This window comes from Lonchura striata, chromosome 6 (assembly GCF_050655825.1).
Source record: "Lonchura striata isolate lonStrDom1 chromosome 6, ASM5065582v1, whole genome shotgun sequence".
NCBI lineage: Eukaryota > Metazoa > Chordata > Aves > Passeriformes > Estrildidae > Lonchura > Lonchura striata.
In genome coordinates, this window is record NC_140708.1 from 30,249,866 (window position 1) to 30,826,581 (window position 576,716).

The window sequence follows — 576,716 nt, forward strand, 5'->3', positions numbered from 1 at the left end:
AGTTCATAGCAACTAAGTGTTCTCATTTTATGAGGACTATCTTTATAATAAATGGCCTTTCTTTCCTTATATGATAGTCTCTTAAATCTCAGTAGCGCTCCCCTCTGCCCACCAAAAAACTTAATACAAAATTTTCTGTTTAGATCCCCAACAGATAAAAAAATCATGGGAGTTGCCACCATCTACAATTTTAACTGGGAAAAGAACTTTTTGTTGGGTCATTAACTTAGTTGAGTTTCTGTTGTCACTTACATATTTTGGGAATGTGTATGTAATATTCTTAAATTTGTGTACATCTGGAAACCTTTACCAAAGGTCATTCCTATGTTTATCAAAATCCACTGTGTATTTTTTTATTTCACTGGGATGTCAAGGATTTATTTCCTTCATTGAAAAAACATATTTTAATTCTGTCTTGGAAAACTCACTGCACAAATCAAAATCAATTCCAGCTTCTGTAACAGTTGGGCAATGTAGGCATAAAATGGCATATGAAGTGGGAGAATACTGACTTAAGAAAACTAATGATGTTATCCCCTTCTAAAATACTCTGATGTGTTTTTCAAAGTGAGGCAATATTGGCTGGGGTGAAAACAAATTTTCAAAATATTTTTTCTCTCACTTTTCCTTATTTCCTGCTTAAAAAGAAAAACACTAAGGAAGCTGAGAAAAAGGGATGATTTTCAAGGAAAATACTGTCTTTTTATTTCAAAACAGTATTTTCTTTCCAAAGTCTGAGAATTACGCATGCTTTAGAAGCATATTACACTTTCCAGAATTTTTGACCAACACTGACAATATGTTTTCATTGCCTTGTTTGGCAGAGGAACTAAACATGTCTTCCTCAAAGTGCTCTGATGCAAAGAACAGTGTGAGGAACCAAGCCAGGGATCACTTGCTTCTCTTTTCCAAAAACTGGTGGGGTCTGATTTTTTTTCTCATTTTTTTCCCTTTTTTTTTCTTCTGAACAAAGGGCTGAAGTGGGCCAACCCCACTTCTGTTGTTAGCAAGGGTTTCTAGATTATTTCTCTGCATTTCCATCCTTCTTAGTATGACCTTACTGATCTTCTATGGAACTGTGTGTAGGGACTTTCTTCTGTCACTGTTTCCCTTGTTTTTAAGGTATTCATGTCAATCTGAACTACCGTATAGAATTCAATGTTGATTATGGAATGATCTGTATGAGCAGAGTGAATATATTTTTTATTTTGGCCAAAGGTCCTTGTTTTCCTTCTGTACAGAGGGCACTTTCAAATACAGTACATCCTTCAGATATACAAATGCAGATATATCTGTATTTGACAGTTCCACCTCACCTGTTCATAGAAGACTTCACCCTCTGATTCTTATTTATTTGGGTTGCAGAAATGAAGAAAAGGAAGGGGCTGTATAATCCTATCTATGGCTGAGTGATGGATTAAGAGGGGTTATTCTTTCTGCTTTGACTGTTTTGGATATAAAGATGATTCACTTTGAATTGGCTTCCCCTTGAGACAAGGTAGAGAAAGAGCAAGAGCTGTAACATCTTCCTGCAGTCCCAGGAGCTGGTGAGGTCTGCAAGAGTGAGAAGGTCTGTTTCAAGACCAGGTAATAAATTCAGTATTACAAGACTGGATGTATTTAGGGAATCACTTTGACAATTCATTCCTTGCTCTTTTCCTGGGGTGATACAGAGACTTGTATTCTCCTTAGTCATGGTGGATTTCAGTTCAGTTCATCACCAAGTCAAATAATAAAAAACTGACAGCTTGTAGAAGTCTTTAGTATCCAAATCACTTTTTTGAGAATAAATCCTGTTGATGTCTCCTCAAGAAAAAAAGATTTGAAGCAGATTAAATGTTCTGAGAAATTTTTGCAAAATACTGTTTGATCTCCCAACCAATTCTCCAAAGACCTCTGAGTTAGACTGTGGTTGTAAGAAAATGTGTGCTGTGGCAAGGATTGTTTTTCCTTTCTCAGAACTGTTGGTGTCATTTCACAGTGGGTAGGAAACTTGCAACTTGTATGATTTAGATATCAGTTATTATCAGGTGAAAGGATTTTGTTTTGTCTTTTTAGTGTTTCTTGGATTCGTGCTGCTACATAAGCTCACATATTCTTACCAAAGGTACTGTTGTGATCAGAGCTCTTTTCGGGCCTTCAAATGTAGCAAGAAGATGTTATGCAGGCATTTAAAAGAAAAAGCTATTTCAAAGTGTATCTATATATGTGTGTATAAATAGTATTATTTTTGCTCTGAAAGTACATGGATTGAGAGTAAATATTGATTGTTTTGTTTTTCTACTTTGTGTAGATACACATAATTCACATTATTATCAATTGATATATGATTATATTCAAAAAAAGAGGAGATTCCCAAGGAAAGTAATATAATTTCTCTGGTTTTCATTGAACTTCAAGGTGGGTTTTTTTAATAAGATGGATACATTTGCTTAGCATGTGTTCCTAAGAGGTCTGAGTAATTGAGTCATTTCTCACTGTTGTAGTTTCAGATCACTGTTTCTTAAATTGCTGAAAATAGGACTTTCTGTCTTGAATGTCTGAGAAGGAATAAACTGTGAGAGTACTGAAGTCATTATCAGCCCAGAGGAGGTCCAGAGCTCTGCTCAGAAAAGGGCAGCAGGTATTAAAAGCAACCTTTTCATATTCAGCAAATAGTGAAAGAACACATTCCATAAGAGGAACTATTGTTTCTGCTATACACCTTCCCTCCACTGCCTGGGGTGCCTGGAGGGCCCTAGGCACTTGCTGTACCTGAAGTGAAAAATCACTTAGAGACAACCCACTGGAGAGGTACAGATCAATCTTTGGTCTTTTTAAACAGCTTTGTTTTGCTTTTACCAGTAAAACTTTCCATGCTGGTATAATGATGACCTGAATGCATGGATAGTTTATGAAGCCATAACTAATTCTGACTTGACTAATCAAATGTAGGATAAAGAGTTTTTGAGAATCTGGATCAGCCTTTCTCTGCTTCACTTACAGATCCATGCCATTTACAGCTGGGAAATATTAATATTGTGGTATCAATGAGCATGTCTTAAATCAATAGGATTTTGGAAAGTCTTTTTAAGTCTGAAATATGACTGTTGCATATAATTTAGCTGTGCCACTTTTTTTTTTTTTTAAATGCTATTCAAAGAAACAAAATCATGCTGTATTAGTACTCATGTCTTCTTTGTGTATTTTGAGGGAAGAACTCATAAAATGAGGTGACCTGCATGACACATTTGATAGGTCCTTGTGAATGTCACTCCTGTTTTGGTTCTCTAGCACAGAAAAGGCTTTTTCCCCATACCTGCACAATTTTGACAAGTATGTTTTTTGTAGTGGAAAGAGACAACAGGCATGATATTGGAACATGCAGTGGACAGTTTGTAGAACTGCCTGAAGACATCTTTTAGTGTATCTGGAAAAGAGGTGGCTATTCCTCCTCTGTCTCAGTCATTACCCCTGTGACAAAGAAGGAGAGAATAACAGGCACAGGACAAATCCTATCTCCTCTCTATAGTGTTTGGTGTGTTTATTTGCCTTGGCTCTGCATCCCTCCTTTTTAAGGCAAATACAGAGAGGCAGTACACCATGGCTTCAGCATCCTTCTTCAACTCCTGTTTTGATCAAAGTTGAAAGCAACCCTCCACAAGCTGGAATTGCTCAGAAGGTGATGAGCAGGGCACAGCACCACTTACCACTTTCCAACTCCCCTGGAAATGCCTGTACCCAGCTTTCCTCAGAAAGTATGTCAGTGATCCTCCTTATTCCAGTATCTGGTTCCTGTTCAACTTCCTTCTTATTTTGTTTGCAGTCTAATCTTTCAGAATGAAGTGTTTTCAGGAGGTTAGTATTCAAACTTAGCAAATCCCAATTTATCAGTATAAAAGGAGTCAACTGTGGGAAAATATTGCTTTCTAAAAAATTAGTGTTCCGCTCCACGCAGGATTCTGCCTGTAAAACTAAAGTCATATTGCAGCTTTGCTTCTGACTGCTCAGGTGAGGTAAGGCTTAGATATGTCCTTCAGTCCTTGCTTAAGTACTTTGCCATTCAAAATAACTTGTGCATGTTGGGAAGGTGCATTATCCATTGGCAGGCCAGCATCCCTGCCTCAGAGGGCAAGAGAGCAGCCAAGCATCTTGTTCAAGTGATGCAGCATTTTGCTGTCCTGCTCTTCCCTCTGCATCTCCAGAAATTCCTTTTTTGGGTAAAAGAAGAGCTGCATACATTACTTCTCTTGTAATGTTTTAGATCTTCCAACATAAATAACTGTCCTGAAAATATATGAAGGAGTATTTGAAAGACAAATGTTCCTGAGTGGGACAAGAGCAAACTGACATCTCAAAACTGTCATAATTTGGGCTGGAGATTTTTATTAACTTCTCCTAACACTTTGGCTTTTCTGATTACAGTTTCATAGTATTTTTCACAGGCCTACCCTTGGTAAGTTGATGAAGTCTCAAAGCAGTAATCAAAGGCAATAAAACTGAATGAAAAACAGGCTGTCTTAAATGCAGTAGGTTTCGTTTATTAATTAATGAGCACCACAAAAAGAACTACAAAACAGCTTGTGAAAGGTAAATGGATTTATGCTTGAGTCAGAAATATCTGGAAGACAGTTTACCCCAGTAGAAAAAGTCTCCCTTTTAATATATAACTAATCCTTGGAAACAAGGTGGAAGGACTTTTCATAAAAAGAGATGAAAATTGCTGAGATTTGAATTGCAAATATTTGCGGCAGCCACTGTTTTTCCAAAATATGTGTTATGGTGGTTTCAAATTTTGTCTGTTCCTATTTATTTCCACATGATCAGCCTACCCCTTCCCCCTACTAAGTCTAAACCATGCAAAATGTGTTTTTCCACAAAACTCGTATATTTGACTGTCCTACACCATTGAGATTAGAACCCCCAAGGGTGGGGTTGCCAAAACTCAGACAATTAGAAATTAGCTTATTGTAGCGAGAGAGAAAAGACATCTGTAAAACATTTTGCAGACCTAATGATACTTTATTTGTTCTCACATAATCCCCTTTTGTCACAATTCACATTTATTATACGTGTTCCATTTATCTACAAATAAAACTTGACAGGCTGCTGTTCTGCTGCTGTATTTTTTTTTTTTTTTTGCCAGTGGGCTAGAAATGTCTGATTTTACTTCTATCTGAATCCAGCAATTTCAGTCATGTTATATTCAAGGGATCACATCTTTATTTTTTGATAAATGAATAAGATTGCCTGCTTACCTTGATTAAATTATCTACGTGACGTGGGAGCTGAAGTGAGCTTGATACATCCAGTTTTATTTTGTCAAAGTCAATAGGCAGTACTGGAACAAGTGGGAGATATTAATGTAATTAATACCTTGCTTGGGGACAGGTAATTTATTATCTGTGTTATTTTGGCTACTGCTATTCACGGCCCAGTGGTACTAAATAACCAGGAATACAGGTTAAAAGGGCAGTAACCCTCAAGAACAAGGTTCAGTGGGGTAGGAACTGGTATTCCAGACGGGGAACAGGAGTATGCACAGACAGACCAGTGCCAAGTGTCTTTATGAGCATTTTGGTTTAGAGCAGAATGGTGTTTTGGGGAAGTGACTGCTCCACTTTGGAGGCAACATTGAACGAGGAAGCCAGCAGGGACCAACAGCAAATTCTAGTCCACCTCTAGGCCAGTAGCCACTAAATTTTATCAAACTTGAATTCGTAGGGAGAAGGGGAGTTGCCCAAGGATAAATGGTTTTGTGCAGAAAAAGCTTGGAACAGTGATCTGCAAGGTGGAGAGCAGCTGTGATCTCAGTGCAGGCTGGCTTTGCTCCACGGGCTGGATTTATGTGGTGAGCATGCTGCTAATGGCTTCCCATCACCTGGCCATTTACGGCTCTTGTGACATGGAATCTTCATTTTCCATACTGAAGAAAATGTCAAAAACCATTCAGATAATGACCAAAGGAACAAGTAAAAATTTGTCAGCAATTTAAATGTTTGCTAAGTGTTAATATCAGGAGCAGTAAAGTCTTTTATTTATGTTGCAATGCTAATCCAGTTTCCCAGCCTGTGCAGTAATTATATGTTTCTTACAACTAAGTCTATTACATGATTGCATTTAAATCATAAAGTTAAATCCAAAGCAACTGTATTTAACCTATAACAAGATGCAATTAACAATATAAATAGTCCTGCAATAAATGGGCAACAATTACTTCTCTGAATGAACAGATTTTTTGGGTACTGAGAAAATGTAATTTTAAATGCATTATCATTTTATTGTTATGCCCTTAATTTTTGTGACATTTGAAAAGTCAAGTCTGGCAGAAATGGATGTGAATATTAAATAAAGTCCTGTTCTCATTGACAGTGCAGAAGCTGTTGGACTCCTGCTCCAGATTTTCTCCGCTCCTTTCAGCTTATGCTTGAATCAGTTGAGCCTCATCTAGTGAAAACAGAAAATGTCCTCAGCTCTTTCACAGATGTTCTAGCCCACTGCTAATTTTCCATTAAAGGTAGCAATACAGCTACCCCTCAGCGTGAAGTGATTTTCAGACCTACTTGACTTAAATTGGTATTTATTTAAGGAAGATGAAACCTACTGGTAATTCATCTTCTGAGTGTAATTGGTAATCTGCTGCTGTATCCCAGCTATGGAGTTAAAATAGCTTTAGTTGTTATTTTTTTATCTACTACCCTCAGGAACCAAATTAGATGGCTAATAGACTGGTCAAAATAACAGAAAATTTGTTCATAATTGCTTAATCAGATTTAAGTCAGCATGTTTGAACCCAAATAAGCAATTGAGAAGTTATTTAAATGTTATATTATTATCTAATTATACTGAGAAGCATAGCCTCCTCGTTTTTTAGAGAGAGGAGGTATATAATAGATTCATTGTACAAATACTTGTTTATGAAACTATCTGACTGCATAACTGTAATTTCTCTGGTACAAGACCACTGATATTTAGGGACACATTCACTGCCATTAGAAACATATTAGAGCAATTAAATCTGGTGGGGTTTTTTATTGTTTCTTGGCAAATGCAAGAATGTTGTTAATGTGTAAAGTGGTATAGAATTAATTCTGTTAAATTTGTGTTATAAAAAAAATTAGTTTCTCTCTAATTGCCTTATTTTCAACTCAATATCTGCTTGCCAGGGTTAACACTTTTCCTTATTCAAATCAGCTACCAAGAATATTTTCTCCCTAAGCTTTTTTAATCCTTTAGTCCTCAAATATAAATGCAGTCACTGATAATGGAAAATGTAGATTTCTACCATACATAATGGTCAGACTGAAGCTGCTTGGCAAAGGAACATTGAGTTAAGGGAATTGGTGTTAACAGTCGAATATCAACAGTTAAAAGTATTCTCATTAGGGGCTAAAAATGATTGACAGAGAGGTAGAGCTAGCAACTGTTTACTGGAATGTGTGAAGGTTTATTAATATTGGCACGGGGATGGTCCTATTTGTCTAGACAGTTAGAAAATCTAGTGTGTCTGGACTGTGATTTGTGGGAACCTTTCCTCTTTGTAAACTGTATTTTGTTCTCAGTGATAGACATGGCCCTGAGCTCAGTGTAATATTGGCCTGGAGCTTCAATTGTCTTTGATTGAAACCTGTTAGCCTCAAATAATGGTATAAAACCATTGCCTTTTTTTTAATTCCGTTAGAGCTGGGGATCTGGAGCTAATCTTCAGGGTTTGTTTGTTTGTTTTGGTGGGATTTTTGTTTGTTTGTTTTTTGTTTTGTTTTGTTTTGGTTGGTTGGCTGGCTTTTAATTCCCAGAAACAGCTGTGGGGTCCCCACCACAGGATGGACATGGACCTGGTGGAGAGACTCCAGGGCACAGCCACAGAGATGATTAGAGGAATGGAACACCTCTCCTGTGAGGAAAGGCTGAAAAAGTTGGGGTTGTTCAGCCTGGAGAAGAGAAGGCTCAAAGGAAATAATTGTGGCCTTTCAGTATCTGGAGGAAGCTTACAATAAAGCTGGAGAGGGACTTTTGGCAAGGGTATGTAAATCGTAGCACAAGGGGTAATGGCTTTAAGCTGAAGGAGAGCAGGCTTAGATTGCATAAAAAGGAGAAATTCTTTACTGTGGGGATAGTGAGGACTGGAAAAGAGTGGCCCAGAGAAGCTGTGGATGCCCCATCCCTGGAAGTGCTCAAAGCCAGGTTAAATGGGTCTTTGAGTACCTGGTTTAGTGAGAAGTGTCCCTGCCTATGGTAGGCATTTGAAACTAGATAAATTTTAAGGTCCCTTGCAACCCAGACTGTTCTATGCCTCTATAAAACACATGTGAAAAACTGATGATTTGGGCTCGTTTCTTGGTTTCCTTCTGTTTCCAGAATGGTTTTAAGTGAAAATAAATAGAATTGTCTCTTAAACACAAAATCAGGTTTCAGAAAAATGGCTATTTTCTGTCAGAGTCTCTGTCCCCAGAGAACTGGACCCCTTCACTCACTGGAAACATTTTCAGTTGCTGTATTTCAGTCAGCCCTACTCACCAGTTTTCCCAGCACAAACAGACAGGAGAGGGCTTTTGTGCCCTTGAGAGGCTTCAGCTTTGGAGAGACCTTGCATCATGATGAGTTTCCTTGGCTGTAACAAAAGCTGCAAGTGTTAAGGATCAGGGAGATTTTACAAATGGCCCCCTCATTACAGCCTCCATTCTTTGAATGACACCTGATAACACATTGTGCTTTTGCAATTTTGCTGTCAAAATGGATGGTGTTTTATGGCTGGTACATCTCATAGAAATAGATTGCACAGCTCGCTGAAGAAGCAGTTAGTCAACAAAATGCACTCTGGCACTTGGTGTAGTGACTGCAATTATTTGACTGGTGGCCAGCCTAGGTAGCTCTTGGGAGCCATAAATAGTATTTAGAGGTTGCTGTAAAAGCTTTTTAATTTGTTACACCAGAGTTCATTTACATTGTACACCATATGTCATGGCAAAAGCACCCTCTCTTTGTAGAACATTATGCACAAAACAATATGTTATAAACACAACTTTTTAATGGCCTCCAGAGTAGCTGTAGATAGCTCCTCCAGGAGGCTGCCTAAAGATGGATCTGTTACGTGGCTGGAAATCTGAGGTCACTTCGTTTTAGCTAATGAAATGAGGCAAGATTCACTCTGCATTTCAGAGAACATGGCCCACTAGCAATTTAATCTCAATAATGTGAAGTCATTCATTACAGATTAATGCAGGAGTTGTTACTATAATTGGAGGATGCCTCCTCTGGAAGCAGAGAAGGACCTTGGTTTTGAAGGGAGATGGTCTCTGGATGCACCTGAACCCACTGCTGTGCAGCTGATGTGAAATGAGACCCAGAGCCCAGCAGTGTCCTGGAGAGAGTTTACAGCACATGCAGGGTAATCAGTTGTTGTCCAAGGCTACAGGAATGGTCTCTGATTTTGCCACTTCTGTTCATGAAACTGAAATGGGGAGAAGGGCAAAAAGAGACTACCAAAGAACAGAGCATGTGTTTGCAGGAGAAGATGAAAAAAATCTTAGCTGGCTTATCAGTTAAAGGCTGCAAATTGAAGGCTGAGAAAAGATAGGATTATTCTAAATAAATGCAGGATTAAGCATGAGGGAGGAAGAACTTTATAAACTGAAGGACAATGATGGTAGGGAAAAGAAAGGGTTAGGCACTGTCCATTAGCAGACTTAGTCCAGCAATTGAATGATGATTCACACCCTTTAAAGGAATAATTTCCTCCAAGATGCTGATAACGTGAATGAGATGGCAAATGGAAAATATGCACTAACCTGATAAAGAGCATGGTAATGTTCAACATCTAAAACAACCAGGAATAAAAACAGACTTTTTCTTTATGATCTAAACACAGATTGTTGGTGGTTTTTTGTTTTTTTTTTTTTTTGTTCTCTGGCAAAGGAGATATTAGTTCACCAAGAACTTATGGACTAATTAGGATCTATTTCACCTGTCTACATCATCTCAAGCCAAAGGAGGAAAGAAAGTATTAGAGATTTCACTCTGAAAATTTAATATCAATTGGTTTTCTTTTTTTAGGATGTCACATGCTTTGAACTTTTTTTTTCTCTCTTTCTCTCTTCTAGTTATTTCTAGCTTTTACTGGCTGAAAATAATCTATTTTTATGTATTGGTGAAGGGCCTATGCTTAGTTGGGGGCTACTTTAATGTTAAGAAACGCCCTTCTTATGTTAATAAGCATCTCAGTATGTTTCTGTATACTTGTATTTGGCCCCATCTCTATTAAAAGACTCTTATTCTCAAGCCAATTTGATTTTCAGAAGATTGGTAATTTTCTGAACACTTATGATAGAAATAAATATTTTTCTTTTAAGTAAATCTTTCTTAGTGTAATTCTGCTCTGGCCTTTGTTGCTGGCATAATTATCCTGTTTGGTCCTGCCAAATAAGATATTAGAGGGCTAAAAAAGGAAAATTATATTCAGTTTACATGGAACTACATCCTTTCACGAGCTTCAATGGTTTTTAGGTTATTGCACACTAATTGCAATCAGTCTCATAAAACTTGCAAACACAGTATGTGTCTCGGAGAAACCAAAAAGCTGCTTCTGAAGTCATCTCACTGTGTCAGGATGGGTACTCTGATCTCAATGACTTTCTTTGTGGATTAGCCTTCCTGTTACTTGCATTCCTCTAAGAAATTATGAGAATATCATTCTTATTTGCCATTTGTGGCACTGGGCAGTATCTCCATGGGAATGGAACTGGATAACATCACTGGAGAAGCTGTTTCCTTGCCAGCTTATATGGTTTCATGCTTGTGTGTCTCTTGCTACCAAACCTCTTGCTACCTCCTGAGGAGAGGAGATACCTCAAGGACTTCTTCCTACCAGGGCAGTGCAACAGGGGTCAGAGAAGTGTATCTACAGGCACAGAAGCACTGCTCCAGGAAACAGAGGAGGAATGTGCAGAATTGAGAGAGTAAACATCCTAAAGGACCCATGTTTGCTACAGTACAGTCTCCTACATTCCCTGAATTTTCCTGTTAGAGGGGCAGCCTTTCCAAAGATAAGCAGGAGGCAGCAAAGCAAAGGCTGCTTCTGTCAGCCTCAGTGTCTTCCTATGGCTTGAGGTGGCCCTGCACGTGACCCCTCCTTTATCAACGACAGCATTTTACATGTTTTATATATTTGGGTTTGGATATTTCTAAAAAATCTTTTACCAGGTGGTGCAATGAGGATTTGTACCATAATGCCTTGCAAGAACTGACTGTACCTTCAAAGGCAGCAGCAGCTCTGATCATCCTGGTACACAAACCAACTTCTGCTTGTAAAACTTCCCTCCCTGGAGAAAAGGCTTTTGTTGAAATGCAAGGACTCCCTCCAGGGATGTGTGGCTCTCTTCCAAGGCAGAGAAATAATTAACTGCCATGATCTCTCAACCGTGCTGTGCTTCTCACAACACTCCGAAGGAGCTTGTTAGATGTACATAACTTACTGTGCTCGCCCCACGTTAAACCCTTCAGTTGCTAAAATCCACCTTTGCAAGCTGGAGACAGAGCCAGAGGAGTGATTCAGTCACGTGGAGTAGGTGTGGCTTTCTGATTTCATTAATTTAGTTAATTGCAGCACTTCTTCACCAGCATCAATCTTTTCTCTGTCTTATGAAGTAAGTCTCTGTTTTATAAATTCGATTGCTGGGGCTGCTTAATGATCAGTTTTGAAAATTCTATACTTTCCCTCATATATGTTGACTCTGTTTTAATGCCCACTCAGCCAATCAAGTCCAATTTCTATTATAATGAACTTTTGGAGATGTGATGAAGTTTGAATGCCAAGGGCTGGAAAAGAATTATGGTATTTCCCAACTTTACCCTGTGATTCTCTCTTTCTCCAAAGCCCTCATTACTGCAGCCCTAAATAGATTTTGAATATATAAGGAGGGAAGATGCAATTAGTAAAAGTAAATAAAAAATTACAGAGGGAAATGGATGTTAGTCTGGTTAACAATGGTAGAAAGAGAATGTTGTGGTCTGATTTGGAAGGAGATTTGGCATACCCAAAGACTTTAGATAAGGTTTATGAATTATCAAAAACTACCTCTGCTTTCATACAGGGCTCAGGAACATATTTGCGCCGTGTGTCCTTTAACAGCTTCATCAGTCCTCAGAGTTCCCTGGTATGCAGGATTTTGATAGATTTTTTGATTTTTTTTTCCCCAGTTCTGATGAAGTCCTGAAATACTGCACTTAACCAGTTTTCAGATGTGTAAATTAGAATTCTGAAAAGTAAATCCCACAGAATCAACAGTTACATTATAGCTGTTGAAGTCAAAGCATTTGTGCATGCATAATCCAAAAGTGTGTGTGCTTGTGTAATTAACATCAAACAATTTAAAAGGTAAGTATGATCTTATATGAAACTTCTTTGATTTGTTTGTGCCTTGAAACTCCAGATCTCAGCACAAACATGTTAATTCTAACAAGTTTATAGTTTTTCACTGCCAGTATTAATTTTTCAGTTCTTTTTCTTAGTCTTTTTGTATAGCTTGCAAACCTCCTTTTTATCTTTTAGCACATTTTCAGAGATATGCCTACATTATCTGTGTGTTATAATCAGACAGATCTGTTACATAAATATAATTCCTAAACTTATTCTGAGAGATTTTAGAATAGCATTGCGACTATTACTACTACTACTATTAAAGCCAATAGATGTATGGAGCATTAGAACTTAGTGAACCATATCTTCCAGCCCACATTATTGTTTTACCTTTTTTTGGGTAATTATGCCATGCTATATCAGTGACACAGCCATTAGAGAATTCAGCCTTTATTTTTGTTCTGTTTAAAGGTGAATCTTGCAATATCTCTGAAAACACAGAGATGTAATCAGAGGAGCATTACTCTTGTAAACGAAGTAACAGACCTAGGAAGAATTTATATGATTAGCTCTTCCCAGAATGAATAAATGAGAAGGATTTGGCTATCAGCTGTCTTTGCTGAAAGTCTAATTTCCAAGCAGGTAGTTTGTTGCCCTGATTTTTAAAAGTGTTAAGTTTCCTTTTATAGTTCTTTTGAAAGTTTTAAAGTTCTCATAAAACTTCTTTAGCTTTTTGATAATGTTTACATATTTCTACTGGACTTCTCACACACGGTTCATGTACCTAATGATTGTTTTGCATTCTTTGTGGGAGGAGAGAATTGATGGACTGTTGGTTTGACCAGTGTGGTTGGAGAGGTGGCAATTTCATCCTCCAATTCACTTTTGGAATTCTACATATTGTGAGGTCAGAAATAAAATTGGCTCTTTTTCTCTCTTGAACTCACCAAGCTTCTGTGTACTCATTTTGTGCCCAACAGCGACAGTAGATTTAGAGGTAAGCACAATGCTCAGAGCTCTGTAGCCCTGCTTCCCAGAACTCCTCCTCCACTGCCACGGATCGTATTCTACACACCCTGAAGCCACCTGCAGCACGGTGTTTTATGCCTCCTGAGGCCATGGGAGCTGTGGTGACCTGGGTGGCTCAGGGTGTGACCGGGCTGGCCCGGCCGTGGTGGCACCGCAGGACCCTGAACCGCAGCGCTCTCGACAGGGGAACAAACCAACAAATCCAACTCCATCCACTGATGGTGCTCCATCAGCTAATGCTCAGGATAGGGATGGCTGCACAAAGGGAGGCCAAGGCCCCTTGCAGGCAGTGTGACAGAAAAGCAGGATAATGTCATGTGGCAGATGCTGCGTGGAGGGGAATTGGGGTCATTTTTCGTGCCTGTGTATAATGCAACATTATGCCATAATTAAGACACTGGATAGAAGCAGTTGAGAAGGATTAGCTACTGATCCATATATTTTATGTTCCTGTTTATTTAAGATAAAGCATCGTGCCAGAGTGATTTTTTTTCTTAATATTAAGCTTCTTTAGAGCTTTAATTTCCTTTATTTTCTTTGTAGATGTATATTTTTTTAATGTATCTCTGGTTTAGTAAAAAGATGGATTTCTAGAGCATGGCCTGGCTTTAGAAGTTGGCCTATAAAGCAGGACAGAGATGTGTAGAATTAAACCATAAGCACCATGATTCATAGCAGCACTATACCCAAGGGGAAATATGTTTCCCATTTTCAGGGAAGGGTGGAATAGTCTCACTTTTCAAGTATAGGCAGGTGATATTGTGTGCCTCCTTTTTAAATAATTAAGTTCCCCATGAAAACTGGGCAGTCCTCTTTAAATATTCTCTCCTCAAAAATCACAATTTCCTATCAGTAGACAGCTATGACTGGAAAATATCACCTGCTCAGAATCTGGAGAATGAAATGGGGAGATGTGAAACTTTTCTATAGAAGAAAGTTGTGTACTGAAGGCCAGAATGGACATGAACTTCTTGGACCGCTATTAGAAGTCAGCTTTGATAGAGGAGAGAGGGGACAGGCAGAACCAGGTTGTGTTCAATTATTCAATTAATTTCTATCACTGGTTATTTCAAATCTTCAAGAGGGTGCTCAGGAATAAAAGGTTGGGGCAACCATCTGTTTGAAAAATGTGCCAGTGAAAATGAAACAATCAATTAGTATCAACCACAGACTTTTTATCTGACATGTTAAGTAGAAAAAATGCAAAATTATGAAACCCTGCGAGCAGATCTCTTAAAGTATGTTTGAACCCAAAGTAATTTTTTCTAGCTAAGGAAAAATAATCCTGTTTCTCTCTCTTTGCACTTCTTCTCCTTCTCACTTTGCTTTTCTATGCTATTTTCTTGCTCTCAGCAAATTTCCCAGTGTATTTCCAAGTTAGATAGCGCAGCTTTAGCAATTTTCTACTTGTTTAGTCCTTTGCTATTCCCATGGTACTTCAGTGGAGCTGAAGGTCTTTGAAGACCATCTCTGTAGAGTTCTCATGAGTTTTTTAAGCACACTTAGCCAAGAGATTATCTTCTTCCCTTTTTTTGGAAAAAGATAGGAGAAGAAACAAACCCCAGAGACAGTGTTAATTCTTGAGAGCTACATCATATCAGTGCCAAGTTCCAGAGGCCATTCTGCTGAAAGCAAAACATAGTAACCCCTTGTTCATGGATGATTTGCTTCTGAAGGAGTTAAAGGTTTGTCTATGTTATTATATCTGTTTCAGAGCTTGCATACTTATGGTTAGGCAAATTCACCATCTGGGAAAGTGTGCTTCTTGTTACTCAGTTGAAGCAAGACTTAGAAATACAAACACACCACAAGGATCTTCCACTGGGAAAACCACACTCAGAACCAAAGATCTGGCATGCTATATAAATTTCACCAAGAACAAGCAGCATTCAGTTGAGGCACATTTGTAAACACAAAATGAGAGACTTCTTAAATTTAAAAAATAAATTTAAACCCCATGTATTTTGAATGCCTTTATATCTTTCAGTGCCTCCGGTTCAGAAAACAGATCATCATTCATATTTATGAGGAGTAATTTGTTTCAATTCATAATTATCTTGTGTAAAATTCATTCTCTCAGTGTGTAAGTAAAATATTCACAAAGCAAAATGGAAGGGCCATAATAAAAGCATTTGTTCCTCATCCCACACTGCAGGACCTTATTTAACCTGGAGTCTTGAGCTATCAAACCAGTGACTGATTTTCCTGGAGGTAAAAGTTCAGGGTTAATTTGTTTCCAATGCAAGCATTTTTTCCAGTCATGGGTCCTTTCAAAATGAATTTGGAGTACAGATATCTCTGTGTGCTCTTGAGACTGCCTTTTCTAGGATATGTGGGCTGCAAGCTTTGGGTACCTGAGGAAAGGCCAATTTTAAGAAGAGGCAAGCAGCAGGCACACTTCAGCTTTGGCAGCTGCTCTTCCCCTTCTCCCCTGTCCTACCTGTGTGCTGCCATGATATCTGTTTGTAAGCACTACTGCTATAATAGTGTTTTATACTGCTATAATAGTGTTTTCCAACAGACTGACTCATTTCCCTACCCTGGGCATTATGGGCAGTCAGTGACCTTTAGCAGATGAAAGCTTGAGGCAGTGCTGAATGAACCTGTTCCCTGCAATCAAAGCAAACTCAGATTATTAATTGCATTAAGTTTTAACCATTGCTTTTAATTGCAAATTTACTTTTCTGTTTGGTTGGTTGGTTGGGTTGGTGTTTTGTTTTTTTCATGATTGGCACCCAATGAGAGGAATGTGCCATTTTGAGCTGTTAGCAGCTCTTTTCTTCTCTTTATTTCCTTACCTGATTCCTAGTGAATGCAGAAGGTTTACTACATTTGTTGAATTTTTTATTATTTTTTTCTCACCTTTGGCCCTGAAGAGAGGGGTACTCATATCAGACCCTCTACAGCTTGGTAATTTGGGGATCTTCATGACATGGAAATGGATGTGTCCAAGTGTGGGTGACTGGACAATAAGGTGTGCAAGCATGGGAACTTATTAACACAATCTAGCTAGGAAAAATGGCAATCACAAACAAAGTGTGCCAAAGCATCTTTCTCTGGAGATGGTCTCTGGAGCTGTGGACATCACATTCCTTATATGCAGAAATAAAATTCTGTCCCACCACCCTTGGCATTCTTTCTTTGAATGACTAATTACCTCCATTTGCAGATGGTTTTTTACATACACCTTAAAACATCTCAGGATTTGAAAGCACACTTTCAGACAACTGGAGGCAGACAGTCCCAGAAGTTCTTAAAAATCAATATGGACCAGGAGGAAGCTCAGGCCACTTGATTGCTTCTAGTTGAGTTAGTGGCTAAGTGGAAATGGAAGAGGACATTCCCAATTTCCAGTAAAACAACACTAAGTGGAAGTCTATCTGGCAATGTGATTTCACAGCCAGAATAGAAGAAACATTTGCAGAGTCCTCTGCATTTTTTGAAAATCAGTGTAATGTGCTGAAGTGGCCATAGCCAGAGTCCTTCAAGGTTTTTCCCAATATTTAAAACTTCTTTATTTTAAAACTGTCCCAACTATAGATTTAAGGCTCTATATTTCAGGCACTCTCCTTCTAGCTCATTGCATGCCAAGGTAACCAGATTAGTATTTTTCTTCTGAGATCTGCCTTTCCTCTCAGATGACCAAACAAAGTGTCTTTCCTTTGGCAGGACAGTGAGTGTCCTGAGAGTATGACTGTCTGTCTGGGTATTTGATCCTGGTTTGGAGAGCTGCATGTTTACTTATCCCTCCTTTGATGGAGTAAGGTGTAACAATATGACATCTGCAAATAATTTTTAGCACCAAGTGATTTAAGGGGAAAGAAAAAGACATTCATTTAATTTTAATGCAATGACTATTTAAACAGTTACTAAATTTAGTAGTGCAAAATAAGAGACAAATGTTTTATAAGTACCTAAATAGTAATTTAGCTCCAAAAGGTTCACTGTGTGGTTCAGCCATTCAAAAAGTTAACAGGATATTTATATCACTTTTTCCTCTGCACTGTCTCTAAAGAACAGGCTCTTAATATGGAGACAAACCTATTTTCCATATATACCTATTTTTTTCTGAGATTCCATTCACATCAAAGTTGCCCTTCTCTGCTCAGGGATATGCAGAATTGAGATCATGATTTTGTGGATTAAAAATACCAATTGTGTGGTTTCCCTAGCAGGATAATGGTTACCAGTTTGTAGATGCCACTGCTGTCCCTAGTGTGTTGACAGATAGTAAAGAAAAGCCTTTACTGAATGCAAATGAAAGCCTGAGGACTGATGCTGTAGTTAAGTGGACTATAAATAGATAACTATCTTCAGTAAATGAAGTGCTGTATATATACTCCCTTGGTGGGGCTTAGAGCTGGGTAGGAAGTTTTCAGATGAACATGAAGTAAGAAAATGTTGATTAATTAAATTTATCAGCAAATCTGGATATGTTTTGACAGCTTTTGTCTGGAAATGTTTCTCTCAGGTCCAGGATGGAAGAGTATTTTGGAAAGGGGTACAGCTCAGTAGAAACACACCAGTGATTTTCTCACAGCTTTGTAGAAGCATTAGGTTTTACTTCCTGCTATGCCACTATGCCACATTTCTCATGCTTTTGGCCATTCCAGGCCTATTCTGCAGATGTCCTCAGTCACTGAATAAAAAGGCATTCAATGGAGAGAAGAAAAAAGCTGCAGTGACTGGGCATGCTCTCTGTGTCTTCATAAGAAAGGCAAAACCAACAATAAAATCTCTTTGAAGAAGGAAGCATTCAGAAACCCCAGTTTTGGTCACGTGATGAAAACAAAATTTTCCTGCAGATTGAGAGGCACCTCCAGAACCATATTCAGAGTAGGAGCCTGAGTTTGCTGAATCCCCTGGCTGCTGTGGTGCCTCTGTGCCCAGGGATTAAAGGCAGATTTGATTAACCTGCTCATTTAAGTTCCTAAGGTTGTATGGATTCCGACTTCTTTTTACACAGCACCTACTATGGCAGAGCATCAGGCTCAGAACTACAGATAGAATTCAACACTAACATTCTGTTTTAAAGAGATAAACACATTGATGTCAGTGGGAGCAGGGTTTATAGATGTTGCTGCATCTTCAAATTTGCTGGGTATCACCAAACCAAAGCAAATTATTTTATCCTTAGGTTTTTATTAATCTTTGAACTGTCTTCCTCATTATTTCTTTTTCTCATTTGGGTTGCCCATTTTGTCTGCCAGGTATCTGTTAGGTGTTCCTGTATTCTGCTAACCCTCATCTGTATCAGCATTCTGGTTGTGTTTAGTCTGGTCCTCTTCATGGCTTTTCTCCTTGGCTAATGACAGTTTGGGAATCCACAAGCCAGCAGGACTCTTCCTGCCTCACAGGAAGAGTCTCTGTCTGCTGCCAGTGCACCTGCAACTACCCATTGCTGATGCACAAACAGAGAAAATATGTTTGGAATTATTAGCTCAGGCATTGCTCCCCCTCCTATGTTAATTTAAATGTTGGTGTGTTGAAGGCCCTGAAGCTGTGCTGACAATCCTTGTTTAGTGAAAAAATTAATTTGAATGCTTGGTGTTGTTTATCAGGGATGGTGGTGATGTCAGTTATCAAGTTATTCCTACCTTCTCTCCAGAAATACTGAATTCTGAATAAATGAACTGTGCCACTCATTATTTACAAGCAGAAAGGAAAGTGTGGAGACTCCCAACTTTCTTACATTTGTCAGCAGTGAGCGTCTCAATGGAAAAAGAGAAGGTTTCCTTACCAAATATATCTGTTGCTAATGCAAAGTGAGGAATGGATTTTGTATTGGTATGGTAACACAAGAGAAGATTTGTACTTCTAAAATAATATTTTGATCTTGAATGAATAGAGATTTTAGGGAAAATTTATCCTGTGAAATAAAACCTTCACCCAAGAATTTCCTTTCACCTGAAGTGCAGGAGTATGGCCTGAAGCTTGCCCAAATTTATCCTCCTTGAAATAGCAGGATTTCTTTCCTTTCCTGAAATCAAATTCTTATTTTCAGGAAAGGTAATGAAATCTTGAAATTGGAGCACATAGTTGAACAAACACTCCAGAAACAAGATATGGTCAATCAAGAATGAAATTGAAAAATCCAGGGAATTTGAAATGGAGTGACTACAACCAGTTGTACTGAGATTAAATATGGTGCAGGGAAAATAACTGAAACTTGCCTAAATTATTCCCTTTGAAATCCCTAAAATCAGGAAAGAAAGGGAAGCAAAGAGACAGAAGAGAAACAGAACTGAAACTTCAAAAGAGAAAACTCCAAAAACCTGACAGAACATGGACACAAGAAAAGCCAGTGGGATGACCTGAAGTGCAGAAATACAGCGTGAAGCTTGCCCAATTGATTCTCATTGAAATCACAATATTTCATTCCCTTTCCTGAAAGGGAATTAATCACTAGGACTGCATCAGCATCTATTATTAGTTTTACTACATTAGAGAATTAGCAAACTCCCCTCCCTCAGGCAGATAATCACATTGTTAGCAGGTTCCCATGGTACCATCCTACAGCAACCAGTCTCTACCAGTTATATCCTGCAAAAAATATCACCAGCACTTCCCTGATATTCATACTACTGTCCAAATGTTTGGCACACCAGAATCTCTGGAACAATCTGTGCAGAGCACAGAGGGACCCCACCAGCACCTGGGCTGCTTTGCAGTTGTCCAGGCCATCAGCACTCGCTCCTTCCCTTTGTGTGAATGAGCCTGGAAAAGAGGGAGCCTGTCTTCCTCCTGGGCAATCAGCACTGCTACAGCCATCATGGGCAGAGTGCAAGTGAATCTGACACTCTCCTAACCATTCCTATTCTAAAAACATTTATGAGATTGTGGCCATATCACAGCTGGCCATTTAGGGAATAGGCAATAAGCTAAAACATTTCCCATGTAGATGATAGATGGGATTGGGTGATAGGGACTGATGGCCTCCCCATGAATATCCATACATCTTATTGATGTTACAGCTAAAGGTGATGCACCTTGAAGCAGAGGAAAGGCTGTTTCTTATAACATTAGGGGAGCAATAGCAATACGGAAGGAGCAAGATATTTTCTCATTAAACAAAAAACCAAAAAAGAATGAATAAGTTTTCTATGCTTCAAAAATAGTGAGAGTTGATCAGTCTCTTAACAAAGTTCAAGGATGATAGAAAATGCCCAGATACCTGTGGGTAGCCATCAAGACAGAACCACAGAGGGAGGATTTAATGGATGTCATATCCCTTTGATCAACAAGAGAGGCTTTCCAAAGGCCTGTATCCTCAGCCTGTATGGACTGGTGTTGATGGGAGGAAGAGAATAATTAAAATCAATGGTCTTGTGCAACATCAAGGTGTCAACACATGTTTACATGGCATGAAAGTACATTTATATCAGCTGGGGCTTGAACTCTGTGACTGTCACACCAGTGCTCACAGAGCTTACCCCATGGAGGCAGTGCCTTCGGACCCTCTGTTTTGACATGCCTGCACCATCAAACTGATTCACAGCTTAAGGTGACAAAGCATTGCAGTTGTCCTTCTGTCTTGTGGGTTTTGCTCCCCTTTGTCTTCTGTCTGACCATCTGGGATGCAATCTCTCTCCAAGAACTGTCACACTGCACAACTGTGCTGCAGCTGCCACATTTGCAGCCACGAGGACTTCTGCAACCTGCTTCAGGCCTTGGGGTCAAATTGGCAAAGATATTAAGTTGATCACTCCTCTATTTTCACTGGAAGCTGAAGTGCAACACTTCACCCCACTGCAAGATGGAAAACCGTTGCAGACTCAGTCAAATAAACATTCATGTCCATGAGCTGAAAATCACCTGAGGTTACTCAGGGCTGGTGGTGAGTGGTTTGCTTGGCCTTTGCATGAAAGGATGAAAGGCATGAACTCCGCTGCTCCAGAGACAGAAAAGATGATTTTTTCATCGGCCTGGAAGCAATTTTTGCTTTACTTTCACACCGAATCCAGCTGAGTTCTGCAGAAGCAATTCCTGCTTGCCTCCTATCCAAAGGCTGGAGCTCAGGGCTGATGGCTGCTTTAGCTGCAACTTGCAGCTTTGCCTTCAGCAAATACAGCTTAAGTTCAATATCTATTTGTTCCTCTGTAGTCTGGAATGGAAGTACTCCAACCCAGACAGTTGCCTGCAGCTTTAGAGAAAGGATAATGCTGAATGAAATGAGCTTTAAATGGGAGAAAGGTGGTGTTGGAGTATCTCCTATGGTACACCCACTCTGGGATTGGTATCTCCATGACTTGGTAATTAAGAGCATCTGGATATGCTGTGCTGAGGTTATATAAAACTAGATCTGAAACTGAAGAAAATCTGTGCATGTATATATTTTCTCCTAGCAGTTGTATGTTTTTACCAGAACAAATAGTATGAAGTTTGGAGGGAAGTTTGACATGGAAGGAGGTGGGTACATGTCTTACTTTCATAGTCCAGATGTCTTGTCATTGCTGCAATTAAATGCACAGCAGATGGACCTTGGGTCTTAGAAAATACAGCAGTTCCTGAAGTTTTGGCACTTCAGTTTTATCTGAGAAAATGGAGGCTCAAACCTTGGGAATCATTTCTGGGTCTTTAAAAATTAGCTTTATTTAAAAAAATGAAAGGCAAATGACTTCAGATGGCAAACTACATTAGGAGAGCTAAATAAGGAAAAAATATTGTTACAGTGACAGCAATACTAGCTGCCACAAACAAAAATCAGTCAATAAAGCACTTTGGGAAGTTAAAAAGCCAAATGAATTGAAAAGCCTCTTCCCAAATTCAATATTTTGTTGTATAAAATATTATCACTCAGACTGAAATCATCACCTGAGTATAGTATTTTTTTCTGTTTTATCAGCAATATCTCTCTTCCCCCAGTAAATTTGTTCATTTTCCAAAACTGCAGTGGGTTGCCAGCACTTTCAAACATATGTTTGTAAGATAATGCACTTTTTATCTACCCTAAGCCTCTCATTCCACAGACTATTGATTTAGCCATGCTGCTGTAAAGACAAACCAGTGTTCTTTTTCTGTGGCTAAAGTGACCAAAACTCCTCTTGCTGGAGGAAATCTACCTCATAAGAGAGTGCTGGGGACTGTGTTTGCACATAGCCAAGCATGGACCCTGTGTGGAGAATCACTTTCCTACCACCCTGCTCACTCACAACAAACACTGTGCTCTGACACAGGCTCAGCCTGAGCTCTGGAGTCTGTCTGGAGTAGGAAATACCAATTTTTATCTGTAGGCCCAAGAAGTTCATTGCTAAAAACAAGGAAATAAGTAGAAGGGAGATGAGAGAAGGTCTCTTCACCTGCACATCTATCCCAACTTTCATCTCTCTAAGCAGCTGAAGTAGTAAAGAAAAGTGCCTTGGCTGAATGTCAGCAATTTGGGTAATGAAAACCATCCCAGGAACTGGAATGTTTCCATTTGGTTTGGGTCTTGTGTTTCTCTTAGAAATAGAGAAATTCCCCCCGCGCCTGCAATCCATCAGCACTGTCTGATGCTGTCTACATGAAAATGCAGATTTTGTCCTGTTACAATGTGGAGAGATGTGTGGGAGCCCTTATGCTGCCAGTGACACTGCCAGCCAGCTCATCTGCTTTCTTGAAGCCTCCTGTGTTTCATTACCCTTAACTCCTGATCTGCAGGAGATTCTGAGGTCTGTATTTTCATGCACTTTTGGATGTACTTGGATTCTGAGGTCTGTATTTTCATGCACTTTTGGATGTACTTGGATCAACAAGGCTTAACCTACACTTTCTGTCTGCAAGAAACAGTTGAATTTTAAGCTAAGTTTGACCAAAACAATTGGGAAATTTTGACCTCACCTTCTAGGTAAGAAGCCAGGTCAGTTATCCAGGCTTCCTCCACCTCCATGGGGAATTTCTGTGACTCTGTCTCAGCAGGAAAATTCAAAAAAGATGCCTAAATCTCAGTAACAGATATTCTGGCATCTTCCTTTTTGTGAGACCAAATCCCTGCCTTTGTCACCCAGCCAACCTCTGCTCTTATATACAGATTTCTGTGTTAAGCCTGTGATTTACAAACTCTGTGATAGCCACCTAAAATTATCACAAGTGAGCAGCAAAAATTAAGAGCAGAACTGCTCCTAGCTGGCAGCTATGGCTGGAGATTTTCTCTTCCAGAGGCAAACATGTAGCCTAAATGTTTAAGAAATTCTTGCAAATGTCATGGGATCAGGAGGGAAAGCTGGGAAGAGGCCATGGCACTTTGGACATACCAAATGCTTTGGTGCTCAGGTCCTTCACAGGCATGACAGAAACACACAGGAACACAGAATAGGCTGAGTTGGAAGGGACCCACAAGGATCACTGAGTCCCTGTTAATATTCTTGTACTTATGGCTATGGCTCCACTCCTGTATCCTGTGCCACATTAACCCATTTCTGCAGCAGCCCAGCAAAGAACAGTTTGCAGTTTACTTCCAGCTAGCAGACAGTAGTGAATTTGATGGTTTTTAGTTTGTTTATTTTCCCTGACAAGGACATCTGTTTACTAGAACTCATCTCCAGCGTTAGTGAACATCAAAAGGGAAGTCTGTGAGACTGCAGCTGGATTTAGATGGTACAAAGCCCTTCAAGTGACTGTTTAAATCTCTTTTTCTTTTCTGCATCCCCAGTCTCCAAATAGAAATGGGCTAATTTTAAATGTGTCTCCTGCCTTTTCCATTTTATTTAATGTGTCTGTCCTAACTTGTGCTTCAGGATCACCTTTGGGGTGAAGTATTTATGTAGTGTAGTGTAGTATTTATTGATTCAAAAGACAAAATAAAATCAGAAAATAATAGCTATCCTAAAACATGTACATGTATCCTTTTCTTCAATAAAATTAGGTAACTGGGGAGGTGAGGAGAAGTGAGCAAACTGAGGAAGATCCTTCTTTGTTATTCTTCTGATATTAGCCACCATACACTTAATTTCAGGGAGGTCTGATTGAACAGTGCTGTGAATTCATGTTGTATGCCTATATGACTGTTTATTTAGTTGTGAATTGATTGATTAGGAAATAAGTGCTTTTCAAGCTGACAGTATAAATAATGAAACTTTATTAGTGATATATGTGACACATTTAACAATGCTAATTTTCTGTACAGCTCTGTATAATTCACTTGCCTTTTTCAGTAGGCTGTAAACAATAGAAGGTTTGAGGGAAATCACTGATTTGTTGGCTTTCTAAAAGGTAATGGAAAGGAATCCAGAATTTAGGAATACTTCTAGAGTGCCATCTAGTGTGAAAAGAAATGAAGACACAAGAAAATGGAACTGAAAACACAGCTTTGGAAATCACATCTTAATACTCAGAACTATCTCTTCATTTTCCTCTACTGATAAACATAGGCAGCCACTAATGGATTTTATATAATTTAATAATAACTGGGAAACTTTATTTGTTCCATTTTTATTAAGCATACATGTATATATAAATATATATACATATACAAAATACATACATACATACATACATACATACATTATATATATATATATATATATATATATATATATATATATATATATATATATATGGTAGAAATAATTAAAATTAATGCCCTCTCTGCTTTTAGTTTTTGAAAAAATAACAAATGTCTGGCCAAAGCCCAGATTTAAGATTTGGCTTAATCACCTCATGTTCTCATACTTCAAAGGCATTGTCATTAAGTCTTGATTTCATTTTCACTCTTCTAATTAAGTTACGGACCTGTGCATATAGAATGGTGATATATAGAAATTGTTATGAAACAAGCTTTAAAACAAAAGAGATTTTTAAAAAAATGTGTTATTGCCTCATTGCTTCCAGGTGTGGTTTTAGCAGAGGTGGTGCTTGACCCTCCTTAGCAAAAGCACACTTCCTGTGGTTATAGCAGACTTGTTGCTACTTTTAAAGCAGGTTTCTATAACCACTTATTTCAAATTACATAGGTAATTTTCAGGGTGTACAGAAAAATCCAATTTTCTGTCTTTGCAGATGTCAATTTTGCAAGTGTGGCCCCAAGATTTAACAAGGAATATAACAGGTAATCACCAAGTTTTTCTTGTTTGCAGGGCTTGTTATGGGCAGTCTGGCAGAGCCAGAGGAAATGGAAAGAGGGCAGACCAGTCTGTGCAGGTGAGTAATTTTGCATTTGTCTACCTTGTCCACTGGGGATAGATTGGATGTAGCATTTTACAACCCAGATGCCTTTCTGAGGAGGGATCCCATCTGGGCAGGTGTTCTGTTACAGCTGCCTCCTGGAAGGGGACTTTGGTCATTTTAAAATAAGAATTTATGCTCCTACAGTTTTCTTTATGTGCAATACCTGTCAAAGATTGCTGGTGCTGTGTTGGCAGTGTCCCCTAGGTTCATTAGTTTGGTAAAGATTTACAGCAATATCAGCTCTGAGAAGTGTAAATACCAGGTATCTGTGGTAGATGTTTGTCTTTTCAATCAAGAACAAGAAAATTAAGTCTCTTCACTTTCTTTATACCTGTGTTTTAATTAATGCTCTTTAAATTTATCTTGGACATGTGGCCTATTGCAGGGAACTGTTTATGTCAGAAAAGAGCCTTGGTTACATTCACAATGACTGGCTTTGGGATTTAGAAATATTTTCAGCAGGCATGTTATTTGTTTGGTCTTTGGGTCTTTGAAAGGCAGAGTTTTTATCTCTGGTGAAAGAAATATTTGCACTAGGGAGGCTGAATACAGTGTTATTGTGTTCATTTGGTATACAACACTAGTGAGTTCATTGATCTCAAGATGAGATAAAATAGGGGAATGACGAGAAAATTATGAAAAAGGAAATGTGGAACTGAGGAAGGAAGATATTTTTTATTCCATCTGAATATTGCATAAGCTGCAAAGGAGGGGACTTAGAACAGTATCTGTGAGCAATTAGCAGGGAAAAGGAGTAGGGAGGATGTGATGTGCAAAGTACTGCTTCCTGCTGAGTTTAACCCAAACTCTGCCTTTGCCTTTCTTCACTGAAAAAAAAAAGAAAAAATATGTAGAGATCACCCTTGCAGCCTGTGTGTTTGAAAAGCCATAAGGAGACAAATTTGTTAAAGAAAAGCTTACATGGCAGCATGGAGAGTCCTCATTCCAAATATGCTGCTAAACCCCTGACAGCAATAGTGAGAAAGAAGCAGGGGTGGGAAGGGAAGAGAGGAGGAACTTTGGTACCAGGGAAGGTGTGTTTTCTAATGAGGTTAAAAAGTAAATTGAGTGTCTGCTGTAGAGTGCTTTATCAGCTTTACAGGTTGATATCCCTATATCTAAGGACTCAAATTCTTCTGGAAGAACACAATATTTCTCCCTTTGGAGGTGACATGTAGGACACCAGTTGTGGTATTCATTTCTGCTTTAGTATAATTACTCTGTATTTTTACTGTGCTGTGTAGAGTGGTTTGAGATGTGTGCATGACTGAAACCTGGACCAAAAGAAAGGCATTGGAAGTGCAGCCGTGAAGTGCAGATCTGTATCCATGAGATATGGCAAAGGGGTTCAAACATGCAGTAAGGATCACACTCTCCTGGGAGCCCCAGGTTGGATCCTTCTGTGATGGATGTGCCTGCAAGCAGGCAACTGCAGATGGGCACCATAAATAACTCCCATGTCACAGGAACAGCTCCTGGAGGCAGCGACAGCGGGGAAGTTGCGCTTTTCCTGCTTTTCCTTTTCACTTCTGCTTTCCCAACTGAGGTTGATTCATTCTGCTGCAGTCTCAAACAGATGCATTAGATCCTTTTAGGCTGAGTTTTGAAAGCTTGTTAGAGAAATGTTTCCAGTTTTCACCCTTATTGCTGAATCACTCCTACTTGGATCTTGGTGTGCTCCTGAAGGAGTTGTGAAGGCTGACAGTCTTGTAGAATTAGGAACTAAAACTTTATGCCCCCAAAGAAAAATCTGTAGTTTTAGCTTAGGGATAAACTTGAACCCCTGAAGTTCCTCTGCTGTTTGACTCAAAGTATTTGATTTTTTTCTTATGGAAAGGAAATATCCTAATTCATATTTGGAGATGTCTCCAGCTGATTTGTTGTGGGTATTTTACTCCCTCTGAGCCTAGTTGTATTTCACTCATGGGAACCTTTATGCAAGCCGAAGAGCATTCATGCTCTTGAATTATTTTTGTTTAGCTAGTATTTCTAAAATATTTGTGCAACTGCTTAAAATATGTGACTTGAACCAAATACATGTGTGAATACAGCATGAAAAAAGATATTTTTGTGCCACAGTCTTAAACCAACTGAGGAGGACTGAAGGCAGGTATCATTTCTGTCTGCCTTCAACTTGTTGGTCACTGTCAGTGCAATGAGTGTTGAGACTGGAAGTTTATTTGCATCTCTCAATAGGTTGCTTATGGTATTTTCTAACATTCTATTCTCACCAGCCTTTAACAGTTTTTTCTTTTTCATACTGAGATGGTCAACACTGCATTTAGGAGTCTGCTCCTGATGGCAATTCTTCGTAGCTGTCATTAAAGACTGATGAGTTCAGGCCAAAATACTGTGAAGTTAATAAAAGTCTTTGCATTGATTTTCATACTCTCCAGTGTTTGTGCTGCATATTCATTTCAATGGCTGTTGGATCAATCCCCTCAGAATGATCTAGAAGATTAGCCAGAAGCAGAAGTTAGGTGCCATGGAAACAAAAGGCTCGAGTGTAATCCATAGATGAGGATCTTGTTGTCACAGATGAATTTGCTTAGTTGGCTTTCATATAAACACAAATATAAGAAAAAGCACGTCAGCCTAGGTGCTAGTGTAAGGACTGTATATTTTTAATTAGTCTGGTAAATATTTCATTAGCAACTGTAATAAAATATTGATTTTAGTGTCTCCATTAATCCATATTACTTTGGTTCTGTACTTTTTTCACTTTTAATAATTTAGCAAAATCTTTTTTTCTGGACACTTTCTCATCTAACTACCCCAGGATGGAAAAAAAAATTACTGTAGAAATATTTTTCCCCTTTGCCATCTCCTAATTCAATTAATTACACATCATGTCATAGTGTCTGGTTTTATTTTATATCTTATATATTAATATAAGCCAAACAGTTAATATTTTCTTGAAGAAAACATTGCCCTCACACTCCTAAGACTCTAAAATGACTGTTCATAACATTAGTACAGGGCAATATTTCTGAAAGGATGGTATAGAAAAGAATCCATTGCCCTTTCCATGAGCAAGCATTCTTATTTCAGAGTCTGGCCTATTTTGTAGAAGCTAGAAGCTTGAAAAAAAAGCCAAAGTAACAGCTAGATACAAAAGAGGAAACAGAAGAAGTAAAATACCAAGTCTTGCTACTTTGCCTGTTTACCTTGCACATATTCAGAGGCATTAAGGTTAATAGTCAGGTCACCTAATTATGCTTATACAAATCCTTCCAATAATAGATGATTATTGTTTTCTTTAGAGCAGTTTAAGTTAAAGCAGTGCTTTGACTAAATATGCTGACCACTTACCACTATTTGTAATTGTAAAGTATATGTTTATCTCCTAATATTTTCAGTAGCACATTAGCACAGAATCCGCTCAAGGTTTCATATTTCTTTTCTGCTAGGAAGTCAAAATACAGAGCGGCTCTACCAGATCCTCAGTGTCAACTGTGTAGTTGCATGTTAACTTTAAAATGGCTAAATGCATGTTAAATACATAATCAGCTTGATCTTCTAAAATCTGGTGTAAAGGGCAAGTGGTACTTCCTTTGCATTTAATTTCCGTGGAAAGTATTGAGCTTGTTCTTTAATTCCTCTTAGTTAATTTCTTAATACAAATATATAAATAAAAATAATAATTAATTTCTTAGAAGAAATCTACTGGCATTGGTGCTATTTACAGTGATAGCATAATAAATCGGGAAACAAAGACATTAACTGCACCAAAGTTTTACTGGCAGACTTTTGGCATAGTGTTTATGGTATGTTCTTGGTCATCAAACCAGTGAAAGCAGCAGCTAATGCCCAATGTAGCAGCTAATTTCTGTCACATGGATATTTGTCTGGGAAATTAGCCTGGGTCTGAGCCAGATGGAATTGCACAGTTTCACTAACTTTGCAGCTCTATTAGTTTGAAGTCAGAAGAGCAGACGTGGCCTTGACAAGCATATGATTCTGTGCTGCATTGCCTGTCCTGGGAAGCTGTTCAGCTTTTCTATATTTAACAGATGAGAATGTCTCCAGAGTTCATCTAACACATACTCAAGATATCACAAGCTGCAGCTGGCAGCTGGGAGCTCTGCAGTTCAAGGTTAATGGGACACTAATTAGTAAGTATATAGGGATATCAGCACATAACACCCACTTTTTGAGCAAGTAGGAGAATGAATTAATAGTCAAGAGAAGGAGAGCCCTTCTCCAGCTGCCTCCAGCTCCTGCAGCTCTCGTTCCATCTTCCCACAAGCTTCCAGGACAAGAGGTACAGCGAGCTCCTGCAGGCTCAGCTGGGAGCACCAGGGAGCCCTGCAGGGCTGGCCAGGCTGGGGAGAAAGCCAGGCTACCCCTGGAGAGGGTCGAGTCAGCCTCTGCACTGCTTTGCCCTTTCCAACCACTTCAGACAAGCCTGGTAATGTGGCAAAAAGACTGCACGGCCCCGGGTTATGGGAATCATCCTAATGCCAGAGAAAACCAGCAGAGAGCAACACCCAGCTGACAAGCAACCTCTCTTCTGGTGTCAGCAGAAATTGACTGTAGGAGAGAAGATAGGATTGAAAATTGCTGGAACACCGAGTTGAATAATAACCAGGGAATGATCCTTCTTAAAGTGGAAAAGAGCAAGATTAATGTGCATTTTACCAAGAGATAACACTTTCACAATTACTATTAAGTATCTAGAAGTCCCTAATTCAAAATATGGATAATTTACTGTAAATCTTGCCACTGACTGCCATATTTTCAGGCTATAAATTTAATAGCTGCAGGAAAAATTTGGTTCAATGTGTGTAGCATCACACCCTTCTCAAATCTTTTCTTCTTTATAACAGGACTCAAAAGCACATTTCATTGGTTAGAAATCCCATCTGTATAATTTTGAATTATCCAAGATAAGCCTAGGGGATAAAATTAAAAGCCAGGTTTGATGAGGTTGGTTCTTAACTTCCTTGTCATTTGGCTATCTAGGACATTGATTCTTTAGATGGCTTTATGTCTGGCAGCCCATATTCCTAGTAAATTCAAAATTAGTGACTTTGTGTTCACAGAGATCTCAAACTAATTTTTGTCAGAGACTTTTGAAAATGTAGGTTACACAAACTCATCTGTGGTTCAATAGCTTTGCTGTCTCCTCCTATAACTCAGCTTTTCATTTTTAGCTAGATCATTCTCCATTGCATTCCTCCTATTACAATATATTCTCCTTAGTCTGCAGTCAGGCATTGGCAATGAATGGGAGGGAAGGTGAAAGCTTCATGCATCACAGAAGTAGCATAAGAAGGAATAAGTTGCTCAGATGTCAAAGCAGTATTAAGTCTAACCAAAAGGAGAGTACAATTACCTGGGAACATTCAGGGACGTGCATTGAAAATGACAGGCTGAAGTTCTGTGGATATGAAGAAAAGTGAAGCTGCCTTGCAGTGGGGAAAAAGACAGTAATGAGTGAAGAATGCAGCTATAATACTGCTTTAGGAATTATTTCATGTTGTACTGTTAATTAAGGAGACAGCTCTACACTTGTAGGCTTCATTCTTAAGTCAGAAGTAGAATTTCTACCTCTCAGAGGATTGTTCTGGAGATGAGACCAAAAAGTCTTAGTGATATCAGCTGAGATTCCTACATGTGATGATGAATCTTTGGGCCTTTGAGAAAGATTGCCCTGAAGAGAATTACACTGAGTCCAACTCACAAAAAGGTATCTCTGGAAAGGTCTGCACTGACTTTGTCATGGTGCTGCAGCACATACACACACCTGAGCTGTGGAGCAGCTGACACCAGACAGAGCCATGCCACTCTCTAGGGTTCAATGTGGCTTTCAGTTTGAGGGGAAGATGACTTTCAGTCCAGCTGCTGCAGTTCCAGTTTTGTCCTAATGAGATTTACTTAGCTCAAAGAAATGCAAGCAGTGAAACTGTAAGCTTGAGATGGTTTCTTGATAAACCTTTGGGGTGCTGGGATTTGATAACTGGAATGACCCAGTGACATTACAGCAATTTTCTTTGTTAAAAAACCACATCCATGGTATTCTCAACTTATAACTCTGGATTGCTCCTCAGGATGTCTCTCTAGTTAATAGTAAAGTACAAAAGTGATGCTAACCAAGATAATAAGATAGCAAATACTGATGGAAATTTGATTGCAAATGAGCATTTACGTAGCAAATAAGAATTAGGTACCCTAATGTGTTAACCAAATAAGAATCAGGAAACACTTGGGAAATTAATGTGTAAAGTAGACAAAATAAAGCATTCAAGGCATGCTGGTCCCTGGGTGTTGTTTTTTTTTTCTTTCTCAATTGTCAAGACATAGGATGAAGGTTATAAGGGAAGAGGTAGACTACTTCTTTTGCATCAACTTTGTTCACGTGAAACTTTAGTTTTAGAAACAAACAGTGCCTGAATTTCCAGATGGAATCTGTAGTTCTTGTGACCATCTCAGACAGATGTATGCATTCAAGAATTAGCAATAATCAAGTCCAGAGATGAAGCTGTTTCTGTAATGTTTCCAGCTGTGTTGCCCAATCTAGTTTAGAGTACACGGTCTCATCTGAACACCTGAGACACTCTGTGCAAACAGAGTGTTCTTGGTTAGAGATTTCATTACTTGAATATTTTCTTTGATAACCACCATTTTTACCAACTTTGTTCTCTTTGTGCTATGGCTATTTTGAAGCTTCTGAGGTGTCTTTTCTCATGTTGCTATTTGTGTCTTCAAGCAGCAGAATCGTGTCAGCTTGGTAGCTAAGCAAAACCAGTCCTACTGCTGTAAGCACTGAATAGATGCTCAGAATGAGCCTCTGACCTCCCAAAACAGACTGCAAATTGAAGGGACCAGGCAGAAGGGAAATTCAGCTTTGTTGAGCTGAATACAGGATAAATTGCATGGACACATAGACTGAGTGCCCTACTGCACATGGGAAACTCTGTCTAGATGGACACTGCATGTAAACCTCCTGAATCCCTGTCCAACACTTATTTACTTTTCCACTGTGCACCTCATGTTACCCTTTGTCAGGGGTCTTTGTTCCTGGACAAAAATTGGGATGACTTTACTTGACAGAGAAAGCAAGTCATAATGTTTATATTTTCCATTTTTATTATTTTCCCTTTTACTTAATAGTATATAAAAATTGTTTTAGAACCTCTTAATGAATCCAATACTTTATATAGTGCTGTAATTACTTCGATACAAGTGTCTAAAACCACAGCCAATCAGTCTTTTACATCATTTAAATGCAAGGGAAGCACTTATTTCCCTAGTAAATCTTCTGCTTTTCTAATAGAAACTGATTTTAAAATAGGGAAGGAAAGGGAAAAAAATAAAGTAATTGATAGTCTTACAAACTGTCTGCAAAGCATTATTATAAAAATAATTGCATTTGCAGCTAATCAAAGATGTTTTTAGGAGTACTTGTTCTGCAGGAATTATATATTCAGGAATTAGAGGGAGCTTTCAAAAGCTGCATGCCTGAATCTTCTAAAGAGGCCAGGATATGCTATTCAGTACAATAGATTCTTATTTTCCAAGCATGCTTATACTGAAGGTTGTTTTCTGAAGTAACTCAGTCTCTCCCACATATCTCAGTGCTGGTGCTCAGAGTGCCAGGGGAAGTCAGTGATGGAGTAACGTAATTTAATTAATTGGATAAAATTAATTGAATCCCATTGTTGGGATTGGTCAGATGTTGATCAGCAAGTAGACAACCCAAATTTCATATGCAGTGACTCTTTCATTGGTTTTTTGGTTGTTTTTTTTTTTTTTTTCCTGAAATATTTCTGGGTTTAGCTCTCTCAACACTTGCACACCAGTATCAGGGCAGTCCAACAAGAAAAACTCTATGCTGTTTTGTGGGTACATCTAGCCTTCAGAAAATGCTGTCACAGGATTTTTCATGGCAGTAGCTCTGCAGTTACTTGTTCATTAATATTAATCAAAGATAAAACAGTAATATATGCTGATCAGAAGTTCATTTCCCTGTTGTTTGCTCTCTGACAGTCTAACAGCAATGATAATCTGAGTTTAACAGGCATTACAATGGAAATCCTCCAAATGAAACACAGAGATTAGTGACTTCTCAAGAGTAGAGCCATTTCCTGTGCTCTTTAAGGTGACATTTCTGTAGAAAGGGGAGTATAAGTTGAAGTTCTGTTCTGCCACTTGTTTCCCTCGAGAGTAGGCTTTGGTGACAGTCCACTCAGTCCAAAATTTTAAACTGCAAATCTGTTTGGATGGTAAGATTTAATTTTCTCTTTCTCATCATAAATATCATCTTCAAATTAGCTTCTTCAAACAGGCTCCCAAGATTTGAGTTTTGCTTGTCTAAAGGGCCATAGCAGTAGTGTCCTTTTCCATGCTACTTGAGATTTCTTGCTATGTTGAGCAAATCCCAGTGTTTCAAAGAGCCAGGAATATCTAATAACTGAATTGGAAAATCCCTTTCATGTGATGTTAGAGTATGAAGCAGATTATTTTTCAGAGACAAAGTAGTTTAGCAGAATTACTGCTCTCTGAGCTTTTACCTCCTTCCTGTACAAGAGGATAACAGTCACATTTTGTCCTCTTTCATATGAAGCAAACAAGGAGACCACTGAAAAATAGTGATAATTCCTTAGTGCTCTGGCCACAGTATTGTGAGAACTGTAGAAACCCTCCTGCTGGTTTTAAAAAAACCATTGAACCCCTGGAGTAACTCCAGATGAGATTTGTGCCTTGTGGAGCCACACTTTTCCATCACCAAACAAGCCTGAAAGGACAATCCTTCCTTCTCTTCTTCAGGAATAAGGCAAAAGTTATCTGTTATCTGTTTCATCTTTAATCTTCCAGTTCATCTCCTATAGAATGAAGTATTTTATAATGAATGTTCGTGACTTGCCTTATTCACATTTTACTTGTACTTCCTTATAAAATTACAGGGCATATTTATTACTAATTAATTAACAATTACTTTATTCTATAGATTTAGCTTAAAATTACTAGCAGCCCAAAAATGTATTTTGCAGATGACTATTTAATCACTGTTTTATTTAGTAAAATGTACCAAGAAATCAATTTCAAGTGCCTTTATTGAGGTCTGTGGTGGGTAGAAATAGAAAGACACAGTGTTCCCTTTGAGTGTTCTCGTCCGAAGATTGCTTTTTCCATACCAGGGAATAGTAAAAAAAATTAAACCTATTAAAAAGCCATATTCTCTTTTATTGTATGAACTGACCCACAGAGCTTTTATAAGGTTAGAGCAGGAATGATGAATGATGTTTCTTTTTATTTCTAAAAAAAATGGATTATTTCCCTTTGGTACAAGTTGTCCAATATTTAGGGCTTGCAAGGCTATTTCTCTTAAATGGTTTGAATCAAAGACCCTGAGATATTTCTTTTTTTAATTGACATGAGTGCAGTATATGTGGAAAAAAAGAGTGGTGAGCAATTTCTTTGAGAGGTCCCCCACCTGTGTGATTCATGAGCTCTGTGCCAGATGAAGAATCCTTCCTCCTTCCTGTAAGGTTCTTCCTCACAGCTCCATCATCCAACCTGTTCCTACCTCCAAGAAGTTACCTGAACTGCATATTTTTGTCCCCCACCATAATTAACCATTCATGCCTTGGCAAAGATCTCTTTGTCTGTAGATTTTTCTACAGACTTTGAGCCTTAAAAGCAGAGCTTACTCAATTGTTTAAGGAAGTAATAAGATCTTTGACTCTCCAAACGCTATTTATTTGCATAGAGGTAAAGGGCACTTATTACTGGCTTAAAAACAGTTGTTGCATTCAGCAATTTCCACCACAAAAAAGTTTTTTTATGGATTGGCTATGCTACCTGTTAGGTAAGGCAGGATTAGAGATCTGAAAATATTATAAAGTTGGCTTGAAGGGTTCCAGAGTATGACAAATGCTTATGGGACATTTTTGGGATTTTTAAATATTTGTGCTGAAAAATACAACTGAATGAATAAATGAAACAACAGTCCTTTTTGTAATGTTTGTCTAGGATTTGGACCTCTTTGACCAAAGACTAATGGTAAACATTAAGGGATATGACTGTGCTGCACGTAGGGCTGGTTTCCTATGGCTAAAGAATGAGAATGTCTGTACTTATTTCTCCTTAAAAATCTTTGTGTTGATGGTGCTGCTGTTTTGTTTTGTTTTGTTTTGGGTTTTTTTTGTTTGGTTGGTTTTTCTTGTTTGTTTTTTTTTTTCTCTTGTATATTGCAGTTACTGCACCTCTGATTTTGCTGATTTTATATATAGTTTTGGAGCAAAGCTGAAAATTTGCAGTTCTCAAAGAAAGCAATGCATTTCCTGGTGGGGAAAAAAGATAGTATAGCAGCTCTTATAACAAACACAAAAATTTCAAACCCAAGAAGAGCTTTCTTTGACCTGCATGTTCTTAGTGTTCTTAAGAGCCTTGGAAGCAAGATAAGAGGCCTTTTCTAAAAACTAAGTCCCTGATTTAGCTGAAACACCTTGAGTTCTGACATTCTGAAGTACATGTTCACTGCAATACTTTTCTCAAATCTCAGTCAAAGGAATATCACAGCACACCACTTATTCTTCTCTGTTACCTAGTAAAAAAGAATTTGTGGCTCTTTATGTGTGAAAAGGATATTTTTAGATTTAAATTATCTGTCCCTCACATCCCCTTCCTTGTATATGAATCAATAAGTAATTTCAAAACTAAAACACCAGATCTGGTAGAATGGTTTGTATACAACAGCTGTGACACAAGACAGAGAGAATGTGGCTTGGAAATAATCAGCTTGGAAAGCTGGAACAGCAGTTGCACCTAATTGATTTGATTGGGTCTCTATTTGATGTAGGTTAGCACTGGGATGATCCCGGGAAATTTTTCGCCTTTCAGAGCGTGTATTTAACCTGACACACACGAGCAGGCTGCAAAGTGGGCTGATGTGCAGAGACTGAACAGCAGGACAACGAGGAGATCCCTTCCTCAGGCACAGCTTCATCCATTACCTGCTCCCCAATGCACGTTGCATTTTTTACTGGCAACCTGGGGGTCAGGAGCCTCCTAAAAGGGGCAGGGATATGGATTAGTTCTGGGACTGCAGCTGCAGCACTCTGCTATTGCAAATCACACACCCTCCCATGATGGAGGAGCTCCTACCATAAAGTGGCTTAATGATCACGAGTTTCAAAAGGTAACAATGGATTCAAAGTCTCTTTAATTTGTCTCTACCTGGTACAAAGTGGATCAGCCTTGTGCTGACACTGTTTCTTTTTAAGTTTTCCTACAGGTCAGGCAAATTTAAAACAATTCAGTGGATTATTTTTTTTTAAAGAGGACAAGGTTAATGTATTTAACCGCATAACTCGGAGAACTATTGCTTTGAGGGGAAAAAAAAAAACAAAACACAATTGAAAACAAAAAATACTCTGTTTCCCACAGGCATTAAAAGGAGCTGATTACATTGTGGTCAATTCAGGACAATTTGTCTCAGTCATATAACACAAAATTTTTTTGCAAATAACAAAATAGGAAACTACATTGCAAAGATTTCACTAGCACAGAGAAGGAAAAGAATAAGTTCAACAGAAGACATTGCAGTGGTATGTCTGTATTTAACCTGACAATTTTTCAGGATATTACTGAAGTCTCCTGTACCAAAATTGATTTGAATTAGCATAATCCCATTTTATCCATGAATTTACTATTCTTATTACTACCTTTCAGCCTGTCATTCATTAGTTCTGCTCAGGAAGAACTGGGTTTGGGACTCCTGATTCTGGATGGTATTGGATTATATCTATTTTACTTATTTTGGTCTGTCCACATTTGATGAAACAGAGCATGAGGATGACAGAAAATAGCTGTGATCCCTGCATGGCCCCAGAGCTCACCCAGAAAGGATTGGTGGTCAGCCTTGCTTCAAAGGCAGGGTGTAGGTGTTCATGTTTATGGATTGCCTTGAGAAGTTTGAGATAAAAAGCTGAATAGAGGAAACCACATCCCATTTGTACCCTTTGTACTGGTCCTACAATATCCTATTACAGGAATACACAATCTTGAGTGGAATTTGCTGGCAATTTATCTGTAAATGGAGTACTCCAGATGGATAAGATGGATACCCTACATTCAGAGCAGACCTGTGCCCTGGGGCAGCAGTGAGCACTTTTTTTTTTTCCTAAACTTTTGCAGAATTCTTTGAGAGGCTTGTGGCTGTTTTTGGGTTTGCTTTTTAAAAATCAAAATATAGCCTGAGCTGTATTAAAACATTGCCCAGAAAAGAATGGATGTGAAGTGCAGGTTGTGGGCTGCTTTCAGGCCTCTCTGCTCTTTGTGGGGAGTCCACAGGGTAACCTGCAGCATTTAGTACTGGAGCTTTATTCATGCTTCAGCCAAAATGATGACAGTACTCAGGAGGCTGGAGAGCAAAGGAATGAATGCACCAGCTTGATGTTGTTGGCCTTGAAAGAGGTTATACATAATGAGAAATGCAACCTTGATGTTTATGAAATCCATGCTGAATTTATACAATAAGAAAGCACTGTCAATGTATGGAGATGGATATGTTGGTCCACAAGATCACCTTTCTTAGTTTTTCTATCTTCCTGAGAGCCTCTCTAATTTTTTTATTTCACACAGGAACATATTCAGCTCTGAGGTTGACTTGTAGGAAAAAATGTTGGAGGTTACATTACAATGGCAGTAAGCACACATGTAATTTTGATATGCACATCCCAAGGCAAATGCCATCTGTGGACCACAGTGGTCACTGCAGCAGCAAGGGGACCATGTTAGTATGGGATGAGTGGAATTGACAGGTGGGGAAATTTAGTTAGTGACATTTGTAATCAATGGCCTGTAGGATGGTGGGGGGAGCATGGCATTGTTATATTCTCTGAAGAAAGCAGTAGATGCATTTTGTCAATGTGATGGATTCAAAGGGCAAGGATAATTCAGAGATACTTCCTTTTTCTCTGCTGTAAGAATTTTTAAAGACCCTCGATGAAGCCTAGCATAATTTTTGGTCTACATTATTCCAGGGAGAGATGCTTGATCTGGTATTCTTTATCATAGGAAGTATACTGACTTTAATTTCAAAATGAGCAAAAAGTAGAGTTAGTGATGGTAAAAATAAATAATGTGGGTGGGTGGGCTAGTGTTACTGCTTTTGTCAGTCTCATTCCCATTTAATTTACAAAAGGCTCACATTGTGTTTTGTTTTGCCTTTTCTGTACACTTTAACACACATTTGTCTTGGAATATGATTCTGTAAATATCTAGGGAATGATCATGGATGTAGAATTTCACTTTCCGTGGTTCAAATATTACAATCCACAAGATGCATTTGCAAAAGATAACACATAGCTGGGACGCAACAGAATGCATTTAAAATAAATATGGGATAAATATGAGAAATAAATCAAGTAATGATAGATTTTATGTGTTATTAGTGCTTCCACTGACTGCATTTGGTTTTGTTTTGTTTTTCCCAATCAATATTATTCTGTAAACCCAGGAAGCACTTGGAAGACCGACTTGCTGCAGCAAGATATCACCTTCTGTTAAGTGTACAGGTGGCTACTTTTTGCTAACAGGAGTGTTAATAAACAGTTTTACTTCTTCATACAGAATTTAATTCCTCTATTTATTTATTTTGTAAGTAAATTGTATTTTAGTGGCCTCACAATAAATCCAGGCCTGTTTGAACAATCCATGCTGATTAAATAAAACACTGGGAAAACTATTAGCATAGCTGGTATACATTAGTTTTGAGACTGCTATGGCTTTAGGAACTTGGACAAGTCTTGTTTGAGGTGATCTGTTGTTCTACTAGTTTAAATATTCCCCCCTGTAAAGCTGCTGTCAGAAAAGATTAAACCTGTGCACAGAATAATGAGGTGGAAGAATTACAGTGAAACTTAACACCAGGTCAGAAATGAACCTCTGACCCCCTTTAAAAATCCTCCTTTCAGAGCAGCTGTAGAAGTGTGAAAATGTTCTGTTACTTCCTATGCTGGATTTTGCTACCACCTATCACCACTTTTTCTTTTCCAATTATGATTCCCTTACCACAATTATCCTTTACTAAGAAAGCTTAGTGACTGGCATATATTCTCTATTTTCTCCCTTTCCTACTTTGCACATCCACCTGCATTCACCATTCTGTTGAGTTCAGCACAACCATGAATGAAAAACAGTTGTCTTGGGAAAGGACCGTTAATGATTCCCTCAAACCATCACATGGATAGCTCTTTTCCACCCATCTTCTTCAAAGCCACAAAAATATGTGATTGTTAGGACTTTTGAAAGCCAAATTGTCCTCCTGAGTAGGCTCTTGGAGAATGACTTGGCAACCATCAGTTTCTAGAGCTGACTGAATCCAACATTTCGAGGGTTTCTGGGATTCCTGCTGGGCTGATGGAGGACAGACTTGGACTCTTGAAGATGCCAAGCTGGAGGATGAGTACTAACATTTTGCTTGCTGATGTTAAATCCCATCTTCACAAGAGGATGGGGTTACACTTCAGAAATCACAACCCTCCGCCTCAGATTTGTTTGCAAGCTTGCAGCCTGGCAAAACAAATCTGGTTGGTGAGGAATCCATGGGCATTTCTCCTATCACATAGCACAATTTGTTTTTAAAAGCATTTCTCTCTCCCTAATATCCATAACTCTTAACAGATACGGGCAGCTCATCTTCAGCTAGATGAAAATCATTGTCTAACTGAGGCCATTTTTTCTTGTCCTCCTTTCTTTTTTCCTTTTTCTTTTTTTTCTTCTTTCTTCCTTTCAGTGAATTACTAGCTGGCAGCCTGCCTCTGCTCCCTGTGCTCTGGGTTGAAGTTCAAGAGTGCCCTAGAGCTGCTTAGCTGACTTGCTGAATTAATGACATCCAATATGACCTGTTAGTTTGAGAGTGAGAGAGGGAGTTTTCCAAGATGATGTATACCAAGCAAGCTCTGTTCTTATGTAAGTGCCCCATTATTATCTAAATTAAATGGTTATAACAGCCTGGCTTTAAAAAAAAAATAGTACCCCATTACTGTAAGTTAAAGATTATTCCTTCTTTATATCTCTATTACTGGGAAATGCTCAAGGAGTTCCCTGTTGCTGACCTTGTAGGCTCATAAAGTGCAACTTTTCATGACTCAAGGGAAAAGGTGCAAGGAGTGAGCCAAAGGAAAAAAAATTATTCTCTTCCATTTTAACATATTCTTTCCCTCTCTGTGAGGTGATGACTTTGTACGTTTTCAGTATGATATAGGTTATGCACTGGAGCAGGGGTAGTAGGTGTCAGTCCTAGTGTAATTCAGAAAAGACTTACCTTTTAAATTTTAGGGACAAAATCAGTAAAAAGAGAGAGAGGGATAACTGACAGTTTATTTTATTGTCATATATTTATATGACATTCAATGCAATGGCAGTGAATGATTAGGAGGTCAAGATTTCAATAGCAATCAAGGTCCCAGCTTTTGAAGAAATATAAATCTGTCTTGGGAATGCTGATCTGGAGTATTTGTATAGCCATTAGTGAAGTATGATGGTCTTGCTGGGTGGCAAGTTATTCTATCTCTATTGATAGAAGAGAATTGCAACACCTACAACATGTACCTGCTTTTTTAAACAAATTCATGTGTGAATCACCCCATATCAACATCAAATGAAGGATTTGTAAAGTTGCTGGCTTTGGGATTTTGAAAGATGGGAGTCAGAGAGGTGTTACTCTCAATTTTTTAGTATTTTTTAAAATTTATTTTATTTAATTGAGGCACTTGCCATCATCTAAATTTTGTCCCAACAAAATTCTCCATCTTATCCCACCTGTGAGTGAGAAATGTCTTCCTCCTCTGAAGTATGGGTATCACTTCCCTGTGCTTTGAGATTGACCACAGAGTGTCTTTGCAACATGAAAAATTAATCCTACAAAGTGTGTTGTCACAGTGTGTTATAAATAGTCTGCATGCATTTAATGAAAACTTTTGTGAAGACTTTTTCTCTGACACTTCCTGTGAGACATTTTTGGAAAGACAACTGCAACTTAGTTGGTTGTTTTATCCTAAACAAGTGGTGGTTTGATCCTAAATCTGTAGAGATTTTGAGATCAACCTGTTCCATTTTCCATTTGAGAAAATATTAATCTGCTTTTATCATGTGTGCATAGAACACAAGAGACATAAGAGCATGCTCTGGGTTTAGGCAGGCAGATGGCACTTTTACTCAATTCAGCAGAGAGGGACTAGAATTCACAGCTGTGGAAAGGAAGTTCTGTGCATTTCTGGCTTTTTCTATATGGTCAAGTGACACAAACTCCATTGCCCAAAGGCAGTCCCTGCTGCTTGGAAATCCCTGCCCTGCATTTTCATGTCCTGTGGAGGCTGAGCTTGTGGCAAGTCAGAGGAGTGGAGGAGGTCCTAGAGTGCTGCATATTAGAATCAGGCAAATTTAATGTCATTGTGACTTTTATTTATTTTTTTAAATTTGTGTGTGTGTGTATGTGCATGAGTCAATGGTAACAAGAGATAATAAAGTAAATTAATGAAGGTTTAGTAGGTCATAGTTTTCCACCAGGCCTTGCAGATACTCAGTCTTCTACCAGGACTCTCATTAACAAGTCTTTGTTATTTTAAGTGACAAAGCTTTGATTAGGTACAGAACTTCACATTATCTGCTCAATGTGAAAATAACATGGCTAAAGAGCAGCCACATGATTGAACACATTATCTCTCAGAACAGATGCAAATTTGATTCTCTCCTTGTGTAATATATGTGTTCTGTATTCCTTTGCTACAGTTATTGCAAAAAGATATTGAAGTAGTTCTAGTGGTCTGTCTTTTCATCTCCCTATCTACATTTTCTGACTCTCATCACAGTAACACTGATAATAGGATCTGACTTAATAATCCCTGATTTAAAAGACATCTTTCTCTTGGCTCAGAGGCTTCCTGAACAGCTCCTTCAGCCACTGCAGGGACTGAAGAGACCCTGTGAACACAGCAGAGCCAGAGAGCTAGATCCACCCAGAGTCCCACCAAAGCTCAGTGTCAATCAGGCTGTCAAATTCCAGCTCAAGAAAAATTGTTAAAAGTCATGAAGCTCCACATCTCTCAGGTGAGCTCACTGTTTGTGTAACAATGTTGAGGTTTCTGTCTGTGCTGCTTTCCTATGCTTAGTGGATAAAAATGGATTTAAAAAAAAATCTTTTATGAAATATAATTGAAAACTGCATCAGAAACACCACATTGTATATTCAAACAAGCTTCACTGACCTGTCTCTATCCTCCCTTCTCCTTTTTAATCATACAGAATAAAATGTTATGATGAAAATTAAATTCAGCAGAATGCTTTTTTGATAGAGCAATCAAATTATTTAATGTCAAAACTACTGAAGCAGGATGCCTTGAGATTGTTAGACTTTCCTCCCTAACATACACTCAAACACATATTCATACTTATCCAAATACAGTTCCAGAAAAATCTAGCTGATTTTGCAACAGGAGATAATTCCTTTAAGGAAAGTTGTTTGGATTGTGGATATTTCTTCTCCTTTTCTAAGTAGCTCTACTCAGACTGTGCAGGAAAAAAAAAAGTCTTAATTCTCCTTGAGTAAATGAGCTTGTTCCATGAGATCAAGCCCAATATTTATGAAAAGCTAACATTTATCATCAGTTTTAAACTCTTTGTGGACCTGTGTGTGTCATTTCCTTCCAGAAACAAAGTGCAGGGAGGCTGAGGGAGCTCATGAGAAGTAGGGGCCAAAGGCATTGACATCAGATGGATGAAAAGCCTGACCTCAGAGGGGCATCTCCTTGCCACTCAATCCAGTGACATTCCTGCTTGGCCTCTGGGCTCCAAAATGAGCAGTAGCACTTGAGCTCCTCCAGCTTCTGTCCACCACTGCAGCCAAGGTTCACTCCCTACAAATTCTCCTTGAAAGCCTCCCATGTGTGTGCTCTCTTCAGCCCCAGCAGGAGAGAATTATTTCCACCAGCAGGAGCAACAAGCAGCATTTCCCACCACAGTACACACAGACCTAGTTGGGGTCTGTGTCCTCTTTCCTGATGCATCCAGGAACGATTTTGTGCCACGGCTTTCTTGCCAGATCCGTGGGTTGGGAGTAACAACAATAAACCCGTGACTAATAGGTGTTCCATTTTACAGCTTTTTGGTCTCAATTGTGTAATTGGGCTGACTATCTTTTTCTTCTTCTTGAAAATAAATCTGTAGCTTGCCCTGGACTTAAACATCTTTATGTCTGAGGCACTGTGCATTTAATGCATGCTGCTAAGTGCTCAATGTGGGGGAGTGGCAGTGTGAGTCACTGCAAGGTTATGGTGTCATCTGTGTGCCTGCTCCTTTTGCTCTCACTTTGTGTCTTGAAATTATTTATAATGTGTACAGAAAAGCTTGGGGAGCAATTAAGCTACTCCATTAAAGTAAATAACATAGATTGTGTTTGTGTATCTTATTTAAATCTTTGAAATGTAAAATAAAGAGACAGCTTAATGGCTACAATGTATTTGAACACAAAGCTCAACTAATAAGACACCCCTTAATCACTGATTTTAAAGAGAAATAAACCTAGCTATTAATAAATTAAAATAGACTTTAACCTGACTTGATGTGGTAGAAGTCTCATTTTGCTTGTAATCCAAGGCACACAGGTAATTTTTTTCTTCTTTTCTTTGACTTATTTTGAGGGCAGGCAAATAAATTTTCCTTTCTTCTGATCAGAGCAGTCACATTAAACAAAGTAACTTCCCAAAGTCCAGAATCTTGAATCTGCTTCCAAAAGAATTGATTTTTTCCAAACCAATGCATTCAGTGTGACTGTGAAATCAAAAGATCATTTTGTTCTCACAGATCTAATTTGGGCTGCTGGTTGCTATTATGAAGGTATCTTATCACTAATCTTTTCTAAACTGCAGCTGATATGGTTAGCAGCTGTTACAAATGTCAAGAGCCTCCACACAAACATAGAGAATAAGGGGTCCTGAAAGAAATCTTAGAAGAAAGCTCTGACTTTGCTTCATTCACTTTCATTTCACCTTAGAGCAGCTTCTAAGTACATACTTCTCTGAAAATCAAGGGAGTCATAAGCACTTTTTTGATTAAGGATGGATTTATATACATGAAGTTGCTTTCCAATAGCATAATATTTTGGGGGTTCAAAAATTCCATTATCATTTCTGTTCTTACAAAGGCCTTTTTATCTGCAAAGAAAAGCACATCTCTGTCTCTCCTAGTAATGCAATAAATATGACTTAATTCACATATGCCTGGAATTTGAAGCATATGAAAAGATACCATGAGCCCCCAGATATTAACACTTTTGAAATCTACAAAGGGTCAGAATATAAAAAAACCTACCAGGATTACTAAATTCTTTGCCAACTTTGATTTTTCCTGCCTGCATCAATTAATCCTGAGGACAGGCAGAGTCTTGGCCTTTTAAAGACCTTGGCTGGTCTTTAAGAATAATAAAGGTCAGAAATTAGGAGATTAGCCAATCTTCATTAGCACTGTGCTGAGTCACCCAGATCTCTTACATTAACAACCAGGACTGCTTTTCCATCCAGGTCTGTCTGTGGGTCAGCTCCACCCTCTCTTCTATAGCCAACCTGATGTTAAAGCTTAAAAGAAAATCTGATTTAGAGAAAAGTTTAATAAATATACTCTTTTCCTTTTGTGGATTTCAGTTTATGTCCAAGTGGAAAGAGAATAAGTTTAGCCATTTCTAATATACTACATGTTGGTTTTAAGTGCCTTTGTGATTACTCACATTGCAAATAAAAACTAGGCATTGTTCTGGGCTGGTATAAATCCTGAAGTGTGTCCTGTTTAGTTAAGTCTTCTGTCCCAGATTCATCCCTGCCACGTCTCTTCAGAGAGAAAATTCCTTCAGCAAGTCTGGTGGGAGCAGGGCTGGGACAGGTCCCTTTGGGGACAGGGATCATACAGAGCTGCAGCAGCCACTCTTCTGAGTGTCCTTTCTGCAGAGATGAAAACAACAACTAATGAGAACATAAGGGAGCCTCAGCTGTACATCTGAGAGGTGTTGCATCACTAGAGAGCTGGAGTCAGTGGTCCCAGAGCACTGGGCAATGGCAGTGGCTAGGAGTTTTCTGTGCCTAAACCCAGAAGGGCTCAACAGGCTGGTTCTGCTGGGGAAGAGGTAAAGCAGAGAGGGCATACAGACAGACATAAAAAAACCCCACCACTGCTTCAGACAGTCTTTAGAGGAAACTTATAAAGTTTGAGGCTATGTTTCCCCCCTGTGTTTCCCCTATGTTAAAATTCTCTGTATCCTTTCATACAGCAGCATTTTCTCCACTTGGCTGCATTGCTTCTCCTCCACTTGGGCGTTGGTGTATTTAAAAATTAATGGGATATTGGGTTGGAAGGGGAGGAGAGCGGAGAAGAAGGGAAAAGGGGAAAAAAGATCCAGGGACAGATTTTGAAATCCAAATCCTATTCTCAGACTAATTTTTCTCTTTGTTTGCTCAGCTGCTTTCACAGCCGCCTTACGGGCACAGACAAACCTGAACAGCTTGCAGAACAAAATGACAGGAAGATGGAAGGATAATGTGTGTTTAAATATCATTGACCAGCCTCTTTCTTGGCACTCTCAGCATGGGGAAAGCTTGTTATATACTGCTTCCTTTAATCATTTGAGACAGGGCTTTTCCTCCTGCCTATCTATCAAGAGGAGAGAGGATCTTCCTCCAGTTGTGAGCAGCAGTGACGGACAGGTGAATTATTAAAATTGTTTGCCACTGACTTTCCCTGTTATTCTTATTTGTTAAGTTCCTAGATGATGTGACCTGTGATATTTTTAGTCTGCTGAAAGCCTGACCCACTCAATCCCATACAAAACTGCATGTGATCACCAAATGGATTTGAATATGAGAGGCTTTTAAAAAGCACAGTGAAAGGGAACAATTTTGGTACCTGGAGCCCAGAGAAGCAGAGCAGAGAGGAGCTGGTGGAAGGCTGATAATACACAGCCTCCAGTTAATGAACTTGCTGCCAAGAAATTCATCATCTACTGTCTCCCTGGGACAGCGATATGTGTCAAAACAAAAATCATACACCTTTGGTGAAAGCAGACCTTTGTTACAGCTAGCATCTGAAATGATTAAAATTTAAGCAGATCATGGATAAAGAGAAAAATGGCTCTTCACCTTAATTGGACACTGTTTTTTCTTGCTTCCTGATGAGGGAGGTTGTTTATTTCTTCAGGCAGATTTTGCTCTGTGTGTTTTTTGAGAGTGTGTGTGTGTGTATGTATTTGTGTGTGTGTATAAACCCTACAAGTAAAGATGGAATGGATTCCTGTAAGTCAGGAATCACTGGTTGAAGGTTGCACAAAGATGTATCACTTCTCTCCTTTCAGACCAACCTTCTTATTTAGTCTTGGAGCCAGTTAAAATTATAAAGTGCTTCTTTCCGTGTCACATTTCTGGAGTAAGAGATATTGTAACCTCGAGTTTATTGAAAAGAAATTGAGGCATGGGGAAATGGCTCACAATTTCATTTTTTAAAATAAATGAGGCTACCCATTTTGATTGCAGCCTGCCTACCTGGAATTTGCATCTGAGGCCCTGGCCTGATCTTGGAGGCTTTTTATTCAGGAGGAAAACATTCCAAGAGGAGGACTGGTTTAGCCCTAAAAACCCCCTCATCCTCCATCTATCACAAGGCAATCCCCACATCCTCTGGGCAGGAAATAGGGTAAATGTACAAAAAATCCAAGTGGCTGTTTCAAAAATTAGGGTCACCACATTTCCTACTTAAATGGTCACCAGAATGACTGTATTTTATTTTTTAAATTGAAAGAGTGAGCAATTGTGTATAAGTGCATGAGCCTGTGAAGGCAGAGTCATTCTTTCATAGTCTTTTTTTCATCAAATATTCTCTCAAAAAATCAGTTTGAGGTAGATTACCAGCCCCAAATATCAACCTGAAACATTAAAGTAGCTGAGCAGAGACAGTCTTACCCCTGTCTACACTAAAGTAAATATTTTGGGTAAAAGTATCAGCCTGCTTCAACAGCTATCTGTGCTTAGATAAAGCACTTAGGAAGGCTAATGTTAAACGTATGCTTATGTAACTTGCTGAATGGGGGAACAGATGCTGTAAAAGGCATGTGGTACAGGGATGTAAAGTGGGTAATAACAATTATGAGCATTCACATAGCCTTCTGCACTCTCAAAAGGATGTAGGAGCTGTAAGTGTAGAGGATCAGTGACAGCAGGAGATATGAAAATGCAGGGTAGGTTTGCCTGGTTAAATCTTGTCTCCAGTTACAACCTCAGTAAATGCAATCAAGTTGGATTTGCTAACTAGGCAGGAAGAATTATTCAGCCCAGGGTAATTTATGTAGGTAAAGGGCTGTTTCAAAAATTAAGACCTCCTCTCTCTTATTATTAGTGATTTCCATTTTCCTATTAACTTACTGCAGGAAATCCTGCTTTATTGTGATGGTGTTCTGAGATTCAAAATAGATCAATCAAATCAAGCCAGCCAAAGATGGTATTCCTGGCCCTGGAGACTGATTTACACAAATCCACAGAGGAAAAAATCTGGAAATAAAGGAAGGGGGGAAAAAAACAATAGATATTTTTAAGGATATAGATACATAAATTTGCCTTCTTCTGGATGAGTGACTGTATGCACATAACCTTAGAATCAGCCTGTAATTAACCTCTTTGAAAAAACGAATGAAGCAAAACAAAACCAACATCAATCCCACTGATGTGTGACAAACAGGCAAAGGAATGAGTGTTTGGCAGGATGCCAGGCAGCATCAGAGAAGCGTTAAGTAAATGAGATTGAAATTAAAGGAGAAGTTTGCATTAGAAAAGTACCTCATTCACAAGCCAAATTTCACGACCATCCTAAAGAGAAGCCTGGGAGTGGTTTCAGGGAGCCAAGCCCTGAGAGGTTCATAAACAGCTTCTCAGTCTAGCTGGATGAGGTGACTGACTGTCCTCATGGAAATTAAATGAGACAGCTCAAAACAGCTGCTGCTGGCCATGGCCTCAGGTAGGGTACTAGGGTAGACCTAGTTTTTGTGAAAGCAAGAGCTTGTGAAAGCCTGAAACAGAGGGACCAATACAATATAGCTCCTGTTAGAAGGAAAGGCTCCTCCTTGAGCCAATATCAAACTTGCTACACTTCCTGATGGTTAAATTTTAAAGTTTAAGTTCCTTGTATGACATTCTGGAACAGTTTTTGCCCCTCTCTCCCTTTTGACTTGAATTTCATTTCCTAATCCATCTTCCAAGATAGATGCTTGAAGTTCAGCAGTACCAAAATGGGACAATATTTGAGTTTGAGGCACTAAAGTCTTAGTTTCACAGAATAGCAAAAAAGAGTGAAAACATTGCTCACATCCCTTTTGTCTGCCCAGCATCTTTAAGGGTAATGAGGCTTTGGGAGGTGTTCCTGCATTCCTGGTGGAAGGACACTATAGAAGACAAAGGACTGCACAGCTCCATGCTGTGCTGGGCAAATTAGTGAAAAATATATACACTGATTGTTATTAAATACATACAGATTGTGTCTGGCTCAAAAAAGCTGCAGCCTTCAAGTTGTTTTGAGACTAGAGATTATTTTGGGAAAGTACTCTGTATACTTGCTCTTTTGCTCTTCTCCAGGTTTCTGGCCAGGGTGAGAGTCTCGAGAGCAGTCTGCATGGATCCTTTCCTTCTTCTAGCCTTATGGTCTGTCCCAAAATACTGCACTGAATTTACCCGACACAACCTCTTTTGTTTTGTAAATAATGAGCTGTATCTGTTCCAAACATTAACATGAGGAAATGTTCCCCTTGAAAGTAAAAGGTCTTTTAGTGGAGATATCAGGTTCAGCTAAAGCTTGAGCTAAACTCACCTATCAGGACATGCCCTGGGAAAGAGAGAGGGTGACCAGAGAGGAAAAATCTTCTGCAGACCTTTAGGTGCCCAATATTGTAGTCAGTGAAGCTGTGAAATTCAGCAGTGCCAGGGAGCCAATATCTCCAGAACAGGCCACTGGTCCAGACACCTCCATGGCTCAGATGGAACCACCCCCAGCTGCATTTGACACACTGACAGCACACTTGTGCCTGGCAAGCAAAGAACCTTTCTGCTATGATTTGATCTTTTTTCAGCATGGAGGATAATTTTCCAGAGGAGATAAATTAATTAATCAGGCTAACCCTGAGACATCTAGTGATGAGACATCTATTATACTCAGCCACCAGCAAATCTGGCAAATACTAAATAGAACTTGAGTTCTGTTTCTTTAATGACTGTTTTAAAAAATAAAACAAAACCCAAAAATTAAGGAGTGTTAATTATGTGAGGTTAACAACATTTAATTAAAATGGAGGGAAGGGCTAGCTGTAACTTGCTACCACCACAGAGAGGAACCAGATAGGAGACTACTGTACAAACCTGTGACAGGCTGCAGCTTTTAATTAAAATTTCAGTTCTTTAAGATAGCCCTTTGTCAGATGGATTCTGGCTAATTTCTGTCACTCCTGCAATATTGCCAACAGGATTCTTCAGTGGCTTCATGACTTTAATAGAAATCTGAGTGTCAAGGGACATCTTCATGTCAGGTTACATGCTGGATCTGTCATGTGAGGACCCCATCCCTCTCCGAGTGTGATGCTGCATGTGAATAATGGTACTGTAGCTGTCTATCTCTTGGGGATGTACAAGCTCTAGAGGAGATGAAAGAGATGCTGCTAGACAAGCAAGTTCCATGTCCTTTCATTTAAGGACTGATATTTCAGTTATGAAGGCAAAAGAAAGTTTGCACTTTGTCGTGAAACTGATGCTCACTGATCTGTTGGGAAGATTTTAGCAGTGATGGGTTGACCCATTAATTCACTGTCAGTTCTTGGTCATTTCTCTTAACTTATCCACATCCCTGTATCATCTGCTGAGAGATAACAATCCATACAGCCTTATAATGGTGTTTGAGATCTGCACATAAAACTATTGCAATAAAATCAGCACAACTACAATGTCCTACTGGCATATATGCACACAAAATGGGAGGGAATCAGGTAAATTCACTGCAGTTCATGAACAATTTACAGTCTCTGGAAAAGTCAGAGATGTCAAAGGTGGTGTTCAGAAATATATTCTCAAAGCAGTAATAAAGCACAACAAGGCAAGAATGAAATGGCATCTGCTTAGTGCTGAGAAACACAAAAATGACACTCATTAAATTCACTGTCTGCACATGTGCATGTACCTACTTGTGCTAATACACTGGTTTTGTTTCCTAAACTACAAACATACACAAACACACACAAACATATTTGGAAAAAGTTAATTTGAGATTCAGAAAATGCACCCTTGATTTGTTAATATGATTGTCCTAATTCAAAACACATCAGGCAAAATCTGAATTTTGGCTCATGGTATCTTCCATTAGAGGTGGCAGGAGTCCATGTTGAGTTGTCACCAGTACTTTGGTAGGTTTTGATATAAGTATCTTAGAAGCTTTAACTTCAATGGCCTTAAAACCTAGTTCTCTGTCACCTGTCTCTGTGTTCTCATACTTTTACCTCCTTGGTGTCCCATTACACACAGAGAAAGGAAGGTGGGATTTTGCAGAATTTCATGTCCTTCAAACTGTGATGGAACAAAGGAATTTTCTTGTTGCCAGATGATGCATGAGAAGTATATTCAGTTGTTGCTCTACCAAACTTAATTACTTTATTTCTCTGTGAATCAGGACACATCTGTGAAACTATGCTATTAGAGTTACCCCATATTTTTCTTTTGTCATTCTAGGAAATAAAGTCTTATCATATACAAGAAAGACACTTACTGTTGTGGCCTTTATTTCAGTTCACTGCTGCAAAGGAAAAAGTGTTTCCTATGGTTTACTAACACTTTTTGTTTAACAAACACAGCAACAACAGCAAGTCTAATGAATATTACCTCACAATTAAATTATGAGAGCACAAGGTGTGAAAAACCCTTCAGCTGCAGAAAATTATTTTCAGGTATATTGTTTCACACATTTTAAAAGCTTTTTTTATTTGGTTATTTTTAGAGCAAATTTCTTTGAGGTAAAACTAGGCCTTTGTTGTTTATCATAAAGAAGCCAAAAAGCAAAAGTAGAGCTACTTCTATTCTAAATTTAATTTGCTTGTCCCTTTCTAACCAAAGATTTTATATATATTTATTTAAATAATACATTTTCTAAGGAGCTAAAAATTCACACGCTGCTCTGGGATAACTTCATTAGACTCAACTTTGGTCAGATTCTGCTTGCACACACATGGCTGTAAACATGCTGTAAATCCATGAAGTGCCTGTTCATTTAACTCAATCTCAGAAAGCTGGAACTGGCCACCAGATTATTTATTTATGGATATCACAACCCCATCGTCACTTAAAAGTAGATGTTTGTATTTCATGTTCTTGATTTTCTTGATTTTTAATAATTCATAGGATGACATCAAATATTGATGTTCCATCTATTAAAAATGCCATAAATAAATAAGCTACGTACATAGGCCTGACCAGAAACAGCATGGTCAAGATATTCCAGTTCTGTGCTCCAGAAACTGGCTTCTGCTTGGTGATGTATTCAGCTGAGCCTGGAAGGTTGTGGGTGGATTGCAGACCTCTACCTTCTTGACTGCTGTATCATAAACATAAGATGACATTTCTCTTGTTTCTTGGTTAAAACAACCCAAGCAATCTCTGGAAGGGAATATGAATAACCATACCTGGGTTTCATAGCAAAAAAAAAGAAAAAAAAAGTACTAGTGACCTTTTCTTACTGCCTTGGGTCTAAATACTGTATTTTGACTCACATCTTTGGGAAAAAGGAAATCAAAGAGTCATTAGATCACTAAGGATACTTGGATGTCCAATTCTGATCTGTTATTACTTTTTGAAATTACAAACAGAAAAAACACCCCAAAAAACTTAGTTAAAAGCAACCTTTTAGCATGCAGACTTTTTACACAAAATGATCCTCTTTTAAGAAGAAAGTTTATTTCAATTTTCAGTTTGAAAGTCACCTTTTAAAAAAAGCAAGGAGTAATTTTGCACTCAGCACAAACATTTAGACTAATAAGTCCTTTATTCCTTGAAGGGGTGTTAAGAAAATGGATCCACTCATAGTCTTGGTGGTTTATTATTTAATTGTTTTACCTCCTGCGAGCTGCCATAATCCAGAGAACCTGCCAGCCTCTACATGATCTTCTCCCTAAACCATGTTTTTAAGCAGAGCTTGTCTCACACTTGTTAGAAGAGCTGTAAGATAAGGGAGATGCTGTTGTGTCAAGGATGTAGTCCCCGGGCTAGGAACCTCTGCCACTGCAGCAGTTGTCACCTAAATGGCTCTAAGACACCTTTCACTGTGCCTGCCTCCAAGGGACAGGGATTTGAGGTGAGAAAAGCCCATCCCTGTGGGTTCCCAGCTAACTCAGACATGGATCCTGTCACACCCCACCACTGAGACCACTGGGAGCCTAAACTCTTTGCTCTTCTGCTGCTTTGGTTTAGGTAAAACCCAGGCTGCTGGGGGAAACTTTGAGACTGCTGTGTCTCATTTGACCAAAAAAGGTCAAAGGAGTCTCTGCTATTGCAGTGATACTTTTGACTTTTAGGGTTTTTCTCATGCAGTGGAGTCCTGCCTTCAGTGGAGTGCCCAGGCTGATTCTGACAGTGCCTGTGGGAGGAAGGCACACGGGGACACAGGATGGGCACAGCTCAGGAGAGAGCAGGCTGGGAACCCCATTTCCTACAGGAGGATCAGGCAGTCACTCAGTGCTTGTGGCTATCATTGCTTTGATCTCTCTCTTGACCCTTCCTCTTTTATTAATGGAGCTGCTGGGCACTTGCAAACATGCTTGACAAGTCTCAAAGAATCAATTTCTTATAAGCTTAATGCAAACAGGCAGCTGGTCAAAGCAGGGAGCCCACAATGTGTCTTTCCATCCCTGTCCCCAAAGTGATCACAAACTGGGTCACCCCTGGAAAGGCACATCTGCAAATACACAGACACAGGAAAGAACAGTGCCACAGGCTTTGAGGTGCCCTCAGTTTCCCTCTCAATGGGCCGGCTCAACTCAAAGAGTGGTGAGAGACTGTGGACACTGGGATTTTCTCTTTGGCATGTTCTCTGCCTTCATGAGATAATAAATCCATGAAAATCTAGGCAGCTGGCTATGTGGACCTCCTTTGTGCCCTTTGATCCATGCACCCAAGGCTCTGTGGTGATGCTCACAGCTGCTGACAGCTGATTTGCTGGGGTCTCTGTTCTTTGGTGTGCTTGGTCTTGGCATGAAAATTTCACAGCAGTTAATGAGATCCATTGGCCACAGCAATCCATCCCCTGTGCATTGAGTGCTAATTAGTGTCAGGCTGTCACAATAGCAAGATGAGTTGCAAAATAAAACCATCAAGTGCACTCTGATTCTGATTTATTACTTATTTTTCTGTCACTGTGGCTGAACAATAATTTTTTTTTAAAAAGTCAGTCTGGCCTCTTCTTTGGCTTCATGTGCAGTGGTGATGATTTCCCTGTAATTAATGAGGTGCATTATCTAACTCCTTCACCTTGCAGTAGGAAGAAAAGTCCCTTTTTCACTCTCGTTTCCAAAGAGAAAGTCTCTGAAAGCCTTGGGAACACACAATCATTCCAAGTGAATGGCCTAAAAGGCAGGCTCCATTCATGGTTCTGCACATCCAGGGTCCTTTTGTTCCTCAATCTAATTAGATTTACTGTGGACTGCCTACCCACAGCAGTAAACACTGCATCAAAGTTCCAGGTCGATGCAAATCAGGTGGTTAGAGGGGTTCTTGGGACCTCATCCTTTTCCATCTGAGCCCCTTTCCACAGCTCTGTCCTTACAACATTGAATTAACTGCTGCAGTTTTCCCAGGTGGCACAAACTTTGCCATATTAAAGTTAACTTCTAAATAAACTATGCATCTGGAAAATCCTAGAGACTGGGTGTTTATCACAGTTCTACCTAGAAAAAGCTTGGTGACAGCAGTCTTGCTCTCTCAGATTTGAGATGCTGAGGCTGGGATCAGTCTCACGTGGTCTATGCATTACAGTGCCAGACAGTTTTTCTCCCAGAATATTCATCCTTCTCCAGTAGTAAATTTTTGCAAATGTCTTGATTCATATTTATTGTATTTTGTAGACTCTGTCTAGAGAGTAGCAACTGTGATTAGAGTAAGTATCCTACTATTAATAATGAAGCAGCAAAATAAGGGTTGTCACAAAACTCATATATGTCCATTTGTCTGAGTGTGACTAGAATTATCCCGTAGCAGTGGGAGAAATACTTTCTTTAGTGCTATCTCTTTTTTTTTCCTTTTTTTTCTCTTTTTGTAGCAATATTTATGAGGTGATAAAGTTTTACAAATGTTGTAGGAGGGAAAACAAGAACAATCTAGGTCAGGAGAAAATGGTGAATTACCTTTTAATATCATTCTCTAGTCTCTCATGTTCTTTCCACTAGTTTTATGCTTAACACCATTGAATGATCCACGGTCTGGCTGGCAATTATTCTGCAATTAAAGACTGATTCTTATACAGATCTGTCCATTTTACACCGCTGGCTTTTGTACTCAGTAGGACAAGTCAGCAGGGTACTTTTCACACAACGACTTAAAATGATCCTGAGTAACAGTGTTTCAGCTGTTACACATTTAAAATAAAGCAATAATAATAATAATAATAATGTTCTATAGGATACCTTGTTTCAAAGCAGATCTATTAGCTTCTGTACAGGAAGCTTTGGACTTCCCTGTGGCATTCAAAAATCAAAACCAATGCTACTATTTTTAATTTATTTTTTACTTGTAATGATTTAATTTGATGTGGAGACTTTTCACATGGGTATAAGTGGACACTGTTGGAGAGTTTGCCTTTTTCTGTTATCTGCATTGGGTCATTGGCTATGATTTTGTCCAGTGGCAGAGAGACCATGACAGCTTCCCCAGCTGTTGCTTTTTTTGCAGTTTGCTGGTCTCTTCTTGCTTTTCAAATAGGTCAGTTCTCAGTCATGCACCATCAAGCTGTCAGCAGCAGCAAAGGGCTCTGTTGAGTTTCTCAACTATGGAGACAGCTGAGAAAACTCTGAAATGGATGAGAACAGCAGAGTGGAAGACCCTCAGACTCATCAAACTTTGCTTTGTTTCCACTTTGCTCCCATTTGGTCCCTTCCAGCTCCACTATGATCTCTTTGTGGATTGGTTTTTTCACTTCAGAGCTGATCTTGGATGGACTGTTTGGACATTTTGGGGGTTTTTTATTACTTATTATTTGGGGCTGCTGTTTGCTTGCTTGTTTGCTTTTTATTTTTTCCCCACAGAGGGCAGATTCTGTCCATCTCACATAACAAGTCCATCACTGGAAGTGCCAGTGTGTCCACAAGCTTTTCTTTAATATGTTGTTTTTCTTCTTCTTGCTGCTGTGGTAGCAACAAAAGCAGAGAAAAGTTTGGAAATCTGGAAGCTCTGTTGCTCACCAGTTTCTGTTTCTGCTTTAAGTGAGTTTTATTTAAGGACCTAAATATCTTGTTCTGTTCCATGAGTTTTCCTTGGTGTATACAAAGTTCTTTAGGAAAGTTTCCTGAAACTTATTGTCTCCTTCAGGAATTGGCTTCTGATGTGATGTCTTTTGTTTTCTTTTATAAAATATTTTGTACATAAATAAATAGGAGAAATGGGTATAAAGCAGGACAGTGAAAAAATAGTAGAGTAATTGTATTAATCTGAGTACTTGTAGAAAAGGCAGTTTGGAAGTTGAATGTAATCAGTGAGATCAGACAGTTTTTATATAATCTGATGTAAAAAAGTTTCAATAGGGTTATAGTTTTTAATTTTTTAAAAATTTATTTCCTATTAACCTTAGAAAAGTGACACAAAAAAAGGTCATTCAGGATCCTGTAGCATGGTCAGGCCATGATATAGGAACTTTTGACTCCCTCTCTATTATTTGATTTACAGATTAATGTACCTTCAACTGCATTTTGTTTTTGTGCAGCCTCTCATGATCCTGATTCTTAAGATCTCACTGGATAGCCAGCTGTTAATTTAGGGTGAATTTGCTCCCTCAAGTGTTGCTCTGAATCACAGAATTGTTTAGGTTGGAAAAGATCTCCAAGATCATTGAGCCCAACCCCCAACCCAGCAGTGCTAAGTTTATCTACAAACCCATCCCTAAGTCGCACATCTGCATCACCTACAAGGACCTCTGGGTGTGGTGACCCAACTTTGTCCCTAGGCAGCCTCTCCCAACACCTGACAATCCTTTCAGTGAAGAAATCATGATGACAAAATGGGAAGTGAATGACTAAAAGCCCGTGTTTTTCTTTTTGTCTGACTTGAAATATATTTTAAATGAAGGCCTGGCCACCCTGCAGGCTGCAAGTGCTAGTTATTTTGTGAAATATTTCACATTCAGAGCTTCAGGGTATATGACAGGTGTAGAATAAGCAATCTTATGGAAGACATCTGTGCAAAAGCATGGTTTTGCTGAAATGGTACTAATTTTTTTCATAAGTAGGTCATAGGAAAGAGCAATCCAATATGAGAGTCTTTGTTCATTTAAATGTCTAAAAACCAATCTAACTAATAAAGAATGAGAGCATACAAGAAAAATCCCACATGACAGAATAAACAGCATTTGAAAGAAGGCAGTTTGTTTTCTAATATGTGCTTTACTTTTTATCAGTTACAGCCCCCAAAATTGTATCCCTTTGAGTTAATTTAGTTTTTTAAGAACATAACTTGCTTTGTTAATTTGGCATGGACTTAGTCTGTTTACATAAAATACCCTAGCAAAAGAGACTGGCAGAGTTTCCCTTGTAAAGACAGAGCTCTTTTCAGTTAATTATATGCAAATCAGCTTTGTTAACAAACACCTAAATAACTCTGCCTTGTCTTCATTAGCCTGGGAGATACAGAACATTTCTCAAGGAACTAGACAAGGAATATTAATCAAAGCAGCTTGTAAGTTTTAATGAGCTTATTAATTGTTGACCTCTGTATTTCCAAGAAGTGGTATTAAAACTGAGAGATAACTGAGATATTTTTGTGCAGAAATAGTATGCAGATATGTATGGGAAAAGCATTCATGGCCAAATTTGGGTCATGCAGAATAAAACCTTAATCTAGCTGCTATTGATAACTCATGTTTTTCTAAAAAATATATGCCAGCTGATGAGAGTTTAGGGATAAACATTCTTCTTGCACTAAAAGAGCATTTAGTGTTGTAGAGGAAGGTGAGAAAAGAGGAATAAAGTTCAGTTTTTTTATTTCCCAGAGCGGGTTTTTTAACTTTCCAAACCAGTAGTGATGAGTTCTGGATTTGCTTCCTGAATGGACCTCCTGCATGTCAGGTGATTCTAGCTCCTCCTTTAGGGTTTGAACAATGTATAATGTAAAAATAATGCAAAATGCAAGCACAAAATGAACAAGGAGGCAAGGCTGGGCAGCTGCCCTGGTCACAGCCTGCACTTCAGTCCCATTAAGGATAATTGGAAGGTGAAGCCCAGCCTGAGGAGGCTGGTGGGGAAGTTCATCCATGTCCTGAGCTCAGCCCTCACTGCCACCCCTGCCAGACAGAGCCGTGCTGTGCTTCACAGGGCTCATCCAGAATTGGGATGAAACCTGAAACCCAGCTCTGGCAATAGCCTTTCATGCTGTGTGCAGGAGCAGACTTTGGTGCAATTAATCCTCTAATTAATTTCTAATAGCTGTCTAGCCATGTGTCAATAAGCGAGGAGGATACATGACAACAAAAACATCTGTCAGAGTCAGTAAGTGCAGTGCTGCTTCAGAGAGAGACAGACACGAAGGGAGGGAAAACAAGTAGAACAAGAAATAAAACAAGGCAAACCATGGGCTGGGATTCAGTGGAGTCTAAGCAGGAAAGACAGATTCTGAGTTGCCAGCTAATCTTTCCTAATTTTATTTGGTCATTTCCACTTGTGAAGTATAAATGAATTACCTGGGTGGGAGGATTAATAGCTGATGATTGCTTCTGCTACCTGAGTCGCTCTGGTCTCAGCTCTGACCCTCCCATGGCAACAACAGATGATGGTGACTATTGAATTTGTGCCACTGCTGTCCACGTGAAGCCATTGCAAAACCCTGTAGATTTACACATCCAAGAGACTGCCTGTGTGGTGAGGGACAAAGCTGGCAAACAAAAGTTATGGAAACTAAACTGTGCCTCATTTGATGCAGCAAAAACAAACTTGAGAAAAACTCAAGAAACCTGAGAAAATATTCTATCATCCTATGATCTGTATCAGAACCTTTTCACCAAAATTTTTCAGAGGTTGGGAAGAAATTTAGGCTATGCAGTTCTTATCACTACTTTTCATTTTTGATGAGAGATAGATGAGTCTATAAATACTTTTATGAGATCTACTAGGTTCATTACAGATAAAAAAAGCCCAAAAAAGACCCAAAAACGAAACCATTGAAGAGAGGTTTTTTTGAGATATTTCTAATTCCTGGAACATTAAAGACACAGAAAACATCAATTGGCCATCTGTCCAGAATTCACATGGTTTAGGGACAACAGAGCTGCAACACAGCCCAATTCTTTAATTAGTCTTTGTCTTCTATATTCCAGTTCTCTTGGGTTTTAGATATCTCCTTGAATTTTTGAGCCAAATAGTCATAAAAACTGCAACCCATTCCAATTTCAAATCTGCAAAATGCTCATGGCAATAATTCTGAGTGACATAAAGCAGAGCATTTGCATGTGGTGGTGGCAGCTTTGGGATGAGTTTTTGCTTTGTTTTGTTTTGCTTTGCTTTGTTTTGGGTTTTTCCCCTGTGAAAAAACATTCTGCTCTGAACCAGTCACAGACTCTCTGGAAACTGCAAAAGGGTAATTCAGTCTCCTCTTTTCCATTTTAAATCTCTTCCATCAGTTCTTTCTTCCTACCATCATTGCTGACATTGATTTATTTCAATTAAGGTTCTTGTGTTCAAGTACCATAATTAGGCCCTGTAGCTACTTATTCTTATCCCCTTGGATTACAGCTAGAACTAAAATCCATGTGGCCCAGTTCAGAGGCATTTGCTCACCTGCAGACTGGTGGAGAGCAAACTCCACATTGTCTAGTGAGGCATACTTGGGACCAGGAAAATGTTTCCATGCTTCTCTCAGTGAATCTATGGATCTGTGTGTTTTGAGTGGGTTCATTTACTTTCTTTCTCATGTTGTTTTCTACAAATCTTCCTTTGACCTTCTTTAAAGGCAGGAAATTTACCAGAAAACAGCTCTTCCCATAAGGCCCCAAAGGGCTCTAATATAGATCCATTACTCAGAAGTGGCTGAGTAAGTTTCCAAAAATGTGCTTTTAAATTGAATTGTTAAATGTGCTGTTATCCTTGGAAGAAAAGAACATGAATAATACAAGTTACCTTGGGTAGTGTTTGCTGCTCTAGGTCAATTTGACCATTCTTCACTCCAGATCTTCAGAGGGGCTGAGATGCCCATCACATGCCAGATTTCCCTGCTTCCACTCCTTGCATTCGGGAATTGCAGTTTCATGTATCCATGCAGCTGCCTGAAGGGTCCTGAGAAGGGTGGTCCCAACTCACCATTTGCAGCATTTTGCTGCAGCAGTGTTGATATGAACCACATCAGTCAAATCCAAACCAGAATGCACACTGTTATGCTGTGCATAAGAAACACACAAAATTTGATGGAAAAGGATAATAGAGATATATCTGCATGTCTGCTTTTTATTCTTCTCTGGGATATTTTTACAGCTCGATGTCCTGGCTCCATCAGTTGCTTTTTATTTTTTTTTTTTTCCCTTACAAAAGCCAAGAGATAACACCTAGAATAACATATTCAAATAAAGAGCCTGGAGAGCAATGCCTTGCCTAGTGTGAAAGTCCAGGGTTTGAGATGAGACCTTTTCAATATAGGTATGAATAAAGTGCCTCACCTGCTCTGTAAGAAAAAGCCATTAGAAGGCAACATGGGGAAATGCATACCTCGAATTCCTCATACTCATACACATAGAGTTTATTGTGAAATCTGAAGTAAATTGTTGTCAGGCTTTGTAAACATGAAATTCAGCACTGTTACATCCGAGTCTTGCATAAAATGCTTTCAAAAGGCTCCAGTAGCCTTCAGGGAGAAGGCTGTATACATTATAAATGGTTAATGCTTCATGGGATAGGAATTCAGTGAAGCAGGAAAAGTGCTTGTTCAATTACTTTTTTGCAGGTTTTTTGTTTGGCATTCTTTTCTGCTGGTTTTTTTTTTTTTCCTCTTTCTGTGAAGCTCTGGGTGCCCACTCTTGCTGGGGACTAAGGAAACTGGAGTTTGCTGAACCAAAACCCGTTTCAGACCTTAAACATTTACATTCAGTGCTGGCAGCATTTGGGATGCCTTTCTCTTTAGTTGTGCAGCTAGGATGAGCCTTGCACCTTAAGATCTTTTTCCAGACCAGTGACTCTACTTAGAGATAAGAAGCCCTGTAATATTGATCGGGTTAAGAAAGCATCAAATAACCTTTCACCTCTATCTGATCAGCTTTCTGTATCAAAATATGAACATGAAAATAAGAGCATTAAACTCTGAGCCTTTCCCTCCACGCTCAGAAAAGCTTATATACACTAAAGAACATTCTCTATCACAGAAAGCAGCTGTGTTTGAGGCCTGGGATTAAACATCATTTGGGAATATTTGAATCCAGGACAGATATTTTTTGCTTCTTTCAGTGTATAGAGATCTGATTTTCTGATTCAACTGAGGAGAAAGACTCCAGTTTTTCTTTAAATACAGTAATGTTTAAAGAAAAGCAGTAGAGATAGCTTCTCTGATTTACATGTTTCAGTGTATTTTTTCAAGGTATGTGATAAACTGAAATTAATTGGAAAATTTAATCAGGCAAGACTAAAGTGTATGTACTGCTTAGATGCCAGCTTCATCCTGAAGCCCCAAGTCTTTTATTAAAGTGAGTAAATTCAAAGTATAAATATTACACATATAGATAAAATAGCTCACATTTTAAATTGAGTAGCTGTCCATCCCAGTGAGTCAACAGGCATAGGGTATCCTGGGGTTTAATTCAACTGGAGTCCTTTTGGTGTGAGAGCAGTTCAGTGCCTGGCAGGGAAGAGCAAAGCATGTCCTTAGCCAAGTGGGGAAGAAGGAAGGGATTGAGATTTTTTTCTATGGAAATGGTCAAGTCTGCAAGGACACATGGGTTTAAAATATATTTCAATAGCCATGGGTGAGAAGCCAAGAGACCTTGTTTTATTGGGAAAGATGGAAATCAGTTCCCTGGGAGGGCTGGAAATCACCATCATTACAGATATTAAAGTGCTTGTGTTGATAATTATAAAAAACACGTTACATAGAATTGATTCTTGCTTCCTGAAGATGGTTAGGTGAGATAATTATCCTGAGGTCTCTTTTCACACTATTTTCTATATTTTTCAAAATTATGATACAGAAAATGACTAATTTTCTCACAGCTAAATGTGAGTCCACATTCACAGGCAAACAGACATGAAGAGTGTGAACACAATGCCTGCAGTGCTAATTTTTAGACATTTTGAATGGAAGAAAAAGTAAAGCATCCTTCAAGATAATGATCAAGTTAGCCTGTCTCATCCAAAAAGCAGCTTAGTGTCCTACACTAAAAAACCATTGATGGGAGGAAGTACTAAATAAAGGAACAGAAACCCTGGGGCTATTCAAAGGAACTAAAAAATCTTGGACACTCCTATTTTCACCCTGTCTATATAGAAAATTAACCCAATGAAGGAAAAGGTAGAAAAAACTTTATCAGTCACCTCTGTGTGCATTTCTTTTCGAGCAAATGCCCAGAGCTGCAATTGTGGCTGGCCTCTGGAGCTGGGGTGGTGTGTCAGAGGACACAGCACATCTGTGTGCTCCTGGTCTCTTCCTTAATTTTTCTCCATCAAATCTGGTGTAGCAGTGAAGCCACCCATCTCATCAGCCCCCATCTCATCACCCCCCATCTCACCACCCCCCAGCACTTCACCCCCCATCTCATCACCCCCCATCTCATCACCCCCATCTCACCACCCCCAGCACTCCACCCCCCATCTCATCACCTCCCATCTCACCACCCCCCATCTCACCACCCCCAGCACTTCATCCCCACGGCTTCATCCCCACCTCAGCACCCCCATCCCTCTCCTCCCCTGCCTGTGTGTGGTGGCTGCGTCTGCAGAGAGACCTCGTGGAGATGCAGCAGATACCAGGAGAGGGAATTGCCTTTTTTGTTCCTTCATTTCAAGTGCTTATGTTTCCTTCATGACCTTGGTGGCATGAGAGAGCAATCCCCCAGGAATTATGCAATGGAAAACTGCAGGTGAGGCATTGCTGAATTTTCTAGATGCATAATGGAAAACACCCTTGCAGAAATGTATTATGAAGGGAATTTAGATTCTGCTCTCTCTCACAAATACTTTTTTGTTAGTCTGGGGGGCTTTTGGGGTGGATTTTGGGGTTTTTTGGGTTTTTTGCTCTGGTGCCAATGAAGCCCCAAGGGGAGCATGACAAGGCACGTGGTTCTGCATTCTATAATACAGGCATGATTTCCAGCATTTCCCATCACTGCACCTTCCTCAGTATGGTAGCTTTAATCTTGCTGGTTTGGAAGTAGGACACAAAGAGCAGAGTTCTGCAATTCATGGAAGTTTTGATGACTTCTTTGATATTTTCCCTGTTTGCAATCAGAAGGAGCTGCAGGAAGCTCAGCACTGATTCCATAGAGTAAAAAAGCATCCAAAGCAGGACTTTAGGATCTCTTTCCAAACTCTTGCCCAAAGTATCTGAAGTTCTCCCTCTTTTTCTCCTTCAATAATATCCTTTCTTGCTGAATTTTCTCTGCAATATAAGGTATGAGCAGATTTTAATACTGTCTTCTTTTTTCTATTTAATCACTCTTGAAAGGAATATTTATCTAAAACTAAGGGAGAGGCAGGGAAGCCCTCTCCCACCTGAAACATGGGGTCTGAGCCTGATATAAACCCACAAGTTCCCAGTTTAATGATGCCTTTTGCCAGCTATGGACCAATGACCTGTGCTTTTTCTTCACTATCAGTTTTTCCTATGCCCTTTTCACATGGGTATGTAGAATCCTGATTTTTATGAAATCTGCATTTGCTGTATTTGTTGAATCCATTGGCTTCCAAAAAATAAAATTCACATGTGGGAACTCCAGAGCAGATCAGTACCCTTTTCACAGCCTTTGGTATAGCATCAGCTCCTTCCCAGCTAAAGAAACTAGGCTTCTTAGCCCAGCATGCTTGTGCCCCTGCTTACCTTCCTGCTTGGACCAATTTTGATCAGATGATGAGAGAAAATGATAATATCTTAAATACATTGATTTTTTTTTTTTTTTTTACCTTTTAAATAGTACAAGCAGCCACAAAGGATACAGAAAATTTCTCTCAAGATGTGAGTACACCAACAGTCCAACTGCAACAGTTCTATCAAATCATAGGAACTCGTCTGTAAAACCTTTGGTGTTTTATTTGTTCTCTGTCCCTTTGCATGAGGAAAATAGACTTTACCATAACTACAGAGCCTTAATGATGAAAGTCCAAATAAACTCTCATTTTAAACTCTGCACACATCATAATCTTTGCTCCTCTCTTTTGGCACTTGAAATGCATGCACACAGAGTTTCCAGAGAAAATTTCAGAAAAATGATGCAGATGGATACCTGTACAGATATTCAGACCTTCTTGGAATTTGAATAACTGTCACCATCACTCAGTGACATCATAAAGCCTGTCAGAATGCTGTGAGAGAAAGCAGAAATAGCTCTTTTAAAATTTTTTTGTCCCTAATCTTATTCTGAAAGCCATGTCTGGTTGCAGTGCAGTTAAATACAATGGGAGTTGTTGTAGATGAGAAAATCTGAATTTTGGCCTTTATGCTTCTGCAAATAATAATCAAATAAAAAGTTAGTGTGAATGAGTGTGACATCCACAAATCAAAAATAGAAATAAAAATACCTCCTCTTAAAGACTGCTAGGCTGAAATTAATATCAGATTCCTACCATGGGTCCTCAGTAAAAGGAAACAAGAAAATCTGCTTCTCTCTCTTGTCTAGAGGTGCAATAGTTGTATATTTTCATTTCCTTCTTTTCTCTTCTGCCTCTTAACTTGGAGCTCAAGAAGAAAGTTCTGTATGGAAATTATTGGCAATTATAAGAGATGAAAGTTTTTTAATTAGCTATTAAAATGCATACTAATATCAGAGCTTTAGAGAATGTGCTCATGTAATGTGTTAATTCCATTTTAATGTGGAAAATTAAGCGGGGGGGGGCTTTATTTTAAAATAAAGGGTCTGTGGAGCATATCTTAATGAGTTGCTTGGTCATCATGTCATTTCACCTTTCATGTTCCCAGACCCTTTTCAGAGCCCTTTTAGGGTTTAATGTAAGTGAGAGAAGTTGCAGGTGCATTGCCCCCATCATGCCAAGGTCTTTATTCCCAGACTCCAGCCCTGAATATTGCAGGCCAGGTTACATGAGCTCCTGACCTGGGGCTTGTTCTCACCCAGGTGCCACTAAGTTGTGTGTGATGAGGAACAAGGGGAAAGATCAACCCAGATTTTTTCAGAGGTGTCAGTAACAGCCAGAGAAAGATGAAGATTGATGCAAACATTATTCCTTGCTTGAATGCTCAGCCCACACTGTGCATCTCTTCCCTCTGAGCTTTCTCTGTGATTGTGATAGTGATTTTAGTAACAGCAGAGGATACTTTGCATTTTCTTAACATTATCTAGCTCCACTATCAAGATTGGTTACTTCAGCTATTTTTTTTTCTTTTTTACTTTATTTCTGGGCTTTAGAAATGATCTCTATAGAACAACCAAGAGACTTCTGTTGTCTTCACACCCCAGTGAAGTTGAAACTCCCATACAGACCAGTGAGGGCCACAGGCCACACTCCAGTGTAGGCTGTCCTTAGGTGAACCTACCCTGGTTGATGCTACAAGCAGTTCTGCCCATGTGAAAGTAGCTCTTTGGAAGAAAGAACATTCCTTCAAGAACTGTATCCAACAAGTCATAAACAAATAAACTGTGATTGTTGCTGTATTTTATCCAAGGAGAATGATTGGGTGGATTTACAGCATAGGCTTTGTTTGATTAGGTTGGTAATGATATTTAAAATTTCTTTACCCAACAGTGCTGCGAGAAAAACACTAAATATTTTGGCAGCATGAAAAACAAAGCAGAATGTGCAGAATGAATACAACAGAATTAATCCAAATGGTACAGAATTAGTGGTTTGATTATTAGATTTCCTTCATTTTAACTCATGTCCTGCTCCCCTTTCCAGCGATGCATCCATTATCAATTGTCAATATTTACATTGTTTCAGCTGAAGTAATACAGTTGTGCAAGAGGATTATGGCCTTGTCAATAGACCTGCAATTTGCACTCTCATTCCCATGCAGGAAGACCTCAGGGATTTAATTTTCAGGTTCTGTCAATTGAAGTCTACAGGGGTCAAAGAGTAATCTCCAATTTGTGTCTCCTGTGCCTGCATTAGTGGCCTGTGCATTGTAGAGTATAGTGGGGAGTAAATAAATACACCTGGTGGAAAGTGCATGAGAGTTCCTTGTTTTGTTGATTTTTTTGTGTTGTTTCTTGTAAATGGGAGGTACTAATCATGTCCAGATAGCTAAGCTTTCTGTTTCCTTCAGAACCGTAAGTGGTATGTAATAAACTATATATTTAGATTGGCATTATGTGAAGAATTATATCAAGTGAGGAAATTGTTTTCTTCCTCAACAAAAAGCTAAGTTACCCTCAGTGCCTTTAAATCTTTTCTTTGCTATAGGAAAGATGCAGGCCATAAAATTTTAGGTTCTGCAGCTCTAATTGCTCAAGCTGTGTTCTCACCCCTTCTCACATGTTTGAGTCACAAAGAGTCAGTTTCTGGTAATGGAGGAACTGAAGGAAAATCCAGAGATTCAGAGGTCATTTCTCTTCTCACAAGCTGATTGCTGAACTAAGCTATTAGCCTGCAGAACTGGAGGACCCTGCAGGAAATGGTGTTTATGTGACAGAAGGATGTTACTGCACCCCTGCCTGCCTCCAACTATGATAATGTCCCTCCACTGTCTCCTTCCCAAACTAGACTTTGCCATCTGGGGTAATGGCAGAGCCTAACTTCTCTTTCACCTCGAGTTTCAGTCATATGTCTTCATTCCTGATGCTCTTTACGTGTACCCCAGCAATAGCTGCATTTCTGCTTTGATTAGGGCTTTGCATTACGCTTTTTCCAGTAATAGCTGTGTATCTCTCAGTATCCCAGTGAACAATGTGACTCATTGCTTCTCTCTTGTTTTTTTGGTTTTTTTTTTCATCCTCCTACTTGGTTTATGTGTTATTGTCTTATTTTAATAGTGATTTGATGGAAAAGGAAAACTTTTTTTAAGTGAAAAATATCTGTGTGGCTCTTAATTTGTGTTAGAGAATGATAATGTGAGACAGAGACTGCGAAGCTGGAGAAGTTGGGATTTTTTTCCAGCAGTCCTCAGTTTCTGGTATAGTTCATTAATGCAGTCTTGGTGCAGGACCTGAAATAAATAAGTTCTGTGCAATAACAACCTTTGTGCTTTCAAAAGAATCATTGCAGTAGAGAAATGTTACTGTAACTGTGAATGTGAGACAACTGTTAGCTGTGTCTCTCTCTTGGACTTAAAGCAATGAACTGAATTGTGTCTTCAAAGGGTCAAAATACAGAAATAGCCACAATTTTCCAGATGCTGATAGAAAGCCAAGTAGGAGAGAGATTTATCTGGGGTTGTGGTTACCGTGTCCCTAGTATGAGTTAAACTCAGAGCATCACAGAATAAACTAGGGCATAGAAGCAAAGCTTCAGTAAATAAAAAAATTGGCTTTGCAGATTCCTTATCTGGACACAAAAGGTCTTAATGATGCATCTGGTCTTAATGACAAGTATTCCTCTCTTCTCCTCCTGATCTTGCTCTGGGAAAGGAGGAGGAGGAGGAAGGAATATTTGTCTTCTATGGGCTGGAGAAGACTGGAGCTGCAGGTCCTGTCAGATACAGACAAGGATATAGATGAGAGAGAAGGTTCTGTGGCCGCTTCCTTTCTGCTAAAATAGAGCCACAGCCTCATTTCACCTCCGAGAAAATGCATCTTGTTCTGTTTCTAGATCTTAAAGTTATAGAGCTCTTGATGTCAGTGGAGGTCCTGGCCCTTCTTTTCAACTTTGTTATTTCCTTAATGCAGTAAGAAAAAATGGAAAAGAAAGGCTGGGATAACTGTTCCTTCCTTGTGCTGCTCTGCTCTTGGGACAGAGTGGACTGAAATGGAATTCTTGAAGCTTGGGACTGTTTCAGCTCCCCAGAGAGATCTGGGGCTAAGAACATTCTTGAGCTCTTCTTTAGAAATAGATTTCCATAGCTCACTGAGGAGATGTAAAGTGAATGTACAGTCCCTGAACAATATTTAACAATCTATATTCAAAGACTGGACAATTAAAGACATCTTTCCATATCTTTTCCTCCATCCTTGGCCTTGGAAATAAATAACCCCAGACCATATTTTTAGAATGAGTTTCAAAGTGTTTTTTGCTTTTTTATATTCTGAATCACATCTTTACAAAAAAAGTACTGTCCTGTCATTCTAAGCTACTCTAGTAGCTTATCTTATTTAATGCTGCTCCATCAAGGTTGTCGCATGAACATAATCTTGTAAATGAAGGAACCAATGCAAACACGATCAGTGTCAGACTTTGACATACATTACATGCTTTTCTGATCATCCTTACTTCATGGAGATCAAAGGCTGGCATATACTATCAGATTAGCAGGGACCATTAACTTTTATCCTTTTATTTATTTATTTACAGAGATCTGGAGAAAATGAAAGGTTGCTTTAAAAATGGCTGTAAAAGTAATTTGAGTATACTTTTTTGTTGGTACTTTGAGTTTGGATACCCCATTATTAAATGTTAATGCAGGAATCCCAAGGCATGGGAATTGTCCAATATAAAGATTTTTTTTCTCTTTGTCAAAACATTTTTCCTTATTTGCAAGAGAGAGCTGATCAGTCCAGGTATCCCCCTGTAACCTGATGTTACAGATCCTGGTTTGCTGCAGGTTATGGAAGTTTGTTTGGGGCACTCCCCCACATACTGGAAATGAATATATTTGGAATATTTGGCTATATGTACACTGGTAATTATAATAAATTTCTTGCAATTGTATATGCAAGAAAATTGCATATATATTGCACAAGTAATGGCAAGAAAATCTTTTTTTCAGTATAGCTCAGAGTGATACTGAGCTGTTTCTGTAAAGAAACAGAACTGCTGACTTGTGTTGTCTTTCTCACTTTATTTTCTAGGAGAAATGTCATCCATGCTAAGAGAGTTTGTTAGGATCATTTTTTTTGGAAAACTTAAATTCAGATAAATCCTTAGAGATGGGTCAAAACTAGATACTGTGAAATGTTCAGCTTTTCATGAAATCAAATGAATTCATTATAATACACACAATTTATACAATATCTGAGATGCTTGGAACTCTGTACAGACATTAACTCATTAAATGTGACAATCATTGCAAGCTGCCACAGTTTTGATTTGTAGAATTTGAAGGCATACTCAGTTTAATTCTAAATAGACTAGAATTTCAATTTCCTTCCTTTGTGGAAAATATTTTGTGTGTGTGTGTTTGGTGTGTGAATGGTACAAATGACACATTATTGTGTGTGAGAAATATGACCAAATGTTAGTTGATTATGAGAGGGAAAGCCCTAAAAATAAAATCCATAGCTGTTTATGTCCCCATTAGCACACAGCTGTTGGAGGGCCACAACATAGAAAAGCACAGAAGTTTCTCTTGGCTCATTTTCTTTGGCTGTACCAGAGGAATAAGGCAAAGCACCACGTTCCTGAGCCATCCACAGCTGGTTTTGTGGAAGGAGCTTATTTATAGTTTGCTTTTTAAGTTCAATTGGTTGAAAAATCTAAAAATCAAAAGTCCAAGATATGACCCCAAGACATGTTCTTAAAAAATGCATAATTTGGGAATAAGCCTTGGGTGAGCTGTCTCAGTTAATTGCATCACAGTACAGATATATGCATCTGAACTAGTCTCCTCAGACCCACTGGTAGGCAATGAAATTAGATAATGGCTCCTCTGGAACCTTGCACAGCTTCATCTACCTCTTGGAAAAATTTGCAGGATTTTTTATTGTTGTTGTTGTTTTTGGTTTTGGTTGTTTGTTAGGTTTTTTGTTTGCTTTGAGTTTTTGTTGTCATATACAATAATCATCACATGTGGACCATTTTGTGAAGCACATCCCTAAAAACTGTCACTTACTGTTAAATGAGTGTTAGTTTAATTTTTCAACCTTTCTTTCTTCTTCTCCTTCTCTTGATGTCTGTAGGCCCTCTGTGCATGGGCACACGGTTCCTGTGACAGTCTGATTAATTAAACATGCAGTCATCCTAATGTCTGACAGGCTGATGGCTGTTCAAAAACTGAGCTGAGAGAAACTCTAAATAAGCCTCTAATACAAATAAAGGGCAGACATTGACCCGACCCTTAAGGACAATGATGACACAGTTGGACTCCAAAGGCAGATATGGCAAACAGCTTTTGTCCTATCAGGGCTTTTTTCCTTGTCCTCCTGCTTGCCAGTCTTATATCTTCAGCTGAGAAATCTCATGAATAGCTGATTTTTAAAGAGAATTAAATGTTCATGTGGAGAGCAGCCACTGGCTTCAGCTTCCTTCAGCAAGTTAGGCAACCTGAAGAGCATAAAAAAGTAAACCAGTCCTAAGATGCCTGTTAGCAGCACACTGTCTCACCAGAAACTCCCCACTGTATTTGGTTTAACAGGGAAAGCATTTATTGGCAAAGACAAGCACTGCTCCCCGCCCTGCTGGCACCATATGGTTTTTAGAAACAAAGCTTTCTCACCAAGCTAAATATGATAATTCTCCACTGGAGAGCAGTTTCTCTAGTTAGTTCATTTTGGTCATTGTGGATGCAGCCATAAACTGCTATGGGATCTCTGCTATGCCTGTTGAGCAGTCAGTATGACAGTGCTGTTTGAAGGAGAAAGGAAAAAAACAGTATTTTTTTGTTTGTCCAAGGTTTACCACTAAAAGCATGTTTTTCTCTGTGTTTGCACCCTGAAAACTATCAGGATCCCTGGTGATTATGCCATGAGAAAAAGGAAAATTGAAAAAAACAAGAAATTACTGTTATTGTTCCTATTGAAGGTGGCAGATGTGTATTTCAGCAACATCTGAGAAAATAGATATGTCTGATACAAACAACATGTTTTTTTCTTCCTGTGCTTAGCTCAGTCAGGAAGGACAGAACACATCTACATGCTCATCTTGTCTGGAAACCGCTTTTGATTTTGCTTCTGCCTCCTTGGAGGATAAATTCTTTTAACTACCTAATCTTGATTCTCTTTAGAAATAGCTGGAAATTTCTGACTAGTTCTGTATAACCAAAACAGTCATCAAATTCATGCCTGTCCATTGGAAAATGGACAGTAAATTCCATGTGAGACAAAGCTTCACTGCTCCAGCCTTTTGGCCAGGCCAGAAAAAATCAGCTGCAGATCTTCCTCTCCTGTTCTCTCCATAATGTGAAAAGGTGAACAGGGAAATAACAAATAAAATGCCAATTTCCCTTAAGCTGTGTCAGCCTGGTTTGAAACTGAAGACAAAATTTGTACCAGAGCTAGCTTCTGAGGTAATGTAAATCCAAATAGCTTTAATGACTTCTGTTTACAATCTGGCCTTCAGTTATTATTTAATCTGGAGGAGCCAGCTTGTCTTTACTAATTACATATTAAAAATACCTTGCCATGCTTTGTTCGTTATAGCAAAGTAAGAAATTCGATACATATGGGTTAATGACTTTGGGTCTGTGCAGAAGCTTGTCTAACAAATGTTTTAAGGTCAATGGGAAGTTTCTCCAGGCAATCAAATTTCTTGAGCTTGGACTCTGTGAAGTAATACACAGGAAGAGTAATTAACAGATTATTTAAACTAGCAAAAAGGGGCAGGTTCTGAATCTGTCCTTCTCTATCAGAGCAGGAATGATTTGGCAGAAGTTGGAGTCATCAAAGAAGGGCTCCACTTTGTCATCCTCTGCTGATGCTTTGCCACGTCGGACCTGCCGAGCAGCAGGCTTGTAAACAAACATGTTTACACTGACACCATGCAAAACAAAATGCTACTGGCTTCAGTTCAGATGCCATTAAATCTTCAGTGGGAGACTGCTGTGTGACATTTTTGATTTTGCGTGCATAACACGCTGTAACTCGATGACAATGTTGACTCTCCCCATCATTCCTGAGCAAAATACTCTCTTAGCCAGGAGAATGTAGATGCCAGATGTTTCAGATCAATCACTGCAAAGAGATAACAGGACTGTCTTGGATCATTACAGGATGTGAATCTTTGAAAGCAATTATAGGTGGTAACAACTGGTGTGACAACTGAGTCACTCCAGCCTGTGTTTCACCTTAGAAAACAACTGTGTGGGATATTCCCCCATAGGAATGTGCTGCTTCCTGCCAGATCCTGCTGTTCTGATGTGAAGTCACATTGTGCATGCTAAACAGGAGAAATGTTCTTAGCACAAGTTTCTTGTTAGCACAGCATGTCTAATTGGAATCTAAGGAACATGGTAAGGCACATGGTTTTCAATTTTCTCCCTTCTGATAATTTAAAAAATAAATGTTCTTCTCTTTGTGTGCCATGCTATCGAACTGTGATATTTAGCACACCATATTCCCATGGTGTATTTTATATAATCTTTCTTAGCAGTGATATAATTTATATTTATTCTTTGAGGAGCTAAATTCTTGTTGACTTCAGCTGGAGCTGAATATAGACATACTAAACAATACGTAAAAGATTTAGTATCTGGTCTTTTAATTGAAAATACAGAAAGATAATACAGGATTAAAAGAGCTCTTCAGGTTTTACACTCAAAATTGTTCTAATTCACTCTGATCACTTCAATTTGATTTAAATACTGTAGCATTTCATGTGTTTGTGCACCTTACTAGAAATAATTTCTAAATTCTGTTTTGAAAATGGAGTTATCCTAAGTTACTATCTGATACTGTTAGTTAATAAATATCCTCCTTCTCTTTTCCTCTAGCTGAAGAGTACTTTAGCTTAAGAAAATAACTTCTTGCCCTTTCAGGAAGTCTGCATGTTACTGAAGCCCTCTTCTCTTGCAGCATGCTGAAGCAGCTTTTCTGCCATCTCTGCTACAGCTCTTCCTGTTTTTCTTCCTTTTTTCTTTTATTTTTATGGAAAGATGTTTATTGCTTCTCTCATTACTCTTTGTTTTATTTCTCCCTTTCTTTTATGATGGTGCTTTCAAATGGTCTTATTTAACATAAGAAAACAATTTATTTTTTTCTTCATGGCAGGTAACAAGATAAAACTGAATTGCCTGGTGAAGAGTCAGTGGGGATCTGGTGTTGTCCCTCCCTTCTACTCATATAAAACTTACATGGAATATATCAGTTTTTACTGAATTAATCTTAGCTGAATTAGTAAAGCTACCAGTCTTGTCATATGAGGCAACCATAATGGGAGAGAGAGAGATAGAGAGAGAGAGGGAACAGTGTGGGGAGCCCTGTGCCTCAGAAAGAGGCAGAGAACTGGGGGCAACAACAAAAGAAACATTCCCAGGAGAAGAGACAGGCAGGAAAAAACATATTTAACTTTCAGGGAAAAATATGCAGACCATGCTGTGAATCTGGAGAAATCATATACAGCAATAAAATATCCAAGGCCAGGCATAGCTGAACCTGCATCATAAATAATACTGAGGTAATTTCAATATCTGTAAAACAGGGATAATCTGGAACTAGTGGTTTGTTTACAATGCAGCATATGTTGGCACAGGCTGTTTGAGGAAGGAAAATCTCGAATAAAATAGAAAGGGAAGGTGTTCACATGATGCAAATTGGCTTTGCTGTTTAAAGAAAGTGGGATCTATGGAGAGAGACCAGTTTCCTGGAAGCTTCCCATGGGTACATCTACAAGGGTGGTTTTTCCAATTCCAGTGTTTCCTTGCTTTCCTCCAGACTTGGATTCATGCCTCAGAATGAATATATCATAAGTAATCTGCCTCATTTAGATTAGTTATACTTCAGTTATCAATGCCAAGCTTTTAAAGTAAATTAAAAAAGGAAAGAGAAATATTTAGGAGAAGTTCTGCAGCAGGCTGCATACAGGCAAATTTGCTAAAAGACAGCTAGAAGACTTTAAGGAAGAAATGTCTCTGGGCCTAAATTACTCAATTCTGCTCATTCACACCATCAGGAGTGTGATAAGGGGCAGGCTTTTAAGTGGCTTAATAATTAAGTGTTTCAGCAAGTGGCTAATAAGGAAATCAGAGCCTGAACTTACACCATTTGGTGATGAGCAAAGGTGACATTTGGTGATGACCAAAGGTTTTCAGGTCGGGGAGAAGAGTCTCAGTGTTTCTGGAATGATCTCTTTGCATTGACCTTCTCTTGGCTAAATGCTATTGTTTAACATTAACATGCAGGAGGAGTAGAAATACCTGTGGTGCACTCAGCACACTGAGGAAGACAAAGGCCCTTCTCTTAGTAAATAAGGGAATACAGTAAAATATTTTTTGTGTGTGCTGGACAAACTCACTGTGAGGCTGGATTTAGTACCAAACTTCCTTGTCACAAAGGGCACTGTGTGTCAAGATAATACCAAGTCTCTGGTTACTGTAGAGATGAATAAAAATTTTTAATGAGTAATGTGTATAAACCCCCATCCCCCTCTTTCTGGTTTACTTGACAATCTCATGGTCTGACAAATATCTCAATCAGGTACTATTAAATTAATCTTCTATTCAGCCAATAACATCATCCAATAACTTTTGTTCTTAATCTAACACCTCTCCTGGTAAAATGGTCCTGTTTTTTTCTCTCTGGCTAGACAAAGGGTATTTTTAAATTCCATATGAATACTTGTGTTTTTCAGACTAATTTTTTTTCCATGAGATATCACTGCAACTTGAGCAAATACTGTTTTTTGCTGTAAACCCTTTACAAAGCAACAAAAAAAAACTCAGTCAGACAACAGAAAAAGCCCACAACCTTGTAATAACAATAAAATATAGTTGAGAAAAATCAATGTAAATCATATAAATATGGCCTATAGAACATAGGATTTATTCAGTGTTACACATAGATATTTTAAGCAAGTGTGAATCAAACAGGTTTAGCAAGTCATGTATTGATTCTACAAGATGTATTTTCTGTATTTTTGCCAATTATAGAGATTATAGGGATTTGGAAAGAGCATAAAAGATTGGTTTTAGGAAAGCAGCTTCCAAACACATCATAGTGTTTGTACTCTTGTTTAAGTTCATTTCTTTCTTGCCAGGTAGACTGTCCTTGGAAATTAGGAAAGGTGAAGGTGGACATGTCCTCAGACACAACTGTGTTGGTGGTTATCCAGTGGCCAGCCAAATTGAAATAGATCTCTCACACTTCTCTGGCTGAAAAAATTAAATAAAAAGAATGTTCTAAACCCAATCAGATTCTGCACCAGAAATGCAAGCAATTTACCCCAAAACTCAATTTCGGATGCTTTACCAAAACTCTGTACCAAATCTCTTCCGTCACAATATCCTTTCCTCGTTGCTACCCAAAGAGACATGTGTCACCCCAGGGCATACTGTAAAATAATGAGCCAGCCTGGAGGAAAGTTTCCAAGAAAATACAGCAAGCTGATGATGGACAGCAAATCAAGCCTCTACTGGCAGCAGCCCCCTGAGGTGCTCTGAGATGTAATTGTCCTAAGGGCTGATCTCTAAAGAAAACTTTTTAAGCTACATGAGAAGTTTCCTTCTTAGATGATGTCTTCCAAAACACTTCTTGAAGTGTTATGACAAATCTTGTAGGGCCACAGTGACCACAGATCCTCAACTTCTATCCTGTTTATGGCTGTCCTTGTGAGAGAGGCTTCCTGCACTTCAGTAAGTTAGGGATTTCCTTTCTTTCTTTGCTGATTTCCCATGACACACCAGGTACAGAATACATTAAAATAATTAGTTGCTTGCAGCTGGGCTCTAAAGCTCAGTGGATATTTTATTTTATTTTACCATTCAACCAACATCAACTGAAGATGATTAATGAGCTTATACAAAATGCAGGAGTCAGTAGGCAATGGAAGAGCAATTCTCATCAACTTTCCCAGACTTTGGCTCAGCCCAAGTGCTCACCCTTTAATTTGCTTCCTTGCTATCAGAGTGAATCTTCCCATTGCCATGCTCCTGGGTGAGCTTCTGTAGCATCATGTTGCTTAAAAATGCCCTTCTCTCTTCTGAACCCCCCCAAAAATACCACTCGAGAGCAAGGGCAGCTGGCAGCACAGCTGGATTGATGTCAGAGAATTTCCCAGGAATTTGCAAACACTGGACGAGGAATGGAAGCAGGAGAGAAAGCTTGTCTCTGGAGATGAGTCAGAAGCTCTAAACAAAAATGAAAAAAAGTTTTACTTGATGTTGAGAGAATGTTTCTGGTTAAGTTGGTGAGGGAACCAAGCTTCCTTTAATTTGATCAACAATTTCCAAAGATTCCTATTATGGTGTCTTTGGAAAGGAAAGAAGGATGGGCAGAAAAATAATGAATTTGGAAAACTAAATTAATCCTAATGCAGTCAGTTACTAACATAACTGACTTCATAACCATTGGCACTATTTCGTGCCTGTCCAATGCCCTGAGAGTGGTTGAGTGTATTATTTTGGGATTAGCATCAGGTAAGAGTAGGTTTATTTAAGACTTGCAAAACAGGTCAAATGTAGGATTACTAATACCTGGTCACTGTAAGTAAAAGGAGCTCCACAAAACAATTTTCAGTGTATTCTTGAACAATTCTGCAAAATTAATCTGAAAGCGCCAGGAGATTGACAGTGAAAGGCAGTCTCAGCTTAAGTCTTTAGAATTGTTTGAATATATTTAGTTTCTTTTGTTGTCTTTATTGAATGCCTGTTTTCTGACAATAGAGTTAGAAATAAGTCATTACAAGACAAAAAAACAATCCCTTTTGTTCCAAACTTTTTCATAAATAGAATTTCTGCTATGTAGTCACATCTAAGGAAAATTTTGATGTTGATGGTCAATTCTTTAAAATACAAGCAAACAAAAAAACCAAACAAAGACCACATTGAATTTAAACAAAGACAATTTTGACTATCTTAAAATTTAAACTTGTGTTGTAAATGCCATGCTCAATAGCTGTTTGGATGGAATTTGTGCTTCTCGGGCTTAACTTCTTTATCTTTTTGCTCAGCAGTTGCAATTTCTTCCTAGTTTTATTAACATCTAGAGTAATCCTAAATGTGGTGATCAGTGCCAATAGGGATGTCAATTGGCTTCAGTTTAAGAAGTTTCCACTGCATTTTAAAAGAACTGCTATGCGTCTGTTTAGTATTTATAATTAATTGTGCTCCTGTTTGTGCAGTTCTTTATGGCATTGTTTTAGAATATCCTCATGCTGTGTTTGGTTTCAGAGCTCTGTAGCTCATGGTGGCATCATGTGTTTCTGACAGCTCCCTGTTTTGTTCTACTTCATTGAGAGATGGGTAATTTACAGCCTCTGGGTCATCTGTGGCCTGCAAAGCCTCACAGAGCCTGTGGCAGACTGTAATTGTATTCTGGATAATGTTGCATATTAATAGAAGGCCTATCAAAGACATTTGAGAGGCCTGTCTTGCTGAGGAAAAATGTCCTCATCTTAATCCAAAGTAGTGTTCAAAGGGGTACTAATGACAGGAAAATAAAAATCTTGTTTTGTGCATCACTGTGTTAAAATGTGGACCAGAAATATCCAAGTATTATCTCCATGGTAATTTAGATTTGCTTTCTTTCTGCTGTGGCACTAGAAATCTGCCATTAAAGGGACATTTGAGATGTCCTTGAAGCTACTGGTTGGTGCCATAATGATAACTGATAATGACTCTGATGGCTGTCAGGTTGTGTTGCTGTTGCTGTGTCTCAGAATGTTCCTCTCATGGACTAAATCTGCTGTCACTGCTACCTAGTGTAGCATAAATGTCACCCTGTCTTCCCACTTACATGGCACATGACCTTCCTGCAGACAGAGAAGGTGTCCAAAAAGTCTCTGGTAAGATTTGTCCCTGATGGAGTTAAAGGATAAAGAAAAGCCAGGCAGCACCTTTTTGGAACTCAAAATGTCTCTCAGACATTTTTAGAGGTTCCAGGCCTTGGTCAGAAGCATTTTAGACCCTGGCAGGCAGCTGGAAACAGCTGTGATTTTGAGTTTGAGCCATGGAATGAGTTACCAACTTTGAAGGTGGAGCAAGCAGTCACAAAAAGTTAGATAATATACTAAAAGTAGTTACAAAACAGAGGGGAATTTTTTTTAGTATTGTACAGGGGGGTTTTAACACTTGTACAGGGGTTTTTTTACTTTGTACATGGGGGTCAGAAGTTCTAAGATGGAGGAAAGTGGGCTGATCCTGTCCTTCCTCCTTCTTCTTCCTTGCCTCCATGTTCTTGGTGATGTTGGCACTCACAGATTGGTTTAGAGTAGAAAAGCACTTTATAATATAGGTAGTAGGTATTGGGGAAAAACTATAAACATGTAATACGTAATATATCATATAAAAGATAGCAGCAGCCCTGGGCAGGGGGAGAGAAGAAGAAGACAGCAGACAGAGAGGATGTCAGTGTGTGTGTGCCTCTGCCCGGGCTGCTGACCAAGCAGCCGCAGCCCAAGAAGACAATCTGTTAGATAACCAACAATAAACTGCCTTGAGACCGAACAGCAAGAGCCTGCAGAGTCTTTCTTTGGAAGCACGGGTTGGGGGAGAGACTTTACCACCGCTCGAGTCCCCAGACCAAGCCCAGGGTTCTCACAGCACCTGAAGTCAATGCTGGCAGAGCAGGAATACAAATACTGGTGTTTATCCCCATGATAACGGGCAGGAACAGTCAAATCCCAGCAGCACCACGAGGAACAGCAAAATGCTGTGACATTTCACCCATCTCACACACCCCAGCACAGGCTGTGGCTGGAGCTGTATCACTGCTCCCTGAATTACCTGTCCTCTCCTTTGTTCTCTCCTTTCCCTTGTCCTCACACTCCTCCCTCCCAGCAAACCCACACAGGGGAAGCTGCTTCTTCTGCAAAAGCTCCTGTGTAGGTTTCAGGTCACAGCAGTAGGAAAAACTCTCAGGTCTGGCATGTGACATTTCCCCTACAATGACTGCACGAGGGGGTATTTTTGAAGCAAATCTTGTGATAAGGATTGGAAGCCTTTGGTTTAGTCCTTGCTGCTCTGAGAAGGAAAGGCTATTATTTTTCCCCCCAACAATTTCTAGTAGCAGCAGCAGTTACATCTTCAACAGATGGTTTGGCTCATTGGAAATCTCTGAAGAAAATAAAAGAAACATCACATATTGCTGAAGGAGGTAACTGCCACTACCAAAAGAACATTAGGGTAGATTTAAGAATTTCTTTTCCCAGCACCCATCAAAGCACTTGTTTTGGCTATTGCAGCAGTTCAAAAAGTTTCTTAATTTCCTGCTTTAGCCATTTTCCATTTCTGAGACTCTTGGACAGACAGTCACTTCCCTACCCTCCACTGCTTTTTCCTTCCCCAGTGGTGCTGCACTCTCCACTTGTGGGTTGCAAAGCAGAGTGCTGTAACTATCTGTGCTCAGGGCCTGAAAACAGACAATTTGGTGCATTGCAAATCAGCTTCAAACCCCATTTCACTAGCTGCACCTTTGGACTGCAAGTTATAAATAATTCCAACAAGTCTAAACACTGAGAATGCTATGAATTATGAGCTTTTCATCAGAATAACATGTAGGATCAATAGCAACAGAAGGTGTCTAGATAAGCACATTTCATAATTACTGCTTAGAACTGCATAAATCAATTTACCAGCACACTTCAGGAGAAAAAGTTCATTTTTTTAAAGATGTATTAAAATAATGGTAGCTTGATGGAAGGTTACATTCCATCTCCCCTTTAATAATACCTCTTAAGAAATTTAATTTCAACTTCAAAGGGAGCTAAATTAAATATCAATCCTGCATAAATGGATCTGACACATTTATGTTTCATTATTTTACGTTATACCCTCCCCTCCCCCAAAGGAAATTAATCAATCATTTTGTTCCTCTTCAGTTCATCTTACTCTTTCTTGTGCAGAATTATATCCTGGAAATAATCAGATTTCTTTGACAATCAGTTAATAAACAGACACTTAAATATTCTTTTCTTGCAGCCTAATAGGCAATGAGGTTGAAAGACACTGCACAGTGCACATCATACTTGTTCCTTTTCTCAGATTAATTTATAAATCCTCAAGCTCTCTAGTACTTTTAAGAAGATTTATTTCAACTGTCTAATCCATCAGTTAAAAACAAAATATGAAAATTTGGTCATTTTTATGCAAAATTTCTTGTGTTAGTAGGTTTGATCATTCTTTCTTGGGATAAGTGTCATATAATTTGCTTCAAAATGAGGAAAAAACACTATAATTTCTCATGGAAGTGGACAAGAATGAGAATGTTTTTTCCAAAAAAATTTAATTTATAAAAAATATTTTCCTTAGAGTATTTTGTTAGGAAATGTTAGTGCAAAACTGAAGAAGAACAAACAGCACTTAGTTATTTAAGAAGTAGAAAATGATGATGCAGGCCCATTTTATTGTTCTTTGTAGCCTTCAAATGTTTAAAACCTCTTGATAGAAAGAGAAACTCATGTCAAAGTAGCTGAAAAATGGGATCAAGTAGAAAATAGATCACACAGTCATTGCATTTGATAAGAGAATTTCCCTTACAGCAAAGGTAGGTTTTCTTGCCTTTTAAAAAGCATTTTGTAAGTTAAAAACTGAGGAAAAAATAGAGAAGGAAAAGAAAATTGAAGGATCAGAAATTAGTACAATGGAAGAATAATAAAATAAGGAATTTATAAAATAAGAAATAAAAAAAAAAGATGATAGCAAGCAGTGTTGAAAGGAGTGTATGAAGCTTGAAAAACATAACTAATACAGTTCATAAAGGCCACATTTTGGAATTGATTATACTCAGTATTTTCAATAATAAGCTTGTATTAACACACTCCTGCTTCTTAGGCCAATAAGCTGATGAAATTAATATTGTTAACACAGATGGTCAGGTTATCCTACAGAAATATTAATTGGTTAGAATCTTGATGTTGGGATGGAAATCAAGAATGCAAAATACATTAAATATGTATATAAATATTTATATATATGTATGTGTGTGTGTGTGTGTGTGTGTGTGTGTGTGTGCATGTTTAGAGACTAAGAATGTTAAAAATAATGGAGTTTGTCAGCTGGAAGCAGCACAAGAAGAATATGGATGCACTCAAAAATCAAGTACAACTGTTCACCAAAGTGGTGGCATAGATTAAAAAGTCAAACACAATCCTAGGAAGTATCATGCTAAGATTCAGTGCTGTTATCCAGAGGCTGCTCTCTACTCCAGGCAATAAGAGCAGTTGAAAAAGTTTTCTTTTTTTTGGCTGTGTAATATAAAGGTAAACTAAAAAATAAAGTGGGGCTTTTTTTCCTTCTCTCCTTCTGTGACTCAAGAAGTGAAGTGGGCAGTCTCCCTGAGGTTCTTTCACAGCTGAATTCACAGCTGCTGATCCTGTGAGGGAAAAGGATTGTTTAAAGTTTTTGGTGTTAAACTAAACTTTATCACCTTGTATGATATAATTTACTCCTACAAGTGAGAAATACTCAGAGGAGCAGAAAATAGAAGGTTCTGACTGCCATTTTTCTCCTCTGGCCACAATGCCCTGTTATTAAATCTCCCCACAGGTATCTGGCTATGGTTTACCACTAACATTTACGGGTACCTATAAAATGGGATTAAGAGTAATATTTCAGACTATTCTTCTTCAACAACATATTGTCCTGAGTCACCCTTGCATCGCCTATGGCATTAAGAAACAATCAAGTTAAAATTGAGATTGGCAGGAAAAGCAATGTCCTGCTGCCTGTGGGGTTATTTGTTCAGTATTATTATTCCATTGAAGGTTGGAATGCAATTGGATTAGATCCATTTCAGTCAACCAAAGTTAAAGTACAGTTTATGAATTGCAGGGCCCCAGTTCAGCTATGAGCTGTATGTTTTTTTTACAAAGGCTTCTTAGGGAAACTGCAAGATAGAGATAGGAATAATTAAAACTTGTATCTAAGTCACTTAGATGTGTGCATAATGAGGTTGCTCCAAATCTTAAAAGATTATCTTTAAATTATCACTCAGAAACTTCCTTATCATGCAGCAACAGCCTCTTCTCCCTTACTGCTTATAAAGAGCTTTTGAAAAAATGCATCACTCTGGAGAATTACACTCTCCTCTCAAAGAAGAAAACAAACTCTATGTATGTGTGTGTACATAAATATATATATGTCTTCTGGAAGTGTACCTTGGCACCCTTAAAATGCATCTGCTGACAGACAGACAGACAGACAGACAGAATTAACACACCCAAGACATTTCTTCTGAGGCCTTGCTAAGTCATGGGGCTACTGTGCTCCAAGACCTGCCCCATTTTGACAGTCTGACATCTTTCTGCCTTTCTTGCTGACTTTCTTTATCCCTCAGCACAGCCAGGCTGACATTTCCTGATGAAAACTACCTCAGTGGAATCAAGAGCACCACGCTCTTCCCATGGGTGCCACCAGCCCTTCTCTCTCACACATCCTCAGAGCATTTCGTTTCTCCTGCCTGACCAAAACTCATTTGCTGCCTTTCCTTTCCCAGCAGACTGAGAACCACAGGGCACTTTGGGTGCTGTTTTTGAAAAAGATGATCAAACCCCTGTGCTGGTGAGCATTTCAGGGAAGACCACTTGGGGCTAAATCAAGGATACCATAATCTGGCAAAGTGAACATCTCTGAAATATCATGGCCAGGATATTCCCAGTCTCTTAAGACCATGGATCAGATAGGAGAGCTAGTGCTTGTCTCAAAAAAAACAAGGCTTCTGCTCAAACCATGGGACAGTTCTTCCTCTTATGAGTCTGCTTTTATATAATAATTATGGTTTGTAGACTGGGTTTTATTTTTCTGTCTTTTTACTTTGCAGTGGGCAGAAGTGGACCCCTGTTTTTCTCAGACTTGAGTGTAAAAAGGCCATTAATTTCCCTAAAGACTGTAGCTCAGTGGTACAAGCAGGGAACCTGATTTTCAAAGGCTTTATCACTAGTTTTGACTGCCTGCAAGCACCACTCAAAATCAGTGTTCTTTCTTGTCATCTATATCATAAAAAAGGCACTACAGAGAAAATTGTAACTGTTCTCTGCAGGTGTGGAAATAATGAAACTGGGCACTACCCTTCCTAAAAGGGACATTTTTCCCTATGGATTCAGCTCTGATGATGTTTGTTAAAGGGCAGTGTGTGATAATGACATTTCCTGTGGAAAACCTAAAGTCAGAGCAGCTACAGAACAAAGAATTTAAGCTCACTTCATGTCAGACTTTGCTGGTGAATTTGTTTTGTTTTGTTGGGGTTTTTTTTCCATTTGAGCTCAGCAGAATAGATGATGTTTTATTTGACTGTCATTCAGATCAAATCAACAAACATTATGTGATGCCTTCACAAGAGGAGGGAAATCATGGAGTTTCTAGTACATATGTTTGTGCCTAGTGGTGTTATTTTCAGACAGAAGCTTGCATTCATGAACACTACTTTGCCTCTCTCCAGTCACCTAATTTTTGCCTCATTCCAGGTGGAAAATGACCTTTTCAAATAGCTCTTTCTGATGACTTTCATGAAAATCACAGAAAACAGGGGATGGGGGAAGTTACCTGCAGCACAGTCAGGGAGGAATGAATTTGGTTAAGATTTGTTGGCATTGGTGTATTTTGAAAATATTCTTGATTAACAGGTCTCAGTCTCCTGAATACGTGATAGACAGAAGGAAAAACTGAATTTAAGCTCTCAGCCATTCTGAACCCAGAAATTGGAGATGGCAGGAAGGCAAAGAAGAAAGGAGAGAGTCAGGAAACTGAATAAGGTTGGATAGGAAAACCAGTAGGATGATGAGTGGAGAGCTCAGGACTAATATACTGAACCAGAGACTCCTCAACCAAGAGAGAATTCTGGAAGCCAGACAGTAACATCCTTCTCCAAAAGCCTCTCAAGCAAGCCCATCCATTTTTCATCAGCTACTGCAGGCATCTATTTGTCAGGAATGATTTAGCTATTCTGAAAGACATGCTGATGCATGAGGCTCAGATTGCAACTATTGGCACACCAGGATGTGCCAGAATATGAAACTCTACAGCTGATGCTGATTTAATGTTGTATTTTCCATGGGGATCAGAAAAAAAGAAAATAAATGCCAGGATGCACAAAACTGACAGCCAGGGGAGATTGTTCAGCTGCTGTGTGGGATGACTATTCCCAAAGGAATAGGGAGGCAGGATGGACAAATGTCTGGTGAGGTCTCACTTGGAACTGCAGCCCATCTTCCATCAGCTCCCTGGGGAGAGAGACTGCCTGGGGAGTGACCTCTCTGAATCATTTCATGGCTCACCAACTCAGGGCCTGGGAGAAAGACAGAATTCCTTGCCTATCTCTGCAGATTTGGATGAGTTGTGGTTCCCAGCTCACCAATTTCTCAATTATCAAGCAAAAGTCCTGTGTGTACATCTATGCATGCTGGCTGTGTATCCATTTATGTGTATATAGATCCATATATGGATATGCTTATATATTCCCATCTTTATTTACACTTGTAGGATAGAGAGTGTTGCCTACTATGAATAGTAGTATTTTTAACATAGTGTTTTTAATACAGTGTTTTCCACAAGGTTATTTGAAAGCCTGTGTGACTTTTAATCCTCTTCCAGAAAACAAATTAATGTTTTGAGAAGGTTTCAGTTAAATTGGTTCTTGAATATGCTGTGTCAATAGTGGCAGTGGTGTTGGACATGGCTCAATGAGTAGAAAGAGGATTTGAGGCTCTAGCACTGCTTAGTTGGTAACTTTGATTGCAATTGTCAGAGGATCCAAGGAATTTGGAACTCCTGATTGTCTGAATCTTATCTTTGTCCAGGGCTGCCTTCATCCACAGTTTTATGAGGATGAACCAGGCAGCCACTCTGCCCTGGGACTGAGGCTGGAGGCTGTCTGAACAGCTTTATGGAAAAAGCACATCTCTTCCTCCTGCCCACCACAGGTCTGGGCTGGGATTTGTGCTGGCTGATCCCCATTTTACCCAGCTGCTCCTCCCCAGAAGGGGAGGGAAGCACAAATCTGCCAAATTCAGTCCTGGGGCTGCCCAGGAATGAGAGCCCTAACAGGGCAGGCTAAACTTCTTTTAATCTTAACACTGCTTTTAGCAGGTCACTCATTTCTTTGAGAGAAAACTTTAGCCCTTGCCACTTCCCAGGATAAAAGTGCATTCCTGTGTCCTTACTCAGTGGGACCACAAAGGTTTTCTGGCTCCTGAGGACCACAGCCAGAGATGTGATGCTTGGCACAGCTGAGGAATGCACATCCCCATGGACACCTCTGCCTGACCATCATTCACCAGCATTCACAGGCATTTGAAAATAATTTTTCAGAGACACCGAGTCTGACAAGACAGAAATTATCCTTTTCACTTCTTCATAAGAGAAGTTCTTGCTGGTGTTGAAAAAAGCTGCTGTCTGTGGGCAGCTAAATCACAGTTGGCTTGATTGTGCTGTGGGGGCTGTGATTTCATGGATCACAGAGCTCCTTTCAACCTAAGGGCATTGGTGCGCCTAGTTCTGGGAAACACCCTGAACACGAGGCCAGAATCAGAACATCTATGCAGTATTTACCAGCTGAGGGAATGAGTCCTTTGGAAATCACAAGAATGCTCCTGCAAATAAAGGTAAAATGACATCATTTTGGCGCATCTGGTTGAGAAACTAACAATTTCTTTATGGTCAGACAAATTTTTTTTTAAGGAATTCAGATGGATAGATAGATTCCTGACTGCTACAGTTCTACAGCTTTTCCAAGGTGCTACAGTTCTACAGCTTTTCCAAGGTGACATGTATAATATATTTTATTTAACCACATGTGCAAAATCCTAAAATTTAGAGTACATATCCAGTCTAATTTACCTTGAAAATTATAACCTTCTAAATTTACATTAAGACACCACTGCTGCTGATAGGATAGGTTTGCAAGGAAAATATGTTCAAATTCAGCACAAGTCTTTTTCATCAGCAATTTTCAATCCAGACATGAATTCTGCCTGCTCTTGATTTTTATTTTATTTATTTATTTTGTCCTACAGATATTGAGGAATGTTGCCAAAAGCTTTGTTAATCACTGAAATGTGAGGGCTAACCTTATCAATCTATTCCTGTGCTCAAAAGAGATATCATATGCCTGAAGTAATGATGTGTTATGGAGTCCATTTCCCTAGATGTAACCCATGGTATGTAACCATGGAAGCAAATCAATAAAAGCATAATGATTTTGAAGAAAATGTCTTTTAAACAAAATAGATTATTGCTTTTCTAATAAATCAAATGTAAAACTTTTCTAGTTTCAATCAAAACCCTCGCAACAAGTCCTGCACTTCTCTTCATCCCAAACTCAATCTTTATGTGAAAGAAAATGTCTTCAGAGATCGTTGATAATAAAAACTTCCTTGGAGATAATTTTAATAATGAAAAAATCACAGCAATTACACAAGCAGTTCTAAGGAATTTCCTTTCTGCATCAATACCCACAGTAGTTATGCAGGTAGTAAAGAGAAAGCAATCAGCTTAAAGTACAGCTTGAATTTAAACAGTTATTGACCTGAATCTGCAAACTAGGCACCACACTTTTCAGCTACAAATTTATGATTTACATACAAATGCAATGCAATTTTTGGTAATTTAAATACCAAAGTGAAAAGTCTTATCAATAGTTTACAAGACAATACTTAATTGTAAATTATGGGATTTTTTTCCTATTTAAAAAGAATATGAAATATAAAAGTGTTTATAAAGTCCAACTGAACTATTTGATCTGAGATTCAAGACCAAATTAAGATGTTAGTTTTCATTTGCATGTCCAAAACAGTTTGGAAATAAAGGTGAATGCTAGGTTAAAGGTAGTATCCTTGATAAGATTTATTGCACCTGTAAAACACCCAGGTAGTCTCCTGCATCACTTATTCTGCCTTTTAATGTTGGCTGGAGCTGTGTTACACTTAGGAGTTTACAAAGATGTAAATTGCCTATGTTGCCATTTGCAACAAACTGTGGCTCATCCAAATTCTGATTTTATAACTTGATTAGCAGAGGAAGAGGCAGGAGTTTGAAAGTCATCTCTCCTCCTCTGGTGAGCCATCACTAGCAAAAATGAGCCAGAGGCCTCCTTTATCTGCTCTGTAGTCTATCAGGAATTCCTGGGCCTGACCTCAGGCAGGCTGATGCTCTGTGAAGATGAGCATTTTTCTGTTGACTCCGTTTTCTTCTGTCCATCACTGTAATGGAAATAATCAGGTTAACACGGAAGTTAAAAAACACAATCAAAACCAAAAAAAATGTGGGTGATTTTTAGACTGATAGAAATGAGGATATTTATTGATAGAGATGATGATGGATGTTTTGAAAATATTTGTGTTATATGCCTCTATTTTCTGAAAACACTGAAATAGAGGTTACATCCCCATTAAAGAGTTTAACAGCTACCAGGAAGTCTATATCATATTTAACTTCTATTTTAATCCATCAATACTTTTAAGCATCTATAAAATACAATGTCAACAAGGTCCACAATTTAGTTATGTCTTACTGAGAATTGTTTTTCTCTTCTGGGTTTTATTGTTCTGACACCCAATAATAATACTCTGTGTTCTCTGCTCCTAGACTGTGGAAAGCAGCAGCTCATCATCTCTTTTTCACTCTCTCTACATAATATGTGACTTTTGAGAACTGGCTGTATGCTCACAGTCCCTGTCACTGGTCTTGGAAGCTGAGAATTTTCAGTTTCTTTCCTGTGTCTTTGCACAGCTGTCATTCCAGCTCTCCTGATTAAGCTGTCATTCTGCTCCGTGCCCTTCTCAAGGGGCTCCTTTTTGGCATGGAATGAGAAGAGCTCCTCTCAGGAGTCAGGATGATGATGCACCATAGCTGAACACAGTGACTTAATAGGGGTTTCTGTTTAGTTTAGGGAAATGTCCACACAAACTCCACTTTTTTTTTTTCCTGAATTTTGAAGAATTTTCACTTTGGAAAATCTGTCTTGTTTCTCCTGTCATTACTCCCTTATAAACTCTTTGATTCCTCCCTACTAGGAATTACCTCCTGCTGGTTTTGCCACCTTAATTATTCTTTCCGTACTCTGAGCCAGGTCTATGGAATACTGGGAAGATAAAAAAAAGTCACAAACCATCTATCATCAAACAAGAAAAGAGAGGCTTTTTTAGACTGACAGAAATGAGGAGGTGTTGAGCTGGGGACAGGCTGAAGGCACTCAGGTTTGCAATAGCAAAGATAATTTGTTAGAAGCTTCCTGCTGGACCAATCACCAAATAATATGGCTAGAATTAGTGTGCCCAGCTGCATTAGTTTCTGTTGGGTTTCACTGGATGTTTTATCACTGTCTTACTCGGTATCAGGAAATACTCAATATTTCCTCATGCTCTGCTTCAGTTTTAGCTGCCTTAATTTTGTCAGTCCCAATTTTGCATTGTCAGCAATCTTTTCCCCTACATTATTCACTCAGTTTTCCAGATCACTTGTTAAACAATAAAAGTCCCAGTATAGATTCTGATGACAATTCCGTGGTAACTTCTGCACTTTCCTTCAAAAATTAGCATAATATTTATTCACTCAAATCTTCTCTTAATTAATACAAGAGAATTTAATAATTTGTAGAGGACTGAAGAGCTTAATTTAAGCCAGAAGGGATATGACCTTCAGGGTGTTTCCTGTAGTCATAATGAAGAAAGAATATGTACTAGATAGGCTCAATGCATCGTGGACTTGATAATCTTTACGGATCCCTTCTAACTTGAGTTATTCTATAATTCCAGTTGTAACTCAGATAAAGAATTAATGTCCAAACAAGAATGTCTTTGTTATTAAGAGTCTATCACCTAAATAGGAGTTCAAGATGAATGAAAGAGGCATCACCATTTCTCTTGGAAATGGAAATAAAGGGATAGATTTAAACTAATTCATCTAAGACACAACCAATGGCTCAAGTCTAATTTCTCTGTTTACATGTCTCTATCCTTACAGCATGCCCTAAAAGTGTATTCTCAGTTAGTTCAGGTGTACATGTCTCCATTACCCATGTCAGGGAGTAGTTCATTAGCTGCCTCTCTATCTGTGTGGTAGGCACATCTGCACTTGAGACTCATGCTGAGCAAGTAGTAAAAATTAGTGCACCTCAGGGTGGGGAGTTTTACAGACTCATCCTGCAAATTTTCCAGGTGACATTCAGATTTCTGGATATTTTCTTCTAGGCTGACTTCTGGAGAAATTTTAAGGAATTTTTTTTTAAGAATTGCCTAGAAGTAATGGATCATGGGCTGAAAGTTTTTCTAGAGAAGGCCTATAGGAAATGTCAAAGAGAAAGGAGCATTGCTCCTCCTTGCTGATACCTTGGGACATCAAACTTGGCTATATTGCAGGACAAAATTCTATAATCTAGACATAGAATCTAAGAGTCAATGGTGAAATACAGCCCGAGGCGTAAAACTCCCATCAAAGCTCCAGATCTTCAATACTGACAATAGTCAGTATCCCTATTTTTAATTAATTTTTATTTTTTAATAAACACTTGAAATACAGAGAGAAGATTAACCATAATGTCTGCATACAGTTTTAAGCAGTGACATTTATTTGTTTGCTTCTCCAGACTTCTTTTGAATCTTTTTTTTTCAATATTATTTCAGAAATGCAACAGAAACATAACTTCCAAAAAGAGGAAATGTAATTAATGTACACAGTATAACTTCATTCTACTTCCATATATAGATTTAAAATACTTAGATATAGATGGATGATCAGATTAGACATACATAGACATACATTAGAGTAATAATTAGTAATAACGACTGCAGTGTAGCAATGAACACTTTAGCCACCCACTGTGCAGCAATTGTGCAGATTAAGTCCTGAACTTGCTTTAGAAAAGGACTTTTCTTGTTCTCTTTCCCCTCTTCCACCATTGCCCTGCAGCTTAGAACCAATGGGCATGAAATGATGTTCCTGTCTGAAATGAAACCAGAGCAGCTTCATCCTTGAAGCTACTTAGAAGTAAACATTTAACATTTAGACTATGTTTACTTGGAGAACTAGAAGTAGTTAACACTATTTAAAAACTTGAAATAGAAACTAAAATTAAATGTACTGCTTAAAGGATTAGACAATCATCTTCCTGTACAAACAGCATAAACAAGGAAATCGTATTAGCTCTTAATGTAATTAGTTGAACCCAACAGTCCATGGATAAAACCTTTTAATGCACTTCTCATAAATAAATAAATAAATAAATAAATAAATAAATAAATAAATCAGGGCAATCTTGGGAGGGCTTAGAGCTTGACAATTTCCTTGAATTCCTAATGAGGCAAAATTCATTGAACTGATTAACTGAAATTCTTCCTGTTACCTAATCCTCATAACTGCTGCCCAGAAGAGATGAAAGCTTTACCTACTTCCACACTGAGAAAAAGCAGCAAAAAAAAGAACAAAAAATTCATAACCCCACTATGACCTCAATTTTTTTCCTCTTCTGCTAAGCTAATAACTAGAATTGAATTACTTTATTTCTCATTCACAGCAGTACAACCTTGGGAACATTTCAAGCTTGATAAACACACCAGGGATCTGATCCAAAGGCCATTGAAGTCAAAGAGAAATTCCAAATATTTAAATGAGTTTGCATGAGAAACACATTCCTTGATATTTCCTTACTTGCAAGATAGCATCACTCATTAATTGTTATCAAGAGATGTATTTGAAGAGGATGATGTAGATTATGAAATTATAGATAGGCAGATACAAAGATGTGATTTTTTTACGTAACTGTAGAATTACAGCTAGTCTAATTCATAAATTAGATTTCTTTTTCCATAAAAAATTCTAATATTTTGATTCATGCTTGATCCTAATTGGGTAGAAATGACAAAGCAAGAATTTTTTTTCTGGAACAAAATTTTTTTGAGCATAATTCCATTTATAAATTTGCAATTTTTATTTGAAGTGGGTCCAAAATTAAATTTTCTCAGTTTTAAAACTGCAGTGTGTGGGGAAATCTCAGTAGCAGTGATTGTTCATGAGACAGGTAACACGGCCATAAAATCAGTTGCATGAAGGAGAATGTGAGAAGCATTTATGTGTAATACAATTTCCATTAGTTTGGGCATATTTACCCCAAACAAAAAAATGTTTTGCTTCCATTTAGCTTTCCTGCTCAAGGGGAAAACTAAAAATAGTCATAGCTATAGTAAGATTGCCCAGAATTAAACAACAATTTTGCAGAATCCAGCATTCATAATGAACTAGTTGTTCCTATAAGTTGTAGGCCTAACCGGGTCTGTTTTTCTAGGAGCTTTATATTTGATTGTATTACATTGGATTTCCTCCTACCTCCTCTACAACCCCACATCCTCCCCAAGCCAGTGGCTTTATCTCCTTTAAGACTACTTGAATGCCCTTGTTTCCCTACTTGATATGAAAAAACCTCCCTGTACAAATTAGATTTGTAGGGAAGTTCAGGCCCCACGTAATTTTTCCTTGAGGGTATTTCTGACTTCACCCTGCAGGAGGGCTGAGTGTAGGAGTCCTATGTCTCATCAAATTAAGGTGAAGTTGGCCAGTTGAACAAAACTTAGGTAGGAACAGCAGAAACAGGTGCTCTGTATATAATCTTATTCATTCCATAACCCTTATCAGGTTTGGGCAAGTGAAATAGAAGCAGATTTTGGGTGAAAAATTCCTAATCCAACAAAACAGGATTATCCACTGTTATCCACTGTCTTGCAGAATGTACACATTACTCACCATGAAATACCAAAGTGAAAAGCAGCACTGTAAATCAAAATAAGGCTGAAACAAATGTTATTGTGTGAGACAGGGTTCCTTCCTCAGCAAAATGGGCTGGAAACTGCATAGTCCCAGCTGCAGAGGCTGATGGTCATTTTGTTTAACTAGACAGTTGCTGAGCTGCCACTGCCTAATGTATTGCAGCCCTAAGGTGCTTGGGATAGGGTGAGACAGGGATCTCTCTTGTTTTATAGGGTTGCAGTTGTTTATTGTGTACAGATGCAAACATCATATTTCAGGGAACCAACAGTAGCCCAGTAATGTGTGGACATTTGTGTGAGAGAAGAATAAAAGTGATGGAAGTGCATTTTGCTTTCACATCTCAGTCTTGTATATTTGACTGGAGACAGTCGACATGAACAAATCTTCCAGTGTTTTATTTCCTTCATGACCTGTGGTGGACTTGAATAAGCTAAGGTGTCTTCTGCATCATTGCAAAAACAGAAAAACAGAAAAAAATAAAGAGTTTGTTACTTTCACAGTGGTGAAATGGTGCCCAGGCTGCTGTCAGGCGTTGGGGTGAGAGGGGACATGGATGGTGGTGACTTAATGCCAACAACCCCAGCCTGAGCTTCCTGCCCCAACCCAGACTGGGAGAACGCCCACGGCAGCAGTGGAGGAGGGTGGGTTTCCCTCAGCTGTGGTAGGTACATTTCTCTCCCTCTCAGGATTTTTCATTCAGGTTCACAGAGAGGTGAAAACAATTTCTATTTCTGCTCCTTGTTTTTCCTATGTCGAATGTGTTTGGATAATTGTTTAGAGAGGGCCAGGAGTTGTGAGGAAGTTAGAGTCAGAGAAAGTAGTATATAGTTTTAGTATCCTCCTTTTATATAGTATATTAATGTATTTTAGCATAGTTTTAATACAGAAATAATTCAGCCTTCTGAATTGAGTTAGACATCATCATGTCTTCCCATTGGGTTCGCCTGAATTTACAATACTCAGAAGGAAGGGGGGTGTGACCAGGGGATTCAGGAACCAGAAAGGAAGCCAGGAGCACCCAGGCAGCCGTGGTGCCCGAGGGTGGGCAGCAGAGCTTTGACTGGGGCATTGCTCAGCATGGCAACAGCTACACAGCAATCCCTCCACTCTGGAGACTGATGCCACTGCCCCCCTCCATCACCCCTGCCTGGGATCTGTAAAACTCATTGACATGAGCTCAAAAACAAGGACTGAAGGCACTGGGAGTGCCTGTTCCCAGCTGTGCTGTCTGCCATGCATTTGTCCTGAGCCAAACAACACCAGCAACTTGCTCCGTTGTGTGCAAAGCTCAGATCCTCACTCAAGGGTGACAATGTTACACTTCACCCCTTCCTAAAAATTCAATTCAGCCCATCAGGTGACATCTAAAGAGACTTGATGCTATTTTTGCATGAAGGTGAGTGTCTCTTATTTTTTAACCCTGATGAATTTCCTAAACTTGATGTTAAAGCTACCATGCTAAGGAGGCTCTGGTGATGAGTGACTGCAGATGGTGAGGTACTGCCCAGACAGATCACAGAGCACCCCGGACAGCCCAGTCTGGAGCACTGGCTCCTGCCAGCAGAGTGAGGTAAGGCATTCTGTGTGTCCTGGACACAACCCCATGGCTCATCATTGTCTCAATTTTAGCATGGTTAGAGACAGCTGCTTTTGCTTCCAGTGAAAATCAGCTTCATCAAGTGAACGAACTATTAAACAAGTTTCCATGCCAATGAGTAATGACTAATTAAAAGCATTACAACAAGGACGTAACTCTAAATGCTAAACTTGGCGTTGAAGTAATTTTATGCTCTGTGGTAGCTATTGTGTTAGAATATAAATTGTACATCTGAAGGAAATAAACACATATATTTTAGAAGGGCAGGAATCTTGCCCAGTTGAAATGGCAGTGGCTTTCAATTATCATCACAAATTGGATTCCAACAGAGAGAACATAGAGGGGAAAAAAAGAATAAAGACATCAAATGGAGTCCTTTGGTATAGAATTGTGTTAAATCACAATAGAGGCAGCAGCTGTCAGTTGTGATGGACACATATAACTATTTGCAAAGATGTAGCTCTGAGAAAAAATAGAAAACAGCATGCACATTTTGTGTGTGGTTCACAAAATGTTCACCTGAGCAATTACATCAAATTTTCCATATTTAGTTCTTTGGAGTGCTTTCCTACCTTTCTGCAAAACCATGTAATGGGTTAATTCAGACTTTAACAATGAAATTCTGTCACTGCATGCCACTAAAGAAAGATGTTTGGTCTGATAAGTAGCAGAATCTCCTGTGTGACCTCCCTTCATGATGCAAAGTAACAAATTCCATCTGGCATTTTCTCTGCTCTCCCACCCAGCTGAAGCATAGTGCTGCCAACTATTATGTATCTCATTGAAAAAAACTATATATCTCATTGAAAAAACACTCAATTTAATTTAAAATTTGAGTATCTGTTTTGTTCCATAGTAAATTGTGCAAATGATTAGTTATCATGTCTGTTAAAAAAATCAAGGTCTGTTATGAGAGTGAATTAGTCAGGCTTTCACTGCCAGTTTCCAGCTTTTTTTCTGCTTCTTCCAGGGTATCTTAGAATTCTCTCTGGCATGAGAAATATTATCTCTCTATGAGGCTCAGTTTCTTGGGTACTTCCTGTGTGATCTAGCACCCAGATGCACCAAAACAAGACAAACATTTAAAGGAGATCTAGCAGTTCAGATCAGTCTGAAGAGCAGACCCCTTTGGAACTAAATTTGGGATTTAATCAAGGGGAAAAAAATCCTATTACATTATTCTTGAACTAACAACTCTTTGTTTCCCAATTGAACTTGTTCTTGTGCTCATATCTCTGCTATGGGATTTCTCTACTGTTCCAGCTGAAAATATCAATTGTTACAGCTAAGAATATCAATTGTACCAGCCAAGAACATAAATTCTTTTCTTAATTATTTTCAAATTATTGAAAGGAGTCTGAAGCAAGCATGAAGCATTGGGGTTTAGATCTTCTCTTACTGAATCTCCCACAGATATAATCTCTAACCTTGGATTGATCATACCTGTAAATAATCTTTGTCTCCTCTGCTGTGTGAAGACCATCATTTTCCACTACATCCTAAAGTTGAAATGAAAACATTTCTGTAATTAATCCAGAGCTATATATTAATGAGGCTCGTAAGAGAATTTAATCAGAGATGCCTTAGTATTTCAGATTCAAATGAACAAGTAGCTATTATTTTATACACAACATCATGTACAAGGTCTTTAAGCTGCAGTCTGTTCACAGTCTTGGTAATTCTGATTAAATTGGTGTAACTATTGGCTACACATGTAGTTTTACTGACAGGTCTTGGAAAGGATATTTTTCTGTTTGGAAAGGATTATCTGTGGAAAGCAACTGGAGAGCTACTAATTAAAGTAGCCCAGATGCAGTTGGACAGAATGTCTGAGGGCACCCTTCAGCCCAATGTCCTGACTGAACTAGCCTGAACAAGGCCATGAATTTGGGTTGCCCCTATTCTGACCTGAAATTCTCTCCCATATCCAAGAAACCTGCATGTTTAAACTGGTAATATCCTTGCCCAAAGTTTTCACTTCTATGACTTTGCACACTCCAGTACCTAAAAAAATATTTCTGAAGGAGTTTTCCAGCTAGCTGTATCCTTCAACACTGAACTAACTTTTGTTCAGAGCTTCTGTCTAAGGGGATATAAAAATTATATAAACCCAGGTTTCAACTCCTTCAAATACAACTAAAAGGGGAAGGAGAAAAATATACTTCTGAATGTTTTCTTAGCATTATTCACATTTTGTCAAGCTCATACTATATTGTAAGAGGATTCTCATGTTATCAGGATCAAATAATTCACATCCTTGTTCAGCACAAGTAGTGAAGAGTACTGTCTATAAATCCCTTTGGATTACCACATGGCTTTGAGCTTGCAGTAAATCTTTTCCCCTATCCCATCACCTCCTAATCTGCTAAAAGTCTTCCAAAAGATCAGAACCATTAAGATGTCATTTTATAATGGAGGAATTATAGCCTAATTTAACAAACCTTGTCCTGAGGTCTATAAACTAGGACTCAAAAGTGAGAAAGAAATCCTGTGCTGAATTCAATCACTGCTTGGGATTCGTTGCCATGAGAGCCCATTCACTGGCTGAGTATCTGCCAGCCTTGCAAACTGGCTGATTTCCCCTACCAGGTTTGAGCTGCTCCATTCCAACAACTGCTGTTCCTTACCTCATCACCTTTTATTTTAGTTCCAGCAATGACCCAAAATGTGGAATACTCTCACAAATGTATTACTATATTAAAAAAATAATAATGACAATATTTATTATAATGATGATGAGAGTAATAACACTAACAACAATAATATCAATAACAGCAATAGCAGTAACAATAATTAATCCCCATACAGATTAGATTTGTGCTTTCTCTACCTGTTTGAATGTCCAACACTTTTACACAAAGGTTTTTAATTCTAAAAATGACAGTTGAACCATCACCAAGCAGCCTCCCAGTTTGGAAATTCATAGATCTGACTTTTTGTCCAGTGCTCAGTCCCTTGAGGGAAAAGAGGCAGCTGGATGTGTATGTATGGCACACAGTGCTGGCTCAGCCCCAGATGCATCTTGTGTGTGCAGCTCTCAGACAATGAACTGGTCTCACATGTACTTCTATAGCCCATGATTTTTGTGCAGACTTTGCCTTGGTTCACCTCTCATTGCCACCAGGGTTTGCTGCCTGGATGGCAGCGTGGGCAGGTGCAGGGATGAGTGGCTGGTAAGGGGCCAAGCAAGCCCCAGCAGAGCTTAGGAAAACAAATTGCTGCATTATTCCTTTCTCATACTACTGTCATGTACTCTGGCATGTACAGTCTGACAGGTTTCCATGGAAATTATGGAAATTGGACCAGCAGTAGGTACTTATCAAGTCTGATTTCTTGCCATGTACAGGTGCCTTTGCCTAATCTGGCAAAACAGTAAAGACTGGCCTTTTCTTCTCTCTCACTCTGTCCTCCTGTTTGCCATCACCCTCACCCTTCGAGCACCTGAAAGGAATATGTGCGTGTGTGAGAGGACTTTCTGCTTGAGGAAAATTAAACAGAGACTTTTTTGGGTCATGCCTGGGGTACTGCTCAACAAGTGGAAGGGTGACTGCACCCAGCTCTAGTATCAGTAGCACAGAGGAGCTCATTTCAAATGCTTTCTCTTTACGATGGTGGGTTTTTCTCCAAAGTATGAAAATTGATTGCTCATGCTCAAAGCCTGCATGGCTGTAAACTAGGGTTAGGGTCATAGATTATTAGTCCCCTCCCAGCTTTGAGCTGCTGTGCTTGACTAGCTGACCTCCTGTGAGACAGCAGCGAATTATTACATGATCCCATGGCAAGGCCAGGCTCTCCTGTTAGTCTCTTCTAAATTTCCTAGCCACTAATTCCACTGAATAACCTCTTTATTACAGTATAATCTCTCCTTAAATTTATAATAAAAAGTTCTAAGAGCAAAGGCAGAAAATGAAATCACAGCTTAAGCCTAAAATTTGAGGTACCTACATTCCTGCAATTTCCTTTTTGTTCAGGCTTCTCTGGCCTGTTTATGGTCTGAATAAAGCCTTGCAATATTTGACACCCACTTTAAAAAGGAAACTAAGGAACAATACTTAAAGAAATAGCTCAGATGCTGAGGACACTTGTAATTCCTCTCTTTCCAGTTGGGTTTTGTTTTTTATGGTTTTTTTAGGTCTTGTGAAATGCCAAAACCTTTCATAAGACAATGGGCTAGATGCTTTTAGCCCCATGCATTTGGGAGCAGTGGCATGGTTAGGTGTCTGTGAGCTGGCAGTGAGGGCTCTAAAGAGAGCTATGATGTGTAATTCTGTCCTCACACAGGACAGACCTGGAGCTCTGCTGCTTCTCTGGTCCATGGTAAAATAAACTGACTTTCCACAATATCTAAAATATAAATTCAGCTTTGGTCTGACCCTGAACTAGAGGAGTTGGGTTAGTTATTATTGAGAGTGATCTGACTTATCCTGTGACAAGTGATCACCCTCTGTTTCACTGAAAAAATCTTTGAAATTCTGTGCAAAATCTTTTGTTTTCCTCTTGCTGAACAGAAAACAGAAGCAGTGCAGCATGTGATGTCAAATGAACTCCAGGGTCCTGTAGAAAAACCAGCACCCTAAAACATGATGTTCATGCTGAACTCTCAGATATGCAGAAGGTGATGGCAAAAAAATATTCCTCTCATTACACCTCACCTCACAGTGCTTGGCTTGCAGGTTTTTCTCATGGCAGTAAACCAGTGCCACCTCAGAAACCTGAATTTTGATGTAAGGAAATCTGGGATACTGTGACAGGGTTAGGTAACCCAAGAGCACTGGAGTCTTCAGCTCAAACATGTTGCTGGGACATTTCTCTCTATGTTTCTTGCTCTTTTTCTGACTTTTGAATGATTGGTGGAATTTTGATTTGCTTTCTTCTCTTTGAGTCAAAAACATTTGAGACATGAAAAATTTACATGCTGACAGTATTTTCCTCCCTTTTTAGTAGCAGTGACTATAGGCAGAAATGAAAGCAAAGCTAGTCATGCCTGCGAAGAGTTTTCAAATGAGAATATTACCTGGCAGGAGCACCAGCAGGCTGTGCATGAAGAGATATTCAACAGCCAGATCTGGAACAAAACAGGTCCTCCAGGGGATGGAGCTCCCCTTGTGCCTTCTCACAGAACTGAGGGTGGGAGAGTCTGAGTTTGGCAAAGAGAGGAGCTCAGGAGTTCATGGTGTTCATGACTCAGGGTTCCCTCTAATCAACACTTCTTTCCAACATAAACTTTCTGTGTCCTGGACCACTGGAGCTCAATCCAGGGAAACCAAGGCCAGGTGTTTTTGCAGAGTACAGCAGCCACTGACTAAGCCCCTGTGACCTGTCTGCCGGCTTTCCTCTGCCTCACCTAAGATCCAAAGAGAGCAGAAAAGACACGAGCAATTTTTACCAGCAAAAGGAGAAAGTAGAAGGATTGAGGCACCCCTAAAACTATCAGTTCTCCATGTGCAAAGCAATACTTTATAATTAGGACAGCCACTATTTTTCTCAGCATGCAGTGACAATATTCACATCACAGCTTACTGACAACCTTTAAATAAATGCATCTAAAAAACAAAGACAAGAGATTGTAATACTCTTCTTAGCAGTGTGAAGAGTAGAGTCTGATCCTGTTTTCACAGCAGGAATTTTTTTCAGGGTTCTGTTTAATTATTGTCAGGAGCTGCAGGGTTGTTCTCCAAGAGAATTAGCAAAAGAAATGTCACAGCTGAGGAGTCACATTGAGAGTTCGATTAGGCTTCCTTCACCAATCTAGTCTCAAAAAAGTACATTTAGCATAATGAACAAAGAATGTCTGAGAATAAGTTAGGTGTCTAGAGGTAAGAAAAACAGATTTCCTTTTCCTAGTAAAACATCTGTTATCTATAAGGTTCCATTTTATTAGTATTTGAGAAATAGTTTTAGCCCTTCAGTGTTCCCTAACTATAATGAGGAATTCAGTGTTGTATTGGGTTTGTATGACAAGGTTTTGGTGGTGGGGAGAGTTGCAACCATGTGAATACCACACCTCAAACCAGTCAGAAGAGAAGCTGAATTTTGTGGTACATATAGTTCAGGTGGTAAAATCTCCCTCTTGGAAAGAATTTGATCTGATACAGGACCATGACTCTTATGGGGCCTTGGGGTATTCTAGACTTTCTTTTCTTGATTGGAAACTGTACTTAATATGTCAGTACAGTTCAGCTAATCAAAATATTACCCTCTGAGTAGTCTGAAAATACATTAATTTTGTTTAGTAGATTAAGCTTAAAAAATAAGTAAACCATTTTCTGTAGGAAATTGCTTACTCATACAACTTCTTCCATCAAAATTTATTGTGTCCTAAATTTTCCAGCAAGTTCCATTGCTCAAGCTCATGATTTAAACTTTTACCTAAGCCTTGCTCAGCAGCTGTAAGGTTGCAAATCAGCTTCAGGTTCTTCCTGGGGAAGGTCGCATTACTACTTTTGCTCTGACACTGCTTATTTAGGGAACTTACTTTGAACCAATCCTGAATAAATCAGTGCAACTCCAGCTGGGATCCTGCTAATGAATTCAAGTGTACCACGAGCTTGCTCCTGCTATCATACATGATACTTCTTGTTTAAATTCTTTGCAGAAATTTGTTTTCACTTGTTTCTCTTTTGCAAAAGCAATAGCATCAAGTAAGCACATTGACCAGAATAATTCAGTGCATTTGTCCTAAATCCTTGGTCCCCTGATAGTGCTGCAGATGAAAGCAATGTGTCCTCAGAGCATGAAGGCATTTGCTGGGAACCTCCCTCTTATCTCTTCTTGCTTGTATTTGAAGTCTGGAGTGCTCTTGTCCCAGATGGAAGGATCTAAGCAACTGGGATAATAGCATTGCAATGCTTGTACTGAGTAAACACACATTCCTCATGGCTACAGGACTGCTTCTTGTGCATCATGAGGATGGACTGAATGTCCTCTCAGAGTCCTATGAATTGAGATATTTTTTTGAGTAGTTCTACTCTACTTTTGGTTTCCTTTTAACTTCATATTTCTTTTTATTTCTTTATTACTTTGCTTCTTTAATTTCTTGATATTACTCCATATATAATTGATATTGATTATAACAGAAATGTAAGGTTCCTGTGTGGTAAACACACGAGAATAATTGTTATGAAACCCATTTTTTAACTCCCTTAAAGGTTAACAGACAGAAATATGGGCTTCCCTGTGTGCCTTGTTCCTCCATAAGGGCCTTGTTTAAGAAAGAAAAAACACCATGCAGGGATATCCACAACTCTAACTATCTGGGGAGTACTGGTGTTTAACTTCTAGACACAAATGTTTAGACGAAACTAATCCTCCCTGACCCTAAACTGATCCTCCCCACTCTTTCTGTACTTAATGGTGGGGACAAAGGAAGGGAAAAAATGTCAAATGACTTAGTTTTGAGTCCTAGAAGAGGAAGAATTGCCCTCTGCCTTCTGCTTCCCCCTTTTCATTGCTTGTAGAAGCCCAGGTCTCTGGTTCAGACTAGGTATTCCCTGTTTTTATGACTGAAGAGAAATACAAAATCACACAACTAGCCAGTTACATTGCTTGTAACAGAACCAAAAAATGTAACTTTTAAATGGTTTTAGCTGCCAGACCATGACTTACATCATCTTAAACCTTTTTTCAGCAATGCTGCCTAAGGACAGAGGACACTTTATGATTGAGGTTGAAAAGTAGCCACTGAGGGCTTTGAGAAAAGAAATAAATCTTCTGGCTAAAAACTGAGATTGACAACTGCATTTAAGGGCCTCTCATCCCTTCTGGAAGTCGATGCCCAGGCAGGCAGCACAGCAGAGAGAAGTGCTGGGAACATCCCTGCTCCCCGTGGGGATGGGAACCCTGAGCAGCTTCTCCAGAGCCCTGCACATCTCGGTGGTGCAGAGCTGAAAATGCTTTTTCTTCAGGGATTAATGGTTCCCTTACTTTTTAATGCTGGTGAACTCAGTTATTCCAGCTCTGTTTCTGCTACTTAACTTATTGTTCTCCAAAGTATTATTCATTCATTGCTTTCTACAGACTATAATGCAGTCTCAGAAAACATTTCAGAGGATAGGGATTTGATTAGGGTGATGCATTTGAAATGTCAGAGGTCTCTCCACCTCATCTAGAAGAAATGGATAGAGTTGACAGATGTGCTCTGTGATATAATGGGAACAGCATTATTCTTACAACATTTTTATAAACTACTTCTGTTTATTCTATCTCTCCCCCTCTCTCTTTATTTTTCTCTCTCCTGGAAAAAAAAACTAGGACAATACAGTAAGATAAATAAGGAAATAGACTTGACCTGGGTCACCTAGCTTGTTTTCTTTTTTTTTTTTTTTTTTTTTTTTTTTTTGTTATTTACATAATCTTTTCTCCAATCATTCCTCTGGTGGTACCACAGAAATGTCTAGACACATTTTATGAAATATTTGTTGATCTCCATAGGTGAAATTCTAAATTTTTCATAAGACACTAATAATTTTTCTTACTGTTCCTCTGAATAGCCAAAAATCTGGATAGAAAGTAAAGTATCAGGTCGGAAAAATTGGTACCATTCTAGAAAAGGATGAAGCCTGGAATTTCTGGACTGGAATCTCAGAGATAAAAGATAATTTTTGTGAAAGTTTTATTGCCGAGGCAAAGGGAAATTTCTGCAGCAAGAAAAACTATAAAGATTTTCAGGTTTTATTTTCCCATTTGATTTTACAAGGGAAATCCAGAACCCATCTGATGGCTCTGAAACTTCCAGTATAACAATCTAAACTGAAGGAGCAAAGCTGCACATATATTTAGACTTCTAATTCCCTCTGATTTTTAAATACCTCGATACCACCAGGGACCAGAGCTTAATAGCCTAGCACTAATTCTCTTAGTATTTTATTAGGCTCATTTGTCTTTCATGCACCTGCCAGTGGCTCTAGGCTTCCTGCAATTCCTTGGCAAAGTTGCATGTGGGCTTGGGAACCACGTTACTGTCTGCAGCCCTGCAGAAAGGACAGTCAGAGGATACCTGTGACCCTGTGAAGGCTGAGCTTTCTCCTTCTCCGTGTTGACAGATATCATAACGTGGCATTGCTAACTTTGTTCAAGAAATAGGGGAGCAGCTGGTTTGTCTTCATACCTCTTTTTCCTTCCTACACAAGAGAGCCCAGCCCAGTAACAGAATCTTTTCTTTTCATCGTGTGTCCTTTGCACAGCTCAGAGTAAGGAAACTTCACACAGGTCCCAATAAAAGTGGAAGGAGTTGAGTAAATGTTGATTCATTTCCAATTTTTCATTGCTGCTGGAGCTGCCAGCCAATATTTAATGCTCAGAATTCCCCATAACCCTGTGGCCTGATTTTCTGAGCAATTTCTCTGGTACCATGGGAAATAAACTTTAATTATGGCCTGTTTCAGTAAATTTAACACATCAACTCTTCGCTTGGAATGCTGACCATGGTAAACCAACATTGTAAGGGGTGGGTACAATCCTACCCAGACATTAAGGATTTTGCAGCTACATTAGACAGTTCCACAGGTGTGTGTTAGGAAAAAACATCACTAAGGCAATGGATTTGTGTGCCAGACTGATAACAGGGAGCTTCAGCCCCTAGCAAGGGGCTTGATAAGGATAGACACTAAAAATTAAACATAGCAAGTGTTTTAGAAAAGGACATTTTCAACTACCAGGTAAGCAATAAGCTGTTATGCAGTCCTTATTCTGGATGAAGGTTTCTTATCTGTTACCATGGTCTAGCTTGGATAAAAGCTTAATGTGCTGCAGCTGCAGAATTGTTTGATAATCAAACAGATATAGTCCTTCTTTCATTTTGCTCATGAGAAGCTCCTAATAAACATTTGCAAAACTGTGTTGTTAACCTTCCCCAGGCTCTTTGCTAATCCTTTCTTCTTAGTTTTTAAACAAGAATATAAAAGATTTAGTTCTCTGTTTTTCATAAGAAGCCTGTTTAGTATATCACAGTGGCTCTTAATTTACAGATAGTGTTTTTTTACCAGAGCTGCACTAAAACACTTGAGCATAATTTATTCCTGTGCACCTGTCTCTCTCTTCTTTTATTAGCTTGGCTACAAGCACCTGTTGTGGAAGGTTTCTATAAAAAGTAGGAAAAGGGGCACTGTTTTTCCCGATTTGTTTTGGTTCTTTCTTACTGAGCTTCTTTTGTTCTCTTGCTCCCTGTGAGGCTGAGCCTTCCTCTAGGTACTCTGCTGCATTTAATTTTGGGAGTTTGGTGGACTTAGTTTGTTGCTTGGTTGGGGATTTATTCCAACATGACATTTGGGTGTGACAAGAAAGGTATGTTCTCTTTTTCCATTTCTTGTATTTCTTTAAAGTTTTCCTTCTGGAAAAGACTCCTCTTTATTTGTGTCACTATTATAACTCTGTGAACTGGATTCTTCTAATGTTTAATGCTTTAAATAATGTGCTTTTATTAAAATAATAAATGATAAGATTTCAAAGGTACCACTCAGGCAAAGTAAATGCATTACCACTCTGGAAAGAAAGTGATGATGGTTACCTTTTATTCAACTAATACAATTCCGAGACTCATTCAAACCTATGCAAATTTTCAATGTAACCTTTAAATGAGCTTTACCTCTTCTTCCTTGCTTTAACCATTTTTTCAGGCTATACTGTACAAGTACCTGAGACTTTCTCTTTTGTGACAAGACAACCTTTTTCTTCTCAAGAGTATTTTCCTTCTCAAGATTTGCTTAACTTAAAATAAATTTGAGGTAAATATAAATATTCTATGAGCCTAAATAGTAGTGTTATTGTAGCCAAGATCATGTGATGGTACAGGAAACAAAGGCTGTTGGCAGAAGGAAGCAGCTCGATGACTAGCTGGTATATTTGGAAAAGAGATAAACTTTTGGGTGCACAAGGAGTTCTTTAGGCCTTAAAGAAATTCAGCTATTGATTATGATGAAGTGCTTCTAAATTCTTTTCCTGTATTCCTAGCACTGGTTGTTTCTGTTGGTTTGCCTTTGGGGCAGGTGCTTTCTGCTGGTGCTCCATCTCAGAGACTGCTCAGCACAGTGCTGTCAGTTGTAGAAAGGCAGGGGACATAATAGCAGAAGCTTGGACTTTGTGTTTTAGTGTATTTTCAAAGCTTATTCTTGCCCTGGATTTTCATCCATTAGTGGTTGTTATGCAGATTGCTTTAATTTGCAGGGGTCTCTATAGTTTGTTTAGAGGGGAGTGTTACCTGATATTTTAAAAATTGAAGGAGGCTTTTAAACAAGAAGTCAAGCTGCCAGGTTGGTCCAGAGAAATTTGAAAGGCTGGTCAGAGAGAATATTTGCATTTCTCCATTCCACCAGAACATCCAACGCTCCATTAGGTAACTGCAGCCCTGGGGCTTTCACTCTGCCCCCTCTGCACATTAAGTGCATTTCAAGCCTGTGTATTCCCCCTACCAGAGCACATAAAATTGAGCAACAGTGTGTAACATGCAATAAATGTCTAGCAGCCACTTCTGAAGTAGCTGCTGGCCAATTTAATAGATATTTAACAGGCAGGAAATGGGAGAATAGGACTAGTTTCATATTTTAAAGGCAAATTTAACTTTTATTATTGGTCTCTCATGTGAGAACATTGCAATTATTTCTGTAGTGTGATTTTTGGGGAGGTTTGCTTTACACAGTGCTTGTTTATGGAAAACAAACATAAAATGAGGCAGAGAGAGGTGACATAGTGACAAATGAAGGCTATTTCCCTTGGGAAGCTCCTACTTCCTCTTTTGTCAAGTAATTCCTGATCAGGTTCCCCTACAGCTGACTTTGGAAAAAGGGAATATCTCCTTTTCATAGTATCCAGACCTTCATAAAGCAGGGCTTAGAAGAGAGATCCCTCAGGGTTTAATGACCATATGCTTGTAGCTGTTTATCAATGGTGTTTAAATCTGATTTCATCTCCAGAGCCGAGATAAAAAGACAGCTAGATTGATTACTGTGGTCAGGAGTGAAAAAACCTTAAAACTTCTATTTTTTTTTTTTTTAATGTCTTAGTGACTCAGCAAACTGGAGTAAGCCTTATACAACATAGACAAAGAAAAGGATGGAGTAGTTTAGACCAGCAAAAAAAAAATCTTATGGTGGAATCCACTGTTGAAATTTTCTTGGTTCTGCTTTACTGTTTATTAGACAGACTGCATTCAAGCAAGTCACCAGACACTAAAGTTAAGTGTGAGAAAAAGGTGCAATTAATGGAAAAATGGAAATAATAAATAGAAACCTAATTACCATTATTTCTGTTACTGATCTCCCTAAAAGTGGTGGTCTCTGATCAATGTCCCCCTGTACTTTAAAACTGAGCCAGCTTTTGGTTTCAGCTCCCACACAGTCACCACACACCAGGGTAGGCAGCCCATCCCCCTCAACTCACTCCAAAGAGTGCTTCACTTATTTGTTTTGGTTTTTTTATCAGCTACAAAAAGGAAACAAACTTACTCCACTTGAAATCCTCCTTTCCCCCATCACCTTACAAAAAGAGACAGATTCTTTAAAAAAATTGCATTATTCATCCAGCTATAGTAGAAACACAAATGGAAACCAAGCAACTGTCGGTTTTCCAGCAGAGCAAAAAGCAAAATGTCACAGAACCCACATCAAAATGGATAAATGCATTAGTTTGATTACATATTTTCCACTAGGATAATAGAAAATTGTACCAGTGTAGCAGGAATGAAAATAATTTAGTTCTGGTTCAAATTAAGATGCAGCTGGGAATGTTAGAAAGTAATTCCAATGGGTGTGTTTTGAGAAAAAAAAGAAGTACTTTTATCATGAATATTTTTATTAAATGTGTCTGTTTTCTATGATTTTTCATTTAAAATCTGTGTGCCCAAAAACTCTAGTTTTTATTTATATGTTCTTGCCTAGATACCACTGCCAGCCTCTTAATTAGGAGCAATTGAGTGGCCCAGCTGTTGCTGCAGCCCTGGGAGGGGTGGTGGGATGGTAAATGCTGGAGTGTCACTCCCTGGCCAGAGTGAGAAGGGTCCGAAATCCCAGGCTGTGAGAGCTGAAAGCTGACTGGAGCTGCTGCAGTTTGCAGCAAGCTCCTTGTTGGAATCTGAGGTATTGATGATTCCCAGATTGTAGAAAGTCTCTGTCTTTCTGCCCCGCTGCCAAAGCAGAAGCCATAATTGGTCTGTGCTGGTTTCAAGGTTGTTTATTCTGTTTATCTCTCACATGTTCTGCTGCCCTGCCCAGCTCTGTCCTGCAGGGCAGCGTGTGGGGCTCTGCCCTCAGTGGGATGTTACAAACATTAAATACCAGAAACTCCCTGGGCTGGATTTACAATAACGTGCCAATATCTGTCACCTACGTTGAACAGTGTGTCCCCAGCCTGAACCAACAGAAAAATGCCAATACTACAGTGAAACATGGAGGGCATGAAGAAGAAGAAAAAGGACAAGGCACACCCAATTTCCTCCATCTTGTCCCCTTTGAACCCCTTATCTAGATCCTAAAATTTTACTTCTGCACCCGTGCCACACTTAATTATTACTTATATCAAACACTCAGAGTTTGTAATTCACCCTGTAAGATTGAAAACTCTTTTCCATGGACAGAGATCAGAGACAGTGTCTCTGGGGGCTCTGTCCAGGGGGGTTCCTGACCCCTGCCAGGGTCCCAGACCTGCCAGGGCAGCCAGAGGGAAGCCCTGGATTCCCATAGCTCCTGGACTGCAGGAGACTCTGACTAAATAGGGATCTAGAATACCATGTTCCTGTGTCTTGAAAAGACCAACACCACAGATGTGAGGAGGCAATATGTTATTGTTTGTCAGAAATACAGTGCTCACACCTCTTGGTGTGCTTTGTGATAAATATGTCTCTTTAAAGCTCCTAGACCTCTGTTCAGAGCTGCCAAGTGAGGATTTGCTGTTGGACACCTCTGCCAAACAACATTTGGAAGCAGGAATATAAAATCTCCTGGACTTGAAGAATACTGGTGTTTGGATTTCTTCAGGCACTCTGGGGCCAGAAAACTTAATGTACCATCTCTTACAGCCATAAAGCTGGATAGATTTATTCAGCTTCCTAAATGGTCCTATAGGTAGGAGGAAGATCCTAATGATGTATGACAAGACTTTCATTACAAAATAATTTCATCTGCTTCATGTGTGTTAAAGCACCTTATATCTGCTTTGGAAACTTGAAAATGGGCTTTAAGTGGTTTTAAATTAAAAGAGATGGGGGATGGGTTATCTAATTAGTGGAGTTTCTTTAAAGCCCTAATCCCAAATGTCCTAATTTTTTTCTTCAATCGATGGAATCCCTTATGCTAGGAGAGAAGAAAGCATTTGCATTAAATACAAATTGGCGTTGTATTTACATGTAGTGTATGGAAGACAAATTTGAGCACAAATAGTGTGGGAAAACATACTTGGCTGTAGTACAATTTCTTCAGAATCTTTCACAACAACCCATAAAGGAGGCAAGTGCAGTTGCTACAGCTACTTAACTGAAGGAAAAGGGGAGATGCAGGGGTCTGCCAAGTTTGTGTTGGAGATTAGCAGCAGCATCAGACCCAGTGCTTGGCTCTTGCTGCTGTAAAATGCCAGCTCCACTGCCTGTGGCACACTCTGCTTTGTGACTGCTGCGTGCCAGGGGGGCGAGGGGAGAGTTGTACTGGAGCAGCACAGCAGGAACAAAAAACCTCAGCTGAGGAGTGCCACGGCGAGGCACTCTATTATGCTCTGTAAATTATTGCAAAAGTCTGTGGTGACAGTCCAGGAAACACCAGTCCTGACTATGCTGCAAGTTCTTGCACACGTGCTTCCGTGGCTCAAAAGGGAATTGAATCCCAGGCTCCTTGGAAATGAGGGGGACTGATGCTGTTACACAGGTGCTGGAAGAGCAATCCAGGACAGACCTAGGAATATGCTTTCAGTGATAATGAAGCTGCATCATCAGTCCCATGATTGCTGGAGTGCTATCTTTGCTTAATTAGAAATAGCACTCGACAAGCAGCACTTATCTTCCAGTGAGCTGACACCAAGCTGCTCCAGCAATCCTACATCGGTTTGTTTGAAGGGCAGCTCTGCTGGCTTTTCTCCTTCTGGTGGCTTCCTTGCAGGAGGAGCCATCTCATGGAGAAGGTAGTCCCCATGACCTTCTTCAGGAGTGACTGAACAAATCGCTCCCAGCCTGGAAACAACACTTTGAATCCTTGCCAGAAACGCAGCCAAGAATTGTCTAGCTGGGAAGCTCTGGGAGGAAGACAGGGAAGGGGTGCCACATGGAATTTGGTTTTGGTGCCATATCAGGCCTGGGTCATCATCCTCATGAAGAAGCATTGTTTAAAAGCATCAGCTGGAGATGATACACTTTGGGCAAGAGAGGGTTTTAAAATGTGCTGTGAACATGCAAAGTGAAGGGCATCACAACAGCCCTTAATATCCCTGGAATGGGCCATTCCTTTTTTGACCATAAACCCATGTTCGTTTTACTGGGCAAGAATAGCACAGCACCTTCTAGACGAGTTGCAAGGGATAGTATTTAGATGCTCAATTTTAGTAATTTACTTTCAGCATCAATTTATACCTTTAAGCTTATGTGCACTTCTGTATTCTGCCATTTCTTTTGATCCATCGTGTATTCATTTATGTTGCTATCAGTCAACAATAACATAATTATGAAGGTTGTACTGTTAATATAGTCAGGCTTTCCAGGTATCTTATCAAAATGCTCACTGCTCTAACAATTTGGGAATGAGCCTATTTACACAGCAGTCTAACATAAAATTACATCTTTATAATCCTATTCCTCAAATGGTGTCAGGTTATGTTCTGTTTCTTAATTAACAAAAAAACTACATTACACTGTGTGAGCAAAGCCAAACTGAAATCAGCTTAACCACAACTCATTTATTTATGCCACGGAGCTCTCTAGGAGGCCTAGTAAATGAAGAGGTTGTCTGTTGCTCTTCTGTCTGTTTTACATGATTTGGTTTAATTTAAAAATTTTCAAATGCTACCTTAGTTATGATACATGTGTATTTTTTTAACGTATGGACACATATTCCATGGTAAAAATGGCAACAACATTGTCTAGGCTTTGGCAGTAGAGTCAAGTTGAGAGCTGATTTGATCTTCCCTCTGATACATCAGAGCAATTCTGGTCAGCAGCAAAGCACATGTGGTACACCTGATCTCAGGTGAAAAACTCCAAGGAAGTGGCATTCAGTGTAACTCTGAAGATAAGGCTTGCAAATTGCAGAATTTCTTCTGAAGTGAAAAAAAAAAAAAAAAAAAAAAAAAACCACCAACCCAAACCACCCGAATTTGCCTTGATTTGCACAGGGAGTCTGTGTCAGATCAGAGGGTTCCGTTTGGAGGTCTTGAGAGAAAAGTTGTGAGAGGTTGGTGCTACAAGAAAATTCAAAATGGTACAGCTGTGTCTTGCTTTGAGGCTCAGAGAAAAATTCACAGATGAGCTGTAATTTTGCCTGAGACCATTTCTCTCTTGGGTAGTGTAATGCCAGCATGTCCCTCTTCTCTCTGTAAACAAAAATATTTTTCTTGTCAAATAAAATGAGTACAGTTTTGAATCAGAAGACTAATTTTTTTTGAAACATGTTCCATTTTAAAGAAAAAATAAAAATAAGTGTTCCATATTTAAAAGATTAAAATCTAAAGGAAATATTTCCTTGGGATAAAATAAAAAGCCTTTTTTTAAAATTTCTGGTTTAAAAGAAAATAAATATTGTCCTAACATTAAAGCATTTTTTTTGTTCCATTGAGACAGTGAACTGGTCACACCTTTTACTTCATTATTTATAAAGTTAGAACAATTTCATTTTCAGTTATTTTTCAGTTTGCTTTGTATCTCGCAGTGGACTGAGTTGGCCAGTCATGACAGGAATTTGTAGTAAATTTTCATTAAACTGAAAAGCAATTGCTTTTTTTTCACCAAAAAATAAAATTATTTCAGCTATTAAGAGAAGGAATTTAACAAATGTGTAGTGAGAACTTCAAAGATTCTCATATCTGAGCCACCTATATCTAAAAAGAGGAGAGTTTCTGCCAGAACTCATGCAGAGGCTGAAGTCCCCCAATGTCATTGAAGTAAATCAAATAAAGCTTGAAAAGCTGGCAGGGAAAGCTGGGCATCTTTTCAGGCCAAATGAAAGTCTGGCTCAAAAGAGACTCATGGAAATGAATAGTTCATATTCTGAAGGCAACATATATTTACAGAAAATGAAATCTTGGTTAAAACACTTTTTGAATCATGTTGAAGTGTTCATTGTAAACTCAAAAGGTCTTTCTTGATTTACTTGGCTCAATTTCTAAACTTTTTTTTCTTCTACTAATGGCAACCCATCAATCATTGGAGTTGAAATCAGATTTTGCAGAAGGCCATGGGCATCATTTAAATTCATTTAAACTTTGCCAGCTTGTCCCCATTTCTTAGGAATCGTGAGAATTAATGCCAAAGGATTTTTCCCCTTAAAAAAAATTTTCAAGTGTTGATTGCATCTTTCTTATTACACCTGACCCATTTATCACCAATTAACCATTTCTCTGCTCAGCAGGGAAATGGCTGCCTGAGATAGTTGCATTCAATTCTAGCTTCATCTCCTACAAAATCATTTATAGGTCAGAACTTCCAGAATTTTTTTTAATGTCTTATTATGTCTTTGAAATTAATAGCTAATATTTAGCTAAAGCATGAATTTGGTAGCAGGTTGGGTGTGGGTGAACAGTCTGAGTTCACAGCCAGAAGCAGTATGATGTCATGTGTAAAATCCACTCCCCACAATATTGTTGGCAGTAGTTGCAGCAGTGGTAATTTGCTGTCCTTGTAAACCCCTTGTACCTTGGGTTTTCCTTAAGTTCTTTGCTCACACCTTTGTGTCCTTATAAACAAATCCCTGGAAAACTGCAATCAGAGCCTTTGTTCTCAGGTCACTATAACTTCATGTCTCTCTTCATGCTATTCTTCCTTCTAGATTTGCTGCAGAGCCACAGTTAAAGGCCTCACTGTCTCTTTTAATGCTTACGTTTTGCTCACGATAATGATGTTATCATCCCTTGTTAAAAATCAGAAACAACATAATTAAAATAACATTGTCAGATGAGACTCTTAAATGACTGATGGCAAAGTAGTTTGTACAAAAGATGGTGAGTGGGGAGTAGTATCTTTTGAGTGTGATGGATAGTTTATTCAGGTAGTAGTGATGCAGAAAATAGAACAAAAATGTACAAAGAAGTACTTCATGTGGTGGCTGACTTTGATATCTCTCTGAGAATGAGTATATGGACCCAACATTGCTCAGATTTGGTCACTGGTCCCTTCTGGCCTGTTTTGGAGGATACATTTCTTCCCAGTTTTATTGATGGCTTGGGAAAGTGATGGCATGGAACTGGGTAATGATATTCCTTAGAAAAGAAAACCAAAATATCTCAGTTTATTGAATAGAAAGTAGGAGGCAAAGATATTATGCTGTACTCTCTAGCCATTGCCATTTTTCTGTTTAAAGACCTCCCTCTTCCAACCCTGGGTCAGCCTCTGGGGGAGTTATCCAATATCCTTTCTCTCAGGTTTCTAAAGGCACAAGCAATTTCCAGTGGGTTTTCTTCCATTCTCCAGAGGATACAGAAAAGTTATTATGAAATAACTTTGATATTCCCCTGCAAAATGGAGACTTGCCAACATTCCTTTTTTGTGGGCTCTTTCTGTTGTGAAATAGTCTTCTACCATGTAGGACAGCACAGGCAGGGACAGTATAAGGTTTACATTCAGTATATTATACCAAATAATTTCCATTCAGTTCCTGATATATGGCTGTGTTCAGGCACTCTGAATAAAGATTTAATTCCCCTAGTCCTACAGGGACAATAAGTTTCTGCCCTCAAAGGTAGATCTTGTTTATATCTGCTTACTCAAGGTAAATTACAAGCTTTTTTAAACTTCATTAATTAGCAAGAACATCCAAAAATCAATTATATAATCCCACACATTTGTGTCACGTTCTATTTTTCCCATGAATGGTCTCTCCAGTCAAAATCTACATATGTTGTCCTTTTAAACCATGCTGCAAATACAATCATAAAATGATAACCTGAAATTCTTCTCTCCAACTGATGTGTCTTTGAAGAATTTAAATCAAATGGCCTTTGCACTATGGAATGAGAAAGTAAGGCAGTCAGCTAAAACACATCTCTTTTTTTCTGCTTTTTCTTTTGTTGGTACGTGGAGAATTATGATTGCACAGGTAGAATATCAGCCATATGTGTCGGGGTGATCGGTCATGCAATCAAATGCAGGATCATTCTTTATCATAAATGCATTAAAGGAAAATCAGTCACATAGATTTGGCTTTCAACAGAGCAGCAGGCTGTGTTCTATTCATAACAAATCAGCTCACGCTTTGGGGAAAGCTACAAATCACTCCCACAGCATTATTCATTGGATTGTCCTTTGCATCTCTCAAAGGAATTCTTATGTATGCTCTCTGCTCTTAGGCTATTAGTGACAGTGGGGGAGGCAGAAAGAGCAAGAAACCCCCTTAGGACAGCTTGGGTTATTTTTTTTGGGGGGTGGGTGGGTGGGTGGGTGTTTTTAATAAGCAGGTTTTCATATTTCTGCTTTTCATGGCAGGCAAGCATTCTAATTGAATGCATGGTAGATTATTCAGGTTTAGGTTTAATGAATTTCTTATGATTTAGCTGGAAATATCCATTTTCTACCAGTGTGAATCCATCATTAGTATTGCTAAGGCATAGGTTGCATTAGTGGTTGTATGTAAAGCTCCTTGCTGAACTCAGAACCAGTTGTACTGAGCTCTAGACCACACCGTGTAGAAAATAGTAATAAATATTCAATAGAAAACTGAAATGGTCAGGTGTCAGTCTATGCCTTAGGAGAAATAATCAAGAGAATTTCAAAATTCCCCCAAAAGCCATGGTTGCCTAGGAACATATATACCTCCAACTTGAACAAGCTAAAGGATTATATTAATTTATGTCTTGTAACCAAAGGGGCTAAATTCCCCTCTCTTCCTCTGCCTGCAGTCTCAGCAGGGAGTACTGATGCACCCAGGCCAAATGCAGCCCCACACAGCTTGGAGGAACTGAGGAGAAAGATGAAGATTTTGGTAGCTGCTCTCTGCTGGGCTCCTGCTGCCTCAGTTATCACTCTAGCAGTATCACTTCAAAGCTGGCTCCAGTGTGGCAAATCCCTAAAAACATAGCAGGAGGGGCCAGGTGGTGGCTCAGCAGGCAGAGGCTCCAGAGGCACAGGCAGGGTGGGATGTTGGGAGGCTGTGGCTGCAGCACTGCAGAACATAAACACAGAGAAAAGAGATCCATCAAACAAGGTAGACCTGACTGTGATGGTAACTTTAAGACTTGGAATTTTGCAAGGAGGTTCACAGCAGCCCTCCTCTTGCCTCAAGCTGCTTCAGGGGCAGCCTTGAAGCAATAGAAGCAACTAGGTTGCTGGCTAAGTAAGCAATCTCATGATATTTTTCTTGCACTGAGCAATTTGTTAACTGATGTTCAAAATGTGAGATATGCAAAACGAAACAGTGATTGATTTTCTCTTGTTAGTGCATGGACATGGGTGTAAAGACTTCGATGGAATGTGTTGTATGAATCTTTCCAACCATTTGATATCTATGCATAACGACATACAGCAATTATGAGGTGCTCCTAGGAGCTGGGCAGGACTGGGGCATGCAGACCCATGTGTGTGCTGAGCCTGGCTTCTCACCACGGCAGGGCATCAGTTTTTAGCATAGAACAGTGACACTTGTTTTTGCTTCCACTGCTGAGAAAAGTTGAGCTGGCTTTGTGAACCTTGCACTGTCCATTGGAGAGATGCACAGCAGATTTGGGCACCTCTCCAGGTGGACCCCCAAGGAACATCAAGCTTTGAATTGCAGCGATCAGAGCTGGACACACCATTCATTCTGCTGCCTCAGCCAAGAGGGTGATGAAATTGGGTGCAGAGGCAGAGGGGGCAGCAGTCTGCACTTCTCTCCATTGTTTCTGTACCAAATGCCAGAAGTTGCAAGTCTGAGTTCAAATCTGCATCGGATACTTTACAAAAGATTTTCGGTCAAGTCATTGCACAGAATTTCTCTCACTGCGTTCTTGAGCCACACGTCTCCTCCTCTCTGGGGCTTGACCTCAGGTTTGGAGTGGTCCTTGGGAGACAGCCTGAAAACTGCTGGCTGAGAAGCCTCCTCTGAGACTGCAATCTACAACACAAATTCTTGAAGACACCCACTGTTGGGAGGAGAGGGCTAAAAGCTGAAGATTGGTGAGAAGGTGTAGATTCCCTCACCTGATTTTGCAGTTGGGAATACTGGAGAATATCAGTGTGAGAAACCCTGTATTATGCCTGCTGCTGTTTATCCTCTGTCCATTTTGAGAAGCAGAATTTCTGACAGTGCAAATGATCCCACTTGTGTGTCTCTGCTGCCTGGGTGTTGTTTCAGGATCATCCTCTTTGCAAGAGTAAATACATTTACTCTTTGCATTTCAGCCATAGTTTTGTGGTTGCTCTGGTCACCTGCCTGTGTCTATTCACACACCCACCAAACAGGATATTTGAATTCATTTCTGTTCTCTCAATATGCTGTGAAATAGTAGGAGGGAAATAAATATCTACTTTATTGAGTGCATTTATCATGAGCCCATCCTTTTCCAAGCAGTTCAAATAACTCCTAAAGTGAAGATCTTGCACTTTAGAATAATGATGTGACTCAGACAGTAGATGAAATGAGTAAAGCAATAAGCATCTCATGCAAGAGAATCTGTCCCATCAAATATGTGCCATCTGCACAGAGGAGAGGCTTCAACTTTATTTTCTCATTAACTGTCCTTACAGCAGCAATGAATATGAAGCTAGAGCAAAAACATTGTTGACTGACACAAGGAGGCCATGGGGTCAATTATTCAGCCATGCCCCTATGAACTTCTGGAATCTGAACCTTATGGAAAACAATTGAAGGATCTGGTAAAATTAACATAAATACATGGTATAAATCTAAGCTCAAGAAATTATCTTCAAGCATCAAAACATGGATTTTCTTCCAGATGGTTCCTGACTCACCAGGAAAAATGGTGGCATCAGAAAATCATGCTACCATTCCAAGATTATATAGTTTTTCAAAATAGGCTGTCAGATAAATATCAAACTGCCTCAAAGGTTAATTTGTTGGAATGGCAAATTTAAATGACGCATCTAGATTTGGGAATATCAGAAAGCTTGAATTTCTTTGGTAGAACTGGTTTGTCATTTCCAAACATACCTTTTCTAAATACGCATTTATCAGCTTTGTACAGACTCTTTAGTTTTTATACCCACACACATATGCGTGCACACAGAGAAGAAAGAAAAGCTTATTCCTACTTATTTCAAATATTAGAGGAAATAAAATGGTGATAGTTCAGAATGTTTCCAGGAAGACAAAAATCAGTTTCTGTTTTAACATATCATTAGATGAGCATCGGGCCCTCCTCTATGGACAGAAGATCACCTCATTTGCTTCCTAGAATTCACTGACATAAAGACCAGAGGCATCAAACTTTTTTATGGTAAGGTCTTTCCTTCAGACATTTAGAACTAAAAGCCACATGGGACGTACCAAACACTAATTTGTTATAGCACTTCATTTACACTGAGGTGACATCCTGCCTGCTTGAGCCTATCCACATTTCCTAGTGTACACTTAAAAAATGCCTCATGATTCAAAAATATCCAGATAGTAGTGCAATAGAAATACTTGGGTAGATAATTTAATTAGTGTCAGAATTGCTTCTCAATTTAATATTTCTGATGATTTCCATGAAACATCTGGGAATCTTTAAATTTCTTTCCTCAGGTATTGAAATTCAACTGATCACCCACTGTTTTAAAAGAACTAATCTAATGTTGTGATTAGTTACAAATCTTTTAGAGGAAAGAATTGAAACAGAAATAGATTGAAAGCATTCTGGCATCCATGGGAATTAATACAAACTTGCTTCCATTGTCTGTGATTCCTAATTGAATTCTGTAGGAAGCAGGTTGTAACCTTTCTTCTAACACCTGATGGAAATATTTTGTATCTTCGTCCTATGTCAAGATCAAGACATCCGCCTCATGACTCAATAGTGAATAACAAGGGGAATAAGTTATGAAGCCAGAGTAGCTGGCTTGAGTAATTAATTCTCTTTTTAAAGTGTCCCAATGTGGAAGGGAGCAGAGAGTGAGAGAGGGACATTGGAGGAAGAGGGAGAAAGGAAATGTAAGCAAATGAGGAATCAAAATGGGTTTATGTTCCATAAGATGTACACATTTAACCTTGTGGGGACTAATATATTACTGCTTTGGAAATAAGGTAAGAGAAACCTTAAGAGGTCCTGAAGGGTCTGATGGAGAGAAAAAGAAAAGAGATGATCATACTCACTTCTGATATGAGTGGTAAGAAAATAATGTTCATTCCAGCTGCTTAACCAGTTTAATTTTTTTAGGCCTGTTCATGGCTAATAATACTTGTCAATAGGATGTCTTCTCCTATATATGAAGGTTTTCTGAGCAGTGAAGAGTAATCTTTTTAACAATAAAAGTGAAGAGCACAATTTCCTCTTCACTGGTGGCCATGATTCATGTGTTTAAATCCTGTTCCAGTAGCATAAACTGAGCTCACAGGACATCCTCTCTAACACGCTCAAATGCTTCTCAAAATGGTTTCAGCCACTTCAGGCCAATGTTTTTAAAGCTACAAACAGAAAAAAGTGGACCTGTGTGAAATACCTATCCAGCTCTGCCCACAGAAACGATAGGCTTTTTTTGCCTCCATTGTAACACAGATCAACATATAGCAGTTCCAAAGTTGAACTGGATTTGCTCTGATTCCTTTGTTCATTTTGCCCCATAACTCAGAGCACTGGAGATGCATGGCCAGCTTTTTCCTGCCCCTTTCTCTGAATTTGTGTGGGTGAGGCTGCTTGAGTGCAGAACACTTCACTGTTTTCACTGTTGGTGAAAAACCTTGGTCAAGATTTTGCATGAATGCTACCCAAAGAGCACTGGTGCTTTTTTTTGCTTTTTTTTTTTTTTCTTTTTTTTTCAGAGAAGGGCCAAAATGAGGAACATAGAAATGGAAATCAAATAAATTCAGAGGGGATTTTCTCCAACTGCTTTGCAGAAACACGTCAGGAATGTATCTGATAGCAAGATATGCAGGGCTGAGATGCTTATGTTTCTCCTAAGCCTCATGCATCATAGGTGTTTATATAAATTACGAAAAAACCCAAACCAAAAAAAAAAAACCCAAAACCATTGCAAATATCTTGCCACTGAAATTCATATCTTTCTAAGTACATTCATTATCCTACAAAAAGTGCTGAAGACACTTGTGTGCTGAAATGACTAATCGATTTTTCATCCTATACATACACCAACAAATCAAAAGGAAAATCAGCTCTGATAACATTTAACTGGGGAGGCTTATTATTGAAACAAACAGAAAATCATTTCTGTTTCAGCTTGAACAGAACATTTTGTAAGACACATCACTTTCTTATCCTATGCTTGTAAAGAAAGCTAAAGTAAGTTTTTTATGTATTAATAATCCATTGGGATTCTCTGAGCAGTGGTTACAGTCACATTATAAAATCTATTCCCAGGCTTAATCCTTCCCCATAACTACCTGGGAATATTACAGACAGGAGTTATGAAATCTGATAACATTTTATTTATCAGACAAGCTGTTTCTGGGCCCTATTTGAACTTTATGGCCAGGCAAAGGCCTCTCTCAAAATAAAAGGGGAAGAGCTCACTGATAAGAAGAAACTCCTTTAGGTGGATTGAAAACCATGTCATTAAATTGTTATGTCTTCTACATCCCTTGTGTCTTTGCAACTTTACATTTCAAATTGTTATCAATAACTATCTTGTATAACAGCTTTTGAGGGCTCAACCTTTACTTTTCAAGACCTTTTGTGGGACTAGAAAAGATCCCAGACATCTTTTATGTCCAGGTAGGCATCTCTTTTCCCCTTCCTTGTGGCTACGTGTGGTATGGTGCTAAGCAATTCTTCTCTTCATTTCCAGTGAATGTTTTTGATTTTCAAGTCTATTTCACTTTAAGAACAGTGAGTTTTTTCAAAGCTGAACCCCATGGCCAGGTATTCAGCTTATCATAACTAATTCTACATATTATCTGTAATATTTATCCCTTGACAAATGCACACTCAGAATTAATATTGTAACTGATTTGAAGCTGATTGAGAAAGATGCTATGTACTGACTATGAAAGGAGTTGGGGCTTGTTGCTTCATAATGTTGCTATTCTGTTGGTAAACTTTTCAGTGCCAAATTTTTGACTTTTCCATCCTGTTGAATCAGACCATCCAGGTCTTCAAAATTACTGACAAAAGTTGATGTCTGCAGTGCATTTCCTATTAAATCCCCACTAATCCTCAAAATCTCTTGTGACTTTGTCCTTTTTACCTTCTCTTTCAAAAAATATTGCTGAAGCCAGTAGTTTGATAATTGAGGATTTTCTTTCTCTTCAGAAGAGTATTTTATTTTTGCCATCATAATGAACTATTCTGATAAGTGATGGAAACAAACTTCAGGCAGGTATTGACCAGGAAATTCTTTCAAATATGCTTCACTCTGAACTGGATCTTTGGCTGGTACAAATGGAAAGGATTCCTGCAAAGCTTGCAGAGGTATAACAGCTGCAATCTGGTGCAGAACTGGCTGCTGGTGAATGAAGAATTGTTCTCCACAGTGTGTTCTGCAATGTTTTACCTGCAACTATTCTTTAATGTCCATTTTGAGCTAACACTAGTTTGTTGGATATTGTTTTCCTCCAACTCCCCCAATGATCAGACAAAGTGTTGCTTGTAATTAAGTTTGGTATCTACTAGAGATATGTAGTAAGAGGAGCATTGTTTGTCATTTCTCCCGATGAGATGCAAAAGTGTGGGATTTGGAGACAGACATAAGGAAAGCACAGCACAGAGATGTATTGACATGCCTCAGAAAAAAAAAAGAAAGATCAAGACAGAAATTCCTTATCAGAGTTTATTGGCAAAACCATTTTCTTTTTGTGTTTACTTTTCCTGAAAGCTGATTCTTATGTTCTTTCCATGCAACACCATTTCAGCTCTTAGGGCCCCTGGATTTTAGCAGTAGCTTTTTCCCCCTTGCTCTGTTTTTAGGATGCTTTGTGTATATTTATGGACTTTTTTTATTTCTGTGGTGTTTTGAAAAAAACACTCCATTTGCTTGTGTGAAAGGATCTGCTTTATAGCTGAATGTACATGGGCAGGCTGGGGTTTGTAGGCTTATTTTAAATGAAGTGTGGACTTGGTAATTTGTGGGGTTTTTTCCCCTGTGCTTATTTCCCATATAATTCTTCACTACATGAGTCAGGTATTATTGCTCCCTTTTATCTGTTTTCCACACAGCAGACAGGAGGTAAAGTTCCTGCTCCTTCAATTGTGTTTTGTTAGTCTATTCTAAACCTAAAGGATTCGGATGAAGGAGGCAAAGGGGCCATGGCATTCTCCCTGCTCTTCCTTGGCCAAGCTACAACCCTAACACAGACCCTCCACATCCTGCCAAACCTCCTGGACTCAACCACAAGCAAGGCAGGATGAAGACTTGTCTTGGGTACCATGCCAGTGCTTAGAGATTTCTGCAGGGTGGGAGAGAAGGGTATTTATGGCTACTTAAGTCTGTGGGAGTCTTAAGGTTTTTCATCTCCATTGAGAGCACAAGTGTTCTAACAGGAAGCAACTTTTCATGTCATCTGCCCCATTTACAGAGAGCACACGAAACATTTCTTTACTAGGACCATTTGTAAACATCTACCAAAATCATATATCAAAGAAGACACAGTTTCACGGCTCAAACCAGCTTCCTCAAAGTTTTCACTAGGATTCCAGAATGATTTTGTTTTGTGTAACAGCATTGTGATTCTTTTGTTCCTTGGTCCCATTTATCTAACAGGGTATGTGGGAAAGCCTCAGAAGTTTCTTATCTCAGTTTGTATTTAGGGTCCTGAAATTCTTCTTCATTAAAAGCTGCATTGATCTTCTGGATGTAATTACATCTGTCTTCCTGTAATTATTAATTTCTTAATAGCTTTATGAAGGGCTCCTTATTCCATCTTAAGTACCATTTGGATGCCCTTTTTCCTCTTACACAGATTGAATCAGTAATAATAAAGCTGACAGAAATTCAGCAAGTGCTCTACAGATATTGCCTGCAGTGATAGCTTCACTCACCTGTGAAATGCAGCCATCTCTGGAGTGTAAGCCATTGAATATTTTAACAAAATCTTTCTGAAAGAACAGAATTAAGAAGTGTACATAAGTAGTTCCTTTACCAAACTTCTGCCTTTAAGAACTTTCTAGATTTTTGTTGTTTCCAACTTTGGAAATGTAACTTGATGGGCCCTTTTCAGGAGACAGGTTTTTCTCATGAAAACAGAGAAGGCAGTGATCAGGTCTGGGTTGCACTGCATACATGTTGTTTGAGAGAACAGCTATGTTAGGTTTCAGATGGTGGTGGATAGCTCATCTGGCCATGGATGTGCTCACCTTCTTGCTAAGAGCATAGGTTTGCAGTCAGGGAGGGTTTAACACATAGTTCAGTCCTTAGTCTCACTGCTAAATCCTCACTTGTGGTGGCCCTTCCCAAGATACAGGCTGCTCTCAAAATTCTCTTATGCTAATTAGCCCTACTCCACTTTTTTTCCATAAAAGGCGTTGGAAAGCAAGAAGAAAGCCTTCATATCTTCATAACTTCACAATTTGTTAGAGTCAACGGCACTGGGTATAATGCCTTAAGTATAGAATCATAGAATGGTTTGGGTTGGAAGCAACCTCAAAAATCATCAGGTTCCAACTCCCAGCCATGGACAGGAACAGCTTCCACTAGGTCAGGTTGCCCAAAACCCCGTCCAACCTGGCCTTGAATATTTCAAGGGGTGAGGAATCCCTGTAGGGACAGTACGGTCATATTTATTTGAAATTGTTTAGCTCACAAAACACTGCCAAACAGCTTGCACATGCACAGGTCCCAGCAGCATGCCTGAGAAGCTGAGCCTCCTGCCCCACCCCGAGATGCACAGGATGAAGATGTGCTATGTTGAAGATGGAACTTTCAGCCCAGCATGAGGCTGGATAACTCCACACTACAAAACCATCACTTCTGCCCAAGCTGGCAGAGAAAGGCAGCAGCTGTGTCTGCTGCCCAGCCCACTAAGCTTTGGGAAATGTATCTGATGTAGATCGGTATAATAAATACCAGTTTTAGTGCTTTGAACCAGTTCAAAAATTTGGCAACAAAGAATTCTTTGAATTTTTCTTTCTTCTTCTTACTGTAGTAATTATACCAAGTTACACACAAAGGAAAAGTATAATACTCTTTTAAAGTTCTTGATCTGCCTTGGGACAAATGGATTTCCTTTTGCATCCCTACAGCCTTTACACAAACAGAACTATTGCCTTGCCTTTGTTTGGGTTCCCCTGCTGATATCAATTAGGTTTTCATCTGCTTTAATTTCCAGTGAGATGCTTACTCTTTAAACTGCAGGGAATGCTAAACCCCAGTCGTTTACTGATCCATGGTACAGTGCAAGGATGGGATTTTCTGCCATTCCAGTAGTTCCTACTCAAGCAACTGGGGTTATGGTTGCTTCTAAGGATCCCCTGCCTGGTTTGTTTGGGTTTCTATGCCAGACAGATGCTTTCTTCTTTCTCTCTGTTCTAAATACCTAGAAAAGCAGTGCAAATCAGCACTAGCTTTAGGGAAGTAACACACAGGTGAGCCTGAATAAGGCACCCTGAAGCCTTATTTCATGAAGCCTTATTACCCTGAGCACATAGCAACCCTTCAGCATCTGAGTTCAAGTGCACACAGGGAGAGCTTCTGTCTCGGGCAAGGAGCTTCTTGCCCTATTAGCTATTCCCAGCTGCATTCTGCCTTACTGACACTCTTACTGATGGTCTTTTTGGCATGGATTCAGGTAGGAGCACAGTGATACTTGTGTTTCTTGGTGCTAAGGTGTCCAGGAGGACTGGAAGCAATTTTGAGCTTGTCCTTGAAATAGTACTCCATTCCACCCCATTGACCATCCCTTAGCTCACTGAAATTTACTTTTGTTTTTCTTTTTCTTAGCTATTCTAATGAATTCGGGGTTATTTTCTAGGGTTTTATTTTTTTTTTGGGGGGGGGGGGTGTTGTTATTTTTTGTTTATTTATTTTAATTGCAAGACTATTTAAAAATTGCCATAAGTAATATGACACTGTTGTTGAACACTGAAATTTTGGATGCTTTTAAATTTTTTTAAATCAAGGAATACATGTAATATTTTTAGTATTTTTAATGGGGGTTCAGATGCTTTTAATAGCCAAGACTTACACTTGGGTTAACAGTAAAAAACAGGTATTGCTGTACTTTGCATCACATATATCAGTGTAGTGCCATAAAAGATGGATGCTTTCTTTTGTTTAGATGAAGTGCAAGGCATTGTTTTCAATGTGTATTTAGATTAGGAGTCCGTCCCTGTGTGTTTGAAGACAAAAATGAGTGAATACCTCTGGCCTTTTGAGTTCTGGTCCTGCTGTTGACCCACAGGGTGCACATAGAACCCATCCTCACCCACACCATACCTCAGGGAAGGACTGAGCAGCACTGTAACAAATGTGTCAGGAAGTAGGGTTTTGAGGGAACAACATTTACTTTTCTTCTAATCAAGGCTAAAACCAGAAAACCCTGGGGACAAAGGAGGAAAATTGTGTTATGCTTGGATGGATTTAAAAATGCAGAGAAAACACCACAAGTTATTTCAGCATTCAATGTTACATTTAAAGTTTGCAGAATATATGCCTAGAATTCATTTTGAAATGAAAAGTCAAAGAAGCTTTGTCACACATTTCCATTACATATTACCAAACCTTCCCCAGTGAAATCTCAGCTGAACGGGGCATGAGGTAATTCTGAGCAGATATAAATTCTATTTCTACAAAACAACATTTTGCAATTCCTACTTTATTTCATCCATGGTTTCTTGAGCAGAACCAATCTAATCACAGCACTTAAACTGACAGGCTCTACAAGTATTGTCATAGTAATAATAATAACCAAAAGGACTGCATCAAGTGTCTCTGCTTGTTTAGCCATACAATTCTTGTGTTATGTTTTAATCCTTTTGCTGCTGTCTCAGTTCTTAACAATGCTAAAAGGCATCATCTGCAACTAAATATTTCTCAGTCCTAAAATCAGCTTCATGTAGTGAAAGTAACTCTGGAGATAGCCATTAGGTCATTCTTCGGTGTTTCATCACAAAGCTTTTTGTATTTACTCCCAATATTATTTTTGCTTTATTGTGTTATTGTCATTGCAGTTATATGCTTCACATATTTTCATTGGAATATAATCCTCTTCCATGTGGATTTGTACAAGCCAGCTTTGCAAATGCAATTTATTTTTCACTTGTTTTATCAAAAAGCAGAGTCATCTACCTGGAATAGATTGTCTCATTAGGAAATGAAAGCTTCTAGCTTTTAGAACAAGTTTGATATTATTTTTATTCAACTCTTTCCTTTTTTCTTCATGCCAAACACATCATATAATATAATGAATTATGCACACAGATGATGAACTGGTACCAAATCACCTTTCTCCTTTGTAACAGACAGTTTTACTTTGTGCATGCAGTGGTCTATCTTCTTGTTGATGTATCCTTGGATAGGGAAGAAATTTATGACAGTCCTGCTGAAAAGGCTAATGGAAGTCACAAGCATTTTCCTGCCCTCTGGCTGGTTTCTTGGAACTAAGAATGAAATTGGAAAGTGCCCTGTTGTAATGATGCATTTAAAGTAAATCCCTAAGAATTTTCAGTCATTTCATCTCTGAAACTTTGATTGATTTCAACTACTGCAGAAAAATTATTCATATAAGGGAATTTTAACAAGATTTGAGCAAGTGGAATTTTGGAATTAATTCATTAACAAGACTCATCTCATTTAGGAGTTTAGCATATTAATCAACTCAATGTTTTACCTCAATTTTTTTTTCTTATCCATTTCCACTGTGGTATCACTTTTGAAACTCTCCCTGACTCATTTTTTATCTTGTTCAATTTCTTCAGCTCTAGAGAAAAAATGCTGGCTCTTCAGTTCTAGTACTGCATTTTTAAACAGAGCTTCTAGATGTTTTAATTCTCTTTTTCTTTTAATGAAACAAGCCAACTATGCATGTTTAAGTGGACTTTGAAATATTTTGGCAATGTGATGAGTGAATCTGTGATAATTTTACTTGGTGTATTTTTCTGGACCAAGTTCAGACTGACATTTAAGCACCTGGTGGTCTGTGAACCTTGGTGATAGTCAGACCCTAAAATTCAGATATTAAGATTGTTTTGTTTACCATTACCTTGGTAAATATGACTATGTCAGATGCATGGTTATAGTGTCACCATCTGCATCAGGAAAAGTGAATTTAATTTTCACTTCATAGCTGTTTGAAGAAGGAAACTCAGCTGCTTTGCCATGCATCTGCTATTGGGATGACTGGGATCCCAAAAGATCACAAAGCACTTTTCAGGATTATGACTTTTTGGCCCATATTTGCTAAAATAATTTAGTGTACCAGGTGCCTTCCTATTACCAAAATATTTTTGGTACTTAAGGGCTAAATAATATCATGGGCTTAGTCTTTTTTCTCCAGACCTTCAGCTCCTTTTTTTTTTTTTTTTTTGTTAACATAATAGCGGGTTTTATAACCACAGAAGGTTTGTCCATATAGATAGATCCATTAGAGATTATGAGATGGTCTCAGTGAAGTGTTCCCTGCAAGTTTCTTCTCTGAGCATAATTAATATATTCTGCAAGGCAGCTGTGCATATGCTCATTTTAACTTGTTTTGCAGTGGAAGAAGAATTAAATGTGTGTTTAATCTGAAGCTCATGTTCAAGTGCTTTGTTGAATCAGGCTCCATAATAACATTACAGTCTCTTCTAAATAGTGTTTCTCTGTTCCTGTGCTCCTGACTAGATTGAGCAATGTACTGTTTAATTACATCAGAGCCACTGAATATTGGCATTCAGCTCAACCCTAGGTAATGCTTCTGATTTCACTGTCCCCTTATCTAACAGATGTGACATCTTTACGCTAGAGTAACTTATCCTCTAAGTAATAAGCCTCTGTTTTAATTAATTATATATGAAAAAGCAAGAGGGCACAACTCAAAAAGGTATTTTGCCAATAAAGCTGCCGAAAGAGCAGAATTGGATTTTTAAATCAACCTGAAGTTAGGCTCAGAATTATGCAACTTCTCACTTATGGAGACTTAATGGAATGAATTTTGTAAGAGCATAGCTTTTTTGAAGTTTCATTAAAATCAGTGGAAAACTCAGGTGTTAAAACTAGGCTGACTTGGAGGCCTGTCTCAAATTTGGACATCTTATTTTGCAGGTGAACATGAGTGCTGACCTGTCTTTGTGCAGTGAGTGGGAGCCAGATCAGAGAATAACCCCCATGAGCTGCATGAGGCTTTCATCTGAGAGATGTCAAAAAAAGCATCCTCCTTATCTGATAGTCAGGGAGATGAGTAAGGTCTGGTCCCGTCCTACAGCAAGGATTTCCTGAGCTGTTCCTGAGCTGACAAGGGCTCAGGCTCAATGCAGAGGAGGATTTCATGAATCCTTCGGAATTAGGAAGGATTTCATGGGATACTGGTAGAAAGAGTTACTGCCCTAAAGAACAGAGGGATTTGGAGGACAAATGAAGGGGACAAATACCAGTAGAAAGAAGGGACAGGGATAAAAGTAACATAAACTTTTAAAGCTTAGTATAGAATTTAGATGCACAAGTATTTTTGTTGTGGGCTGAATATCTCAGGCTGTGCGCACAACTGAGAGATGGCACAGGAATTATCTCTCCTATGTGCTATAAAACTCCACAAATTCCACCTTAATTCATCTTGCAGACATATTAGGCAGACTTCTCTAGGGCTGTGAAAAGGTCAGTACTACAGCAGTGAGGTCAAAACCCCTTCCAACCTTCACCTCCAGCAACTGAACAAGTTCTGAACATAGAGTAAATGTTATTGCTGTTTCATTCCCCTAAACATTTCAGAAAACATTAAAAAATGAAAAAGAGGGGTCTCACAACTGTGTCTTTAAAACTAAACAGTGTAGGGAGTATAATAAAGGCAATATGAAAACAGGGTTTGAGCCAGCAGCTTGACTCTAACCTGACTTTAGCTGCTGATGAATGCAAATTGGCATTGTCCCCTTGATAAATTAAATCAAGCTTTGATGAAATACACAAATCAATCAATTTGTGTATTTCAGGTTTCTTGTATAAGCAATGTCAAACAAGATAATGTATACAAGCCTGCTGTGCTCTTTATAAATTCTTTAGCATGTTCCTATTTGGAGTTATACATTTTATGGGAATTGATGATTCGGAATAGATTCATCATTCATTTCACTACAAAAAAGAGCGGGGGGTAGATATGATAAATTGATAACTACAGGCATCAACATATTTTTAATGCTCTTGATCAATTGCTGCCCTCAGACTACCTCTGCAATGCAGGGTGGTTATGGTAGGCCTTAATAATACAACAGTGTTTAAATAAACAATTGTGGGTTTTCATACATTTTGCTAAGTAGATATACTACATTTTAAAATGCTATAGTATTCTTAAAAAGCTGATGAAGGCTGCATTTAAGCTGAGACAAGACTGCACTATCAGATTTACACAATGATAAGTGTCTGGCACACTGTTCAATCTTAGTGCCCCAAATTGGTAGTAATTTCTACTTTGAAAAATCTCTCTTGAAAGTTAAGATGCACTATGCCCAGATTACAGCTGGGTGAGAAGAAGTTATAGGTATAGCACTAGACCTGCTGTTGAACTGTTTTCAGGTTTTTCATCATTTTACTACAATGAAATTCCATTTAATTCCAGAGGAATTCCCTCCTCTGCCAGTCTCCTGGAGATGTATTCAGAGATATTCTGCTTTCACATACATACCTTTATCCTAAAGGCTTACGGTAATAGTCACATTTATATTCACATTTATATTCCAAATGACTCTTATAAAAAGTGTATCTTTTTCTGCTTGGCTCACTCCATTTCTTTTCCAGATCTCCCTCAGATGGATACCTGTTACTGCTATCAGGACACAAGGTTCATTGAAGTGAGCAGACATTAAAAGGCTGCATTAGCCCTTTCTCCCTTGGGATAACTATCTTACCTGAATTAGGCCATGTATGCTCCAGGCAATGAGAGATGATCTAAGGGTAACAGTGGCACAGGAGATCATACAGTCTGGCTAGGAAAGTGGGACTAATTAGCCTTCTGCAGAAACAGAACAGAATATTTCAGAGACAGCCTCATGCAAGGGTCCCTGTACTTCACTGGGATGAGGTCTGTACCCCTGAGCAATGTCAGGCAGTGGTATGGTGTGGATTATTTCTAGCTTTAACATCTGCAAATCACACACCATTGCACACGTCCACGAGGTCTTCAACAGCCCCTGCTACCAAAAGGGTGTGTTGAAATCTCTGGAGCAAGGCCAGTAAGGTACAGAAATTAGGTCCTGTTTCTGAAATAGAGCTGTTTGGAAGATGTTAGGAAATGGTAAAAGTTGTCTTGGGTAAATAGTCATCATTATAATTTTTGTTTGTCTCAGTTAACATTATCATTTCAACAGAGAGATTAGAAAGGGTGCCCAGCACACAGGTATAGCTCAGGATATCTCTGATCACCAAAGCTAAAGTTTATTTTTGGAGCAGTTTCAGCCCTGCTACATTAGCTGTAGTCTGTCATGCCCTATTACTAGAGATGGGGTTTTTTGAGGCCCCAATACTACACTTATTACTGTGACAAAAAGATGTGTGTTAGTAGGAGATCTTATGGAGTGGGTAGATACAGAGAAAACATTTACATCTTCAATTGAGTTACCCTCAATTTCAGTGTTGTGAAGGTAAGAAAATGTTGCTCACATCAATGATTTCTTAAAGATTGATCTGCAGTCTTCCATCAGCAGAACTGAATGAATGACTTAGAATTAAATGTTTTAAATCTCCTCTGCTATTTACTTGTTACAGAACATTGTATTATACATCTTGTGTCTGCCTAAATTACCCAGATTTGAAAGGTGAATAGATAATTTTCCAAGAGGATAAGAATGAAATGCCTCTCTCTTTCCTTCATCACAAGATCAGCCTTTAACTCCCAGAATGACAGAATCACAGAATATGCTGAATTGGAAGGGACCCATAAGGATCATTGAGTCCAGCTCCTTACTCTGCCCCTTACTCTTACTCTCCCAAGAGTTGCACCACGTACCTGAGAACATTGTTCAAATTCTCCCTGAGCTCTGGCAGGCTTGGTGCTGTGAGCACTTTCCTGGGCAGCCTACTCCTGTGCCCAACCAGCCTCTGGGTGGAGGAACTTTTTTCTAATATACAACCTAAACCTGTCCTGACGCAGCTTCAGGCTATTCCCTTGATTCCTGTCACTGTCACCACAGAGAAGAGATCATCACCTGCTTCATTAGCACCAAAATGGAGATATTGGTAGTTATTCAGCTTGAGGGTGTATCATGTGCAACATTACAGGATTCAGAGCCACTGAGAGTGGAGCAGGTGGTTTCTGAACACAGAGCAGCCCTGAAAAGATTAAGTGTTTTTTGATTCAGCTTGTTATTCTATCCTATGGTGGTCACCTCTTCCCAACTGCATCCACCAATGTTCTCTAGTCCTAAACATCTTCAACAGCACTTTCCCAAGTGGTGAGGTGTGATGCAATAAGAGTAGTACACAAAGAACATTCCTGGCAAGGAGGAAAAGGCAAATGGAGGAAAATCTTGGGAAGTTCTTTTAAAGAAAGCTTGTGTCCTATCCCACAGTCTGCAGAGAAATTTTGCTCATTTCCATGCTTCTATCTACATAAATTAATTCAGCCTACATCTGGATCTCAGAATTTTAGAAACACTTTTAGTATTCTGTGGTGCTAAATCCTTATTTTCTTTTGCTTTTATTTGCAGTGAAATTAAAACTCAGCAAAGTGTAGAAGCAATTCCTTGCACTCTTCAGTTATGACATTTGCCTTTTTGGCTGACACAGAAGACTGAAATAGAGATGCTAAGGTTTGTGCTGAGGAATGTGGTGTTCACAGTAAAGAACAGTTAAGGTCCTCTGGGGTTCAGTGTTATAGAGACAGAATTTGTAATGTGTCACTACTGGGTTTCACAGTCATTAGTGTTTGTTTGCACTGATATTATACTGCCCATTTTTCTAACCTTGTCAAGTATTTCTCAAGTTTCAAGCAATTTTTTTTCATCAAAGCACAAGAATTGTTCACCCTCTATAAATGCTAAATCTGTGATCTACAGAAGCACAGATTTTGAGTTTGTTCTTGCTGGTCTCCTAAGTGGCACAACCCATTGAACATCACCCGATAATTCTTGCATAAAAATTTACACTTGGCAAAGAAGAACATGTGTCAAGAATGTTTCGCTGTGATATAAAGATCTGAATTTCTGAGGAATCATAGTATTTTCCCCAGTAATCAGTTTTTGATCAAAGTGATAATAGTGAATGTCCTATATGCCTCATTTCACTTTGAAAATCTTATGGTTCATGCAACCTCCTTAACAATACAACATGTTCTGTTAAGCACTGTGTAGTAAGATGAATATTAAATGTATCAGATTAACATTAGATATTCTTCATGCAAACCAGTAAATTTTGAGGGTGATATAGCAGAATATGAAATTGGTAGAGGAAAACCTAATTGTTATTAAGGGAATTGGTTGTTCAAGGGATTTTTAGACATTATTTGATCTTTTAACTTCTGGGATTAGTTAGTAGATGGCCAGAAGCATTAACCTGTAGGGCTGATGTTCTCATATCTGTGTCCTGGCTAGGACACAATCATTCACATGGAAATTATCCCAATATATGAATGAACTACTCTAAGGCTCTATAATAGATGGTTTTAAAAAAAGGAGGAATAAGATTAGAATGTTTCTATGGCAAATAACAGGCCATTTCCTTAGTATGCAAAGCATTTATTTTTATGCAAGCTGTGTTTGTGCAGTTTCTCTGGACAGGAATCCAAAGCAGCTGTGCTTTTCTATTTGAATTCCTCCATAGGTTATAATGAAGACTGCTCCCAAACTACTGAACAGCATTTAAGGCTCTATTTTTAATCTTGCCACTCTTATCTTGTTCCAAAATGCCCAAGTTTTCTGTCTCATGGATATTAAGTTGACAACAGAATTAATAAAAAGTAGGAAGGGAGGAAAGATAGAATCTTGTTATTCCATAATGCAGTCAAGCTTTCATTATTTTCTTCTTGTTAACTGCACCCTGGAAGCAACTGCCCTCTCACTTTGCTCTGGTGTGAAGGGTATAAAAATAAAAAAGTTCTCTCTAGACTGAAGAAGCAATCAAGGTGATAGAAAATGTCCAGAAACCATATCCTGTGTGGGTACAAAGGATATGTCCTAGTTCCTATTGTGTGTTATTCTGGTGTGTTTGTAATAGGCTGAAGTCAAGTGAAGAATGAAGGGAGCTGGTTCATCGCCAGGCTGAAAAACTGCTGCTATTAATGAAAATACTCTGTTCTCAAAAAGACACATTTTCTGGAATTGAGATTGCCTTTTGAAGGAAAGAGTCTGAATACTTAATTTAGAGAGCACTGGTGTGAGGTGGTCTGGCTTTACCAAATCTAAATGTCTGGGTGTGAAAATAGATAAAGTATATGGACTGGTCCTCAACACAAAATCATGCCTGAAAATTAAAAGCAAAACCATCCTCCAGCTCCAGCAGGACTGGGTGCAGACACAATGCTGATAGAGAAGAGAGCTGGAGGAGTGGCTGTGCAGCATCACCTGTCAGAGAATCTGTCCCAGCTTGCCTGACCTGCCTCAGGCTGTCCTAGGACTTCTCAAAGCTCCACTTCCCAGCAGCTCCAAACCAGGAATCTGCTGCCCTGTGCTCTCCCTCTTTTCTGCTTTCACTGTGCAACTGATCTTGCAGGGAACTAGGAAGAGTTTTCAGATCTGTGGAAATCATTGCACCATGCCAGGATAAGAACTGCTGATGCAGAAGCACTGGGCTGTCAGAACACCTGTGAGAGAGCTCTGTCCATCTCTGCTGCCTGGCTCCAGCTCTGGCTCTTCTCCACTGACAGCAGATTAGCTCCTGCTGCAGCAGCAAGGTCTGCACTGTGAAGGATATAAATTACCATTTCATCATGCTTACCTGCCATACTTGACCTCATAAAATCTCAATTTTTTTACAATGTTTCTCTTTGTTTTAGTGGCACTCTTCCCTTCAGCAGACACAGATTTTACCATCACAATATTGCATCTTATCCCTAGAGCATTTATAGAGTATGTGTCACAAGTTTAATGGACTGGGAGCATAATTATTCTTATTGTATTAAAACTTTGACTTATTACACTCAGCCATTTTTATTTTTTAATTTTTTTTAACAGTGAATTGCAATACAAAAATTATTTTAAAATCCACCGCAATCTGGTGGGCCAGAATTCTCCTGTCAGCTACATTTCAATATATCAAATGTTCCTGGCATTTTCATTGAATTTCCTGGTCTATGAGAAATGTCTGGGAACTCACTGGAATGATCTTGTATCAGAAAGGGCTAATTCTCTGCTGGGATTTTTCCTTTTTTTAGGGCGTTAATCTAATTTGCTGTATAATCTAATGATTATTTTTCCATGTGAATGTAGAATTTACTTGGACTGTCGGAGAGGAAGATTTGTAATATCGTTTGTACAACTAAGAGATCAGACTTGATTGAAAGAGAACTTGTGGTGCTGATGTGGAAATTTTTGTTATTGTTTTTCCAGAAAATCTTTCTTTTTAAGTTTTTAAGTTTCTTTTCAAAGTTACAAATCTTTCTTTTTAAGGCTGGTTGAATTGGTGATAACAAGGGATAATGAGCAAAACCTTTCAGATAATAGGAGTTAAAAAAACCCCAAAAAAACCAGAAAAATCAAAACTATTTAGTCAAACTTTATCAAATAAATGAATACATTTTTTAAAAATGTTTGAAATATATCCTCTGAAAATTGCCAGGAATGTAATTCAAAGAGAAGCAAGAAGTGGGTTAAAGATACACTCCCACAAAAGGAAGAACAAAAATCTATTTCTCTAGATGTAATTATAGCTGTCATTTGACTGACATCTTTTCATGTTATTTTTTTTCTGACTGCATAACATTAAAATAAAAATAATTGGGGATGCAATCCACATATATAGTTTTTTGTAGGGTTTCATCATCTGATATTTAGAATCAATAATCTTCTGAGTTTTCTTGGGAGACAAGTGAACACTGCAAGCCCTACAGTGTGGCTGTGATCATGACATATACCTTAACAAATGAAGCTAATAACTATGCACTGATACACTGATATTTTTCCCAAGGAGGCAGCCCCATGCTGTTTGCTATTTTCTGCATGTGTTGCCTGCATGATCGAGAGTTCTGTTAGTCCTGAGATTTGTGGGGATGGATTCAAGTATATATGATAAACACTGCAGATAATGTATGGCCATGGGCAATACTTCACTGTCTGAAGGATCTCTACCAGCCAGTGAAGGGCCCTGTAAGTTGAAGTAGGAGCCCAGAGGAAACTGTCAAAATAATTTAAGAGCATTATGTGCATTCATCCATGTTGTCAGAAAACATTTATTTTCCCCCCATGCCTGCTGTAATAGTTCAGGGACACAGTTCATTCTGGCTAACAAGGTGAATCCATCTCCAAGGAGGTGGGCACTGCTCATGAGTAGAAACTCCCTTCACACCAGCTTTTCCTCTGAAAAAATCATTGGCAGTCCCCAGAAGGAAGACATACCTGGAATGTGGCAGCACGAAGGAAAAATGGGAACAGGGCAGGACATGTATCTTCTGACTGAAAATACTGATGTGAAATTAGAAGAAATGTCAGGTCCAACCTCTCACTGGTATCAAATGCAAATGGAGCCGATGGATTTTTTTATTAGGTATAGAGAAACCTCTGACCTTCCCTGTTTTCCTGGGGGGCAGTGACTAGGGATGCAGTGAATTATATTATACAAAACAAGCAGCTTTAATTCTGCTGGGATGGCTCAGTGTACATTAACATTAATGAACTTGAAAAGAAGGGAAAGGAGAGAAAAATAAATATCCTTGCCCTACCTCTTCCCATTCCAACATCTCCTTTTGTGGCCTTTTCATCTCAGCATCCTTATTTGTCTGTCTGCAGATGAACTTGGATCTCTACTAAACAATATTCCAGAAGGGAGTTGATGACAATGTTTTTTATTTCCCATGGTTGCCTCACCAGTCCACACCTAATGAACAGAAAAGGCTAGTTCATTGGTCACATCTCAGAAACTCATGAAATATAAGCATCTGGGCTGATTTTTCAATGCTTTTTAGTAATCAAACAGAACAATCATTTTTCACTCTCCCTTTTGACTAAAATATTCAGACGGATTAATTTCTTTCCTTATCTGATTGAGAAACATCAGTTCTAGTCCTCCTCTAAGTGATCTTCAAAGGTGTCTGAATTCCATGTGTAAGAGCCAGATGCAATAAATCAAGGTATTCCACTGAAAATTCTGAAAGAGGAATATCCTCACATGGAGTTAGGTAGTGTGGTCATTCACAACAAGTAAGCAAAAAATTTTGGCTAGCCTGCTCAACTAATGTCTCACCTACTGCATAAATTATTTGTGACTAATGTTTTTCCTTTTATCAAAGAAGATTGTCAAAATGTTTCTGTCCCAAGTATTACCTCTGACTTCTTATTTCCAGTTTTCAGAATTTCATTTGTAAATAAGACTTTTTCACTTCTGGAACAGTTCTGCAGTCAGGAGGCAGTACCTGGAGCAATAATTTAACACATCTAATGAACATGTCATTATTTCTAGCTGCTAAGCAGGATTTGGAAATCTTTCCTCTTTCCTAACACTTTTTGAAGAAACATGTATCTAATGAAAGCAAAAAGCAAGTGCCTTGAAGTTTTACTGGACTTCTACCCAGAAAATGGCCTCACCTTGAGGCTTCTGAGTGAGCTTTTCTCCCTCTGAACAGGCTGTTAAGGGAGAACCAGGCTTTCCCTGGAGAAGAGGAGACTGCACCACCATGATGGTCATGCTTTAGCTGTCAGGCTGTAGAGGAGCAAGTCAGGAAAAAATAACAATCTACTGCTACTTGAGTTTATGAGATGCTTCTGCAGCTGGCCTCAGGCTTGGGAAGCATTTTCTGCTGCTCCTCTTCCTTTCCACGAGTGTGGTACACGGGGGCATAGCAGTCCTGCAGAATTCTCTTCCTCTTACAGTTATCCACTCATCCACAGCTGCTCACTCCTCAGAAAGAAAGAGAGGACTGGGTTAATACAGCTGCTGGAGGTGTCTAAAGGAACTCACGTGCCTAAATTATTGATAGGTGATTGCAGGCATTTGTGTAAAATAGACACACATACATTTCTAAGTTTAATGCCAGCGGTTAAATATTAATGATACTTTTATTAAAAAAGCTTTTTATCAATTTAGTTCTGGTTACAGAATCCTGGAGGCAAGAAAAAGGCATATGAAACCATTAGGATTTTCTGGGTGATTAGAGATGCTCTATGCACAAGAGAGTAATCCCAGTCTCAAATTTCAGCCCTCAGAATAAGGCAAGAGGGACAAACTATTTCTTGGCAGCCATGGCATGCTGCCAGAATGCCAAACAAAGAGGGCATGGAGTCCTTTACAGAGCATCCCCAGCGTTCTGCATACACAGATTAAAAACAAAGCAAGCTACAAACAGCAGGCATTTCCAGAGGGGATGGAGGATTTACTTCTTGCTGTCCATCTCAGTGCTGCTGCTCTCTCTGTAGTTTTGGGCCGGCTCCATTCAGACAATGGCTGATCAGGGTCTTTGCCAGCCTAGCAATTGTCAGGGATCTGCAGCTCCAAACAACTTCCAGCCAACCCCAAACTTCTCAAACGCTGTGCTGAAGTTTGCAGTAATAGCTCCAGAGGATTTTAGCCAGTAGGGCTTGTTTGGTTTTTCTTATTTTATTTTTCTTTCTAATGCAATTAACACTGCTATCCATTTGTCCCTGGAATGCTTTCCTGCACTGCACTATCCTGCCATGCTGGTGTTTTTACTGCAGTGTCTGGTTAATTAGCACTCGGTCTGTCTTCCTGATACTTTGGTTCCAGTCTCATTACATTATGCAAATCTGCATCTTGCTGAATCTGCCACATTTTAGTCCACATGCTGAAATAATCAAAACCCCTCTGCATCCCATTGTTGTTGTCCTTTATGTTTCTGGGTTTTATTAATTTCTGTGCATGTGTGTTCATGTGAGCTAATTTAGAAGCAGTTGAAATCTTCATTTCAGTTCTCACATAAACTGTAACATTGTCATTCAAAGTATATGACATGAAATGACCAGTTTTATTTTCATAAATGTTTCTACCTGAACCTCCTGTTTTTTGATAAATATTTATCATTTTAATTGTATCATCTTCCCTCATTCATTGGGATTTTTGTCCCAGACAGAAATATCTGAAATGGGCCGTGGGAATAATCTTGTGAACTGAAGTAAAAAAAAGTAAAAAGCTAAACCCCACATTGTTTCAGCATCTAAGAATCAAATATTAAACTGAAAGATGAACTTACGCCTTGAAATTTAAGCTTAAATAAACAACTCAGGTAAAGCAAATAAATAATAAATTTAAATAATATAATAATATAATTTATAATAAATAAATATTTTAAATAATAAAAAATTAATAGAATTATTTGCAGTCATGTCTCCCATGTGCTAGGAATGTTCAAAATACCTGAGAAAAGGAACCTCTCATTCAAGGACTTTTTCAGTCAGAAATGCTTATAGACAGAGTGTTGCATACATAACCCCTGAAAGACTGAGGTCTGGAGGAAAGCTTCATAGCTGAAATTGGTTTTTTATCATGAAAAGTTGAAACAAGTTTCTTGGCAGCCTACTGAACTGTAGGAAATCCAATATTCTGCTGATTTTTGGTTGTCAATCACATGCCATTACAAGATTGGCAGGATTAGGATCAGCAGGACAACTGGGACTGCAGCTAAACTTGCATTTTATAGTGCCACAGTGCTTGCTTTGTCAGTAATGACTGCACCTAGAAAGCTTGAGCAGTGAAAACAGATGGCTTTAAAATATGGCTAATGCATATGATCACCTGTCCATCACAAACAGCTCCTGTGAGTTAGACCTGTTTTCTACAAGCAGATCTCTTAATTAGCTGTCCTTTGACCCTTAGAGAGGAGCAGGGCTGGGTGAGAAGGTGCTGCCAGTGCTGCAGCCCAAAGAGTGGTGTTGGAGGGCAGGGAAGCAGGCAATGCAATTCACTTGCTCACAGTCAGGAACCAGGAGTGAGGATTTTTGTCTTCTTTACTGTCCCTGTTAACCAACCACATTCTGATATTCTCTGGACCTTGGCAGTATCAAAGTAGTACTTGTTTCTTTTTTCTTCTGCTTCTGAGATGCTACAAGAGAAGCAATATTTTGAAGGAAAAGATGAAACAAACTTCATTTCCTTATTTGTCTTACTAGAATCTCTCTGAACAAAATGGATCAAGCTGCTAATTATAAGTCAGCTTACACTCAGAGATTCAGAGATTAAAAAGAAATCATTACTGTAAGAGAAGACTTTTTATGCACCTCCTGTCCTGGGAAAGCTGGAGGGCACACTAAAGGAGTAAAATTGACTGAAATTATGTAGAACACACTACATGTTGGAGATTTGCAGTGATCTTTGGTGATGAAAGCAACAAGAGCAGTGGCAACCAGACAAAAAATGTGATTTGCTAATTCTCTGAACTGGTAGGATACTGTGTCCAACTCCAAAGCAGACAGTTCAGACATTTGAATGCAGAATGAATCTATGATACCTCACCATGGGAGATGGGAAATTTGTCTCCAAGCAGGAGCTTATAAGGATGCTCTGAGTTGGTCATGACTGTACTAAGGCAAGTTTGATGAAAAGCACATGTAATAATTTCTTTGAGAGACACAAGTTCAGCTTCTATCTTATGTAGCTGTCTAGGAAAGCCTAAATGTTTAAGAATAATTAAGAGATATGATGCTCTTATTTATTGTCTTCACCATAACTCTATCACAGCTGATGAATAATGAAAGTTTCAGAGATAACATAAATAGATCAGTTTCCCACTAGAGTAGTTTCTCAAAAGGCTGGTTAAACGTTTTCAAAGAGGATAGTTTTTGCTTTTCTTTCATGTTCAGTCTTTGAAAGAGGAAAGCTTTTTAAAACTTGTACATTCTCCTCATTGATACAAGGAAAACATAAGGAACACCTGGATTCTGATCTTGATTATTTCCCTCGCTTTAAAAAAAAAAATTGTTGTGTATTGTTTCACACAGGATTTGATCACTATTGACTTTCCTGATACATTAGGAAAATGAGTTAAAGCTTCTGAGGCACTTGAGATCTTATTTGCAACTCTTCCAAGAAGTCTCTGAGGGTGTTTATGGATACCCTTGAACTGAATACCCTTGACTCCTTTAGAAGCCTCTCTCAAGGATCCAAGGAATTGGAATCTACTTTCAGGAATTGTCACTCTTTAGTTCTCAGGGACCTTCTGCAGCTGTGAGAGATCCGATTGTTGACATTACAGCTGACAGTATGCATTTGCTGCCAGGGTCTGGGCAAGACTCTTATCCAGATGAACAGTTTCTCATCATGGGAGATGATAAAGAGGAGGAGAAAAGCAAAGAGACAAACAAACCCTTGGCCAAGGTACTTATTGAGTGAAGCTGGGATTCTGACAGAAGTAGTTAATTAGGTAATAATTTATTCACTGATTATCAGCACTGCCTGCCTAATACCACAATGCAGCACTTGTATTGGAGCAAGCAGAGTGTAACTTTATAGTATACTTGTGTTGTCAATTACTTGCCTAATAGGCTTGTAATTGAAACAACTATTACCATGCAGTTCCCATAATAAGCAAAAATCACTGTAAAATGATGCATGAAGACCCACCAAGTCTGTGGAGAGCATGTATAAATCATGTAATCAACAGCAGCTTACTTTGTGAATCCCAAAAATTGATTGAAGATAATTACACTTCCCTAAGGAACTCTTTACAGAAGCATCTCTAAAATTCAGGAACTTTTGGATGAAAGTCTGGATCTTTTAAAGCCAAATCTCAAACCTATGAACTCAATGGATATTTTGTCTTCAGTTCATAAATGTTTGGGCCAGGCCTTTAAAAGTCAAAGCACACCCAGATCCTATGCATTACATCACGTGCTGGACTTCCCTGACAACAAAAGGAACAGCAGCTCTGAAGCCAGGCTCAGTGTCTGCCTTCCCAGTGACAAAGCAGCATTCATCTCTCTGGTCTCACCTGCTCCATAACTTCCCCCCTCAAACTGCTTGGAATAAGGAGAGAAGCAGACTCAGGTGGCTGATATTTCTTTCATTCCATCTATTTCTATTTCTAGAAGCGCTGGAAGTCAGGATGACCCGAGAAGTTCAAGGAATCACATTACCTTTGCATCCTTCCCCCAGCGTAACTGAGCTGAGAAAGCAATCACAGGCCAGCTAAAACATGGAAGGGGTTAGGACATAGAGAGATTTAGGTATCTTACTGACAAAAGGACTACAGTTTTAACATAATCCTCACAAATTTGGCCACTAACCAGATTAACACAGAGAATTCCTGGAAGGAAATAGTATTCCAGACACTTCAGCTTCTTGTGATAAACACTTCAAATGTCCTGCAGGTTTCCCTCCTGGTAGACACTGTTCCTGACTGTGAAGATAAGAATTATCTGCACTTCTCAACCAATTGGCAAATCAAGCATATATTCAAATTATGGCTAAAGTCAGTAGGAGCATATTACATTCTGAGGGCAGAGGAAAAGAAAACATACTCATTCCCCAGGCAGAAATACTGACAAGAAATCCTGTCCTTTCTTGGGTTTGTTCAAGTCATTTAACTAGCCACTTCTCACACCATATAGCATCTAAGATAGCTCAAGAGAAACTTGAGACAGTTTCCCCCATGAAAAACCCAGTGAGTTAAAGACTAACTACTTGAAAGTAATCCTGATGAAACAGTGTGACCTCTTTCACTCTCTGCACTCTATTTTAATGCCTTCATTTAAGTAAGAAGATTTGACTTTATAGAATATTCAGTGTTGCTCAAAAATAAAAGACTTCCACCCCCAAATCTTTATGATTAAACAGAATGCCTTATTATGCCTTGGTCTAATTTGTATAATAAATTAGCCATTTCACTGTGGATTCCTAAATGATACTTGAGCCAGTTAGCAAGTTCTACTTCTTACTGCAAAACTAATTCTTAGCTTCAAATACCTCCTGGGTGTATACATTGGACTTTGATTTTTTCTGTTTATCCTAATAAAATCTTCTACATCCATCTCCTACCTATAAAAGGACAACAGATTTATTTTCTTCCTGTAGCATTTAAGTCAATATTTCTGCTGTCACCGCATACCTCCATCAAGGATGTTCAGCTGAGTGAGGGCTTTTTTCAGGTCAGTTACATCCAATTAAATCCTCCAATTAAATCATCCAGGCCTTCATGTTTCTTCTGTGCTCTTGCAGAGCACAGGACCATGCTCCAACATCTCAGATGGGCTCTCCCTGGAGATGTGGCCTCCAGAGCCAGCCTTTCACTGCCCCACACCTCTCAACCTTCACCTGGCTTCTTGGGTTTATGTCTTCAGACACACAGTGCACAACAAAGGAAATTAAGACAGAGAATAAAGCCTTGACAGAGGGAAGAAATGCAGTATTGAGGACACTGGAGAGTGGAATCTTCCAGAAAGTGGCCAAGTGCTGGAAAGTACTCAATCAGCTCCTTTTGCCACCTACTTAGGGGGATGTGGATTCCTTTTTACAGTTTTCCCTGCATGTCGTGCTCCCTGCACCAGAAGTACTCAGCTCTGGAAAACCAAGTTCTTCTTATGATCAACGTGGAAATTTAGCTCCTATACCTACCCTCAACTCACTGGCTGCATAAAAGCTTTTCTTCCTCAGATGTGCCACAGAAGCCAGGAGAGAAACTCTCTGGGCCTAGGGAAGTAGCCTGCTGTGTGTCTTTGGTGGGAGCAGATTGCTTGCAGAAATACAATTTACAGCCTGGTCATGAGCAGTGCAGATCTCAAAGTATCATGAAAAGCAAATGTTCTGCATAATCTGATACAAACATATTAAATGCTGTCACAGGATGTTTGCTTAAATGCTTGATATTTCAAAGCTTCCACAGTACATATTTGAACAACCAAAGAACATCAGGACTTTCATCTTGGCTGGGTCTTGCACTATTCCATTATTAATCCTGTTTGTTGTAGCCCATTCTTCAAGTATCTTGTGCCAAGTTCTGATGTGAAAGTGGGAAGTGAAAATAGGACAGATTTCTGAGCTCACCCATTTGTGGTGTTTGCCTCTCCCAGGTGAAGAGTCCCCAAAGGTCCAGCCCCTGCAGCTGGGCAGAGCCCACTCACCTCTGGCAGATGATCTGGAGCTCTGCTCTTCTGAGGGGCAACATTCTGCCCACAGGCAAGGAGGAAGTTGCTAATGCAGCTTGGTTGTGAGAAAACAGTTCCAGAAGGTTTTATCCTGAAGGAAAAGGATGTTGTAGCTGTAGATGCAGACTAGATGCAGATCAGGGATGCTCTGACCTTCCTTGGAAGCCTCTCCCACATCCCAATTCCCCTGGCAGCAAGCACTTAGCTGCCAGCTATGCTCCTGTTTGTCCCATGCTGCCCAGAGGAGCACAGCTGTCTTATTTATCTCATTTAAACTTTCTCCAATTGCTGCAGCACTTCTCTCTGAAAACCCCTTTGTCAATATCTCTTCTAGTGCCCTGGAATGGATATAATAGTCCAGGTGCAGCCACAGTCAAGCTGTACAGAGGAAAATTATTGGCTTTTTTTTTTTTTTTCTCCATAATGTAATGTCGCTCTGAGTGTAGGCTAAGATTGCATCCCCTTCCTTTTTCTGCTCTCACATTGCAAATTCATCTATGATTTCTCTATTGCTAGCTCTCAATCTCTGTCAACAGCTCTGCTTCATTCCATGGAATGTAGCATTAATTTGTTAGTGTTTATAGACCAGGGAGAGCTATTGGGTGAGAGGCTGGATAGATCATGTAGAGACAATATAATATCGATGGCAGCCAGACAAAGAGAGAATAGACAATTCAAAAATAGAAGGGAAAGGAGGAACTGAAGACAAAAATTAGTGAGTAATAGATTTTTCATTTCTGTGGTAGACCAAAGACTTAAAAAAAATTGCTCAAAGTTTAAGGGCAAAAAAACCTTTTAAAAGCACAAACACAAATTCTAAAAAACAATAAAATACTCATTTTAAACCTCGCTGAGGTATTTTTTAAGCTTGAAATTATAGTTCTGAGATTTTTCCTTTTTTCTTGACTTATATTCTTTTACTGTCACATAATAATTTAAAAATCCATTTTCAAGGCAAAATATTTTTAGCTTTAACACTGTTTGTTTACATCCTTTGACAAAAAAAATTAGTTCAAAGATAACATTTGCAATTATATTTTTATATATATTTTCAAGATGTTTTCCTTTTAGTTAACAGTATTAATCAAATTAATATTAGTAGCTAAGTTCCAGTCCAGTTTTTACTTTCTTCAAAACCAGTTTTGGGAAAGCTAACTGTTAAATGATCATCCACTTAAATACATAATACTTGATCAGAGAGAAAGAAACTGAACTGCTGAGTGTACATTGAGCAAGAAAGGAAGAATCAAAGGGACGAATACTGCAAAAAGACAAAGTGGGAGATGGAAATAAGTTAAAAGTAGAGGAAGAATTTCAGGATTCATTCAGAGAAAAATAAGGATAATATGCTAGAGAATGGGAAAAATGTAAAACCATGGACTATTAGTTCACACCCAGTGGGGAAACTAAAAGAGGTTTTCATGTCAGGTACCCAGATGTCATGCACTTCCACCACAAGAGATGGAGAAAAGAGCCTCGACAGGAGAAGCTGAACCTGAGAGCAAAATATCTCTTCAGATCAATGCCTGTTTCTTTTCTGAAGACAGGAGGTGACAAAGGTGACCAGACTCCCCAGTCAGACTTTCTGCCTAGGTGACATGATGCCAACCAAGACCTTTTAAAAAGTGCAGTTATGTTCTTTTGCTTCATGGCCTCTTCGTGCTTGTAGTGTCTAAGCTTGGGGAAATGCCTGGTGAGCAGGGATGGCTTTTTTATAGTATTATATGGAGAGTTGCATCATAGGTCATGGGATGCAAGGATAAATGCCATAAACCCCATCATGGTCTCTTGCTGAATTACAGAAATTGTTGGCAATAGCACTCAGGCTACTGGTGTGGGTATGTGGGACCAAAAGACAGTGGCTCAGATAATCATGCAAAAGAAAATTAGAAAACAGCACTTGAGGATCAATTTCCTTAGTTCTGCTGCCTGTTTGATCCTGTAAGAATAGTATTAACCCATCTTTAGGGTTTTGCAGTGGGACAGACAAGCCACCACTGTTGTCTGAGCATTTTTGTTGTGGATCTCAGTGCCCAGAGGAGGACATTAGACAATTACACCAGCTCTTTGCTTGTCTCTAGGCTGCAGTGGGGACCTGATTTGGCTTAACTGCCCTGGCAATCCTTGACTTGGTCCTTTCTGGTACAAAATCTTCTTGACGAAACACCGAATTGAAGGCAAAGACATTCCAAGGTCTGGATAAATTTTCCATATCCTCTCTTCATTAGCTTTGCTGAAAATATTGTAAGTACTATTCTCCCAGTTCAGTGCTTTCAAAATATTCATTCTGTTGTTTACATCTTTTGGAAAAGCTATGTGCCAGCAGCTCTGAAGCACTGCCCATTAAACTGGCACAGAAGTAAGTGATAGATCTTATTAAGACTGCTGCGTTTGAGACTTTTTCTGTACATGTTAATACTCAATTTCTGCAATTTCCAGAGCCTTTTCATTTCCAAAACAAAGTTGGCTTCCAGACTAACTCCTATGCATTATTCCAAGTAAAATCAGAGCCAGCAGGCTGCCATAGAGGCTTGACATTCCCTGCTTTGAAATAGGACAAACATTTGGGTAGAAGGAAGTGTCAGGTTCATTCTATTTTGACAAGGTGATATTCTTGTGTTGTTCTCACAAGAGCTAATGAATGATAAATCCAGGGTCATTGCAACACTGGGTGCCAACCAATATCAGCATCCCACCAGTTATCCCATCAAGACCTATTCTGCAAAAGCTGCAGACCCAGGCTCACAATTCTGGCTTGAAAAATTGCAGCTGCAAATTTCTGGAGGATCCACCTGTGCTCATCCTCAGGGAACATTTTCCTGAACCTGCTCTTACCTGCAGGACTCTCTCATCTCTGCTGCAGAGCCACACCATCCTCCTTTCCCTGTGCACTGACCTAATGTCCATGAAGAATATTTTCCTTTGACTGGTGTTGGGTCTGAAACAAGCACCCCATGTTTTTGTTCTGTGAATCCACTGGTTCATTGCCAAGAGAAGTGTTTTTTGCCAATAGATATCAAACCACTCGATCCTGAAGCTTTTGATTCAAATGAATTTAGAATCATCTAGCCATAATGACTAAATAGTTGTCTTGGTGTTTATTATGTATTTACTGTGAGACATCTCATCACAGAGGCAGATTGCATGAATCAAAATAATTGTATGTTGTGGGGACTGGCAATGATGACTTTAGCTGCCCTTACTACACAAACTCCTCTTCTGAGCTGTTGTGTAAACTATGGAGTGAGAGACCATGCCTGTTGTGGCTGAGGCACTCTTGAGTGAAGAATATCTGTCTGGCATCTTTGCTCTTCCCAGGAATTCTCTCCTTAGTGTTTGTGTCTACTGCTTCATTTGAAAAAAATAGAATAAATAATTTTTAAAAAGGCTACAGAACATCAAAGTATAATGTTGAAAAATTAAAGTCTAATCTAAGGCCTAATCTAAATCTAAACTCTTAGATAAAAAACCCAAACAAACAGTTAAATTTCTCCACCTTTAGTCAACTCCCAGTTGCAGTGGAGTTCAAACCTTGCTTCCCAAATTGCAGATTATAGTCAGGAGATGAACTTTGCTTTGGGCTGGGCCTTTCAGCTCATCCAGACTCTTGGCTCTGTAGGCACGACCTGGAAGCCCAGCAGGACCCATTTGCAAGGCAATCTGAGGTTTGACTGCTTCACTGGAGCCCAAATGAGAAATGAACATCCCCACATTTCACAAAGAAGTTTGGCAAGAAACTAGGCAGGGAATTTTATACAAATGGATCGCATTACATAAATAATTTTCAATAATATTTTTTCTGATAACAATATACCTACTTGATCATCCTTACAATGCCTTACCTCTGATTTTGCAAAGCTTATTTTAAAATGATGTATCTGCAGAATTGCCATTTTTCTTTCCAAACCGCACTTTTTTGAAAGGATTTGTTACTGCAGAATTGCAACCAGGATCAGAACCTCACCCTGTGGTGATAAAACCTTCACCTATAACAGATCTAACTGTCCTTCCCCATCCTTACATTTTTCAGACTGTTGTAGTAATATATTAACATCCATCAGTGTGTCTAACTTTTAGTGAAGGTTGAAAAAAAATTAAAAATATAAATAAATTCTTCTTATAACCTTATAATATTGTGGATAGCTATTTAGTGTCACAGAGAGTCTTAGTATAATGTGAGCCTGTAAAATTCAGCCATTAATCTAGTCTGGAATCATCAATTATAATAAGACTAGGAAAAAAATACTAAAAGTTCTCCTGAGTGATTCCTTCCTTCGATATATTCTCATATTTTTGGAAGATGTTAAAACTCCTGGTGAATTCTGGATCAAATACAGTAAGAGCTGTACCTTTCTTTCTGCGTATTTTTCTCTTTGTTAAATAATGGATCTGAGCAAACCAAACACATCTCATGTAAAATTAGATATGGTCCCTTATGGTTGATGTTCAGACAAACTTTAATGGCAGTATAAAGTTAATATTGAGATGAACTTAGAGAAGAGAATTTTAATCTATATATTTATGATTGAGATGATTTCTTCTGCAGATAAAGAAGTTATCCAGTGATGTTTTTCTTCCATTCTGAGTCTTTCTATTCAAATGTCAATGTGCAATGTTGCAAGATGGATGTTTATAATTACTCTGATTTCATTAGCTCGAAAGTCAGAATTAGGTGGTAAAAATTAGATTTTAATGAACAATTTCAACATGAGGAAGTTATGAATTGGTGTCTTGAGGATATCATCATGACTTAGAAATGAGGCAAATTAGAAAAGTCCAATAGGAAAAAAATTGAAGGTTGAGAGGAGATTAAAATAACTTCAAACAGAGCAAAGGGGTAGGAGTAGAGAAGAATTTGGAATTAGATTTAAAATCTTAATTCTTGTTTTAATATTGCAAAATAATTCTGAACAGTTGTGGTAGGAACTGGGGAAAAGACTTCAACAGCAGACAAGCACAAGGTTGGGGAGAATAAAGGTACCCAGCAAGATGTGCTGCTGCTGCACTGTCATTGTTTGGAAAGAAGTGCCCGGGCAGACTGCCTACATCACACCCACCTGGGCTTCAAAACAGACCCAGGGTGGGTTTCCACTTCTGCCTTGTCAATGTCTTGACCCTCTTCTGCAAGGGAGTCTGGCCTTAGGCCAGTGAGAAAAAAAGTATTGGAAGCTTACCATGGGTTTGATGATTCTGGATGAAAGGTAGCTGTTTGCAACATGTGAGGGAGATGATTCTGAACACCTCTCCTATAAAGACAGACTGAGAGAGCTGGGGTTTTCCAGCCTGAAGAGGAAAAGGCTTCAGGGAGACCTTAGAGCACCTTACAGTACCCAAAGGAGCTACAAGAGAGCTGGAGAGGGACTTTTTACAAGAGCATGTAATGATAGGACAAAGGGAAGTGGCCTTAAGCTGGAAGGGGGTAAGTTTAGATTAGATATTAGGAAGAAATTCTTTACTGTGAGGGTGGTGAGGCACTGGCACAGGTTGTCTAGAGAAACTGTGGATGCTCCAGCCCTGGAAGTGTTCAAGGCCAGGGTGGATTGAGCTCTGAGCAACGTGTTCTGGTGGAAGATGTCTCTGTCCATAGCAGAGGGGCTGGAACTAGGTCATCTTTCGGGTCACTTTCAATTCAGACCATTCTATAATTCTGTATTAAATATACATATACATACATACATGCATATATATGTATATAAACATATATATATGTACATACACACACACACTTTTATATATATATATATATATATATATATATATATATATACAGAAGTAACTTTACCATATACTCTGCAGGTGTAAAACAAATTACAATTGTGCAGCTCTTAGATGAAGTTTTTATGAGCTGGATGGCTGAGGTTGGGAAAGAAACAGCAAGAAATCAGTGGAATCAAAAAGAGATCTGACTGTTCAAAGGTCAAACACTTAGAAACAAATCTGAGGTGTCCTGAATCCTAATGCAATATCATTCTCATTAAGCCATGTCATGGCCTAAAGCAAATGCTCAGTATAACTGCATTTTTACTGCAGCCATTTTCAAATAATGGTTCTTGTGGCATGGGCATGTCTCATTTGTTATATACAGCCATGCCAGCCATGCAGATGACTCTTAATGTTACCCTCTCTCCCCCTCAACTATTAAATAAACTCAGAAATTACAATGACATTAAAAACACTTTGAGCAATTTTATGTGATCATTAAGTCAGAATATTCCACTCTGAAGGCTTCTGCTATTCAGCAGCCTTGAAATTACTTAGATCAATTAAATGCATTATCTTTTATATGGAATATAGGAATGTGGGTTTTTGCCACTATGGGGAAATATAAATAATGAAACAAGGAGAATCTTCAACATTCCCTTTGTAGTCCTGTGCTGCTTTTCTCTCATCTGACTGTTTCCATTCGCTTAGGCTGCTTTTTCCTTTCTTGTTGAAATATAGTGATATATCTCTATAATCCCATCATTTTAGCCTAAAAGCCTCTTTCTTATGCCATTCTTTTTTTCTTATGTGACAGAGAGAAAAGAAATAAGCAGGCCTAAGTATGGATCTTTTAATGAACTTGAAGTACTTAACCAAGCCATCAAAACTAGGAGCCTCATTACTGGATATCCTGGAGAAGAACTTCCAAAGGCTGCTTCGTTCTGCTGTAGATTGAGGTACTGCTTCAAATTGCTCTTTATATCCACTGGCAGTACTGAGCCAATCTGAGGATGGGTTTCTGTCAGGAAACTGAACAAAACCAGGAAAGAAGAGCAGCAGAGGATCAGGCAGAGAAATGAGGGATCCATTAAGGTAGGTCACTGCCAGACCTAGGAGTATAAGCCAGGACTTTTAATGTACAGTGCTTATTGGGTAATGTCCCTTTGGGGAAAACAATGTATGACAACATCACACTTCATCAGTAAGCGAGATTGAGGTTATATTTGCTTATTTTTCTATTTATTTTTATTTATTTACTTTTTATCCATGCTGTTAATTAGTATAAATTATTTTTATTGTTATATGTTTATTTATATTTCATTCAGAAAGCGGGCTGCTTGCTGTAAATCCTAATCTTTACTCCTGATCATTACCAGTTTGAGAGAATATTTATAAACTCTGGTGTCATCTAGGAATAAGGCCTTGCAGGCAAGGTCATTGGTCATTAACTACTAGCAATAATTAGTATCCAAGCAGAGTGAGTAGTTAGTCAAGTACAGGGCAAGAGTAGCTTCAGAAAAAGCACTGCTTTCTGTAAAGTGAAAGAGCTAGAAGATAGTTTCTAGGCTTACAAGCAAGCTGATTGAAAGGCTGTGTAATTAAATTCGTTGTGTGCCTGTCTGTCCTACAGAACATAATAGGACTTACCCAGAAAATGGATCAGATAACCCAGCACTCAGTGCCATGCTAATTCTCATGCTGTTGTGCAACCCAGCCACTAAATTACAGTTATGCAGGATTAATTAGTACCATTCTCTATAAAGCTAATGCTCAATGTAAATGAGAGGGATTAGTAGGGAGTTATGTGCTGACTTAGGAGAAAGGAAACACATTTTTAAACAGGGATCTTAGGGCATATAAATTAAAAACCAAGGGAATTACTTTCAAATATCAATGGCCCACTGCATCAGGTATGGTTTTGTTTGCCGTGGCAGTGAAATACATTTGCAGAGATAGAGTTGTGCTCCACCAGCTGCAGCTGAACATCCTTAAGTATTTCAGGAGTCATCAGCTTAAACATTATGCAACCCAAAAGGGATCCAAAATGCACTTCTAAGGGATTACTCGTATAATGGGGATATTGCAACTAGTTTGAGCTATATTCTGTTTAAGTTTCTTTTTAAAGAATATTTTTAGGAAGAAAACAAAGGCAAGAAAAATCTATAAGCTTTTGATGCTAATCTAAAATTGCTTAGTGATCCAGTGAAAGTTCTTGTTTTGCTATTGTAATGATTAATATCTTCCCTATTAAAAAAGTATATCTTATCACACTTTGTTTGTTCAATTTTGGATACTAATCCCTGGGTTTACTGTAGCTTTATCAGCTTGAGGTTGAGTAATAAACTCATTCTCCCCACTGCAATCCATATGAAATGGAATGAAGATACTCCATCTCTTTTAAAAACTATTAGATTTAATTCTTTAAATATTTGTCTTTGGGACATGTTTTTTAGTGATTCAGTCATTCCTCTTTCTAAAACAATGGGCAATATCCTTCCTGAATTGCAAATGCCAGCCCTGGACATACTGTTCCTGCTACAATTACAGCACTATGAAATGCCAAGTAAATCCAGCATCTTGATCTCTACTCAGAATTCTCTTGTTTATTCTGTAATACAAACTTTTCCCTGAAGTCTTTTGTTGGGACCATCACATTCACTTGATTCAAAAATGCTTATCCTTGTTTCAAATTCAGTGCAGAAGACTACTTCTCTTCCCCGTTCATGTAGGCTGTAGCTATGTCTAGCACTCTTCATTCCCCTTCTGTCTCTGCTGGCATACATTGTTTACACCCAGATTAATTTCCTTAGGAGGGTGAGGTGCAAGGATCTTTGCAGCAGGAACTAGAGTCCTATGTAGTGTCTACATTGGGCATACTGGGTGATACTGCAAGTTTGTGAACACCTGATCACCCAAGCAGTGACTCCATTAAACAGAAGAGGGGTTTGCTATTTTTTCTTGCTTCAGAAAGGTGAAGGATTGTACCACAGGTAGCTGAATGTTTATGTTGTTCCTTTTATTCTTCCCTGAGAATCAGTAAATGGATACCATCTGACATAGACAGATTTAGTCTTTAGTACAGAAATTCTCATTTAATTCAAAGGGGAGGAAAAGAAAGAAGGAGAAACAGGAAGATACAGTAAATTACTCTTCTGTCACAGAAGGAACAAAAAAATTACCCAAGCAAGATATTTTGCTCAAGACTAGGCTGGGCTTCAGTTGAGCCCTGTTCTCTCCAGCTGGCAGGGCCCTGCTCACACACAGCCCTGTGTGTAACCCTGCCACGCTGGCCCTGTAAGGCTGGACACTGAGTCTGCCCCAGGACTGAGCAGCAGCTGCCAGAGACAGAGCCTTGCTGCGGCAGGGGCAGGGAGAATGGCGTGGAAACAGGCTGGCATTGCACAGTGCCAGCTTATTTATGCTCCCTAGTGCCAGCAGGCCACAGAGTTTTGAAGACATAATTCTTGACATTGTGAAGAAGGATGGTAGAGGAATCAGAAAAAAAACACAGAGCCAGTAACTCAACACTGCAATCAGCTTACATTTATCTCCCCCTGTACCCTACCCTTGCTTTTTTCTGAACTTGTTTAGAGCAATCAGAATCTCCAAATCTCTCTCTTTCCCCATGCCAGGGTGTATTTAGCAGTTACATTGCACAGGGTTAGAATATTTTTCTAATGAGAAGAGGTGCTATGAAAGCTTTTATGTTGTTTTCTTTTTTATTTGGTTAATACACTTAGTGTGTGTGAATATGCATCTGTGTAACGTTTTGTTAATGTGACATTTATTCCAGCCCCTCCTCACACTTGTCTGCAAATCAGTCTGGTTTTGTTTTATGCAAGTTATCAATCATCTTTCCATGAGCAAATGGTCTCATATTAACTGGAAGGAAACATTCTAATGTATTCATTCTATTATTATTTCTTGGAAAAGATCCAGGTTTACAATAAACCAGTGATTGGAAATGCTCAAAGTATTTTAATATCCTAATTATTTTTATTTAACTTCTTCTAATAGTTTAAATTGATACTGAATTTATTTAGAAGCTATTACAATGGGATTCCCCTCATCCCCTGCCAAGTAGTTCAGAAACACATACTGAACTTAAGCTGAAGACAAAATACATTATTCCGATTCCAATCTGTCAATTATATTAGAAGGGGAAACTTTTGAATGAGAAAGCAAGGTGGAAGGAAAAGAAAAGAAAAAAAAAAAGCAAAGAATGCTGCTATATATACACTCAATTATCATTTTAAAATTCATCTGATTTTAAAAAAAACTGTTACAATGGCAATTTTTCTGTCTTCAGGAGATGATAATCAGACACCCACTGACTTCCTACATTGCTGGCACTAAGACAGATTTGACTATATGAAAAGGCCTCCACATAAATTACAGCTCTCCCAGCCTACCTTTTATTCTTTTTCCATGCTATCTGCATTTCCACCAACTGTTACAGTCATGCTTTGCCTTTTTCACATAAATTTTATTTGAGGTCTTCCCAGGAATACTTTGCTCATTTCCAATATTTCTAAGTATCTTTTCACTGCCTGGATGGACTGAGGCAACTTTAAGGTGATAATGCTCAGTCCTACAAGAGATATCTCAGAAACCTGAGGAGCTGTAAGGAGAGGGCTCATGGCTGCAATAAAGACCCATAGGACAATTCTTCTACTAAGAGCTTTGTAAGGACTTCATACAGGCAGGAAAATGTTATTGCCAGGCTCTCCCTGAGCTGAATTCAGCTATGCAGATGGAAAGTGTTTCAATTCTAGGGGCCCAAATATCTCCAGGTCTTTCATGGCATTAGAGACATCAATAAAAGTACAGGAAGGACAAGTGGCCCATGCTGCTCCTGGCACAGTGGGTATCCATCCTTGGCTTGACAAGTTGATGGCTCCAGGCCTGGATCCCTAGAGGGGCTTGGGACTACAAAAAGCAAAGCTGCCACTTAGGGCAGTAGTGGATTGACTTGTTCAAGAAATTCCTTTTTAAACTCCCTTCAAGAAGAAGTTTCACACCATTTTGCCCCTAACAGAATCAATGGCGTTAGATTAGCATAAAACCAAAGATGTGGAAGACTGAAAAAAGTGACTAGAATCTTTTATAATAAGTTAAGAATTTATGGCCCATGATAATTTTGAAAATAATTGTAACTTGACAATAGCTATTGCCTGTAAGCCAGCATCTAAGTGTACCACATTACTTAGGAAGTAAATTCATTATGATGACACAAATGTTTTTCAAACAATCTTGCAGAGCCTTGCTCATTAAATTAATTTTGGATTGCTAATTTGGCACCATTTTTTAATGCACATTAATTCACAATATAAATCTTGACATGCTCAGGTTTTTTTAAAAAAATGTTTAAATCACATTGGAAGTTGTTTGAGAAATAAAATGTATATAAATATATTATAATTTCAATCCACATGCCTTTTTCCTTTAGTTGCACATGAAGAGATGAGTGTTTCCTGTCATGCTATGTCACTCTATGAGAGCATGTGAATGAAGTCCCTGAAACTATTATTAGTGTAATTTTAACTGTGGTGACTGGACAATACCATTCACCCATCCAGACCACAGACTGGGGTTAAACCACACCTAAAGCCACTTCAGATGGAATATCTGCATTCTGAATTTTGTTAAGTCTATCCCTGTGTCTCAGGTGACAGGAACAAAACATAACATTGTGAAAGTCTGATGGCAGACCTGCCTGATCACAATGCCAAGGCATTTAGTCCAATCATAACTCAGGGTTTTCTGAATATACCTGTACCTGACACATAAACTAGTCTATAATTATCTGTATTTGTTTGAAATATTGAGCTATGATCTAAGTATTTATTGATGTAATAATCTTTTCCCAAGTCACCAAACATGTACTGAATCCCTCAAGATGTTTTAATTCAGTATCTTAATGCAGAATTTTCCTCCTTGAATTAATCAGGGGGTTGAAGAGTGTCTTTGTTGCTCTGTTCAGTCCTTTATGTGATTAATTGCAGATCTTTCCTTTTGACTGTTGCAGCAATGCCTCATCCACTCCACATTCTCTTTGATGTAATCTACCCTCACAAACGAGGTCATTTTGGTTTTTTAAAGTCTATTGCCTGTCTAAAAATGCTGTAATATCTTACAGGTGTCACATTTTCACAGATTAAAAAAAAAAAGGTGGGAGCCATTGGAAGGTGTTTAGACCCTACAATATGTAGTGCTGAAGAAAGAGGTGCCTTTGAGTATGCTAATTAAGACAAAATCAGCGTTTCAGTGTACAGGGAGGTTTCTTTTTTAGTGTATTTTTGTAAGCAAACATGAACTTTGTGGTCTTCTCTGTAGCATACCACTTCTGAGCTTGAAGCAGTTCACCTCCTTGGAGAAGCCAAGTTGAAGGTACCCACTGCAGCACCATTTAGAGCATCCCAACTTCAAAGCAAATATGTTCTCCAGATGGCAGCAGTTATCCTTGCCTGTGAAAATGGATGGAGATTTATGTTCCTAGAAGTACAGCAAATCACAGGAAATGTTTTTCACCCCTTAGCAGTGTAGCTGTACAGCATGTAAACTCTTAAGAGATTTCTGATTGGAGTTGAGTTTTAGCTCTTTTATACAAAAAACTTATATAGTTTTTTTTTCCAAAGAGAAACCTTAGATGTATGCCTAAAACAAATTTCCGCATCCCTTCATCAAACAATTCCACCCTCTCTCCTTTTGTCTCTGCCCCTCCTTTTCTTTTAATAACAGTGGAAAAAATGTGCATGATAAACTAAATGCAACTTAATTTCCTTGTACCTTATAGGAAGAAAATAATGTTGCAAACTAAGTAAATGAATAGTGCATGAACTGCTGCCATCTCTTGGTTATATTCATCACTCCAATATTTTGGAGTATTCATCTAAATCAAGAAAATTAAAGCATTTCATAGTGTTACTTCCCTTTTCATTTCACATCCAGCCTTACAAACACAAAGTAAAACATGATTTTGTTTTTTCTGACACTGTTCCTGAAATTGACAGTTGCAACTATAAAGAAAATGTACATAATTTTTCTCTGAAGTTTTTTTGTATGCTTAAGCTAAGTAATTTTTCTTATTTTTTGGTGTTTCGTTTTTATTTTAATCTCCACCTTTGCCAAAGTAGGGATTATTTTTCAAAGCATTCATGTGTAATTTTTCTACTACAACAAAGAAAGTTAACTTTATTTCATTACCATTCTGATAATGAAAGTCATGAGGACAAATGGAGGGAAGGGCACTAAGAACTGAGGAATCACATCTGCCTAAGTGAAACAAAACACATTTCTGATATAGTTTTTTACACACTTGAAGACTAACATGCTAATTTTTATGCCTCACGCAGTTGTGTTCTCTGATTAGAACCCACAGAAGGTAGTGGTATGATTCCAGTGCATTTCAAGAGCATTTGGATGATTTCAGCTTGAAATTGTCAGGTTTCTGGTGAAGCTGTCAGTGGAATGACATTGGTTTCTCCCACCCGATACCATTCACCACAATTATGCATGTTTAATCAGCTCCTACTGATTTCAGTAAGACATCAATTGACCTTTCCTAGGTCAATTGCAACGTGCGGACAGCTAAAACACCCTGTCTGAGCAGTCACTAGATGCTCTCTAAATGATAACATGGATGATGAATTGGAGCAAAACCCAGACAATCTCCCCATGGCAGCCCCAGAGGCAGGATTTGCACCTGCCCCTCACCTTTTGCCACTGCAGCTGGTGTCTCGCTTGCTCATGAACGTGTTTGCCTGGCCAGGACCTGTGGCCGCAGCACGGCCACTCACTGCAGCAATTTGTACTGAGAGCACAAACAGAAGGTCTGAGAGCAGCCCAATTACAGCGCTCCTGCCCTGTGCCAAAGGTTATTTAACACCCAGGCTGTAATTAGCAGATCCTCTCACTTAGCTGGAGAGAAGACTCATCCACAACCTGTCTGTTGGAGCAGAAGCAATTAGGAAATCCCATCACTCTGATAAGGAGTTGCTTGTCATGTCCCACTAAAAACACCTCGTGGAACTGAGGCTGTACAAAAAAAGTTTCTTTATCTGAAAGACCAGAAATTGCTTAATCTTTTCCCAGCAGGCAAGGACATCTGGTCACAGCTGAAAATCTCTCTCCTATGGGATGGACATGACCCTGCAATTCTGGGCCAAATGGCTCTCTTATCTTTCTTTTTTTTTTTTTTTTTTTTTTTGTCATGACTAAGTTATGTAATTATATCCAAACTCAGCTAACACACCCCCAGCACTAAGTTTGAAAGGATTTACAGAAAGTAACAAAGTCGCCCCATATAGCAGCTTTTGCTTCACTGGTTTTTATTCATGAGTTGGTTACATGACAATTTACTGATTTTCTTACTCACTGACGTGATTAAAGCAGTATCACCCCAGAGAGTTCCTGTTTGCCTGTACATATCACTGCAACCCTCTCTGCTTCTTCCAAAGCAAGGGCAGAGTCCCACCGGGCTGGAAATTTGGCAGGGTGAGTTCTGTTCTCATTTCATAATGGAGCCATTTTGTCTGCTCTCCCTTTGTCTCCCTAAAATTTCTTCCTGATGACTTGATTAAAGGATTAAAAAAAAAAAAAAAAAGCAGCATGGTAATTGTGATCTGGAAGAGCACAATAAATACCAGGAAAAGTGCTGTGAAGCAGTGTTTCACCCTCAGAGTGGCTCAGAGATAGACAAATAAAGTGCTTTGGGCTGGGAGCTGAACTACCTGTTCTGATGAGCAGGTAATTGCCAGAGTGAGTATGACATGGAGGCATAAAATGGAGTAAAAAGCCACTGCAGAAGTAAAAGCAGGACCTTCAGTGCTCACATGCTGTTACCTGAGCAGTGTTTTTCTCACACCACTTACTAAACACCTCCCAGAAGGAAGGATTTCTACAGCTAATTTGTGGAACGACTTAGCAGTAGGTTGTCTGCCTGAGGATGAAGAATTTGTAGTGATTATTTCAGCCTTTTCCTTCCCGGTGCCCAGCTCACAAGAGATTACACAGCATTGCTCAAAAGGCAGGGAAATAGCCTTCATAAGCAGCAAAACATTTTTCCTGGTTTATATCTTCATTTTAATTCTATGTTTTAAAAAACCAGAGCCTTTAAACAATGCCTAACCCTAGAAACAAATAGATTCAGACTGACATATTCCTTCAGGGTGTGAATACTTAGCTTCCAATTTGCTCTTCCATTGATTTTTGTTCTCTACCCTATCATGAAATTATTTGGAGAAAAATGGTAGGACACTACCATTTCTGTTCAAACTCAGACACATCCTGGTGGTCTCCAAACCTCCTTCAGGGACTCATCTTTCCTGCACAGCTGCTTTATCAGGTTACCAAATGGGGCTACTGTCATGAGAAAATGCCATAGAACCCTGTAGGATATTTTTTATTTTCTGACATGATTTTCTTTCTTCTGAAAGTGAATCTTTATCCCCAAAAAGCATAAGTATTTTAATTTTGAATAGATGCCTTTTCAAAGGAAATATCCCAGCTCAGGTGAACACCACCAAGCTCAAAGCAGTAACTGGACTGAAGTTTTTTGTGTTTGTGTTTCTTTGGGTTTCAGTGCTCAATCCAATCACTCCACACCCTCTCTGCAGAAATCATGAGCAGGGTGGGAAAGGGCCCAGCTTTGACAGCTCCTGCCTCATGTTCTGGCTGAGGTAGTGGTGGGAACAGGGTTTAGTCCTTGCAGCCAATGAGCAAATGAAGGATTCTGGTTTCTGAGATGGCAAACAGCTGAATTCACTTTAAAAAAAATCCAATTGAGAAAAATGTTTTAGGTACTTTTTTTTTTAAATAGCTGGGAAGGAAACATTTCCCTAGATGATATCATAGTAATATTCAAATGTGATTCCCTGAGAAATATTCTAACCAAGATACTTAATTTTAAGTTAGTTAAGTGGTTATTTGGCTGAAAGGGATTTTGCAAACAAGATCTACTTATGAGTCTTCAGGCTAAGGAAATAGTCTAGTGAAGTTAATTAAGAATGTGATTCTTTACTGTGTCTTCTGGTTAATATGATAATCAGGACCATGTTTGCAGCCACTCAGAACTGTAATCAAAAAACAAAAAAAAGGTAATAATCATCCTCACGCTTCACAGGCTTTTTTTTCCTTGAGGGAACCTTCTGGCTGCAATTATAAGTATTATTTATAGTGATGGTATTACTTGTCTCAAATGTGCATACTCTTAATATGCTGGTGTTTTAGGATTAAACAAGATTCAGAAGGGGAAGAAGTCTGGCAAACTTTATCAGTAGAATCTTCTGTTGAAGGGAAGTGAGCTTTTATGTTTCCTCTTTGTTGTAAATGTCTTCTAAAAGGCTGTCATAGAAATAAATGAAAACTGAAAATGTTTGGCTAAAAAGAAAGACAATTCTGTTTTCTTAATAAAATTACATTACTTTTAGTAGAAATAATGTAACAGAATTTTTTGGGGTTTGTTTGGGGCTTGCGACATTGCTCCAATATCACTTCATAATTGGAAAAAAAAAAATCTGGTGTCATAAACACAGCAGTGAAGAATTTCCAATGAGTGAGGAAAGGGTGTTGCATAGCACTCCTCAGGATTGCTGTTCTAGCAATTAATCAGCAAAGGGTGTCACTAAATGAGGGTCAGCTTGGAGAGACAGGGCAGGAGGTTCTTTGCAGGATCCTTTGGGAACGGTCCTGTGGAGGAGACTTTGTGGCAGAGTGGAAATAATTTTCCCCATTTATTGGCTGATAGGAATTCCTGGCAGGTGAGGGAGGTGTTGAAGTCCAGGCAGCACTTTCAGGGTTTGCTTCATGGCAGTGGCTACGTAAAACATCAGCTTCAAGCAAATGGAAATGCCCAAGGGGTAAATAATTTCATCTTTCAGATCTGATGCCAAATTTTGTATGAGAATGGGCCTTGAGAACTCTGATGGAGTCTCAAAGCAGGGCCTGTAACAAATCTTTTAATCTCCTGTTCTTCAAGAAAAATAAAACCTTTTCAGCTTTTAGGAAATTATGACCAGAATCCACACAAGGAGTCCTCTGTATGTGTATAAAAGTCTGCTTTTAACTGTATACTTTACAGTACTCTTCAAAAAAAACCACTCATATATTCAAACATGGCAAAATCAAAGGCAGCCTAGTGTCCAGTTAATCCAACCAGCAGGTGTCTGTAGATAGCTGGTGGAGATTTTCTGCAGTCATGATCTTAATGCTTTCTCATACATCATCTAGTAAGAAAAGAAAAAATGATAAAAAGGGAAGCTTTAAAATTTATAATTATTATTGCCATTTGGTTTTATTATTAATATAATTAATATTATTAATATTATTAATGATATTATTTCCACAAGTGCTCAAGTCCTAGCTTCCCTATAAATTTTGTATGTTTTTTCTTAATATGTGAGTGAAAAGACCAAGATCTGAAAATGGCACCCAACCCCAGAGCTAAAAATACCCATAATTTCTCATTGCTATCTATTTTTTCTCAAGAGTAAAGTGGTCTTTTTCTGCAAGTTTTGGATAAGTGCATGTTAATATGTTGATATGCACAATGTAGAAATCAGAATATCAAAAGAGAGCCAACATAATTTATTTTTTGTATCTAGTTCAAACAAGTCAAAAAGTAATGTTGCTTGCCTTCTTCATTATCATAATAATGAAAAAGGGTAATTAGAAGAAATATATAGAGATGAAGGAAAAGTTCAAGTAAAACTAAGGATGGAAGGTAAATTTCCTCTCCCTGAAACAAGAAATTTGGAATTAGGAAAAAAACAAACAAACAAAAAAACCAACCAAACAAAAAAAAACACCCACAAAAAAAAAAAAAAAAAAAAAAAAGAAAGGAGCAATAATCAAAGGCAAAGGAATCATTGCTTTTAATTAATAAAAATGTTTAGAGACAAAATAGATTCCTATGGATGGGTTGTAATTTATTTTTTGATAAGAGCTGCTAAATGTAATCCTCCTGTATCATAACATACACTGAGTGCTTGGGGACTTCAAGCAGCGAAGCGTTGCTGAAAATAACCCAGTGTTTATTTTCCCCTGAACTTAAGTCAAATAACCCTGACAGTGCCTGAGAAGAAACGACTTTATCAAAGGGCCAAGGCACCTTAAAAACTGCTGTTAGGGAAGGAAGTGCCTCTGTTTTACAGATAAACACTCGGCCCATGTGAGAGCTCTGGGCTGTCTTTGGGCACCCTCATGGAAGGAGAGGAAGCAGCAGGCAGTGTGCTGAGCTTTCAGGCCAATATGGTGTGAAAAGACAGGGGAAAAAATAACCCAGAAATGGCAAATGAGTCCTGTGGATGGGCCTGTCGGCCCGTGATGGAGCAGTGCTGGCAGCCTGACCATGGAGCTCTCTCTGCTGCTCTGACCTGCTCCAGGCCCAGCTAAATGTGGCGACCAGTGAGACTCACAACCCAAATGCTGATTTTGGGACTGCGAGGGAGGAAGAAAAGCCTCTGGACTCATCAGGGGACTCTCTCTTGTCCATTAAAGAAACATTTTTCAGAGGGTAAACATCATCTGGGAAACTAACTGCTTTCTGTGGCTTTGAAAATTTCCTTCCTGAGCTGTAGATTATTTTGGCATCAAATTGTCTTTTATCCTGTGACAGTCAGTAGTACCACAGCCTCTAGCCACTAATGGAACATCAATTATTAACCAAATGGTAGTCCTGCAAGTTCATCTATAGTGGGAAAAACTTTTATCTGCACAAGCCAGTGCAGCAACAGGGGAGAACCTACTCCATGAACAGCCCACTGCAAGATTTGAGGCAAGAAATGAGTGTCTCAGAGGCCAGTGCTGTGACTGCAGAGGGGCTGAGGCAAGATTTTGGCTCTGTGTTTACTGTGGCTTCTTCAGGACTTCTTGAGCAAGCACAGACATAATTACAGCTGTTCAGGGGACTGCAGCTCTGATCAAACAGCTTCACCTCACTCATAAGGCCACAAAAGGAATGCAAGAAACCTCAGGTCCTTGCTCCAGACATGTTGTAGCATAAGGGGAGCATGAAGGAGGATTACAGTGGTTTGAATCTCACACTCTGTGTGGGCCTAAGCAAGTGTGGAATGTGGGGACAAGTTATTTGCTGGGAAATAACTGGTGTAAATATTGCACATGTACAGCATCCAGTTCTCAACAGCGCTGAATCTCATCCACTCACCTCCTGTGACATCAGGCAGGGATGACTTCCAGGCAGCAGCCTGCTTCAGAGAGTAAGGAGGTTTCCAACTTCAGCCAAGATGTCAAGAGCAAGACTGCACTAAAACCTCAGTCCCAGGAGGGACCCTCAGCCTGGAGTGCAGCCCACAAGGAGAGACCATGGGAACATGCTGCAACCCAAACCCTTCTGCGGTGGAAGCAAAGGTTCAGCCCCTCAGTGCAGGGAATCCAACAAGGATGTTCCTCTCACACAGACAGGGTTAATAGTGAAGGTTTTCTCCCTGAAAGCACTCAGTGACATTACATTTAAATGTGCTGCATGCATTATTCATCTCTTTGCAGCAAGCAGCCAGAGCAGAGGCAGCTGTCAGTCCAATTCTTGTTTCAGAGCTCTGCCCTACAGCTGCCTCATGGGGGGCACAAGAAGGAATGACGAGGTCCATGAGACCCGCAGCCCACACTCCTGGGCTGGGGAGCAATTATTTGCAAGGGTAGCTGCAGCCTCAGAAATGTCACCATACCCAGCTTTGTTTAGGAAAGGCTGGAGGAGGAATTTGTTTCATAAAGGGAGGGTTTTTTCTTGCATCTGTGCTGTATCAAAGGCAGGCAATTGTACTTCTCTTCTCAAGGGTTTTGCTACAGTCCTTCTCTTGCACCTTTGTCTCTCAGGGCTTCTCCATAAAAAAGTATAAAAAACTCAAAACTTTGAGATTCTGGTTAATTTTCTCTGGAGTGTATAGAGAAGGTCTGGTTAAGGTCCACTCACCAAAATGGCCCAAGATGACAATGTGAGACCCAACCTGCAATTACTGCCAAGGTGCACACAGCACCTAGCACTGGGGTGGCTGCACCACAATGCAAACGAGAAGGAATACATCTTGAAATCCTCACACAGAGAAAAATACAACACAGATTTTCTTTACATCCCTCTTTCAGCACAGTAAGAGAAAGCCATATTCTCCAGTAGGAAAAAATGGAAAGGAAAAAGCTGAAGTTAAAACTGCAGATTAAATATATTTCTTAGGCTAATGACGTGGTACATGATAGCACTTTGATCTTATCAATTAGAAAACAACCTGACTTCAGTCTTTTCTTCTGGGTATTATGGCTAAGATCATACCAACACTAAACTAAAAGGATCTGTTTTAGCTCAAGTATTATTTATTCAAATGCTTTATGATTCTGTTTCATGGAGAAATGCAGGGACAGCGTCCCATTAACTGAAGGAAAATAAAGTTTTCTTTTTCAACACCGTGAACATGGTAGCTCTGCAATCAGGGGTGAAGTTTAAAACACTGAATGTACCTAGAGATATAATGTGACAAGGAAACTTGTCATGCATTCAATGAGAGGTGACAGCACACAGATAAAATACTAATCCCTTGTTATCAGCTCTGGGTACCACACTAAATGCAATTGTCAGAAATTCTTAGCAGAAGTTGACAGGACCAAGACAGGGTTCATTCAGGGTCACTGGAAATTCCTGCTTCATTTGCATAAGCACTTTAGTGAGTACTTCAAGAGTCCTGCTTTTCAGAAAGTTTAAGCAAATAGTCACATATTAAGAGCAAGCGATTGTTTGAGGCCCAAATCCTCAAACGTATATGAACATCAACAACTACTAATTTTCAGGAAAAGCAATCCAGCATCTTAGATCAAATTTCCTTCTAGGTGGAGAAGTATAAATCTCTCTGAAGCCACAATGTCTGTCTCATCTGTATGTTGACAGAGAATCAACATCAAATTAGGAAAATACTTTATTTGACTTTCTAACCATATTTTAACTCTCTACTCCTTCTGACAAAGGATGATGAGCTTTTTTTGTTCCCTCAAGGGAAGACAACATCCTCAGAGAAAATTCATATTGGATTTTATAAATATTTGGTGTTCTTTGTTTACTCTCACAGTGTTCATCCATTAGCAGTGAATTACTGTGTTGTTATACAAACCAGAAAACAACTGCAAATAACAATCAGTCTCTGCCTCAGGACACACAACAAGCTGAAGAGAATGATCTGAAAATGCTGTAGAGAGATGCTTGCCAAACCAGACTTACTGTTTATGGCCAGAACAGATGCCTGCTAATTCAGGTGGGTACTTAAACTATTAAAGCAGATTATAGCTTCACACACCTCAGTGAGTCACCTGCACTGTGGCCATTCCAGCCTGAATGAAGAAGGCTGCAGTGTCCACTTGAACATTCTAGGCTAATAATTGTTAATTACACTGGGGTCTACCCAGGACTGAAAACTACTCCCTCCTCCAATGAAAAAACCCAGGACTCCTGGACTCGTAGTATCTCATACCATAACCTTGGTAGTTGAGGCTACCCAAACCCCAGATCTTTTACTACTTATGTGCATATATAAATTCAGAAAATGAGGTACAAAAAAAGAGCACTGAACCAGGATCCTGCTATAAGAGGTGGCTGCATCCTGATTTGAAAAGCAGAGAAGTTCTGTTTTCTTCCTTTTTTTTTCCTCAGCAACATGCATCCACTGCCATATGGCAAGCTGACAGAAACTTCCTAGGCTTCATTTTATTCACATGTAAATTAATCACTAATGCTAATAGTTCAGACTTTCCTTCATCAGTGCTGGCAGAAGCAGAGTGAAAAAAAATATATTTTAAAGGAACATTTAACAGAGACTGTATGGAGAAGGATAAGCATGGACAGGGAATGGAGCTGGTGTTCCAGGGAACTGCTCAGAGCTCTATCATTGCTTGTCTGGAAGCAGAAAAATTGAGGACCAAGAAAGTTACCTTTATATGAACATCTTGTTTCTAGGAACTGTATTTTCCCCCATTTGTGAACATCCATGTCTTTTTTAGGTTATCAATTACCTCCTGTTCTAATATTGTTAGTGATCCCTGTCAGGGGTAGAGGCTAAAAGAAGCAAAAAAAAAAAAAAACAAACCCATGGGCCTTCATTTAGAGACATAATCTGTTTAATAAATATGACTGTAAAAGCAATAAACAATAGCAATTATACATTACGCTACATTGTATTTAACGAAAGGGAAAAAGAAGATGAAAAAGTACATCAAAAAAAGTAATTTTAAAATTAGAAATAGTTCCAACACTATAAGAAAACTTTTTGATTGGCTTACTATAAAAATAAGTTGGCTAATGTTGGACTTCAGTGGGGACTATTATACAGTTGCAGCCAAAACTTTCCCATCTTTCTTAAAGCTGTAGTTGCAAACATAATAGCAAAGCCGTACAAACTGCTGTGGTTTTACCAGTCCTCAGAGAAACTGCAGAAGGAGGCAGAGGACTCTGTACTGTGACTATCCTTTAACTACTATGGGCCTAATGACCTTGGTATCATTTTTGTTTTGCCAGCAAGTGGGTTAATTTAGGTTTGCGCCCAGTTTGTGATGGAGAAATTCAAACCCACTGCCACCAAATCCCTTCCCTGGGACTCTGGGCCACACTTACCATGCTGCTTTCTCCTGGTCTTGACTCAGGTTGCCATGGGCAATGAACAAAACCCACCCATGTCAGCAATCGGGGTGCCTCCTACATGTGCCTCACTGGTTTGTAACTGGCCTCTACTTTTCTCTACCTAAGATAGTTAGGCAAGTGTACACTGGTTATAGTATCTCTGTCTTTACACTCCAAACCAAAATCCTGGTGCTAGGTTTAATTACCTGAGTTGGGCTGGAAATCAACAGTTGTAATGACCATGGGCTAGGCTTCACACAGCTATCCAGTGTCTTTGGAGGACTTGTTTGAGATGTGCTAATCCTACTTTCTTGCTGTTCCCTTGCACAGTCTATGTGAACATGTCCTACAGCCTCATTTCCACTTGCAGGGTAAGATACAAGCTTAAGTTATTGATAAGAAATGAAATCTCGTGTAAGAGTAGTCCCATGGTATTGAGGCTCAACATGCATGGCAACAGTCCCAAACCAAATTCTCCCTTCTCTGCCCACAGTGGCAGGAGCTTGCAGATCTGCAACCAATGGGGGTGCCAAAGAAAACCATTGGACAACTGTGCACAGACCTTTCCCTGCCCCCTATTCTATGGACAAAATGTATTTCAAAAAACTGACAGGCTTTTGGTGATTCTGAAAAGGCAGAGATCTCCTGGGACTTCCCCAGACAAATTCAGCCATCAGCACTACACAGAGCTGACAGCGTTGCTTTCTCTCAGCCAAAATTGAAGGTGTAAGGCTGGCACAAAGGACTGCGAGTTCTTGCTGGCAATAACCTCCTGCCTGCAATGCACACTCGTTCTGTTCTGTTCAGGGTTAGGAGGCAACGTTGTCCTCCCAGGGCACTGCCAGTGGGATGCCGTGGTGTGAGCAGGCTAAGAAAGCTGTTAAGGAAGGAGCCTGGCCTCGCAGTTGGCATCACCACACTCACACTCAGCCTCCTTGCAGCGTGGGGCACGGGCAGCAGCTGCAGCTAGAGGAACGAAGGGCAGAGTCCAAACAGAGAGATAAACCAGACTGACCAAGAATATTTTCAGTGCCTTAAAACTCCAGTGTGATTTTTTTTCTGTGTGTGTGTGTCCTACGGAAGTCTGCTGGAGTGGTTACCCCTCCCGCAGCCCAAAGTGCTAAAAGAGCAGTTAAACCTAAAGCCAAGAACCCTAAACACTCCCTCCCACCTCCCACCACCCCAGCCCTTCTCCCCCCACATCCCAGCCCACCCCTCTCCCTAAAGAAGAGACCCCCCCCATGCATATTCTTGGCCTATATAATTATGAATTTTCTACAAATTAGAGACAGATCAGAAAAAAGAGAGTGAAAGGGTGAGGGGAAGGGCCGCAGGAGTGAATAGTGGTACCAATTCCTCTCCCCCCACCCCCCACTAAAATTGAACACCTGTACAATGCAGTTCCACTATGGTCTCAGTATAATGTCCACATGCACAGGCTTAAAGCTAAAAACCCTTTGTCATCTGAAGAATTAAAAAGTCCAAATGCAGTGAGCTCTCCTCCATTTTTTAGATGCAGATGTTGGTGTCCTCAATTCAACCATTTACATAGGTAGGGATTTCTTTTGTACTCTGGGGCTCAGCAGCTGTGGAAATACTTCCTGTGGTAAAGAACAAAATAAAAGTCAGTAAATAACATGCATATTTAGTCAAGGAAGATGCTTGCAGGTATCACCTTGATGGCCTTTGGGATTCAGCTGTTTCAGACTGACACATTCTTTCCAGAAATATTTTCTTGTCATTCAAACACTGAAGATGATGTCCTGTTCTTTTGCTAATGAAGATGATTCACTCATGTTGAAAGGTAGAGGGAAAGGCAGGAGCAGAGGGGTGGAGGGAAGGAGGGATTGAGGTCCTCAGAGGAAATGTGCAACTCATTTGCAATGACAAGGTGTTGGAGATTTCATAAATAACCTTAACCTTTGCATGTGCAAAAGAAGTGCCTAAACCACACACATCCAGAAAATAGAAAAGTGAGGTTTTGTTGCCAGAGTTTGGAGAGAAAATTAAATGATGCAGGGACATTAATTCTGATTCCTCCAAGGCAGGATCCCTGAATGTTAGTCAAAGGTGATGGAAAAAAAAATGGTTTCTGAACAAGCATACAAAAGAGAAACACCCAATTATAGTCCTGCTTTGTTTTCCCAAAAGAAAGAAAACTCATTAAAAAAGAAATTGCTGATTTCCAGAAACAGATGAGGTGGTTGTATAGGAGAGTGCCTTTGCACTTTCTATTCTGTTCACATCTAGGTCCAGACCTTCTCATTTTGTCAATGAGCTCTGATTCAGTTTTCTCATTCATCTCACTGACAGGATGGAAAAACACTCTTAGGAAGTTTGTTGGACTCATTGCTTTTGATACATAATTGAGTTTGTGTATCTCACACATTTAACTTTAGTGCTTGATCGTGCAGTCACAGTGCAAAGCAAGGAAAGGCCAATTTCTGGTGTAATGCAGTGTTCAGTAGCACAGCTGAAAAATGTATAAAATTCTGGCTGTTATAGAAAGACAGATATGCTATAGATGCACCAAATGAAAACCTACCCCCAAAATTTTCTTTTGATTTCTCTTATCCTGGAGCCTTCTAGGGTTTAAGTTTCCACCGCCAGCAAAAGAAGTTTTGAAGGTACCCTGTATAGAGCTAGCAGTGACTGACCCTTGCCACTGCAGTCTAAGTGACCTGTGAAAACATGAACCACCACCACTGCATTCTTTTAGAAAGGGGAAGTTCAAAGCCCAAAGCTCACTCAATTCTAAAAAGAGAATTCCTGACTTGAACTTGGGTGTTTCTCTCTTAGCATCTTACAGCAATTTTGCCTTGGAGGTTTCTGTGGGGGAAAAAACAACAAGAACAAGAATGCCAAACATTAAAAAAAAAAAAAAAAAAATTGTTAAAGTTTAGGACCCACCGCTCTGGGTCTTGGCTTGAAATCTCTTGGTGATCCACAAGCTTTTTGGAAGTCCTCTGTCCAGACTACCTTGGTTGCATTTCCTTTCCTTGGGTTCTGGACTGTGGCCTGAGGTTGCTCTGTATGGGGAATACCACATGGGAAAGTTGGTCCCCTCACTCCATCCTGTGTTCTGCTAAGCAGGGGTGTCCAGGTCTGCTGATGAGTAGCTGTTTAAAAACTTTTAATAGCTAAAAAATCTCCCTAGTGAGCAGTTAAGAGAAATCAGCATTGACTGCAGTGGAGCTTCCAGCTTAGACATCAGTTTCATCAAGAGGCTTTCTCCTTTTTTCTCCCAGGTTGTTTTACAGGCTGCAATCTTAGCACATCACACTCCCCCCTTTAATTGTCCTCTTCCTTGTTCCCTCTCTGCAGCAGCCATGACTCCAAGCCTGCTTTAAAAAACACTCCAGTAGATTTTAGGAGCATCCTCAGGTGAGATCTAAGGTTTGTTTAGGCTGATGAAACTGTAAATAAGTTGCAACTGTGCTTCATTCTGCCTAAGCTGCAGAATCACAAAACAGTGTGGGTTGGCAGGGACCTTTGGAGAACATCTAGTCCACCCCCACTGCTAAAACAATTTCATCCAGAGCAGGTTGCACAGGATCATGTCCAGGAGAGCTCTGAATATCTCCAGAAAAGGACAGTCCACAACATCCCTGGGCAGCCTTTTCTCTTTAATTCCTCTAAAACTGGTGCATGTCCTTATTTGCAGGGGTGCCTCCAGACTGGACCTGCAGAATTGTCCCCTCATGAATGAAGCTGAGCATTGCCTAAGCAGTCCTGGCTTTAGCAGAACATGTCTCCAGACTGAAATCTCCCTGACCTGTCCCAATACTTCTACTGTAGCCAGGGTAACAGAAAACAGACCGATCCCAGAATGCCCTGTCCAAATCTATTTACTTTAGGTCCTAAAAAAGCCTGCTTTTGGAAATAATCAAACACAGAGGCCTGTGGGAGAAGTCAGCCTGAGGATAAACCCAGCTGTCCAATACTGAGATCCCAGGTTTTACTCAGTTTATTTGGGAATCAGCCAGACTAACAGTGCTGCTGGCAACAAGGTCTGGCACAGCACAAAGCTCCCAGCAGTCAAAACACCAACAGATATTTAGCTTTTAGGTATTACTTACCAAATCACCTGCTCACCTCCATGTTCCAAGTGAGGGTGGCTGAATTTCTTCTGGCTATGGGGCTTAGCCCCCCAACTACATCAGCCCCAGCAAAATAAATTACATTGCCAGCAGGATTTTTTTGAGAAGGGGAGGGGATCTACGTAGAGCAACTAGGAGAGAGAAAAAGCCTAAAGTTGTTCCCCTCCCTTTCATCGCATGGCAGTGAGGGAGAGGGAAGAGTTAGAAAGTTTCCTGTAGCAAAACTAATGTTGCAGCAGAAGAGAATGGGAGGAGGATTGTGCAGGAATATGGGAAGAGGGGAGGCTGAGAAAAAGGTTAGCCAATTATAAGTCGGAGTCTGACCAGCTGCAGGATGCTGCAAGTTATTTACCTATGGGGTGGACTTCCAACTTCTCATCTACTAGTTGCTCAGGGCTCATCAGCTCACTTTGAGGGACATTAGGTATGCTTTCCCTCTGACTGACTGGACTGACCATCTCTTGATCTTTTTCATTCTGCATCTGTGCATATATATTAAGGCCAGGAATCTTCCTAAAACATTAACAGAAACCATCATTGTGTGGTGCTCTGGCAGATGTAGTATCAGCTTTTACAAACCAAAAAACAACTCTCTCAGAAAAAGAAAACCCAGCAAACAAACCCCAAACATCTCAGTGAAAGCAATGAAAGAAGGAAATGACTCAGGGAAGGTCATACCTTTTGAACTTGTAGATGACAAACACAGCCAGTCCCACAAAAACAACAGAGAGGAGCATCAGCATGGCTGAACCACTGTGACTGGGAGTGAGGTCCACCAGGGGAGCTGCAAGAGAGGACAAGGTTAGAGCCACCCCCAGCCTGAAGTGAAAGCTGCTCCCTCCAGAAATACAGTTCATTCTCCCCTCTTACTGCACTTGTAGCAGGTCTGTATATATCCTGGGCTTCTCTCAGTTTTTAATCCACCTGGGAAGAACCCCAAGTTCAGATCACCTGTGGTGCTCAACATATCCATTGATGTGAAGTTCCACAGCTTTCCCCTTAGAGGTCTTTCTTTCAGATTCAAGAAAAAAAAAAAACCCAAAACACATCAAAACCAATCTTAATTAAAGAGCCTCTCCGTATTTCTCCTCAGAGTTTTGCTTGCCATCTTGCCATAACCCCTCCCACAACACGGCCACCCAACCCATCCAGAAGCATGGATTTCCCAGAAAGACAAAGTGAATGGTATTAAACAGAGTTTCCATCACTCTCACACACATATCCAGGAAGGCAGTCAGCCTCCAAGCAGTTTCACAGGAGGAGCAGAGGAGTCACTTGTTGGTGCAGACTCCGTACTGCACACAGACACAGAGCTCCAGCTGTGCCATGACAAGGAGCAAACACATCCTCACACACAGGACATGGCCCAGGTACTGCCCTCCTCTGCAAGGCAGCCAAAGTCAACTTCAGCTGCTGCCAAACACATCCTCCCCTCTTGCATCTCTTCACATGCACTGAACGGATCCCTCCTAAACCAGAACTAGAAGACACAAGGAAATAGGCACACACAAGCAAAGGGGCACATATCACATGCACACGTATTTTCAGCTTCACACCTAGAGTAATAAAGCCAAAATTTACAAGAAGTGAAAAACCTTCCCTTTCCCACATCTGGTAGGAGCCAAATGAAAGGATCCATTATTATGAATTCCTCACACATCTCCACTCTGTCCCCTCTCCATCTGTGTTTTGTGGGTCTCTGCAGTTCTGTGGGATGACAAAGTGGCTTTCCAGCCTATTCAGATTCAGCATCACTCAATGTTCCTGCTCTAATGCTGCACTGAGAGCCTAGTAATAAACAGCTATTTAACTGCTTTGTGAGGAATGTTGGCATGCCTTCCTCTGCCTTAGAGTTGAAGTTGTTGCCTGTTGGGTTGGGGACATTGGTTTGTTTTTTATCTCATGAGAAGAAGGATTGAACATGATGAATGAATCACAATATATTGTCTGTAATTGCCATAAATTAATCCTTCCTTCAGTGTGGTCTGAACACAGAAGAAAGAAGTCTGAAACGTGCTGAGGCCAACACTTGTCATTCTTCTGTGCTCCAGGGAATGCACACACACACACACAACACACACAGAGTCATTTCTACAGCTTCTATGTGAATGTCCACTCCAAGTTACTTTAGATATCTGCACTTTTGCTCCCTGCAGGTCCTCTGCTGCAGAAAAAGCTGCTGTGCATGGACAGGCACACACAGTGGGGAATATACTTGTGCACTGAGGCACACAACATAAATGTAGGTGTACACAGATATGTGTGTGTACACTTCCAAAAAACACATGTTGAGCTTTGTGGTTCAGCCCACTACAGCCCATAGCTACCAGAATCCAACAAAAAATCAGTGAGAAGGCTGGGAAAGAAGGGATAACATAGCCCAGAGCAGCACCTTTGAGCATATGCATCCCCTGGGACTGAATTTTCTAAGGGTTGCTTCTGGTGTTGTGCTGTGTTCCAAGTTTCCCTGGTTCATTTAATTTAATTTTTTATAAAAGCCTGGATTTTCAAAGGCCACTTCTTCTTATTTTATAACAACCAAAACAATAGCTTTCAGCAGAGAAGTAAGTCTCTCACGGCTCTTTGTCAAATTTTGAACAATTCACAAGTTTTGGTGTCATGAAATTGGGCCTTTTGCTTAGATGGAGAACATGACCTCTACAGCTTGTTAAGGAGACATAATCCCTCAGAGACCTCAAAGTGGCTGTTCTCTGGGTTTTTAATGCATAGTTTGGCTATCCAAGCTCATTTTGCATTCTTACTGAATCCTGTTTCTACAAGAGACAAAATCCTATAGGGTTCCTATAGGACATTGTGAGTCCAGTTACAGCAATCACTCACCAGTGGCTTTGAGAGTACAACAAAGCCTACAGAAAAAAATAGTGTTTGCATCTGTTATGGACAAAAAGTACTCCTTCCTGGTGTCTGTGTGTAAACACAAGTAAAAACATGCATTTTTTGTAAAAATTATGAACAATTGCATGTAACTCTATTTTTGAAGCTGACATTATATGTTTTTGGTTCTAACTTGTCTAAAAATAAGCATCTGGCCATCTGTTCCACAGCTAATGGAAAGCAGAAACATACAGCAATATTCTCAGGACAGATATTAGAAAGCTCTGCTTAGGGAAAATGAAATATTGGAAACTCCAGGCCTTTATTTTGGGGAGATTTAAATGCAGTAACATTACACCCTTTCTTAATAGTCTCTTTTTTCTTGCTGCTTACAAGGCAGCACATGAACTTGCTTTCCCAACCATTTTCCCTGGTTGGGAAAATCCATTCATACCTCAAAAAGGTTTTGGAGAGCACTTTGCTGGTACAGGTGAACTGAGGGTCTAAATTTGCAAATTATCAAAAGAAGATGATATCAACTGATCAGAATGATCAGCAGTGCCTGGGGAAAATGAACTCCTGAGAGTGTGGATTGGTTTGTCCATCTCTTGTAATAGTTAAATAGGAACTATGCTGCAAAATGAGGTTTTAGCATACAGAATTACATATGATTAATGACATATGTAATTAAATATCAGGACTTTGGAGATGACTTATTTTGAAATAGAATTAGTTAAGGTCCAAACTTCCTGATTTTAGTTTTGTGCATATCTATATTGATGCTAGTCTTTCATACTGCTGAACAACTTTTGAGCAGTGTTTAGTTGCTTTGAATGTTTGTTGTCTCTAGAATATCTGACCATATCCAAGGCTAGCAGGTAACTTTTGCACTGTGGGACTCAGGCTGAAAATGCCACGGTGCTGCTTAGCTATTGAATATTTCAGAGATAACCAAGAAATACACACTTCTGCTGCTACTTATACCATGTTTCCAAAAAAACAGTAAATTCTTGGACCTAAGAAAACAAAAGGATTAGCTGTAAATGCAAAAGCCACATATCTTTTTGGCATGATATAGAAAGTTGAGGTAGAGCAGACATTTTAATGTCTGCTCATACACTGTGTTGTTATTGTGATATAAAAATAAGAAATGTTTAAAAGACAGCTGATAGCACACTACTGCCATGAATATATTGCTTGCTGTGCTACAGAGCAACACACAAGGCATACACAAAAAGAGAATACTCACCTGCTGTTAAATGGGCAGCATGGACAAGGATTCGAACTCCTGGCTTCAACTCAAAATGGACCAGGTTTTGGTTCAGTTTCTGGATCAGCGTTTCTGAAATCTGGGAAGGAAAAAAAAACAGAAACAAAACAAAAAACAAAACAAAACAAACAAACAAAAAAGAAGCATTTGTTATTTGTTTCTGCTGGCTAAGCAAAGATTTTGCACTTTCTGAGCACAGATTCCTATCACCTCATAATGTAGGATTTTGGACAGAGTGGTCTGTGTATGGGCAGCACTGGTTGAGCAACAAAGTGCCCAGTCAGACCTCTGTGGGAGCAGCCCAGCAGCAGAAGGGAATTGAGTCCCAAAGGAACATTCCACCCACACGTGAAAGTGGCCACAGGACCAGCCAGCAGCATCACATCAGTGAACTCAGTTCACATCAGTGAATTCACTGTTTGAGGGAAAAGGAACTTTGCAATTATTAATGAACACTTGCTTGTAATAAATAACTTCTTGCTTGTTGAGTGGCCAGTTCTATGCTCTTAGAGGATGTTCATAATATGTGATATACTTGAATAAAAATGGTTTAGATCCATGCCACAGCTTGCAGTTAATTTTATAGTTCTAAAAGCAAATTTAATTTCATCCAGCTCAAGAGATTCAAGACAGCTGCTCCCTAATCCTTAAATATGTACCAGAACCAGATTGAATATGGAAGTGTTTACTGACTACAGAATGTGGCTTAAACAAAATGCATGTTACATCTCTTCTTCTGGTTTACATGCATAACCCACTCTCTTTCATGGGGGAGATTTTTCCACAGAGCTTTCAGATCACCAGATTATCTTTCCACAACTGATGACACACAGATCCACTTTTTCCACATCACTTCATTACATGCAAGAAGTTCCAGTCATGTTGACATTCAAAACAAAAAACATCCAGATAGATTAATCAAGGAATGGAAGCTTACAGACATGGCAGTTTGTTTTTGTGTCTTCTGTATGTTCATTTGCCTGACGTTTTATGTATTTCACATTTTCTTACAGCAGAGATTGATTTTCTAATTGAACAGTCACAGTTCTCCAGGTTGGCTTATTAGAGGCTGGAAAACTGGAAACACAACATCCCCCATAACCCATAACATGCAGTTGCTGAGAATGAGCTTTTATAGCCATACCACAATCAAGTGGAATCGTATTCTAGTGCTCACCACTTAATTCAATTTGTTTTAAATAAATCCTTATTACTTGTTGAAGATTAATGAAAAATTGTCAGAAAAAAGAACATTCCAATAATTTTTACACCATCTTTTTCATGTTCTTCATTTTTGTCTGGTTAAGCTATTTCAGTAAATTCTACCCAGATATGATTAGATGTTCCTTGGCTATCATTCATCACAGTATGAGATTTATTTCCTTCTTTTATTTTTTTAACATTCTTAATGGTTCTTTCAATACTCTTGGCTCATACACTTCATTTCTGGCTGCTGATCATTTGAATATGTGCCTTTGGTCCAATATCAATTTGGCAATAACTCTTATAGGCATTTTATTTATATTTTTAAATATATCTCTTTAAAGTTACAATTTATTTCATGGGTGCCAGAATGAGTAATAAATATATTTCTTCCAATAGCAAGAAAAAATACCACCTGCATTCAAAGAGCCATCTGTTGAGCTCAGAGCAGCAGGGATGGTGACACAAAGATGTACAGTACATGAAGAATGCCTAGGAAGCAAATTATAGCCCTCTTTAAGGATTTGAGCATATTAATAACCAAGATTGACAACTATAAAAAGTTTCTCATCTCTAAAACTAGAGCAACGATGAAGATTGATATGCTGTAAACCAGGTACATTAATGGCTCATGGAACTAATGGGAAAAGTATCATCCTGGCTATATCCAGTCCTACATGAAATTTAACAGCTCTCCTCCTTAACCCTGCAGGCATGTTCCTTTCTGCTCTGAGATCCTGATGCTGCTGGGGCAGCTGAGCCTCTGGGGAAAAAGGCCTCTGGGGAAAAAGAAAAAAAAAACAAACATGAGACAGTAAACTAAAGAAAGGAGACAACCACACTGTGTGCCATTTCTCTTCAACACATTGTGATACCTGCACAAAATGGCAGGGAAAGAGCAGAGGTTAAAAACATACATGATGCCTTGTACACAAGCAGAGGCTGACTGTGATATGGAACTGAGTCTGCAGCCAGCAAACATTATATGTTGTACTGGAGAATGGCTTCCTCAAGGATTTGGGCAAAAGAATGGGAGAATGTGGAAAAAGTCAGCATGAGAAGGTACAAGAGATTTGGTTGGGCATTAGTGATTTGAAGGGACAGTGAGATCTCCTCTGGCCTGCCTGTGGGCTCCTGGGGCACTGAGTGAAGAAGCAAAACAGCAGCTGAGAGGTGCTGTGGCTGCCTCCCAGCAGGCCAGTGTGTGAGAGAAAAATCAACAGGTATTTCTCTCTGGAGGGCCAAGGGAAAGGAAAAACAGGAGAAAGGAAGTAAGGGTAAAATAATAAGGAAAACGAAGAAAGACAGAAAGAAAGAGTCACAACTGAAATTTATTATTACTGTATTGCTTTGTTACTTGATTATGAATGAGGACTTCATTGTATAACATCCTGTACAAATTCATCTCAGACTAGAATAATTTTTGCCTGAAACCATCAGTGTCTCAGCAGAGGCTTGAAACAAGCATAACTGTTCCAGGACTACACACACAGTGTCAAAACTGGCAGCAACACTGTTCATTCTGTGCAAAGTATAAAGGATATTTCATTGGCTCGATTAATTATATGTTTTCCCAGTGGCTTTTTGTGTACAGCTTTTTTTTTTTTCCCTTGGTCTTTATGGAATCAGAACAAGTGAAAAAAGTAACAGCCTAAGATCTTCAAAAGTACCAGAAATTCTAGTGAGAATCAGATATCTGCCTTCCTCAGGCAGCTCTGGAGATTCCTGACACACATGTCTTAGGAAAGAACAGATGCATTCAGACATGTTTTTAAAATGTTTGCTTGTTTGGTATAATATTTTCATTTTTCTTTATGTGGAAAACAAGGTTCTCTTCAAAACAGACAAACAGAGTGAAAATGCATTTCTGTACTCCTAAAAATTATCTGAAATAGAAACCATACATAATGGCTTACAGAAGCCAGTATTTGAGGTCAGTGAGCAGCTTACATAAACCTCAAGGGCCAAATTCACACTGGGATTGTATACACTGCCCTCCAAAGCTGGACCTGGCAATGTCTGTGGTCCTCACGTGGTCCCAAGGGGACCTGTGCACTGAGAGGTCAGTCAGGACATTTGCTTTGAGATTGGACAACAGACTCCTCTGCCTTCAAGCTTATTTCTAGCTCAGTTATCAGACTTTAATCTAGGAGTTGTTCTGACTTGACTTGTTTGTAGTATCAATATAGTGTCTCTGAATTAAATTTCCACACAACGGCTGATCTCAGTTGTTGAGATAATAAAAAGGTTTCAATGGTGAACATTTTGGGGTTTGTGCTTCCCTTTATTTCTGCACTCAAAATGATAACCGTGGATGCATTTTGGTTTAAAAAGCAGAAAAGGAAACATCAAAGTACTTTGACCTGTTTCAAAAATAGCAATGCAACTCCAGTTGAACAGCCAGACCTTCATCTGGGGAACAGGTTGGCCTCAGGCCTCCCTCTCTTCATCTCTTCCTCCTGGAGATGCAACTAACTTAGCTGCAGATAAAACTTCTTAGAATAGCAATCTCTTAATTTATAGTCTTCAAGAGTCTCTCTTGTGAAAATAATTAGCTTTCAAAATTAGTTTTGGTCCTTAACTGAGCCTCATTGACTTTATCTGCTTCATTTGCAGAATTAAGCATGATGTGCAAAAATAATTCAGTAATAGGAACTATTCTTCATGTATCATTTTTCATCAAAGGACACATAATGAATAATAATAACTGACAATTTGTGAATAAAAATAAAGAGATTCCAATTTAAAAATGGAACAAAACAAAAATTAATTTGGCTGCTCTTAGCATTTTGTCAGATTTAGGACTCTAAAAGAACCATGTGAACCAAGAGGCAGAATTATCACCGAGAAGGGCACTTTCTCATACCTTTACTGACTTTTGAAACCCCTTGTGTAAGTTATTTTAGACTAAGTATGCACTAGTTAAGAATCTTGATAATTTTATAGATACAGTGTAAAGATCTCAACTAGTGAGTGCTACACTTCAATTCAATTCATTGAGCAAATCAATAAACAACTAAGGAAAGAATTAGGCACATTGATTTAGTAGGAAGAAACTTGAACCAACAGTGGGAAAGTGAAGTGGGAGTCAGGGCCAATGTGGATTACTTTAAACTGTGCCACTTTCCCTGGATAACCTTGGACACTTCACATGGGGCCTCTAAAGCTTGCTTGCCCTAGCACTGAAAAGAGCACAGTCACTGACTTCCTGGCTCTAGCAGGAATTTCTGCAGATCTTTAATGAAAGATGCTAAATTCAAGCTGCTGGGAGTATCCAGGGACACTGTGAGAGCACGAGGCAGAGGATATTCCTGTGGTTCCTCTGGGACAAGAATGGAACAGCAGATATGAGCCCAGAGAGAACCTGGACATAAAGGCCAGGATTCACTTTTGATGAACAAAGGCAACCAAAAACAGTCTTGAGAATCAAGGGATGCTCTGTACACTGAGCAAAAGATGAGGGAGAGAGGGCTGACAGTCATGTGGCAGGAGCTAAAGGTGTTAAGGCAAGAGATTTACACAGCCTCTCCTACAGCACACAAGCAGCTACTTAGAAAAGCTGGCTAAAGAACAAAAGCCCCTGGTACAAGGTCTTTTGGTTCACATTATTCCACTCTCTCCTCATCTGCCTTCACTTCTTAATACTGGTCCAACCTCCCCTAAGTACCAGTGGAAGACTTGATCTTCTTTCAAAGGCAGAGATGTTAAAAAAAAATCTCTCCTAGTCAGCATTAGATGGTATACCCCATATCAACCTCTTCTTGGATTTTAATTTCCAGGACTGATTGGCACAATTTTCTGTAAGATTTGAAGGCATTCACTGTCATGATCTTGTTGCTAAAAATATTTTGGTAATGGGCACACCTGAAATATATTAAATAAATGTACTGAAAGCAAATACACTGATAAAGCTTAGGAGGGTGGGCAAAAGAAAACCCCAAACTTTTAAAAAAGATACAAGCTCCATGAGCTACAAAGAAGCAGATAGAAAATTAAATCTGCTTTAAGGAAAGAGTCCCAAGAAGTATATATGCTTACAGGCTTCCTGAATGCCACTCTCAGTGGTTTTAAATTCACAAGATATATTTAATCTCTGCAGTTCATCACTGTCCAGTTGATATTCAGTCATCCATGTCATTTCCCATCTCTTTGGCTGGATACAGATACTGGCCACAGCTGCAACATATTGAGTACAGTTGGCTACCAACCAGCTGATGTTATCATTTGCCAAAGTCTCCATCATGCCATGTTGCGGCGAGTTCTTCTCAGAGAAAAGATTAAGGACCTCAAATGTCATTAACTATTTGCTCTTACCCCTGTTTTGCATTCTTTTACAGTAATTTTGAATAGGCCAGTGAAAAACACCCAAATGGAGAACTAAAGAGAAATTCAGGATAACACTGAAACCTTTACTTGATACAAAAACAACACTTCAGAATTCTCATGTACCTTCTGCTTATATTTCATTTTACTAAAAGAAAATGCTTTTGTTATGTTTGAGGAAACAACATGGAAAGAAGGAAATTTGTGAAATGCATAAATAAAAAAAATAACCCCTCAGAATCATCCTACTGAGTAAAACCATACACTGAAATAAATAATTGTAACTGCCCTCTACTGACTTTTAATTACGATATTTTCTTACGGAACATTCATTTTGAACTATATTTGTGCTAAAAATAACTCAATTTCTTGAAATGTTACTATTAGATATTTGCCTTTCACTGAAGAGAAAGAAATTGATGCTTTTGAGGTAGCAGATCTGAATTCTGTAATCATCAAATTCAGATGAAGATGGTGTAACAACTGCATTACAGCCCAAGTGGCCAATGGCAGTTCTGGGTGGCTGTTTTTGTAAAATTTGGAATATTTCAGCATTGTTGCAGTCACAGCATGCAAATCAAAGACCAATGTTTGACAACTACCAATTATTTTTACATTTTTAAACAGGGTAGTTGTCTGTCCTCAGCTACTGTTAAATGAAGCAGCACAATCAAATGCCCAATGAAAAAAGAAAAAAAAGAGAAAAAAGAAAGGACACAATATTCCTGTCATAAATACAAGATTTTGCAAATGTGTTTTGGGATTCTGGATGATGAAAAGGCCTTTTGATTTTTTTAGGAAACTGTGAAGAATAACTTTGCACTGACTACAGAAAGTGGAGTGGATCAAGCACTTTTTTTGTATTTGTGTATTTATATATTTATGTATGTCTCTATTTCTGTATGTTAAACATTGAGGAAACTTCCCCAGACTCACATATAGCAGATTTTTTTGGCTATCAACAGCAGTCAAACTTTTTAAAGGTACTTTAGTCTCCAATGGATAATATTAGGAATGCAGAGTTCACATTTCTAAATGCAAAGAGATATGACAATAATTGATTCTATGTATACATAAAAAAAATTAGGACAATTGTATGAAAGTGATACATCAAGTGAGGAAGAAAATGACATTTACCATTGAACCACAGTCTCAAAGACAGCATAAAACACAAAACCCTCATGGAAAACTGCATGGTAATGGACATTTGTCAAGTGGGGCACTACACAGTCCTACTACTGTGTTCAGACTCATAAAACATGAGTGGCACAAAGGAGTATTGTTTACTTTGATAAACAGGAAACCAAGACCTAGACTGTCAAGGCACAGTGGACATCTAAGTGCCTCTGAAGTCAATGGGAATTATGTACCTAGAGAAGAGTGGCTGGACAGAGGGACCTAAAACTATGTTTGCAAAGCCAAATGAGTATACATATCAGACAAAAACAGAACAGCTTAATCCACCTAAAGGGGAAACAGCAAAATGTAAGCCTCCCTTGGTTATTAAATATGAATGAGATTTCCTGGTAAATGTGAAAGTCCATGAAACCCCATACACCCCTCATGGTTACCCATGGCAGAACAGTGGTCTAGCTCAGGTGATGAAGAAAGGAACCTCTATAATGAAGTGCTTTCTTAAGGAACCTTTTTCCATTGCAGTACTTGTGTAAACTATTCCAATTTCATTCCCTGCACACTTGGAAGTTTCTCTTCGAAATTAGAAAACATAATTCAGAACTGAATTCCTTTGGGTGTGCACCTGCAAACTGGCAAGCTCATGTACGTGCCTTTGAATAGCTTATTCCTTGCCCATGACTACAAAACAGACTTCTATTCCTACCAGAAAAGAAGAAATACATTAGGAGTACCTCAGAAGCAACTTAAGCTTCTTAAGCTGTTGCCATCAAAAACTTCTACTCCCAATACTCATCCCAGCAACTTCAAGCACAGGGAGAGGATGTGGAATGAGCTCTGAAACACTTTGGGCAAGGCATAGTGAAGGATCACAGACAGAAGGATCACAGGATGACAAAACAGGAGCAGTATCAGAATATGCTTCAGAGCAGAGGACAGAGGCCTTTGGACAGTTCTCACAGAAATCCCCACTATTTTTTACTAGACTTACTAGGAAAAGGAATGCAGCACCCACAGACTGAAAATAAAAACATTCTGACCATACTGGTTTTATTTCAAAGAAAAAAGCTGGCTGCAAATGGCAAATAGTTTCTCTCTCCTCCAAAGGACCCTGCAGGATGCCAGAGATGTTAAATGGAGTTACACTGAAAATGACATTTCTTCTTGTCCATAAAGAAGGCCATGAGAGCACTGCCGGACTTCCTTTCTCCACAGTCACAACGACTCTGCTTTTACAGGACAGAAAGAGGCATAAAAAGAGGGAGAAAGAGTAAGCTGCTGAGTGCTGGGTCAGATGTAAATTTGAAAGTTTATGGACTGGCTTTCTTGCCATTTCATGAAGGAAGTGAGGAAAAGGGGAAATGAAGGAGAAAAGGAACAAAAAGATTTTGCAGAGCAGTAAATCTCCATATTTTTTGTTTACTACATGGGTGGTGAAAATGTAAGAAGGTCATTTGTCAAAAGAAAAGATGACAGCTAGAAATGCTGAGCAAGAGAAAGCTTAAGAATATGGGTGACTTGGAGGTTTGAAGCTCACAGGTAAGTTAACATGGCTTGAGCCATGGACATGGAGTATGGAAGGCAGAGGTACAGTGGTGCTTCCCTGAGGGCCAAAGTTATCCTTGCCCCTGCAATCTGAATTAATAAGCTAAGGAAAGGAGCTATGGGACAAGAGGACATAGTTTAGTGGTGCACATGGCAGTGCTAGGTTATCAGCTGAACTCTATGGCATTAGAGGTGTTTTCCAGTCTTAAAAGTCTGTAATTCTATGTCTTTTCATGATTTTTGCCCAGCACAGTGTTTTATCTTTTAATTACAATCCTGCTAGGCCCATCTGGTTGGCAGGGACTTTTGGGTCTGCAGAGAGACAGAGTCCTTCAGTCATCATAACCTGTCATCATTTCAGCTGTTCACAGAGAAAACAGTGGCTCAGCCCCACTTCCAGCACCATGAAGAAGGCAGGCAGATTCTCCAATCCCATCCTGTGCCTTAAGCTAATGAAGTTCTGAACAGCCCAGATTCACCATCCAGCTCTGTTCTCCAGTGCTTTCTAGACTCTTGACAGTGTCACAAACTTTGCTTCATGAAGCTTCTCTACAGTTCTTGTTGGCAGGAACTAATCCCCTAAATGCTTCCTTCCTTCTTCTTGCTTCCATGAAGTAAACTGGACTTCTAAGGGAACACAAATGGGCATCTAAACTCCTAAAGACAGCTCCAAAGCCTGTTTCCAATGCTGGGGAAAGAAAAAAAAAAGAAAAAAAAAAACTGCCCAAACCAACCAACCACCTCAAAAAAAAGAAACATAAAAAAAACCCTAAAGAGGATGTAGTGTGTAACATGTACCCCAGTGAATGAGATGCATTTTTACCATAATTATCAGTTCTAACCATACACAAATCCCATATACATACAGGTATAGGTATTTCATATATATATATATACACAGAAATGCATACACATACACTTTTCCAAGTAATGGACACCATACCTGCTCTAGGTTTGCTGCTGTTCTTTTTTTTTCTCCTGTGGCATCTTGATATGGTAAAATGAAGAGTTCAGCAGATGTGGGCAGGCCAGGGAGCACTGCAACCAGAACGTGCTTGCTGGAAATACCTGTAGCCTGATACAGAGAAATAATGGAGACAGAAACAGTGTGGATGGCACTGAATGCAGGGAGCTTCTTCGTTAAGGCACCACAGTACTTTCACCATGTAGGGTGTATCTCATACGTTTCCTGGGCTGAAATTTTTAAGTTAGGATTTTAATATCACAATTTTTGACACATTAGAAAAAATTCAGAAAAAAAGTACCTTAAAGGCATTACTACCAGGGTCATCTCCAATCTTATGTTTAAGCTGATGCTACACAATCAGATTGCTGAGTTATTATCCAGAAAAGGACTTAAGTTTGGCCCTCAGGAAGTTTTGCTAGCCAAAGGAAGGAGAAACATAATTTGATAAATCTTCCTCCTTTGCCTTTCTGTTGTGTATTATCCACCAAAGACACTTAAATCTCAAGGTTTTGATTTAACCTGAAGTTTTCAAATGCTGAATTTAGATGGTCACATTTAAAGAGTGGGGAAAAAAGTGCCTTCAGATACAAGGACAGATCACAGATGGACCACAGAGATTCCCTTGCAGTAAGGACTTGGAAGCCTCTCACACATTAACTTTACCTAAATCTCAGGAATTCTTCTCCACGGTAGTTCAGGAGCAAAGACAGGGAGGAGTTGCTCATTGGAGGAAATGGTGGGTACAGGACAAAGGGTCAGCAAAACTGATCATAAATCACCATTTTCTGAGCCTGTCCTGTGGATAACCGTAGTGTGACTGCTGACAGTCTGGGGAAAGCCCTCGGGAGTCCCCTCTACCACTCACCAAGGAAAAGCATGTGCCTTTGCTCCCTTTTTATTTCACTTTGTTTTGTGAAGTGGATTTAGAAAAAACCCTTATCAATACATAAAGAATATCTCATATTCTTTATGAGTATTCTGTGAAGCCAGGGCTTACATTATTTGTGCTTGCCTAACAGGTTGCTTTAAGGTCTCAAGACTTAAGACACAGTATTGCCTTCATTTTCAGAGGCTGGGAACAATTTTTTTCAGAAGTGGGAGACAGTAATCAGAAAATCAATGACGCGAGCAAATAATTATGATCAAAACAAGAAATAGGATATTTTGTGATAAAATGAAATTATCCCTACTCAGAGTGAAGATCAGATTTTAGTACAGAACTATAATTTTGTAGGCAGAATTTCATCCTGGTCTGATGATATTCTGTAATAAGAATATAATACTTTAATAAAAGTTCATAAAAATTCTATAGCACAGCTATAATTTCCTATTGAATTATTTAGTTATTTGACTCATTTTTATACCTTTTACTTAATTGCTGTAGAAATCTACTGGGTTTATCTTTAATTTTTACATGAACTTCTCACAAAGGCTTGTTTAAGGTGAATCATTTAGCTGTATAAAGATGGATAATTAGCTATCAATTTTTATTTTTTCAATCAAATAACGAAAAGACTCTTTGTTTTCACTGCTCTGCTTTTGGAATGTAGCCTTGGTACTGTGGTTTTACAATTCTTCTTTTTTTATGGTTTGGTTTTGCTTTATTGAGATGTTTATATTCTGAAAATTCATCCTGAAGATAAATGGATCCTTGAATACTTCATACAGCTATAAATACGTCAGAAGATTAAGCTTCAGAAAAATGCTCCTTTTTTCCCTTTCCTCATGTCTTTTAACAAAATATCAGAAAAAAATCTCAGAAACAATCTAGACAGGTTTGTGCAACTGATTAGTGCAGTTTTTCTAGCGTTTTTGGACAGATGATGCCACAAATAACACTTAAGCTTGCTAATAACATTGACAAGCCTTTTGTCCTTTCAAAATCTGAGAATCTTTGTTTTTAAAAAAGGAGAAACAGTATTTCAAACAATTCCTTGCACTATTTTTCCATTGAGGTGAGAAACCCCAGCTATCTCTTCTAACTCTTCTTACCTCTTCAATTTCAAATGCAAATCTTCAGCTACACTAGAGTATTTTTGTGACATTATGTTCCATAGTTAAAGAAGGAACTTCAGAGAAAATGAGCATCCAATCTTGCCCTGTGAAACTCATGCTATATGAAGGACTTAAAGTACTTGCTCTCGTGTTCTTCTGTGTAGTAAATTTGTTTAATTTTTGGTCTCTCAAGTTTTCTACAGCATATCTGCAATTCCAACAGTGTTGCTTTACACTGAGGGCTGACTCTGAGCAGCAGATTGTCACAGAATGAGATCACTTCACCTGTCTAAAATTTAGGATGTTGGCCTCAAACAGTGTCAGTTTTCCATTTCTGGGTGATGGAAACAAAAAGACACCTTGAGAGAACAGCTGATCCAGTCCTAATGAAGGGACAAATCAGGAACCAGAGCCCTTGTAACAAGGCTGTGCACACAGCTTACCTCCACCAGAGCTCTCTTGACTACTCTGCTGATGTCCCTTCTCCACTCTGGGATATCTGGGTTGTAGTCATCGAGGTTTGGAGAGAATGATAACCTCAGGGACTGAAATTTCTCTGCAGATACAATGACAGAGTGATGAGTAAAGACTGAAATGCCTTAATGCCAAATGAGGGGCAGAACCTTCTGAAACCTGGTGCAGCTCATGTTTTGCTTAATCACTTTGCAGATGGTGCACAGACTGTGAGGGAATCCAGCAGTGTGCACCTGAGATACTCAGTGAGAGATGTGGAGAATCTGAGAGATTCATCACTTGAGTGCCTTGGAGCTGAACAAGTGATCAGTCCTTATTTGAGTGGATGAATACCACTGCAAAGGGAGCTGTGTTGGGAATGTAAATGAAATGTTACCTTCATTTTGACTTCTGGAGCAAGCACACCCTGTGTAGAAAACTGTGACTGGACTCACAGATGAGCCCCAAACTTTAGAGATCTTAATTGGAAGAGAATAGGGATAAATATGGGGAGAGTACTAGCCTTGGAAAATGTACCTAATCTCTCCTGGTGTTAACAGAGCTGCCCACATTGATCACTACTAGCTAAAACTCACTGGGATTCCCAGTGGATTTCAGGCTCCATCTACACTATATGGTATTTGTGTGCCCCAACACATGAGAACAATGTCAAATCAGTACAGATTTCTGTGCAGAACTGCAGCACACAGCATTGATTTATCTTTCAAGCTGAGCAGCTTTTGTGTGAGTTAAGAGGCCTCTGCTGGCCAAGAAGGGGGAAAACCAGCTTGCAAAACTAACATTTTGACAATCATGTAGGATGATCAAAGAGTGATGGAGCCCATGCAGAGGGCTCTGGGAAGGAGATCAGTGTTCTGCAATCATGTCAGTCTGCACTAATGTCAATCAGTGGCCTTCAGAGATACTACAGTGCACTGGCAACACTGGAATTAAATTTTTAATCTCACCCAAAGCATTCTGGAATAAAGACCTGTTGCTGCTGCCAGCTAACCTGGCTCTCTACATGTTGACTATGGAGAATCCTGTGTGAAATAAAAGGGGAAGAACTCACCATACACTGCAATAGTCTTTGTGTCCTGAAGAATGGTGTTTCCTGCTGAGACCTGAACAGTGATGGTGTTCATCCCTTCCACAGAAAATGTGAATGTGATGCTCCCTTCCAATGTGATCAGTGGCTGCAAATACATCATAAAAGGAAAAATTCAGTTAATTTGTCTGGAAAGGAAAAGAAAAAATAATTTGGCTCTCTAACCTATTGGGATGGTTTGAGGAGCTCCAGATTGGAAATTTCAGACTCAGGCCCTGTGACATGGCAGCTGATTTCCTAGAGACAGCACACAAATCCCAGACAGGGATGTCCTCCTGAAGCTCAGAATAAGGTACCTATAATTTCCATTATGTAAGATTCCAGTGCATGTTGGTTGTTTTGGATTCCATGTTAAAATGCCCACCTTTGCTCACTCCCCAGAGAGGCCCAGATCCTGAAATAAAGGCCTGCAACACTCACTGCTCAGGTAGCACCCTCCTTTCCTAAATCTAGTCTAAGTGCTTTATTTAAGGTGACTCAAGGGGGTTGTCACAGAACCAGCCAAATTAAGATTTCACATTTGCTGTCCCATGTTATCCTTAGATACAGACACATCATTTTTGTTAATTACTGATGCTTGAGAGGACACAGATCCCTTCAGCTGTGAACAAGTTCATCAATGAGTTATGTCCTCTAGCAGACTCTGCCTTGACTTCTCTTTTCACTTGTTCATGAACTCTGGGAGAGATCTTCAAAGCACCTAGTTTTAAGTCAAACTGTTGCCATTGCGGTCTATAGTAAAGCCTACACTTCAATGAAAATAGAATTCGACCAACTCTGATCATTTAAGAGCTCAGGAGATCAGAGGGAAGGTTAAAAGGTGACAATCACAGCCTGTAGGTACCTCTAGGGGGAGATGATTGCTGATAGTACAAAGTTCTTTAATCTACACAAAAAGGCATAACAAGATCCAACAGCTTGAATCCCAGACTAGATAAATTCAGACTACAAACACGGTGCATGAGTTCAAAGCTCAGAATAATTAGCTGTGGGGAAATAGTTGGAGGAGATGGTCAGAAAGAGAAGCAGTGCATTTTCTATCATCTGAGGAAAATTATTAATGCAAAACAACAACAACAACAACAACAACAACAACAAAAAGTCGGGTCCTGCCCTAGTCACAAAAAGTTAAATAAAGCAGAAGGTATTGATCAAACTTTACAATCTGCATTATACAGAAGAGAACAATGTGTGATTATGAAGGTCCCTCTTGGCTCTACAAAATCCATGACAACCTCTCCCCTCAGAAATTAATTAGGGTTTCTGGGTACTTTAGCCACAATTATACATGAAGTAACAGTTCTAATGTCCGTGCACATTTACCAAGACTGCAAGCACAGAGGCAGCAGAACGTGATACTGAGCAGAGCCCTGGGGTAGGGAGGAGTGTTGGGAACCATTTAATCCACCCATAGCACATGATAATACGCTCCTTTTGCACATGTGGTTTAGCAAAGGGTCCTGGGGCTCAGCAAAGGTCAGTTCCAGATATAAAAACAGCTTCAGCTTGGAAGGTTGCTTCCCTAAAAAAAAGCTTCCAAAGCCCCTACTTTTTTTTCTTCTTGTTACTGAAGAAAGGAGGATGAAAAAAAGCAGTAGAAACTCTTCCAGATTTTGGTTAATGTGTTCACCTTGGATGGAATTAAGGAAGAATCCTATTGGCAGCTTGCATGAAATAGCAATAAAGCCTGCAGCTAAGTCACAGCCACAAACACAAAGCACTACTTACATTTCCATGTCGGTACCTCCAAGGCCCATTAGCATTTCAGTATTTGGTTTATCATTTTCTTGCATACGTGACTACATAGAAGCATTCCCAGATCCCTCTCTCCCTCCCTCTTCTGTCAGAGAGCTCCTCCAGGGTTATTGAGCTCAGTCAATCAGGACTACAAACCTCTGTGTTGTTCCCAAACCACCAGACATAAGTAAGTGTTCCCACTTGGCTTGGCCACAGCACTGCTGTGGCGTTGATCTCCTTGTTCTTCGTGGTGACAAAGGGTAGAGATAAGTGGACGTGTTCCAAGGGGCCTGCAGAAACAGAAACAGTAGGTGAGTTCTCTCTCCATCTGAAAAGTCAACCTGGGTGGAATATCCATTGGTTTAGGGAAGAAAAGTCTTCCCTAAATCACCATGGGACATGACAGAATGTTTTGGCTTGATAGCATTTCTAGAGAGAAAGGCTTAAATCTGTTTCTTAGAGAACAGGAGCCACCCCTGTACATGGAGCTGAAAAACCTGGGACACTCTACTGCATAAATGTCATCAAGTCAGAAGCCTATATGACTTTACAGTAGGGACAGAGCCCTGTTGTGTGAATGTGGCCTTCACTGGGAAGACATAAGAATGTGCAGGACAAAGGGCTTCAGTAGACATGAAGCATCTTTGCTGGAAAACTGCTATGATTTGGTGAACTTCAGCAGAAACTCTTTCTGAAGGCAGCTATTCACTGAGTGCCTGCATTTTATTGTGACTTTATACTCCCTCCTTTTCATCAATAAACTGTTTTATTTCTTCAGTATAAACAGAACATAATTCATTCGACAAGTGACATTATGCCCAGGGTTACACATTTCCCATCTTCTGGAAACAGATGGGCCTTTGTTGTTAAATCTTGTTCTATAGATTATTTTTAAAATGTGTTCTGACTGTTCATCAAGAGAACAAAGCAATTGTCCTGAGTGACAGGGAAAGAAAAATAAAGAAACCTCAGGTCACATGAGGACGTGGGTTCCTTAAACAAATAAGGCCACATGTACACATCCTCTGTCTGTGAGCTCCCCAGAGATGAGAACCACAGCCACAGCCTTGCATTGTTCATATGGAGTTCAGATGCATTGCTGAAGAATTTTATGTATTTCCAGGGAGAATCTTTCAAGGATATACTCCATTCATAAATCACCACTTAGACCTTGCTTTTCAGCCTAAATGAACACCATACTCTGGAGAAAGCATCCTGTATAACACAATAGGCAGAGTGAAGAAAAAAACCTCTCCCAAATCAGACTGTATAAACAATTCCAGAATAAGGACAGTGTTCCTGATTTATTACTGAAATGCATCTTTCCCTGGATTGTAGAAACAGCCACTGCTTAAGCTGAAGCAGCCCAATTAAGAGTTATCCATGATCAGATTAACCAAAGCCTGCTATACATGAGACCATGGCTTACTTTGCCATTTATAAGCAGTAGTCAACACTCTTGGAAATTCAAGAGGTGCCACAATTTCACCCTTGTGATTTTAATGGCATCCTCCTGCTCAGATCCGTTTCCATCACCATGCTGTTCCTGCTTTCAGCAAGACCCTAAGACCTGAAAAACAGCAATTTTCCCAGCTAAATGCAGTGACAACTGTAATGATGGAGCCCATGAAAAGTCTGATATTCCCCAACATTACTGCATCACTGCTCTGAACAGATCTCAAATGATCCTATATGGCAGAGAGTGGCCAGCACTTCCTTGGACATTCCCCACCCAATGGCTAGAAAGGGATATGAAAGAATGGCTCAAGCAACCCAACTCTGCCTGAGCACTTCCCAGCACAGCTGGGTCAAGGATGCTAAAAAAGCTGAGCTATTATCTGGCCAGCAGATGGGGATAGCTCACTCTGGATAGGCCCCCCTGCTAGGAGACTGCTTTCTCCCAGGTAAGCTTGAAGAGAATTCAAGATTAATTTCTGAGCTTCATGCAGGGCTATGGCCCTCACCTGTCTCAGGGGAAAAAATACTGTACAAGCTCCAGAAAACTGAAAGGGAGAAGGTCCTCAAAAGGCTCACTTGCACAAGTGATGTTGTTTTGAAGCATGCAGGCATATCCGTAACTAACTTTCCAGAAGAAAATTTTGATATTTCAGGACAGCTAAGAGACAGGCTGTTGGCTTGAGCAGTTTACATACAACAGTTTATATTGTCCATCCAACTCAAAATGCTCCTGTCTCACAGTAACCTTCATTTCTGGATCCCTGGAGCAACTGCAGGAAAGGCACTGCTTCTGTGCACTGGCTGCAGCAGGATGAGGAGAGCATGGGATTGCTTTTATTTTTGAGGCCACAAGCACTGAGGTTCAGCGCCTGCAGTTTTTTCCTGCAGGAAGAGTGCTTGGCACAGGTAAGGAAGGTGCTGGAAGGCCCAGACCTGGCTGCAGACACTCATTTATTAACCCTGTAACCCGGGATCACTCAGTTTGTAGCTCTTCCTAGAACTCTGGATGTTCAGGCTGCACATTGCTTGTCTGTGGATCTTACAATACAGTGTGCGTGTCTATTTTAAGGACAGATATTTCTGCAAAACTCCTCAAAGGACAATCTCCAACACCCCAAGCAGAATACTCATCAGAGAGCTGAGTGGCAATGCAAGCTTTCAAACAGGATTTAGAAGCTTTTGTGGATCAGGGTGTTAGACTCTGGAGGGGGCTGGATCTACTGTACATCCCTGTCTTCAGCAAGTCTATTGCTAGTCTGAGTGGCACCATGCTCATTTGTAACCTGTTCAGCAGTCCCTAATTCTTGTCGTGTAGAGAAAGGTGAGACATATCCCTTAGAGCTGTCACTTCTCCAGGGAGTCTGGCACACATAATCTGGGCCTAGCTGCAATGATCACTCAGTGCTTAAATCCTGTGCTGGCATTACCTATGCAAAACACAAAAACATACACTGTCAGCTGCTAAGTCACACAAACAAATCTGAATATTGTTTATTTCTTGTACAGCTTAAACAATCAAAATGGTTTATAAGCCTTCAGTATCTCAAGAAAATTATTTACAGCAGCTGTAGAAAGACACCATGAGTGAGTGAAGGCTGGACACTTGCCAAGCCAAGGTGTTTTTGAAGGGGGACATTCAGGTGGATATTTGCTCCTGCTCCTCTAGTCCTCCTTCATAAATATCTCATCTCCCACACTCCTGGCTCCCACTGGTTCTCCATTAAAGAGCTGCTTTCCTACCCTGAAAAGGCAGCTGCTTTCATGCTGTGTAAACTAACCCCAAAACTAGAGGTAAAGTGTAGGGAATATGCCAAATCATCTACACAGTATGTAGAGTTAGTTTGGTAGATGGTAAACAATATTTCTGTAAACATAACTTCAGGTTTGGGAATTTCTTTTTTTCTCAGTTAATCTGGCACAGAGGCACACAGTGAAAACATAAATAACAAATAAAAAAACCCTACTGTATATAGAAAATTACGTCCCCAAACAAAATCCCTTAGGAATGTTACAAAATTTTGATAAATAGATTGACCTTTGGGTTCACAACCATGTGCTGGAATAAATATGAAAGGATACAATATTGGTTTTATCCAAGAACTTGTTGGATATGTTTCAGTTGTAAATCAGACACATATGAAGTATGAAAATGTTAAAAAGAATAGCAGAAAAGCAATGTGAGGATATATTTTTTTTGCAGTACTATTTAATACAAAGATTTTGGTTCCTATGACAACAGAAACACTGAAAAGCACTGGTTTCCATCCCAGAGGTGGGTGTGTTTCATTAGAGAGCAAAACATGCACAAAGTAGAATTCAAAGCTCTTAAAAGTCATTAAAGATCCCTGGGTGTCTTTGTTGTTCTGAAAATGTAAGCTTGATAATGAAAGTGCATTTCAGAAAGGGCTGGACAGTCCTTTGAGGCATCCCAAATTAGACTACCCAAAACTAGAGGTAAAACATGACTTAAAAAGTAAAAGTTAGTGATTAGACTATCGAGTCAAATTTCTTATAATCTATCAAGTCTAATTTCTTTTCTTCTTTTAGACCATTGAGTCTAATTTCTTATAATCTATTGAGTCTAATTTCATATAATACTATCAAGTCTAATTTCTCTAATCTTAGAGATCTTTTCCAACCTTAATCAATCTATGTTTCCTCTCAGTCTGGAATCAACAGTCTGTCTGGAGGACAGGTGAACACTCATCATTTCCCACCACTCTGGACTCAGCTGCCAAATTCCAAATGTCACCTCTAGCTACAAGTAAGATTTCTATAAAAGAAAACCAGGAGCGAGCAGGGGGCATGAAGATACATACACGTTACATGCAGGTAGAGAACAGCGCTGTCAGAACCCAGGCTGTTTTCCACCAGCACGGTCACTCGGAATATGCCCACGTTCTGGAAGATGTGCTTGATCCCATCTTCTGTTGAGCTGAGGTTGGCATATGACACAGCGATGCCATCTCCAAAATCCACCTGGATGAGGGATCTCTGGAGGTCTCCCTGTGGTGGAAGAGAAAGGATAAAACAGATTCTGTTTGGCTTTTGAGAGACAGGGTCAGTGGGGTGACCGAGGCCAACCAGAGAATAGTAACAAGGTCAGATGTGCCAGAGAAACAGCCTGCACTGACCTGTCAAACAACCAGGGCTGCTAAAGATCTCTCCCTTTCATGTAAGATGCAGCATCTTGCCTTACCTTTAAGCACCCTCACTCCCTAGGAAATCCCTCTCTGGCTCTGCATGGTGCTCATGCTGGCTATTTTCACACTTGCTGGCTACTGCTGTGGAGCACCTCCCCAGCCTGGTGCACTGAAGCAGTGGCCACTATCTGGAATGATGGAAAATTAATAGCTGATCATTAATAACCTGTCAAAAAATTGGCTGAAATGACATTTCATTTACTTTGGGTTTGTTTCCTCTTCCTTTTCTTTCTTCCTTTTTCTCCCTGTTTTCCTTTGAGAGATAAACAGCCCCCTGGATGCCCAGCTTCCCTTCTGGAATGAAAGGTACCCATGTGACTGGATGGCATCAGGCAGGTATCCACACCAGAAAGAGATGTGAATGTATGTGACTATAAAAGGAAATTGTAACAGAACTTTTATATTCCTCATGTTCTCTCAGTCTTTTTATAACTTGTTGTGAAGGCAGAAATAGTGAAGGCTTGCTTGAATGGAAAGCAAAAGGAGCAGAGCTATACCTGATGGTGGCAAGAGCAACAAATTTTCCCAGATGCTCCCTTTTAATAGACTAAAGTTGTTTTTACACTGCCCTGGCACCCTGCTGGAATCTCTGTTGCTTCCAAATAGATGAGACAAAAATAACTGTGTTGCTCTGTTGTGGAGAATCCCAAACTGAAGGTGTGACAGGGGAAATGGTCTTAACAACAGAGTTCTGAGCTTTGTTGACCTGAATTATTAGAAATATGTGTCAAACATGATGCAGTGCTTTGGGCACTCATGTCTGTTTGACTGAGTCAACAGAAGACACCAAATGGGATTTGCTTCCAGAGCCAGAAGTGAACACACATGGCCTCTGAACATCTTTCAGGGGGAGTCTATTCTTATCTCAAGTCCAGTACTGGACACAGACCAAATAGAGAGATTTCTGAAGTACCCTTCAATGCTTTCCCAGTTCCTCCAGGTCCATCATTATTAGGGTTTTAGTTGTCTTTTCCTACTCAAAAGGAGATGATGTGTTTGAACAGTAAAGCCATGCTGCTGGGACAAAAGCTTTTCACATGGTTAAAAGTGTGCCACCATAGTGACCCTGCTGGATTTACCAGCTCTGAGGATATTCAAGGCCATGCAGATGAAGTTTTGCAAAGCCAAACAGTTGAAGTTTGTTTCAGGTCATGCAATATTCCTCCACGTATCTGAGGCAGCAGCAGCAGAAGATGAAAAGGGTGACAGAATAGCCTAATTTCTGCAACTGTCAAAATTTGTATTCTAATGACCTTTTTCTCCTCTTGTCTTCATTTTGTCCACAGCCATGAAACTCACATTGTCTACAGGTGTAGCCAAGGAAAGGAACCATTTCTAAGGCATGCAAGATTTAGATTTCAATTCCTAGGTAGAGAAGATGATGACAGAAACCTCTGAAAATCTAATTAGAGAAAAGCTTCAGCTGTTGTTTTCCCACCCTTACTTGTCTTGGCCTTTCCTGTTTTAAAACCCTTTGAACTGGAAACACATTTTCCACTGAGTAAGATCCAGGCTATAACACTCCTCTGAAAATGCCACCTTTTGGAAATCTGACATTAAAAATTCTAGCTTAGGAACTGGGAGAGAAAAGTCACAAAAACAAAGAGACTGTGTTTTGAGTTATCCTAATATTTTATCTGTGCCAGGTAAGAGCACGGGCAGAGTAAGACAGGAAGAGAAAGCAGATGAGCCAAAATCCAAACCTTTCCCACACAACCCACATCTGACTTAAACCAACCCAGCTGTCACTGTCTCTTGTCTCCAGCATCTCTCCAGAGCCAGTTGCAAGGGGTTGTTTTACCAAGAGAAGTTTTGTTCTGTAACAATTTGATGTCTATCCATACATCTTGCAAAAAACCCTCCTGTTGCTTTTTCCAGCTTCTCCTTTTTATTTTGTCAAGCTCAGTACTCCACAATAGGATTTTTCTGAAGCTTTTAGCCCAAATTAGGCAGATGCAAAACTCCCTGCATTACTTGTAGGAGACACACTGCTGCTGTTGGAGTGTTTTCATGGATTAATTAATTGTGTCTTCTTTAGATTAACCCCTTTCTCTGCAGTCTTGATAAGGGTTTTTGTGCAGCTAAAGGCTTAAACATATGCTGAGCCTTAAGAACTTTTATCCTGTAAAGAAGCCCTCATAATTAAAAACAAGTTTCTGAGGCCCCATATTAAACCCTTTACCTACCTAGACAACACTAGTTACTAAAATGTAAATCAGAAATTTACTATTTTCTAAGGGATTTTCTCATTAAATTTCCAGGTTTTTTTTCAAGTATATACAAAATATTCCTCTCTCCCTCCTTCCTGGTCCTGCCTCCTAAGCCAAGTGCACCTTTTTCCTGCATCTTGACCAAAGAAGCCTCGAGAGCACACAAGACCTCAACGTTACCAAAAACTCTGTGAAGCTTCCTGCCTCAGTGTATATCACCAAACATCCCATACAGTTTGCAACAATAGTTTTATATTTTGATTACTTTTATGCAAATTCCAATATTTTGGTGGATGTGAGATACGAGACCCCTCCTAGCAGGATTCTTTCTCTCAAACACACCATTGGAATCTTGCCCTGAAAATTGTAATAATGAATTTTCCTTATTGACTTTCAGTATTTGTATCTAAATGGAAGTATTAAAAAACAGAACAAACACAGCTCAAGGTTTTTAATTTTGGTTCCTAAGTTTCAGATTTCATTTTTAAGTCTTTAATTATGTGCCAACTTCTGTGTCTTCCTGAGAGATGTTGACAATAGATTTAATTATCCTTTGCAAGAAACAGACACGGCTGCTGTTGGAGGTTTTCATGGATTAATTCATTGTGCTTTCTTTAGATTAACCCCTTTCCCTCTTTGGCAGTTTCCTGGCACCAAATGAAATCATTCATCAAAGATATTTTTTACTGACTACACAGGGCATACCTTTAATCAAGATCCATTTAACGTATTTTCTTATTTTTTACCAGATACTCAGATCCAATTTTATCAAGAACTTAAAAACATGCTTTCCTGTGCAAATCCCTGCTTTCAGAGAGATGGCCTTAATTTTTCAAAACAGAAACTGGACAGAAAGGTGCCTTTTAGCAGGGCAAACAGCTTGATACTTTTCACATGTACTTCTTTTTCAACACCAAATAGTGAATTTTACTGATCACATCATTCATCCTGACTGCCAGTTGTGCCAGCTCAACTCAGCTATGAGCTCTTTTTACAGTACTGGATCTTTTGTGCCCCAAAGAAATCAGTAACAGCCTCTCAGGATTATGCAGAATAATTCAACTGACTGGAAGTGCATTTCAAGACTGTAGTGCTGTGTGTTATTAGAAAGGCAAGGTCCACTTTCATACATTTTCATGGAATTTCAACAATGAATTTAAAAATGCATGAAAGGCTCTGATTTCTCCCAACCAGCTTGTCCTCATCAGAAAATGCAATTATAATTGAGATGACAGTGGTACACGGGAGGGTACATACTGTGTTATTTGTGTGTTATTACAGGAGTGTAGTGCTGCTAGTAAGATAAACAACCGTGATTCAGCATGTGCATTGAAAGTTAGGATGAAGGCTTCATATTTCTGTAATCATTACTAACAAACTTGTGATATCAAAAGACGGAACACAGTTGGATACTGCCAAAAAAAAAAAAAAAATACAGACTATGCTTTTAATTACTACTAGCTTTGCATCTTTAATTTGAGTATGTCAACAATTAAAACAATCCTAATGCTAAGCTCATCTCCAGAAACTTCAGCTGAGTTGAATACTGAGTTGCACCAAATAATAGTGCTGAGGTGGGAAATGGTAATGGCATCGTGCCCCCAGCAGGATCCCCAAGCTCATTAAATGTACCCAAGACACAGTGTACCTTGTACAGCCATGTACAAACATTGTCATTACAGAGAGCCACGGCAGTCTTTAGGAAATTCAGGGCTTCATTTGTATGTTCACATGGTAAGAGAGAGTCCTCTGCATTTATGAGCAATCACTACACAAATGCAAGGCATGGGGAGTATGAGGCAGAAGGGAATAGAACATCAGAAAGTTAAAGTTTCTTACTCAAGGTCATGCAGAAGGAGCTCAGAGTGTGGTTCAGGAATGAGTTCAGATTGCCTGAATTGCAGCCTCTGGCCTGAAGTGTAGGAACAAATTAGCTTTCCCCACACATTAGTCTAATCCAAACATCACACAGCAGCAGCAAGCAGTTAGAAGCAAGTCAAAATCTACTCCCAGTGGAGTGACTTTGCCAAGTGAGAACTGAGGCAGACCTGGAATGTCAAAGATTTTTTGCTGTCATTTTATCAAGATAAAAAATAAATTAGAAGAGGCAGATTCTCTGTGAATTATCTGTAATGAAACAGTCAAAGCCCTGAACCTTCCTGCCCTGAATGTCTTTACCATCCATTTCCTCAGCAAAGATGTGTGAGCAATGGGATGAAACAAGTTTGAAAGCCATTGTGCTGAGCAGAGCTGCTCTGGAGGCTGCAGCTTTCAGAGTCTCTGCTGAAGCAGCACAGCAGCACAAGTGTCTGATGTTCACACAAATAACTCTAACACACAAATAAGAATTGTGGTTGTGACAGGCAAGAGATCTACGTGACCATGTGATCAGGAAGGCACACAGAAACAAAACACACTTTAAAAAAGTCCCTCTATTTTCTACAACAGAGAAGCAAAACATGTCAAGGATGTTGGGTTGAACAATTTAAGTAGGAAAGTGCCTTTGTAACTTCACATTTTGGATTTCTTTTGTTGCTATCCAAAAATAAAGCAAGGATTCAGAGTTTTAGGCTGAGAAACTGCTCTTGTTGAATGCTGCAGTGTGAGAGGTATCAGCCCTGGGTCTCTGCATGTAGCTCAGGCCAAGGCAAAGGATTAACCTTTTAATTAACTGGCAGCATGTTTAAGCAATGGAAAATTTGCGTTTAAGCATAGCTAATTTTCTCATGTGCTGTCACGCAATGACAAAAATGCTGTTGGCATTCTGCATAACTCATGGAAATTTAAGAGCAACATTCCCAGCTTAAGTATGATGCCTTGCTTGTTAAACACTTCCAAAATACTTCATAAAATGTAACACATGATAGTTAGTAAAGGCAATATTGATGATTCCTGGCTATTGTCACCCACTAAAAATACCATGATGATTATACCCAGATTAATTGGACAAATAACCTGGCCAAACGTTTCCATAAATATGAAGTGCAATTTGACCTTGCAAGCAATTTAGAGGACGTCATACAGAAATTCTAAAAGGTGACAGGTGACTTAGAAATCTTTTGAAAGATTCTTTAAATCATCTTCAGATGATTTAAATATGACCTGTTGGTTAGGTTTGCTTTAAATGTTATTTATATGCTGCCAGATATAAATGCTTCACAGGAAAACTTCATGTGAATCAGGGTTAGAGAAACTGGGCCAGAATCCCAGCTCTCAGAAATCAGCAATGCTCAGCGTGCTCCTGGGTTTGGCTCCTGCCCTCCCTCCACTTGCACAGACTTCAGTGATGATTTTCTTTTGTGTCTTCTTCAATAGCAGAACACTTCTGAATGCCTTGCCCTTGCTTCTCTTGAGGCATCTTTTGCTCACATTATGTTTTTGTCAGAATGCACAGTCGTGGCTCTCAGCATCACTACAGGCACAACCAGGCTCTACACTGTGCTGGGGTTCCTGCCCCTGCATCCCACACCTGAGTGAAAACATCAGCTTTTTACTGCTGTCATTTGTCTCTCCCTGCCCTCTTAGCAATCTGCTCCACTACAGAGACGCAGTGAATGTTCAGGGCCTCCAGTGAACCTGCTTCTGCAGTTTGTTCCTCTTTTCAAACCCAGGTGGATTCCTAGATGGAGCAGAAAGCCCTAGAAAGATAACAGGAGTACAAATCTCAAACAGACTCTTGTACCTTGGTTCACCAGCTTATCTTTTTTTTTTTTTCTTTTCCCTCTTCCTGAAGATCAAGTGGAACATGGGCATGAAAAAAGAGAGCCAGGAGGCTGCAGTGTATGAAACAGCTCTGAAGATTTGAAGGCTTCAAACAAACTGTCTCAGAGGGATACAGGAGATATTAAGATGCAAAAGGAAAAGCCATTGCTTTTTCACACACCCTGAAAGATATCAGCTGTCACCCACACTAAAGGAGGAGTCCTCACCAGGGTGTAGCACTCTTAAAATACTGCCCCCCACTCCAGGGGGCAAGAGTTGAAGAGGATAGACTTTTTTCACATTCTGTTGCAGGAAAAGATGCCCTTTTTAACTTTCCTGATGTCTTTGCCTCAGTTAAAATGAAGTGGCATAGATTTTTTGGATACTGATCATCCTGGATTGTAATGTGCAATACACCTGTGCAGGGCAGAACTAAACAGAAATTGGCAAATTCTTGTCTTGTGATACCTCTGCCTTGTATGCAAGGGAAAGGAACTTCCCTTTGAGAAGCAGGGTTGGATTAAACAATCTCCAGAGATCCCTTTCAACCTCAATTATTCTGTGAAATCAATACCCATTTTATAAAAGGATGCTTGGTCTTTTGATGGGTTGTTTAACTTTTCTAGTGAGTGATGTTTTCTTGTCACTGAACAGTTAAATTGGTAAATGGTTTAGTGTACACACAGTGTTGCTGCTTCAACTACATTTTATTCCCCTAGGGTTTGCACATAACTGGGCAAATATTCCTTTTTGTTGAATATTTCACCCAAAGGTTTTGTTGGTTGCTCTTTAAGTTGACAAATCTAGGAGCAGGAGGTCAAGATTCATCTAACAGGGAGAGTAATTGGAAAGGCTGGAGGCTGATCAATACTGCTTCACCCCTCAAAGCAATTCCTAACCTCTTCCTTATCAGATACACTGGAAGAAGAGCTCCCTTTAGATCTCCTCAGAACTGACTCACTCACTCATCAAAACATCTGTTCTGCACTTCTTGACACCCAGCATGGCACAGGCTCCATCTCATACTGGAGAAGGTGTTGCTTCCAGACTCTGGTGCACACTGAAGCAGAGCTGCCAGAAAAGATCAGAATGAACAAAAGAGACAGAACAATGCAAAGCAGGTCCCTGTGACAAAGTGGTCAGGGCTCTTACATGATCTGTGAGCTGAAGCACTCACAGAGGAAAGACCAGGACATTTGTCCCGAGTTTCCCACACTGTGGGTGATTGTCTCTCCCTCTACTGGCATAATTCTTTGATAGTTTTGTGACTGGCTATTCAGATTATCCATCTCCTTCTCCCTGTCTGTTTTAAAACTTTGCCCAGTAGAGAAAGGTGATGTAAAGTGTGCTTTTTTTTTTACTTTTATTTTTTAAGCCTGGAGACTTGACTCTTGTTTTGAGCTTCTTCCTTTTCATCTTTAAATGCAGAAATCAATAATTTAATCAGGTGAAATTATATGTTCACGCTGTTATTATAGCACCACAGTAGCAATGCTGTATGACTGTCAGTACTGAAATACAATGACCATATTTTGGAGAAGATAAACATTCGGGTCAAAAACTCCTTCAGATTAGATATGATTTATCATATGGTATTGCCTTTACAAATCAGGACACCCGTTTCCTGGGGAAAGTATCAATAATAGAGATGTAAAAAAAATTCTTTCCTCAGAGATGACATTTACTATGGAGAGGGTCAGAAGTGATTTCCTTGAATACTCTAAACTATACTCTAAATTAAAAAGGGATGTACCTTGTACCTTGAATACTCTAAACTATAAAGGGATTGTTCCTTGGTGTTAAAGCATATTTGTTTTAAGATTTATTGGCCAGTAAGAAAAGGGATAGAAGTTTAAAGAAATAAAATTAGATTAGGGAAAAAGAGAAGACTGCTACTTCGTGAATATTCCTGCTTGTGCACCAGCAATCAAACACAAATAGAGAAGTGCTGAACAAAAAAAAAGAGGTGAAAAGATTTAAATACTTTTTTTCCGTGGCTTCAGGAATGGAGGAAGCAGAACAATGAAATACCAAGTTAAGTTACAGATATAATTAAAACACAGATCAGAACCCAGATCAGCTTCACTATATCAATGAATTTCAGATTTAATCCTGCTGAGGACATCTTGAGATTTCATCCATAAATACCTAAACAATATGTACCAACTTGTGTGATGGGGACCCAGCTGCACATGTACTATTTGTCATCTTTGGTTTAAAGTCAGTGGAAATTCAGTTTCAAAAACAAAGGGTGGAGCATCAGAATTCAAACCTGCAGTCTTCAGTTCTCCTGTGAAATTCCCAAATCATACCAATTCCCACTTTTTATCAACTTCTCCCAGACATCACCCTGGGCACCACAATGACAGCCCCTTCATGTCCACACATTTTAGAGCAAAATCCACCCAGCTACATCCTGGCCGTGACTGACTTTATACCGCCCTGTCTTGCTTCACCTCTTTGCAAATCTTTCCTGGCGTGAGTGCCACTCGGACGCACGCGGGGCGAATGTCACACGGAGCCTACCTCCTCCAGCTGCAGCAGGAAGGTGACGTTGTGGCCCTGCTGGGCCGTGAGCCGCCCGTCGGCCGTGAGGATGCGGAGCCCCTGCGGAGGTTTGCCCGGGCACTGCTGGGGCTTGGCCGTGTAGCGCTCCCGCACCCCGTCCGTGCAGTTGTTGGAAACAACCTTCCGGTACCTGCAGTGGGATGGGGAAAGCTGGGCCAGGTGCTGGCAAGGAGCACGGCAGGGTTAACTGGAAACAGGTGCCTTTAGACTGAGGAAACTGGCAGGAAACAAAGGTTCCCACATGTATTTCAGTATTTGTCTCAGCCAAGCACTCCTGGTGTGCCCAACACACCAGTAGCTCGTACTGTTGTTAATGGCACGTGATCATTTCCAGCAATATTCCCACTTCCCAATACCATATAAGGTACCATAAATTGCCCAAACCATGAAATAATATGTTACAAGTTAAAGAACTATAAAATTATAAATAAATCACACACACATACAGTATGGCATTGTATTCAATTATTACACTGTTGGGCAAAGTTTAACAACTTTTCTCACATTCTCCACTTCTTATTATTTGTGAGATAAGTGCCTCTAAAGATGTAACCCTCAAGGGCTAGAACAATAAGAATGGAAGCAAAAATCAGATTCTGACTATCTTTCAGTGTACAAACCCTCCAAACACAGCTTGGGTTGCTTTGTTTGCTTTAATCACTTGCATTATAAATGAAATCTGCCAGGATCTCAACTTAAACTACATCTTCCACTGACTTCCAAGAGTGCCAAAGAACAGTCAGCTTTCAGGCTAGCTGCCCATCTATTACTTCATTTCACATACACATCAGTTCCATCTCTCTCCACTAATTTATCTTCCAGTGTTTCTGCCTCACCTGATCTCACAGGATTTTAAGGGGAGCCTTTTCATAAACATTAATGATTTGACCTTACAGTCTCCCCCCAAGATTTTTTAAGGCATCATCTTCCAGAGAAAAGCCTGGGCCACACATGATGGAGATCTGGAGTGACAGATGTGCAACCCAACAGAGGTGGTGATGAAGGTGTCCCAGCCAGCTCTGAAACATCTGCAGGAGGTGTAATCTGTAGTTGTGATTGGGTTAAATCCATATGGGTGCTCTAGGTAAATAAAGTCTGGGGAGCCACTTACCCAGTGCTGTTGAGGTAACTCTGTCCAAGGCTGCAGTCCTTTGACAAGGAGGATGGGTTATACCAAAATGCTGGTAAACACTGGCCATTGCTGTGGCGTTCATATCCATAATCACTGTTGTGACATTAAAAGAAACCATCACACAAAACCCCAAAAGAACAAACACGGTATTAGCTTGTGCTTTCTATTGTTATTACAAGCTTTGCTTTTCCTCTGTTTACTACGATTTCTGATTTTATTTTTACTGACAGAACAGATTGTTCATTCCACTTCAGCTTTTTTAATTGGGGTAGTTATCTTGCATAAATTCCATATCAAAAAGAAGAACCAGAGCAGGTAGTTTATGAGTATTGCATCAATTGTTCTCCCTCTACAGACTAACAGTACATCTCAGGATCAAATCTAGGTTCAAATCTAAAAAAAACCAAATCAAACCAAACCAAACAATACAAAACCAACCAAGCAAAAAAATTCAAAAACACAACCAAACAAACAACCAACCTCCCCCTCCCCCCAAAAAAAACCCAAAAAAACCCCAAAACAACCACAAAGAAACCCAAAAAAAAAGCCCCAGAAATCTAAGGTAGGTTAAATCACCACTGCCTCAGTCATGTCTTAGAAAACTGAAGGGCTAAAAAGCTAATTGCATTTGGAAACTATATCAGACAGGATGCAGAGGAAAATTTACAACCCTGAGAGAGCTCTTGCCTGAAGACATTAACAGCATATTTGGTAATAGGAAAGAATTCTGTGATCTTCAATTCTCTTTTTGTTTGGAAGAGGAAATGCTACCAAAAATCACAGTGAGTCAAACTTTAATCTTTTGTCACAATTTGAGTTTAGCTATGGCTAAATTTGCTTTGGTTTCACTAAAAACATTTCAAATTGTTTATGATTCCAAATAAACAAAATAAAAATACAAAAAATGTTATTGCAGGGGAAACAAAAAAAACAGCTAACCAAAAACCTCTTTAATCAGTATTCCATTCACATGTGGGTTTACTTTCCAGCCGTTGACTAATGAGGATTGCTTGGTTGGATAATCATTCTTATTCCTTTTACTAAGCCTTCTCCATGGTTCATAATGGAGCAGTAATGGGATGTTGTATCTGAGAACTGCTATACAGAGTCCACCAACTCCATTCCAGTATTCCAGTTGCAACACAAACCTTGATCTTGAAATAGCACTTGTCTGTAAAATATTTTTTACTTATCTTTAATGCCTTGGTATCAAGTAGCCTGGTTTTCCAAGAGAAGAGTAGGGCAGTGTTAGATTATGTGATTAAGGGCTCGTATTTGTATGTAAAGAAGCAGAGAGAAAAAAGAGGAGATAGAAAAACACCTGATCAAAGTTAGTGGAGCCCCTGCTCCAGCTCCTCCCAGAGCTGTCACAAGACAGCCACCAGTCCATGGCTAGATCATCAACAAGAGAGATAATTATAGAAAAATATTAACAACAAGAAGAGTGTTTAACTTAATGAAGACTTTGTTCAGGTGTCTTGGAAAAGCACGATGACTTAAAAATAAGATGTAGTGAGTGACTATTAAACAATCTTAAGAAGCTTGGTACTGGTCTAAGATATAAGACAAGAAAAAAAGCAGACAATGTTTTGATGTATCTTTGTTAAGTTTTTTGTAGTGGTTGCCAAGAAAAGACATAAAAAATAATTCAGTCACCACATTTTACTTCTGCTTCAACTTTTTTCTTCTGAATAAAGAAAAAAAGTGTTTTGAGACAATCTTGAAATGGCAAAATTAAAAAGATGACATTAAGCAAAATGAAATTAATGCTGATTATCACTTAAGAAAACTCTTAAACATATATTGGACTGCATGACTGTTTCAAAGGAACATTTTGGCAGCTGTGGTGCTTTGGGTATCTACAACAAGTAATTGAGAACATACTTTAGGAAACAGCAATAAAGTAGATGACCTAAATGGTCTTTTCCTCATTTTTTTAGACTGAATTTTCATCAATCTATTTACTCAGATGGTTCCAACTCAGTGCTGCTTAATTGCTTTGGAAGCATCAGCCATCCAATTCTCCATTGCCATGTGCTTCTATAATCATCCTTGTTAGAATAAGAACACTATAGCTGCAGAATACACTTTGTAATGAAGAATAACACCATTTTGATTTGCTTGGAGAAAACACATATTTACATACAAATGGGACTTCTGTATTTTTGTAATTCATTTGTAAACACACTGCAGCATGGTATTCCTAAGTTATCATGTGTGACTCTAATTAAAAAGCTGTAACACTACACACACAGTGTTCTGTGATCAGGTGAAAACAAAACAAACTAATACAGTGAAATCTGCCTCAGAGGGGATCAGTACTCACAATCCAATTTGATGCACTAGTCTGGGCTTTCTTACAATGCACATGTCTAGATTCAAGCTACTATTTTGCTTCCTATTCCTACCCATACATCTGGGCAAGCCAAGCTGGACTTAACTAGTTTTGACTGTACTTGGACCATATTTCTCAAAGTCAAGAGAAAGAAATCCTAGGATTTTCCACAGCAGAAATCAGTTATAAGCACAGAAGTTTCACAGTGTTGTTTTCAGGTTTGCAAATCATCTGGCTCATTAAGGCCCTACAGAAATATCATCCCAGCAAATGACATGAATTGCTGCTCCATATCCCTCCACAGATGCAGCAGCCACCCGTTCACCTCCGCAGTCTTGGAATCTAATGAATTCCTTGGCTACAGGCTGGTGCACGCACAACACTGATGCTGACAACAAATTGCTGCCTACAATTTGGCACAACAGGCTTTGCAGCAATCAAGAAGCATTACCATCAATTGGATGTCCATAGCACGAGCCAGTACAGCAAAGTCTGGAGACGGGGAAGGCATCAGCCTCAGCCTGCAATCAGCTCCCCGAGTCACTGCCTGGGAACTGGGAATTGGAATTTGCATATATTGATGATATTTTGTGCCTGCCTGAAAAGAACTCGGGTGACACAGATAATGTATCTCCTAAAAAAAGTGGAGCATTTGCCATCAGGGATTGCTTTATCAGTAGGAAGCAGCCTGTCTTGTGGCTCTCATTGATTATGGTTTTACCCTTTTACTGGTTTAAACTGGAATCCTATTTGTCTTAGTCAAGTAGAACTGCAAGATCTTTTCTGTAATTAGATACAAATTCATTCCAGACGTTTTGTATCTCTGCTCAATGTTCATGATAAATTCCTTTATCTAATGTTATTTTAACCATAGGTAATAATCAAAGAAAATAAATCCCCTAAGGAAGTTTGTAATTTGAAAAGAGACCTGACAAATATACTGTTTGGAAGAACTGTTAATTCACATGAAATAATTAAAATCCTACTGCTCCAAGATAGAAATAACCAGTTAATTCAGATGAGTGATTGCCATGTTCATCATAGCTTCTAAAAATCAATATATGACTTAGCATGTAATCATAGAAATTCCTCAAGATTAACAGTTTCACCTTAAGGTCAGCTATGCCAGAAGCTGACAATGCTCCTAGTGTTTTTGCATGCTGAGCTTTCCAAACATTCTGGACATTAAATGGGGTGGAATTGAGCTATCTCTGAAAATAGTCACCTTTTTTCTGCAGTTTGAAAAAGCCCTGGTGGGAAGAAATAACTGTGGCCACAGCACTGGAAAAGTCTCACTACCTTTTTATTCACTTAATACCATTTTCTAATATTTAGCCATGATTGAAATGCAGATGTGTATTAAAGGGAAGCTGTGCTTGTTCCCCAGTTCTACAGGACCTGACATGGGATTTAACTCAGAGAAGGATGGATTCAGCTACAGTCTGAACTATAGATCTACAAAGGTGTACAATTATAATTGCATTGCAGTATTTGGAGTCAAGCTGTACCAGCTTATGTTAATATGGAACCTAAAATCCCCAGAATCTTTCCAGTAAATCCATGCCCGGTAGGTATCCAGACCCTTAAAGATACAGAGATGCACTGTAGATTTTGCATAATGAATCTGCTTTTTCCACAAGCACTCAAAATGAACTAAAAATTAATTCTAAATTACTATTTGTTAGCTCACCAAGCCCATAACCAGAGGGTGCAAAGACAGGTGCATTTCAGAGCTGGCACCTGCATGATCTGAGCCGATGGCTGAGGACACACAAAGGCAGCAGAATCTAACCAAACCCAGTGTCTGTCCCCTGCCTCCCTGGGGTTTGTCACAACACTTTCTCCTGATGCAGAACTCTGATGTTTCAGCGTAGGAACTCACCCCAGCAGGCAGGGCTGTAATTGAAGTGCCAGAGAATACAGAAAGAGCCAGCCAGATCCTCGCTGATATCATCTGTGAAATAAACAGGCAGACCTGATTCCCAGTTGCACTAAGGCACCTCCGTGCCTCCCTGGCTATCCAAAACCACTAGCACCGGTATCAACAGGCTCACGCTGCCCATGGAGGTGTGAGGTTTGGGAACACTGACAGAAGAAGCTGGCAGTATTAATGACAGCGGGTCCAGAGGGAGGCCTGGCAGAGGGACACTCCACTCAGAGCTCCTATTAGAGGAGGTGGCTGAAGGATGAGCACCACCAAAGGTTTCCATCTGTGTCTGGGACGCGTTTCCGGCGGTGAGATATCGCTGCAATAACGCTCAGGCGGCAGGAAGGAACACAGTGTGAGGCAACCGGGTAAATTAATGCTTTAATAACACCCGAGGAACGTCGCCATCCATTCACCCAAATCAATTAAAGGAAGGAGGGGATTCTCGTTTCTAGCCCGTTGCTAGGCCAGACTTGCCGAGGGCTCCAGGCTGCCCCATTCCTGAGGCGCTGTTGCCCTCTGGCTGCCGCGCCATTCCCTGCACGGAGTGCGGCTGCACCCGGCGGGAGCGACAGCTCTGGGAGCCGGGCGGGAATAGAAACTCTGGAAACACGGCGGGAATAAAAACTGTGGGAACACGGCGGGAATAAAAACTGTGGGAGCCGGGCGGGAATAAAAACTGTGGGAGCCGGGCGGGAATAGAAACTGTGGGAGCCGGGCGGGAATAAAAACTGTGGGAGCCGGGCGGGAATAAAAACTGTGGGAACACGACGGGAATAAAAACTGTGGGAGCCGGGCGGGAATAAAAACTGTGGAAACCCGGCAGGAATAAAGCTGTGGAAACCCGGCGGGAATAAAAACTGTGGAAACCCGGCGGGAATAAAAACTGTGGAAACCCGGCGGGAATAAAAACTGTGGAAGCCCGGCGGGAATAAAAGCTGTGGAAACCCGGCGGGAATAAAAGCTGTGGAAACCCGGCGGGAATAAAAGCTGGCTGCTGGCAGCAGAGTCCCGCTTCCAAGGCTGGAGGAACCACAGTCGCTTCTAATGTCACTCGGTTTTGTTGCTGCACAAAACAATAAACAAATGTGCCCTTTTCCCTGAGAAAGGAGTACCAGTGGGCTGCATGCATATTTGAAATTAGTCTGGAGTTCTGTGATATTACAAAGGGAAAAAAAAAACATTAGCAAACCTTTGTGATTTATACGTGCTATTTTTCCCCTGAACTGATAAAAAAGGACTTGCAGGATTAAGAGCAATAACACTTTTTCTCACTTTACCTGACCCAGAGAGATACAATTTTTTACTCCAATCTCTGACAAGCTTAGATAATGTAATTTTCTCCATATAAATTTAGTGTTTAAACAGCAACAACAACACAGTGACAGGGACTGTTGTTTTCTTCAGCTCTGTATAAAAACATGGGTTCTGTAACCACTGACAATATAGAAAGCTGTCCAACATATTTCAAGATTCAAAAATCAAGTCTGGGCAGCTAAGGAGCTTCTCCCTATTCTCCCTATCTGAGGGATAGATGTCCCTTTCAATCACCTTCAATTAAGAGCCCTGCCCAGCCAAAAAAAAAAAAAAAAAAAAAAAAAAAAAAAAAATAGAGAGAATTCAAAAGTACTGAAATGTCATGAAAAGGATGATGAAAGTGCTTTTTTTTCTTCCTGAAAAGGAAAGAGCTCCACAGAGGGTACCCTTCCACAGCAAGAATTCATTCCCTGACTTCCTCCAAACCTCCCTCTAACTTCTGCAGGGTGAATTGGCAGTGAAGCCTCACGCAGAGCTCAACAAGGCAAGCCCTGGAAGTTACAGCGGTGCAGCAGCAGCTTTGCCTTTCTTAGCAGACAGAATTGCTTTTTTTCTCACCATTTTCTTTTCTCTTTTTCTGTCCTTCTCTGGCATATCTACGTAAAATTATGCTCCTAATGAGTATTGTTGGCAAATGTTTCTGAACTGGACGCTTAAAGCAATATTTCAATCTTTTTTCACCAGAGGCAGTAGGGAAAGAAGCTGAAACGAATAAAGTAGAAATCCAAGTCTAGGATTGTAGAAATAACTTGAGCTCAGGGAGAAAGGGAGGGGATCACAACAGTCTGATCTAAACCAAAACTGATTCCATGAGAAGGAGAAAGGTCCTTGGTCAGAAAGGTCTTAATTCTGCCTTGTTCATACATGTGAGTTGTGAGTGCCTGTTGTACATGCCCAATCATCCAAGCTTTCTCTTAAGAGATTCTCCCATAGCCCAGCAGAGCCTTTGGAGAGAGTTTCCTTGAGATGAACATTAAAGAAATAAAAGCATGTTACCACCAGCAAATGTCACTGTGGCTCTTTTGTTCTGTACCTAGCAGCAAAGTTTTACAGTGGCAAGCCACAAAGTCAATTTTAATGAAATAAATATATTAATTCTCAGAGAGAAGTGCTGGAAGGAAAGCATATTTTTATCAGAAGTTTCAGGTATGTGTGTCCCTTACAAGTACCAGGGATTTAAACACTAATGGACTGACTGTGAGTCAATTGCATCAACTATTTCATAAAGCCATGAGGTTGGCTCAGCCTTGTACTGCATACCCTATAAGAGGGTCAAAATCTTCAGGGAATTTCCTTGCTTTTAATGGTAGTTTTGGGGTTTTGGTTTGGCTTTTATCTTTTTTACAAGAGAAATATGATTGAAATTATTGAAATCCAGAAGCTTTGGACACCTAAATGATGAACTACACACAGATCTCCCTAGAAAACAACTAAATGAAAAATGAGAAAATAATTAAGAAACCATATTGACAGAATCTGTGCCAAAATATGTTCATAATTATTGTCTTCTAGAGCAAGAAATCTGACTTTTTTTGATACAATATAAAAGCTTCCTGTGATTCTGTGATTTTATACAGAAAAAAATATTCTATGTTTATGTAGGAGTAAGAAGAGAAATGCTATAAACTTCCATATTGATGGGATGAACTTTTTCAGGATTCACATAGCAGATTCAGGGTTTAATTAGTAACATGACATAGATCTGGGTGGGTGAGGCACAAAGGGAGTTTATCAGCACTGCCAAGCAGCCAACATTTCTCTCATCCAAGATACTAAGGAACTTGCAGACTTGGAGAAAAGAGGTAAGAAAGAGATTTCAATAATGTGGTTCCCTGCCTTTTTGGTGCAAATTGCTGTGAGTCAGCAGTAATATTGAAATGAAACCAGCAGCTGAAGTTTTTATCACGCCATGCATAACTCACCAATGGACTCTATTTCCAAATATCAGAGAATAAAAGGCTTCAGAAAGAGATTGACTCGAATCAGGAAGGCAATGTCTGCTGGATACTGTCAAACATGATGGTCCAGATGCAACAAATGATCCAGGAATTTATTTCCTAGATACCTGATTCTAGAAGCTGAAGGAATGCTTTGCATATGCATATATTTACTTTCACTCATATATACATATGAGTGTATATGTTAAGAATTTATCTTCTTTTTTACACAATGCTGTTATATGTCTTCAGACTACTCTCAGCCACCCTTGGCCATTGCTAAGGTTAGATGTGCTAAATTGACCTGTTACCTTATTGGTGCACAGAGCTGTGACCTGGAAAATGGCTTGCTCAGCATGATTTTGTGGGAGCCCTAGGAGATCACAGATACCCATTCCACCTTTCCTTCTTTTAACACACCTGCACGATCAGGGAGCAGCCCATTTCAATACCTGCACTTTTATGAATTTCTGCTCTCTGCAAGCCTACAGCCTCTCTAAGGATCCCTGTGGTGCTGTGTGAGGGCACCCAGTCCTTCTGCCCACTGCTCACCAGTCAAAGTCTGCCTCTGTGCACACGCAGGGCTCCGAGGTCATGGCCCCAGCGTATTTCCCTTGCATGCATTTCTTCTCTGACTTGCGCTTCCTGTAGATCCTTTTTGCTCCCATGATGCAGGCTTCTCCCTGGAAACAAAACCAGAAACATTTCTTTGACGCCCACCAGGCTATTTGTGTCACTCGGTTTTTCCAAGCCTGTGCAACGGGAGGTGTTACTCAAGGGAAGAGGATGGGGAGCCAAATACCATCTCAGTACACTGGAGTTAATTAAAGCTACTGGAGCTCTCACTGAAACGAAATCAACTTTTCCAATAGACACTAAGAAATTATCTGAGATTACTTACACATCTTATTCGGTTCTGAACAAACACAGCAGGTTTATTTCTTTGGTCTGACCTCTCTGGGAATATTTTCATTCAGCAGCAATTGTAATGTGTGTTTATGTAAATACTTCCCATGGATGAGTTTGGTTTTAGGGGGTTTGACTTGTTATGTAGATGCCAAAACTCCCAACTTCAGCACCCTGCCTAATATTTCTATCTAGGGAACAAGGCTCAGCCTTGCAATCTCAGTGGAAAGGAATTCAAAAAGAAAGAGTACACAGAAGCCTTCCTAAAAATAGTTCTGCAAGCTCCAAAGCCAATATCCTCAAAGAAATACTGCAAAATCCTTGGTATTTTTGCTTATGCAAGCACAAGAAAGCAAAGAACAAAATACAGTGGAATCTCACTTATTACCTTTTATGCTGTTAAAATCATTATGGAAGATTTTTTTCATGGCTTTGATTTGATGATTTGATGGCAGGAAACAAGGGTCTGAATAGCAACTGCTCTAAAATGCTGGGCTTCCTTGAATTTCAAGAAAGCTGTACTGATTTTCAGCATCTAAAGATCTAAGTAATAACTGGTATTTTTAGTGTAGAGTTGTGCCTTGTGTGAGCAGCTAGTCTGAGTCAAGCTACTTTCATTTCATGTTCATTATTAAATTCTTGCCCAGCAAGATATATACAGAAAGACACCCTTTGATGATATAAATGTGTGCTTTGCTCTAGACTTCAGTGGAGCCTGTGGTGTTTATATAACCACAGAATTTGGGCCATATTTTATTCTAACCTGATGAAACATAGGCTGTTGTGTCTTGGCAGAGCTGGGAAGGTGCCCCAAGGCAGGTGCAGGTGCTGTGCAGAGCAGCTCACCTTGCTGGGCGTGAATTCCATGGTTCAGAGAGTGATGAAGCAGCTGCAGCCAGGATGCACAGGGCAGGGCATGGGGGACAATGAATTGGGGATTAAAGTGCCCAACTTCCACAGCAGAGAGAGACAGAACAGGAAAGAAACCAAGTGAGCAAGAAATGAGGCTAAGAAGGCCAGAAATGGGAGAAACTAGAATGGTCTTAAGACACTGGCTCTGAGGACACAGAATAATGAAGGAAGGAAAGGAGGTAAAGATGGGGAAATTGGATGGGATGTGTAAGAGTGAAGGAGTTCAGGCCTCAGTGGCAGTTCTTCTGCTGTTGTTGTATTGTTTCAAGTCTGCATAAGTCTGAGGTAATTGTCTGTGTGCAGGATGACACCCAAAAGACAGCTGTTCATCCTTCAGGGATCCCAGAGTCTCAATCTGAGCCAAGACACCAGTGCAACAGAACAGACCCAGCCAGTAAGGAACGAGCTGACACCAAACTGTTAGAAGATATTGGATTGTGCCGATCTGAACTGTAGGATCATTAGCTACTTCAGGCCACATCCCAGCATCCTCACTGCTCACCTGGCTATGAAGCTGCCAAGGCCTGTAGTCCTCTTCCGCACATCTCCGATCAAAGATGGACTTGTAGTCTACTTTCACCAGCTGCCACTCGGAGCGGTGGCTGAAATGTCCAAACACGCTACAGAATGCAGCAGGAAGAACATTCAGTAAAAGGAAGTCTGGTAGTTACAGAGGTTCAGTCACCACAATTTCCAACAGAGATCAACTGCTTTAAGAGTGAGAGTCCTACTCATTTTCACTGGACTGACAAAGTGAAACGTAGCCTGCTAAGTATCTATAACCCTATTAGAAACTGAAAAATTGCATGTAGCTTTCACTCTGTTCACTAAGACCCTCCCACTTATGACAATATCCAAAACGACTCAAATTGAAGAGTCAAGAGAAGACTTGATGTGGGGCTGGAGATAGTAATACCTTCAAGAGTTTTATCTGAGTTTTAAGCTTTGGGAATCCCTTCCACGCAAATTAAAATCAGAACCTGAAGGAACATTCTTCATACATCTTTATTAGCTCAGGTTAGTTTCCAAGCCACGTATTCTGCTTATTTTAGTCAGAAATACTTATTATTTCTACAAATCTGATATCAGATAAAATATCACAGTTTCTGGCATACTGAATCCAGATTTATGCATCATGCAGAACTCAGCATACCACATTGAAACGAAACATAATTTTTCATGAGTCAGCCTCGAGGCAACATTTTGTCATTCATTTTTACAAAAGAATGTCTTCACTTATCTGTGTCTCATTAAAAAGAAAAAAAAAAGAATGCAGCAGCAAAAACACAGTTATAAAAAAATACCTCACCATTTTTCTTTCAAATATTAATATGTCAACAGTAACTCTGCTTTATATCACATTCAATTTGAGGAGTCAGGTTTCATGCTGATAAGCTAAGTGATAATATGTTTGCAGCTTGCAAGGAGCCATATTGCTAATCCCTCAGTCATATCACAAAAAAACTGACTATTTAGCAACAGAAGACTGCACACTCCTGGCTGCAGATTGTACTTGGTTTGGTCCCCAACCAGAAATGCCACTGCTCCAAAATACAATGTGTGGTTCACCTCCACAGCATTATGGCATGCTCACTTACGTCATGATGAGGGTTTCCTCTCCAGGCTCCCCTAAAACTCCATCTACAAACAGTGGGAGGGATGTGAAACTGTACTTGCTCCAAGATCTCCCTTCATCAAAACTTAACCTAGAGGAGAAAGCAAAATTAGTGCCTTCTTTCCTTACTCTCCTATTTTACTCAAAGGTATTCTCTAGTCCACTACAGCTGCTATGGAGAAGTGGAGAACAGTTTCTTTTATTGGATTGTGACTTTTTGGTCCTTTAAATAACTGGTTTTTTTGGAAGCATCATAAATCAGAACACTGATCAAGCTTGCCTGGCACCATACCACTAACCCATGGCCAATATTTAAGTGGTAGAAACTAGAATTTGTGTTAAAAATTGATGCTCAAAGGGCAAAATGTAGCCTAAGCATTAGATTAAAAAAAAAAAAATAAACAAGTGATTTTGAACATCTGGTTTTTGAGTCCCCAGTATAAAACATTTTGAGGTTAGTTTTCTGGAGGATGATGACAGTTTCTTTAGACCAGCAGTCCCCCTTGTGGGGAGTGCAAGTGAAAGCCTGGACCCACTCATCATTTCTTAAGATTTGGGTCTGGGTGTTTCTGATATATGGTGGAAGTAAATAATGCAGAACAGCACAAAGCTATACTCTGCCTCCTCACTCAGGAATGCTAACTGCACTTTTGCATTATCAATTACATAACCCTGAATGTATTCAACAAAATTCTGGTTTGTAAATGCTGCCTGCCACATAGAAGGCAAGTTCACGAATAATTTTGAAAATTAGGACTACTTTGGTAACTTAATGAGAGACAAAAGCATTAACCATATATATATATATATATATATATATGAAATAAACAAACAAATCCAAAAAGCCAAACTGTGGTAAATCAGGAATGTTGTGGAATTACACTGATGATATCTCAGATGTGGCCAAGCCAAAATGATGTAAACTGTAATTCTGTAATTTATTTACAGAATTTAATTCTGTAATTCTGTAATAAAATCTAAGGATTTCTTAGCTTTATCTGACTTAATGTTTGCCAGTATCTTAACTAATATTTTCTAGATTAGAGCTGCAGAAGACTGGATGCATACTAAGTGCCTCCTTCCTGGCATCTGAAAAGAGGGACAGCAGGCATTTAGCACAAATGGAGTCATTACCAGAGGTGTCTGATAGGCAGAGATGTGTGTTTCATGGCAACGAGTACTCCACCTTGATCCAGGTACAGAACACTGTGCTCTTCCTCAAAGATCTGAAAAAAAAGTGTTTATTCAAACCTATTATACTTAGTATCAAGAAAATGTCACAGTTCTTTAAGTAGGATCATGACACAGGACTGTTATGTGCTAGGAAAATTATAAAGTAGAGGAAATTATAGATATATTTCCTGGACTTGGTTTTTTATTGTTTGGGCATTTTCCCCACAGTTTTTCCAGGTCCATGGAAAATTCATTCTTCCCTTGCTTGACAGAGAGTTAGAAATATAATTTTTCTGCAAGGATCAACAATTTCCCTCCTTTCAATGACAAATTTTTGTTTAAAGAAGAATTTCATGTGTTTGTACATGTCTGGGCCTATCTCAAATAATTGATTTAGACAGAAAAATGAGGCTGGTCAAACACTGCAAAGTAATTAGATTCTTGGATTATTAAATATTGGAAAATATTTTCTCTCCCTGTGTCTTTTTTATATTAACTTTCTGCAAACATCTGCTCTACAGTCTATACAGCAGCGTTTGTTAGTCTGAGAAAGTTTCTCTTTGTCTCCATGACTTGATATCCCACTCAGAAAATAGGAATAACAGAATTTCCTGATCTGAGGATAAACACATTAGAGGGTATTTCTTAACAGGTGAGACTCCACTAAATATTAGAAACTAGATATAATTTCATCATCCAGTCTCTTTCCACAGGTAGGTAGCCTTGGAATAAGGCAAACTGAATTTTGTCTTTTTCTGAATTTTAACTTTTTCTGCAAAATAACCCATTTATGCAGGCAACAAACTTTGGACAACTCAGCTTAGGAGAAGTGAGTCTCAGCTGAAGTGAGAAGTAGACCAGTGAAACTGCTGATTTTCGAGTAAATATAGTCATGGACAAAAATAAAAATAGTTTGGTTGGCACAAGGGATTTACAACAGTAAAAGGTAACACTTTCTCTCCCCTTTTTATTCATAATTTATTCTGTCCTCTTTGCTATGGGATTAAACTGAAGTCAAACTCTGAGCAGAATAATAAAAATAATTTTCTGTTATATGAAGTCTAATAGCATATTCAGTCTTTCTCTCTGAACATCTGTGTACCTTTGAGAAGGGAAGTTTTCTCTTACGTAAAAGGTTTGCAAAAAGCTATCCTGAACCAAATGAAATCAAAAGCAAGTGACAGATTGAATCTGCTTTTATGACATTTCCAGTGGTTCTGTGTCATTTACCTGCCTCCAAGTGTTCCCAGCATCAGAAGTAACAAACATGCTGATGTCATTGTCCGATAGCTCAGTGCCTATATTACCTGTAAGATGAGCACTGGTTAGTGAAGGAACCCTCTCCGAAACAGCACAATAAGCAAATCAGGGGAGTAAATGTATTTATTTATTTTGCAGTTGTAGAACTTCTGGGTGTGTGAAGAAAATGAGAGTGTTTCAAGTTTGAAAAAAATGTATAAAAGACCCAATATATACAACTCTACACACCTCTACATGCAAAGGAAATGCCCTGATTTGATCTCATGCTCACAGGAGGGCTAGACATGATCTCTGTCATGAAAGCCAGTTTCCATAAAAAGCATATGATAAGCTGAAGGCCCATAAGGATTTTCATTTGACAGCCTGCCTCCTTTCCCAATACTGGTGGTGTGACACCCCAGAGCCACCCAACACCCTCCATAACCTCCAGAATTTGTCCAGGTTTGCACATCAAACACAGGGAATTTTTTAAATGTTTCATACCTGAAGCTACAATAATACTGGGGGCAGTGTCTCGGCTGGCGATGTTTCCTGAGGTGTAGGGGTTGTCTGAGACCTTCAAGTGAAGATGAAGGGAGCAATAGGGCTATGGAGAAAGGGGAGATAAAAGTAAAAAGCAGACACAACAATGTACGCTCCTATTTCAACAGGATTAGAAACATACAGTGTCTTTCTGAATTTCTTCCTAATCACTGCATTCAGCAACACATAGGCACAGCCACTTTGCCATCATTTTCTGACTCAACCCATTCCCAGTGGGAAGGTGATGCACAGGCTGAAACCCTCTTCCAAGACCCACATTTCTGAGGCTGAACTTCATAGGAGGGGACCAGGCTTGCACAGGCATATAATGGTAAGGACTACCTGAGGCTCCTGGCTCCTACTCTGTGAGAAGCAATCATTCAGATTGATGCAGATAAGAAATGACTCTGAGCAGCACTACCCAAGCTATCTCTGAAAAAATAAGCAATTTAATCCCACTGGTGTGGTGTTGAATCACCACTAATTAGCCAAGAAAAAAACTTATTTCATACCACTTCTTAACTCTTTTTGACATATGACTGTTCTGAAATGCACTGCAATAAATACAAAGAAGTACCAAGACTGGAAAGTGTTAGCTTCAAGTTTAAAGCAAAGCTTCATTGCCCATCTGGATGTGACCTTTAAGATTTCAATACAAATAAATCCATGGAAACCTTACCTATTTGCTATTGATTTTGTATGCTGATTACCTGGTTAAGACAAGAGTGGCACAGAATATATCAGCTGAGCTAGAAGGTAAGACAGACAGGCAGATTTTCAAAGCTGCCATTACAATTCCTTCCAGGTCTGTAATGTGATATTTTCTGAGAATTTCTGAATACTGTTTCCTTCACTTGGGTTTTATTCTGGATTTTTTTTCTTTCAAACCTCATTAAGAACCCTTCACAAAAACATGCTAAGGGAGGGGCTGGGGAAAAATACTGTCAAGAAAACCTGAAGCAAACGGACCCAATCAAGGGGGACATCACACAGGAGCAGAACTGGAGCAAAGCCCATGCTTCAGCTCGCCCAGCTCTGTAAGAGAAAGAGGAGCTGTGCAGAGGGACCTTCAGGCTCAAAGGAAGGAGGTTTTCCTGAGGAACACCAGCTGCCTAAAGGCTGGATCTGCAGCCCCAAGAGTCTGCAGCCTTCTCTGTAGGAGACATAGTCCCATAGGTCATTGGAGGAAGACAATCCATCCCATCCCATCTTATCCATCCCATCTCAAAGCAGGTGAACATGACTGAAATGACAATTCCCCTGTGGAGAAAGGCAGGGTTCTTCTGGCAAAGGCAAATGAAGGTGGTGAGGAGAGATGGGAGCTCTCACTTATATGAGACAGGAAAGGGGGACGTGGGCTGTGCAGCAGGGAGCACAAGCTGCCAAGTGGAATGTCCTGAGCAGCCTAACTCCAAGTGACAGCCTTGCGAGGGCAGCCGCTGGAGCAGCCCGGGGCACCGGGAGGGAGTGGAGAACAAATTGAGCTGACATGAATGCAGGAAGTGGAAAAGCTCTGAAAGAGCATGAACTCTTTCCTTTTACATTTTGATAGGTTGTGAGAAGACTAAATAGAAAACATATTTTTAAAACTAACATACTCCAAGCCCACTTCAGCATTCTGAAGACAGAACCTAATGGCAACTCAGCCAATTCCCAACTCAGATGAGATCTTGTTAAGATTCCATCTTTGTGCTACCAGAGGTTTCCTTTCAAATTTATCTCATTTCACAGATACAGCATATAAAAATGGAATATATCTCTCCAATATTAAAAGCCAGGCCATCTGTCTAAGCAGACAGATGGTCTTTTTAATGGCATGACTTCTTACTGGTTGGAATGCAGTAATACTCAGTCTTTAGTGACTACTGGGTAGGGTGTTAAAACCAACCTTTCCACTCTTAGCCAAACAGCTGAAGTTACTGCCCATGGCCACCCCACATCCTGACTGTGTTAGCATTCTCTTCCTCATTCCCCTGTACACCTTCTCCATCTCTGTCCTTATACAGTTCATCAATATATATTTTTCCAGCTGGTTTGGGTTCTGCAGGTCCTTTTGTGTTCCTCCTCCAGCTCCCATAGCTTAATTCACATCTCCCTGGACATCTCCCTGGTTTTCATAATTTTCATAAAGTGTCTCTGTTGTTTTTGTTGTTACCAACAGGCAACTAAAATCATTATTAACACCAGAATCACAGGTTTAGATTTCCCTGCAATTGTTTTGTTCCCATCTGTGCCAACTGTTGCATGGCCACCAAGGGAAAGGCAACCTCATCATGGAGCATTTAAACTCTAGATAGAAGATAAAGCACAGGTGATAAAACCCATTGCTCTGCCCACTGCCACAGGTTTTACAATTCTGCTGGAGTTCATGACTTGCTTCCTAATATTTTCAAGCCAACATTCTTATGCTCCCCCCTCAGGAAACTCATCAGTCTTTAGTAAATTTCTTAATAAGCATCCACAAACCCACTTTTGGCTGTTCTGCAATGCCCACTTTATTGTCCCAATGGCAGGACACACTAAAAACCAGCTATTAGTGGCTGTCCCTCATCAGAAGTGGGAAAAAAGTATTATATATAACACAAAGGATGCTGGTCACCATTCACAAACCTAGGGGTAGTCACAGTATTTGTTCACCTGCAATAGCAAGGAACAATGAAAAGAGACAAACACTTCCAACAGGGATGATCAAAAAACCTCACTTAGATGCTTAAAATACTCTATAGCAGATGGCACAAATGTCCTCTTTATGAGAAGTGGGTCTTTGTCCTGAAATCCTTATAAATTCCTATGGAAAAGACAAATAAAATGTGGGAGGCAAAAAACAGACGTCTGGGGAAGAAAGGCACAGAGAAAATATATGACTTGCCCAAGGTCACATAGGAAATTGGAGATAGACCCAAAAATTGAATCAAGATTCTCCTGAGATTCAGCCCTGTGTTTGAACCACAAGTCAATCCTTGAAAGCTAACTGATTAACTCTCCCAGGCAGATGATCATCTCTTGCCACACAGAACTACTCCTCAGTTAACAACACATGGTAAGCATCAAGCTAAACCAGCACCTTTGGAATAAAATACCTTGGCAGCTATTTCATGAAGATTAAGTATATTCATCTGGGAATACAAGTGGTATAAACAAGCAAACCAAACCCTGGGATTAGATGGAAATTCATTGCTTTCCTCCTTCCTCATTATTTAGAGCTCACAAAAAATGCAAAGAAATTCTGAGTCCCTTTGAAAAACCACTTTGAGTGTACTGTCACTGAGGGATGGTTTTGTCTGGCTCGCCCTGTGCTTCAACCAGACTCCTTCCTAAACTCCTTAGCCAACAGCTTAGCTGCTATGTACTTACTTCTGTTTTAATTCTCACTTAGTTTGGGTTTAAAGACCCAATGCACAGAGCACACAGCACTGCACTTGCAGGCTGGGGACAGTACAGTCACTCTGGAAATGGCAGATCCCATTTTGCCAATGAGCTGGAACAGACGTCATTGCTGAGTCCTGAGCTGCTGCTGGAGACAATTATGCTGAAAAGCAGCAGTGGGAAAGCATTAGTATCTGCTGTGCAGCAAGGATGGGAGCTAAACTACATGTACAATGGACTATGAAGAATGCACTTATCTGTGCCATAAGGAAAAGCAGGATCCTATCAGGAACAGTTATGTCCAGAAGGAAAAGGAGCAATTGACATAAGGAGGTAAAACTAGTGATGCAGCGATGGCTAAAGAGGTGAGTGGAGTTTGTGAAGTGTTTTAAATGCTAAGCTATGTCACACTGACAAGGATCAGTATTGCCTCAGAGCAGGAGAAATTTCCTTTCTCTGCATTTTTCCTCAGCAGAAAACCCTTATGGATCCCTGACTTATTTCCAGGAATGTAAATAAGTGCTTAGAGTATTTGTGCTTCAAAAACTTTCCTACCACTTCCAACTTCTGTGGTTTATTCCCTACAATTTCTAGAATTCTTTCATTCCATATTCTGCCTTCATCTTCTCCACCATTAAGCATGAACCTCAGATGGGATTTTTAAATGGTTTGTCTCTCTTGCAGAATTGCTATTTCACTTTGTGGTTTGGTATATTTTCTGTACTTCTATCCCTCCCTTTCTATGGCAGGCAGACTGTTCCTGTAAAACCTAACAAGTAAGTTTAGTTCAGATTTCAGCTATTTGCTTTCTCTCAAATTTGCAAGTAGACCACCTGATAGTCTGCGTGCTCAGCTGAGGTTTCCTGCCCCTCTGCCATTCCAAAAGCTGGTGAAAACCTAAACATGAAGAAGTGCTTAGGCAATGAAAGACGCCTCTTGCCTGTTTTACCCAGTGTTAGGGGAGGAGGAAAAATAAACATGGCTAAATATTCTTCTGGCCTTATCACAGGGCAGGGCTGATAAAATACTTTTCATTCTCCTGAAATGACAAAGACTGAGATACAAGGTTCAAGTCCATTGAGGATTTGTCCCATAGCACCCCGAAATCACAGAACAATTCCTATACTCCAGCTCAAGTCACAGATCACTTAAGAAATGTAAACAGCATGACAAACATCCACTGAGCTTGCACAGGTGGAAGTCATTCTCAGACCAAGTACATGGTTGCACAGAGTGCAAAATAAAAACAAACTAATGTTTAAACAGTGGTTTGTGCACAATGGAGATCCAAGGATGTAAATGCAATCCCCAGAGAACCATGAGCTTCTCTAGGACAGTTCTCACTGTGTCCCTAAAAGTTCCCATACTTTCTGCTCCTCCTCTTGACCTTTTGTCTGGCTTGTTCAAATTTATCCCCTTGAGGGAATCCAGCTTGTTCAGGCATACCTGAAGTTTAAAATGAAGTTTATGGTATTCTCTGGTGCCCATGGATATAGCAGCAGATACAGTATGGATGGGAAGGCTTAAAAGGAGCCATAGCTCTCTCCCCCCACATAAGAACTGTCCATTTCTGTTTCACACACAGATATATGACCCCTTCCATTATATAATGGGCAACTACAATGGCAGGTATAGCCTTGTATATAAAATACCCAATTCCTGCAAAGAACTGTTCCATAAGGGCCACGCAGAGCAGTATCACTGGCTCACTTACAACCAGAGTGGCAAGTCAGACTTTGCATGACCAGTGCACAAAAATACCAGGAAAGACCTCTCAGAACTCTAACTTCAAATTTATAGGAAAAAAAAAAGTCTAGTTTTATTATTTTACTTGCCTGTGTGCTATTTTTTTGTCCTTCTGCCTTGCCAGGCCCCTAGAATATTATACTATCATATTATATAAGAAGAATCTTGAGTTTGTGATTAAATTGGTTATAATTTGGGAGGGTCAAAACGTCTTTTTTTTTTTTTTTACTGAATATGTTCCCTCGAGTTAAAACTAGATTATACAATCTATTTGAAACACAAAGGTTCCTTTACATAGCCCCTTCCAAAGAACTGAATTGCTTTATGCCTGAAAAGCTCTTTGCATGCCAACTTTTTTTGTGTTCACCTCATAGAAACATCTAATTAAAAATTCACTTACAATTTTTTAAAAATTGGAAGAAAATAAACCCAAACAAATTTAGCCATGCTTTGAAACAACTCAAAAGAGTTATTTTACCCCTAGTCTTTCCTATTTATTTTTTCCAAACTGGACAGAAAAGGACTTACATTTTGGCTCCATCAAAAAATCAATTATTTGAACAGCTGCAAATATTTATTCTCTGCTGTTTCAATAGTGCATGACATTCAGTTAAGAGATTAGTGTATCATTCAATTACAAAATATAATGCTGATTCAGATTCCAATGCCTCAAAAGGAGAAACTTTTTTTTTTTTTAATTAGATGGAAAACAGCATGCAAGTACAGGACAGGAGCAGCAAGAGCAATCTAAATAGTGCCCCTGATTCTGCCTGGAACCATATTAGAATTAGTATAATATGAAAACTATTGAAAATCCCAAATACAGGGGTTCTGAGTGTTATCCCACTACTATGAATGGATGGTATCAGCTGAAAAATATGTCAAGATCAGTTTAAGCTCTCTAACTTCATAGAGGTCTCCAATTCTATTCACATTACTTATATTTCACTTTCCCTCTTGGAAACTGTTTGCATATAATGATGATTAAAGACTTAGCTATATGTGGATCTATATCAGTAAGCACAGAAATAGATACAATTTACACAACACAAAGCTGGACGTGTATTTGGATGAATGTGTTGATTCCCACTTATGAGCTCAAAGAGAAAATGATGAATTTTGATAAATATTAATGACAACAGAGCAGCCTGAAAGCAATCCCAGCTCTCTTTTGCTTTGAGCCAGTTTCCAGTTACTGTGCCTCTCAGAGTTCTGAGCTACAGCAGCTCTTGCCTCCCATCTAGTGTCCAGAGAACTGACTACCAGACACAGCATCCAGCTTCCCCTTCTCTTCCAGGGGACACAGCACTTCTGCAGAAGGCAGCTAATCCACAATTTGTTCCAGAAATTAAATTAAATTAAATTAACCTAAAATACAATGCAATAACCCTGGCAGCCCAAGCCTGAAGCACTGCACTCCATGAGACACACTGCACGGAGATGGGAGCTGCCCTCTTTTAGTTGTGTTACCTGGTAGAAAAAGATTATTCTGGGGTATAACCACCCCCCAAATTCCCCCCTCAGGTACTTACTAGGAGACAGTGAATGGGATTTCCCCTCAGATCCGTGTGTGGAGCCTGCAACAAACTCCAGTCTCTCCCTTTGTTGTAGGTGATGAAAGTTTTCACTTGGTTGTCAATCTTCTTGTTAGCCAAGAACATTCCCTTTATCCCTGCTACCTAGGAAAAATTGACATGGCTGAAAAATAGATCAAGTCCATGCAGGTTCTGTGCACATCCTTTTTTCTCTGTCAAACCCACCAGGGCTCTGATGGCTCTGTCAGTGTGGTCAGTGTCAGGGCCAGAATTGCCAGTGTACATCAAAGGTAAGCTGGGATGCTGGGGAAGAGATAAAGCCATCACAGGTGCAAAGATGACAAATGGGAGAGAAATTTTGTATTTCAGAATCATTATGGGAACATGGCAAGATGTCAGTAGCATTATCTGTAAAGTGACAACCTCTCAACTGTGTAGGCATCCTTCCCCCTGAAAGATGAAACATGTACAGGCAATTATTTTTGTCTTGCACAGCAGCAGCAGGAAACAGCAGCCATTTTGGCCTTGTGAAGAAAACAACACACACACATAAACTTGCAATTCAGTGTTTCTATTCTTATCCAGCCTTCTTCAGACCTTTAATCTAAGGATCTCAATGTGTTTCAAAACAATAATTATCAGTGTTTTAACAGGATAACTTGGGGCACAGAAGTATTTTTGTTACAGTTTTGTATTTTGAAGAAACCAAAGCACTGGTGACTCAAGCAAGGCCATACAGAATGCTACCTATAGAGCTGGCAATGAGGTCTTCATCCTTTTATTTTTTCCTGGTGCTTTACCCAACAGTTTAAATCCACAGACCTGCAGGAGAATTTTGCAAAGACATGACGCTAACAGATTCACACTGGAACCAAGCCTAAAAGTATCTTAGTGAAGAGAAAAAAAGAATCAACCTCAAACCACAACTCACACTGCAGAATGTTCCCATCTTCTCAGCACACTGAAAATCAATAGCCCAATAGCTGCTGCAGCTTGCAAATGAATTTGTTAGGCTGTCATTCTGCAACCTGAGTGCCACAATAAAACGGGAAGTGAAATCAGGAAAAGGAGGGGGAAAGTGAGAAACTTTTTGGTTTCCAGCAAGCCTGTTCAATCATCCACCTCACCTCGGCTTATGATGTAGAATTAGCAGACAGAATCATTCATCAAGAGTTTTTATTCACAGAGATTAAATGACATGGCATAGCAAACAGTTACACAGAAGATTCAGGGCTTTTTCCAGCTCAACCCATTTAATTATGTGGCTGGATTTGGATGCTACAGCTACCAATGAACAGGACCTTATTGCACTTTAAATCCTGTGCTGTGAACTACTTGCGTACAGTGCTTTGGTACAGTGCAGTGTTGTACTTAGTCATTCAAATAGCACCTTCCTGAATTTCATTTGAAGTTCATAAAGATTTTGACATTGCTTGCTATAAAGGGCAATAGTCTTTAAATTAAATAGTTACCTAATTCATTGTTGATATAAGCACAAAAAATACAACCTTTTCAATTTCTCAGCTGGATTGTTTGATCCCACCCAACTAAGTATTCAGGATTTCTTTGTTATAGCAGAAAGGCACCCTGAAAAGACAAGGGTACTCTGGTCTCACAGTGACATTGCATGAATAGACAGGGATGGAAAAATAACATAGTTCTGCCTTTACTACCAGAGGCTAGAGCCTATAGTTGCAGTAGTACCTTGCTTTGTTGCTGTCCCAAAATTGTTCTATTATATAGTCCCTGTGAAACACTGGCTATAAATGATTAAAGAGCACTTTATATATTAAGCAATAAAAGTGTTCTGAAATCCTGATTTTTTTTTTTTTATTTTTATGATTCTAGTCATGGGCTGGGACTCAGAATCCTTTCCTGAGAAAGCAAAGTTATTCTGTCAGTCTTGGACAGCTTTATCTTAAAATAAGACTGCACACACATGCTCTTTTACTCTCAGGAGGAAGAGATGGACCAATTGCACATACACACAACCCTGACACATACAGGGAGCTGTTCTGCTGCTGCTCACAGAGTCATTGCAGAGAAAGACCCAGGCAAGCCAGTGCATAACTGCTAGTGGCCAGAGAGGAAAGCACTCCATCAGCTCCCCCACAGGAATTGTAGAATCCTCACCACCCTGAATGCTTTGTGTGCAGATACTAATGCTGCTCTACAGCTACAGAAAGACCCATACAAGACACTTGAGCACACAATTCTTAAGACATTTATCACTGCCCATCACTACCTTCATTCATCAAACATACTTCTCAGCCAACATACATACTGCTAGAAAAAAGTAAGTTCCAGAGTGGCAGGCACATATACCATAGCTATAGACACACCTCCTCACAGTCTGCTATCACCTCACCAGGGATTGTCACAGGCAGGACTGCCTTGCTGTGGACCATTCCAACAGAGCCTGGGCAGACACAGGAACTAGAAAGGGCACTCAGACACAGTGCTCAGTGATTTAGCTCTTCCCTCAGTTTAGGAGGTGGTCACTAGGACAGACTTTTTGTGAACTTAAGGAGACGCCATGAAAAATTTTTTATTTTTTCTTTGTACCCAGCAATTCCCTGCTCAGCAGCATTGATCAGATTTATCCTTGATTTAGAATCAATTTAGGAATTACACATACAAACATGCCCACTGCAATGCAGAAGAGCTTACTTCTAACACCTGACAAACATGCACACAGACACCTGCACATTAAACAGACCTTTCTCTGACATCTCCCCTAATGATGATGCTTTTTAAAATATAGTGCTGCCACCAGAGAAGGACTCGTCTGGCAATCTTTACACTTACTTTTAACTTCTCTATGGATTTTTCTCCTTCTCTTGCCTTCCTCTCCATTTTCCCCAAGATCACTATAACAATCTGACTCAGAGAACCATGCTGGCTGGCTCTGTTCTCTCCCAGCAAGAACATCAAACTGAAAGGAAGGTTTGTGCCAGGTCCCATGTCAGCCAATATTCTTTCTATCTAGACAATCAGGAAATATGATGCTGTAAGTCTGATTCCATCAATTTCAATCCAGGTTGCTGTGTGGTGTCAGATGAATAAAACAAAACAAAAGATTTTCTTTACCCCCTGGGATGTAGGACACCTTTACATAATGCAGCAAATCTGCTTCCCCAGCTGACAGTAATAAGAGGCAACAGTTTTTCCATGGGCTGCCAGCACTGCAGAGAGATTAATGGTAAAAAATGTCCAAATGACTGAAATGGCAGTGCCCATCCTCCTCCAGTCCATATGCACTGATGTATAACTCTTGAGATCTCTGGACAATTCAAGGTGATTTCCAAGCAGAGGGCAGCTGAAGGAAAACTACAGAGCAGAGCTAATATTGAGACAGTGATGGGGAAATACAGGAAGCATCATCATCCTCAAAGGCACTCAGATCTACTTTATGACCTTTATTCTAAATGGTCAGAAAATGCCCTGAAGGAGACCTGAAAACAGAACCTGACCCTCAGAATAGCAGCTGAGGATTGAATTTCTCCTCAGCTGAGTGCTTGTCTCCAGAGGGAAAACAGGCAGGAGAGCAAGAGATGGACAAGGGCATATTAGAAGTCCTACTCTTAGGATCATTGTCATAGAAGACAATGCAAATTGGCCTTTTTACCCTGAGCTATAGAGCACACTCGTTCAGAAAAAGGCTCAGGGTAAAGAGGGCATTGAAATGAGGTATGAGAGTCTCCATGCATATGGGATAGCCCAAGAGGGCATATCTGTAACCACTTAGATTCCCAGAATAGTCGAAGCTGAAAAAGGTGACAAGGACAGCTGAAAACTGCAGTCTCTTCTAAAACAAGAGATTAGATTGCCAGAAATACAGCAAAAAATGAATAATGATACTGTTGAGCCTTTTGGAAGCTTTCAGAGCCATAGAGCCAACATGGGTCCAAGCAGGATTTTGGCTGACAGACACAGCTCCTCTAGCAACTGAATGAAATATTTCCTACACATCAAAGAGCCATGAGCTGTTCCTCACCTGAGAACCTACTGGTGAATACAGCAGTAAATCTAGGAAGGGTCAAACTCTGTGTTTAGCCATTTGTTTGTTTTGCTGTTCACATGCATTTTATGAGACTGATGTGCAAGGAGGAAACTGGCATCATGTGAGCTCCTGAGATAGCAGTGAGATGTCTGGAGTTATGACATACCTCATAGAGGTCAATCATCACATTCCCCTCCAGCCCTTGACTACTCTTGACATTTTCCAAGGCCAGGGTGAAGTAGACCCCTCGGGTGTCGGAGATGTACAGATTGTACGTGTCGTTCTGGTTCCACTCCTGAACAGCTGCAAACACCTGATTCTCATCTGTACTGATAACATGCATGTCCTGGGGAAAGAAAAGAGGCAGGTTACCCAGGGGGACTCTGTGCTGCCAATTCCAATGGCACCAAAGTAACTGGGGAGAAGCAAGGGATATATTTAGGCTGGAGTTTAATCGGGAACTCAGTAGACAATACTGTGGCATTTTACTATTTTATGGTCCACAGCCACTGCAAGCAAGTAATTCCATCCACTAATATTTTACACCAGCTCTTTTCTGCCAATTTTCAAAGTAGTAATTAACTGATGAGGTATTAATTGAACATTTACTTGGCATTACAGCATTATACAGCAGCACTTTCACTCCCCTTACCAACACCTTCATTTTAATGAATATTTTGTCTGGTGAATAGGGAGGGTTGTTTATTTTTGGGTTTGCTTTTTTTTTTTTTTCCTCCATTTAGCATCTGAGTGATTCCACTCATGACTATGGAATCACAGATGTTAAAAATGTAGGAATTAAAAGGAAAAAAAAAAAAAAAGAAAAAGGAAAAAAAGACCACTATCAGAAACATCTGCTTCTTGCCCAGCATTCAGAAGCCAAATATGCTCAGGACCTGATACAAGTAGGAACTAATGAGGGAACATCTGCTGTTATCTACCGTTTCTAATGGCAATGTGGCTGGAGCCAAGGCCCTGGACCACTATACTCAATAGCACACCCCAAGAAATAAAACAGAAAATCAACCCTAATCCTCACTAGATATAAAGAACAGATATATAGTTAGCATTATGAGTGAGGTTTTGTTTTAGTCTGTTTCTTCTCTGTGTTACAGCAGGCAGGAAGCAATGATGATAAGATTGCATAAGTGAAGAAAAAACAGGAACTATTGAACCTGATCTCATCTTTCAATGCCTGGAGAAATTATTACCCATTTTATTTTATTTTCCATTACCATGGAAAAAGCCACCAAGAGAGAGATTACTATAATGAAATTCCCAGGCTCTATCTGCCCAAGCACAGACACCCTGAGTTCTTTGGTTATATAAAAATCTGTGAAGGTAGGAAAAGAAATTTCCTACCTCCTTTCCTGGAGATTTCTTAGCACCAGGTGATTCCCAGAAGACTCAGCTGTTCAGTCTGCTTTGGGCAGATATCCCAAATTTATTCTGCTTCCATGAATCTCAGCCAGGACTTTCTATATGCAAAACTGAGAACTTTATCAGAAAATATACTCTTTGGTAGCAGATGCTACTTCTCCCTTCTGCTAATAATAGCCTTTGAAAATTCAGTGTCTGGTGGCTTTTTAGGGAGGATTAATACTTCCAGATGAAGTCTTGTAATGTAAAAATAAAAAAGTAATATAATGAAGAAATTTGATCTATAAATATGAAAGTGGATTCACCATGGAGTTAAGATTCGGAACAGTTACTTGCTCATCCAGATCTGGATTTGAATACAGAGTGGATGCATATGCACTTGATTTACTTTCTTTGCATTGGAGAATTCAATGTCCCAGAAGATGGGCTCATTTTGTGAAGGAACAGATTGGCTTAATTCCCGAGGCAATAGGAAAAGTAATATAAGTCCCACAGAGTCCTACTAATTTTGGGGGTGAACAGACATCCTCTCTCAGCTCCAGCTGTGCCAGCAGGAGTTACAGCCACAGCTGTTCATCTGTGGCTCCTCTTTTCAGACTGTCACCCTGGCTCAATCCGCTGGTAGATCCACATCAGCAGGTGTTCCCAGTGTGCTCCAGGCAACACTGGCCAGCACAGCTCTAATCTCAAGTTTTAATTTCTGCATATGGGCACACATGGGCAGGCCTCTCCATTCAAACACAGACAGAAAGTAAAACTTGCTTTGCCTGGTGAATGTACTTTTTCATTACCTTACCATTTCATTCAATAGTTCTGTAAAAACTGGGGGAGAGGACTAAAAAGATATTTTGATCAACACCAGAGGAAACTAAAGGCAATTTCACAAATGCTGAAGAAGGAAATGAGTTAATTTATTCACTAGATGCTTCCTGCATTTGATCAGAGAATGCTGTAAGATGGAAGTCTAAAGAAGATTCCAGTAAGGCTGAAGAAATTTAAGCCTAGGGAAGCAGAGATTGAGATGGAATTGGCATAATATACATAATGCAGAAATTCAAAAAAGATAATATTCCAGCTGGGTGCCTTTGGGGATAAATTAACTATTCCTCTTAGTATGGCCTTGTCCAATAGATGCAGCAATGATGCACAGCTTTGATAGAAAAGGATTAGTATATGGGCATCAAACAGATCTTGGACCAGCATATGGAATTTCTTCATTTCCACACTGGGAAAATTAAAATTAATCAGAATATCATATTATGTATTTTTTTTTTCAGGGTGGGGACTCATTTCTTGGGGTGAAGGAATAATACAAAAAACACAGCCTTCATCTTGACATACATAGCAGAAGCTCCTTACAGAGATGGAAGAGGACAGGAATGTGAAGCAAGGCACCTGTCTCAGTCATCATCCCCTTTAGTGGCTCCCCTTGCATTTGTCTACTTAGAGCCTGAGCTTTTTTCTCTCTGTTCCAGAACATACTGGAAGTGCATTAATACGCAGTTCTACTATCTGTCCCTTTTGCCTTTTCTAAGACAAAAGTAACTTGATGCTGTACATGGGTTTGATCAGGTGTCTCTTCAAATCACTAAAAGGCGAGGCTTTCTGAATTACTGAACAATTGGCCCTTTTGTATTTGGTCAGGGAACTTTTTTCCTGGCAAAGTAAGTAGTAGGGATGTGTAATGTCAGTTTTATTCTGCCAGCTCAATTGGGCAGAGCATGGGTCCAATAACAACAAGGTTGTGGGATCAATCCGCATATGGGCCCTTTACTTAAGACTTGATGATCCTTCCAACTTAGAATGTTCTGTGAAATGTCTGTGAAGATGCTGGTTCCTGCCTTTGCCTTCTGTGAAATTACTGGGGCTATCAGCTCTTTTAAGATCTGTATTATATGTGTGTATTCTTATGTATTTATTTTTGTTATTGCTTCTTCCATCAGGATGTACATCCTGAGGTTGAAAGCGGGTGATGAATTTAAAACAGAGGTACCAGATGCACCCATCCCATCACTATTCAACCCAATACCAGTTAAGACAGGTGTTTTTAAAAGAGAACTTGCTTGAAGTGCTTCAGTATTCTCAAATGTCTGCCCAGTGCATTGGTCTAAACTGGAGTAAATGCGCCCTGTGTGATTAACGTGAGTGACACTGGTGTGTGACACAGCCCATACTGTGGTGCTGTGGTACAGAACAAGCAGCATCAACCCACAGGTCAACATCATTGCAACAATTAAGAGGTCTCAGTAAAAACTATTTACAGGCTTAACACAACCAGTATGCACATATGCAGGCATTTGCCTGAATGGAACAGAGTTTTAAGTTTATTTAGGCTTTTAATCAAAGTAGCTACAAGGCTGTTAATGTCAACAAGAATAATATTTTAGTTTGATTTGCTGTAGGCTATCCTGCCTGAGCAGCAGCATCACCTGCCAAGGCTGCCTGCCTCCAGTTCAGGAAGAGTGACATGCAGAGACAAAAAGCTTGATATTTCCATCTTCAATTCCAGAAGTCACTTAGTACTGTTTACCATATTTGGCCCCTCTTTCTTAGCTAAAGGAGATGAAAGAGAATTTGGGCATAAAAGAAGCTGTATGTTCCAGTTTCTTGAATAATATAACTCTCTGTGCATTTTTCATAGAAGTGCCTGTTTTGCTTTGATGGCAGCCTCCTAGACAGCCACAGTTCCACTGCAGCTCCTTCCAAGCCATATGCAGCTCTTCAGACTTTGAAGATATTCTGAATTGTGACAAAGCATCGTTCTTTGGGTCAAATAACATGAATATATTGCTCCAATTCCTGTTCTCTGGAACACATTGTAATTTAACTCTAGTGCGTTTTCCCTGGATTTCCAGCGATTTCTTTGAGAAGGTGGACAAAAAATAAGTGTGGGCTAAAGGACACAATAAGTTTAAAGCAAACAGTGTCTCTACAGATGTTCCGAATTGGCTGTAGATAACAATTTTTATTTGGCTTTTACAATAACCATGCTAAAATGCAACTGGATTGCTAAGAGCTCTTTCAAATAATACCTATTGAAATCTGATATGAATTTGCAAAGTAATTTCTCTTGCTTGGGCAGGATGTTTCAAAGCAACCTATTTTAAAATGTGACTGAAAATTTTGAGGCAGACCACAGGTCTTCTGTGCCAGAGCTAAGGCCTCATGGTTTCTGGTGTGTTTCTCACTATCCTGCAAGCTGGGTTCCAGTCCTGTGAACAGGAGTAAAGGCTCCAACAGCAGCGTAGGGAAGGTGAGGCACCAAAAGGCTGGGTTTGAGCTGCAGTCTGTTTATATGAAGGTTACCCAGTCAATCCACTATAAACAGGTCTGTTGGGTGGAGGAATCAAAGACAGTCGTGAAATTAGCCAAGTTATCCCTTTGAACATGTCCACCTACAAAATCTGACCTTGCACTTTCTTTTTCTTTTTTTTTTTTTTCTTTTGACAATTCCTGCTTAGTTTCTGGAAATGTATTTGTCTTCTGTTGTTAAACCTCATATAGAATCCATAAAATAATTTTCTAGCTTTCAGCTTAAATCTCATTTAGACAGACTATATCAAGAATGAAAAGGCCAAAAATAAGTCCTCTGTCTTTGTTAAGAACCTATTAGGATACCAGCTGCAAATTGGCAATTTCTTCAAAATGAAGCTAACATTTTATATAGGTCTTTCAAAATATTCAGCTTCAGAAGGCAGAAATATCTTTTCAATCTCCAGTGCTAATTCACCATTGTTAATTAGGCCAGAGACAGAGCAGGCACACAGAGACATCTTTCTGCTTGGTTCCCATTAAAATCTACTAATGAGGCAAAGCACAAAATGCAACCACACAAGACAGCAAGAAGAGGGGAATTCTGAGACAAAAAAAAAAAAAAAAAAAAAGAGAATCCCCTCCAAAACTTAATTCATTAAGCATAAAGAAATGGTAATTTTCATGGGCTGTGGTATCTGTCTACACTTCATGCTCATGTCCTTGACTAGCCAAAGTGCTGAATTTTGCTTAGCACTATTAGTCCTTTCTTGCTCATAAAAGTTCTGTTCAGGAAGAATACTGTTTTCATTCACTGCATGTCATCTTGCAGTTACTTGTGTTGGACTCAAGATCTATGCAACCCAAATATCTGTAGGCTCATATGGGGGTTCTAGCAGCAGCAACCTACCTTGGGCAAGGAGTACTTTGGCAGCTTCATTTGTGCAAATGGGCTCCTCCTATAAGAAACGTAATAATGTGGTCTTCCTCCTGATGTCAGCTGCAAGAGAAGCAGAAAAGTTATCATAATTTTTTTTTTATTACCAGAAAGAATATCAAACAAAAGCTGTTAAGAGAAATACCACAGTGTGGTGGCAATAGCTTAAACTGCAGCACTGTTACAGCTGAGGAATAAACATTGATCCAACTGACAGTGGCTGAAAAAGAAAACAAGAGAAATCCCATTTTCAGCAAAGAGAGACAAAGGCTAGAATCTCGTGTGAAAACTTGTGAATAGTGAAGTCTTGACTTCAGCTGGGCCATTATGTCACCTCCTGATACCACAGCTCTCCTGTGCCTCACCAGAACACTCTGTTCTTTGCTGTCTGTAGGGTGTTGATTAGACCAGCACATTGGCAGACATGAGGCTTGGTTTTTATTTCTGCTTCCAGCTTTGATTCCTCTGTGGCCCTGGACAAGCCATCATAGGTATCTGCTATGAGATCAGCTAAATATTCACAGGTATGGAGGGCTGGAGAAGCTCAGTCAATTTGGTATTTCTGTGAATCTGGCCATATATTTAACTGCATAAATACTGACGGCAGACCTTGAAAATGCTGGGTTAGAGCAAGGTGAGGTATCATTTTCTACCACCTATTAAAGGAGGGAAAAAGAAAGAAAAAAGCTGTCAATTTTTTCTGGCTTCCAGTGCTGCTGAAGTATAATCAATGTTTGTAAAGTACTTTGAAATCCTTGGATGAAAGATACTGAAGAACAAATATTCCAAGGGATTCTCTGTGCAGAACTTTGCTTTAATTGCTTGATACCTGAGCTTATCAAGACTTTTCTTTAGTAGTAAGTATTTTAAAATGCACTGCAGTAGTTTAAAATGCAAGATACACAGAGGCCAGATTCATACCAGATTAAGTAAAATAAGCACTATTTCTCACTCTAAAACTCTTCAACTTTTTTTTTTTAAGGGAACTGGGCAAAAGTTAGGGGAATGAAGGCCAGAAATATTTTTAATGAGAGACTACTGTGAGTTTGTAAATAAAACAAGTTTCGTTTATTCCTTTATCTTAGTGCTTTTAAGCCTACTAATTAATTCCAAATGGCTTAGTTGCAGAAAAGCCAGATGGAGATCAAGGAAAGAAGAGAAGGCTAGAAAGGAGAGTGTTCATCTATTCCTCCAAGCTTCCACAGCTTGGCACAGGGTCATTCCTCCTCTGAAGAGCAGAAGGGATAACACCAGACGCAGCATCAGCCAGGATGGCTGAAGAGAAACACGCCAGCCCCTGTGTCAGAGGAGCCCAGACACAGAGCCACTCTGGAATGAGAGCGTGTGGCTGAACAGCGACGCACGGCCCTGTTTTCCCTGCCACAGAAACATTTCCCTTCTGCTCAGACACACTAGGCACAAAAGCTGTTCTAAAGCATACATGCCAGATTTATTTGTGGATTATTTAGACTGGTGTTTAAGACTGAGTTCATTAATGGAAGCCAATTAGCAATCAGCTAACCCAATGTAAAACATAAATCCTCTCTCTTCCCTCCACTCACAAGCATGGTAAAATATAAACTGTATGAATGCCCAGTTTAGGGCTAATGATCTCCAGTTCACCTCCATGTTCCCTACAATTCTGTTGTCATTTTTCTCCTCTTCAGCTGACATTAAATGGAGACTGGCAGCAGTCTAATGAAAGCCACAGTGGTTCAAATCTATTCACCAGCTCTCACCTGGAACACAGCCTGGCTGAGTACATCCCATCTTCTGCCATTTCACTGTAATCACAACTGAGGCATAACAATAAAGCCTGATTACTCCTTTGGTGCTTTCCCTGACTCCCTCCCTTCTTTCTTATTTCCTTCTTATACTCAAAAAAGCTTTGGTCTACTCCCTTGTCATAGCAGATGAATGACACCACTTCCAGCTGGGGGTTAAAGCAGTAATCCCAGAGTGCTGATGAGATGGTAAGGAGTGGCACAGAGCACTCCAGCACACAGAGAACATACTTCAAGCAGGAACTCTATGGCCCTACAGCAACAAGAAACTAGAGTTTAAAGGAACACAGTTAGCATTGTAACAAACTGCTACAACCCACTCAGGACCTTTATAGATCCAGTGTTGTCTGAGCAGTTGCAAACTAACACACATGCACACACATGCAAAGGAATGCAAGAAAAAATAATAGAAGACAGAATAATATAATATAAAGTAATAGACTAAATAAGAGAGGAGGGTGTTCTGCACCTGGACAAAGACATAATCACCCTGGACGATCAGGGAGTTATGGTCAATGTAGCCTGGAAAGGGTTTGCTGCGAGTGGCTTCACTGCAGTTCTGCATCTTGCAGGTGATGTATTGGGCATCTGAAAGGAAAAGAACAAAAACAATACACATGAGATCCTGAGTGCAGATTCTTCCTACTGTCATAAACCTGTTTGCTGAGGTGGCACTTTTGCTTCTCAGATTCATGTGAAGTGAATTGACACCATCCATTCAACACCACACAACCCTTCTTTCCCCTACATCCTTTGTAAATCCACCCTTGATTACTTTCTTCCTTTAACAGCCTTCCTTCTTTACCTCTATCTCCCATTATTTCTTTCATTCAGCCATAGATCAGATGTCAAAGCTATATATTTTTACCAAGGGAGAACCTTCTATGATGCACCTCTGTATTTCCTACAGCTTTTACACTCTGCAGAGTAACAGAGTGTAAAGTTATTCAGATCAACTTGGAAAGTATCTCAGACCAACTCCTGTTCAGGGGCTTTACCTACTTCTCTGTTGACTGCATAGGTAGCTGCACTCTGGCAGACCTGGGCAATCATTCCACACTCTCTTGTAACTAGAAGTCTTAGCAGTTGCAAATTAAATGGCCTAAATACAGCCCTTTACCTCACAGCCATGCCAGCCATCTCATCCACTGTCACTACGTGGGATGTCCTCACCTCCTATTCTGAAGCACTGCAAGGTGCTCATCTCATAATCTGTCACAAAGAAAATCAATTTGAATTTCTTCATGGGGACAATTTATCCTAGAATACAGAACCAGATTCTCAGTAATCTGTTTGGATTCTTCCAAATTCATTAAGAATTTGCACTGTGTTTTATGACAAACCCGAGCCACACAAGGAATAATTTTGGCTTTTTAACATTAGTACTTACATGATAGAAGCACTACATTCTATTTAATGTTAGAAGTACTTCTAATCATTTTCTTTGGATAGACACAGCCCCTTGTTTGATATAATTACCAGCTTCAGATCAGAGAAATATGATTTTACACTGAAATGGCTGGAATTTTACCATCATGTATTTAATCTTGGTTTTAATGCAAATCTATAATTTGACATTTCTCTCCTTGCTTCTAAGGGGTGTTGACTTCTGCTTGAAACAGATATGCAGGGTAACGAACCTTCAGGAAAGCTCGATGAGGGATGACTTTTCTCCAGCACTAGCAGGGTTCTTGGAGTATATAAAGTGCTAAGTATTATTAGTCGCTGCTGTTTATAACATTTTAACACTATCGCAGCTCACTGCAAAGCATTCATGAACACAGCCTGAGCAGCATGATCGAAATGCATCTCCCTTCAGAAGGATGTGAGTTTTTCCACATTAGCCACGAGAGGGCAGGGAACTCACAATTCCCAGCCTGCTGGTTCCTGTGAGCTCAGGAAAGTTCCTTTCAGAGCCACTCAGCCCTCTGCTCCCCTGCATCCAGGAAAGTGGGAGCAAACAAGGTCTCCTTGGACATGCTCTTCTCCAAGCTGAGCAATCCCATCTTCCCAGGGAGATGGCTTCATCCCTGTGAGCATCCTCGTGGCCTCCTCTGGCCTTGCTCCAGCAGGTCCCAGCCCTGCTGTGCCGAGGCTCCAGAGCCGGACACAGAAGCCCTGGAGGGTCTCTCACTCTGCCCCAACAAAGCTCCTGAGTGGGTCCTGCTGCCCCCTGAGCTGTTAAAAAGTCTGGGGGATTAAGGAATCTCCTCCACAAGAGATTTTTAAGAGCAGGCCAAGTTGCCATCCATTAGAGTAGACTGAGGTTTTTGGATCTTGCTTTAATGGAGGAATGGGGACTATCCCTATTTCTGCTGTGATCACAGGAGTCTGTGCAGCAGTGATTGTATCATTGATGAAGATTTACTAAGGCAATTCCTGTGAACTTTTACAGTGCAATTCTCCATGGCTTCAATTCTAAAATGCCAGTAATAACTACTAAAGGGCAGAGCACAGAAATTGCTTAAGGTAATCTCCCAACAGCCAAACACTGAGATGTGCACTACAGGAAAAGCTCCTTTTGCTACAGGAGACAGAAAGAAGGAATAGCAGGCTTCTTGCAGTGCCTGGTTCTCACTTTTTTTCCTAAGGGAAAATTTTCTGTGTTCACATTAACTCAAGGATATTTTCCATTTCATTCTCACGGACATTTCATGTGACTCCGTTGGCAGAGGTTTGTAATTTAGCATTAATTAATGTCAATTAATGTATTCAGTTGCTAAGCTCTGGAATTAATTTCATTAGTTTTCCCACACAGATGTTTTCCCTGCCATAGGTAATTAGGACATTATGCTTTTCATTTCCAGAACCCTCACCTCCAACAACAGCTGCTGTTTTTAATATACAACAACAAAGTCACACTGTGTCTGGAGAGAAGAACATAGCAACTCCCAGATCTTACACCCCCAGATGAGTTCATTTTTGACAGGTTTAGACACCCAGAGTAGAAATCTTCTCAGGGAATGGCAGCTATTTCTAAAGAGGAAGCAAGAAAAGTCACAGAACACATTGGAGGGGACATCTTGTAAGGGAAACCTCTGACAAAATTAATCTGTTTCAGTGGTGAAAGAGAATTGCAAAAGCTAACAAAAAAAAAAAAAAAAAGAGCCAGGGGGACCCATTATGAAATATTTTTGTTTTCTCCATTTAGCTTGAGCACTATTCTCATATGTTTTCAAATACAAATGGATCCAACCTGTCCCAGAGACATTTCTTGGCTCGCTGGTGGAGAAGGAATGTTACTGGTGGCTACTGGAGGCTGGCTGGCCTCTGCAAAATAAACAGGAGAGTTTTAGATCCCTTCCTAAAGCAATGGGACTTTCTTCAGTATATTTTGTTGAAAAGTGCTTTGTTTGGATTAAATATCAAGCCCTAATATTCACTGCTTCCTAGCTTCCCTGCATGTATGTCTTCTCAAAACCTTATTAGATCACAGGGAGGGTCAGAGAAAATGGTCACTGTACTCTGCACATATAATTTATATTTTTCCTGTCTTTAGTTCATTGAGGAATGTATCTTTTCCTCTATCAATTAAGCCACTGGGGACAAATCAGATGTTTTATACAATGTAGTCAATGATCTGTTTCTCTCACAGATTTTCTGTGGGGCATCCCAGTTCATTACTAAGCAACTTAGACATCAGGACAGTTTCTGCTTTTGCAGCATGACTGGCATCCATCCCATAAGGACATGGTAGTGACATACGTCACTGAAAGACCCAGGCCTGTAACCCCTCTCCCTCAGGGACTAATAAAACAAGGTTGCCTTAGCAGTGCAGGTACAGCTTCAGCATTCACAACCTCCCATGGCAATGAATTCCACAGTTTAAATAAATGTTCTCCAATACTTCAATATTATTTTTTTTTTTTTTGAGAAACACACAAAATGACTGTTCTTTATTTCCATCTGGTCTGAATATTGATTTGTGAAACATGCATGGTATGGGAATATGCTCACAACTCTCCAGGACTCAGCAACTGCAAAGCAATTAACCAGTAATGAAGATCAGTGAAACGAAACCATCCTATTTACTAACTACTCACAAATCTAGTTTTACCCTGCTGCTACTCGTCATTGCATGTCAGCATCAGAAATCTTTCTTTACATAGGGAAGTATATCCTCCACCATGTCTGGAATAAAGCTATAATGAGAGAAACTAACAGATGCCATTCTCCAGGACAAATACTAATCATGATCATGAAAAAAACTAGCCACAATCAGGAAAAGAAAAAACACTGCATAGGTTTAGGGAACTAGAGGAATTAATTCACCACTGTAGCTATGTTAGGAAAAGACTGCCAGGCTAGGCTGTCTACTCATTTTTTCCACAACAGTGATTGTTTTATTCTTCCCAGCAATTTCCTGTGAAAACAGAAATTAAAGTACTAGTGCAGTTTTGTGATTCAGGCACTATTGGCCAGATGCTCAGTCCCTGTGGATCAGCAAGCAGAACATGTCTGTTGGCCCCAGGTGAGACTTTGGTCCTACCTGCATCACAGCAGCACCTAAATTATCTTTCAGTAGGAAAAGCTGCTATGTTAATCAGGACAGCAGAAGAAAAGCAAAGGAAACAAAACTACTTTTTTAAATATCAGGAGCTCTCTACATTTTTGCCAGCATATTAGAAAAGCCCTTAGCTTCTTTCATCCACACTTTTAAAAAAATTTAAAACTTTACTCTAAATAAATTGGTCTCTTATCTACAAAAGCAAATGCATGGCTCATAAATGTAATAGTTGTTTTACTGTCTACAGAAACTGTCATGTAGACATCCTCTGAGTCAGTTTTGCCATTCTCTAGAGGGCCAGTGGGTACCCAGTTAGTCTCCAGATGCCTTGTAGGAATCCATCTTTCTAATTTGCACCAACAGTCTGGATTCCTCCATAGACACCACCTGAAAAAAAAAAATTACCTCCCATTTAATTAGCTTGAATCAGGCCTTACTGGGATAACACTACCAAGCTCAAATCAGATAAGCCTGTTAATTTTAGGATCTTGTGTGTTCTTCAGAAACCTGAACCCCACGTGTCATTAATACCTTCTGAAAGCACTTTAGGTTGCATTTGAGCAAACCTAGATTTAACTTCCACCATCACCCTCTGGCTGTGGTGGTGAATGTAACAAAGAGAAGCTTATTGTGTGATTAAGAACCATTTGTCTTACTGGGGTGTTGCCCTAAAGCCAGACCCAAAAAAAAAAAAAAAAGAAAAGGAAAAAAAGTCACAATTCCTGCTGACTACTGGCTTGCCTTTGATCCTGTTCCAAAATCAAAGCGAAACACCAGGGACACCCAAGTGTACAAATGGAAATGTGAGATAAACATTCATAGGAACTTCTTCCAACCAGAAAAAAACAGTTTTACCACCATGCTCTCAGCCCCAGATTGATATGGATTTGGCCTGAAGCCTTTGAAAAATAAACAAAAGCATCACATTCCACAAGATGAGAATTTGCGTGGTGCTCTCCAAAACTTAAACAACAGCATGAAAACCATAAAAAGCAGCAATTAGCCCTACAAATCTGTGTTCACCAATAGAAACTGAGCAGCCTGTACTCAGCTCGCACATCATTGCCTGCACCCTACTTTGATTAGACACAGTTTGTTCAGGAGTCCACATTTTTTTTCTGGATCCCAAGGGGAAAAAAAAAGAAAAAAGAAATAGGGAGAATGCACACTCAAGAGCAACATTGCTAGCCACATCCTCAGCAGGTGTAATTCAACACCACTGACGTTATACTGATTTATGCCTGCTGAGGAACTCTTGTTTTGGTCCTTGCAAACATTTTACATTATGTACATAATCACAATAAATTAAGTGCACAGACAGACCATAACCAGAAAGCAGAGACAGAGTTACTGGTGTTCTAGCAAGGAGAGCCCAGTACTGAGGTTGTTCTCTGCCCACTGGGAGACGAATATCCCTCAAATGCATCACCAGAATACAGCTTCCTAAACATCCTGTGTAGTGCTTCATCTCAATGACCTCAAGGTTTTAATGACTTCTAACAGTAGTATTTTGTGCTGAAATAGACACTGTCCTGTTAGAATTTTTTCCTTTTAGCATGTCCCAAGAAATAGAAAGCCTCATGTTCCCAGCCTTGCTGGCACATCAAGTGAAATTGAGGGGAGAAATAATAATCACAGATCACAAATTATAAGAAATAGAGATAATACATTCTTTCACTGTCACTAATCATACATCTCTTGAAATGAAAAGACCTTTAAAAAACTTTATGGTTTCTATCACAACTGTTTCTTTTCAAAATTCATATTCCAAAAAGTTCTCTTTCAAGTTACATTTCCTAAATTAAAAACCAGAATACCTTACAATTAACTTTTCAGATATTTTTTTAATTTTCCAATGACAAATTGCACATTTTAAGTAGCACCACTGCATTTGAGGGTACAATTCAAGGGGGAACTTTATCCATTAAAAAAAAAATGAACTGAAGGCATCATTAAGACTTCTGTACTGTAAATGGTAACAACTTTCCTGCTATGTTGCAGGAAAACTTCTATCTACTGAGGAAACAATAAGGAATTAAAATGACTGGATCTCTGGCAGCTGGGCATTCACTGTGATGCCTGCCTGAGGCAATCCAATGTTGTGGAAAAGAAATCCATGGAGAAAGATCTGCAAAGTTAGTGGAGCTCAAAGATAGACCTTGAGAAATCCTGGATGGGAGGAGGAAAGGCCAGTGGGTGGCTGAGGGGCCTGAGAGAATTTACAGCCAATTAGGAAAATATTTTGGAGTTGCAGGCAAAGGAGGCTCCTGGAATAGGGAAAAAAAAAAACACCTCAAGAGGCAAAGCAGGGAGGGAAAGAAGCTGATGAAAGTGAAGGACAAGGACAGGACATGCAGTAACAGTGAAGAACACACTCAGACTGGTCATTAAAAGGTTTCTAATTGGGTATTTTTAGCAGTAGCACCTTAGGCAGAGTATCCCAGGTCTGCTAAAACTATGAAGCTATGAACAAGGTGATATTATGTACTGTGTGAACAAACAGCAGCTAGACTTTGTGACCCAGAAACTTCTCTTCAGTGTCGTGTTCCCATCAACAAAAATCATGTAAGAAGAAATAAAAGTGTTGTGTGCAGTAACTCAAGTTACTGCTTATCACCTATTCTTCCTTACCATGTCCTCAGCTCCTTTCACAGCCTGGTTAACTCAACTTTTTCCCTTGCTGGAAAGGCTTCTATTCTGACAGACCTAAACTGGAACAGCCAAACTCCTCATACTACATGAGTGAATTGCTGTATTGTATGGTTGCAAGAATATGAGGAGAGCCCAGTATACCACAATATTTGGAAGCTGATGTACTTACGACCATCCACTGTCCTTGCCTCCAGGTGCACAAGGTCAGGCTCTCTTCCATTCCCCATCATGGACCTGTAAAAAGAAGATTGAGACAAGGGCATTAAAAACAACATATGAATGGCTGAGAAATTCTTTCAAAGGAGATCCGGTTTAGCCAGACATAAACTCATACTCACAAATAAGAACTGATAATTTTGAGAGAATTGTGGAGTCTTCCCTAAAATTAACTTGAATATTTCAAATAAATTCTACCATTTTATCTAATAAATGTCATTGTACTTATGAGCTCTTTATTTCTCACTTCTTTTCACCTGGAGACATGTTCCTGTTCTTGTTGGCACATGAAATTTTGATGTTTCTCCTGGATTGGTCAGAATGATGCATTTCAGTTCAGGGTGGAACACAGAAGACTTTAATTGATGGGATAATAGTATTTGCCAGCATACTAATTATAGCTGTTCCTTTATATTGGACATTTTATGCACATTTGCTTAATTGACACTCTTAATGATCAATGTTCCCTCATTAATTAAGAAGTTTTAAAAACTCATTTTATCCTGAGACATTTTATCACTTCTGATCTAATAAAAACAGTATTCCATTAATAAAAGACGTGTCACATTGAAAATGACTGTTTGTTCCCTCTGCATTAACAAGTAACAAAGTAAAGGCATCGAGCACTGCAAATAAGGAGTTTATGGAATTAAACTTTGCTTCCATTGTTGAGGTTACCCTGGACTGGCACTGGTGGCCTCATCAATTCCCTGGAAGAGTCCAAATGGCCCCTGGTTTGATGGACAGCCTGAATGATGCACGACTACTCTGTGTGCCAATCCCACTGTACAGCTGCCTCAGCAGCATCTCTGACAATCAGCCTTCTTTCTGGTCTTCATCCTATCATCCAAGTCATAACCCTGGATTAAAGCTAAGGGTTAAACAACCAGCTTCTTGTTAGTTGCCTGACCTCCTAGTTAATAGAAGCATGAGGGAAGACACACATTCATTTCCAGTGACAGAAAAATTAGATGTTCTCTTCAAAAACCTAATTATTTTTCAGGAAATCAGAAGAGAGGTTCAAACAGTGATTTAGACCCTAATTCAGTTCCCACTGACTGTAATCAGAGGCACCTCCAGTGCTTAATCATAATGTGCATTAACTAATAACTATTATAAAAATGTTAACAAGACTGTGTCCTGATTAATCCTTACCTTTGCTTGACAAAATATATAGCAATTCACTAGCTAGAAAAGCTTTTGTTCTCCTTTGCTGGGGACTGAAGTTCAGAAAATACTCTGAACCAGCATTGCTTTTACCTCTTCTCCATTTTTAATAAAGTCTATGGCAAGGTGCTATTTCCCTAAACATTCAATTTCCACTTAAAAATCTCTGCTTCCTGGTAATAGACACCAATTGAGGGGGGAAGGAAGCACTTTCCTAGGGCATTTTTATGATGCTTGCTACGTTCAGCAGATTTGGGGCCAAAATGCCAGGCCTGCTCATTATAATTTAGTTCAAGAAAGACAAATGCCAGTGACAAAAAACACTAAAAAAACTGCAGAAGGACAAAGTTAGCATATCTCCTCTTTATTCTTGTTTATTTAAGTGGGATTTAAATGCTGGAACTGGAATATTGGATTAGCCCACCTGGGCTATTGCAGAAGACATAGTACAGTTTTGTCAGTTCACTCCTCCTCCTGACCTCACACACCTCCATGGAGATGTGAACTTTCCAAAGAAACAAGGAATAGATTCCACAGCTTTGAAAATTTTGTCTCTTAAGAGGGCACCAATGGAGCTCATGCAGCAAAGCATGTGAGTCTACACTCAGGTGTTTTTTGAATTTCCTCCTCACAGTGCTATTCTGACCCCAAGAGAAATATCTTTTACATCTTCTCAGGAAAAGAGAGCCAATTTTATGAGCCACAATTTACTTTCAGGCACCTTAAGAGCAGCATATAAAGATATGGACCCCTCAAGCCCTGAAAGTAGTCACCTGCATATTAGTATCATACTGCAACTGCCAGCACTGGGATTGTAGGAGCTTCAATGCAAGGCAGAATTAAGGCATCAACTGTCCCAAGGGGTACAGAACAAGGACAGCTGAAACACAGCTGGTGACAAACCTCCAGGACTTCCTTTCTTTTGATATCTTCTAACCCCTGCAACTTAGAAATGTGATGACAAAGATGAAAAGTAAGGTCCAGAGGAGGAAATTCCTAAAGTCAAATAGGATCTCTGAGGTATAGTCTAGAGCCATATCCGTGACTTCCTATCTGCCAGATCTTTCTTCCTGCATTAGAAAACACACATTTCATTGCTTTGATATACAATTGGCTTATTTATTTCTGACAGCACAAGTCATGGCCAGGCCCATAATATTAAATGCCAACAAGAAAAACCAGTTGTAAAGAACAAGCCAAATACAAATACACATCTTCTCAAATCATTATTAACTGTACAGAGCTGACAGCCAGAAACATATCACTTCCATCTGGATTCTGCTGAAAGTTTACTGACCAGCATTTTTGTAATGGCACATTTTTTTGGATCATGCTGTCTTGTTCCATGGTAGCCCTAGGATATTTCTTTATACATCTCTCCATACCACCTGAAAACCACATAAAGTAATACTCATCTTACCCAGTTGTACATCACAGATATGTAACTCTGAACTAATCACACTCAACTCTCTTTGCAGGCAGAGAGATGAAGCAGGCAGTTTTGCACTGTGGATCAGCTGAACAGTGTTGGATATGACTTTATGAGAATTTATCCTAGAAAGGCCTGTTTCTCTCCATTGAACTTAAGATGTCTGGACACCCACACTACAGACACCCACATGTGATCACATAAAGGTCCCAAAGCAGGAACACAACAGACCTGAAATATATTTATTACCTAATTTCAAAAAAACAAATTACAGATGAGTTATGGATTGCAATTGAAGGAGTAATTGAATGTCCTGAGCAGGACATTCAATTTTTTTGAGAAATGTTTTATATAGCTTACATCAGCCTTATTATTTACTCTATAAAAGCCTAAGAGATATTCAGAAATGCAATTTTGACCACAGTGAGTATATACAGGAGATAAATATTGTGCTTTTGGTGAGAACATGCTCTCTCTAGGAAGACAGACATATCCTTTCACATGCATAGGACAATCTGTTCCTAAAACATCTACTGGAAAAAAGGTGTTAGGAACTGTAGGATATATATCAGAATTCCTGAATTTTTAGTATGTCAACCAAATCAATCACAACTCTACCAAGCATCCAGCTATTCTATCAGTGGGTTTTCTTGTCTTCTTCAAAAAGCATTATCCTTAGAAGCTGAGAAAGTCAACGTGCTTCTAAACCTGAGTATTATTAAGTAAATGGGGTCAATATCAAAAAGAATGAATAACTGATTACAAAGATATTCCATTCCTGACCAGACTGGAAGATTCTTAAACCAAAGGTAAAATTATCAAAAAAAAAAAAAAAAAAAAAAAAAAAAAAAAAAAAAACCAAGCTTCACATGTGGCAAAAGGAAACTACATGCTGGACTGGCCCAAGAGAGCAGTAAAGCCTCCAACTCAGTGTTTCTAACTTAATGAGTGCCCACCATAGTTCATTATCTTTTGTGCACATAGTCAATGCAACACGGGCAATGCAATGCTTCCCAAGGTAGATGAGGAAGAGTGCTGTGTGTTCCACAGCTGATAAACCAAGCACCCTACATACAACAGGGGGACAGATGAACAACATTCTGGGACCCACTCAGCTACCGACTTCTCTCAGAAATCTCTCTAAAATTAAACAATAGTCCCAAATTTGCCATTCCCTATTCTGAGCAAGTTCTGTTGGCTATGCTGGCAGTGCCTTCTTCTCATATTTCTCAAATCCATTCTCTCCTTTCAGCATCTCTTCTCAAAGACCAAACAATCATATATCCACAAACTTTTCTTCTTGCCTCAGTCTATGTTTTCACTTTGTGGTAAAATGCCAGCATGTCCTTTGTCCGTCCCTTTAATCTCAAGCTTTCTGTAATACTCCCAGAAACTTAAGGACACCAGGGATATCCTTGCAATGCTTTCTGTTGAATGGTGCCTATTGTATTTTTGTAATTAACTTTAAGTGTTTTGTTGGTGTAATTGTCTGGATGTTTTGAAAAAAGAAAAAGGAAAAGAAAAAAATCTTTTGGGAAAAGGAGGATTTAGAAAAGCCAATGGGAGTGCAAGGCAGTGACCCCACTGCCTTTACGCTGAAGACGCTTACATTTTGAAAAATTTAGGACCCCCGTGGTCCTATTACAAAGTTGCTTCCTAAAATTTTAATCAGTATCAAGCCTGCTAAGTAGTAATCTGCACTTGAGAGCATCACAAATCGATAGCACTGGCTGCAGCAGAGTAATTGCTCTGAATGCAGATTCCACATCCACCGTGAGAAGCAGCACAGGGAAAAGAACCCAAATCATCCCCTGGTTTGGAACTAGGCTGAACTAAACAAAAGCAGCCTGGCACTGCCCATTGCACAGTAAATGCTAGTTGGCATATTTCTGTAGTGACCAACCCCTTGCCATCTTCTCTGTCTGAAACATTTCTAAAACCTTGGCTTCCTTGGCCCATCAGCTCCTCTGAGCCAAGAAAATTCAATAGAGACCCTGTTATCCTGGGGTTTCCACCTCTTCTATCTTTTTTCACTTCCAGAGACAAAAGCAATTGTTTATGGATGCTGGGAACTGATGAGGCTTGCAAGGCAGTCAGGCCACTCAGAACTGCAAAAAGGCATCATTGTGAAGAAAGCAAAAGCTTCTACTTGCTGCACCTAATTTCAAACTACCATTTTTTCATAAACAATGAACTCAAAACACCAGACAATAACGACTGCATCTCAAGGATTTGTGCATTTTGGAAAGCAGCTTTGGGTGCCTTTGGTTTTGGATGCTTGACTTCAGACACAGACACACTGTATCTGAGACTATAAGCACAAGAAACTCAATTACAATCTTTTCATATGTATTTCTTGTATCATACATGCTCACAGCAGCAAAGACCAAACATCTTTTAAGACAGGCAGTAGAATAAGTTATTTTATAGACTCTGATGCAAATGGCCCAGAATGCCAAATGTCCTTTTCACAGACAGAACCAGTGTGAATGCCCCTCACTCTTTATATGGACACAGAGGCCTTATGCAGCTTTTCCATGTCTCAGAGGAAGTGACCAAACGCAGAATTAGGACTCCTGTGACCATACCTCACCTGCTCTGGGGGCAAACAGGTGTGACTTGTTCATGCAGCAAAGGCTGGCAGACAAATGGCAAAACAGCATGTCTCCACTAAGGTGGGTGGGAGGAGATCCACACAGTTCTGGCCATTTTGAGATTATCAGCGCTGAGTGGGAGCAGCTCAGAGGTGGCTGCAGTACAATGCCAAACTGAAAAGTGGCATTGCTTGGAAAATCCAGTTTGACTACTCAGCATGAAAAATGCTCATGTGCCTCAGCTGCATTTTGCAGATGGCTTTGTTCTTAACAAGCTATATATTTAAGATGCCTCCTGACCCTCAGCAATCCCTCTTCCTAGTCCCAGTTTGAGCAAATCCCCATCTCCATATCCACAGAAAGACTAACTAGCTGCAACAGTCATGTGGAAGAGGGAATGTACTCCTAGAGATCCTTATGCCAAAGTTGTCCTATGAGCATAAATATTCTAACAAGCTCTATCCCGTCACAATAAAGCTATAAAGTTGCTTTGTTCAGCACATAATAACGGCTTTGTAATTCAATTATTGGTAGAATTTGCCTTTAGGGATTTATCTTCCTTTAGCCTCAGCACTCATGCAAATCTCTTATCGTAAATCTTGCCAATGCAAAGCCAGCTCCTCCACTTCCTCTGGACATATCTGTCACTTCACGTTAAAAAACTGACACCCTCCTCCAGCTCAGTGAATGGCAGGTTTTTGGTTTTGTTTTAAAGGACAGAATGAAAACAACAACGGTGGATGACGCTCACGCTGTCCTCGGTAGCATCTATTTTTTGGTCCCACTGATGTTTCTATAACACTAAATTCTAATTGCCATTCATAAAAATAGTAACATGTAGCACTGAACAGGAAGCTTTTTGTCCAAAGATACAAAAGCACTTGACAATCAACCTTTAAGTAACCTTCTCTGCATGGTACTGATTTGTTCAAGACCTATGGAAAAGTACAAGACAAGCACACCAAGTTAGAAATAGGGGCTGAGAAAAATTTTTGTTCTCAGCTTTATAGATAAACTTCACTGATTAGTCAAGAGCACAGGGGCCTCATTGATTTGACCAAGATCACACAGTTGCTATGTGTCAGAGATAAAAATAGAGCCTGAGAGTCCTCCAGGCTCCTTTTTCTTTTACTACTATATTGACTCCATGAAGACTTTGCAGATACTCTCTGTTCCTTTTTTTGCTTGCAGAGGTCAGTGAATCTGCCCCAGGGAGCTTAGTGTGGGAGGCAATTCTTCTGGTTTCTTTAGTTCAGTCTTCATTATGTGAAATTTCACAGATTTTACTATTTCTGGAACATACTTTAAAGACTGCTTTCTAGATTTAACATCTCCTAACCACACCCTCCTACATCTCTGCACTATTCTTTCCCACATTGTCCAATCACATTAAATGATATAATTTGGTGCAATTCAACTGGCAGCCACTGGGCCAAATCCATTCTATGGTTTACTTTAGTCAGTTTGTCACCCTTTCTTTAGAACTGATAGAAAACAGCAGTGCACTGAGTAAAGCCCAACTTCTCCTAATTGTGCCACCTCCCAGCACTGACCCAGAAAAGCAGGTGGCTGCTGCTGCTAACACTGAAACCGGTGAGTAGGTAACTGGGGGTAGTGGTGAGACTTTCTGAGGCTGTGGGGAGTCACTTTCACCATCCCACCACTTTTTAGAGCCCTAGTGCATAATGACCCACCCCCTTCTACACTCTGCAGCCTACACACCCCACAACTTTGAGGGCAGCAGCAAAGGAAGCCTTCTGCCCTGCTGCTGTACCACCACAGCTCTGTGGGAAGCTCCAGAGGAAATAGATGAATGCAAATTCTCAGGAGGTAGCTGTCTATTGCTGGTAACACAGGGTGGAAGGAATGTCTTAAAATGAGGATCTAAACTAAGTGGATAAAATGCAGTTAAGCAGAACTAGATCCTGATTTTAAGATAGCCCTTCAATCCTTCTTCTTATATTGCAGGTAACTTAAGACTTCAAGCTGGCTTGAAGAGAAAGGAGGAGAAAAGTACCCTCTAGTTATAGACTCTGAGCTCCCTTCCTTGATATCATGAACCAAACCTACCTGATTTAGTTTCTCTGCTGGTACAGTCTAATAGGATCACAATTTCCTACTGTGTTAAGACCGTGTCTCTCCCACCTTGTAGTGCTGTGGCCCAGTCAGGCAGCTCTGGAGGAGGCCAGCAGTCATTTAGAGCAGGGGTGGAAAGTAACAGTGTGCTGCTCATTAAACATACAAGAGAACACAGCAGAGCAGCCTTCCTGACACAGATCCTGACAAAGCCACAGGTGATTTACCTGTGCACCCCTTCACCTTCTCAGGGTCTGTCCTTTATAGGTGCAGACAGAGAAATCTCAGAGAGTTCCAATGCCTGCTGGAGACTGGCACATTCCAGGGTCCTGCACAGCACTGCAGGCTCCTGCTACTGATTAGCTCCCAAATCAAGATTTTGAGTGTGGTGAATGGATGCCTGCCTACTTCTGCAGAACTTTAACGAGGAAAAGTGGATGATGTAGAAAAACTGAAGCTCATGGGAGTCTGCACTCCTTTATACAGTATCTCTGGAAGATTTTTTTAAGAAATAGCTGCTGAATTGGGAAAACTAAAGCACACCAACCTATGCATGAACCAGACTGGGTCCCAAAAGGTTTAATCAGATGAACATTGACTTCATTCGCACCTGCTGAAAACTGTCGTGGGTTTCTCTGGCATGTACCCATAACCACCATATTTAAGCTATGAAAAAACATTTTAAATGAAATTTCTTCCCTTCAACTCACTGAATAAGGCTTGTGTGTTAGATCAAGTGGATGATTTTCTGGACAGGCTGTCACAATGCACTTTGATTGGCATCTTTCCCATCAGCTTCCAGCAGTTGCCCTGCAGTGATTAAAAGGTCTTATTCAGCCATACACAGCATCATTTGTACACAGCCCAGGCACTGAGGCATTTAAATTGCCTCAGCCCACCTGGGTGGGTGTGCAAATCTCACCAAGCCAAGAACTGACAGAAATGCTGGGACAGTGCACCCAGCTTGCTCCAAGTGCTTGAATATAATGAAGTTTTTAACAGGGCTTTGACACCTCATCCCCTTGATTTTCAGCTCTTTCAGCTGCTCCAGTGAACACAGCCAGAGCTTTTAAAATACAGCCTCCAGCCTCCTCTGAAAAAGAAAATATATATACTCTATAATTATACTGTGAAGATTAACTTTCTTTGCTACTACTCATAAAAGAAACACAAATATAGGCCTATCTACTTATCTGTCCTCCCAGCTGCTTACAGGCTTTTCTCCCCTTCAGTGTGTGTGCATATTTTTGTATTATTTGATGAAAAGTGTGGTTGGCTTACTATTTTACAGTGTTTGCCTCCATTTTCTTCTGCTCATACTCAGAGAAACATAAGACTGAGTGGACACCTAGCAACATGTCTTACCAAACTGACATATCTCCTTTAATTTCTTCAGGGAATCATTAACATCGTGGATATGTGATGCTACTGGAAATCAGAAATCATGTGGGTTGGAGTGGATCCTAAAGAACATCTCTAGTTCCAGTTTTCCTGCCAAGGCAGGGACACCCTCCACAAATCAGGCTGCTCAAAGCCCCATCCAACTTGGTCTTCAACACTTCCAACTTCCACAGCCTCTCTGGGCAACCTGTGCCAATGCTCCACCACCCCAAAAGTAAAGAATTTCCTCCCAAAATCTAATCTAGATCTGCTCTTTTTCAGCTTGAAGCCATTACCCCCTTGTCATATCCTCCATGTCCTTGGCAAAAGACCCTCTCCAGCTCTCTTGTAGCCCTTTTCAGGCACTGGAAGGTGCTCTAAGCTCTCCCCAGAGCCTTCTCTTCTCCAGACTGAACATCTCCAGGTCTCTCAGCCTCACAGGAGAGGTGCCCCAGCCCCCTTGTTATTACAGCCTTCCAATCTTCTTGAAGTATGGAGTACTATTATTTTTGTATTTCTCCTACTTGCTTGTCTGGGTGCAACACTAAAGTAAAAAAAATAAAATCAATACCACTGATAAAATTGTAACCTAATGATCTAATTTACTGCTTGGGCTTTTCTATTGTTCATTTTATGTTAGTTTTTAAGACACTTTTATTATTTTTGTTTCATTCCTTCCCTTCCAACTTTCTCAACATTAAGTTTTGGTTAGAATTAGAAAAAGAATCTTTTCAGAAAAATTTCTGATTAAAAACTATTACATTTTGACAAATTTTAATGATATTTTTAACTTTTTTTTTTCTTTTTTTTTCTTTTTTTTTTTTTTTAGGGCCAGCTCTGATGACTTACTGACTTTAAAGAAATAATTTCTGGTGGAAGGCATGACTTGATCTGAGGACCAGACTAAAATGGATGTTTGGATTTGCAACTCACAAAGTATCACTACTGAACTCTGACTACATGAGTGAACCACTCTAAAAAAGGAAGAAAAAAAGCAACATAATTCCCAGTGCAACTGGTTCACCAATTGTGTTCAGATTTGTATTCACTACAAACCAGCATCTACACCAGCAAAATTTCACATTAGGAATATATACCAAAAATCACCAAATATCACAAAAATAAATGCAGAAGTATTTAAATAAAGCATTTTTATTCAAATCTTTTAACTAGAATCTACTGCATTCTCTTTCCCTAATGCCAACTACATTAGTAAACACTTTGCTATCAGCAATAATCCATGTATATTAACTCGTTCCTGTATTACACTGCTGAATTAATATTGCTTAGAATACTCCTTCCTAGTAATTAGGGTATTTTCACAGAGCACACAGTTCCAGAATTACCAAGTACCTTGATAACTTCCATGCATTTTTCTGTCACAGTACATTTAACAGTAAAATCTCAAGAGGATACTGGAAAAATAATAAAAACCATGAAAACTGTTGATACAGTACAGAACTGCTGTGCCACTGCATACACTGCCTGTATGCAGTGTGGATTCTCCCAAGTCCCCACCTGACACATATATGGCTGACTCTTGGAGGGGAGTACATTTTCCTAAGCACACCACTTCCACATCCCTAGATCCTGCAAACAGATATGTGATGATACCCAAATTACAGAAATTATTAGAGATGTCAGTTAGAGCAGCCCATTACTAAAGCCTGACCAGCCACAAGTGTGTCCTAACAATATTTTAATGAGATAGAAAATTACAGATTTCTTTTTCCAACATTTGTTTTATTTTGTTTCCAATGGACGTTTTTAAGACAAGAAGTCTCCAGTCACCTCTCATTTTAAAGGTTTGACTCCATCTGCTCATCTCCCACCTGATACCTCCTTTCAAAGAGTGATATTACATCTCTTTCATCACATGTGTGGATGTCAGGGCATCACTTAGAGCTGCAGGTAGAAGAATGAAAACAGGGAACAGAAGAGCTTTGAATAAAAAACATTATATTTCCATATTAATGGCTCCTCTCTATGAAACAGAGGATGCAAGAATAAAAAGTACATGTGGACTACAAGGAACTGTGTCTACACAGAGTGTTTTCTCAGAGTTATGTAGTAAGTATCATCAGACTGTTTTTCTTCAGGGGTTTAAATTTCTCTGAAGTGGTAGTTTCACAAAGCAGCCAAAAATAAGCAAATAAAGAAGAAAATTCTCTTGGCAACAGATATAAGAAATGAGGCTGACACTACAGCTTCTCTGTAGCATTTGCATGTAGAGCCTTCTCAAGACTAAAACTAGCAAGCTCAGAGGAGTTTATTCACAAGACTTTTGAGTGACCCAAAAGCTATTTACAAGACAACATGACAAGCTAAAATGGCAATGAAAATATCAGTGAGCAATCAGGAAAACGCATTTTTTTTTTTCATCAACCATTCAAACCCATGTGAAAGTCTATAAAGTCTTCCAGGTGCACCTTTCCTGTCAAAACAAGCAGCGTAACTAAATGCAGCCTCAAGAAGGCCTGATGCCAGAGGCCTTGCTTTGTGTCTTCCAATTTTAGAGAAGTCCTAGTTTAGAGAGTACTGGAAATAATCTGTACTAAAGCAATTCCTCAGCCTTCCTTAGATATCAGAATATTTCCCTCATTCTCTGCCCAGTACAGCTGTGTCCTGGTTGATCCCTTCAAAGCCATTTGATTTAGAAAAGCACCAGGAATAGGAGAGAGCATCCCCACATTCTGCTTTAAGTTGTGACTCCAGGACATTTTACTTCACTGTTTACTTCTGCTCGTAAGAATACGTGAAGTCAGTCTTCTCACTTTCCAGGTTGATTACACTCTGCATATTTACAAGCCAAAATATATAGTAATATCTATTTCAGCTGTACTTCTGCACCCTCTTAGGCCCCCGTTCCCTTTTGTTCTTTTTGCATGGGGAGCCAACTGTGACCATGCCATGAGTGCAAAGGTTTCCCCTCTGATTCAGCATTTCAGGGCTGCTGTGTCCTCAAGCATCTGGCTGCACAGAATGGAAATGCATATTAAAGCCCAGTGCTGCTTTCTGTGGTGCTCTCAATCACACAGGCACAGCTGTTTTCTGCTGTGGATGTGCTTGAAGACGGACATTGTCCATAGAATTGCAGCTAAAATTATTATTTTGTTCTAGGGTCATTATGATCATCATAAATATGCCAGAACGAGATGCAACAGTGTCTCCAAAAGTTGTATTATTTTTACTTTTTACAGCAAAAGTACAGACTAGCTTACACTGAGGTGTGTTATGCAAGGGACATTCTGTTCAAGGTGAAAATACAGGCTTGCAGTTTCATGCTTTGTGAATGGCTGTAGGGAAATTGGATGGGTGGTTGGAACATTTTTTTTCATCTTTTAACTTGCTGATTGCCTTTGAAGCTCCAAGCCTAAGTTCCCTTATTTGTTAGGTTCTAAGAGGCCTTCAAATTAGAGCTTCACAGAAAGATAAAATTATAGTTCATCATTTTTCTTATTGCAGGCATCCATCAGCTCATTTCCCAATAAACCAAAACTGTAAGCAATGGGCTTACTCAAAAGGCTTGGAGCACTATACAGGACATGGGGGTCCAGCAACAGGGACAATCTTTTCAGCCCTCTGCAGTTACAGTTTTGTTGGATGCCTCAATGGCAGGGTACCCAGATTTCTATGACTTTCTGCTTTTATTAGCCCAGAAAAAAAACAGAAGATGTGTAGAGCTCTGTGTTTGCATCTGACATTTTGAGACCCTGTTAGGAGTCCTGCGGGAAAGAAACAGTGATACAAACATACATATGACTGTCTATACAGACACTCACACAGAAATGAGTTTAAGTTAAAAATGGAACTTAGCTTGCATTAGCTTCAGCTAACACAGGTTCTGAGAAAAAATTAAAAAGCAGAAGCAGCAAACAAATCTCTGGTCTATCCTTTGCAGACCAAATATGAATTCAACTTTAGAAGTAAATTTGACCTAGAGCTCTTCCTTCTTTTATAAATTAAAAGAAAATATTTGACTGAACCACACATGAATCTTGCTATGTTCAAAACCTGTGGATTTGACATAAATTTACAGTTTAGAAACTACCATGCTGGTCTCCTTTTAATCATTGGTTCAGCTCCTCCCAATTTCAAGATGACTATTTTATCAAAAGCTTCTCTTCTAAAGGCATAGTCACAGGACACAAGCCCACTTCTACTCACAGGCAGACTAATGCTTCCATAAAGAATTGATGAGAAGTCCCACAGATTTACACCAAAACACAAGAAAACCTTATATTTGATTTGGAATATACAAGCATGTTTGCAGGGGGGAAAAAAAAAGTTCAGTGTCTTCTTCAGCTCTCAGCTTTCTTTTCCATATAAGTCAAAGTTACACTAATTTCTGTCTAGTAGAAACATGCTCAATTTCAAGCACTAAGTAGGTCTAACAGTAAATAAAAGGACACCAGCCACTAGAGGATGTCAATCTGTGGCAGAAATGCTGGTGTCCTCCAAGACTTCAGGCTTTGTCCCTTAATTGTAGCAGGACCAGACTGAACTCGTCACTCTCCCATCCTAAATCAATGCTTTCTTCAGACTATTATTCAGCACATTTCAGTTCTGCATGACTCTCAGATCAAAGACCCAGTATTCCAATGTCATATAAACACATAATGCCCCTTTCACACCAGTTCTGAATTAATTTCAATAAATCAGCAGTGCAGACTGTGTTCAGCCACGTTGCCTTCAAGACCTCATTCCAACACCTCTGTATGCACGGGGAAGTTGTGTCAAGGAAATCAGGAAGAGGGTTTTGCTCTTACCAGTAGAACCTGTTTGGTGTAACTCCCTCATGAAGAAGCAGCCATCTTCTGCCAAACTCCACAGAACTGAATAACTGTGGACAAAAACAAACAGGCATGAATCACAGTAAAACACAAAGATAACAGAGAAATTAACCTGAAAAACTCTCTACAACTTCTAAGATAGTGTGGTCTTGGATTTTATTCATCCTAGTCTCAAAGGGACACAACCGGGGCAGCTGAAACATGTCTGTGGTACCTTTTATTGGCATCGAGAATACTGAGATGTGTGATTTGGGACACAACTGCTAGTACCTGAGGGATCAATTTGTAAACCCAGCAACCTGCCCTGAATGAAAATTCATCATCCAGTTACCTTCCTCAATATTATGTTCAGAAGAACATTGTTTTTCCATTAGCAGTGCTATCCTTAGGAAGCTTTGTCAATCTGGCACCAAAAAATGTTCTAACACGTCTAGACTTCCCTTGCAGGACTGGATGAGTTGAAGCAGCACGGGTTACTTGTTCCAAGGAAATGTGTGATCCTCCCTCTGCTCTTGTCCTTCTCCTGCCAACAACGCGACACCTTCTCCTCGTCTGGTTACGCAAACAATATCCAAATACATCAATCATTTCAAAAAAATCTTTCCATGATAAATACCAGACCAGCCTGAGAAAGGTCAGCAGAAAGGCACGTTACAGGTATTACAAATCCCTGACATGTCTTTGTGGACTGATATACAAATGTTACTGTTACAGAGCACTTACAAACAGCTGCTCTCCCTAAGTGCTGCCATCAAGTAATTCTCAGAAGGCCAGTACAGGGAAGGATCACTTGGGTTCTCTGAATTATTTTGCTTAATTTAGCTTCAAATTCATCATGTGGAAGGACTGAGAGGCACTCAGCCCTACACTTTCCTTGCAGATTCATCCTGTTTCCCTTCCTTTCTTTGCCTGGTAGACTTGGTCAGTCCCCTTTTCGGTCAAGGCAGATGTTGGACACTGTTTTTTGAACTACTATCTCTCTTTTCATGACATCTCTTAAAGGATTTTGCATAAAATGCAGATGACCTGAACCTTTGTGTGTAGATCATGGCAAATTTTTTTTGGAACATGAAATGGCAGAGAATTGGTAGGAAAGATGGATGTCTTTGAGAATACCAGAAGAAAAAAAGATGATTTAAAAGCTTTGCATTCATCAAAAAGATGATTTGAATGTATTTGAATAATTATGAGACTGGGATGTAAAGAAACTTTGAGGTCTATTATTTGGATATTGATTCCAAATGCAAAACCCAATATTTATACCTTTCCTATGTTAACAACTTTTAAGAACATGGAGAAAATAACTGAAATAGCTTTTTAGTAAAGAGTAGAGTGGCATGTGTTAAAATTTACTTTGAAATATTAAAGCTAAAAATTCACCTCTTTCATCTTCCCTTCTCTTGAACACTGTCAAAGAAGAGAGGGAAGTAGGTGGAGGGGACAGAAGATAACAAGAGTAAGAAGAGGGAGAAACAGTTTAGTTCTGTGGATAGAAATGTATCCAATTTTAAAACTTCAGCAAGTCTGTTATTTTTCCTTAAGCAGAAGATTATAGATACATTTTTATTTGAAACTTTAGGAAACACTAACTATAACAAAGGAACACTTTCCTTTTTGGAAATTAAAGAAAATCTCTTGGAACATTGAAGAACCACTTTTTGAAGTGATTTAAGGTCACCTAGCAAGGACTTTACCATTACAGGAAGTATTTTCCCTCCTTCACACTAAAAATCCATTTCTAGACCTTTTTTTATAATTGCAGCAAATATAAACATCAGAACAATAAGCTATTGCTATTATCTATTATCTAACTTATGTCAAAGTTTTTCTTTCCATGGTAAAGTAGTTTCTTCTGTGCTAAGTACTGTCTTTGACATACAGTAATTTCAGTTTCAATAAAGCTTATGTGATCCTTTAATTAATAACAGGGAGCAATCCAAACTCAGCAAATACCTCTGTATTTCCTGGGATAAACAGGATGCAAGCTTTCCAAGGACACTGATGTTCCAACAGCTGAAGTCATCATACTGAATCTTGTTTTCCTACTTTTTACCTCTCACCCTTATCCCTCTCTGGTTTCCCTGAGCACAGCTCCCAGCAGGTTATTCCCTCTGAATTTGCTGGTGCCAGTGACAGTGCCCAGAATGAATTAATCACAGCCTGCAAAAGCTTTCTCTGTGCTCATGTACCACCCTGCTCCCCCACCTGCATTCCCAGGGAGTGCCCAGGGCTGGGCAGCCCCGGTGGCACAGCTTCCCTCTGGCTCTCCCAGCACCGCCCTTCCTTCCTGCAGAGGGCTGGACCTGGAGCATCCTTCACCTCCCCATGAGGATGGAGGCTGTGATGCTGCAGAGCACCCAGACAGCCCTGCTTTCTTCTAATCTGTGCCCCAAGGAAGACGTGATTCAGGCAAAAAAGTGGAATAATGCAAGAGTTTTTAAGTCTGTTTCAAAGGTAGGAAATGGATCCAGCAATTCTACTGTTAGGGCTGGACTGTTAAATTAAAAGCCAGTGCCCAGTGAGCTGGAGACAGCATGTGAGAAAAGGCAACAGCTCTCAAAGAGAAATACCAGCTCCCTGGGAGCCCATATCCAAAGCTCTCATTGTCTTTGATAAGACACTTTATAACCAGACATTAGAAGGTTTTTCATCCTCTGCCATTATCTCAGCACCAGCTTTGGCCTTTACTGACTCACAGCAGCACAAGCAGCACTAATGTATCTTTAGCTAAGGAGGATTTCCCCACCTTATGGACAACCACCCTACCTCCCCCCCAAAAAAATTGCAGTAAGGATTTTTTCAGATATTTTATTCTAAGTGTCATTAATTTTTAAACCTAGTTAATTCAGCTGGACTGAAAAAAAAAAAAGAGAAGTATTTGAAGGCTATGTTTTTGTCAAGTATTGGTTATGATACAGCTGGGATTATTTTTCCCCTTTTAGCAATTGTAGTGCTTGAATGAATGTTTTTTAAACCCAGCATGGCATTTTGCTCTTGTTACAAAATCCCTCTCTCTCCAGGGACTTCTTGTGATAGCCTTGTGCATGTAGTCCCTTCAAAGATGACATTTTGTTTTCTTTGGCAAGCACTGTTGTCTGATGACAATTTGCATTATTAGACTGAAGTTAGGGAATGTTCTTTGCTACACTTATTTTTCAAGCACAGATAGAAAATGAACTTATTACAATTTTATTGTATGTTTTCATCTGAGGGCCAAGCTGTCATTTCTGTTTTCATGGAGACAAAACTGTTATGAAGTACAAATCTTGTATTGATCTCTCAGATTTGACCCTTGTTCATCAGGGAATATTTCCCTTCTTGCTTCTTCTCTTCTACATTTATTTTTCTGTGTAATACACAGATTGTGTAACAACCATAAAACAGTCTGGGTTTGCTTTGTTTTACTTTTTTTTAAATCTTAATATTCCGTGAAGTAGAAACCTACTGCCTACCTCATTTATATAAGAATAAAGAAATGCAAAGGAAGAGAAAAGGCTGTTCTGAGGTTACAAATACTTTTTGAGGCTGAGCAGGGATTCAAATAAACCCTCTGAATAGTGAGACAATTCCCCAGCCCTCTCACAACACGACACCACTGTCTCTGGGAGTAGGGAAAGCTGACATCTGACAACAGAACTTTCCTTATCTACACCAGACATGATATCGTACTCCCCCTCCCTCCTTTTTGTTTCCCAGCCTGTATGAGAAACCCAAGAGCTGCTCATGTTTTTCACAGGGCTAGTGTAAGATTCACCTTAAAATGCTCTGGGATATCTAGGTAACAGCAGGATACAGTTGCCATGTATTATTCTTTTCCCCTTCTAATTTCCTAATCTTTCCAGTACCAACTTCAGACTTGACTAATTTTTTCTTTTGCATTTCACAGTATAAAAAACCCAAGTAAATTCTACAAAATATAGGGAGAAAACATGATTTTCTTCCAAAATGTTTCATTAAGAATAACTGGGTTTTATTTGACCCACCCATTCTGATATAATACCACCTGAAAGGTCATTATGCTCATCAAGACCTACCATCACCCCTTCTGTTTTCAACAGATTACTTCTCCTAGCCAAAGTTGTTATGTGAAGAATGTCTTGTGCCTCCAAATTCACTTTCCTGCCTTTATAGATTGCTGCAGATAGAACTGACCCTAAGTGTCCATGATGTTTCATCATTCAGCATTTAAAGTAATTGGATTAAGTATTTGATTGTCATGCTTCTCCACACAGAGATCTTCAATCATGTGGCAGTTCCATGTGCTTCCTATGCTGATGAGGATATTAAATTTTATACAATGATTTAATTTCATGCAAGAAAAAATATAGACATAGAAATTCAAAACCTGGTTAAATAAAGGGTGATTTAAATTGCATGTTGGAAGTGACATTAGGGAAATACTTTGAGAAAGTTAATAGTTCCTATTATTTTTCTCTTAGAGATTTCCCCTGTGCAAGTTATAACAGAATACATCATGGAGTTTGAGTTGACTAGGTTTACCAACTTTGGTCTGACAGTCTAAAAAGAAAAGTCTCTCTCTCTCTCACCTCTAGTTTCCATGCACTCACAACTCATTCTCCATGTACACAGATCAGACCAAAATATCAATCTATACTATATTATTGACCTAAAAAAAAAAAAAAAAAAAAGAAAACAGATGCAACTGGAAAACTAGCTCAGAACAGCTTTGAAAGCACTGGGTTTCATTTAAATTCACCTCTAATTCCATGAGAAGGTTTCTGCTAGCCAGTGCTCCTGGTACTTTCTTCACCTATGCTGACTTCTTGACTCCTACACTTCCTCATGTTTCTATGAGATGATTAAAACTAATGCTACTCATGCTGTTTGCCCCTCAGCCCTTCACACACTATTTATTCACATACAAAAGTCCTCAAAACACCATTGCACCTTAGCCACAGATTTTGCACTGGTGAACCACATAAATATTTTGAGAGATCTTTCTTTTCCTCAAATTTCAAATTCACCAGAGAATGCAACATCCCCAAAGGAGTTTAGCTTTAACTATAAACATAACAGAGTCCAACTGGATAAGTTTTTTTTTTCTGAAGACGCAACATCACAATTTGAAATATATGCCAGCAAGTCCTTCTTCTTCTCTTTCATTTATGCAGAATAAATTTATTGCTGATAAATTGTACTTTACCACTACTACTTTTACTACTACTACAAATGCAGGTGCATTTAAAGAAATTCTAGTCATCTACAAGGTTTCAGTCATCATTCTCATTGTTCATAAGAGCATTTTTCAAGTATTATTAAACTGTGAAAGACCACATTTCAAACTGATCTAAAATCCCAGGAAAAAATCTCATTTACTTCCCTGTTCTCTGATCTATTTGTAAGTTCCACTGTTAAGAAGCTTTAATATCCATGAAGCAATAAAGTTCACAGGATGCTGCATAGACTTTGAACATTTTAAGTTGCAGGCGATGCATTAATCACACACACAGAACCATCAATAAGATCACCCAATAATTGGTGTTTATTGAATGCTGATGGAAACACATCAGAGTGATAAAGCTGTCAGATACCTGCTTCACAGCCCAGTCAAACACCAGTGATGTCTGCAGCTCTGCAGCTGCTTTTGCTGATGACCCCCATGCTGCTGCCATGCAGAATTGTTGGGTATGGTCACAACACAGCAGCTGCTTTTGTGAAGGTTCAGCACATCAAAGCACCCTGAGGATGACCCTCTGCTTTCTTCCCACCTCTCCCTCAATAACTCCTCACACTCTGTCAGCTATGAGCCACATCAGCCAGTATGCTGATTTTGTGGCAGTTTGCAAGCAACTGCAATAGGATGATGTCCCCAGTTCATTCAACTCATATGCTAAAGAAGTGACAGAAAACATATTTTTTACCAGGAGGTGTTTAAAGGACTCTGACTGGTATATATATTTTAAAGACAGAAGAAGCCTCTAATATTATCAGTGTGTTCTCCTCCTAACAGATGCTGCACCATCTTTACCAGTAACTCAAGCAGTAGTGAGAATCATTCAGGCCAACAACTGATGGCTGAACAAGATTGTATCATTTAGAAAGACACCCAATCTCAAAACCAAGGGATGATGAATTTACCACTCCACTTAGCATGCTGTCCTCAAGGCTAATTCCCTTCTCTACTGAAAAATACTATCTCTGATACAGGCAACAATTCCCTTCTCTACTGAAAAATACTATCTCTGATACAGGCAACAGGGTAGCCAGCACTTGCTTTCTGCTGCATTGTAAATTTACTAAGTAGATTCATAATTGCTTAGATAACTGCAATAAATAAGCACATTTTTGTTTATAAAATGCACCATATTTGAATAAGAACAGAAGAGAAAAGGGCTTATTACAGCAGAATTTGGGACAAAGTGTCAGAATTTTCATGCACACATGCACAGCTTTAAATTTAAAAATAAATTATTGTTCATCATTTGCATTATATTAAAACCTATGGCTTTGAATGAATGCAGTGTTGACAGGCACTTTGTATAATAAGAGACTGGAGACATTTTGGAGATTGTACTCAGCCAAATGACAGAGACAGAGAAAGAGAAGACAGAGGTGAGTCATGTACAGAAAAGTGACAGGAGTTGCTCAGCACCACAGAGGTCAGTGGCACACCCAGCAATCTGGAGTACCTGTCTTTATTCCTAATCCAGAGAACCACCCAACTCTGATGGAACAGAAAAAAGTATTTTTTTTTTTTTTCATGGAAGTAGGAAAAGTGAAGTTACATAGAACACAGAAAATCTTGCAGGAAAAAAAAAATAGATCTACCCTTAACTAGAATTATGTATCCAGGATCCCAAACCAGAAAAAGAACAAGTTCTCTAAGGGTACAGAGGGCTGATGTTTATACAGATGGATAAGCAAGGATATATTGATTTGCCTAAAGATGAGTGAGTCAGTGGTAAAGAGCACAGTGATTACTGCTTGAAAGTCTTTCCTTCTGATTCACTGATCACACTCCTGGACCAGAAATCTATCTTTCACTGGGCTCTGCTAGTTGATTTTTTTCTTTTTCCTCTTTATTATTAAAGTAGGAAACAACATTAGAGATTCCTATCACTTTTAATTCCATTCTTTATTTTAAATTGTTACCCCACACATTATGCTTAGTGAGGTCTGTAAAAGACTTATGGGTATACAGGAAACTATATTTTCCAACACACTTTCTACACTGGCTTATGGCAAATTTAAAAAGGAAAGAAAAAAAATAAAAGAAGATAAAATCTGGCATAATTATTCTTTTTTTGATGTCCCTTCCTTATTTATTTTCAGAATGCTAGCTGCCACCAAACTTATCAATTTGCCTAGAGATAGCAAGGAATATTTGCAAAGGGTTGTGTGCAAGATGTGTTTTCACCCATGATGCCTAACAGGTATCTGTGCTTCGAGTCCTCACATACAGACCCAGCCACACATGAGGGTATTTCTGTGCACCACTTGCTTAAAAACATAACCACATGGAATTCCTTAAAAACAGGGAGCGGCAGCCACAAGGCCTTCCTGAGGAAAGCCTATGCATCCCTGGCACAAGTGTTGGCAACCCAGGAGAGATACCCAAGACCAAACAGGAAGTGCAACACTGCAAAAGCTGGGGCAAACAACTTTTAATATGGAAATTACTTGTTACCTTTTCCATCTTCAGCAATGTGCAACAAGGAGTACCAAGTCTGCTGGAAAACTGGCTTGGATTATTAGTGGTGCCCCAAATATTAAGAGAAATAGTGCAGACTGTTGCAGTTGTGATGCCACAGGGAAAGGGGGAGTTATTCACACAGGCTAATGTTAGTTCTATGCAAACTAGTTCCCTGGTTGTGTCCACAGTCTGTCAAAAGAGATAGGCTTTTCCAGAGGATGATTAAAAGTGGCTAATGCTTACCACTCTAGAGAAGCTTTTTTCCTCTCCATTAATTTTAGATGGGATTAGCCTCCCTCAGCTAACATTAGCCCAAGTGAATAGTCCTCTGAATTGTTGTCACCACTGCTGTCAGCCGGGTAGCAAAAATAACCAAAAAAACAAAAACACACCGAAATGAGGTCACTTGATGGTAACAGTTTTTTGGGGTTTTCTGTTCGGTTTTTTGGTTTTATTTGTTTGGGTTTGGGTTTTTTTTTATTTTGGTTGGCTACCTGGTTTTTGTTTTCTTTTGTTGTTTCATTTGGTTAGTTTGTTTTTGGGGGTTTTTTTTGCCTTTTTTACCTATGATGCAATCTGTAAGAAAATTAATCTGGATCTTTTTCTCCTGTTTCTGGTCTAAGTAAGAAATGACTGTTATCATTGAGACTGAGAGAGTGTAAATAGAAAAAGAATAATTTATGTTGTAAGGAACCCCTGGAGGTTCTGGATGTGATCCTTTTCCAAGCAGACACAAGCAGATACACCCTAAAAACATCCTAATGCATCTGAATGAAAGGTTTTAAAATTATGGAGTGTAATCAGAACAGCCCATCACATCTTGAAAAGTGAACACTGCCTACATCTATGGCAGATACTCTACTGTCAGACCAAAGTATTAGACAAAACACATGGATAGATGGGGCTGAAGGTACTTTTAAGTGGTGGCCTGCTCTCTCACAGACATCCTGTGGCCATATGAATCTGCATCTCTTCTCTAAGTGGTGTCTCTGTCATCCCAGATATAATACCTTTCTCTTCCATTTACATGCATGAGGAGTGGGCATCCTTTAATGCAAGAAAGTGAAGAAGATTACATGGTTTGATGTAAAAAGACATGTTGTCTCAAAAGTATCAGAATCCTGATTTGCCAAATTTAAGGACTTTAGAAATACAGACAAGTATCAGTCCCTAACATTCATCTGAAGATGGTACACACAGTAAATAAAGGTAGGCAGATGGAAACAGACATTTGGAAAAGATCAAAATGAATAAAAAAAGAAAAAAAAAGAAAAAAAAACCAACAAAATATAAACCTCTTAATTTACTAGTGCTATATTGACAGGGCTCCTTTAATTTCCGGTGCCTTGCTTTTCAAGAGTTGCTTTAAAATGAGAGCGAAGAAGCAACAACAGTAACTCCATTTTAAACCTGCTTTTCAGCCTCTGTTGCTGCCTTTCCATACTTGAGTGCCTTTATGCATTTATTCCTGAGCTGGGCAATTACAACTCTGCATTTTGCTTGTCTGACTTGTGTTTCCCAATTTCACCTTTATTTCATCTCCTCAAATAGCTCTGTTATTCCTGGCAGATTACTAACCACTCCTCTGTGTGCCTGACCCATCTGAATAGCAGAAGTCTCCACATGAACTACAGGCTCTTATACTCCACGGTCTGATTACACAGCAAACCACTTTTGAAGATTACACAGTAATACATAAGCAATACTCCCATAAAATACAGCTCCTCATTCTACAAGCAAGCTGATTAAACCCATGAGAGCTTACATGTACAAGACCTCCAAAAAGCCTTTGCCTCACAAGCACTGCTTTACTGTGCCTGGAGTTTCCTTCTGATTTGTAGCTCCTTTATGCAGAAAATGGAGAAGCATGAAGTAGAGTTCTGCAATTACGTGGTAAGAATCAGCCAAGTAACAAGCATACTTTTAGCCAGAACAATTAATGCAATCATGAAGCAATTAGTGCAGGCAGCAGATGGTTTGCTGCTCTTTTTTTTTTTTCTCATGACTGGCAGGAAAAAGCCATGACTGATTTAGGGACTGGTCTGTCAGCAGTGGTAATTCAAGTCCACTGCCCAAGGCAGGGACACAGGAGAAAGATATGTGAACAAAGGAAACCAAGTCACTGAAGCTTAATGAGCTATTGTTCATCAGCTGAACCCCAGTAATTAACCACATTCACTCACAATCAACACCCAAGAAACTGGGACATAAAATTACTTCAGCTAAAACAGATTTCCCTGCCATTGCATAAATCCCTATTCAAACAAACAAGAAAAGATCTGATCATAGTGATGGACTCAGTGGGCTGTGAAGAGATTGAAGGATGGTTCTGTGTGACCCACTTACTGTTTATTTATTACAACTGAGCAATGAGAGGCCTCCACTACTCTTGGCTTTGCCCTCATCAATCCTCAATTGGATGGACAATTCCTGAGAACCAAAACAGTCCAGTCCAATGTGATTCCTGTCTCCCCAGCTCTTGCTCTATTCACCACCTGATTTTCCCCATCCCATTTGCTGCAAGGACATGATGCAAATGGATGACAACAACCATGTGGCTTGCTAGAAGGATGTAAAAGTGTTTTCTAGTTGATTATCACCTCCCTCCTGTCAACAGCAAAATAAAATGATTGCACCAATCCTAACTGGTCAAAATACAATTTATTCTTCAAAGTCCTCATCAAGAAAACCCTCACAGCCTCTCCAGTCAGTAGCATCCAAGTTAGTGGTACCAAAATGTAAATTCCTTACCATGCAGACATGCCTCTCTTGCCTCCCTGGGTGACTCTGAAGTCAGTATGCACACAGCATTTGGAATCCAAGGAGTAATGGATTCTTTTCCCTTAAATATGGCCTTAGCACAGGATCAGGAAATAGCAGTGTCATTTGTTGCAAAGCAACCTTCAGCTCCCATTGCAATTATCTAAATACCTGCAGGACTTCTTAATTACTCTGAGAAAATTCTGCCTTTGGATACACAAACATGAAACCAAGGGGAGTCATTTACACTTAGCCATAGGCTGAACTTGACCCTTAGTTCGAGTTACATTTAATTTAGTCCAAACTGATTAATACTCTTTGCCTGCTGGTTACCCTCTACAGTTCTTGGGCAAAGCTTGTCGAAGTCAGAAAATATATCCATTAGGCTTTAAAGTAGAAACCAGGGCTGTGACTCATACCCATTCAGTGTACTTTTAAAATTCTATTTTGGACTTAATTGGTACAGGTCTACAGACTTTGTGCTATCTGATTTTTGTCTTGTAACTACAGTATTGAATTAACAACAGTTATTCAATTTGCTAATCAATTCCATAACAAAAAAATGTTATAACACAACCTACATCCTTCCTCCCCAAACACCTTACAACCCATACACACAACTCCAACACCAACCCTATAAATTCATGTTAACACACAAATGGACCCTTTGTTCTTATGTCCAGATGGTCTTTTAAGGAATCTGTGGAACAGTGGGCATTTCCTATGAAATAGTGATTATATACTTCTTAGTACCTATCAATCATAAATTAAATAAGCCTTAGCTGTATGGCCTCTAATTCAGAATTCTTTCCTGACCAGGCTGAATACCCTAGCAATTGAAATGAATTTTCTACTATATGCTACTTTTATTTGACAAAGCTCCCTCTGAAAGTTTCATTGATCTTCATGTAATAAATTATCTGTTATTAAACACAGTAAGTTTCATTCCAATGGTCCTAAAAAGACATCAGAGATCAGCTTCTGCTCTGTTTCATATCAGACCAGAGAACTCAACAGCTACAAGGGAAAGGAAATATTTTGACCTTGTCTAATTACATACTGAACACAGAAAAATAATTTAATCTGCACATTCCTCTGAACAGAGAATAACCATAGTACACTCTACAAAGTGCTGTGAGAGGGTGAGTGAAAAGTACTGCATGCAACTGACTGTACAGAAAGAATTAGGAGGCAAGATGCATTTCTCAGTTGTGAAGGGTATTAAACTACAGTCCTGGAAGAATTCTGGTTTTGAGTATAAAGTGAAGGAAGAAAATATTCCAAAAATTTCTATACAATCATTTTGCAACCTTACCTACTTACTCAGTTTCCTAACACCTTTGTTTTCTCAGGTTTACTGTAATACCAATCCTAATTTATGCAAAATGAAAATTCCCAGTTTAATTATTTTACAATTAGTTTAACTACACAGATAGAAAACATCAGATTTCAAACTTCTATGTTGATCCTTACATTAACATATAACCTGAACAACTCAGCCAATAGTTAGCTTATTGATTATATTCACAGATTCTATTCTCATAGACTCATCATACACAAAACAAAAAGGAGACCACTAAATTATTTTCTATAAAATACTATACGCTAAATGTCAAGATATTTCACTCTTTTATCCTTGCTGGGAGCTCAACAAACTCTCTTGGTCTTTTTCCAGGTTTATTCATGAAACTTTAAAATGTCAGTAAGTGAAATCAGCAATTTTTCTGAGCAGTTTGCTCCAAAGGCTAGTTACTTTACAGCTGAGTTTATCTGCCACTGACTCCTGACCATCAATTTTTGTAAGAAGTTTTTATCACTAAATTGAAATGGTTTCTCCTATGATTTGTCTTCCCCCCTAGAAACATTTATGTGCAACAATATAGTTTTCCTTCAATATGCTTTTTGTTGAACTAAACAGATTGAGGTCTATCAAACCCTTTGCCATAAGAAAACTGACTTGTATTGATGTGTCTGGTTTCCAAAAAATACCAACGAGTTCCCCACAAAAAAGTCCTGTGTTGTTGTGTTAGGTTGGGCAACAAAAAATGAAGGCAAATCTCACAGCATATTTATTTGGCTGATGGATTACCCTTATGGAGGGAACTGGACTTCAAAGAAAATTGATTCAGTGCTACTTTTTCCTCTTAAAAAATCAAAAAGTACTTGAAAATATGCCAACCAGAGAGGAACAAGGAATGTCTTATACTGTTCTTGGAGCTGATACTAAACTGGAGGAAGAGAATTGTCGAATAAGAGGCCAAAAGCCTCATTAGAGGTTTGTGAAGGATCCTAGCTGTCTTCTCTGCCATTGCCTGTCACAATATTGCCAAAAGGATGGATGAATAAACACAGACTGCCAGATCAGTAATAGAGGGCTAAGCCCCAGGAACACAGCAGATGCCCACTTGGAAATTTTAACTGGTATTTCCAAAGACTGTCCTGGTGTCACCCCGAAGATTGTCCTGAATGCTCTGCAGCAGCTGCACAGAGAGATGGAAGCTCTGGGCTCTCCCTGAACAAACAAAGCCACAACTCTCACCTTCTGATCTTGGCTGTAGGCTAAGATCCAATCTTCCTGTTTGGGGTGGAAGAGCAGACTGTGGATGTAGAAGTTCAGGCGGTATTTTTGATAGGTGGCTCCTTCATCAGAACTGATTAATAAGCTGCTTTCAACTTCTGGATCAGTCAACAGCATAATCTACATGGAAGGGAGAGTGAAAATACAGTGGTTAAGACAAGTCAGATGGACAACTAAGCAAGCAGCTAGGAACTTCAGAGAAGCTTATTATATATGACTATTACAAAATGATTCAATGTAATGTCAAAACTGCTGTAGCCAATATTTCAGTAATGAAAACAGTATGTTTCAGCTATGTATATAAACACATAACACATGATCAAATAGGCAGAATGACTTTACCACTAGTTAAACCACACCTAAATGAAACTTATGTGAAAAATTAAACCTGAAATTTTTAATACTAGAGTACAGAAGTTACCAGGCAGCACAGTGGGCTGCTAGGGTTTTCATGAATGATCTATTGGAGTGACAGACAAAAAGTCTGGTTAAGAAAAGAAACCCAAAACACAGAGAGAGGAGAGAGCTGATCTCTAATGGTGGGTTTTGTTAGATTCTGGCAGAAATTTCAGAGAAGGCAGTTTAGCTGCCTAAAATATTACCTGGCTGTCTGCAACAAGCAGTCTTGCTCTGGCATGAGAACACAATTTAATAATGCTGGGTTCTTTCTACCTCCAGTTTCTGTGGTGCTTTGAAATATAGATCTGGTAGAGTACCAAAAATAATCTCTGCATAATAAATTTGCTTTCTAGCTTTGTCCACGAGTGTTAGTTTAGGAGTGCCAAAAGATACACAACTGAGAGTTGTAGTAGTTACTTCACCCCATTAGCTGTGCCATTAATTGGACTGCATTGCTGATGAAGGAGTGGCAATAATGAGTTACTCCTCTCATGTATCTCTGCATGAGGGAATATATAAGTCTGAGCAGTAAATAGAGATTGTTCCAGCATTTCAGCAAGCAACAGAGTAATACCACCAAGGAATGGGAATGAGGCATCATGACCAAAAAACATGAAATGTTTTAAAGAATATTTGCCTTGGAAAGGTATTAAAGTCTTGAATAATTAGAATTTTTATTTTTTTCTAAGTTGTTTTGCAAATTGCAAATACTGATTTGCTTTTAGACAAGCCTGAAATGAAAATATCCACACCTGGCATTTCTCAGAAAAAAAATCCTATCTGGGTTTGAGCACTGCAAAAATCACACACTCCCATTTCCTTCTCTTCTCTAATTTAGGCAGGCAGAGTTAGACACAACTTAACTCACTACCTAAGAATTATAAGGAAGCATAGCATCTGGTGTCTGTGAGACACCAGATGCTAAAGAACCATTGTATGTGAAGGTGTAAATACACATATAATCTACACAGAATATGTCTTTCATAATCAAGCAGCTGCCAAACCTTTCTTTCTGTCTCTAGAAACCTCCTTGGTAGCATAACTATTTGGCCTCTGACTTAAAAGTTTGGTGTTCTGCAAAACCCCTGAACTTTCAGATCCTGAATAATCTCAGACCAGTTACACAACTCCATTGTATCTCTTAAAATAGGGTAATGCTTCCATTGTAGCAGAAAGGTAGACTCTCCTATTATTACTTTAGAAATTAGTAATGAAAATGTGCATTTTTAAACATTTTTATTTTCATTTAACACTTTCAAATATTCTAAGCATTATAATTAATATGATTTCCAAATGAAAGATTGAGAGATTATAGAAGTTATGCATAAAAGATAAATAATCAAACTATCAATATACAGAAATATAAAATACTGTCACTAATTAGCCTATCCAACTTCTGAAGCCAAAAATGTGGAGTTTATCAGTTAGTTCCTTTTTCTTATCGCACTAATTTCTGGGACCAGGTTCCTATGTTTAATGTTTATTGATTTGGTACTGTGATTCAAGCATTATGATTTTCCTATTTTTATGACTGCCTTCTAGAGTGGATTTTGTTTATGTTGGTATTTGGAAATACCACAGCACAGCATTAATTTGGACTAAAGCAACTAGAGCAGAAATAAGCACAAATCAATGGGCTTGGTCTGAGCTCCCTCAAGTTAATAAGAGTCTTGTCACTGACTCTGGATTGTGCCTCTAAGGCAAGTTGTTAATCAAGACCCACTCTAGTCTCACACACTTCCTTCCATCTGGGCAAGGAACTCATCTGACCTCATCACTGTCACATCCAAGCACATCACTGCCTTAACATATTTTCTGTCAGGCCACCCCTCTGAAGTGTGAAAATGCTCTTATCTGCATTTCTTAAAAATGGAATGGAGGGAAAAACTGCTGAGGCACTGAAGCACCTAATACATCACTTAATCAATAAAAGTTAAGTGCCTAAACAGACTTTCAGCCACCGCTGACTTTGGCTTTAATCTGTTAACTACCACTCTGGGCTATTAGAACTTTGTTTTCTCTGGTCTCCAAAAGCCTCGGCTTTGCATTGTAAGAACCAGCCATTCTGCAGGTAAAAGTGCTTCAAAAAGTGCCAAAACCAGACACACCAGTTTTTTTTTCATATGCCAATAGCACGTGAGATGTGGCAGAGCTGTGCCAAAGCAGTGAATTTATGCGAGGGCACACAGAGACTGGGAGACAGGGCAGGGAGTTGATGGATGACTCTCTCCAGCAGTCAGATTGCCAACTATGAGCCCAGCTTTCAGCATTATCTGCTCCACTGTTGTACCTTGTATTGCTAATCACCCTGCACAGGTGTCATAAAGCAAAACAAGTTAGAGCTGACTATCAGGCTCTACTCAAATCACAGCACAGCACTGTGTTTTTTATAAGATAAGAAAAGCAAATTTCATTACAACATATCTGTGTGTAAATGATCAGAGTTACAAGCCCAAAAGATAGCACTTATTGCGTAAGTAGAATAAATTGATACCTGTATGAAAAGTAAGTCAAAACAAGAGGAAAAGGCTGTGCGTATTTATATAAATCTTTCGGAGCACACCAGGAATGTGCTTCTGAAATGAGCCCTACAAAATTTTGGGGAAACCTCTGTAGCAAGTCCTTGTATTCTGACTCAAGCCACAGTGACCTCAGAGCACAGGAGATGCACTGCTTTTCAAGGAAACCAAACCAGAACATCCCCTGCCCATGGCGGGAGGTTGGAACTGTTTTTAAGGTCCTTTCCAACACAAACCATTTCATGACTGTGATACACCTGAGGAGTGCCTCTGATGTTTTCCAACCACTGTTCTGGGCATTCAGACCAGTATCATATTAGCACTACTCTGAAGTCAGACCCTCTACCTCCAAAATGCCCATAGGGCAGATGTCATCTCAACATCAGCCATTTCATTCTACAAACACACTTTCACAGAGCTGCACTACATGCTAATGCAGTTGCAGTCACATTAGTTTAGTGTTATTGCCTACATTGCCTAGAATATAAATGTAAAAGGAGGGAAAGTACAATTCATTTTATTGCCTTTTTTTTTGTTGCAGCATATGAAATACAGAGTAAGTACTCTTTAAAATTTCCTTTTAAATAAATTAACCCAATTTCTGCTTTGAAGTAGTCTATTACCCACTGACTTTATGCAGCTGCTTATACAGAAAATACAACCAGACACAAATGAGTTGAACAAGAAAAGCAATAAAAAACCAAAACCAGAAACAATAACAAAAATTAATCTAAGTTTAGATGTCATAAACTTTAATAGCTAAGAATACCTAAGACAAAGAGATTAGAAAGAAACTATTTTTATCATTTTGGGCTTCACTGTAGAAAGCATGCTGGATTTCCTGAAATGTGAGCTACTCTATCCAACATCTTGCTCTGCTTTTACAGTGCCTAATAAAGCAGATTACTGCTCTCCCAGCTAACACTATTTTTTGGATGAGTTTATTCCAAACATCACAGAGAAATCAACATGACTTTTGCATATGAAAATCACATCTTAAATTTAGCCAGGTTCTTAGAGCCTGTAGGGAAAGGCAACCTAGCTCATGAAGCCAAATTAAGATTTTTGAGATGTTCTCTCCTTGCCAAAGGATGTGAAACTGTTAAGGGGTAAAAGGCTGTAAAATACTTCTAAGTTCAACCATTAGTCTAACACTACCAAGTCAGCTCCTAAACCACATCCCTAATCACCACATCTACACACTTTTCCAACACTTCCAGAGATGGTGACTCCACCACTTCCCTGGGCAACCTGTTCCAATGCTTGACCACCCTTCCAGTGAATAAATTTTTCCTCATATATAATCTAAACCGCCTCTGCTGCAACTTGAGGCCATTTTCCCTCGTCCTATTGCTTGTTACCTGAGAGAAATGACCAACTCCATCTACATGCACAATTTTAACATTATCAGCTTGCTTGGGCTGTATGTGAAAACTTGGGCCCGTGATTTTCATGTTGACAGTTTTTGAACTACCTCTGAATTCACCATTACAAAATTAAGTTATTAACAGAGGAATAAGAAGAGCTATATTCATCTGTCTTTCACTTCCACTAAAAGCCCTTTGTGGTGGAGACCAACATTAGAGTGCCTCTGGTCTGGTTTATTGTTGTCTTAAACAAAAGTGAAGAGTGAACAGGAGAAAAGAGTACTTCTCCTGAGCAAGAGTAATTACTTTCTGTTCACATCAGTGTTCAGCAATGATCAGAATCTGCTTATTCACACCAGGCAGAGCAAGCACACACTGCACTTCCTATCGCTCCAGATGGATGGGGCTTTTTCCTCTATAAAAAAAAAGCCAATACAGTTGACACAAGCTTTTGCAACCAAATGCAAGGCATCCATTAATCATCCCCCAACTAAAAAGGAGAAATGTGATTTGCTTTTCACAGAAATGACAAATGGAAACAAAACATAATTTACAGACCTTAAGACAGTCCACACTTTTTTCACCCCTTTTTCAATGCTATCTCTGCTGATGACATTGCCATTGACAATTACATGTATTATTGCTGTCATCACAAAGAAACCCAGGAATTCTTACCAAGGGGACTCTGATATTGCTTCTAGACATGGAATTGTGAACCCTATAAATCTGCTGTGAATGCTAGATTTAGTGGCTTAATAAAAAAAAGTCCAGAATTGCTCTCAGCCTTCTATTTTGGCCACTCATATCTCTACTTGGACCAGTTTTTTTGCTAATAATTCTTAGGAAAGTTCATAGTACAAGTGAAATAGCACAACATGCAAACCCCCCAACAATCTATCTCATGGAGTCACACGTTTTTTCATTCACTTGTGATGTATCAACTGACCAGAAATGGGGATAAATTGCAAATCTGGTCAAATCCTTCACTTTCCTTATCTATCACAAGCTTCATGCATAGACTCAGCCTTGGTGACCCACACAGAACAAGTAATATTTCTCACAAGACACAGCAAAATAGGAAATCAGCAACAAAAATCAGAAATGTCTTACTCCTAACAAAATCAGGGCATACCCTACTTCTCTAAAGAGCTTCATTTTTTCCCAGCTTCTCTGACTGTCAGTTGCATGACTTTAGAGGGTTGTGGGGTTTGGGTTTTTTCACATGGGGACTGATAGAAAGAGGATCTGTGTTGTAAAATCCCAACATAAAGAAATGTCATTTCTGTCACTTTACATATCACTTCTGAATATGGATTGCCTTTTTTAAGTGAGTGTGAGTGTGCATGAGTAAGAGTGTGTAAATGTGTGCAAGAGTGTGTGAGTGTGAAAGTTTGTCTGTATGACTGTGTGAGTGTGAGTGAGTAAAGAGAAGATCTGGTCCTCCAGATTGAGCACTCCACACATGCATTCAAAGAAACACATTCTGCTTTTAATTAATTGAGCTCATTCATTTCTTAAACACTCTTTAGACCTAGAATAGGATACAAAAGTGAAACAATCCAAAGGAAGGAACTGCTTTGGTTGTGAAATTCTGAAATAAATGCAATGCTACTGTAAAACAAATTAGACCTATTCCTTTTACAGGACTGAGTTGCTGGATACAGTAGATATTTGCACGAGCAAAAAAAATTAGAGATGAAACTACAGAAGAAATAAAACAAGCATTTCATTGGATATTAATAGAAAAAGAGGAGACTGAAGCCTCTGTGAAATTTTAAAAATCTTTCCTCATGGAAACATCAGCTATCATCAGCTGCTATAGAACTGTTCACATGAGTAATGCCACTAAAATTTGGCCCAAGTTTCTGCTTCAAATAAATTGGGTAACAGTTTGAGCACCTAAATGAAAACATGAAATTAGTTAAAGCTGACAGTTTTGAAGCTGTCTCTAATGCCAGCTAAAAGACAAGGTTAGTTGCTGAGCAATTTCATTAAGACACCATTAAAATAACACACCAATAATTCAATTGAAGCATTGTGGAGTATTTCATTGCCAGAAGTTCTTGTTAACCCAGAAAGTGAAGCAATTTTGTAAGGAAAGAAAATACTTCAGTGACAGAATTACACTTCTAACACTGAAGAAAAAAAGAAGAATATTGCCTTTGAATGATGACCTGGATCAGAATGGCCTCAGAAGTAAGTAAAAATTACCTCTTTAATACAAGGAAAAGGTCTGGAATGACTTGGTTTGCATTGCTACTCAGTGACTTAAGAAGGAAGAAGTTCTTATTCATACAAAGACGCATAACCCATGCTCATAAAATCAGCTTGCACTTTGCTGATATGGAGGGTAACATACTTCAAACTGCCCCGAAAGAAAACCAGAGACAGTGTAATTCAGATTCAGACTGAATCCAGATCCAGAGAGTGGAAAACTTCCCCCTAAAACCCACAGGAGGTCCATAACTGGTAGGATACAATAATCTTCCTCAAATCTTGGCTGTTTAAATGTAAGAGAAATGATGTGGTGAAAGGTTCAGACAGTGAATTCATCCTGTTTGCACCCATGAAAGACTTAGTGCTCATTGAGTGATAAGACAATTTCTTGTCACCAGAATACTAGATGACAAAGGACTATCTTTTAAGAGAGAAAAAATTACCATATGCCAATATTTTTGAAAGCTGAGATTGCACAGTATTCCTAATAAAAGAATTGTTGAGAATTGCATTTGGCATCTTGATGAATGTTGTTTGACATAAAAGCTGGCTCCTGGATGGCAAAAAAAATCCATTTATCAGTATTATTCAGGATGTTAATAACAGGACAAAAGTGACTGCAGAATAAGGCAGGCATAAAAGCTGTATTTTTTATTATCTGTGGGAATCATCTGTGGTTGCTTTACTAGATAGAAAGAGTGAGTGTATGTATGAACAATAACTTACAAATATTTACGTGGTGGTGTGTGCTATATATCACTGAAGTCCCGGGTTTAGGATTGGGTCAGTGCAATAAAGACTCAAGAAAAGCAAACCTGAGGCTGAGACGCCTGTGCAGATGTGATTCAGGTGTTCTCTCTGTTAATCCTACTTGATATGAATGGGGATACACAGAAAATCCAGAGGTGCAGAAAGAAGATTTTTCCTAGGAGACAACAGGGTACAAAACCAATCTTTCCTTACTCAGAACGCCACCTCAGCAAACCTCTGAAAGCACCGATGGGGATGGGAGTGTTCCTGTTCCTACCAAAATCCAAGAGAGGGCAGTGCACCCCCACAAGCCTCCTCTGCACTCAGGTTGGGATGTCCATGCAGGGGACAGGGGACAGGTTCCCACCTTCAGCTCTTGCCCTGGGAGCTGAGCCCTGGCAGAAAAGTGCCTCACCTTGGACCAGACCCGAACACATTCAGCTACTTTTTTTTTTCTTTTTTTTTCTTTTTTTTTTTTTCCCATTAAAGCTGAAGAAGTTGCAGCATCTCAGGGTTTTTGAGAGCTGCTGAGTCACTGCTTGTGGGCTGGGCTGTGCACAGAGAGAAACACCGACCTACACCCTCTCAAGAGTAACCTGCAATCCCAGCAGCCAGCGTGAATTATCAAAATATATACTTTTGCATATACTTTTGCTTTCAGGTAAAAATTAATCAAAGGATGGAAAGAGATGAGATGGAATCACTGAAGATTAGTGTCACTTTTTAAATCTCAGGTTTTTAAAGTCCAGCTTCCATTTCAATTAAGCCAGAATTAAATGAAAATAAAGATGCTACATTTTGTCCTTACCTGACCTAGTGCACCTAGTGTTTTAATGAGCACTGTAAAAAAGGACACAAGCTTTTCTTTGCGTCATCCTTACCAAAAAATAGAAATGTAATGCTAAAAACAATAAAGAAATCCACTCATTAATATAACTTCATTGATAACTGCAGGATGTTTCTGAGTTACTTTTGCCTTATCTAGAACTATACAGTGATTTATATTTAAATGAGATACGTACAGACATCTAGAGGTCATTTATTTCAAACCCCTGCTTCACACTGAGCTAGCTTCAAAGGTACAGTTAAGTTCTCAGGACCTTGTCCTGTCAATATTTAAATACCTTCAAGGATGGAGATTCCATAAACTCTTTGGGCTTATCCTATCTGATACTATTTAGTTTTCATTCAGTGCTAATTTTAAATACCTGGAATTATGTCAGTTCTAGAATAAACAAAAACAACTTCAATTTTACATTCCTTTCATTTTAGAAGTCTATGTTAACTTAGCAAGAGCTTTGTAAGCTGGAAGTGGTGCTTGAGCCCAAAGCACCAAGGTTAGCTCCACCGCTGGGATCCCACAGCAGTGCTGAAAATAGAACTCGTCAGGCTCAGCTCCTAATCACAGGCACAAACATGAGCTCTGGAGCAATCAGTTCTGGGAGAAGCAACATGGAAAGATTAGGCTTCTTGTTTTCCAAATCTCCCTCAAATCAAATTCTAGATTTTTATCTCTTCATTCCACAGAACGGGTCTAATTTAGTAACCTGACATGAAATGAAAATTTAATTTTTCTGTTTCTTCATTATTACACTCTGCCTTCTCTTCCTTTACATTTGACATAAAAAGCTTTATCACCATAACCAGCTTGAAAATATATTGCTCAAAACTTAAGTAAAACAGTAGAAACTTCCATTCTGAAATAAAATCTAATTCATAACAGTGACTTATTATTATACTTTGAGAAGATATAAAGAGACATGGGCAAAAAACTCAGGAAATCTACAAGTACTACAGGCACTTTATTTTGGACAGTGCAATCTAGTTTCAATTATTAATTATCCATTCTTTTGCAACAGATGTTCTGCATTGTACTGAACAGAGACAAAAAAAAGCTGAGACATTCTTACAGTCTTACTTGCTTAGGGGAGAAAATGATCCTCAGCTTTGTAGACATCTAGAATGAGCTGCGTTCATACATATTGCCCCTGCTTTGTTCTGTTGCTCAGTAAGGCACTCCTTTCACTAAGGAATCTCATGAGATTAATTAGTTAATCTTCACACCAACTTTGTGCTAGAGAAGTAAAGCACATGTATCAAGACGGAAAATTACTTGGACAAACTCCACTAATCAATCAATGGCACAAAAAGAAAGGAGCCACTTGCACTGTAAGCATATTATAAACAATAGCATTTCCCAGCCCCAAATACTGGGCCCTAAGGGTTTTTAATCCTGATGAAAGCAAGAGGAAACTTTTGGCCTAAAAGTGTGGTAACCCAAGCAGAGCAACAAAAGGGATGGGGAGAAGAGGGTCACCAAGGGAGCAATTTTTCCCTGTAGGGTAAGTGCTAAATGCACAATTCACATGATGAGCCCTGGCAGGGCTCCAGCCCAGGCTGGATGGGTGCTGAGCTGCCTGGTCTGGTGGAAGGTGTCCCTGGGCACAGCAGGGAGCTGGAGTGAGATGTTTGTTAAGGTCCCTTCCAACCCAACCTGTTCTGTGATTCTGTGTGACGGCTACGCCTGGGCAGATGGTTCATTCACTCAACATTTGGCTTCACTGCCAACTGTTTCAAGCCATGCCACGTGCCTTTGGCCAGCCCTGGCACCTGTGTGCCACTGTGCTGTTTAATATTTCAGGGTTCTTACTCTTGCCTATGTTTTATAGCACACCCAAAATGAAGAAACAAAGGGGAGGGAACATCACAAAGCAAACGCACCTCAGACTGGGCAGAGGTGACCTGCTGGTCCCAAAGGCATTAATATCCATACCTGCTCACTTCCATCTCTCTGCACAATGTTCTTATCCCTCCATTTCCTACAGATGTTCTCATCTTACTTCACCTAAAACCCACCAGCTGAAACTGTTAATTGAACATGTGTGATTTTATCCAAAATGTTTAAACCAGCCCATCAGTTCTCGGGTGGGCACTGGTGCTCCCAGCAAGAAGAGTTCTCATAACCCCCCTGGAACCCAGTAGTAACTTTGAATAGAAGCTGCTTCAACCAGGTGGGGTTAGTAAGAAACTGCTAATTTTCCTTCATCTGTTTTCCCTTTACTGGCAAAATGCCTGGGATTGACTTCATTGCAGCTGGTGGCACTGTACCTGTTTGAAGCAAATATCAGATCCTTTAGCAGCTTCTGCTTTTGTGTTCTGAAAGTGAGAATCTTAACTGATAGTGCAACAAGGCAGAAAGCAGAGAATCCAGTTGCTATGCAAAATAAATGCTCTGGATGGTAGAAATGGGAGGAAAAGTAAAAGTACAGCTTTTCAGGATAATTATCAAAGTTTTAGGAAAAGAGTTATTCACATTCCAGACTTTTCTTTTTTTTCTTGAAATTGTACAGAATCTATGTGAAAGAAAATGAACACTTATACACAGCAAAAAAAAAAAAGAGCAGGAAGTTTACTAAATTGTCTGCAATAATACATGCTATTTTTCACATAGTGGAAGAATTTTTTTTTTCATATACTTTGCTCACATATTTTCTAAAAGCTTAGTATTTTAAAACTTAACTACCTGAAAAATAAGGATCCGGTTTCAAAGAGTCATTAATGTAGGATCCTCATTACATGTAGTATTTTGGTTTACCTTTTTGCTGGTTTTACGGTGAGGAAAGGAAATTATTAGTTACTGGTTAGTCCTTAAAAACATTTTTGTGGACATAACCACTCTAGAAGCTTTATTTTAATATTTTAATAAATATTTAAATTCTATCCAATTAAAATTCATTCTACTATCTGACAACTGTAGAAAAGATACATATTATAAGACTCCCAACATAACTGTCAGAGTTACCACCACCACAATTTCTGCACTGAGTTACAGTTCTTTTCTCTTGGGAGATGGCTATACAACCTATAGATAGCTATACAGTAGTTCTTAGTGATATTTTCTTATTAGATTTAAATTGAATCACTTTCAAGTAATTATCTACCACCACACATCTACACAACAGATGATGGTAACAGCTGAGCATACATCACTGCATCAATATCAACTTTGTCATGGTACACTGGACCTGCTACTTCTTGATTTTTAAACATGAAGATGGGAAAAAAATGAGTTCAGGGACCAGAACAGAACATGAAGGAAGTCTCTTTCCTGCAGGTGTGAATCAGATCAATTTTCCTACCTTATGACAGTCATGAAAACAAGCATGGATTTAGAGGAGAAAGCAGCAAACACAGCACAGAATCTTCTGGCCTGGTCTGTTAATTTTCCACTTCTCACCATACAGTGTAAGATCTCTTCAGATTCATGGCACACAGGTCTGTCCTACCATCGACCTGCTTCCAGGCTTTGAGTCATCTTTAACCAGGATTGGTACCCATACTGCTGGAAATTCTTCCTTACACAAATAACTGTGCCTTTCCCAAATAGATGACATGACACTTCTTGTACCTTTTCATTTCAAAGCATGCTTCAATGTGTCAGCTTTGCTGAAGCTCCATGTTTTATTTCATTATGGCTTCTTACATGCTAATTCTCAAATGTTCTCTAAAATTTCCACTTAGTTTAGTTTTAATTTTTCCCTCTGACTGTGAATAAAGCACAGCTTCACTAATTATGTCTACAGCCAATTCTTTTATGCACATTTATCTGATTTGCTTCTCTCCAAAGCATTTTTTGTATTAATGCATTAATTTCATAATCACTTCAAATTATGTTCCATGTTGCATGAACAATTGGGGAATTAGCATCTGCTTGCAAATTGTTAGCTTGAATTTTCATTTTTGTTGTTGCCGTTGATGAACTCAAATTATCCATACTGAACGTGCCTAAAAAGAATTCCACCTCCAACAATAAATAATTCTCTTTACTTTCTGTATTGGTTCTTGTTAAGGGAATTCAGTGCAGTTATGCAACAGAATAAAACAGTGTTTTTCCTTACCAGTTTTGGTGTAACACTTGATTACTATGTAGAGTCACAGTCACTGTCACAGTCTTTCACAGATGCTCCTAGATGCTACTGCACTGAGTTTTTCCATTCTGTAATCATTCTGTTGTTACCACAGTTCAGGCTCTCAAGTGGAACCACAGTGTCACAGACCACCCTGACATCTAAGCAAGTTCAGTGCGAGCACGGAGCTCCCATTCAGCAAGGGCAGTGTTGCTCACACCCAGTGCAGCTGTTTTTCACAGAGGTCACCTCCTGAGCCTATTCAGACATGGACATAGAAGCTGTTCTGGGTCACACTGAGATGTTGCAAGAGCATGAGGGCTAAAATATTCATGGAGAAATGATGCCCCAAGCCTCATTTCCCTCCTTGCACATATGATGTGACACCCGAGGAGGACAATGTAGAAAGCAAAGTGCTCTTATCCTTTTAATTACTCCATTTCAGAGTTGTCAATGCTTCTTCTCCTTGATCTCTCATTTTCCCCTTTCTTTCCAAACAACTTTCTTCCTTATAAAGTTAGTAATTTCCCCCAAATTTTAAAATAAGGGTTGCAGAAAGAGAATGATGCATGAATCTGCTCAGATTTTGTTACTACCCCACCTTCAGTTCATGATCTAATCTACCTTTACAATGTCTAAAGGTTTCTCTTCATATACCATCACAGCAGGCATGATCAATTAGTTCAATACACACAGAAAACCAATTTTTAAAACAGAACCTCACTTGGTGCAAAAGCCTATTGAAGTTAACAGAGCGTGATTAGAAGTTAATGGCATTATTTAAGGGTGAACCAACTGAAATTATACCTTTCTTTCTTCATCACCCAGTGCACAGTTTCACCAATGAAGAGAAATCCACTTTTTTTCAAGAACACTGGTTTTACAAAAATATTACAGCAAGGTGTATGTTTTCATGTTATCCTCTCCAAATAGAGCCTTCTTTAAGGCTGAATGCCACCTGTCTGTGATATGCTGATGGAAAGTTTAATCCATAACCCTCCTTGGCTTTTTAATAAGGTGACTAAAGCTTTCAGCAGTCACACAGTGGTGAAACTTGCAAGAAGGCTTTCTTGCACAATAGACATTTTAGTTATTAAAACCAAACCAGGACAAAGCATTGCTGGATTTTTGTCTGAAAATTGCTGTAACAGAACTTATCTTTCTGCTTAAAATGAACCATAAAAAGAGGAGCATTAAGACCTAATTTCATTTTAGCTTTTTTTTATTTTTTTTTTTTTTTAAGGAATGAAAGATGGTGGGTACTTTAAAGTGACCTTCCTAGCTGTGTAGCTGATCTTACCAAATCAGAATCCTACTCATTATTAGACTAATTGCCAAAACTGCACAGAAGCAATCCTCTAGTGAAGAAAGAGAGGAATCATATTTAGCAGCAGTTTTAAGATTATAGAATTTATGGTATTTTTACTGACTTGATGCCACGGAGCCAATGATGTGCTTGTACCCTTAGCAAGGTTCTGCGAGAGCATGAACTGTCCTTCTGTGTCACACTTCATGTCAGGCATTTGGGTATCTGCTCACCAAACTTCAATGAATGTTTGAGAGGCTGAGGCACTAAGGACTTCAAGCAGTGCTATTACCCATGAGATGACAAAGGAAACTTGGACTAAGCCTGTAATGCTTTAATGGCTTCTCAGAGCTAGATGTTAAACTGTTTGATAACTCACTCCTAATTATGGAGAGTATGGAAGCAATTTAACTCAATCAACTAGCGGGCTTCAAAGACAGAGTTTTATTTCTTTATCTGGAGCCAGTGATCAGTATCAGCTTCAGCAGCACTGATAACACAGGCAACAATGGCTGTTGAGTGCCAATGACTGCTAATGAGAACTTGATCAATAGTTTTTCTAATGATGCAATTCCAACTGTAATGGGGCTGCTTCTGATGAAAAGGAAAATAAGTTAGGAATGATCATATAGCCAGCCATGGCAAATACCACTGCAAATTCCAGTGCTGCCTATTTCTTGCTATTCCACATCCTGTTTAATGTTCAGTATTTCTCCAGTTGTTTCTGCATTATCCAGCCCATCATTAAAGACTCCAAGGATCACAACCTCTAAGTATTTATAGTTACTATGCTGTAGAACTCCTGAGTTACCTACTAATGGTTTGTTTTTTCTATTAATGCCTAGTAGATACAAGGTGAGAACAAAGTTACCATTTTTTACCATTCAGGCAGTGTCAAACAGGATCATCCATTACCAGCATTTTCTCACACAACTTCCTGGAGGGTGCACTCCATATACAGACAGGTATTAATGCCCAGGTCTGTCTGCTGCTCAGTGATACAGATGAGGCTGTTTGATCGGATGCTCCCAGCAGTATTTCTACATTTGCACTCAACATATCTGGTTTAAGATTTCTCTCCAGCCATATCCACCTTACAGGCAAAAAACAAATAATAGACCATTTTGGCCCCTAAAACTATTCCCACTGCCATAGGGGGCAACTGCATAATACAGTGCAACTGATTTCTCCAAGCTCGTTTGTGCTTAAGTTTAAACAGTGCCCTCAACATATAATTTTGGGTGGCAGCCTCATTTCATTCATAAAGAAACCAAGATGTGGTAAGGCAGTGATTGAAAGAACACACTCTAGACACATTGCAGAGAAATCACACAAGCATGGCAAAAAGTGGAAAGCTGAGGAAATAGATTCTAACAACTGTACTACAGAAGGGGTTTAGGTAAATCAGAAGCTGGAGAAGAGGACTGCATTTTGAAGTGAAATTTCAGAACATTCTCAGTTAAGGCAAATGTATCAGAATTATATACAGTGAAAAACTTTTCACAACAAATATGATTGATATGAAAAACAGAGAGAACAGAGGTGAAGCCAAAGAACACTGTCAAGTCCCTGCTATGCTTGATCAGCTAGAGTCATAAAAGAGTCAATTATATTTTGTTTGTGTACTGCAAGTATTAACAACCCCAAAACATAGGGATCACACCAGTGAAAGACACCAGTTTAATTTCACTGCACAAGTGTGAGTGAATGAAAAAACTGTATGTAATGAGAAGGCTAGAAAAGAAAAAACTGTGGCTATATGAGTCAATTCCCACAGGCAATATAACTGCCTTATTTATCGAACATGAGGTGCCCCTCACTCTCACGAAGGCTTAAGCACCACCAAATTTATCACACTGTTGGAGGGAGCACGTGGACAGTTACTGGGCAGTAGTTGGCATTCTAGAACTCGACAGCCCAAGGTGCCTGACAGTCATTTGTTATGGAGACAGAACCAGAAGCAGAAAACAATCAAGGACTGGCAGTCAGAATAAAAACACACAGACAAAAAAATCAAGAGTGTTAGTGGTCTTGGCACAAATTCTAACCATAACCTGCTTATGAATATGCTATAAAGCCCAGTCATTGCAGATAAATGGAGCATTCAAAACAAAAATGTATCTTTGTCTAGATGAAGCACTAACCCCGCTAAAAGAATACTTTGGCTGGGAATAAGATCAAATCACACAGAGAGACAGAGTTCATGCTGAATTTTTTGCTTCCCTCAGTCTACCAGCAGGAGAAACCTCCCATTGAGGCCACATATGTTCTAGGGGAGTAAAATCCTTGAGGATCCAGGGGCGTATGCTTAACACCCAGGTCCAAGGAAGAGAGGATGGATTGATATTGCCACGTCAATAAACTTAAAGATGTTCTTCCTGACTAGAGTGGGTCATCAAATGGTGCTCAGGATTACAAGTGGTGTGATTTTGTAATAATTATTGAATGTGGTGAAGACATTATTTTTCACATAATTACTTAATCTTCTTGAGTCTTTCAAGGTATCTGCCATTCTCATCAGCTGAACTGTCACTTTATAAAACAGAATTCACTGAATTAGAGCTAGGAAATGACAAATAGCAGACTTTGCTAGGACTTTTTATTGAAAAATTATTTGGAAAGTATTTCCTTAATAAGTTCTCATTATATTATCCTATTGTACCTGTTCCATCCAAAAAAAAAAATGTCAGAGATGTATTTTTCCTCATTTTCCCAAATTCTAATGGATAATGATGTGCTCAATTGTTAACATTCAAAAGCAGAGAAATTATTAACATTTGTATAAATGATTTGTGAATTTTAGGGGTTTTTTACTTTAGAAATAATTGGCATCAAATTTACATCAATCTCATAATGATAATTACATTTATCCAACATTGATTTCTGTGGGGCAAATGATCCTCAGAAAATTTGATTACCTCACATGTATTCATTGAATTATCCTTTGAATATCAAAAGTACAGCAGAAATTCTCACCTTCACTTTTAATCATGGATAGATAAGGCACAAAGCAATTAAACATTCATTAAAAGACTTAAGAAAGCCTGTGCCAAGGCTCAAATGCTCAAGAGCAATATCTCTAACAGAAGACTTTCCTTCTTCCTATCACATATTTCTGGGCCAAGCTTCCTCTCTGGGAGACAATCAGGCTATAGACACACTGTCAACAAAGGAAAGTGTTGTTGTCAAACACGAACTTTGTGACATTTCAGTCCCAGTCTCTGAATAGCTTTGAATACAGTGATTCTCTCCTTTTAGAAATAAAGTTAAAATCCATCCAGCTGAATGAGTCAGTCTGAGAAAATATCTGAGGGAGAGATTACATTACTGGAAGTTGGAGGTGGAAGGGTTCCTTCCAGGTCACCAGCTGCGCTGCTATATTTTTAAAGAATATTTAATATATTTTGCATACTTTTCCCCTTTTCGTTAACTTCCAAAGTTCCTGAATAAGAGGAATGTTTACTGCAACTTTTCATACACTGTCACTGAGAAATAGCTTTCTAAACTGACTGGCACAAAGTCTTTATGAACTGCTTTATGAAAAACTGCCAAACAATGCTGCACCCTCTCTGATGTTTGTTCCAAAGCTCCCTGGAGTCAAGAGAAGCCTCTCCTGAGGATTCAAGCTGCTGGAAGCCTGAAGTTTGTTATTAATTCACAGAACACAAAGCAGTAAATGGGTATCCCCTCTCCTGTTCAAGTGCCTGAAGTATGGATGCAGACAGGCTGAATTTCAGCCATGCATGGAGTTTTTAGCCAGTGCAACCCCTGGGCACTGAAGTGAGCAGCTCCAGTGCTGGCACAGTCATGCACAGGGAGGTTTCCCAAACTGGGGGAACCTGAAGGGAGTGCAGGGAGACAGTTAAGGGACAGAGGTGACTGGGACAAGTTCCTGCTCCACACAGCACATGAATGTCCTCTGTGACTGCCCCACCTCCACAGGAGTGATGACTAATATTCAGAAAAATTTCACCACCAGCAGGGTTGTCAAGCACTGGGACAGGAGGCTGAGGAAGTGGCTGAACCACCACCCCTGGAGATGCCTAAATGACACAGATGGGACCCTTAGAGACAAGGTTGCTGTTGACTTGGACTAAGTCAACAGTTGAACTCAAGGACCTGAAAGGTATTTTCCAACCAAGATGATTCTATAATTTTAAGCTAAGACCACTGACCAATGCATGTAAATTTTTATGAATAATGACATTTGTCCCCCTAGAGCTGGCTTACTGTACATAGCCAGGATGCAACACACAGTATATCCTGTTCTTGGTATGCTGGACATCCCTCTTCTTTAGTGAGATTCCCTCCATAGCCTAAACCAAATGTCATGGAAACCAACGAAATCTCATTACTATGTGATAACAATTAACTGCTTTTTAATAAGCCAACATTTTCTTCTCCGCATAGCCTGATTTCTTTATTAACCTTGAATAGAAGTTGCATTCAGAAATGGTTATCAATGACTCAGACAAAAAGTCAGTAAAGAAAATGATATTGCCCAGAGCATCCTTTCAGCTTTAGTTTCTTGTTTGGTTTATGGGTCATTTGCAAATCTGTTCTGACAGGAATATTAGGCTGCTATATAGCTACAGCAGAAAATTCACCAGAGATTTAAACTCCAGTGAGCGTTCACATTCCCATGGGCCATGAATGAGAGAGTTTTTATATCAGCACTCAGTTCTGAAACATCAGCCAGCTTTTCTCACCCATTAAAATGAATTTTAAAAATCTTTATAAAGAAAGGCCAATTTGTGTGTTAACCAGCTCTCTAAGAAGTTTTCTATGTGATTACATACCCTCTCTCGAACAAATATTTAAGTTATAAACATTTGTTCAGCAGTTGTGAGCATGTAGATTCCCCCCTAGCTGCAGAGCACTTGCACAGAAAAATGCAAAGCTTACAGTTTTCCAGCTTTGCAATCCTACTAAAACATTTGCAATTTTTTGTAGGCATGTATCTCAGCTAATTGCATATTTTTTTTTTTACCTAACAAGTGAAACAGATGTCAGATGACTAAATTCATTGATTCAGGTGCTGATTTGGCACAGCTTTCCCCTTTTTATTATACTCAGATCTGACTTGTCCACATTCTCCTGCATAATAAAGTCACTGGAACAATTTAGATAGCAAGTAAAATGGCAGAGCTCCAGAAAATTCACTGATTTCAACTTTCTTATACTCTGCAAACAATCTTCTTTTACTCTGAGTAGTACATACTTCCATACTTTGAGAAGAGCCGGAACAAAATCCAAGCATGAGAATGGTGCCAGTTTCCACAAATAGTTGTGGATTTTCTAAAAGGACTGAAAAATAGCTCTGGACTCTGTGAACATAAGTCAGTAGACATGTTCTTCCCTCCAGGGTTTTCCATGGAGTTGGCAGAAGGTTAATTAAGGAGACTACAGCTCAGTGTATCCTGTCCATATTGACATACTGCTTCCCCTCACAGCACTGACAGCAACTAACAAGACAAAACAGGTATGGAAGAATAAAGACTCCTGAGTTCCCAGTTTATTATAGCTTCATCACCTGTTTCTCAGATGGGAGATGATGGCGAGAAGAGAACATTGCCTCTCATCAGACGTGTCATACACACAGCTCTGGACCCTCTGGGCCAGCAGAGAGAAACAGGTTTTTAAAGGTACTGCTTCAGGGAACCAATTCCACAGCAGGAATTAGGATCCCAGGTCACAGGTGTTGAGATCCTCCTGTCTCCTGCACTTCCAGCAGGGGCACACAACCCTGAATCAATTGGGAAACACAATTACTGAGAAGGGTGTGCAGGGGGACACAGGAGACTTAATCCTGACACAGACTTGCAGTGGAACAAGTTTGACATGTTTTTTGTTTGCTGCATTTTCCTGACAAATCCATGATCTTGATTACAAGAACAAGTCAAGAATGATAACCTTATGGCTTTGCAATCTTAATAACAGGCCTGCACAAGACAAGGTGAACAATATTTGCAAGACTGCTTTGTCCCTAACTTGGAAGGTTAATGGCTGGCTTGGTTTGTATCAGAATAAGGTTTTATTTGGAAGCAAATCATCATGCCAGATTGCATCAATACTGCCAAATCTCCCCAAATTATTTTTCAGACCAAGACAAATTAGCTCTTCTGCAGATCAGAATTGGGGGCTTTAAAATCTAACCTTTTCCTTTTCCACTCAAACTCCTACTCAACACAAAAGATGAGAGTCTTTAATATCAGAAAGCCCAGAAATTAAACTCTTGAACTGTGCCAAAAAGGAAGAGCTGATCAAAGGGATAGTGGCAGATACAGGACTTGGTATCTCAAAGGGCATCCAGTCTACAAGCACATTTTGTATCTTTGGAAGCATGGAATTCTCTGACTTTCCAATCAGAGCACTATTTATACAGCCTCAGAGGCACTGCAGTTACAAATAGGATGGGAGGTACTTGTCCCAGAGATCTTAAATTATTTCTACAATGCCAGATAACAAAAAAGAGACCAATGATGCCTTGCAAAAGTCAAGAATGCAGAAGTGAGAAACTGTCAGATATTCTGTTACATACTCTTAATATTATATTCAGGCCTCTTACTTGCTGTTTCTCATCCAGCTTCAGTTTCCACCCCATTCCCTACAAATCACGAGATATGAGATCCTAAAATTCTGCTACCCTGAAATGGAAAAAATTTATAATCTACCTCATTTTAGTGGTCCATTCTCAAGGATAACTAGTTACACTAAAAATCAATACTTCACAAAATCTAGTCATATTTTCATGGTGTTTTTAAGAATCATCACCCAGTTTTGATCTTGGTTACACTAGGAGAAGTCAGAAGCAAATCTCCAGCCAATTCAACTCAGTTTAACAATCTCCTGTGTGTTACTGAGGCATTTCCCTTTCTGTGAACATACTTTTATCCCCAATACATTAGAATTTTTTTTTTTTTATTTTGACCTAAGCTTAGCCACTTTGCATTGCCAAGCAAAGTGCACATACATGGATATTGATGCCAGTCAATCCATTAGCACCTACCAGCCTGGTAAACTTTATTTAACTGAGATCTTAATGTCTGCCTGAGACTACAATTCTGTACTGTCACTCATGGATAAAATCAGTGTAAAGAAGTTTAAAGGCAGCAGGTAAGGGAGAGGCACAGGCATTGTGGAAGTTATTTCACAGTATCTGTGACCATGTATTAGAAGTCACATAGTTGATGACCTGACCCCCTTCTCTTTCTAGAATATACTTTATCAGTTTTGCTAACTGAAAACGTTGCTGGGAGGAAGCCACACTGACCTTATATCCTAATAACCCTCTTTCATAAAAACCAAAAAAGCTAATATAACAGCAACAACAAAAAGTTAAAATTATTTTAAACTATTTAACATAATGGATATTCCCATATTTAGAAGAATGTGTGTGTGTAAATATGCACATACATATTTGTGTGCAGACATAGCATTTTAAGAAAGCGAGGTTTGTTTTACAATTTGGTCAACATTTTAATATATCAGATGGTCTTACTTGATTTACCTGGGTAAATTTTGAATCAGTATAAATGGCTTCAGGACTTTTTCTTTTTCTTTCTTTTTTTTTCATTCTCTTTTTTTTTCTTTTTTTTTAAGGGGAAAAATACATGATTTTCAGTGTTAATGAAAATAAATCCTCCAAAAGCAGACATTATTTGCAGCACCAAGCCATTGCCTGAGGACTCGGCCACTGAAGAAACAGTTAATCGTTACAAGTAATATTCAAAGACTAAATAAAATTAATCTGACAAATTCCTCCAACACGGCCTAAAAATGAGCAAGACCAGCATTATACAGATCTATGAATGATGAAGCAGCATTTCAGAAGTTGATTTTCATTTGTTTTTCCTCCAATACAACTTCAGCAGATTTCATCTGTAGCCTCAGAGAAATCCAACACACCCTGTACAGGTTTGGAAGCCCATGTCCAGACATATTAATGAACCAGTAAACAGAATATATTGCCTGTATCCCTAAATAGGCTGGAATTAGGAAGAGCAGGTGCAGGATTAGCAGAGAATCCAGAGAAAAAATTACACAGACAGGATTTGAAAGACCCAGCAATAATCAGCTCTCGGACCGAATTTAGAGCTGCTTTGGCTTAGCAGATAATGTTTCAGAGGGTTTTCCCTGGAGTTCCTTTTAGGAACATTTGAGGGAGTTGCAAGGTTTATTTGTGTTTGCTTCTCTTATCTTTTCACACAAAAAACAGCTGGATGTGGATGGAACCAGCATGGATATACAGGAGATGAGAAGCTGAGAGGGCACAAACCCCCCGAGACAAGAAAAATCCTGTGTCACTTGACATGATGAACCAGATATGGGCCTTCAAGTACAGCAAGGCCCTGACTGCTCCTACAGATAATAACAAGTATACAAGCAAGGTCAGTTGGAAAACAAAAAAAACCAACCAAACAAACAAACAAACAAAACCAAAAAAAATTAAATACTACAGTGATAAGAGAGATTTTACTCAGACTGGCGTCCTGACTCATTAGTTTTATAGCAAATTCCCTATTTTCCTTACTGTAAAAATTGCTTGCTAAACAGAGATAAAGCCACATATCTAAATCAAAAACAGGAAGAAAAGAGGCAAAGTGATAGATTCTTAAAATGTTACATGCATGGCACAGTTTGTTGAGAAGAAGCAAGGAAAAGCCCACATTTTATGACTATGGTGGCTGATGAATAGTTGCAGTTTCTAACAAGCAGAAATATGTATTTTTGTTGCAAATATTTTGTGTGTTTCAAAAACCTGGTGCTTCAGGAGAACCACTGTTAAGTCACATATCTTTGAAATCTCAGAAAAACCAGTTTAATCTAAAACATCTTAAGAAAAAAAAAAACAAAAACAAAAACTTGAGGAAAACCTAAATGTTTTATCTACTTCAAAATGAAATGTTTTATCTACTTCAAAATGTTTAAAGATGTATCACAAACCATTGCTTTGTTTTGCAAATTTTGGCAATTTAATAAAAATGTATGGTAAAATGAATCTCAACACAACTGACACATAGGAGGAAATCAAACAAATTTTTGACCCTAAGTGAACAGGAGGAAACATTACTCCATCTCTTTTATTTCAGAAAAATGAAATATCAACCTTTCATAAATAAAATAAAAACTAACAAAGTCCTTACCATAAAGAAGGCTAAATATTTAAGTCCTAATAAGGTGTGCACCTCCCAGCACAGTGAAAAGAAGAAAAGAAAGGGTACTAACCCTCCCTGTAGACTTGGCCCTGAATTCTTCAGAGAATTTAATCCTCGTCAAATAAAGGATGTTTCAGAAATATAAATCTAAGCTGGAGGGCCTGGGAATGCTATGTGAATGTTTTAATGTGTGTCAATTAAAGAAAGAAAATATTCAACTTGATTTCCAAAAAACCCCCACCTATGATTCTGTAAAGTTCCTCCTCTTAAAACTCTTAATTCCTCTCTACCTCGACTCCATCCTTCCTTTTCTTTATCTCTGATTCCACCTATTTTATTTTTTTCTCTCCTTTTTATTCCAGCAGGAAGGTGACTGCCTGCTCCCCGTCGGGTTCATTACTTTTCACACCTCTTTCCAGCCACTTAATTATTACTTATTAAACTCAGCATCACAACAGTCCAATCATAGTCCAGGAGTCTGTTGCTCCCACTCATAACAAATATCAGTAAAGCAGCTGCTGCAGAGAACTACAAAGTATAGTATCTGCAAAGGCATAAACTAAAGGCAGCCAAAAGTAAGCTGAAACCCAACTATCACAAAGGGGGTTTTTTTGTCATAAATGACAGAAGAAAAGGAAATGGGAAAAAAAAAAAACAAAAAGAGTGAGAGAAAAAAGAGAAAACCAGAAAAACCCTCGAATTTTTTAAGTTTTGGCATATGGCAGTGGATGTTCCTTAGAGACCATCTCCTCCCATGCATGATGGGCACATTGAGAAAGATATATAGGCACTTAATTGAAAAGGCTGCAAGCAGAAGTGGGGATTAGAGCCACAGGTCAATGGGAGGCAGCAGCTGACCTCCTAATAAACAGTGAGGTATGGCAAAGATGGCAAAGCCGGGAAAGTGAAGACTTGCAGCTCTACTTTTAGTGTAAAAAGCTGGTGAGCATCCCAAAGAGGTGTGTCCTGTGGCTGCAGCAGAAATTGAGGTGTCTGATCTCTGCAGCTGCATTCTGTGTGACTCAGAGATGGCCACATCTGTGGGATCAGGGCGTTGCACCATGAGGTGCTGAAGGCCTGAACAGGAGCCATAGCCCTGGAGCCAGCTAGGAAAATGGGCATGTTAGAAACAGGAGTGCAAAGAAAAAAATCACTTTGACACAACTTGCATAGAAAACTGGCCTGATATAAACCAGCTTTATGGCTCCCTACAGCTGGAGCCATAGGATGGATAGAGCTGTTCCTCCTTCCTAATGGCCACCACCTACAGAGGCACTCATCTGGATCAAAGAGGAGCTGCCATGCTGCCCTTCGGTCGTCTCTTAATCCACAGCAACACACTAAAATAGCATCTTTAAGGCAGCTCAGGAAGACATCTCCTCCTCTTCGTCTCTAGCATTAACATTTCAAAAGCAAATAAATCCTGATTCACAGGAAAGGACTCAATGTCCCCACAGACAGGCTCATGCAGTGAGTTATTTGGAAGTGAGCAAGGCAGGCACTGAGTTTTGCTGGTTCAGAACATCAGGGATGTGTTTCACTCCACAGCAATGAAGGGAAAGCTAGAAAGGAGCAGGATCCAGTGCATACTTAAGCGTGGGTGAGTTCAGGCAAACTCCTACTAAATTTATAGTAAAGAATACAGTATCTATAAATAAACCTATTCATTGCAGCAGTACCTGAGTAACTACTGTAGCTGTAGTGTGTAGCTATATTTGTAGCTACACAGCTCTGATGAGGAAAGTTACAGTTCCCAAACTCTGATGAGGGATAAGGAATGAGGAGGGGGAGACCATCAGAGCATCCACCATCTGTGTCTCCCCACATGTCAGAAATTTAGGCCAGCAAACTTTGGCTCAGTTAGTAAAGGAAAGAAGGAACCCATTTCCTGTTTAACTCTTAATGTATAAACCTCCCAGATCCTGACATCAGGCACTTCAGAAAAAGCCCAGATGAAGTCAATGATAAAGTGTTGGGCAGGATCAGACAGCTGGATCTCTTCATCTGCAGGTTAGAACATCACCCAGTAGACCTGAGATACCCAAACTGTGACAAGCAATTCAACTGCAACAAGTCCTACGGCACACAGCCAAAACTGATGCTACACTGCTCATGGTCCAGTGGGCAGCCCAAACCCTGACCAGGAGGAAATATGCAAGAAGAGACTTCTCTAAAAACAAATCTGTGCTGTTATAGAGCCTGTCAGCTCTGTCTCGCAATGCCTGGGAGCCATCACCTAACTCCCAACTGCAAACCCATCTCGGGGTTTCCCTGTCCTCCACTGTGGGATGAACGCTCCAGGGGGTGGGATGGTTGGTCTCTAGAAGTCCACCCTTCCTTCTTAGCTGTCTACAAAACTACCAGTATGATTTTGTATCTATTTCTTTTAATTATCTTGAATACAGTAGAACTTACAACAGTAGTGTATGTAGGGAAACCCTAATGACATCTGAGTAGGATATGAAACCAATAAATGTTAATTATGTGTGCTTATATATGGGGCTTGAGTACAAATATGTATGAAATACAAAAAAAAAATATATTTATCAGGGTAACCTCTGTAATATCTCAAAGGTATACAGGTCCTAACACTTACTGAAATGATACATTAGAAAATCTGAAGCCCACTATGTTGCCTGTGAGACCAGGCTCATTCACAGGCTCAGAAAGAAACTTCTACCTTCTTGCCAAATATTTTACTCTGGTTTTCTGTGCTGCAATGGTATGAGACTGCAAGAGGAAGCTCTTCTGACATGCTAAGAAGAATAATTTAATTTTGCATTCAAAATGAGTCTTGTTGTTGACTTCAGTGGAATTTGGATCAAGATCTGAGACTAGTAAAATGAATGTTAACCAAGTGAGAGCCTGTGTTGCTGATTTTCAAACCATGGAATACCGATTAAAAATGAGATCCATGACTTACAAAAAGCTTTGATAAATTTGCATTTAAAAGCTTGTAAATTATTCCCAAGACAGGCTTGGATTCTTTTTCCCCAAGTTTTCCTTCTAATTCACTTTGCAGTCTTCTCTGTACATACATATTTTTCATTTATAATGGGCCTTGTTCTTATTTCACCGAAGACTGCAATAATGTACTACATTAGTAACTGCAATTTAAGAAGGGTAAAAAAAATCTTGTTTAACATGATAATCAAACATTTATTTTTCAAATTACTCCAGCTATAATCACAATTAAAATAAGAGCAAAACATATTAATTATTCCAATTATTACTCAGCTTAACAAGGCTACAGTCTAATAATCAGATTTTATTGCATAGAAATCTTTTGGGTTTCTGCTTTACTATCATTTATTGTAGCAATTTTACCTTATACTACACAGAACAGGCACATTTCAGAGGCATGCAACAGATTTTAAATGGGCATATTCTCAACACTGCAAGAAGCAATGTCACCTCAGGGTGGTGGGGTAGCAGAGACGAAGCCTCCCCTTCCTTTATGTTCCTGAATCTGAACATTGGTGGCCACATGAAAGTAATTTTTCTCTCAAATGTCAATTCCTGTCTAAATGCAACTTTTAAGTTGCTTTTACTAACTGAGCACTGAAGTGTAAACAAATTTGCCTTTTCATGACCATAAAATACACTTATGCTTTCCACATATCCTTGCTGTGGATTACACATTTATGACAAATACTAACATAACTAAGTTAAGTATCCTCTTGAAAAAATACCCCTAATTTTGCTGTAGTTATTGGGTCTGCTTGTTGTGGTTTTTTACTGCAGACCTCCAGACTACATTTAAAATTACTGTGCTGATCACTTGCATATATTAAAGTTCCCAAAACTCCGTGCAGGAACAATACTGGCAATTTCTGTTCTCTCAGGCATTTTTTAGGTTGGCTAATTACATTCTCTCTGCCTAAAATTCCCCTGCAGATTCAGAAAGAGATGGTTTCCTTCTTCCTTTCCACACAAATTCTTTCTGCAGCTTCATCACCTGCTGTTAGAGAGATCCAAATACATTCTGACCTAGAAGAAGAGATATTTCAGGTACAATAGAGAAAGAAAATGGAGAAATTGTTTTGTTTATTTCACTACTTCTTAGCAATGTTAGCTTATGCCAGCTGACACAGGCTACCAGGTGTTTTTGAATTTGTGGGTGTGTGTTTGCAGAGCCCTTCCACATACTCAAAGGGACAAACTTACCTTTCCTACTCTCCACAAATTAGTGAGGTGGAATATTTTTTCTGGATTAAAACACATTAAGGAGGAGATTTTCATTTAAAGAATATTCACTGAAAGTCCTGGCTGAAAGCTGGTACCTTCCTGACACTCTGTGAAAATCACTCCTTTCACCACCACGGACACTGCCTGTGGTCACAGCCACCCTGTCCCTGGAGAGCCCCAGCAGAGAACCCACCTGGGATCAAAGTCTGACCCAGAAGGAAGAAACATGCACTAATTTCACTTTAGATTAAACTCAAGCTGGACCACAGCAGCCTGCAGTGTGAATGATTTGACAGGTTACCGAGTAGTATTTTATGACATTTAGGCATGGGTTTTTCAGAAGCATGAGGCGTTTATTTTTTCTGAGGTTTTGCATTTTAAGGCGAGAACAGCCTTTCCACTGCTTGGATTCTGAAAGCAGACAAACTTTGAGAAAGAGAGGGTTTTGATTTTTGGATTTAAACTCTCTCCCTCCCCAGCAAAAAAAAATGTTGTTTTCTTTTGATTAATCTGCTTCACTTATTCACAATTTCATTAAATATTGGTGCAGCAAGCATAGGAAATATCTTTTTACTTTTTTTTCCATCTCAAGTGGTAGAGACCATATATCTCTCACACAGCAATAATATACAAGTGAGTATAGTATAATGTAGCATCTATTCATATAATTCCAAACAGAACATATACACATAGCTTTAGTATGGCTGTAATGTAGATATATTGAACAATATTAACCTTCTTTATAGTGGGAACATACTTTTTATTATGCACATGAATTGACTATTAATAAAAACTGTTTGCACTTATACAGCACCTCACCCCAAAAAACTCAGTGAGACTTTCTCAGTGAAATACATTTCTGTTTTGCTGAAGTCAGGAGCTACCACTTCCAAGTGTAAAGCATCAAGGCAGCTTTTTCAATGTTATGTGTTAAATGAGAAAGCAGGTAAAAAATTAAAAAGTTATAGATTATTAATTTTTCTTACATTTGTTAAAGTCACCTCTGCACTCCTACAGATATGAAAATAACTCAGTTAACTTGAGCACTGACATCTGTGGAGACACAGTGACACAGGTTGCAGTCACACAAGGAGCACTCCGAGTCCCTGACAGGCTGTTGTAACCTACATGGAAGTCTGTGCCCCTTTTGGTGGAGCCTGAATTAGCTGAAGGATACCCTGGGCTGTGCCAGCCTGTCACCTGTAGGAGTCAGCTAAACAGAGCCAGACCCCAATGCTAAACTTTATTCACTCTGGGATTCTCCATCAATCCAGGGGTGGTTTTGCCATGGAGGTGCCCTAGCAAAATAAAACTGTATACAGATTTGGCTGTATCTACAGTGCCTTCAGGGACCTAGCTAAAGAAAGAATTTAAACTTCAGTTCCTCCTGACTTAGCTCCACAAGGCTACATTGCTAAACATGCAAACTTGTTACGGTACATCTGTTGTCCAAATGGTGGAAAAACCAAGGAAACTCAGACTGCCTGCAGGTCCTGCCTGCAGGTTGCAAACACCAGAAATACCCTCAAAGAGCCACATCATGGCTGACTTTTCTGATCCACATCAACTATTTGGTATCAATCATATGCTTTTAGCTTAGATTTTCCTCACTGAAAGTAAGAGAATCCCAAAGCACCAAGAAGTGTGGTTTTGGGTTTTTTTCCTCCCTAAATTTCCTTTTAGCACAGGCTTGGCATGTTTGCAAATCTCACCTTCAGGGTAGGCTTAAATTCACTCTTGAAAGACACTGAGGTGGCAGCCACACTTACATAAGAGCAGCTGTACTTAGCATGATTTTAGCAGTTCTAACGTCACAGGAGCGGGCTGTGACAAGCACAGCACTTGCTGCTAACCAGTTAAGACAGACTGCTCGATTATTATCAACCACACCAGGAGAGAAAAATGCTTTTATCAATATTATTTTACTGTTTATTTAGAGATGTGAGCTGCAGACATACTCTAGGAAGATCTATCCAGTGTATTGGCATACAAGAAAGCATGGGTCCTGAGGCTCAAGAGAGTTGTCAGTAAACAGCTTTTGCTCCTCCCAACTTTCAGAGCACAGTATTCTAACTAGCAAGGCTCACAGCATGTTTGTCCTACAGTTGCTGGAAAACCTTTTCTTTAAAATATTTGGGGCACATTAGCTGAAGGAAGAGAACAAAAAGAGGAAGGAAATGTGCCATATCATCATATGAAACATATCTATTCTTTCACTTGGATTTTTCTTATATTCCTGATGACAAGGGAGACAGAGATTAAATTAAAAGTCTCATTAAAATGTTGTTGTTATCCCCAAGGTATATACATATGTGGTTTGGAATTTTTCACTCATGCCTTTAGAAAAGTTTCAGTAATAATGAAAAGGAGAGGAAAACCCAACAAAAAAAAGGAGAGGAAAAACCAACAAACTCTGGCAAAGAGCCAGAGCTCCAATTACAGCAAGTACAATGGGAAAAGAGTAATAGATTTTAATTGGTGCCCAAGGGGGGAAGGTCAGTCTCTCTGCAACAATGGGAGTCTTTGGTGGTAATTTACTGAATGCTCTGTGAGAGCTTGCAAATGGCAGCAACACACTTGAAACAGCAGCAACAGGGAAGGTTTGGCATCCTGGAGCACATGGCAAAGTTTTGCTGGTAGAGGTAGCACAGAAAGAGAACAGTGAAACACTTTAACAAAGAGTGCGACTTGGGAGACAGCTCTCAGCTCCAAGGTTTGAAATGTCCACGGTTTGAAAAGACATATTTGCATTAGAGAAATTAGAGAATAAGTTTAAAAAATAATATTGTCATGTCACTGATGTCAGGCACACAGGGGTCTGAAGCAGCAATGATTTGTCCACTGCTACAACTGAATCATTGAATGCTGAATTAAGCTTCCTCTATTCCTCCCTGATAACCTAGTGCTACTCTGCCAACAGCCTCAAATGATGGATGCTTTCCTTTCTGAACTTTTTTTTTTTTTTTGGTGAAAGGGTTTGTTTATATCTTTAAGCAATACAAATGAAGGGCACAAACTTGCACAGATGCACTTCAGTTTGCGATTCCTTCTCAGAAAGAAATTATATAAAAGGAGATCTGGGAGATTGTGATCTTCCAGAATCACAAGAATTAGGAGAAAATATGATTTTGTGGCTAGAATTTCAATCAAAATCCTGTGCTCAGTTTCTGTCTGCAGCTGATTATTTTTAGAAAAACATAGATTTTTATCTCATTCATAAACTAGGACCGACAATATTTCTCCTGAACTACCTATTAACAAAAATTAAAATAAAAAAACAAAACCAAAAAAACCAAAAACCAAAACAAAGCAAAAAAAAAAAAAAAAACCAACGAAAAAAATAACAAAAAAAAAAAAAACATAAACGAGCAAAGGACTCAAGTAGAAGCAGAGAAACAGAGAAATTGCCACATTTTCTTCCCCAGTTGATACTACCTGGGTTCATCTGCGATTGTTCTTTACTTTCTAAGAGCTGAGTAACATGGCATTAGGGAGGACATATGGATGTGTTTGTGTTTCTCCCTTCGCTGCCAAAAGCTAAGCACAAACTGCTGTCATTCAGATTTGCTAAGCTATTACACTGATTATTTACCATCAGTAATAAATGGAAGACAAGTTGTACACCAGAATCCAAAGGAGCAGATTGTGTTCAAACACAGAAGAAAAAAAAATCTCTTCCTATAAATTCTTACATTATAAATAGGACAGAAGACTCTTGGTCTTGACGCAGAAGGGTGAGTCACAATAATACAATTTTGTGTTTTCAGGGCTGCATAATGTCCAGGAACAGCTGTAAGCCCATTGCCATGCTTATTATTAAGGAATTATTTCTAATGGATTTTCTTCATCAGAAAGCTACATCCAGAGCACACAACATGCTCAAGAGTAGAGTTCACAGAAATTGCCTATGAGGAAACGAAGAGAGACCAGCAACCAGACCACATACACAAGGCTAAATCCTCTAAAATATTTTCTGTCTGAAAAAAAAAAAAAAAAAAACACAGAAAAATAAATATTCAAACTCTGTGCAATATGCTGTGCAAAGGAGCCCTAAGCCAGGGGAACGTGATTTTTTTTTTTTTAGGCATCACAAATTAAGGTTTTGTTGGTAACTGTGCAGTTGCATGGAAAACTTATTGCACAGCTTTCTGTCTGTCTCTGGTCTGTGTGGAAAAAGACACTGAGCAAACACATAAACATCTCATCACTCCACAAGAGACAAAACCCTGAGAAAGGCCTGCACACAGAGAATTTGTAATGCAAGGACCAGATCACAGCTCCCTTCTAATTCTCCTTATTACCTCTAATGAAGGAATTAGGTACATGGAACTGGAGACTGAAGAGATTTTATATTTGCACAGAAGCAAAGAGAGACCTAAATGCATATCTGCTGTGGAGAATTCAGTGTTTTGAATTGAAGCTGTTCAGAGCAGACATGTAACAACAATAGAATCAGCAAAGTGATTAAAAATGTAATTTAAGTACCATTATTATGTTCCACGGTTTTCAGTAGAATTTATCTTGGTAAATCTCTAAAGAATTTTAAAAGGAAACATTTAAAAACAAAATGGCTTCAGCTTTTTGCACCCAAAACATTGTTATTCTAACATCAATCTTTTCAAGACAGAAAAGTCTTAGATGACCTCAGCAGAAAAAAATAGTGTTTTGACTAGGAATAAGTGCTTTCAAACAATACGATCTTTTTTCTTTCTCTAAATAACAAAATCCATTATTCATAATATTCTATATGCAATAGAAAACTGCAAATTTGATTTTTACTTGTGCTAATTTAAATGTTTCTGTAAAACATTATCTTTTGAAAATATTTCACCAGCTTTTTAACTGCAGTGTCAGTTTAAGAAAAAGCAACAAAAGTGTGTTGGCTGACAGATTTATGGTAACAGTTGGCCACACTCAAAATTTACGACCAAGTATTTCTCTCAAATCCTCACATGTTCTTCTTAGCAAATGTGCACAGAAACACTGTGAAGGTAAAAGTGTGCCCTGAACACTGACCATGGTCTGATTTCACTCCCCTATCCATGAAAAAATGCTTAGGAACAGTGGCCTAGGGTTTGATCCACTGAAGCAGAATACATAGCAAGAACTCCTCTGATAGTTCTTGGTGAACGTATTTTGGTTTACTCGGTTTCTGTCACCCTGAACACCACCCTCAGCACTGCCTCCAATTATTGCCATTATCATTACTCTGCTTGCTCAACAGCTTTCTCTCCTTTGCTCTCACTTATCCCTAAAATATTTACCTTTACAGAAACACTGACCACATTTCAGTACTTCTGAACATGGTAGAAGAGATTCCTCCACAGTAAAACTGATTTTGAGCAAATTTGTGAGAGACCCGTGCCCATCTGAAAGCCACGTCCTGGCAGACAGAAATAGAATTAATTCTGTGTATTCCCATCCACAGCCTCCCTGTGCCATTGCTCTCACGGCTGTGTGATAAGCATTGTATTTCCTTGCTCCACAAGTTATATGCCTTTCCTAAATATTCTAATCCTTTTTTGACTGCAATTGAGAAAGAGGTGGAGAGATGGAAATCAAAAGACACAAAAGAAAAGATAGAGATTACAGTGCCTTATTTTCAGTCAGTTTTGACCTTTGCATTCTCTGTTTTGTGTTAAATTTTACTCCTTTTTTATTATCATTATCATTCTGGCTCTGGAAAACTTCTCTTTGTCCTTGCAACAAGCAACATAAGCCTTTCACTTAGTAGCACCAAAAGGAAAAGGCCATTCATGGTTTTGCAATATCTTTTTCATATCAGACACTTAATTATTCCCATTTTCTCCACAAAGCTTGGCTGTTTCCTCAAGGACCTCTTACTCTCAATTTGATATATGAGTCATCACTTGTTGGTCTCTAGTTCTCATGTTATTTGCATACAAGCCAAATTCCACATTTTCTTAGCAGTAGATGGCTTTCTAATTGCATCCATTAATCTTTGCTATCAGTCCCCTCTCTCTGCATTTACTAGCACTTATCAATCAGAAGTTTCATAATCAATAATATTTTTCTTGTTTTCTTCACTTTCTTCTCCCTGTACTCCAAAAACACAGCTAGACAGAAGGCAAAACCCTTGAGTATCCTGTCATTTCATCATTATTTCTGCATAACAACATATCTAGACTGCAGGAGTGAGCAGTTGCAATAATCTGCTGGCAAATATACCCTGCAGATCACACTATCTGCTAATGAACAGATAGCACTTTGCTGCAGGCCTAGCAAGGGAGGGCTGAGTGGCCAACATTCAAACATTTTGGGTTTTTTACATTATCGTTTCCAAAGTACCACAAAACAGCCATTTTATGGTTATGCCACAGTATCATGTTCTTTTTCTCTTGAAGATGAACTTCTGAAGATACATAGTATGAAGACAACTTCCAAATTTCATGACCAAAAAAAGGATGTTCCTACCATGACAAAGCAGGGAAAGGAGATAAAAGAGATTTAGTTATGTCTCTTTAATACCTCAAAAGCCAGAAGGTAACAGAAAAAAACCCTGCTGTACATATTTTCAGCCCAATTTTATGGGACACTGAACAAACTGATTTTCAACTACTTGGGACCAGTTTGTCATGGGAAAAAAAAAAAAAATCAATATTATGGCATCTGGCTTTCTTCCTGGTTTAAACAGCCTGTCTTACTTATGGAAATGGATGGAGCTACAAGTTTGAAAGTAAGACAGGTCTGTTCTGGCTCTGCCATCAATCCCAGCTGCCTGTATATGGCCTGCAACTAACAACATACTGCTCCTGTGCTCTCTAACTGCTGGCATGTATTCCTTCCAAAAGGAATATCATCTGTTCCAGAGTATTTGGTAAATCACAGTGGAATTAAAAAGGGATGAAAGAATTGAAGGACATTCAAGTAGAGATTATATTGCATAAATTTTAATTGTCCAGTTTGCAGAAAACAGGAAACAGGCTCAGAAGGGAAAGAACACTTTTGAAACTCTGAAGTTGAATTCTGTGGCTTATACCTCCCTATCATTAGTTTCATCACCCAGTGTGCCCTTGGAGACTTCTGTGAGATACAAGGCATGCTGCAGTGCTACTTTGAGTGAGGAAATGTCAAACCTGCCACTATATTTGATAGGCTTACAAGAGCAGAAGTGGAATAAATGAGCTTTGATTTCACTTTATATCCAAGAGGAGATACGGATATAGAATAATGGCAAGGGCTTTGTGTGTAATGGCTGTTGTGAGAGCTGTCATGTACTGCAGTCATGAGCCAGAAAGTTTGGTAGCAGAAGCTGCCAAACACTTCAAAAGTAAAAATAGTCACTTTGAAAGATGAGGCTCTGCCTTCAGTTTGTTAATATGGACCAAATGATTATTAATTATTTGTTTCCCAACGAACTCGGTATTAAAGACAGCACCAGCTTTACAGTGACACATCTTCACTGACTCCAGAGACACCACCCAACTGCCAGATCACATCCAACAAATGTGAGCAACATTCCACCTTCCCAAACCAGTAAAAAGTTATCCTTGTTTGCATGTGAGATGGGAGGCAGAAAAGACAGTCTTCTGAAATGGAAATAATAAGGTCTATACTTGTTTATCTGGTTCACAGCTAGAATTACTCTTGACTCTAAAGGTATTACAAGCAAAAGTGAAAACTGTAATTGCATTAACCCAAGGACATCCCAAGATTATCAGATTTTCCAGCTACCACCACCAGAGGCTTATAAAGCAGTCGACTTAATCCATCATTATTGCTGAACTGCAGAAAATTAAAGACTTCTTAATTCTCAGTGTGACACATCCCTCTTCCCATGGGTAGTGAACTGTTTGCATGTGTACAGTGTTAGCCACTGAACCACCCCTGCAGCCCAAGATAATCTCTTGTAGGTTCAGGATTTCAACCCTTTTAAAATGAGGTGAAATCTAGCTCAAACTGCTGGATGAAACAGATTTAGGCCACTGTATTGAGAAAAAAAATACTCTCTCTGAAGCAAATTATGAGGCTATAAAGAATCATTAATTGTGGCCATAGTGTAGGAGACATTTTATGCACCATCCTGTGTTATACACATTTAATCCAAACAGAAGTTTCCATTTGAAAAAAATTATGTTTTGATCTCCAAAATGCTGCAGGACAAGGTGGTTCCTCCCTTTAAAAAGGTATGAAAACATTCTCAGTAAACACCTCCTTGAAATCTTCTGTTCACTACAACATTAAAAAAAAAAGAATGCAACAAAAAGAAAACAAACAAACAAAAAAAAACCAAACAAAAAAACCAAAAAAACCAAACCATTCCAGCCATTCACATATGCTTTCTTTGGTCTCTTATGACTGTCTCTTTGAAGGCTGGACTCACAGCCTGGAGCTAACAAGGACCTTTCCTTCCAAATAAAAAGAGGAGACAAGAAAATAATTGCTTTTATCTCAGCAATAGTGGACTGCAATCACACAATGTGCTATGGGCATGACTGACAGAGGCTGGGTTCCCACTGTGCCCAATTTGCTAAGGATGCCATCCTTTGACCACCACAGGACTCACTTAGTCCACAGTGAGGTGTGCCCAGAGCTCTGCTGAGCTCCAACCTCTCCACTACAAACTGACAGCCCGCACACCAAGATTTACAGAGGCTACAAGGAGGATATGGCCAGAAATAACTGTTTTCCCTTGACTGAAAAAATCAACACTTGCCCTCACATCAGAGTTCTGAAAGTTTCCATAGTGAGACAAGTCAGAAATAGAATTTTTAGAAGTGCTCCCAAACTGTTTTTAGCAACTGAAGATAAGCAGACTCCTGAGAAGCAGCAATGCCAGGTGGAACTGTTCCCCTCTTTGGACATTTTCCACACCCCTTAGAAGAGTGGGTACAAAGGCAAGTGTAAAGCACACAGCCCCAGGTCTCACCCTTTATACAAGAGGGGCAGTTCACATTTCAGAAACAGAACTTCCCTAAAGCAAATCAACTTTCCTAATACCACAGGATAGAAGGTAGCAATCAGTCATTCCCATTTCAGCTAATAAGAGTAAATTTTCTACTGTCTTGACTAATAGAAACTTCTGCCAAATGTTCTGTGCAGAACCACCAGCCAATGCTGGAAAGAACAGAAGGCTAGGCTGTCATTCCTTTAATTTCCTTTCATTTAAAACTCATTAATATAAATAAATTTGAAGCAGTTGGGGATCTAGCCAGCATTGAAACCCAAGCAATTTTATTTACAATAAATATCTGCTATCTTGGTGCTACACACTCAACAGGACAATGCTTAACACACTGTGATAAAGGTGATAAACACAAGCAGTGAATATTAAGAAAGATGAAGGCATCTGTAATCCATTCATCTTTAAAGAGAGAAAAAACAAGGTAACACTATTCCACACAGCAATTAAAATCTGAACAGTTGGAGGAATAAAGCAAAAAAAATCAAGGCAGGCCTGTGGAAAGGGAGAGAAAGAATAAAACAAACAAACAAACAAACACTACCACAAAAATGCAAACCCACAGGAAACATCAGATGCACTAGTCCTATTAATAGCATAAAAGTCACTGGCAGATACTATCACCCAGGATTTGGTAATTAACTGAAGATACACAGATACAAGGGGCTCAAAAGTACAAAACAAATATGCTGCACAAACTGGCTCTTTGCAGAGAACCCAGTGTGCTTCCTACAAGGATACAGCATATAAATCAGCCAGCAGCACGTCCTGAGTCAGAGAAAACCTCCAGTTAAACAAATTCTGGAATCCCCACCATGACCCATTCACTTTTTACGTGTATGCCTATGATTTTTCCATGCAATGAGTAAAAACAACCTATCTGAAAGGCTTTTATAGAGAAATACTGCAAAGCTTAGTGCATGTGAGTTTCTAGGAAAATGAACAACACACTTCTGTGAAAACAGAATTTAAAGGTATCTACCTGGATTTATATTTTGGTTTAGTTTGTAACCCATCAGCATTATTCCCTAACAGTATTTCTTTGTGTAGAAGCATTCAAATAATTTTCTTTCTCATCACAGAAGGCTCTATGAACCTAACAAATAAACCAGTGTTGACATACCTAAGCCTAGGTAGGGATTTCCTGCACATTGCACATATCTCTTCTGGAGACTTGTTGACAAACACTCAAACGGGCTCTGTGTCTTTGGCAAGATCCATGTGGTACATTTTTTACCCCCTGATCTGTGTCATCTGTCATACGACCAGGTAGCACAGTAATTCAGTAAAAGGAAAGAAAACTAAAAAATGTTTCCACTTCTCCTTGCCAGGACTTATACATCACTATGTTAGTAACCACTTTCTGTCATTTCCTTTGGAAAATATTGTAATTCAGAAAAATGCCAAGCAACAGCAATAGGTCATCAGTGTAAATTGTAAATAATGATTGACTTTGTTCTAATTTTTTTTTTCCCAAGCATCCTTTTGCAATATGACATAGCCTGAGATGTCTGGTTAAAGGATTTAATTTTGCTCAATAAAGAGACACGAATTGGAAGTCAAAAGCTTTTAGAAATAAATTGGCATGCATGGGCTGTGGGAAGCTCTGCGAATATTGCGTATTTATAGGCCCATTTTTTTTCTAGATGGAGAAGAGCAAATAAATTACAACAAACAATTTATTCAACATGATGTTGTTTGTTCATTTCCAGAATGTGAAAATAATCAGAAATTCATGAACAAATCTATCAATTATTTTAATAAATCCAATTACATTCATTCTACCATTCACTATTCTAACTGCTCTGCTTTGCAGAGACAAGACTTACATAAATGGAACACTTGCTTTTTTCCATTACAAGCAATCAGTCCTGAGTCAGCTAAGTTCAAAATTTACCTTCTGTTTCAATGAAACTACTCCTAAAAGTAAAATATGTGCTAAAATAATGGGTTTTTTCCAAAACAAGGCAGCTTCAGTAAGTTAAGTACATGCTGACCCCCCTCACGGATCACTGCTGTAACAAGGTCTCTCATCTAACAACTTGAAGATGAAAAATGCACCATTTTCTTTTCCACTACTGAAGAAGCCTTTTCTCTCTGCTAAGGAAGGCCTTGTGGAACAAAGGACACCGAAGGCTGCAGGTCTAGTCTGAGAAATCACCACATACAATAATATTTAGGGAAAACACACTGTTAGCATTTGCCCTGCAACAGTGGCAGCGCACTGCTGCACTAACTACACTGCACTAACTGCAACAGTGCATAAGGGCACGGATTTTATAAAACTCATGGAGTTTAGAGGAGTTGAGTCCTAAATTTTAAAAGTATTTCTGTAGCTATCTATCCAGCCCACATTAGTGAAACAATGCAATTTTCAAAGTGGGCAGAGTTTCTGAAAGTGTTATCAGAGTTTCAGGGGAGGAGAGGGGATCAGGTCTTAGGAGCCATAGATTTTTCCTTGGTGGCAAAATTTTGAAACATGTTTTCCTCAGCTTTTCATTCCACAGCAGGTATAATAAGGACCTTGATCTTCAGTATTTTTGCTTTCCCTGTAGAAGTATTCTTAGTGTGGACATATCCCGTGCCCTCCTCAGGAGACTACTTGGGTGTCTAAAATTAAATGTTTATTGACGGAATGGCCTGATGTTCCACCGAAACAGACAGCACATGGAGGGCCTCCAGAAGTTCTCCCTGCAAGTCTTACTCTGTTCTGCTAAAATAAACTTTGAAAAATTGAATCTTTCCACCAGACCATTACCTAGGTCGTCTCATCCCAGGTGTTGCAGCTTTCCTCTGGCACTGGATCATATTGACTATAGGCCAACTTTACAGCAGACGTCTGCCAGAAAAGATAGTTCCACACTTCTGCCTGAAAGCCTTTTCCTTCCATCTACGTAGTTGTTGAGCTGGAAAAGGATTATTTTTCAGGCAGGTCAGCCCTGGATCCAGCTCACCAGATGGCTACACAAACAAGGGTGGCAGAGAAGGGCAGGGAGTGGGAGGGTGCAGGATGCAGCTAGAGGTGATGAAGGCTCTCAGTGCCAGCCTGCACATCAGTTGGCTTGCTGAAAGACATTTAAGTGATCAGATCATTTCATTCTTCAGCTCCTGGAGAGAAGCTTCAATCTTCTTAAGGGTCAGTATCAATGAGATGACATCTCTCCACTAATTTGGGGCCATTTAATTGCAATTTAAACTGCTAAGCATTGTCCTTTCTGGTTAGGACAGCTCCTTCTTCCTTTCACAGTCTTTCTTGAAGAACACATAATTGTTTCAGTATAGTGAGAACAGCATTAGAGTGACTTCAGGTACCCAAATACACCCAACCTCCTTTAGAGGTGAGTCTACTAACATTTACTGCCAATGCAATTCAGTTTTGCCTATAGTGACTCAAGGACTACGAAACAAGGAGTAGAAAACAAAAAAAATTGTCAAAAATGCATTTGAAAAAAGGCATCCAGATTCCATTCATGAATATGTCAGCATTATAAATTCATAGTAAAGTGTTAGTCACTAGGGTGTCTGAATGATTAAAACCTTCTGGGCTTTGAAGGCATTTTCTCTGCTGGAATTTGTCAAATCCTGTTCAGTTCACCTTTGGGAGCACTTAAAAGACAAATAATGTTACATACAATCTGGTCACTGTAGATTCATTTCTGCTATTTTAACAAGTCTCTCTTCCAGAGAACAAAATCAACACCATCCAGAAAGTAAGCAAACAATCACATGCACAGCACCTGTCCATGGCCATCCGTCCCTCTAGTATTCCTGCTAAGTAGTATAGGTGGTACAATTTTAATAAATAACACATTTTTTTTCAAGGTAAGAGTGAAAGAGAGATTCCTGCTACTTAAACTGTAACAGATATTGAGGAAATTAGAAGAGCTCTCCAGGGCAGAAATAGCATCATAAAGGTAAAATGAGCCAACACATTGTCACCTACCTTACGTTTGTTTGTTGGGCACACATACAAGTAGCTCAAAATAGTCTTCAGACCAACTTTATCATTCAGTTTCTCATATGTTGTCCCATAATCTGTTGACCTACAATTCAAGAGAGATTCTTATAAGTACAAACACTTAATCACAAAACCACAAGTCACTTGGCAGCTTTTCAATATAAGTCATGCTTTAAATAGCAGAATGGCTCTCCAGAGCTTTTTCAATGATTCATGTAGTATATAATGATACTTAATTATACACACACAACATCATGTGCGTGTTTATAATTTGCATTTAAATTAGATTAGGAAAAATTTAACCAGCATCTTCCCAAAGCATCTTAAACATGCACAATAAAAAATGATACATTCTGCATACAGAAGATAATGATTGTCAGAAATGCCAAATAGCAGACAGCAAGAGACTAAGGTTATCAATTCATCATCTACTCCAAGCTTGGACTGATTTTGTTAAGATGGCTCATGTCAGAATATCCCAAAGTACCTTCTCTGACACTGACTAGCAGAAAGGATTATTCTTGCTTTAAAAGGCACCATTCAGTAGAGAAAGTAAAATATTTTGGAAATGAGGGTTGCCCGTAAAAACACCGACTACATGTCTTGGGGAAGAACAAAAACTGTGAACAAATAAGACTGTCCAGTGTTCCTGAAGGAGTTACTCTTAACACGTGACTGGAACCAAGATCAATCATCAGCAGAGGTTTTCATTATGCAGCTCATGCTTGCCTGAATTCTGTCCCAGTATCCCAGAGATTTAGATAATGAGCCCAGCCCAGTAGAGCTGGCATCCATAAATTGCAGAAAGGAACAAATATCTGGGTAACAGACATTCAAAAGCATTACATATTCCTGTATCTCATCTGTAACATGTACAAATGTTCACTTGCAAGCAGTAATATGAATTTTCCCTTTTGCTAAGCACTCCAAGGCCAGACATTCTGAAGTAAAATCTTGGCACTCATTATTTGCAGGTTCTCTCCTATCAGGGCAAGACTGGCTAAATTCACAAAGGCATTTAAGACCTTTAATGATTTTTTTTTTTTTTTTTTTTTTTTTTTTTTTTTTTTGTGGAATATGGGGGGTGGAACATTTCTGAATCAAGTACCACATACCTACATTCATATTATAGCTTCTGGGATTTTAGATTTTGCAATTTTCAGATTTTGCATGAATAAAACAAGAAAGCAGCCACCAAAGGTTTTATCCATGAAAGATGAATTGCATTAAAACATGAATCTGCATTAAAGTTGAGTCTTTCTATTTAGGAACTTTATAGAAGCCTTTGTACATATCTGCCTGCTCATATAAAAACTGCCCTATGATTTATGTCTTTAGATTTCTCCTTCCCTCCAATAAGCACACACCCTCTGTGTGCATGTATGACCTTTGGTGTTTAGAACATTAACGGCAAATTCTCAGCTGCTGACTGATCTTTCCCTTTATAAGGTCATCTCTCTCAGGAGCACATATAAACTAACTGAGCTATTTCCTCAGAGGATTGAGGAGTAGGACAGTGTGCTGGTTGTTACTGTTACCAAATATTTCAGAGATGCTCCAGCATCTGGGTGAGGGGATCCACAGCAGGATGCTGAACACAGCCTGGCCAAGGATGGCAGCGTCCCTTTGTTACGTTGCCCCACCTCACCACCCAGTCTTATCAGAAATGAGTATTTCTGCTGCTCTCTGCCTAACCCCAAAAGCTACCCTTTGTGAAGTTTGAGCTGCCAAAGACATGCAAAGATAGTAAGGACTAAATCTGACATGCTGAGCTTGGAAAAATATATTGACAAAATAATGCTGCTTTTTCTTATACCAGCGATAATGAATTCAAAATGGGATCCTTCAAAAGGGGATAGGAGCAATGAAAATCTGAGACATAAAATTTGCTTTGAAATTGTTCAAGAAAGGCAGCCAGTACCCCTGCCACAACACAAGCAAAATTATGTCAACAGCCTATTGCAAATGGTAATCTCAGAATTGCCAGCCACTTCTTACTTCAAATCTCTAGGCAATTGTTTTGCATTCACAGCTTTATTTACAGGTAACACTCTATACAGACGGAAGCGTGTGCTTCTGTCAACATCCATAAAAGAAACCGAAAGATTTAAAAGCTTAGAAAAACATCATTTTTTTCAGATGAACGAATTCACGAGCAATCAAAGGAGCTACTATTAGATCTTACTCTCATTATTGTGTTCTAAACTGACAATAGCTACTCCTTCTACCTTCCCATTTACCATTTTTTTCTTTTGCACCACTTTACAATTACCCTTAATTTTAAGAGGGGCAGGGGGAGAGGGGGAAAATATTATATATATACAAGAGCAGATAGGCATCCATAAGTGTTTTAACACAAAGAAATGGTAATGTAAACATTTGCAGAGCAGTGGGAAAAAATAATTATATCAAAGGAAACACTGCATACATGGGAAGCCTCTGTTGGGACCTAACCCAGGCATACCACAAACCTGCATTTATCTTATTTCTTATATATATATATATATATATATATATGTATGTATATCTGCATATGTATACAAGCAGGCACTGATGAGCAGCCTACATAACAAGCTTTGTTTGTCTTATTAAATGGGTGTATAAAGCAGCATGAGACTCCTAACCCATAAAAACACATCAGCCATTGGATAGCCCAAGAAGCCAGCCTAACCTGGAAGAGCTGCAAAGACAGATGCACCTCAGCAGGGTGTAGGCATTAATGACAGAGCAGGATCAACAAATTCAATCCCAGTTATCTGAAGGGGAAAGGATATTAAGCAATCAACATTTCCACATTTTGTGTGGAAGGCTGCTCCTCTGAAGTTCTGCAGAGCGAAATCAGTTTTAGTCCATCTGTATAACATGAGCAAGCAAATGCCTGGAGAAATAATTGTAAAGCAGTAAACCCCTGGGTTTAGGACCTGCAGAGCAAAAATAAACTATGCCCTCTAAATAGCTACAGCTAATGGAATAACTATATGCAAATGAGTGAACAGTAAGCCCTATTTTATTGTGTCTTGTGTAGACACGTGTGTTGCAATGGTGTCTCAGATTGTTTGGGGGGAGAAGGGGGATGGGAGTGGTAAGTTGTGGATGCCACTGAAGTGCAGAAGACAGTAGAAGAATAGCATTCAGAAAATAAAAGTATTTAGATTCAATTTGGAACATCACACTTGTCCCACCATATTAGTTGTAATTGCTATCATTAAATCCCAAATTTTACCAGTAGCTGTTTAAAAACAACTCCCTATTTTTTCAGTAAAGCAGAAGACAATACAAAAAGATAAACATTTTCATGATTACTAGCTCATTTCACAGTATAAAAATGTAACAGAATTGTGAGATTGAAGCTCTGGCCTTCCCAGTAATAAATTAAAACAGAAGTAGAAGCAAGTAGAATAATTTCTGTTTTGCAAACTATTTGCAAGAAAGCTGACATTTAAATAACTTCATTATTATTCATTGACAGGGCTTTTCCCTCTCCTCCCGTCAGGGTAAATGACATTTCTATTACAGTATTATAATAAACTCCTGCACATTTTAAATAAAGTCACTGAATTCCATTAGTCCACCTACTGTCATGAATATATCTCAATCCATTCCTACCAATATTTCACAATTATAACAGGCATTCTGAATCAAGCAGCAACATGAACCCTATGGAAATTTTCTTCTTTTGCAACAAGCACAGACTGACATTCAGAGTACTGTCAGTTTGAATATATAGATTAAATAAATTCCCCAGCAAGTTGCCGTTTCCTCCTTTCTTACAAATTTAAGGTTGCTCATAGTTATTTTATATAAAAATGCTGAAGACTTGAAGAATTGAACAGTTGATCATCTGGTCAGGAGGGTTTTTTTTTTTTGCATCAAGATCTTTCTGGAATACTCCATGAGAAAAAAAGAAAAAAACATTACTTGCAGACTTTAAGCTGTCTCATGTCACCTGCTTATTGAGCACAGCTTTTTTCCCATGTTAACAGATTAAGTTACTTGTTTTAACACACATCATTAAGAAGCAATCACTTTAATTGGCACCATTTACTTTTTTTTTTTTTCCCTTTTCCCACCAGTTATGCCTGGTTTTCACATATTAACTTGACTGCTTCCCCCATGAGAGCACTGCACTTCGTGTCCTTATTCCTCTCCTCCCTCCACAGTTTAATTTGCTGCTCTAACCCTGCTCCAAGTGGCAGCCAGGACCAGAAGCACCTGAACTGTGAGAGATGGGCTCTGGCCTTGTGCTCCTTCTGCACATGGATTTATCCCTGGCACAAGCCAGGCCTTTTTAAATTAAGCAATGACTATTAGATCTTGTGTTCCAACCTCACACACAACCAAGTTTGCCACCTGGTTTGCCTCCAAAGGGAATGGCCAGGTGAGCACAAGATTTGCCAGTTGCTATCGTATTAATCTTCCAAGAGCAGATTTTTGGAAAGAAGCCCTTCAGATCGCAGAAGGCAGAACCACAGAGCCACAGGCTGCACTAATAAAAGGCTTTCAAACGAACATGTTTTTGAATAAAGGAATAATTAAGACATTAAAAATTATCTTTCATGTCTGAATGCAAAAAATACTGGAGTTGGTAATTCTGAAGCAAATTTGTATTCCTGTATACAGTGTTTTAGGCCTGTTCGTAATCTCTGCTGTAGAGTTGTTGATATTTGCACTCTTTTTTTCTGGGGAGACTTTAAGGTTGAGGTGCAATTCCTTCATCTCTTAAACTGAAACTCTTTACTTTGGTTTCATAGCCATGTAGTAAAGCTTCCCATTGATTTTTGCCACATCACCATATTTCACAAAAGCTAGTAATGTCAAAGTCTTCTTCAACAGCTGGCCATTTATGTTCACATGTTCCTCCTGTTAATCCCTTCACAAGGCATTGATAGATATCACTTCTGGTCTAATGCCTCTTTTGATTTAACTCCTTCATGTGCAACCCTGCTATTTTTTTTCCAGAAAGTAATAATGCCTGATCTCAGTTTCTGAGGGTGAAACTTTTTTTTGTTTTTAATTTACTTCTTCATTTTCATAGAAAGTTACTTGTGCTTTGCAAATTACCTTGCTTCACCCAGACACTTCTCACCACTGTCTGTCATTTTAATTCATTGTATAAATAATTCCCCAAGGCTTTTCACATTTCTAATGGGATCTGTTTGCTTAGCTCATGGAGACTGACACATTTTGAATAGAGTTATACAATTCCACCTGGAAGAGCAATTGCAAGATGTAAACACAGTAAGTCCTGTGTCCTTGGACAAAATTTCCATGTAGAAAAGAGCATCATTGTAAGATTTTGGTTCAAGAGGGCAATGGTCTGACAGCAGTGCCAAGCCAAACAATTGATCAGCATTTCTTTAAATATCTGTAACAGCACTGGACATGTCACAACATTAAAACGCTTCAAATTTATCCAGACAGGTTGAAATTAAATTTTTTGACATCTCCAGCATAAAGAAAAATAAGGTATTTCAAAACTCAAGGGACCCACATGCCTCACGCCCTAAGTGAACACATTTCTGATTACTTTTTTCTCATGAGGCCCCCAGCAGGCTGGCAAATAGTACTGTTCTCACTGTCTAGGTGGGTAAACAGAGGGAAAGACGAGATAACTAATCCTACATTTGAAGGAAGTCTGTGGCAGAGCCAAATTCAAGTCCCCTCAGGCTCCACCATCTTCCCATTCCATCCTGACAGTTTCAAATTTTCTATGGTTTCGTGAGTGTAAATAAGGATTGGAAGAAGTCTTGCTATCAATGGCAAAATTAAGAAATACAAAATTAGGAACAGTTTAAACAGGCATTTTAGAACAGATTCAAACCTCCATTTTGAAATTATTTTCTTCCAATCTGAGCTGTGGCTGTATGTTTTACACAAAATTAAATCATAAATTTCTATGAGTTTAATGAAATGTGTATTTTTTTTTCCACTCATGGGAAGAATTTTCTACTCATGGGAGGAATTCTACTCATTTTTTCCACTAATGCAAAGAATTTCCTCATCATAAAATAAAGTTTCCCACCTGCAGAAGCCACCAAAAAGACTTGGAGAGGGAGTAAAAAAAATTACAAAGAAACAATAGGAAACTATTAAATTGACATTTCTCTGCATAATCAGTTGAAGTAATTCAATTCTCTTCTTTTCATTTTCAATCAACTTTTATTTGGAGTAATCTAAATGAACAGAAACCTACACACTCAAATTTCTTGTAATTTTTGGTTTAATACATTCAGCTGATTATTGCTATAAATAATTTAAAGATGTGACAAGCAGGAAAAGCAGCTCATATGTTATCATCCAATCCCCATTCTAAATATTGCATTGGATAACTTTTCAAAATATTACCCAGTTCAGGCAGAAAGAATATAGGGGAGTGAGAGGGCCATGAGATGTCATTTGTAAGTCACAAAGATGAGCTTCTTGTCTCTCCAAGTAATGGCTCAAGAAAAGTAAATTTGCCTCATTTGCATGCCATGCTGTTTCAGTGGAGAGTAACTCAGGTTACCAACCCATGGAAGCAGAGAATACTTGTTCCTATATCAAGGTCAACAATTGCTTCAGAAGTCATGGGATGAGGACAGTGGGAATATTCCAACAGGAAACAAGACAGGTTGTATGGCATGAAAGGAAATGGTGCAATCAGGGTAAGGTTATTTCTTACTCTTATCTGTGTCAGATGAAAGGCAAAGGAAATGGTCAATTATGATGAAGATGCAAGAGTTCCCAACTGGACAAGACAGAAGAGCAAATCCACCCATACCATAATGCACAGCATTAGACAGCAGCAAGGACAGGGAAAAGAAGAATTCTCCTAATAATTAGGGTAGCACACAAATGAGAACCATTATCCTGGTGTTGGCTGAGACAGAGTACATTTCTCCTTAGCAGCTGGTCCAGTGTTCTCTTTTGGATTCAGCACGAGAAAACCACTGGTAACACACAAACATTTTGGTTGTTGCTGCGTGGGGCCTGTGCTAAGACAAGGACTAGTTAGTGTCAGTAAGAACGTGCAAAAAGCTGGGAGGAAGCACAGCCAGGACAGCTGACACACACTGGCCAAAGGGATACTTTAACCATCGTGCCAGGTTTATATCAGCAGGAGGAATTACCAGGAAGAAAGGCTGATTGCAGTCTAGAAGCAATTTGTCTCTGTTAGCAGGTGGTGATCAATGGTATTCTGCATCACTCATTTTTCTTGGGGGTTACCTCTCTCTTCCCCTCCCCTCCCTCCCTATATTTATTACATTTTACTTTGTTTCAATAACTTCTCTTGTCTCAAGGGATGAGTTTGAGGATTTTATTTCTGATTCTCCTCCCTATCCTACTGGAGGGGGGGGGGGAGTGAGAGAGCCCTGGGTGGTGCCTCGCTGCCAGCTGGGGTTAAACCACACCACCTGGCTGCAAGACTGAAAGTTGACATAAAGTCTCTGCAATTATCCAAGCATGAGGCTCTAAGTCTTGTAAGTGCTTTTTTATCACCTGAAAGCTTGGACAATGGTGCTGAGTAGGCTTAAGCACTCTTGTCCTGAGATCAGAATTATCCACCTGAATTGATCTGCACTGCCCTTGCTGTGATGCAAAGCTTGTCTCTCTGAACTGCTCAAGACTGGCTGATATCTATTCTGCTAAAGCACAGCATTCTTTGCAGAGATCAATCACACATGTACAAGACATGGTGAACAACCCTTAGAACAAACAAATCTGTGTTGTTCACACAGCTTCTTCTTGGAGACACCTGGTAAATTCACTGGAAAATAAAACCTAAAGAATAAATAGTCTGTGGTACACAAAATCAATAGCACAATAGAATCAAAAATATAATGAGGTAAAGCTAATACACCAATGTAGATTATCTTGTTTTAGCTCTGGTGACATGTGACATTGCATAATTCCTCTTCAGATCCTCCTATATTACCAAACTAGCCATGGAACAGCAAACTCAGAACAAACTTCCATGTGAAAAAATACAGAGACATTCTATGCTTGTAAGATGTCATTAAATTACTTTTTAAACATAATTTCTGATGCCACTGCCTTTTATAGCAGAAGTAACATTCCACTATATTGTGGAGAAGGGCTTTTTATCTTCAGGCTTCAGAGACATTGCTGCATAAAGGTTGGAAACCCAAAGAAAAGAGCAACATCAAATATTTTAGCCTGAAAAAAGATCAAATTTGGATTAGATGGGAATGATGCACTTTCCCCCTCCTCCCTTTTACAGCTTCTCTAATTTTAGATGTCCGTCTCATCTTGTTAGATCAGTAAGCCCCCTGTACCTGCACAGTGCAATGGTTTCTCATGTCAACAGGCCAAGAACAGAAGATTCTGGCAGCTGATAAAATCCATACTCAGATTCCCCACTCCTCTGCCTGCTGATCAGAGATCAGATCCTGATCACACCCTCATGTAAATCTGAACTATTTACGGTGTAGATGCACCATCACAAACTTGGAACTGGATAGCTTCAGTGATCAATTTGCCCTTGCTTGGAAGCAATTTCTTCTGGGAAACCAGAAGGATCTTTGCTGTCAGAATGCAAGACATGAAGATTTTTATTTCAAGTGTACAATTACTGAGCTTTTGACTGGACTCTGCTCTGGAAGTGCTTCGAAGGCACTGTTTCGCAGAAGTGGACTGTAAATTCACTATTTGCTATTTGACCCCCATTTTGGGGGTCAGCTACATTATGGAACCCCTCCCCGCTGTGCTAAGTGACCACTTGCATGATTAGCTCTGGAAAAGGGGATAGGATGTCACGAGCAGAGGACTTTGAAAAAATAGCTGTGGAGTTACCACCTATTTTGTCTGGTTACCAGACTCCCAGCAAGGCTGGCGTTTGCCACTGCTAAGGGGAAGGGCCTGGGTGTTTCCTCTCCATTGCCTGAGCAGCAGAGAGGGTGACTTTCCAGAACTTTCCCTTCAAACTCTCTTTCAGCTTCTCACCTCCCTGTGGCCTCGAAGATTCATCTCCAGTCCCTCACTGACTGAAGCAGCAGAAGCCAAGAGCTAGGGAGGCTGGCAATGACAACCCCTTTAGCTGTTCTAATCCCTGCTGGGTGAAAGCCAGCAGTGAGAAACAAAGGAGAAGCCATCAAAGCAAGACCTCCACTTGACCCTCTCAGTGAAAGGCTCAAGAGGCTGGCTCAAGTGGTGCTCTGGCTGAAACATCAGAGCCATCTCTCCTGCTCTTCTTACAAGTCAATTTTGTGCCACAGGACCTGGATGCATGTGGGAAGGACCAGTAACTCCACTAAGTTTTTACAGCTAATTAATATATGCCAAAAATATAATACCAAATATATACCAAAAGCTGACAGGTTACAGATGCTCATTCATCTGATGGTGTGTATGATCCAAGCATTTCTGTCCCTAAATCCATATTAGTGGTTTTCAATACTCTTTCATTTGCCATTGCAACATTATTTTCAGTGAGAGACCAAGAAGAAAGGAATGAAAGTTTACTGACAACAGGCTTTTTCCTTCTTACCTTAAGGGAATTTTGGGGAATCAGTGGAATATAAGTGGAAAAGCACCAGTCTGGAAGATCTCGTCCACCTAACTCATTTATCAAAACAAACAAGCAGGGTTGGATGCAAATTGCTGCCCTTCCTTCATCAGGCTGGTGAACACTCTGCAACAGTGCAACTCTGAATGCAGCCATTCCCACAGGCCCAGTCTCACTCAAGGCTTATGGTCATCAACAAAACAAATCTCAGCCTAGCTGGATATTAAAGTCATTCTTCCATATGCTTAAATCAAAAGCTGCCTTTTAAATTAGAATTGAGAATGACTTACGATTCTTCTTGCCATATGTTTACAGAGGCATACTGACATCAGCACACCCTTAATGCCAAATTCTTGCTCATAAAGTGGTTCCTTGAGTGTTGATTCTTCCCATTTTCACCCCAGTCTGGTGTAAATCACACAAATAGCTAGGACTGGAGCCCAGCAATCATCACGCTATTAACTTTCTAATTGATGGTAATGGCCAGAATAAATTTAAGGCACCCCAAGGGGTGGTTAATGGATTTTGTAGCTTGAGGGCAGAGCAACAGGAAGCTTTTCCATTAATCAGGGAGATGAGACAACCATACATGTCCTACACTTCCCACCCCATCATAACATTGAGGTCACTGCAGCTTCGCTCAAAAAACCCTCACAGCAGGCTGAGCTCAGTTAGAAAGTTTAACACACTTGTTCAGCAGAGCTGCCTTAGCATCCACAGCCACATTATACATCCAGAAAGCCACTTTATCCCACCTCCAATTAAGAGTAAGGAGAAATTTTACTGTGCCATAAATGCATTGCAGATCTTCTGCAGGGTTTGTACTAAAAGCCAGAGAAAAGATTTTCTGGCTAGCACCATCCAAGCATTTGCAACACAATATGCAATCTTCATATCCTGCCAGTGCAAATCAACAGCTAGAAAGCTTAAAAGATTCAGACAGCCCAAGACATTATTGTCAAAATCACTGTCCAAGCCCCTTAGTTGTTATAATGGAGTAACTCCCAAGGACCTGTAGCATTTTAAAACCAGATAAAAACGTGCTTCATGCATTAATTCATACAAAAGTTAGTTGGAAGATGCAATTCTCATCCCTTAGGCGATACTAATTTCTTTCCCTTGCTTTAAAATATCATTATTCCCAAAACTGGATGGAGTAAGAATACAAGAGGGAAAGAGATTAAATTAAAAAAATAGTAATTCAGAGTGTTTCATTTCACTTATACCAGTGTTACCATTATCCATTCAATTGAATATTTTATAACACAGTCTGGCTGACACCCTACTGGAAAAAAAAGCTCTAATGAAACAAGGAGAAAAATCAAAATGAAACATACTTTCCGTTTCAGATTATTCCTACATTTTCTGTCAAGATTTCATTTTTAAAATATTGCAGAAGATTTATCTGAATAATGCTGCATTTCCCAGAAGAAAATTGTTCTACTGGAAAGGTTTTCAATTCATTCTCTGAGTCCAAGCAGTGAACACACTAAGCTGTTAGCTTGACTCTTCGCACACCACAGGATCTAAGAAAGAATTTGTTGTTGCTGGATGTAAAAGCTGTGCTACTGGATCACTCTACCCAAGAATCACTAATTAGTGCTTTTAAACAGACAAATACAATGAGTGTTACTGTTTTTCTTTTTAAAGCATTTTGAGTGATTCAGCTTTACCACTTGTTTTAGCTGCAAATAATAAACACCCAGAGCCATGCAGCTTTACTTTTTTGCTCTGGTTGGTAGAAGCATATTTATCACTGTGTATCTCAAGGATCAGTGGGGTTATAAAGCTTCCTATTTATAGCTACTCTTGGGGTATGGAGCAGGTGACAGCAATTTGTTCCTCCGACATCTAACCTTAGGTCAACTCCAGTAGCAGAAGATGGATTTTTACAGGAAATAAAATGAAAGTACACAGCAGAAGATTAATACTGTTTTCCAGGCCTGTGGAGAATGCCTGCTCCCTATCACTCTGCAGAAAAAATGGCCAGGAGCCTGTGCTGTGTGTTAAGAACAGAGCAAGCTGCGGTCAAGGTGAGGTGTTCAAACAGTCTATTAGCAAACTGATACACTGGCATCTGGGCAGGGAGGAATTGCAGGCTGACAGTCTAGAAATGAGCTCAGCTCTTTGGGTTCTTTGATTTTGAAAGTCATCGTTAAGTCAGCACCAGCTACAGATAAAACGGGATTTGCTTTTATGTTAGTGGTAAAAGATAAAAGTAAGTTAAAGGATAAAAGTAAGTTAAAGCCTGGCTGTAAATTCTACATAAGAAACATCCTGCACAAGATCAGGTTACTATTTTGCCCTGCGTTGCAACAACATCTTATTTTAAATAAATTTTCTGTTTGTGAGAACATAAGGACTGCAGATTGAAACATCTTTAAAAGAGTCCGTGACACTAAAATCCTTACTGATGGGCCATATTAATCCACTACTGACAACCCACATTCCTAAACAACCTAAAAAAGACCAGAAGACTTATTTACCCCAAAAGCCATCTGTTTTTAATTTATTTGTAATTAAAATGATAAGGAAGATTTTTCCAAAAATGTGGGTGTATAAAGACATTAATTATACAATCTAGTCATTAAAATAATGCTACCAAGAGGAACTCAGCCAAGTACCTGAAAATTCTTCCCACCTTCTTATAACAAACCTGTCATCCTCAGCCACCACCAACACCCTTAAATAAAGGTGTTTCTTCTAACAGGCTCAAAAAATTTCAGCTTTGATAACCAAACTCCACACTTGACCACAAAAGCCCTATAAACCCCCAATGTCCCAAAACAGCTGGAAAAAGCCATGCTAATTTCACCTGTGTGAAAGTCAAGGCTGGTAGAAGAAGAGTTATTAATTACAAAAAGTTTAAATTTGCAGTTGGAATGGCCAAGGTCACACAGCTACATAAAGATTATACCCTCAAAAAGGACCTTCATAAGTCCCTGGACATTTCTCTGGGAGATGGTTGCCAAGTCCTGTCCTGCTGTGTGATAGAAAGTCACTGAAAAATTACTGTAAGTGGAAGGTCTTCAATTCAGTTTTGATTTATTAGTGCCCAATTAGAACAGACACTTTAAGTAACAATTGCTAGGGTAGCCAAACACTGAAGCAAATTGTGGTGGGGAAGGGAAGGAGGCAAGAACAGGTACAAGACTTTAAATGTGCAGCTCAAGTGGGAGCAGCCATTCATGGACCACAGGATGCCCCAGCCCCCCTTTCAGCACTGCCTACACACACACCCCTTCACACCTGCCACTCTCAGAAATCTCATCATTTGTGGGTAAAGGTCCTGTGGCAGGTGAAACAAGACCAGACAACTGTGACTGATCCTTCCACATCTTCACAGGTTGAATTCCTGACAAAAATGGACTGAATTTCCCTTTTCAATAGGTGAGAATTGGAGGACTGTAAATACATGAAAAAAGCATCTGTGATTTTTCACTCCTTCAGAATAAAGTTCCCTGTTCAGCTCATCTAATTTTTGGGTGAATAAGGCACCTTAACCTTCACATCATGTATGAGTTTTTCTATCTCCATCCTCTTCCCCCTGATTTAAAATTTATGGTTACCATTTAGGCTGATTTCAATTTCCATTAATAATATGTGCAACTGATGTACATTTAAGTGATTTTAATCATGCTGTAGTGACAGGTTTAGCTTAAAGCAGGGCTTCACTTAGAACTATCAAGTAAATTTCTCTTGAAAAGGTCAGTTTAACATTTAACAGGAGGGCCCATTCCAGACAAATTAGAATTTGCTCCACTTGCTTCAACTGCAAACACTTTCCAGGCTGGCTTCAAGAGAGGCATGTCAAGCAAAAGAGGCAGCAAAAGTCAGGCACCCAAGAGAGAAGGGTCACTGATGCCTCCCCACACAGCCAGCCCAAGGACTGCTCAGACACGTGGGTGAAACGGAAATATTCCTGCCCCACTGCTCAAGATCTGGGGCCAGACCATCCCACAGAAAGCAGGGAAGGCAGAGCTGGGGCAGGCTGGCCAAGTCCCTGACAAGTCAGATTTCTTATTCCTAATTCTTGCAACAGGAATGCAGTGGGAGCAGCTTTCTGTGTGAGAGAGGGGTTACTGGATGTGCATGCCACGAGGATTTGTTGTTGTTATTGTTCTTGCCAGAGACATTTGGGCTTTCCAGGGGAGCAGCAGGGTAAGCAGAGAGGCAACACCTGCAATGCTGCCTCAGTGGCACTCTCAGCAGTAGCCCAGTTCCATGCACACTGCAGCAGGTGACAGCTGCCACCATCACAAACAAAACCCAAGAAATCAGCTTGTGCTTGTAGCATGTGAGTCCTTTAGAGAACACAGTGGCATCAGATCTTGTGGTACCCCCACATTGTTGATGAGCCTTTCACTGTCATCAGTAAAGCACAGCCTGTAACCTGTGGCTCCAATACAGGAATGTAATATGTCCTAGTAGATCTTTTTCATTGAAAATAAATTTTCCCTAAGGATGTTCTCCATCAGGTGACAGTTTCTGAAAAAAATCAAAATCTCCTCCAGGGACCTGTCCAACCTTTCTAGGCCCTGGCTGTAGGAGATCATCCATTTAGTGACAGGTTTCACAGTCTATTTTACTATCAGGTTTTACTAGTTTCCAAAATGCAAAATTCCTAATAAAACAGAAATTCTGTTTTTCTAGACAGCCAAGTAAGTTTGTCCAGACAGCTAAGTAAGTTCATCGTGGTATAAATTCCCCCTGACAACTCCCAAGTTCTTCAGGAGTCCAGGAGAAGCCTCGAAGAGTGTTTTTGACATTTGTGCTGTCACACTTCCTGAACAATCTTCATTACTTCAAAGGTTTGTGCTTCTGCCTAGAAAGAGTAGTTGGGAAAATAAAACCCAACAAAAAATAACAAGAACCAATAAAAACACAATAAAACAAAAAACAAAGCCATATACACAGAAACACAATGTTTGAAAATTCAGGGATGAAACTGAAATTAAATTCAGTCGTTCACAGGGCCACTTGAAAATGCTTCAGACATGTTTTCACTTTAGAAAATGCCAACCTGCCAAAGCAAACCTTTTCCTGAATGGAATTTCCTTGCAGAACATCAGAAGGAGCAGATTTTTTTTTAGTTCTGAGACGTGAGAGGTCCAGGTTTTGTTGGAAAGAGAGGACAGAACTCAGCAGAACAGTCAGCTAAAGCACTGATGCATCTCTGAGCATTAGAACAACAGCTGGGGCTGTTACTGCAGCAACCACCAATACACTGAAATTAGTTCCAAGCAAATCCTCCTTTCCAGCATGGCAAACATTGAGATGCAGCCATTCTCAGACAATACAAAAACTTCAATTTAGGAGCACCCTCCATCTGACGAGAGCTCTCTCAGCCACTGTACTACTGATTATTGGGGGTAGTGCTCTCCTTCACCCCTTTGAACTCTGCTTGTGTGTAGGACAGAGAAAGATCTTTAATAATGCAACTATACTCATGATTATGGAGAAGAGCAATAGATTCACCAGCAATTTGACTAATCAAGCTGACAAAGTGATTGGGCTCAAACCGGGAAGGACTCTCGCAGCAGCAGTTCATTAAAATAAAAATGAAATTCTGCACATTTCCAGTGTAGCAAAATTTACTGGTTCAAAGGAGGGAAGGAAAAGGAATAACCTGGATAATCTCAACTATCAGCAAGAAAAATCAGGTATAGGGTGCAGCTGAGACTGGATTGGCTCTTTTAACTTCATTACAGACAATGAGCAAACAAAATGTGCAAAGAGGGGGTTCTGTGAGGAAAGCCCCTGCACATGGAACCAGTTGTGTCAGATGATTGAAAATTTGACATTTTGACAGATTGTTGAACATGACAGTGGAGACAACAGTGGCTCTGAGGGAGGACCATGACAAACCTCAGAGAGTTAGCCAGAGTTTTTTAGGAGAAATGTGTGTTTGCAAGAAAAACTAAAGCTACTGTGAAAATGAAAAGCTGACTCATCCACACACAGCACAGCAGTGGTCCCATGAAGTTATCAACACTGTGTGAGGTTGCTGAGAGTCAAGGAACTCAGCCTGGGTGGCAGTGTGAGAATATATTAAAATAAGTGTCTTTTTGTGAGAATGTTTTATTTATGAGAGTAGAGCAGAACTGTTGAGAGAATTAAATAAAACTCCTTTGATTTTATTTAGCATCTTACTTCATGTTAAAACTTAATGGAAAAAATCCTGAAGTTATTAACAGTTAAAAAACTGTGTTTTATTGGATTCCTGAGCTGCTAACAGTTTTTATACAGGACATTTCAAAATGGTGAGATAGATGATCTTCAAAAAGATGAGATAGATGGGAGTAGCTGCTCCTGAAGAGAACGGAGGAAACAAGAAAACTTGGCTCAGGAAAAGCTACCTCTTAAATGGCCCTTAAGGACCATTAAGGGACATTGACAGAATGAGGCAGAGGAAGAGCTTTAACCTGCAGGAGAGGAAGCAATTGTGTCTGCAGAAGAAATATGTTACAACCCAAACTAGTTCAAACCACCCAGAAAATCCATCAGTAAGGCATCCAATTTGGACAAAAAACCCCAAACCCTGTAAAAAGGTAGCCAGAAAAGAAGGTGCTGGTGTTCCAAGACTGGCTTGAATGCTTGGTCACTGATGCAGGACAGTAGAAGAGGGAACCTGAGGGTGGGAGAGAAACTGCACGCTCCAAAATTCCTTGTGGTAACACCACACACTGAACCCCTTGCTAAAAAAGAAACTCACCCTGAACTCTTCTACCTTTGCACATGCCAGATACACTTTTCATCCTAGTAGTGTACAGACACCAAAAGAAAATAGCATATGTTGCCAAATTTCTTCAGCCTTGTTGAAAAGCATGGAAGAACACCAACTGCATTTAGGCCCAGACTCAGGAACATAACCAAATCCTGCAGAACAGATGGAACCACCAATGCTGGGAGTTTTTATTGGCCAGAAAGTGGAAATAAGGCTAATCTTAGCACTGTGAAACACTTGTATCCATCCCCACTTTCGCATTCCAGGTATTTACAGTTCCTTGGGAAATTTCTGTGGATTAGATCCCAGTTCTTTATTGAGTTTCTATTCTCAAGGAAGGAGATATTTAGTTGAAGCCTATATTCCCAAATATGATGTTGGTCAGCTATCCAAGAAAATAATGGACAGCCAAGGTAAAATGCCTGTTGTCACTTTTTTTTGTCTGAGCATGAACTGCTCGAGCTCAAATGTATTTTCTGAGGGCTGAGCAAAGGTGAGCAGATAAAGGAATCTTATTCTACAGGGAAACAGAGAGGGACAAGTGGACAACTCTAGTGATTGTACTGTCACTCCTGAAACATGAGGCCTCTACTGCCTCCATTAATTAAGGCTGTTGAGCTAGATCAGAGGCTGATCAGTCTTCAACCCCTTCTGCATAATAATTAACTCCTAGTTCACCTTAATAAAACCTTGAACCAAACATCTCTTTTGGGTACTCTGAGAAGGAGAAACCAACTCAGCTAATTAGACAGAGTTGTCACAGCAGCTAATCAGCACACCTACATTCAGCCCAGTGATTGGTACCAGCTGGGGATTCATTTCAAAATTTACCAGGGAATTAAGAAAGCACACCTTTGGGACCTGCTGGAATAGAAGTCTTTGGCTGACTGAGCAAAAAAGATGCAGGAGATGAAGCAGCAGCTAAAAGTAAAGTTTGCTTTAGAGAATCAGGAGTGAAGGCAGGTAAAAGACACAAAGAAGTGATTCTTGTGGCAATTGATAGATCATCTTATCTGCAGTGCTGGTGGGCAACGGAGAAGTAGCAAGAAAGGATCATAAATTAATCCCAGCCAGTCAGCCTAGAGTGCAGCAAATGACAGCACTGGAACACAAACAGTAAGTAAATTATATCTACCCCTGCCTGAGGCCCGGCTCTAGATCTCTGTTCTCTACCTCCAGACAAACCCAGTTCTAGTCTATTATTTCAATTAATGGAACAGTATTTTTATACTGAATGAAGACATTATTACTTGTCTACTCTGTGACTCTGACAGAAAGGCAACAGGAAGAGTGGCTCTTCCTTACTGTACCCCTGGGCATTAACTCAGCTGATGGTGCTGGCAGGTCCTGTCCGATTTACTGATGGTCAGTTCAGCTCCTCCAGTGCAACCACCCCCTTTCTGCAGCACTCTGTCAGTAAAAGAGTTATGCTGCCAGCCTTGTTTCTTCAAAGAATCTAGGCCTCTTGGCAGTTTATCCTTTTTTTTTTCCTTTGGCATTTAGACATTACAGAGTGATATTTTCAGATATAGCTAGGTTCTGAACAGACTGTCCTGTGAGCTCTGTAAATCAGGAGCAGCAAGCTTGGGCCTTCTGGTGGGACTACTGCCAGCTCATAATCTGAGCAGATGAGATTTGTCTGCCACAGCTGTACAGCACTGTCAGTGGCACACACGGGGCACAGCTGGTGCCCAGAAAACAGGGCAACCACCTGCACCCACTCCACAGCTCCACAGAGCCGGAGAGGCCGTGGAGAAACAGGAGCTGAGCTTAGCCAGGAATGTCTCACAGCTCCTGTGGGATGCCTACTTATCCACCCCCACCCATTTGATCCTCAGACAAATTCTCCCTTAAAATTTACCTCTGCCTCAACATCTCTGATTACACATGGACGATAACTCTGTTCATACTGTTGAGGGAATTGAGTACGACTCTTCATAGAGCCCTCTAAGTTCACTAATCTCTGCTATTAACAGATATCTTCTAGAAATAGGATGCCAACACCAGAAGGTATAAACTCCTCCAAGAATTACGGCAGCAACCTGAAAGTCACTGCCTGATGTGTCAGCAACACTTCCTTCCCCACTGCACCGGGCTCACCCACGTGCTGCATCCACCCAAATCCCAGGATACTCAGCTGGAACAGCCGCAGTGCAAGGACCGTGTTCAAGGGTGGTACATTACTGGTTGGTGCCCAAAGAAACAGAAAGGACCCATTTTACAAATCCTGATTCAGAAGAAATTTGTGTTCTTATGGACAGTAAAGACAGAACAAATCAGGCAACAAAAAATTCCATCTTTCTGGATCGGTAATGAGCCTGACCCAAAGCTTACTGAAATTTGCACAAGCCTTTCCACAGACTTAATGATAGTTTACAGGAGAGTGTAATTACTCTATATAATTACATAAAAGCCTGCTAGAGCTTTAGTGATTGAGAAGACAAATGTTTATGACATCTGCATTCAGGGAAGTTTTGGACTGCCATGTGGTGTTCCAGACAAAAAATACAAATATATTACTTAGCTTTCAGATCAAGACTTAAAGCTTATTGAAACTAACAAAGAAAACATCAGAAGCAGGGAGGCCAGAGAAGTAACATCTCAGAAAGGAAAGGAAGGGACAAACCAATGTTGGAGGACAGGATGACAATGCCCAGTGGGAAATTAAGGCATGCTCATGATCACTGTCAAGTGTAGGCCAAATACACATGTAAATTAAGGCTCTGAGGAATCTCAGATGTTGCTGATTCACTCAGCATCCTCTACCCCTTCCTGGGTGAATTTGAGCTCATTAGGTGCAGCTGGAAGACATCAGCTCCTATGAGAAGTAAACTGGGTGCCAAAATGAATGGAATTATGCAGGCAGATTTAGACCATGTGTGTACTTTCTCTATGTGCTAAACTGAGGTGTGGCCTCTTTGTAAAGTTTTCCAAATTAAGAAAAAGCCCACCACCAAAGACAGAGCCCCAAAGTTGCTAACACAGGTGTCAGTGCTCAGTCTTTAAGAGAGAGGGGGAATTTCTGAGTAAGGGCAGATGGACAGGGTGAGTGTTGGTACGATCCCATGTAAGGCATTACCTGCAGCCAGAGAACAATGCTGGCAATAACCACGATTCCCCTTTTCCTCAACCTTCCAGCAGTGAAAAGCTCTTTTGCAGCTGGTAGAGGCTGGCTCATCCCATCAGATGGTAAACTTCCAGATCTCACAAATGATAATGCTGCCTTTCAGATTTCATTCTCACAACAGAGAAGACACAGTTTACCAGAATTTTCATTTCCTCTGCTTTTTCCTTTCTGACCAAGACTTCTACAGGTACTTTTGGAACGGCTCATTCTATCTTGAAGGTAAATTCAATTCTCTACATCATGTTCAACCAGAAGAAGGCAGGGAAGCCACCAAATTCTTTCAGAAAATTCAACTAAGAAGCCACTAATACCCACTGTAGGTTGAGGTCCACAAATTAAATATGAATAACTGATGTTTTTCATCACATTCCAAGCAACTGGGTCTTAAGAGTCAAGGTTGTTGCTACTTCTCTGAAAAGAAAAATGTTTCTGAGGTGGTAGAGACAATCTGTTTAGCCTGCAAGCAACACAGAGGTGAAGATCATCCAAAACCATCACTATTTTAGTCTTCCATTCTTTAGTAAGCAGCGTGATACAAACGTACAACAGGACAAGTTTATAGAGGGGCCAGAATTTTTCTTAGCCACTGAATTGAGTTTTCTGAATCTTCCCTTTTTACTTTCTTTATTCATTAAAAGGATAAAGCAATGTTTAAAGAGCAATCAACTGAACTCGAGAACACTCTGTTCTCCAGCTGCCATATGAAGCTTCTTGCCCTAAAGGCTACACTCAAGTGAAATTTTATGTCATTTACTACTTTGTCACTTAAACTCTTCAACATGCTGAGTGGCCAGTTCATTTACAAGATAAGAAAGAGCTGGGTGACTTTGCCTTCATCACACAATAAGATTTCAAAAATATAAAGAGGTGCAGAAAAAATAAACTGGATAGCTAAAGGCACAGAAAAATCTCTTCCTTCTCAAGCACTAATTCAGGTCTCTGCAGCTGACAGAGGCCAACAACCACAGGGTGCTTTTCAGCAGCCCATCCTCCTGGATACTAAAATACTGTATCAGTTCAAATTATGGGTACAGTCTGAGAACAAATAAACCTCACAGATACACCAAGGGCTACCAAATACCTCCACTAAACACTTCCAGTGTTTTAAAGTGGAGGCAAAAGTCAGTACAAGCTGAAAGGCTATATCAAAAAAGCAACACACATGACTTGGCCTTGTTCTTAGACTCTTGTCATCTTTACCTGCTGCAGGTTCACAGTGATCAAGTGGATCAAGTGGATTTTTAGTTCAAACCAAAACACCCCTCAGTATAACTGCAGTGGATCCTCCTTGTTCCATGATCAATTCTTAATGACTTAATGGACTTATTTATAGTCAAAAGTCTAGAGCAATAGATATTATAACAAGAGTAAACAGCCTCACACGTTCCCTCAGTTATATAAAACACACTTGGATTATGGATTTGGTTTGGGAGTAAATTGCAACATGCAGCTAATCTGCTTAAAGAGTCTAGATCTTTCATTTTCTTCAAAATCAAACTGAAAATCATTTTTTTCCCCCCTTTTTTGTAAAGCACTGATCAGCATTCCAGGAGTTACTATGCATTAGAGATAATCCACAAATATAAATGAGGCTAATATATCTGTATACATGTTCTGTTCATGCAATTTCAATAGAAATTCTGCAAATTAGCAAGCCCTGTTTACTCAGAGCTTTATTACATCTTCTTTTTAAACCAATTCACTCAGTGTGTTTCTTTTGAAACAAAAAATAGCAACTGAATGTAGTAGAAGCCAATTGCCAAGCCCAGTGTTTTCATAATTATGCTAATAGAGGGCCTGAATAATGAATTTGTACTTATTACAATACTGACCATTATTTTCTAATGGGACATAGATTGAATAGCTTTTACAGCTACACTAACTCTTATTTCCACCTACTTTTTCTGTTTATTTTGCATTTTAATGATGTTAAAAAGCTAAGTGATAATAGTAGCCGTCAAAGTAATATCAATAGCAAGGAGAAAAGCCTAACAAGGAGGGTGATGCTGCTTTTATATCACTGGACAGAAGTAATTTCTGGAGCTTGTGGAAAGTGGTGCTGTTTGACTCAGCTCAGTGAATTAAACTAGAAGCAGAAGGGCTGAGTCCTCATAACCCTTCTCATCTTAACCATGTCTAATCCTCTTTGCTCCAAAAATCAGATTTCCTCCCCATCTCTCATCGGTATTTGTTGTCCTTTACCTGTCCTATCTGGGCACCTTATTCCACCATTTATATCCTCTTCCCTTTTTCATACCTCCCAAGTCACTAATCTAATAAACAGACACCAAACTAGGTTCAGTTGTGATCTTATGCATTTGCTATATCCATGACCTTAGAAGAATGTTTCTGGTTTGTTTATTTTATGCCTATTCTTTAATTTGAATCAACATTTCAGTTAGTCACTTTAATTTTTGCCCAGAAATCCCATCTTCAGAAAAGTTTAATTAAAATTTGTATGCTGTCTTAAAAATCTTTACCTGCCAAGTCAGTGTCTTAAACATTTTAAAGTTCTAATTTCTTAAAAAATTCAGCTCCTGGCTCCTTAGCTTATAGAGTCATTGATCAGATCAATGCATTTCAGTCTTTTCACAGTGGGGGATGAAGTCCAGTTTGTTGCCTATTACACACTGTCCTGTCTTTCTCCATGCTCTAAGTAGATACTACATAGTCCTGTAAGTTCAACCTTCGGCCCCTGTCCTACTATTATTCTTTGTTGAAATGAAATACATTTTTTCAAGTGATCTCAGCTCACTAAGCCATCCATTTGCCCACTGTGACTACCTCAGGACTCATTTTGATTCACTACCTTGCTTGTCTCAAAACTTGGAAATTATACTGGATTTATCACCAGACTAATGGCAAAGAGGCCCTATATCACTGCACCTACAGCTAACCTTCCTGAATGTCATCAGGAATACCTTGCCAGGAGAGGATTCCTTGCACATGACTTCTGGTTCTCATGAATTTGCTGATTCTTGATTATGCCTAGCCAAATATTTCACTATCAAACAGCCACAAACCCATACAGCGACAGAACGCCAATCTCCAAACCCCAGCCAGTATCCTGTTCTCTGAATCATGCAGCTCCCTCATATCACAGTAAGTTCATTCATACTCCTGCTCACTCAGATCACAAACTGGGCTGATTAACGCACAAAGAAATACTAAATAAGAAGTAGAATCCCTGTTCTGAATCCAGGGCCCTTTTGCTCCAATCAAACAAATTACTGTGTTGAGGAAAAAAAGTCAGGAGATTGAAAATAACTCCTCCAAGTCTCTCTTAAGGCAGCATTTGGCTTCCAAATGCTGTTGTGCATCATCTTAATAAAGCACTTAGGGAAATAAATCATAGGCTATTAAAACACCCATGACATCACAGTTGCTTCTTTGAGTAACATGCACATCTTGAATTTACAATACACGTGTGCTGAGTAGCTGGTGGACTGTAAAGAAAAAATTTTTAGAAAGCATATTGGTTTCTTCCTTCTTTGGCTCCCTTACCACAGATAAAGTTGACTGGGATTGTAATGTGCTTTTCTTACAAAAGAGTTAGCATTGTGAAAGCTGTTAACATACAGGGAGAGATTACAAAGAATAAGACCATTTACCTTTGAAAAGGGAACACTTAGAAGGAAAATTTACTGAAGTCTCTGAGTTTCTTTCTTACTACCTTCACCGTGACTAGCCTCTAAATTTTATGCTGCCTCATAACAAGGGAGCACATCACAACTCCAGCATTGGCAGGGAAGTGAAGAGAAATTATATTTCCACAATGCCTGTAGTCAGTGCACACTGCTCACAGCCAAGGGAGGTCAGAGTCCCTGCAAGCCACAGATGTGCTCACTGGAAAGGGCCAACAGTCTATAATTGAGATAACTTACATTTTTAACTACATAATAATGTCATATGGCAAGTCATCAAAGCTCATGTTTTGGGGCATAAGCTGATTGCTGCAGCAGCGCAAGAAAGAAAATTATCTCAAAGGTAGTAGGTTTCTATTGAAAGTTTAACACTGCTAATAGCTGTCATTTATTGGGCACTGCTGGAGGCAGGCTAGGAAAAAAATCAGACTCCCTCTTGAAAACTTTAGCAAGGAAAACTCATTTTGAGGAACAACTGTGCAAAACCTTCACATTCTTGCCTACTCCAGAGAATGGCATTGCTTTTTCACTTAGGCAGCCCCACCATGGAATAAGGTGGAAAAGAAAGGCTCTAGTTCTGCCTCTCTCACCTCACAGAAAACAGAACAAAAGAACTGAAAAGTTACAAACACAAATAGGAAAAAAAAAGCTTTTTTTTAGCTCTTTATAAAGAAAATAAAAATTTGATGTTGCTGCTACCTCTAGTGCTTTTCCCAGCATTGGCATACAGTCTGTGGTCATAAAACATCTGTGGTGTTTAAACTTCTTTGGAAGGAGTTTAAAAGGAATGGGTTTGGTTCTCATCTCTTATTCTTTTGCAGGGATTAGCCTCTGTTCAGGCAAAATCCCAACTAACAATATCACACACTGACCCAAAGATGACAATCCACCCTGCCTGCAAAGGCATACTAGAGTTTCTCATGGTTCTGTTGGGCAGTAGAAGAGAATACATCAGACATCTGGCTTGGTAAGGCATCGATCACATCTCTGTTAGGCTTCAGCCATGGATAGAGGCTGTAGGTTATGTAGATTTTTTCACTCTCACTCTTCTAAGACTGGATTTTATTAACCAGTTTAATCCAAAACCCTCAGCTTATGTAGATGGGCAGGTAACATAACCCCATTACCCACACACACAGCGGTGAAGAAGCTTGCCTAAAGCTGGATGTAGGAAGGCCAGGACTCAGAACTGTCCTTCTCATTCCACAGCTCTAAACACTGGAGAAATAAAGGAGACTAAAAAAATGTGTCTTTTTCCTAAATTGATCTTTTGGAGCTGACAATGTAAACACTCAAACTATCTGTAACAAAACAGCAACGTGTTGGTAAAGCAGAATGGGAGCTTAGAGCTGCCTTAAAATTCCTTTTTTCTTGCTGTATTACAGAAGGTTAATTAAACAGACAGTTGTTCTGGCCTCCTATTTCCCTTTCAGGTTATTTGAAAAAGGTTTTCTATTCAAATACAAAAAGACATTGGTTGCCTGATTTTGACTGCATCCCTTTTCCCCCAGAGGTTACAGGGCTCATCAGACTGGCAGCTGAGTGCTGTGCAGATTATAAAGCCAGCAGCTTAACAAAAATCTCTCAGCAGCTCAAGACAGGCAGTCAGGGCCTGCTGGGCCTGACTATTAATAAGTGACAAGGAATCTGCCATCTCTTCAGTCTCTGTGTCCTTTCCACCCAGCTTTGTTTCCCCCTAAATATATAGGAAATACACAGTTCCCCAATAACTCTGAGGGGGTATCGCCTTTGTTCCTGTTCTGCCATAAAAGAGAGAGTATCTTTGTAGCATTACAACTATGAAAGAGGAAAAATAATCTAATTTTATCAAAAGTAAACACTAACAGAAGTTCAGTAAAATAACTGTTTGGGGTTTCTTTTTAATGCTGGACAGCATAATCATATAAGCCAATGGCCAGCATTCAGCTGGTTTTCAGGAAAGCAGGTCCAAGGTTCTGCTGGTCTGATCAGAACTGAACCTTAGCCTTTGGTAAAAAAGGTACCTACATGCTCAGTTCACTGAGGAACCCACTGCATTTTTATTCCACTTTCTTCCTATCCTGATTTGCCTTCACAGCTAAGATACTTCAAGCAATTAAGAAAAAAGCTCTAAGGAACTAAGTGTGAAGAGTCTGTGTTGGGGCTTTCCCATCTGTACAGCAATTGAAGATATTCAGTTCTCTCTTCACTGTGTGCAAACCAGGACGTGGGGCTTTCTCCTACCACAGAAAAGCTGAGATTCTGAGCAACCACCCAACTCCAGCAGCTCATGCTTGAAGGAAAGCCATAAAAAAATTAATGGGAACACCTACACAGATACATACATAGCCATAATATACAGCAGTAAAAGTACATCAGTAGAATGAACAACACTCTTTCTGCAAAAAATTTGCCTTGGAGAAAGATCAGATATTGGTCTCCATCTCCTCATGAAGTCATTTAATGCACAATACATGTGGTGTTTCTGATTTCTATTCCCTTTGAATTCAGCAACTCTTAGATACGCCCACCTATCTAGATTGCAGGATCATTGAAAAGAGATTTTATCTTCACACCCAACTACACAGCACACACTACAATGCATGCTAGGGAAATTCACACAACTTCCTAGCAGAAGAAACTCATTTGCTGGGGAGGGGGAAATAATGGGTGAAAAGAAATAGCTTTTTACCTCCCACTGGCAAAGCACAGTATCAGTTTAGAGCACATTATAAGTGATGTTCATAATCAGGAGGATGCATCTTCCTCTGCCACTTAATGCATCTCACCAGTGAAATGACTTAGCATAACAGCAGCAGGAAGCTGCCAGCCAGGAGAGAAAAGTTCCTGAATTCCCCCATGCCTCCTCCTACATAAGGGAAACTCGAGCTGCAAATTAATTCCTTGCTCACCAGGAATCGAGTCTCCCCCAGGAGAGCACAAACTTCCCCAGCGCTGAGTACACAGAGGCCCTCAATGGTACATCCTAATGACAAGGGTAAAATGACCCTTCCTTGCCCTAGGTGGTCCAGTGACCTGCACAATATCCACCAACAATTCTGTCCACACACAGATCTGAGTCTCAATCAGCAGCTTCAGCCTTCCTAAAGGACTCTGTGCTTTCCTACCAAACAGCTCATGCCTTGATGTCCTATTTTACACGAAAACCCCACTCCAGAAGCACAGCAGCCACTGGCACAGGAACCACTGGTAGGATCAGACTCAAAAGCCAGCTTTGCTACCATTATTGAAAGTGCTAATAGATTAATTTTGAGTTTTATTTTTCCTTTTCCATTTTGACCAATTATTATTTGGTAGGTTAGAGAAATCAGGAGGAAAAAAAAAAAAAAAAAAAAGGTAGTCCCAAGCAAGCCATTATGTTTCTGCCTGGCTCTTTCTGCAGTAGCAATAAGCTTTGACTGTTTGCCTTAGGAATTATCCTAAGGTGCGGATGCAAAATATTTGGGACCTAGACCTGAAAAACTTAGAGTTCAGATCTCAAGCTTACATAATGCTTTTAACTGAAGTATCTCCTGTTAACCCAAGCTCAGCTCCAAATATACTCTTTCCTTTTGGTGATTAAAAGTGAAGAGATGAGTGCAATTTTACCAAGCTTTGCAAAATGACTGCATAGAGATATGACAGGAATGGAAATACCAGAACACAAAGGGTGTTTTACTTTCTGTTTATGAACTGGTAAGTACTGTGTGGCTTGTCTTTCCCCCTAGACATCAGCTCCAGTCTAGCTTGTCTGCAGTTATTACACAGCCACAGCAGACAGATGAACCCTGTAGAGCAGAACCAGAGATATTTCTGTTATGTTTTATCATTTGAGCAAACAGGTACAGCCTAGGACACAGATATGGAAGTTCATCATCTAATTTGCAGAGTAAGAATGACAAAGTATGTTGAAACACTGTATGCCTTTTAAGTGGCACGAATGTGGTGCATTTGTTATTTACAGTATATTGCTAATATATGTCAGCATTAATATTCATTATCTTGATTCACATGTTTCTTTCATGCAGAAAATGGATTTGGATTCGTTCTGATTTACTTGATAACACTCCTACATTTCATGACTGGCTGAAATAGAGAACACATTTTTAATAGGCTTAATAAATTTACATCATCATTAATGCTGAATATTTTATCCTCACAGACCGGGAGTGAGAAGCACATCACTAAATCCTGAACCAAATCTGATCCTTCATAATATCAGGACATGACTCTTCAAGATAAGTCAAGGCAGAATTTGCATGAGATTGATTAGACAAACATATGATATGCCACAAAATGCAATGGTTTTACTGGCACTTATTCTTTAGGGAATGCAAAATTGGTAAAATTAAAAAAAACTTAAGTTTCCTGCTATGCATCTGCTGTGGGTGGTTTCCTAGGTAGGTCATTTGAGAGGGATTTGGGTGCACTTTTTTTTTTGATTGGTTGGTAGTTGTCCCTTCCCACCCTTCATCTTTATTGGAGCTGCTTTTGATAACAAAAAGAACATTCAAGGAAACTCTGGCAGCCAAGTAGAAGAGTCGACTGTGCTAGAATTGTTTATTACCGTTAGTCACCAGGGTTAAATGAGCCCTCTTAGGTACAAAAATTGATCACTCAATAAAGTGTCAGGTCCCTAGGGGTCCTGATGGCTGAACAGAGTGTCCCCACACACTGGAAAAAGGCTGCACTGAGCCCCACACACAGGGCATAAAGATCCGTGTTCTAAACCCACTTGCACTGCAGGCAGATCTCCCACTGTGATCAAACCATAAAAAGATACTGCTTCCTACATCAACAGCTGAGTGTGCAAACCCATTCTTCCCTCTCCCAGAAACCCTCCAGCACCGATACACAGACCAGCCAGAGGATCCTACGCTTGCAGGGGAGAAAATGGAAAAAGGATTAAACCACAGACACAAGGAAATGTCATTGTTACAATGTCACTAAAGGCCCATGAGAGATAATGTAGCAGCATTTATCAAGCTCTGATATTCATTTAAGAAAAGTGACTTACACTGAGCAACTGGGACACCGTATTTATAGATAAAAGCCTTTCAAATAGTCCTTTTCAAGTTCCTTTTTCCCACAAAACTGCTGGCTAAAATGTGCTTAATGAGACTTTCCTTCCCCTCACTTTTTCAGTTCCTCTCATACATATTTGCTTCTCCTACCTCCTACTTCAGCTAAAAGACCCTAATCTGCTGTTGCAGAGCACACTGTGTCACTAAGCTACACCTTATTAGTGTGGCTTAGCAGGTAGAAGATAAATGGGAGTTGAAAACAGTCAATCCACAAAACAGAAGTAAAGAACCTGCATAAAAGGTCCAGGAGAACAATGAATGCAATAACAGACATAACCTAGAAATTCCCCATAAAGGAAGTAAGCAAATACACACAAACTTTCACATCTCCTGTTGCAAAAACTCTCTAGTCCAGAGAAGAAAATCTCCACAAACACATTGACAGTTCTGGATGACATATCTGTGGAGAGGAAAAGGAGCCAGGACACTGAATGCAGAACATCAGCATGGGAGGCTTCAAAACATCTCTAGTATTTAAAGCCACAGGCTGGGGTCAACTCTGACTCTTCTCTGGATTACAAACCAAATTCCCTTATTGAAAGGACAGAGTTGCAGCAGTGGTGGTGGAAGGAATGAGTAAGTAAACTGATGGAGGAGTTAAGATAGCAGCTCAAGGTTAAATAAAAAAGCTATGTAAAAGCTAGAAACAGATCCATTTTAAGCTTTCCAGGAAAAAAAAATAAAATAGCAACTATAAAAAAATCCCTACTTTGCATATGGAAAATTAAATCTATATCTACATGAGACATAAGTATTTTACAGCATCCTTGAGATTTCTTTATGGCATATATGCTGAAACTTCCTTAATGCAGGAACCAGAAGCAGTGAAGGGCAAGTTGGAAGTGATAATCACTCCTGAACTGGGGAGTTCAGAGCTCAGGCAAAATGTTGGAGTGTCAAGATTATCATCAATAGCTTCCAGAACTAACACAGCAACAGATTATGATTTAAAATATTCTTACACTAAGCAAAGTCCACATCTTCCTAATTTCTGGCTGAAAAGGAAAGTTTAATTAGTGTTATTTTTATACAAAGGTCCAGGAAATTATTCATTTCTCACCAAATACAGACCAATAAGAAGGCAAAGAGGTGACGGGCAGCACTCATGGCTTGAGAGCCTCTCAAGGTCCTGAGGGAAAACGTCACTCGTGCACATCTTTCCAGAGCATCATATTTACACAAACAGGAAAAGATTAGTCCTCCCACAGCTGTCTACAGCTCTTGGATACCATGCACACATTTCTGACATTTTTATTTATTTGAAATGCAAGCTTATCTTACTCCAGTGGTAAAAACATCTTCTCCCAACTCTCACAGCTTAATCCTCTTTTTGATCTGAGAGATATCTATGGAAGGAAGAGAAATAAATCCAATACACTCAGTTAATTGCTCAGTGACAGATAATCTTTCCTTCTCCATTTTCTTTCTCTTCTATAAAAAGAATAACAAAAAGTAAATAAAAAGTTCTCAACTAAAACTGTGGAAAAAGTCTGCTGAGAGGATAACAGTACAATTAAAGTCAGGCCTAGCCTGATGCAAAATTTCATTTATCATTTACAGAAGCAGCAGCTCACTTGCCATCCAAAGCTTAGTGCACACAGAGCCTTAACAATCTAGAAGATTATACAGATTCTTCCTGTCTCTTTTCTCTTACTGTATTTCATCCCTTCATGTCTGTCACCAGTGGCCTTTTAGTTTGTCAGTAGTTTTAGAAGGATGATCTCTGTCCATTAGTGTTGCACCCAGCTATAGTAAACTGGCTGAGAAATAAAGAAAAGTAATCCTAGCAGGAAGTAATGTGTTTATAAAGAGGATAGATTCATATCCCGTAGGCAATGGCATAGTTGGGTTATAGGTGGTTACAGTCCCATCAGTAAGAATGCTTAAATCACCCAAATACACTTTGGAATGACAGATGTGCTTATAACCAGCTATTGCACAAATTACCCATGTCAGTAAGAGGCTTCTACAGCCACTCATCACTCATCAACCTTTGGAGAGTGCACTCAGCACAGAAGGCAGCCGTGGGATTTTTTTGCCATGTATTCAAGACAGATTCCTCTTCCGTTGTGGGTACCTGCAGAACTACCTCTCCCCTCTGTCCTTCAGAAACAGAACTCCTGCTAGCAGAAAGCAAACCAGACATGAGATGATTTCTTCCATTCCCCAGAATGAAACTCAAGAGGCATGAAATAAATTGCAAGATATGTTTCACCCCTTCTCTAAAACCTATTTTTGTTCTATCCTTTTCAAAGAAGCAGGGAGATTTAAATTAACATGTCACTTAAGCAGCCAAGAGGAGCAAAAGCTGATAACCTCTATCAGGTACACAGAATAGTAAGATGTGCCCACCTTGCCATTTCTTTCCATCACATTAAGAACAGAGAAGCTGTCCTGGGATCTTCACAGACATATTTACCAGTGACCTAAAGGCATGGTTGCATGGTGAGGGCAGGTCTAGCAGCAGAGCCAGACTCAGGACAGTACAAAATGTAATCAGCACAGGCTTATTTAAGGTAACAGGAGAGAGGAAAACCCAAGGAAGTGCACTGGCAGCTTCCAGAGCAGCCATGAGCACTTAAGCGCCAAGCATGGAGCACTGCAAAGACAAGTGGGTTGATTGTGGCTGTCCAGCATTTCCCAGTTCAAAGCATCTCCCAGGGATTCTGGATGGTTGGCCATACAAATGCAGCCAAGTCCTGATAAGTGACATGTGCCAAGTGAAGCTGAGGGGTTCAAGGTAAGACAAGTTGTTCCTCAAATAATTTATGGAATTCCTTGTTCTCAGATGTCACAGGTACTAAAAATTTTAACACACTCCAAAAGATATTGAGAAGATCAGCTCATGGAATATTAATCCTCTAGTATATACTAAAACAAAAAGAAAATTATTCAGCTCCTCATACACCTTAACCTGAAGGCTATGGGTAACTTAAACATTAAGAATGAATGCTAGTATAATACTAGAAGGAAGTGTCAGATATGATAATCACTTTCCTATGGTCTTGGTGCCAGCCTGTCTGGGGACATCATGTGGGAGCTGCACACAGCCTCAGCTTCGAGCCTCCCTGGGACCTGCAAAGCAGCTGCACAGTTCCTTCTATCTCCTTCCAAGTCCTGTCTTCTCCTCTTGTCCCTCTCCTCCTCTGCTTGCCAGAAGTACCAGAGACATCAATGACTAATGAATGTTTCCCCCAGTTAATATTTTGACATCTGGTAGTTTTAGAAGCAGACCTGAAGACAGCAGGCATAGAAATTGGGAAGAATAAACACAAAAAGCAGTGTGACTTTTTTTATCCCTGTTCCTTGCCACTGGCTGATATACTCTTGGGGAAGACCACACAAGAATCAAGAAACTGTAAAATCCCAGAATTAGAATCAGGCTAATTTTATGGAATACTAAGATCAGGAGTGTGTAACTACTGGTGCTAAATAGACTGAGAATTATTTTTCATAAAATACTCAGATTTTTACTTTTTATGAGACAATTTTTGGTACTAGAATTCCAGACTAGATGAAACACTCATGCTATTTTCATGTTGCTAATCACATTCTGAGATTAGGACTGAGGTCAAGTAAAGTGTTCTCCACTCAGTCTAGGACTGCAACACTGCTGGGGTCCCAGCTATCTGTGACATCCTCCAGTGACATCCACACAGTCCCTCCCTTCTTAATCAGGGCAACATTTTATGCCATTGTGGAATGCTCCACAGAAACCTGAAACAGAAAAGAGCATAAGGCCACCAGCACAATTTTGTGCTGCATTCATACATCTCATCAGGAACTCTGCTCTCCACTCTGATGTGGCTGTCCTAGTTTCAGTCAGAAAATAGTACCTCAACACAATCCTGCATCACATAAGCAGATCAGCACTGTCAGCAGTGGGGAAGGAGGTTCCTATGCATGCTGAAATGCCATAACTTCTGCACTGACTGACAAAGGAGAGAGGAGTACTTCTCATGGTGAAATTACTTAGGGTATTCAGAGAAAATGAAAATATTTTTTGTATTTATGAATATTATTTTTCACAGAAATGAAACAATCTAGCACAAACTCCCTGTAAAAAAACATTGCTAAAGCCACAGTCCTGAATGATCCTTTAGGTGTGCACACACCACAGTAAAGGCAAAGGAATAGAAAGTCATGAAAGCAAGGTTTACAAAATGAAAAGACTGATTAACCCCTATAACGGTATGAAAAAAACCCACAAAATACTAATACTTTTGAGCATTCCTGTTACTGCTCAGAATAATTTCTAGAAGTTGTGTTTCTTTAGGTTTTAGTCTATTTGGTTTTAGTTTTATTTTTTCAGGCTAGTGGATGAAGCAACTGAGTTTAGAATGTATTTCATGCCAATTCCCTCCTCTATCATTCTATAAAAACCCACTCAGCTCCTGAACAAAAAGTTTCTTTGTTCTACTTCTGACCCAAAATTCTCCCTTACAAAAGAAAACCCCTTTCCTATGTAAGTTGATTAAAACAAGTTCATTCTAATAAGAGGTTTTAGTTTTAAATACCCAAAGTTTTCTTATCCTGCCAGCAGCCTATCCACCTTCATCAGTGACCTGCATACAAGACTCCCAAGCATCCCACCAAAGTTTCACACAGGAGTCTATGAGAAAACCATCCTTTCAGCTCATGGAAGCAGTACTAGAGACAGGTGAAAGAGGAAACAGCTCTTTTATTTTTCAGGGAAATAAAACCAGGCACCCTCTGATCACACTGAGTGCAAATGACTGCCTTAAGAAATTGTTCATGGCCCAGCTCTTCCCTTTGGTCACATATAGTGCATGGTATGCTTTTAAATCATGAAAGTATCAAAACACTCCCTACAAATTGGTCCAGCAGTGAAGTTCACACAAGTGGAAATCAATTATCTAGTACTAATCCCATCAGTTCTAATCAACAGATGTTGAAAATTCACTCATAGGTATTCCCCCAGCCTCAGCAACACTGGCTTTTCATAAGGATCACTCGGGCAGACCAGCCATGAGATGCTTCATTATAAACAAGGACTTTGGGCTTTTCACTGCTCTCAAAAGTAAACCAATTGGTTGATTTCAGTCTGAATAATATGGGAAAGGTAATATCAAAAGACAATATCTGAGAAGTACCTTATCTGGCTGAAACAAGACAATGAGACTTCAGCCTTTTTGTCCTTGAGTATGAAAGGACAGGAGTGAGAAAAAGTTCAGCTAGAAACCTTCCAGCACTTTTAAAGAAATCCAATTAAATTCAATAAAAGAATTGTATCAGGCTTTTCCTATTTACGTAAGGTGGTAATTATTAACTCTATTTATCTCCATACCTCCAAAGAGAGCTCTCTGTGATGCTTCCCAGGTTGTAGTCATAGAGCTTTGTCAGAATTAGAATCACCTAAAAGCAAAAGAAGAAATCATGGTTAGTCTCAAACAATTACGATATCATAGAAGTGAAATGACCCTGGGGAGGGCTTAGGATTCCTTGAATGGGTGCTTAACATAATTGAATGAATTGTTAAAAGTGATTGCCTAAACTGACATGGAAAGTATTTGCAGAGATAGATGTTAAGGCTTTTTTTGGACTTTTTTTGTTCAGTTCCTCTGCATGACATCTCCAACAGTTTCTTCCCTTAACCCCAGGAGGCAGAGTGCAGTGGGAATGAGTTCAGATCTAGACAGAGTTTCAGGATACAAGATGAGATCCTGTATGCAGTAGAAATAGGGACTATTTTCTACTCTGTTTCACAGACACTGAAGCTGCTGATCCTTTTCATAGCTGTGGTGCACAGATAACCCACTGGCCTGTCTCCAAACATTTTCTGGTTGCAGCAGATGATTTGACACAAGCAAATGATCACCGGTGGACTGGCTGGACATCAGGAAAAATCTCAATAAGGGTAATAGTTCAACACCTGGACAGACTACCCAGAACATCTGTAAAGCCTCCATCCTTGGAGTTTTTTAACACCTGCCTAGGCAAAGTCATGGCTGACCTGATCTAAAGCTGGTGATAACACTGCTTTGAGAAAGAGGTTGAACTGTGGGCCTTCAAATATCTCTAACAACTGATGCTTCTATAACTTCACTAAAAAGTTTTAGGTTTAGCCAGAATGGAATTGTTTCCAAGTTTATGACTTTTATTAGCTCTTTTGAAAAAGAGCTTTCCCTCCTGCCAAAGCAGGCACTTCTAGAATAAAATTATCTTACCAGGGTGAGGAAAGCAATTTTAGCAAAAAGAATTTGCAGCAAAGGATTTCAGCCTGCTCTTTTGTTAGTGTCTTTAAAAACTTATTTCTGACTTTCAAGATGATGAGCTTCTTTAACAAGATCTACATTTGGGACAAACTACCAGGCCATTATTATTGCTACTAATTTATTTTGCATGTCTGCCTGCCAACTCACCGTATATCTTATCCTCCTCCTTATCCCATTAAAACCACAGTAAATTAGAGACCCAACTCTTATCTGACAAAACCTCTGATCTATACACCTCTTATTTTCAGCCTGTATTCCTAAGAAATGAGGATCACAGACACAAAGTCCTCCTGGTCCCTTGATAAAGTTGTTAACTTCAACCAATTTGGCTGAGCAGCAAAGGACTGTAGGAAGTTCAGTGCCCATCAGCCCAATGCCAGCTGGCACCAGCCTGGCACAGAATTGCCACATGGGGAGGAACAGACCTCACCACTGCCTTCTCCAAAGCCAAAAGCCCATCTACCTTCTCCACACCCTGAAACAGCCACAATGAGAATTATCTTCTTCCAATACAGTCAGCACATGCGACAGCAGAAAGAGCAGTACAGGGGGCAGAGAGCACACCTCTGACATCTCCTTCTACAGCACAACTCCAGAATCACTGCCAGCATGGAGAAAGGCTGCCCAGAGCACTTCCTATCTGCATGAACACAAGTCATGTGCAGCTCATGGGGAACACAGCAGCCACAATTCCCCTCTGCTCCCAGGGCACCCTGACATGAGCATCCCCCCTGCTCCCCAAAACCCCAGTGCTGGCAGCTCCCCTCTCTCCTGGCAGGTCTCTCTTTGAAGAGGGAGCCAAGGTGGGAAGCCTCAGCCAAGGCAGAAGCCAGAGCTGGGGTGGGCACATATTCTCTCCCAGGGCTACAGGCAATCAGGGCTTTGTAAATCCTGTGTTTCCATCTGCACCCTCCCAGGAATGCTTATCAATGACAGCAGGGCAGCTGGCAGCTCCAGATCTGGAGCTGTGTCACTGCCACCCCTCACAGCACCCTCTGGACAGGTCTGCAAATCCCCTACTTAGCAAGAAAATAAAAACCAAGGGAGGAGACCAAAGAAGGGGATGGGATATGCACATAAAACCTTTCTGAATATCAACCCAATGAAAGGTATCTGTGAACTCCACTCCTGTGTGCAGACATCATGTGGGAGCTGCACACAGCCTCAGCTTCGAGCCTCCCTGGGACCTGCAAAGCAGCTGCACAGTTCCTTCTATCTCCTTCCAAGTCCTGTTTTCTCCTCTTGTCCCTCTCCTCCTCTGCTTGCCAGAGGCACCAGAGACATCAAAGACTAATGAATGTTTCCCCCAGTTAATATTTTGACATCTGGTAGTTTTAGAAGCAGACCTGAAGACAGCAGGCATAGAAATTGGGAAGAATAAACACGAAAAGCAGTGTGACTTTTTTTTTTTTTATCCCTGTTCCTTGCCACTGGTTGATGTACTCTTGGGGAAGATCATACAAGAAACAGTAAAATCCCAGAATTAGAATCAGTCTAATTTTATGGAATACTAAGATCAGGAGTGTGTAATTACTGGTGCTAAATAGACTGAGAATTATTTTTCATAAAATACTCAGATTTTTACTTTTTCCCAAGTGAGGAAAATTTACAAATCTTATAAGAGCCATGAAAGAAGACTCCATTGAGAATTTTAATCTCATCATTTGAGTGGAGAAAAATTGTAATTGACATCCCAAAAAGAATATGAAATGACAAAAAAAATTAAAAGTGCCAGTAGAAGAAATCAAAATATTTCACCTCCAGAGGGCTGGAACGTCTCTTTTGTTCCCTTTTCTTCCTTGATAAATTTCAGTAAAACCCACACAATCTTAAAGTTCTGTAGTTGCCTTGGAACTGATGGGGGAAGAAAGCCAGCTGCATTCCATCACCCTTTTTGATACAGCTCTAACAATCCTTCTGCAGAGGCATCCCTGGCCCCATCCCAACATGCATGTCAGTCACTGACTAGATACATCAAGAACCTTAAGTAATGTTGCTATATCCTGACTTCCCAGTAAATTTAGGAAAAAAACTTAGCATTTAACATTCCCAAGATTTGTATTTGACAGCACGCTGCAGCAGACACATGCACCAAGTTCTGGATTAACAGCTTAGATATCTCCACTTGGTGCAGGAACTATTAGCCTTGAACAGGTACACTACTTCAACACCCCACACAAGAGCTTTTTCTATTAGAAGCTTTTTAATTTTTGAGAATCTGTATCAGCTTCCAAATATCTTTAAGATTATCCATGGTTTCAGCAGTCTCCTTCTGTCATTTACTATGGTTCAAATACCAGTAATAGATCTGCTCAAACATATATGTGTAAAACAAACAAATCACTGGGCAGAAAATTAGTTATTTCTGCCCTAGAGGTCACTATTCTTCTTCCCCCTTTGTAATGATAGTTGAGTAACCTATGCAAGGCCATGATTTCAGATATATTTACTTTTTCAGAAATCATTTTTCTTCTTTGCTGTTCTCATTTCTTTGTTATTTAGCCTGCAAAGGTTAGTTCGTGTTTAAGATTGTTTATTTTTTTTTTTCCCACACCCTCTCTGGCTGTCACTGTGTAGTACTGAGAAACCTAATGAACAGAGACATGCATATTATGTTGTTCTAAATGTCAGAATAGGGGCTGTGAAGAAGCACAGTAATGAAATGAAAATAGCGTCTCGCCTTTTCTTCATTTTTTTGCTTTGTTTTTGCTTTCTGGGACTGTGTGTTTTTCTCCCTTTTTTACCACTTACCAATCAATGCAAGCTAACAAGAGCAAGAAGAAAAAAACCAAGCAAACTAGAAATAGCATGAAAAGGAACTAAAAATCCAGTCTTATTCCAGCTCTGCTGTGAATACAGATAACCCTTCCTCTTGCATAGAAATACAAGGCTTCAGAAAGTCTGTTTTTCATTAGGATCAGCACTTGAAGTGGATTATTCTGCCATAGCAGGTGGGAAAGAGAAGGAGAAACAAACTTTATCACTTTTGCACTGACAGCTCAGAGAAAAAGATATCTGATCCTAGGTTTACCACATCCTAAAGTGAATGCACCTACCAAAAGATAGAGCATTAAAAATGGGTTTAGTTACTCGGACAAAGTGAAAGAAAGAGGCACCTGGGAAGACAGACTGACAAAAGGGGTGCTTAAACCTGGCTCACCATCTCCCAAAGGAAATCAGTTCCCAGTGGCTATTCTGGGTAAGACAAGGTATTCTCACCTTGGACACCATCATGGTTTTCTTCAAACCATGAGAACATTTTCAAAAAATGTTCAATAAAACCCATATTTTGTTAATGAATCCTGACCTCTAACTGCTTTTTAAAACTTGAGATGTGAAGGACCATCTATAGGTTTCAAAACATAAGTCAGTGGCTGGAGAGAAGAGACTGCTCTGTGCTACATCAGGCCCTAGGAGGATCTTTGCTATCACAGAAGAAATTCTAGGGTAAACATGGCTAAATTGTCCCCAGACCTACTTTGGCTTATGACCAAGTGATCCATGCTGTCTCACAGTACCCTCCCTTGCTCTTCTGACCCAGGTTTACAACTGGCTTAGATCTTTGTCTTGACCTTTATCTTAAATCTTTGTCTTTCAACTACTCTGTAAATACTTCTAGCAAGGTTCCCTCAGGATACGGGCCAGAGCTTGTTCTTTACTACAGCACAAGTTCCAAATGTAATTAAATGGTTTTCTCCTCTGGCAAAAAAAAAAAATATTTCTCTCATCAAACAGTGCTGAACTAGCTGGCCAGGAAGGTAGTGGAAGTCTGCACTCTGCTACTGATCAGGTTCATAACTCACCGGGAAGGAAGCAACAGGCTTTACCTGTGCCTCTGTACCTCATCTGGGGTCACCATGTGTGTCCTCAAAGCAAATCAGCCACCACTGCCACCGAAAGCAGCACTGAGGAGCTCTCAGCACACAGGGTCAGGCAGCTGTGACACTCCTCAGTGGGAACTGACCATGGCGAATTTGTTCCTGGGAATGCAACACGAGTACTGTGCTAAAAGATGCTCATTTAAAGCTCAGCTTACCAAAGACATGGACTACAACAATCACTGTGTTTGAGGTTTGATCACCATTATTAAAGACCCACCACACAACATGGTCTGTGATAATCCAACTCAAGTTCATGCACACCAACAGAGCTCTTATCTTCAATACATTTTATCAGAGGTATTCCCATCATCATCCCTAGGTCCTCTCAGTGCTTTCCACCTTACACAGCTCAACAAGGTCTAAATTCATAGCAAACACTTTCATGGGCTTTGTAGTGATAGAAATTCTTCAAACAGAACACCACCATCAATTTTCTAAAGGTGTTCACTGTAGCTTCTTGGGCTCTGAATTTTACAATGTTATCTGCAGACTGAACTAACCCTGAGCCAGAAAGATGACCCCTACAGGGGCTTTGAATCCTACAGGATTCAAATGTTGATTTCAAATCACAACACACTTTGCTTAACAAGTCAAAACCAGAACCAAACCTCTTTAGCATTTTCAGACTTTCATGCTTTACATGTATTTTTGCACACATTTCAGTCAAGGCTGCAGCTGTCCTGGGATAATCTACATTACTAAAAAACATGTACTTATTAATCTACTTTCCTGACTTGCACACCATCAGCTCTCAGCATGAGTTGAGCATAGACTGTTCATCAACATTTTTTAAATCATTTGGACATGGTATATTTGATAAAATATTTCTCATACTTGATTGATAGCAGCATTTTGAATCAGCTTCTTGTGAGGACTATTGATGTGGTGATCAGACATCTCCTTTTGAGTGCTGAAATCCCAGGAGAAAAAAAAAAAAAAAAAAAAAAAAAAAAAGGAAGGTTCCTGTACCCCACCACCCTCACAACCCAAGGAAAACCTTCAGGGCACTATTCTGTCCTGACTCCTTATCCACAACCATGGATTTCAACATCTCAGGCTGCTATCTTCTATGCCTTGATAGCATATTCATTTCCACCATAAGAGAACTAAGCTGGGTCTTCAGGAGCTCCACCTTTGGCTCTGTACCAGAACTAGCAGCATAGCAGAAAGCATCTACTTTCAGCCATGTGCCAGCTCCACACTCTGCACTACGAGCTGATCCTCAGGATGTGCTCAAGGAAAGAGCAGCTGCCACAGCCATCTTCTCCTGCGGTGCTTTCCACTCATGCAAGGAGCATGCAACACTTGCAGAGCTGCTGGAACTCAACACACCCCATCTGCAGTTTGGCTGCTCCGCTGCTACCAGCTGAAAAGGTTTAGTCACAGGCACTGCCTCACACAGAGACAGGCAGCCTGCAGTGTGACAGATGTTTAATGTAGCATTTTACATACAGCTATGTAAAATGTGGTAGCTAGATTTATTGGTGTAACTATATTTGCACGACTCTCTGATGAAACAGTCACGCTGCCTTCTAATTGGGGAGAGAGAAACAAATACCCAGGCACAATCAAGACAGTTTAAGTACACCTCAAAGTGCAGTGATCCATGAATCCCTTATTAAACTCTAGAGATCCCTTCCTTCGCCTACTTAACAGGAACACAAGTCAATAACAAAGAAGCACTAAATTAAGTTTTCACGAGCATGCTGGTCTTCTATAATTGAGCAGGAAACTAAAGGACTTGAAGCTGTTCTATGCATTATGAGTCAATAAACCATCATTCTCAGGCTGTCATGTTTGAGAGTTTGCACTTTCAAAAACTGGAAATAATTGGGCACCTATCTGTTCCCTTCATCTCTACTTTCCCAGTTTCACCCAGAACCCTGGGACTGTAAATAACGCAACCAGAACACAGGAATATTCTCAATGAACTCTTTGGTGAGACAGCTATGTGAAGAAATGCTTCCAAATAAATTCACAAATTAGCCTGAATAATTCACTGAGAATTTTACAGACTGCTCATGAATAAAAGAAAAAAAAAAAAAATTTGAGAGAACTGATTATTTGGGGAAAATTACTTATACCAATCTTGTTCCTCATAAGATTTTTAGCATTTTTATACCAGCCAGAGATATCAGGGATTCTACCAAACACTCAAGTAGTAAGAACTATGGAGTCATGAAGACTTTTGTGATTTGCTTTCCACGTGGACTCCAGGATCAACAGGGGTGCAGTGACAGAGGAGGACAACCACAGAGTTATACAGCTAAACTACCAAATCTCCATTTCACCGATCTCTGTTACAAAGAACCCATAAGGTAAAATTCCTTAATTTTTCTATAGCCATCAATGAACAGAAAAAAGGCCTGATATTGCCCACTATCCCACCTGTAGCACAAGAGATAGAGGTTTAGAGGGAAAGCATTAAAAATTGTCCATGTAGAGGGTGGCTCTTCCCTTTAATAACTTCCATAAGTCATCAGATTAAACTCTTCCTAATTCAAAAACTATTGTGACTATTGTGCCTAATAATAAAAGGATCAGAGAGAGCAATCAAGGATGATCAAAGATGTGGAATGACCTTTTTTTAGTGAGAAATTACTCCAACTATCAATCCAAGAGACAAAGGAGATATGAAAGACATCTGTAAAGTCACAAGTGTACTGAATTTATTATTCACTACTTTTCAGCATATAGGACCAAGCAAACCTGGGAAGTTAAAAATATTACGTATATATAAGTAGGGGAGTTCCTTCCCACTCCATTTTGTGGATACCAGAAATTTACTATAAGCTCAAGGGGAAACAGAAATTCAGGGGGAAAATGCACATTAAGGTCAAATAATGAAACTATATGTAGCAATATTTGTGCAAGTTTTCCCAAGTATACAATTTTAGCCACATTTAAAGAGAGAATACGGCCAATTCCTTTGTTCTTATAGCTGTCATAGGTAGCTTTAGGACTCATGAACTTGTATAAATTTGTCATAGTTATTCCTATTTTTGGCATCTATAAAAATCACCTGTAGGCCAGAAATTCAATGTTTGCCAAATACAGATACCAGTATTTCGTTTCTTAACTTGTATAATTCAATCAGTAGAGCAAGATGTATGGCAGTTTCTATTACACTCAGCTTACAGAGGTCCCTGGCATGGTGACAACTTTTAGAATAGACAGCAACAGAAATTATTATAAAGAGAGGCTAAATGCAGCATCTTTCTCCTTCAAACCTTTTAAAGATAGCCCCAGTCTTCATGCTTGTCAACAGAATGAAACAGAAATTTGTTACAGTCTGAGAAGTATTTAAAATGCTACCACCACCAAAGCCAAGAGAAGGAGACTGTAGTAACTAAAGCCCAAAGGTCAAGACACTGAGTTACTGCTTTTCCTGGCTTTGAAAAGGACTCAAAGCTAGGCCTATCAAATTCCAGAAAAACACCTTGCCCACTGACATGCTGAATAACTTATAGAGTAGAATTAATTCCCTGCTCTGAGTCCTTCTTTTCCCACACTGAAATCCCTTTTCACTAATTCCTCTTTCATTCAATAAGAATCTGCTTCATGGAAATATTTCTGAGCTGTTCCAAACATAATTAACTAAACCAAAGAACCAAACACAAACCAAATAAATTAAAAGGAGCAAAAGGAAAATCTAGCAAGTAAATTACTGTAGGAAAAAAACCTGAGATACTCAGGTTTCTAAGAAAATGTAACAACCAAATTTCTTCCAGTGGCAGAATCAGACAGGAAAGATGGGAAGGAGAACAAAAACAATGGAATAGACATCCTGTCATCTTGAAAAGTTTTAATACAAAGGCAAATAATTATGAAAGAGACAGGGTTTCATTTCAGAAGACAAAAGTGGGTATAGAGAGAATCGATTACACACTATAATTGCATTGATGCTTAAAAGCCATTAGCATGAGAGCTCAGTGCATGTTTCAAGAGGGAAATACAGTCTTCTGTTTATTCATTTCACCAAATACCCACATAGGCCTTTAGGGGATTGTTTCAGAATTAAGACCAGAGGAGGGAAAAGCCCTAAACTACTTGGAAAGAAAATTCTTCTCTTATGCCCCATTATATTCACTGGCAGTCAGCAGCTTGTGCTTAAACATGCAGTCACTGGCAATGATTTGGAGTGGACACCCAGAAAGGGTGGAAGGGTCAAGTGGAAAAAAGCACTTTGCTGTTCTGTGCCTGGCCTGCTCCTGGCTTGCTACTGAAACACTCAAACATTCCAGAGGCTCTGGGCTTTGCCAAGGGACAAAGATTTCAAGTGCTGAGAAACCATTTCTGAAGGAAAGCAGGAAAGCCAGCAGATCTACAAGTAAAAATTTAATTCTGAGGAGATTCTCAGACACCTGTTCTCTTGTGCAAAGTAGGACTTGCAGCATAGAGCTAAAAGCACATAACACTTAGAGAAAGAGGGAATATGCAAGAAAATACTTATGAAAATGTGCCAGCCAGCCACCAGGATCCTACTTTGTAAGCTCTATTTATGGTGGTGCCTTTCTGGTTAAGACCCAGAAGTCCTAAAGGATTTAGAAATACCCACGAACTCCAATCACTCTGTTTTCCCCTAACCAGTAATCCAAGGCTCTACTTGAACATAATTCACCCAAATCTACCTGAAGAAAACATGAAGAGGAAATGTAGCCCAAAGGGCAACCAAGGTGAGAAAGGGTGAAGATATTCCTCCTTGGGAAAAGAACTATGTCCTGGGAGAAATACTGGGGGTGGGGGATACACACAATCAAAAAACAGAGATTTATACCACACCCAGTTGTTTATTATGGAGCTCACTACAGAATATAAAAGTGAAAAATTAGCATGCAATGAATAATTTATTTAGCACTTTACTATTGTTTCAACAAATCACTTTCATGAAAGCAATGTGTATTCAAGCAATAAATCACTGCTTAGCACTCTGGCACAAGCAAAAGATAATACTTGATGGTATTATTGAGTGATGCTGCATGGCCACAAGGCAACTACAACAAAGATAAGGATGATATCCTTGAATAATAGACTGTCTCTCTCCTACTCCAGGGAAAAAATTGGATCTTTAAGGTAAAACTTTCATCCTGGGGCAGCAGGGGTAGTGAAACTTAAGACCATAAGGTGCCTTTTGCCTTTAGGTCCCTAAAGTGCCCTGAAAACATTAATTTATCACTCCTTTCAAGAGCTCTGTGATGCAAGCTGGTTTCATTACAAACATCAAGCATTCAGAGTTCAGGAGAATTTGTTGCAAGAGGCAGGGTGGGAACACTAATCCTGATGAGCCCCTTGGTCTTCAGTCTTGAAATTGTTCTTCCCTGTCCTCTAACAGAGGAAGAGGTGGCTTCACAAGCTCCTGACCTGCTCTGTTCAGTCACAACTTCCACCCTTGTCCAGCTCTAAAGGACATGAACCAAAGCTTTCTCTTCCCCTTCTTGCAATCCTACTGGATTTTACATCCACACAGATGGGAACATAAACTTTTTGGACTGATCTTCAGTCAGTGATGAACACTGACTTGAAAGACACAAGGTATGTTTCCCAGAAACTGAGAAAACAAACAAGTCTGGTGTAAAAATGATTTTTATTCTCCACATTCTTTTGCTGCACTGTGTTGGGGACATCTATTCTTCCAAACCCTGTTCATCCAAAAACACTCTCTATGATTCCCTGTGCATCTTTCACTAACAAATTATAATAAAATGCATCACTCCATTGACAAACTTGGTAGGTCTCATTTTAGGGCAACCCCATATTAATGGAGTTAAATTAGAAATTAATTTGGCTCAGGCCTGAGATTTAGAAAGTGCCTTATGAGCTCTCTGTCTGCCAACACTAACCTGGTGTCTTCTTACTCCTTAATAGTGATAAGAAGAGATGATGAAAAATCAAGTCCTTGTATTCTCAGCTTCTCCCAAATCAGCAGAAACCTCAAGGTGAAATTCAGTACAATACTTACTTTGTGTGTTAATCACATAAACAACACCAGAAAGCAAGAATTTAGTGCACTTGGTTTGCCATGAACAAACAGGACAAACCACCAATTCAGCTTGCACTCACTGGTCCCCACAGGCCAGGAAATAAGAGGAATTAGAGTAACACGGGGCTTTCCAGTGTCTCCTTACTATAGAAAGAGACAGGGCAGAAGGTAAGGACAATTAACCTTAAATAATCAGATGTCTTTATTACTGAAAACTAGATCACTCCAAAACTGAGTGAGCCCAGTCTCAAACAGAGACATTTCAACCATCACAGAGTACATTTTGTCATTTGACAAATTATAATATATGCCTGATTAGACAAGAAAATTCTTCCTGCATTCTTCCACCCACTCCAGCTGCAACAAAATATGCCATCAGCAGCTGTTTATATGAAGCTGGAAGGCATCTCGAGACCAATTATAAGGCAAAGGTCATATTTTCCAAGCTGTTTATAGACAGTAATTTGTAAAGCTGTAATGTCACACGTTGTCAATAATTCAAGGTGGGAAATTTAAACAGCTAATAGATCATCAATTCTTCACTTTTCCACCTTATTTCTTTTTCCCCAAGGAGCTGTTTAACCATGCTTCATCTCAGTGTATTCCTTGAACCTCAGACTCAAGGGTTTCCATTAGTTTATGGAAAGAAACTTAGGATGGCAAGATGTGAGTAATCCCATAACAGGCACCCAGGGATCATAACAGACATAAAGTGCACATTTCAGACCTGGGATATAAATTGCTGTTAAAGGTCTAATCTCACTGGGGCTCTATATTCTGTAAAACAGATTGATGCTGTCAGAATGAAAACTCTTGCATTTTAGCGAGGAGAAGATAATTTAGTCGAAACAACTTTTTAAATGAAGATATACACAAAGTAAGATTCCCCAATTCTTTTGTGGGATAAGAACAAACAAAGCAACCAGACGCACAAAATCCTGTCATCAAAACATAAATTACAGGTTATTTATTTTTTTTCTTCAAACTACTCCCATCCAATTTACAGCTACCAATTAAAGATGAAACAGCTCCCATGGGTGTCATCAACTCTGACAGCAAGCCAGGGCAGGGCTAGCACAAGCATCAATATAACAACAGTGTAAGGGGGTTTCACCTTGGAAAGCTGCACCCATCTGTTGCTGCATTCCCACCTAGGATCCTCATGGAATTTGTTGTGGCAAAACAACACTTTGAGAAACTAGGAATGTCTACTGACCTGCAGCACTGATGCAAACTTCTTCAGGAAGATCATACAAACCTTCAAGCTGCATGTTCACATTCCCATAGGAAAACTAAAATTGTGGCTATCATGACAATGTCCAACAGAAGTTAATTATTCCACCTTGTAATCAGCTATACTATTTATAACTAATATATATACGACAATCAATTTAGCAGCACTATGACCAAAATGGCAGTCCCCTCAAGCTTGAAAAAAAAAAAAAAAAAAAAAAAACCACAAGGTTTTTCTTCTTCAGAAAGTCCTTTATTGCTCTCTATATTTTTCCCTCCTCTTCAAACTTGAGTCTTATATTTCCTTTGCTACAGTTTTTAAGCCTCCTACTTATAAAGTAAAAAGAAAGGCACATGTCTGCTGCAGAGGGTTCATCTTTTAAAAGTTAGGGGGCAGGGTGGAACAGTAACTTGCACCTCTCATCTCCTCTTTCCCCTGGCACACATTTTATCAAGAAGCTACCTCAAAAGGAGGAGAAAGTCAAAGAATATTACAAGCCAACACACAAAAATCTTATTAACCCACTAAGATGTGTGACTAAGATCCTATTATCTGAAGGATAAAAAAACCTAAGCTGCCTTCTGCCTATATCCTCAAGGCTTTGGCAGAACACACAGGAAAGACGCATCCCAAGTGACTGGTGAACTTCATTTTTCCTCCTCCTCACTCACTGTCAAGTGAGATGTAGGAGGAGATATTCTTATTTTTCTATATATAAATTACCTAAGTTCAGGATTTTCATGTGGTATTTTGGGAATGAAAAAGCCAAGTCACTTTCTGGCTTCCTCTCTCAGCACAGGGCAAAACACAAAGGCCAAAAGGCTACTGGGTAGAAGCCAATTATCAAAACTGCAACACCCAAACTATCAACCATTTTTTATAACATCTGACCAGTGTTATCATCCAGGTTCAACAGTGATGCTTAAAATCATCCTGTAGAAGCAGATGTCCTTTAGAATTCAGACACTGTAGGAAATCAGCACTGGTTTGGCCATTCCCTCTAGTGAGAGTATCTTTGATATCTTAAAAAACACCCCAAAACCCTCTTACATTAAACAAAAGTATACCAACACATGGGAGCAAGGAGGATTTCTTTATCAGGTATCAGCCCCAGAACTTACCCACACACACACCAATCTCCCTGATGGTTTTGCCATGCACTCTTTATTTAAGCTTGTTAAAAATGAAAAGAAATGTACTGACTGTCATTTTCAAAATTCCTATAACTTGAGAAAAATTTCCATTAGTGCCTGCCAACAAAAGTAACCATCCTGCCTGAAGTGTGCAGCACAGAAAAATGGCCCATTCCTCTCAACACACTGCAAAGAAATGTATTCTTTTATCAGCTGCATCAATGCAAAAGTGAAAGCTGGAGGAAACATATTTTGAGCTCTTCTCAGAATTTCAGACTCAATAAAAACCTTTCATACTGAAAGCTTAAGAGTTTCAGGATTTCTGGGTATTTTTCCACATCTTGTTAACATTACACAAATAACATCCTACAGATACAGAAGTAGTGAATCCCAATCTTTATAGGCAGGAGTCACCCCTGAGAGTCTAACAAAGGATTCAAACACTTGAAGCTCTGGCAAGTCCCAGATAATCTGGGAGCATAGAGAGCATTGGCTTAGAAACTTAATTCCAGAAGCACTCAACCACTTGAATATTATACTTCCACTTTTAGGTACTCCTTTTCTTTAAAAAAAAAACACTTCATTTCTGAGTGCAAACCTGCAGCAAAATAAGCACCTCTCCCACTTACACATTTCTGCTCTTTCAGCATTGCACTCCCAAATTTTAGTCCACTGATCTTTTCACTCAACCCTACTCAGCTTCCTCCAACAGCAAACCAATCTGCTCTTGCCCTTGATGAAGAAGGGTTTTAAAGACCTGAATTTTGCTCCAAAACTGGATATTGCTTCCATATCTCTCTCATCTGCATGCAATTACCCCCAAAACTCACTAGAGAAATAGCATGGATTCATTTGTTACAACAGAGACTCCCCTTAAATTATTTCTAAAGGAAACTTTCAGCCCTGTCACCAGTTCACTGACCCATCCAAATTTGTCTCACAGTCAGCCATTTATCAAGACAGGTATGAAATGAAGCTTTATATACCATTCCCTTTGACTTATATTTTACACACATTTTACACATTTGACACACGTTCCTCCAAGGGAGCACATACCATTTTTTCCCCCACCATCTCTTATGCTTGCTCAACACCTGTCCTCAAGGAGAATGATATTTCTGTATTTCTGCCTTTAAGCCACACAAGCAACTGAATGAATAGGCCTTATGTAAGAAAAATATTCTCATACTTTCACCTACCACCTTATCTGCAGCTGCTTGTTCCATTCAGATCAGTAAAGAAAGTAGATTATTAGCCTTTACCCTTGGCTTGCCATTAATCAAGTAGCTCAGTGTAACACCATAAGCACCACTAGCAGTTTATAGTCCCCAAAAAGATTAAAGAGGGAAGAAATAACCTGGTATGACTCAATGTGTTTCCACTGGAGCTCCAAGTAATTTCAGTCAGTTGGGGAACACCATTCAGGGAAGAGAAGGCATTCTCAGGAATTCTTACAGTGGGAATAGTGCACTCCAAGGACCAGCTCTTCAGCCAGGGGAAAGCAGAAGCATGTGAGGAATTATTGCTTCCAGCTTCCTTTAATGAAAGATTTGCCTCACTAGGAAACAAACACAGCTGGGAAAATCCAAACCAAAACTGATGTAAGCAAGGGCAGCAACTCTTGTCCCACCCTGCACTAAGCTCAGGAGCCCTGAAAAAGAACTTTATAAGATGCAGTAAGCTCATCTCTCCAAGGGCTCTGCCTTACTCTTTCTCTACTGCAGAGAGTTTCATGCATACATTTGAAGGCTACCCCCCACACTGAAACCAATTCTGTTAGTACTGAACTCAGTAAAATTAAGTCTGTCAGGAAAACGATTGAAAGCCACTTCCCAGTTTGAAAGGGACAACCCTGATGCTATTTGCACCACGCTCACAAAAAACCACAAACCTGAGAGTGCAGAGTGATCAGCAATGCTGCACGTTACCCTCACTGTGAAAAAGCCCCTCAGTTTTATCACTGTCCTTGCAACATCTGCTGTACTAAAGATGTACCTGATGCTACAGGAGGGGTTATGTACAATTTTATGGAATAACAAAAACTCGTTTTCCCATTTTTGTTTAAAAAATTGGAACTATTAAAAGAAAAGCATATACACCTTTCATCTGGAAAAAAATTTATCATTAGCTGTCATAATGATTTTTCTTCAACAGTGAAGATGTAATACCAAGACACAGCATTATCAGACAGTGGCTTCTCTTTTCAATGGGGTAAATTACAACCAGTGAGAAAAGGTATCAGCTCTACAGATTTAGCTGCAACAACCAAAACCAAAATTCAGTTCTGAGTAATGAGCTTCCTATCACTTTAAAAGGTTTATCACTTTACAAATGCCTCTAAAGATTAAAGACTACTCAGCTGAAACTCACTGACATGTCATTAAACCAGTAAAATCTTTCCATAAAAACTGTTTTTTCCTTTTTAAGCCAGTTTCTTCTTCAATAGGAAAAAGAATGTTAAGCATTTTAGAAGATGATTAAAGCAAAACCAAGCTGAAAAATAAAAATGTCACAGTTTCCCAAATAAAGAACTCTGGTCCTCTGGCTTTAATTTCCTACACAGGGAAAATATGTTATTTAGTGTTATCTCCATGTTAAATTTGAAAAGGTGCTGCAAATATTAGCACAAAATGAACCAGAACATTTTGCTGGAAAAGAAACAGATGAAGAGGCAGTAATTCTGATTCACCAACCCCAATCTTGCTAGGAAAAGGCAGACAACTTGGAGTCAGAGGCAGACCTAGAGAGTTTTTTGTTGTTTCCTCACAGCTTTTAATATTCCTTCCTCCCTCTGTATGCAGAAAGCAAAGTGATTGCTCATGTCACACCAGCACAGTGACAAGAAACTCTACGCCTGGCAGAGAGAAAGGCACAAAGTGAATGCAATCCTTGCCATCAGCTGCACAAAGCACAGCTCAGCCCAGCTGGATGCAGCAACACTGAAACGTGGGATGGCATGAGCAGAAGCCTGATGCTGACTTATTTTAGGTTGCCTCAAGTAAATCCTTACAGCTGCACCCAGGACCCCCCCTGGACTCAGCCCCAGAGCCCATCCAAACCACTGCTGTGCTCCCCAGAGGATCAGCTCCTGTGAGAGCTGGCAGGTAAGAGCTGCACACCAATGCCTGTCCTCACGTTTGATCAGTGGGAAACATTTGAGTGTCCAAAGGAAGGCAACAAAAATGGTGAAGGGCCCTGAGGGGAAGTGGTATGAGGAGCATCTGAGGTCACCTAGCCTGTTCAGCCTGGAGATGAGACCTCACTGCAGTTAGAGGCTCCTTGTGAGGGGAAGAGCGGGGCCAGACACTGATCTCTGCTCTGCTGACAGCGACAGCACCCGAGGCAATAAGAAGGAAGTTGCACAAGGGGAGGATTAGGTTGGACATTAGGAAAAGGTTTTTCTCCCAGAGAGTGGTCGGGCACTGGAGCAGCTCCCAGGGCAGTGGTCAGAGCACCAAGACTGACAGAGCTCAGGAAGTGTTTGGACAATGCTCAGGCACTGGCTGTGACTCCTGGGGATGTCCTGTGCAGGGCCAGGAGTGGCACTCCATGATCCTCACGGGTCCCTTCCCACTCAGCATATTCTGTGATTCTGTGACTTAAATTCCAACATCGTTCTCAGGTGAGAAGTTACACAAGCTGAGGTTGCTCAAAAAAAAAAAAAAAACAAACAAACCTTTCTCTCAATTGTGAGGATGTGTGCAAAAACTCAGGAGGGAACAGAACAGCTCCTGCTCAAACAGCACTGACTGTTTAGGACAGAATTCTGATACTCAGTTTTCTTTTCCAGACCCACTGTGCTCACTACCCACAGATTTCTGAAACTGCACACTGCCACAGAGAAGAGTGATCCATCCCACCAAGTTCATCAGCACCAAAGGATGAGCTAATTTGGAAAAGGCCACTAGGCAAATAAAGCACAACTGCAGCTTGTGCGGATGCGGAAATCATGGTCATCATTTCCACACCCAATTACCCAGCTTGCACTGGCAATTACACTAATTCCCTGCACAAATTAGACACAGAACTGCATGAGCACATTGTTTATGCAGTAATCTGCATTTCCAATTATTACTGTTTTTCTAAATTGACCCTAAAGCTTTTAGTGGCTGATATTGAGACACTAGTAAGCAGGAAGAGTAGTAGACAATGTTTTTTTCTATAGATGTATATTCATTTCATAGAGACACATCTGTTTTGCTGAATAACAAATTCACTTTCTTCTTTTTCACTTCCTGAGGAACAAAGTGCTGCTTTATGCCTTTAAGTATTCTGGGGAAAAAAAAAAAGTAGTGTATATATAGCAAGGGGATGAAGGGGATACAGCATTATGGTGACAAGCAGTTTGCATTAGTACAGGAGCAAATGACTGTTTCAATTTGAGATGAGCAGCAAAGCTGACTAATACAGCCCCTCCTTCCATAATATAAAACCAACTATTCACAGTAAAGATTATTTGCTTCTTGATCGTTTTTTTTTTTTCTGTTGGAAGGGATGGGTTGGGAAGGTCAAGGTGATATGACACAAAAATCTGTATTTGGTATCAAACGAGTCTCACCATTTACAGGAAACAGAAAAATGCTATTCACTATGCTTTGTAATTCTAAAATTCCTTCCTGTCTTACTTGGTAGAAAAGAAGACAATAAAATGGAATAAAAAAACCAAGTGCATTCAAGAGACAGGAGAAAAGCTTTCAAAAATCAAGCGTTATATCTTTTGCACTTTGATAGAAAAAACAGGAGTTAAAAAACCCATGTTATTTTTCTCCATTTATTCTAAGATCCAACCCAGGGTGTCAGGTATGTTTATCTTTCTGCTTGGCTGCCCATACTAACCTGGGATGTGACCCTGCATGGACAGAGGTCCCCAAGGAAGCACTGAACAGCCACACTGGTTGTGGTGGTCAAACTTGGTGGAATGACAGCAAGGCTGCTTCCAGCATAGCAGTACAAATCCCTGTTATCTCAACACAGCCAAATGAGTTTAGAGAGTATGTAGAGATGTTTACATATTGTGCTGGTAAGGTATTTTTTAGCACAGACTTACAGCCTCAGTTATGTCAGTGCAATATCAGTAGCCTCTAGACTGAGGGCAACTGCTCTGCAATTAATAAAATACTTTCTACTTACTAAACAAAATGTCATATTTAATTTATTTTTTTATTTTTCTTCTTCTTATGTAAATAGACTGTTATAAGTTCAGGTTCTTAAATTGCTTTTAAATGCTGGTAATTTAGCTAGAATAGAAATATGCAATCTAAACACCCTACAAATGCACTGTTCAATCTCAACTGAACTTGTCTATTTTTACATTAAAAAAGCACAGTCTCATTCACTATTCCCACAGAAAATCAAATTGAATTATTCAATATAATTTTTTTTTAAATCTCCAAACAGCTGTTTTCTCCACTTATCAATTTTCTTTAGAACCATTATATCCTTCCCTCCTCTGCCTCCAGATAAAACCCCAAACCAACAAAACATGAGAACACACAGCAAAATCCCCTGCACCAAGGGGCTCACAATCAGTTCTACTGTGAGATGTCTAATTCTTTGCATTTCAAACAGTCCAGTTCCAAGGTGGTGTCATTTATTCCAGACACCAGAGCAACACAGATCCAGTCCCTCGGCAGGATTTCAGTCCCCCCACTCTCACCAGTGAATTAAGGCAACTAAAAACATTCGTGACTGGAGAACTGAGGTTTTCCACCTCTCCCTAACACCTTAGATCAGAAATGACACAATTCTCCTTTGCTTTCCACTTAGGGAACAAATCATCTCATTTTATGCAGGGTGCTAAAGAAATAAAGGGAGCTACATGAAAATAATAGATTCACCTTTCATGCTGACTATAAAATCGTGTAATTTTTTTTTCTGTCCAAATCTAGCTTTTGCAAGCTTTCCATTTGTACTTATGAGTCACCTTCTAATGGCAGCTGCTCTCTGTCTTTCTCAGGGAATGAAGGAATGATGTCCCAGAAATCTGTTTGGGGGAAAAAAAAAAAATCTAGCAACCAGTCTTTCCTCTCTTCCTTTTTTGAAGGAAATAGTTTAGTACCTGTAAAGAAAAGGATGGAGATGCCCATGTAAAAATATAGAGAATTCAGCATATGAGAGCCCCTAGGTGACTTTGAACTCTTCAAGCATCATGCAAAAGATAAGGCAAGACAAGGAGCTTCTGAATGCTGATGTTCAAGGAAAACGGGGGGCAGCAACATCAAACAGAAAATTAAACTGTATTTCTGGACTGTTTCTTTGTGTTTCATGCCATGATATTTTCACTGCCTAGAACACTGACCTTTATTAACTCTTGGCTTGTAAAGCAGAAACAAGACTTATCACTGCCCTAAAATCAGATATCAAAAGTAATTTTTCTCCTTGATTTAGACTGAAATCAGAATCTATATAGCAGTACCAAAACCCCTCTTTTTCCAATAGCAACTTTTGAGAATGCCTCAATGCCATAGGAAGCAAGTTATCTTCAGACTTGCAGAATCATCCATCATTAGATCAGCACAAGGCTGCCAAATTTAGGCAGCCATATAGTCTAAAAATCTAAGCAATGGAAATAAAAATCAGCAATACAAAATCAATTGCCAGCACCATAAGCTTGCCTTTCAAATCCCCAGTTTCTATCATCCTCTCTTAATAGGATGTTGTCATTACCTGAGCCTCATCATTTGCACATTAAGTTGGATAAGATGAATTATTTCCATTAGCCAGGAAAGCATTACAAGTCTCATGGGGGAGATTCTGCTGAATCCTTAGTTTGAAATGCAGCAGTGGTTAAGAACCAAGCCTATGTCTCTCAGAAGAGCCTTGTTCTTAAACAGCCTTGAAGACAGCCAGACATGACTGTACCACTGATACAGCCAAATAGGTTTTCACATGCACAACAGCAGTGCTTAGCTGGGGCTCTGCTTCCTGAGCTGTGGTTTCACACCCACTGAGCAGCAGGAAATCTCCTATAACCTTGAGCTATTTCATGTAAAAGGGGTGTGGAAGCAGTGCTGGTTTGGGGTGCTGTCTGCCATAAAAAAAATGCAGGCTGGGATGTCACAGAGCTGCCTAGCCAGTCCAATGCTTGCAAGACAGATGTGCATCTGCATCTGCTCCTGGGTTTATCTCAGACCCCACAGGGCAAGGCAGCACAGTATCTAACTGCCCCGAGGCACTGGGCACAACTGAGGTGCCCGTAACAAGAGATCAGAAGCTTCACTGCAAATCTCAGACCAGATGTTCCAACCCCCACTGCATCACAGACAAATCATCCACAGGTCTCACAACAGAAACATTTCTGTAATTACACAGCTCTGTTGAACAGGTGTATCTTAGTAACCAGGTTTTTATTTTCTGTGCATCTGTTTCTTTGCAACCTCACACCTTCACTACTGATGCTATTATTGCTGCCCTTGCCAAAAATAAGCTACAGTTTTCAAGTGATATATCCAAAAAGTCCAGAAGTTTTGCATAAGAATTGAAATGGACAATTTCCAGAAATTTTAATATACTGCTATGTAAATAAGCTAGTTCAAAATCTCATACAATTTCAGAAATGTTTCCTCTGGACTGAGTCTACAACCATGCTACCAAACCCAACTGCATGGACAAAATTTCTGGTATTATTTAAAACACAGATCATCCTCTCTTATTTTATTTTCCTTTCTTGATACTTACAGGCTCACATTTATCATAGTGTAAGACTGATGTCTTTAATAATTCAGCAAATTGCATTCCAGTGTGCATGTTTTGTAAATCATTTTATAAACTGTAATTGAAGTAAACTGTTTACAAACTAAACACAAATTCCTTCAAAATATTTATTTGGAGCAAGAATAAAATATCTGGCACTATTTTATTTAAAGCAAGCAGCCAAGTCTCAGAATGATGCTGTGCTGAAGAAGCAGTCATACAACCAAGCCTTGCTGTGCTTTCAGGAAATCCCAAGAAAGATTTTTTTTTGTTGCAGCCAGAAAAGGAAGACAGGTCCACAAAAAGTAGGAGCCTAAAGCAAGCATGTGAGACAAGATCCGGGAAGAAATGCAAAACAGGTCATGGACAATTAAAAATTTTGGCTATAAACAAATGAACTGGTTTATAAATAAAATTGGTTTTCTCCCAATACAGCATCAAATCACAATCAACATTTATTTCAACGCCTTTTATTAAGATGTAAGGCTGTAAGTATGGATGAGCCACTTATCTCCAGACCTTGTCAATCTCTGGGAGGTTTTTTTGCACAGGTCTCAGCACAGATCCTTCAGCCTCCTGTTCTGGCAACATTCTTCATCTGCACACACACAAGTACTTACAGAAATCATTCACACAAATTCACAGAAAGGACTTGAGTCTGCAGGCAAAAAATATGTTCCTCTAAATGACAGCATTTCTCAGCAACAGCACAGCAGCAGCAGAGGTGGGAACTAACATCTTGAGAGGGGTAAGTGATATGATCTCAAGTATTCCCCAGGAGGAAAGCAGCAAAACTGAGCTGACAGGATTTGGCACATCACACAACACCACATGCTCAAAGCCAACAGGACCATTCAGATTCTCCAAGTCCAAAATACTTCCTTACTCTTGGTCAGAAGCTGGTGTGGTATAAGGTGAGCAGCAGAGGGAAGGAGATGGAGACAACCACAACACAGAACCAGGATGAGAGCACCACACAGCTCCACTTGTTCACCTGGTCACCTCTGGCATTTCTAAACTAGTGCTGCCTGAGAGATACATTTTAAAGAATTCTGAGCAGGATGAGTACAAGCTGGTAAATTTGTGATTGGCAATGTTTTTTGACTAAACATGGAGTGACAAGACATTATGTAATTTATCCATTGTCAGTCAAACTGTTTGCTCTTTTTGGATTCAATAAAGTACCAAAAATATAGGCAGGATTCCATGTAAATGGTATAAATTGAATGGGGTTTTGCAATAAAAATTACTTCTTTGGCTTAAAAGCTCTTTTGGTTTTGCTAATTAATATGCTAATAATGAATACTTCATGCTGAGTCTGGTGGTCCAGTCCAATCAAAAGTATTAAACTGGACAGCAAGCATTTTGAGGGAAGGACATTGCAGATTTTAAATGTCCCAAAAGGTCTTTTCCAGTCAACCCATACAAACCTCTTCTCCCTGCTGTTTGCCTCTAAAATGACTAAACAAAAACATCAGTTGTCCATGCAGGTGAACCTCTAGGTAGAGCTCTCAATGATTTAAAAAAAAAAACAAAAACAAACAACAAACAAAAACACAGCTACAAAACCAAACAAACAACAAAAGAAACATCAAAAATCCACCAATGCACCAAAAACCCAGACAACTTCCATATGTTTCCATGGGCCATGTCCCAGCAACCTTCTCAATCAGTTCAAACAGAAATTTAATATCCTAATTAGAAGTATATAATAGGTTTTATCTCTGGAATTTAGTATCCCTTAAAAAGAACTCAGAGGATGCAAGTCTGACCCTAACTATGAACTTAACAACTTAGCTTTAGGTACCACAATTTGGAAAGGCTGCCCATAATACACAGATAACACAAAACGTATGTTGAAGCACTTCAGGTTGCTCGAGCAGAAAGAAGCATTTGATTTATCTATCAGTGACACATTTGCAGCCACACTGGATGCTGCATAAAACATTACCCTGGGCACATGTAATGTACAAGTTTATTTCCTTGAATTCTGCACAACTGTACTTTATGGCAAGCACTGGAGGAAAACTTGGAAGAAGGGGAAAAAAGAGACAAATGAAACCCTCCCCACAAAAAAAAAAAAAAATTAAAAAAATAAAAAAACTTAATCAGATTTCCTCAGCCCAGGCTCTACAAGGTGTAGTTTGAATGTTCAAAATCTGTAAGGTCACTTTATCAAGGAGAGAAAGAGGGAAAAAGTAGTAACTAGTAAGTGAAAGCATTAGATCACTGCAGGATTACAATAAAGCTATCTCTGAGATAAAGCACAGCACTGCTAGAAGTAATTAGTACTCTATCTGGAAGATGTATATTACCAGCAAGAGATCTGTGATTACTTTTAGTTGGGCTAATGAAAGACCTGTGCTTATCCCTATTCCAATTCATTTCTATTCCTCCTATTGGGCTTTATCAGCACTGGGATTAACATCAGTAATGGGGCTGTGTGCATATTTACACATCCTAATTAAGTGTTGAGGGAAGACGGAAGGGAGCTCTTTGAGATAATTTATTAAAATACAGGCACACTGCTAATCAGAGTCAAAATGCAGGGAGAAGTTATTACAAAATAAAGACCCGCTCCAGGATGACAAAACAAGGGTTCTGTGGAACCCACCTTGGGTTGATGAATCACTCAGGGTTCACTGACAGCACCAAAGGGACTCTGGAAAGGGCAGCAGCACCCATCTGAAAATCTCTGTTGCAGTTCAGGTTGGCTCAAAAGCTGTTTCAAGCAGAGGAGTGATTCACCATTAGATGCTACCCATCATATCAAAGAAAGGTGAAGACCTTGGCCATTATGGCCTGGATTCAGCAAAGCACTTAAGCACTTCCTTTACAATTAACATCTCCTTGATATCATCCCAATCCAAAGAACTGCATAAAAATATTCTTAATTCCAAGGATGATTTCCCTCTGCATAACCTGGCCTGCTGCTAAATCTCAGTATTGCTGGTTTCAATGCCCAGCTGCATCTGCAGGTTGGTTGTCAGTGGGCCCTTCACACTGAGAATTTTTGTCAACATCATGGAGCAGCTCATTCACTGCAATATGTTCTTCACCAAGATCTCTCACTTGAACAGATTTGCATAAATTTGCTTTCTAGCAAACATTCAGAAGGCTGGAGATTTTATTTGGTACCATTGGATTTATGTAATCAATAGAAACTAGTATGGTAGAGATTACAGATCATACAGAAATCCATCCAGCAAAAAAAAAGAAAAATCCTTGGACCATCACATATGTGTTAAGTATTTGTTCTCTATTGATATGATTTATAATATCTTCTACTTACTACCATACTGTAAAATAAGCATTTGAGGCTCAATCAGGATTTCAGTTCCTTCCCAGAAGTTACAGTGATTGGATTTTTCACAAGCCCACAAGATTTCAGGCAAGCTATGTTCAGTGTCCTAAAGAATTCTTTTCTCCAAGGGCTATCCTTGAGGTCCAGTATTTTTATGGCTCCCATTAAAAAACACCATAAGCTTTCTGCCTTGTTATTTACTTTCTTGCTTTCCACAGAGCAGTTATACTTCAGTTGGAAAGCCAGCACCAGCTGTATTCATGCTTTAAAATCTTTAGGAATTAATTGCATTTATATAAGTGCCAAGAATTTTTATTCTTAAGACTGTATTTTACTACCCTTTCTGCTGGAGCCAATCTTTGCACACACACAAGCCAAAACCCAGAAATTACTGTACTCAGCAACAAGGCTACAAACCTCATTGGGAAAACCAAGTACATTATAAACATTAATTAATTTCATCCACATGCCCTCCTCAGTGAAGTGGGTAATTACTATCCCCATTTAGCACAAGTGGGAAAGCTAAAGGAGAATGATTTGTCCAGGTCAAACAAGGTGTATGGCACAGAACAGAGCGCTCATAACTCCAGCCAGCAAGCCATCCTTTTCTTCCTATAACCCACCTAATTAAATTCTTTCAGTCCAGTATGCAAATTACCAGAAGTCAATATGATGAAAGCAAGGCTACAGTTTCTTCCTCAAACATAAATAACATGTCCATCTCCTCACTTGCCTACTTTTAGTATTCTCATGAATATTCACACCAGAGTTTCCCCATCAGAATGCTCTGGAGAAAGAAAAAAGAGTAATGACCTACTTAAAAAAAAATATATCTAATGACCTACTGTAACATGGAGTCATTTATTGGCTGGAAGGTGATTAACTGTGTATGCATAGCCTAAAAGACAAAAAACAAAGTTTGTGGACTGGGTCCAAAGAGAGCAACCAGGTTCTGATGATAAAGAGATCTGCCTGCAGTAAGTAGGTTTGAACTGGCAACCTGACAGGAGCTTAAGAGATTCACCTAATTTACATTTTTTTTTTTTACATATATATAGTTTTTTGTTTTTCAGGGGGCAGAAGGAGGGACAGGGTAAATCATAAATAAGTCCACCTCCTTGCCACAGCAATAGAAGCACTTTGTTAGCTGATTGCATCAGCAGTATAAACCTACATCTAATTGTTTCTCTCTGCACCCTGGGCATAAGGGAAATAAGTTAGCTGAGGGGTTAATTCAGGAGAATTAACTGCCATAAACACAGTTTGGTTGGAAGGGACCTTAAAGATCACCTGGTTTCACACCATGCTTGCCACCCTGCTCCCCTCCGAGTCTCAACTTCCCTTTAGCCTGGCTCAACTCCTTCATGGGTTAAAGTGAAGGGGACTAAATTTTTTTTATAGGGCTGGGTGGAATAAAAACTGCCCACAGTGCTTTACAGAATCACTAGAAGAAGTCAGAGTCTGCAGTGCTGACTCTGCCACCAAGCTTTTTCCATCAGCCTCAGGAACCCCACCTCACATCCTTTTATCACTTTCCATTTCCTTACCTCAGCAATTGTGTCAGATGTGACCAAGGGATGGGGTGCTCATGCCATCTCAGCTCATCAGTCCACCACTAATGCCTTCATGTGTAAAGACATCTCTTGTTTACATAATATATCCTTGACACCATTTCTATTTACATTAAATTTAAATTAATCAGCCAGGCACTTGCCACAGCAATCCATGTAACTCAGCTTGGCAGCTTGATATTATCAGTGGCTAAGCAATATTTGCTTTGTATGATTAGGATCTCCTGGGGACTCCTTCCATGAGAGGACTGCAGGTGTTGTAGTCATAAAACATTATGCCCCCTCCTAAGCATCTGTATGACAGCCTCTTCCAAGGACAGCATAGAAAACTGCAATGGCAGCTCAAACCTGATTTATTAGTGTGGGCATCACAGGTACACATGTCCTTAAGTTATCAGCTCATCCTCCAGCAACAAATCCTACAGTCCATTAACCCTTTCAGCAGGTGTCACAGTGCAGGTCTCCTCCTGTCAGATATCAGACTGAGTCACATCAGGGAGGCTTTCATCAAGCTGGCTTTTTCCTTACTTATTCTGCCCCCAAGATGTTCAATTCTTCAGACCTTTAATGCAAATTATCCCCACATATTTACTAACATTTTAGATTCCTAACTACTGCAGGAGCAACCCTGCCTTGCTGTTGTCAGATCAGTTGCCCACGCTGGGCTGCTGGGTATCAGCTGGCAAGGGCAGACCACAGCATCTTCTGGTGACCTGCTTGTTTACTAGAAATAAATATCTGTAAACATCCCTGAACACATGCCAGAGGATTCAGATACACCATTTCAGGACAAAACTAAACAAAAATACACCAATGCATAAAAAGAAATTCTTTAAAAACTAAGTTTTCTGCCTCTACTGCTGTCTTAAAAGATTGGGATGGTAATTTCAAACCCTGTTAAGGATAGCTTCAGAAGAGCCAGGACAAACAGTGACAGTCTTTGCACCCAGACAAGCAGATTGTCCCAGTTACAGGAAAGGTTGCCTAAAGGTACAGCTTCTGCCAGAAGCCAGAGCAGCTGTTGCACTGTAAATAGAATCAACTTCAGCATTAGATTACAACCAATGTGACAGGGTTTTGTTTTTCCTTTACATTCTCTGTTAGCCAAAGAACATTTCTGTGCTTAGGTTTCATCCCATCTAAAGGCAAGCAATTAACCAGGATGGTTTCCCAGGAAAAGGGCAAAAAACACACACAAACAAACAAATCCTTTTTTTTTTTTTTTTTAAAAAGAACATTTTTCCCACTATTAGTTTCAGTGCAGTGAATAACCCAAGCCAACCTATGCATTAATCATTTTCTTAGAGACAGATATGCTTGACTCTTGACCTGCAATTGCCAACTTTTCTAGGCACTTGTGCACATTTATACATGGATGCAAAAACATTTATATAAATCTATACTTGTGTGTGAAAAAAGACTTGTTAATTCAATGCAAACCCCACTGACATTCTTCCTACGTTTTTAATGTATTTTACTGAGGTAGAATGTTCATGAAAAAAATTAATATGCCCATCTGAAACAATTCATTTCCCTGCCAGTACTGCAGTGATAATTTTTTTTTTTTTTTTGTAGTTTTAAAGATAAAACCTTTTTGTTTTGCTGCTGTGGAGAGATATATAACAATTTGTCGAAACCTTAATTAACTTGAGAAACCATGGGAGTTGCCAGACAAAAACTATTCTTGGTAGAAAAAGCCAAGAAAATATGAATACTTTCTTCCAGCTTGGAAGTCTGCTGCTTCATTTTTTAATTAGTCATATTGCAGAAGGTTGGATTACTCATGGAATCACCTAAAAGCTGTCATAAAAAGACTTGCAATTTTACTACTGAAATTACACGTAGGTTCTTAGACTTGAAGAATCTGACATTCATATCACATATATTATGATGCTGAGGAAAACTTGAGACAATACCTGCTACCTTTAAGAGGCTCCTATACCTGAAAAAGGAGAAGAAAGATTGTTAATTTATGCTAAACCTAGCCAAAGAAGAAGGATGTTGAAAGTGAATTTTCAGAAAGATCTGAAGATGAGAGAACAGGGCCAAACCCTGTGCTTATGAAAAAGAAGCAGTTCAGTCATTATTAGGCAGCAAAAAAATCCAGGGATTTCACAAAGATCTGTTTCAATCACATTCGGTACAAGTGCAGTGTTTTCACTGCTGCTTGTGCCACTCTGAGCACAGGGGAACAGGCTGAGGCTGCACTCCGAGATTTGTTTGAAATCTTCCCCAGTTTTGTTATTGTTACAACTGGACCGAGCCAGCTGTTACACTGCTACTAAAATAAGGGTTTAGAGAAACAGAATCAAATCAAGCATGGGATATAAATCACTCTGCTTAAAAGCAAGTGTTTTTATTCTCACTGTTAGAGTCCTAGATCAATTCACCAGGTCTTTCAGACCCCCAGCAGGAATGGTCAGTCACTTTTTGTGTGGTTTAATCGTAACACGCACAAGATTTCAGTGGATCATCCGTAAACCTGAGCTGCTGAGAAAGAACAAAATGTGTCAATGCAGTGTAGTGCCCAGGAAAGGTCAAAATGAGGAAGCAAAGCCAGTGTGAACCATCAGCCATCATGAACCATGCTGAGAACACTTTTTTTGCTTCTAGAGTACCTGCACCATGTTGATCTTCCTTAGCCATAGTAAGAAGAGATCAGAGGGATGAACATTAAAGTGCCCTCTTCTTTATGAGTTCCAGCATTCTCTCAAGTATTTTCCTACAGCAATTACCAAGACAGCATCCTCTGCTGTCACGTTTTATTATGGCTCTGAATATGCATTCCAAAAACAAACCCGCTAGTACCAGCAAGATCTCTTTGTGAGATGAGGGTGTGAGCATTAAGGAATGGCAACAGAATCACCTGGAAAGAAAAGCTTTCCATTCTGCAGTCTCAACCTATCCACCACTGACTGTACCTTGTAAAAGCAATATAAACCAGTAAACTCAGTACCACCAGGCTACAACTCCTTTAAAATATTAAAATATCAATGCTACAAGTACAGACTAGAAGAGGATGCGAAATTACCAGCAAACTGCATTAAAGCTGGAAGAGAAAAGACTTGTGTTTGTCCTTATTACTGTGAGGGAGAAAAAATAATATAATCAATGTAGCACATCCAAAGCAACTACATTTTATCATCCCAGGCTTCATCTTTGCAGCCAAAGAAGGATTTATGCTGATTGATTGAAAGCATTACCTAGAGTTTGTGCTCTACTTTATTTATTTATTTGCAAGGAAGGAGGCTCAGCACTCATTAGGTATTTATTACATTGACCAGTTTCATCAAGGCTTTTGAAGTGCTATAAAACAGTCTAATCAGGTGAGCAACATTTATATTCATGCTTAGAGTGGTTACAAATGAATTGATAAAGTCCAAGGAAGCTTTCAATGGACAAGGTTTGAGGGTTTGCAGCCCAATACTTGGAGATGCTGAGGCTCTTCTAAACATTACCTTACAGATATTAACTGGGAACTTCCCTGTGTGAAAATAAGCTGCTCAGCAAGTTTAGTTTTCCCCAGAGAGGGCTTCAAACTTTGAATAGCATGATTCCAGTATCATCTAACTGGTACATCTCTAACCCACGGATGGGAGGAGTACATTTGTATTTACAATGATGACAGGAAAAGTCACCAATACAACCACTGGGCACACCTGCAAGGACAAGTGTGACCAGCTTCAGACATGTTGTGGTGTTTAGAAACATGTCCACAGGAACACAGTGCAACTGCAAGGCACCGTGCATGTCCAGCTGCCAGCTGGGATGGAACACATCAAAAAAGACATGCCACTACTTCACTTGGTGTTTCCTTCCAGTACACTGCAGTGTAAGGACAGCCAGCAAAGTTTTCTGATTTTTACTTACAAAACAATGGCATCATTTTTTTCATCCAATGTTGAACCAAGCCATCTTGTGCTGTGCTTCAGGAATTGTTACCTTTCAGATGAGATGTAAAGCCAAGCCAATGCCCTAATCCCAAGAATCATTAAAGATCACTCCTACTGCATTTTTTCATTAATGCTAATCCTGATTCCCTGGCCATATTCCCACCGAGATAATTGCTATTTGCCTCTGCAAATTCCTCCCTTTGTTTCAACAGGGCCTAAGCAGACTAAAATCATCCCTATGTAACACCAGCACCATATTTATTCTGTTTTTCCCCCAGGTTCTCTGCTTGCTGTATTGGGAACATGGTGTACTCATGTCTCTTTTAGCAGCAGCATTACACTGTGTCATTTCAGCAGGGGATGGTGTAATGCCACATGCAGAGTCGAAAGAGGGGTTTTGTCAACACTAGACTGAATATCCTCCAAGTGCTAAGAATTTCCTAAGTAAGCTGAAGCAAACACACATTATTCAATGTTAAGTCAGAAAAAAACCCAACCCTGAAACCAATGTGACTTTTGCCAGAGAGAGCACTGAAGACAAATCCTTGCTGAGAAGTGAGTGGCCCTTGAGTGTGCAGACACTGCACCATACAGGACTCTGGCACCAAACCCCAGCTTCAAGATTCAGGGCAATGGTACACTTACATCTTCCCTCCTTCAGCCTCATTTTTAATTGCTATTATTTTATCTTCAGGAAGGTTGTTATTCACTAAGGTAGAATTCACCTCTTGGAAATCAAGCTAAACTTCAGGAATTAAACCTGGTCATGTTGACATGACCAGGACAATGGTGAGGCACTCCTAGAGGGAAAAGTCTTTAAAGAAACATTTAAGACATTTTCTGGCTCATCCTTTGCAAGTTGCATCATCTCCTAGCAGGAGCTCAGGCACTAGTTTTTACAGCACAGCTGCTTTTTCTTCCCTAACTTTAAACACAGAAGAGGTGTTTTAATTTAAAAAGGTATTTGTCCAGAGCAATGTAGCAGAGATTAATCTCTCCATTCTTCAGAGCTGACAGCACAGTCCCTCCAACAAACATGAGAGATGTGGGAACTATTTAAAGAAACCCTCAGCCAGCTGCACACACCACAGTGCATGAAAAAATACTCCTATCATTAAATACACACCATGGAACATCCTTTCCTTGACATTATTGTTTAATGGCACAAGGTAACAGCCATCAAGTTACTGTATGAAATCCCAAAATAGTCAAAACAGAGGGAAGGGACAAGGGGGTAAACCTGCAAACTGACCTGTTAATGGGGTGTTGGCTTCTGTTCAGGTTCCAGTAATTCATGGGCAGAGGGGGTTTAGTTTTTACCCCTTTAAGCTGGCACAGGACAGAGAGCCCATGCCCTCCTTCTTGGGTCATCAGGCTGCAGGTGCCAAATACTTCTTATTTTCTGGGCAAGCAGCAGTCTCGAATCTGCACGTGGCATACTCAAGACTGCTCAATGCATAATAAAGCACCTTCTTTTTGCAACCTCATCTCTCCTTTAGGCAAAGCATGAACAATTTTAAGGAGCAATTTTCAGATTTTTTTTCTCACACTGCTGAGCTAGCACAGCCAATATATCATCACTCCCATTTTTCTTCTTCCATCATTGCTTGTCAGTCACAATTAGAATCGTTGCTTGACTCCTGAATTGCTGGTTATGAACAAAGGCAACTTTGAAAAACAAAAAAGTCAACTTCAAACCATCTGATCTCTCCTTTCATCCCTAGCCAACAGCAAACAACACTAAAACACAACAAAAACCAGATGTTCATGCATTCAACAGAAATGATCAGAACATGTCACTGTCTTAATCCAAGTATTAAAAATGCAACAATCAAAATGAGGTATTAACAAGGGACAAAAGGACTTAGAGAGTACCCAGTGGTGCTCCTATTATTACCCAGAAATTATTTTTACAGTTATTGTGCTTTTTGAAAGTTTTGTAACAGATCATTAATTTGACACAGAGCAGAAACTTCCCAAAAACAGTCCTAGGTTTTGGGTGGCACTAATCTAGCTGTACATTTTATCAAAATTTTATCAAAATTTATGAAAAACAAATTCTTTACTATATTCCAGAAGATTAAAAACACTCTGCAGACAGAATGCTGGATATATAATTCAGTCAGTAAAGACAGTCATGTTCATCAGAAATCAAAGGCATTAAATGAGGTTCAGCTTTGCACAGGATGTGCAGAAGAACATCACCTAATGGGAATTGTGTAGTTATTGCTCCACCTAAAAGCACTTACAATTTGAACACAACATGACAACTTGCTTTTCATCACTTCCCATGAGCCTTCTGGCTAGTGAGACTCTCCAGGATTTGCAGCACAGACTGACTGTAATACCTGGCCATGGCTTCAGGTTGGCATTGGAGAGACACGCTGTAGTTTAACTTAGAACATCCAAAGCTGGATTAGATACTAGAACCTAACTTCTTAGACCACAACAGGACAAAGCTCTACTCATGGTGCTCATGGTGTCTGTATTTCCACAGCAGGGTCATTAATTTCAGTAGTTGGTTCTGGTGGATGCTGGGTATAAGGTCACAATCCAAGCTGCAGCCCATAGGTGGTTGTTCTCCTTCCTCTTCACCCTAACCAAAACCAGTTCATCCAGGTCTTAGACATGGTTTCCCAGTTCAGAGAAAAAATTATGAAAGAAACTGTCAGGAAGAAATTTTCCTCCTATCCCAACAAACTGGTACTAACACCTGAGGGATATAAAACCCATGACCACACATTAGTGATAACCGGCACTTCTACATATTTAAGAGTGCAAATATTTAATATCTCAATTCAAAATAAGGGGAGCACCCAAACAATGTCAAAGGAAGAGGGAAGGAAAATCCTTCTACAAGCTCCCTCAGAGCAATTGGTGTCACAAGGACTAAAATTTTGGGAAAACTTCTGTGCTGATGGGAAAACAGTATCAGAGGTCAGAGATGCTCTGTATGCATGTCATTACCTGCAACACCATTTCACTGCAGCTGACATGTCTACAGAAAGGATTTCCAGCTGCCAATGTTTACTGAGCTGAAAAAGGTCAAAGAAATAGAACTGACCTTTTCATGTGGGCCTGCTGGGTAAACGAGGCATTGCTAGGCTTCAAAATGGATTAAAGGGGGCAGAGGGGGAGAAAAGCTCTTACAAGAGCCTCCATGGATAAAATCCAGCAGTGTTTCCCTGCTCCATCTAGTGAGATCTCAGCAGTCATTTGGGCTTCACTTTGTTACATTTTCAGAGTAGGGGCTTTTGGCCAAGTGTCACATCTGACAGCAGGAGTGGGTCCATATAAAGACTGGAAAGCTCTCCTGCTCAGTCACCTAAGGAAGGCAGACCCAAACAAGGCTGCAGGTGCACCCTGTACCTTACTGCCATCACCACTTGAGAGACACAGAAACAAATGCATTATTTTGCATCAAATCGTGATTTCCCCATGGTCTTTCATTTAGGGAAAAGGCAGCACTTTGTCTCTTTAGGCCAGGGACAGAAGCTGCCTTAGCTTTGCATAGCCAGGATTTCAGCAGTGATCTCTTCTCACATCCCAGCTCTTCAGCAGTAAGAACTACCCAGTCACTTGCTCTCATTTCAACACACAGCACCTTGTTATCTCTTCTGTCACTGTTACTGAGAACTCTTTAAAAAGTGTCAATAGAACAGGATTTCAAAGAGTTCTATTTACCAGACACATTGAACATGCATGATCCAACATCAGCATGCTGCTTCATCAGCAAGCACAGAAAACACTGAGCAACTGCAAAAAGCTCAAATTATATGAGGGCAAGCTTAATCCAACCCTCAGTATTTTTTAAAAAAATCTCAGACCAAGAGCTGACATTCAGTTTTCAAGAAATAAGTATTCAGAACATTAAAGACTGCATGCAGGATGAGAGCAACTGCAGGGTTTTGTCCTCCTTCGGAGAGCCCGACAACAGTGAGATACTGGGGAACAACAGAGCACCAGAACAGCCTGACTTTTGGATACAAAACAGTTTTTCTCAGTTTCAGATCTTGTCTCACTGCTTCCAGACTGTGGAGGACATGCACAGAGTAGAATTAAGGTCCTTACAGAAACCAGAAACAGCAATAACTCCTGTGAAGTGGCAGGTTCAGTGCTGAGCAAACACAAACCCTGCACTTCTGAAACCATAGCAAAATTTGTAGAAGTACAGCTACTCAGCTCGCTCTGGTCATATCAGCATGAAGCTGCTATTGTTAAGTCATAAATAAAAATGGACAGCAGCCAACAATATAAAAGCTTCATAATTCCTTGATTTTTAATATAGCAAAACATTGGCTTAAAAAGCATATTCATTGTAACTGTATCATTCTTCCATATCATGTCAAAATTCAACATTTTTGTGACTTAAAAGCCTGCTGAGGCAAGTGACCATCACCATGTGAAATGGACATGAAAATAAACAAGCAGGAAAAGAAATACAGACTGACCAGTAACACATTTAGAACAGTCCTGCCATTTGAAGAAAACGTGTCATTTCACAAGCCAAAGCAGTATTTCCCTTTGTGTGCTTTTTTTTATTTTACTTTTTTCCTAGAACATTCAAGTGCATCTTTAATGTATTATTCAAACAGAAGCAATGATTAATTAATCAAAACTCCGTTGTATAGGGAGAAGAAAACCGGGCTCCTGTGCAACACCCGGCCAGATGCTCCAACTTAAAGGGAATCATAAGGGAGGATGTGTCAGCAATAGTGCTTAATTATGCAGTAAAAAAAGATGGAATTTCAGAGACAGCTTTTAGGGTTTTAGCAGCATCTCTTTTCGGTGCCTCTTTTCACCACATATAAACCTAGTGCCCCTTTGCAAATCCCATCTACCAGAGACACTGCAAAGAGTCTTGATCCAATCTCATGGAAACCGGCTCACACGGAACCATGAGCAGCTGGATTCAAACCTGACCAATGTCCCTAAAATATGCTGCTTTAAATGACAAGTGTTCCTTGAGTCAATCTCAGTACTTGTTTAGGTAAGGAAGATGGTCTGTGTAACAAACCAGGAATCAAATGTGGTGCTTCTCTGCTTTTGGCTTTGTTGAGCTATATAAGCCTGCTCAGTTATTGGTGCTTCTCTTTCCTTTCCCCCACTGCATCTTCTTAAAGCTGAGAATTCAGCCCTCAAAAAAAAAAAAATTGCCAAAAAAAAAAAGAGGAATTTATAATTGTTTCAAATGCTTAAAATCATCCTAATATATTATCCTAATCCCATCTAGGACAGGTTTGAGTAGGCTGTTTCAAAAAGGGAACAAATTTCTTTTCAGGTTTGTCATGGGCATGAGAGGAATCAAAACCTTTAATACCTACAAAGAAAATGCAAACTGGGTATTAAGAGAAAATTTCCTGGTAGCAATAGCAATGATGTATGAGAACAGGTTACTGAAATTTTCTATTCTCAGTAGCTCAGACCTTCTGAAGTATAGGCTGGACACATTTCTGTACAAAATAGTTCAGGTTGAGTTGCTCTTGCCATAGGGAAAAAATGAGCTATATAAGCTCTCATTATGTTTTCCAGCTCTACAATTCCACATTTTTTTAATATCAGAAATTTTAAAGTTTCAAATTAGCATATATTTTTCAAAGGACTGAGCTCTCCACTATTTTCATTCATGAAAATATTTGTATTTGTCCTAATTCAACTATGCATAAGAAATAGGTTAATCTTTTTTTGGTTTTTAGTGTTGTGCACAACATAACATTTTTGCCTCTGGTTAATATACCGAATCAGAAGCTACAGGAAAACAGCAGCCCAAATAACTGGTTTTTTTGCCCTGTCATTTAAAAGCAAAAAGGTTTTAAGATATTAAAAATAATGTAACAAAAATATGGGATGAAATAACTATTCACTACTCATCAGTCCTGGAGCTCAAAGACCACCAATCTGGTTCCAACTGTGTTATTTCTCTTGTGAATTGAATCACTACCTGAAGCCCATAAGAAAAAAAAAAAAAAAAAAAAAAAAAAAAAAAAAAAAAAAAAAAGACTAGCCAGATGTACTGTGCAAGTACAAACAAAATCTGAAGGCAGAAAATGCATCATTTTGAAGATTCATATTTATCGAAATTCTTTATTGTCCCCTCAACTCCATATTTCTTTCCCTATCCTACTGCATTCTTCTCAAGGTCACACTTTTCCACTTTCACAGTCACAAGGATTATCAAATGGCAATGTCATGACATGGTAAAGATGTAGACAGCAATGGCAGAAGATTTAAGAAGAGTTATCTACGAGGAAGTGTCCACCACAGCAATTCTTCCTCAGACATACTATTAAACTTTCTGATTTAACTACCTAAACAGGCAATATGGGTTTTGCTTTTCCCAAGAAAACATATACCAGTATGCAGAAAAACCACCAAATAATTTAATGCAAAATGAATTACTCAAAAATATGCAATATGAGCAAAGACAAGTGCCTGCTGGATACTTCTAGGTGAGAAGTAACTGGCAGAGGCACCTGTCCATCCTGAATTGAAAGAAATCACTCTGCTTAGGTCCCTTAGAACAACAGCCAGTAAAATCAGTCTGTGAAAAAGTGAAACCAATTGCTCGTTGTTTGTTCTTTTTCTGAAAGCTGACAATTGCTAAGGGCAAAGCTCAGTGATACACAGGTATCTGAACCCACTCTGCTTCAATTAGCCTTTATGTCCAAATGGCCTCAGGTGAAACCAAGGTGACTGAGGAGGCCCCTGGAATGCAGGCAGCCCTTCTGCACAATTCTTGAGCTAATTAGCCCTTTCAACAAAAAGGAATAATTAATGTAATTTGAGTCCCTTGCTACAAAGGGCACATTACCTGTAGGTCCCTCTGCCTGGTGCTGCAATGGGCAGACCGTAAAAGCTGGACAGCTGTGCTTCTACCAGAGTTGTGTCTATAACATATTGATGCTAGCAAATCCTTCTCCAAAAATTAATTTCCATGCTTATTGTTACTCCTTCTCCATTTTGTTGTTAAAGATTAATTTTTTTAAGACCTATGTCACTGGGACTTTGGCTAGTTTCATTTTTAGCACTTACATTCACATGGATGATACAAAATGGGTTGGTAATGGGTATACTATGAAGTAAAATGGGTTTGTTACATCATCTTACTTTTGATCAAAGGAGGTTAATTTATTTAACACTAGTTATGACAAAAGCTAACCTATAGGTTTCCCTATAACCTGATTTTTTTTTTTTTTTCAATCTCACTGAATCAGAAATAACTGGTGAGCAAGTGCCAGCAAGACTGCTCCTTTAGTTGGTTGGGAATACTAATTTTTCTTAATCCAGCTGGTTTAAACTCTTCCATTTTTTCAGAGGTTGAGCATCTCCCTTCAACATCTCCCCTGAACTCCCCTAGAGATACAAATCCAATCAAGTATGCATATGATTGTGTCCTTTCTTTCAAGCATCCTCTCTGCTGCCCAAAACACTGTGCACCATTAGCATCAGAGTCCAGACAACCCTCAAACTAATAAGGACAGTCTCAACAAGCAGCTTGAGCCAATTTTCTTTGCCCTAGTCAGTATGTACAGCTCTTTTTATATTTGTTCAACCATTCTGTGAGGTGTATGACCAGGAGGTATCTGTCTCACTCCAGTTTGTGAGCAGCTCAGGAAAGAAAAAAAAAACAAACCTCACAAACATGTTTTCCCCTTTCCAATAGAGCAGAGCAGTTAAAAAGAATCAGCAAATACTCATTATAAACCCAAGCCTTGCTTTCCACATTTGCAGATCAAATGTGGTGATGAAGATGGTCAGAGTAAAAAGAAGAGAGAGTGGCAATGCTACAGATGCCCTGAGGAATTCAGTCCATGTTTGGCATCCTTTAAGGAAGATGAAAAAAATGAACTCTTGCTTTTTTCTTCACTGGCAACAGAACAAAGCTATTTAATTTTAGAACAAGAATCATCTCATGTCTTCCTTCTAAGGGCAGGCAAAGGAAGGTTGGAAAGCCATAAATCTAATGTCCACAGGCAAAGCCACGGCTGTGTCACTGCTCATCACCAACGAGTGGGGACAGGTGACAGGTCTGGAGTTGAATCCACCTCCACCATGCCAGATACATCCCCAGCCTGATGGCATCCTCAGGCTTGCTCCCTTGGCCAACATGGTCCTAAAACTACCAGTACAGACAGCAAGGGGATGGCTTTGCTCTAGTGCACACTTGACTCCCTGTGCCCACATCAATCCGTGAGGAATGACTTTGCACTTTAGTTCAGATTCCTGTTGAAACTCCTGCTTTGGACACAAACCCATGTAACTGTCTCCAGATGCAAGGATCACAGCTGTACTGTCATGCTGCCACATGTCTACCATGGCCAGTTACCAACCACTGATTGATTCTCTTAATTCAAGTGCCTTATCCCTCCTATTACAGCTCCTCTTCCCCTCGATGGCTCACATCACAGCCAGCAGATTACCCTTCATCCTGAGGACCTAGGGTGCTCTTTGCCAGCTGCATCAAATCTTGCATCTATTCTTCATCTCCATTTCCACTACCAAAGTACTTTGTGATAGCTCTTCATGCAGATGAAGGCTGAATGTTTAAAAACTTACCACTTTTGAGTTCTTCCTCTGGATCTTTCCCTCCAAGAAGCCCAAACTTCAGTATCTGATTTCTGACTAGAGGAGGGTACCCAGTTCCCTGGGTCTGCTCCTGTTAATACAGCCCAGGATACTGTGAGCCATCCTCAGTGCCATGCACATGCTTGGCTTACCAGCAGCACACCAAGGTCCTTCCTCTGCAGACCTGCTCCCACTCAGGCAGCTCCCTGAGGTTTATTTCACCCCAGGCCCAGAACTATTTAGATCCTTCTGAATGGCAACCATTCCTTCTGCTATTTACTGACTAGGACCCCAAATTTGGTATCATTTGAGAAGTGTCATCGCCAACTATTTTTTTGTCACATCCCAATTCTGCTTTCCCCTACACACAGCTACTGAAAACTCCACCCTAATTGTGGTTTCCTGTACTGTCTGACCACATAAAAGAAGCCATTCACTGTTAAAATATTACATGTCACTCACATCCTCTGGGATCATGAGTGAAATAAACCACAAACCCCACTAACACTCCTGCCCTCATGAGGCAGAAAACCAGCATTTTATACATTGCCTTTAGGAGTCCCTTTCTCTCCATGCACCATCCCACGTGAGCTGACAAAGAAAACTGGATGTCTGCTCACTCAAGACTTTTTTGAGCAATCCCCTCAGTTTGTGGTGGGTAAAGCACAGCCAGGCCACACCACACTGAAAAGTGGTTTTGACTGTCAGAAGTGTCTAGGGACGTTTGTCAAAACTGCCCCCACTTTGGTTCATTAGCCATTTGCCCTTATTTACAGCGCATCTGACTGCTTTACCCTTTCAGCATTTAATTATTCCCGTTCCCAAACAAGATGAAGGCTAAGGTTTGGCCTTGGGCCCCTCTGCCTGCTCCACATGAACTCATTAAAAAGTTGATGTTCTGTGAATGAAAGAAACAGATAAAGAGCTGCTAAGAGATAAAACTGAAAGTGATAAAACCACTCAGTTTGTGCAATTAATAAGACCAGTTAACACCTTTTTGCTCACCAGTCTTGCAGTGGTTAACCATGGACAGAAACAATGTTCTGCTGCTCAGCAGAATTTCATGAGCTTCCTAAAAGAGTTTCAAATAAAATAAAATCTAAGAAAGTAGAAGCACTTTTGTTAGACTCCCTTACAAGAAAAGCCTGAGCTTTTCTCCATTTTTCCATCCATGCCTTCTCTAAAAGGGCAACAGGAAGCACACGGATAGTTCTGAAAGACCAACACTGAGATTTCTCAACAAATGCTTGTCTGGCACACTGAAACCAACTTCCTGAGCATAAATTATTCATGTTCAAGGATAAAAGTATCGGAGTGGATAACCCAGAAGATTAGGACATTTCTTGCATGGCACTTTTTTCCTTCTACAGGACAAGCTGTTTCAGTTATTTGTAACTCAAATTTGCCAAGACAGTTAAACTCAGCCAAGACACCTAAAGGTCTTTTTGGATCACTATTTTGCTTCTCTCCCTATTACTGCTATCAAAAAGCTTCTTTTATATTTTCACATCATTAATTCAGAACAGAAGCACAAAATACAGAATTCAGGGGTTTCAGATTATCAGCCACCACAGATTCCAAACTGTGACTTGCACCAAATGGGAAATGGGTACCGGAACTCAGAACCTTCTTTCAATGCCAGTCACACAACCTGTGATGTTACTGTCTTTGGGTTTGCGTTTTAGGGATGTTCTTTCATCATCTGCAGTGCTCACTGAGTAGCCTGGGAAATTCTTAATGCTCTGTAATTGATGCTATTACCCAATAATAAAATTGCTCAGGGTTACACATACAGGGGAAAGTAAGAAATAACTGAAATTGAACTAAGACAACTTTCTTCCTAAATTAAAAGACACTATTTGAGGGAACAGTAAGTTATGGGTTCACCCTTTCTGTGAATTACCTCATACATTTTTAGGTGAAGCAGTGAAATCAGCTATTGCTTCTATCTTCCTCTTTAAGATGCAAATCCACTGAAGTAGCCACAAAGGTGAATTAGTTTGCAACCTCATTTAGGGATCAAATTTACCCATTTCTGCATTTTCTATAAGCCTAGAAATTTAGAACTCTGTTCTAAACCCTGCCTATTACACATTCCCAGCTATCAGCAGCAAGTCTCTGGGCTGCTTTTTTCAGTGTTTCTCATTATGTATTTTGATGCATGATTCATACAGTATTTGATTTACCCCTTCATTAACTTGCCTCAAGTAGAGAAGGTTGAATGCTATTAGGTCAAAAGCATTTGAAAAATTTCCTTCTTTTCAGTTGATCTATTCAGTGAATCAATATTCTTCCTACTCAACCAGTTCTACTCTCAAGGGAAGTCAGATGTTCATGGCCCTGACCTTAAATGTTGGCCCTTAGCACATCACTTAAAATGATAGACAGTAATTACCGAATTGGTGGACAGAACTGTCAGCTGAGAAAAAAAAAAAAACAGGGAGAGACAAAGATGATTGGAAAAAAACCACCGACACACGAAGATCAGGCTAACAAGATCTCACAAAAAGAGTGATATATTGTAGTTTGCCTCTGATAACAAATACATTGGAATCTAATACTTTTATGAAAACCTATGTATGTTTCAAGCTGGAAATTCTGATTATAAAGAACTTTGATTCAACTCCTTTTATGTCAGACACATTATCCCTTTCAGTCAAACCCTTGGAAGCTCAAGAGCTCTAGGGTCTATTTTCATGTAACCAAGAAGATACTGCTGCTATCTGGTATGAATTCAGACCAGACTCCAAGAAGAGAGCATCCTCTGAACTATCTTCAACACCACTGCCTTATTTCAGATGAAAGAACTGATTTAACCTTTTAATTTTTACTAAAAAAGAAAGAACATCAACAACCCAAGTGGTCACCTAAGCTCTTCAGTACCACAGGATCCACATTTGCACAGTTCAAGACTCATAGATTTAGGATTCTTAAGTCTTCAGTGATTCTGGCTACCCACCTCATTAAGTCCTGAAAAGAACTAGGTTTGCATAGGGCAGGTGCACTTACTCCCTCAAAGTCATATGGCTTCAAGATATTTGCTTCTCTGCTTCCAGTCTTTGATTTTAAAAAACTAAATTACAGCTAAAAAAAATTTAAATCATAAGGAAAAAGTATTCTCCCCCAGCATTTTTGTGGCTGGTAAACATTTTGTTGGGACAAGGCATTTTGCAAAAGAGACATTCTAATCCAGCCTACAAAAGAAAAGTTGTGCCTCACTACTGACAAAAAGTGTAATACTGCTACAGGCATTTTAATATACAGCAATTCTTTTCTGTTCCCACCTGCCTCTGCGACCAACAAATCTAATCAATGAAAATGTGAAGCTTACTCCAGATATATTTCCTCCTCATCTCCAGCCGAGAATGCCCTGAAGTGCCCCTCACATAATCCATGTGATTTCCCATTGGCCTGCCACCTCAGCAAACAAGGCTTTGGAGCAGGGGTTAAACCAGCAGCAGAGGGTCCAGAGAGGTCTGTTAAAAACATATATGAAAACAAACCCTGTTTGCAACTTAAGAGAAAATTTTCAGTAGGAATTACAAACATCAACTTCTCTGTTTTGATGATACCTTGAAAAGGTATCAATTTCTTAAAACAATGCCCCCTTTTACAAGCCCCCTGCTGTACATTCAAGAGAATTTCTTAACCAAAGCAATTACTCCAGGGTCAACAGAGGTGGACAAGTTGTGCTATTCCTGGTCCAAGAAGAGCAGGAAAACTATCCGTTTTCAACACTCATAGGAAAGGACACACATTTGTGAGCACAATGTAAAGATGTCTAGTTTTGCCATAATTATGTTTCACAGGAGCAGGGAAAAAGAGGTAGTCTTCCATATATCAGAGAAAATCTGAAGATTCAGAAAATTCTTTGAGTTGAAATAGCACATAGGTGAGGATGAGTTTTTTTCACTAAATTTTTGGCTGTGACAATACAAGAGGCACTGTGGGCCTCGATTGACACAGACATTACCACCTTATTCACTTTTTCCCTGCCTCCCACAGCCAGAACACATTGTGGCAACAAGCACAAACACATGAAGCCTCCAAACTCTTACCTGAACCTTACCACAGCAGCAGGGAATTTAATTTGCTCTTCAAAGTATTCAAACTGAATTGAGGTTGACATGCAAGGAAAAATATATTGCTTTGCTTAAAGCAGTTTTCCTGCCACTGCTGAAAGCTCTTCCACAGTGCTTATCTCTCAGCTTTGGAGCTCAGGAGAAAGAGCAATGCTGGAGACAAGAGCACCCAGTTGGCACATCAAGTATTTCCAGGCAAAACACTTGCCATGTGCCTTCCCCAAGGTGACCTCCACCCACAATTTCAGCTGACTAGCTTTTCAGAGAGTTTGCAATGCATTCAACAAGTGGGCACATATCCTTCAGCTGAAAATTGCAGCCATGTGATTTATATAAAATAATCAGCCTGAGTTCTTTTGACTAGATAATTTTGTCCTGTGGTATGTGTCAGAGCTACAGAAACACTACTCCATAGTCTCCTCTACACATCTTATTTAATTATAATTCTGCTTACAAATCAATAAAACTAAAAGCAAAAAAACTCCCCATGGATGTCATTACAACTCAGCATAATGATACATTTTACTTGCATAACTCATTCTACACTATGCTACTCTAGAACAGATGCCTTTTTATTATTCTATTTAGAAATAAAGAACTTTAATTTGAAATATTTACCAGTCCAGGATGGTGTTTTTTACTCAATGCCAGTTATTTTACCATGTAAGTCTTAATTAGCAGATACAGTATTTTTATTTCAGGCAGCAACTGCAGGGTTGATTTAAATAAAAAAATATTTAAAGATAAGATAGCATTGATAAATTCATTTTTACAAATATACATTTACATGCTTTAGATATCAATTATCAGCATGATCAGCAGGGTTATCACAACAAGTTTAAGACTTCTAAGTCTTTGACACTTGTGGCAAGGTTCAGGATAGTTTTAGCTTGTCGGGTGGGAGAATTTTTTTTTATTCAATATCAAATAAGTCAATCAGAGATCAGGTAAAACGTAGACTTGCTTTTAAAAAATTAGCTGAACTGCTTAGTCATAATAAGTACCAGGTCTGCATTAAATATCTTAATATTTACCTTTATGTGGTAGTATTGCAAGATGATGTAAAATAGCATCCTTAGCCTGAAGATGCATAGCCTGCTTCTGGACTGCTGTCAACCTCATTAATGAGAGTCAGAGCAGAAAACCTCAGTAATGTGGCAGATCTTTGATGACCTCTCTCCTCCAACTATGCATACAAGTGGGTGATTTAAGCTGGACTGTAATACAGAAAGATCTCCTAAGATCTAGGTAAGATGGTGATTGAATGGCCCTTTCTCTTCCTGATCAAAGAGGGAAGTCAAACTCTGTCTTTTAAGCAGTTGATTTTCCTCAGCTATCCACCACATGAATAAAAGCCTTTGAAACAGTTGGTCCAAAAGGAAGCACATCTCACCTGTCAAGAGAGATGTGGCAAGAATAGGTGTGCAGACTGCACTGCCTTTAAGTGTTTATGAGCTCTTTGTGCAAGCATGAAAACATTATCATCAGCTTCCAGATCAAACTGCTGCACAGAAAAATACTATCTGCAAGAGGGAAATCATACCTGCAGATTTTAAGAAAGAAGCCTTCCTGACCCTTTAAATTCAGGAACAAGTTTAAAAAAGGAGCACGTAAAAACTCAGGGTTAACAGAGTCACTAGTAACAGTCTGTCGCCAAGGGCCGTGTCAGCAGTTCAGGGAAGATCTGTGTGGATACAGTCTCCAAGAACTCTTGGGTCACTTGGAGCATAGAAATTATTGTTCATTTTCCACAGTAAATGCTACTTGTTACTTAAGACAGAATTTGAGATCATTCTAGTTTTCTAACGCTCGCTGCCCAGACTGAGCTGGCAGACCCCCACGATTCTCGGTGTAAGAAGACGAGCAGCTCCAGAGATCTTGCACATCTGCTGGCATGGGATTGGGAACAGGCTCCACATCCAACCTGCAGCTAGCCAAAACTGACATGCCACAGTTAAATACAGACTGGTATTAAATACTAAATTAAATACTTCTACACAAAAAACATTAACCCTCTTGAATTGCAGAGCCACTGCTGGATATGTAACCTAATAGTTACGCTTGACAGGTTTCTGTATCGCAGAAATGCAATTTCAGCCAGCATCGCCTACACTGATTGAAACTCAAAACCAGATGTACAGCAGAGGAAGATAGCAGCTTAAATATACAACTTGGCCTAGTACAGAACCTGAAGATCAATAAAACTTTTTTAGCCCATGAAAGAGCAAGATGCCAGCACAAGACAAGAAAACAAACTCTGCTAGATTTGATTCTCACCTTGCCTTTCTCACGGACAAGTCAAGCCATGGACAAGCCAGCAATATCAACACTGGAGCAAGTGTAGTGCCAGTGAAATGTCAACATACAGAAGCCAAGTTAAAGTAGAATTCCCAATTCCCACTGATTTTAGCACAAAACTCTTACAAGGTAAACTTTTATTTCAGCACCTAACTGCACAGGGGTATCAACGAGAAAGCTGTGTATCAGAATTTACAAAGAAGTTCCTCAAAACCCAAGACCTTTGTCTGAATATTTCATTCAGCAAGATTGAGTTCAACAGCAGATAAGAGAAAAGTAAACTTAACTAAAAAATTAGACAATTTTTTTTATTATCAAGTGATAAAATTACTTTTTGTCCCATTTGCTCTCATACCTCCTGTCTCTGCCAAGACTGAATTCCTTAAAAACATCTTATTAAATGTATCTACTCTAAAATAATTTTCCCCAGGAATAATTACAAAAGAAAGAGCTTCCATGTATATTTAATCAAATCTGAGAAAAAACTTTACTGTAACCAAAGGTAATTTAGCCATTTCACCCAGAACTTAGCATGTAATGCCAGTGATAAATTTCAAGAAGTTGCCTGGGTTGGGTCCATCTTTTTAACAAATAGAAGTTTGAAGATCTTTCCATTGTATTTCAAAGCAGAGTTTCAACTGAAAAGCAGACTCAGCAATGAGTTTCCTTCACCCTCTTAAACTAATGAAGGCCCGATCCACAGGTCATTAGGAGATAAGAACTGTTCCAAAATGTCTGTGAGCTTTCTATCAGGCTCTTTGAGAAAGCAGTAATTTTTTTTTGTGCCACACTTTCAGACGAGCAAGGGGAAAAACATCTCCCCATCAGCATCAACAATAAGGTTCGTGCTCCTCAGTGAGTACTGGATTCCAAAGGGTGTTTGTTCCTCAGCCCAACTTCAGATACCTTGTGCAAAAACAACTGCATGTAATACTTGACGTAAGTATTGTGGCAAAAGAAATAACTGTCTTTAAAAACACTGATCCCTCCATAAGGTGGAGTAGTCAAGTACCATAGAGAGGAGAGTCCCACATTACAGTGGTGGATGGAAGGTGGTGGAGTTATGTAGAATTCAACACAGACACAGCCCAGCTCATAAGTCCATCCAAGGGAGGGGATGGCAAAAGAAAAGGACATTAAGGCACAAGAACAAATATCACAAGACATTTTGGTGGTCTTTTGAATTGAATTTTTTTTTTTTTAAAGGACATTTATCCATCGTTATGTTTTGGGGCTTTCCCCCTCCTTTGTTTTCTTGGATTTTTTTATCAAGCACTACATTTTTCCTTTGGAAAGTTAGTGCTTTTCACACATACTAGAAGAACAAAACATAGTTAAAAATGGCTTTGTCAAACATCCATTCAGGGTCCCTTCATCACTGTACTTAGTTCCCTCCAGCTCCAATATCGAGCAGAGCTGAGTGGCACTCCTAAAATAGGCACAAATATATTTTTTGCACATTTCCCCATATAATCAGTTCTTCTCCAGTATGAGAGTCCAAGGTGTAATGCATTCTCTAGGTTTACTGTCATCAGTTCACTTTTTGCAGTTTTAGTGTTATTCAGCACCTCATGCTGAGCTGCCTTTCCTTACTGTGAACCGCTCCTGGATTTGTATTGCACTGCTATTTGGTTTGCCTTTAAAAAAGAAGAAGCTGGGGAAGGAGGGGAGAGTCATTCTGTTTTCAAACAGACAGGCCGCTTGTATCTTTGGAAAATAAATGTGAAGATGCTCAGAAGCATAACTGTTATTTTCTTTTTAAATGGCAAAATAGGTTTTTTTTTTTTAGCTTTGTTTTGCCAAAGTTCAGGAAAAGCATTCAGTGAAGTGGTGAATTCAAACAATTGTCTGGACTGTGAGCAGAATGAGAGAGTCAGGAAGGAAGGGACTGTTCCCAATGCTGCTGGTAAGGTGGGTGCATCACTCACCCCACACTGTATTGCTCTTGGTCTCAGCTGGATATAACTCCTCTGAGAGCCATTGTCTCATCTGTGGATTTTCATGATGTAAAGGAATTGTTCCAGTTGTCTGCTCTGGCTCCCACTATGGAGTTCAAAGGAAACCCTTGAAGTATAGCAAAAAACTATCTTTCATTAATCCATAGAAATTCCATGGTTTGGATCCCTCATATTATTTGAGATTCCACCCATTTTCCTCATTCTTCCATAACTCTGCCAAAATATCCTCTTCCCTCTTGTGAATGCCCTCTGGACGTGTCCCCTTGGCAATCCCTTTGTCTCTTGCACAGACCTGGCCCAGATACCCCTTAATTTATTCTTTGTGAGCAGTTGTACCAGTGGAGATTGCCAATAGAGCAGAAATTGTCTGTACAGTGGGAACACAACCATGACTCCCTCTTAAAGGACTACAGCAGCTCACCTGCAGCCAGCTGAGCTCCCATTTTTTGCAGGAAAAGTGCAGACATGGCAGACAGGACCCACATGTCCCTTGTCACACTCAGCAGTAGTACTCAAAGGCCAATTTTCTAAGCAGCTGTTTTGTTGGTAACATTTTGTGAAGTAGGCTGCGCTTTCCAGGCGAAAAATCCAACCATGCACAAAAGCTGCTGTAACACCACATTTCATGCTTTGGATATGGGATTTGCAAGACAGCTGAAATGAAACCTTTGCTCTCAGCTACTCCCCTGATTGAAGCTGTTAATGCTGCACATGTGTGAACAGAACCCAAAACTAAGGCCAAGCCTGCCAGAGCTGAGGCAGATTCCCCCGTCAGTGGAGGGAGAATTTGTAGCAGCTTAGAATCTACAAGTCAAAGGTTCAGTTTGAACAAGCAAGGTTTTGATTTGGAAGAACTGGAACTGAAGATATGGGCAGATTTTCAAGCCAAACCCTCAGATCCTAGTTTTTTAAGCTAGGGTTGGTCAGCACTCGTATTAACCTTGCATGGCTGCCCAGAGAGAGGCACAGATGATGCAGTGTTTCCTACTCAGTGATGCTCCCCACAGCCACCTCCCAGCAGAGCTCTCCATGGTGAGAGGTCTCTGGCTCCTGGCCCTGATGGTCCAATACAATGCTTCTGCTTTTCCTTCTGCCCTCCTTGCAAGGACCATCTTTATGGGTGAACATCTGATGGGCCACACAAATCTGGCATTCTCTAATCCAGCTGCTCAGCCTGCAGAGCCAAAGGGAGGCTCAGTTGTAAGACTGCAAATGGATTTAATAACCACTTGCAAAATAATCCTAACCAAATAGAATCCTGCCCCTTAAATGGTTTGAAGCATTTTTCATGTGCAGCTTCAATCCAGGAAACTAATGAAAACAACACAAACGAAAGGAGATTCAGCTTCTGAACAACAATACAAATATATGCAGACAATTCAAACAATTCTTGCTGCTTTAATTCCCTGGAGACGTAACTGCATATATTACACAAAGCTAAGGTATTAAAAAACAGTGTTTCCAAGCAATGAAATTGCTGCCATAAACATCCCTGGATCCACTTTTAGAGCTACTCTAAATAGCTCACCTCTGTCTTGGTTTGCTGTCAGGCTTCCACCAATTTTGTGAGCATTTTAACACTGCCTCACCTCTCCACTTACCTTGGGATTTTACCCTGCATCACTCAGGATTCCTGAGCTCACCAGCCAGGTCCATGTTCCCAGCACATCTTGATCATCCTGCTCACATTAGCTCACAGTTCACTTCCCTTCACATCCTTCATGGTTTTACTCAGGTGTACCATCCAAGTATAATCCCTTGTCCTCCCACGCTGGGCCCTTGTGCTAAGTCCTGGACATTTCTTCAATATAAATACCAATGCCATGCTTCTGGCATTTCTAAGTGTTCATTAGCATGGTGCCCAGATATTAAGCAGTGTACTTTCAGCTTCATTAAATATAATAAAGCCAAATCCTTTCATAAGACACTTTTTGTGATTGACTGCTCTTCAAATATTTGAAGAAAATGACTAACTGGGAATTTTTTGTCAGAATAATTTGCAGGTAGAAAGATTCTTAAAATGAATTTTCTATAGATTATTTTCAGATCCTCTTTCTTCTCTCCTTTCTGCATCTAAAAGGGATTTTGTACCAGTGGAGAGGGGGAAAAATCAAACCAATACCTGCCTACTGAATTTGACAAGTGACATCCAAGCAGACTGATGGAAGTAGAATGCCCCAATTTCTCCTTCTCAGCTGTACAACCTCCTTTACTTTTAAGTGTACTCATGGATCTCTGTGGAGATGGCCCTGACTGCCTCCATTTCTGGCAACTGGGTTGGAAAGCTCTTCCTGGCCTCACATTTCTATCTGTAAATAGATTGGGAATAGGGCATGAAGCATCTAAGTAAGCAGCAAGACAGCTGTATTTCATTCCAGTTCTCCCCAACTTTTTAAAACCCTTAGGAAAAAAAAAAAACACACTAAGCTTTTTTACATACTCCAAATTATTTTAACATTAATGAAAACAATGCCAGCCAGCTTTAATGACAACTAATCCCAAGCAGTTCCTATCTTGGCTTTGTTTAGAATATTGTAAATAGTGTATCCACAAACCAACCAATTGCTAGGGATTGTGCTTGGTAACCACAATTCACATTAGCTTATAGGGAGCTCTTACAGTCAGAGACTCTAACAGCTATAACATCAGAATACTGAAGTGTTATTGTGCTATTTTCTATAATCTCCCACATGAGAAAACTTAATCTTCTCAGTAAAATGCTTTCCTGTTCTACACTTTTGACCAGTGTGATTTTCTAAATTAAAATATTGACACTACATATTCATAAGACAGTGTATTTAAACAGGAAAAAGCTGAGCAGGTACAAACTACCAGTCAGCAACTCACCCAGTAGGAGCATTATTATTAACCACATTATTCTTTCAAGGAATGAATCCCTCAGCCCCGCAAAGAATTTGAGCCAGACTTAAACAGCTTCATTCAATCAATGAGAACCCACAAATATTTACTTCTTTTCCTGACTCAACGCTTACTATATGTATCCCAAAAGAATCTTAAAAATCCTTTTTCCCAGGCCCGTAAACCCTTCTTTATCCAAGGAGTCCTTCTTGCATCCCTATTCTCGGAAGTTCCAATTACTTGCTGAGTGAAGATCAGCAGAATTTAACTGGCTCACTGAGAGAATCAGTTTTTCAGCTGATGCATGGCAGCAGTTTAACAGTGAGGATCAGCAATACAACACGCTGGCTTAAAAAAAAAAAAAAAAAAAAAAAAAAAGAGAGAAAAGGAAGAAAGGATAAAAAGCTTGGCATATAAATTCAGCTGGAAAAGGGAAAACAAATATTGGAAACAAGTTGGGTCAAAGACGCTGATTTTGAGTGATCTCACGCAAATTAAACAGAGGAGAAAAGGCAAGACTATACTGTTAAAAAACAGCTACTTTAGCTTTCAATTAACTGCCTATTCACTGCTCATTTTCTCTGCAGCTGCAGGCCCAAGAGCCTGACCTTATCTGCAGTGCAATTCCTGCACCACCAGTGAGTGATGTTTCTCTGCATTTGCCCCCTTCATTCAGCCAGTTTATTCCCAGTTCCAGCCGAGCAGAACCCAAGGAAGCAGAAAGGCAGCTCAGAGGAGAGAGTTTCTCTGTCACTCACCCAGAATAACAGGGAGAAAGTGTGAACTCCTGAGCTGACGTGGTAGCAACCCCAGCAGGAGCACTGCCAAGGAGGTGCAGATGTAGTAATAGATATATTCACACACACATTCAAACAGAGGTCACCAGCTGTGTTCCCCATTCCCTGAACCCCAAAATCAACCCTTTCTTCTGGCACCCTTCTTTGTCATGAGCAATTCCCCAGCTGCTCTCCTAGCCTTGCAATGTATTCACCAGCCTAATTTAAAGTGGGGTGCCAAGGCGTACCTGCCTTGGCTCTGGTCTGTTTGTGGGAGACCGAGAAGGCAGGGCACACCAAAACTGGAAAAGCTGAAAAATCCTAAAAACCTCTCCCCAACTGGACAGCCTGTCAGCAGGAATGAATTACAGCCAGGGGAGCTGCCACAGTACTATCAACACAGGAGATTTGGGATCAGCTAACTGGTTTTGACAGGCTCTACTTGGCCTTAAGCACTGAGGAAAATCCATAAACCACACTTTCCTTACATGTCTGGATGCCAAAGAAACAATTAAAAAGAAGAAAGGGATACGGACATGCTCAGGATAGCATCACACTGGAGCAGGTAAGCAAAGTGTCCAAGTGATTTAGGAGCCTTGACCATAAGTCCTCTTTCTGCAGTGCCCAAGTGAAACACTTGAACTCCACTTCCTCCTTCAGTTCCTCCACCATTTCTAAGCCATAGGTTTACACTGTCATGCTCTGGTTTCCACACGATTTCCAAAGCAAGCCAGGCTTTTGCAAGTTGCCCTATGTGCTGCAGGTCTCACCTGCTGCTGCACTGCCTGAAACTCCAGGCTGACCTGGACCAAGGTTTACATCTGCTGTAACACAGAAAAACCTGGAAACAAGCCAGGCAGCTGGGCAGAAAAGAGACATCCAAGAAACATCCCCTGGGAATGTCCATTCTACAGGAAAGGCCAAGATTACATCTTACTGAACACCTGGGAAGCCTGGAGAGCAAATTAGGGGGAAAAAACACACAAAAAAACAACCTCATGAAGTCTTGGCCCAGGGGAAAATTTCAATCAGAGCTGGCAATGAACCACAAGACAAAGCCATTGGAAACCAAGCTCCATTACTTCTACCCCACACAGAACTACTTATTTAAAGCATCTCTTATTTGAAGATCTCAGCAATTTAATTAAGTAAATGGCCCTCAGAGGCAGGTAAGTGGCATGGTGCTTATGTTACCGATGGGTTGCACTGAAGCACAGAGCAGTTAATTGAGTTACCCCTGACCACACAGGAGCCCATGAGTCCTGCCTTTCTGGTCTTTTTCTCTAACTAATAAATGCACTCAACTTGGTTCACATTTGCAGGTCTTTACAGCAGTCCTATAACTCAAGACCCAGGCAGCCCCTTCTGCACAGGAGGCCAGAACACTGCAAAGAACTGGCAAGTCCTGACTTCTCCTGAGCCTCTTCCCACTTAGCCCAGCCTAAGGACTGCCACACCTCTCAGCAGATTTGCTCAGCTGTACCTCTGCTGTGATTGTGCACAAAGAGCCACAGCCATGTCCAGGAGAAGCCTTACAGCTGGGTGCAAGAGCAGCTGTCAATGCTGGGCAAAAAGCAGCTCCTACCTCTGCCTGGCAGGGAGCTTCAGCCATCCTGGGCACAGGCTCTGGAAAGCACCCTGCAGGGCCAGCCCTCCCCAGTGCCTGTGCCCATGCACTTGGATGTCTGTCTGGCCTTGGATGCAATCCCAGAACTCAGAGCAGATGGAGTTCCTCCTGTAGATGCCCAGGACAGTGGTAATAAAAGCTTGTCCATGTTTTCATCAGCTGTCCATAATAATTAAGGTTTAATTTTTGCTTTAAGTAATTCCATCATATCAGGTCTATTTATTGCCAAATTGGGGGTTGGGTTTTTTTTCCCCAGCTTTTAACCTCAGGATTTTTCTTAAGGGCCAAAGCACTCAAAGCTGAGACTTACCTGAAGTCAGAGCACTGCTTCCCAGCTGGCTAGAGGTAGGCAGATAGGCCCTCTGAGACCAAAAATTAAAATATAAGAGTATGAAAAATAAAACACATCCTCGCATTCCTAACTTTATATCTCCCATTGCTATAAAAGATGTTAAATGTTCATCACAATCTGCTTCTTCCAGCAGCTGGAAAGCTGGATTTTGGTAACTAAAGACATCAGAAATGTCTTGCATGGAATAATTTCAGTACCCATGAGAAATCAGAACCATAGAATGACAGACTCCAGCTATGAAATCTATCATTCATTAAAACAGTACCATTGTGTAACATCATTATGGCTAAATATGGTTTTAGCAAATAAAACAGCATGAGATACAAACAGCAGAAGGATTAAATCAAAGAACGAGTCTGTATGTATGGAGTAAATATTTAAGTATGACAAATTATAAAGATTAAACTGAACAAAAAACATAAGTGGAGAAACATATTTTGATTCTATTAGGCATAAATTTGTCACTGAAAACAGAATCATCTACAGTTGGACCAGCAAACTATGGGATGACTGACAGCAGAAAACAGGCTCTTGTTGAGCAATTTAAATATTTATGGGGTGTGAGGCCATACAGCCTCTACAGCCCACAGAGAAATTAACTGCTGGGCTCCCACCCTGCACACAGAGCTGGAGCTAGAGATATGTCCACTCACCCAAAGATAAATCACATCAGCTTCATCATCTGGTCCTGTGACAGTCTGCAAGATTCTTCTGATGGGAAAAACCCATCACTAATGATGCAACTGCAGTGTGCCAGTGTTTTAAAAAGAGCCCAAAACACATTAAACCCATTCTCAGTTTTGTATGGTTATTTATTTTAATTAAAGCATTACTAACATTTAATTACAAAGTAATAAACTCCCAATTGGATAAACACTAGTTAACACAGCCATGGCACTTTAACATTACTGAAGTGAAATTTGTTCAGTCTGATAAACCAGTTCAATTAAACTTAAGGAATTCTGAACTTTCTGCAGCTAATCCTCATCTAGCTCAGTCATTCAGAAGTTAAGTGGAAGACTGCTTTGTAACTTCTCAGAGACTGTAAAATTCTAACTGATAAAAGGAAGGAAGCACACACTGTGTCACTTCCAAGCTATGTCAGTAACTGGTGGATGCAAAGGAGAATTTCTGATTATGCTGAAGGAAACAAAACCACATTGTGCAGCTCCTGTTTAGAACTCTGAGACATCTTCTGGATTATCAAACATGTTCTAAAAGGCATCCTGTTCAAGGGGAAGAAAAGGGGTAAATAGAAAACTCCCTAGACTGGAACTTACCCTGAGCATAACAGCCCTAGGCAAAATGTTTTAAGGGGTGCTTTTTGGTTTTTATTAAACCATGCAAGGTTTAAACAATGGCAAGCTGCTAAGTGCTCAGAGAAAATAATCATCTTTATCAGGATGCTGGAAGCAAACTCATCTTCCAGCATATGTAATACAGGCAAGTGCAGGAACTATTCTCTGTTTATGTTCTGCTTCTTGTAACAAGAGCCAAAATTCTCATCAGGGGCAGACTGAGGAACAGCTCTCTGAGGAGGCACAGGGGTCCTGGCAGGCAGGGAGCAGGAACATGAGCCTGAACAGTGATCAAGGGAAGAGATTATTCCTTCTCCTCAGCATTTGTTAGACGTCATCTACAGTTCTCTGCACTCCCAGTGCAGAGAGCCTCGAATAAAGTGGAGCTTGCTCAGGGCAGCAGTGTCTGCACTGTGGAGAACACCTGCAGAAAGCCAACACCAGCAGGCTCTGCTCAGCCCCAAGAGGAGATGGCTCTGAGGGGCTCCAGGGTTGCCAACAGGAGCCCATCAAGAAGAGGCAGGCAGTGGGGAATGAGAGAAGAGGCACAAGCAGAAACACAAGGGCCTCAGCGTGGATGCAAGAGAAAAGATTTCCCTTAAGGCAGTGGGCCAGGCTGCCCAGAGAGGTCACACAGCTTCCATCTGAAGAAGTTTTCAAGATCCAAGAGGGAATCGCTCAAATAGCTCTTATCCACCTGACTGGACCTCAAACTATCCGTGCTTTGAGTAGGAGATTGTAATGGAGATGCCCTGAGCTCTGTCCCATTCAGGGGGTTTACATCCAAATGTATGAGCACAAATACAAAACCCCAGGGGTTTCTCTCAGGACTGTACATGCAGACTGGTGGTTTAACTCATGGACTTCTGGGATGCAGTTTTATTTGCCTGAACAGTGGCACACATGCATTTGATTCCACACAGCAGGAGGGGAAGCTATTCCATTTATGCTTTTTCCCATTTCAGTGTAGCTGGTACTATGGCAGGTACCCCATGTGTACTGGAGGGCAGGAGTAACCATTAGAGTAGTAAGTAATAGAAGTCACATTTTTTCCTTCTAACTGAACTGCTCACAAGTTAACACAGTTCTTCATTGGAGTCTTTTCCCTGTCACAACCAAGCAGCCTGTCACAAGTTCATCATGGTCACACCGATGACCTAACACAAGAGGATGGAAAACTGAATCTTATTCCTAGCCTTTTACTCCTCCTCCACTGCAAGTGTCTGATTTCCATTTCTCAGTCTTTCACTCAATGTTGTGAGGGAAAATAAATAAATAACCAAAACACAAAAAAGCCATCAGAAGCTTTGTGCAATTCCTGTTGATTATGAAGAACTGACCTCCCTCCAAGAGCTAAGCTGCTCCACAGCCGGGAGGCCTGTGCTCCTCCCTGCCTATCTCATTTTGATAGACCAAGACTCCCTGGAGTTTTACTAACATATTTATGCACTGTGTGGGTTATCCCAACAGCCACCAATAAATCTTATTATCTCTCCTCAACAAGTCTTGGATAGCACTGAGTGATTGATGCACTAAAACTTGGTATAAACATGGAGATAAACATCTGCCATTCCTTTCTGTCCTTGTCTTTACAGCACCAGCAGTTTAGAAGTGACAAACCATTGCTTCACTTTTAGCACAGTTGTTGTAAAACTGCCTAAATAACAACATAGGCTATGCAGAAACAATCATCTTTACTTCCAGGGGGAAATAATGACTTTACAGAGCTCATCTCCCACCACAGCTCCTCTTTTTAAAGGAAGTACATGGGTAGTGGTCTTAAAATTGGGGATGATCGATGTCTAGCAGCAGCATCTAAAGCAGTGGTACTCAGCTTCTGGCTCCTGGAGACTGACTGGTATGCAGACTAAGGGTGTACATGAAGCTGTCATGCCTTCCTTGGGATTAGAGTATTATATGCTCTGCATTTTTACCTACTGATCAGCAGGGCACACAGAAAAATGACTCAGACTCCAGCAGAAACCTTCTCATCCTGTGGACAGCTGCTGCCTCAAAGAACTGCCATTGCAAATTGACACCAGTGGAGCAATTTGATAAAGGCTGCCCATCAGGGTTAGCAAACTATGAACCCAACCATAGGTGCCCCAATTCCATTCAAGATGGTTCAGTTCCCCAGCATACAGGCATCTGAAATCCACAATCACTTCATCTGCCAGAATATAAACATCTACCCGGTAGATAAAAAAACTGAAGGGTGTAATTCAGATTGTTTTCAATCCAAATACTTATGTAGATTTTCTCCTGCTTTTCTTCAGCAGTTTTTAAGACCCTGTCCAACCCTGGGCACAGGTAGGACAAAACATCCCTCTCTACTCTGTGAACACTGCAACCCACAGCTCATGCTCAGGAAAAGGTGCAAATGTACACATACACACAATCCTTCAATGTCCTTTTTCAGATGACCTTCTTTGTTACATGACAAAAGACACCCATATATTAAAGTGAATTGTAAAGTCTAGTTTAAGAGACAGGTTATCTTTCTGGTAACTCCTTTGTTATTAGTAAAAAAGAGTTGGTCAGAAAACCTTTCTTTGGCAAGAAAACACATCACAAAAAAATAAACCTCTCTGAAAATAGTGAAATTTCTGGATTGAACTTTGATTTGATTTCTAGACTGAGTTTTGCTTTGACATTGTTTGCAAAAATAATGCTTCCTTACATTTCATTTCAAAACAGCATTTAAAGCATAGGTAGAGAGCAGAAGAAAAGGGAATAGGGATGACTACTTTTGCATTTTCTATCTCATAAATTTACAGTACAAAAACTACTAGGGGCCAAAATTAAAAATGAATGACAGAGTTGGGATGATGCTGGCTTTTAACTGCAACCAGGAGTTTTAGTCATGTGAAATAAAAAAAAAAAAAAAAAACCAGTTAAACACTATTTCCTTAATCTAATTTGGCTAAAACATACAATGTTGTCAAAGCAAACACGTTTTTGCAGTAGATGTTATCTTCACTTCCAGAGAACATTAGTGTTTGAAATATTTCGTTCTTTAAAACCCTAGAAATAATTAAAACAACAATTCATCAGTTCTGCATGGTTTAAAGGAAAGCAGATGTCCACTATGCCACATTAGTTTATCACATTGGAAAGTGAAACATGAAGCAAATAGGAATTTATTGAACAAGTATTATCACCCCAAATTTGTGTCCTCTTTTACCTTGGTAGTAAATTAATCTCCTCAACTTAGAATATTTAAGGAGCACACAAGAGGGCACGGAAGTAGATTCACTTCAGAATGGCATGGTGTTGCATCATGGGGAAATTCATCTCTAATTTTCCTACTATTTTAGGGCCACAAAACCAGGAGGTATTTGTTGTAAGCCACAGCAATCACCAGAAAAACGCCCCAGGACTGGGAAGGAGCATCAGCTCCTTCCTCTACCACATGTGAAATCAGTGACTGGTGAGAAGCCAGCACAAGGCAGTGCTACCCAGCCTATCCCTCAGCATCGTCTGTAATAAAATAAAACCAGGCAATACAGAAACTCCAAAACCACTTATCTCAGAAACACCACACAAAAAATTCTCCTCCTCAAGTGTTTATTTCTATTTAAATGTCTTTCAGTTTTGCTCAGCTCCTGCCACAAACTCTAGAGCAGCAGGGAGAAAGCACTTAACCTCTCATGCCCGATATGCTGTGCCGCTCAACCTACGAGAGCCACGGGGTGCTCAGCTTGCTGCCAACCTCAACAGAAACTAACGGGGCACCTGAGCTGGGCTTAAGGCACTGGTGGCTTAGGGGGCATTTCAGAAAGACCCACTGGGTTTGCTCTGGCATCTGAAGTAACAGTTTGCCAGGTGCAGCCTCTCCCAGAGTAGTAATCGTCCACAGCATTAGCAGAGTTAAACACTTCACTATTCCAGCCCAGCACAGATTTTAGTCTATTAGTTGAAAATGAGATGCCTCCATCCATGCTGTAAGAGCACACACATTCCCCTGCCTATATATATATATATATATATATAAAAATATATATATAAAGCCCTTTCATTTTATGATCAGTACAATAGCTCTGTGATAGAGAAGGCTATAATATTTTATTAATGTTAAACTTGTTCACCTGGGAATCTATACAAATCACTGTAATTTTGCCTCACTAATGTTTGTTATCAATCTTCTCAAAATAAGAGCAAAATAATGCAGAAGTCTCTCTCACTGAATTTACTATTTTTATTTTGGGTTTTTTTATTATTATTTATTTTTCACCCTTCTCTCCCCATCTTGCCTGGGCTTCTGTCCAAAGTCACAATGAGTTGAGAATAGGACGTTCAGAAAGTATTTTATAATTCTTTAATCACCTAACTTTGGCATACTCTAGTCATTTGGGCTGGAGCGTTTTGATATAAGCAGATCCCATGTAGCGACAGAATCAGGTCAGCAAGGCAATTAATCATCTCTGCACTTACTCTCAGCAGAACAATACAAAAACAAAAGAGTGGATAGAGAAGATGGGAGGAGGAACACCGTAACCCAGCTCTGATGGGCAAATAATTGTCTTGGCTTTGCTTCTGCAGCCACAGCAGAAAGGTGCACAGCTCCCATTTATTAATCACTTTGCAGAACCAGCCTCCAGGAACACACAACAGAACGTGGGAGGCTCAGTGTCCGCTGGCATCTCAGCAGCAGGCTGCAGCAATTTCCTGTGCTTAGCTCTTCTTGCACTAATAGGGGCCTAGTATCCTAAAACAAGGAGTTTGATACCTCAGCTTGTAAATACTATGTAGTGCCCAAGGCTTGATAACTACAATTTTGTGTTTGTGTTGAACTCTATGGGAGCAGGACCAGTACAGTTGAGCAGTTGCTGTTTTATCCACAGCCCAGCTGTGTTCCCACCACCTGCTGCCCCACACATGCCTCTCTGCTTTCCCCTATACAGGAAACACTTTAAAATTCTTAATAATAATGCCCCTCTAATTATCCTGTTGCTCTGTAAGCTCAGAAAAGCACATACCAACAGCTTCCACAATAGCATGAGCAGGCTGCCCAAAATGTCTTGCAAATGGTTTTCAAATTAAATTCCAACAAAAGAAATACCATTCTCTCCCTTTCCACTCCAGTACCCTCGGGAAAGAGATCTTGCTACATCCAGGAGTAAACTGGGGCACAGAACGGGTAAGGGCATGGAAATTTGAGAATCTAGGAGAATTTTCCTGCTTGGCCACTCAGATGAGCAACACCCTAGAGACAGAATAAACTCAACAGCACAAAGCTCATGATGAGACACATATCTATCTAGGTAGTTCTGAACAGGGTGTGAGCAAGTCACAGGGTGATTATCCCCCTCATTTTGTGGGTATTTTAGCATGCTCAGTGCCTCTGGAGTATATAGCCTAGAATAGACATTGAAATGGAAGGATCATAGGATATGAAGTTTGGGAGTCAGCTCTCATGATGTCTATCACCCAACAGGTTTCCTCAGCCAAACACTTTCAGGTAAGAACTTCCCTCAGACATTATCCTGTACCTGCAACACACATTGTTTGACAAGAATCCAAAAATCGCCCTTGAAAAGCCTCCCAGAGGCCAAATATTCATGAGTTACCTCCTGATTTCAGGACTACTTGCTGTGGCATCCAGGGACCTGGATATGCACAAATATCACACACATAGATGTGCAAACTCATATATTTGAGGACTTGGGGAAGTTATTCGGAAAGTTCAGTGAACACCACCAAACTCCTTCCCTGCCTCACAGATCAAGAAAAGAGGCTCTCACCAGTGCCTTCAGTGCCCTGGTACTGCCAATATTAAGTTCAGTCAGTTAAGAATTACTTACATAGAACCAGGATCAATAAAGCTATAGTGTGGCAAAGGCAGCTCAGGAAGGTTTTGCAGGGGCATAACCAGGAGTGATGGGCTGAAATTAAGCAGAAGGAAAATTCTGGCTGAATAGCAAGAGAAATTTGCTTTGCTAATGGGTCAATCAATTAGACCAAGCACACAGCTCTCAAGGGAAGCATGCAGGGAAACCTGTCACTAGGATCACTTAAAACTGGAGTGAGGAGCTCCGGAGGTTGTCACTGCATAAGCAATTCTGCAGTATGCATTTCAGGAGCACTGCAATTCCTTGTAGCCAATGGCATCAAGACTGAAACTGCCCAGCTTACAACACCTCCCTTCCACAGCTCTCTTTTCCCTTCTCTTGTATTTAATCCTCCCATACTCTCAGAATGACATTCACCTATCTAAGTCATTGAATTTTAGGGTCTTAACCATCTGAAATCTAGCTATCTTATCAGCTAGCACTGATAGAGCGAGCTAGTGAAATAGGAATTTTTGATAGAAAGTATTGAGGTCTCTCCAACAGCTATCCAGAGAGTCAGAAATAATAATTGTCCAATCTTTGAAAGCTAAACTTTTACTGAGTTACCTGCTAGACCACAGCTTCTTAAAAACATCAAAATTATTAGCTGCAATCATGGGAATGTAACATAAAAGACCTTTGCTTGTTTACCAAGCAGAACAGAGAATACAAAACAATAGGACTTTTGTTTCTACTGTGCAAATACCACAGAGTGAAAATTAAAAGATGGTGCTGTGAGAACAGCAAATGGATAAACAAGATCTTAATATAATTACACTGAGTATTAAGGAAACATTTTTCAACAGACACATCAGAGACTTTAAGTACTCTCCAACAAATAGGGTAGGGCAAACAATTTAGAACCAGCAGTATGCCAGATCTTGGTCTATCAGTGCAGGGCTACATGCACTGATAGACCAAGCAGCACACATCAGACCTTTCTGACTTAAAGAGACCATTACCTGCTCTATTCTTGCAATGTCATTCCTTATCAACAGTGTGTTTTGAGACTTGGCCTGCCAGCATGGTGCTCCCATCAAGACATCAGCTGTTACTGAAGGAGCAGCCAAGGAAGACCAAAGCTACAGGAACACCACAAAAATTCAACAGTCAAGAGCACTAGAGAAACAGAGAGAGGTCCATAATGCAGCAGAGTAAGTGAAAGTTAGGAGTTCAATAGGGTCTAGATGTGCAAGTGACCTGAAACATGTGACAGAGGATGCTGCTTTGGTCAGGAGTCACAGCCATCAAACCATGCTTGTCCTGAAACTACTCCAGATCATGTATACTCTCCAACTTGGAGATGTGCCTTGAAGCTAGTCTTCTGCTAGTAAGAGCATTTCCTCTGCTTTTTCTTCAAGTGATATGAGTCTTCCTCATCCTATAAAGATCAAGAAGGTCAAATATCCCATTCTTCTCACAGATTCCTCAGATATGCTAGCCGAGATTGACTCTAGGCTCTAGACAGGCCTACCTTGCCACAGCCAAGGTACCATTTTGACATTTGAATCTTTGTCTGCTTGCCCTCTTTTAAATGGTTCACTGCATTTCTTTAAGGTACATTTTGAAACAAGGCACAGAATCTCCCAAGCACAGACTCCAGGCTGCTGTAAGTTAAAAGACAAGCAGGTTGTCTAGGCACATTCTCACTGCATATTCAAACCTGTGAAGAAACCAGTATCTCTATTTCTCCAATAGATGGTGCTAATAATTCCTCTCTCAGATATTCATAAATAAAAAGGTGAGTTCCTTTTGTGGCAACGCTGCAGTGAGAGCTGTGAAATGGGGCAGAGAAAGCAAAGCACAGAGTCCCAGAAGGACCCCTAGGGATTCCCATAATAACGATGTGAAATGAGAATACTGGCTCACCCCAGCAGTGCTTTCTCATCTCTTTCCTGTAAGTGTTAAGTTCTTGAAACCTCTCCTGAGTCTTTGCAGCACCCTTTTCCTCGTGTGAGTAAGGATGAAAAGTGTGAAACTGGTAAAGGCTTTTGAGGAAAAGTGAACTGGCTTATCAAGGCAAAACAGTGGGAACAGCAGCTCCCATCTCCTGTCACTCCTCTGGAATGAATACAACACCGAAGTTCTGGAAACAACAGTTGCTTAGAATTATGGTTATCAATCAACAGCATGTTTGCACAAAGGACCGCTGGTGTTAAAATAATTTTCCAAATTTCCTTGTTTGTTTTTCCCCCAAATGCATAAACAAAGATCTGCTTAAATATGCCTCAAAGTGTTAGAAATCTACACCAGGGCTTGAGAACTGGGTAATTAAGAAAGAAATTAACTTCCGTAATTGATAAAAAAAAAAAGCAAGAAAACAGAATTTGCAAGTAGAATAAAATTACTGAGAATAATTAAAATTATTATTACATACAATTATTGAAAATAATTGCAATGTTAACAATTTCAAGAGCTCTTAGGAAAACAATCACCTTGGCTGCATACAACCATCTTATTTTTGTTTTTAGCACACCAGAGCTGTTGCATTTGTCCTACAACTTCTCATCCTAGTCCATTATCCTACATTCTCTGCATAATTTGTCTCAATCTACATTCCCAAGTGCCTGTCCTAAAACCATAACATTTTCTCACTTCTGGCTTTGTTGGCCAAAAAGGCTACTCAGATGTCCCAGAAGGAGTGCTGCTCTGAAGCAGGTAAGAATGAAAGACAGGGTCAAGTAATTTTTAAGCACGATGGAGATTACTTGGCTGCACTGGTTTATGCATTAGAACTAGAAAGTAATGGGAGACTCAGGCAGTCGGACATGGATGTGGTTTTAACAGCAGAGGTGCCATGGTCTGAAATTTAATGTTTTCTTCCAGGAAAGTGAGAGCAGGAATCGGGCAGAAAACATCCCTGTGGAACACAAAGCAAATGAAAACCACATCCAGCCAAGCACGTTCTCTCCAGAGGAAGCAGCACTCATGGACAGCGCCCAAGCATCTGGCCAGAGAGCCTCTCTGCAGAAAACAGCAAGGGAGCAGGAGATGGCACTAAAGCCACCCTTTGCCTGGCGCCTCAGAAGGAGCAGCCTTGGCATTCACAGAGAGCAGATCTTCAGTGCCCCATATGAATGTGCTGAGCACAAACATAATGAGGGGTAAAAAGGAAGACCAGCAGACCCAGAGAGGGCATGTGCCTTGGTACATGTGGTACCCCCCATAACAGGAATTTTTATTTGCATAGCTCAGGCTGTGAGCCACAGGAGATCTTCCCCATCTAATTCTGGGTCTTAAGAGGGTATTTTAGTGCACCATACCCTCTGCAGAACCTAAGAACTGATGGATAGATGAGAAGCAAGGAAAGGATTTTCATGTTCACTCTACGATTCAAGGAACTGAATTGACACCAGGCACAGGAGTTCTCTGCTAAGCACAGGAACGCTGCAGGAGAGCAGGTACCTGCAATTTCCTGAGCCCCTGCTTAGAACCACAAGCACATGAACTATCCTGCCTCACTTCTGCCTACAGTACAGCTTTCCCAATAAAAAATACATACATACCTGAGTACGAAATCAGATGCAAATCCCTTGCTCTACAGAATTCTGAAATTAGCATGAGGGAAGAGAAGAATACTCTTGAGCTGCAAGTGAATAGAAATCAAGCTAATGTACAGCATATATTGCTGATTCTCTCATGCTTGAGTTTAAGCTCTGAAATATTAACCACAGTCATTATGGAAGGCTCTCTTTTGACAGTGTCTTATGGTTCATTTACCAAGAGCAAATGGGTGCAATTTTAGCCAGTGTTAAAATTAATCTGCTTTTATCAGAGAAAGGAAACTAATCGCACTTTACCAGCTCTTCTGCACTCTGAGAGGAAACTAACAGAGACAGAATGATTTAAATAACCAGGCTTCTTTGGGGAACCTGGGATTCTGTAGGTATTCACTCATCTAGGTTGAAAAGAATTTTCTCACTTCACCCAGACAAGCACAATTTCTACAAGGCCAAGTACAGTGCTGACCCTGATCTGTCTCAAATTGGGTTCCTAAAAGACTTTTAACTTTTTTTTCCTTGGGGAAGGTCAGTTCTCAGAAGCCAGTCAAATTTGTGATATCTGGGAAGAATAAAGGCAGCAGTAACAACCTACTGTACACTCAGTATCATCCACACACAGTGCCCAGAGTCACACCTTTACAAATCCTTTCACACACCCTGAGTTCACCCAAATTTCTCTAAGCTCTTAGATTGCTCCTCTAGCCCTGGTTAAGGAAGCGACAAAATTTCAATTGTTGTATGCCCCCAAGCTAGAAAAGGTTTCCTGGGGAAAGAGGAGAAAGGCAGGAGAGCCGCAAGGAAGCAAAGTTCTCACATTAGCTCCCAGCCCTTCACAGCAGTATTCTAACTCACACTGGCTTCAGAGACCAAGCAGATCCCTCTAGCTCCTGCCTGTCTTTATCTTCTTTTTGCATTCAGAAAGTATTTTTCAGTTCTGCTGCTAAACTTTAATCACTCACTCTCAAGGTTTAAGTTCTCTATAGATTGTTTCTATTGACAGCAAATCCTAGGAGAATTATTATTTTTTATTAGTATTATTATTTCCCAGTAGTGCACACATGACAATAGCTCTCTAGATACAGCAAATAGATATGAGGAAATGAAGGGAACCATAACTGCCTCATGTCTTTCATTTAAGACACACTGAGTTTTAGTCCTTTTGTTCTGAAACAAATTTAACAAGAATTTAGGAGCTGTGTGTTGGGGCTGAAATAAATTAGGTGAATAGCAGGAGAGGGAAGCTTGCTATGACTTCAAAGTACAATCAACACAATGATGTGACTTCATGGAATAAGAAAACTAAGCCTGAATTTAATACAAATGGCTCCATTGTTAGCAAAGGTTCTGTACACACTCTAATGATAATTCAATTGCATTGTTCATTGGGGAGAAGGTAGATGAAGATCATTTAATGTTTTATAATTAGCAAAAATATCTCACCCTGGCTACAATTTACCTTCTGTGTGAGGAAACAGGAGTGGCGTCAAAAGCAGGTTGCAGGTAGCTGTGGCTGTGTAGACAGACCCACATTCTGCTTACAGACACACCCAGGAAAACGCTGCTCAGGGGCAATGGATACCATCAACTGGAAAATTCTTGTCAGAACTTCTACATTGTTCCACTCATGTTTACCCCTTACATAATGGATGGGAATGCTGGAACATTTTGTTTCTGATAAGGCTGAGCTGAGTATAAGCACTTCTCCCACATACCTTAAAATACTGGTTTTCTATTCCAAAGTGAACACTTACAATTAATTTAGAAAGTTAGGGGGATGCTGAAGTGGATTAAAAGGCAGGACAAGTTCCAAGCCCCGCCTTGAACAAGACAGCACCCAACCTGAGGAGCATCACAAGGAAAGCCTGGTATCTCTGCAGGAATGCAGCAGAAGACACCAATCCATGCAACTGCCATGCCTTAACCTTGCTGGAGTGACGGCTCCACCACCTTCACCCCCTGGGAAGGCACTGTGGCGCTTCCTTACACAAAGGCTGGCGGCATCCTCTGTCCTGTGGCACCAACGGGAGCAGTGCTGGTGCAGCAGGTGGGCACAGGGAGCTGGGATGCTCTCCCAGCATTCACCACCAGCTGTGGCCACCCTCACTGCTGCCCTGCACAACACCAGGGACCAGCCTTCGCTGATAACCAGAGCGCCTCAAACACACCCGCAGCGAAACTGCCAAGAGGAGCGGCGGATCCGAGGGCAGATTTCCCTTCACGTCCCACGGCAAAGCACGCAGAAAACCCAAAAAACCCTTTTAACCTCAAGGCACATATTTGAAAATGGTTCAAGTAGAACTATGAACAGCAGTGCAAGTTCTCCTCTCCAGAAGGAACTATGCACTATGAAGACAGAAGGCCCCCTGCCAAATTACTGGCTAGAAAGAAGGTACTTGTGGGTTAATGTGGGTGTTGGCAGATCTTCACAAGAAGCAAGCCAAGCTGTGTTTCACTTTCACAAGTTAAAGAAGTTGGAATGAATGGGGGAAAAGAGGGGGAGGAACATTAAAAAAATCAATTGGAATGAGAGAAATCACCTCTGAAAGAAGCCAAGAGTCAGTCACTGATAAGTGCTGTTGTATTTCTTGGTCATCCCAGAGACTCTCAGCCTCCTTGAGATGTAGGTGCAGGATATGAGGTTCTAGAGGCTGCCTTTTATAACACATCAGTCCATTTAAAATCATCCCTTTGCCACCAGGTGCCAACATCAGCTTAAAAAAATAAAAAAAAACAAACTCAACAAAGAAGCAATGCCATTGTGCAAGATTCTGCAGGGCAGACATGCAAAAACTTCAGCTGGGAAAAAAATCTGAATATTTAAGTGAAACATCTCACGCTAACCTAATTTAAAGAGGTAGCAATCATTAGCCCACCTACAGTAACTGTCCACTTGAAAGCTCTTCATCCTGCAGTAGAAAATACACTTTAAATGTATAAGGTAAGGTAAACACGAGTACTTCAGGTAACATTCTGCAAACCAAGAGCAGGTATGAAATTGCTCCTCCTTAGCTCAACAGTGACAGCCCACTGCACCTCTGAGTCTCAAATCCAAGCCAGGCTGAAACATTCTGCTGTGATTGCATTGTCAGCCACAGGAGAGCTCGATCCAAGTCTCCATGCCCAAAAGGAAAAAAATGCACCACTGGATTTCCCCAGTCTGCACAGGATGATCCCTTATCCATATTAACTTTTATCACAGAGGAGGGCCTAAAGGCTTTTGGTTTTCCTTACATAATCCTTTTGAAAACAAAAGCTGTGTCTACCAACTTTTGTTGTCCCCAAGTATTTCACTTCTTTCTGAGCCCAGAGACAGCATCTCTCGTGCTGTAAGAGCTTGTACCTCTTCAAGTAGCAAGGCAATTCCCTGTCAAATTCAAGAAGGTAAACAAAATACATCTCTTCTGGCAAAATGTCTGCACACCAATTTGTGTAATTGCCCACATCTTTGAAGAGGGCCTCATGTGCATACAGCTCTGACTCTAAGCATTGAAACAGATTAAACCAGATGCATCAGACACAAATGACTGGCTGGTTCATGTCAAACCTCCACAGGTGGTGGCTAAGAAAGGTGACTCTCATTCAGACATGCTGAGAAAAAGTAGTACAGTGTATGCAGGAAAAGTCACAGTGTGGAAAATTAAAGGTAAATTCTTTCATCTATAGCTCACCCTCCAGCAGCATCTCTGCCTATTCAGTATGAAATTTTGGCTAACAATGTTAATATCTGCCAGTGTGTTTCCTTATCACCTCCACCAAGCTCTTTTACCACGACATAATCAGGCTTTTTTACTTTTATCCTGGCTCTTATCTTTCTGCATCAGGTAAGCCAGTGCTTCTACATCAGGTAAGTCCAAAATCCCCAATAGAAAAAAAACAACATTCTTTCTCCAAAAGCTCATCTTTCTCTCTTTGCATGAAATCAATCCACCTATCTGCATCTAAAATAGTGAAATGTTCTTTTCCTTCTAGAGTAACTTTTTAGCCAGTTCTGGAGCTTGAAGCACTATTAAAACCTAGTATTTGGATTGTAGTGTCCCAATGCACAAACCTTACCTTCTCCTACATTTTCCCCACCTGCTCTTTCATTTCTCTAGGCCATGTCCCAAAAACTTAGCTTTCTAACACAATCACATTATTCTTCTCCAACAGCAACTTCCATTTGCTGCCCCATCCCTATATTTTCCAAGCAACATCTCAGCACACAATTTTCCAGCCTTATCCTCCCCAAGTTTTACTAGGTCTTCTCTCATTCTCCACTTCACAGTGACCCACAAACAGAAAGGTTTCCTACCTGGTTAGAACACATTTCTCCCCAGCACTGATTCTTCAGTGGTAGAAAACATTTCAGACCACAGCGGGTTTTCTTTCAATTGAGATAACTCAACATCAGCTTTTCAAAACTTACCGACAACTATGGCTCAGCTTCTCTGCTGCAAGAAACTGTCAGCAGACTACTTAAAGCTTCACAAACTTCTACAAAAGACCCTTGATTATCACACTTATCCCTCATATCCCTTCTTGGTCCTTACTCACTCCTTCCACCTGAGAGGGCAGGAAATTGCAGACAGATGGGTCCTCTCAAGGGCCTGCTGACACCCTGAGAGCTTCCCTCATCTTCCTTCCAATTGCCTTCTTCTGCTTCTCCCCATACCCTAAAATCAATGCTCATCTCCTGTGTTTGTGCCCATCTGTATCTTCTTCATCGTTTTTTTTTTTTTCCCTTTCAAAAGTTAATTGTCTAAATCACAAAAAAATTTTACTTGGCTGAATGGAGTGATCGTGTAATCAATGGGTCTGTAAACCCCGTGTTTCTGCTGCTCCTTATCGCCTGCTCACACATTTGAAGCAGCAGCAAACACCCACCTCACCCACTGCATCTGCCTCCCAGAGCATGGCTGAAACAGCTCTTTAAACCAGGAATCAAACATTTCTCTTTAAAGCATCTCAGTGCTTGAAAGAGAAACATCGTACATCACTTGCAATTAACAGGGAGGAGACATCTCCTTGTTCCACAGGAAAACCCTGGCAGCGATTAACACCTTCAGGAGGCTCTGCCTGAGTGGAAATTGCGCACCTTGGGATCTCGGCTATCAATCTGCTCAGCAGGGGAAGGGGTCAGAATGGTGAAAAAACAGCTATTTGGGCTTTCAAAAATGTTTCTCTTGCAATTCATTCTCCCCTTGAGTTTCTGTTCTAGTTAACAAATGGTGAAGCTGCCACACTTCTGATTTTCCACTGAGCTATCCTCAGTGAAAGCTAAGACTGTTTCAGGAACAAAAAGCAATATCTGATATTCAAGTTCCCTTCACTGTAACTTTACAGCAGCCAATAAAGATCATCTTATGGCAAAATATTGCCAAGATTAATTTTAAAACCACCTTCCTAGCTACGGTCTCCATCTGAACGTGTCAGAAGCCAGGATTTCTGTTCTGAGGAATTCAGACAGGCTTGGTTTCAGTCCCAAGAGGGAAAGGCAAGATCATTAAATTTCCCATGAGTATCAGTAAATATTTTTCACCTGATAGTCAAGACCACTAAATCATTTACTCTCTATAATGCCAGATCATTAAACGTTAATTTAAAATATACAGAGAGATGTGGCTTTGGACACTTCAATGATTATCAGTGATAAAATCACCATAATTGGTTCTAAAAGGAAAACATTTGAGCCTTTAAGACTACCCTCTGACTTGCCTCCCTGCAGCACCTTCAGTGCCCCAAGAACTTCAGCAAAAATCCTATGGTGACACCCTCCATGCAACTGAGGAGACTCAGCAAAGAGGAGAGACAAGGAACCCACATCTCTTCAGGACAGAAAAATACCATTTTAAACACACATGGCCCAAGAATACACAGGGGCCATTACCAGAAGTGAGGGTCAAAGAGGACAGAGGAACAAGGAACTTTTATACTTATTGTTTTATATGTGGTATAGAATATGTGCCCACCATGTTGTCATTATCTTGGTGCCAAAGCAAGTCAATTGGCAAGGTTTCCCATTACAGCATTTGACACTATCAGAATGCAGACAATTTTGGTTGATGTTTTAGTGTAGAAAATGTCACTGAAAATGACATACCTCCAAGAAATTTTCTGATTTTGACTAACTGTATTTTCTAACAGAAAATTCTTCAGACAACTTTCTTCCCCCTGACAACTTTCTTTCCCCAAGTGACTCTAATATTAGTATTTCATGACTTATGTGTCTCAGTGGTGTTTTCAATTTACTGACGTCATCTGTCCTGTGTAAACTCAACACAGAGAGTGAATATTTAAGACTATGTGTCATCCATCTTCTTCTGTCCTTACTGCGCTACTGCATTCATTCCCCATCCCTCATTATACCATGTATTGCTACAATGAAATATTTTCATCTCCTAGCAGCTGCTACTGCATAATGTATTTCTGGATCATCTGAGTAGCTTGTTAGGAGGAAAATTTACTAATGAGTTAAAATTTAATTTGTCATGTGTCATCCCAGTTCAGACATCAACCACACAATGCCATATATTTAAGCAGAAGCCCAAAATTACAGACATCTTTCCTCTTCTTTGAACTCTCTCCAGCAACAATCTCCACATATGTCCTTATTTAAACAAAATGATCTCTATATGAAGGATTAAGTGCAGGTTTCCTGAGTAACATTTTGTAATGAGATGCTGATTCTTTTGTACAATATTCTCTGCTCCTCATAAAATTTCTCAAAGTATTTCTTTCCCCTCATTGCTCATAAAGGTTTGTTTCACACCAAAATTCACCTTGCCAAATGCAAGATTTCTCAGAAATTACTCTTTCTGCCTGGCCTTTCAATACCTCAGTGTCAAAAAGGAATAGAGATGGATTCTTCTTCTGCTTGCCTCAAAGCAGTTCTTGGCTTAGATGAATACTGATTTATGTGAGTGGAAAAGGCACAGACTCCACATTTCTCCTCAACTACTTCATCCTGAGAGAGTGCCAGATGCAATGGAGATAGGAGATATGGGAAGGATAGAGAAAGGCAGGCAATGAAATTTTCTTCTCTTTGTGTGTGCATTTCTCTTTCAGTCTGACAGGAACACTGGTGATCTTTTAACTCTTTTTGGAAGGACCTTTGGAAAGTAGTTTGGGATTTGTTTTCTTATTTCACTTCAAAGCCATCCCTCAGATGCCTCACTGATAAGCCTGCCTTAAGAACTTGAATAGCACTGAAGAAAATTTGTGCTGCTGTACCCAGGACAGACACTGACAGCAATTTAAAAAGGACATGCACAGCCATCAAAACACAGGCAGATAATCCAGAGCACAAACATTTCCTGGAAATATCTGTTACACTTAACATCACCTTAGAAGTTCTAGGAAACATCAAAATCTCTTTGGTTAATTCTGCTTGAAGAGAAATGTAATGTTCACTTGCACTACAGCAGTATTTCACCTCCTCTGTTTGCCGTGGTGAAAAGCTCAGGTGCAATAAAACTGTCAAGACAGAACTGGCTCCCAAGGAGGGCTGCAAGGGACCAACACCCAAACAGGATGTGGTGGACAACAGCACAAAGCAATTATACCTGGGACAAAACTAAAAGGAGAGCTTGAGAAGCAAGTGAGAAGCACCAGAAACATTCATCTTCTCTCTCTGAGTCTATGCACAGATCAGACAAACCAGCAGTATGAATGTTATTTGCTTCACTGCATCCTGTATCTCTACCTTGTGTACAGCCAAACTTTTACACTGTAATGACAGCCTGCATCCTTGTGCCTGTACTTGTCTTGTCCAGCTGGCAGGCAGGAAGGGATATGGCAGGTGGGCATAGCAGGACCACCTCCTTCCTGCTGAAGCCTCCAGGTGTTCCCTCTGGAAGGAGTGTCATTCCTGCTGGCCACGCAGCCCCCTGCTGCCAACACCTGCAGCATCCTGTTTAACTGCTGCCCAGGGAGCTCATGTTTGACAGCATCAGTGCAGGCCGCCCTGGCTCATGTTCTGACTTGTTCATCATGACACTTGCTAGGGTTTTGTTCACCCTCCATTAATACAGAAACACTTACTTGCCTTCCCAGCCCTTCTGCACCAAGGGAAAGCATCAGCGCTCGCACACCTACACACAGGTGTGTGTGGCTCTCTCCTCGTGTGTTTACTGTTTATCCTTTTTTTTCAGGAATCACACTCAGAACGTGTTGCTGTCTGAGCTGTCACTGCCTGTCACATTACAATGAAATCACTGCTTTCAGAAGCCAGTTCAGGTTGTTTAATCATTGCTCCCCTCCAAGCTGTCCATCACAGGGCGGTCGCCAGGCAACAGCATCAACAGGCAGGGCTGTGGGTGGCTGATGAGGAGGAGGAGGAGGATGCAGCACACGTTTGCAGGGAGGAAGAACTCACGTTCCCATGGGAGAGGGAGCTATGGGAGCTGCTGAGTCTCTCTTCACCTGATGGGATCCCAGCCTGCAGCATCATGAAAGTAACAGAGATTTCAGTCACTGCTGAACACAGTGTTTAGGAGGGGAAAAAATGATGCCAGGAGCCTGGTGCATGGCACAGGAGTGCAGAGCTGGGTCTCCTTTCCTCAGCTCTTGTAGGGGTCCATGGTCCAATGGCAGGGCCCTGCCATCATGCCTTGGCCACAGCCACAGGCACAGACTGGGGAATCAGACAGCTGGAATCAACCACATTCACTCCTTTAACAACTTTAATATTGGTTCTTTTGTAGTGGATGACAAGTTTCTGAAGAAAAAAGAAAGATCACATATCATCTTAGAAAAGTTGAAAATAAAATGGAAGGCAACACCAAACTGGAAGCTTTTTGTCTAAAAATGAGCTGAAGAATATTTTCGTTTATTTTTGTTTGGTTTTGTTTTCAAGGATACACAATTAAACAGACATTTGTTATTGAAACAAACACACAGATCTGCATCAAAGCATCCTTCAGCTGCAGTAGCCTAAATACTTACTACTAAACTTCATCAGCTCATCTGTAGTGACACGAGGTCACTGGATCCAGGCTAAGTCCAAATCTATGTAAGCCAGATCTATTCTCATCTCTGGCCCAGGTTCTGTTACCTTAATATATTGAGTGGGTGTGTGGAAACATGAACACAAATGAAGTGAAGAAGGTGTAGTGCAGTCCCTACCCATGGTTCAATCCTCAGCCAGAGTAACATCTCGGGGAATAGTCACTCCCCAAAATTCTCTAACATGGTGGCATTTTGGGACTTGGGCATTTTGAAATTAAGTTTACTATATCTCCTGCTTTGCTGGTGCATCTCTTAATAAGCTGTTTAGCCTGTCCTATTAAAAAAAAAAAAAAAAAAAACAATTCTAAAGTTTCACTCAAAGTAAGATCTCACTTTTATTTGCAGATAACCATTTCCAAAATTAGATTATGATTCCAATAATGATTAATTTAAAGATTTTATCTTTCATCTACAGGAATGTTTGGTTTTTTTTTTCTTGGAAAACTGAATTGAAAGCAATGCAAAGCAAACTAATTTTCTCTATCATGTTCTTTGGCATGCAGAGCTTGATTTTCAGCAAAGTATTCTTTTTACATCAGAAAAATATATTTACACTTACCTATAAGTAAATACTTAATAGAGTCCTCAAATACTCATTTGAATAGTCAATGGAATTCACTTTTCCTACGTTTGTTTTCAGAGACCATTCAGTGAAAGATACTGGCACAGTTTTTGGCCATGACAGGGCACATTAAGCTGTTTCTAAAGATTTAAACTGACCCAGTGACACACACAGAAAGGGAGTATATGACCTCTTTCATATACTGAAATTATACTTTGTAGTTAAAAGAAAAATTTTCCAGGCAAAGTCCAAATGATTAAATGGTGTCCATTTCCACATTAGTGAGAAATTTCTCATTGCTTTCTGAATTAGGACCTTTATGATTACTTCAACCCCCATAAAAGAAGTGCACCTGAGAAAATTACATATTAAGCAGGGAAAATTTATGGAGATAAAAACATGCCTACGTTTGTTATATAAAATATTTCCCTTGAATTATTTTATCCACCTTAAATTTAGTGGGGGAGGTGAGAATGGGGGGAGAAAAAGAAACATTTGAGAAATGACATGGGATATCTCTGTTGGGTTATCTATACAGCCCGAGATTTTCTAAGGAGCTTTGCACTTCCTCCTCAAGAAGTGCATGAAAATTATCTGTAAGAGCTCATGGCACTGCTGTCCTTACACGATCAGCAGCAAAGGTGACCCCAAACCTCATCCAGTTAGGATGTGAACGCTGACACTGGGCTGGGACCTGGTGGTGTAAGTTATCAAGAGCTTCCCATTTGTGGGCTTCCACCCCAAAAACCCAGATGAGATGAAGGGGTTATCTCTGGAGATTTCCCAGCAGGGAAGAGAAATCACAAGGTCCATGACTCCCTTGACCTTCCTGCCCCTGCAGAAGCAGTTCTGCCCAAACGTGGCACAGGGAGAGCGCACGGGATGCCCTGTCCTGGTTTGGGCTGTTCCCATTGGAGCTGCTTGCCACTGACATGCCCCCACAGATGCTGGAGGAGCTGAAACTTCCTTCTTCCAACTAAATCTCCACTGTTTCCTCAAGGCCCTGCTCCCCACTCACCCCACATCAGGGGCACCTCAGCACAGCTGCCCTGAGCACGTGCCTGGCATGGCAGCTCCAACAGCCAGTGTGCAGTCACAAGAGAACACTCCTCCACTGAGGGACACGATGGGAGGTTAAATTAAGTTCTTACAGACCCTCTAAAAGGAAGAAATTACATTTTAGGACATAACCTAAAATATCCTGCTCCTTCTGAAAGTACTTTTATGTTCCCCAAGGAGAGAAAGTACAGTACTAAGTAAAAGTGTTATTGTGTTACCAGCACTGAGAATTAGGGATTAAGGGCTCTTACATTAACTGTTGTTTGATTTAAGATACAGCCAGAAAAAAATTCCAAGTGGCACAAAAATCATTTTACTGCATCAACTTTTATATGCATTGAAAATTCCAAAATAATTACTTTATCACCAAGTGCTGCCATTTGAATTGGAATCAAGGTCCATTTTCATTTAACACAGAAATGTCAATTAGAGCTGCGGGAGTCATTGATTTTTTGGTTTGCTGGCCAGGTATAAAAAAATAATTGAGGAAAAAAAGCACCTCATGTCAGTCTTAATTTTTTTTCCTCCTTGTAAATGTAAACCTGAATGCAGCTTTGCATCTGGATGAACAGGATCCAGTACACACAGCTTTTAGGATAACAGCAGTTACCTAAATACAGACAAAAACAGTTTGAGATGCTGTGCAATTCCCATACCTGGACATCAGGCAGGACACAGTTCCCACAGGAGGCCCTTACTCTGTGAAGCAGCAGCCAGAGGCAATGCCATCTCAGGTGTCCAGCACACGGAGTCAAGGTTTTTGTAGCACCGGATCATTTCAAAATGTAGAATATAAGAATCGGAAACCTGTTCAAAAAATGTTGCCTGATTCAAAACAAAAAATGCTGCATTTAAACTTTCATGATTTGGGCTTGTTGAGAGCTATTTCTCAGGAGCCTTGGAATCAAAGGAAAATCAATATGAACCTACAAAATGCTCTGGCCAAGCTACAGTAGCATTTTCCAGAGAAAGAAGTTTTTAATGGGGCAGCTTCACTCCCCTCGCTGGAGCTCTGCACGACGCGAGGGCTGTATTCACTCTGCCGTGCTATGAAAGGCCCAGAGGATGTGAGATTGTCCAAGGCCAATGCTGACCTTGCAGCCCTTCATATGTAAAGCTGTGTCACAACTGAATAGGTCTCTAACCCCTCCAGAATGAATTAAGGACTTCTGACCTCCTTGCTTCCCCCTCTGGACTGACTTCACCGTGGTCACCACGTTAGGGAAATACAAACATCTTTTCTGAAGCCAGGAGGAAAGGGAGAAACCCATTTTCTATTACAAAGTACTGTATGAAGAAGATTGAAAGCTATAACCCGATTGCTTCACACACTTTATAGCCTCTCGATGTTGCATGAATGCCAGCTGCAACCGTCAGAGCTCTTCCATTATTCTCCTTAATCTCCCCTTGTGATGGAATTTGCATATCCCACCTGTCAGTGACAGAAGCTCCTCACCATCTCCCAAACTCTTTCACAGAGGCCAGCACCACACAATGACAAGCCTTTCTTCCAGTCCTCACAGATTCTCTTTCACTTACTGCTTTCTCTCAGAGCACAGTCTTCTTATTAACAATTTCCCATGTATACTATTTCATATTCTGTATATGAAAAGCCTGTGTTTCATCCAGTCAAGAAATATATCTAGAGATGGACTGCAACACAGAAGAAAGGAATACTATGGCTGTTGAGTCATTTTTTGAAAATATAAACACACACACACAAGAAAATAAATACCAAAAAAGCCTCGAGACCTCTGGTTAAAGGAATAAAGTCCTACTCAGTTACAGGAAATTTAGAGGAGGTTTCATATCTAGAATGGATGTGAAGTATTTTATTATCCAACAGTACCAAATATAATCAAGAAAACAAAAATTTGAAACCAGGGACTATTAGCAATATTTTAATTTGATTTGATTTTTTTTTATTGTGGTTTAATTCCCATTATTGTTTCCTCACTTTTTATCCAGCCCTTCCAAAATATATTCTCGATAGCTCTAGCAAGAGATAAGCCTGAAACAATCCCAGCATCCGGTGCATTATACTCTTAATACTATTATATATTCTTGTAATGTGTACATAATACAGACTCCATCTCACTGAATTATATTAATGCCAATCCTCCTTGCATGAATCTTTTTTGGCAGCTGTTTTCAGCACCATAGGAATCAATCTCAATACGAAAAAACTGACACTGGGGTCATTCCTCACTGTGGGTCTCACTGAGCATCTGGCTCTGGGCTCCACATCCACATTCATTACCTTAAAATTCCTCCTTTGTAATGATTCAATTGCCACGGGAGGAAGGGAGTGATGGGCTATCACAGCATCATACCACAAAATGCTGGTCACTCATGGGATGATGCTGGCACCCCTGAGAGTTTTACTCTGGAGCCACAGCTCTGCCAACAAGAAAAAAGCAGTGGCTATCGACTATATCCTCTTGCATGAACATGACATTTGGGCAAAGTCTCCAAGTGAGATGTGAAAAAAAACCATTTTGATTACAGTCCCCCATTCTAGACTGAACAGAACACTGGCAATTTAAGGTATTTTGGCCATGCCTTTACTGCCTCACTTGTAAAAAACAATATATTTGTTATAATCTTCATTCATCAAAAACAAAAATCAGATTGAAATTTGAGTTCTTGGCAACCTGACTCTTAGAAATTCAGAGTTCACTCTCTACAACCTGTTGTACAAGCAGATACAGAAAGATGAGTGCTTGCTTGATTTAGCAAACCAGAGGCTGAAGGGGAAAGGGAATATCATCACTGCCTTAACTCCAGGGAATGTAAGTGCCAGGGAGGGAAAATAACTTCAATTAAAAGGAACATATACAAATGAAAAAAAATTAATCTAAATTGCCCAATGGCAACATTAGAACAGAAATCCGAGAAGTTTCCAATAGTCACAACAAAAAGGCTTGGAACAGCCACCCAAAAAGGAGGAATGCAACAGAAGGGTGAAGAATAGAAGGATGACAGACCCTCAGCTGTTTGTACGTGTTTGTAGTTTGATCAGTCATGGCTGTCAGATGCATTTGCATGTGCCATTCTTGAAATTCCTCATTTACATTCCTCATTTACCATCAAAGTTGGTCTGAACACTTCAGCTGAAAACCCAACAACAGTTCATTCACAATTACTTTGTCCAGGACAAAAATAGAGTGCATTGGAAATATACAGGTCCATCGTTATTCTGCCTTACCTGTGCCCAGTTTGTCCTGTCAGTAACAATAAATAATATCTTGCAAGCAATACCTAATGCAGTTTTATCTTGCCTAAAAGCTCTCCCATAAGAGACCTAACTCTTCCCCTGCTGTCTGTTGTAATCACCTGACAAGAGCAATGATGACCTTGCAGGCTTCATCCTGCACTGGACCCTTCAGCTGTATCAATCTTCTGCTGTGGGTGGAATATAAAACCTGTCTGGCCGTGGTTGTTTTGCATCCACTCCCAGCTCCACCTCTGTGTCTCCATCAGTCTGCTGAGGATCTGCTGCTGCAGAGGACCTATGAGGAGCTCAGCTTTGTCTTTCCAACCATGTCAATCACAGAAGCTTGATCCAGCTGTTTAAAGGTATCATGCCCACGTAAAAGTCAATCCCTGGGTATAAAGCCAAGTACATGCTTAAATTCTCTGCCACACAATTTGAGATCCACACCAATGTCCAGCTCGTGAGAGCACTTTGTCCAATGCAAGGCAACAGTAAACTGCTATTATAATAAATGACTGTGAAACCCATGCTGCTTTCTTTCACAGCACCACGTTATAGCACCGGCTGTGGCACCAAGGCACTCAGTCAATCTCTTTTACCTTTCAACCGCCTCCAATTTTTTTTTTCTCTTTCTCCAGAATACTTTCAAATTAACAAATAAGACACTGATCTTGCTCCAAGCCAACTTAGGACAGAAGCAGTCTTCATTTTTTGTAAGCTCTGAAAAGCATCTCTATCCCAAAAGCTCATTATGGACATCACCTAGAGACTTGGTTCTCTCCATTAAAGCCAGGTCTCTCTTTTAGCTCCATAAATCTTTGCTAGCTCTTTTCCCCTACTCCATAGCATGGTATTAAGGGAGCTACAGAGACTCCAAACCTACAGTGTCAGGACACACCACAACAGCAACACGTTTGGTATCTCCATGAGCTAGGAAACCTGCCAACTTCCACACCATTGATGACATTTCACAGTGGTGCAAAAAGGCAGAGATCTCACTTGTGTATCTTGCAGCAGAGATTTGAGAAAGATTTCAGGACCTATGAATCTTTACGCCAGTTTTATAGGGGCCAGTGGAAAGATGCTCAGGATGCAACAATGCAGGTAAGTACTGCCAGAACCTATTTACAGGCTCTTATTATATCATCAAACTGATTTCAGGCAGGGTGCTGGCTTGGGCCAGTTAACACCTTCTTGGATCATCCCAGACAGTCCAGCACTCAGTGCAAAGACCCTTTTTAGCAGCCACTTTTGCTGCAGCCACTCTTCTCTGTCTTGCAGACTGAAAGAGCTCAGGATTGTGGAGATGCAGGACAGCTTTGTGTGGCCTCACACACCTCCACTGGAGTCAGAAAAACCCTGAGGCTCACCTGTATTTTAATGTAACACTGGATACATTCCCGATTTAATTCTCATCAGTCATTTGACAAGCCAGTCTTGCTACACCTATGCTCTCCTCCGGGGAACTCCTGCTGACTCCATAAGTGAAACAAGGTACACAGGAGAGATTAGAGAATATGTGAACTGTGTCATTACAGATAAGCAAAGCATGCTTCAAGTATGTGGATCTGGAGAGTAAGCTGTACAGAGAGTACCTAAAATCCTAAAATAACCAAATGAGCCAAAATAAGCACTGATCTAAAACAATTTATGTTGATGGAGTTAAACTTGGACAACTTGTACTATTATTTATTATTCTTACTGTACCTGTGGCTTAGTGAATTCAGAGCAAAATGCCATCAGTTCAGTGGTGCACACACTCAAAATCACAGCCAAGCCTGAGAGAGGCTGCAAACACCCAGAACAATCCCACAGTGTAGAATTCAGGAGTTCTTTCAGGAGTTCTTTCTCCACCACAGCAGCATTGCAATTATATCTACACTGCTACCAAAATAAGGATAAAAGGAACCACAGTGAGGCTGACAGGATAAGGTACACTGCAATACAAAAACTTCATGGTGACAATGCTTTAATTTTCCAGTTTTTCCACCTAACAGGATTTCAAATATTTTGAACTTTGTTTTTGTTTTTCCTGTCCTCACACAGATACTGCAAACTATGATCTTCTTCACACTGCCCCTCTGCCAGGGCAAAAGGCAAAAGTTGTTTGACAGCAGCACTTCCAGAGCGCACAAGAATGAAAACGAGAAGAGGTGTGTTGCATCCCCATGCCACAGCATGGAAACTCCAGCAGGAATCCAGCAGCTGCTGCTGTTGGAGTGCAGACAGGGCACTGGGGTTACAGCATCCTCACAAGCAGCACGTTGGGATCCTCTGCAACCTCCATGCATGCAAAACTACATATGCTGTATGTACCCTAAAGGAAGTGTTTCACCCCGAGCCCATCCCACTCCCAACTCCAGCACTGATGGGAACTCAGAACTTCCACACACTGACAATGGGTCGGTGCCACTTTGGGTTTCCTCTGAACACACACCGGTGCTTCAGCTGAGCCTGGACAAGCCTGCTGTGCATCCAATTCCTGCTGGGGCCCAGCTTCAGTCTGTGTTGTGAGGTGGCTGCAAGCACAGCACGAAACAGAACAGCACTGCCATAGCTCCCGCAGTGAAGGAGGGAGCATAATATCCCTGTACACGGTGCAACCTGCAGCTCTTCAGGAAGGACAGTCACAAAATGTTTCCCCACAGCTGCCTGAAAACATTTGTAACCAACACACTCAGAAAGTAAATCAGTCCCTGACAACAGCAGCCCATACTACCACAGTAGCCAGAAACATACACAAATATATGTGTATCTAAACACATATATAACAACAGATGTGTCTTGAGAAATGTACAGGTGAAACATAATGGCAGTGATGGACCAGAGAAACTGCTGCCTGCTGGATGACTTTTTATATCAGAATCTTTTTTTTTTTAGCAAATGGGTCACTTGAAACCAGTGTCAGTCTCAATCCAATTTGTATGAACAGACTTCAGTTCCTACAAGGCAGCTTCTGTTCACACAACTATTTAAGAGTAGTCTAGCTGAGTTGTGAAGAAAGGGGAAAGTCCTTCAAAATGGAAATGACAACTATTCCCCTGTCAATTAATTGATTAAAAACTTCCTGATGAGACCATAAAACCATGTCCCAATTAACTAGGGCTGAACCCCACAGTGAGGTCCTTACGACATCTGCTGCAATTCTAAATTGAGTAGCTCAGTACAATCTATACCAAAAGGAATTCATAATGACTAGACTATAATTTCAAAATGTTATCAGTCTCCTAGTACTGAAAGCTGAGAGAGAGGCCAAAGATTTCTGCCAAGCAGACAGAAACCTGGCATTACAGTTGCAGACACCTTAGAGGAGAGCCTGAGTCCCTGTTTCTCCTGGGAACTTGTATGGGCAATGTAGCCACGTAGTGGTGGCATCCCTTTCTCTCTCATTAGCATTCTGTTTGGTGTCCCTAAGAGGCAAAGTTGGAGAATCCAGACAGACAGATCCCTCCACATCTGCTGGTCCACAAGCAGAGTTAAGGGCAGGCAGAGAGCACTCCAAGAAATTTACCCTTGCCTTCCCTGGGCCTCAGCCCTCAGCTGCAGGTACGATGGCAGCAGAGGCTTGAGGGATACAGTGCCCAAGTTAACCTGCTAAGTTTGATGTCATGACTGTGGCTCCAGCCTGGAAATCAGTTGCCTACTTCTCTGGGCAGTTCTGTTCTGCTTGGCTTAAGTCAGAGCTGTTCTGATGCTATTCCTGAGACACATGCAGGCTATGAGGAAGAAACAAAACTCTCCTGTTTAACACCTTGCTGGCAAGAGGCAGAAAGCAGCTTTATCCCCTACAGAGAGACACTTCACAGGCAAAGTCCTGAAGCCCTCCTGCATCTGCAGATCAGCAGGGCCTGGGGATGAGCCCTTGGGCTGACGTGGGCCTCCACAGCTGGCAGGAGGAGAAGCAGCAGCAGAGGGGCTTTCCCTGGGCATCCTTCCAGCTGAGCCTCCCAGGCTGCCGTGAGGATGCGAAGCCGCATCCCCCGAGAGGGACCGACCCTTCCTGTCGCGCCGCGGGCGGTGGCAGCGCTGGATCCCGCTCTGCTCCGGGCCGAGCGACAAGGGGGCCGGGAGGGGGATGTGCTCAGCGGGCGGGCGGGTAGCGGAAAGTTTTTCTACTCCACAAGAATGGCCCTTTTGAAGCCCTTCTGCCCCACTGCACACTGCTAAGCGAAGCCAATCCCCGGCACCCGAAGGCGCAAAATGCCCTTAGAAGAAGAAAAACCCAGCATCCCCACCCCCGATTACACACACACCGGGGGTGGGGGGGGCGGGGAGAAAAAGGAGAGGGGAGAAACGAGGAAAGCGCGGAGGAGCCGCCCCGCCCGCGGTACTCACGCTGCTGTTGTGGCCGGACCAGTGCACCATGGCCTGGTTGTGCGCCGAGTCTCCGGCCAGGGCGAAGGTGGTGCTGGCCAGCCGCAGCTCCTCCAGCCCGAAGCGGGCGGCGCCGCCGTCCCCCGGCTCCCGCCCCGCGGCGCCGCCCGGGCCCGGGCCCGGCCCCGCCGAGCCCCGCGGGCTGCGGCCCCGGCGCCGCCGCGCCGCGCCCGGCCGGCCGCCCGCCCCGCCGGAGCCCCGGAGCCGGGGGTCCCCGGCCGCAGCCGCTCGGGGACGGCGCTGCCCGGCCACTTTCTCTGGCTCCCTCGTCACTCGCCGTGTCTCCCAGCCGCTGGATTTCATCCCCGGGGCAGGAGCGACGGTCGCTTGCTGCCCGGCATCCTCCGTGCCGGCCTCTTGCCCTCTCTCACCTCCCTTCTCCCCGAGGAATCTCCTTTGCTCCTTTTCTCCTCTGTCGGTCCTCAAGTGCATCAGTAATCCCTGCTGCGGCTGCTGCTGCGGCTGCACCTGGGAACGGCAGGATCTGCAAGTTATTTCTGCACCGGTAAAGCCGTAAGTGAAGAGGAAAAGCCATGTCCAGTACAGGAGAGCAATGTGCCAGGCTGGGTACCAGCCAGCAACTTTTTCCATCGCCGCCGACTGCTGATGAGTGCGAGGGAGAAAGAGCAAGGAAAGCGCAGGAGCGAGGGAGCCGGGCGCTGCCGATTCAGCCGCCGCGGGGTAAACACGGCGAGAACTCCACGTAAAGTTTCAGACTCTTCTGTGCTAGATGCAGCCGAGGGGTAGAGGAGACTACTTTCTTCTTACCTCTTTTTTTTCCTCCTCTTGTTTCCTTTATCTTCTTTTGCACTTTTTCCTTTTGTCTCTTTTTCCTCCGTCTTTTTTCTTTTTTTTTTTTTTTTCTCCCAAGACTGGTGTTGCTGATGAGGCTTGTGATGGAAGGCAAAGCCACAACCACACGGGGGAGGAGCTGATTTGAAATCAGAGAGAGAGGGAGAGAGAGAGGAGCAAATCGTGGCTGGTGATTTCTCCCGGCTGCCTCTGTGGAAGTCACAGCTCGCTCCTCTCCCGCTCGCTCTCTCTCTGCTCCCTCTCACTTCGCCGCTTCTGCATCACACTCCTCCCGCCAGGACGCCCCGTGCCTGTGCCGTGAGTGGCTGGTTACTCACTCCCCCTCTCACACACACTCCAACGACGGACTTAGCCCAACTTTCAAACTCGTATCATCCGATCCCTTCCTCCCGTGTGCTTCCCATCAATTCAATTCAATTCCCTACAGCCTGCTCCCCAGCATACTGAAACCTCCGCACATCGACTGGAAGCAGATGTGCAAAGTGGAGGAAGAGTACATGCGTGTGTGTATAGTCTTCCCAGAGGAAATGCTGTAATTAGAATAATTAAGTAGCCTTAAAGGTCTGAGCAGGCTCTGAAATAACCCTTTCTTTCTCCCTCCTCCCGTGGCTGGCGTGAGTGCACTGGAGTTGCTCTGAATAGGCACCTGTGCTTGCTTTCACAGAGGGGAAGTCGCATTTCTACCCCTCTGTACCCTCCTCCGCTTGTGCTTCACTGGTGCTGTCGTTTACAGTAGCTGCCGATGCTTAAATAAATCACTCATGCACAGCAGAGATGTACCCACATAAATGCTGATGGAGACAGCGACAAGCTTTCGGCAATGAAGTGACAGCACTTGGTGGAGAGGGAGATTCCCCTCCAGTGCTTTATCAGCAATAAAAAAATAAAAAAATAAAAAAATAAAAAATAAAAAAAAAAAAAAAAAAAAACCAACCTTGTTGCTTTAGCTGTCTGTCACGCTTTTAGGACCAGCAGTGTCTCCGGCAGGAGCTGTGCTCCTGTCTCAGTATGTGCCCTCCCCGCAGGGGGAGCGGTGACCCTGGTGGCCGGAGGAGCTCACCGAGCGCTGCCTGCAGAGCCTGGTGTCTGCTGGCACCGGGAGCTGCTGTCCCCGACCACAGACAGCACCGCTGGCTACTGCCTGCACAGCAGGACTGAACCCCGAGCTTTGACAGGCACTTCCAAATGCCCACAGCCATGAAAACTACAGGGAATTCAATGCTGTTCCACTGGAATTGTATTCTATCCCCGTCTGCCTACTCTCGCTCATTCCCATTTGATTTACGGGAGAGTTTATTTTTTAATTAATATTTTTAACATTTCCTTCCTGACATGGAAAACCTTATTGATTTTTTTTTTTTTTTTGGCAGAGCATTTCAGAAAACGATTTACAGATTTGTTCCTTATTCTTCTAGAGATTTCACTCAAATGCTCACTGGTGACACGTCTTGGGATATTAACACAGGACCAGAGGTGAAGGGAGACTCACAGTAATTCAGGCTGGGCATAACTTCATGCTGCTTACAACAATGATGGATTGTCTGCAATGTAACCACCTGACCTCAGCTAAATCTAGCAATTAACTGCATACCTGTTTCCACATCTCCCAGCTAAATGGTTACTATTAGTTACAGCCTGTCGGGTAATAACAATCATTAACACTCACACTTAAACAGCTCCTTTCCTTCACTAAGCCCAAAACTCCTCACAAAGGCCATTTTTGTTGTATAAATGGAGGAAATTGAGTCACAGTATGATCAGCAAAGTAGTAATGATTGACAGTGGAACTACTTTATTATCATCCCAATCCTTTACCTTCTATACAACAGATTGACCAGGTGGATCTATCCCAGAGGATCAACTAAAAAGTGTCACCTTCCAGCACAAGTCTCTTAAAGGGACTTTAATCTAAAGGAATGAAATTCAGAGATGAGTAGGTGAGACAGAAAAAGAGCTTGGAAGAAAGAAATTAGTAAGAGGTCAGGGGAAGTTTATCTTGGGATTGTAATAGACATTTGCATGCCAATGAGTAGCTAAGGCTAACAGAGAAACAATAGAGCTGTCTCATTTGGGCAGATGATTATCTCTGGATTGTGATGAGTGGCCATCGAGTGATAGGTGCCTGGTGGTGCACACCTTATGCAGTGTGAACACACTACACCTGCAGAGCTCTTCAGCAAATGCACAAGAATCATTTGGGTTATGGAGAGAAAATACTGGATCCAACCTGAGGACCACAGACACATTCTCCAGCATAGTCCTTGTTGTGGGTGGATACAGGACAGACACATACAGTATGAGCCTTCCCCTGAGCCCTCTTTTCAGGAATTATCAGTTTAGGAGATTCTAACAATGGCAAAAACTGTACCTGATCCCTTACTTTTAATAAGTAATAATGTAGTAGGTCTTTTAATGGACCTGTCTACCCATAATTTGTCTAATCTGTATTTATACTCTTGGTGTTTGAGGCAAGCTGTGGTAGTCAAACTTACAGTCTGATTATGTGTACTTTTGAATACTCATGGTCTGCACTTATCTGAGAGAGACATTTTAAATCGCTGAATCTATTCTTGCTGCCAGGCATCTTTTGCCACAGATGATGTGATGATTGAGCCGTCAGAGATAAGGAACCGAGTCTTTGGCACAAAAGAATAATCCGCTGTCCTTTGATGTAAGGGATAGCTTTCTCAGTTGGGAACAGGGACCGAGTTCTCAGACAAAAAGAAGCTGCTGTGATGTGGCTGAACTCCATGGCTGTGCCCAGGAGACAGGAAAGGCTGCATTGTTTGGTACCCAGACCTGAGGCACCACCTGATCTGGTATTTCAATACCACATGTGCAGCTCTAACATCTGGTGAGATGTTTTCCATGAGAGCTGCTACACTACCTGGTCAGGAGACTGTTCTGATTCACACGTCCAGTATTGCCTGGGGAGAGGGGATATGAGCGAGCTGTGGGAGCCATGGAACAGGAGGCAGGTGTAAAACATGATACCATGAGAGCAAATTAAAATTGCAAGTTTTAGCTGGCCTCTTCAGCCTCTGCCTTTGCCAGGATGAACAGTGGCTGGGGGTTTTCCTGTGCACCAGGAGGAACTGCCTCAAAGACAGAGATCTGCACACACACAAGAGTATTGGGGGAGTTTCTTGCTTCTGGGTTCAGGAAGAATAAGCTGGAATCTAGTGAAAGGAGTAGATGCCATTTATGTTGCAGTGGAGCAAGCATCTTCCTCAGGATTTATATAGCCTTGAGAAGAAAAGCAGGAACAGCTTGAAACACGGATGAGTACACAAATCGTCACTTGGGACTGGGCAGGTTCTGAGACAGGTGGAAATATGGGCTTGGTCAAGGACATAAATCCTTATGACAGTGATTGCAATAATCTGCCATCTGCAGGAATCCTTTCCCCTGGAGTGTTTCATACTCGCAATCAGAGACTACTTGTGAAAAATGTGGTCCTGAGAGACTTCCTGGCTCCACAGTATTCCTCTCCTGAAACATGCTAGACGATGCACCCTGTGTGATGGAAGCACCTCAGGGACTATGCCAACACTGCCTGTACTGTGATGGAGTAGGAAGGGAGAAAAAGGCATGAAAGAGGATACAGAGGATACTTCCTGGCTCCACAGTATTCCTCTCCTGAAACATGCTAGACGATGCACCCTGTGTGATGGAAGCACCTCAGGGACTATGCCAACACTGCCTGTACTGTGATGGAGTAGGAAGGGAGAAAAAGGCATGAAAGAGGATACAGAGAAGGAAACAGAATTGGGTGGGCTTAACCAGCTGACTTTTTAATATAAGGCAGGAGCATAATATAGCCTTTTGTGAATCTGAATGTCTTTTAGGCAAAGGAGTATAATCTTTCCCAAGTAAATATTTGTATAATCAGGATTTGTGAATCTACACTCATTTTAAATAATGAGTTTTCTCAGAGAATACTGTGTAATGAAGGGAGACCAAGAAGAACACTGCTCCATTGATTCCTACCAAGCCATGATGAGTGATGAATACTTTAGTTTGACGTTACACATAATTCCCTCAAACGGAATCTGTGTTAAAAAAAAAAATACAAATCAGGATACAACAGGTCTTGTTGCAGTTTTCCTTAGGGGGAAAGAAATTACTTACAGCTGTAAATATCACAAAAAGCTGAGTGTTTTTGTCTTGTTTTGTTTTTCTAAATAGGGTTTGGATGCCTCATTCTTTAAATAAAATAGGGACTAATTATATATATATATGTATATATATATATATAATATATATATAAATCAAACCAACTAATTAATTATATATCAATGAGTGCTTCTTGTTTCACTGAACAAATGGAAATTATTTAGCCATATGGCTTATTTTGTAGCAATAGATAGGTAATTGTTACATAGGTATTATAAATAAAATAGTATATTACATAGGTGTTATAAATAAATGTATTATAAGCAAATCCTGTTACATATATTGGGGCAATGCATTTGACAAAAAGTGACCAAAATATTTGAAAAAAATCTGTAACTGGAAGAAAACCTCTATGTTCTTTCCACTAAGTTTCATTTCCTTTCCTCAGACTATTTTTGGAAAGGTGATTGAACTATTTATTTTTGACACTAATAATTCCTCTAAATTAATTAACATGAAATCTCTCCTTTGTTATTACACACAATCAAATGCCAAACCAGTGCTATCCTAAAATTAGGCTGGTGTAGCTTTTAACAAGGACTCCTATTCATCTGCAAATGTGTTGCGATTTTGCTTTAGTTGCCATAAATATTAACAGCGAGGCCTTTTTGTTCTTGTACTCCCTCTTGCTGCAGCCTGTTGCAAAGACTGAGGTTTAAAGTAATCTTAAGAAAAGAGCAAGAATTTGACACTTTATGACTTAAAGAGCCATTTTGCTTGCTAAATCCTCAGATGGGGAGTTCATACATTCATTTATCTGGCTAGGAGGCTGGGTGGTGAGCAGATTCAATCAGTGTGATTGCCTCCAAGTACAGGAAGGTGCTCAGCACCAGCACCTGGTTGCAGTTTTCCTCAAATCCTATTTATATTGAAATATCTAGTCATGCTTACTAGCCAGCAGCTCTCTCTGAAGAAGTAAGACTTGTCTGGATTTTCTCTTCTGGAAGTTCTCTTACATAATTCCTCTGTTTCACTTCCATTTCTGGATCCAGAGCATTTTTACACCATCCAACCAACCACAAATGAGCAGCAAACCCCACACTCATGGTACAGGGTCTGCATTTTACTCTCTGGGTTCAGACCTCCTTCCTGCAGATATTTCCTGGGCCAGCTGTGCCCAGGTGATAAACCAAAGGTGGATTTGCTCTGGGAGGAAGGGACCATGTTACCCTCTGCAAAGAAGCTCCTACTCCCACTCAGGTGCTGAAGCAATACTCACGTGGCTGCATAACTACCATATGCTGGTGTTGAATCCAGCACTCTTTGCCACAGTCCTGGCACTGAATACTGGTTCTTCTCTTGTGACATCTGCTCCTCTGTGCTGGCCTTGAATTTCACTGTTGCAGTGATCATCTCCCCTTGTGATCTGGACACATCAATCCATTGCTGCCCTGTGCTCCTGAGTTCTGCTCCCCCATCAGGGATTACCATGGGATTTAGGAGCAAAAAAAACCCCACAGGCTGCAGAGGACAGTGGATGAGAAAATCTGCTGCTTGAAATTCCCAGCTGACATTCTCTCTTGATCAGCTTTTGCAGCCTGAGAAACCTGGAAAGCTGCCCTGAAAAGCTGGTCTTAGATTCTGCTGGGTTTCATAGTTGGTTGAGTGTAAAGTAGACTTCCAAGAACTGCACTTACATCAGGATTGCACATACTCAGCTGGTGCTCTGAGCTTGCAGCTGAGGAGAAAACTGAGCTGGAGCTCACAGATAGAATGAGCTGTATTGTAGCATCTTTGAAACTAGTAAACATTGGCAAAAGGAGGAAGCCTGAGGTGTATCTTGTAGTCAACTCATTCACCACTGCCAATATGAATGGTAACCACAGGGATGACCCAGCAGTTATCACATTTCATCCTGACTGTTTTAAAGCAATCCCATAATACCCAGAAGGTCTTTACCATCAATAACTACAATGTATGCTGTGAACACTTCCAACCACATGAAAGGCAATAATGCAACCAGGAAAAATGAGAATGAGTTTAGCAATTCATGCTTGACCAACCTGATGGTCTACAGCTATGAAACAGCTGACTGCCTTAACAGGGGCTCCAACACAGTGCCATGGTAAACTGAGGATTATGGGCAAGTTTTAGCAATTGGCAGAGCTGTGGAAGTTGGTTGCATTGCAAGTGTCAGTGACTGAGAATCAACTGACTAGAAAACTTCTGGGGTTTGCATTGGGGTTTCTCTTTGCAAATAAGGCAAACTGCATATTCTAATGTAATGCTACTGCCAAATAAAAGTTGGGGACTGTTGTGCTCTAACATCCTAAATTTGGCCATGCTAGAAAAACTGGCCATTACCTGACTCTCTCTGTTGTTCCTGTGGGAATGTATCTAGACTATATCTGACTCTCAGCATGTTTCTTTCTCTTCTTTTTGTTGTGTGGAGATGCAAACTGCAAACTTTCCTTTCTCTGACCAACAGAGGGTCTTTGCAGCTATTCACAATCATTTGCAAGTGGCTTACCTGTGTCCACTGAGTCCTTCCTTTTCATTCCATCCTCTTCTAGTTCTTTCCAGTTCCTCAGGAGAACCATGGCTGCTGGATGCCTCTGATTGTCTTACAACCTTGCAAATCTGCAATTTGAAGCAAACTGATCAAGTGCAGATAATAGTTTCCTGTGGACAATAAATATCAGTCAGAGCCTGATTAGCCTTCCACAGAGTCAGGATATTTCTGTAACATAAATCTTAAAAGCCCAAAAGGAATAAAAATAATTTGTATTTTCTTCCTTTTTCAGAGAATACCGAACTTCAGTTGTCACTGGGTAAGTTCACCTGACATTCTCTCAGCTCTGGGTTTATCTGCATTGACAGGACAATAAAAATTCTTGTCTATCACTCTACCGCCGCCACCTTTGGCTTCTGCACTTGGTTGTGGAAGAATTTAATGGAGGTAAGAGAATAATGATGAAGAGAAAAGGATTACAAACTTAATGGTCTGTGAATGGTGTTTATAGTTTGTCATCCTTACAGATGGTGTTTTCTTGCTTGTGCACCTTGCTTGATTTCTCTTAGCCAGAAGTGTTGATGAAGTAGAAGTTCAAAATACAACTAAAGATAAAATTCCTAATAGAAGAAAGAAACCTTTTTACTTTAAACTACCCTTTTACTGCAAGAAAAGTAAAAAATATATGAAAAAAATGACAACCCTTGAGGCTGATGGAAGATGTGTGCTTGCTCATTGACAGTATTTTATTTCAGAACTGAAAAAATGACCAGAAAAAAATTTCTGTGAGGCAACTCTGTCCTGCTTCACTGATGCATCATTTCTTAAGTCATGGTCAGAAATCCTTTTCTGGAGACAGTTACATCACTCACGGGTCAACCAGCAGAGCTTTCCATACACACATTGCCATGGTGCACAATCAGAAGAGGAGGATCTGGTCATCAGTTAAACCTGTTCTCATTAATTCAGCCATTTCTTCCTAAAACAAGGCAGAGGATATTCACATGAATTTTGCTGCTAGCTGATAATCAGTGCAGACATCCACATCTGAGCAGCACAGTGCATAGTTAGAGACACCTTCCCTATTGGGACATCTGTTTGGGAAGTTAATGTTTTCATAGGATCCATCTGGCAAGGATCCAAGGCAGATGAAGCAAGGGAAGCTTCCTCTCACCTTTTCTCCCTCCAGCCTGGCAGCTCCTTCAGCAGCTCTGTGGCATCCAGCTATGATTTTGTAGCCTGGTGGGCCAGGGAGAGATACACCCTCTAAGGAATGAAGAGGAAACAGTCATGAGAGCTTGTCAGTCCTACCTTTGGTGAGAAACTTCCAGAAGGAAGGAATGGGCACTGGAAAATCAGGAGAAAATGCAAAGGAAATCTGTATTTCTTTGCTGTTAATCTTTACATGAAGAATCGTGTAGTGAATTTCGGGCTCCTGACGTCGTAAATTTATATTGACATTCTTCCTTTGTTTTATTTCTTTAAAAAAATAAGAAAAAATAACTAGTCCTCTTAACTGTGGAGAACAGTATAAAGACAAAGCTCCTATTTGCTGTAAATGTAATCTGAAGTGTTCCAACACAAAAAAACCAAGCCAAAGCACTAAAATTGAAATATTCCACTTGAGCATTCCAAAAAGGGTTTCTCTTTCTTTTTTTTTTTTTTTTCTGTTTTAAAAATAGTCTCTGGAGCTATTTTTGTCAGCCACAAAGTTTTTGTTTTAATATGTATATTTAAAACAAATAAGTTTATCTGTAGATACATAAAAGGGAAACAAAAAAAATTTTTCTAGCTGGACAATCTGTTACAATCACCTTGAAATTAATATCAGATTTCTGAATCTCTTTGGACCCTTTTTTAAACTCAATTTGTCATAGAATTTTTAAAAGTCAGTTATTCATCTGATTTAAATTAATTGATATGTTTTCCAGAGCACCTTGCAACATAAAAATAATTTATTTCCATAAGTTTGGTACTAGATTTTTTCTTGCCCACACCTCTTAGCAATTTATATGGGACATCTGTGGATACAGCACCTGAAAGATAAAAGCTCATATACAAATATTTGTTTCTGGTAAACAGGACACTGATAATGTAATTTTAGGGTTGAACTTGATATTAGGTATAAAAGGACTCTATAAAATAATTTCAAAATAATTAAAAATTAAGTCAGATTTTTATCAAAACCTTGAACAAAAAAGAGAAAGAAATCCTCTCATCATCAATAAAAAACCCTTTCATCTAGAAAAATGAGATTTATTAAATAAGGGTGATGAAAAAACAATAACTCTGTCAGTTTAATACATGTATACACACACAAAGGTCAATAAATAGCCCAAGTAATGGAAGGAAGTCATAAGCAATGCTTCTGCTGATTTCATTGCAAGTATTTCCTGAGATTACATTTTTTTTTGTGAGCATTGTTGCTTGGAAAGCTCTGTATTTTTAATATCTATTCTCACATCAAGAAAGCTTAGGGGGAAAACTCAATTTGCATGTATTTTCATGCAATTAATAATAATTCAGGGTTTGTGCTTTTCTTATGCCAAAACCGTGCCCTCCAACCATGTATATTAGTCCAAGTCTGAATCACTCTGATTTTCTCCTCTGTTTGAAACAATGTTTGTTCAAAAGATATGAAGTGTGCTTCTCTTTTGTCTTCATTCAATGCAGAGTAGTCTTTAACATTTTTATCCAGACTCCTGGATATTCTGTTTTAAAATGGCTTCAATTTTCCAGTCTGACCAAGTCTCCATGTGCATTTTATTTCCTTTATGCCTGATTGCAATCAGTGGGAGCCTTGTCATTGATTTCCACGGAATTTGGATCAAGTTCGTTTGCAGCATAACAGATATGTTTGCTGTCATGGAATAAGGCAGCTCTCAGGGCAGCAGCATCCAGGGAACTTGAGAGAACAAGGAATAAATTCAGGGTCTCTGATCTTGCTTGGGAGGAATTTAAGCAAATCCTGGTTTATTAGTGGTGACTGCCCTAAATAACATCTTGAGTGTCGGCCTTTTAACTGCAGTAAAAGCTTCTTTTCTCACTCAGGCTCTCCCAGTAGTCAGCTCATTTTAATATTTTGTATGAAGCCTCTATCTTCTGCAAGGTTTCCCTCTCATGATTTCAAATACTCATTGACACACTGGGCATTTTGGTGTTTTCAGCATCTGTTTACTCTTTGAGGTTCAAATTCTGTCTTTTATAGTTTGGTTCTCTTTTCACTTTCCAAAAGAGGTAAAAAATTAAAAAACAAGGCATGGGACCTAGACTGCTTTTTTTGTTTTGTTTTGTTTTGTTTTGTTTTGTTTTGTTTTGTTTTGTCATGTAAGTGCATCATTCTGCACAATCTTATTTCGTCTTTATTGTTGTTTTTGCCAGAGAATATAATTATCGTGATTGGTGGGTGGCCAACAAAGTTTTAATTAGATCCAGAGGGATTTGAGCAGGACTATGTATTAAAAAAAATGCAAAACAACGTTGCTAGAATTATTGTTTTTTATGTTGCGAGGCATCCTCTGTAAAATATGGCATTGCCTCTTTGCATTTCCAGTTCTGCCCTCTCTTCTCCTGCCTTGCTCTTTCCCTTGGTTCTCAGGGAGTGGGGAGCTGGCATTAACATCCTCACACTGAGCCAACCCTGCCAAGCTGTCGCTGCAAGAAAATGTCCAGCAGCTCAGCCCCTGCCAAGCAGAGCCATTGATCCTCCAGCTTGTGCCAGTTCAAAGGAGCACAGGATGCATATCCAGCTTTGTGGAAGGGCTGACAAGTGATTTGGGGCAGGCGATTGGCATGGACATCAGTGAGCAGCACTAAAAGCAGGGAGAGGACTGCACTCAGGAGATCTTTCTGGCTGGTTATAGTTATTAGATTTTGACTGGGAAAGGGCTGTTTTTTATTTATTCAGTAATCTAAAAATATCTTGGCAATGTATTAACCTGAACAGGGGGAGGGGGACAAAAAAACCACGCATATTGATTTTCTAAAAGCAGCAGGAATGCTGTTATTTTCCAATTAACGTTCAGCATTAGAGAACAATCCAGCTGGAAAGCACCAACTAAGCAATTCCAAGCTTTTTGCTTTCTGCATTTTTACTAGTGATATTTTTTTCATTTAACTTCTTAAAAAAGAAAGACCCTTATAACAATTTAGGCCATTTCTTTGCCTAATGGGGATTAACTTCTTGTGGGCTGCAGTGGTGTGGCTATAGAATAACTATGGTATGAATCCAACTGTTCCTGCTGAATCAGAAGGCATGTTCATCTAATAAAGGTTGACCCTGCTCCAATACTGGATGAAAATGTGAGACAAACCATCTGAATGCAATATTCATGATAAGGAAGCTTTTCTATGAAACTCAGAGCAGGTCTGGGTTTCTGGTGAGACTGGTGATGAGTTCTAGTCTGATTTTGGCTGAGTCACCCTTTTATTTCCACTTCTTTTTTTATTCTGTCTGGTAGAGTGTGCATGGCTCTTCCTTCTTACAGCTTAGCATACTCAAGGCTCACCAGATTCAACAGCAAACAATGAGTAAAAATGACAGCTTCACACGCAGCCCCTTCAAGTCCTCTTTAGTGGCCACAGAGTGCATTTTCACAGCTGAATGCTGTGACCAGGAGCAGCCTCCACCACAAACCCAACAGGCAGCTCCGGGCCACACCACTGGCTCTCCACTGGATGCTGCAACTCATGTTGTGCACCCAAAACAACAAGCACTGATAACAGGGAAGCAGACTGGAGGCAGGGAAATTGCCACTTTCTGAGTGAACACGTGCACGCACAGGTCAACATGCAGTTGCATAAATTGAGATCCTTACTTTTTAAACAGGTTTCTGAGGTTCTATCTGAGTTTTCAAGTTTTCTATGCTTCTTGAATTTTTATCTTACTCTCTTGCAAGTTGCCCTTTTCAAATTATTAACTTGTGCAAGGGTGAATTCTACTGAGTTTAAGCAACAACAGAGTTGTCTGGCCAACAGCATATGCTGTATTTCCATGTAATTTGTTCCTTTTTTCTCAAATGCTCCGGGGAATCTGGCTGCAGCAAGTCCATATTGGAACTGGTAAACAAGATGTGGAAGTAAGTGTTGAAACAGAATTCAGCTTTTGTACATCTTGGACTTGGCAAAGCATTTGAAAAAACTACAAGCACCCATTACTACTATACTGAGACAGAAATTTTGCCAGATATTTCTTCCTCAGTTTTGCATAAATTTCAGTATATATGTTCTTATTTAGCAAATATTTATTTAGCTATCACTGTAGTTTTCCTTTAAGAGTCTAGGAAGGGCCCAGGGAGAGTGACAAAACCACCAGCTTTTGCTGAGGAATGATGTGCCCCGCAGCCATACTGTGTGTTTAGAGTCTAGAGACAAATTTTAGGGCCTGGATTTATTTATAGTGTTTAATAGATGCTTTGATAATTATTTGCATGGGAGTGGAAAACAAATTCTCCAGATTAGAACCCATAAAGAAAGCTTGTTTGGATTAGCATGATCAACCAAAAGCATCCATTTGATTCTTGGTGTATATATATAATTTACTGAGCTGCAAAATAAACACACTCTACTGTTCCTCTCTTGAAGGCTCCAGCTTCAAATTTCATTACTTTAAAAATGTATTTCTATTAGATAGGTCTCTTAATATTCAGCAGAATCAAGTTTTAAGAAATAAAAGATAAAATAAAAAATAAAATCAAGTACAGTTTCTGTTTCGTGAAGAACCTTTTTTAAACATAAAGTTTCAATTGGATGAAAATTGTTTTTCCACCTGTTGGATGCCAGCAGAATCATATGACAAGTTGGGGGTTTTTAATGAGCTTTGAAGGCATAATCAACCCCTGCTCTTATGAATACTGCTGTAATCACATCATGACCTGCTCTGTCTCCCCCTGTCCTGCTTGCAGTTCATCACCACCTCTAAGGAAAATAGGTCTGTTCCTCATTATTACACAAGGGGACAAAGACTAGATAAGGAAAGGAGGAAATTTATCAGGTAAACAGAAACATCATCCAGAACAAGAGAGAGAAGCAGAGCACAGACTCCCTCTGCTCATAAAGTACTGAAAATAGTCACAAGCAGCCTGGGAAAAAAAAAACCAAACTTGTGACAAAGGCTGGGGGTTTCATGGCACAGAGGTCCCATGGGGTAATTATAGAAAGACAGGCAGTGACCTGGTGACACCAGCATTAGAGCTTTTCTTTATTCAACCAGGACACTTCTGTGATCTTCCTGCCTTACTTGAAATGGATAAAGCCCATGCTTTTGTAGAGGATTTCAAGATGGCTTCTTTCTGACTTTGAAGAAGGTAAAAATAAGGAATTCTTTGGTGGTTTTCCATTGTTGGACTGCTTTTTCTGAGGGAAAAAAAAAAAAGAAAAAAACCAAAACAAACAAACAAAAAACCCCAACAAAAACCTGAGGTGTTTGGGAAATCATTTTATAGTGTTGGAGTGGTTCTTTTTATTCAGGAATTTATGGTTTTTGCTGTCAAAATCCTGACACTATAAGAACAGAATTAAATATGAGTATATTTCTTCTGTGTGTGATATGCCAAAGCCACAAATAATCACACATCTGTAAGGAACGCATTTGCTGCCCACATAGAACTTTACTACCAGCTATTCCACTTCTCAAGGATAGGTCCTTATAAAACAAACAGTGTGCCTGAGCATCATCATGAAGTACCATTTTTTCAATTTCTTATTGTGCTTCCAAACAGAACATTGAACAAAGACCATAGCCCCTTCCTATAAAAAGTTACAGTCCAAGTTATCCAAGTGTTAAGAGAATTTAACCTGTACACAGAGGAGTTGAAAGCCATCCAACACTAAATCAGTGTAAATTACATGACTGGAACAAAACTTCACACCAAAAAAATTGCAGGATTAAGCCTACAGATTACATTGTTAGTGTTGGTTGCCTTCAAAAGTCAACAGTCATCCCCTCTTCCTCCACTGAGCATTTAGACAGTAAAACACCTGAGAAAGGTGCTGCTTTGAAGGTTTACACTCTCTCCTGAAGCTTGGTTCTCTTTCTATGAGCCCTGAAGAACTGTTTTGGTCCTCAGCTATGAATTACCCTTGCAGAGTAAATTTCTTATGTAAGAACAGCTGCATAGGTTATGGTTCCTAACAGTGACATGAGAGTACTTTGTGTCACTTGAAGGGCCATTGAAAACTCTCATGAAATAGTGACATTTCAAAGCAGACTTATTTTGTAGAAATCTGAAATAACTTCAACCGATTTTACATCTCATCAAAACTCAAAGAACAGATACTCTGACTGCTGAAATCTGTCTCACTATTTTATTATTTCTTAACAGTGTTATAGTGGTTTTGACAAACCACTATATAGATGTTAAAATAGGGGTTTTTCTTATCAAAATGCATATTGAGATAGAGGAAAAGTTTTATGCTTGTAGAAAATTACATACAATCTTCATGTGCACGCTCTGAATCCTCAGTTGGAATAATAACCTGAAAATGAGATAAATTTCACTCATTTGCTCATGTATGCAAATTAGGCACAGAGCACCTGAACTGAAATTATGAACTGACAATATGGTAGAAGTTGCTCAAAATATTAATATATTTATGGAGAATTTAGAGAGCCTGGAAAAGCTGTCAAGAGAATGCCTGCAGTGTTGCTTCCTTATGACCATATCAGGTAATTTGTCACCATTTCAGCTACATCCTGTTCACAGCAATGCTCCTTGAAAGTGCTAACATAGAATTCTCAAAAAGACTGCTGTCTGCCTTCCTGGGTTCCTCAACTACTGTCTCAAGGGCTGATGGTGCATCACGCTGGAGAAAAGTGCTGAACAGAAAGGTGTCATTGCTCTGACTGCATGCAAGTTCATGTCCAGCTCACACTCCGCCACCTTCCTCCAGGTTCATTTCCAAGATTGTATTTGTTATTTTCTTCTGTTCTCTCCTGTCCTGGCCTCTTCCTCACAGCAATAAAGTTTAAGGCTGTGGCCTGGGTGAAGGAGTGACTTGATGAGCTGGATGAATGCTCATCTTGTTAATTACCCCGTGGCACTGCAGATGCCAAGGAAGGAAGATAAGCCTTGGACAGTTCTGCAGTAATTCTTCCTCAGAAACCTCTCTAATCTCCAGTGCTTTGCAGCTCAAGGACTGCCCAGACCAAACACGAATCATGGATATGCAGTAATTGCAAATAAATTTCCCTCCATGAATTTCTTGAATCTGGTTGAATCTGCAAACTACATATCCCCAGTGTCCTGAAGCAAAGAATTTCATAGCTACATCCTATATGAAAAATTACCTCTTCTCTTGGACATGCCAGTTTCTGACTATTCATGTATCAGATAAGGGACAGAACAAGTGGTCCAGCCTTGTCTTACTATTCAGGAACAAGAACATTTCTCTATGAAAAGTTATTCACATCTACTAGAATCTAGCCAAGCACTGGATAAATGTGACATCAAATTAATCAGCATTTCATACACTTCCAGGTGAAAGTTTCAAAAATCCACAGCATTTGTTTTCCACTCCATATCATCCCAATTTCAAGGACATCTATACCTTGTTTTTCTACAGAACTCTTAGCTAAGGCATGCCTCATTAGCTCACATGCAAGCCTTCATGCCTCCATAACCTAAATTTCTTTTCTCACCTTCTTCAGATGATATTTCTTACCTCATTGTTGAAGCTCAAATTGATTTACTGCCCCCAAACACAATTGAAATGCTCTACGCTTTCCTGGCCCCTTTAAACTCTCCTCAGTGGCAACGGGTGTGGAAGTGCTGTTCAGGTCCTTGCATTTAACATCATTTGATTCTTCTCTCTCTGTCCTCCATCTCCCTCACCTCCCCTTATTTGTATTCTCATCAGTGTCACATTAAATGCTGTGGAACATGCTTTTAGGGTAATAACAGTACTGAAGTTTATGAAAAAAAAAAAGATTGATATCAGCCTCATAAAACTCACGGGAAGCAATATCTTTTCTGTGCCTTGCCATCCCTTTAACTGCAGCTGCCTTCATACATTGTGGAGGGAGAAAAGAGCTTTTTTTTTAAAAAAAAAAAAGAGAGGAAAAAGGCGATATCTCCAAACAGCAGTGGGATTTTGGAACCTGGTGTGCCATTAATTTCTTTATCGCTTTAACAGCAAGGAAGTTGTACTCGCTTCTTTGTATTTCAGTGGTGTGTTCCTTTCAAGGGCTTGGTAATCTTTTTCCTTAAATGTCAGTAGATTCTGAAACACTCAAGCTTTGTAACCAGTGGTTTATAGCCGTCACACACCGAAAGGGCAGCAGATGAAGAAACTGTCTATTATTGTAAAGAAATTGAATATATGCCAGGTATCAGGATGGAATGAGAACCGAGGCAGTGAAATCAGGCAGGAGTTTTACACTAAAGCCCAAGCTGGTGGCACCCAGTTCCCCCTGTGAACCTGAACCATCCGGCTGAATGATGTCCCTCCCTCACCTGTTTATCCGCAAGTTGATTCATCTGAATATAAAGCCAAAGCCACTTTTGAGCTAGGGTCATACACTGTGCATTACTGGCTTTGACTGCAGGACTTAATATGGCATCCACCACTTAGTTCAGTACCAATTCCATCAGATCTCACTGCTCCAGAGCAGCACCTGTGTCAGACACAGCCTGCTGCAGCTGCAGGAGGGGAGGCTGGGCTGCAGACCTCACAAAGCTCAAGGACTCTGGCATAGCAATGCCTTGTAGGGTTGTACACCAGTTAAACAGCATGAGGCTTTTGAGCAAAACCTCCCTGCTTCTATTCCAAAAGACCCTGGAGAGGCAAAGGGAGGCCACAGACCACTCAGCCTTACAGCACCTGGAGACACTCTCTCTCCAGGAAATTTCCCATATGCCTTAAAGCAGCATCTCCCATATCCCTGTATTTTTCCAAATCAGTGCCTTAGCAAAACTTTTTTCAAATTATTTCTCTTTCAATGGCCTGTTTTTCTATTCCCAAGTCACAGTTTAACCTTTGACTTTGAAGGTTGAAAAACTGACACAGATACACTTAAGATGAGGAAAACATCTTCTATTTATTTTTCTTCCCTTTTTTGTTGTAGTCATTTTTTGCAGTTTTTACTCTTGATAGTAGACAAAAAAGGAAGAGCCATTGCATTTCAGCTTTCAGCTTCACTGCCTCTAAATATGCGATTTCCTCCCATTTTAATTATTTTTTAGATGCTGTCAATTTAGGAAAACTTGCAAAAATGGACAGATGAGGGGTGGGAGAACCTGAAGAAACAAGCTACCTTGCCAAAACCATCCCACTAATCCCATCAGCTTGTCCACGTTTGCCAGAAGCAATTGCAAAACAACAAACAGACTTTTTATTTTTAAAATTGGCCAAATTGTCCTGGCTCCACATTCCCCAGGAGCCAACAGGCTGTAATACAGCTATCCCAGCAGAGGCATGATTCTTAGCTTAGCAAAGTCAGTGGGAGTTTTTGCACAGGCTTTTCTCTGAGCTTTGGAACAGACCATACAGACACTTAACCCACAGCCCTTCACAGGGATAGGCCAATAGGTGTCCACCTGGTGCTCAGCATCCTAAGATGGAAAGTAAGATGATTTTGAAATCCTGAGTTCAGGTTAAATATTCGTCCATTTTTGTCTATATTCTTCTTCCCTCCTCCCTTTTCTCCCCTCCTCTCTTTTTTTAGTTTTTTTTTCCTGTCTGGGGAAGGTTTTTCCAAATGTGTTCACCTCAGCTAGGTGGGTAATGACTGACCAGGCAAAAAGGGAAGGCAGCCAGAAGGTTGCAATGGCAAAAAAAGTGACAAAGGATTCATAGCTTTCAAAGAGCTGTGTTGTCAGATAATCACTGAATGCAGGCATTGAGTAGAGGCCTTTTCCCAATAACTCCAATATCAGGCTCATCAAAGTGTGTTCTTAGTCACAAATGTGTAAAAATCAAGTAATTCTCAGGAAAGTGTTACATAAACACACTTTACCTGTCTTAGAGGCCTTTGGAGCATGATTGAAAAGCTTTTACATGAATCATAACTTGCCCCGAAAGGGTAATAAAGCCACAACTCTTAAGCTAATCATCCTTTGGGTTGCAGAGCAAAAAGACATTGCAGACCTGGGTTAACCATCAAAAGAAATTGAGTAAAACAGCCCAAACTGTTTGACCAGCCTTTGGGTTCAGACTAGGTCCTTCCTTTCTGAAAAATATTAAAGAATGAAATATTTTTTCTGCCAGGTAAGATGACGTCTCAGGGCATAGCAGAGGTTGACCCAGTTGAAATGAAATCATTCTATAAATACCATGGATTTTTTGCAGGAAACTAGCAGTGCCCCAACCCCAAATCAGATCCAAGCTTTGGAGAAACACGTAAGTAGATTGAATGAACTTTGCTGGTTGGGGAAATATCTCCAAACTGGTGAATTAATATTGCAGACCAGAGGATTATTCACTGGAAAGCTAAGGGGATTTTGGCTGGGTTTATAGCTACTGGATTTAATCTATAGCCTGTGCTGCCTTTGCTCTCCCAGCCCACTACAGCTGCTGGGATTTGGCTCCTTCTCTACTTTATAGTCTAACAGAGTTAGAAATACACCCAACAGCACTTGAGGAGCTGCTTGTGGCACTTGATAAACAGCTCTGGGTGCAGCATTGCTGATGTGCCTGGGGACGTGCTGGGTGAGGGATGCCCCAGGAGTCACCTCTGTCCCTCCTCACTGCCTGGAGATCGCGGCTGCGTTCCTCTGCAGCCAGAGGCAGCGGCTGGTAAACAACACCAAGGATCGAGAGGGAGCAGATGAGGGGAAGAGACACAATTTAGTGAATCATAATGCCAGAATTCAATGCACCAGAGCACTTTGATTTAGCCATTTCAGGGACTGGCAGCCCACAAAGCAGCACTTCACCTGCTACAAGAACATTGCAAATCTGAGTAAGGAGAGGGAGAAAGTGTACAGATCATATCCTGGGATGTGGAGCAGGCAAATATTTAAACCCTTAGTCAACTGCTTCTCAAAACCATCCTTCTCCTGCCACTGCAGTCCCTTCCATCACTGCTATTTATCTGAAAATGGAGACAGTAAAAGCAGCTGTAAGGAAGATGAAGTTTGCTTGGGCTTTGGTTCATTGACAGTGGCCAGAAACAGCTGCAGCAATCTCATATTGCTCCCAGCCTGATGGGATGAACATGGGGAGACTTGGAAGCTCAGCAGTTCTGAGTATGGACAAGAAAATAGTTTTCTAAAAGAAAAATGTTGAAAATCACTGTAATAGATGTTCTTTCTGTCTAAAAAATTAGTTTGGTCATCCTGAAGCAGAGTGGCTGGATCCAGTCCTAAATGGCTACAGAGCACTTGAACCCAATATGTAGGCATTCAGTTCCAAAGATGGTCAAAAGAGACTGTGAAAGCAGCACAGACAAATACTTAACACCCAGCTGCTCCCGTGAAAGCTTTTGCAATTATTGCAGCTCAACATCAAACTCTACTGACTGCAAGCAATTCGTACTTTAAGACATTTCTACTTTTCACTTCCTGAGGACAGAAACACTCTCAGGCTTTTTACTGTTCTACAAGGTGGCTTGAGCAATTAACTTTGTTTTACCACTCAGTTCAGAGTGGGTGAAGATTTCACATATAAACTGAAAGAACATCTGTGGATGCAATGAAAAGCACAGATCCCTTCATGATTCACTTTGGTGACCCTGTTTCACCTTTCAAAGATATTTCAACCCTGAAATCTATTGAAATCTCTTCCTTACCCTATTCCACCCTGGCTTTTAAGGTCCTCTCTGCCCTGATTTTATTTCCAGTGCTGTGCATCACATATGTGCTGTTAGCATTTCCACAGAGGTCACCATTTTTCACCAGCTCATAAGGACACACACTTTGATGCAATCCAGTAGGAGCCCAGTTCTACAGATGCAGAATGAACAGGAAAATAATTTTGGTTCATGTGAAGTTACAAATCACATTCAGCATTCTACATTTCCATAGCAGAACATCTACATTTCTTTTTTGAACACTGTGTGCACACACGCACACACACACACACACACACACACATATATATATATATATATATATATATATGGATATTTATATGCATATAAACCCCACACATATATGATATGTATAGGTGGAAGTACACACACACACTGTGCATGTTGATATATAAAGTATATGTTATTAGCTTCTCCGCTTCTCTGATTTCTCAATGTTATCTCTCTTTTTTTCTGATTACAGCACTCAGGAGCTGTGAAAATGAGTATTTCTGAATATATAGCATTTCCCCTTCCCTAACATTATTCTATGTAAGACATGTGTGAATGTACAGTTGTTTGCACTTTAATATTTGCTCCTCTAATTCTGCAGTTGAAGATCTTGAATTCAGTTTTGTTTCTGATCCAATAAGGATTCATTATGAAAGAAAAAGATGAGAATTTCTCCTTCCTCCTTCTTTGTAACAGGAGTACCAGCAGGCACGTCATATTTTCTATCCTGCAGGCATGGGTTTGACTTACCTGTTTCCTCACAAAACTATGTTGGAGTCAGCTTGATTATAAGTAAATTCCCATATGGAAGGAAAGAAGCACAGAGGAAAATGCTGGAACCTGACTGCCCTCTGCAAATGCCCATTGATTAACTCAGTTATCTTCATGATCCTAGGATATTCTCATTTCAGAGTACCCCTGCAACATAATAAAAAATCAGCTTGCTGCTATTTATTTCTTTATTGCTAGTAACAGTAAGGCACACAGTGCAAGGAGAGGAAATTGTCTCTTGGTAAAGATTAAAACTTTAATTTGGGACCTTGTTCAAAGACATGGTCTAATTAAAAAAAAAATCTATTAAAGAGCTACAAAATGATCTATGTGTCTAGTCGTCAGTCAGACATTATTAAAATAGTTCAAGCTATTGTTTGCTATTCTTTCATCCCTGGGAACTATAAAATGAACAATATTCAAAAAATAGTCCTAAAATGAAGAAGTGGTCAAAAGTTTTGAAACTTATACAGAGAGAGACAAAAATAATATATCTTGGGCATCCAGTTTCACTGAATTATTTAGTAAACATCTCAAAGGTCCTGTGCCACACTAAAAAAAACACAAACCAACAAATTAAAACAAACAAACAAACAAACAACATGGTTTTGTTGGCTCTGATCCTGAAAAGATCTCATATCAGCACTAGTTTTTAGGAAATTTCATCTTAGTGTGTCAGAAAGATCATGAGGAATTGTTGAGAGAGATCCTGTTTCTCCAGTGCTCCATGCAAACTCTGCTTTGGCATGGGGGAAGGAAATCTCAGGCATATAGGTTCCTACATAAAGTCCAATTTTATCTGTGCAAATTCCAGGCAGCACTGGCCTCGCTCTGCCTCTGCTTAAGCATTCTGCAGTAAACAGCCTACATGAAAATGCTCATCTCTCAAACCATGAGGAACATGAGGGGTTACAGCCCCAAGATACAGCTGCTCTGCTCTCAGCTCAGCCTGTGGACGTGGAGCTCTCCAGCCAATTCCCACCATGGAAGTCAAGTGCCAACACACGGAGCTCCAGAAGTGCTCCAGGAAAGATGATCCTGAAAACTGAGGTTCAGGCCAAAGGAGAGAGCTCCTTTATCCCAATTCTCTTGGTCCCAACTGATCTTCATGACCAGATTTCAGCCTCCAACTTCTGCATTTACTTGGTATGTGGGAATTCATTTGTTTGTTACACTTGATGTACTGTGATCCTGATGTCTTCTGGCCTGTGGTCACAGCTTCAGGCAGCAAAATCTTTTCTTATTTATTTTGTTTGAGGTCAGTTCTGACTTTACTTTCAAATACTACATCTCTCTGAGGAATTACATACACACATCCATGGGCTGCTTCACAGCACCTTCAATTCTCCACCAAGCCCGAGTAAAAATACCGTATAAATGAGCCCAGTAGAAAAGCCTACAAATAAAGCATTGATCAGGTAGGAACAAGCCTGGAGCATATATTATAAAATAATCACTTTCTCATCATTTGCTAGACCACACTAATGGAAAACCTTAAAAAAAATTCTCAAATGTTGGATGAAATTATGTTTATGGGTTTTTTCTCTCCATAGAAAGCCAGTTTTATTTCCACTAAGTCTGATGTTCCTTTTTTTGCTTTAAAACAGAATAAATAAATATTGTACCAGAGCCTAAAAGCAGAGTTAATTAAAAAGACCAAGATAATTGACAATTCAATAGTAAACTGCTAGTGCAAGCTCTGAAGTTTAAATTGGAGTTTAAAATTCCCCCAGGTTTTGCTAATCTTTGATGCCCAAGGGAACAAAAGAAGGTTTTGTTTGGGAAAAATTTATGATTTTGCATGACAATCCCCTTTATTTAGCCTGATTACCTAAGGAAATAGGCTACTTTGTCAAACTGTCTGTCATTCCTCCCTTAATTACTTTTGAACGCACTTGCCAATTTCAAACACGTTTGAAAAGGAGATAAGTCCCAGGAGCAGCGACGTCCTGCAAGTCTCACTGAAGTGCCAGGATGAAGGAGAGAGCTGGGGAGGGCTGGATCCATCAGTGGGGATCCTGCACACCCTGCCTGGGAGGCCAAGGCACCCAGGCAGGGATCCACGAAGCCACAGGCACCCCAAGGTCTGTGGTGAGAAAAGGGAGCTGCTGCTGCTCTGCTGAGAGAGGCAACAGCTACGAGTGCACACATAACCTGACACATAAACTTGCAGTATATTGAATCGATGAAAATAAAATTGCTTCAAAGGGGGAAAAAAAAAATGGGACCAGGCTTTCCCATTATTTTTTCCCCTTTGAAGCAAATTTATTTTCATAGATTCAAGATACTGGAAGTTTTCATTGAGTCAAGGAAGAGGACAGCCATTTACTAAATGCCATGCCATATGGAGAAGGATTATTACTGTTTGGGTTTTACTAATATTAGTAATAGTAATAGTAATATTCTATTATTGAGAAGTCTCCTTCTAAAGTTCATTTACAACTAAGACATGGTTATTTAAAACAAATAACCATAAACAACCCCCCCCCCCCCCTATTTTTTAGCAAATCTTTGTATTTGTTGTTGGCCAAATTCACTTCTGTCTCATCATAAGGTAGTCTACACTGGTAAATTTGTAAAGTCCATGCAGACTAGAGGTTATAGACAGACAGAGAAGGAATAGGGAGACAAAATAGCCATACTGTAGATTCTAAAAAGCATACTTACTCATATAGAAAATGACAGGTATATTAGGGGGGAAAAAAGGATTAATTTCTTCAGCTGGAAAACACCTCACAGTCTATTACTACTGCTTGTGGAAGCTGGTAGCCATCATGGCAGATGTCTTTTCTTTTCCAGTACTTCAAGAAATTAAACTGTCAGTCTTCATTTCAGCTGGTGGTTTCACCATGACATGATGCTGCGCTTAAGAGGGTTTGAATTCAAAATAATTCCCTTGGCTTCACTGTCTCCCTGTATCGGATCGGTATCTCCTGATGAAATCCAGGATATTGCATTCGAGACATCAAGGCAAATGAGGGCTGGCAAGCATGAGGTCGTGTTTTATTTTTGGCAATGAAATACTCCTGCTGGAAACCCTGGAGGACATCCAGAGCCTTAAGCTCCATTTTGTCATCTGGGCTGGGGAATAAGTACTTTAAGCAATTCAAGATAAGACCCTCTCCCCTCAGTCAAGACAACTTCACAAGGGACAAACCCTCCATGCAGTTCTACATAGTTTGGCAGAGTTACACTCATGATAAATCTCTCTTACCTTCCTTCTAAAAAAGGTAACAGAAAATTACTATTTAGAGTGCCATTACAGTGCAAACATACTTCTCTTGGTCTTTCCATAAATTTTCCTATACCAATTTAACACTGCAGCTGTACAAACTGTTAGTGACTCTTTGTGTCCCCAGGGAATGTAAATTTGAGGGGGAAAGTGAGGACAGCATGAGTGGAACTCATAATTCAGGTGGCAGTGTGTACCGTGGGATCAAGGGAGATCTTTCCTACCAATGCTTTATGATTTAGTGGTAACTCAGTAAAATTCTCACCAGGCTAAAGGTGGGGAAGGTTCAATGTATTTAACTCTGAGGGAAACACACATCAATGACCTCAACACACTTAAAGAGTTATTGCCCTCCAGTTGGAAACAGAAATTCACATTTCAAAGTTTCCTAGAAAAACATCTGCATTTTTAAACCCCTACATCAGGACTAGTGGAGGTCCATGGGATTTTCCAGCACTTCTGCCTTTCTAATCTCCTAAAGAAACTCCTAACACCTTGCTCTGAGTTTGTTGTGACCCTCATTCCAAGTCACTCAGAGATGCTTTAAGGGCTGGTGTCAAACACTGAGACCTCTGAGGATTAAGGGCTGTATAGGCAGAAAAATATTTCTTCCCAGTAATAGTCCCATGCTCTGAAGTGTAAAGATTGATAACCCTTGTAAATTTTCTCTTTCCCTGTGCAACTGCTGGTGTTATTCATATTCATGTAAGTGCCTAATCCTTTCCTGAATTATTTGCCTTATATCAACTTGAGTTCACAAAATAACTTTACAGGTAAGTGCCATTTTCACCCCTAAACTTTCCAGAATGCTCTTGCCAGTGGCTTTTTAGCAAAATACTGATTTAAGGCTGATGGTTTGCACTTTGAAAACCACAGGCTCACTTTTTATGGAAAAAGGAGACTAGACAGGTCTGATGGCTTACATTCCAGTAACAAAACTCATTGACCAGGGACAAAAATGACCTGATTGCACAGAAAAACATTCCAGAGCAACTAAGGAACTTTCTTCTAAGGATATTTTAAAAATGCAATAGAGAAAGGAGTTGAGACTATTAACTCCTCCTGGACATTTCCCTCTCTGTCCTGCATACTCCTCATCCATTGACTGAAGTAGATGCAAGCTGTTGCTTTTCCTTTAAGGGCTGCCATAGATTTTTTTTTTTTCTGCACTTTTAGAGCAATGAAAGAAGAAATTTTAACTCTTTGAAATCACCCATAGCTCTCCAGACCCTGTAAGAGGAAGGAGTATATCCCACACTGTGACAAGTCCTGTTACCTGCCCTGTTGGACAGAACTCAGGCTCATCACTTCCCTTCTTGCTTCCACACCCAACAGCCTTTAAGCCTGCCTTTACAACTGGTTATACAATCACTGCACAGCACAACAAGACATCTGTATTTTGTCATTTGGTCTGTTATGACAACGTTTACCAGCACTGAATTTATTCCAGGGAAAAATGAAACAAATGTAAAGACTTAAGAGGAAGTAGGTTACCATGAAATGAGAGAGTTTGATCACTTAGCATTTCAGGCAGGTGTAGTGGCTGCTAACTTGAAGGCTTTCAAGGAGTGCAGAGTAGACAGTGGTCAGCAGTGTCTCCAAATCTGGTCAGGCACCACTGTCAGACACAATGTCCAGTGAGTATTTTGAAAATTATATATATACACAATATATTTTTCTGTAAACAAGAAGATTTTTAAAAATGTAATTTAGGATTGCTATCTCTCAGCAGAGATATAAAACCTGGCCTTAAGTAATAAAACATGGCCGTAAGTAGCACAAGAAGATCAGGGAATTGGCTCCTTTTGAAAGTGTTTGACATCTTGAAAAAATAGCTTTATTTTGAAAGAATCTACTTAGAGGATCTCTTTTCCTTGTATTTAGACTGTGATACATTATCTAGTGTCCCGGAAGTTCATTTACACTGTGAGAAAAATAAAATCACCAGTGATATGAGACTGGTAATCCCTTCAGTGTATACTCTTCTATGTTTAAAATTCACATACCCAGGCCCTGTTTTTCCTGAGCAGTGCAGTAATAAACCAAAATAAGCAGTGTCCTTGGAAAGAAATCACCGATAGGAATCAGAAATTCTCTCACTTCATGGTTTTATTTCACCTCACAAGTTTCTTATTATTATCCCCTTACTAGTCCTCTTCTTAGTTTTCCTGTTTTCCTAAGCCCTACAGCCTGCAGATCCAAAATGTCTTCTCCACTTTCTCTGCAGAGTGTACACCTCAATTAATTTATTCTGCTTTACCTACAGCCCAGTGCTGTGGGTGGTGGTTTCAGGGTTTGAAGCTCCTTCACTACTTCAAGCAGTTTAATTGGCTTTTCCTCTGAACCCAGCTCCCCATAACATCCAGGAGCCTGTGGCTGACCAGCTCAAAGTCACACCACTGGTGTCCTTCAGCACTGCAACACTGGCCAACATATTTTGAGATGCAGGAGAGAAGAATGAAACAATTTCGCTGCTCAGAAAAAGCCCAGTAAGGACATTTCTGGTTTTTCCATTTTTCATCTTTTGTAAGAGTCCATGAGGGTATTTGCTAGCACTGATTGATTGATCAGCTTCTAGGACTGACATTTTTCTGTGTATCCAATTAAATTTGCACATGCACTGACTTCTAACACCTGCCCTCTTTCTAAGGTCTTCTTCTCTCTCAGTGAGTAGGTCAGAGAAAGTGAGATTAAGATTATTCAGAAGGAGGAAATTAATCCAGGGAGAGAATTGAAGTAGTGAAAAAAATCTCTTTGCACGGATATGACAGTTCTTTCTGCAGATATTTTCAGAATCCCAGAAAGTGATTAACTGGCAATGAAAAACAACTTCTGTCTCAACTACTCACCACAGACAGAAAGAACAAACATTTAGAGAATTTACAGTAATGCAATCACCAACTTAGACATTGCTTTTGCACAGCTCTTTGTGCTTGTTCTTGAAGCCAGAGTGGGAAAAAAATTTCTATGCTACAATTAAATGTGAATTCATTTGTATTTTTCCTCATTGAGTGTCATAATGAAAGAGAGGAAATGAAATGTAACTTTACTGATCAATCAGTCAAATCTGACAACTAAAAATAAAAGCCATTAATCTAAATTAGCAGAACAAGGGAAGAATGACACAACACTCTCTCCAAGACTGGATGGAAGTGGTACCTATCACTGAGGGTCACCTGATGAATTCTGAGTCACTGTTACTTTGCAAGGATCATGATTGCAATTTAGTATTGCACATGATACTTCCTGCTTTTCAGAACAAATTGTCCAAGCATCACCAATTGGAACACGTGTTTAAAATCAGATATTTTCATGGGGCAAGTAGTCAGCTCTTGGAAAAAAAAAAAAAAAAGCAGTTATTTTTCCATTCCCTTCCCAAAACTCCCATTAAAATGCAGTGGGTTTTAGTGTGCTGTCTCTGTCCCCAGTGTCCTGTTAGAAAAGCTTTCCAAGCCATTCTTGCTCCCTTCCCAGAGGTTCAAGGTGGCAGATGGTGACATTCCTGCTTCTCCCTGGCCCATACACCTGGGCTGGCTTGTTTCCAGTAGGCAAACACAGTGTGGGGACAGAAAGAGAGAGAAACTCTCTGACTTCTGAGGATTCTCCAAGAGTTCCTGCAGCTGCAAGCACCTTGGAGCCACTCCAGAGACATCCTATGCAGCTCCTCACTGCAGGATTCAGGTGTGGGCTGCCTCTCAACAAGCTGGAAAATCCTCCATGCAATCCAAAATCTACAGGTGAGATCTAGCAGAACTTTCTCATCCAACCCTTCCCTTTTTCTTCACAAGCAGCACAGACAGCCCTCCCTCTTTAAAATATCCTCCCTATGCTCCTGTATGAACTGCTTGTAATGACCCACTCAGGCATGCATTACTCCTTGAAATGCAAACGTAATCATCTAACAGTGCTCAGCCTGATGAAGCACAAAAAATGCTTCCACAAATGTTTATTTGTTTGCTCCTCCACAAGAAAATGTACAGTGGAAATCTCTTGCAATCTAGGTGATTTGAGTAAAAGGTTAAAGAACTGTGTTGATGCCTGTCTTTAGCTTCTGATTCCAAAGAGTATTTGATCTAAAAAATTCAAAACTGCTCCAAAGACCAAACAAACTCATAAAAAACCCGCAAAGTTAAAACAAAAAGGAAAACCCACAAACAAACAGAAAACCCATAAGTAAAAATCTAAACAAAAAGGAAGGAATTAAAACATATATATATATTACTGGATAGACAGGGACCTGAACATTTTCCTCATACTGAATATAGGCCCTAGTGTCTTATTTAAGTTATGGGGTTCATTCTCTAAGACTTAGCATTTTAAGGCTTGAGATTAAGGGTTAATTAAAGACATAGACTGGAGAAGCAACCTTCATCTCTCCACAGTACAGAGTATTTTAGGTCCCTAACACCTGCTTCAGAGCATTAAAGCTTCCTATTACCTGAGACTAAATTAATTGCTCAAGAGGATGTTGTATAACAAAATTCACAAGACTCAGCACAATTTGTACAATGTGGTAAACCTTCCCTTTTTGTAACCCATGAAACCTACTCAGTATCACCCCTGGAGTTTAGGAAATTATTTGCTGCATCCTGAGTGCATACCTCTCTTAATTTGTGGATGAATTGATGGATCACACACGACTGCACTTAGAGGAGTGACTCTGATTTAATGGCAGCCTAAACTCTGGGTGCAGTTATTAATGCTTCGTTAAGCTGGTGCAATGATTTTCATTGGGTCATCATCTTGGGTCTCAAACTGACACTATTTATAAAGCCTAGAGTGAAGCAGGTACTTACAGATTATGATTTACTTAATTTTAAAATATTTCTTCACCATAGGATGTATAAGACATGTTCTCAAAGTACCCCTTGTGTCCCTAGGCTCCAGAGGAAGCAGAGGATATCCACTTTAGGAGGCTGTCTATATACATACAGTGTACATATTTAGGATGATTATTTAAAGGGTTTTGAGCTAAGGACCATTACCAAGGCCAGGATGGTAAAACCCTGGATGAGATTTTTCAGTTCCAGACTAGTGTTGGAATTTGGTACTCAGAGACTGAGGTGCTAATGATTAGTGGCTCAAAAATTGCTAAGATCACTGAAGGACCTTGCCCACTGCTCATCTGGATCCACCAAAACCTCCCCCTGCCCTACAGATGTGCAGCTGTGAATTCCTGTGAGCATGGAAAGGTGCTCAGCTCCCTGTATTCACTCGGTGGCTCTCTGGACTCCACTCCCTGCTGTGACCACATCTCCCAGCTGCAGGGGCACCCAGCAAACACTGAATGCTGACACTGAAATGAATTTCTCTTACCATGGAACTGAATCCTGTTCCAGGAGCATAATCCTCTCAGAGATGTTACAGCAGGCATTATGCCTGTAAATAGGCATCATTAATCCAACTGTTCTAACAGATGCTGCGAAAAATAGGGGCAAAACCTCTGCAGACTTCTGGAGGGAAATTCCACTGGTGCAGACTGTTTGGAACATCTGTGATTTCTGTAATTATTGCCTGTTTTTCCTGCTCAGATGTGCCCATTCCCAGATAAAGCATTTCCAAAATGATAAACAGAGGAATAAAAGGCTGAAAAGACACTTGTTGTTAATTATTTGCATTTAAGGCGGGCTATAATTAGTTTTACAATTGCTAAGGCACTGACAGCAAGCAATTGCTGTCTTCAGTCCATCCATAAACAAGCTTCTCAGTAATTAGAGGAGACCACACATGCCATGGATTACTGCAGCTGTATAACATGGACTTTACCTTTGCTTTTTGCTTTGTGTACTTGTTTGGGGTTTTTTCAGTGCTTTATGATTTTCTCCTCATCCATTCTAGTCAGCATACCTGAGTTCAGAACATCCTTTATTGAAAATAGAAGGGTCACATTGATTGTAGCATTTAAAAGAGACCATTTGAGGAGGCAGTTTAGGAAATTATAGAGATTGTTAAATTAGAATGCAGCCCATTCCCAAAAGAAAGGAAAAAAATCAACACAGCACCAATTCTTGCAAGGTGACATTCTCCCAAACATCATTAGCTGCAAAAGCATGGATTTAAGCAAGAATCTGATGGATTTATTTTGTAGGTTGCACTGTGACATACATTTGTCTTGGAAAGGGATATACAGACACTTATTTCCTATTCAAGGGAAAGAGTCTAGTCTTCTGAAAGAAGTGCTAACAGTGGTAATTTGGTTCCCAGAACTATCCCAATGATGAGGAGGTGCTGGCAGAAGTGGAAATGATGTTAAGATGAACTCACAATGAATGACTGATAGTCAAACCACAGAGAATTACATTAATAGTATTGTCAAAATACAAAGCAAGTCCGTAACTTTGCAGGATACAAAGGGTTCTCACTTGTATTTATTTCTTTTTCCCCTGAACAGCTCATAAAAGATGACCAAAATTCTAAATTCTCCTAATTTTGCTTCTCTGAGTGATTCACTGCTATATTTTTTGGGGCCTCTTCTCTTGCTAATTGCTGGAGAGCCAATGGCACAGTGTTGCCACCCTCACACAGACACATACACAAATGCTTCCCCCACTACCTACAGACATTATGTCATGTCATCTTTAGAATACCTACATAATAAAGGAGAAGTGCCCTAGAAATATTCTATTATAAGTATGTCATTTTTATAGATCTGAAAGTTTTACTGTTTTCAAACTTTCACCTCTGCTCCTGCAGATACGTGGTTTTTAATAAGTTTGGAAAAATGAATTACAAACCCATGAGAAATATATCTATTTATTAATGCTTCGTGGCCTGCTGTCAAAAGACTGGTGTAGACACAAGTTAATAACCTATACATTCTGTTCTGGCAGATTACAGGTTTTTCTTACAAGCGGATTAACACAAAGGCACAATTATCCTTTCAATTGCATTTTTACATATAGCACAGCATAATGTAGAGTTCATCCATGGAATTGCATATTTTTTGTGATGTGTGTAGTGAACCTGGAGATTATAAAGGAACTTGCTGAGGCAGAAGGACACAGGTTAAAAAAAAGGAAGCAAATTTGCCAAAGACACAGAAATTGAAAAAGCTGGGAATGAATTTCATGTTTCTCAGTTTTTCATTTAGTGTAGTACCAAGTGCAACATCCTGTTTCTCCTCTTTAAGCATCTTTATGACAACTCCTATGAAAGTTCACTAATAAAACAGTATTTTATAGATGCATGTACTGGTGCTCCCTCCTTTTGTCTTCCATGCATGGGTTGACTAATTACACAGGGCACAGGGTCTTAATTCTCCCTAGTTTGAGATGAGAGCTTGGTTTTGTTTTGTTTTGTTTTAATTTTCAGCAACACACTCATGCGTTCTGCATGGAATATGAAAGATCATTTTTATATTGTGTAGGAAAACTACCCTTTTTACAGCCTGCTGGTATATTTCTGTGAAGAGAAATGTATCCTCAGCTTCATGCAAGTATGATTGAAAATATTAACTCCCTACCTCATGAGCCAGTCTTACAATGAGGTGGCAAGGCATATCAATGCTCTGTAATATACTCTTACAATAAATAGTAGAGGGTAGGCTTCTGTCTCGTGGGCAACAATGCTCTGTGAGCTACCTCAGCATGGGGAAAAAAAGCTCTGCCCTACATAGTTGTCAGCATACAACTGCAATGAACCAGGACAGGCTTAGGAAAAAGCTGGCTGCAGCATATTCCTGTTAGGATGGATGACAGGTGTATCAACTCAACAGAACTGAGTTCGTGGGAGAGAAGAACATGCAGTTCTGCCTTGAGCTGCAAGTGGAAGATGTCTCTTACTTCCCTGGAGCCCCTCTGGGGATGCAGCTGCCCCTAAAGATGGTCTCACCATTCCCAGGGGTGTGGCAGCTACCCACTGGACTGATACAGGGTGCACAGCCACCCTGCTCCCCTGATGAATCACCTGTTTAAAGATGCATGACTAGAGACCAAAAATACTTGACAGAACCTCCAGGCTGCAGCTGAGCAGGTAAAAGATGTTGCATGAGGGACATTCTTTTCTACATGATAAAAAGCTCCTTTTTTTGCTTCCCATTCTTTTCTCTTCATTATTCTGGAAAATGAAGAGAAGGGGTGAAAAAGTAATAACAAGAAATGGCATCTTCATCTACCTAATCAAATTCACTGCACTAAAGCATCTGTTGCATTTACTACTCAGTTGGTTACTACTGACTTTTCATGTCTTTTCACAGAGCCACAGATCATTCTGAGTTGGAAGACACCTGCAAGGATCATTGAGTCTAATTCTTAAGTAAATGGCCCATCCAGGGATTGAAGCCACAGTACTGGTGTTATTAACACCATGCCTTAACCAGCTGAGCTAATCTCAGGGTCAGGTTTTATCACCCCCCAGCTTCATGCTCAGCACTTCTAGTATATCCAATATTTTTTCTGATACTTTGTCATTTACACCTACAAATTTAATTTCTTCCTTTTTTTCTCCTCATTGCTCACTGCCAAGTTGGAAGACACACAGCCATTTTCCTTTCACTTTACTGCTACTTTTCCTTGGATTCCTGCCTCATGTGTAAGTTAATACCTACTTTTGGGTAGTTTTATTATTGTGTTTTAGCTTTGTATATCAAATTTCATAACATTTTTGTTTTCATTGCTGATGTGCCATGTTGGGAATCTTGGCAATATGTCCTTACCCCTACTATAAGAGATTATATTTTCAAAGATATTTCAACACAATCAGTTCCCAGCTTCACCAGGAGAAGGGATATTTCCTTTGAGAACCCTAGCATTGGAAATAACCACGATCAATCCATAGCCCTTTCTACAAAACAGGAATTATTGTTCCCTTTGACCGAGAAAGAACGAGACACAAAGTGCGAAGGTAACTGCTGGAGTAAGCCAGATCATCACAGCATAAAGGCCCACAGTTATTCCTGTGTTCAAATGACCAAAACACCTGCATTGAAAAATAACTCAGAATGTAGTGCTTATCACCCTTCACCCTCATCAAAAGGCTAAGATAAAGTTCCTCACTGATTTTGAATCAAGTGACTAGAAATTCACTCAACTTTTGAATCAAACAAGGAGCAAGAAATGATTATAGCACGCAGTGCTTCATGGGAAGTGTAATTTGGTACAGAGGTCATCCCTGTGCAATTACTGGGATGCAAAACACTTGTAATCAGGAACCAGTGAGCCCTGTGGCTGGCAAAAACACAGCTGGAATGGATGAAAACAAATCCTCCCACATTCATCTGCCGAAACTAAGTATGTGTAATTGCCAACACTGAAAAAATGTTGTCTTATGCACAATAGCCCAAACATAAGATGTCACAATTCCCAAGTGACAATCTTCATGTAGACCCTCAGAGATCCTCTGGAGAACTGTGACCCCCTATATAGGTCACAAGAGAGGAGGTCCAGCCAGATTCTCAAAGCTGAATTAAATATTTTTTTTTAGGATATTCTTTCTTAAAAAATTCTGAGAATTCTTTTTTTTGGGGCAGAAGTAAGGAACAACACTGTTATTTGAACAGTTATTTAAACAGATGGTTTTCTGCTTTGGAATTCTTTCTGCCAAAAGAAGGGCTCAAATGGTGTGTGAAAGAAAAAAAATCCTAGGTCAACATATCTCTCTGATCTTGTTTCTCTTGCAGTCTATAGCCAACTTTTGCTGCTCACACTTAGATCTCCTTTTGTGAGCACAGATTAATCTCATAAATTGAAAGGCAGTTCACAGCACATATTGCCCACAAGACAGAAGCCCATCATATACTATTTATTGAAAGACAGGAAGAAATATTTTTAATTTGTGAAACTCAACTAGGGAGAAGCAGATATAGCTCAGTTAGCAGAGAACAGTGCCTGCATATTAAAAATACATTAAGATCAATAAATGGATAACTGAAACATCTATTAAAACATTTCCACCTAATATAAAGACATGCATAGCTGTATAATTGAAATATATTTTGTCCATATTTGTATGAGATAAAGAATTTCAATGGAAATATAAAGCACAGAATGATATTGATCACTGTTAATTATCCAGCAAATAGGATTATTATTTTTTTTTAAGTGATTTTTGTCTGAGTGTGCACTAGAACATGACTTCGGATTTGCATCTGGAGAATGCAAATCTCTGTCAATCCTCTGTCTGGGAAACAGACAGAAAAAGGGAGAACAGGTTCTACCAGCACCTTCCCTCTTGTTTGGAAGGACCTGATCTTTAGGACTACCATAAAAATAATGTTTTACTTTATACTCTACCTATCCTTGTCCTTATTTTCCCATCTTTGCCTCCATGATCTTTCGTGTTTTGCTCTCTGGGGCATTAAAGTTGTAAGCATTTTCTTACTGTCCAGAAACTGGAGCACAGTATCATTTTAAGCAGATTTTAAGCAGGAAAATATAAGCATAAGGTTTCCTGAGCTAAAAATAGAATTGTAAAATATTAATCAGTCCTTTTACTATTTATAGTGCATAGAGACTAAGTGTAAAGGAAAATATTTAGTAAACTAACATTTTGAGGTATTTTAAATGTGAATCAAAATGTAATGCAGGCTTTGCAAGTGTCTTGCATCCTTGGAACTGGGCTCATAGAGAGACATATTTCTTATGTACAACCTTTAGACTCTGCTTCTAAGCTTTGTGATAGGATCCTGCTCTGACCATGCTCAAGGTTCAGTCAGAACCATAGAATAATTTCCAAAATGTCAAGTTTAATACCAAAAAGACACTGTTTTCTATACTTTATGCAGGCACCAATTTTCTTCAAGGATGGCTCTCTATTTCTGAGGAAACTGGTGGGATACCCTGTGAAATAAAAAAGGACCAAGAGTACACAGCTTTGGGGAATTCTGATGTGACAACTCCTTAATTTCCTGTTCTTTGCAGTAAAGAAGGGTGGAAAAATAGAGTACAGCTTACCAGCATCTCTCAGTTTTTCGCTGTATCACTCCAGAAAACATGAGGATTAAGGCTGAGAGGGCTACGTTTAAATCTACACACAAAACATCACCAGAGATGCCAGGACACAAAGGCCAAGACTCAGGAGGATCATGCATGGCACAAAAAATTTAGCAACACTCTTGTGATGCAACACTAGCAACACACCTGAGGTGAGTGATTAAAGGGAATCCTTCCTGGTTCTGCTCTGACTGTCCTGGTGCCCTGGGGAAGCTCTGCAAAGCTGCTCCCTGGCATTTGGAGAAATCCACCATAGAGGAAAGTTTTCCTCCCAAACAATAATGGTGCCACAGAGCCATCATAGGGTCCCTGCTGAGAGGGGGAATGATGGTTGTTCTGTTGACTTTGGTGGCCAAAGTGGAAGGGGAAAAAGGCAAGGAAAAATAAATCAGTTTGGCTTTGGGAAGATTTTGATGAGTCAGAGATGTGCTTGCTGCAGAGACACTGGGATCGAGTTGAGAATACCCTGTCCTTGAAAATTAATTGGCTAAAGCTCAGACTTTTAAAATATTTTGGCATCACTGCATTTCACATTGCAACATCTACTCCCTGAGGAGCCCCAGCCCTCAGTGAGATGATGCAAACCACATACATTAAGTGCATGAGAAAAAACTCCTGATCTACAATGCAGCAAAACCAGGCCATGCCCATGGAGCAGAACTCCTGGACAGGGAGCCTGACACCAGCTGTGCACCTGAGCTGATGGTTACAGACTTGTTGGTATCTAAATCCTCAGTCTTCTCCAGAAAAGGTATGAGAAAATATTCAAGACCACACCTAAGTGCCTTCAGTATCTGGTGGATATTGAGTTACACTGATGCTCAGCTGGAGTTAAATCCAGTCCTAATGCTGGGATCTACTGAACAAGGTGACCTACCAAACTACCACACTGAAGTGTCTTCAATATGCTCTGAAAGCGAGAACAAAAATCATTTACACACACAAAGACAAAAATGTTTTCTTGCAGTTTAATGTTATTTTAACTTGGGATGGAAGAAGAGCTGGCATTAGCCCATGATGCAGTCAGCTGTGGCAAGTACTCAGCTTCTGTTCCGAAAATGATGTTAATGCAGCAAACTCTGCACTTGCAATTAAACCTCATCAACAGCCAGTTAATGCTGTAGCCTCAGTCAATTAGCTGCACAAGTAAAACCACTGTAACTTTGCCTGGAGCACAAGGCAGCAGAGCTCAGTGAGCTCAAAGAGAACAGGGTTAAAAGATACCAGTATCTGTGAATATTGCTCAGCACTTCCTTAAAACCTTTCATTTAGGAAATCTCAGTCCCAGGTGAAATCCCCAAGTCCCTGTTCACCAGTGTCCCATTGCCTCTTGAAGGAGCCACCAACACTTAGAATCCCTAAAATTCAAACAACAACTGTCACAGCCTTAATATGGATTATAAAAACACTACTTTTTACTTTTTTTTTTTCAGAGAAAAATAACGTTTAGTCTAGCACATAATTTAGTTCTATTTTTTCTTTCTCCTCCAAGAGAAAATCAAGCAGACAGAAACTGAAAGGTCTGGCAATTTATATTGTGGGAATCATAAAAACTGAAGATGTTTTCAGGCTTGGTGGTCATAATATGGGTTTGGAGAAAGTGATACATTTGCTTAATTTTTTTTCTTTTTCAATTAATTTTCCTCTCATTGAAAATGACTGCTAACATGCAGGGTTTGGGGAGTTATTAATTTGGAATTTAAGCTTTCTGGTGCAAAATAATTGTTGCTACTTTATGAGCTGCAGCTACATCATTGCTGCCACTTATTCCAGGGTCACCACTCTACTCTTTGATAAATAGAGACATGTAGAAGTCCTATTAGTGAATTTTGATTATGAGCAGGTTTGAGTGACAGATGCTTGCATGTCATGAATGCAAGAGCAGTGAGTTTCTAAATATGACAGACAGCATTAGGCATATGGATTTATACTGCATAAGAACTACACAGCCACCAGAGACCTCCCAGTGTAGAAGAAGATGTAATGTAAAGTTAGAAATGGAAGTCTGTCTCACAGAAGCACAACCTGAAAGAACCTCAGCCACATCTGTTCTTTGATGCTGCAGGTAATCACAGTAAGAATATCAGAATCTATCTTTAAGCTATTTAGGCTTTTCCCCAGAACACTGCAGAAAGCTGGCTGTATACCCGTTTCTTTTTATGGGAATATTTACTTTCAGCTGAAATAACCTGTGTTCCTCCATGTTTGCCCACTGAGATGTAAACTGACAGCAATGCATGCCAAATGTTCATCAAGAGTAAACCTTGATTTTTCATACATTGCTTTCATGTCCCACTAAAAGACAGACTAAAGACAGACTGCTCTCAGAAAGCAGATGTCAGATCATGGCAAAAGGATGCTAAAAAAAATGGTTGGGGCAGGGTGGGAGATGAATAATTACTGGGAGAATAATAAGGGGGACATGTTTCAAACAAACCTCCAGTCAACACAGGGCACAGAAACACTCTCAGTGGTCTTGTGTCTCTTCCATGTTTCTGCTGGGGAGGTATTTGGCCAACTCCACCTTTCAGTTCTCAATTTAATCTATAAAGTAGTGATGGGAACAATGGTCACCACTAGCAAGGTGGATTACCTTTTTAATTGCAGGCAAATATCTGGGGCTGACAGCTTTGGGGAATTAACCAGATTTTGAAGATGTGTTGTTTTATTTCCAGCTGTGGCTCCATTAAATCCTCAGTGTGAAAAACCAGGATAAGATAATGTGTCTGAGATTTTTTTTTCCCTAGTTCCATCTCAGTGTTGAGATATTTCTCCCTTTATATTTACTACCTTTCTTTTAAATAAGCTACTAAGGCCTCCCCCCTTCTCATCTTGGGACATCATTCCAGAAATAAATGGAAGTCACTGCTAGAGGGTTTTACTTTATATGCTGGCTCTATTTCTCTTGGCTCAATTTCATCCCCTGAAGTCAGTGTGGAGAAAAAGATTCATGGATTTTTTAAGGGCAGAAAGAACCTCAGTGATTGTCTAGCATGACATGTCTAACACAAGGTATGCACACTACTCATTTTGATTCCATATCCAAGAACCATAATGGTTTTTTCCTGTCTTTTTTTTTTTTCTTTTCTGCTTTCAGAAGACATAAATCCAATGCTGAATTTAAAACTTCCAATGATGGGAAATCTACTGCAGCCTTTAGCTAGTTGTTTCAGAGATTAGTTTGCTCACTATTCATATTCACACTTCGTTTTTAGTTGGAATTTATTTTGTTTGATCTACAAGTCATTGTTTCACCTTAGTTTGTGCCTTATCAAATTTATTCCTTCTGCCTCTTCTCTTCCCCCTATGGATATATTTAGACTGCAATCAGGTCATTCTCTAAGCCTTCTTTGATAACTAAACAGAGTTGCTTGAGTATTTCACAACAAGGCACGTTTCCCAAGCCTGTAAGCATTCATGTGGTTCTTCTCTGAATCCCTTCCAATTCATCAATATCCATCTGAAGTGTAGACACCAGAACCAAATAGTATTCCAGTAGCAATCTCACTAGTGCCAAATGTAGAGTTAATTTAACCTCACTACCCCTGCTGAGTTCTCTCACATTTAAATGCTCAAAGGTTACACTAGCTTTTTGAACCATGCTCAGTAAGCATGAAGACTATGGTCCCCATGACTTCTTTTCTGACACTGCCTTCAAAAGTCATCCATGCTATGTGTATAACCTATATTATTATTTTTCAGACATATAAACTTCTATTTGGCTCAGCTGAAGCACATGCTATTTGCTTGATATCTTCAAACAGACAGATCACTCAGCAATCTGTTCCCTTCCATGCTCCCCCAAGCTCATGTTATTTATGACTTAATCCATAATTACATTCTGGTTTTTATTTCCAAATTGTGGATATATTTGTTGAATAGTGTTTCTCTGAGCAGATTCTTGTGGGAAACACAGACATTTAAAAAATATTCTCTTTTTGTAATTAGATTTTGAGAACTGGGTCTCAATGCACTCAAAGTGTGCCCCATTGATTTTATATCACTCTAGCTTACATATACACCATGTATCATTCCAAATGTCTGAAAGTCTATTATAGCAACAATATTACACAGATAAAACACATATAAAATTTCATTTCAAATAATAGTATAAATTCAGTTAAACAATACCCTTTCCCTAAAAATTTGTTGATTGGCATTTTTAATTCCCCCCTCATTAACTCTTATTACTATAGTTATATGTCAGACATGCTCTTACTTTGCCAGAACTGATGGTGAGCTGACAAACTTGTAATTACCTAAATCAGCCTGTTGTCTTTTTAAAGCATTGGTACTGTTGTATTTTATGCAAGTTCTCTGGAATATTCCCTGCCTTCCTAGAATCAATCAGTATTGATTTTCATTGATCATTACTTTTCTTTTTCTTAGCTGTAGGCTCTCTGTATCTGCTGATTTTAAAGGTTCTCTGACACTCTCCCAGACTGGAGTTGCAATGATTTCTTCATCATGATCATCATCTGTCATGGTTTAACCCCAGCCTAAACACAGCCCCATACCAGCCAGTGTGAAGAAAATTGATTCAGCCCTGACCAAAACCAGCACCTATCTGATGTTAATATCCATGGATTCTGAAATCTGGAACAGAAAACTTTGCTTTAGTAATATGGAGAAAACATTATTTCAGTCATTTTGAGAATTCCCAACAACTTATATGCTATTATGTTTCTCATGGTTTTGACATAATTGAAAAAAATAATTTTGGTGTTAGTTTTAAGTCAGCTGACTACAAATTTCTACATGTGTCTCTTTGTTTCCATTTAACTTGTATATGCATTTGTATATATATAAATTCAAATTTGGCTACTTTCTTTTTCATTCAGAGTAGACTTGAGTGTTTTTTTCAGCAGAGTAGTGTTTTCCTTGAAGTATGTGATTGTGACATTTTGGCACAATTAGTGAAGTGTTCGTAAACATGTCCCAATTATCTTTTACATTTGCCCATTTATAATGTTTTATCTTTGCAAATTTAGCTCATAATTTTTTCTGTCCCTGAGAATCTGACCTTTTTAAAGCATGAGGTATAAATGCAAATTATTTTGAATTTATTCTGTTTGCATTGAAGACAAGATCATGCACACCTTGGTTTCCATACTCCATCAAGTGGAAGTCTTTCCTATCTCATCTAGGAAAAATTCCTAAACACTATTGACTTGGATTTATATTTTTTTGCAGGTAAATTTAAGCTGTTTTAAGCAGGTAAATTTAAGCCTTCTCTGAAGGGTTCATAGCAATTCTCCATTCAAGTCTGCCCACTGGAAAACAGCAATAGTTTTTTTTAAAAAAGGTAGGCAGGAGCAGTAAGGGGGCCATGAAGACACAACAACACACAAAAAAGTGGTGTGAGGAAAATTTCAAGCTGCTTGGACTTGAGCAATAAAGGGACTGCCACAGAAGGCAGCCCAGAATCAATAGCAAATTTCCTTTTTAATTCCTAGCACTGTCTGCCTTGAAATGTGTCTTTTGATGTTTGTTTCAGTATTCTCTGTGGACTTGGCCTATTCTTAGTTTGTTAACTTCAAATTGGTATTTAATCCATTTTAAAATCCATTTCTACCCATGTTAACTTACCCATCAACTATTCAGTTTTAAATGAATCTTGAAAATAAAATGAGATAAAGAAATGCGAAATAGTAATGGTACATTGTTCCAGTCCCTTGTGCTTTTTATTATCTTAAAAGAAAAACTTTTATCACTACATTTTTTATTGTGAGGTCTTTTTTTGTATTTGAGGATCTGAGATTTTTCTAAAGACTAAAAATTATCAAGATATACTAAATAATAATGAATGGCCCAAAGATGCTTTCTTACACACACTAACAATAGGAGAGGGTACATGTGTGAGGTTGTGACAGAGTATGTGTGCAAAAGGAGGGCCTACACCTTATATATATATATAAATATATTCTTTATTCACTTGTCTACCTTAGACAAGAGAAAAAGTTATGTACATGCACGCAAACAGAAATGTGTGTGCACAATTTGGTGATGGCATCATCTAATAGAGATGAAAAAAGAAAATCAGATTAAGACCCTCAAGATCCAGAAGCACAGTACTCAATAGCAAAGCCAGACACTGACCTCAGTATTATAAGAACAGGTAATATCAGAATAACTCTCATACACATTGTCAGTGGGCTACATAAATGTGTAAAAGATATTTTATTTCTGTATGAGTTCTGATTTCCTCATGCAAAGGCTTGAAGTTTAGTTAGGAAATAGTAGAATTCTGTCCTAGGGATTTGCAACAGTAAAATTGTTTTTCCTAAATATCAGTAGACAGGGACTCAGTATGATGTCCTAATAAGGTTGGGATTACTACAGTGAATTGATACCTTTTTAGCTGCATAAAGAATGAGCAGTGATGGCTAGAGGTAGTATTTACCCTCACTAAAAATTGGGAATTATACATTTTTTATTCCCTGAAGTTGGAGAGGATACAGATTTTTTGCTGTAAGCTTGGTTGGAAAAAAACCCTTTGCACTTCTGCTGCACATTGTTGAATCAAATGCAGCTGCAATTAGGTCAAATAAAGTAAAATGTGAGAGAGGACCAGACTGTCTACATTGTTCAATCTGTTTCCCCAGGCTATGCCTATATTTGTGCTTCACACTTTTGGAGTTTGCTCTTACAGTTGTGGCAGCCAGCCAGCCATCTAGTGCCAGGCACCGTTCTGCAAACATGAGTATCTTGATATTAAAAGTGCTCCTGAGACCCCCAAACTTGTTTTTAAGAGGGAAACACTGCCCCCTCCTAGTTAATATCTGCTCTTTCTGCAAATTGTGTAACTTCTGAGTTGCTGAATCTTAATGTGCTTCCTGTGATGTGCAATGATCTTTCCATTTTAGTTTCTTTATTTCTTCCATGTTAAGGCACTTCTATTAATGTAGGAGCAATGTCTCTGCTTAGGACAGGAAACAGAGGTAATAGAGGCACAAATGGATTGTTTCTCTATTAAAAATAGGGATAGAAGGTGTGTCCCTGATTTGTAAGTATACAAAATTGCTTCCTGGTTTTCATATCCTGGACTGATTTTTCACATTTGCTCTAAAGTACTTGTTCCACAACGTTTTCTTGTGTGTATCAGTGAAGTTACTTGTGCCATGAGGACTTCAGATGAGTCTCAGTTTCAAGATTAAAATCCTAATCTGAGTTCCTGCTAAACTACAGAGTTTGTGTAGTGTAGAGCTAGAGGTTTTGATACATCACCCCATGAAGTCACAAACCTAGAGAGTCATTGGACTGTGGATTCAAGTTTTTGTGTGGTTTCTGCATCATGAGGTCTAGTGTCTGCCTGGGTGCTGTTCAAACAGCTCTAAACTTCATAATCTTAATTGAGCAAAGTCAGCTAAAAGGCTATTGCCATTGCCACTTACAGAATTGAGTTCTAAAGATTTTAAATGAGTTGCTGAGCATCAACAAGTCATCTGTGTCAGGATTTGATCACTGATCTGTTACCCTTAGTTGCAAAAGTGCAAAATGCCTCTTTAATGGCCATCCTGGAAACAAAGCTAATGAGTGGTGATTCACCATAAAAATGTTCATTAAGGTACATGACTGAAGGCTTAGTCAACCTGTTAATGCACAAGTGTTTTGGGTGGCCCAGGCCCCCTGCTCAGATGGTCCTTCACTGCTGATGCTCCTCTACAAAGGAGACAGAATACCTAAATTCTGTCTGTCTTTGCTGGTTCTCATCACATTTCACTGAAACAAATCAACATCCACTCTACTGCAGCTGTCCTTCTGCAAGGGCTGGAGTTTTCAAATGAGAATTCAGACTTTCGAATTCCAGCTAGAGGCACAGGGAAAGAGGAGAAGGTATCCCTGTCTGTATTGCTGTTGAAGAGATGGCCCTGGGGTTGATCATCTCTTCACAAGCTCTAACAATAGACATCCCACTCTATTGTGTCACATGCAGCCCGCCAGTGTAAGGCATGAAGCAGGGAAGGCAGGGAGGTCAGAGGAAGGAAGGTGCTTCTACTGAATGATGAGAGGACACTGAAGCAGCAGAACAAGACTCCAGAATAATAATGATTTTAAAAAAAAGAGTAAGCTAAAAGACAGGCAGGCAGGCTCAAGAATTGTTTACTGTCCAGGAAAAGAGGATTTTTTTATGCAGCAGAGCAGAACAGGCTGACTAAATTATAACCTTAGCCCCCAGCAGCAATCAAAGAACTAAAGAGGAAAAAGGAACTCAGGGGAAAGGAAGGAATGTAAAAGAAATAGAAATTCATAAAGTGCTTTTATCAACATGGGAGAGAAAGCACAGAACTTGAGGAGTGAAATAAGAAGACAGAAACAAATCAGAGGAAAATGAGAAATAGATCAAAAAAATATGAGCCCTGAATACATTCAGATAAAGGGTATTTTTTAAAAAATTCTCAGAAATTTTCACAATGTGCACAATACGAGGCTGGAATCACAAAGGAGAAAGTACAAATGAATGTTTTGATTTTACATATACTAATTCAAACAACATCATCTTCACACCAATCAGTTCAGCAGGAGTGTTCCACACCCAGTCTGGGATTTGTCTAGACCAATATGTTTTGGTAAATAAACCAGGAAAAAAGTTGAAAATGGAGAAAAGATTCAGCAGAAATAAAAATCCCAGACACCTGCAAAATTCATGTAGAACTCCTTTCTCAGTGAGCTAGTTAAAAAGAGACCTGTGGTTTGACATCAACTTTAACTGATCCTTTTCCAAATTATTCTGTATGGACACACTGTAAATGATACCTTAAGAAAAGCTTTCAAGGAAAAGGTCTGTACTAATTTCCTACTCACCCCCACATTATAAATGGCTCAGTAACAGCAAAAATAACCAGTAATAAAGAGCAATTATCTGAAATGTTTCTGAAACGGCATGGTGAGCCTACTGAAATACATAGGCTTGTTGACACAATAAATCATTGATTGTCATGGTCTCTTTGCCCTTAAAATCCTCAAGAGGTATCTTAACAGTTACATACATGATATGAGCTGAATGGAGGATGGAGATTGTGTCTGGCAGGTACTTGCTTCTATCAGGAAGTTGGTTAGTTTTTTAAACCATTTTAATGGAGCCCTGTCTCTTTTATGATTGCTAGATTCAGCTCACAATAAAATCCTGCTAATTAAACTATTTGGCTATAGCAAACCTACAGCTTTGCAGAACTAGTGCCACTACTCATGAACAGAAAATTCAAATATAGAAAAGCATATGCTCTTTAAACAACTTTATGCTCTCTTTCATTATTTTTTTAAAGGAAAACAGTAAGTTTTTTTAAAGAACAGAATCTATAATGAGAAACTGTGAAATTACATTGTTCCATTTTCAAGGAAAATGTTCCTGGACTCTCCCTCCCGGTTCTGCATCTGCACACCAGAGATGGCACCAGAAAATGTCAAATATAGCAAATTGATCTCTATACAAAGGGGATGTGCCCAGGGGCAGACTAACACCTGATGTAGCTAAGGAGGTGAACTATCTTCTGGGATCTCCACCTCTAGGACAATTAGTGACCCCAGAAGAATCCATACTATTTTTTACAAAAGACTCCACAGGTGAAAGGTATGCATGGAATGAAGGGATCTATGTAATTTTATTTATTTTTACACCATAAAAAATGACTCATTGCAGATTCCTTCTGGATGCATGTACAAGATTGATAAAGCATCAATTAAAAAGACACAAAATTCACTAAGAACCAGCTCGAATGAATTCCCTCACACCTGCAAAATCAAAATCAACCCTCTCCAACTCCTGGCCTCCAGCAAAAGCCTGAATGAGTAGATAAGGTTTACAATATGTCAAGGAGCTTAAAAAATAACTTTGTCAGATCAATAGAATGAGAAAGAAAATCCCAGGACTGAAGTCACCTACTTGGAAGGATTAGTGTACACAGTGGAACCATGACAGAAGTATTGGAGTATTGAGCTCTTTCCCTGTACCTCACGGGACCTGTAGCTGAAATGCCTCAAATACCTTTATAAAAGAAGCATCTTGAGAATAACACATTATAGGATGCACCTCCAGTGCTTCTGGGAAGAGAAAATCATATATTTGGAGCTTATAAGAGTAGAAACAATTTCTAGAGATGCAGTAAGTGTTGGAGATGTACCCCAGAGAAAAAAGGCTGGAGGGCCTTCACTCAGGGCAAAAGTTTTCTGATTTAAGTATGTAAGATTCTGAACTTTAAATGTTTTGAAAGAAAAAAAAATCTCAACAGACACATTTTCTGACACAAATGTAGAATTCATCTGAAAACTAGTTAAGAAATGACCTTTCTCTTAAGTTTTTACAGGAATCTTTTGATCAGCTATATGGGTGCTATAGAGCGCTTGAAATACAAATAAAAAGGGCAAGGACTTATGCTTCAGCTCAAGATCCCAGCAGGACTGATACAAAAAAATACAGGAAATAGCTCCACTGCTGGGAAAGTCAATAGTAAAGATTCAGACTTCAAAAGAAATCAATAGTATGACAACACCGCTGCAGAACGGACCTGCCTGTTAGAAGTGATATCTCTTTGCCTGCTGACATACACGGTATTTTTAATCTAATGATTTCAGCTACCCAGAGTCATGTGCCTCAAAATCATGACATGAGTTTAAAAGGAGAAAAGCTGAAGAAAAGTATGTTTTGCACTTTGGCATTTCTGGTGGGGTTTTTTTGGTATTGGTGGGTTTTTTTTGTTTCGTTTTTTTGAAAAAAAGAATGTGCCTTGTAGCTTTTTCCTCATAGCTCACAAGTTCAGTTTTTTATGTGACTATGAGGGGTCAAAACCAACTTTTCTTTTTAATGAAAGTTAGTCATAACAATATTTCGGGGATGACTGTTAAGAAAAATAACAAAATCAGTGAAGTGAAATATGTTAAATTTGCAATACCGAATATCTATTACTTCATTCTTTCCTATTTTACTATTGTCCATGAGAGTACAAATTCAGGACATTCAATCAAAAAGGCACATATGAAACAGTAGTGTTCAACCTTGGAAATTGTTTTCATTAGGCTGTTATTATAGCTTATATGGCTATTTAACCTATTATTTATTCTGCTGCAGTTAGCCCTTTTTTGAAGGAGAAGTGACTCCTAAGCACAACAGTCACCTACAAAATGATCACTGTAGAGCAGATCACTTTGCAGTAAAATATATTTATCCCTGAGGATGCTATGGGATTGGAGGTCAGTGCTTCTCACCAGTCACTGCTAAGAGCTGTTGGGTTACCCCCCTCAAGCCATGGGCAAGGAGAACATTTCTGTGATGTTCTGGTCTGATGTATCGCTGGGAAAGGAGGAGGACCAGGTCAGTGTGCATTGACTTTCTTCACTTCCTGTGGTTAAATTCACTATCTAGTACCTATAGCCAAACCTGGCCTCCAGAAAAGATTAGAAATGACACAGACCATTTCTGGTTCCTGGAAATGACCCCTCATGGCAAATGAAGGATGGGGAGATGCTGACGCTCAGGAGAGGGATCTGCAAAGTGGTTGTGAGGGGCAGTTAAACCTCAGTAACAAGCCCTGCAGGGATCATAGGATGCTCTGTGTGGCCACTACAGTGAAGGATGACACCTGCTAGGGACCAGGGCATGGGGTTCTGGCTGTGGGCTGCCTACTCTTCTATTCCTCAGCCTAAGCCACAAAGGCTGGGATGGCTCCAATATGAGCTGATTATGATCTTGTAAACCTCAACACCTGCTTTCTGAATGTTTCTTTCAAGGTGCATAAAAGCATAAAAACCTTGACATAGTGATATCCATCTCAAGCTAACATAATGGCCAAGAGGAATACCACATCCTGCCTGGTCTGAAAACTGACTGACTGAACTATACTTAGTACGGTTAGATAATACCTTTAAAACCTGTAGTGATCCTTCCTGTTAGACATTTCTTTTCTAAAGCCTCACCTGGATCTCTCTGTCTCAGGAATGTAAGTCCACAAGTCCTCATCCTTTCCACAGCAGACATAAAGATCAGACCCCTTTCTCTGTGCACCTGTGAATCTCCCAGATGTCTCTCAAGACTTGTGTCTTCCACATGGTATCATTTCCACGCTGCTTGCTTCTGAGGCCACTAACCAAAAAAGAAAAAAAAATAAACAAAAAACGCCAAACCACCACCAAAAAACAAAACAAAACAAAAAAAACAAAAACAACAACAAAAAAAAAAACCAAACAAACAAACCAAAAAAACAACCACCAAAAAAAAACCCCAAAAAAACCCAAAAAACAACAACCCACCAAACGTCAGGCATCAGGGACTAGCAGTCTGGGCTACCCTCAGAGACCTGTCAGGTCAGTTGGTTGAACTGGCCAGAGGCCCAAAGACTCACTTGAATGGATGGGATATATTTTCTGGTGACTGATTGCTTCCTCAGTAAATTAGGCAAACACTTCTCCACTGAATCCAGTGACTGATTGAGGAGCCCTTAAAACAGTAAATCCATTCCTCTGTCATTTTTCTGAACAGTAATGGTACTGCTGTAGTCACAGGAAAATACAGAGCTGCCCTTTGCATTGATGACATCCTCATTTAAAGCAAAGTTACAGTTGCTAAAGCAGCACTTTTGTGGACACAGTAAAAAATCATTAGTCTTGGTGTCTTCTCAGTCATTATTACTGCTGAGGACATGAGGCCAGGCTTGAGGGATGTGCTCAGTCAAGAGTGCAGCATACCGTGGAGGTCACTACATGAGTAATGTTTCATTTCCTGAGGGCTTTTAAGTGTAAACCTTTTGTGTTCCTCAGAAAATGCAAAGGGTTGATTATTTATGTGTAGGTTTCCAAGTACTTTCATTTTTGTTTTGTCAGGTCCATTAAAAACTAAAAAGACCTGTGCAAATCCCACAGTTAAACAAAAAAATGAAGCACCATCTTGACAGCAAGGAAACATGAGATGTAACCACCAGCGACAGCTAAAAATCATCTTGTTACTACGAACAAACAGGTTAAAAAGTGCATTAAACAATCTCAGGAAGCATGCTTTCCTCAAAACACCCTTCGAATTATAGGTTTAAACAATTTAATTCACTACTGTAAAAGAAAAATAATAGAAAATGTATCCCAAAGGTCCTCTCTTCTCTAATAGTTTTGCTTCTTCTTGTCTCCAGTGGTTTTCACTCTCTCTTCTAGTAGTCCCCTACCTCTGTGTCTGCCTTGGCTCAGTTTGCATAAAGATTTTTCCAATCCTAATAAAGGGATGTAGTTTGTCAGAATTGCAATGCACTCATATGAAAATACATAAAATTGTATTAATAAAGATACAATACCCTCATATTCCCTTCAAGGACCAATTTGTAGACCCTAACCAAAAGTAGAATCCTTTTGTGTCAGACACTGCACAGATATATCAGGAAATACAGACCCCATAGCAAAGCTTTAAAAGTCCCTGAAGAGACACACAATCTGCCACCTCTACATTCAGGAGCTAATTATTTTATCTTGAAAAAGACCCAGAAGTGTCTTTATATTAAAAAAAAGTCAAAGGGAAATAATTCAAGAGCAGAAAAATTTTCTATTATCCCTATGGCTAGCAAAAAGCTGAATGACTTTGAATGCAGTTGGGCTCTCATGAGAGCCACCACTCTACTTGATTGGCAGGGAAAATGAAATCCTTTAATTCACCTTTCCCACAGAAAGGGAATTTGTGAGGATGAGAGCAGGTACCAAGCACATTGTGACATGCAGTGTCCAGCTGAGCATGGGGCAGCGGGACCTGAGCAGGCTCCATCTCCTATCTGTGTTCCCACAGCATTCAGCCTAAGGCTGCCCACTGGGATGGCTAATTGCTGCTCTGATAACATGCCTGCAGGTGGCTGATGGAGGAGGGCTCAGCTGAGGTCCCCAGTTCCTGCCACTGCTGGGCAAAGCGGGCAGAAGTCACTCACTTCATCCCTGCTGATTTGAGGTGGCTTCAAACCAGGACCCACAAGAAAGGTGAAAGGCATCTGAAGCCAGAAGTATCTGCATTTCTGAACCTTGATTAATTAACCTCAAAGCTCTAGTGTTTGCTCCTCTGTGTCAATGAGGTTGAATGAGGTCAGGTTTGTAAGTTGTCCCTACGCCTTTGTGCTCATGTAAACACAACTCTTTCTTCCTGGTCGTGGTTTCATTAAGCAAAATGCTCACAGTTGGCAGCAAAGTGACATCCTGTTCATCCCCAAATTCAAAGCAGCTATGTGAAAGGCCTGCATCAAGGTAAACATAAGCAAAGCCTACTGTAATAGTGGGTCACATCCCAGAATTAAACAGAATTCAAGGAGCTCCTTAGGGAGACAGAAAATCAGTGGTTGGGGAAGTCATAGAAGAAATGGTTTTAGTGGTTTGAGATGTGTGGACCTTCCCTCAAGGCAATAGACCTTCAGCTGATATTAGCAGACATGATTTCTCTGTGGAAATGAGAGAAAAACTGCCCTCACTTTGTTCTTACTGTCAACATACTTTGGAATGCCGGAGAACCGGAGAACGCAAGCTGGTATAGGTGGGAAAACTGAGGTGCAAAAACACTGAACTGAAGCAAGAAATGGAAAACTTTTTTCTGAATCTCAAAGTAGTCTTTAGATTTCCTCCTGTGTCTAGAAGATCCAGGATGCACAGAACAATTACTTCCACTATTGAAGACTAATTCCAATGGGGAAATTGTTCAGCTAATTATACCTCTTGCCTTTGGGATTTTGTCTGGGTACACCAACCTTCAGTTGCCTGGCTGAAATAGTTGCCTTCTGTTGTCATGTGCTGCCTTTTCATTTCTGGAAATTCCCTGCTTGTTCTTGTTTTTTAATGATGAGTTAACTCATGAACCTGAAATTAATAGAGTGCTAAGTGGGTCAGCCTCCTTCTCTGACAGTAATTTATGATATATTGCCTGGTTCCTGCAGCTTGGTGCTCACTGAGGGTCTGACCCCCATCATCTAGAGTGAGTGTTTCAGATTCTCAAGCAGTTTCAGCTCCAACAAAATACCCCTCAATCCACTCAGGATAGCTGATCTGTGGGGACAGAAGTCACAGCACAAATGTCAGGGACAGAATAATAATCAATAGCTCTGTGGTGAATTTCCACGAAGAAATAATGTCAGATATTTTTAGTAATTACAACTAAATCTCAATCCCTACCACATACATAGATGAAATACATCTGTTTGCACTACGATGTGAAGTTAATCTCATCATTAATAATTCTTCTCGTATTTATCTTAATATTGTTAATTACATGGGACTTGCTGGGTATGAGTACAAAAGCGCGTGTAATTTGTCTTTTTTCCAAGAATTTCCAGTGCAATTTACCATTAATTACTTGCTGCTTAATACAACAACCTCCCCCAAAGAATAATTCCAGCATTATTATTGCATCTTAGAACAGTTGCTAAGGCTTTTTATTCTGCATAATATGTCATTACCAAGAAGGGTGAAAAAAACCCTACAGCCATTCTTACATTCTAAATGATATGCTAATAGACAGCAAAATTTGGATAATTTAACAAGATAAAGGCTGTCCTTGAACTTTACTTATTAATGGTAGATCAAATCTTAATTTTAATGATTTATGAGCATGCTTATATAGCATATTCTCCAGCGTGGCCTTATTCAGTGCTTTGGATAGATTTTCTTTGGCTTTAATGTCCTTTTAATAGGCACTTTATGACCTGAGTGTTAAAAAGGAACATGTTCTGGCCAGAAGCTGCTTTTTATTGCAAAGAGCATTTAGCACATTTCTGGAGGGAGTAGTCCAGCTCTAATGTGGAGAAAGAGCAAGTTGTACAATGTAAATAGTGCTCAACTTTGATGTCTTTATAGAAGACTTAGACTTGAAGGCTGAAATCTTTGTAGATTTTAGATGCAGCCATTGCATGATAAAACTGGTGCATGTGATCATGACTAGATTCTGTTCAAAGAATGGAATTAATTGAAGAATTATAAAAAGCAGGTTTATGACAAAAACTTCCAAGGATTAATTTTGAGAAAACCTACCTGTGTCTAAATAAAAAGTAAACTTGGGTACAAACTGGGAGTGTAGCTCCCTGATGTTCTGGGGTGGGAAGCTGATGGAAAATAATTCTGGTTCCTCGTGCCAGCTTCTTTCCCACAGAAAGTAGCATGTCATGCACAAGTATGTCTGGAGAGACAATGCATATTCAGGGCACACCCCCGCTTGGATAGAAGCAATTGAAGTCAAGACCTTTCTTGAGTCCAAAAACAAAGATAAACAATGTATATTGGAAGATCAGAACTATGCTCTTGGAAAACTCACAGAATGTCTTCATCTATCTTGAGTCTGCAGCGCAAATGAGCAAAAAACCTTCCAGACATCTAGGGTTTTATGTCCTCCAGAAGATACTCACTGAGCAGACACTAACACAGGGAAAAGCCCTTTTTTCTCTCTCTAAATCTGAGCTCCAGCTTCAATAGCATGCACAGAAACTGCAGCACTGCAAAAATTAACTAGTGCACAGGCTTACAACAGCATCACATCCAACAGTGGAAGCTTGTTTGCACATTAGCTCTGCTCTCAGCTCTCTGACCTCTTTTTGCACTGATTCCTCTTCCCTCCATGGAGCAATTGCAAGCAATAATTGTTAGCAGCAATTGAGGCAAATGCAAGAGGGTAGCAAGAGAGCTTAGAGTGCTGCTGGGATTCCTTAAGTATTTATCAGACATTGATACAGCTCCCAGGTTCCTCCAACTGCAAATTACCTAAGAAACTGGCAACCACAATAGGAGATGTCTGTCTGGCCTGTGGTGCATCATAGCTTAACAGTGGGGTTTTTATTCTTTTCTTTCTCAATTTTTAAACTTTCCTCATAAACCTGGCCATAGTTCCCTTCAATCTATGTGGCAATTTCTATTAATCTAAAATTCAGTGTTGGCTTAGTAACAGATTGTAAATAAACTCAGAATGTCTGGAAAGGCACCACAATTTCACTTAGCTTCAGCATACTACCCATCCACCCACCCATGCTACAACTGACTAAAACTCAGAATTTCAAACTGAGTTGATTAAAAGGTTGAAGATTTGAGGTTTTCCAGAAACTAGAAGTTTCAAACTTCTTGATAATGCCAAAATGCTTTATAAAAGTGTTTCCAATGGATTGGATTAGACTGAGCTAACTGAATTGCACATTATTATATTGTGAAACTGAAGCACGGCTCCTGAGCCTCTCAGAAATGAAGCACAGAAAAGTCCTGTGTAATCAAGACTTGTCTGTGAAATATAGCAGCTTAGTCAGATCCCCATTTCCTCACAGAAAACTTTTCCATTAGAAAAATACTTCAGTGGTACCTGGTTGGTCCCACAGTAGCAGTTTTTCTGGAACTGAAGATGATTTTGATGAGAAAAGTGTAAAAAGGCATATTTAGTCCTGTAAAACCTGGAGCAAGAAGAGCTGATGATACCATTTTGTTCTGCTTTGGTACTGCCTACTCTAGAATTTCAAATAGCTTACTCAACTTCTATGAAGAAAAATAACCCCAAACAAAAACAAAGTGAGACTTTAAAAGCAAATGCATTGTGGAGCAAATATCTTGGAAGCATTGGAAAAGCAAGAGCCTGAAAACCTAGGAGAAACTGAAATGAAACAAATAGGACTAGACAAATCTTCATTTGTTTTACAGATTTCTGTTGTGTATAAGAAACACAAAACACCTTAAATTTACTCAAAACTAGCTGCAATACAGGGTAAGTAAATGTGACATATAAACTACTTGTTCCCTCAAAGGTGGGAGGGGAAGACCTTTGATTTGTGGTGATGGCTCCCAGCGCCCCACCCCAAAAAAAAAAAAAAGAAAAAAGTAATCCATCTACATTTTGTCAAAATGAGAGATGTATAAACCAATATCAACTTCCTTTTGTTAAAATTAGGTTGCTATGGGTAAATTTACCAGATGCAGACATCCTGGTGCAAAGACACCATTGTCTAGGAACTTTCTCATTGTTTCACAGGAACTTTGAAAATGTATTGATGGAAGCATCCTACTTATGAAGCTCAAAAATTTAAGCTAAATGGGAATATTCAGCAAAGTTACCACTCTGAAAAGCTTCTGACATTCAGTTGATCTTATGATGTGAAGTTGATTGCTTCTGACTCCATGCATTAAAGGTCACTGGTTTGTATTCCCCCACTCGCTCTGTCTCACACATGCATGCACACACACTAATATTTTCTCTTATTGTCTGCATATTTTCTGTGCTATAGAGCAAAGCCAGACACCAGCTCAGTATATATCAGAGGATATGACACCATTCCCAAGAAGGATTATGCTGAAATGTTGCTATCACTCAGCACTTGTAGCATCTCTGGGTATTGGGTGTTCACTTATCACATTTTTCCTTGGGTCCCGCCAAGTCAGCTGCTATACATCTTGCATCTTCCAAATAGATAAGTCACATGCACTCTGTCAAGCTCTCCTCAGAGGTGTTTTTCCTATGGTAATGCCTTCCATGTGAGCTACCCCATATTTTAGAAGCTGTCCTCTCATTCCAGGGAGCCCCACGACTGATCATTGAACAAGTGTCACTTAAAAAGCATTACATGAATTCTTTAATTATTTACAAGTGCCAAATTAGATTTACAATAAGAAAGAAAGACTCCTATGCTGATTTCATGATCATTAGAAACACGTGGATTTCAATTAGTCAGGCTCATATTACATTGAATTCTGAATCAGAGAGTCTTCTCATAAACATGTTCATGCTGGATATTGTTTCTCTCTGAATACATGTAATTGCAGTTTACATTGGTGTCTTTTGAGATACAGCAAAGTAGGCTGATGTGCAAAACACACACCTTTTGCTAATGCAGAGGCACCCTGCCTGAGATGCAGTCCTATTTTTTCTGGAATGTTTTACCTCTGGAGGATGAAATGGAGATTGTCTTTTCAAGCTGCACGTGGATAATTTTTCAGTCACGCAGTCAGGAAAATCATTGAAAAGGGATAATTACAAGCCACGGACAGATGATGGGGTTTGTTTTCCATCAAAACCAGATGCCAAATGTCCTTACATTCAAGATCACTAGGCAATTCTCTATTTAGTGGTGCTTAGACAGAAAAGGAGCTTTTTTAGATTAACACAGAAATAACATATTATGAGGTTTTAGGTTTTGTGGTAAAATCTACAGTGGATGGCTATCTGCAGTGCATAAAATATACATTATTCCTGGTCCCAATATCTATGCTTTGATAAGCTCACAGACAGTATATTCATTAAAGTCAACCTTTCCCAGTCACTTCCAATAAGGAACTTGGAAAAAATGGCTATCTCTTGGACAGTTCTTCCTATAGATATTTGCTATTGAAATTTTTTACAATAACCATGACCAGGATGGAGCAAATACACAAACAGCTAGGATTTATTTGCAGGGAATACAATGAAATCCAGGAATGTAAGGCATGATTTCTGATCAGAACAATGAGATTTTGTTGTTCCAAAAACTTTTCTTTTTTCCCTTATCTAGGCATAAAGTTCATCTATTTCTTTTTGAAGTGTGCCCCACTAAAATATGTTTTGATGCCTTCTCTGTAGGCCTTCCTATTCTGTTGAAATTTCTCATGTCTGCCAAAGAGCCTGGATGAGCTGATCTGAACTCTGATGTAATTGGCAACATCCAGCTTGCACAGAATTGGGTATGTCTTGACATTTTTTTGATGTTCTCACTCAGAGCTTCTGTTTAGGGGCCATTCAGATTTAGTGTATCTAATACCTCTGTCCTTGGGCAGGACTTCTTTCCTTGCAAGAACTTTCTATTTACTGATTGCCACCACCAGCTGTGGGGACAGGGATTCATGCCTTTATCAGGTTCTGTAGGTTTAGAATGTGGGGGAACAGGATTTAATTTCAACATTCCATAGAGAGAGGATAAGTCAGGTACACAAATGCTGGTGAGTTGGGCATGCACAGGGCTGCCAGGTATGAGTTTCTCACCTGTTAGGCATGTTCTTATGGATCAAGGAATTCCTAGGCATCAAAAAGCACAGTTGACTTGTTTAAGCAACTCAGTCCCTTCTAAGGTTACTGTAATGGTTAACTGGCAAGAGGAGAGAGTGAAGTCTAAGGAAGACAGAATCATTGATTGCCTTATTTCCAGCTGCATAAAATCCAAACTGAACAAACAGAATTTACATTCCATCTCTTCTAATAATAGAACATCTTACGTTACAAAAATTGTATTTAACCCAAATCCAAACAAATCCAAGGTTTGGAGAAGCCCTTTAATGAAACATATTTCACAGTCTCAGGTGCCAGAATCTTTTCAGATTCCAACTATTCTCCAATACTTTTTACATCCAAATATTTGTTTGGTATTTTACAGTGGTTCAAGGCACACCTTAGAGTTCGATCTGAAAATCTGATTCTGTGTGTGGTTTTACAAATGTGTCCTTTGGGTCATATAAACATAATGCTTTTAAATATTTTTTCATTGGGTATTTCTCTGATTTATGACATCCATTTCAGAGAGATATTTCTTTTAAGACCTTGTTGATCCTCCTGAATTCTGAGGGATAAGATCAGAGGACAGAAAGAAGGAGAATTTTGACTGACTACCAAGTATCTTTTGCTGAAGAATTAAAAAGACACCAAAAAAATGCTCCTCCCATTAGAGTTCTTTGCTCTTAGTGTATGTTTCAAACTCCATACATTGGTGCTGCTGTTCTATCTCAGACTTAATTCAAAAAGCACTCATATGCTGGTAGTGCATGACGGTGTCACTTTTTTCCTCTGGTGGAAAGCAAGTGAGCCCAAGGCAACTTCAAAAGCTCTGTTTCTTAGTGATACATGTGGACTATGATACCTCCAGCTACATCTTTTTGCTAACTGAGCATGCATCAATCCACTTTAGATAGTTCTTATGGATTCAAACAGAAAAATCTAATTTACAATTGAACCGGAAAAGCAATTTTGGGACTAGGAATGTTTGAATTATTTCCATTTATCTGGAGACATTCAGGCTTGTCAAGAACCATTGCTCATAAAAGAGCAAACAAGTGCAACTGGTCTATCATAAGTAAAGTTCAATTCTGCTTTGTTATGGATGAAATAGAGGTATCCCTCTTTAAAACCTGCCTTTACAGCATTTAGTACAATGCATTTTTGCTAAGGCTGCTGGTCCTGCCATGTGCCTCAGGATCACTGTGACTAATAAAGCACAAAAATTTGCCATTCCAGCCTGCCTGCTCTTACAGCAGCTGCCAGTCCAGGTCATCCATCCTAGGGCAGAATGGCTGGCTGTGTTATCTTAACACGCATCCAAAGTTCAAGGGAGAAACCAGTTATGAAAAGCTCGGTAAACAGGCTTGAGCTGAAGACAGAGGCTGCATTCTGAGGTGCAGCAGGGAGCACTTACACCCTTCAAGCTCATTACAGTTTTTCCCCTTACACCAAATTTGAGCATCATGGCTGTGATACCTCATTCTGTTGCTAGAAGCTACAGTGACTTGCCAAAGGTCACCTGGGAATTTCCTTCATGCCTTCATATCTGCCTTCATTGTCTTTCTTTCAGTCTTTAGCTTACATTGCTGTTTACCATTATTATCAATTCAGTTTTTCTCTTTGATGTACAGAACTTTTCCCTAAGAGAAAGTTATTTCCACCAACTCTCAACTCATCAATGCTCCAACAATTCTATTTGTAATTAAGTATCTCTAGTTTTGAATAGTTCCATCATTTATTCTACATTTCTTTTCTGACTCTCTCTAGAGACTTTAGATTAAACAAATTCCCCTGGAAACAGCTCACATTACTGATTAATGTGAACAGGGTCTCTCCTTTGCCAGCACTTTGTTATTTCATGGATTTTGCCACTAGTTAGAACTGTGGCTGGAAATTTTCAAAGCTGTGTTCCTTTTGATGTAGCAAGGGCAGACAAGGCCAGTGGCTGAAGTATAAGCCCATGAAAGCTGAGCACCTAACAGAGGGTAGCTGTATTCTGAAAGTCACTGGCCAGCTCAGACTCTTCTCTCCACTCCTCAACAGAGTTGTTACAAATGAAGAGGAAAATATTAACTTAAAACCAGATTTAAGCAATATGGAAGGAGTTAGATTCCTTTTGTTTTTCCAACTAATACTCTTGCATAGCTTAAAATTATCCTGACAAAAACAATCGAGGCAGCTTTTAAACTAATGGCACAATCCCATGGATAATTTCCCCTAAACAGCAAAGAGATGTGACTGAATGATCCTATATATCATTGTGGGAAGCAATTTTCCTCAATGAGTTCTACCTGCTGGATATTGCAACACATTACAGAGTGAGTAAAAGCCTTCCTCTGAAATCAGACTCAAACTGGCTTTGGAGAAAACTTAAGCCCTGAGGGTGAGAGAGCCATGGTTATATTTAACACCTCTCTTTAATTCACAGGTTCCACATGTTCCTCCCCACATCTGGCAGTTCCTGATGTGAGTTATTCCCATGAGCTGCATGGCTTTCAGACTGCTTTCACAGGTGTGACTGAGCTTAATACAGGCTTTACTGCTGCTTGATATGTTACCTAGCATCTCGCAGAGGTGTTTTCCTGCAGGTGTTTTCTTAAGTCTTCAGGCTGCCACACCTCTCCAACAGGAAAATTTTCCCCCTCCTTACTGTCCAGCTGAAGGGAGATGAAGACTTCCTGGATGATGATTTTGTATTCTGCAGAACATCACATACTTGCTTATATGTCTCTGATATTTTGTCCTCCATTGCAACAGTCTGGCCAAGGAGTGGCCAGAAGCATTTTGTGGGTTTTGTCCTTCTTTTACCCCTGCCAATTACCCTGGCTAAATGGAGATATCAGTTGGGCCCAGACTAGGGGATTCACCTCTGTGATGGGCATTCTGCCACACTGCATCACCTTCACCAGCATTTACCCCCATTCTGCCATCTATAGACAAGTTTCTTGCCATTTGACTGCCCAGAGAAAGTGCTGCATTTCATGTGGGTGGAAACATCTCCAAACGTTTGGTATAGGGCAGCAATCACTGCTGGATGGTGGTGGCTGGATCCATCTCAAATGGGGCAATGGACTGTCTTGAAGTAGTAAAGCCTTTTTTGTCATAGTCTGCAACTGAAGGTGAAAAGCGTGTTCATAAACCAACAGCACCACAGGCACATCCCTTCTCTCTGAAGCAGCTCTCCTGCAGCACTGACATGCAATGCAACAAAGAGCCAAAGCATTAAGCAAGATGCTTATTTAAAAAACAAACCAGCAGGACACTGCATTTCTATAAGCTGAAACATGAGCAAAAGCTCAGGAGGACAAAGGCAAAAGATAAATACATTGACTTATTTTTTAACAGAAATCAAGATCAGAGATCCAAGAAAGCCAAGCCCAAAGTTCTGAAGCAGACTTTTCACACAGCACATTTCAATGGATATGGGAAAAAAACCTCCACAAGCAAGTTTGTATCTTTTCTGTCCTGCAACCTTCATTCCTGGCCATTCTGTTTGTCACAAATAAGCAGTAATTTATGTTTTGACGACTCGCCCCAGCGAATAGAACCATAAAAACAATCCCCAGCCATTTGTTTGTGTATATTTCTTTTCTGAGGCTCGAATTTATTTTAGATGACACTTTTTCCCCCCTTGGCCAAGACAGGATATTTTCTCCATGCCTTTTATCAAACTGACAGGTGATATTGCTTTAAATTGGGCACTGTATCAACAACAGAGGCCTTCTCATTTCAGGCCCAAAGTGTCATTCATGTGAATAAGAACTCATTTTGTCCCTTATTTACTAAATGCAGATTGGGTTTTCAGGAGCGGGGAGTGCAGAAGAGGAAAGGGATGCCCTGGGTGATAATGGGAATGAACAGGAGAGGACAGCAAAAGAACAACACAGCATGAAGCAGGCAGGAACTTACTGTGGGTTGATTAGATGACATCCATCTTCTTGTCTATAAACCATTCCCACAAGCACAGCTTTCAAATTCACTTTGTTCCCTGTCATGACTCCCTCCCCATTAACAGGATAAAAGGTGACAGGGGATTGCAGGGTGTTCCTGATGGATTCCAGTGCACTGGGGATGTAGCTAAGGGGTCACAGATCAGAGGTAAACTATGATTTGAGACAGAATCCCTGGATTCCCTGATGTCTTGTGGATCCAAAACACAGTTTGGGGCTCAGGAAGATGCAGTTTCTTGAAGAATGCAGGGAGATTGCTTGGCTGCTATGATGGCCTACCTAGTTAGTCCTCAGTGTCTAGAGGATTCTGAGAGCATATCACCCAGAAAAGATGACAAAAAAGGAATCTTGAACCTACACTAAAACAAAGTTTCTGGACAGTGTGAATACATACACGTATTTGTTACAGTGGGAATATAGGACACTTCATCTGGGAAATAGCCTCTCAGATAACATTGTGTTTGTCTCAGAAATGTACCAACAATTGCCAATTCTGAAATTTTAATATATAATCTTTTATTTTAATATAATCCTGTGTTTGTTTCTAAGAGGATTACAACTTTCAGTGAAACCATGCAACTATAAAAGCTTTGATATCACTGTATGTATTTCAACCAATTACTATCTAGATTCACTTTTATAGTGTTTAAACTTCATATTGACATTACATGTGTGAGCAGCCTGCAGATGCTGAACAGGCAGGGAATTCTGCTGCCTTGGCACGCGATCTCCTGCTGCTAGAGCACCAATTAGCCAGAAGGAGGAAGGATGTTTCACTGTTATAAAAATGGGAGCAGGATTTAAGTACAGCAACTGTCACTGAAATTTAAGGGAACAGAGGGAGGAAAGGAGACCTGCCCTGGTGTCATCTTATAGCAGGTGTTATGAAGTTACATCTGCAACAACACACTGCTGGAAACTAGAGACAGATGATCGAAATTCATGCCAAAACCTTTTTAGTGCTCCCTCCTCCCACTTCCCCTGTCTCTAACTGTATAAAAATCACCTGGATCTGAGAACAGACAGGCCTGCACATGATTTAAACAGGCAAGCTTTTCCACTTTCTAGTGATCTCAATATTTCCCTGCTCCCTCTTGACAGTGTTTATGATGACTGGTACCTATCTCAAGAAGGGCTTTATGAGTCACACTTGAAGAAAAGCAGCCAGGAGTCATCCATGTGAGAAAGTTTGTGAATAACTCTTGTGGTTCCGCGTGACTGCAGCAGCATCCCGTGGTTTGCCCACGCAGAGCTGCAGCCCTCAGTGAAACGTTTCCTTCTCCTTCCTGCTCACTGCCCTCACCCCAAACCCCCTCAGTTCCAAGCAGAGCCCTGGAACATCCCATCTATCAGCCTCACTGGTTCCTTCACAAGTTCTCTCGTACATGCTTTTAAATCAAAAAGCCAGGTTTTACTAGATCAAATCATTTAATAAAGAAGGAAAAACTTACAGTGACTGGATGACAAAAGAGTGTTGGAAAGTTTAACAGCCTGAAGCATTTCAGACATGGCAGACAGGGGCAAAGCTCGTAGTCAGTTTGGCTCCTGTCGGCTCAGAGGCCCTCTGGGGCACAATAAATTTATACAAGTCCTGCTTGTTTCCTGGGACATTTCTCTTTTCTCTGGGTGTCCATGCCCAGTTGTCCCCACTGCTGAACCATGCTCCTGGCTCTGCAGATTCTTAAAGGGGGGTCTTTTCTTCCTAACCTGTCATGAAGTCTGGGATCACCTTTCCACTGCTCCTGCAGGATGGGGCAACGTTTCCTTTCCCCAAGGTGATTCACCCAGAGATTGTTTTTTCTAAGATGTACAACAATGAGCAAGTGGAGAGAAATAAATAAAATGGGTGCTGTCTACTCTGTAAACCAACAGGAGTCAGTCAGTGTCACTAAAAGTGGCCATCCAGGCAGGAGGAGCAGTGCTGGGGTTAAGCTTTTAGTACATATCCTGGCTGCTGTCACATTCCTGCATCAGTGCTGTCCTCACCCAGGCTTTTTCACCTGAGCACAATTCCCTCAAATTTAGAAAACTTCTGCAGAGAATCTCCACCTGGAAGAGACCTGGTGTCCGTGTCTAGGGCACAACTGACATAAACACATATTCAATATTGACATGTTATTGCTGTGCTTTCCAGATGGTGGGGAGGTATTTAAGTCAGCAGGGAGATTTTTCTGCTGTCATCACCTGTTTCTGGTTTCTGTGTACTGTTTTCTGATAAGTGCTACTAGAATTGGAAAGCACATGAATATATGAAGAAGCTTGCTGTCTATTTTCTTAGGTGGAGAGTGTATACCTGTCAAGAGCACTATGAGACAGCTCCCATCTTAAAACTAAGACAAAGTTTGTCATGGTTTTGCTTTAAGGCAAGTAGGAGATTTCGCCTAGAAGATCATGATTGTGTTTAGTTTTCAATTGAGCCAGAATAGATTTTAGGAGTTCACAGTGACTAAGTGTGAAAATAGGTAAAAGATAATTTCCTAAAATTATCTGAATTTAGAATAGATCATGGGAACAAGGAAAGCTCTGTGACTCTGAATAGCCTGTGATATCAGGTCTTGTTCCACATTAATATCTAGAAATATTTAGACATATATGATGTAAACAATGTTAAAAGAATCCAGGTTGATTAGATGTCTTGTGTTATAGCAGGGATTGTGAATAATTGAAATATCATCACTGGCAGAGAGATGAAGTCATGTGAGAAAAACACAAACCAAAAATTAACCTAGAAACCTAAAAAACAAATATGAATGCCCCAGGAGCCCAACAATGCAAAGGATACAAATATAATAAGCAACTCTATGCCATCAAACATTTAAAATGGCAAAGCAAAAATAGTTCACCTAATTTAAACCCCAGAGTTTTTCTGCTATGCAGAAGAGAGGCACAGAGAAGATACATATGTGCATGAGCACTGCAGGGCACTCAGCACAATTCAGATTGAGTCCTGGAGAGAGCTCTCATCCTCTGGTCAGACAACTTTCTTTTTCCAAGTCTGGGAAAAGTGTGGTCAGAAGTGTAAAGATAAGGCCAGGAAAAGCAAATATGATTTCTGCCCTGCGTTTAATATATGCCATACACTGATCTTGGCCTAGTTTTGGTACACCAACCTTCTAGTTAAATTCTACTTTGATCATGTAGCAGCATTGGCTGAACTGGTGGTTAACCCACTAATTTCTCTTAAATCAAGGATTCTTGACTTTTAACAGAGTCCTTAGGAGAAACTTTCTTTTCCCCATGGCACCAACATAGATTAATACTATGTGATCTCCAGGAGACACCTAGAAGACATCTCTCCCTGAGTGACTCATGCCCTGGGGAGCACTGAGCCATTCAGGACAGGAGGGAACTCCTTGTAAGAGGCTTTAAGAGAAAACACATGCTCCTGTATCAGCTGAGCCAAACCAGGCCACTTGGCTACCCAGAGTGAGACAGCAGCAACCCATCCTGGCTCTTGCTTCATTTTTCTTTGCTGAGCTCTCACCTCCCACATCTAGTCTGTACCACACTGACTGCCATCACCTCCCACCACAGGGACCCAGAGCTCGAGATCTCCAAAGCAAGGAACTGCCTGTCCTGGCCACTGGAAAAACCAATTCAGATGAAGTCTGAATTCCTCCTGGGATGGCAAAGAAACATCCATGCCTATCAAAAATTATCCCAGAGCTAAAATGACTCATTGTTATAAAATTCATCAACACCCACCTCTTGACGTCTTTAGGACCCTCTTAGAAAATGCCAAGGAAAAATAGTTTCTCAGTTAACAAAGTCTCCCATTCAGATTGTGGAGGATTTGGTAACAATGAGTTTTAACATAGTGTTTCCCAACAGTGATTTACATATGCATTCCTGTAGCAAACCAGATAATTTTCCATTCAGAGAAGATCTGCCTTGCACTTTCTATTTTACAGGGACTGAACTTCTAAACTAATGTATTTCCAGAGGAGCAGAGAAAAGCAGTCATGAAGACACCATTTAATGAGCACAAATCCATTACTGATACTAATCCTCAGGAAAAATACAATAGAATAAACCTAAATTGGTGCCATTTCTTCGGTGATAATGGAGCAATGCTGCTTGACACCAGCTGAGGATCTGATCCTGTTAACCTTCATTGACTCAGGCATATGTCTCCAAAGCATTTATCTAACTGAAGGAATGAAATCCTCCTAAGATTGGAGGATGAGAATGCAGCTTTTGAGGAACAGGAGGGCAAAGGGAAAATACAGGTAAATTTCTGCCTCTCTGAAATGGCAATTCAGTGTCACTAGGGAGGGTATTCTTCATGCTCACAGAGGACAAATTTGGGCTGACTCTCATTTCTGACTTCCACCACAAACCTTTTCAAATTCTGTGGTCTTTATCCCCTCCTAAACAAAATAAGCAAAGATGATCATTAATCAGTGATCCATCTACCATTCAAGTGCTTCTCTCACTATGATTACCTAGTATGCAAGGCATGGTTCCTTTCACACTGAGCAGTTTCTTTTGTTGGTTTTTTGTTCTGGTTTGATTTTATTTTGTTTATTTTTTACTAATTCCACTGCAAGAGGGGACTGTGTGTTTTTAATAAAAGGTATGTCTCAGAACCAGGTTATCCAAGGAATGACACCTTTTCTAATTTCAGCTTCAGTCTGTAAGCAAATAGCCCCAGTTTAATAAATCTGTTTTATTATTATGGGATTTCTTTTTCCTTCACAGTCTTGTTTGTGCATCAGGGAGTAACAGCAATAAAAGCTCACGTTCCACCAGAAGGAAATATGTTCATAATGTTAGTTAACAACCTGGAAAAATGTTTCCCATGTTGTGAAGGGTGCACCAGTCTGCAGGGTAACCAAAGCGGGGGCGGGGGGGAAAAGGAAAGAGACCTTTGGCAATAACTCCTGTGTTTCCTGACAGGTTTAATCTGTTTCAAATACTCCTTTGGTTTCATCTCTTTTCAAAACTCAAATTTGTATTCCAGTTTTTGCTATGGCCTCTTGATCATTAGGATTCTGACACTTTTCTCTTAGAAAAGAGAATGTATCCTGCTGATTTTGAATATAAAAATCCAGAACCAAGAAGGAACACTGGGATGTGATGTTTCCCATTTCACCCCTTCTCTTGCTTCCTTCTAAGCTGACCTTTAAGGGCAATTTATTTGCTCTTCTATGGGGAGATAACAAAAGGTCAATGCAACACTCCCAAGATACAGCTCCCAAAAGTCATTAGCAGGGAAATATTATAAAGGTTTGCTCTGCTGCCTGAGAACACTCCTCTTTCACCCAGTTTAGATAGTTGGGATTTTCAAGCTATCTTGCTGTCTAAAAGGAAGGATCAGGTATATCCAAAGCACCAGCTCACCTCTTGTCAATGGTTCATGGCTTAAACATTTTTATGAAGGACTTTTGCTCATTATGGCAAAACTGTATAAAGAAGTTGTGACACCAAAACCCACCCCACCCTGAATAGCCGAAGCAGAACCCTGGACCGTGAGTTCAGCGGCCTAAGGGAACTTGAGAGAAGATAAAGGTGACACCACCTCAGGTCTAGGAAAAAGCAAATAAGGCTCAGAGAGAAGAATGTATCCAAAGGAAAGCCAAACTCACTCAGCAGCTGTCCTGAAAATCATCCATGGCTGGGTTTGAGGAGGCCATAGCCCAAAGGCTTTTCTGCTGAGGTCAGGTTTGCACAGACTTCCCCTCACCAACCAAGAATGCAGGAGGAGAATTTTGGTTGTGTGGCATAACCTCTGGTCAGGTCATCATCCCCCATCCTCCCTCACACAAACTGGCTCAGCTGTAAACTCCCGCCAGGGAAGGTCACATCCACGGGACATTCCCACGAGGGGCAGCTGGGGAGGTGCCACCACCCATCAAAGAGCCCCAGAGTGCTCCCAGACCCATCCCCAAGGCCCTGCAGCAGAGCACTGCATGCAATGCAAAGGGATGCAGCAGATGCAGAGTCTGTTGCAAGAGATTGTGTCAAACTTGTCCCCTACCAAGGCAGGTGCCTGCATGTTCCTAAATGGCCCAAATGTATGAGAACCCTTTGACTCTGTGGTTCTGGGGGACCCTCACCACCAAGACCAGATGGAGAGCATCAATGGGACACCTCTGAGATCCACAAAGTGGTGATATTTTTAATTTACTCTGTCTCTGTAACTCTCTTTCTCTCCACCCACCTCTTTTTCTATTTCTTTCTCCCTCTCATATTTTCTGTTATACAAAATCCATACTATTAGCTTTGGCATATGGTCTCATTTACACCTTAAATTGGGCAGATGCATTTCTAATAATTTTAATAACTGGATCATAACATCTCTATGGTGCTGGAGGATGACTGGTAGCAAACAGGGACTCTGGATTTATTTTGAATAATGCAGAGAAGCAGCATTCCCTTTGTTCTGGGAAAACAGACTTCTGCACACCTTAAACAGAGAGGAAAACAACTTCATTTGTACAGGCTCAGAGATAATTTGCTTTCAACTGCAATTATTGTTTCCAACAGCAATAATATATTCCTAACCACACAATAATTTTCATGCAACTCTGGAAAAAAAAAAAAACAACACTCGAGGACCAGAAATAAGTAGAATCACCAAAGTGTTACTCTGCTACATATATTATTCCATACTTCCTTGATAGGGAATACTGACATTTTATAGCCACTGAGAGTTGTATTTAGAGCATACACAATTGAATCTTTCACTGAATTCAGGCATCTGCAGTTTGCATCTATGATTAAGAGAATAATGAGTGATTTGAGCTACTTACTGTCCAGGGTCTTCACAGTCTTGCATTGTGTACATCTTGGAGATGTACAGCTTCATAGCATTAGGAACATTCTGCAAAATTTGACTGATACTTTACTTTTCCTTCTCCTGAATAAAAGCAGGAGCACACCTAAAGGATGCAGTAAGAAACCACCCTCTGAAATACAGCAAGAAACAGCTGAAGATAGGAAGAGAATTAGTAGATTCTAACTCTCAAATTGGGCATCAGCTGAAGAAACTTCCTCCTTGTTAACTTCTTTGCATTGTGCAAGCCTTTCCTGATTGCTACAGCTTTTGAAGCAAGATAGCAGCATTACACTCAAGGTTTGCTGGGCCCTTAAGCTGTGTTGTTCATATTGCAAACCAAATCAAGTTGTAGATTTTAGACTGTGTTCTCAGTTCTCTTTGCTTTTGAATGCATAAGACATTAGAGATCTCTTGCCTAGTGACATCCAGCATGTAAAGACTGAAATGATTTATTGAGCCACAAATTTAAAATTGTAATGTTTTTCAAAACCACAATAACATTTTCATACTGGGAAAACAACTTATCTAAAGACATTACATCCACAGATGAAAATTATAAAAAGTCACTATTAGATGAAGTCAAACCTTTACCCTGCAAATGGGAATATACTGTCTCCAGACTGAAAGGAGCATAAAAAGAATATCAACTGTGAAAAGCACTATTTGATACTTAGGAGTATAAAAATTAGGTGCTAAATTAGGTCAAGGTCCAAACCCCAAGAGGAAAAACCAAACCAAGTCAGTAAAGAGTTTTTAAATACTTTTTTCCAGTATATTAATCATGTTTGGATCAAGTCTTTGGATTCACTGGCTAGGAACACAATTAGGGATTTTGAGGTTGTTTCTGTGCCGTGTGAATGGCTGCACCTCCTTCCAGAAAGCCCCAGCCTCAGCAGAAATGCCATGTCCTGGTGGAGCAGGCAGAGGGAAGGAGGGGTGTTTAATTTGACAAAATCCAGAATTTACAGTTCTGGAACATATGTCTGCATTGTGCTTATTGCAGTGACGTTTGCTGTCAGCTGCTTTTCCCAGATGTACAGCATCTCTACATCTGGGAAAAGTATATGGAGAGAATGGCCTGATGGAGGGCACGGATCCATCGGGAATGTGGGGACCTAGGACAGTGCTCAGGTGTGTTCTTTAGCTCTGGCTCCACCAAGAACACTGCTCTGGGAACACCAGCACTGCTCCCCAGTGCATATCAACGGCATAAATGCAAGGCAAATTTCCACTAAAAGCAGCCCTTCCAGTGCACCAAATAAATGCATATGGATCCAGTGTAAAATCTGAGATGGACTTTAAGATGTGACCCATTTTTGGTTTCTTCTAATCAGGAATGGGACCAACCTAATTTATACCAAGTAAACTGGCACAGGTCCTTTTCAAAAAACTATCTCAGTTAATCCAGTTGACTGAAAGTCTAGCAAAATTTCTCTATCCCTTGAAAGAGCAGTGAGGCAAGCTAAAGAATCCCACTGGCTCAAAATAGATTGCTGCATATGTTCATTTTTCTCAAATTTTTCCTAAAGCCCATCTCACAGGCAGAGATTCCCTTGGTTGTTTCTAAGAAGAACAATTTTCTATGGCACAGTCAGCAGCCATGTTTAGTCCAGGACAGATTGTTGGCCAGTGAGTAGGTGTGGGCATGCTGAAAACCATGTTTTTCACCCATATGGCCAACAGATGGGATAGGAGAAACTTTTTCAGAAGAAACACATGTCACTTATGCTATGGCTGCTTGGAACAACAACAACAGATGATACCAGTCACTTCTCACCAGGTCCTTCATGCCCTCACAGCTTCTTCCAGATTACATTTCCATCCTCTTTTCCCTCTGCACCTATACCAACTACAGTTGTTCTCATGCACACACAAAGGGGGAAAACAGAAAGGAATTAACAAAAGAGTGCAATGATGTTTTGTGCACACAGCTCTGAAGTTATGTGCAAAACAAAGCATTGATTTCTCTAAGTTTCCACCATAAAGCACACTGTGATTCTTAGGAAGCATTTAGGTAGATGGTAAATTTGGACACACCGAGAAAAAAACATTCCAAAGATGTGAATGGAGAGGTGCAATGAACCATGCTCAGCTTTTACTTCTAGTGATTCACCATCTGGTCACTGTTGTTTAATTTTATGACCAATAAAGACAGTTCTGTTGGATTGAGAAAGACTTGCTCATTCTTACTCTTCAGCTCTGTAGTTCTCTTTCTTTGACACTCCCCATCAAAAAGCAATATTCTGATTTTGCCAATTTAATTCTGAAATCCAAGGCTTCACTTGAAATTCCTTTTCAACACACATCCAGCCAAACATTCCTACTTGGTGGTTATTTAAATAATATAATTGGATCACATTTTCTCAGGCTTCTTTGGCGATTCTATCAGAAATGTGTAGGTCCCTATGGAGCTCTTATCTTTATCAGGGAGCAATAAGTCTGACTTTTTATATTTTTTTTAGTGTAGTTGAATCTTGGAAATCAGGACTAATCTGTGATTGCTCAGCACTGCTTTGCCTTCAACAGTGATTACATGTTTTCTCAATTTTATTCCTCAAACCTGAACACTGCTGTAAGCATGGCCCTCGTTCCCCAAGCCTTCTAGCAATAACACTACCTTCTTTGATTTATACAACATTTCTCTTACAAGATTGCTTAGAATACTTATGGTATCCTGAAGTGCACCTGAATACAGGGTGCCTTTTTATTTTTACTTTACTTTTCCCCTTAAGTTAAACTCCCAAGTCTCTTCCCTTTTCAGTATGCAGCTTTCAACATCCTTTCTTCTGAAATGTACCTGGTTTTTCCCTTCATATTGCTACATCTTCTTATTCTGCTGTTATCTATATTAAGCTGCTTTCCAAACTGCAGCAATTGGAGTTAATCTAGAATTCAGTTTTTCATATGCCTGTTGCAAAATTTCAATTATTCATTCCTATGTCAGGTGGGGTTTTTGTTTGTTTTTTCTTTTTTTCATCATCTGCAACTTGAAAATTTACCTTTTAGCTGCTGACATTCAAGTTATTTACTCAGTCAATAAAACCCCAGGGAGTTCTGCACTGATCTCTGCAGCATTTCATGTTTTCTTTTGTTTTGGCATGTTCCCTTTCTCCATGGAGTTGTACTGTCCCCAAGAAGATTCCAAGAAGCTATTGAACAGAGGGGAGAAAGAAAAGTGAACATCAAAAAGAGGAAATCAATAGCTATGCATGGTTATTTGTTTGATGTTTTCATACCACCCCCTGGTTCTCCTACCAGGAATAGGTGAAGCCAGTATCAGACCGACATTGCTTTCCTTTCTGCCTTGGCAACAGCTCTCTGAGAGCTGATTTAAGGAGCCACAGAACCTATTCCCACTTTTGTAAGTCAGCCTATTGCTGACCCACCTCCCACTGGCACCCAGTAATTGGGATGCTGAATTCTGGTTCCCCATTCTGGTTATGAGAGGAAACATGTCTGGTGTAGCCAGGCTTGAGCTAACCCACTGAGCTGGGCTGTGCTGAGAGCATCCTTGGGGCTGTCCTTTTCTCTGCTCACATCCACAGGTGCACCAAATTGGTAATTGCAATTATGGGAAAACCAGTTCCAGCTCAGACTGCCCCGCCACTCTGGCATCTTTTGTTAAAACATTTGCCTTAGCCTAAAGGAAGCAATCTTTGAATGAACAAAACCACTCAATGGACAGTGCCACACAAGCCTTAACAAACAATCCCATGGCAGGAGCCAGAACTGTATCTCAAGAGAAAACTGTATGATCCATGTATTTAATTGGGATTATCTGTGCAACATGGTACTCCACATTCAAAAAACAGTGAAGGCTTTTGGATACAGACCCAACACACAGCAGAAAAGAGTGTGTCTGTAACTGTGTGGTATTAGTCCAAATGAAACTATGATTTTGTTTTTTACTGACAAAAATTTAATACACTGAGTTTGCTCCATTGCTTGAAGGCAATGTGTAAGCAGGTCAGCACAACCACAGCCTGTCTTATATCAAGATAATACTGCAAGGTATTGAAATACAACAGTGCATTTTGTATGTTCAGGAGCTAGAAGCAGACAAGCAAAAATACCAGCTTCTCTTCTGTATTAGTATGAATCCTGTTCAAAGATATCTGAACACTTACAAGTCCCCTTGTATGCTCCTAATATAGAAAATCATAATAAAATATGAAAATATAAAAAAGTTGTAGCATAAATTCAAAATTATATACCAATGAAGATGGAGAAAAAATTATTTTACTGCGGTATCTCAAAAGCTCACTTATTCTTCCTCTCCTAGAAGTTATAAATATTTCCTTTTTATTTGAGCTGGTGTAGCTGAATTCTAGTGAATTGCCATCCAGTAAAAAGTTGCTTTCTTGATAGCAAAAAGGTACACGACATTTTTCATTTCAAAAAATGTCAATCCTGTAACCTAAATTTTCCATTTTTACTGTTGTCTGTAACTTTTATCTCTCTTCCTCCTGGAAAGTGCCATCCCAGGCAGTCAGGGCGGGCGACAGCAGCACTCCCATGACACAGTCTCTGACACATGTGGTACTGCTGGCTTTGGAAACTGCTGTTCCTCTGCTGAAACTCACTGATGATTCAGCCACGCTCTCAAGGAGTTCACTTTTTTGGCACAACATTTGCTTTTTCCATACAGAAGATAGATACCTATATAATGTATCTAACATGATACATGGTATTTCAACCATGTAGTAACACAAAAAGGCTTGCAGTCCTCTTTACACACATTTAGAACCTTTACATACGTGACTCTGGTTTGGTAGAGAGGGGGAAAAGAAGGGGGCAAAGATTTTGATTTCCAGAATAACAGAATTTTCTTAATATTTGTCTCAGATGCATCACAGGATCAAGAAATAGACATAAAGTGAAGGAATGAAATGTTTAGATGAGAATATAGCAAGTGTGAGATAAGCATGTCAATTAATCATAGCAGGATATTAAAAAAAGTTGTCAGCATAGTAATAACCACTGCATATTTACAGAAAAATTTTCATTATCAGTGATTTGGATTTAATCCTTGGCCTGGTGAAGCAAAACATCACCCAGCAAAGATGTATCCCAGGCCTGGATTTAGTGGCAAAGGTCATTATTGGCGTCAGCAGTTGCCTCTCTGACTCTTAATAGCAGTTTTCTGTCCAGCCAAGGCACGAGGTAGAAGGATGGGATCAATTCACCCTGCAGTTTTCCTCCACATGTTGACAGTCATTTTCCTCAATCCTTGAAGATTAAGATGACCGAATGTTTTCTGTGCTGGCCAAATATCCTTATGAATCTCACTGACCTATGTATTTCAAGGCTTGATATGCTGCTTAGTCTGAGTAAATGTGTTTCATAGATCTGGAAGAATGTTTCTTTTTTTTTTGCTGCTGGTATCTGAAGTAAGCCAATAGATCTGATGGCTCCACATCTTTAAAGGGACACAGACCAAGGTCAGTGCTATCTCCCTCAACTGCAACTCCAGTGAACAATTTTCTCTAGGGCGTTGCACTTCATGTGTGCAGCTGCATCAACACAGCTACTGTCATTTTTCTGATTACAGTGAAGCAATGCAATGAAAAACTGTAGTGGAACATGCTGAAAGACCCAGCACGTGGCTGGAAGGGCATAAATTAGCAGTGGTGATTGTGGGGTGGGATGGGAGGTTAGTGCAGTCCAAAGAGCAGCGAGTGTGCACACAGTAATGGCAAATACTGCCCCTGTGAGCTGACTACATGCCTCTTTCCTGGAGTTCCCTTCACCTGGGATCAGATTCCCCAAAGAATGTAGATCTCTGCTTGCCTATCAGCATCTACCATAATTCAGATTTCCAGGCTGGTTTATGGCCAGGACAGAAGCGGGACACTTCACTTACCACAGGCAGTCATGATCCTTGACTTAAGTTATTCCTTAGTTCTGAAATCAAATCAAGTGAGCCATCTCCAGAGAGATGATTCATAACCCTACAAATTTCAGGTATTCTACTCCATTATTGATACAACTCATAGATCCTAAAAAAGCACAGCAAAATTCAAATCATTCATAATTTAAGTACTGAGCAATGTAATACTGTGAAAGAAAGTGCTTGAGCTCCCAGCCTGGTAAATGGAGAGAAACACTTTCAAATGTCTCTTGGAGCAAGTCTTGTGTACCAAACCTCCTACTTCCCACTGCTTTACCTACCCACCCTTTGTGTGATGTGTGACTTACTTCACCTCCTCCTGAGATACAAACCAACTTAGGTTTTCAAAAGCAGCAACAATTAACAGCAACCCTCATCCCAGGCTGATCAGATGTGTCCCTTTGGCTCGTGATGACATTCAGCCTGAGCTAGACAGCAGCACAGCTCCTGTATTGCATTCATCTATCATGGGCTGTGCAGAGCAGAAGGCACAGACTGATGGGTGTCTCAGGAGCTGCTGTGGGAAGATGAGACATGCATCCCTTAATTCCATTTAATGTGCTGTACTCTTCCGTAGATTAGTGAAAAATGAGGTGATGCTATAGCTCTCTTACTTGAGAATCAATGAGGATACTTGGCAATGGTGTCCCTGATGGAGCAAGAACATTTGTAATGTCAAGGATGAAATATTTAAGCTCCCCATGGAAGGAACTTCAGAAACAATCTTCTATTTACTCAATCTTTTCCAGATTTCCCTCTGACTTCACAGGCTGAGATTTGAGCCTAAGTGATGTCCTAAAACACTACTCATTGGATATTTATTCCTTCCAAATCCAGTTCCACCAAAAACAGGGCTTCACAGAACTTTGTTTTCTTCAGGGTGACTGTTAAATTAGGAGAGAATGTACATACTTATTACATCTATATAAATATTAAGTAAGTACATGTGTGTGGTATGCATGCTGAGTAAAAAAAAAAGCATCTTAATTTATATTTGCTTCTAACAATGGAGTCCCATACAGGTTTCTATTCAGTATGCATTTATGAATTTTTTAAAAAATTGAATTAATTATACCTTAATGGATTTTAATTTTTTCCCCTCCCACAAATCTCCTATTATATATCCTGAGTTATTTGTTGCTTCCAAAACAGGAAAATACTCACTGTTTGAACTAGTTGCAAAAACATTCTTATGTTCACATGGCGCCAACACTGCTTTTAAGAACTATATTAGAGGTTTACTTTATTACTTCTCCAAATAATATTGATAGTATGATATATATTACAGGAGGATTTTTTTTGTGCCAATGAAATTTGGATAAACCTGAAAATCAAGGCTTAAAGAGAAAAATAGTTTTGGATTTTTTTCTAATGAGGGCAGGGATACGTCAGAGCAAAGAAAGTATAAAGAGAGTAAGCTGGCCATCTCAGGACAAAATTATACTGAAGGGAGCAACCATCTATCCTCTGTATGATAACTTTAAAAAAACTCTTTAAAATGAGGATGAGCAAGCTTGGGAGAGTCTGGTATAAACACCAGATTTGCTTCAAGGCAAAAGAGAAAAGTTTTAGAGGCTTAATACAATGTCTGATTATGATATCATATGCATCTGTTGAATTAGCCATTTTTTAATATAAAGGGTCCTAAATTATTAACTTTTTCTAAAGTGATATTTGATGGGAAAAGTAATATCCGTATGAAGTATTAAGTGTTCCTTATGAAAGAGCTGTATAAATCTGACAGAGCATAATAATTATGCTGTCAAATATAGAAGATTCCATTTTCCCTGATATATCTAGACCACCAAATTTCAGAGACTATCATCAGGACACTAAGATTTATTTTGTCTCCAAAGGCACAGAAGATGCTTTTGCTTTAAACACACATCTAACAGTTAATTTTTTTTTCTGGTGCAGCTGGTTAGGTTTTGATTGATGGCTCTCTGATCACAGGCAGGGAAATGTTAACTGGTGTTTATTCATTCTTGTGTTATCACCTTGCCCAAGAGAAAGGATGTTTGTGGTTTGCAGCAGACAGACAAGAATTCCTTCACAGTATTCATCCACTTGCAGCATGAAAATCCCCACGGCATCTATGGGCTGTCCCCCCACAAGACCCCTGCAGGAAATTTGATTCCTTCGTTTGAAGGGAGAAGCCTTTTCTTCCTGCAATAATGTGTCCAGGTGATGACAGAGTTTAACCTTTAAAGTAAAACTCAGCTGAGTCATGTCATGCTAACTGAAGGACTATGAGGACAACTAAAATCCCAAGTTCTTATCTGCCTTTTCCCACTAAGGAGTTAACATGTCCATCTCCAAAACTCCAAATTAGACACAGACAGATGCACTTTTATAAAGGACTGCCTAACCAGGTTCCTAGATGAGTTACAGTAGCTATGGGAACTATAATTTTAAATTGTCTTGGATTTCTGCATGTTAATTTTCAACCAGAACATTGCATTACAGGATTTTTTTTTGCATCAACTCTTTTAAAAAGTTTTCCAAATCATTCATTCACCTCTATCATTTACAACAAAATTTAAATCCTTTTCCTTAAAGATTCTCCTATAAGATTTTACTTTGCAAATGTCTTCCACACAAGAGTAGTAATTTACAATCTCTTCTGAGCCATCAAGGAGAAGAAAGGGACATGTGTTTAAGCACTGGTACAAGGATTCATTCTGATATGAATCTGCATCATCAGTTTTAGTTCAGCAGAGCTAAATTTTACTACCCTACCTTTGGCCCTGCTTCTGGACCTTACCAGGCAAGTATTGCTAATACCTCCATAAAATTAGAAGGATCTGGTAGGCGCCAAAAAAAATTTCTTCTGGTAGGTGTTTAGGACAATAAAAGTGTAAGTCAGTACTGTAAATGGGATGAGATTTCACTGAAGAAATGGTAGAAAGTCGATGTCTTCAGAAACTGCCCTCGAAGGACAATCTTTCCCTTACTTTCCCTAAAGAGAGTTCAAATTCAATAGCCAGAGAAATCTCCCAGGCTATTCACCATTGCTGAGACTACAAGGTCTAACTAGTCATGAAAAGCCTTCCATACCCACTGCTTCCTCTTCCTCTATTTACCTTAATTGCAGTCAAATTCTCGTTGTACATAATGTTCAAAATACACACCTCTCACTACTATCACAAATTATACATATCAAATAAGAAGACATTACTCACATTTTAATTTCATGTTCAGGTAAATTTAATAAACCATCTCCCTAAGATGACAGTTTGTGGGGCAATAAGGAGTCTGAATTAATCTACTTCCTGTAGAGTAAAACCACTTAAGTATGGATACGTCACATCAGCATTTACAAAAACCTGTCAAATTGTCAGTTCCACTAATAACTTGACAAAACAATTTATGTTTCTGGAAGTTAATAATAGGGATTTTGGTCTCTTGGATCTTGAAATTACACTTATTTAGATTATAAATGGCAAGATGAAACTCTCCAAACTTGCCTTCAGACTTATTTAAAAAAAGTTGCAGTTTTCTAAACAATTACAATAAAGGATATTCCTTCTTTTGCAGTTATTCACATAGCAATTGCCATTGCACTAACAACAGTTGCTATTAGTAACAATAAATGCTGGGGGATTTTTTTCCTTCCATGTGGCAAATACAAGATCATCATGAAAGCATAATAGGAGACCCTTTATTACCAAGATCTGTAACTGGAAGGTCAAAATTTTCAATGGGGAATATTTTAAGACAGTGAAAGAGAAGACTAGGTGTCCACATCAGAAATCTGTTGCTAGAAGGCAGTATCTAAGACTGCATCTGCAGTAAAACATCTTGTAAAAACAGAGTTAATTGCTTGATCAACCCCACTTCCAGAGTTTTAATTTACATTTAATTTACAAAATTGCCTTGGAACATGTGAATTCAACTCTTTTATCATGAAACCAAGCCACTACAGCTGCTAATAGGCTTTCAGCTTATGGGAAAACATTAAATTGATCCAGAGTAAAGCTCCCTGAAATTCCTGCAAATTCTACATACCTTTTCAGCAACATTTAACTCTACAGATCCACCCTTGTTGTAGCTGACTAGAGAACAGCTCTAAACACACAGCAGCTAAACACACATCAGGTTGGGTTTGTTGCAGGTGTTAGTCTGGGTGAAAATGCTGGGAATTATGTTGGCTGATGAAAACTCCTTCTTGAAACAGTGCCAGAGCAGCCTTCATCCCATGGGTGTTTAAAGGCTCAATGGCTTTTGACTAAAATACTTTTTTACGTTTGCCAGGGGATGTGAGAAAATCATATGGGGGAGGTTCTGCACATCAAACCTGTGTCTCCATCCCAGCCCTGCATCAGGGCAGACCCCAAACCTGCATTTGGATGAGAACAGGAGTGAAACAGCAGCTGAGCAGGGGTGCTCCCTGTCCTAGCAGACTTCCCCACACCCCTCAGCCTCAGGCAGTGCTCAGTCCTCTTTATGAATGGCCTTACTGTTAGTGGAGGGAATGTGCATTTTGTTGCCAGCACAAAAGAGAGACATCAAAAGTTAAATAGATGCTGAGACTTGGTAGAAAACTTGTGCAACATTAATTTTAGGGACACTTCTGCTGAAATATCATATCTTGAAGGCGGGTGAGGTATGCCTCCTTTTAATTACTATTCCTGATGACAACAGAAAGAAAAAAAAAAAGAGCTTTGTGGCTCAGAAGTTCATCTGCCCCTGCTGCTTGCTTTCCTACCTGAAATCAATCATGTTTGATTCCAATTACCCTCCTAGAAACTAATTGTGACAATACCAGGAGAAAGAATACACTTTTCATTAAAATCTCATGCTGAAATAAAAGTAACTTGGTTTCTCTTCTGATATTATCATTTATCCTTGAGATGACTTGTAGCTGATGAGGAAATTATTTTTTTTCTTCCTCTTCTCTGTATTTCTCTTCAAAATTATTATTCCCATCTGATACTTTCTTTAACAATGTTTGATTTGCCAGTCAGGGCCTTTCTGTGCTTTACTCCCTCCTCCAGGAGGTGACAGATAATATCCATAAGTGAGATGCTCAAAGAAGTTCCCCCGCTATAAAAGCTGGTAATGGAGTGGAGAGTCAGACCTGGTATTTTAATTATTTACTAAAATGCTGCAAAGAATCTAGAGATGTGACAGCAAATGGCAGATCTGGCTGAGAAATACGTGAACTGCCAAGCCACAAAGTTCCCATTTTTCTGCAAATGCACCCTGTGAGATAATTATTAAACATATTGAGCCCTCCCATCCATAAGCAGAGCTCTCTGTAATGGGAATGTTTTTAAAGTTATCTGTGAGGCTAAAGTACATCTTTATGTCTGGGAGGATAATAGGATAAACTTCTTTTCCATTGTAGATAAAGAAGATGTGTTTTAAACTTGCCCAAGGGAAATTTCCAGCTGGCCAATTACTGCTAGTAAAGATCCCCTCTATAAAATGGTATTTCTCTAGGGTCAGCAGGCTATCAAATGTGTTTTCTAAAGACCAAAAGTATGTAATTGCTGAAAAGGACTTCTGGACTTTGTGGTGGTTAGTGTTGTTAAAATTGACCATTTTTGGGGTAGCATTTTAACAGAAACAGATGGACTGGCTCCCAAGATCTTATTATCAGAAGAGGTTCTATTGCTTGTTATCTTTCCACTTGGGAAAAAAAAAAAAAAGGACTAGTAACAAAAAAAAGCAAACTCCCTTTCACAAAAAAGAAAGTCTAAAATATACTTATGGGACTATTCTTTCTGGGACTTGGCAGCAGATGCCAGCTTGTGGGTAGAAGAGGACAGAGGAAAAAGAGAGACATATTTATAACTCATTGTGTTGTGAACCACCATATCAAAAGCTTGCTTGTAAATATTTTCAATCAAAGATTTTAATATAATCAATCTTTAATAGCCTCAACTTCTTCAGAGTTAGATTTCTCACTGCTACGGCTACACATTGTCCAAAGGAGATCTGAATTGCAAAGTTTTCCAGCCAGAGGGTATCTCATGAGGTCTGCCAAGGGAGCAGATGTGACCAGAATGTAGCCAATTATTCTTATAAATACCTGATTTTTTTTTTTTTTTTTTACTATTCTAACATTTCCTTAGGAGCATTTTAGAGCAAAGCAAGAAATTCTCATGCAGACAAGTTCCGTTCAAGCCCCGCCCCCGCCTCAGGTAAGCAAGAATTTAGTTTTCTCTGACTACTCTCTCAAAATTGTATGGCAGGAAATGAAAAGACTGAGTCCCTTTTCCCTGTTACCCCACCTTTCGGATTCCTGGGATTTGATTCCTTATGAAAATTAAAGAATTAGGCACCATAGTCATCTGGTGAACTAAAAAGGCAAAAGGTACCAAAAATTCGTAAGTGCACTAAGAGCTGAACACTGACACAGCAGACGTCTTCCATATGCTGCTTTCTGCAGGCACAGAGTGGAGAGGGAATAGCTAAAAGCATCCCTTTAACCCACATAAACCTCTCTCATTCACAGAACAAGCTGAGGGACCTTTTTTAATGTTCATGCCTGACTTTAGCACAAATTCATCTCCGTACAAAACCGTGGCTAGACTGACTGCCTAGGAAATGGATGCTGATTGTTAAGTGATGATTTTGTGTTCTTTAACTCTTATATACCACATACAACTTCCCCATCCATCCCAAATCACAAGCAAAACCCAGGCTTCCAAGATATTTAAATCAGAACTACAGTTTGTAAATATTTCCCACTCTAATTTTTTCAAGCAAAATAGATTAAAATATGGAGCAACATCTGGGACTCATTGTTCTTTAACAAATAAAATTTTAACTTTGTGGGGGATGGAAAAGAGAAAGAAATCATATTTTAGAGATCCTTTCCTAGAAATCAAAAGTTACCTTTCATTGGGAAGAAAAACCCTATTAATTGGGAGAGGAAAGGAGTGATATGATGCTTTTGAAAAGTTGGAGGCTTTCCCCTTAGAAGTCCTTATTTTATAATTTTCAATTAAAAGATTTCCAGCTGCATTCAAGACAGGAGCAAAGCCAAACATCCTGCAGATTGTAGCTTTCTATTCTAAAGCTGTGCAGTCACCATCATCAAATGCTCTGGATATGTTTTGCCCTTTCAAATCCCTTTTGGGCTTCCCAGAAAGGCCAAGATACTTTCAAGATGAAAAATGTTGAGAAGTTTATGAAAGAATTTAAACTATATGCCTGCTTGTGATTCCAGGGAAGTGGAATCCCTGTGAAACCCGAAAGTCTCTTCTGGTCCTAGTCTTACACCTTCTTATGGAAATATTTGTTCTCTATAAACTTAGTGGGTTTCAGAAGAATTTGTTTCAGAGGTCAGGATATGCCCACCAGGCAGAGAAAGATATCAAGGGAATGGTCCTGGATATATTACATATATTGATATATTGAGATCCTTCTTAGCCAGTTAATGTGATTATAAACATATATTTCAACTCTAATGAGCTTTAGTTATCTGGGAAGTGTCACAACAACACACAGGCTCAAATTACAACTGAGAAATGGAGTGTATACTGTATGTAAGACCCTAGAGGCAGTAAAGAGGAGGGAAAGAAAGAAAACCACCCCACAGTATGCATTAGTCAATTCTACTACCTGAGGGTATAAAGTCAATTACATCAAAAACTATTGTAAAAACAGGTGTGAAGAGCAAATGTATCAATGCAGAGTGTGCCCATACTGTTTTATCCCACCTTGGCTTGTACAGACAATATCAGGTTCAGAGATGCTCCTCCTGTGCCTATGGCAGCTGTATGCTGCTGATCCTCTGACAGCATTGTGATGAGGAGTAGATATGCTAAAAGAACAAAAGAAAGGAAAAATTTTTCACTCCAAGCCTTTTTAAGCAGATCCCCCTTCCAGTTAGATGAAGCTGGGGAGAATTCATTTGTTAGACATTAATTTTTTCCACCTCATGACCATCTAGACAGAGCTTTACATTAATACATGCTTCATTATATACAATGCAGTTCAATTTTCTATCTGAAGAAATAGCTAAATAACTCAAAATGAGTCAAGGATGAAGAATTATCTCTTCTGACAAATTCAAGGACTCCTGACCAACACCTGAACACCATTTTGGAGTCATTGTCTAAAGTTTGGATAAATCATAGCACCTGTTGCCTCAGTGGAGGAAAAAGACCCAGAACAGCTGGGAATTGTGCCATTCCTTGGCTGCTTCTTTGCTCTTCAGTAGCTACGAATTTGGCCCCAAACCTTTGTTTGATAGAAATTACTCCCTTGCTCTCTTCCTGCTTTTTGTTTCTCTTTTCCTCTCCTAAGATGAAGCTGAAGTGGGTGTTATTTGTGAAATTACAGGTTCACTGGGATGGGAAAGCCAACCCTAATAACAATCCTTCAAGAGCAGACATGCTGATCAAATCCACACTGTTAAAAAACAAATATTACTTGCACACGGGAGCAATTTCTGAGGCTGTAAATGGGGAAAGATGCCTGGAGAAAATTGAGTTTAATTTGTCAAGGGAGTTATTTGTGACTTTCCTTCTGTCCATGCCAACTGAGAAGTACTTGCTAAACACAAAGTACTGCCATCAAAAATTCATGGGTGCTATTGTTTCTTCTTTTCTACTTCATTTTTCCTGGCACCTGCTGCTCTTCCTCCTCCACTAACCTGAGTCTCAAGACTTCTTTCACCACCTCTTTGGCACCAGCAGCTGGGGCACTGCTGCCAAAGCACACTGGATTTCAACAGGTGGGCTGGCTGGCTGTGCCAGCACAGACTCGAGTAAATCACACCTTGCTTGCAAAGTGGAGTCCAGGGATTCATCTGCAGACAGCATTAGCTGAACAGCCACCCCAAACCCTCTTGTTACACAAAGGAAAGGTGGGTTTGTGATCCATCAGGGCATACACCAGGTCACAGGTTGTCTCAGGTGCTTGAAACTCACCTTTCAGATCACTGCTGCTCACTGGGGAGCACCATTCATCTGCTGCAGGGACTTGGTGGGACATTCTCATAAGCAGGTGCAGGACAGAGAAAGCTTCCATCACACTTCATAGGACTCAGATCCCTCAGTCATCTTTTGAAAACAGAAACCTACTTTTGAATTTGACTTTGACAAGCTACCTCATACCCATCTTTCAAAGGATGTTATTCCCAGGTTGCTGGAGCTCTGGAAAGCAATGTGGTCTTTGCTCAGCACACTTTGCACAAACTCCAAACTGTGAGCAGGGCTAGAAACCCTCATTTTATACAATTTAAATTGCTTCCACAACCTCGGACTCCAGCTGAGGATTTAAGACAAACTCCAAATTGTACAGGTTTGTGATAGTATCATGAGAGCTGGATCCATTAAAGATGACAACCATACAAAGATGTAAGCAAGGACTAGAATAAAGGCAGGAGGAAGCTTTGAGCTTTACTGGGGAGAGCCATAGAGAAGAGGTATTAAGGAGTTGTATTAATAGAAGGGATGCAAAAGGAAGGCAGTAATTCCCTTTGTCAGCAGATTCAGACAATGAACTGAAATATTCCTTTGCTTGCTCAAACTCTTCTGTCTTTGTTGCAACCTGTCTGCAGAGGAGGCTCTTCTACCATTTCCCCACTGAAATTCTACCTTGGGAATTGTTAACACAGCTTTCATATCACCACAATTGGAATCTTGAGTTCTGCTGCCTGGCTTCCAAATTACTGTGACAGAGTAGTGACAGCTGACAATTCCCTGCGTTTTAAAATGCCTCAGTCCTAGTCAGTGAAAGTCAAACAAGTAGAAAATGTGTGAAGATCTGATTTCTCAGACTGATTATATATACATTTATGTGTGTGCAAGCTCCAGGCCCTTAGTGTTTAATCAAGTACAGTATTAAGTGAGTTAATGAAAAAGGAGTAGTTATCTTCTGCTAATGTAATAGATCGTTTGGGGAAACAGAAGTATTGTGATTACATGGAGTAACTTAGAATGAGATCCTTGCTGCCAAAACAGATGAAAGAGCAAGACAAAGCTACTCTACTGATTCAAAATCACCGGAGATAAGACATTGGAGAATTTAGTTCTATTCTTTGTACCATTACACAGCTTTCCAATGAAACTAAAACTCTTTATTTTCTATCAGAAATGGCAACAGTCTATTTACTAGAACTAGGACTGAATTTCAGCCTGATTCCTGGGCTCTGAGCTGGCAGACCATTTATGTCCCTTACTTTATTTTCATTCAAGCTTGGATGTTTCAATACCACCATAGCACAGTGGCACAACTGGAAACAGATGCTTAATTTTCTGAAGGGAGAAGAAAATACTATTCACTTCTCCAAGGTGGTGACACGCCTGGGAAAGCATTTCTAGAAAGCTCAATTTCTAGGTTAAGTTAATACCTGAAGGGACTGGGGAGAGGATGGAGAAGAAAAACGAGTAATCAAAAAGCAGAAGTTTCTGTGGGAAATGGTAGATATCAAGAGTGAGCATGTATTTGCCAGGGATGAGGTATTTATTTATTTATTTAGTCCAGCTATGTCAAGAAAATAGATCAGATGCTATAACAGCTGGCAGATGAAGAACAAGATGCTCCAGGAGCTAGCACTAATGAGTTCACAGATAATCTCACGCTGGCTGGCACTGAGCTCCCCAAGTTGACAGAAGCACTGGCATCACTACGCTAAGACTCAAAGAGAAGTGAGGAAGTTATTTAAGGCAAAACAGTGGTGCAGTCACAATGCTGTGCATCATCAACAGTGTTCAAATGCAAACCATGGAAGTATTTCTCACAGCCAGTCCTATTTATGTCAGAAGCTATTAAGACTCAAAATTGTAACTGCAGAGGTTCCCCGGCCCTGTGCCTGATACCAGCTGCTACTATGAAAACAGTCTTTTCAGAAGAGTTTTCTCTCTATTTCAGGATCAAATAAGTGACCAGATTTTTAGCACCCTTTTATTTGGGTGCATATAAAGAGTCAAGGCCTTCCAAAGGTCAGAGAAAGTAAAACAGACACACACACAAAAAGAAACAAAACCAAACCAAAACCAACCCTGTAAGACCTGCCAAAATTGCAGCCAAATCTATCAGTATTCTGGAAGCTCGGCTATCAGCTTAAATATAATGACTAAAGATCTCTCATTGTCTAGCCTGGGGAATTTCTCCCCTCAGGCTCCCTTTTCTCCCAACTAGCATTGCCTAATTCTGCTTCTGTTTGAAACAAGAGAGCTGTTGGGTTTGTGACAAAACCACTTTAAAAGGAAATTAGACATCTTTGGAAAGCTAAGGGCATATCACTCTTTAAATGCAAGATGTTCCAAGATGCTACCTCTTACTTCCAGAGCACTCCCACTGGCAAGCAAGTTTTGCATTTGATTGACACCTAGCTAGCATTAAATAGGCCAAGGCACTAACAAAATTCATGAATTTACAAAGCCAAGTAAAAGCTGTATGATTTTTTTTGCTAGATATGGGGTTTTCATTCCGATTTGATGCCTTACTTAATTTTAAATGAACAGAAATTTTTATACATGTGTCTATTTAGTTGAAAGGCAGGCTATGAAGACTGCAGAGGAATCAGTAGTTGATTACAGAAATTTATTTATTCACAGCACAAATCCCACTAGGAGATGCAATCTATTTGCCAAAGAATCCTTTAAGCAGCCGTATCAAGCCACAGCTGCTCAAGAGGGGAAATTTGCAACACTTAACTACTTCAATCTAATTTCCAAAATCCCCACTATCTACAGTCATTAAAGCCCAAGAGCATGGATTTTGTATAATTGATCTTGGTGCTGTAGGATACCTAAGTAGAGGAATACATTTCTCTTTTGGCTTCACATCTGAAAAGTAGATACTGCTTTGCTGGTAATGAGAGGAGTGAAGCAATTCCTGGGATGACTGGCACAAAATTGCCTTAGCATCACAACCATAACAAGCTTCCAAAGGTAGGTGCAGGCAGAGCAGGTATAGACAGAAGAAAAGTTTATTTAATAAAATATGGATGCTCAGGGAACAGGCTGGAATTTAATTTCTCCTACCATCATTTTCCAAGAGCACAGTAAGACATTAGGAAAGCCCAGAAGCTGAGACTGTGCTGAATGCTTGCAGCAGCTTTGGAGTTTGACTGGCAGTCAGTGCCACAGCAGCTTCACCTGCACATGTTGCTCTAAATACAAAATCAAAATGAAAGCTCCAGCAAGGAGAGCTGAGGGCCAGCCCACCTGACAACATCCTGCACTGCTGACCTTGCTGGTCTGAGGATCAGGGCTCATCCTGATTTTTCACTCTGCACTTCCCTCATCCTCCAACTAAGAGGTTTCACTCAAAACTTTATACAGTACCTTCTGCTTTAGTGACATGACTCTTCTTCATTTTCTTGGTATTACTGGGCTACAAATATCATTGTGCAAATTGGACATGGTTTGGCTTTAATTCTTTAATTCCTGAAGTTTGGATATCAGGCACTCTCATCCTATGCAATTCTATTAATCCTATAGATACTTGCAAAAATACTCCGAGGATCTCCTCTAGTTTTTGGATCAAAATAGCTTTCAGGGTTGTTTGCTAATTCATTTACAAGAAGTCACAATGTTACTCTAAATTCAGGTACAAAAAATTTATCCTGATTCGCAATTAGGGTGGTGGGAATTCAGTTTACAAAAGAAATAAAATGAAACTGGACATGACTTTGAGGTATCAGTTGTTCTGTTCCCTGATCTTATTGGAAAATTACTAGACTTAATCTCTGTATTTACCAACTCTAGTGAAGTTTCCATAATTCATATATCTCTGTCTTTTTAGATGCTGGGATCATTTCATTGGTCTCCCTTAACACTGTTTTCAGTATTCCTTAATACTTCTCAACATGTGAAGCCTACAAACAGATGAAGCATTGGAGCTGAGTGTTTTTTAATACACTACATTAGTTTGTTTCTCTGCATTTAGGTAAAAGATCTCTGGAGTTTCTGAAGCGCTTTATTACTCCTTCCTTTTGTGTGGTAACACCATGGACCATAATCCTCAACTCCTATGTCATAGTTGCATTTGCTATTGCTGAATCACAGGCTTTTTTCTTGCACACAATTCCTCTGATTCATGAAGTTCATTTGAATTCTTCTCAGTGTCTGTGGCATCTGCACACTTTCTGTGTTTCATATAAGTGGGCTATACTGTGTAAATCACAGAGATGCTAATAAAATGATGATTTATTTTAATTTATTAATAAATTGCTGATAAAGTAACAAGCACTACCAGTCCTAAGGTAGCTCCCTAAGCACCCAGTGTAACACATTCTTCCAATTTGAAGAGTACCAGAGTACCACTAGCAGGTACTCTATGAGAGCACTTTTCCAATAAGTAACTTGTTCGCTTTGCATAAGTTTCATTTGGAACTTTTTTCCTAGCCTGCATCTTTGAACTATATAGGAAGCCTATTTGTTTGCAGGAAGTAGAGTTATTATTTCAAAGTCTTCCATAAAAGAGTGGTTTGTGTTTTCAGATAGGCACCATGCATGCAGCATCCTTAACCTTAATAGGTTCCAAAGATCAAAGGTGCCTTCCCTCTTGCTACTTCTCACAAGGAAAAAATGTGATAGCAGAGCATAGTGAGGTGGTGGTGAAGCCATCAGGAATGTGTCATACTGATACAGTAACTTGAGCAGATGTTCCTCCATCTATCAGAAAAACACAGCTGCTCTGAAAATAAATTACAGACTTTTCACAGACTAAAAAGGGATTCACAGCACAAAAAGCCCTACATCATTCAGTTGCAGCCATAGAGACAGGAGACTAATTAGAGCAAATCTAGAGCAGATTTTCCCTTTTGCAAAACAAGAAGTGCTCACATCACTTGCAAACAAACTGGTCTTGGTACATGCTCTGTGTTATCCTGGGGTCTGTGTTCTCACAGCCCTGGCTCCCTGAATGCAGTGGCTGTGGTGAGAACTTCTGTGGATATAAGTGTCATTATCTCTAAGCAAGCATCACTAACTGTATAATTAAGGATCTGGTATATTTTTTCCTAAAAATTCATTGCTTTCTAACCATCCCTCCCCCCAGTTGAATTTGATGATATTCTACAGCCATATGGCGCTGTATCACAGCTCTGTGAACATATTCTATATGAAGATTTAGGTAATAACACAGCTAAGTATTCCTCACCATGCAGGACAATCCTTTTAAATCATCCACTGGGACTTTGTCCTGTAATGTTCCTCACATTTATCTTATTCAAGTAAAATATAGATGGCTGAAAGATAGCCAAATAAAAGGTCACATTTAGGAAGCAAGAAATATTACCTTTCCCCTCCAGAACAACAAAGCATCTAGCAAACCCTTAGTAATTAAGAAACAATAAATTTGTGCCAGTATACACTGGCCTTATGAGAGGGAAAAGTTAAATTACTGCCATCTGACTTGGGGACACAATCCCCAGACAGCTGGAGGAAGCTTTTGCCTCGTTGCTCATTGTCATTCTTTAGCTTCAGTGGAAGATGAGTTAGGAACAAAGGGGAGGTCCAGATTCAAATCTGTCATTCACCAGCCCCTTTTTTGAACCAAAATCATCAGGTTGCTTTCAGGACTTGTCAGCACTTGCCAGCAGGTCTGGATGCCCAGTTGTTTTGTTTTGGGAGTCATCCCACAAGGCACTGCCTTTGCCCTCTTGCCCTGCTCCACGTGTCCTGACAGGCTGGTATCAACCCTCTCTGAATATTTATGCAAATACTGGCACACACTTTCCCCTCATATCTTGCAGAAAAATGGAAAAAAAACCCTAATTTGTAGGTGGTCCTGTGTGCCACTGTGTGCTACAGTAGATAGAGGAGCAGGCACTGTGTATCTGGCTCTGCCAGAGCAAAGCTACCCATCTGTAAGCTGGGATGTGATTTGAGTTACTGTACAAATTTCCCAAAATAATTAAGCATTGTAGATACCAAATATAAATCCATACAGAAGAAAGGCAACAGGAAGAAAAAATTTGTACCCTCACCTAGAAAAACAGATGGATGTACTGGAAGCAGCCTGTGGGAGTTAGTCACTGTCTCAAGTTAATCATGAGAAATCTTCTAGGATCATTAGGAAAAAGCTCTGCACTAAGGAAGACGCCACCATCAGAATTCCTTGTCCACAGTTAGTTGTTGTACCTGCTAACTTGTCTTTCCCAAGCTAAAAGGGAATTTCACCTGGTGGAAGAAAAATGCTTTGTTTATATCTTTGTGCATACAGTCAGATATGACGAAATTGTAACAGATTTTTAGGGAAGACAAGCTTTCCAAGAATAAAGCAAGCAATCATAACAGTGGCATTTTCTTTACATTATGGAGTCTTTTGTAATAGCTTTTACGCTTGATTCAGTGAACTATTAAGGCATACACTGCTTGTGCACAGTGTTTCCATTGCCTTGACTTTTGCCAAGGATTTACTGCTCTCCGAAAGACCAAATTATTGGAAAGAGAGTTACCTACGGTGGGAACATCTGTTCATTTCATCAGAGAATTATCCTTCCTGAAACATTTTCAGCTATATTTCATCCTGATTTAGCTATCACATGGTGCATGATAGTCAATGAGATACTCCCCAGCTTTTGAAATAGATTTTTACACTTGATCTCTGTCCACATATTTGTTTCATGCATTAGACTACCAAGCTGTTTACTAATGAACAACAGAAAGGACACACAGTTTTTCAGGAGAAGAAAACATACAAAATCCTTCATGACCAGACTCCCTGCCAGACTTTGGGAATCCTGCTGCATCTGAAAAGCAATGAAGTCATTCCAGTTTCCCAGGGCCATATGTAATTTTCAATAGATACATCAGTCTCATTAGTTTATTGGTCATGTCTTCAACTTTTTTTTAATTGGTCTGAATACTAAATTCTCTGCAAGAATGAGTTTCCCTGACCTCCTTCCTCAGCCTCCACTGTGACTGCCAAACCAGTCTCCATCAGTTTGCCCTGTTTTATCCTCCTGGTGGACCTTACCTCCACAGCTGGTTAAGCCGCTGTGCTTTCTCCTCAAGGAGCCACCAGGTTCAGCATGGAATTCCAAATAGCATCACACCATAGCTTTGTATGCTGCAGTGGTTTGCTTTCTGTCACTGCCTTCTGCCATAGAATTCAGTTTTTTCTGTCTTCATTGGAAATTACTTATCTTGATAGGCCCAAGGATCCTGTTTGTGTTGTCTGAAATTCTGCAAGGTGAGGGCTCAGAGTCATCCTATGCCCAGCTAAACCCATCTGCTTTTCCTCCTCTTTCATCTCTTCTGCAGGGTTCCCACATAAATGAGAAAAATCTTATGATTAATCCCACAATGTAAAAACTTGCTTTTTGTCATCTTGAATTTCAATCCATTTCTATTACCTCCCTAGAGGTCACTGAGCTCATTTGAACAATATCCCAATGCTTCTCTCTACAGCTGTCCCCAAATTTTGTACCATCAGCAAATTCCTACAGCACCAAAGTGCCTAATGTAAATATTACACAAAACTGAGTGTAAAATCAGTCTTTAGGTAACTTGGCTAGGAGCCTATTCCAGTCCAAACCTTCTCCATTTAATATTCTCTTTTATTCAGTCCTTTCATTTTTCAACACTATCTTCTTTTTAACTTGTAAGTCTTCATGTAGTCCTACACCAAATGCTTTAATGAAGAAGAAAAATTATATCTACTTTTTGTTTGTATAGAGGCATGTTTATATTTAAAAAAAATACATTTGCATAGTATGAACCAAATTTTAGCAAACCTAGGTTGTGTGCTATTTAAATCCAGGCCTTTATTTGCTTGATTTTTCTTCCAAATATGTTCTAAGCCTCTGTACACAGCACAGAACAGTTCAGGTAGCAAGATATTTCTTTCAGTGTCAATAGGTATGCCATTCATGAAAAAGAATATCTAGTCCACACCAATTTCAGAACTTCTCATAATTTCTACTTTATTCATTATGAGGATGGTTGATGCCTCAATGTTATGATCTTGTATTTACACTACATTATAGAAATTCAGTAAAGAGTAAAGTAGGTTTGGTTGTTTTTTTTTGTTTGTTTGTTTGTTTGTTTGTTTTTAATGAGGATTGAACTGGCTTGGAGTATATCTCCCTGGTTTCTGCTATGGAGTACAATGCCATGTGGCATTTTAGTCTCTTTCTACTTTTGGGGGAATTGGATAGAGTTACTAAAAAAAAAAAATTGAAAAAAAAAAAAGATACAAAGATAATGAAGTCTTGAATTAGTGAAAATTAATATAATCTCCAATGATCTGAGTAGTTTAATTATTTTCTCAAAAACATTGCAATCAAAAATAGTGTAGATTTTTGTTCCTACTTTATTTCCATTATTTTATATTCTATTATTCTACATTAGAGTTTTCATAGGAAAAAAACCCTGCATATTTATATTCAATGGAATATTTATCCAATAGAATAAGCAAAAATCCCAAACCAATAGGCATTTTTCAATCTGGGAATCAAGACAAATCAAAAAACTACAATTTAGAAGAATTAGATAACAGGAACAATGGGAGTTCAATAAAAATGCATAAGTCATTGCAAAGGTAGCAAAGAAGCAACTAATTTTGGACAGGGAATCTCTTCTCATTCAGATAAAACAAGCCTGCACTTTCAGTGTGTCTCTGCTATTGTATCATGAATTATTCCATGGTTTATGATCATGTGAAGATTTCAATATAAAACAGCTACACCTGCATATGTTCAACAGAACTTTGCAGAATTTACTTTTCAAGTAGTTTCACTGGTAGCAACAGGCTTGTGAATAGAAATTATCCTGGCATTTCAAGTAGAAAATACTTCAGATTTGTCCTTCATTTTACCTAGAAAATAAAATTAAGACTCAAAACCACAGTGTATACAGTGGCAAGACTCCCATGATGAAATTAAAAAGATATAAGCAAACAAATTAGAGACCCATAACCTATTTTTAAAAGCAATCAAAATAAATCCTCATCTCCACAAAGAGGCCTAAAAGACAACCTGCCTCAAAGATGACCTTCAAGGGTGAAAAGAAACCAAACCTGAGAATGAGTGCAAGTGCTGAATGTCCCCAGTAAGCAAGACTTGCAGAGGTAATTCTGCAGATAGATTAGTATAAATTAAGCTTTAAACAATTGTTTATAGTCCTTGCTGGACTCCTGGACTTGCAGGAACTCCTGGTTTACCATTTTTACCCAGGAAAACACCAAACAGCTGAGGTAAATTACATTAAATCTTGATGTGGAGAGATTCATAAAGCTCTAGGGTTTAAAACAGAATGTTGTAAAATGTTCATATAACTTACCAGCACAGTGCTCTTGTAACATGCCTGTGTGGAGTTTCTGTACAGCTTAAGTGTCTGTCATGCAAATTAAAATGATCATTTGAAGGGAGAGAATAGAACTGATGTGCAAGTGCCTCCTGATTGTTGATGCCAGCCTTTGGTAGACTGTGAATTTAGACAATGCCAGGCTCTAAAGGTTTTGAATTTAAAGTAAAAAGAGTAATCTCAGAGGGGAAAGCTCTACCTAAAATTTGGCTTTGATACTGAGAACTTCATACATGTATATACATACACACATGCACATGTTTAGATGTATATATTTACACATATAAATGTTTTGTTTCCTCACCTCAAAAACTTAGAATCCTTTAAATTAAACATTTAAATATAGCACTGAAAAAAATAGCAGCTGAGAAAATGAGAAATGGAAAAGGAGGGACACTGATACCAAAAGCAAAATATAAGTAAAGTGAATAGGATGTTGCAAGCTAAGGTAAACTGCAGGCATTTCTTTCATCCTCCAGATCTCACTTTTGTTTGGCCAACTAAAGATGTATTCTTAAAATATCATAAAAACTTCCACTCCAACTGTCTATGTGATCTGTGCTCTCTTTGAACTATTCAGCTGGGTTTAAGGGTGGGACATTTTCCAGGGACATTACTGCTTTTTCAGAAATAGGGTTCCTTTCTTTGCTGAGTCTTTTTTCATTTTTCTTCTAGCACAGAGAGCTGGGAGAGAAAAAGATCAACATGAAGACAACTCATTTTTTCCTTCAGTTACTTATAAGAAAGGATGAGGGAAAGGCCTGGATGAATTGCTACCTTTGAAGCTACTCCTGTGGAATGGATATCTGATAATTAGAGACTGATAATAATCCACAGGCTGAGACAATGGGTTGATGTGTGCTTTACATATATGCAAAAAGCAGGTTTAGCTATTGTTTTGTATTCTTAGAGTAAGTTCTTCTGCCCTCTCTAGGAAAGGGCAGGGAGGTACAATGAGAGGATCTGACCCTCAAAATGGCTTACAGAATTGCCAGTCCCCTCAATTACCCTGCTCACATATGGGGAGATCAAAGAAACATAACACATAATAATATGATTTTCTCTCATTCAATCTAGGAAGATCATTGTCTCCAGGGTTAATGGTACAATATTTAACCCAGCAGAGTGTATTTAGAGTTGCTATTAAACAACAATATTGAACTAAGCAATAACCAGCCCTTGTCTGAGCTGTTTATGATTCCATGGATATATTATATGCATCACCAGCTTTCTCTTCGGGCATCTGTAAACTCTTCTGACTGGTTAAATGTTCCAGCATTGATACCAGAAGCAGCAATCACTACATGCCGATTCACTGCTAATGAAGGAAACAGTTCCAAGACCTAGGGTCACCTTCCTTTATCCACAACACATTCTAATTTTCCTAAAACAAGGCTTATCTGGTAGGAAGAGAAGAGGAGGGGGAGAGAGGAGAGTTCTGCTGGTTTCATTGTACTGCTCTGAAAGGAAAGCAAGATAAACAGATAATCATTTCTCTGACTCAAATGTACGTGAGATCTCCCCCGGTATTTATGCCAGCAAAGGCAGGAAAAATTGAAGTGTGCAAAGCAGAGCCTCAGCGCTTCTTTATCTTGAGTCAAGCCACACTGTGTGCAAGCCACTGCTAGAAGTTCTATCTGCATTTAGCCATCACTTTTTTCAACTCTTAACACCTTGTGCTACAAAACAGATGATAGAAAACTCATCAGATAAATCTCCTCCCCAAAATGGAAAAAACTGCACTTCTGTGTCCCTTCACATCGATTACTTATAGTCCCCCAGCTGCTGCCAAGGGACAGCACTGGAAGGCAAGGTGGCTGTCAATACAGCCTTGCCTCGTGGGTTTTCCCATCACCTTTCTGAAGGAATTCTTTCTTGTAAATTGAGAATACCAAAATCTTGAAGTGTGTGGCTAAAAAGCCTAGATTGTTACTTTTTCAAGCTAGAGGGGTATAAAACCTGCTGGGCCACATGAAGAAACCACACTGATAAGCAGTTTAGATAGGCTTCCAAAGGTGTAGGAATTATTTTACTTCCTCCGTTTCCCCTCCAGTTCAGGTAAAGCTGTCATTTTCCCCTCCATCTGTTTCTGGAATGCACATGGTTGGTTAGTGCTAAACACCAGTCACGCTCACCACACAGGCAGCCAGATTTCAGGGGGAAGGGTGGACGTTATTCCTTTGTCACAAACTTCCACATACACAAACAAATCAATATAGAAGTGAGTCAAGAAGAGTTCAAGAACACATATATTAGTGCTAATCTGACAAGCATTAGTACAGAAAACTTGCTTTTAATTCTCTCCCCTTCCTTGTCTCACCATAAACAGCCCCAGTTCCACCCACAGCCCAATCCTTCACAGCAGTGATTCAAGTGAGAGATCTTTCCTTGAGCAACCTACTGCAGGGGGTACCATGGAAATGGCAGATGTAGGAATCTCAACTGTCATCCTCCTAATGAAAGGCTGCAGTGATGACAAACACAGGAAAATTCATTATGAAAATGAGTGCTTATTCCTGATAAGGGTGCTAAATAGATCCCTTGTTTTACCTCATCTCCTTTTACCTGCCCTAGAAAGCTCCAGGCTCTATTCATCATCTGCAACAGGGCAGAACCTTCAATGGCAAACACTATGGAGTAAAGATAGTTAATTTGTGTGGAAGGAGACAACTTACATCTTCATTGCACTGGGGCCAGAGATAGGAGCCTGTGGAGAAGGGAAAAAGACATTGAAATAGATAGTAGATTTACAGGGAGAGGACAATTCAAGGAAAGTCTGGAAGTCAAAAAGCCAGTGATGATCCTGCTCAAAGTCTTGATATTATTAATGGCAACACTTCACCTAGGAATTCCTCTAATCAGCTCAGTAACTTGTAGAGTGCTTAAAAAGAAAGAAGTTAGAAAGAAATCTCCTTGCAATTTAAACACTGCAGGCAATGGAAAACCTTCTTCCTCCAAGCAGTCAGCCAATGTTGTTAATTTATCTCTGCTGTTAAGAAAATACCTTGATCCAAACTTTAAGGAAAAAAAATCTTATTTTCATTTTTTAATCATGTAGTTTCAATTTCCAGCTACTGTTTCTTGTTATGATTTTGTCTAAAATTAATGAGCACTTTCCCATCCCTGCACTTTATGCTAGATATCCCCATTGGAGATAGTTAAAGAATGTGATGAGGTTACCTTTTAACCTTACTATAGACAGAGGCAGCAAAATCTCTCCTGTGATGCCTCCCCATTCACTCCTTAATGCTGAACTTCAGGGGCCACTTCTACAAGTGAGGAAGCAATTTATTCTCTTTGACAATGCAGGGCTCTCTTGGGGGTTCTGCAATAAGTGCAGAAATGGTGGCTGTTCTCAGACACAGAGATCTGCAATACAGGCAAGGGCTGAAACCACCTTCTCTATTTTATTTACCTCAACACTTGTTGAAAAAACTTTTCTGTGCTCAGGTTAAAAAAACCTTTTAGCCTACACAGGAAGATCCATGTCTAAGCTCTCACATCTCTTGGCCAGCCATTACCCTCCTGCATTAGCTGAAAGAAAACAGACTTTGGGAATTATGTGAAGGGAGAATGAAAGTGCAGGGGACACAAGGCAAGAAGGGGTCAGCTGCAAACCTTGACACTTGGGTTTCTTTTCCTCCTTTTATGATCACAAGGATACCTGGACTAAAATATCCAAAAAGTGCACCGGATCAACCCATAAAATTAAGTATATAAAATATTGTCAGAGGAATGCAAACTGGCATTCATTTTATGTAAGTAGAATTATGTTCATAGCCTGCATACCAGATTGTGCTGGATAATGTGAATACCAAATACATCAGAGGGTGAAATTAGCTTAGTGACTTGCTTGGTTGTTTTTTCCCTTTATATTTTCCATTTCCTCTAACCTTTCCTCTAGGTATTTTTTTTTTCAATTTCCTTTTTTTCTTAAATCTCACCATTGTTCTGTTTTCACTTTGACTATGATTTATCAAGGGTTCAGAAAACAGAGATGTGAAGACATATTGGTAAAAATCTTAGAGTACTTCTGTGAAGAATTTCCTATTTTTCAGCTTTTTTTTTTCTGAGTTATCCATATTACATCTGCCCACAAGATATTTTTCAGCTACTAGAAGCAGAAAGCACCTTTATTGCAATGTTTTTGACTCTAGAGCTCCTAACCGACAGCAGAAGAGAATCTGCTTTAAGCCCATGGTGATTTAAGGGCATAAGCCCCATCAACTATGAAAGGAATTTAGCTGTAATTTCTGCTGTAACTTTTACAGCCTCAACTAAACAAAGACATTGTGCTGTACCCAAGTACAGCAGCAGGAGTGGAGGGCTTTCACTAAAACAGGGTGATTTAAAACCAAATACAGGAGCTAATAATACCCACACATGAATTTCTGCAGACTTGAAGCATTCCATTCTGCTACATGGAATAGCACCATGTCCTGTGACCACCTGTCTGTTAAATATCTGACCTAAACAAGTTGCTCTACAATAATAATGGCAGCTGCTTCTGTGGTGAACCACTACAAAGTCCACCCAACAGTATTGGGTCAAGCAGTGGAATTCAAGACAAAAAGACATAAAAGTTCTCCAAAGCAGAGTAGCTAACTCCTAGCCCTTGCAGCTCTTTAGAGAAGAGACATGGATTTCTTAAACACATCAAAGGTAGGATTCACACATTACTGAAGCTCTATAAAACCATATAAAAATTATGCATCAAAATTTCCCTCTAAAACAGGGACATGAAATAGGTGGGTGGAACAGGCATGTGATTTGCATAGGGTAGAAAAGGATGCTAGGTAGCAAACATGCTCTAGAGATATACTTTTGTTTGTTTAAATTACAGATATAAATTTGCATTGTTGTCCATTTTTTTACATCTCACATTGACTTCTCATCCTGTGAGAGAGATTTCACTAAAAAAAGAGTCGTATGACTATAAAGTAATTAACACAAATTTTAAAAGGAAGAGGCACTTTACAAGCACTCTACCTTTCCCAAGAACAAATGCTTAATCGTGGATATCAATCCATCAAGTCATTATAGTCCTTAGTACTGTGCTAAGAAACCATAGCTAAAAGGAAGAAAATTAATTATTTTAGTACTTTGTGACTTATACAAAATGTTCCAAAGCTAATATTGTGGGGAAAAACTTCACAACTGCTTCAATATATCTCTCCACCATTCTTAATAAAATTTCAAGTGAAGACACAGGATAGGAAGTCCTTAATCATGTCTCTGATCTTGATTGGCATTGATTTCTCGTCCAGCTGAGAGCTGTTCATTTCCACAGGGAATACCTATTTTCACAGGAGTAGGAATGACATCAATGCAAGAAAGCAAATTAAGCTAAAATTAGGCATTTTTTAAAGCTTGATTCTGAAAAACCCAATAATTGACAGGAGCATTACTCATCGCAGCATCTGAGGAGCAGGCCTCCTGAGAGCAATCCTTTTTTTTGCTTCTTCTCAAAAATGCACATATGTTTCCTTTCATTCTTTCCTGTGGGCATAAGGCATCAAAAAGGAATAGAGCTTCTTCGACATGTTCACAGTTTAAATGCACTGTACTCTTGGATATGAAATCATTAGTTCCAAGTAATGTAAGCAGACTGTGCACATCCATAGATAGTAAGTGACAGAACATGGTGAATTGCTTTGGAGCTATTTCCAGGAGGAAAGAAATGTTTAATGGACACTCCAGGATTATGCACAAGTATGCAGATGTGAAAGAGCAAGTCAATGCAATCCAGCCTCATTGAACTGATGTAATGTCTCCTGCAAACTGGTGTCACAAAGCCAATTTCATGAGCTAACAGGAAACAGAACCTGACCTGAAAAGGTAATTAACATTGAGGGTTAACCCAAATTAAACCAAAAGATTTTCAATGAGTCTTGACATATTTTTCATCCAGCTCCTAGAAGACATTTAGCTGCCACCTGGGTGCAACCATGGATAATTCCCATAATGATTCTGGACCTCTGGAACTAAAGGCAGGCTTTGGATGGAGTCCACTGGGCTCTCAAACAATTCACCACAACTCGATGGAAGAAAAGGAATAACAAATTTGTCCTGGCTCAACTGTGCAGCTCGTGGCTTGTTTGCAGAAAGCACTCACTTCCCAGTGAATGAGAGGAACCTGTGACCTGTTACGTATCAAACGTTTCAATTCATCTGGAAGTCAGAAGGGATTAGCAGCTATACCTCCACTGTCAAACTGGACATGGCTTGTAATTAGATGGAGATTAGATACACAGGGTGTGTACAGTTCTTGCAATCTTCCCAAGCACTCATTGCAGGGTAAAAATGCAAGTAATCCAAGACAAGAGTTTAACAGGACCACATCCCTCCCCCTCCCTCCCCCCCCCAGTAATTTTATTATTCAGTTTCTTTTCTTATTGTCCTTTCACATTATATCTCTGTTGGATGACACAAAAGGAACAGGCCCAGTGGTCATTTAATTCAGATTTGTCCCATTCTGACTCTTCCAGCTATGCAGATAAAATAATTTAATTCCTTGGATTGAGCAACAAGCCAATGAATGGCCTAATTTTGCAGATACATCATACTCTGGTGACACAAGATTTGTAGAACTTGGTCTAATGTGTCTTGGTTTCTCCCACGACCTCAACTCATCCAGCTGCTCTTCTTTCCATTCTGCAGGGTTTGCATTCCCTGAGAGGCCAGGAAGATGCACATAAGGAACACATCACTAACAAAACAGCAGGTTTTGGCTCACACTCTGCCCTCATCTGTACTGGTGTGGATTGTGCCAGTTTCAATCTGACACCTCAAGAACTCCACAAAATGAAGCTCAAAGGTAGAGGGACTCACCCATGGCAGACAGACTGAGAAATAAATGCAGTTGGGTTTATAGATGTGGGGTTCAATCAATTGCTTCATCTGGCCTCCTCTGTACCTGTGTAAAGTTAAGCACAGTAGTAAGCTGTTAATTTTCAGCGTGTCAAAGGGAATTTTATGGAGAAATATAAAACAAAAAACTGCTACATTTTAAGACTTCACAGAAAGAACATCTAGAACAAATTTGCTTCTTGTTTTATCAAACCATTAAAACTTCCAATATCCAGGATCAGATACTCTCTGATTGATTTCCTGATTCTTATGGGAGAATAATTTAAATTTCTTTAATTAAATATATATTTATACTGTACAATAAATTTTATTTCTTGCCATTATCTATTATTCTATCCCATCCCAAAATGAGAACCTACAAATCATCAGAGCCATACAGATATCAATGTTTAATGTTCCTGTTGATTCCTCTGCAGAGTTTCTCTTGTCTTTGTGAAAGAAGCCTGGAGCCCAGCTATTAATCAGGCTTCTGGATTTTTTTTTAATGATGTGGCAATGAAGCAACCATTTTGATTCAAGGAAACCAGAGCTTCCTTGTTAGGATTCACTGAGATATATAATCAAGCTGGTGTATTCAGGAGAGGATCCATATTCAATCAAAGTATTATCTATATTGCCTTTACACCAACATTGGTAGGGCTAAGCAGCCATTACAAAAATCAAACTTAATTTAAGAGGAGAAAATTTACTCAATTTAATATGACAAGGGAGTGATTATATTCTTATGAAGATGTAATTTCTTTTTGAGATCAGTGCATACTTGGAGAACATAGTTAAGCTTTCAGTCCTTTGACAAACCCCACAGGGTACCACTGGTACAACACCAGAAAATCCCACTACCAGAAAAACTGCTGCATTGCAGTCACTTCAAATGTAAGGGTCCTACTACACCCTGGGTGATAAAATCAGTGTTGCTGCAGGATGGAGTTCAGCTGTGAAGCACATTGCCACCCTGCTGCACAGGAACAGAGAGCACTGCTGAAAAGATAGCTTAGTGATTTGCACTAACAGTTAACAAGCTGGACACCTTTATTCTGAGCACACTAACACCTCAGGCATGAGGAAAATCCAAACTGCAGTATTAGTCTGCAGTTCTCATGTTCCATGCTGGACTGCAAGCTTTTGGAAGGCAAGCTCTGTTCCTGATGCCTAGGTGTGTGATCTGACCAGATCTAACCCCCACAGCCTGCCTGCTCCCTGAACACTCTCTTGGGAGGCTGCTGCTAGAAGCAGCAATTAGGGTTGATGGAGATGAAATTTGTTATGCAGCCATCTATGTAAGGAAAACTGATCTAGAAGCATGAACTCTATTTATTCAGATAAATGAACAGCCATTTTTGACACCCAGTGTTGGTAATGCCAACAGACCCGGCTCCAAAGAGGTGACTTAGGAAGATGTCTCTACATCCTGAATATAACATTCTTAGTTTGAGGGAGAAAAGGATGAGATGACAAACAATTGCACTCTTCTCTTTGTTATCAGTGGGCAACTATTTAAAGAGTGATTAATTAAGATTTCCACCTCATTCATTATCCATCTACTATTATTTCACTTGCCTCAAGTAAGGCATGTGTTTTTTCCCTCAGTCTTCTCATAATTCAGGTGCTCTGTTGTGGTTGTCTGACCAGTCTCCACTTTACTGGCTCAAGACCCTTGATAAAAATCCCTGGCAAAGCTGGTTTGCAGCACAGAGAAGAGTTAAGGGTCCCACAGACAGTTTAATAATGGTAGTGTCATTTTCAATTATACAACACAAACACTCCAGTAAATTCTACGTCACATTCACCAAGGAAACTCACTGCAATAATTCAGTCAAAGCAAAAGATAGGATTTCTACAACAATTTAATAATAACAATGTGTTCTTCTCTGTTGCCCTTTATCCAAGGATATCAGTGCTTTTCACCAATATTAATTCATTTTCTAAACACAACCTCAGAGTGTAATTTCACAAAATTAATCGAGTATGACATTCCTACGTATCCCTAAATATTGATACCTTGCCACCTCTCTGCAGAGCAAGAAAAATCCCCATGAGCATCCCCAAATCACATGTTAAGAAATTTTTCCACCATCTCCTGACATCTTGGACACGACGAATGAAAATATTAAGGAAGTATAATATTCTTGCATCTACTTTGCAGTTCATCCAAATTCTGTTTTATGGTCCCCAGTAAGAAGTCTGCCAGCCTGGAATACATAAAGCCAAGAATTACAAAGGCTGATGGGTAATGAAGGACATAAACAGTTGGATTATTTTATAACCCTACCTCTTACCTTACCAATCTGTATGCAGAGCTCCTGTAATGACATAAAACAATGAATCAGGGTCTCCATCCAAAGTGTTATGGTCAGAAAGAGAAATGGCATCATAATGGTCAGCAACTGAACAGAGCCCCAGGCTCATGAGATCTTTCTTCTATCCCCAGATATGCTCTAGCTCATGTCCCAGTGGAGTACATTTTCCTGATTGACAACTCAGCCTCCCTGTTCAGGAAAACAGACCTATTTACTCTGTTTGCTGCAAGACAAGTGCACAGGATGAATCTGTCCTATGCTTTCACATCCTGGCACAGGACACAAAGAAAGGATTGCCCAGGACCTTGAGGAACTGAGAGCACCACAACTAATGGTTGCAGCTCATATTTTTATTGCTGCCTTTTCCTCTAACTTATTTTACTTTCATTCTTGTCTCTCTATTCTCACATAGGTCAAGTTGACCTATGTTCAGGTCACTGCAAGTCTCTTTATCGGCTGTGTATCTCCAGTAAAGATTCATCCTCCCACTTTTCTAAATGTTAGTACTCTCTCTTTTCTTGCCAAACACAGATTTTTAAGAGATATGAATCATTATGTGTTTAAGGAGACACTGCAGGGGTAAAATGGTGGGGAAAAATGCATATTTTGCCTGAACAAAAGGAGTAACTCCCTGCACACTGTTTGGGAGCATTGCTCTAGAACCATTGAAGGAACAGAAGAAGCAGAACATGCAAGCTAGAATTCAAATTTTAATGAGACAACTGTGATTTCAGGCACAGAAATAACTATTGATTTGATCATCACTGAAAAGGTAAAGATGCAACTTTTCCCCTTCCTACCCAATCCCTATAGCCCATCACCTTTCAGAACCATGACACACACAAATAACACAGAGCCAAAATGTCACAGCAGACACAAAGAGTGGCTTAGGACAGAGGCTGTCCTTCGTTTGCACAAGAAATATAAACCTTCCAACTTATTCCTTAGCTGTAGGACATTTAATCCATACCAACACTTGCTCTCACCTGGGGCTGCTTAGTATTTGCTCAATGCTAGCTGTGGATCACCAGGAACAGAGCCAGCCCTCCTGCTTTTATTCAGTGCTAGTTTCCAAGAAAGTCATGATGGATCACAAAAAGACTTTTTAGTTTGGTGTTCTGTGCCTAGCTTAAGCTCACAGTAGATGCATAAGTGAGAAGGCAAGCAGAATTTATATCCCCAAGAAATGGCCCTCCAGATCCAGAAATCTGTGGTTCAGAGCTTTCCAGAGCAAGAACTGAGGTCTTTGAGATTAATCTCTTATAATGGATTCTTGTTTTATAAATAGCCTCTTCCATTTCTGAATCTCTTAGAAGCAAGATTATATTTGTCAACTCCTGAAATGGGTTTGATATCACAGCATACACAGAGGGGCCACTTCTGGTTTGCTGGGAATGTGTCAGCCAACTTCACCTGCTCACAGCTTGCTCCAATGGTCTTGCAGTGGGCAGTGCATAAGCTGAGATCTGTTAAGAGATGCATTTGTGCTGTCTGGTGGTTGGTCTCTCCTCACAGTGTGCAAAGTGACTTTTGGGGAATTCTGCAGTTTCTAGTACGTCTCTTAAACCATTAGAGAGCCCAAGAGTGTTTGCAGTTGTGCATTTTTCCCATTACCTCACATCACAATTCAATAAAAGAAAGAGGTACACAGCAGGGCATCTCAAGTTTGTCAGTGACACAGAGAATTTTAAGTGACAGCAGAGCAGAAAACCCCATTTCTCTCTGCAGAGTGATATTAGTTTTGCTTATTTTGTTCCCTTGCTAACCCAAGCTGGAGAGTGGAAAAGGGAGCAGAAGTGCATCTGCACTGGAGCCACAATTTTCTTCCCACTTTCTGCCTCACAGAGTGATTCTGGCCCAAGGAGCAGGAGCAGCCCTTCACCCCTGCATCTTCTTTGAGAGGCCTGAGCAGGAACATGTGCCTCAAGGTGATTTCCACTCACTCACCCAGCTGACTCCTTATTTTGTCAAAGACCATTACCAAAACCCACTTAGAGTGAATGAAGTTGGTTTCTGGCACCATCAGATTTTTCTGGCTTCTCTTTCAACAAAGTTTGATGGTCTTCTTCCCACTCTGAATCTCAATGGCTTGTGCAGGCAGTGTGGCTGCATTTCTCTGCAGAGGCAACAAACTAAATCATGATGAATAAGAATCTTTGACTGCCAGATGCTGCTATAAGGTAAGAGCAGTGCTGTTGTTTTTTAGGACTCCAGGGAGATCTCACTAGAGGAACGTTTTTAGAGAAATGAGACTGCAGAGCTGTGAAGCTGTCAGTGCTGGACTAAAGAGCAGTGCACAACACTCTGAGAGATTTAAAATCCAGTAGAGAAACTTGTGCTCAAATCCTGGATCAAAAAATGGGCAGAGCCAAAAATAAAAATAAACCCTATTCTGAAAGGGCAGTTTCCTTATGATTAACTGGGGGTCTATTGCTTGTGTCTGGTCTTTCCTCCTAGAGTCTACATATTACATATTTATCTCCTATTGCTTGTACTTTATAGCATGCATATATTTTAGAAGTAATAAAACCCACCTACTTCAAAACTTATGGAAAATAGCTGAGACATAAAAATATTTAGAAAATTACTAAAATATACTCAGATCAGACTAATTCTAATTGCCTTTTACAACTATTTATATATATACACACAAACCCACATACATATATAAACCCAGATACATATATAAACTTCAGCAGAAATAATATTTTCAGCAATCCAGTTTATTCTAGATTTTGTGAAAATCCTAAATTAGACTGGGCTTGAATGCTAGCAATAGTAATAAGCAATTTCTCAGAGGGTTTAGCCTTATACTAAGCTACTCTGGAAATAATAATGCCTGAATCCAGAGGCTTGTTTACTTGGTCTGCTGCTTCCTTGCATGAACTATTGACCATCTGTGTAAGAGTTTCCTGGGAAATGAATTGAACTCTAACATATGAGGATCTCATACTGGTAATATTGGGGGGGGAAAAAGTTCTTATTTTCCCCCAGAATCAAAGGCTTAATAAAAATAACTCAATTTGAACTAGACTGTGTTGCCAGGAGCTACAGAGGAGGAAAATGAATACAGAGAGATTTCTAAGGTAGTAGTTTCATTTACAAAAAAGTTTCAAAAGGAGAAGAAAATGCATGAGAATAGGAGTAAGGCCTGAAATTCAGTGAATGATAGATACTAACACATGAAAAAGAATAGAAAGCCACTGAAGTCACAAACATCCCAGACATGGATTTGTGGGACCCTCTCCTAATTCTCTTTTGACATCCACCATGTCTTACAAGCACGGTGCCTATTCAGAACTGATAAAGTATGCTAATACTCTGTGTGCAGGCAAGGCTGGGAGTTAAAGGCTTTATGAGTTTTTCATTAAACTCTGGGAGCATGCTTCGAAGACATGGCTCTCCAATGAACTGTGAATTTAACATGATTTGCACTGTGCTTGCCATGAGCTGTGAGCATGCACACAATTTTTGCAGTTTGGCTAACAAAAATTCATTCAATAAAGAATGTTAAAGGAGTGACTTCCTGTCCCCAGAACAGCCTTGCAAGTGAAACTTTGGGAGATTTGGGTCATTGCAGACTTCTAATCCTGTTAAATTGATTAGATACAAAAGTGTCAACATTTTTGCATGAAGACATTCAAGACTGAGTGATTAATTTCCATTTATTTACCATCCTTAACATGCTGATTCAAACAGTGGAAGCAGATGAAGATGCTCTGACTCCCTGGCTGTCTGCTGTGCTGCTCTGGGGGCAGTGGTCTTCAGGATAGGAGCACAGAGAGATGGGAGAGTGGCAGTGCCTTTAACTGACTAGCTTTAATAATATTTGACTCTCAACCTTCACACTTTCCCTTTTCTCAAATGCATTCAACAAACTTTCAGACGAGTTTAATCCAATCAATTCCAAATCACTTTCAAATTTATATCAGTGCAACTTTGCATCTAGGAAAACCTTTGATGAGCTCTTTACCAGGGCCTTGACTCTACAAGCTCTCAAGTATACTCTTCATTTTAAGCACATTCCTCAAACCTATTGATCTCAATCCACTTCAATGGATTATAAACATGTACTTAAAGTTGGAGACCTATATCAGTGCTTGCTTAATACAAATTTGTCAATTCTGAAGTGGACTAGATTTAGATACACTAAAAATGAAGCTAATCCTTTAATATTTTCTTCATTTGCATAAACTTCTCACAAGCTCATTATTAAACGTATTTGAGAGCTTTTCTGTACTGGAAACCAAGGCATTGCAATAGAAACAAGCCTGAAATGGTAGGCTGGATGGCCAGCTCAGATCTCCTACTCTGTGTCTGCCATGTGACAGCCATGAATTGAATCTGTTTTGCCCATGAGAGTCACTGGTGCATGATTTGCCCCAGCCCTGGAGCCTTTCATTATATCTTCTGTTCCTCATCCAGCTTTGGTGGGCACCTGCTGTCCAGCCAGGGTCAACACACCACAATGTTTCCGCATCTGATCTTTGATATTGGCTGCTTTTACTCATTTCTTTTCTAAACTAACACATTCTTCTCACAATTCTTCATGGAGGAGCCTTTTTCCATATTTAATCTTTTATTCAGATTTTTCTGAATCCTCTCTTAAGTCATCCATACCCTTTCCAAAAAGGAATGCCCAGTACCTTATGCAACACCAAGACTGCTGTGCTGATTTACTTAATGGCCCTATTCTTTAATAGAAGCTGGTCTTAAAAGCACTTTTTTGGTTTTTTAATATTTCAGTTTTACCAAGGAACCAATAGCCTAATAGACAAAAATACCCATAGCTACAAATATACAACATTACAGCAGGATTCATCAATTTCATTTCAGAGAGCAAAAGAAAATAGCAGCTGTGGAACATTAGATGTGCTGCACAGAAGGGGAGGAGGATGGTAGGAGGTTTTATTGCTATTGATCTATTGATCTATTTATTTATTTTTACTTTTGTTACCATGACCTAGTTATAATTAACTGATTCTGAGACTGAACATTGGAAGGTAGGAGCCTTACTTGGTTGATATGGCAAATATATATTATTCTAAGTATAATTCCCCTAGTGATTACTTGTCAACATCAGTTAGTGGTGAAAAATGGATGCTCTAGAATTGCCAGAGTGAAGGAAATTCTTTCAAAAACCCAGAGAGCAAAATAAGGAATTATTAGTTTCTGCCTCTCCTAATGCAAGAATTAGAGGGTATCATGAAATTTCCAGGCAATGAGTTCAGAGCAGCCAGAACTTCATAATGTAACTCTGAGTTAAACTTTGGAACTCCTTTCTGCAGGCTATGGATCACACCAAAATGCTACACTGCTTCACATTTGGAGGTAAAAAAACCCCAAAAACTTTAAAGAATTATTAAACAAAGATGACATCCCTATCTCAGGGAATTCCCAAACCACAAGTCTCTGGGTCTGGGAACATCTACAAGAAAAGCACAGCATAATTTTTCTACTCTTAAGGTCTTATTATATATATATGTGGAGATATATATGCTAGTAACTACTGCCAAAAGCAACATAAAGGTCTAAGCAGTCACTGGCTTCACTTAGTGTGACTCTTCCTATTATTTATGCATTAGAGCAGAAAGGACTTGAATCCTGGGAGAGGTTTCTCTTTATTCCTCATCTTTTTCTACTACTACTGTCATTGATATTGCTATCACTTTTGCTATTAATCACACCATTATTATGGATCACAACAGTCTTTGACATACTGTCTTTTATTTCTATTAATAATTTTGCTGTATCTCATTTCAAATAACATCATATTTCAGGCAAGGATTGTACAAAACTGTTGTGTTCACCCATGAATATTCACATAAAAATCTCCACAAATTTTTATAGGCCAAGAACATAAGCTGTAAACACAAAGGGGAGGTACGTGAAAAAGTGGTGCCATTTACCTGAGGTATTATATTGGGTTTTTCCAGTCCCAATTAAATGGCAGCACTGTCAGAGGCCAACACATTTTATATTATGGCCTTAGCTTACCCCCAATTCCCCTCTGACATCTTTACTTGGACTGAGCTTTAGGATGAAGGATGCATGTGGCTGCCTCCCTTCTAGTCCCTGGTTTCCAGAAGGGAAAAGAATGAAGCCAGAGGGTAATGGAAACAGAACTAATTAAAGCTACAGAGTTAAAAACTGCCAGTGGACACCCTTCAAGCACAGGAAGCAGGGAAAGTCACATTTAGCTTCAGTGCAGAGAGGCTGAGGAAAAGCTCCAAAATAATTTCTGGAGTTTTTTTGGAGGTTTTTTCCCCTAAATTTGGAGGTTTTTAATTCTAAACTTGCAAAGAATTAAACCTGGCCACAGCTGAGATCATCTGACCATGTCACACCAGGGTGGGGCTTGAGCTGAGTGTAGCTGGGTCACCCTGCAGTGCTCACACCAATCAGTCTTTTCATCAGCATTAAGGAGGTCAGGGCTGAGCATCAAGTCAGAGTTTCAATCAAGATTTACTGCCTTGGCATTTTGCTTCACAGGCTGACAAGTGGGCTTGAACACATTTCAATATGCTGATTCTTCTTTATAAAAGCAATTACAAGCAGAGAAGCACAGAACAACCTCAACTGCTGGAAAAGCCCAATTGAATTTCTGATTTAGTAAGAAGTGATTAGCACCATTAATGAGAGCTACCAGGTACTCTGCTTGATTTGCTCTTACAGGACTCCAAAAGAGCCTTGACTTAGAACAAGGGAAGCGATCTTCTTTTTATTTATTATTTTCACCTGGAATCACCTCATTATAAGACTCATGACCAAATTATGTGAATTCATTTTCCATTGATAAAAATATAGATATTATTAACACCTGATAGCATTGCAGATGTAGCAGCCACCTTCATATCAGCCAATGAAGGGATGAAGGCTATTTCAGTTTGGATTAGAATGATTTTTATTCCATTGTCCTTGGCTGATGGGCCATTTATTCCAGTGCATTATCTTTTGTAATGTTGAATCCAATTACAGACATCCATAAACAAACTACACTATTTGAATTTGCTTCCTTGGTGGTACCATGTGTTTTAAGCTCAGCAGTGATTTTGAAGGATAGGGAATAGGCAGATGGTGCTGTTCCACAGAACTTCCTTTAGGGTCAATGGAGGGAGGCTGAATTCAGCTGTGGGACACCAATGAGAAATGCTGTAGTAACCCATTTTCACACCTCTGTGTCTCCCCCAGGCCCAGCTTACTGTCTGCCATTTCAGCTGTACTTTCCCCAGCCTCCTCATGGCTTCTCTGAGCTGCCACCCACCCACTCTGGGCTTACAGGTCATAGTCTCATGCTTCAGATACATCCTTCTTCCTGCACATTTGGTGATGCTCATAGAAGAGGCAGCCGTGCCCTGTTCCAGTGAGGCTTGTGTGGCCTTTAATGATTTTGGCCATGCTGCCAGAGCAGAGTGCCCCGAGCCAAAGGGATGAGCTGCTGTATTTAGTCACACACAGATCTCTGCCTGTGCCTGTACTGAGTCACTGCCCGTGGCTCTGGTGTGGGAGGAGCTGAGGATAAGAACTGTCACAAATTTACTGCCAGATCCCATCAGCACCTCAGCTGACCTCTGCCTCTGCTTGTAGCAGTGGGACAGCGCCTGTGACCTCCCCTCTGCACAAAGGTGAATTCAGGGTATGAATGAAGGGCAGAGAGAGGAAACATTGTCTGACTTATTTTTGTAACCAAAAATATTCTCCACTTCTCCCTGCATTCAACTAAACCTCCTCCACATTAGTTATTCCATGGTATCCCTGTTATAATGGTTGACAAGTTGACTCCAGGCATATAAATCCCTAAGGGAATATTTTTTCAAGGGAAAAGAATAAAAGGAACCCATCTTAATGGCACTCCTGCATGCATATCAATAAAAGAACTTCAGCAATCACTTCCCGGGTATAATTACATTTATCTGCATTTGTGACTAAGTGACCTGTCAAAGTGTCAAAGAATCCAGTTTGGAAATGAAATTCCCCACCCATAACAACAGCCCATGTTAGCACCTGCACTTCTCCTAGTTACATTTGAGCTGTTGCTAGGCTTGCTGATAAGCCATGTCTGCAGCACGGAGTTGCAAAGGTGTCTATCCTAAACATGCAAGATCAAGTCCTAGCATGGCAATATTAAATCTGAGTTAATATCCTTGGAGGATTTGAGGAAAGCCAGGTTAATAAAGAATGCTCTATAAAGGGTTAAATTTCACTTGGCATGGTAAGAAAGCCATGTACTAGCATGCTGGAATAAGCAGAAAAAAATCTTTTTACATTATTGAAGAGTTATAATTATTGTGCTGGCAGCAAGATTTTTTTACACAGGCCAATACATGATGGTCAAGGGGCATAAATTGCAAATTAGGCTAATTTCCCAAGTTAACCTCAATGAATTAAGAATCGCTTCTTCCACCTCCATGACACCACTTGACATCTCCTTGGGTAAATGCCACTGATCTGTGGCAATGACCAGTGAATCCCAAATTATATTCTTTCCCTTTGTCAAATGTGAATTCTACTACTGAATGGACAATGGAGGAGAAAGAATGTGAGGAGCAGACAGCATCGTTACAGAGGATAAGGTTAAAAGCTTGAACTAAGAGAAAATTTGGTGTTTTTCAGAGCTTAGTCCTGATCCAAGCTACAAGTCTTAGGGGTGTCTTGTACTCTTAGGAAGCACCACTCCTGGGGACTTGGAGCATGGTTAACTTGAGACACATGTTGTTAGCTTCTTTCTAGTTTTCCTTGATCTCCATGGTGAGCCACTGGTGTCCAGAAATCCATCGAAGATATTTATTTTTGAAATCAGGCCCATTGAGGCACTGTGAGCACAGTTTGTATGACCCAGAGGTTCTCCCATGCCTTTCCCTGGACTCCTAAACAGACCAAGAACTGACATTGCCTGTGGGGCATCTCACAGGCTCAGTAAACAAGCTGGCTGCTTTCAGACCTTATTTTTAATAACCCACGTAACCTGAAGATGCCTGGAAACTCTCACTGTGACCCACAGCTGGGAAAGTGTGAACATCCCTGTCAGAGAACAAATGCGCTTGGAAGAACCTAGCATAGACACATAAATAATTTTAGTCTGGGCTCAGCATACCCCTTATAATAGGTTCATTTTCACACTACATCATTTTCCAGCCAGATTGCAGATATATACCTCACCCCCTGTTCCAGGCAGAGAAGAAATTTTGCTCAAGACCCATAACAAATGACCAGTCAGAAGGGGCAAGCCAAGGAGAAAAAATTACTGACCAATGTGCAGGAAAGAGCATCTTCATAAAATATAGCTAGGTTGGGCTGATTCTGAGCACATGTAAAGGGACATAAAATTGCTTTCTGCATTAAGTAAAGAGACCAGGGATTGTTGAAGCACTTAAAAAGTTCCCTACCACTCTCTGGTGTGATGTGAGCAGGAAAAAACTTCTGCCCATGTGAGCCCAGCTTGATAGTAAAAGAATTTACCTTATGTCCATGGCTGCAGCTCTCAGCCTTAGTTACAAATTAGGTTGAGGTGAAGGAACACAGGATGTCTTCTGCCTCAAAGCCAACTGAACTTATGCTTCTAAAAATATTTGCTTTGCTGAAACCTGGAGTTGACAAAGTTATTATCACACTGAAACTATTTTTGGTCACAATGTCAGGTTTGATAAAACCAAACCATGTGTGTGATGATCTAGTTAACACTGTAAGTACCTGCTGAATTACTCTGAATGGTATTTTTTGTGGTTTCATTTTTTAGACACCATTTTTTTCCCCTCTTTTTCAAAGTGACATTTTTTTAAATATCCTTTCATTTTATTTCTAAAAGCTGAACAGATAGCTGGAGTACTCATTTTTTTAGACACCATTTTTTTCCTCTCTTTTTCAAAGTGACATTTTTCTAAATATCCTTTCATTTTATTTCTAAAAGCTGAAGAGATAGCTGGAGTTGTGTTAGAACTGAATTTTTTTTTTGGCTATAAGTGACATTTACCATATCCATTGAAATTTGTTTTAGCAGAAAAAAAAAAAAAATTACCTAAGTTTTAATTTGGCCTGGAACAGATGTTTTGTATTCAGATATTTTTGCAACAGGTGCTTTACTACAAAGTCACTGATATTTCCTTTCTTGCAGGCAGGTATTTTTTCTTAATCCAAAAGTAACTGCAGCTTCACAGCTTCATCATGGTTCCTCAATGACTGTTCTGCACATTTTAATATGACAGTTGTTGCTTCTGCCTCTGCTTTGCTGCTGTCTCACTGCTGTGCCCTCTCAGAGATGCCATGATTACTCTGCAGAAATTCACACCACACCCATTTCCCACTTCACATTTCTTATAAGCAGTGGATCCTCTAAATTAACACCAGCTTTGCCTGCGAAAAGTTTCAACATACCAGGTTTAAGGATAGAGACATACTTAATTTGAGAATCTAAAGTATTAAAAAGAAAATAAATAGTTTTTTTAAACATTCAAGTAGTATCTCATGTATAATTATTTAATCAAGGCAACACCAGCTTCAGTTATTTCCCTGGCATTCAACAGGCACTGCAGACTGGATGCTGCAATCTGCTTAATGAACTCTCTGTGGTTTCTTCACGAGATCTCTGATCACTAAAATAATGAAGGCTGATATAACTGGGTGAGCAGGCCAGACTAAGAATCTGTCTTGTGATAAACAAGCTGAGCAGAGCACCCCTATTAATTAATTTCTGATAAGACTCCGAAAAGCATTAGATAAAATTAATTAACAAGAAAATCAACTGAAGCCTCCGCAATGAGAAGCAGAAGGTGAAAGACAGGACCCAGCCTATGGAGAGGTCAGATCAGCTGGTGAGTGCTGGTTAATGAGGGGCAAGAGAGCATGAGTGCCATGATTTGGGACACCACTACTGTGATAACTGCAGCATTTTTCAGACAACAATATTATGTAATATTCTAATGGGTTTACCCAGTGCTAGATAGGGTTAGGACAGATACAGCAAAGAACAAGAAACATTATATTCTATTAAGGTAACTGAACTATTGATCAGAAATAGAATATTATCAATCATCTAAAAATCATCTGAATGTATTAATTTAAATATAACTGATGTAGTTATGATGCACCTGAATCATCATGAAGGCCTGGTCATGCTACTGCTGCTGGGTAGTGAGATTCCATTGTATCAGCAATAAATTCTTACATTACAGGAAGAAGAAGACAGCTGGAGAGTTTTCTGCTTGATCACAGTTTATAAAGGTATAATTCCTCTTTAAGAATTATCTTCTCTATCCACAATACCCAGAGATATGACAGAGAGTTGGGGTTGCTCAGCCTGGAGAAGGCTTTGCAATGATTCTATGGCACCTTCCAGTACCTAAAAGGGGCCTAAAGGAAGGCTGTAAAGTGACTTTTTGCTGGACTATTTAGGGATAGGACACAGGGGATGGCATTAAGCTGAGAGTATGTTTAGACTGGATATTAGGAAGAAATTCTTCACTGTGAGGGTGGTGAGCAACTGGAGGCAGCTGCTCAGAGACAATGTAGAGGTGTCCAACACCAGTTTGAACAGGGCTCTGAGAAATCTGGTCTAGGGGAAGGTGTCCCTGACCCTGGCAGGGGGGTTGGAACAAGATCTGTATGGTCCTTTCCAACCCAGACCAGTCTTTGATTTGCCACAACTTGAAACCCTTTTGTCACTCTAGTTGTATTAAAGGCACCACTGCAGCTCCACTTGTAATTGCCAATTATGCTGGCATGACTGCAGGTTTGCTGAGTGGAATTCTGTGGTGTCTGTTCTGAAGGGCACAGGAATTGAAAACTGAAGTTATTCTGCTTTGAATTTAGTCATGTCTTGAATTACAAAAATTCACAAGAGCAGGCAACATGAGGAGGTTGCACAGACCAGAAGAGGACTCTTCAGCTTTACATAACTCGTACTTTGAAGAGTAGAAAGTTATAATTCTGAGTTTGGATTTATGAGGTCAAGAGGCTTCTGGTTCTTCAAAAGGATAGAGTAATTCATTAGAGCATCAGAAAGCTACACAAGGGTTTTGTGAAAGGCAGAAAGTAGCCGAGGAGGGAACAAACTATTTCTTGGGAAACCAGAGGTAAAGTATTCATCACTTTAACACAAAACCTTGACTTCTTGCTCCTCTTCCCTTGCCCTGCAGTTCTATTCTTCTACTTGTCCACTAAAGCCATGACTTCTTCCCTCATATGTGACCTGACAGCCTCTTTTTAAACCAGCTGCTCTCGATTTTCTACATAAATGCTTTAAATGAGCATATTCTACTAGCCATTATCCAGCACATCAGGTTAAGGGCAGCCTATTACCCATTTATGACTGATTTTCAAGACCACAAGAAAAACTCCAGGTACCAATAAGCAGACCCGTGTCTTTCATTTTCCAGGTGTTCAAGACTGAATCAAATGATTAATGATCTGGTTCAACTTAATATTGTGTGAACCTCTATTGGCAATTGCCACGCTCAAGCAAACCCTTTATTGCACAGGGTGTGCATGAATAGTTCTGCAGTCACTCTGCACAGAGCATCATTCCCTCTTTTGAATCCACACTTCTTTATGTCAAAATACATAAAGCCATACCTCCATGAAAACACTGATACAAGCATACAGAAACAGTCATGAAGACAATATTTGCCTCTGGATATAGACAACTGCACAAGAGCCTCACACTCACCTGCAGGTACACACCTGGCTGCATATATTCTGATGCAAACATTTCCACACACAAGCCATGCTCAAAGGCAATCACAGCTACACATGAAAACACCAGAACAGCTATACTCTGGTCCTTTTATAAAGCCAGAAATAGTCATATCATAGGACTTGTACTGTCCAACTGAACCACACTTGAATTTCATCCCATTTCAGTTCACACTTGAATTTCTCAGCACAGTAAATCCTTTTCAAGGCCGTAAGACATGAGCAATGAAGACAATAATGTCAATGATATAAAATTAATAGTGCAAAATGGCAATAAAATGGGAAAATCCCAGCACTGCCCATAAAAGCATATTAGCCTGACCTGTATTTACTCTTCTTTTCTGAAAGAATTAGCTTGTTTCTCAAAGCTTATGGGAAACACTAACAGTAATGAAGCAGAAAAATGATGAATGTTAAAACTTTAGGGTGATCCGTAGATGGTTGTAAACTTGTCCCTCTTTGTTGCCCATGTACTTTTGATGAGCTTGCAAAGTTTTAACCTCCTAAATTTTAGACAGGGCCGTTTTATTTCTTTCAAGCTACAGTGGAAATAATTTCCTTATCTATCATTTAGAATGGTTTAATACTTTCATTAATCCACACATCATAAAGCAGCGAGTGATTGTTATACATATCCCAATCACTCACTGTGCCTCCCAGCAAACAGAAAAGGGCTGCTTTTTGCTGATTCTGAAGTTCAACTGAAGGCCAGTATCTCCACAGTCCAGGCTAGATGTGAAGGCAGTGGTTTAAAGGCAGACAGAGCAGGTGCCATCCCTGCTCTGTCTTTCACAGTCAGGAATCCAGACCTGGCAGCAAGGAAGCATTGTCCTGGCACCTTTGGTGGAAGCCACATCAGACACTGGTTAGAGTGAAGTGGCCTGGTCAGCCACAGGAACCAGGCACCCACGCCTGTGCTCTTGGCTCTAAATGCAGTGTCCTCACAAGTAAAACATGAAAAACATTTCAAAAACTCACTGACAGAACTGAGGGGTGGGTGGGGACAAACAATTGAGATAGAGCTGCCTGAAAACACAGTTGTTGTGGGCTTCCAGCAATTCAGTCCCAGCTGTAATCAGTGCTATAGATAATAAGCATGTTGCCAACTAACACTTCCTTTTATTAGGATGAGCGTTTTATTTTCCATCCAGTCATTCCATGAAATTCCACCTGAAAGACAGATTTTTGATAAAGCCTTTTCATGTCCTTAAGGAAAAAAAAAAAAAGCCATATCTTTACCAGGTATCAACTGAGCCATGAATCTGATGATTTCAAGAGCTGTTGAGTTGCTCAACTTCTACTTTCTCTACTCTTTTTCATTTTTCAGACAGCAATTTTCCCATACTGTGGGCTTTGACAGCCCAAGAGCTGATCAATGATTTAATAGACAGAACCTTGTTATTAATGCCTTGCAATGGTATCAGTTTAAGCCTAGATCTATAGAGCATCAGGGCTTAAGCACTTACCACAGCACAAGTTATCAAGCATCCCCAGTAATGTCAATAGGATTTTGGCCAGCTCTCTTAATGCACCCAAGAGCTGGCTCAACACTTCTCAGAAACATATGAAAATTCAATTTACCACTCTGTGGATGAGCTGTAGCTGCCATGAGAAGGGCACAGCTCCCATGAAAAGTGTGAAGGAGCAACTCAGAGCATGCACCTGTTGACACCACAGGATAAAAGGGAGCACAAAACCTGCAGGGAATGGCCCTCTCCCCAACAGGAGATCTGACCCCACACATCAGCCTCTGCCTCAGGACAATCAGATCAGACTTTCTTTTACCACTCTTTGCAGATAAATATCCAGTCTTGGCCTAAATTAAGACCTGACCTTGGCTGCCCTTATTGTGATTGGTATATCAAGTCAAAATTAGGCCCATAATTGTGGATGCTTTTCCTAAAATGAGATACAACAAAATCAATACTATTAATTTCAGCATGTGAGTGTGGGGGAAGTGGCACAGGCAGCTCCCTGCATTCTTCACCTGCAGACTGGCTGCCCTGTTTTGGCAGTGTCTCAGTGGGAACGAGAAAAGGGGATGAGAAAAGTGGGATGAGGGACAAGGCTATTTCCCTTAAGGCCTCTGACAAACCCAGGCCATAACACCACACACACACTGAATTGGAGGTCAGGCTTTCTAGACCACTTCTCTGAAAATAAGTGCCCAAGAGCTGACCTTCCTACTCAGCCTGAAAGATCCCAGGGACTGCACATTTCTCCACAGAGGCTCTCTGGCTTGGGCACCTATTGCCCTTCTAAGTACAACAAATTTCCCATTCCACAAGGTAAAATAAACTCTACTTAAATGCATTTAGTAATTTAGGTGGGTATTGCCATCCTGTACCCCCTTGCTTTTCTGCCACCATTTCCAAAGAATTAAGATGCTCCCAAAAACACTAAGAAAAAAAATCCAAAGCCAGAGTCTAATTTGGGGCACATAAAATCTGTGATAAATTATCTTGAGTCATTTATGTTAAAGAATAAGCATATTTTGAAACCACCAACCATCCCAGAGGACCCTGTGAAGGGGTCCAGCCTTTTGGCCTATTTACGTGCCATATTTAGAAGTTCACTAATTTGGGCCCTCCATTATTTTAGTTTGTGAGTATCTGATGCAAGAGAGGATCTCCAGCCAAGTGGAGAACCAGCTCCATTGTGCCTAACTTCCAGAGTTCTGATGGAATCGCAAGCCAAGGTAGAAGGGGGCCACATACTTTTAATGTGATATTGGAATATTTCTCCATTTCCCTTCCAAGTAAGTTCAAAGCATTTGTCAGCAGCAACCAATATTATTCCTTTTCCAAAAGGTCTACTCAGTATGTCAGCTGTATTATTAGTAAGACAAATCCATCCACATAGGTCATAAATACAATATTTTTGCCCAATATGATTCCTCTTCTGATAAATTTCCCATTTGTTATTTCAGTTCACTACAACACTTTCCTTTTTTAAATATGGAACTGAAAATGCCTTATTTGTTTTTCATGAATAAGAGAGGTGGTTTTTTAATACTCATCCCTGGTATGATAATTTGGAGAAGAGCACAGAGATGAAAAATTGTTTCTTTCCTTAGAAGTACTGGAGGGAATAACTATCATTACAAAATGTTGGTGAAAAATTAGCTTTTCTACCTCCCACACTAATATTTTGGAAACCTTGGTGAAAGTCATAAACACAGAAGGTAAATTTTTTCAATTTAGCTTTTGCTGAAACGCTGCAGGGAAAGATAAGGCCACATCCATTCTGAGAGGCAAGTTGCCAGTTTAGCACTTGCATGTTGTTTTCTTTTCAAATGGTTCACCCCACTCCCAATGCTCTCCCAGGTCTCTCAGATGTCCAATGTGCACACCCAGCAGCCCCACTCCCCATGACCCTGCCAACCACTGATGGGCTTTTAATCCTCAGACCCCTCCATGTGGGGCAACCTCCTCGTGTTCTCATCAATTCAGAACAACAGGACCTCCTGGTCCTGCAGCATTTCACATACTCTGATTTATATTTGTTCACCAAAAAACAACAACAAAAAAAAAAAACAAACCCAAAATAACATCAAAAAAACCCCACCAAACAGAAACAAGGCACAAACCACAGAACAATTAATAATATGCCTGTTCCAGGTTGGAAGGTATGTCAGGATCTTAAAACATCATTTAGTGAACTGAAACCTGAGGTAGCTGTGGAAGTGAAGACCAACACTAAGACCAGACTAATCATGCTAAACTCAAACTGCTTCTATGTCCTGCTGAGCATGGCAATGATCTTTCTTCTTGATGCAAAGCATGCATGTCTTCCAGCACCATCTCATGTCATGAAAATTTAATCTGCCACCAATCTGAATTGCTGACTAGCAATAAAGATTATCAGAGCATTTGGCAATGAAATGTTTTACCTGAAAAATCCACCAAAAGACTTCATCATCCTTACAGGATAACTAGTCCATTTTAAAGTATTTTTTTAATGTTTAAGAGCTTTTCTAATCCTGCACTGAAGTGAAGGTAAAACCTTTCAAAGGTCTTTGTCAAAACATTTTTCTTCAGATTGCAATTCCATCTGTTTTATTTTGCTCTCTCTTACTGCTTCCACACTTCCTGCAACAAGCAGATCACCTCCTGGATAAAAGGTCTCAAAGCAGTTTTTCAGCTTTGACAAATACAGTAGTTGGATGGGTTTTCTTCCCATAAAATTAGACATTAAACAGAATGTTTCACACGTCTTTAGAAATAAAACAGATTATTTAACAGAAAAAAAAAAAAAGGCTTAGCAATTCATACTCTTATTTGAAAAATTTCTCCTAATTCTGAGAGCCAAAACTACATGAGTGAAAGGTCACTTTCCAGATGTGTGTCTATAAATCTATATATGAAATAACCACAGGGACACATATGAACACTCATCTTTATCTTCAGTAATATAGAGCAATACCTGGCCACTGGCTCTCATGTGTGATTAATTTCTGACATCAATATTGGTTTCTATAGGATTTGACAAATGTATCACAGCACTAATTATCACACCCCAAAGTGTGGCTGAATTTGGCAGCTTTCTTCCCTATCTGTCACCAAGCCAGAGACCTCTTTGTCTGGAGAGATGCTTCAGGCAGTTGTCAGGTCTGGTTTGACCCACATCTAACATGTTCTTGGGCAGTGGTTCACCCTATCTCTGCTGCTGGGCTGGGCAGGAATAAAAGCAAACTAATTTCCCAAAAGGATGGCTGGGAAAATTCTTTGCTGACTGCCAAAGCAGTCTCTTTCTGAGAAAAAGAAACCTCCAGGTACAGCTTTTCTTTTTGAGCCTTCAAGGCAATGCAGAGGATAGACAAGCCATTCCAGGAATAATCCCTAAGAATCTATTTTAGGTAACTAAAATAAAGAACTGCCTGGAGAGATTTGCCCCATAGATAAATATTTATTTTTCAAGCACAGGGAAGTGCCCAGGGCTGAAGACCTTCAGTCTTAGCCCAGAAAATATAAGAAAAATAAATGAAAAGCACCCCATGTGGTATCAGAGATGTTCAATTCAGCTATTGCTTCTCTCTCCAGCAGTGTAACCTGACAGAACAACTTTCTCCTACCCACCCTTGTCCTCTTTTGGTGCATATTTCCCTTCAGCACACGCATAACAGAAAATCCATGAGTAGCTGAGCAGTTGCTTTTGATCACTAAAGTTGGATGAGATAAATCTTACCCAAAGAGAGCAAACAATTTGTCAAGGAGGAAGAGCTGAGGCTCAGCAGGTGCCTGCATCCAACCCTCCCCTCTCTCAGTGCCTCACCTACTTCCCTGTGCCACCCCACTCTGGTTTGTCACCTCAGGCTGGGAGGGTTCACTCTGCCTGCCCTGAGCATTCCCCATGGCTGCTCCTTGCAGCAGCCACAGCAGGGCCATCCCCAGGGCCATCCCTTTATTCCCACATCCCTCTCTCTGCTCTGCCAGCTGCGTCCATCTCCACACAAGAACAAGCCTTGACAACTGCTTTTCACCCAGTAACTGTGATTGGGGTAAAACCTATCTTACATTTGAAACTAATGAAGGTTCAAATCTATTTAGAATGGAAAACAGAAATCTATAATAATTCTCATTTGGTTCAGGCACTTGGAAATGTGTAACTACTTAATGCATATTTAGACATAGTTTATAGTATCAAGGTATGTCCATTTAACATGATAAAGTTGCAATCCAGCAGTAGTGTTGAGATTAGAAACTGGCAAAAGTGAAGCAGAGATTGATTTAAAAGGGTTTTTTGTTGAACCATAACCTCACCACATGACATTTGCTTCTGTGTTGTCTTTTAAAGTAGCTTTTGCTCATGCATCACTTCTGCTCCAATATATCTTCTCTTAAGTGACAGGTGTGTACAACCTACATTGCAATTGCTGAAAGACTGCACAAATATATAATTCTGGTTTGCAGATAAACCACAATTCTGTTTATTGTCTGTCCACAGGCACAGAAAATATTGAATAGCATTAATAAGAGTGGTAGACCTTTTGGAGGACTGGAAGGATACTTAGAGCAGCACAGGAGAACTAAAAAGCATTCCTGAAGACTTTAAAGTATCTGGTGGTTGTAAGGACAAGGTTTTCACAGGATAAACTAGAAAAACTGCATAAACTGATTTCAAGAAGTTAAATACATGACATTGGTTTAAAGGTTGTTTGATTTTCATAATAAAATAAGCTGAACAATTATTGCTGTTTGGAAATCTTAGTTAAGACCTTAAAGAATTTTTGACATCCTCTGAAAAGTTAATATATATCAGCACAATCTGGTGGGCAAGAACTCCATTTGATGCAAGCAATGGAACAAAAAGATGATTCCCAAATGGTCTGGTCATGGAAAGAGAAAGAGCTTTATATCATCTGAGTCTAAAGAAAGACATAGATAAACCATCACCTTGTATCAAGAAAGAATTAAAAGGAAACTATTCAAGACATAGGGAATAATCACTTTCAAAACAAGGAAAATGGTATCTCCAATAAAGCCAGATTAGCATCTGATATGTTGAGTTTTACATAGTGTGACTGAATTACTTGATAATACAGCAATTACACACTTCCAATTAAAAACAAATCAGCAATTACAAGTGTGCTGTAATTAAATCCCAACAATAGACTTGGTGTGAAAAGGAGGAAAATTAATCAAAAGATAAAAGAAGTGACAGAATTCAACACAGAAAAATAATCTACAGTAGAAATATCAATCAGAAAAAAAGGACAAAATCATGATTTTCATAAATTACACTGTGACCTTTCAGAGAACTGCAAGATAAAAGAGACAGAAAGTGATGTCATTGTCACTTAGGCAAAATGATTTCTAACATCATTTCAAAGAGCTATGCAGTCTCTATGTGACAGTTAAACAAAAGAACACTCAAAAGTCATGTACATCTGAAAGACTGATTTCTCCTTGAGCCAGAATGGGTTCCAAAGGCGCAAAAATTACATACAACATATCCTTGGAAGAAGGATATCTGGGATTCTGACTGTCTGTAATATTAGGCTTTTTTTTCTGTAAATTCCACTTATTGGCTTTCTGGAATTATCCAAGTTTCCTCCATTCTTACATTTCAAAAAACCTGAAGAGGCATAGATGACCTGCTATGGTTCATGCCTTATGAGTCTGTGTGTCTCTGTGTCACTTCTGGTACATATTTCAAAGGCAATCCACCAAGCATGTGAAATACATCACCAGAATGCACTGGGGAGAGAATCTGAAGGGCAACAGTGAGAAAACTCATAGGGTAAGATAAAGATGGTTTAATAGGCAAAGCAAAGCAAAATAAGGAATTCAATCCCTACTTCCCAGCAGCTGGCCAGTGTTCAGCCATCCCCAGGACAGCAGGGCACATGGTGGTTACTTGGGAGACAAATGCCATCATTCTAAACATTTCCCCCACTTTTCTCCTTTTCCCCCTCTCTTTATATTCTGAGCATGATGTCACATGTTGTGGGACATCCCTTTGGTGACTTGCAGTCTGTTGTCCCAGATGGGTGTGCATCCCCAGCCTCCTTGCTGGTGGGGGATGTGAGAAGCAAAAAAGGCTGCAAGCCCTGCTCAGCAAAAACAGAAACATCCCTTTGTTATCAACACTGTTTTGGTCACAATCCAAAACATTGCTCCACACAAGCTACCATACAGAAAACTGATTTAGCACAGCCAAAACTAGTGAATAATTGCACTTTCTAATGAAGTAAGCTGCAAGGAAGAAAAAGTTAACATTTCTTTGCAGTTTGTTCTGATGAAAATGACTGAACACACCACACTGACCATAGCTGCTCCCAGGTCACCAGGCAGGACCAGGCAGGCTGCAAGGTTCCACCACTGCACTCCCATGTCAGCAGCTCTGCAGGCTTCGAGCCACCTCCTCCCAAGGCAAAGGATAATTCAGTCTCCACATCCAATTCCCAGCCTCTGGCTGAGCATCTCAATAGAAATTCCTATCAGCTGTAAGGTCTGGTTTCAAGATGTGGTGATTAGGAGTGACACCTGAGATGTCACCCAGGAGCTTTCAGAGGGTAAAGAGTGCCTGGAGCTTCTCAAGCTATTCCCAGCCCAAGGCAGGTTCAATGGCACTCACCTACAGCTGAAGGGTGCCACTGCTCATTACAAACCTCCAGAGCCAATCTGTCCATCAAGCAGGGAAAATATTGAACAGGAGAGAAGGAGAAAGATGAACTCTTCATCAGAGTCAGTATGGGAGGAGAGGAGTAGCTGCCAACAAAGCTCCTGGGGAGCAAAGCAGCTTAATGGAACCACTGCCCATGCCAAAAAGGAAACTGGGCCTTGCAGCTGACACGGGATTCAGCTGCATCAAACATGAAAAATACCATTAGTGCTTGCATTGGAGTGAGTAATTATATAGCTGCTCTTTGAGGGACACAAGGGATCCGCAGGCTGCACGTCTGACTCCAGACTTGTATCTTCACTTGCTGCCAGAACGATTATTTTTGTGTTCCAGGCTGTAATTCCTCTTGATTATACAGAGCTTCTTTCCAATCAGCTTGAAAACAAACTGATGACTTTTTGATTGTGCTAAGGATATATTATGACACATTTTGTGCAGAAATCTTCAGCTGGAAATCAGGAATAAATCTAACTTTTAACAACATCTATAATAGAATACTATTATATACTACTAATATGAAGAGAAAAAGCATGTTTATTCTAGTGGTAGAAGATTTTTGTATCAACCATGTGCTGTTGAATTTGCTTTGATCTTTTTCTTTTATGGCACAAACACTAACAATTTTGAACAAAAAAAAAATAAGGAAAGATTAATAATTTATCAGGGATGAGCTGAATATTTTCCCTCTCCTTTGTGTATAAGTAGCTTGGCAACAAAGATCACTTCAGGATCAATCTTACCTTATTTTCTATTATGTACTTCCTGTTGTTCCCAAACAAGATTAATTTTGTTTTATGCAAGTCACCAGACAGTCTTCACAAAAATAGGATTTTGAGATTTTTTTCTCCCTGTCTCTCATTCTCTCCCTCATGTTTTATTTTATTTTATTTTATTTTATTTTATTTTATTTTATTTTACCAATGTTAATAAAACTACAGTGACTAGTAAAATTAAATTTAGAATTATTTTCCACCCAGAAGGGTTTAGACACTTTTCCCCACCTCTTTTCACAATGGAGTTATTTCTCACTCAAAACAGTTAGAAAGTAGATCTTTTATGTAACAATTTTGTAAAACAAGCATTCTGGAAGGACCTAGAGAAAACTAAACACCATATTTCTGGCATAAATCATCTCAGCAAAATAGATAGTAATGGATATTTTTGAGCAAATTGCCTCCTGTTTTATTAATTCATGGGCTTAATTCACAATGAAGAAGACATCATGAGTAATTTCTGTACTTTTGGCAGATTTTTTTTCTCTTGGAGAATGTTAAATTTTTTTTCATTTTATGTTAAAGGCATCTTGCAGAGGTGGAAAAAATTTTATTCATATAGAAAATGGGAAATTTTATTTAGCTGTGGTAGCAACCATCATGAAACTGAACAGGGGGAGAAGGCTGGGATTTTATTTGGTTTGAGGATTTTTTAAACTTTTTTGATATTCACCACATTTTCTCACTTCATTCATGGCTGACTACAAAACTAGGATAATATCTTTCACTTATTGATGACCTTCTGAATTTTAAAGTTTCACGGATTTTCATATTTGCAATTTCAGTTTCTCTATTATTTTAGTTTCCTGTTCTTATTCCCGAGTTTATTGCAGCTCCACTGAACACAGCACTGTCTGGAGCATGTTTATATGATAGAAAAATATTTTTCATTTAAACAGCCATCACTTGAATACTATACCTAAGCTATGGTAATGTAAGAGTAGCTCCAAAACATTTACAGGGAGAAGGTAGAAGTGGTTTGAACTGTTCCAGCAAAAATACAGCTGGTATTTGGTTTATCAGAAGACAGATCATTATCTCTCTGGCACAAAACAAGAGTGTATTATAACCATGGGCAAAAAGCTTTAGAGAAAAGGGATATGGCCACAATGGTTAAGACATTGCAGTCAAGGTAGTTAATGACTTCATGGGAGCACCTCCAAAATCATGGATGTTGACCCACAGGTCACTGATTTTCCAGTGAGATTACTTGTGGTCCAAAATTCCAGATGAAGTATTGACAAAATAATTTCTTATTCTTTCGCTGTCATTTCTTCCTCCCGCACAGGAGCTGCAGGTCAGGAGTTATCCTGTGTCCAAAGGCATTTTAAGCATCAAGAGGAAGCAGTTTCTGACCTGGACTGGGTATGGTTGTTTTGGGAGCAGCCAGGAATAAATCTGACTAGGAATTTAGTGCTGAGCAGAATCACCCTGACAGAAGTGCTTCCCTGGACAAAATGCCTACTCAGCATGAGGGGCTGTCAGGAACAAGTTCATTTTGCTGAAGCTTTTGGTGAAAACAAAAAATCAAAATGCTATTCAAGCATTTAATTCTGAGACAGTCAAAATATTCTGTATCAAAAGAAAAAAAAAAAAAACACCAAATTGCTTTTTCTGAATGCAATATAATAAAGGCAAATAACATTTCCCATCAGATAAAAATCCCTCAACACTCAGAGGAATTCTTCCATTTCACAAAAAAACCCAGTTTCTGCTTCTCTTCAGTGCAGAAAGGAACCACATATTTAACTCTCTGACTGCTCTACTAAGTGGACTCTCCTCCTTTGTTTGGCTGTAATGTAATAAAAAATAATCTGGAGGTCTGACAAGGCAAAGTCCTGGTATCTGGAAATTGAAGGAGTCCAGGTTTTACTACAACTGCAGGGATTTTCTGATTCCACTCAAATCAGAAATACTAGCAAAATTCTTCTCCATTGTTTTGGGGTATTCTATCATTTAAATCCACAGAAGTGCAGGGAAATAGAGAAAAAGGAGAGAAGATATTAACAACAGCTTTGAACAGACATGCACAGCTCACATCTTCAGGTGATAGCAAGAGGGGGAATCAAGCTCTCCATAAATGTATATGCAGCCTGCACTGTCTACATAAGGACTTTGATTTATATCCAGACATCAGGATTTTATCTTCTCTTTGCTAAAAGGACAGGACAGATACTTCAATGAGGTCATTTATAAGAAATCATTACTCTGAGGAAGAACGGTCTAAGTATTACTGCTAACACATTGAAAAGCCCTGGAAAAATTACAAATGTTGAAATTATTCTACTGTCAACTTCATCAGAATTCAATGCAAAGCCATCTTAAGAGTGTTGAGAGTAGAAATGCATGCTGAGTGTAGATCTGACATTGGTTTCTGTTTATTTTGGTATTATAGAAAAAGTATTCTCTTTGTTAATGGGGATAATAACCTATTTTTTTACTTCAGTCAAGGAAATTTATTTTTGTTTCCAAAAAAGAAGATAATCTAGAAAGAGAATCACATAATCAGGTAGGGCTGTCAGCAACATATGGCTTTGAACAGGAAAAGGGAGGTTATTTCTGACTTGTGAAGATGGGAGAATGTCTTTTATCAAGATAAAATACAAAACTTGTTTTGAAAACTTTACAATATTTCATCTGGGTTCAAACAAAAGCTGCTGACGACAGACACAAAGAATTTACATCCTCAGAGCTAGGTGTGGGAACTGCAAAGTGAGCAACAGAGCTCTTGGCTCTGAGTAATCCAGCATAACCCCTTCCTCTCCAAAGTCTTGCCCAAGTGTCCTTCCCAGTTACAGCATGCTCCAGGAAAGAGCTTTCCTTTCCCTGCACATTTTCAGTGCTTTTTGGACAAACACTGTTATTGAGAGCTTTTCTGAAAGAAGAGGGGAGAGAGCCAAGCTGCTCACTAGGATTGGGTGGTATTCCCACGTGATGCTGTTGCATGCTGTGTTTCTCAAATCCAGTGGTTGGTCTGATGTTTCACAAGGGATTTTAAGAACCTTATTCCAGTTAAAAAATGAGCCATAAAAATCCAGATGGTTCAGAAAGGTGTTCAAAATGCTGTTTACCTATCCAAGTCAATCCCAGATTCTAAATACTCAGATCACATCCAGAGAAATTATTACCTGACCCTGGCATATCTATTCTTAAGAAAATTATTGGCATTTTCTTCTAATGAACTCTGAAGGTTTTACACCAGGTATAGAAAGCAAAATACAAATAGTCACCTGAGACAGGTCCACTGGTATGAATCTGGTATCTAAACAACACAGCAGAAAAGCATACTGGATAAAAAATGTTTTGAATATTTCAGAAACACTTGTAAAGCTGCTCAGGAGGTGAAGATTTATAAGCACATTGACTGCAAGTGAACTTTTCTGCAGATAAATGATGAGCTCACCTTCTCCACAGGCTTTCAGCATTTGCATTAGGGTACAGGAGCAGACTATTAAATTTGCAGCTGTAACCACTCTTGGAAATTATCCTATGACAAATCTTAGTGAACTCATATAAATATTTCATTTACTTATAGTGAAAGATACCAAAGTGAATTCTTGGGGCAAGGTTAAAAACACCAGTGAATACAGCTCTCACCCATATACCTCAGTCTACCAGTATCACACTTTGGCAAAGACACTCCTGGCCAAGTTCCCCAAGGTTTTTAGCACAGGACCAAACAAAACACACTTTTACTCTTTTCCAGCATATGAGCCTGGCTCATTTGCTGCAGTCTTCTGCACCAGGCATCTGCCTATTAACCCACTGCCAGAGCTGGTACAGCATGGAGAACACACAAGTTATTGGAACAAACTTCAAAATGTATCCCATGAGCACTGAGATCTTCCTTTACAAACAAACAAACAAACAAACAAACAAAAAAGAGGGCATTCCTGTAATAAAATATCTTAGATATGGACTCAGACCCCAAATGAACTTGCATGCAACATGGCATTATTATGCAGGGAAGAAGATCACATCAGCCTTCTAGTTTGGCTGCCTTTGGTGAAAGTGCTTCAGTGGGAACAAATTTAAACATTGAACATTTCCCCAGACTGTTATGAACCTGTAAGAATAATTTTATTTCCTTTCTCTCCATTTCTCTTGCTCTCTCATTCTGGTGTGCTGGCTTCCACCAAACAATTTCACCTGACATTTGCTTGCAGACTGTAGCCTGCCATGACCATGTCAGAGATTTTGAGTTGAAATACATTTTATTTATACTTTTCCTAAGAGCATTAAAACTAAAATTGGGGTCAAAGTTAAGGCCTTCTAACCAGGTTTTGAGAAATGTTTTGGTGGGGGTAGGGGTTTGGCTTGTGTTCTTAAGGAAAAAAAGAGGTTTCCATTGTAGCTCTTTTTCTGGGCAGTACTCAGAAATTAAATCCCCTGAGCCTTCCCCTCCAGCTCAGGGGAGCTAAGGACTCTCAGCTGAGGAATATCTTCCTAGTTTTACCAGTGTGACATTTGCACTATCATTTATAAAAACACATCTCCTATATTTCATTTGGGTTACCTGAGGGGTTTTTCCTATTTTAATTATTTAAGTTCCTAGAGAGAGAATAAAACAACCAAAATCAAAGAATGAAAATGAAATAAACCAAATCTTCCACCTTTCACACTGTTCCCTCATTTGGCATTAATTATCATCAAGTAACAAAGGAAAACAAATATTTCCTTTTAAGAGTTGGCACTAGCCAATGGAAAACTTTCAATAAAGAATAGATGCTTATTTCAAAACAACCCAGCTTGTATGGCAGAGTCAAATTTTACATTTTCTCTCCATCCCTTTTTATTTCAGTTACTATTAGCATTAAAATAATGGTTGTTTCTTAGGGAGCTATTAATGCCTTCTAGAAACTCTTGAGAAACATACCATTTAAAGGCAATTTTCCTGATATGGCATATAGATATTTCCCCCTTTTCTTTTTAAATGCTTTATAAATGGAGAGATTTTATTGAAAGAGGAGCTCTGTTCTCCAGGAGCTTTCCGAATCCTGCTGTTTGTGTTTAACCTGGAGTCATGATAATCCCCTTCATTTTTCTTTAATTTGTCATTTCATCTTTTCTATTTTAATAAAGTCAGAGTAACACACAGCGTGCTCTGTGGCAGCATCTGACTTAATGCAATAAGCAATTATAAACCTCACGGTGGCTTGCAGCTAAACTTTTACATATTCAGTCAGCAGCAGCCCCAGCTTGGCGTGCAATGCTCCGAGCTCAGGCTGAGGCAGTGGCTGGCAGGGCTGCACACACCAAAATGCTCCTTCTAATCATGTGTGTCACGGGTCCCTGCTGCTATTAGCATAGCAAAGGTGGCTGCTGAGGCAGGAACCACAGGGAAAATGAGACCAGTGAGAGCAAGAGGTTGCCAAGACACTCAATAATTCTCCCCAGCAGCAGGATGAGGTTGGCTTTGCCTGTGAAGGAGTGTTATATGCTCAGATGATTAAGTCCACTCTAAGTTCATGTTCTTACTGCCATACTCATATAGGGTGTTTTCAGACTCTTCTCAAAGCACTCAGGTACAACCAAAAGCCAGGGGTCCCCTCCCAGCACTGCCCCATCTCCTCACACAACCCCAGCAGCATCACTTACTCCAAATTCTGCAGTGAGTTCCTTGTGCAGGAACAGACACTGGGGAGCTCTTTTTGCAACTTGCCGGAGCTTTTTGTGCCAAAATCTGGGGAATAGCAAAAACTAAACAAACACAGAAAGCTACCCCAAATCATACACATTGTTTCTGAGGTACTGCTCATGGACAGTGTAGTAAGAGCATTGTTACCAGGCTCACAAGACCAAGCAGCAATTCTTTTTACTACAGTAGCCAGAGGAGGAAAAGAAATACATTACTCAGTGAAGGGTGTTAATATAGCCAGAAAGCCTATAAATAGGAGAAAAATGCAATCAGCTTGTTTTCTTGGGCAGGTTGAGCTAAGCATGCAGGCACATTTCAGAGCACCCAGAAAGACTGGCTGGGAAGCTCCGGAGATTTCTGTTAGGGCCTGTCTAGACTGTGAGAAATCCCTGTGATTTCACAATGAAAATTTTATTTACAGAAACTCTCTTTGTTGCTCTATTTATGTGAGCTTCAAATGTAAAAGTCTTTTTCTTTCTTTTGTGCTTGGTTCTTTCCACAAAATGTATGCTGAGATTAGGTTCTCAAATGCTCCGAGCACAAGTTATTCAGACAATACTTTAGTTCTGGGCTGTTGGCAGTCTTTGAAGGGAGACTTGTGCCTGTCAGAGCTTAGATTTTGGTTCAGTTGCTGGGTCCTTTTAATCACTGCAGTTTCTATGCTATCCAACAGGCACTATTCCAGTCTAGATGAAAATGCAAATAATACAAAGCAGCTTCTCACTACAGGCTTTAAAGCAGAAGGGAAGAAAACATGTATCGAAAATTTCACTGGAATCTCAGTAGCTTGCAGTATGCAAGTATTAAATTTTACCAAATGTCTGAAGTTAATCAGAATGCTTGCTGTAATGCTGGGTAGTTATGCCCTGATGCCCCCATGACCATTGTACTGCACCTCTCATTTTAATAACTTTTCTGACAACAAGGGCTATGCAATGCTAATCTTCAAGTGCCGAGTTATGTGGTATTTAGATATCAGAGAAAGAAAACCCTTTCTGTTAACACACAGAAAATGGACTTGTGTAGACAGAAAGCTATTTATCAGTAAAGGAAAAAAAAAAGCAGAACAAAAACGCCCCACAAACACTGCCCCTTCCCTGGGTTTTCTCCCATGAACAATAAAAAATGGCAGGTTTTGTGTTTTATACAGGGAGTGGCGAGGGAATAAATGTCGTGCTGTTGTCAGAGTGAAAGACTGAATGCTGGTGAAAAATTCTGACATTTCAACCCCCAATTAATGAATAAAAATAACACTGTAACACTTATAAAAAAACCACTCATAGCAATAAACCAAAGGGCACTTCTGTTTAGTGTGACTTGTATTAGAACACTAAAAGCAATAGTGTTTATTTAGAGCAGAGATGGCTAAGAAATTGCAAGCAGAAATAGGAAATGCATTTCTGCAAAGCTCAGACAAACCCCCTCTACAACATGGCTAAGGTTCCTCTGCCCAACATCATGGATGTTGGTCATCAGCTCCTATTGACCTGGCTATTGTGTAATGGTTATTTTCATGCCCTTCCTGTGTGAAATTAGTTTATTCTCATCCACCTCAGCTCAGCTGACACTTGGGCATCTCAGCACAACTCTGGATAGAGAATATCTCACTCCGTCCAAAGAGCTTACTGCCCCAAGCTATGGGAAAAAGGTTTTCTCCTTCATATTCTGTCTCCCTCTGCTGATGCTCATAAATGAAAGACATGCTCTCAGAAGGACAGAAATTACTAACTAGTAGAAACAAACATATCAAAATGTTCTGCTCAGCCATGTTGTGCAACATTCTGGATATTGTTTAACCAAAGAGAGAACATGATAATCCCTGGTTAATAAAAATAGGTATGTGCCTAAATTACTTGCAAAAGGGATGTGAAGCATATAAAATTAGTGCAGTTGTATTGGAAAAATATTTACAAAAATTGCCTAGAGTCAGGGTCTGGTGAGTGCTGACAAAGAAAACAGTTGCTGTCTCAATAGGCCTGGAGGCCAGAAAGAGGGTGAGATGAAAGAATGCAGCTGTATTTGGCTCTCTGAAATAAATTAGAAAAAGGGGAAGCAAGGCATTATATGAGCTCTTGCTCATGCGACCCTTATTTCAGTGGAAATTAAATATGCAATGGATGTTTTATGCATGAAGAGAGAAAGTGTTGCAAATGCCTTTTTGGAAATCCACAGTCTACTTTGGGTAACCTCACATCTAGGGAGAAGTGAGATTGAAAGCACCAAAGGGTGGGCAACCAGACTGAGTTTAGACTGGAAAAATGCTCCAATTTGCTCAATTTTCAAAGCATATAAAAAGTCAGGAGAGAAGAACACTCACTCAGATAATACAGATCAGGTTTTTCCTTTCCCCCACCTGGTTTTCAGCTCCAAATTTCCTTCCCATCTGAGCTGCCTCTCTCCTTCTTCATCACACTTTGCCCAGAGCTGTCAATATCTGAGCATCTTCTCTCCATGTCTTTCACTTTCTTCCCTCCCTGTCTCAGCACATGGGGAAGACAGTAAACTAAAAGGAAACACCAATTCCTTCACTTACAGCACAAATCACTTGTTCAAAACACCCCCAAGGCCCCAGATCACAAAAGGATAAAACATACATATTGTATGTAGCAAAAACAAGGAAATATTTGAATGTCTGGGGCTTCCAGGTGAAGAGCAGCAGGTTAAAGTTCTTGTATGTTGTTGATTTTTCTGCCTAATTCTCTGTTGCCTCATGGTTGGGTTTTTAGGCCTTTTTTGGAAACAAGTAGAATCTCATCACAAGCAGGGGTTAACATGGCTCTGCAGGCAAGCCCTGGTTTCCCTCCCCTTCCTAAATTATATCAGGGGAATTCACTTCTTTTCTTGGCTGTAAACTCAGCAGGATAAAGATCAGTATTGTATTCACCACATGTTTGAAACAAGTCTAGACTTCATGAACAAAAAGAAAGGAAAATAGAAATACTAAGGCAGATTACAGTGATACGATGAGACAAGAGCTCGTTCCTCTGTGAAGTTTCAGTCCAGGACAGCAACTTGGACAGGGAGTGTCTGTGAGCCACCAGCACTTCAAATTTTACAGGCCAAGATAAAATAATTCCTTTGTGATGCAAATGCCTTTCAAAAAGAGATAGTGCAGCTGATATATTAATGCCAGTAGGGGAAATTAATCAAGACAAGTTTATTGAGACAAGAGTTTCATCCTGCATTTCCATCTTGACTGATCAGCACTGTGCAGCTTAAGCCTGTGAGTAACATCACTCACTGGATCTTAACATAAGCTTCTTAAATGTATAGTTTCCTACAATAAATATTTAAAAAAGCACTGGAAGAGCCTTTTGTTCTCTTACATATCAATAACAAAATTTTGTTGGATTAATCCAATGGTCTATATAGCTGCTGGGGTACAGGAAGTCTCTATCAAACCAATAAATGTTTAGTATCAGTTCTATACCTCAAATAATAGAAAATAGTAATATAGACTTTCTTTTCTTAACAGCTTTCTGTCCTTCTGACTGCAATTCCCACTCTGAGTGACTGCAGTTCAGGAAAATCATGTATTCTGAAGAGCCTGGTGGTAGCAGAGAATCTCATCAATTTTAATCCCTGAAAGGTTCACAAAGTTTGAGCCTGGCAACAAGATGTTGCAGAACATGGCTGAGCAAAACAGATCTGCTCCCTCCTGACACCAGTAACAGAGATCAGCACCCCTGCCCCACATGGCCTTTGGATTCTGGAAGAGGAGCAGGAGAACAATTTGGCTGAATGCAGAGATGTCTTGTGTAAAGGGAGGTACCAAATATGACACACCAAGAGGCAGCTCCCAGGGTGGAAGGGACAAAGGTCTGCTCTTTTTAAATGAAGGTGTAGCAGTAGAAAAGCTGAGCTTCTGAATCTATTCCATCTCAGGGGAAAGAAGAGTAAGGTAGGGACTGATGTTTTTTCCCCCTTTTATCCATATAGTTTTCCTGCAGGAACCATGATGAAATGCAAACCCAGTTCTTCCCCAGCTCCTCAGCATTCTGAGACAAAACAGGGTCCAGACCTGCCACTCCCCAGCTGAAATGGAGTTGTGGGAATGAATTGTCATCGATAATGAACCAAAGTTTGGTTCCAGTCCTGAAAACTCAAATCCTTCTTGTTCTCAAGCTTTGTCCTGAGGTCTGAGCAGACCCACTGAGGGTCTGAACAAATGTAAAGTCTCTGCTAGGGCAGCCTCCCGAATCCTTGTTAATAGTATGACAACATTCCAGCTTTGCATGTTTCTTAATCTCATTTTCCACACCCAAAAATATGTGAATTCATTTAATAAAGTACTATATTTATGTAAAAAGGCCAAATGCTCCCACAAGGAAGACAGAATAATGAGCAATACATAATTCCACACTAAAAATTCTGTATATCTATAAATGTATTACATACATACTTCCCCAAAGCTTGTTGAAGACATTTGACAGCACAGGAAAAACAGATTTTATTTTGCTACTCTGACCCACAGCATTTAACACTATTTAAAGCAAATACAAATATCAGTGGCCTTTTCCAGGAGAAATGTGGCATGTTGGTCCAGGCATGCTGATGCTCAGCACAGCATGACCAACAGGGAGGCACCTGGGTACAGGTTCCTGCTGCCTCAAAAATTCTTGCACAGGCTAAAAGGTTGCCTTACTGTGCTAGTGTCCACTTAAAGCAAGGCTGTTTACTCCAGGCTCTTGCTGCAGAGCAGAGAAGTACCTGCACTGCTACAACAGCTCTCTATTTACACCTCTCCCTGTTTGCACATCACTGGAGACTTCAGCATTGTCCTCAGCTGGCAGTTCTTTAAAAGCCTGTGGAAGCAGTTGTAGATAGAGGTATTGATTAAGAGAGACAACAAGTCCTCATCCATATCTTACAAATAAATAGGGAAAAAAGTATTGCTAAATCTGTAGTCTAATTATAGCTGGAAACAACTAAGGGCAAGTGGCTATGTGGAGAATTATTAAGCTGTGAGAAGCAATACAACCAAGCAGGAGGAAGCCATAGATAACTGAATGGGTAATGGCCCTTCAGCAGGCTGTAGGGAACATAGTAAAGTTGAGATATTTGCTCCTACAGTAACAGAAAATCAGATTTGATTTACTTTGTGAGCCATAGGTCTTTTTTCTTTACCCAGAAACACTAGGTGGGTATAATTCAGTATTCCTGCATCCTTCCTTTGAATAGCATGGTGTGAATATAACTAGCAGAACAAATTTGTGGTGGATATACATTCTTCCTACTCTTCTTTAGAGAAGGGTCTCACCTCAGCTGATGAGGTTGCATGCACATTACAAACATGTTCATGTCAAAGATCAGGGGCTAAAAATTTGTCCTGTGTTCTCTCCCCCAGTATTCTACTGACTAAACTCTAGAAAGTATATTTTAAATTATAACCCTTCTTTTTATTTTATACAGATACAGTCCTTCTTCCACAAGAAATCTCCTTTGGACAGGAGTTCAGTGGTAGATGTAATACATCAGATGGGAAGCTTGATGTATATCAGCAGCAGACCTAAGAGGCTGAGACTGTGGAGCCATCAGGAAAGAACATAATGTGAAATTGCTTGTACATGCTGTTCTTCTGCTTGCTGGAAAAGCTCTGTTCTTGTGACACTTCAGGGGATTAAGCTGATGAGTGTGCTATGCAACCAGGAACTAATGCTGCTTAAAAGAGCCTTTCTGAAACTTTTTTCCCTATTTTTTTTTCCCCAGACTGGTGACCTCTCATCCAAAGTTCAAGCTCTTGTTGTCTCTTTAAATGGAATGTGAAAACACAAATAGCACATGTATTCATTGTGGAGAGTTGTGTCTGTAGGGAATGGGAGAAGTGATGAGGGGGAAGCTGCTTGTTTCCAGGATGAAATACAGCAGCTGACAAATCCCTCTTACTGCCAGCCTGTTTTTCATTGTCCTTGGAGACTGGCATCCTGGCTCAGCAGAGCAGGAGCACTGGTGTGGGTCTCAGACCCAGAGCTCTTCTTCCTTGGGTATTGGGTAGGTCAGTTCTCCTGTGGTTCCTGTCAGGACTGCTCAGAGCCATCTTCCCCCAGCCCTCAGTAAAGCAAACACAGCTCTTGGAAAACAGTGGTCTCACTCATTTTCTTCAGATGACAAAGCTGCTGTCCTCAGATGAACATTCCCAGGATATCAGCTGGTAATTCAGCTTTTGACTTGGCCACCCACATAAAATTGTTCAGCCAAAGGCTGGATTTTCACCACAGTCACAAGAGTCAGAGCTCAGCCTTATCTGCTCTGCTCTGTAACCTGTGAGCACAGTTGCTTTTAAAATTTGTAGCACTGAACTTTCATGGGCTTGTAAAACAAAAACTTTGTGTTCTGGAGCAACTGCTTCTCATGCAGAAGAAAAGATCCTCACTCTTTCAAATGTGCTGCATAGAGCATTTATGGTACAGTTATGGTTCTAAAGAAGAAGGACCTTTGAATTAGTTGAGACACTTCCTAACCTGGCTCAAAAGAATGAAAATAACCATTGACTGGATATCTGAATGCCTTATTCTGGAGGGAAGAACAGGGACCTAGTCATCCTCTTTTAAAACAATGGAAGTTAGGAATTACTTTCTTTTGGCAGTTGTTCTAAGGAAGGGAGTAGATACTGCAAAGTGACAAATACATTGGCATAAACAGTGAGAAATTATGTTGGTGGATCATTTTTACCACCAGTAAATGTAATCTTACTCCACATAGAAAGATCAGCCCATTTGAAATGCCAAGATTGCTTGAGTTAACGTGATTACTCATTTTCAGAGTTTGAGGTCAGTGAAACAGGTAATAAAGTTGCTAGATCTGTTGCACTGGATCGAGGACAGTTGGCATCTCCCTTAGAACTATTGATTCTGGGTTTTTGGCAGCAGCTGGAAGGGTTGCTGTGCCACCTCCCTGGCTAAACATTGAGGATCTCATCTGTAGAAGACGCCAGCCTGCCTGGGTACAACTTGTCCATAGATTTTAAGAGTGTGAGAGGACAGCCACACAGCAGTAGCTTGCTTGAGCTCTGACATCTGTACTGATGACTTTCCAACTTGGATACTGTGACTCCTGCCATGCACAGCGAGAAGACACCTGTGAGCCCCAGGTCACTCCAGTCCTGATCTGTGCAGCTCCTCCCAGCAGGATGCACAAAACTGAATCCTGGCCCCTGAAAACACAAGTGCTGAACAAGGAATTATTTCTGCTGCCACAGGATGGTAGATTTGGGGATGGTTTGCATGGAGGCAGGCACATGTCACTCGGCTTGGTGGTCTGGGGAGTCACTCTTGCTGTTTCTATAGGTAAAGTGGGGCACAGTGACAACAACCATTTGCTTCCACTGCCCTCCCTTTCCCCAAAGCAATTCCCAAACTCCCAAATCTCTGTCAGAGAGAGGTCCCTGCTGTTCTGCCACCCCAAAGAGCTGCCCCACACAGGGGCTGTGCCCACCCCCCACTGGATCTGACTAAATGGCACAAGTCCTTCCCACTGCCAGTCTCAGGAAGAAAGCTTCTGAATTTTAAGTACTGTAAGACTCAGTTGGTTTTCCCCATCAAATTGCCATTTTATGGGATAGTCTGAAACTTAAATACAATGAACTTTATTGCCAATCTGACATTTATCTGCAATGTATATTTACTGCCTAGAGAGAGAGGGCGAGTGGTGTGTTTTCTGCTCTGTCAAACAAGGAAAAGATACAGCAGGACTCTCCCCATTACCTCCACTAAAAAGAATCAGATTTATTTACCTTGACTTGAGAGAGTTGTTTTCACAGGATGTCTCTGTACTTTTACAAGCTGTGTGAGATCTACCTTGTTCTTAATAAGGTATAAATACCTCCTTCCTCTTTGACTGTAAGACCCTGATACAGGGGGGAAAAGCTGAAAAGAGGAGGATTTTTGTTATATTGCAAGCTTCCTACAATACCAGTCTAATAAGATAATGTGTTTATTTATTATAACAATAAACACAGCTGTAAAATGGACCATAAAAAATAATAGATGACTCACAGATTTCTATACCCAACATGTCAGCTGTAATTGGGGAATAAATTAAATGATCCATCTGCTTGCCACCTTCTACACTTTTTTCCCTAGTATCCTCAATATTTAAAAACAGTCAGCATTATTTATATTAATTACTCTAACAACAGTAACAACAAAAACTCTGCAAGGAAATTGATTTGCCTTGTAATATAATTCCCCAGCCACATCACACTCACACATGCACTGTAATCTTTCCCTTACACTTAAATTTAATGAGTATGATGGACTTGCTTTTCTTTATTAATAGTTTTCACTTCATCATGCCAATACTATTGAGTCTTCTCTTTATTAGTGTCTTGGAGACAGTGCTAGCAATGATACATCATATAAAAAGTTGAGAGACAATTCAATCCATTAGGCTGGGAAAGAAGGCTTCATCTCCTTTCCAAGAGAAGCAGCTCCAAAATACAGAACTCTGACACTGTCCTAGAATTGGAATAATGTCAGCTGAAAATTCCAACAACAGTGAATTATTTTGGGATAAAAGATCTTATACAAGATCTTTTTTCTTTTCTCAAATGTGTATACATTTATAGAGGCAAATACTGGCATTTATATAAACAAGAGAGGGGACAGAAACAGATAAACAGCTGGATCCAGACTCGGATGCAAAGAGAACATGAATTTCTGTCATGTCCTTGCCCAATGTTAGACTCATCAGGGAACAGTGCCATTGCTATGTGGAGCCTTAATTGATCAGTGACAAGTTAAGTAATTGCCATCAAGTCTCTTCATTCTTTAGACTGTACATTAAATCTGGAATTACTGCAATATTAGTTTAGGAGCTGACTAAGGAAAAGAAGTACAATGATGTAAAAAGGCTGTTTTGGAAATTCCTTTCTATTTTTAACCTAAGTGTAAAGAAGTCATATCTAGTGCAGAAGATTAAACAGTCTTGAAACTTTGGGATTCTATGTTTTAGAAAATTCAGCCTTCCATGTTTCTGTAGTAGCTGTTGATTACAAAAGACTAAATTGCAAAGAATATTTAACAGGACAGTGGGTTTTTCCACTAGCTCAACCATAAAATGTATCCTAGGATGTCTGGACACCAAACTGGGTCCAAACTTCCTTCTATATTCAACTTTTTTGTAGATATTGCAACCTAACAACATTGAAAACTTCATTTATACTTTAGTCCTCCTGCCATCATTGAAAACATACAAATTACGTAAACATTTACTGTGAGTATGATAACACAATATAATAATGTAGAAATAATTTAAACCACATAATTAAAAGAATGAATACATTAATATATTTCTGGATCATATTTACTCCAACCACTTTTTAGACAAATTGTGTGTCATTTATTTGGAATAAATAAACTCTAAATAAACTCTACCTCTCTCAACATTAGCTCTAAAGTTAAGAGTTTAAAATTGTCCACAGTTAGTAAGGATATCTACTAAAATTGCACAGTTATCTAGTAATATAAATGAGCTATTTTTGAACCATGCACATTTCTGCCTCCAACTTTCAAATACCTTCACCTCACACCTTCTACAGGCAAAAAAATTAATGCTGCCTGTTGCACTGAATGGACTCTTTTAAAATGTGTTCTCCCTGTTTTCTGTAACATCTTTGTGCCTTCTGACAAACTATATCCTTCTATATAGCTGAAAGTTAAATAGTGGAAATTTAATGGAATATTTTGAAGCTGGGGGTTTTCTCCTTGGTGGGCTGTTTGGTTGCTTTTTTGGCAGAAAATCTTTCAGAAAAATCTCTCAAACAAAGAAGACAGCAGAATGTTCAGCCTCGCAGAAAGGGTTTGAAGTGCAACATGCAGAAGGTGCATCTGCAGCGAGCAGTGATTTAGCTGGCAGCAATCACACCTCAGTGAGGGGAATGCAGCTCACAGGCTGCTTTGACTAAATAAAAGAAGATGGTCAGGCAGCTATATTTCAAAACCAGTCAACAGATTTTCCATCTACTTTCAATTTTCATTCTTCTCTCATTCCTCTCTCCCAGAGCACATGAAGTGCCCTACTGCAGGCACCCTGTGTGAGTGTGTCATTGATTCACAAAGGGCAAAGCCACTTTTTCTAGTTAGAAATTAAAAAGGTTTCAGTGCCTGTGGTGGCTGGTTATAGAGGTTATTGCTAGTTAGTGCTATTATGGGATTTCACTTTCTCTACTTTCCATTTAGTCCATTTCCTATTATTATTCCAAAGGGTGCAATAATAAAACAGCACTCAGGATGAGACAGAAAATCTAAATAATAGATATTATACTATTTCCTGAAAAAGAAAAAGGAATACGGGTCCTGGTAGCAACTTATTTTGACATTTTTATAAAAAATAATGGAGGGGATATCTCAGTTTCTATTCTCCATCCATCATTTCACCAGCTGCAGTAAGAACCCATAATTCTTGAAGAGTTTTATTTTGGAGTTAGCAAGTTACAAGACTCTTCTAACAAATTCTCCTCTGTTGTAATTGCATAGACAGCTACCAGAATTGTCCCAGGAGGGAATCTGATGGATCCTTAATTTGTAGATATTTTTTCCTAGCTGTTTTTTTGGGGTTTTTTGAGAATTTCTTAGCTAGAAACTAGTACAGAAAAGCACTTTTTATTAATAACACATCAGATCCTAGCAAGACAAAACATGTCACAGGTTAGAGAAAGAAAAGCCATCTCCTTCCTGCACTTGTTTTATACCAATTGGGGCCACTCAAGACTGTTTTGCAGTTCGCTGTAAGGGGAAAATTGCATTTATAAGGGGTAACCCAGTGCAGTTAGTCCATCAACTGTGTTAGACCAGTAAGTTCACTTTTCTCAAGTCAAGGTGTCTTGTTTCAGAGAAGCTCTGCAAGTTTAGCACAGCTCTCTGGAAGAATCTCACAATAATTAGCTAACACCACACTGGGAAGATTTTTCTCACGTCCAATACCTGGTTTTGGCTGCAGATGTATCTTGGTTCTCATGGTTTCCAGTTTTATTCCTCACTTACCTTTCCATTGGCTCAGCAAAGATCCATATTGTAATTTGGGGTTGTACTTTTTCATTTTCACACAGGTTAGGAATATTGGATGCTGACCTATAGTTTTGCTTTTGAAATACTGTCACCATTATTTCCTCTAACTGTGGTCATGCTGAGGCATCCATCACCTCCTTGTTTCTCACTTAAAGGAAAACTTGGGTTTTTCCACAACATTTCTACAGCATAAAAAATCTCCACGTTGCCACTTGTATAATCACTACTGATCAATCTTGTTGTCAAAAAGTATAACATAATGGGCTTATCCTTCCACTCATCTATATCTAAGGCAGGGACATTATAGCTGTTTTAATTGTTCTGAGCAAATGCAGAAACATTTTAGGACAGGAAGAATAATTTTGCAGTATATATCTAACTGCAAAAGAACAATCTGAGAAAACACCTCATCATATCCTGAATCCTGCACATAGAGCAAAACTTAATCTACAGCATTAACTTCTATGTGCAGATATTTTGAAGTCTTTAACATCTGCAAGAATTCAGGACTTAACATTTCATGCATGTTCTAAATTACGTATTCTCGCTCTGAGACATTGATTGAAACATGGGGAGTTTCACCAGCTGTATAAATCATCCGAGTGCCACTGGGAAAAGTCTGTTCTAATGGTGAAGCCCTGCTCCATGAGATGTGGTAGAATGAGCTAAATGTTCTCCCTGTTTGTGGCTGATCTCACACAGCCTCACAATGAAGAGAGTCTGGAGAAAAGTGTGCAGGAGATCATTGCATGGAAAGTGTGAAACAACTTCTCTCCATAATTAAATTGCTATCAACAAATCTTTCACACACATTCAAAAGGACAAAAAAGAGGAAGAAATGTCAGGCACTAAAAGAATCTTCAATGGTGAAAATGAGCAGGGTTCTTTTCTTCCAGATGTAAAAAATTAGACAAAAACACCGCTGATGATTTAGAATATTTTCTTTCTGTATTGAATGGAATCTTTATATTTTAACAACATTATTGTTGTGGTGTGTTATGAGCACAGCTCAGATTCTCTAAACAGAGTCTCACTGTCTATTGTATCAGTTTTGACATACCAGATTTTTTTTCACCAGCTCCCTTTTGTTTCAGTAGCATATGATTTTGTTTAGAGGCTGTGAAATGCAGGATTTTCTAGATATATCACTGTTACTGATGAAAAAAAAATGTCAGCAATGGATAGACAAATGTTTAACTAACTTGAGAGGCAGCCCTGTTTAGTCAGAATTCCTAGGGCTTGGAAAAGCTTCCTAAATAAGCAAGTACTGCAGTCATGCCAGAAAAGTCCAGCAACCAAGATTCAGCCATGTTGCAGCAGGCAGATAAACTGGCTTATTCACATTAAGTGAAAAGGAGAACAAAGCAGTCCCTGAGAGCAAGAAGCATTGTATGGTATTTACAGCAGCTGTGGCTGTATCTAAATTCACATGGATTAGAGAGAGCTGTTGGTACTTGTAATATCCCATTTGGGGGCAGTCTAAGCAGTAAGCCAAGTTCACAGATAGCACTGTTGAACTTAATTAGCATTTTTCCAGATGATGGACATGGCTGTTAGGCCCATTCTCCCCCACTGGAGTCAGCAGGTACAGGTGCACTCTTAGTCCATCATGTTACCTCTTTCTGCACAGCCACTCTCCATCCATCTCATCCCTTCCTTGTTTTATCCATGGCCTGGCACACCTGCACAGCCAAGTGTCTGCATGGTGAGCTGGATGAGCTACAAGGTACCAGATGCAAAACTGGAAAAATGCAAAGACAAAGTGTTAAATAGGAATTAAACAAGGACCTTGCAAATTCTTTATACCAGGAGCTTTGATGGCAACAAGAATTATAATACATATAAAAGCCTTTCTGGAGTAAGGTTGGTGCACATTTGTGGGGACCATCCCAAGCCATAGTGTCTGGGTAAGGACTTTTGAGCCATTTAACTCTCCATGCCACCAGGGAGGAAGGTTGAATTTACTTATTCCTTCTAGTGTAAGAAAATACTTATTAATCTTGTATTTCTTTTGCCCTTAACAGAATTTATTTAAGCAACAGGGTGGGAGATTTTGGATAGTGAGTGTCTGCAACTTTCTTTGGTAAATATTCATCACAGAGAATTTTTTCTATCATGTAAAAATAACTGATGATTTTTAAAGCTGGGTTTAACCAAACAGTGCTCTGAAAAATTCGTGCCTGACTGCTTTTTTTTTTTTTTGGTTTTGTTGTTAATTTCTTATACATGAGTTTTTAATTTTTACTTTTGTGTTTTTAGATTTCTTTTAATCCAAAATGAGAACACCTGCTGTGTTACCATGCCAATCTGACTTACAGAGAGGGATGAATGTCAGCATGTGATGAGCTTTCATTTATAGCCTAATAGCACTCTACTTCCAGAGCCTTTATCAGCTGAAGCTTACATTCAGAACCAAGAACCTGTGCTGTACAAATCAATGAAGCATTTTCAGTGGCTGATAGTAGCAGGTAGAAGTGTCTCAATATTGGCCTGTCAGAATCGGGTGTAGTAAAGACAAAGAAAATATGTGCAAGGTCAGCTTGCTCTTTTACCAAAGATGGTCAAATCAATCCATCAATGGCCTAATATTAAGTGTTTTGGCCATTGTGACAGATAAGATTGGATAAAAAATTTGTAGTCCAACAAAATTACTTTTCCACCAGCTCCTCAATAAGCCCCATGGGTGAACACAATGATCCTCCAAAATGGGAGGAGAAACCCAGAAGAACTCAGGAGAAAGTAAGAACCTGGGAGACAGTGAGAAGATATGTTCTAGAAAAGATAACAATAAATCAGAGCAGAGGTAAGATCAGGCAGACAAGGGTCAGATGCTGGGGCATGGACGTGACTCATGCCTTTGGGATAAAAGGTAGAAAACAAATGGTGCCTGGGAAAGATGGTACAGTTACAGTACATGAGTTAGCCACTCTAAACAAAATGTGTAGAATAAAATTACATCTTTCAAAAGCCTTAGAAAAAACACTTCAAAGCCTGAGGTGCAAGGTCAGAATACTTTTAGCCAGAAGAAAGTATTGTTAGAAACTTCAAAGTATTTCACCCTGCTGTATGCTAGGCAATACCATTAACTTGCTTTTCAGACTTAGAAATAACAGTAGAAATTAATTTCAGACTACGAAATGAAATTATGTCCATGTACTATAGCAATGCAAAAATCACCTTTGAGTAGTTGAGGCTGTAGAAATTCTGTAGCAGTGGGTCAAAGACCAGGATATTTCTGAGGGGTCCAGAAGCAATGGACTGTTCTGTATATAGCTTTCATTATTTTTAGTGAGTATCCCTTGCCTCTCAACCCCTAAATATCTTCTAATGTCAGAAGGGAGGGCACGATCAGGGCCTACAGAACACTATAGGTTCAGCTGTGTGTTTCTGCACACTAGAAAAGTGCCCCAATACATTTTCTGAGTCATAATTTTCACTGTTTCTGTCCCAGCACCTCCAAAAGCACAAAAATTCAAGGTTTGTCTCTCCCCAGGGAAAATTGGTTTGTCCGCACACCTTGGCTGGAGTCCACTGGAGTCTCTGCAGATGAAAATTCCAGGGAGGTACCAACGCCTCAGCCTGAGCCACACATCCCTGTGCAGAAAGGGAGGTGTGGCCTCCATGACCACTGCTTTATTTGTGTCCTTGTCATCACCCAGCACTTTTCAGACACCAACTTAACCTCTGCTGCAATTAGGCTCAGGAATGCTGCTCCAATTCCCGTGCTGATTTCCCTTTGATGACCTGTTCACTCAGCGATTCAGAAGGGCTCTGCTAACAGGAGGACACTCTACCTTGCATGACATTAATAAATCTTTCATCAGTACATTTCAGATTCATTGCAGTTACAAGGAAAGTCCTTTGAACTCATGTTGTGCTGTTTGATGTATCTTTTAAGGATGCTCACAGCATAGAGGCCAGAACTGGGACAGGCTCCTGAAAGATGCAGATACAAACCCTAGTTTTGTACTATCTGCTGAATCTTTGAGGATGTTGATTAAGGCTGGAAGCAGAATATCAGTTCTAACATTCCTCCAAAGGTTTCAGATCCAACCTCCAACTTTGCAGCATGGTCTGTCTAAAAATCCAGTCTTAAAAAAAAACAGACATAGAAGATAAGAACATACCCAGAATTTGTTGTTGGCTACCTATAGAGAAAAAAAAATCTAAAAGTGATAATTGTCTAGCATTTTATTTGATAGGTATCTGCTTGTGGCACTGAGAAATGTCTTTTATTGGGTAAAAACTACTTAATTTTTTAAAAATATCTTTTAATGTGAATGTAAATTGATTTAAAATGACTGATGGATTAGGTCTTCATAAATTAGCAGGAGACTGATTACTGAAGAGTAATTGCTAAGTGTGATTAGGCATTAACTCCATATCCAATACCCTGAGAAAAGCAAAGCAATCCTTTCTTGTTTAGAACTCCTTAACCACAAAAAATATATAAAGAATATGCCCAAGCCATGTCCCCATAAAAAAGTTGCTGAATATAATAACTGAATAATAATATATATAACTGAAAATAATTCTGCCAATCTCACAGCCATGGGGACAGGTTCATGGCCTGGAAGGGTTTGTTTTCCTGTATTTAGTTGAAATTTACTGAGAATACCATCAGAAAGACAGCACAAATCATAATGTCATTTTGATCTAGATGGAGGCTTTCTGCAACAACAGTCTCTCATCACAAGCATCAATGATCCACTCTTCTATCCATTTGATTCTTATTCAAGGTAATTTTTTCACCAGAACTTAGAGTTTGAAGTCCTGATTAGATGGATCTTTCATGGTGTGCTTACATCCCGTTTCTTTGGCATGGGTGTGTGACATATTTATCCTGGATAATTGCCCTGCTTTTCTTCCTTTTATAATGTCTTTGTACAGATATCAATCTCTGATTCCTTTTCTGTGCTGTACACCTCACACTATCTAGATAAAACCAAAATCCTCTTTTACCTGTCAGCATGTATCCATTGTTGAGAGATGAAGAGCTAGCTCTATTTTTTGGGAGCAGAATGCAGCTCTGTGGCGAATGGAATGTCTGAGGGGGAGCAGGGAATGCTACCACTCTTTATTATTGTAATTTTTAATTATATCTATACAGGATACATATCACATACTATAATTATATGTTTATTATTATCTTTCCATTATCAGTATGCTTGTTATAATTTCTTTATAAAGTACATGTTAAGCTCAATTTCAGATGCAGACAGAAACTTCCTGACAAAAGGAAGCTGCTAAAAAATAACTGAGCCTCACTGGGTATCTGAGACAAGGCTATCACATAAAACTCTTGCAGAGTGACCTGGGACTGCTGGGAACAACCACTTGGCAAAGCCCCCTCAGGCACCACCCACCAAGGGGTGCCTTTGGGGTGACACTGAAAGGCTCAGAAGTACTGAAGAACTCACATGGCTTCTCTCATGCCCTGCTTCTCAATAGGACAAAACCACTGGAGGAGTGAGATCAGGTATAAGCAGCAGTAGTTTTGACCTTAAACCTTGGTCTTCAAGGGCATTTCTCATTTGGAGCAGAAATTATGCCAGAGGCTTAACGTATAGATTGCTCTTGACAGAACTCAAGCCTGTGTTTAACTAACAGCTTGAAATGCCCCCAGTGACTGCTGCAATGTAACTTGAAAATTTTTGAATACTTGGGAAAAATAATGAAAGTGAGGGCACAGAAATGTAAACACATTTTTACAGCCAAAATAATTTTCAATCTTGTAGGTTTTGCATTTTTGTGCAAGTGACAGAGACAGATGAAGAAAAAGGGAAGGTTGGCTGAATTCTGACAATACTGAAATATATTCAAGTAGCCAATAAGGTTCCCATACCTTACTGATAAAATGGCCTTCCACTGTTTATTAAAACACGTGCTGAAGATGCAGCATTTTACCTCCTGTCTTCAGAAAGCTGCTGACCCCCTTGGGAAGCATTTCACCACCCTTCAGCCTCACTCAGGCTAGAGAAGGGAAATGAAACTGTGCTGCACTCCCTTGCTGGAAAGAGTAACTCTCCATGGACTGTTTGATAGTGGGGGCAGCCCTGGCACTGTTACGGTGTGCACAGGCACTTTGTGAGGTCTGGGAGTGACTGTGATTGTTGTCAGGAGTGTCTCTCTGGCATTTTGATTGTGGGCAACTGCCTCTCACTTGCTTGAAAGGCATCTGTGTTACTTGTATTCACAGCCTTTAAGAGAACCTACCCAGCTCTCTGCTTGAGGCCAGCCCTCAGTCTCCACAGACACCACTAAAAACTCTTGGAATTAGGCTGTGAAAAAACAACTCTAACCCAGCAGCCTGCAGGGGCAGGAGTGCCAAGAGAAATGGGTTTGGCTCTGGTAACTGAGGTGGAGATACCAAACATCCACTGGCAACAGAGAGCAGGACAGCACCAAAGTGCCCTTCAGCCCACCCTGAGGACTCTTCCTGGGAAAGCACAGCAAGCAGTCAAGGTCAGGCTGGACAGGGCTCTGGGCAGCCTGATGCAGCCCCTGCTCATTGCAAGGGAGTTGCACTAGATGGCCTTTAAAGGTCCCTTCTAACCCAAAGTATTCTATGATTATGCTGAATTACTGTTTGTACAGCCAGGCACATACAAGACATTTTCCCAGACATGCAAAGCTCCTCCAGGGTTTTCTGCTCCAGGGAATGTGACATGTCCCTTGGAAACAACACTTGCTCACGTTGGTTAATCTTGCTCAGCACCTTGTTTATGTTTTCACCATATGCTCACAGACTGCTTGCAGAAGCTCCGTGGCTCTTTGTAATCTCTATCACCCTTCCTCTTTTCCAAAGGCTGTTTATTACCTTTTAAATTTTAAAGTTTATTCTCTTGCACCTGGTACACTTCTCTCCTCTGCTTCCCCAGGACCACTCAGGCCCCCACAAGCTCTTCAGAACCACATTTCTGTCATCAAACCTGCTGCTTTGCTTACTTGGACTCAGCTGTTTGCCTGCACTTTTTCACTATCAACATCTTAAACTTGAACAGCTTCTACCAGGTCTCTTGCAGAGACTAATTTAAATTTATTTTTGTGTTCTTCTAATGCCTTGCATTTCTTACCCTAATTCAATCCTCTCTTTTCTCTTTACTTTGTTCAATTGCCCATTATTAGACTTTCATTATCCCCCAGCTTCCATTCCTCTCATTCACCAGACTTCTGAAGTTGTCCTTCACCTTGGTTTTCTCATTGTGGCTGGTGGCCAGAACTCCAACTGTACCACAATCTCTCTTTCACTTTCCTCCAGATATTTTGAATATTCACTCCTCATTCAGCAGTGATGCAAAAATGTCATCTCCATAATGTCTACACATCTGTGGCAGGAGCCACCTTTGGTTTCCATTTAGCTTCACATTTGCCCAAGCCACTCTTGGGTTTAATGGTTCTATATTACATGTTTCCTGAAAATAATTTGTCTTCAAAATTTTCAACGTGCTTACAAGCCTTGCTTCTTGTAGCAATTATAGCTGAGACAAATGGATTCTTTACATTCCTTCCTGCCAGAAAATAAAAAAAATAAAAAAAAAAAAAAAAAAAAAAGAAGAAAATAAAATCACAGCTGCTTCATTTTTCTACCAACCACCAGGGCAAGACTTTGATTTCCCAAGATTAGGCTGCTCCTCTGCTCTAAGCTTTTCTCTTGTATTTCCTGACATGACTGCCCTGAGCTCTCTGCATTGATGCATCCAGCGAGAGCTCCTGGCAAATTCCGAGGGAGCCACCAAAGCCCTGTCCCCCTACATGCACCCCCTGTGCCAGGAGGGGTGTGACAAATCTAGCTTTGTGCAGAAAAGCAGCAGAGGAGCAGCAGGACATGGCCAGCAGCTGGGGGACATGCTGCTAAGGCAAGGAGAGAATCCTTTAATGGGATTAGCACACAGAGGAGAAAAGAGGCAAGAAAGTACCAGACTTAAAGAGAAATCCCTGTACCAGGAAAAGCTTTCCCTGATTTTTGTGTGAATGTTGCTGAGGGTAACAAAAAAAGTACAAGAGAGCAGTGTTTTGCAGGTGAACAGGCTAGATTTAGACCAGCACAAAGCACAATCAATCAATTTTTGTGCTAGCAGCAGTGCTGGAAAAGTGCAGAGCCTTACTGAACTTATTTTGCTTGTTTTACAGACTTTTAACAGGCTTTTCAGAGCATCTGGCAGAAAGGAATATGGCACGTTTTGTCACTATTCATCATTCTTAAGGAACTGATCAAGCTTATAGCAAGCTGATGGGTGGGCTGTGAGAGTGAGGGGGGTACTTCATGATAGCACATTGCACAATTGTTTTGCCTCATTATCTTTTAAATATATACTAAATGTCTGGAACATAGAAATATTTACAACTGCAAATATACCAAATATCTGAGGCTATAATAAACCTAGTTCCAAAGAGAAGGATAGATCATGCTACTTCTGGATCCACTAAAGTCCATAGAGGTGAAGTCACAAGAGATAAAGATAAGCTCTACCTGAATATTCAAAGTATTGAGTGTTGGATGCAAAGCTAATCACTTTGTTTTACATCCACAGATACCAGAAACCACTACACTGTATATTTTCTACAGCAAAACCACTTAAGGGGGTAATTTAACATACCTGGATAATATTAAGGGGAATTCTATGATTTTTTTTTTTAAGAAGTAGAAGCTTATTGGGAGCACCTCTGCAGTTTCTCTTGCATAAACACACTCATTTGTGCTATGTAAAGCTAATATAAATAGGATGCCAGATGCTGAATCTGATATAAAAGAGTGGGAAAATCTGACCTAATGTTGTTTTGTACCTACACTGCACTCTGTACTGATGTAAATGAGAACACAGGACACCAAACAAGGGAAAAAAGGAGGATAATATTTCAGTTTGGAATACAAAGCTGCTATGTGTCCTGCTCCAGCACTGCTCCTTTCATTTACATGGGAGCCCTGCTGCATCTCTCAGTGGGGATGGAATTAACACATTTCAAAGCCTTCCTCTTGCTTTTTTTGCTAAACAATAGGAAGGTTTCCCATGATGCAAAGCTTTCAATACAGGAATAAACCTACATCCTTCACCTTGTCTTCAGTCCCAGTCTGCATCCCCTGAAATTATTTTTGTGACATATACTCTGATAAAATGCCCACTCCCATTGAGAAGTTCTATTTTCTAACAAGAATCTCCATTAATATGCGCCAAAATTGTGGAAAGGGGAATTGTAAAAGTGACAAAATACCTCCAGAGAACCACCAAGAGTATTTCTGGATAATAAAGACCTTTTTTACTATGGACAGTCTAACAAGGACTGATGACAAGAAGTTTACAATAATTTGATAAATTCTAGAAAAAACAAGTTCCTAACTAGTTTGTATGTTATGAATTTTTTCTGAATAAAAAGAGCCCTTGACTGAAAATTCATTTTTTTAAAAAATGTCTTACGGGTCTCAGTATAGCAATAAATTGCGGACATTCTGCAATAGGAATCACATAGAATCCAACTTACAGATTCACAAGAAAAAGATCAAAAGACATCTCTGTTTTCTTATTGAAATATCTCAGGCCACCCAATTATCCAGTCCTGAGTCCAATAACTTGTATTTAACTAAAGCATTCTTTGTCTCAGATTAAAGCTTGTCTGCTATAAAAGCTCTCAGACTTTGCTGTAAAATCTGAAGAGACTTTGTCTCTATCCCTTTCCTTGTACTTTGTTCCAGTAGTTAATCACCATTACCATGTATTCTGAAAAGCTTCTTTTGAGTCTTAATTCAACTTCAGCCTTTGCTTCTTGTGGTGCATCTCTCCTTCAGGCAAAAGAGGCTCTTAATATCTTCTATTTTTTTCTCTATGTGAATGCAATTTATAAAAAGCACAAACAAATTTCCACCTACTCAGAAGCACAGGCAAGTGAGCAGATAAAGCTTTTAATCAGCTGCAGCTTGTATCCATCTTGCTGAAATTCATGCAGCACACAAACTTTTCTGCTCTTTTTTCACAAAACAATTCACTGCACTTTTCCAAGTAGAGTTGCTGATACACCAATCACAACTTTCAGTATTTGAACCCATCAATATTCTTGTCTAAATAAAATATGCTTTACATTCTCTAAAGTTTTCTTCAAATTTTCCAATATTTGTTCTTGCTTAACCTTTGTCTGGGGTGATGAAGGCACTTCTTTGTTATCAGAGTTCTCATCCACATGCAAGCATTTCTGTTCATGACACTCAAAAAGAGAATGCTAGATTTCATTCCCTAATACTTTCACTTCAAAATTATTTCTTATCATGCCATCATGAACTCCCTAAAGTTTAGCAAAAATCTAATTGTCAGCAATTATATTCCTGTTTTTTCAGTATTTATTGCCTGAAAATGTAGTATAGTCCTTCCACCAGTGTACCTGTGAGCCATATGGGGATAGCTAAGCAGACCAATAACTTGAGCTGCTATTTCATTTCAGCTACCAGCTCATCATATTTGGGTTGTTTTGTTTTGTTTTTAATATCAGTCCAACATTACCACTGTCTTTCCCTTCTGCAGTTTCCCTAGCCAGCTAAAGTTAATTACACACTAAGATCAGGTAGACAGATGCTCCTCTGTTATAATATTTTTTTCTTTTTTTTTCAACTCCTAGATTCTGTTATCAGATAGAAAATATTCTCTAAATATTCTCTAAATTGCCTAACATCCTCGTGTTATTAATGGATTAGAAAGTTCCTCATCTTTGTGTGATAAACTCATCACTTGCATTTTCCCAGCTACCAGACAAAAGTTGTCTTTGAAAAAATCTGGCTTTCTCTGCACCAAAAAACATTTCATTATCTCTCTCTACCAACAAGAGTAATATCTTTTGCAGGTATTTTCATACCTAATATAACTGACAAGAAAATATTCTGTATGACTTACAAGCATAGATTTTTCTCTAATATTTGTAGCCTCCTGTTACTTTTTTTTGCACATCACAATTTCCCAGCGTTATTGATTGCCATCTGTTTCCCTTTTTCAATGTTAACTATAAATTGCTTTGAAAAAAAAAAAAAATTAACCGCCTCCTTTGCACATTAAACTAGAATGAGGTTTTAGCCAAAGTCATTGTTTTTCCTGATTTGTCGGATCCTAAAATTAAAAAGGCTCTCAATTTTCTTTCTCATTCTTCTTTCTATTCCTTCCTCTTCAAATGGTTCTGCTAATGTTTTTCCTTTTACCCGGCGAAGCTGGGCTTTCTTTGCAGCCTTGTATCTGTGTGTCTCTTTGCAGGGGTAATTGTTGCTTCTGTTTGTTCCTGTGGGTGTGAGGGGCTGAGTTCTGCCCTCTGACCAGCCCCCAGCTTCCAGTCCAGTGGGTCACCTCCATCCAGTGCTGTCACACCCAGAGTTAATTCATTTGGGTCCTTGCAAAAGTTGTGATATTAGAAAATGGTTCTGACTTTTTTGTCAAATAATGTCCTGGTTTGGTGTGAGGGCTGCCCTGTGCACCAACCCACAAGAGTTTCGCTCCACCCAAGCACAAAATTGTGTCTGCCTGCTGAGTGGATCCCATGGATTTTACTTACTCTGGCACTAACCTGTGTTCTTCTCATATCAGATTTTGGATATGGGGGCAGAAATCATCTGCGAAGTGTTTGAGTCCTTCGGTTGTAGCAAGAGGTGATTACTAAAGACTCAATAAAGAGAATTATGTGTCAAAAAAAAAAAAAGGTGTGAACATCAGAAAATAGATGCTGGTTTTACTCTGCTTAGTGTCATGCAGCCCTGTTTGATATTGCTTTTTCACTGCCATTTCTAATAGACAACTTAAAACTAAGCTGCACCTTATTATCTGCTCAATTTTCTTAATTTGAATAATTTTCTTCAACCACTTTAATACTGATGGACTTTATCAAATTCCAATAAAATAAAAATGCTTAAGTGACAATTGCAAAGGCTTTTGGATTTGTGGGGCTTTTTTCTCTTTTACTAAAATCCTCAATCATTGTTTTTTTAACACCTTTCCTAAAAGAAGTGATTAACATAGTGGCTAATAAATTCAAAGTATATCAGTTGATCTCCACATGTTGATGTCACCAATATGCCTATGATTGCCATGGTTGAAATCTTAGTTCCATTAAGGATCATTAGTTTCTTGAATGCATTCGTTATTCAAAACCACTTGCTAGTTATTTTCTGCATATAATTCCACCTCTGGAACTTGTGGGGGGCGTGTGTCTTCTTTACTCACTTAACATTAAAACGTCCTTCCTGCCTTTGATAAGACAAAACCTTCACTGATTTGAGCAGAGATTAATTCTCTTCTCTTAATACCTACTCTCAGACTAGCATCTCTTCAGGTTTTCAACACTTGAAATGAGTTGTGAGTTCATCTGGGCAATCCCTTTTTAGTTCTCACACTGATTAACAAGAGATTAATTTTGTTTCATTAATCACTCAGCTCTTTGGTAAAACCAGGAAATCTCTTCCGCCATCCCTCACACTTTAGGAATTAATTTTCCAAAATACTCCCTTTTAAATCATAGTTTCTATTTTTAAAAAGACAATATTATAGTTGTATTTCTTTAGAAGTTTTAGTAGCTGAAAATTTCATTAAGTGTATTTCTGACCTTTATATAAACATTACCTCTGTCATGTACTATATTTTCCAAATTATTTCCCTTGGATCATAAAAGAAATGTCAATATTTTTCTGTTTAGCTAGTTGGTCATATTCTGTTTTTGTTAAAAAAAGAACCTATGAAATAACTTTGTTTCTTAGTAGTTACATTCAGCATTGCAGCCAGCATAAGAGAGCAAAATTGAGATAGGTGAACTTCTTTGGAGAAATGATTTATTGCACTTTGCAGTTCATTGGTTTTTCACACTTACAGTTTTCATTATATTGGTTATTTCTGCTTTTTAAAAAATCACCAGAATGCAGTAAGGCTTTTTAAATAAAATGAAAAAAAACCACCCAAACAACGAAACATTTCAGTATCTGTTGTATGAATGCAATTTAAATGAAATGACAGATGTTTTCAACTTGTCAGATCTACCTGCATTCTTTTTCTTTCTGGATTAGAAATACAAAAAAGAATCAGAAGATGAATTTCTTCCTTGATTAATGTTTTGGAGTTACACCAGTGTAAATTTTGCACTCCTATCTTATTTGAAAATAAAAACTTCATCCATTTCTGCTGAATATATACTAACGAAGCATGAGTTTAAAAACCTAAAATAGTCTAAACTTGTCATTGGAATTTCTTTAGCCTGTGAGGGTGCTGTACAGGCCCAGCCACACAGCTCCGGGGCAGCCTGAGGACGATCCCACTTGGACGAGCTGTGGTTAACCTCTGGTTTTCCATGGGCACGGGCACGGCAAAGAGAAGCCAAGTGACCTCGTGGCAGCCTCCAGACGCCATCGTGCCTTGCCCACCAGGGCTGGGTGTGCTGGCAGCCCCCCGTGGGTCTCGTCTGAGGGGAAACACGAGCCTTTCGACATGGCTCTTTCCCCTCACACTGCTGTGACTTCCGTTCTTGTTTATTTTGCTGCTTGCGCATCTTCAGAAAAGCAGTTGGTTGATTGTTTTGTTTTATTTTTAAATTCCGAAAGGTAAAAAAAACGGGGTGGAGGAATTACTGGGTCATATAAACCATTTAGTTTGAAAGTTCCCACATGAAACTTTCTCTTCACACTTTGGAAAACTGAAATTATTTTGTTTTGGCTTTTTCCGGGAAAAAGCTAAGGCAATTGTTAGTCAGTCATCATAAAGGTTTGGGGCAGAGGGGAATATCTTTTGTTTATTTTATTTGAAATTCTGGAAAGTGGGGAGCTGATTCTAACCACACCAGTCTTTCATATCAGTCCAGGATTGCAACAAGAAAAGGAGCAGTGTTTTGAACTTGTTTTCCTTCAAAACTGAGGGGGAAAGGGTTTCTTGGCAAGACTTTCTCAGCTGCAGCTGGAGGCTCTGGAGAGGACACACAGACACCTGGTGGAGAAACTGCAGGAGATCCATGGGGCCGAAACTGGGGCACGGCCTGCACGGACCCATGGTGGCTCCCCCAGGCACTCCCCACCCTCGCTGCCTTGGGGCTGAGCCAGCCCCAGGCACAGCACGACATCTGACAGCACAGGGAAAGGCAGTCCCATGCCTGGGACAGTTCTGTGCCCCCTTTCCCACGGCTCCTTTATTCCTCTCCTTCCAAACTATGGACACATCATGAGAACTGCATGAAATCCCTGAATATAAACCTCCCATCATACAGAGGCTTATCATGGCCTTTCAGAAGCTTTGGAAGTTCCCCCTGTTACCGATGTTTCATATCAGGAGTCTAAATGAGTCTGCTCTCTTACAGATTTGACCAAAATAAGGTTGTTTAAAGGCAATAATTAAGCAAGAAGCAAAGTCAAATTCATCTCAAGACTGCAGATATTTAAGTCCTGCCACAGTATTTGGGAACCATTTAGACAAATTCAAGACATTTGGAATAAAAGTGAGTGAGGACTCTAAAAAGCAAATACAGCTGTCAGTTTTTCATACTGGCCCGTCTTAGTTTATGAAAGATGAATTCAAAGTAAAACTGAGAAGGAGAAAGAGGATTTTTCACAAAATACTTCATCAATCACAACTGAATTGGAAGACCTTCCTCTGCTTTATTCTCTTTTGTCTCAAAGCCTTATGAGTGTTTAGTCCTAGCAAAACTTTTCATAACCTTGAACTTATTCTGTAAGAAATCAAAGCCTAGTAAAATATCCCAAACAAATTAAATGCAACCAATTCTTTGACATGCAAAATGAATTTCAGTATTGCCCTACTGTGATCTTATGTCTCATTATTATTAAGAATGTCATCAGTATTTTGCCTGCTGGAGCATATTTTTTCCTCTTTTTCAATCTTACTCAAGGTCTGCTACTCTTTATTTTAATCTTCTTAGCAGCAGATGCTGGCAAGGAGGTGGGGTGTGAGGTTTTCCCAATAAATTGGTGCTTTTTGCTGGGTAAGAGTCATAGGAGGGCTTGCAGTCAGATGAGCACCTGACACTTCCAATTACCTGCTTTGAACAAGATTTTCCCATATAACAAATATTTATAAATACACATTATTAGTCTAACTAATTAGAAAGCAGCATTGATCCCTTCTACACCTATATATTGATCATTTGCAAAAAGCCCAAATCCTGTTTCATGTCCATAGGAGCTTCTCCACTGACATTAGCACTAAAAAAATGAAGCACAGCTTTTGCCTGATGTTGGGGATCCTGACAAAGATGAGCAAGGCACAGAAATGGTCGGTGACTCTTGTTTCTCAACAGAAAAAAAAAAAGCTCAATCTTTATCTAAAAGTCATGGACTTTCTTGGTTCTAAGAGGCCTATCTTTCCTTACTTTGTGTTTTACTAATTTAAAGACTCAAGCAGAGAGTAATTTCTTAACACAGAGAGGATGGTTGTCTTTACGTAACCTTTGACTCAAGAGGAAGAGATATTTGCTTTGCTATCTTAATAGGCTGCATCATTTGACACACAGAGACTTGCTTTGTATGCTTTGAGACAAATTGCATGGAGTTGTCACTATTCTCTGGGTCTACAAATATCCCTCCTAGGCTTCCATTCCTTGGTTGTTAAAGTAAGGTGTTAAGGGACATGTATAATTTGAGCTCTGGTTAAAATTCATTAATTTAATACACGCTCTCATCAAACAGTCATTTACTAGAAAGCAAATAAAAATAAGCATGAACAACACAAAATTTCAGGTTTTGTATTCTAGCAAATATTTACTGTGAAAACAGTTGAACTGTTTGCATTTCTTTTGAGTCAGACATCACCAGATTGGATCTGCTATTCCACAATCCAGGCAGCATCTATCCTAAGCAGAAATGACCTTCAGCAGAGTCCCACAGCTGAGCCTCTGGTTTCTACCACCTTCTGTATCAGTTAGAATCCTAAACTATGAAATGCAAATTCTTGTACCTGTAGCATGTTTCCTCATATATCTGTGAGTTATTGTACTGTAGGCAATGTTCATTCGAACACAATAAATCTCCACTGAGTTGGAATTTAATATACTCCATTGCCTCAAAGTGCTGTTGGTATAAATATCCTGGAGTCCTTGTGCTGCACCTGCAGAAAGCACAGTGCTGCTGGAACACAGCTACAAAACTAAGAAAGGTTTTAATACAGAAATAATAACCCAAATTAACTGTGGTGTGAATATTATAAAACATGAAGGACCAATTTTGCCAGTAACACCTCTTCATTGATTACATACAATTAACTTGTTTTCTGTACAAGGTGCCTCATCCAACAGCTGTTGTGGTATTTACAAGTGTTAAGACTGGTGGAAAGAAGCATGTTTTGGGCTTTGGCTCAGCAGAGCTTGGATCTGATCCCAGCCACTCCAGCATCTTGGCAGTCCTACCAGGTCAGTAAGTGCTGTCTCTGTGGCTGCCTCAGAGCCAAGTTTACATGACTTTTGTTCTTCCACAGTGCTAAGAAGAAGCCACATCTTGAATCAGTGACAGGAGTATCCCAGCTGGCCACCTTTGGTCCCACCAGCCAAAAGATCATGCTCTTCTTTGGTTCAAGTTTAATTTAAGGCATGAACTCTGTTTAAGACCTAGAAGTGGATCTACCTCAGCCATTCTGACACCTGTGAACTCAATGCTGGTAGGATTCATAGAAAGAGACATAAATTAGGGAAAATTTCTTCAAGCTTCTGTACGGCCAGAAAAATTCCAAGACCTGAATTCTCATAATCTTCTATGATTCTGTGAAAATGGAATCAAGCGTCTCAATGGAAAAAGTGAACCATATCAGTGGGATCTACCAAACTGTATTGTTCCTTAGTTCCCTTAAATTCAGGAGCAGAATTTCCTTCTCACATTCATGAGGGAACTTGCACAGGCAGCACAGAGTAGACCAGAGACAATCAGCAGATGATGTCAGTTGTCGGCCAAAGGACACTGCCACCACTGTAGTGGTGCATTGGTTCAGACAAAAAGGAGGCAAAGGGTTGAGATAATGAAACTCATTTCACACTGGTCCCTAAACATAACTTAAGGGAAAATCACGAAGGGAGGAATCATTATATTTACATTCAGATAAAGAAGATTTTTTAAATGACACTTTAACTTCACAGTTGAAATTTCCTGCATTACAAGCACCACTGGGATTCCCCTGCACTGACATTGAGAGATGCCCCATTCATTTATAGTCAAAACAGGATGACTCAACTCTGTACAGTCTGAATGTCAGAACTCCCCGTGCAGATGCAACTCATTAGCACAAAAGAGCCCTTTTGTCAGTAGATCTTATGCCAATTAGGGAAGCAGTTTTACTACCAGGAAAAGAATTATTTTGGCTGCACAATTTCTATCTCCACTACCAGAACTTTGCCACTGTAAATAACTAAACCTGACTTTGTACTGAAGAGTGGTCCTCAGTGAGCCATTCATTAAGAGAAAGACACTTTAGAGACAAATAATCTACAATACTGATTAGTGACCACCAACACAATGAATCTGTAGAGCTGTCTATTTTCTATATCCCTCCATTACCTACATTAATTATATTATCTCTGATCATGCAACTGAATACCAGAGGCAGATATTCACTCTGGAACAATTAAGTTTTATTTTCCCCTTTATTTGCCTGACTATAAAGAAGATAAATTCCTTTGTGTCATAAGGAAATACAGGCTGCACTCAGAATAGGGTGTGCATTTATGCAGCCATGGGTTGAATGGAGGCATGGTTCAGGGAGAAATCTTTCTTGTGAAGGGCTGTTGTGAGTCAGCCTCTGGAATTTCCCACATCTAGGAAATGTCTTTGGATGAGATAGAGTTTGGTCACACATATGCTTGGCATAATGGAGGGGATTGTTCTGCCTCATCCAGATTTGTGCATAAACCCCATTTAAACCCATTCCACCTCTCAGTTTACCAGAATTTAAATGTGAGACATAACACTGTCTATTTAAAAAACTGAGAAAAAGGGGGAATAAAAACTCCTTTCAGGACATGAACTTAAATTGCCACGGGGAAATTTCTGCTAAGCAAACAGCTTTTCTAGTAAACTGGAGCTGATGATTCAGCAATTGCTGGGAAGTGGCCTTTCAGCATGGAAAACTGTGTGTGGGAAAGGTCATTTGAGCAGCATTGCCTATGGGTGGCACTGAAGGTAATGGTCCCATTTTCTGAGGGTTTGTGAAATGGTCCAGCAAGCACTGTCAGCCTTCCTTAACCCAGTGAATTGTTTCTGATCTATAAGTTAACCCCAAGCCCTGGGGTAAGAAGGAAACTCTTTCCTGCCCCATCTTTGAAGAAAAAGTCTCTTTCCGATAACCTACCTGAAGATAAACTCTTCTACAGGCATCTTCCCTGAGGAATTCACAATTCCTTGTAGCTCATTTTCATCCCAGCTGTTTCCTGCTTTGTCTGCAAATCAGACAAATTGGAGCGGTATAAATCCCATCACATATCTGTTTTCTATTAGATTAGGAGTAGACAGACTTTAACAAATAAAAAGAAACCTCAGACTCCTTCCTTTCAAACCCCATATATTTGGCAATGTGCCTCATACCTTAAAATGACAGCAGTAGAGTGCATTACAAAGGAGAAAAACTGGAAATCAACTCCCTCCACCCTACTGTTAATCAAGAACAGACCATATTTCCAGGTCTGGCACTGACAGCTCTTTGGACTCCATGATCCCATTTACAGAGGTAGTTTCAGTTCTCCAGTCCTTATGAAAATCCCTAAACCTATACAGTTCAAGAAAACAAAGTCCTTAAAATCCAGGTTTTAAAGCTTCACAGATCTGATCTTTGACAGAAAGGTTCATGGATGTGTCTTGGAAAGAAAATGCAGGAATCTGTGCAAGATTAGGTTGAATACTAAAGAGAAACATGATCCCTGGCAAGGGGACAGAGGGATTGATACCTCATGATCTTGTTCATCAAGTGCATGAACTTTTTCTTCCCTGTAAGCATATCAGCCAAGTTGCTCCTGCTGCTATTCAGACGCTTTACAGCCAAGAATATAAAAGCCAAGAGACCCTGTCTATCCATATTACAACATTGCTTTTGTTGCATGACGTCTGGGTAATGCTGAGGTTTGGGTCATTGCTATCATGAATTGAAAATAAACACGGACAAACAAACACACAACCCACACACACAGTTTGTAAGACTAAGTCTGGTTATCTGTTTGAATTCAGAGTAGCTGCCATGTCTGTTTGTATTCCTTATTCACTGTAGCAGGAAGCATTTCTTTTCAGTGCCTTTATATGTACGGACCACAGCTATGGGCTGCTGATCACTCATTGCTTTCCATTCCTTCAGTCACTTATGAGTAACACTAATTATCCCATGACTGCTTTGACAGATATTCACTCTGCTCCATTCTTGAAGATTCTTCAGAAAGAAGTGACAATGACCAATCCCTCATGCAAAGATTTCACTATTCTTACAACATTTTACCCTGAAAACACTTGCTCTCTATTTACCCAGTGCAGACATTTTTACATTCTGAAGTTGTTCATAAATTATCAATGTGTTTTCAAGCCGTCAGGAAGCCAGAGCAGCTGTGCATCTCCAAGTGAAGGCCTTATGTACCCTGCAGATCCTCTGTCATGGTCAGTGTAGCAGTGGGTGACAAAACACCACACATCTCTGAGTCCAGGCTCACCTGTCTACATGTTTTGAAGTCAGAAGGAAACAGCTTTTCTCTGGTTAGCTGGCATCAGCTGTCATGGCAGAGTGTAAAAATGAATCCTGTTTGTGATCTTATTTCA

At 39.7% G+C, this 576,716-nt stretch overlaps 1 protein-coding gene and 2 long non-coding RNA genes across 7 annotated transcripts; 2 read left to right on the forward strand and 1 right to left on the reverse strand.

Annotated features, from left to right (window-relative positions):
- Positions 1-24,895: 24,895 nt before the first annotated feature.
- LOC146767069 (uncharacterized) lies at positions 24,896-55,170 on the forward strand. Its single transcript, XR_014956168.1, has 4 exons — positions 24,896-25,293; positions 25,417-25,480; positions 42,396-42,568; positions 43,169-55,170. It is a non-coding gene; the product is annotated as an uncharacterized LOC146767069 (long non-coding RNA).
- Positions 55,171-65,454: 10,284 nt separating this feature from the next.
- Positions 65,455-198,794, forward strand: LOC146767070 (uncharacterized). 2 transcript variants are annotated; one of them, XR_014956170.1, is made up of 3 exons: positions 65,455-72,165; positions 147,225-147,366; positions 196,297-198,794. It is a non-coding gene; the product is annotated as an uncharacterized LOC146767070 (long non-coding RNA). The 2 variants fall into 2 exon arrangements; XR_014956169.1 differs by lacking the exon at positions 65,455-72,165 and adding an exon at positions 72,175-103,435.
- On the reverse strand, positions 162,506-421,425 carry LOC110473608 (VPS10 domain-containing receptor SorCS1). 4 transcript variants are annotated; one of them, XM_031505274.3, is made up of 28 exons: positions 419,668-421,425; positions 338,745-338,812; positions 305,356-305,455; positions 265,640-265,798; positions 252,663-252,736; positions 239,201-239,265; positions 232,342-232,460; positions 230,062-230,151; positions 224,686-224,865; positions 220,514-220,660; positions 213,831-213,933; positions 213,318-213,394; positions 212,049-212,140; positions 210,898-211,005; positions 209,802-209,919; positions 208,034-208,164; positions 199,945-200,058; positions 198,792-198,963; positions 189,970-190,156; positions 185,849-185,982; positions 183,920-184,043; positions 182,838-182,950; positions 180,376-180,507; positions 171,207-171,306; positions 167,801-167,906; positions 167,475-167,635; positions 165,933-166,051; positions 162,506-164,623 (listed from the first exon to the last, which is right to left on the reverse strand). In XM_031505274.3, exons 1-28 carry the CDS (start codon positions 420,295-420,297, stop codon positions 164,567-164,569), a joined length of 3,780 nt encoding a protein of 1,259 aa, XP_031361134.3. In that variant the 5' UTR covers positions 420,298-421,425; the 3' UTR covers positions 162,506-164,566. The 4 variants fall into 4 exon arrangements, with proteins under 4 accessions (XP_031361134.3, XP_085438882.1, XP_085438883.1 ...); XM_085582756.1 differs by lacking the exon at positions 419,668-421,425 and adding an exon at positions 409,529-409,925; XM_085582757.1 differs by lacking the exon at positions 419,668-421,425 and adding an exon at positions 405,801-405,881.
- Positions 421,426-576,716: the final 155,291 nt, after the last annotated feature.

Bases quoted from the DNA above. Each gene is read 5' to 3' on its own strand.
- LOC110473608 (XM_031505274.3), bottom strand. From the start codon at position 420,297: ATGGAAAAAGTTGCTGGCTGGTACCCAGCCTGGCACATTGCTCTCCTG. The intron at 200,059-208,033 runs GTGAGCAGTGGG...ATGTCACAACAG, and splicing joins ACAGAGGCAGACTTTGACTG to TGATTATGGATATGAACGCC. The intron at 190,157-198,791 runs GTAGGCTCCGTG...CTTCCACCACAG, and splicing joins TCCTGCTGCAGCTGGAGGAG to GGAGACCTCCAGAGATCCCT.